This window comes from Leguminivora glycinivorella, chromosome 8, assembly GCF_023078275.1.
Source record: "Leguminivora glycinivorella isolate SPB_JAAS2020 chromosome 8, LegGlyc_1.1, whole genome shotgun sequence".
NCBI classification, from domain to species: domain Eukaryota; kingdom Metazoa; phylum Arthropoda; class Insecta; order Lepidoptera; family Tortricidae; genus Leguminivora; species Leguminivora glycinivorella.
The window spans coordinates 15,274,521-15,851,236 of record NC_062978.1 but is presented as its reverse complement, the minus strand read 5'-3'; the positions used below and the strand labels follow the sequence as shown (position 1 = coordinate 15,851,236).

Genomic DNA, 576,716 nt, shown 5'->3' with positions numbered 1-576,716 from the left:
CCAATGCGTCACGAAACTTACTTAGATAACAAAAAAAGAGAAAATAAAGAGAACAATAATAAAAATAAAATTAAACAATTGATTTGGGCGATGACGTCACAGCGTGGCTCCGTTGCGTCGTTTGCCCCGGTGCAGTATTCGGCAGGTTGCCCCGGAACCGCCGAAAAACCACACCTTTCGGCCAGAAGTCTGCGCTCGCGATGGTGTCCTGCAGCGGCCGCGGCACGCGCACAAGGAACGAGCTGAAGTGCACGAGCTGAAATATATGACTACGTGCCATGTTGCGGAATTTCATTAGAACTATTTTCTTCATACTAAACTGAACTGTCACCCCATACATCAGAATAACAGTGCCCTTCTGACAATAATCATATCGTCACTACTTTGAAAAGAACTTGTATCTTCTTCTGTTAATGAAAAGAAAATTGTAGTAAGTATGTATGAAATGCATATAGACTTACTGCGTTTTAACTTTGAGGAGCAGTGTGAGATACGAGATTTTTTTCAAAGTAGTGACGACATATTTCTGGTCAGGGTTTAATTCTGTGTCTAGTAGTAGTAGTAGTAAACACTTTATTGTACAGAACAAATTACATGTACAGAGAATAATTATAACGGTTATGTACAAAGGCGAGCTTATCCCTTTAAGGGATCTCTTCCATCTAACCTTATGTATATTATGTATATATATATATATATATATACAATATACATCTCTACTCCAAAAATGAATGCAATACGTATACCTACATACATAAATAATAATATATATATAAACAATAAACATATATCAAAATAATAATAACCGCACACGACGAAGTTTAATTTTTTCTTATTGGTTTTCATGTGAAAGCCATAATTTCTTTAATTTTGACTTCAGCGATGCTACTGACTGACACTTTCTCAATGGAGCTGGCGACGCACGCATTCCATAGCTTCACAGATTATACTGTGACTGATTTATCGTAAGATCGGTGTCTATGGGAAGGGATCGTAAGCGAAAGATCCTCACTAGATCGCAACCGGTGGTCACTGTCTATTTCTGGGTCTACAAATAACATTGGTATAGTATGAATTCTCTGAGATGAATTTTTCGCTTTTGCCCTAATCTGTTAAACAAAGGCCTTTTTTTCTATTATTCGCGGCGGTTAGCTCCCGTTTAAACGGCACGTGCTATAGTCTCAGTGTACTTAAAAAGCAACTATCATGATAGCAATAAGGTTCAAATCCATAAAAAGCCCTTTTAGAGATAACACGTTTTGTCATCTTCAAAAAAAGTTACCTGCACACTGCAAACTGTTTAATAAATTTGAACCTTATTGCTATCATGATAGTTGCTTTTTAACTACACTGAGACTTTAGCACGTGCCGTGGAAACGGGAGCTAACCGCCGCAAATAATAGAAACAAAGGCCTTTGTTTAACAGATTAGGGCAAAACCGAAAAGTTCATCTCAGAAAATTCATACTATACAGCGTCAATATTTTCTTGTTGAGCAGGCAATGAACGGCGAAGTGTCACTGTCGGGCGACAATTGTCATTGTGGTGAACAGGCAACTGCAGTTACACCTCCCCAAATCTTATTAGAGCTAATATTGTGACACCGGGCACCTTTTAATTGTTCTGATTTTAAATTATTATCTCACTACAGAGATTATAGAAATAGATTGTTTAGATATTGTCTGTTGTATTTATTTCTAAATAATTTTCGTTAAATTTCAGGCCGCTGAACTAAACGCAGCTATCGCCGAGAAAACTAGTATACACACCTTCGCCAGTAAATAAGAAGGCCTCAGATCACATGTGACATTTCTTACTTGGCTTACGTAACATGTAATCTACTATTTCATGTACCTACTACTGACTTGTAAAAGAGTTCTGTGACCCATTTCTCAAAACTGAAAGTTACAAGTTAAAAGTGGAAGTCTCTTTCCAACTTGTAATATTATACAATGACTACCACTTGTAAATTGTAATTTGTAGGGGTCCCATTTCTCAAAACTGAAAGTTACGAGTTACAAAGTGGAAGTCTCTTTCCAACTTGTCATATTAGACATTGACTACCGCTTGTAAATTGTAACTTGTAGCTTCGAGAAATGGGCCTCAGATTGTGTTGTGGCCTACAAGTAGACGAATCTTTTGTATCGTTTTAAATTTTTCCCTTGGTATTATAATATTGTATTTTCACAACTTCAAAGACATGTAGACTTGGGAAAAAGTAGGTGTAAGGTTTTAATTTCAACTTTATCTCCATGCGACCCCGAAAAAAGGGTCAAGGACGTCAGGTGAACGAACGGACAAGAAAGTGAAATTATAAGGTTTCGTTTTTTCTTTTGAGGTATGGAACCTGAATTTTTTTAATAACCGTCTAAACTTTTGTCAGGTATTATTAACATCCTTATTTTATTCGCTACACTTTTGTTACTATGTTAAATTTTACGGAGCAATTTTTTCCAGATTTTTTTTTGTTGGCAAAAAAATATTAATTAAAAAAAAAAATTATGATGCAAAATTAGTTCAAACAGCCGTGACCTTTTAATAATATGTGTATTTGTCACAATCAGCCGAATCAGCGCCATTCCCTCATGCACATTTTCAATATAAAAGGGAAAAAGTGCACAATATTATTTGGCCTGATTGTATTATACCAAGAATCAGACTAGGTAGGCGATCGGAACATCGCATCTGAGCGCGTTTTCAAAGAGCATGGCTCGAAATTAAACGTTGCAATTATTTCATCCCGGCCACCGTCTCTAGAGTGATATTCATTTCATTTATCTTGACTAGTTTGTGTAAGTTCTACGTAAATGAGATTTCACCGCAAACTCAACCGTGCATTACGATTATTAAAGTTGGTATACAGTAGCAATGTGACGGTTTACCAGTAGAGAGAATACAATAGATTAGAAAACATTCATTTGTCAGCACAAACACAGGCCAAAATATAAACAGGTTTGCACTTGCTTTTAGAAAGTTATGTTTGTAATAGTAATAAGGTCAAGTTTACCCTTTTATAGTCTTGTTATGCTTAGAAATAACAAAGCTGAAATTATTTAATATATTTTAGTTCTTTGTAAATTAATGAGTTGTCTCTTACACGTAGTAAATGCAAATGTTTTTCCAATAATTTTCATTTCTATCCATTCCAGCAGACTTACGCTAGTTCATTTAAAAACAATAGTCAGAAGGTACACATCAGTGTATCGACTATATTTTGGTATGTCCAAATAATTTAACCTAATCCATTTTATAGGATCCAAATTAAAAAGGGACTACGTCTTTTCCCACAGCTCAGCAAACTCTTAGAATATTATTATAATAAATACAATTGTAACAACTAAAATTTTCACAATAGCCAAATGAAACCAATTGCGCCCTTTAAATTTATTTTTAAAGAATCGTAAAAAATACGGCGATTGTAGGTACTTAGAAACCGCGCTATCTCGAATGATGAGATAAAAGGACCGTCTCGAGAAAGAAAAGCTCCACTGTGAAGCCACTTGAATAAACATGAATATCGAATGCTTTTAAAAATTCAACGATAACTATCGTCGACGATGCTCTTTCTAGACATTTAAAGGAAAAGCTTTATTATGACATCGGTATTGTGCGGCGTTATTATCTATCATTCATATCAATCAATTATAATTCTGTCCATTATACAATATACATCATCGCATCCCCTCGCGTTAAAGCGTTTTCATATTATCCGATCCGATATCGGATGTAAGGAAGAGGTCAAAAGCAAATGTTAAAGATGGCACCTTCAATAGGTATCGGTTCACGGTTCAATAAAGGATATCGGTTCACATTCGATATCTGATCGGATGATGTGAAAATGAAAACGCTCTTAGGGTGAGTCATCATATTGGAATATTTTTAAATACTGTATTGCATTTTTGCCCATTTTGACAATTTTATTGACTGTTTTATTTACATACCTATTGATAGCGACCTTTCTTTGAACTGTGTTTGTTTCAGCGTCGCTAATCAAACCCTAACAACCTGATAACCAAGCTATTTACCCCCAATTGTTCAGTCATCAGAGCAAATACAGTTAAATCATATCACTGCCGTGTTTACCGCAGATAATATAGGCAATCACGAGTTTCGGTGTCTCACGGATCGTGCTGTGGTTTTACAAAGAGAGCGAGTCGCGCGTGCCAAGCATCCAGAGAGGCGTGATAACGCCTGTCGAATCAGATTTGAATATGAATAGAATATTAATGAAAAACTTGTTCTCGACTATCAAGAGTATCAAGGCGATGGTGCCATCCGTATAACAGACTGAAACTACTCCCGAGTGAAATGAGAAACTGTAATATTGTTTTCGGAAGGCAGCTAGTTTATTTCTTGAGAGGACGCTTGCAAAATAGATTTTATCGCTGGTTTTCTAGAGACCTGACCTGCTTGCAGGATTATCTTTTACCATCTCAGTAGGTATATATTGTGCCGCCATTTTATTTATAATTTACTGACATATTTTGTTATACTCGTAGTGGGACAATCTGAACAAGTCTAATAAAGCGTCAATCTGAATAAACCTATCATAAGGAGGAGTGCCACTCTCAAAGAGGCTTACTTCTCTATGATTTCCAAACAAAGGCCATGCCAGGATAAGCTAAGTGAATCTGCCCCCAGCGAGTTTTGGCTTGAATTTTTTTTTATTGATTCGTCTTTGTATTAGTATCGAGTATGCCAAATTTCAGCTCCCAAAACTTTATAGTTTAGTAATTAAAAAAAAAAAACGAAATTTGAACTTTCTTCGATATTTTTTTTTCTGGGCAGCCGATTTCGACGTGCGTCACGTATATTATGCATGTAAGTAGGACAATTATATGATATTAATTTTGTGTTATGTTTCCATACAAAAACTCAAAAAAAAATTAAAAAAAAAAAAAAACATTTTTTTTAAGTATTATCATGCAAGCGACACCTCCAGATTTTTCATCAAAGTAAGCCTCTTTAATAAGCTACCAAATGAATATAAATACTTAATTTTATCTGTGGTAGAACAAGGTGTTTTTTTTAATTGAATACATCACAATACATTTTACTCCCATACACGCTCGTTAAAATTGCTGACAAACTCCAGAGAAACGTGTACGTTGGTCATAAACACTGGCCACTATTAAAAATAAAAAAAATATATATATATGAATGTTTTTTTATAAAAAAATTGCGAAAAAAAATTCTTATACAATTTCTATGAAAAAAAAATTTTTTACATGGTGTTTTTCTGATGCTAATCGATTTCATTCCTATTCAGTATCAATAGTTTCTTAGGGCTCAACTTCCGGTAATGTACTAAAAGCCGAAAATTGTAGGAAACTTTCCACATTTACCCCATAGTGTGTATATGTAGATATCTACAAAAATGAAACTATTTTTTACAAACAGTTTTTTTGTTGCCAATCGATTCCATTCTTATCCAGTATCAATACTTGCTTTGCATTAAAAACCCACAAATCAATGGATACATTTTCCATACATTTTGTTATGGGGTAAATGTGGAAAAAGTTTTCTTCAATATGTGGCTCTTTAGTACATTACCGCAAGTTAAGCTCAAAGAAACTTTCGATACTGAATAGGAATGGAATCGATTGGCATCAGAAAAACACCATGTGAAAAAAATGTTTTTCATAGAAATTGTATATGAAAAGTTTTTTGCAATTTGTGACTTTTTTTATAAAAAAAAACATATTCATATATATATTTTTTTAATTTTTATTAGTGGCCAGTGTTTATGACCAACGCGCACGTTTCTCTGGAGTTTGTCAGCGATTCGTTTTAACCTTTTAACGAGCGTGTATGGGAGTAAATGTATTGTGATGTATTCAATTAAAAAAAACACCTTGTTCTACCACAGATAAAATTAAGTATTTATATTCATTTGGTAGCTTATTAAAGAGGCTTACTTTGATGAAAAATCTGGAGGTGTCGCTTGCATAATAATACTTAAAAAAAATGTTTTTTTTTTTTTTATTTTTTTTTTGAGTTTTTGTATGGAAACATAACACAAAATTAATATCATATAATTGTCCTACTTACATGCATAATATACGTGACGCACGTCGAAATCGGCTGCCCAGAAAAAAAAATATCGAAGAAAGTTCAAATTTCGTTTTTTTTTTTTAATTTCTAAACTATAAAGTTTTGGGAGCTGAAATTTGGCATACTCGATACTAATACAAAGACGAATCAATAAAAAAAAATTCAAGCCAAAACTCGCTGGGGGCAGATTCACTTAGCTTATCCTGGCATGGCCTTTTAGGCCTTTTTATGACAAACTACCCTACCTCCTTCATGTAGGACTATAGTGCTTTATTTATATCCTCGTAGCGCCCACCATACAAAATTGCTAGAGAATTTTGATTCTTATTGTACTTGAGATTGAATTCAATTTCATTTGTTCGAAAAATTTTAGAAACAATAGAAATTATATCTTATTGGTTTACATGAAAGTTAAAATTCCATTGAAACCAAATGTACTTCAGAAAGTACATTGGGCGCCAAGAGGATATTACGTCTGTGCCATGACTGATAATACATGTAGAGCTATCACGAAGGGGTCGCTCCTCAGTAATTAAAGTAGTTATTTCCCTATACGAATGTGTTAATTATGGAAAGTAAATTGCAGCCATTCTCCATGCCCATAAGCAGCTTATAACTGCTCAGGGTAGCTATTCCGAGGATCAAAATTCTGGAAGCGGCGTGAGTTCACATGGAAAAAGCAACACAAATAAATAAAATAAATTTTAAATGTATAAAGAAATTATCATACAGGTTTACTGAATCCTACAAGTTCAAGAAGGCTTGTGTTACTAATTAGACAATGAAATATGTAATAATATACATACAAATACCTAAATACATAGAATACATCCATATCATTAGTTACAGTACGATTCGTACTATAAGATGTGAATTTGTTTCACATTGATATCCTATCGATATCATATTTAGAGCAAATTAAAGTTCCCTGAAATTTCGAATTACGTATACAATAATCTTTACCGCATTCGATATTAAGTAATCATATTTATTTGTGAAATTGTTTGAACTCGTCATAAATACATCCGCTAAACGGAATTCAGAGTTAGCTGGAAGAGATCCCTTAAAGGGATAAGTTCGCTTTTGTACTAATGATAAGCTTTTTTTTCCTCGTACGTTGTATTATTTTCTAGTATAATAAATTTTAATGTTTTACTAACTACTAATTCATATTTTATTAATTTTCGTTCCTTTGACCTCGTGAATATTTTTTGACATGTTTCAACTTCCATTCGATCATTATCAATACAATTTTCGTTATTATATTCGAAACGATTCAAATGATATAAAATGTAATGAAATTTAAATACCGGGACAAACAGCTCTTGAATGCGAAAATGCGCTTTGAATGGAGTGGTATCATTGGCATAATTAATCATTAATAATCATTATTATTCGTTGTATATAATTTGGCAAAATATTTGGTCAGAAAGTAGGTAACATTTGATCATAATATCAACTTTTTTGTGCAAAATATTATACAGTAGGCACATTCAACCATTTGGAACCCTAGGCCACTGTAGAACTATGTCTGACGTTATAAATCAGATTGTAAGAAACCTCTTACTGCTTGTCATTTTGACATGGTTGTAGAGTGGCCTAGGGTTCCAATTGGTTGATTGTACTATCAGCTGCAAAAGTGCATGGAGAAATTATGAATGAATTCATTGATAAATTCGCCATCCACTTTTGCAGCTGATAGAACAAATACATTACTCCCAAACACCAGTCAGGTCTTTCCTTAAACGGGAAACCGTGTCGATGCATCTGAAATTGCATCGCATTGATGCAATTTTGTAAATAGTATTTAACATCGAAACCGCGAATACTGCCGACTGACGGGGGCAAAAACGAAAAAAAATCCAGTTAATATTATTTCATTATAAATTCAACAAAAGGCAGTTTAAAATAAAATTAATACGTAAAGGAATTTAAGCTCAGGTGGAGAGAACAATTAAATTGTGCAGGACGTCCGAGAAAATGTAATAAACGAGTCGCCTCCCCCCAAATATTTAGCGACTTTGTGCTGTGGCCATAATGCTGGCGTACTTACTTCATTATTTTTTTGGAAAGCTGCCAAATGGTTGGTTGATACTAAAATGCAATAATAAGTGACATACAGCTCGGTTACAATTAGCGAACTGGCGTAAGCACTAAACCTTGTACAAAAATATTTATTTTTCTATTTTTCCAACGTCTCCTACTCGTACAGTATGCACCATACGGTGGCCATATGAAAATTATGGAAAAGCTCCGCCAGCAGTTGTGTTCCGGAAACAAAAAAAAATGTTTTGCAGTTACTGGTTAAACCATGAACCGGCTACGAAATGTTTCTTGGGGGGTTCCGTTTTTCTCAATACAAACTTTCTCAAACACCTTTTTGCATCACTTTTTCTCGGGATTTTTCATCTTTTTCCGTCGCTAACTATTAAATCAACTACAATTTTATTTACATCCGAATTCGAAGTTTGAAATGGGTTAAAATCTGGTTCAAACAGAATCGCAGTCGCAATCGAAAGCCAAATAGATCGAAGTCAGATAGAAACGCAATCTGGCTCTGTCACGCCACTACAGATGAGCGATGGAGACAGCCAGCGATACACTTACGAAGCGTAAAGTGACTGTGACGTTGGCTAGGTTTAGTATTATAAACTCGTGTCGGAGGCCAATACTCATTTAGGGTTGCTGGTTTCTGCGTCATTTATTATGTTGTATGAACATGAACCAAAGTGTGTAGAAATAAACTAACTGGACCCAGCCCTATTTCCTGGCCCCGTATTCACGCGTAGCTTCGTCTGCTAATTCTATTATCACAGCAATGCCTCCAATCTCGCACAATTGTTCTTCGTACAGGCGCTGTACCCCCATATTTGTCCAAATGGGTAGTTATTTTGCTATTTTATAATTAACATTCGTGGGGTGATGTCGACGTAGTTATTTACATACATTAGGTACAGGAAAGGTCAAAAACCTACAGATGTAGTGATAATAGTTATTTGTTATACAAGGGGGCAAAGTAGTATTTTAACGCCGAGTGTGGAATTGAAAAACGAGCAAGTGAAAGGATTCTATAGTTGAACCACGAGCGAAGCGAGTGGTTCGAAAATAGAATCCTGAACTTGCGAGTTTTTTAATACACGAGAAGTAAAATACATTTGCACCCGAGTGTAACACAAAACTTTTCCCCTCACTAATAGCGAGGAAACTACAACGCAAAAAATGCGTTTATCACTGCTTCCAGTAGTTCCACAGGTGGTAAATCATCTTTATTACTAGATTCACCTACTTTTATCAATTTTAAAGCAGTCAATTTTACTTTATTCATGGTCAAAGTACTTTACCCACTAGTGGATAAAATGCGTTTTTACCCGCTGGTATTAAAGGACAAAACACGTGTTTCCGAGCTAGTGAGGGGAAAAATAAATTATTGTTGAAACAAGAAAACCACTTCACCTTACCTGCGTCGCTATTATTTACATATGTCGGAAAATGGATTATAATTATCACAATCCATTTTTATTAAAAACTATGAGGAGGTTCGCTTTGAGTGATTTCAAAATTATTTTATAATAACTCTCAAATATGTTTTGTAGAGTGTTTACTGTGTGTGCGTTGAAATGCAAATTCGTATAATTAATATTACCTAAAGTCACCTAAAGTAAAGTTCGACGACCGGTTTGGCTCAGTCGGTAGTGACCCTGCCTGCTGAGCCGCGGTCCTGGGTTCGGATCCTGGTAAAGGCATTTATTTGTGTGATGAGCACAGATATTTGTTGCTAAGTCATGGACGTTTTCTATGTATATACGTATTTTTATATTATGTATATCGTTGTCTGAGTAGCCACAATACAAGCCTTCTTGAGCTTACCGTGGGGCTCAGTCAATCTGTGTATAATATTTATTTATTTATATAACAAAGCCAGTTGTGTGTATGTATCTATAGGTAAACTCGTATACATAAACTGTGTAGGCAATTAGGCATATACTTCGCCTACCTCCAAGTCTATTTTGTGTCATTAAGCGCTACACAAGTTAATTTATTCAATAAAATAAAACACAGAAAAATGTTTCATGAAACAATAAAAACGGAAAAGAAAGCCTATAAATTATTTTTCTAACCTAATATCAAATCCCGTTGCTCGCTCCCTATGGACGCAAAAGTTAATTCATCTTGAGATTTTGTTGCAAGCTGAATTTCACCTTATCTCCGAGGAAATATGATATAAAAATATGATTGGTTTAGTTAAACGCTTCAGTACTGACGAGACGTTGAGGATCTGAATCAAGAAGTGCGGAAAATAATGTTTTCTAAATATTGGTGGGATTAATTTTTGTTACTCCGTGTTTCTCCCGTGGGGCTTCTTAATATAACCTGTGTGAACTCATCAACGTTAAATGTTACCTATAACAATCTTAAAATTTATTATTTTAAATATTATATATGAGTGACAGCCTGAAAGGTTAAGAATGGCTATCCTCCCGTAGAATGGAATATATGGAATGGATGTAAAGTCCAATGTGGGAAGTGGGGGGATATAGCTGCAACTGCGCTCTGGGTGAATATATAATAATTACATGTCAATGCCAATATAAGTAACAATTTGTTTTTTCAACGCCTTAAATGCTTGCACTGAATCTTGTCTAGTTTCAGCGAGCCCCATCGTAGACCATGTCATCGCCTTGGCTAGTCTCTCTGGCCATAAGTATTATAAGTAAGCCCATTTATAATAATAACAAAAAATCCCCAGAGAGGGAATACAGGCGTGTGTTAGGCGGCATTATACATACATATATGTTATGTGTATGTACTTACATCTGGTTGAGTATAATAATTATATCACAGCAGCGGAGCATGTAATTCTCCGCTTTCATAATATATTTCAATCCCGTCAATATTGGCACTTACTCGTACCGGTAAATATCGAACGAATTTTCTAGAAATTTAGCACATTAAATTGCATCTCAAGAAAGTACCGGGAAACCAATTTTACCGTCGTGCTCGTTGTCAAGCCTCTCGCGGACCCATCGAGAAGTTTTAGATGTAAGTCGGCTGCATGCCCTGTGTGACTTGGGGTTCAATTATACATACCCGTATTTAAGAATTTAACCACTTATTCATAAACGTTAACTAAAGTTAATAAGCCGTTAACCTTTGGAGTGTCTATGCGGTCGACTCCCGGCCGATTACGTCCATCAAATTTGAAATTTGTTTAATTAGAATAAAATGAAAATTCCAATAACTCAAAAATCGGCCTGACACTCGAGGAGTTAATAATCGTTTGTCCCTTTCCGACGTATTGGTATATAAAAGGGGACAAAGGAATATTAGGTGCATGTAAACTTAAAGGTTTACTACCTAGGTACCGACTCTGTGAGCTCTTAACCTTCGCGATATGGTTAAAAAACGCAAAGTGAAGTGAGTTATTCAAGTCATTGTTGCTGTAAAGCCACGTTCAATTTTTCTACAGTTTACATAATTTCCAAAAACTGGCTCGACAAAAAAGAACTATTATAGAATCTGGTCACAAAATTTTACGTTGAGAATTTGAGGACTTTAGTTACTTTTTCAACAAAATTGTCACTCTTTAAAACGTAACTAGGTATAAATAACTCAAGTTAACTTCATCTAAACAATACTAAAAGAAGTCTATCCAACGGAACCCGTCCTGAATTCTCACTCGACATACGTTTTTAATATTTTTCGAGGTCGGGACAACTCGAGCGGCGGAGACGCTCGGTAATCAGGAAAATTATTTACCCATGTCTGCGTCTCGTTTGAAATACGCAGGGTTGTAAAACGTAGTTATTAGTACATGTACCTACCAATCAATACTGATCTTGTTTAAATACTTGTAAAGGTAACGTTGTATAACGTACAACTTGGGGTGAGACTCAATTTGTATACTTAGGATTTTTGAAGCGCACCAAACGGGCCTTTTTGAAACACAATTTAAATATACGTATCGATAGATAGATAAAAACTTTATTAATTTCCACAACATGCATGGTTTAAATTACAAAACATTTACATGCAACTTAAATTAAGAAAAACAATCTTTTCTAAAAACGAAAAACTAAACTATATTGTTACGAACATGTGTCTTGGCAGAGAATTGGCGCTGGCTCAGCCTGATGATGCGGCAAGCCCACGGCAAGCCACATCGCTGATATTCTGCCAGGGCCTTTTAGAAAAGTTTGTGCCACGCTTTATTATGTGCATGTAAGTGTCTGTGTACATCTGTCTGTGTCTGTATGACAGTCGCAGCAATATGTACATTTTCCAATCGTGCTATCTGTATTTCAAACATAGTGGCATAAGTACGCAATGAAACCAAAACTAACAAAAATAAATTAAAAAAAAGAGGACTTTCAGCTTTTTTTTCTGCTTCTTTAAAAGGTGTAATCGGTGTTATTATTCGGTGTCGGAAAAAGGTGTTACTTATTATGTTTGAAAAATGGGTGGAGGAATATTGTTCCAGCATTTACTTGCACGGTACCGAAAACTCCCCCTAAAGCAGCGGAAGGGCGGAAGCGTAGAAGGGCCGCTCTTGACGATCGAGGTTGATATTGAAAAATGAAAATGAAATATTTATTATGAAATGATATAATAGATACATAGCTCAAAACAGTAAATAAGTGTATCTTGAAATATGATAAATTTTATTAGGTTTTTTTTACATGAGCAACCCATCATATCCAGAAAATATGTATAAATTACACCCCGTAAGTATTGTTTCTCAATATGAGGTGAGGCAGCCTTTCTTCAACTGTCAGCCCTGCCGCGTTTTGCACGCGAGATGAAGAGTCGCGAACAGGGAGTGCGCTCGGCGCTTTGTGAACACTCACCGCGATGGCCTGCACACTTGGATCACAGTATAAGTATAAATAGTATATAAGTATAACCTTCTTCACTCTAGGCGAGAATTAAGACACCAGCGCGCTAACCAACCTTTGTCACTGGACACGGCCATATTCTCGTGCCAGATTTACGGTCGCGGCTGCCGCTCTCGCATTGGGCTCACTAGCCATTTGCGGAAGTGCCGCAATCTAATGGACGCTGCTTAACCCATCATATTTTTGATGTTAGAGGCCATTGATTGATTGATTGATAGTATAGTAATATAAAACCACAGTACTGGGAGACCTGGGGATGTTATATAACATTTATAACAGCTCAGTGTGGGAGCACCATAAAGACGGATGGACGCATTTGTAGTTTGTATTGTACACGAATCATTGATAACTATAAAATGCAAGGTTAAGATGATAAATTATAATAATAATCATGGGAATAATAGGTTTTATTATTAAGTAGTTTGTCATGATCCACTATCAATAATTTGGTATAAAATTTAATGAGTTTATTTAAACGTGTTTAACTAATATACTTTTTTAAACCTAAATTCTAGGAATCATGTTAGTACTTCTACGTATCGTAATCGTGAGGATGTAATGTAATGTGATCAATGTGAATGATGCTTTAATAATGATTATGTTTCCTATTTACATTAAGAAGTTGATTTCTGTGGTGAACTGTAAAAGTTGATGTTATTATATTTATGTAATCATAATCTGAGTGGTAGACGGCTTGCAGCGAATTCAAATAGTACATTACGATACAAGTGCGTAAAAAAGGAAGTGCGAAACGAGTGGCGATAAATTAAAACACGACTGAAGGGAGTGTTTTAAATCGACACAAGTTACGAATTTCCTTTTCGCACGTGTATCGTACGACGTTTTTCAGTACAGTTAACCATCCAAAGTTTCGACCTGGCATATAATAAACCACTTCTCGCACTAGTGCGTAAAAAAAACACCATCTGTACTGAAAAAATATTATCAGAATATATTTTTGAATTCGCCGAAATGTATGACAGACTTAATAATAATAAGTGTAGTCCTTTGCAAAAATTCGTTATCTCGTCCAATCGAAATTACATGACATCTGCTATATTTATAAAATGAAAATGAAATATGACGAGGACGAATTTCAATTACTTTTTTGTTAAAGACTCTAGTAGATATTACTTACTAGTTTTGTTGGTTGTTGTTTTTTAATAAACCACTGATAGCTTTGTATAATTCTCCGAAACACTTTATTTTTGTAAATGTAGGTACTAATTGGGTCTTGGCTTCACTAGGAACATTCCATTGGCTGTCCTGCACAAACGTGACTTATTTTACAGTGTTTAAAGCAGAGGATAATTTTTTGTGCATAATTCTGCACATTGCCTCAGAAAAAAATCTTCTTACTCCAACCAATTTGCTTTTGGCAGGCAAAGCAGGCAAGGCAAAAATTGGCGTTTGTACAGGACAATCGTGGTCTACTATTTCTAGTCAGATGGTGCCTACAATGCCTCGAACCTCGAACACCTTATTACCCGCCGCGGTGTCGTGGCAGCGTAAATGTTTTTAAAGCGCAAACGCCTGGGATGCTCCCCACGAATGCTGAAATTTATGCCGTTGCAACCGTAGGATTTACGAGAACGCCTCGTGCGTGGGGATTTTCTAAAACGTCGTACATCTTCCTTATTTATGTGTACAGCTTATATCGGCCGCATCCATTTCCTATATAGTTTGAATCCGTTTATCGGATTTCGAACACGTTTCGGTCGAACCGGTATCGATGGACTTGATTTATAAATGTGAACCCACATAAAACTACAGGGAAGGAATTGTTGATGATCTTTAAAATTAGAGCGGGCAGTCAGTGGCAATCCTTGATTTAAATTTACAGTTAGTATCATCAAGCAGGGTTGAACAACACGAAAGATGTAAACCGAAGGCTGTATACCTAATACGTAGTTCTTAGTGTTTCGATTTTAAAGGAGTATTAATTCGATAAGCTTGTTTTGTCCATAACAATCGTATTCAACTGCCAAATGGTGACATTCGTATAAAATAAACATGAAATGTATAAAATGCTTCTATAAAATATAGGTACGAAAGGTAAATTTTAGTTATGCTCAAGATCGGCATGCTGGTTAACATTTCCTTTTTAATTGGATCTAATAGATTATGCCCCAGTTTAAGGACACAAACTGAAAATGAGTAGGGGTTATTTGGACTCTTTTAAATTCAGTATTCCACAATAAACCAGTAGGTTAATATTTTTTAAATAAGAAATGTGGAAATTATAGCTACCGAGGCCTAATTCGAATTAAACAAGTTACTACAATTTTGGTGTTGTTTTGACACGACATTGAAGATCACTCACACTGACTGTTGCATGCGAAACAAAATGAAAATATTGTTATCCACGCGAACTCCCCTCTTTCTAAATGCTACCCAGTTTGTCGAATAAATCGGTTTCCTTCTACAAAGCAAACCCCACTATTATCTGTACATCAAGACAGTTCCGAACAATGCTTACGCGGTTGTTTAAACTCAGATTCTGACTCACATCTCATTCATGACTCATTAAGATAATTAGGTACTACAAATGTCAAGTACGAGTATCTAAAAGAAAATAAACATCATTAATTGATTTCACTTAATGTTTATGTCAGTTTATACATGGGAGAAGCACCTTAAATTAATATAAAATCAAATTAAAATATTTCAGGCTACATGCGACATGCGTATTGTAGAGGTAAACTAAAGACTACAACTTTAGAACGTGTTTATTTTTTTTTCTCATTATATACACATTAGATACACAATTAACCTGACTTATAATGAGCAAAAGCAACAATAAAGTAAGGTGTGGCAATTCGTTATAACCTTATCTTTTAGTATTTTTTATCAGAGCAAACACAGATAACCTACCTAATGTAGGCCTTATCTTACAGATAACAAAATAGCTGGCCAGTTACAATACGATCGAGTTTGCGAAAAGACAACTTTGTTGTTCAAAATAAAAAAGTGTGGTGAATAAGTGCAATGGCGATTGGAAAAGGTGAAGGAAAAGGCCCGGGTGTGGGCAAGTTGGAGTCACAGATCTACTGCATCAAATATACACTCTTCTGCTTCAATGTTGTACTATGGGTATGTGTCATACATCCTGTTGTTCTCATGGTTCTTTTGTTTCAAGTGTTCACTTGGAATGTATTGATTTGCGTATTAAACCCATTAGTAGACAGATAGACAGACAAGCGAAACGTTGCCGCCTTACCTGGCACTGTTTGATTAGTATGTAATAGACTAAGATCCATTATAATGAGTGATGAGTCAGAAAGACCAATAGTATCAAAACAAATGAAATAGATACATTTAATAATTTCGTCAATTATTACAATGTAACATAATTATGCTTTTGAACGAAAACTGTAGACGCAAACTGTAGTTGGTCGAAAACCACGTTCGACGTGTTAGTATTCAGCGTGTCTTGCAAATTCGTATGTAAACCGTTTCAATAAATCAGGAAACCCTAACACTACATTTCATGGAGTTTCTGGAACTATGATACCTGTCTATATGATTCATACTATAAACACAATTAAAATAATATCTAATAATAGCGTGTAACATTGACCAACGTTTCAAGATTGGTATTTTATTGTGAACGAGTGGTACTTATTCAGGATTCAATCAGAAACATTAATAGCGGTCTGATAGGCACAGCGCGTGTCACTAATATAATAAAAACTGTCCTCACGTATTACTATTTAATAAAGATCACTTTCATAAAAACAGTAAACATAGGGTTTTGCAAAATATAAGGAAGGTAAGTTTAGTACTTAGATAGTTTATTTCAATTATTCTAAAAAGGTATATTATTTCAGAGGACAATAAGAACATGAATTCTATTAAAATGCCTATAGGTGTAGGAATCGGTTAAACTAAAAACACCAAATGCTCACCCACGTTGAGCTCTGGCAGCCTTACTCACCGGCAGGAACACAACACTATGAGTAGGGTCTAGTGCTATTTGGCTGCGGTCTTCTGTAAGGCGGAGGTACTTCTCCAATAGGGCTCTGCTCTAGATTCGAGCGAGATGATATCCGCTGTGATGTGCCCTACCACACAAAGCGGAATATCATTCGCTATGCCCTACCTCCTATAAAACCTACCTACAATATGACGCTTGGACATGTGTACAGTAGCTGCATTACTGTTAGGACATTACTGCTACGGCCTTGACCTGCGACGACTGACACTGTCTAAGCCATATAAATCTCCCAACAACCTTAGGTTAAGGGAATCTATTCAACATGCACTAATTTCCATTAGAAATTGTGACCACGTTTAATAATTTTACCTCAAGAATGTGTCGTTTACGTAGAAAGTAGCTCCTTCATTTATTTCATAGTATATTATGACTATCTTACTACACATATTGAAATATATCAACACGTGGTGTTTATTCCAGTATCTCCGTGAAACGTTATCAAGCGATAAGCCCATTGTCCCCTTTCCGAGTAACGTACCGTCATACATAGCTGATTCATACTCGGATTTCAGGACATGATGTTGTATTATGGACTTGTATCTTTTTAAATTCGTATTATTCTTTTAATATAACAAATAAGAATACCTAACTATACAGCGTGTAATTTTTTATATTACCACATACTTAAAGGGTCATTATAGCAAAAGCAATGTATTGCTACTTTAATTTTGTTCAATGAGGTGACTTGACGTAAGAACTGTCAATTAATTCCGCGTCTTCCAGATGTCAAAATAGGTGCACGCAACACATTCCTGCTCAATATTTTTTCAAAAATAAATTACGCTGTAGTTAGGACCAAACTTATAACGACTTGTTGTATGGGTTCTTAGCACTAAAACCATGATCTGCAGGGCAATCATGGTCGCGCGATAAATGATAAAACATCTGCAAATGGTGTGATAGACAATTATCGCGCGACCATACCTACTTGCCCTCCTGGTTATAGTTTGAGGTAATATCAAACATACACGCTGTATATCATGACCTGAAATAAGTGCACAGCGCCGCCAAACGGTCACTTCCTAGAAACAACATTGTGGTGTATTGTTACAGACCTATATCTTTTTAAATCCGATGTACCAAAGACGAATTTTTACTTAAACACCCTGGCCTGAAAGTGTACAGCGCCGCCAAATGATCACTTTCTAGAAACAACTTTGTGTATCTTTTACAGACCTAAGTATATCTTTTTAACTCCATATTATTCCAGGCAGGCAAGCACGGTCGCGTAATAAACGATACACGAGTAACGTCGGGCCGTCCTTGTCGCGCTATTTGTAAGTGCGATAGGGACGCACCGATGCGATAAAGTTTAATCAACTAGTGTGCTACGCCCGCAGGAATGTACCAAAGACGAATATTTACTTATATAAGTATGAAATAAAACTATGGAAACGAATTATATCGCGTATAATGAATTTACAATTCATCCCGACGTTTCGAACACTACAGCATTCGTGATCAACGGGTGACTGAGGAAAAATTACAATGTGCAAAAGCTACCCACATAATACAAGAAATATCCAAACTTTAACAGCAATGAGTTACTACCTGGTCTACTCATTGCAAAAAAGTATTTTTTTAGAAAAATTATGTGAAATTGTTTATTGAAGTGCCAGTTTTACGAATAACATTTACTTTTTATGTGAAAATACATTTAAAAAATTACACAAAAAAAATATTTGGCGAAATTTGCTTGACGTCATAGAATATTTTATCTTTATTATGCCCTCAGAAATGCGTAGTTAAAATCTTTCGGTTCCCTCAACAACACCACCATGTATTAGTATACATTTTGATGTTGGGGTTGCTTAGTGCTAGATTGTAGAAGATTCTGGGTTGGCAGCCAACGTGACAATTATCTGATATACAATAGTTTGTAGACAGAGATGACTTTTTTTTTTACGGAGTGGGAATGCTGAGACAGAGATGACTACGATATGCTACGGAGCTGGCACGATTTGCGCGCTGGCTAGGGTACCCTAACTTCATTTAAAGATCGTCTATGTCTCTACGTTCACAAAGACTTTATATAATCTAGATAACTGCAATCACTGCTGACAATAGCAGTTGTTAACTCAAGTTGAGTCAAGGGGCCAGTCGCTTTTGAATAAATTTTCCATCTTGGCGTATATCCAAAACTCAATTATTGAAACCGACTCCGTAACTCCGACAATTATTCTCATTTGCTGGAACACCTTAACGAACGCTCAGGTGCGGTCTGAACGACACTTGGAGTGTCTGCCGTCCTAGCCGAAGTGACAATCGTTGAAGGCAGCCGCTTGAACCAGTGTCAACGTTTACAACCAGCACGGAATATTTGTGAATTTTTTTTTGTTAGCCTATTTGGGTGTCCCACTGCTGGGCAAAGGCCTCTCATCTGGCTCTCGATGACTCCCGATTCTCCGTTTCCTCCGGCCAGTTCTTCAGAAAGGCGTCAAGATCGTTTTGCCCTGCCCGGCCGACGCTTCTTCGTCGGCATCCATCCATAAAGAATAATTTTTAGAGACATATATGACCAACATGTTCACCGAATGGACAGCTTTCGGATGTAAGAAGGTCCTGCCTTCCGTTGGGTGGATGACATTCGAAAAAATGCGGGTCACCTCTGGATGAGATTAGCCTAGGACCGGGATAAGTGGCGTACACGAAGGGAGGCCTATGCTCAGCAGTGGACGATTAACGGCTGAAATTGCATTGAGCAACTTTATAAAAGTACGTGAAGGGAAAATTGTTTGTCAGGATCGTAGCAAATGGAAATCCGTGATCTCTGACTACCCCTTTGAGAAATAGACGTGTTTAACTGCCGGTCTGGCTCAGTCGGTTGTGACCCTGCCTGGTGAGCCGCGGTCCTGGGTTCGAATGCCGGTAAGGGCATTTATTTGTGTGATGAGCACAGATATTTGTTCCTGAGTCATGGATGTTTTCTATGTATACAATAAGTATGTATTTATCTATTTAAGAATGTATATCGTCGCTTAGCACCCATAGTTCAAGCTTTGCTTAGTTTGGGGCTAAGTTGATCTGTGTAAGGGACCGGCCACATCTAAGAGACGCATGTCCTGAGGTGCGGAACGGACATCCGCACCACGCCGTCTGAATGTAATTCAAAAAACGTTTCCTCAGTACATTTTGAATTACATTCAGGCGGCGTGGCGGAGACGTCCGTTGCGCGCCCCGAGACACGCGACGCTTAAGTGGGAACGCTGCCTAAGGTGTCCCCAATATTTATTTCTATTTATGTATGCAGAGTGTAACAAAAATGGTGGTGATCCGTTTAAGGGCGTACTCAGTATCATATTCTTATCAGGAAAAAGTAGAAGAAAATTTTTTTTTTCGCTAAAAAAATTTTCACTTTTGTATGAGCCGAATCTCCATACAAAGATAAAAAATTTTTTTGCGAAAAAAAATTTTTATCCTACTTTTTCCTGATGAGAATACGATACTGAATACGCCCTTAAACGGATCACCACCATTTTTGTTACACCCTGTATATGTAAATTTTAGGGTTGAACCTGGGCTGTTATACTACATACGTAATGGTGTTAGATGCTCAAATCGTGCTATTTTATAATTAAGATATGTCTGGTGAGAACGCGTTCTTTGAAAATACGGTGTCTGAGTGGTGATATGATCCCCCTACTACAGGAAAGCGATAGGCAGACCTACCTAGCCTATGTATGTGTACCTATGTAGCTGCGAAGCGTAAGCGCTTGTGACGTTGGCTAGGTACAGCGCTACGTTTTTGGCGTTGTATCGTCTCTCCAATTTACGAGATATTAAGCGTTGTTTACTTTGCTTGCTTGCTTAATGAGGAGTTAAATTTGTACTGCGCTGCGCTGCATTTGAGACTTAGTGATGAGTTTTTTAATGATTTTATGACAAGATTTTATTTTAGAGAACTCTACTCAAACTTTAAGTTGACTTAGGTTTTAAAGTAGGGATGTACCGACTAGTCGCCGACTAGTCGGGAAAGCCGACTATCCGGCCACATTTGTAGTCGGCGATTAGTCGGCGACTAGTCGGCAAAAAGGGCCGATTAGTCGGCACTTCATTAGTGATAGAAAAACAGTACAAAATTAAATTACCAGCTGAAAATTATGGTTGTATTATGTAGCTAGCTATTAGTAATTCCTTTTTTTGTCAAAACAATAAATATCTGTTATCACCACAGAAATAAATTTCCTACCTAGGAATCGACTTCATAGGCAGGATCACTACTCTACCCACTAAGCCAAGCCGGTTGTTAAAAATGGAAAATGTATATAAATATTGACCTTTGAACATCTGTAAAAAATCATGAAAAGCGCGAACGAAGGACCAAAAATGACATTCAAAATGTGAATTTATCGAAAATTATGTTCTGGCCGACTAGCCGACTAGTCGGCCGACTAATCGGCTACCCAAGCACCGACTAGTCGGTAGTCGGCCTAGTCGGCCAAATCAATAGTCGGTACATCCCTATTTTAAAGAATTTAGATGTACTACTCAATGTCTGCAAACGGTAAAAGGACACCTGCATCTTTGTCAGTCCCTCATTACTTAGGATCGTGACCACTTGACATAACAGCTTCTTTTTTATCTCCATCAGTCTCGATTTCAGTTTGTTAAATGACACGAGTCGTTTTAATACGAAGGGAGATTATGTGAGATAAATATGTATTACTTGTATTAGGCTAGGCATAAAACTGCAATGAAAAACGAAACACTAAGGCCCATTTGCACCAACCTCTTAACTCAGGGTTAGTGGGCTGTCAACTGTCCCCTTAGGGTCACTTGCACCACCGAAAATGGAGGTTTAACCCGAGGTTAACCAACCATTTTATATGGAATTTGACAGTTGACAGCCCACTATCCTTGAGTTAAGCGAGTGGTGCAAGCGGCCCTTACTGATCATTAATCAATTGATCATTAAATGTGCCACAAGTTAGTCTTAAGCTATAATTACAGTCAGCAAAACTATTAATACTTAAAAAGCAAAACTTTAACGCTAATAACAAACTTACGAACAGTTCATAAGTAAAACTAGTAATAACTATTAATAATTTTGCTTAACATACCATTTTCAACTGGCATTTAAGGGTAAACGCTTATATTCCAAATTAGAATTTGATGATTACAATGAGCTGTTTGTTTTGTTACCATTGTATTTACTTAAAGTGAAAGTAGACGGACAAAATCGCCTTTTCATAGAAAAGCAGACCTAATTTTCCTCTCTGGAATTAAAATATGGATACGTCATCCGTTAACCACGATCGCTATAAAGGGTTCGAAACATCGGAATATACAATTGAACATTGAGCTGCGAAATTGCATGGAGAAATTTTGAATGAATAAATTGATAAATTTAACATTTTCGAATTTCAGTTTTTTAAGAGTAACCATTCCTTTTATATCATAAAAATATCTGACATAGCTACTGTCAATATAATATGTATCGGAATGTTTCCATAATGTCGATGTACAGAGAGCAAAACGAGGACAATGTTTGTCTGAGGCTGCGGCCGTCGTTTCCCTCTTAATAACCGCTACGTGGCAAGTTGCGGGCCAGCGGAGATTTACCGGCCGCCACGTGCCGCTAATGTGCGCTGTATGCCGCTAACTTTCCTCTTACTAACTAATAAGGCTAATAACTAAGCTTACAAGTTTAGTGACCGTGCTTCGTGTGACTGATTATGATTGTTTTGAAAATGTAACTGATACAAGCATTTTCAAGTTCTAAGCGGCTATAAAAAAAATCTCAGTTATTTACACTTTTCACACATGAAGTATTGTTTGATGACAACGAGTTTATAAGGACTGTATCGTTAAGTATAAGGACAAAACAAACCTCGTCTAAATGTTGACATGTGCATAATTTTGTATTATTATGTTCCGAGAGTATGATCTTAAGGTATTGGTAAGTACTATTTGATATAAGAAGGTCTGATATTTTTTTTTATTTTAGGGACTTTATGGTACTTTCATTAAGGTCTAGCAAATAAATTTCGGACAACCCCTATCTGGCTTAATTTGAGAATATTTCAATGACTCTTTGTACGATTTCAACAAACAAAGGTTAATATGCTGCCAAAATATATTCTTTAAGAGTCCTCTTCATGGTTTTTCCAATTGGGTACTTGTAGAATAAATGCGGCGAATTTATATAATTTAAAAAAACGCAATTTTGAGCAACGTTCCGGATTGCCGTAAATTTTTGATGCTAGCAGGATGAGAGAAACAGATAAAAAAATTAGCTATAGGCCAAAATCTAATTGACATTCATGGTGTTTGAACAGTGCTTAAACCAGATCGATATAAACAATGTATGATAGTCAAATTCGACATCAAAGTCGGAGTTAGAGTAAGAACCATGCCACATTCTCTAAATGGCCGCCATACACAGATCCTGAACTATATTTTTTTTTAAATAACAGTGGCTAGACTATGTCCAGATATTCTGCTTTGTGTATCATGTGTCGTTGAGGTTCGCACCATACAATTTTTTTTCGCAATCGTATCGTCTTTTACGCACTTTGTGAATTTTCTAGTAGCATTTGTCCGGAATCGTAATTGGTACTCGGGAGGATTAAGTCAATACTGTCTAAACCATATGCTTTACGTCGAGTTTCTAGGACAAAATGTGTACCTTATTATGTGCCTTATTAAGCCCATGGCTTGTTATAAGAAAAAAATATAATAGCAAATAAATACGGCTACTCAAAGTTGTCATCATACTTAACGATACAGTCTTTATGTGGGTGAAAATATGGAGAATGACGCACTAGATACGTATTATTATTATAATTTCGAGCATGACCGTGGACCTGTCATAGAGGGTAACAGGACAATACTAAGAGGGTGAAAAATTCATATTTTCAGCGTCCTACGGTAGCGTCCATCACCAACATCGCAAACACCTAAAATACAATGAGCATGAGATTTATTTTATTTACCACTAATCCCACGACGCTCGCGCTCCTTAATTCAATTCAATTCAATTCAATTCAAAACCTTTAATGTCATAAACAACACAATATGTCAAAAATACAAAAACAATAATACAATAAATAAGGAATTTAAATAATCTTAAACAACTTCGTCAAAAAATAATAAACATTTTAACCAATAGCGTCTCCATTCAGTCGCGTTTTCACTGATATCATTAAACCAGCATGGGCAAGCAGCATTTATTCATCTTGAATATAAATAGCGTCAAAATAAAAGAGGTACTCAGCAATGAAAATAAGATGCTGAACTCTCGAATCCCAGTTTATTCGCTGACTCTGAGCTCTCGGTGGCGTCTCATTCCATTTGCGAAATTTATTTTTCCGCAATCTTCCCCGTAAACGCTGTAACGTTAAGTCGAGGGGCAGACCCGTAAAGAAGTCAGTTTTACCCATATGATTGCAATTTATATGAAATTGCCTTCTTACGGATTTATTTTCTATTTCGGAACGGGATCGCGGTGATTTCGCATTCGTGTGAATCTGAAAGCTGATTGTCTTAACGCACCACGCTATTGGCGTAAAGGGAATTGTTTTAAGACTAAAATATATGAACGAATCCGTTTGTCCCGAATTTACGTGGAATAGGTAAAACCTACTATAAGATATTCAAATCCCTTAAGTGCACGTTGTGGTTGAATTGCGGGAAAAACTCTCATTTTGAAACGTTGTAAAACTCTTTATTATTCCAGCTTCGCAGGTGTCTCGGAGGAGATACAGCGAGAAACGGGACTGACGGCTGTTGCCGTGCCGGGCCCGAGAAACCGGGTCACTGCGACACAAATAATAGTTTTTGCCACTCTTAATGTTTTACTTGAATGTGTTTCAAGAGCGAAAATAAAACGTAATATTTTCTGTAAGAAAAACATCCCGTATGTTTCCCATTTATCTACGAAATCCTTTGTAGCGAAGCTGTGTAGGTAAGTTTGCGCTCTCGCATTGTCGAGGCGCTTATCATCACACCTACTCAGTATATTCGGTACATTGTAATCATATTATGATGTCATATTCGTGGCTCCTTTAGAGCGGCTCTTGCATGGCAAACGAGCGCGGTGGGAGTTTTTACGATGCTATAAATTTTTGAACATCCCAAAAAAAGTAAATAAAAGTTGCTTTTTGGCTCCGAAAAGAAGCAAACGCGCGCGGTGTAACTACGCCCAGACGCGAGTCTAAATGTGTTTTCATGATAGATATGAATATGTACCTACCTATATATTATTTATACGGCGTTTACGCTCTCGTTCTTATCAAATGCATTAATTTTGTCTCGAGAACGTTTCTTCGTGTTGCCGTCGAAAAGAGCAGTTTCTGTCATATTATACTTTTACTTATACATTGCAAGCATTCCTATTCTGCACATTTGCACAAGAAACGAAGATTACTTTCACCTTAATCAATGCAACCTGGTCTAAGCGGGTACACTCGGGAACAGTGACCTTGCCTAGAAGCCGACGTCTTTAGTTCGGATCAGGATTCGATTATCAGGGTAAAGGAATTTTTCTCAAACATGCAATGAAATATTGTCTTTACGTTCCTTAAAATGGGCTGGGAAGTATCGCTTTTTGGGCGCAACAACTCGAGAGGACTGTAAAGGGATTTCATATTATTTTTTAGGCCTAGGCCTGCAAAGTAACTTTTTTTTTATAAAATATTGTCCTTTAGAGTATTTTTTTATTTCATTGTATGTTTGAGAAAAGCACTATACATGCCTCGGCGTGAAAACGGATTCCCGGCCTCGTATCCCTATCCGGCGGTATATACCCACTTGGCCGGAAATCCTCATTTTCCCGGCCTCTGATGTAATGTACTATATTTCGACGATGCAGATGCACGCAGATATTTGTTTTTTTTTTATAAAGGATTTTTTTATCCAAGAACACACATACATAAACTCACGCCTGTATTATATTTCCAAACGGAGTAGACAGAGTACATGACACTGCACAAGTTTCAGTGCTACTCTTGGCAAGTAGGGGGTTGAAAGAAAACCAAATGGTGATGTTGCAGTCATAGTTTTCCTATCCATACCACAATGCCCACAATATCCCACAGTCGACTTTTACGACACCCACAACTTTGAAAAAAATGCCCCCCCTTTCGGAGTAAATCCATATTTTTTAATATTATTCATGGGAAAGTGTGTGTGTCTGTTTTTTTGTCCGTCTTTCACGGCAAAACGGAGCGAATTTGACGTGATTTTTTAAATGGAGTTAGTTGAGTTGGAGTTCGGGTTGGAGAGTAGTAGGCTACTGTTTGTCTCTTTCTTACCCCCCTCTTCCCTAAAACGGGGGATACTCGTAGAAGTCTGTATGGAGCTTTCCGCAATTTTAGAATTTAACGCAAATGAAGCCGCGAACAGAAGTTAGCAATGTTTAATTATTTATTTATATTCCTCGTTAACTCTTTCTATACACTAGCACGGGCTCACACTTCTCTCCCACACAGCTCAGCGTGTATCAGGGTGCGCAGTGAAGTATTATGGCGAGCACGGCACGGTCGCCCGAGCATTATATGATTCTTCCACAAACCGTGCAAGTCAACTTTCCGCGTCATTTGGCGAGCACTAATGGATTGCGAGAGCGTCGGCTTTTGTACGCAAAGTATAATAACACAACGAATGTTTCCTGTAACACTAGCGAATAATTAAACGTAGATTGTACTTCTCAACGGATGATGCTTTTGGTCAGTAACCCATAAAGGGGTAGGCAGAGCACCCATAACCCACACTCGACTTTTACGACAGCGACGGCACCCCACGGGAAGAAAGGGGGTAGTGAAATTCTTAACCCGTCATCACACGGGCGTTATGAAGTTTACATATCCAAAATTCGCTACGGGCCTCATTTTGTGGGCTCTTCTAAATATTTTCTGGAGTGTCGATATAGAGAGAGAGGTCGTGAGTTCAAATCTCACCCAAGGCAAAAATTTTCTTTTTGTAAATATATTTTAAGCCTAGTGGCATCGATTGCAGATGATTCTGCTTCTCAGTAAGATAAAAAAGTGTCATATCACTCACGTTACTAATAAGACAACATACCTATAGGTTACTTTAAGTCATACTAGTAGATTTCTTTTTCATAAAAAAATTATATTGCCTTCTACTTAGAATAGGTAGGTAGCCTACAGTTGCTTGGATGGACTGATCCTGTTGCGATATCTAGTATGTATATTTTTAAAAGTTTCTGTAAACAAATACTAAAACTTTCAATTAAATTAACTTTTATACGAAATAATTATTTCATAATAATTATTTCATAATTATTTCTGCTACAAATTCAGCAAATTAAATTATAAGCAGCATTTTCTTCATCATTTCACGGTTGTTTTGTTTGCATCGCCAACTTTCGGAAGGCTCAATTGAATCGTTAGAACACAGATTTCTGATTAAATTACTAACTTGGAAAGACGTCTCATCAGAGTTTCTGAAGCACAAAATAATAAGCGAAATACAAAATAATAATACAGCCCGAGTTGAGAAGAACAAAATAAGAAATGGGATGAGGTATGAATAAATAACTGTTGTTTATACCTACTTAATTAATTCAAGATTTCTTCGCGACATTTCATTTCAGTATTTAAATGCTGCCTACAAAATTTAAAGATAGGTAATGAGAGATGTTTAAATGGCCAAGTAGCTCTGTAACGATTTTGAATTATAAATAATGAGTATTAATTATATTAATGAGAATTCGTACTACACCTTAAAGTACCTAAACGAAATAGTTATGTGACAGACAGATATACAGACAGACGGACAGAAGTCACACCATATGGGTTCCTTTTGTACATTTTCGGTACAGAACCCTGAAAATACAGAGCGTTAGATTTTATGATTATCAAAATACACGGAGTAACATGAGGAGGGGGAGGAGGAGAATATATATTGGATACCTACTTCTAAATGTTGCCAATCTTCAAACAAAAGACAATTTACCACGGGTGAAAACACTACCATGTACTTTAAACAAAGCATCCTACTTATATTGTTTTTTTCCAAAACGAGAAAAGATGAATGATAGAATAAGAATGTTTTTATTCAGAGACGGCTCACAAATTACACGTAAAATGACTTTATCCACGCGACAGCCAGCAACTCTTGCGAGATACATCAAAACAAATTTGTTTATGAGTTTGTTGTTACCAATTTACCTATTTGCTCAAGTCGAGTGCGTCCCTGGGGCCAGGAAAACAAAGGTCTATTACGAGGAACTGACACGGAGGTTAAATATTGTGAAACTTGCCAATGTAGGATGTCGTGTCGTTTGTCAATTTATATTACCGTGGAAACAGGAATTTTAGTTGTGTTTAGCTTGTTAAAACAAGTTTTTCATGTCGCCTCAGTACTTTTCATCAATTGACATCAGGGTCCTTAGCCAACGACGTCACAATCGCTTACGATAATTTTGTTATCGTAGCTATACCTCTCGCGACAATAGGGATGAGCAACAGAGAAATCTAGCTATTGTGTAGTGGCGTTAGCCAGGTAGGACTAGCACATTATTGGCGTGAAATTATGTCGCAGCGACCACACATTACTAATAAGTTATACTACCCGTCCCTTTATTGTTAATACAATAGAAACAACACATTTACTTACAGAACAAAAAAGTATATTACTTTTAAAGCACTCATTCAATTTTTCTACCTTTTTGACCATATATTTTTATTATAAATTAAGAGGTACTGTTGTAGATATTTCAAACTTTAATTCAATATCGACAAATTATTAAGCAAATTTTGGTTTGATTAAGAAGCCGCCATCAAAATTTTCTAACAACTTAATAACATGAAGATTCATATATATTATGAACGATGAAGGTTTATTTTTGTACTTTAATTCAATATTAACATAGTTATTGGCAAAAAACCTGTGTGGTGACGGGTTAAGAATTTCACCACCCCCTTTCTTCCCGTGGGTGTCGTAGAAGGCGACTATGGGATTTGGGTTAAATTGTGGTGTAGGCGAGAGGCTGGCAACCTGTCACTGCAATGCCACAGTTTCGTTTTCTTTTAACCCCTTATTTGCCAAGAGTGGCCCTGAAGCTTTAGTAGTTTTATGTGCTCTGCCTACCCCTTTATGGGATACAGGCGTGATTGTATGTATGTATGTATGTTATTGGCAAAAAATAAAAAATCGAAATATAACCTAAATCTCACATGAAAAATTTCTCTTTTTACTATAGTATTATTTAATATGCCTGTAATAACATATTAAAAAACCGGGCAAGAGCGTGTCGGGCCACGCTCAGTGTAGGGTTCCGTAGTTTTCCGTATTTTTCTCAAAAACTACTGAACCTATCAAGTTCAAAACAATTTCCCATTTTTTATTTTTGCACTTTGTCGGCGTGATTGATATACATATTGGTACCAAATTTCAGCTTTCTAGTGCTAACGGTTACTGAGATTATCCGCGGACGGACGGACGGACGGACGGACGGACAGACAGACATGGCGAAACTATAAGGGTTCCTAGTTGACTACGGAACCCTAAAAAGAATAAACTTTAATATTATCAAAACCCATTTTTGTTCAACCGCTCGCCTAATGATCTATGTTGCGTGTATCCTGTAACTTTAAAGGTGTAGTAAATGAATCAAATTATCCAAAGGCAACTCATTCCATTTTTATCTCCGTGAATGTATCAGGGAGGGAAAAACAAGGATATTATAAGGGTTCTAAGAAGGGTTGCTAGATGTAATGGCAGATTTGTCGGGGCTTTTATCGGAAAATGTAAAATGAAATCAAATAAAAGACGCAACACCTTCACTTTTTTCTGAGATTATAAATTGGTCTCTTCGTTACATAAATCATCATCATTCGCCTGCTCTTACCCCAGTTATTTGGGGTAGATGCAGCATGACCCCTCTATCGCCCGTCATCTGACATCTCATCATTCACTTCCGTTTCATATCATCTTCATTATGTCAATGTTTTCAAATAATGTCATAATGATCTATCAACAAAATGTAATAAATAATAAATATATTTGAGTTATCATGTGTAACTTTTTCTTTCAATTTGTATTTCATCCGAGCGTCGGATCAGCAACGTTTCCCTTGTTGTTTTCCGGGATTTTTTTCATTTTGTTGGGAATCAGGAGGATGTGCAAAAAATCAGGAGAATTCCGTGAAATCCCGACCATCTGGCAACCCTAGCTCCAAGGATGACTGGATGTTACCGCCGAATAACAGTCGGCACTCACGGCAGTCATGCCATTAATAAGATTATAAAACTTTTAGCCCCCGACATCACTATTGTTCGTGTTTTATCCTGGCTCTAGTTTTATTGCTTTTAGGGTCCGCCGTTTACTGTGCGTTTCAGTAAACTAAGAGCTACATCCGGAAATTGGGGAAACGGGAATCTACCTATAAAACCTGTTTTATTAATTTCTGTTAACTTCAAGGGAAGATTATTTTTAATTTCTCTAAGAAACTAGTATTTTTAACTCTTACCGTTACTGAAATAATAGAATTACTACCTAATGTTACTAATGTTATTTATTTTTAAATATGCCGTCAGATACTTGACACTAACTTTTATCTTATTTTTATGGTTCTTTCTTACTGAAACTGCCGACCAAAAAGGGATGTGATGTGAAAAATTTGACATTTCTCACTACAGACTGTACATGCTCGCATTTTAGAAAAGTTGTGCAGGGTGGTGGATAATTTTGTCGCGTTGTTTTATCAGGTAACATCACGTACCATTTCCAGGGGCTTGCTCTTCGCCTATGCTGTCTATACGAGCATTGCGCTGCGTTGTTATGCTAGGTCGAATTGATTTTCACTCGCCCATTGTTATTGGTAGTTGACGCTGCGTTTTATTAGTCCAGTGTATAAACGCTACAATATCCTTTTATATTTATGTGTGCTGTTTTATTTTATTTAACTGTTTGTTTTTCCGGGATGATACGCCGTGTTTTTTTATTGTTTTCCGTTAAATTCGACACGTCGTTAGGTTAATTATCAGGAACCATCCGGTATATCACTTTTAGTTCAATTCGAAAAAAAAACGCATCGTTTTCATACATAATACATTAATTAATCGATGTGAGAAACCCTTAAGAATAACATTCAAGTTAGTGTCAAGTGATTGACGGCACATGTCGAAACAAATAACATCAGGAAGTGGTAAAGTTTGTCGCACACGTGTGTTCAATTTTTTTTTTAATAATAACCGTAAGCATTAAGACGTTAGTTTTTTATAGAAATTAATTGTATTTGTCTTAAAAAACCTTCCCTTAAAGTTAACGGGTGTCGATAAAAACGTGTATAAAACTAACAGTTTACCAAAAATATTTTTTTTTCTGCACTTCCTCAATAGACAATGGAATGAAAACCAAGTGCAATTTTGAAAGATCTTTTTACATTTGAGTATGACAACTAAGTATTCAAGTTTATTTAATTCTGTTTTCCAGTTGTTCGGCATTTCAATATTCGCGCTATGCCTCTGGATCTGTATAGAGCCTGGCTTCAACGAATGGATGCGGGTTTTAGAACTCCAGAAGTACTTCATCGGAATCTACATCATCCTGATTGGATCGCTGGTCATCATGGTAGTTGCGTTCTTGGGATGCGGAGCCGCTCTTATGGAAAACATTTTGTTGCTTTATGCAGTAAGTATTATAACTACTTCTTCTTCTTATTTAAGAGCTCTGTAGCTCTCGTCGGTGGAGTATGCGCCATATTTCCCTATTCTCCACTATCCTCTTTAGTTCTTGATACCTACACAACGACATTGGCCTTCTCCTTGAGTATTATAACAATGCCTGCTAAGCTAGTGATCTTGGGTTCGAAACCCGGTAAGGGTATTTATTTACTTGTGAGATGAGATGAGTAATGAAAATGTATTTGTTGCTGAGTCATGGGTGTGTTCAAGGTATATTATATACATATATCGTTTTTTTTAATAAAAATGGAATGGCCCCAGCAAGGCAAACGTTGCAGGTTCGAGTCTGAATGGTGTGATTTTTAAAACCGAAATAAATTACACATATGAAAGAAAAAGTGACCAAGTCCTCTGGTGCCTGAGGTAATTTATTTCGGTTTCGGTTTGTTGGTGGTAATTTATTTCGGTTTTAATTTATATACATAGTAGTGTGACTACTTTAAGACAGCACAAGTTGAAATATTTTCAATAGATTATAATTTAACTTGTGTTCATTAGAGGTGTGATTTTTTTCATTTTTCCTTTAGTTTAAAAAAAATGTACGCAGACGTCTCTGCATGATAAAAAATAAATTAACATATATCGTTGTCAGGGTTGCCACAACACAAGCCTCCTTGATCTTCCCGACAGACTTAGTCAATCTCTGTAAGAATGTCCTGTAATATTTATTTATGTATTACTAGCTTTTGTCCGCGGCTTCGCTCGCGTTAGAAAGAGACAAAAAGTAGCCTATGTCACTCTTAATCCCTTCAACTATCTCCACTTAAAAAATCACGTCGATTCGTCGCTCCGTTTTGCCGTGAAAGACGGACAAACAAACAGACACACTCACTTTCCCATTTATAATATTGGTATGAATTTTATTTGTTACGTGATTGATAATTTCTATTTCTATGTATATATCATGTCGTTCCAAGAATGTAATCCGGGGAATAGAGAAATACTCAGAAAAGCTGAGCGATACCGAGAAGAGACCGGTAATTCCAATCCAAATCGAGGAACGTACAGTACTTACTTATTTCTTAAAATATAATTACTAGTATTTATTATTGGATATTCATCATCCTCCTTGCGTTATCCCGGCATTTCCACGGCTCATGGGACCCTGGGGTCCGCTTTGACAACTAATCCCAAGATTTGGCGTAGGCACTAGTTTTTACGAAAGCGACTGCCATCTGACCTTCCAACCCGAAGGGTAACTAGACCTTATTGGAATTAGTCCGGTTTCCTCACGATGTTTTCCTTCACCGAAAAGCGAATGGCAAATATCAAATGATATTTCGCACATAAATTCTGAAAAACTCATTGGTGCGAGCCGGGGCTTGAAACCCGCGACCTCCGGAACGAAAGTCACACGTACTTACCGCTAGGCTACCAGCGCTTCTTAGACGAACGAGTATTATTGGATATTAAACTAAGAATTATCAATAATTAATGACGAGGGTTTGAGGCTCGCTGACGTGCACATTATTCAGTCTCTTTATATTTACACATTTAATTTATTATTTAAACTGATGAAATGCTTAATATTCCTTAATGTTTTTTATAGCACCTTGACCCAGTTTCCTAAAAACTTGTAACATATTTAAAACGCGTGTAAACAATCTGTCATTTCATAAAATTACCGTACCAGTCACCATCTGCTGCTGCCTTAACTTTCTCAAATACGAGGGTCATGCCAAAAGAAGTTAGATACTCCATGGTCATTTGATCGATACTGGCCAGTTATACACCATTGTAAAGGTAGGTTATTTGCTTATAAATTTAAAAATGGAACACTTGGAAATTCTTAGGATTCTTTTTTTAATTATTTTTTTTCTAAATAATTTTGGCGGGAATTTTCCGCAACAATGGAGCTTACTGGACGTGATTTTCGTGTTATGATATATTATGACTTTAAAAAAGGTTTAAAACCTCAAGAGTGTTTTGAACTTTTAGTCTCGACTTTTGGAGAGTCTGCGTGTTCACGTGCAACTGTTTTTAATTGGTTTGCTGAATTTAAAAGAGGACGTGAGAGCTTTAAAGATGAGGCGAAGACCGGACGGCCGCCAACCGCAGTCACTGAAGAAAATGTACAGGCTGTGGAAAAAAATATTCGTGCGAACCGACGAATTACATATGTAGAGCTCGAACGTGAACGGGCTTTGGATCAGCAGCATTGCAAACTATAATTCATAGTAAACTGTCTCTTCATAAGCGTTTTTCAAGATGGGTGCCGCACAAGCTCACCGATTTATAGAAACCCCGTCGCATGGATTGGTGCAAATTTATGATAGATAAATTCGACGCAGGCTAGAAAAAAAACGTATATGATATACTTACAGGTGACGAAACATGGCTATATAACTACGATCCCGAAACAAAGCGACAGTCTACAGTATGGTATTTTGTAGATGAACCGACGCCAACAAAATGTCGCCGAACCCGAAGTACACAAAAACAAATGGTTGCCTCATTTTTCTGCAAGACGGGACATATTGCTACAATAGTGCTAGAAGATCAAAAGACAGTTAATTCAGAATGGTATGTGACAGTTTGTGCCCCAAGAGTACTGTCAGCTTGGTGTGACAAGCGGCCGAAGTCAGGAACCCGGCACCTGCTCTGGCACCACGACAACGCTGCCCCGCACACTTCCGCTAGAACACTTGACTATTTCAGCTCAAAAAACCGGCCAAGTGCGAGTCGGGCTCGCGCACAAAGGGTTCCGTAGCAGCAAATATAATAAACTTATTATGTCAATTTATACACCTGCCAAAATTACAGTTAAATCAACCTATCTCAAAAACTATAAGAGATACTTTGATCAAACCAAAAATCGTTGAAAGAGTTAATTAGCATGCATCACCTCTATTTTTTTTAGAATTTTATACCCCGTAGTTATAAAAATAGAGGGGGGGGGACATACTTTTTACGACTTTGAGAGCTGATATCTCAAAAACCGTTCACTTTAAGAAAAATGTTTTTTAGAAAACTTTATATCATTTTAAAAGACCTTTCCATTGATACCCCACACGGGTATGTACATCGAAAAAAAAATTTTCATCCCTCAGTTACATGTATGGGGGGCCCCACCCCCAATTCTTTTTTTTACTATTTAGTGTCATAATTTTGTAGCGGTTCATACAACACATATTCCCATCAAATTTCATCACTGTAGTACTTATAGTTTCCGAGTAAATCGGCTGTGACAGACGGACAGACGGACAGACGGACAGACGGACATGACGAAACTATAAGGGTTCCGTTTTTGCCATTTTGGCTACGGAACCCTAAAAAACGTGACTATTCAGCCCCACCCCCCATATTCCCCTGACCTAGCCCCCTGTGATTTTTACCTTTTTCCTAAAATTAAAGAAAAATTAAAAGGAAAGAGATTTGAGAACAAAGAAGACGCCCTGGCTGCGTATAATTATGAAATTTCTGAGGTGTCTAAAGAAGAGTGGTCATCGGTATTTTCTAAGTGGTTTAGGCGGATGGAAAAGTGTATACGTGTTCACGGTGAATACTTCGAAAAAATAGATAGCTGTAATAAAGAATAAAGTATGTAAATTTTGAGTATCTAATTTCTTTTGGCATGACCCTCGTAGGTATCGGGACACGCCTCTATCTCTATAGTCAAGACGTTCAAAAAGTGCGTCTTGTCTGTCTGTGGCATCGTAGCTCCCGAACGGATGGACCGATTTAGATTTAGTTTTTCTTTTTGTTTGAAAGCTGAATTAGTCGGGAGTATTGAAACCATGTTGGAGCCATGTTGAAATATGAAAATCGGTCCACTATATCGGGGTTTTTTCAAAATTTAATTTTTTTGTGGTTATTTATTATTATTTATTATCCAGTGATTGACCTTAGTCGCACCTGATGGAAAGTGACGACAACGCCGAAGATGTCTCACTGGTTCAGTAATAGCCTATTCACTCTTGACTTGAATACACCCAGATTCTATTCGGCCGGGAATACAGATTCATCTGATGGCTACTGTACATACCTTCATACATGTATTTTTTTTTATTCAGTACATAGGATCACAAATCGCTTCATTCGTGTTTGGGCTGATCGGGTCCTGTGTGGTCCTAGATTTCTCCACATACGACTCCAGCATCCAGTACCTGATCAATGACGTCATCGTGCGCCTCATGAACAACCCGCAGCACGAGGGCAGCCGGGAGATTCTGAGGATGGTGCAAGAAGGGGTAAGAAGTACTTTTAGATAAAGATAAAGTTATTTGTTTTACAACGGGGCAAAGTTGTTGTTTAACCGCGCGTACCCATATTGATACCCGAGCAAGTGAAAGACTCTAATATCAAAAAGTGGAATTATGAGCGTTGCGAGGGTTTCAAGGCACGAAGGTTAAACAAACTTTGCCGCCGAGTGGTGGTAAATACTGACTAGGTAAGTATATTAAATCATCAAACTAAATCAAATCTATCAATTATTTAATTCAATATTTATGATTCAAAATCATCATTTATAGGTAAATTCTACCAGCCAGCTCAAGATATCAAGTTAAAATTTATATAAAATTACTTCGCACTCTTTACTAGTTGGTGTGGTGAAAAGATATTTATTCATGACATTCACAAACACGTACGTAACATGTAAACACAAGAAACAAAACAGAGAATAGAGCATAAAGTGCGCATCACGAAATGGACCCAACTCAGCATAATGCTAGATGAAAGCCAGCACTTTTGAAAGTTTTCTTTAACTTTTTCAATAATAAAACTAACGTGTAGGAAAATCAAATCACAAAAAACGTTCACTGCTCTCATAATACTTTGTCACTTTGTTTTCGTTCTAGTTCGTGACTTTCACCTCAGCCAAAATGTTTATTCCTATAATCGATAACAAACACCACCAGTGCGTGTTAGCAAATAAAATAGCATTTATCCATCAATCGAGAATTCCAGCAACGCCGTGATTTTTTCAGTTCCACTAACATTGCCAGGCCCCGTAGCCGAACGGCATTTCTGCGACGCCAAACGCCGCAGAAATGTAGTCAGGCTCTGTCGCACCAATATGTAAGAGCGATAGAGATAGATTTCAGCGGCGTCTGGCGTCGCAGAAATGCATTTCGCATCATTTTAAAACGCCGAATACTCATGGTACTCTGTTCCATTGTAAAAAGCATCGCAAAACCGTAACACCTAACGAAGCAAACAGCGAAACGTGTTTTCTAAATAACGGGCAGGGCGGAAAGCTGGAAGTGCATGCATGACATTTGAGCCTAACCAATAGCCCGAGATAGATTCCACACTTTTCACAGTGCGTGAATTGAAGTAGATTAAGTTCTGCTTCAGTCAGGTCTGAATTTTGATCTACATTGGAGTTTACTTTTAATACATCATTTATCACCATTGTTCTGGTAGTGTTAGCTACTGGCATTTTTTTTTCCTACTTAAACCTCACGCGACGAATTCAATGGATTGCGATCAAAATTGTATTAGCACTTGGTTGAAAAATATGTATCTTTCAATTATACTTCTCAGACTTATATATCGACCTTTCTACCACAACTATCTTATTAACATCATCCTGCTTGCTGAGTCGAATCCCGGTAGGGGCAATTATTTGTGTGATGAGCACAGATTTTTGTTCCTGACTCGTGGATGTTTTCTATGTATATAAACAGTTAAATACTAGCTTTTGTTCGCGGCTCCGTTCGCGTTAAATTCAAAAATTGTGGAATGCTCTAATATAAATTCCCTCCTTCCCCCATTTTAGGGAAATGAGGGGTTAGAAAGAGACAAACAGTTGCCTATGTCACCACCTTCTATCCCTTCAACTATCTCCACTTAAAAATCACGTCAATTCGTCTCAAAGTTTGCCGTGAAAGACGGACAACAAACAAACACACACACTTTCCCATTTATAATATTAATATGGATTTATATATTATGTATATCGTTGTCTGAGTACCCACAACACAAACCTTCTTGAGCTTACCGTTAGACTCAGTCATTATACATCTCATAAATATTTATTTAATACTAATGCATACATATTACAGATCGGCTGCTGCGGCTCCGACGGGCCCATGGACTACATCAACATGCGCAAGCCCCTGCCAGCGGAGTGCCGGGACTCTGTCACCGGCAACGCCTACTTCCACGGATGCGTGGATGAACTCACCTGGTACCTGGAGGGAAAGACTGGCTGGCTGGCTGGCATCGTACTTGCTTCGTGCATGGTTGCGGTAAGATACCGGATTTTCATAATTCGCAAAATAAATTTTTGCATCATTTTCATGCATAATAAATGAATTTATTAGTGTGAGAGACCCTTAAGAATAACATTCAAGTTAGTGTCAAGTGATTGACGGCATATGTCACAACAAATAACACTAGGAATTGGTAAAGGCTGTCACACACATGTTCAGTAATTATCTTTATTTTTTTAATAATTCGATAACCGTTAGAGAGAAATTAATTGTATTTGATCTAAATAACCTGCCCTTAAAGTTAACGGAATTCAATAAAAACACGGTGTACGCAAATAAAGCAGAAAATTTTTAAATATCCCCTCTTTTCAGGTGGTGAACGCTGTCATGTCTCTCGTCCTGATTCAAGCAGTGAAAAAGGAAGAAGAGGAAGTATCAGCGTATAAGAATTAAGTAGTTAGTAACTCCAATTTGTATTAACAAACGCACGTTTATCTTATAAGTAACCTGTCATACGTAGACAACGTAAAATTACATGACAACGAAAGCTTAAACTACAAATAAATGCTTGGAATACACGACGTTAGTTTTTCAATCCCGGGTAGCTAAACGCGAGGATAACATCGCACAATAAGTAGTCCGCAAAATTCTGATAATAGGAATAATATTATTTCTAGAGCCATAATATTTAGTCAATCGAAGCTATAACATTAGCTAAGACAGCTGAAGTAGTGGCGGGAGGTGGTATTGGTTTAAAAAATAGAACGGCAAGTTATTAGAAGTTGGTTTCAGCACTAGGAGCTAATGCCTGGAAAGAACTGCACTGCAGCACGCACTGCAGCACTGGATTGTTTCATTTTTCTAGCTTGAAAATCTTATCTCGTGGGTTCCGAGTATAAATTACCTAGCTACCAGTAAGGGCCACTTGCACCAATGAAAATGGAGGGTTAACCCACCATTTTACCTATATGGAATTTGACAGATGACAGCCTACTAACCCTGAGTTAAGTGGTTGGTGCAACTGGGCCTAAGTGATAAATATCTTAATTATGTTATTTTAACGAAAATATAAAGATAAAAATGATATTTTTTCTGGCATAACTACAGTGAAAATCAAACCAGAAAACGTTTTATATTCAAAAAATAGAGGAATTAAGAGATTTTTGTTAAGCTTTCGTGAAACGTGCTCACAGTGTAGTTATAAAAATGTGGGCCAATATAATACTGTCAATTTACCACCGGTATAACTATAATACGTAGGTATTGTTCTAGTTTTAAGACTATAAGATTGTTTTTCATTAAATTATAATTGATATAGAAAATAGTTTTGTTTGTTTTATTAAAACTCATCTAATTGAATAAACAGAACCAATTAAAATTTACGAAATGTTTTGAATTTCAAGTGATGCTTTCGGTTTGAAATAATTAAGTGTGATACTTCAAATCCCTATCTATATTTAGTTTGAAAACTGTTCACGTGCTTAGAAACTAAAACTAGTAGTTCACTCCAAACTTAGAACTGTCATTCGCCGAAAACTGCCGCACACCCTCTTGTTTTCCAACTCAATCAGACCAGTGATATCTACTTACATTGAGTATCACACTTTAGGTACTTTTGACAAAAAAAAGAAATAGAATTTCATGAACCAGAAAGAAAGTAAGTATAGTTTTTTTTTTAAATACGAATTGCGTGATGTGTCAGAAAATATAACACGTGATGACAAATAACTATTACGCTATTTTGCATTCGTGAGCTGGCTGGACTCTTTTTATAATTGCCTAATTTATAACATTTTTATTTAAGTGTTACATATATTTGACACTTTGAATGTACCTTACATGGAAAAGCCAGAAAAAATAAGCCAGTAAGTACCACGTGACGTACCGAATATAGCATAGAATATATAATATATACTTACATATGTCTTTGTAAACACTTTCCAAACACATAATTATCTGTCTGACCCATATATTAATAGCTAACAGATATAGTTTCAAAAGCTCATTGTTTGATATTTCAGCATTATTATACTTGTACTGTTGATTTACACTATCATTTTGCACGGAACTTCATTTTAATGAATAATACAAACCAGGGTAAAAGCTTTTTGCTTTGTTTAAATAATACCTACATCATTTTTGACAAGTCCACAGAGAGGGAATGTTCAATAGACAACGATAGATAGGTACTTGTACTAAAAGCTACGTGATGGCTGTTTCAAAAATATTTTTTTATCATAGTTGTTCCAATTTTAGTGACCCAAATGATTGCTGTATTACCAAAGACTTCAACTGTTAGGATAAGTCAATTTCATATAATTTCGAATAATAGGTATGTTATTCCGGTTACCTTAGATATTGTTTGGTCAAAAATTAGTCGAGAAAATTTGATTAAAATACACTTCAAAGTTTAAATGATAAAGATAATGTCAAAGATATGTCTATTTACAGCGGAAAAGTGCAATAAGGGTTTACTAAACATGAAAATTATTAGAATTTGTAAGAATACATGTAGAAATTAAATAATAATCAAATTTTGAGGGAATATGAAAACGCTTTTATTATGTTTTAATGTTTTATAACTTCTTTTTGTATTATAACTTCATTTCGTCATAACTTTTGTTTTTATTAGTGTAAAATTAAAATCTCTCTTGAATTTTTAGAAAACTCAAAGGTAAATCCAAACATGTTGATTTCATGTGTGTTTAAAAAATTCATAAAAAATAACTATGATTGCTTTTTTTTTCATAATATGGCTCTTACGAATAAAGATAAAAGATTGAAGAACCGATGGCCGTTGGTCTTATAATTCTATCTATGTAGTGCAAATTTCGGAGTTTCAACTCAAAACTTGTCAAAAATCGATGGAAACCGTGAGGAGCCCCTTAAAGTCACAAGCATAAGTTAAAATCACAAGTAGGTAGGAGGTAATCATTGTAGAAAATGATTATGTTCTTTAAATAAAATTAGTGACTTTCGCTAAGTAACTTTAAATTTGATAAGAAATGCTAATCTTATAAAGTGCTACATTTTGGGCGGTCTTTCATGAGGATAATTAATTTTACAGTTGATGGAAATGGCAAGTTAAATGTTTGTCTTACTCGTAATTAGATAACACGCAAAATTAAAATACCTACGCTAAGAACAGACCCTTTAGCACAACTTGCCTTATCGCGCGCGAGTCCATACGCCATCAAGCGCGACTTCAAGTATGTATGGATATGTACGAAATAACTTAAAGACAGAAAGGAAGATGGCTATTATATAAGGCTCAAATAAATCAAAGTTATAACTTATGGCACAGAATCCCCCCTCCCCTGATGTTGCTTATGTCCATGGGCGGCGATGACTGCTTCCCATCAGGCGGCTCGTCTGCTGGGACTGAACGGAATTCATGTACATCTTATTTTTAGATGGTTTTGAGAAAATATTAACCATTGAAAAGTATACGATAGGCAACTTTAACCTTTAACCAACCGAAATTCTTTGTTTCGCATGTTGCCCGATTCTCATTTACTTACCTAAAGTTTTACGTTCAGCGCAATGAAAACAGCGCTAACGACAAAACACAAAGTCTACTCTGACTTTTCCGTTTGGGAATCCATTTCCTCGGCGTAACAACGACCGGCACAGCGGAAGGCGCCCGTGGCTTGTATGAATTTTCCTACATCGGCATGAGAAGCAGCGACCAACTAATCCCGACCCGTCCTGCCCCTACGAAACCATTCATTTAAACTAATCTTACGGGAAAAATAACACACACACAGAGCTCAAAGTATACCAGCGGCGTTGATAAAGAAACATATAAGTCAGATATCGGTTCATTTGCCACAGTAATAAGTTGTGATCCGACGGCGTCTGATAGGTTTTGTTATTGAAGGAAATATTGTCATTAGTCACAATACTTCTGTTTTCTGCAATGGAAATGATTTGTTATTCCTTTGACGCCATATGAAGTATCTAGTAAATTGAAGCTGTAGAAGAATATAGGTGCAAATATTTTGAATGTTTTTATTTGAAGGGCTCCGTAACTTACAATTTTAGATAAATTGATTTTAGTAAATCGGGACTTAGGGAGGGACTAGTCAATTTACTTAATTTTCAGAGTCAAAAGTGACAAACATAATGGCGTTAAATTGCATCAACATATTGTTTCAAACAAACAATCAAAGCATTTATTACAAACATATTATATGTGGATTTCTATACTTACCCTCCCGGATTTTGCTATTTTTACTGTTTTAGGGTTGTATGGATTTAGTGAAGAGTGGGTCGTGAATGCAATCGAATCCCGATGTTGTTATATAAAGCCTTTATTTTGTTTGAAACCCACTTGACAGATTATAAATTTGTTTTTCACATCCATCGCCATCTGTAGCCTTACCATGACTTTTTTAAGTAAAAAAATACGTTACGTTTTCAGTGAGAGTTACGGAAAATGTATGGAAAAACTGAACAGCGCTCCAAGCGGAAACGCTCACGTACTAAAATTTTCATCGGTACCATAAGTTATTAACGTGTTTACTCCCAGTTTTTAATACGTTCCTAACTTTACAGCTAAGGCGCTCTCTTTCTGATTGTATGAAGTCAATAGAACCAGAACTATTTGACAGTCTCTAGTGAAAACTCAATACTTTACGTGAGTAATCATGACAGTCACTAACGTAAAAGTAAACCACCAATTCACTCTGATGTGTCAAATTATATAACAATCCCACAACATTTTCACGATTATATTTGCAATTTTAAATACAACTATGACTAATATGTATTAATTTATAATATTACCTGAAATTAAAGAACAGCTTAAATGTAGCAGTTAGTCAGTAGTTCGATAAAAAGATAAACCAGTGATGAAACCAGTGCTTGATACTTTTACAAAGGTAATGAGTTAGGTATATTTATTCATCATTTTGTACTGTTTAGTTACAATTGAGATGATTATATTGGTTGCTTTCAGAAAAAGAAGATATTATTGAAAACAATATTTCCATGCCAGCCGTATGGTATTCAGCAAACCCAACGTAGAAGATTGTTCAAATTGATAATGAATGAGGCAGTTAAGAATCAACTGATTACCTACAGCAGCAGGCAGTACCAATTCATGGGCATGTTAGTTCCTCAATGCACAATACTTGTACCTATAGTCACCATAACACCATATCTCGTGGGTATATATTAGAAGTGAACCAAAGGAAAAAACTTCAAAAAAATTTTCCTATTACTGAAATAAAGTATCTCATTCTGTGATTTTGTTTATTTTGTAATATTCTTAAGTAACAGGCTAAGTATAAATTGACGTGAAACGAAAACTAAAAACCTAAAATTCAGCGTTTACGTACATATCAAACATCAATTACAACGACATCGACATAGGTAACGACAAAGTCTAAGGTAAGGTATAGAACTTTTGAAGGCGATTAGGCCGTTATGGGGTGTATATGAAGATTATAATTTGATACAAAAGTGAGTAGAAAATTTTGAAACAAGTAAAAATTGTATCTAATTTTTTGGCAGGGCACTTAGCCAAATGCACAAACGATTATGATAACATCGTTATCGTAGCTTAGCTATCTCACTTTTCCGTATTGACATGACAGAGCTAGACTGAATTTCGATCGGCGTTTAGCGCATAGATTTAAAGTCCATGGTTTAGCGTCAACGATTGACATTTCAGCTAAGTCCTTGTGTCAAAATTGACAAAGCTAATTTTTTTTTTAATTTATTGGGAGCATTGGCAACTTGGCCATCAGCGCAAACATACAATATTTAATACAACATACAGCAGAAGAAACAATTACAGGAATAACAATACTTTGTTAATCATAAAAGTAATATTGCACATATTGAAATGCTAAACTTATGACTATTTAGTAACTAACTACACAACACAATGTTTTATGAATGAAAAGAAGTATTTTTGAACAATTACAAATTATTTACAAAGCGCCAATGTGTGTTCATAATAAATTCATAAATTAAAACAGCCTTCAAGTTCATTTCCCGGTTCTTTGCTTGGCTGAAAATCCCGGGAATTCCCGGTACTTTCGGTACCGGTATTTCCCGGGAGCAAACCCTAATAGGGATAGGGGTAGGGTTAGGGATAGGGGTAATCGGTCGGCAATCGGTAATTGTATGCGAGAAAGTACTTTTTACCCACCGACAATAGTGCCGAGATACGGAGCTACTTATGTGAGTTCTGTTGTACAATATGTAGTTTCCTCAGTGTATATAGAATACCTGAAATGTCTCCGTTCCATCATGAAGATCAGATGGTCCGACAGAGTGCGCAACACCGAAGTCTTGCGACGAGCCAATGTTGGTGGCATTGAGGCCTATTTAATGCGTCGGCAGCTTCGTTGGTGTGGTCACGTATCGCGTATGCCGGAGGAGAGAGTGGCAAAACGAATATTTTACTCTGAACTGGAGGAGGGCAAGCGAAAGCATGGCGGACAACTCCTTCGGTTCAAGGATGTCCAAAAGCGTCACTTGAAGAGTTGTGGCATAGAGCCCTCTCAATGGGAGCATTTGGCAGCACAACGACCAGAATGGCGCAGGTTGATATTTAATAAAGTGCGGAATTTCGAGGATCAACGTAAAGTTGACCTCGATACTAGACGCGACCAGCTCAAGGCCCGCCCACCCGCTGCCATATCCTATAATTACACTCACGGCGTACTTACGTGTCCTCAATGTGGACGGAGTTTCGCCGCAAAGATAGGCTACATCAGCCATCTTCGGGCGCATGAGCGTCGGAACATTATTTAGGGGTCGAAGTGGTCGCCATGGCCGAAATCGGTCGGACTCCATCATCATCATAGAATACATGCCTACTCGTACCTATTACTTACGCTGTGGTCGCTGTGTAACATTTGTACAACCACTGCAAGCATTTCTTTTTTAAAAACAATAGTAATATGAGTAATCGAAAAAAACGCAGACAAACGTCTGCATAGAAACCTACGGATCCAAATGAAAATTTAATTATTTGTATATGTTTGTATAAGAATTCTTTTAGTACGCGAGCGAAACCGCGGGCAAAAGCTAATTCTATATAAGATGCAATGCCCCCTTTTTCTTTAAAAAATATTTCTATTTCTTTACTACTCGAGAACATCACAAATAAACAAAGTCAATTAATGAAATACTTTATTTTAGTAACAGGATTATTTTTTGGAGTTGAGGTTTTTTCCTTTATTGGAGCACTTCTATACATATACCTGTGATGATCATGGTCAATAATACCATTAAGTGCATGGCGGAACAAAAACACCTATAAATTGGCACTGCTCCCCTCTGCTGCCCTAAGGTTATGAGTAGCGTAACTGCCAGAGTGCCACAGTATTAATATCAATTGAACCATCTTCCATGTTGACTGAATACCATACGGGTTTGTTCGGAAATATTGATTTCAATCATAGCTTCCGTCATCTTTCTGAAACCAAAAACTGCTTTGAGCAATATAATCATCTCAATTGTAAATACTTAGTACAAAATGATGGCCAAAAATAACTCATTACCTTATTTGATTTGTTCACTGGTTTATCTTTTTATTCAATTTTAGCTAATCTTGAATTTCACGTAATATTATAAATTAATGCAATATGTTAGTCATAATTTTATTTAAAACTGCAAATATATATAAACCTGAAAATTCCGTGTGATTTTTGTATAACTTGACAGAAATGTCACGTTAGAATGACTTGGCGTATGGTTTGAGGCCTACTACCGAATACCGAAGTTATCGAAATGTGGACATGCGTCTCTTTTACTCTTATCAGTATAAAGTGAAAGAGGAAGAATCCCTCAGTGCGTATGTTTCGAAATTTGCAGTAGACCCTATATTGACAGATTTCGATAGGTAAATTACATTTACTTATGATTTTAGTTCCATCGCGTAAACACCAGAGGCGTAGCATTCGCCTGTAGTTCTTTCTCCGTTTATTGATAAATTTAGAAAGGGATAGAAGCAGCTTCTTTGGCGTGAAGTTAGGCACAATATATTGTAAACAAACGTAAACTCACTTACTTTCTGAGTAAAGTAATACGGCTCTCACTTGGGCAGCCCATGGTAACGGTATACTGCAAATAAAACATGGATCATACGAGTCATATCAAGCTATGTTCGCACCGACTTTGATAGCCCTGCCGCTACATGTGGTATTTTTACTTATGTTGCTACTCTAATAAATAATCGTAGACAAGACTTATACGCTCGTGTAATTAAATCGGCGATCAAGTAGATAGAAGCTAAGAAAAGCCGGGTTCTCTAGCGTATTCCTGCACACATCCGGGCACGAGCTAATTTCCGGTGAGGAATGTTTATAGTCGACAATCGACTCGAGGCAAACATACGCTGATTCTACCCACTAAATTGCAATATAGCTCACAATGAGGATTCCCGTTATTTACGCCAGGGGAGAATTTGCGGCTTCCTTTAAAAGCACAATAAGTAGGTACTTCTTAACACTTTCGAAACCGGGCTCTACGCGGCGCTACGACATTTTCGCTACATACGGGTTTCCCCATGTAATCGGCTACGCTTCTACGAGCGGTGTGCCCGACAGTCGGGTTCTTGGTAGCGAAAGTGTTTTCACATTCATATTATAGATACAATATTGCTGGAAGAGGTTGCAGATAATGCAGATGCAAAGAGGCCGGTCGGGCTGCCAATGCGGCGCTTCAGTGCGTTTCCACATTATCCGATCCGATATCGGATGTAGGACAGGTATTCCATACATTTAAGCCGCCAACTTTAATATTTGCCTTTTAAATCCTTCCGACATCCGATATCGGGTCGGATAGTGTGAAAACGCACTTACGGAATGCGTGAAGCGTGACAGAACTGCCTTTGTAGCAACTTTTTTTTTATTGTAGACTGATCGGCGATTGACCCTAGCCACACCTGATAGAAAAAGAGGACAGTCTAAGATGGAGCCGATACTCAGTAATAGCCTATTCACTCTTGGTTTGAAGAGACCGAGGTCATATTTTTCTCGGAACACACAGATGGTGCAAGCGCATTCCATTCCTAATTCCTTTGCAGTCCGCATCACAAAAGATGGCAGCAAACCGACCCATGTAACATCGTATTATCCAAGATGGTCAATAATGGTCAATCCAAGCACGACGATGCCTGGCTTTTCTCCTACAAAGAAAAACAAATCAGGTGCCTTAAGCTGAACTCCAATCCCCGCCCATCTGAGCATACGGCTGCCGCGTGGTTGCGGGATCCTCTCTCGCATTGGGCTATATTGATATAGCCATGAACGAAAATGTCTACTACTGTGTAAATCTGACACAGGTGAAAAAGCTTAATATAAAGAAAAACTATGAATAGGAGACCTAATTGGAGTTGACCCAAAACAATTTTTAAAGTTCATAGCAGCGTGCGTATGCGTAGCCAACTTACTAATTGCTTAGGCTCCGTATTAGCGATCGAATACAAAGCTGTCACTGTTGCATTAAAATGGGAGAGTGATGAGTTGAGAAGCACAATATGAGAAGCTTTTCGTAGGCGCAGGGTACATAAGTTGCAAATTTCAAGTTAGTCTAAGCAATTAAGCATTGGTTTCAAAAGTAATTCACATACGTTTAAGTATGTATGTACGGATTATATGGATTTCATATATATATGGATTTCAATTTCCCTATTTTGAAGAAATAATAAGTTTAAATCACCTTACTCTAATATAACTAAGTAGTTAGATTTATGTTAATTTTACGATCTCTACGAGCTTGTTTTGAATACATCTCACAAGGCCAATGCCAAATAAGCTTTTTATTAGTCTGGCTACGAGCTTCTCACTACACATTTTACGTTTTATTTTTGCAAGAAAATTAGTTAATATCATCCTTAACTTTGAGTAAACATTATATTTATAGCTTAGGCATTAAGTAGAATAAAATTAAAAAGTGGAATCGGTGACTCCGATGGCATAGCTGAGTGTTGGAGTAGTGATCTATCAATTGATAGTTCAAGTCTCACACGAGGTGGTAATTTTCCCATTTGTGTTCAAAGCAGGCGTTTCTGATTATTAAAAAAATATCTTAGGTAAGGTGAGACGAAAAGACTTTATCAATTTCAAAAAAATATTGATTTTATCAAACACTTGTATAGTAAAGACTCTATGCTCTAAGCTATTCTTAGGTATGTGAGCACATCGTAACGTATTAATCGTAAGCCCAGACCAGCAATGCAGTGCATGCATCAATGCATCGGTCCGCTGGTCTAGTGCATTCACTGATAGCATTGCGTGCGTTTCGACACGGCTCCGTGTAGCCATTAGACCGTTGAGGAATCCTATTACTGACCCTATCCTAATGGAAGCCAAGGCGGTAATAAATTGAGAGAGTGAATGAATGACAAATACCGCATACGGTCTACATGCCAGGACGTCAGCGGGCGTAGCACACTATTTAGATAGTGTGATAAACTGTCTCGCATTGGGGCGTCCCTATCGCACTTAGAAATAGGGCGAAAAGGATGTCCTGAAGTTATATCGTTTATGACGCGACTGTGCTTGCTTGCCAGGAAACAATATTCAGGTACCCTATCTATAATTGCTTTTATAAAATTTTCTCAGTAGCACTGTAGGTACCTATTGTTTGCATTACATTTCGGGCTGAACTATTTTGTATGAATATTTTTTTTATTAAAATTTTAGATAAGTAAAAGTTATCTAATTGGATTTCTTATGTCCTATGGTCACCACCATTACGAGATTCGTCCGTAGTACTTTACACACTACACACTTTAATTTGAGACGAAAGGGGTCGACCGCCTTGAAACCGGTTTTTCATAAAATCCTCCTTTTCGTCTATGACAATATTGGAAAAAAACTTTATTATGCCAAAATATATTTTCATAATAGCTATGGTCCTACGTTTTATTTTTTGTTTTCACAATTTGAAAAATATTTTCCGTCATTTCAATATTCAGGGAAGAAAATGAGACTACTTTTGTATGGAACATCGATGGCCCACAGAATTACAGTTAAACCAGAATGAGTAGTTAGGTCAAAAAGTGTGTCCACATGAGAGGTCATTGTTTGGGCTGGTGTCCCTCTCGCACTTACTGACAATGTCAACATTATTCAGTGACGTCATCACTGTCATACATTGGGGATACCAGTCAATTTTCAAAGTTACTACCAAATCTACTAAATACCCATTTGAACATATTTTTTTAATTATACAAATCTTTGATTTATTGGCATCAAAATAATTACATTATAATTATTTTCCAATTCTTTGAAATATATCGAAACCCTAGTTTGAATATAACCCTAAAATAATACAAGAAGTTATAAAGTCAGGTAATATACAGATAAAAATACTACTACTATGGTAACCTCATTAACACTGGCAACACGTGCGAGAGGGACACCAGCCCAAACAATGCCCTCTCATGTGGACCGTTTTCGCTAGTCTGATACGATCACCTTTCTGTCTCAGTGATAAGGTTCAATTTAGTATGGCAAAAAATGTGATTCCACAATCTAGTTTAATAATTCTAAATCTATGCGATGGCCTTAATTTATCGTTTACATTGATGCTCTTCGCAGTTCCAAAATTATTTTTAAAAGCATTTTCCAATTCCCATACCAATTAAGTATCGCACCCTAAAGTTAGGAAACTTTAAATCCATTTCACTAAAGTATTAATTTCAATAGAACCGTCCGTAGCGCTGAACTCGATTCTATAGAATTTGCAAAATCTTTCGTAATACGAATCCGATTAGACAGAATGAAATCTTCGGATCAATTTGCGGTTCAAGAGTTCTCGGCGCCGTGAAATTTATTCCAAAACTTCATTGGTCTTTTTAGGAAGAAGGGTACCTTACCAACGTCATAATCGCTTACGCTTCGTAGCTAGCTCTCCCTATCTCTCTTCTCTAGTGGCACGACAGAGCCAGACAGTGTTTCGGTCCCCACGTAGTATCAACAATTGTCACTTCAGCTAGGCTGGCAGGGCCCTGCAATTTTTAAAAGGTCGTTAGCCACTCTGGCTAAGCCGCAACGGATTGCCCTTTGATTCCTATCAGATTATTTTCGCTTTTTTATTGTTACGAGAATTAACCCTTCACCTTTACCGTTAAAATGTTTCAATAAAGTTTTATTAAAACATATAAACCGGACAGAACCGGATATTTTTGTTCTTTAATGGCTTTTGATATCTTTTAAAACTTTAGAGAGTTCTCGTCTGTGTTCCATTTTGGCAAAAAAAAGCAAAGAAACTTCTGACGCTGCAATATAAAATTAGTTCAAACAAATAATAAAGTAAATTTTGCTAACAAGTAAGACATAATATAGCGACACTTGTATATCCGTCTCTTTCTTTTTTTTTAAGTAGTTTTAGAACTTGACTTGATGCTAGTAGCTGTAGCTATAGTATGTATTAGTTTTATCCCACGTCAATCCCTGCATACCTGCATATTTAAATAGAAAAAAAACCAAATGTTTTTTATGAAAAAACATACATACATACATTCACGCCTGTGTCCCATGAAGGGGTAGGCAGAGCACATGAAACTACTCAGGTTTCAGTGCCACTCTTGGCAAATAAGGGGTTGAAAGAAAACGAAACTGTGACATTGCAGTGACAAGTTGCCAGCCTCTCGCCTACGCCACAATTTAACCCATATCCCACAGTCGCCTTCTACAACACCCACGGGAAGAAAGGGGGTGGTGAAATTCTTAACCCGTCACCACACGGGCTTATGAAAAAAAACATGAAAAAAAACCGAACACCATTGTTTTTTTTCTAAATAGGTATGTTTTTTTTTTTCAGATGAACAAATAATTCGACAATAACGGTTTTTCGTGAGTTGTAACGTGTTTCAATAACAATAACGTACATTTTAATTCAATTAACATTCAGTATACAAACGTTTATTGGAGAATGCCCTATGCCGCGTGCAGCGTGGAGAGGCGGTGGTGTTGCCAACAGTAAATAGTGATAACTACCAACTACAGATGTCGTAAATGTTACTTTTATAAGACCACAAATTAAAGTTATTTGATTAAATTCGTTTAATAGTTAACATTAAGTCTAAAAAATCGTATAAACGTATTAACTGCTTTGCAAATTTTGAGATTTCGTACTTTAGAAAAAAACATACTCCAAAAAAACTGTTTTTTTTTTCAAGCCAGAAAACAAAACAGTTTTTATGCAACCCTATGCATACCGTTATTTGTCAATCCCATGTGTAACCCTAGGTAGACTGTTTTTGTTGGTGTATTATTCCGGTATTTTCCCACCTCTTACGGAAGAATCGGGCCTGAAGACAAATTATCCCAAAAATTGCCGTAAGCAATAGTTTTTACGAAAGCGGACTAGTCTGGTTTCCCTACGAAGCTTTTTTACATACCGTGAAGCGACTGCGTTTTATCAAGTTGACATTTCGAACATAAGTTCTGAACATTGTTAAGAGATGGAGTAATATGTCTAAAAATAGAATTACGTTACTTTAAAAGAGTTTCCTGAACCCGAAAATTAAAGCAGCTAACAGCTGAATAAAGGAATTCTGTGTTCCCCATGTGCTCCCCACCCTTCCCCCCGCCAACCCTACTCAGCCTAAGTTACGGTACCTAACATCTAAAAAAAGCGTTTTTCTCAATAATCTACTTATCAATAATCGCCCTTAAATCCTATACAAATAATTTCTAATAAGAATTCTTCTGAAAGGAGATCAGACCCGATTTTCTTAATGATCCAATTGCCACGGCTGATTTTACAAAGAGTTAATAAAATAAGTAAGTAATCCCTAGGTTTAATAATTATTTTCCTCAAGAATATTCTTTACGTTACTTTATTATACTTATTTCCGATACTGTCATGATTATATTACCTATTTATGTGCAAAATTTTCAACTTCCAATTTAACTATTAATCCTATTAAATTATATCGAGTTACGGCATATAATTATATCCCTAGGGTTATAACTATGCCTCTGCCGCACCGCCGCACTCCTGCCTACAATCATTTTACTAAACTTAATCCAGTCATATAATTATATTCCTAGTAAGATAGCAATTAATCGCTTTCGTTTAACTATGTTACGACATATAATTATATCCCTAGGGTTATAACTATATAACGGCTTTATCTATCTTACTGCGACATATATATACCCACTGCAGACTCAATTCATTTAATGAGTACCTAAGTAAGAATTTTTAATGATAGAAGTTTAGTTTCACTAGAATCATATTGACCCATGACCACTCATGTAACTGCATCTAAATATTGGGAGTTTGACAAAAAACAAAAAGGTAGCCTATAACCAGCACGGGAAGCATGGTCGCGCGACCATGCTTCCCGTGCAGGCAGGCAATTAAGTATGGTCGCGTTTCTTTGTAGTCGGGTCTTTGTAGTGTTAAAGCCGCGAACTGTTTGAGTGTTGCTGCACGTCTGTTATTGGTGCATAAATATTATGGGTGTCCACTAATATAGTCAAATTAAAATGTTTGAATTGTTTAGGTACTGTTGGTGTGTCTTTTATAATAAAAAAAAATATAATTATATTGTTTATGGTAAAGTATTAATGTGAACTTCTTTCTATTTAGCTGTAAAGTAAATACTATAAAATCTCCAGCCGGCGTATTATGCTCCCAATTTTATCACTTACCCACGTGGATAAGACATCTGTCACTCTCACACTGACATACTTGCCAAATCATGCCAAGCAAGGATGCTTTATCCACATATATAAGTGATAAAATTTAAAGCATAATACGCCGGCAGGCCCGATAAGTTCAACAAACTTCGTTTAACTCTCTACCTTACCAAAACATATTTGGGCAGCTTAAAACGGATGACCATCGCAGACTGCATCCATTATTGCAACACATTTCTCAAGCTGTAACGTCTTATGTGTCCTATACAAGGTAGTGTTGAATATATCGCTTGGACATTCACCAATGCAACCATAGATTATAGAAACCCATAGATGATGGGTATGTGACTAATGTGACGTCATTACGACACCGCTTTACCATTACAATATACGACTGATAGCGAGTTGGTCACCAAACATTCATATAATTTTACCGTTACCGTTACCGTTAAGTGACTACACCAGCCAGCAGTTCTGCAGCAAGGACTCGGAGGCGATGGCCACGAAAGGGAGGAAGGGACAGGGGGGTGCATCGAGCCTGCTCGGATGCACGCGCACGCATGACCCAGGTAGTCGATCAGAGGCGTATGATGCAGGACGCTAACTACCTCCGTCCAGACGAGCCTGTGTCAAACCAGGACGTGCACCCGGGCTTGCTCGTGCTCTCCTACCGTCTTCTGCCGCCCCTGCATGGTCAGCGGACGCTCCTGCCCGAGACACCGGTGAGCCAATGTTACGGGTGGGGAGTGTAGGGCTTGTGCAGTCAATGGGAATGGGAGTGACGGGAGTAGAAGAACCAGACCGAATACCAGCATCGTGCCCAGTGTGAAGGAAGATAGATAAATACTTGTGTAAATATGTACGAAAGGATAGTGACTGCGATTGAGTTGCGTTCATACATACATACATACATACATACATACAATCACGCCTGTTTCCCAGAGGGGTAGGCAGAGATCACGGATTTCCATTTACTACGATCCTGACAAACCACTTTCGCTTCACACACTTTCATAACATTTCTCATACACGCTCGTCGGTTTCGAGTACTTCTGACCTGGCCTCTTTGCAATATTTCGCCGATTTGATCAAGAAAAGTTCGCCTAGGTCTTCCACTTCTCCCACACCCAACTGTTGAGTTGCGTTCATTGCTTTAGATAGTAGTATAATATAGCCAGTTGTAATTTTCACGTGAAACGATCAATCGCTAGCAATTTTGCTATCGCTGGGTTCGTAGCCATCATCATCAGATATCATAATTATGTAAGTACTTTTTGATTCACTAGAAATTTTGTTATCGCTAGGTTCGTAGCCATCATCATCAGATATCATATATAAGTACTTTTCGTTTGACTTGTCTTCAAGGAGTATTTTATGATGAGGATTTTCTTTGTGTCGTTAATGTCACTATGCAGTCCTTGTGAGGTTCTTAACTTTGAGGGTGCGACATCTAGGCTGTCTTGTGCCTTTTCCGCGCTCTTACGCGACATCGTCGAACTCGATTGCGCGTGTCTTCGGCGCATGTTAGATAGCCGGTGATCCGTCTCTATGATATCCTGAAGTACTTGCCACAGTAGTTATTTTATGCCAAAGAGGGTGCGCTGCATGTTGATTAATTGGGAATTTGGAAGTAGGTAATTGAGAAAAGATCAATGGAGAAAAATATCTTGTCACTTCGTACTAAGTGTACGTATTTACTTTAGACACATATATAATAGACAAAACAAACACAATAGAAAAGACAAAATATTTGAACTGCAAATATACAGCACTGGTATCCTTGTACCTTACTCGTAACATTTAACAGTAGGTATAAATAGGCACCATAGCACTCAACACCGTAATTATATAAGGTTAAGGTTCATTGCACTTATTTCTTACGCTTATTAGGCTTACCACGGAAGAGTTGTTTACACTTTCCCTAAAACTTATAAGAAACCACCAAGTCAACGAAACTGAATTTCAGCACTGCACTTAGTACAACACTGACACTTTTAGAAGAAGAAAGGAACAACGTAGAACGTGGTTACCACTTTTTTTATAGGACACTACCACTTTAATAGTAAATACTTATAAATTGGATCAGACAGTTTCATTGTCAGTAATATAAGTCTGCTTTGGTGGTTAACATGCCGAAGACCTTAATATTCTTTTCTTGTTTCGGTAGCTAATCGTGTAACTTCCATTTATGTGTAAGTCTTGATGACTCTCGCATCACACGGTTGTAAGTTGCAATTCATGTCATAATTATTTAAAAATCATATCAAAGTACGTTTTTATGTTGAGGTATCCTATGTGTCTACCATATTATTGTGTAGGTGTTGCATTCTTCTTCCGCGCCATGGTAAAAGTCAAACGTTGCAGGTCTATAGTTGCATCGTTCTGGCGTGGCGTGTACTTGTTTGATGGACGCGTGGTGATCGGTAACCCGATTTCAGCGAAGCAAGACTTTTGTAGACAGGGGACAATAGTGTAGACAAGCCGACGAAGGGTCCAAATTCGTAGAGTTGTATTTGATGCATTGCCAGGCCCCTTGTTTGCCAGATGTTGTGGCGAGTATTTTTTTGTAAAATATTTGGTTTTTGTTTTATGGTCGGCAATTATTGTTCCAAGAAATGTGCTATTATTGGTCGGCGGGACAAGTTCACAATACGCTTTTAATTGTATCCGTCTTTGGAATGTTGCTAAGTTTTTATAATCAAAAATGTATCCATAAATATTGCCGCAACAGCGTGGCGTCAACGTTTGGTCAGCAGATGTCATTATCTGGTGTTCAATTTTATTTTATATTGGTTGCCACTTGCCACATTTCTGTACCAGAGATAACCCGGGCTAAACACAAACCACTTAATCATAACTGTACAACAAATCGAGACAATTACTAGCTCATATTTGATGAACATAGTATGCAACTCATAAGTAATAGTATAGGGCTTGTGCCGTCGCTAAGTTAAGATACATACATAGGTTCAAACTTATAGATATTTGTCGTATGTACGTTGTTGTAAGGTCGTTCGGGCGAAGGCTTTTTATGAGTTGGGATTGCAATATGTTATGTTGTCAAAGTTACCCTGATAATTCCAGAGAAAAATCCTCTTTTTTGGGTCTCAAATAATTTTGTCTTATATTTCCGGCTAGCAATGTATCTTCGGGGAATTAATGGGTTGAGTAAGTACCTAAAGGGGTGTTATGTACATATGACTTTATAATGTGAACTTAGTATGTACATTATTATGTTTTTCGAACTATGATATTTCGTTGCAGTCCTTCGTTATAACGGTACCAATAATATGATAATATATATTATTTAGCGCAAAGAAATAGTAAACTAAATGTTTTGCAACTGGCCAACTAAACATCGCTATCGGAATTGAGACCAACGTGCCTTCTTAAGTCTACGTTCCTGTCTAGTGTGTACCGTAACTTTCATTCTAGGGACACAATTAACTAATATAAACTACTACGTAGCTTGCTTTTGATACCCAGGCTATCGAGATTGCGTTATGGAAATTACAGCTAATACAGTTGAGTTGAGGCTAGGTACCTCGTATGTGACCTGTCTTCCCTACCTATAAAGAATGTTATAGGAACGTCGTGGCTATCACTCAATGGCTCTGCGAGTCAACCCCTTAATTCAAATTGATCAAATGAGGCGTTATTTAATATAACTTAAGATTAGATTAATTAGGACTATAAGATTAATTTAAATATAACTGAAATGGGCCGCGTGAACGGCTCTTTCAAGTAAATGTCATATATGTATAACCGCGTCTTGAGCCGATGCGGGGCTCTAGTGATAGATTTGAAATCTAAGTTAAACTAACGGGCGTGTGATTAGATTGATGTGACATGTATGCTTTGTGGTGTGCTTATTAAATAGTAAATGTATAATCAATACTGAATAAAGAATATGAATATGAATATGAATAAAATATGGTCATGGTATATAAATTAGGCACAGTGTGTAGTATAAGATTAAAATAGGCATATATAATTGCAATCCCCTGATGATAAAAGAGTATTAACGTGACCGCAGCTTTGAGTCCCCGTGCTGACTCATGGGGGGTATGAGTACCTACTACCTAGGTGCGTTGGAGGCTTAACCAGCTCTTAAGTTTGGTTCCCAAAACCAAACATAGTCCAAACGATATACTTTGGAGCACCGGTATTGGCACTAAGGCTTTACAGAGATGGAACGAGCTCACCAATTTGGTCGCGGTGAAGGTGTGGGTGACAGCTGAGCTGAGCTGCCGCTGCTCCTCGACGTTGGGTCGTAGACACCGGGCCCGGGTTAGGCGAGGGCGAGAGCCACCGGCACTGGCACCCGCTTGGCTTGAGTCGCTATTTAGTACACCTAAACATTATTTGATCTAAAGATCACTGTCTCTAAAAAATTTTTGCAACTGTCACTGTAAGTATGTAAACACACTTCACACTCGTAAACTCATACTGCGGATTGTCTTTGTGGTTGCTGCTGGGTGTTTTTGGTCTCTCACTGTCTCTAGAAGTTGGATAAAGGCACACTCGTGACGCGAAAACTACAAACTACATAAACACACTAGGAATAGGAACGGATCGTAGGCCGCGGTCGGTCGGTTACCACCCGTCACGCAAACAAAGTGCTAAAATAAAAAATGAGAAAAAATGTTTTATTAGGGTACCTCCCCTACATGTAAAGTCGGGGCTGATATTTTTTTTATTCCAACCCCAACGTGTGATATATTGTTGGATAGGTATTTAAAAAAACCGGCCAAGAGCGTGTCGGGCCACGCTCAGTGTAGGGTTCCGTAGTTTTTCGTATTTTTCTCAAAAACTACTGAACCTATCAAGTTCAAAACAAATTTCCTAGAAAGTCTTTATAAAGTTCTACTTTTGTGATTTTTTTCATATTTTTTAAACATATGGTTCAAAAGTTAGAGGGGGGGGACGCACTTTTTTTCCTTTAGGAGCGATTATTTCCGAAAATATTAATATTATCAAAAAACGATCTTAGTAAACCCTTATTCATTTTTAAATACCTATCCAACAATATATCACACGTTGGGGTTGGAATGAAAAAAATATCAGCCCCCACTTTACATGTAGGGGGGGTACCCTAATAAAACATTTTTTTCCATTTTTTATTTTTGCACTTTGTTGGCGTGATTGATACACATATTGGTACCAAATTTCAGCTTTCTAGTGCTTACGGTTACTGAGATTATCCGCGGACGGACGGACGGACGGACGGACGGACGGACGGACGGACGGACGGACAGACAGACATGGCGAAACTATAAGGGTTCCTAGTTGACTACGGAACCCTAAAAATGAATAAGGGTTTACTAAGATCGTTTTTTGATAATATTAACAGTTTCGGAAATAATCGCTCCTAAAGGAAAAAAAAGTGCGTCCCCCCCCCCCCCTCTAACTTTTGAACCATATGTTTAAAAAATATAAAAAAAATCTCAAAAGTAGAACTTTATAAAGACTTTCTAGGAAAATTGTTTTGAACTTGATAGGTTTAGTAGTTTTTGAGAAAAATATGGAAAACTACGGAACCCTACACTGAGCGTGGCCCGACACGCTCTTGGCCGGTTTTTTTTTTAATAACTCGATAACCGTAACAGTTAAGACGTTAGTTACTTAGAGAAATTAATTGCATTTGATCTAAAGAACCTTCTCTTAAAGTTAACGGAATTCAATAAAAAACCGGCCAAGGGCGTGTCGGGCCACGCTCAGTGTAGGGTTCCGTAGTTTTCCGTATTTTTCTCAAAAACTACTGAACCTATCAAGTTCAAAACTATTTTCCTAGAAAGTCTTTATAAAGTTCTACTTTTATGATTTTTTTCATATTTTTTAAACATATGGTTCAAAAGTTAGAGGGGGGGGGACGCACTTTTTTTCCTTTAGGAGCGATTATTTCCGAAAATATTAATATTATCAAAAAACGATCTTAGTAAACCCTTATTCATTTTTAAATACCTATCCAACAATATATCACACGTTGGGGTTGGAATGAAAAAAAATATCAGCCCCCACTTTACATGTAGGGGGGTACCTTAATAAAACATTTTTTTCCATTTTTTATTTTTGCACTTTGTTGGCGTGATTGATATACATATTGGTACCAAATTTCAGCTTTCTAGTGCTAACGGTTACTGAGATTATCCGCGGACGGACGGACGGACGGACGGACGGACGGACGGACGGACAGACAGACATGGCGAAACTATAAGGGTTCCTAGTTGACTACGGAACCCTAAAAACAGGGTGTATATCTATGAGTGCAACAGTCAAGCGACCCGGTAGGTTAGTAATTACAACTTTATTGTGTGCTCGACGGTGCTTAGCCGAGGATCCGTGTGCTACAGTACGTATTAACCGGCGATGTACTGCTGACTCGGAACACTGGCGTGCACGAAAACTGTACGTTACAATTATTGTAACTGACATATCGTCACTACTTTTAAAAAATCTCGTATCTCACGCTGTTCCTCAAAGTTAAAACGCAGTAAGTCTATATGCATTCCATACATACTTACTACAATTTTCTTTTCATTGAAAGACGAAGATACCAGTTTTTTTTTAAAGTAGTGACGATATTATTTTATGACATTATAGCACAGAATTATAGTTAAACCAGAATGAGTAGTTAGGTCAAAAATTGTGTCCACATTTGAGGGCATTGTTTGGGCTGGTGTCCCTCTCGCACTTGCTGACAATGTCAACATTATTCAATGACGTCATCACTGTCATAAATTGGGGATACCAGTCAATTTTCAAAGTTACTACCAAATCTACTAATACCCAATTGAAGGTATTTTTTAATTATACAAATCTTTGATTTATTGGCATCAAAATAATTATAATTATTATATATTACATTATAATTATTTGCCAATTCTTTAAAATATATCGAAATCCTAGTTTTAATATAACACTAAAATAATATAAGAAGTTATAAAGTCAGGTAATATACAGATAAAAATACTCCTACTATGGTAACCTCATTAACACTGGCCACACGTGCGAGAGGGACACCAGCCCAAACAATGCCCTCTCATGTGGACCGTTTTCGCTAGTCTGACACGATCACCTTTCTGTCTCAGTGATAAGGTTTAATTTAGTATGGCAAAAAATGTGATTGCGCTGTCCCCTGTAAATGTCTTTGCTTTATAGTTACACTGAGAGAAAATACAACCAGTTTTCATGTTCGTTCAACAAGTTTTTTGGTTAAAATAGCGCCTACGTGCTCTTTGGTTCAAACGACAAGCTACTTGTCATTTGAATCGGCAATATATTTGAATCAACAAGTCAATTTTATAAAAACAACCTGACACATATTGTTTTAAACATACGTTTGGCTGATTCAAACGGATAAACCGCAACAAGTCGAACTTGTTAAATTCACAATGCAAATTTCTCTGTGTATAGGGGAACATAATTTTTCAGTACAGATGGGGCTTTTTGCCCACACTAGTACCTACGCAAAGTGGTTCATTTCTTAGATCGAAACTTCAGAGGGCCATCTGTACTGAAAAACGTTGTACGATACACGTGCGAAGATCAAGTTCGTTACTCGTAAATACGGTCGTGTTTTAATTTATCGCCACTCGTTTCGAACTTCCTCTTTTCTGCACTTATTATCGTAATGTACTATTACACCATATTTGAAGTTTTATTACCGCACTAGTGCGATAATTAGGGAGCGAGAACTACTATTGTGATGATTGAATATTTGTTCCAATAGGTATAATATTAATTTATTCATAGATAAATTATCACTCTCATTTCATACAGTTCTGTAAAAAAAAGTGATCCATACCCAACCCAACACGTCAAAAAATCCGCACGTTTATTGCTTTAATGCACGACAGTGTACCCACACCTGGATATTAATTAAAATTAGACGTCTCGCTTCTGCTAGTTCTGAGCAAGCTTGTCTTGAGTTTGCTTGCTATATTTTTAAGCGACATGCTGCAAAGTTGGCGTAATGACTGCATCAGATGTAATCATACATATTACACTGCACCTTTATGGTTTCCCGCTATTACTATCAACGTGTTAAAAGTATTTGTACCAATTGCGTTTTGCTCCACAGGTATGTTTTATAATTATGATATATATTCTCTTCCTTAGTCCCACATATATCCGTCTAAGGTTTTGCAAGTGCAAGTTTTTTTCTACCATGGATTCGATTTAATTGACTCTACTTCTACTTAAATAACTAAGTACATAAAAAGTAAAAAAAAATTGAAATATTAATATTTCTCACATTTTACTCGATAAAATTCCCAATGTGACTGAACATCTGTTTACATTTGAAGGTCAAATAATATAAATCATTGATTAAAATAAAACAGACTTCCGAAAACTAACTATCGTGACTCGTGGGCTATTAAAGTATTTCGTACAAAATTTCGAACTTTCATCGGAGCGCATACATAGATATAAGTACACCTACTAAAAGATCATGTTTTTGCTCATTCATTATCTAAGAGGAATTAAATCACAAGTAATTATTCCACAAGCCTAAGAATCTTTACAAAGTGATCCAAGCTTCAACAAATCAACATAATTATTAAACTCATTCCGACATTCAAACATCGCTGAATGGAAAATGTGTATAAATAGAAAGTTACCCACAGTGTGTATTTTTGATATTACCGCATACTTAAAGAGTCATTAAGGTAATGTTTTGCTATTTTATTTTTGTTCAACGACGTAACACTTGACGTAAGAACTGTCAATTTTATTAGTTCCGCGTCTACCAAGGTGCACGCATTGACGCAACACATTGATGCTCAATTTTTTTTCAAAACCGGCCAAGTGCGAGTCGGACTCGCCCACCGAGGGTTCCGTACAAACTTTCAATGGTTAAAATAATCATACTACTCGTACTCATACTCATTTATTTGTAAAGCCACGACAAGATTTGGTTAAAAAAAATAATATTCATACAAAAATAATACTTAAGAAAATAAATAGACAGAAGATTGAGATTACAAAAAGTTAGGTAATATTCACATTAAAAATGCACGATAATATTTTTCTAATTAGGTAATAAAAAAATCGTTATAAGTGTAGAACGTGTGCTCGATCAGCCAATTTTTCGCCAATTTATGAATTTACGGTCGATACCTACTAACTTTCCGGCATTTCGAGTGCTGTACTTGGAACACATGTTGTTAGTTTTGTATGCTGCCAAGTTCTCTCTTACATAAATGGCTAATAACTATTGCAGGCAGTGTGAGGATTCTTAGTTTTTAACTCCCGACGCAAAAACGACGGGGTGTTATAAGTTTGACATGTCTGTCTGTCTGTTTGTCTGTGTCTGTCTGTCTGTGTGTGTGTCTGTCTGTGGCATCATAGCTCCCGAACGGATGAACCGATTTAGATTTAGTTTTTTGTCTGAAAGCTGAGTTAGTCGGGAGTGTCCTTAGCCATGTTTCATGAAAATCGGTCTACTATGTCGTGGTCGGGGGTTTCTTCAAAATTTTAATTTTGTGGTTAGGTTATTTTAAAGAGTTCATTGGCCGGGGTGTCTACAGGTACCTGAGCAACGATCCTGACAGCTCGTTTCTAAAAGCGAAAGACCCTCTCCCATTCAGCACAGCGTCTCCAGAGCTCCGCACCGTACTGTATTAATGAATGGACAGTGGCGAAATAGCATGTCCGGGCTTCTTCTGGTGCCACGGACTTTGCAACTCGACCTAAGGCAAACCACGCACTACCCAGACTACCACACAGTTTATCTACTTGCTGGTCCCATTTTGAGCCCTGATCAATCTTAAAACCTCGGAAAGTAGACGTGGATGCCTGTTCAAGTATTTTCCCATTAATATGAACTATCAACGGCGTGGTCATACGGCTCGAAAGATTAAAATGCACAAAGTGAGTTTTTTTGAGATTTAAAGCTAAGGCATTCCATGCGAACCATTGAAACAGCTGAGTTGTTGTTTCATTCAAGGCTCGCTGAAGACTTTCAGACGTTGGTGCAGTAACTATGGCAGCAACATCATCGTCGTACATTATAATGTTGGCAGCCTGTATCGCATCAGCACACCTCGGACACTGGCGATTAAATATATTGAAATATTGAAAGAGGCGCATTCCTAGCACACAGTCTTAGCTCGTGTAGGTGAACGCGTACTATGCTTGTATGAGTAAAATATGACAGGTCGACTGTTCATGTTTTCGGCGGCACCTAGAGGGGGTGGGCGGCACTTTCAGCGGGGAGCGGGAGTGGCCATACTGTACGATAGTACTCTTTATTATACTGTGGCATTAGGTAGGTCGTTGAGGAGAAGTGAAAAAGTATGTTAGATACTGACGATCCTTGCGCTACGCCCAAAGTTGCCTCTGAGGGATCTGATCTGATTTTTCCACTATCCCCTACCACAATTGGTACTCATATAAGACTTGTCTAGAAGCACAGTATAAAAAGAGTACTATTCGTATCGTATCGTACTAGAAGTATAGGTACTCTAATGAGCATTGAATGAGTTATTGTATTTACTAAGTAATTTACACAACTTGTGACTTGTGCGAACCTTTAGGCATGGAAAGTCACATAAAAACTTGTCGAAACTAATAAAAGATGGCGCTGCATTTAAACATCATGACTGATAACTCTATAGTCTATACCATACTAAATTGAATATACTCTAAGGTAGAGCAGAGTCTAACTGGGGAAGTACCTCCGCTTTAAAGCAGTCAAATAGCACTAGACCCTACTCATAGTGTTCTGTTCCTGCCGGTGAGTAAGGCTGCCAGAGCTCAACGAGGGTACGGTGAGCTGACGACGGGAGGACCTACGGAACTAATTAGTACTGTCTACCCGGACCCTCCTAATGGCCCATTTAGATGGTACGAGAACTCGCATACGAGTTTTATTACATTGCGGTATTTGATGGCTGTGCAAAATTGTTTGTAACCTCAAAATCCCGCAATGTAACCAAAATCGCATGCGAGTTCGCACGCCGTCTAAATCAGGCCTTAGAAATCAGTACAGAGTTGTACAAGTTTCTAATGAGTCGGCAACGTACATATTTCACCCCTTGAGTGGCAGGCGTCCATAGGTTACAGTGACCGCTTTCCATCAGGCGGACCGTATGCCTGTTTGCCACCTACGCCGTGTGCCTGCTATACGGTCACAATTCAAAAAACCATTTTTTCGAGAAATCGCGTCTCAAAGTTTTGAGAGTATAGTTGAGGCTGTTAAATAGGATCTTACTTCTTGAGTTTTAGGTCTATGAATTTGAAATTTAGCTATTTTTACTCGGAATGATATAACCCTCCATAAGATCACGCCACTTTTCGCAAAAAAAATCATTTTCTTAAGATACAATGCCTGAAAGACAGGTATTTAGAGTTATGGCTGTATTGCAGAAACATTTTTTTATGATTTTGAGATGCGTCCAAAATTAAACGATATTATTTGATAAAGGTATCATGCAAATATATATGAAAAAACACTAAATAGTTAAAATAATTTTATTTACGAACTTTGACAGTAACGATAGCAATAATTATGTGTAACTAGCTTATAATCATCAACATTATATTACGTCATTACCAAATAATATTAATTATTTAAAATTGAAACAAATAAAACTTTGTAGCTTACGTATCTTGGTGTCACCCTGGATGATGGAAGCCTGGATTTCAAAGAACACCTGACCAGCCTCTGCGAAGGTCAAGACCCGGAACAGCATCATTCACAAGCTTACTGGAACTACCTGGAGTGCCAGCGCAGCAACATTTCGGACAACCGCGCTATCCCTAGTCTACTCCTCTGCCGAGTACTGCTCAGCGTTGTGGCTAAACAGCACCCATACTACCGCGGCAACGCCCAGCTGAACCACACTATGCGACTCATCAGAGGCTGCCTATAACCAACTCCCACACACTGGTTGCCGGTGCTGACTCATATTTTACCTCTGCTGACTCATATTTTACCTCTAAACTTCCGCCGAGAAAAGTGCCTATTTCGTGAAATCGCCAAGATTTGAGCAGACACAAGTTTACCCATCCACCGAGACCTCGACGCGCTAAAGGCTCTCAGACTGAAGTATCAACTACCCCCCCAAGGCCCCTTAGAGGCATGGATAATGGACTGGGTAGCCAGAGCTCTTCCTACCGGTGTGATTTAAGGAGCCTCGACAGGTTTGGTGTCGGCTGAACCGTATCAGGGCAGGCATCGGAAACTGCTCATCTTTGTGATGCAGATGGGGATGGTGCGACTCTGTGGAGTTACAGTGTGGCCACCCAGATCCGACGGTGCACCATATAGCCTTCGAGTGCCCCATAACCAAGTTTAGCGGAAAAAGGGCAGATCTTAAGACACTTTCGACAAATCATCATCCTCCTTGCGTTATTCCGGCATTTGCCACGGCTCATGGGAGCCTGGGGTCCGCTTTGACAACTAAGACACTTTCGACAAATGCCGTTGAATATCTTAAGTCTAGTTTTTTAATAATTTATGTAGAGAACAACGTGTACTGACTGGTAAAAATAATTATGACCTTAGTAATGAGACATATTGAACTGCACTTGTAAGAAAACAAAGTTGAGATTTGTTTAAACATTTTGTGTAGTAGTTTCGGCGTCGGGCTGGTAATTTTGTAATAATAAGTGTGATACTGACTGTTTGACACAATATTTAAAGGGATTTATCGCAATTAACACTCAAGTTTTTAGGACGCAACTCAAAACTTACATTTAAAATGTGTGCTATACAGCCACAACTCAAAACGGCCGTCGGTTTACATGCGAACAGACTGGCAAGTGGCCGTATAGCAGGGAATCTTCTGACAATTTATGGTCAATTCCATACGGCCACTTGTGAGAAAAAGGCTCTTAAGGACCTTTTTTGCTATGGCTCTCGAAATAAGGTCGTAAATTGAACAATTTTGAATACGAATCTGCAATAATCCAGAAAATTAAAAATTTTGAGTTGTGGCCGTATAGCAGGCACACGGCGATAATGTGATGGCAAAGTACACTAAATTTCCTTCTTTCAAGATTTTGCGTACATTTCGGGAACGATAAGAGATAGAGCAAAATGGACTTCAAATTTGGGCTTTCGGTGGCACAAATTTTATGTTTTCGTATATATAGACCCTTTTTTGGACCGATTTAGAAAATATTTATGACAGTCAACTTCTAAACGGTCTTAAGCGCCTCCTTTTTAGTAGGAACTTAAGTCATTTTGGCAAATGATTAAAAATTTTAACAATTTCTAAACAGGAATGAATTTCTTTCTACCTGTCCATGGCGCTCACAAAATTTCTAAATACAATGTAGAATAAATTATTTCGAGTAAAGAAACAGCCAGGCTTCTTTAAATCAATGAGTTAAACCCAGCTCGAACGGATGAAGATTTATCACCACAAGAGTAATGAAGCCGTATTGCACTCCTGCGACGTTAATGTAGACGATAAATAACAATCCAGGCTAATACTTTACAGTGTCGGTTGAACAGTTGAATCAAACGCCATTAGCGGGTTCCAAATGTCAAGTTTGCCATTAGAATAATGAAGCATACCATATACTGAAAGAGACAGACATAGCTACGCTACTCAATCTTCAAGCAGTATATCGCAACAAACTCATTTATTTCTTTCGTCGTACATGGCAGTATGTACCTTTTAACGTTCGACGTTAGGTACCTAGAGGTATAAGAATCAACACCAGAGATTTTGAAAGCCTCGCCGATCAAATGCTATTTATAGATGTTGATTCGTAACCCTTAAACTGACGATGCTATTAAAAATCGTTGGTTGGTCTGGCTCTACTTCAATGTTAAAATATTTATGGTGAAATTGTAAAATATACATTGGAATCGTAAAACAAACGACATATTAAATATTTACGGTAAACACCATTTGACATGTGTACCAAAATAAGCAATGTTTTTTAAATATTTTATATTCATTCTGTTTTTATATTTGCTTGTTTGACATACATATATGTGTAGTCTAATTGAGTTTTTAAAGGTAAGTACCTGTTTTCTTGATTCAAAGTTATTTTTCTATCGAGTAACTAAATTATGTTTACTTTTATTTCACAAAAGACACTGCTTTAATTTTGTTGGAGTATTTCATTTGGATTGAAATACCAATATTATTTTTAAATTACCTCACAGACCACCTGAACTAATGGAGCATTCAATTCTTAGTAATTTAGTATGGGAACTTGGGAACGAACGCAATCACTTGATCCAGTTGTGTCAAGTAAAGTTTACACCAGCTAGATTCGGCCCGCAATAAGTTTGCAACAATTTTGATAGCCCTGCCTCTGCAAGGATTAAGTAAACGTCATAATTTCATCAAAGTTTGACGTTTAAAATAATATCTGCACAGGCCCCGTAGCCGAATGGCATTTCTCCGACGCCAAACGAAAGCGATACGCCGCTGGCTCTGTCGCGCCAATACGCAAGCGCCATAGAGATAGATATCTACTAGCGCTTCGTTTCGTGAGCGTTTCGTGAGCGATTGTGCCATTCGGCTAGCCACCCTGGCCAGGTTGTGAAAATCGCTGAAAACTTATCGTGGATTACCTATATTTTCTAATGTTGGTTATTAAAAAAATATGATTTTGGTTTGAACCTCGGTTGTTGTACAATGTAGTCGTGTAAGACACTACTCAGTTGTACCACCGAAACACATTCTTAGTACTTAAACGCTTCATAATGCGGTGTATTATGTAGTCTGAGCATTACCTACACTCATATCCATTAGTCTATCATTTTAAGACAATAATCTTATTCAAAGCTCCAATATCGAATGATTTCCTGGTAAATTACCCAAATAAACTAATGACTACACCTATAAACTAAATGGAGGAAACCTCGAGCATGTTGACTCTGACTTAGTGATGGGAAAGCGCTCGGAATAATGAACAGGTGCCGTAGCCGAATGGCATTTCTGCGACGCGAAACGAAAACGAAACGCCGCGAAAGGTATTAGTCTGGCTCTATCGCGCCAATATGCAAGAGCGATAGAGATAGATATCTACGAGCGTTTCGTTTCGTGAGCGTTTGTGCCATTCGTACCCTAATAATCTGTTTTTATCGTAGTGTTCGCATTTGTACAGCCAGACCAGAACTACATAACTACGCGCCATGTTGCAGAATTATATTAGAACTATTTTCTTCATACTATACTATACACTAAACTGTCACCGCATACATCAGAATAACAGCGCCTTCATGATCTGTCTGTTCCTTGAAAATTTAGTACATACATTTAAGCGCAATCAAGCAAGTAAGGTAAGTGACACCAATCTGTCACATTTATTGGGTAGAGCAGCGGCTGGTCCATACAAGCCAATTCCCACCGGCTTGCCTAAAATTGATTACTAGTAAAGTACGAGTACCTTAATGTTAAGGTAGGTTTCTTTATGCTCAGTGTTGCCTAGCAGAAATTCCCACCAGCCGCCACTGTTGGGGACCTCCTTTTTTCGAATTATCAAAACGATTTGTTTATGGAAATAATGAAACAACGACGTCACGGTTGAGTTAAGTACTTATTCTTTATATAGATAAAGTTCGTTCTGTAAGATTTATAATACATAGATTGTATCTTCGAAGAACTGCTGTTCAATTTTTTTTTTTGTGAATCGTCTGGTGCTTTCGTCCTTGGAGTGAAATTTTTTTATAGTAAACGCAGTGAAATGATCGATCGAAACCAAATACAGATGTAGTGCGAAAAAGGTTTCCTTCGTATTTTTCCGGAACCATTCGTATTTGTCATGCTACTTCAGTCAATGTCAGTACATCTTGTACGGAGACTGACTAAAATAGCATGACACTTTCGTACGTTTCCGTAACAATACGAAGGCAAATCTTTTCGCACTACATCTGTACTAACAGCGACCCAGCACTACTCTGACTTTACCCACAAAGGCTCCACTCCATGTCTCATTCGATTAAGCTAATCGACCTTCACTTACGTAACTACGCTAAGTGATTCCCGAAAGATTTCCCATTCATCGGCTTCCTACTTCGGTGCTTATTACGTTACACGGCTTCTTTTGCAGATTTTATCGGTTCAGCAAATCCGACCAGAAAATAATTCAAATGTCGATAATGTATATGAGTTATATTCGGAGTTGATGTAATATTGAATGTAAGCGAGCTGTTTATACGTGGCCAATTCAAAGTAGTTCTGAAATCAAACCGCCTTCATGCAATTGACATAGTGAAAACTTCTCTAAATACTACTTATGGCATGGCTTATATAGTATGTATAAGTTGCTCTTTGGTTTAGGTAGCTTGATATTCTTGATAGTGCTGGCACTCTGAGGGCAGTACATTGCCGTCATTAGGGAGTCCTATTCTGTTTCAACCTGGCCCCGTAGCCGAATGGCATTTCTGCGACGCGATACGAAAACGAAACGCCGCGAAAGGTAGTCTGGATCTGTCACGCCAATACGCAAGAGCGATAGAGATATGAGAGATCATGGAGACCATATACATCTCTAAGGAGAATTAGCTTAAGTAGATATACATTTTATTTTTAGTTGTGACATTTAGAGTCATTTGCACCTCTAAAGTAATTCTAGACTTTTTTTTTATATTTGTACTTTTTATATTAAAATTTAGTGTAGTTCTAGGTTGTAATTCGACATTTAGGGACCTTCTACATCTCTAATTAATTGTATAGAGTTAACTTTAGTTAGAACTTAGAATTAGTATATAATAGTATCAATTGTAATTTCAACTCAATTTTAAATATTTTTTTAAATACCATGTACATGTGACGTGTAAAAGTGCCCCTGTGGCCTATTTGCTGAATAAATTATTTTGATTTTTGATTTTTGTTTTTTTTTTGATAGATATCTACGAGCGTTTGTGCCATTCGGCTACGTACCCTGACCAGAAATATATGACTATTAATAAATAGGTACGCGCCATGTCGAATTACATTAGAACTACATATTTCCTTGATCCTATACTGAACTGTTACTGCATAGGTACATCAGAATAACAGCGCCCCCTTAACAGTCATATATAGAATTGACTACCGGTCTGGCCTAGCGCGTAGTGACCCTGCCTGCTAAGCCGCGGTCCCGGGTTCGAATCCCGGTAAGGGCATTTATTTGTGTGACGAACACAGATATTTGTTCCTGAGTCATGGATGTGTTCTATGTATAAATAGAAGTATATATTTATCTATATAAGTATGTATATCGTCGCCTAGCACCCATAGTACAAGCTTTGCTTAGTTTGGGGCTAGGTTGATCTATGTAAGGTGTCCCCCAATATATATTTATATTTTTGTTTATATGGCTCAGGCTTTAACAGCGATGGAGGATGATTTTGATTAATGACTAAAAATTGAATCCTAATATCCGCCATTTAATTTTACGGTACGGTACCATTATTATTTTCGGGTGAACGTTAATCAAATTAACACATTTGATTACTCGGGTTGGTAATTAAATCTCTTTGGTATTCGAGTTCATCGTAAAACAAGCGGTCGGCTACCGAACAATTTAATAACATCGTAACGGCCGGTGGAAATGCTCGTCGTTGTATTTAATTAACCCCAGACCTTTGTCGAGTCCTCTTTACGTGTATGGACGTATTCATTTTATTGCTTGTTATTGTTTAAAGCCAGCCATATAAAGCCCGTTAAAACTTTGCGAAGATCTAATTAGGACACGTGATGACGGGTTAAGAATTTTACCACACCGTTTCCTGGCGTGTCGTAGAAGTCGAAGTGGTACCTATATTGAGTTCAATAGGTGACTACACAACACTCATATGCAAATTGGCACAATAAATGATTATTTTCTATAGAATTTGACTTAAGAAACCATTAGGTATTTATAGGTTTGTGGTATTAAAAGTGCATGAGACTGCGTATTATATTTGACTAAAAATGATTAAGATTTTTTTTAAATTTTGGACACCGAAAACGCTGTCGGCAATGTAGTGACGTCATGGGACTCCTAGAATTCTAACCTAACTCGTATATGGAATCATAAATGACATTTGTGTCTTAATCAATAATATAAGAGATACTTTAATAAAGAGTCAAGTAGCCTATTGTGGTGTAGGCGATAGGCTCTAACATATCACGGTAATAAGGTATCCCTAAAAGAAAATTGCAACTAAAAACTAGATTTTCTCTACAAACTGTAATGTAAATTAAGCTGCGAACTGAAATACAAAATGACGAAAATGTACACGAGTTGCACGTAAAAGATCCGAGGTTTATAATAACATCTACAGGAAATAAGAACAAAGGTGCCGACCGAGCAGCAGGAAGCCCCGTGTGCTTTAAACAAATACTCGTTACTGGCGTCTGTCAACTCTCTCGTGTTAATTTAATTGTGACTTGGATCTGCAGGCTGAGGAAATGGGCTTACAAGTATTTTGTACAATTATCATTTATACACATACAAAGGATTTTGTTTGTGTTAAACGACATTTAGTACTAATCCAAGTATATGTCAAGTTAATTATAAAAACTAAAATTAACCTTAATAATATTCATTTAGTAAAGTAACGACACGGTGCGAGAACTTGCAAACAAGGAATAGGTAATTTATTCGCAGAAAAACCGGCCAAGAGCGTGTCGGGCCACGCTCAGTGTAGGGTTCCGTAGTTTTTCGTATTTTTCTCAAAAACTACTGAACCTATCAAGTTCGAAACAATTTTCCTAGAAAGTCTTTATAAAGTTCTACTTTTGTGATTTTTTTCATATTTTTTAAACATATGGTTCAAAAGTTAGAGGGGGGGGGACGCACTTTTTTTCCTTTAGGAGCGATTATTTCCGAAAATATTAATATTATCAAAAAACGATCTTAGTAAACCCTTATTCATTTTTAAATACCTATCCAACAATATATCACATGTTGGGGTTGGAATGAAAAAAAATATCAGCCCCCACTTTACATGTAGGGGGGGGGGGGTACCCTAATAAAACATTTTTTTCCATTTTTTATTTTTTCACTTTGTTGGCGTGATTGATATATTTATATTGATATTATTATATTTGTGCCAAATTTCAGCTTTCTAGTGCTAACGGTTACTGAGATTATCCGCGGACGGACGGACGGACGGACGGACGGACGGACGGACGGTCGGACGGACGGACGGACGGACGGACGGACGGACGGACGGACGGACGGACGGACGGACGGACGGACAGACGGACAGACAGACATGGCGAAACTATAAAGCCTAAAAAGGGTAGGTATATGTATATGTAGATTACATGAGGCAATGTAAAAATGTTTCACCTTTTTCAACTGTTTCAAACAGTACCTATCCAAATACATAATTAGTATATTATGGTAGATAATCATAAAATAAGACTTATATTAAGTACTAAGTAGGATCATACAATATCGTAGGACTGCGTAACGATCGCCAAGTTGCGACAATGATGTCACTTCTAGTTCGGCTGTTAAGATGTCTCGCACCTCAGTAATAAACACTAATTTAAATACTTAGAAACTATCGACAAACTTTAAGGAAAATTAATATACCTAATAACTTCGTTAATTGAATAAAATTAAACTTTATTAAACAGCAGCTTAGAATGGAATAACTGCAAAAAATATGTTGACAGGAAAACCAGAAGATTAATTGCTCAGCGGGTAATTCTAAAACAATCCTCAAATCTGTATTAGTTATTTGTTATACAAGGGTGCAAAGTTGTATTTTAACGGCGAGTGTGGAATTGAAAAACGAGCAAGTGAAAGGATTCTATAGTTGAACCACGAGCGAAGCGAGTGGTTCGAGAATATAATCCTGAACTTGCGAGTTTTTTAACACACGAGAAGTAAAATACATTTGCACCCGAGTGTAACACGAAACTTTTCCCCTCACTATAGCGAGGAAAATACAACGCAAAAAGCGCGTTTATCACTGCTTCCAGTAGTTCCACAGGTGGTAAATCATCGTCATCACTAGATTCACTCACTTTTATTAATTTTAAAGCATAAAAAATTACTATATTCAAGGTCTAATTACTTTATCCACTAGTGGATAAAATGCGTTTTTACCCGCTGGTATTGAAGGACAAAACACGTGTTTCCGAGCTAGTGAGGGGAAAAATTTCTTAATTATGCCATTTGTGCTGTTTTTCTGATATTGTGTATCATTGGGATCAAGAGTGCCTTGAGGTTATGCTATTGACTGCTATAAGGAACTTTATATCAGACGTCCTGCTACAATTTCAAATGAAATAAACTATTGCAGTTGATTAAGCCCTTCTATGAAATGTCACAAATATTTGCTTTACCTACTTGTTTTCTTAGAAAATATAATATTATTAAGTATGTGTCATTCTTATACTGACCCATCATAGTTCGTACAGAACTAAAACAACGAATAGCCCTTTGTGCCATATCCTATCCAATTGCTTAGTCACATTTTAAATGCCAACAGTAAACGTATTGTGCACAGAACAATAGACAAAAAGTTATACAATTTTGAAAACATTGCTCCAATTTAATCATTGTTTAAAGTGCTCATCGTTGCCACCTCATAAAAAAATTCAAGTTCTTACATTATACTGTCATTGTGCCGAAACTGATACCTACAATAAAATAATGATCGATGCAAACGTGAGCGAAGAAGACAATACAATTACGACTACAGAAACATATACTCACAATGAAATGCAATATGAAGTTCTGTTCGTGATTAACCGAATCATACTGGGATTGTGCTGGTGCGGCGCTGTGCTCTCCCTACTAGCATTCATCTTCGGACTTATATCCTGGATCCTCATACCAAAATGGCAACATTTCCGCAACTATGTATTTCAAAACATAATTTTTTGCTGCCTTATATACACGACAGTTCCGCTTCACGTGTACTTTACAAGCGATAAAAGAGTCAGTGCTGTGTTTGGAACAATTTTCACATATATTATTAACGTCTTTATACACTGGCTTGTGGTGGCCACCGTTACGTTTTACATGGACCTCGTCAAAGTTTTCAACAACAATATTGAACACAAGTTTGTGTTGTCGGCTGTATTTGCTTGGCTAATTCCTGTGATAGTGACAGTATTGTTCGTATACCGTAATTTTCCACCAGCATATTTAACAACGGCTGAAACTATGTTTAACTTTGTAATATATGTAAGAGTTTTAATTTCCTTGTGCTACACTAAAGCAGGAAGTACTAGTAAAAAAGAGATGTGCCAAAAAGTACTATTTTCTACATTAGCATTTTTTATCACGGGGTTTATTTTGTATTTCCCTATCTTAGTAGCGAAGTTAAGTCAAGTTATATTGTTATGGAGTATGAAATTCGTCACAGCTCTGTTCATGCTGACGGCTATATTGATAAGCATTTTCTTTGTTGTTATGAAATCCAATAGGATTTTGTGGGGTGAATACATGGCTCGGGTAATGACTCTTCGACAAACATTTAATTCGTGAAATTCTATAGATTTCACTAATTGCTTATTGTGCAATATAGGTAGTGTTTGATAAAATTAATGATTTGTTTTCTTAGCTGTGTTGTGTTTATTTCAAGTAAATAAATAAATTATACCTACACTAATTATATTGATTTATACACACATACCTCTATGGTAGTCATTTTATTTCTGCGTGTCCTGTACCTACATTGCTTCTTATTGGAATTGATTCAATAGTTTTTGTATACTTACCTATGGTTGAGTATGACAAACTATAATATGTGGCCCGTGAGTGTTCATGATTTTATGGTATTGCAATTAAATATCACGTAACAAGCTTTTTAACCCGACTAAGGCAACGCAAAAGGAGGGAAGAAGAATGATTTTGACCGGTATTATATGATTTCGTTGACGCACTAACATAAATAGAAGCGCGAAAGGAGTTCGGGCATATGCTTAGATATGCGTTTGCTTAATCTATATTATAGGTACATATGTATATTAAGTCTGTGTTCACGCCACAGACACCTAACGATGAATTTGTATCTTCTATTTTTCAATATGGTTCGATATCTCGAAAATATTAATTGAAATCTCGAGCATTTAATCAATATTACCTTGAATTTCAAATTTCGTGCGAGATCTCAAAATTCTGAAACCGAGAATGTGTTTCCTACACAAGCCCATTTATAAATTTTTAATTCTCTTTATTTACATGAACATATTTACATAATCATATAAGAAACTAAGACTAAACTTAAAAGCTAGCTAATGTCTAAAATAGGCCCTTGAGGCATTGTACCAAGGATACTGGCGACATTTCCTCGCTGTATCGCAATGCTGATACGTTGTGCGAGGAAGTCGCCAGCTCTTCGGTCACCAGTTACCTCAACCAGACGTTTCGCGATTTCTGTGAACTTTACATTAATTTATAAATTAAATTTTGAATTATATCGTATAATAGCAACATCTTACCCGAATGATTGCATAATCAAACAAACAAAAAAAACACAAAGAGAAATTCTCGGGATGTTGATATAACGTGAGAATCGCGAGATACATTATTTATGAGCTGTAATGTCAACTTACATGTTGTACTTACATCAAACATAAATACGCAGATTCAATTTCAATAAATGAGAAAACATTCTTCCTTATTTTTGGGAGTTTTCACGTGTAGAAGACACTCATAATTGAAAACAATTTGCAATAAAAAAAATACATTTACACTGTTTAAACCAAGTTTAAACTTACCATTTTGTTACTGCCATACCACGGAGTAAATACCGTTTTTTCATCTACATATTAGGATGGAAAAAGTTCGAGTTCTTCAGTAGAAATCACGACCATTTCCAAACAAAAATAAAAGTGGTGAGACGACTTTTTCAAGCACTAATGATGCTACGAGTATCAAGAATACCAAAATATCCACTTGACTACAAAATTCATAGTACTTATTTGTAAAGCCGTTAATTTGCTGACATAAAGCCGTAAAAGCAAAAGCTGGTGATCTATCCTCTGGTTTATTTAAGACTTGTTTACTTTGTGAACGTTTTCCATTTGCCCATGATCTGATATTGAAAATGTAACTATAAATTAGAGTGGAGCCAATCCTAATACTTGTGTGTTTTTTTTACTTAATAACAATCTTTCTGTAATGAATATGATCAGTTGAAAAAGAAACCTTAAAATAAATAAATAAAAAAATAAATATTGGGGACACCTTACACAGATCAACTCACAGATCAACCAGCAGTAACGCGTCTATTAGACGTGGCTTATACTGAGCGACATCTTAGTTGGTGTAAGGTACAAGGAGCAATCTCAACTGGCGGGTAATTTTAACTAAACCGTTTTTTCCGATATTTAAACTCTTAACTCTATAGTTACACAGAAGACGCGACTATATATTATGCAAATCCAGTGAAACTATTTTCACTGGATTTGCATAATATATAGTCGCGTCTTCTGTGGACACTTATGGAGCTATATCTCATAGTATTTTTCCCATATTGAAAGTTGTTCAGTATAACCAATACCATCCCGTAAATGGTCTGTGATTCAATGTCATGCATTAGAAAGGGACAACGCAATGGATTCAACCCTGTACCGCTGTTAAACTTCAGTATTGTATGAAGTTTATTTTCTGTCGATGTTCACGCTTGACGTATCACCTTCTAAAATGGACACGAACAGCTAAAAGTTTTGGAATGATTGCACTGTGGGACAAGTTTTAACGAGACGCTATTGACTGAGCTTGTCGCAAGAAGCAACTTGTAAATCCTTATTTAAACAACAAAACTTTCAATAATGTGTCGCTGAACTATTAGAACTTTCAATGTGACTCGTGATCTTCTCCCTTTGTGAGTCTTGGGGTGTAAGTTGCTAGGCAATCATGTAGGTAGTCGGGCCAAGGTAAGTTGACAACGATTGTGCACTTGTTAAGTAAACTTCACAATTTGATGGAATACATATTGTCATTTATCCCTTGAGCAATCCGTGTGCGATTATCGTCAACTTAGTTTGGTCTGACTTACTAAATATTGAAAACATTCAAGACTTGTACAAAAACGGGTGTTCATATACCTATTTAATTTACCTATACCTATGGTTTGGATTTGTATGGCTCCAACTGCTTCAGATGTATTAGGGCCCTTTCTGTCTGCAATGTCACCTGAAAGTATGACCATACGAAGCTTGAGAACCTATCTCTAATGGAATGCCACATGTTTATAAATAACCAGCGACGTTCACAAAACGAGATTTGTCTTTGTTTTCCGGGATTAGGTCAGACCATACTCATATGGCTTGACAAACTCTAATAGAATGGGACAGACTGCTTTTACCTACGTTCACGTGGAAATATAGGGTATAGTATAGGGTTATGTACTACCTACATCTGTAGTACAATCCAAAATATCATTAACAAAGTATTAGGTATGTGAAAAGGCCCATAATTTTGAAATCACATAATTTAGGACCCATTTACGAGTCGGTATTGTTCGTCTAGAGCCGGGGGCATATTCAAACGTTGACGTTAGTAATGTAGAAATTGCAGAACATTCCCAAAAAGCGGAAACATTCTTAAGAATGTTCGCAGAACATTCCCGCAACATGCAATTTATTATTTACACAAAAGAATATACTTGAAATAATGTTTAAATGGGCATAATATAAAACTATATGTTATTATAGGTATAATATTGTCTATGACAGTTAGCTATTTTGTTGATAAGTGATAAGTTACTTAAATTCTCACTATAAGTTGCTTAAATTCTCACTATACTTCAGGGAACATTTCGACTTTCAAACTTCACAGTTTTAGTACTTTTTTAAATTAGGTACAGTCAAGTGTAAATATATGGGTGCGTACAACTTATCAAAAATATGTCCCATAGCACTTTATGTCGGCGGAATAAGGTCTCGGTACATATTTTTGAGCGGATAAAATCGATACGTATTTTTGCACTTGACAGTACCGAACTATTATTTCTTGATGCCTGTTTTTGGTCATGCCAATATATGTATATACAAAAAAAAAAAACAAAAAAAAAACAAAAAGATCGCTGTCAGGATCGAACCTGAGAACATCGGCACACGAAGCCAGCGCACTACCACGGGACTACTTATTGACTTGCTGAGTTCGACGAAATTATGGTATAAACTACAAAGTTACTAAGTATTCTGATAAATTCTCGTTCTCGAGAACATTCTCAGAAGTTACCGAAAATTCTCATGAGGAATGTTCTGCAACTTTGGAAACTTCTCGACCGTGCATTGCTAGTTGACGTAGACACAGACGGCACAGTATAAAACCAGTAACAACTCTTCTAATAAACGTACGCCGCGCGAAGTGCACACAAGCGCGTCGTGTACACAACACATGCAAGCGGATTTGGATAAACGTGGATAAGAATAATATGCATAATGATATTTTTTACTCGTAATGTGGTATTATTATACTAATATTTATAGTTAATAGTACTTATTAAACAACAATATCTTACTTTAGACGATGTCGAGTAACATTGATACTTAGTAATTTTGTTCAACCACGTGCTTTCGAACGCAGTAGGTACCTTTCGCGTCGCCGCTGCCGGAGATTAACTACTGAGTGGTCCTTATACTGAGACAGAGGTAAAAAATGCCATATTCGTCACTACTTTGAAAAAATCTCGTATCTCACACTGCTACTTAAAGTTGAAACGCAGGAACTGTATATGCATCCCATACATAGTTACTACATTCGTCTTTTTATTGGCCGAAGATAAGAGTTTTTTTTTTTTTCAAAGTGGCTGTACGAAACAGACGGGCTTATTCCGGGGTCTTGATCATAAATGTAGCTCAAACACTTACTTAGCTACCTACTAAAATGGATATGAAGTACCTATGTAATTGAAGTATATGTATATTAGCATTTACTTACATAAAAACTGATATTTTAAGAAGGTTCAAAAACCCAACTGAAAACGTAAACATTACTCAGTATGACCAATCACATCAAAACATTTTTTAAAAGGTATAAAAAACACCCCGAACATGTATTGTGTTGATATCATTCGACGTGACAAGCATATTAAATATTTACAGGTGCCATGTAAGCTCGAATGTATGGCGCCGGGTAAGGATAGTTTAAGTAAGAGTGGCGTTACTAAGTAAGCGGGATGTTTTACCAGAACACCGTACAGTGCGTACGTTGTTCAATAACTAGCTACCTACAAAATTTTTTCCCATAAATTATTTTGTATCAAGCAAAAACGTCACTGAAAGATGCTATCAAGCTTCGAGGTAAATTAAAAGGGGAAAAGTTGACCCACAACCACTGGATTAGCTAGCACAGTGCTCTTTCATCTGAGCTACCAAGACGCCATCCAACACAGCAAATTGTTCCACCGTATAGGCCTATATGCATTCCTAGCGACATCTGCCGTTAGAGCTCGAAATGACTGAAAAGGTAACCGGAGTTTCAAGTCTTATTAGAGATTCGCCAGCAATTGGGAGCTATCCTATAGTTTGACCTATTTTTATAAAAATATTTGAACAGGTAACGATTTGAATTCGGGTACCTCTTCGGAGAAACCGAGGGTTTTGTCTTTTGCAATTTTGATCAATCTCTCAAATCAAAGAGCTATTTTTGGACCTCAGACACGAAAAGGATTCTAACTTACAATACGATTGCGTAGCGGGATCGTAGAAAAATCAGGAAAGAAATTTTCAGCCTGAATTTTTCTCTGCTCTGTTCCTTATTTATTATTGTTGAAAGTTCCTGTGTGTGGTGAATATTTCCGCTTTTATCGAACGAATTAATTAAATAATTTTTAATTGAGCCCTGCAATGAGTCTGAATAGTTACGCAGTTAAAATAACGGACCAATTCAAACAAATTTACTACAAATTAGTTCATAGGCAGTGTACGCCGTATTGCGGCGAGTGACTGCAGGGCGGGGCGGGCGAGTATTAGGGGCGATTAGGACCAGTCGTCTGCCGAAGCCAAGCTGTAGCGCTACCTAAGTTCTAACGTGAAAAGGCTTTGCCAACCGACGGTGGGTTCTGATCAATATTCGCTTCGTGATTCTGAAACGAAAGCCCTAATCTGTCGTACTACCTAGTGGCTTTTATTTTCCCAACTTAAATCTAAATTAACAATTACAAATATTTGCCCAGTGATATTTTTTTTTGTTGTTTCAAAAGTACCTGAAAACATACAAATGCTTTTAAAAACTTTGTCCTTTTTCAACACGACATTACGTCAAAAGATTACCAAAAAAAAAAGCAATTTAAACAAAGACAAAACAACCCCATTGAAACGCTTCTGAAATGAGAGCGTAACAAAAGCAGATATTTATCTCAAACAAATAAAACGCTATGACAGTTGACTACCTTATCAACACAACTTTATGGCTACTATTAAAGTCTTTGGGGCAACAATGGCTCAGGGAAGTTGTTTAAAAAAAAATCGAGCTGCATTGCGTTTTAGAGAACTTGTTACATAAGCAAAGTAGGGTAGGTATGAAAAGAATTCAGAAGTGCTGAGTGCAATTCCCTTATGGGGCAACTAGGCGGTGAGCGCTGAACGTTGCAAATCGCCCATTCAGCTCTTCAGGTTTAGAATATTCAAACGGCAACATTATATTTTATGTCGCCGGCGTCGAGCAATAAGTTCGTATATTACCATAATGCTTTGCCGAACCCGAGTATGAATGCTTGAGCACGAGCATTGTTCGAGCAGTTTTATTCTATTACACGACTAAAACTTTAAAGAGGACTGTCTGCCGACTGGGACAGCTATAAGCACTAAATCAAAACTTTACCGTTAGGGGCGCGTCCCTCGCCCAGTAGTGTTGCCAGGGAAATGGGTGGGCTGCCCGTAATGTCTATTTTCAATAAGCACAGTGAATTAACATTGCCCGCATTGAAGATGGGGACGATTGGCATCATTCGAATATTTCGGTACTCTCTGGATATACTTGTAGGTGCGCTGTTTATTACATAAATGACTGTACGTCACCCTATGTTAATATAGGTTGCGTTCCACAGGTAAATATAACTTACGGCGATCGGTACTTTTGTCACTTAGCAACGCATTACTCGAAGCGCCGAACGCCATAAACTTTACTCTCGGGATAGGACGTCACATACTCGTATTGTCTTATATAACATCACCATACCATATTACTTAGTATGGAGATAGAAAAACAGACAACTTATTTTCGATTTTCGCAATCGAACCCCAATTCTTACTAATTAATAATACAGCAACACCAATATGTTGTCTATAGTACGGATATTTGAAGCTCTACCGCCCACTAAGCTTCTTACATTCATTCGTCTATTTGCCTCTATCCCTTCTATTGTTCTATTATATAAGAGCGATAGAGACACAGATAACTAAATTCCGATTTTCGCAATGGGACCTTTGGTCCCCAGGCCGTGCCAATTAATAATCGTGTCCGAAGCACGTCACACGCCAGTAGCGCGTCGTTAACTTGACGTCCGCCATAAATCATACAATGCCAATGCTCTGTCTCGCCATTCAACCATCAAAAACGTTAATTACACATGTGATATAGGTGCTAGACTAATAAAGAGTTGAAAAAAATAAGACAATGCGAATACTGATTTTAATTTAAATGCATTCATCGTCTTTCACGAGATGCCGCACTTTATTTGCTGTGTCCCCCAAACGCATATGTGAATTAAACAAACTATTACCTATGACGTAATATGAGTGTATAACCTGTATACTGAAATTACAATGACACTATCAATAAAAACTCACGTGCGTTGCGTTGAAGGCAGTTGATGAAAGTCGTTCATATTTGAACTCCGAGACGCGTTTCAAGCACTGTCTGTATGAAATGTAACACTTTAGTTCTCGCACTCGAACTTTCGACCTGTAATTGACTACAACTGTGCCAGACTGGGGCACTGTCATGGTCAAATTTCTTGATACGTAAATTCTTAAGTTAGTGGTTTCTTTATTAAGAAACCACGAAACATTTAATTTATTTCGTGTGTCTTTTTCACTATAATATTCTCACTGCTAATGTGAAAATTGCATATATTTACACGTTGTGCATTAAATCCTGTGCGCGCACTCTAATGATTACCTTCCACTCGCGTAAATCCAGAATTACTACTCAAAGATATATCCAACTTTGCTATCTTGTTGCACAAATAGCTCTTCTCAGTGGCGTGCATTTTCACGAAGTTGGCGATCCCTTATTTGTTTAGTTTGAGCTTTGAACAATGTTTCTGGAAAATACGTATTTTTAGTTCGATGTAAAATACATCCGGTCTGCGAAGTTGCAAATAGATCTCGGGAACTCGGCAGACGTCCGTTCAAGTTCCCCTGAACCTAAGATAAAATCTCTTGTTCTTGTAAGATTCCGGAATATATTTTTAAGCTTAGGTAGTTGTAATGTAATTTATTAATCTACTTCTAATTTACATGACTGGTTTAACTGTTTTTAACGCATCACTGAAGCGGTAGGTTAGTAAAACTAAACTACACGATCTCTTTAGAAGCTAAGTAGCTATTACAGATGGACGAACATAGGTACATATTTAATATAACAGAAAAAAATCTATAAATCGGTTTTTGGTTAGACCTTCTCGGATATGGGTATCACTGCATTCAATATAATCTCCTAATTATTATGAGATGATACGCGCAAACATGGTGAGGGCCTACCCTCACCATGTTTGCTCAATTCCTAAATTGAGACGTCATAATGTCAGCTATACATACTGATTGCATCGATACAACATGCATGGTCTGGTCTGGTGGGTACTATTGTAAATTCTTGACGTAAGTTTTGTTGGTGTCTGACTTATGAGTATTTATGGGTATTTATACTAGTATTCTAATGAATTAAGTAGGTGGATAGCTATTGAAGCCTTAAGTTACGTAATTATAAGAATACTTAATCAACAACCTGTATGTACTTTAGCCGTTGGAGCATTTGTGTGTATTGCACATTTTGATTGTTTATATAACAATATCTGGGCGACCGAGCTTCGCTCGGTTCTATTTTAATATATCACGTCTTTAGATAAAAAAAAAACTCTTATAAATACAAAAACAAAAAAAAGACAAAAAACAAAAACTTAATTTCTGGCCGGGATTCGAAACCCTGACACCTACGATCTATCTGCGTACATTAGACCGACCTCGTGCGACTGAGCTACGCGGAATCGATGCGCGCGCGGCGAAATTAAGGACCATATTTTACGTTTACAAATGCGAAAGAAAAACTCAAGAAAACTCGAAAATTCGCGTTTTCCGGGATCTAATCGATTTTTCACCCCCGAAAACCCCCACAAAACAAATTTCAGCGAAATCGTTAGAGCGGTTTCCGAGATCGTCGGTATATATAAATAAATAAATAAATAAATAAATAAATATACAAGAATTGCTCGTTTAATAGTATAAGATTTAGTTAATTTAATTCTTACAAAATGTAATTTAATGGATGACTGTTATTGGCCTTCTTATACGTAAGCAGTAGTTTGTCTTAGTTATATTTACGGCTGTTGTTATCCTGAATACCAATAAAATAAAAATAAAAATAAACAATTTTTTCTCATATCCATTACGACCTGTCAACAAAGCAATTTAAAAACTGGTCAGCTAATTAAACTTGGAAAATATCCGTGGACACAGTAAATAAAATACTAGATAGTTTTCCAATGTATATTTGTGCCGACCGCACAGGTAAACGAACTGAACCAAACTGACATGTTTACATTATGTGACATTGTCTAGAAAACGTAGAATCAACCAGTACAGTTTATAGTGGTACACATACGAACTTCATAGTTAATAAACTTATAACCTTACGTAAGTTCCAACATTGGCCCTTGAACCAATATAAACTCATGTACATCACATACATTAAACACATAATAATCTAAGCAAAGACACATCCTCTGTCTAAAAACAAAAACATTACATACAACACAAAAATAGGCATAGCAAAGGTATCGACAAATTTCACAAGTATCCGTAACATATAAAACTACGAATAGTCAAAACATACATGAAACGGATCTAAAACAAACTATACCTTCACAAGTATATAATATATTGCTTAGAGCCAAGTCACTTATTTAATGATACAAATAAATGACTAACAAACTTATCATGTTTTTCTTTTGCCAATGGTTTCGTTAAAACATCGGCCACCATTTCATCAGTTGATAGGTATTTCAAAACGACAGTACCTTCCTCAACGATTTCCCTGATGAAGTGATGCCGTACATCGATGTGCTTCGTTCTGGCGTGGTACATAGAATTAGCACACAATTTCAGTGCAGACTGATTGTCATTAAACAAAGTAATTCTATACTGTACCCCGTAAATTTCGAACAGAAACTTGCGTAGAAAGAGAGCCTCTTTACAAGCATCTGACAGACACATGTACTCACTCTCCGTGCTTGAAAGAGCGACTGTCTTTTGTCTCTTACTCTCCCATGAGATCGTAGAATTTCCGATTTTGAACACAAAACCGGTATAAGATCGGCGATCGACCTCATTTGACGCAAAATCAGCATCAGCATATGCGACGATGTCTAAACCTGACTTCTGAAAAGTTAAACAATGATTAAGCGTACCTTTCAGATAGCGAAGAACGCGTTTCGCCGCTTTCCAGTGGTTCTCGTCGTACGCGTCGTTGAACTGGCTGAGTGAGCTGACAGCATGCGCAATATCAGGTCGCGTACATACTGCTATGTACATTAGACATCCTATCAGGCCTCTGTAGTCGTGCGTACAATCTTTCTTTGTAGATTTCAAGAGCTTCAGACCTGTTTCCATAGGTGTTCGCGCAGGTTTGCAATCCGACATATGAAATCGTTCTAGCACCTTCTTAATGTAGCTTGACTGGTCTAGAGTAATCTCGTCATTCTGTCTGCAAAGCCTCATTCCAAGAATGTGATGAGCTGGCCCTAAGTCTTTGATTTCAAAGGCCTTCTTTAATTCTTCTTTGATTCCAGCCGTATCTCGGCAATCAGCTGAAGAAAACAACATTATGTCATCAACATAGAGCGCAATTATAATAATGGATTTCCCGCTCGACTTGACATAAACACAAGGTTCGGAAGATAAACGTTTGAACTTCATTTTGTTTGTCAAAACGCCATTTATTTTCTCATACCAAGACTTCGAAGCTTGCATCAGTCCGTATATGGCCTTATTCAACTTGTAAACTTTATCTTCTAACCCCGTTTAACACCGTTGGGGGTAATGATGTGTCCTAGATACGGGGTTTCCTGTTTCATAAATTCGGATTTATCCATTTGAATTTTGAAATTAGATTCGCGTAATCTTTGAAATATTTTTTCTAGATTGTTAATATGCTCTTGGAGGGAAGTGGAAAAGACTAAAATGTCGTCCAGATAAACTAGACATATGGAATTTTGTAGGCCTTGTAGAACATTGTCCATTACGCGCTGGAATGTTGATGGAGCGTTTTTTGTTCCCATTGGCATTCTAAGAAATTCATAGTGCCCGTTTTCTACATTAAAACCGGTTTTGTGAATGTCTTCAGGGTGCATCTCTACTTGGTAAAACCCACTGGCTAAATCTAAAGTTGAAAAGTATTGGCATTTACCCAATTTGTCCAATATATCGTTTATGTTGGGGATAGGATATTTGTCGTCTATAGTTTTGGCGTTTAGTTTCCGAAAATCCACAACTAATCTCCATTTAATTTTACCAGAAGCGTCTGTTTTTTTCGGAACGACCCAGATGGGTGCACTCCAGGCTGATGTCGATGGTCGAATTATTCCCTGTTCTAACATTTTTGCAATTTGAGATTTAACTTCCTGCCTATGGATTTGTGGGTATCTATATGTCTTCGCATAAATAGGTATTTCATCGGTTGTTTTTATTCGGTGCTTTATCTGATTAGTAAACGTGAGTGGTTCATCTTCAACATAAAAAACGTCGGCATATTTAGTGCAAAGTCGTTTTAAATTAGCTGTCTCTTCTGTATTTAAATGATCTGTGCGCAATCGGGAGAGTACGTGATCGACACGTGAGAATTGTTGTGAGTCACCGCTACGGTAGCACTCAGTCTCCGAATTGAATAACTCAACGCTAATCGGCTGAGTTAGCGTGAATATCATATCGCGTTAGAAATTATTGCAAATTTCGACTGTACTTATGTTATTGTTTGCAGTACTTATACAATTACTTACGATGCAATTGCAATGTACCTGTTGTTCCACGAATATATCACCATTTGTTATGTTTACTGGTACTTCAATTAATTGTGACGAATTAGCCGGTATTATTGTTTCGAGTAAATTGACATTTCCGGATGTATACATATGTATAGGGTTGGTAGACAATGGGGTTATCAACTGACGGGTTCTGTAGCTTATATCAGCTTGCCACAAATCAAGTAAATCGGATCCAATAAGACCATCAAAATAATCATGAAATTTGTACACAAATAACTTCAATGGTTCGCCATTGTTAAGTTCCGGGAAAGAAGGTATTGTTACTGAGTATTTGTGGATAGTTGAAGCATGTACGTTGGTAACAATAAATGGATCGTATTGTAATGAGTATTGAGCGTAAAATTGTTTGACGGCTTTGGGGCTGAGGAAACTTTTATTTGCGCCCGTATCGATCAGTATTTTAAGAGGAGGGTTCCGTATCTGTATGTAAGGTAACTGTTGTTGATTTTGAATATTAATTTCTATCTTGGTGAGTTTTTCACAAGATCCTGGCAAAAAATCGAGTCATTTATACTATCGGAATGGGGGTCAAATTCTTGCGGTTGTTCTATTTCAAAATTTCCTGCCGATGGCAAAATTGTTCTGGGGGTTGACACTCATAGTTATTGTCATAGTCGTAGTCATAGTAAGATTGTAATTCGTGCATGTTCGTCTCGGCTGTATTGTTATTACGAGAGGGTTGATTCCAGTTGTTTCTAGTTGGGGCTAGAGTGCGAGCTACGGGGTGGCTTACACCGCTCATTGGTTGAGGATTATTTTGCTGCTGAACTTGTGTTCTCTGCGGAATCCTAAATCCTGTAGACATATTTGAGCGAGGTAACGCTCGGAGCATTTGCTGGGTCTTAGACGGGCCAGCTTGCTGTGGGTTAGTATTATTAGTGGAAGGTCTAAATTGATAGGTGTTATTATTAGGTTGATGCTGCTGCTGCTGCTGCTGCTGCTGATTTTGATACTGCGGCTGATTATAGTTAATTGGATAAGTATTAGCATTCGGTGAAAAGCTGTGTTGTTTGTTAGTAGGGTAAGATTTCTGCGCAATTTCGTAGTTTTTATTTTTATTTTGTAAATAAATGACGTTAAGTTCTTTTTGTGCAAATTCGAGGGCTTGTTCCATAGAGTCGGGTTTCATGCATCTCAATCGAGATCCAAGAGGTTCAGCTAGACCTCTCAGGTATGTTTCTAATGTGAGCTTTTTGTACAAATCTCTTTTTGCTGTTATAGTGGTTTCTATATTTTCGTGCAATTGGACATAAGTCAGTATCGTACAAAGCATGTGCTGACATTTCTCGTAAAACACCTGTGGTGTGTCCCTACCTTGCGTCATCATAGATAAATCTGTATATAGTGCTGTTTCATCTCTGCGATCGGAAAAGTTATTTATTAAGGAATCTCTAATCCCTGCCCAGGTGCTGGGAATTCCGTTATTTGTTAGGGTTCTCGCTGCGGAACCTGTGATTTTATTTAATAGCCCATTTAAGACTGACAAATTATTTAATTCATTTCCAGCCTCTGCTCTCACATACCTAGCAATTATCTGATCGCATATATTTATAAATCTAACTAAAACATTAGGATTTCCATCAAATTCTGGAACAACCTTAAGGGCTTTAAAAATGTCATTAAAATCATTGTTTGCCATTTCGTCTTCTTCTATAATCCTATCTAAATTCCTAAATAAATCAATACGCTCGATGCGCCGAAGCCTACTATCTAAGTTCATAAATAAATCAATGTGCTCGATGCACTGAAATCTCTATCTCTAGAAAAGGCGGAAGATGGACGAAGAATTTCGGAAAAGGGGGAAATACACAGGAATGCAACCAAACCCTATGTGTACTCACCACCACATTTCACGTTTCCTTCTTCTCTAGAGGTATTCAAGCGCCAACTGTAGATAGATCTCCTCGTCTGTGCTGCTCGGTTCTTTGTAGAGGTAGAGTCGATATACACGTAGATTCGTGCTCTGGACGGGATATCGATGCTAGATTTCGCGTACCGAATCGACTCGACTCACGACTGCGCCAATTATATAGGGAGGCAGCAGTAGTGGAGGAGATAAATTACAAGATTGCGTCGGATATAAGAGATTTAATTAAAATATTAAAGATTACATTTATAACTTAATCTAACGAGTTGTCCTAAGACCCGATGTTAGGTGTCAAAAAGGCTCAGAGTGAGCTTGCACTTCCGTTTTATTAACACAGTTGGACCAATTGCCCAATATCGAAGATGCGATGCGCGGGCGCGGGGTGACATCATGGTGACGTGCGGCGCATACGCAGGCGTGATGCAGTGTTGATGATGCGACGCTGTGACGTATCTCGATGACGTAGTCGTGACGTTGTGTAGTGAGCCAGGTGCGCGTCTAACACCCTTAATCTTATAGCCTTCTGGCTGCTCCATAAAAACGGTTTCTTTTAAATCTCCATTCAAAAACGCCGTTTTTACATCAAGATACTCGATATTCATGTTATGTTCCGTTGCTAAAGCTAGTAACGTACGTATAGTGGAATATCTTACTACAGGAGAAAACGTTTCCTCGTAATCAATACCGTATTTCTGGGTATAACCTTTTGCAACAAGGCGCGCTTTGTATCTCAGTATTTCCCCATCGAGGCCAAGCTTTCTTTTAAAGATCCACTTGCATTTGACAGGCCGTTGCTTCGCATCGCGGTCAGTCAGAGTCCAACACTTGTTATCGATGAAGGATTTATACTCTTCCGCCATCGCGGCTTTCCACTTACTCGCATCCGAGCCACTCAGCGCCTCGCGAACTGTTTGAGGGTCCCCGTTGTCACTGCATGCAGTGTTTGCTATATTAGCAGACTCAAACTCACTCGTTCCATCCGTAGAGTTTTCAAAGTCTTCCAGTGTTGAATCTCCTGGGAAATATGTCTCATCCGCAGGGACATCTGGGGTCTCACTGCTGTTCTCAGAATCATCTGTTGTAATGACGCTATTATCTTGAGCGTTTTCATCAGATATTTCTGCGGGCTCTTGGGGTAAAATAGGTAAAGCGGGTTGCACCTGAGTATTATCAGTGACAGTTACATTGTTCGTCAAACTAATCTGAGTGTAACGTGAACTGTCATACTCATCTGATGAAGTGTCATTCCAAAAAGCATGTTCTAGAAAAATCACGTTTCTAGCTTTTATGACAGTCTTCGGGTTCTCCGGATCTATCAATCTGTAACCTTTTGTGTCGTCACAGTATCCGGCAAAAATATACTTCTTACTTTTGGGATCCAGTTTGTCCCGTTTGTGCTGAAGGGCATACGCTTGACAGCCAAAAATGCGCAGGTAGCTAAGATTCTCCTTTTTACCTGTCCACTTTTCTTCTGGTGTACTGCCCATCATAGCCTTAGTCGGAGAGCGATTCTTAAGGTAGACGGCGGTGTTGACCGCTTCTGCCCAGAATTCCTTCTTCAAGCCTGCTTCCTGAAGCATGCACCTGGCTTTCTCCGTAACGCTTCTTATCGCGCGCTCCGCGACTCCGTTCTGAGCTGATGACCTTGGAACCGTGGTCTGATGTCGAATTCCATGCGCCTTCAGGAACTTCTGAAATTTAGAATTGACATATTCACCACCATTGTCACTACGAAGAACTTTTATTTTCTTATTAGTTTGATTTTCCACGAGAGCTTTGAATTCTTTAAACATCTCAAAAACCTCATCCTTCCGCCTAAGAAAATAAACAAATGTTTTTCTTGACAAGTCAAATGAACAACAGGAAATATCTTTTCCCACCCTATGGACGGACACGGTAGTGGTCCCATGACGTCACTATGAACTAACCCAAGGATTTCCTTAGCCCTGGTCTCAGATTTCTTCGGAAATGGCAACTTAGTCTGTTTACCTAAAATACAGGAAACACACGACTCAAAATTATTGTTGTCATAAGAAATACCAGTAACCATACCTTTTCTCAGTAACTCCATACTGCGGGCGTTCAGATGAGATAGACGTCGATGCCAAACTTGTTGTGTTGACTGGCTTCCAGTAGCAGGGAACTGCGGCGCTTGCTTCACGCTCACGGCAGCAGCCGGCACCGCTACGCTGTCACCTGTACCCAAAGACAAAAACATAGCCTGCGAAGATGGCTCGCTACACAAAGCAGAAAGAGTTTCGATGGCATCGAGTTGATAAATACCATCTCTTAGAGTAGCTGTAGCTAAAACCTGCCCTTTGTCGTAAACTTTACACACGCCAGAACGAAATACAATTTCGTAACCTTTCCTATCCATAGCACTAACAGATAATAAATTTGCAGACAATTTAAGTACTAAGTACACATTACTTATAGATCTCACACTATTGTCCTTTAACAAAGCTTGAGCAGTTCCTTTCCCAGCTGTCAATAAGGCTTCACCATTCGCGATGTATACCTTCTTTGGTTTATCAGTAGTAAAATCTGATAAAAAGCTGCGATCGTTGCAGAAATGCTGTGCCGCACCACTGTCGACGTACCAAATATCACGGTTGGCTCCTGCGGCCAATGCAGTAAGCATCGTCTGGCTTTTCATGCCACTCTTCTTGCCGTCAGAGTTTTCTGGACAATCCTTCTTGGTATGTCCACTCTTTTTGCATCTGAAGCATTTAATTGGGTTGCGTGCTTTTCGAGTTGCAAAAGCCGTAGCATCTTCACTTTTCTCATTGCGTCTTGAATTTTCTAGAAGCAATTTGGCTTTGACATTTTCGCTTGACAGTGACGTGTTCGAATTTTCTAGAGCCATTATCAACGGGTCGTAATCGCTTGTCAAGCCACTGAGTAGAATCACGGCCACGAAGTCATCTTCCAATGCCTTCCCGATGTCGCTCAGCTGTTGCGATATATCCATGACCTTGTTGACGTAAACCTCCATGCTACCACATTCGCTCAGTTTGATGGCGAACAGTGTGCGTAGCAGTCCGAGCCGTCGTGACAAGCCTAGGTCCTCGTATGCCTTTTGCAGGTTGCTCCACGCTTCGCGAGCCGTCTTGGCATTTCTAATTTGTGGAAACACACAAGGCTGTACGTTTAAGGCGATTTTCACGAGCGCCTTCTCCTGCTTCTTCGCGTCTTCATTTTTATTTTCAGGCGTGCTTATACATTCCCAAAGATCATCGTGGATAAGCACCATCCGCATCATAAACTTCCAAGATGAATAATTCTGTATTCCAGACAGTTTTTCGATGAAAACATTCTGACTGGCAGATGCCATCTTTTGTTTTTGTTGCGAAAATTTTTGAAAATAATTTGATGAAATTTCTCGCGAACACTTCGGAAAATTTATACTATCGTAGCAAATTTACTGCATGATCTGCTACCAACTTGGACACAGTAAATAAAATACTAGATAGTTTTCCAATGTATATTTGTGCCGACCGCACAGGCAAACGAACTGAACCAAACTGACATGTTTACATTATGTGACATTGTCTAGAAAACGATTCTATTCAACCAGTACAGTTTATAGTGGTACACATACGAACTTCATAGTTAATAAACTTATAACCTTACGTAAGTTCCAACAATTAATACCTATCGAATCCAACGTTATTCTAAAAATGTAAAATACATAATTTTCGAATTATTCAACTTTCTTTGCGACTCGTTGCCCTAAGAGTACTTATAACAAGATCTCGAGCTCTAGACCTATTGACGATCCCATCAAAGTTGAAAACTAGGTATTTCAAAGTTGTTCAATTAATATTACTCTATCGGTGTTTGGGAAAGTCAAGGTGGGGGTAGTTAAAGGAGATCGTGAAGTGTTTCTCTTGCTCTGGTGTTTCTCTTAACCCTTTGAATGTAGCACGCCTCGTGTTATTGTAAATCTTGTCAGAAAGCTTGAAGATTGATAATGGGTTGAATCTGAGAGCGTCAGTTTACGTCTTAGGTATTCAAAAATATGTCTCCAACTAAAATTTTAAGAAAAGTAAGAGCTAGTTTACGGTTCTGAAACACAAAAGTGAAAACTTTCCCAAAGCACTCTAATAATGAGCTGTAAAAGATTTGGTATGAAAATTTACCAGCGCACATTCACAAAACCTTAAAACATCAATATTTCTTTTTTATTGCCGCTAAAAATTATTTCTGAACAGTCATCCATTTTACCAAACACGATATTGCAATCAGATTGCGCAATTATCCAATAGTCACTGTCGTTAAGGTTAAATTTTAATTTCGCTCACGATTTAGTATCCCAATTGATTCGATCTGAACATGCTATAAATAAGGTGGTGAGGGGGAGAACTCATACATATATATATGCCTGTTGTTGTGTATGTGTATCGCATTCAAACGTGACTCTAATATGAACCGTATCTTTGCTCAATGTAAAGTAGGTTTACAATTAGGTACACAATGAAATGAGATTCGAGGTGAATGTATAGAAATATACTTAGGTAGGTATATCACATGTTTCTCTGTACACTGTGGACCTATACACAACTGTCGGTAGTGATTGATGGACGGGATATTAAATAAACCGTCCCAATATAGCGCTTCAAACACATCGTTTTCTATTACAAAACAGAGATTGATCGATCGCCGGGAAGGAACGAGTCACATAAGGCAGAATACCTACAGCCTCCTTACAAGGTTTTCAGTAAGGCTCATTGCCATCAATCAAGTGTTTTAAAAACCCATTACGCAATTTGAATGATGAGTATATCCAGGAGATATATTGCCGGCAAAGCAAACTTGCGGAATCTCCCTAACGACGCGGCAATGGCTTGATGAGAAACTTCTGATTTGTAAGGTCGCGTCGCCCACAATGGATCCAGAAAACAAAGAAATATTTCACTCGTGTAATGGATTGAAGTGAGCTTCAAACTTTTCACATTCAGCAACTTTTCGAACAAATTTATCCCTTGAGAAGCGAGTGCTATACATCAAACTCAGAGCAATTTCAGACACTTGTTTCATGAGACGTTTACAAGTCGTTGAAATTAATCCTATTGTTATTACTGGGTTTCGGATCCGCGGCATTCTTAGTGTCAGGGGTTTAGGAGCTGTTTGTTAGGGTTCCGCAGGTAACCACAGCTTTACCTCTGTAATTCCCTTAAGTCGGTCTGTCGTATTGAATAGTTGGCAATAAACTACTCTTATTACTTTTAGTAGAAAATTCTTTAAAGCGATTTGCCTTGAAAATACATTGTTTTTAATAGGTCAATAAATTAAAAGTAAAAAAAACCTTCGTCTGTGCATAAAGTCGGCCATGTACCGAACATATTATTATGTAAATAGGGTAAACTTGCCTCATTCGGTGACACGCTTAATTCGGTGATACAAGCTTTGAAGCACTATTCCGAAAGACGATTTTTGGTTGTTTCACCGAATTAGACGTCTTCTTTGTCATACTGTACCAAATAATTATAGTCATTATAAGAATTGATGTCTAACATTAAAATTACGCTGTTGGCTGTACTTATCAATAAGAATAATAAGATGAGTAGGTTCTGTTTTTAAATGAATTCAACATTCTTACCCCAAACATTGTTCGATTTTTTAATGACTCACTTAAACTAAAATAGTTGTCTATTCTGAGAGTGTAACGAGGAAATGTCCTTGTAGACAATATTAATTATTACATCTAAACGTAATTGGTCTATAAACTTTATACGTTATTACTTAAGTCTTATACCTCTCAGTCAATCTGTGTCTTACAATATTTATTTGTGTTATTAATCCTTAAACATAGTGGTCCGACCGCTTCACCAGATGGCGCCGTACCGCTGGGCAAAATAAATAAAAAATAAATAAATATTATAGGACATTCCTACACAGATTGACTGTCCCGCGGTAAGCTCAAGATGGCTTGTGTTGCAGGTACTCAGACAACGATACAAAGACCTAGGTAATTAAAGAAAACATGACTCAGGAACAAATATCTGTGCTCATCGGGACGCGCTAGGCCAGACCGGTCGTCGAAATAGTGCAAAAGCCCATTTACATGATGCGAGAACTCGTATGTAACCTCAACAGGCCTTGTGGTAGTGGTGGTTGTTGGCCTTGGTCATCTTTTTATTGTATATGACAATTTGTATGAAGGGTTTACAACATATACCGTTAACAGTGTAAGTAGGATACCACCAGAATACTTAACTCTAAATGTAAACAGTCATAACTTACCATTCCAAATTGACACGGGGTCTGAGGTGACAGTGATGTCAATTAGTGATAGAAATAAATATCTGGGTAGTTTTGAGATACAAGAATGTAAAAACATTGTTTAAAGATTTTGATCAAAGTATATCTAAACCAATAGGAATTGTTACAAATATAACAGTAAGTTGTAATAACATCACTAATAAATTAAGTGTATTTATTGTGAATGATGACTTGCCCAGAGTCATTGGTAGGGACTGGCTGTACGCATTTAAATTGTGGCCTCCAAAATGGGCTGACAATATTGATAAGGAAACTTACATGTTTCAAAATGTTTCAGATGCAGAACAATTAATAAGAGACCGGTTTGCAGAAATATTCGAACCTGGATGGGGGAATTTCAAGGGCGAGGTGATCAATTTAAAACTGAAGCCTAATGCTCAACCCAGGTGTCTACCAGCCAGGCGAGTACCCTATGCACTGCGTGAAAAGGTAAATGATGAAATTACTAGATTGGTAGGAAATGGTAGAATTACAGCAGTTGAACATAGTGAGTGGGGTACTCCAGTAGTACCTATCATAAAACCTGATGGCTCGGTCAGGCTCTGTGGTGACTATAAACTAACAGTGAATCCTTGTATGGAAATTGATCACTTCCCTTTGCCTCATGTTGATGATATTTTAAATTCTTTAAAGAATGGCGAATATTACTGTGAACTGGACTTAAAAGAGGCATATTTGCAGGCTCCACTTAGTGAGGACAATAAAGATTGTACAACTATAGTAACAGAATCAGGAACATACAAATATAATTACTTGCCCTTTGGGGTAAGCTCCGGCCCTGGGGCTTTCCAACGTTTAATGAAAAAAACATTAGCTAATATTCCTAATACTGTAGTGTTTATCGATAACATTTACATAAAGGGTGATTCGTTGCAAGACACTTATGAAACATTGTGTCAAGTCTTAAAAAAGTTGCATGATTGTGAATTCAAATTAAAATCACAAAAGTGTAAGTTTTTTACTACTCATCTAGATGTATTTGGGTACCGTGTAAACAAGAATGGTATCAGTGTGATTCAGTCTAATATTGAACCATTGTTAAATGCTAATGCACCGAAAAACCTGACCATGCTCAGATCATTCTTGGGTAAAATAAACTACTACTCTCGATTTTTACAAGACATGGCTACAACGCTAGCACCTTTATATGAATGTACTAAAAAAAAACAAATTTATCTGGACAACAGACTGTGATGAAGCATTTACGAAAATAAAAAGAAAATTAGCTTCTGCAGATAATCTTAGACATTATGATCCTAATTTGCCACTGTGCTTGACTTGTGATGCTTCAGATACCGGGCTCGCAGTAGTATTATCCAATAGAGGTATTAGAGGTATTTGAAAGTGTATTTTCTCGTTTTGGATATCCAGTTCATTTGGTGACAGACAATGGTCCTACATTCACCAGTCAGAATTTTAAAGACTTTTGTAGTAATGGCAACATTAAGCATACATTTTCACCGCCGTATCATCCTGCGACGAACGGTGCAGCTGAGCGATTTGTGGAAACTTTTAAGTCCGCTATTACTAAAATTAAAGAGAGTGGACTAGATTTACGATCTTCTATCAATCTGTTTATGTTTGACTATAGAAGTACACCACAACGCACTACAGGAATATCACCTGCTCGCCTAATGTTAAACCGAGAAGTAAGAAATAGATTTAGTTTATTGCGCCCCCCTCCTCTGTCAGAAGTGGTGCAGGAGAGAGTGGAAAAAAGGGACCAAGGGAGAAGGGATATCAGCTTTGTAATAGGTCAGAAAGTAATGGTTAAAGACTACAGGAAGGACAGCAGGCCGTGGGTTCAAGGGCTAGTTATAGAGGAGTCAATACCAGGAACTACCTATGTGGTAGATGTAGAAGGGTTTAAGTGGAAACGTCACATAAATCAGATGTTAAGCTGTTCTAATGAGTTAGAAGATTTATGTTAGTTTAGTTTGAGTAGGAGGATTTGTTAATTTGGTTTAACTAGTTAATTTACTAAAATAAGTGGAGGAGAGTGTGAGGAACGGAACTCTTCTCTTGGGTCTATGGTTCTAGACTTTCCAGAACGATGTCAACTGTCATCGAACTCAATTGTTTTTTATACACAGTTGTCATGTAACTCGCTCATATTGAATAAATATAGTTTATTAATTAATTACTAGTTTCAATATATAACAAAGATAGTTAACAAACTACCTTCTTCCACTTATACCAACATAATACCTACTTCGCAAAGGGTTAAAGTTATAAAACTTTGAAGACAATAACTCGGGTGAAGTGAACTGAAGTTAGAATAGTTGATCCCGAGGTGTCGCGGTCGCCGTTGTTTTAATGGCAAAGTTTTGATTTATCGCCCCCCGAAGGATCAGGGCGCGGCTGATGCTTTTAATCAAATTGAATATTCGAATGGTTGACTTTGGAGTAAATGTTTTCCGCGAAACTAAACAGTACAAGAGCAAGGCTAGATTACATAAGACATAAGTAGATGACTATAGATGCGCCACTTCGCACATAGTTTTATACTTAGGTTCACTTGCACCACCGAAAATGGAGGTTTAACCCACCATTTTATATGGAATTTGACAGTTTGTCAACTGTTGCAACCTTGGGTTAAGCGGGTGGTGCAAGTGACCCTTAGTGTTTTCTTCATATTGGTATGGTGAAAAATTTTGTGTTTGACTTGGTGGCAAAGTTTGTTTAGCCTTCGTGCCTTGAAACCCTCACAACGCTCAAGGTTCCTCTTTTCTAATCACTCGCTATGCTCGCGGTTCAATATTGAAATCTTTCGCTTGCTCAGATATCAATAGTGATATAGAGGCACGTGCAGTTAAACAACAACTTTGCCCCCTTGACTGAGGCACATCTATCTACCAAGTAGTACCAGGCCCTGAGTCCCGCCATCGCCGTCGTGGTCTGCCGCATCCCCGGTTTTACTAGTGGAGGGTTATTGTAGTCGCCATTTGACTCTGGAGTAGGGGATTATACACCCTTGTAATATGCACTGAGAAAGCCTAAAGGCCATATTATACCGACTGCATATCTATCTTCAGTATCTAATCTATGTGGCAGGCCCTGGGGACCGCTCCGACTTGATTATTCAGTCTTTAGTGCACCGGCGGGGCGTTGTTGACTCTGTGGCTGCCCAGCATTAGAAGTTGTTGCACTGCTGCACTGGAAATTACGAACCTACCTGCTTCTTTTATAAGAAATTAAGATATATATTCTACGAATACATTCAACTTTCAAAAACTGATTCAACTGATTTCTGACTTTCAAGGATCTGTGTGGTCTCGAAACAGTCTCCTCTGAAGCTGTGTAACTGTTCTATGTGGGAGTGACTGACAGTCTGCTCCGAACGAAAGGTTGAGGTTATTTTAAAAATACAGGTAGTAGCCTGTATATTTATACTGCATTTAAAAACGTGTACTTAAAGCAATTTTGTATTAATTAAAAATGCCCTTTGAAATAAGTTAAGTGCTGAAATCTTAGCCAAAAATACAATCTTAATAAATCCTTGAAGTTGAGCTGGCAAATTGTCTATCCTTTTCTTAATCATCTTATCATAAAGGCTAAACCCTAAAAAAAAACTAGTATAAACTGAAACCAATAAATATATGCATAATCACAATGCAACGCAAATCGCATGCACCTGTCGAGTCCCAGTTGCCGCGACTGGGTCAGATTACCCCTTTCCGCACACAAATTGCTTTGCCAATTGTGCTGCCAAGTCCAACATAGTCTGGCATCTGTCTCTGCCTCGACGGTTCTTGGACGCGTGCAGGAAACACACGGGAAGGGGGTCAGGTTAGGCTGGCCTTCGTATGTTACTCATCGAGCAGTAAGTCCACATCGGTACGTGACGATGTTATTGCAACCGTGTATCTCGGGCGCCGATGCCTGAGGCAGTCCAGTTTAAGTCTGGGTACCCAACCGACGTCATAATCGCTTACGCTCATATCGTTATCGTAGTTAGCTCTTTCCAACTATAGCTCTTCCGTATTGGCGATACTGACTGAGCCATTTGCATCGCCACGGCCACGTATAGCGTCATCGATTGTCACTTCGGCTAGACTGCTGGGGTGGCTAGATCTCGATATATGTCATGTCAAAACTAAGTAGTTTAAGAGAGCAAACGATGGCGTTCGTTGTAGGAATACTCGGCTTGGAATGGCTCGATAGTGGTGCGATAGCTTGCATACGTGAGTACCTATATCGCTTGTTACTGAAACACGACGCGCATAAATAATTATTATGATTTATTTTCCATCAATGTCTTTGTGGCTGTTTTAATTATGTTCTTCATTTATTTAATTTGGTCTGCTAGTGGGATTGCTAGCTGATTGGGAATCAGGTATTTTGTTAACAATAAATGAATGAAAATATTTATTTTTTCAATACCTTAAAATTAGTAAAAACAAGTATTTATGATAGGTTATTCTGAGACATTTCAGAAAAACTTCATTCCCGAGGTTTCGCTTTATTAGCATCCTCTATTTTCGGGATTGTGTAACTCGTGCCAAGTTTCGTCCACTAATTCTGCAACACAAGTTAATCGAAATCCTTTGGGAATTTGCGAATTTTCGTTGTAATACTTACATGTTTACTTTTAATTATACCTTTACCTACCTACAGTCCTCCCAAAGTCTTGCATAAATATTTATGAGCTACAAACCCGAAGATCAATAAAAGTATAAAAAACTCTAATAAACAAATGCTGACCGGAACAATTCGGGGGTAAATTTAAACCCCGATAAAACTTCTAATTCAGTGCGAACCGTCCTAAATCTACAAGGCGCCAATCACGTTCCTCCAGTGTATTTGGGATGGTTGGGGATAAAAAAAGTGGGTCCACCTGAGAGCCTGCAGGCGACGTGTCGGTCTGTTTAGGCTCTTAGGATCACTCAATCAGAGCACAAATCTGAGAAATTCAGAATGTGGGCAATAGGCAAATTGTACGAGTACCTATGCAACTCCATGAACACATTGAGATTATTTCAGATTATAAATTTCTCAGGGTGGATCTGATTCTGATTGTGTAAAAAAACATTCTGAATTTCTCAGCTTTATGATTTTTTCAGTGTGATACATTCAGAATCTGTAAGGTCGGCTACGTCAAAAAAGTCTCATTATTTTTATTCATTTTATTCAAATTTCAAACACATTTCGTATCGCGCCGCTCGGAATAGATCGGCGTGTGGTGTGGCTAGTGTCGGCTTGAGAGCCACGATCAAAATTTATAGAATTAAATTGATCAGTTTCAGACGACACAGCCGTAGCGTGTACGCGAGCGTCCAGTCCGCGGCCTTATGGCAGGGTTCCCATCAATCACGGCAGTTTTTCTGGCCGACTTCACAGTTTTAGTCCTGACTTTTTTAAATTAGGTACCGTACTATTATTTCTTGATGCCTGTTTTTGGTCATGTCAAAATATAAAAAAAAGAACAAAAAATTCGCTGTCAGGATCGAACCTGAGAACATCGGAATACGAATCCAGCGCACTACTACGGGACTACGTCTTGACTTGCTGAGTCCGACGAAATCATGATATAAGAACATTCCTGCAACATGAAATTTATTGTTGAATAAAGTTTAAATGGGCCATCGACTTACAATAGGGACTGAGCTCACACTTTTTTTGCCATACTAAATTGAACCTTATCACCTGCGCATAAAGGCGTTCTTGACAGACTAGCACAAGTGTGTCCACATGAGAGGGTCAAAGTTGGGGCTGGTGTCCCTCTCGCACGTGTGACCAGTGTTAAAAAATTACTATAGTAGTAGTATTTTTACCTGTATGATAACTAAGTTTATAAACTTCTTAAATTATTTTCGTATTATATTGAGGCAAGGGTATTAATACCTTGTAACGAATTGGTAAGTCATTATTATGAAGCCATAAAACCAAAAAATTGCGCAATTATTAAAAACCTTTAATTGGGTATTAGTAGATTTGGTAGTAACTTTGAATATTGACTGGTATCCCCAAATGATGACAGTGATGACGTCATTCAAATGATTTTGATAGTGGTAATAAGTGCGAGAGGGACACCAGCCCCAACTTTAACCTCTCATGTGGACACACTTTTTGGGCTAACAACTCATTCTGGTTTAATTATAATTCTGTGAAATGGGCATAATGTAAAACTGTATGTTATTTATTATACATGTAATATTGTCTATTACAGTTAGCTATTTTGTTGATAAGTGATAAGTTACCAATAAGTTGCTTAAATTCTCACTATACTTCAGGGAATATTTCGACTAATTCAGACTTCACAGTTTTAGTCCTGACTTTTTTAAATTAGGTACCGTACTATTATTTCTTGATGCCTGTTTTTGGTCATGTCAAAATATAAAAAAAAAGAACAAAAAATTCGCTGTCAGGATCGAACCTGAGAACATCGGAATACGAATCCAGCGCACTACTACGGGACTACGTCTTGACTTGCTGAGTCCGACGAAATCATGGTATAAACAACGAAGTTACTAAGTATTCTGATAAATTCTCGTTCTCGAGAACATTCTCAGAAGTTACCGAAAATTCTCATACGGAATGTTCTGCAACTTTGGAAACTTCTCGTCCGTGCATTGCTACCCTTCATATATGTTTCATGGCGTGTTGATACTACTGTGCAAGTCGCAACGATGCGACTGAACGCGCGTGGCAATTTTGACGCCAATGGATCGGTACCATTCTTAGACTAAGTATACGAATGTCCTTAAAATGTGTGAAGTAGGTAATACGAAAATTTATTCCAAATAAATTCATTGGGAAAAATGTATTCGGAGTAAATTTTCTTATTTACTCGTTATCAGAAAATGGATATTCCATCGAATATTCTAAGGAATAACATTTTTATTTTCAATAGTAATTACTCTTTCAAAAGATCTTTGTAGACCCGGCCCTTGAAATGTCTCCTTTCAAGGAAATAATTACCGCGATTGAACGAAAGCACCTTTTTAACCTTAAAGGATATAAAAGAACCGCTGGTAAATCGTTACGGTAATGGGGAAAATCGTTCAATTTGAAAAATTAGGAACCATAATGTCTACACCCTTACCTACCTTGTGCAGTGCGTAATGGTAGAAAAAACTGCCCCACAATGTTGGTCGGAATTAAGGTGATAGCAAAAGATTTCGCAAAAGATAAAAGGTATTTTAAGCGGGTTACTCACGTATTAAGTCGATATAGCGTTCGACATGTTTCGGTTCAATTTCGAGAACCTTTCTCAAGAGTATAAAAATAAAAAGTATAGTAGAGTATTAAAATATTGTTAAATATGTATGAGTCTCACGGGAGTTTTATAGTTAAGATAAAAGGTATTTTCAAAACAAAAAAAAAGAACATCATTAAGCCCGACTCGCACTTGTCTCATTTTCAGATTTTATAGAGCTCTCCAACATTTCTCACGGACAAAGTCGAAAACGGAGGACAAAACATAATAACTAAGTTATAAATTAATTACTTCTCAAACAAAACTCAACTGTCGGATAATTAAGTCACCGGTTGAAACTTACTTTCCTAGGGCAATTTTTAATTGGATGAGAAATACAAGGCACCTAAGTGTAAAAGTATGCAGGCAACTTTTACCGCAAGTGCTGACCCTATTTGCCCTAGTTTAAGGAAAGTCTGCTTTTAAATACCTTTAATATTACCTACACGTACTCACACATTATTTTGTGCTTTTACTTGGTTTCCGCGCTTTGTGGTTTAGTAATTTCAGGATGCTACGAATGTCCTTATTTAAAAAGCTGTGATTAAAATGCGTTCACCTTCAATAATAATACGATGACCGGTCTGGCCTCTCACTGATAGGGTGCCTGAAATTAAATGAAATGAAATATTTTATTTGCACGAAATGTGGTACAATAGATTAGATGGGAGGTAACATGAATTTATTCTGAACGTCACATTTCGCCGAGAGCGTAGGCATGCAAATTTTTCTTATAAAACTACGGTCCCCAGTTGCATCGATAATTATTTTTGAGCTGGCAGCTTCTCGCTCAGCGCATTAGTATTGCCATTCAGCGAGGTAATGCTGCCATCATCTTTCTACGGAACACAACACAGAAGCGGGGGCTATCAAAATCTTGGTCTTACTCGACAATTTGTCAAATTGTCACAGGTACCTACTACCTAGTAAACTTAAATTTAAGAAATCGTATAATGACTCAATAAAACTATATGAAATTAGCAAATATAACACCAATATATTATTTTCCATACAATATTATGAATGTAAAAGTAGAACATCCCGTAATATATCCTGGAACGGAACAGAGTTCCATCATGAAAAATCGACCATTTTAAAGCTTCTTAACCTCTACCTATAAAATCTGCTGACACATCGCACTTTATTGGAAATACTGGCGAAAAGCGTCGAAGTTTTAGGTATTATAAAAAGGCTCATGTTCGACATCTTCATATTATACATACCTATGTACCACTCTACTCCCTAGTACTACTTAGTAGAGGTAGAGGTACAGTGAGCCGCATATGCCTAATTTATCAATGAATTCATTCATAATTATTTCATGCAATTTTACAGCTCATAAGTACTAATATTCCTACTTTATTCTGTTCTGTTGATCAATTTCCAGTGCTAATGTGTAAAAATTTCAAACACCTAATTGTAACATCATTGGACAATGTAATATTTGGAATAAAATAATACAACAAAGAACTAAGGCCGAACTATTGGATGGGGTTTTCACTTTATAACAGTTTTATTTTTGTAGCTTGTTATTTAGTTTTAATTTAAGGTTTAATTTTAGTTTTTAATGTTATACTATAACATTATAACTAAAATTAAAAATAATTAGTTTTATTTTAATTGTTTAGTCATATTTTTTGTATACCTATATATTACCATTAAGTAAGTATATTAGTAACAAAGAACTCCTCATTATTATATGAATTATATCATTATAATATATAAAACATTTTTCATGGATAAATTACACCTTTCTTTATCACTGTGTGGACTGGGAATGCTATTGGAATTATAGAAAAATCAACAACGCACCTGAGCATTTTCAGAATTTGGGACCCCCCGATTAGCGTAAGTTGTTAACAAAAAATAACTCGCTGTCAGTTTTGTGACGATAATTAAGCAAGAAATTCCTATAAAAATATTGTTTTTGTGTTAACTTTAGGCGATAATCTACATTCAAAATGTAAAATTCAGCTCAACAACAAGTCTCAGGGACCAGTTTGAAAACCAGCGCCAGGCTACCAAGCTAACACATGCTGAAACTGGAAGACTGGAACCCATTTGCCATTGGTCACTCAGGTTTTTATTTAATTTTATTTTTAGTTTTAGTATTATTTTATGTTATAGTTGCCTGCAATTTATTTTAAATTATTTAATAATGTAGTTTTTAATGTTGTATTCTATTGTTTTTGGCAAATAAAAATATTTTTATTCTTATTCTTAAAAAAAGGAAATTTTTAGACAGTTTTTATGCTTAATTGTCGTCACAAAACTGACAGCGAGTTAATTTTTGTTAAGAACTTACGCTAATTTGGGGGTCCCAAATTCTCAAAATGCTCAGCTACGTTACTAACAAATAATAAACTGCATATACAAAATATGAGTAATAAGTAGAGTTTAATTATTATTACAATTTTTTTGTCCATTTTAGTGCGTTCGTTTTTTTTGTTCATCGGTGATTTGAATAAGGTAGATAAATAATCTCCACCTTGGTTGTTAACACTTCAATCCCTCGCTACGCTCAGACTCCAATATACGCAATCGCCGTTGCGTAATCGACCGACTCGACTAGTATGTAAGAGCAAATACTCATTCAGAAATTATCCGGAACTATAGTCCAACAAGGATCGACGCGTAACAGAAGTCGGAGATTCCCACCCCCCTACCCCCGACGAAATGTCGTCATCAACATTCACTCGCCCCTCCCGCCCCAGGCATGCGCTCCCGCTCACGTGGGGTCGACATACCTAATCAAATCGCGATGTACCCCTGCACTCAACTATCGACTGATCGTATCTACTTTTACGTATCCTACTTAATTTATTGGCATTTTATTTATTGAATGTAAAAACGGGGTACTTACTCGGCAGCGGCATAATATTATTGATTTACCAAGAGATTGCTTCTCGTATTCTTCTTCTTTGTTTTGTTATATAATCGCTTAGTAAGTAAATAATAAATATATCATCTGTATGTATGCTGTCATGCTTTGGGAATTTTGATGTTGTATGATTGTATGATCCATGGTTGTAATAATTAATTTGGGCAAAAAAAATCATAATTTATTAGGTACTTAATATAATTTCTATTCATAAGTGAGAACCTATAGGTAATTGGCTTTGTATTGTTACTGCAATTTTTGCGTTGAGACTTTCTGTTTCTACATACATACATTCACGCCTATATTCCCAAACGGGGTAGGCAGAGCACATGAAACTGAAACAAAAAATGTGTTTACTAATTTAACAGGTAGGTCAGTGTCTCACGTACGTTTTGTTATACGAATGCTAAGTAAATTATATTGATATTTGACGATTACTAAAGTCAACATACAACATGGTTAGTTGTTAGTTCGCTCGCCATCCATTTGGTTTTCGGATGGATTTGATCGAGTTTGTGTGATGAATTATTTGTTTGATTTGATTCACATTCACATTTCACACAAACGATAACAAAACAAACTCATAGCACCTAGTGGGTACGTTGACCTATTGGATATAAGCTATATGTTATTGCTATTAAATAGCAAATGCTAACTGTCTCTTCGGAATACCTAGAATATTGTGATTAATGATTATAGAGGTAGTAAGTAGTAGTACGTTCACAGGAATCTTATAAAATAGTTTAGATCTAACATAGGCATGAGAGGAATAAGGTGAAGGTGGGCATTTTCGCTAGAAAAATCACCAAAAATATTTTTTCTAAGGTAGGTGAATTTTATGTTTTTCCTACTCAGAATCACGAGCCCTTTCGATTATATAGGGTAAGGATAGGGCCAAAACCAAGAGACAAAAAAAATTGTCCCACAATTTTTGTAACGGCCGTACAAAGTGTTTGAAAATAGTAACGAAGTGGAAAAATTTGGGACGATTTTTTTACCTACTAGGATCGAAAGGGCTAGTGATTCTGAGTAGGAAAAACATTAAATTTACCTATTTTAGAAAAAAAAGTTTTAGAATCTTTTTTCGCCAAAATGCCCGGGTAAGTACTAAGTATTATGTATGTATATATTCAAATTGATCACTTTATACACTATACTATGCGAATCATATAATACCTTAGTATCTAGAGTTAATATTGGAGGTATCTGTACCTACGTACTAACGGTGGGTTATGAAACTTATCAATTATTAGTTACCGGTAGAATTAACTAATTAGAATTATAACATTCAAGTAGGTACTTACTCGGTTTGTTTTAGAAATGACAATGTTTCTTTCTAGGTAGGTATCTCTAGGATGTCCTGTTTCTATGCATTGACTGCAAGTTCTGCCGGCATTATAGCTTAAACATAATTATTAATTATAATCCACAACGGAACTCGCATACTTTTAACATCCAACATATACTTCGCTCATTTTACACGAAAGTTTCTATAGTTAAAACAGACTAAAACAAAATGTTCTTACTTACAAACTCAACTAGTTACAAGATAAACTTTAGCTAATGGCGGCTAATGAAAACTTTTTTCAGTTGTCACGCATGTGCACCCACTTTAAGTTTTTTTTTTTCAGAGACAAACTAGAGTCGTAGTCCGATTCCCACATTCGATACAGTGACACAATCACCAGATTTTTATGGTTAAATCTTAAGTTAAATACAATTCACATTTCTAGAGAGCGGATTTCAGGCAGCGATTTAAATATTAATATGGATATGACTCACATAATTTATTATTTTTTCTACACACAAAAAAAAATGTATCGGGACAAAAAAAGTAAAACGCTTTTTGGATGCTTTTGTGAATATTGGGCAAAGACTATGAAAATATTAAAAAAAATGTTGTAATTTTTTTTAATAGTTTATTTATTTAAGTTGTTCTTCTTTAATATTTCGCCTGCGCATTGCACAGTAAAAACTTGTATTACGACTCAAAGAATAGAAAAATGAAAATAATTCGCTTCTTGTATACAAACACATTTATTTAGAAAAAAAACACTTTTCTTTAAATGTAGTTTGTTGCAAAAATAACATCTAATTATTCAGCTAAGTTTGCGGGGTGCGATGTAATAATAATAGATTGCTAATACCTTATTATAAACGACATGACATGTATTTAAACAACTACACTAGTCATATCCATCATAATTATTAATATTTAAATCGCTACCTGAAATCAGCTCTCTACTTACACATTTCATTTTGAATAAAACGACATTTCGATTATTTTATTTATTATTATTTCTAAGCTTATTTATAGTTGTTATGATGTTTGTTTCTCAATAAATTTTTTTCGATTTTCGATTGATCTGATATTAAGAATAGAGGTCAAATCACAATTGTTTTTTAGAGATGTTTCAAACTTGAATTTCATTACTAAATCGGTTTTGATAATAGTAATTAAGCTATTATAATTACATTTGCAACAAAACAGTTAGTAGAGCAGACCATTATTCACGAAGTTTAAAGCGTAGCATTACTTACCTGTAGAGGGTTTATAAATGTGTGTTAATAGGTAAATGCCACTTATTTCGGACCGGTGAATCAATACAATGTTATCGTTTACAAACAGCACTCTTTTAATTTCTATTAAGGGGTCGCCCATTATGTTGTCTTGCGACAATTTTGCCGCCAGCCAGGCCATCGGAGTTCACAGAGTTCGCGAGACGCATGCGCCATCTCAAAACGACCCGCAGTAAAACGACGGGTCACGTGACTCGTCGCAGCATTCGCTCGTCGCCCTTCGGCAGTCGTCGGCGGACCGGCCGGGTGAGCGAGCGTGTCCGCGTCAGTCACGTCGCTGCTATCACTTAAATGTCAAATTCAATGATTCCGACAGTCAGTTTGACATGTGCACCGCGAAATTGTAAACATTAATAATGTAGTGCGTTTAAAGTGATTGTTCAATTGGATCGGCTTATATTAAGCGTGTTTTAATCAGGATTCCCGTATAAACAGACTCGCTTTTGCCAATCCGCACCTAAAGTGCCGCGAACCTGCGAACGTTTGCAGCTCCTGTGGACTATGGCAGGAGGTTCTGATGCTGCGGTGTGGTGGAGGGAGTATATAAAATAGGATGTCAAAGTGATTTACTATGGACCGCGTGAGTGGTGTGTGTCGTTTCGGCGGAGTGGTGTCGGCGGTGCGGACTAGGAGCGGACGCAGCCGGCGGCGGCTGGCGGGGCCGGCCCCGGCGCCCAGCTCGCCCGAGACCCCGCGCCGCGGGCTCGGCGCTGTGCTAGTGCTCACCTGCATCCTCGTCTACCACAACTGCCTCTACTGCGGCTTTGTGTTCGATGATATCAATGCTATTAAAGAAAATAGAGACTTGAGGCCTCAGACACCAATTTCTAATATATTCCTGAATGACTTCTGGGGGACACCCATACATAAGGTAAGTTTTGAAATAATATTTGATTACTCCGACATATGAAATCAAATCGACAATCCCAAACAGTTACCACGTGTTTAATGTGTACTTGTCAATTGTATTTACCAACACCTGATGGGTTGAACTTGCCACAGTTTAGGTATTAGAATTGTCTAAAGAGAGAGAAAACATCAACGAATACCTACCGTGCCAAGAGCCAGAGGGTCAGGTTACAAGTCAGCTGAAGCTAAAGCATAATTCTGAATCAGGTCAACGGTTAATCTTCCTACACCTACTTCTTCCTACACCTAACTTCCTTTCGGTTTATTCAGTCTTAATTTATTGATTGAGTACAATCCCAAAAAATATCCAACGAACGACAACGAAAAAGTGTCTGGTGAAAACTGTTTACTGTGCTAGTTTCCGCCCGGTGTTTTCGATTTTTTTTTCATTTGTCGATGTTTATTAGGTATTATACCGTTTTTACAAACTAATTTCAATTCTTATTATCCAAACAATATAACCACCAAATACTTATCTACTTATACAGAAAGTTGATATTTTAGCAAATAGGTTATTTAAAATAACACGCTATTTCTCCAGTTATTTATTATAACAGTTATTTCCCCACTAAACTAATATACTAAATATACAATACTACTGGAATAGGATCCTTATAATTTAGTGGTTAAAGTGATAAAGTACTTACAGGGGGACAATCATAGGTTCGGGATAATCGTACAAGGTTTTTTTCTCTATGAAGTTTTTCAGTAGATACATAATTATGGCCCTTTGAAGTTTCGACTTGACAAGAACAGTGAACTATTCAAGTGATAAATAAACTAAGTGATAACATTACAAATTCAGACTATCAAACAGTGAAAATAACCTTCAGGGAAAAGTGCAAAAAGTTGTTTACAATTTTGAATTCATAACTGCCGCTCGTCGCTTAGCGTCGACCGCTTTCTTAGTTACGTTCCTTTCATTCTATTCTCAACGTTTACTGCCATCTATGAAAACTAATTGTAAACTCCGTACAAACGCCATCTATGAGAAAGTACATAAACTACTTGAAGGAACTGTACACAAGAAAACTTTTAGCGCCATCCGTCGATTTTTTGAGAACTAGTTTCCTGTTATTGATACAACCAAAAGATGGCGCGGTCTACCTTAACAGTACAGTAACGACCGGGTTAGAATAGAACTGATTACGATATCAGATATCAATATGGGTATACCTGCGAAGTGTGGCATATGTGACAGAAAAATATCCGGCCGACGTGCGCTGGATTGCTCTATTTGTAAAATTCGAAAATGTTTAGATTGCTTAGAACGCTCCGGGGTGGGCGAGAAACGATATGACCTAATGACGGTGGACGACAAACAAAACTGGGAGTGTCGAGATTGCCGCCGCATACCTCCAGCCGACGTAGCATCGCAGCAGCCCCCACCGAGACCACCACCGGTATCAATTAAAGGTAACGAGTCTAAACCAAATATACCACCTTTTGAAACGACCGCCTCGGGGATGGGCGAAGAATTTTGTACAGAAGACTCGACTCGCTCAGAGTCAAATGCTGAAATCACCACTATCAACCAACTGGGAACTTCAGAAACAGACATAATCATTACGCCTAATAAACCGGCATCCATAACACTGACTGGAATTTCAACTCCGCCAAATAAACCCGAATGGACCCCGCCTGTTAACTTCAGTACCCCATCAAACAGGCCGACTGGCATACTATCAGCAGAAGATTTTGGGAAAATACTTGAAGAAAAATTGGAAACTCACCGAATATCAATCATGACTTACGTGTCACGTCAGCTTGAACCTTTGTATTCGTCTCTAGGCACAGTTAGTAAGAAATGCGATCAACTGAAAACCGACATTGACAAACTACTCGAATCCGCTGATATTTTATCAAAAAATGATATTATGAAACGCGCTGAAGACCTGGCACTAAGTAATAAAGTAATTAACTTAGAACTACAACTCACAAAACAGAAACTTTGCAACACGGATAAATTACAACAAGACCTTTTACAGACGTCTGATACAGCTGCAGTGAGCGCCTCACATCAAATTCCTCCTTTTGAATCCAAGAATTGCATCTCTGAGACCTCAGATATCCCGACAACATCAAGCAAACAAGCTGTATCTGATCAAAATAAAAGTAAATTGAAACACACTACAAATAAGACCTCTATACCAGTAGCACATGAACGAATAAACAATAAAGACGCAGGAGTTCCGTACTTACATAAGAGAAAAATAGATTTTAACTTCAAACAAACAACGACAGACCGACCGCTTAACAATAATACCGCAATACCAGTCCAGACACCGAGCGGAAGCAACACTGTGCAAGCTACAAAACAAAACAGCAACAGCGACTTAAACCACCGAGGGCAGGACAGTGACTGCAACACCGATTGGAATATTGTAGGGCCCAGGAGGAATAAAATTAAAACCACGGAACAACAGCAGGTGTTTGTTGGCGGCAATGATAAACTTAAAAATATTCAAGCGGTAACTATACAACAGAAGAAATACATACATGTATGGTCATTACACCCGGACACATCTATCGAAGCTATGGAAAATCACCTGAAGTCAATATGCGGCTTAAATACTTTTACTGTGAAGAAACTTACACCTAAGGTGAAAAAAGATTATGCATCCTTTCAACTGTGTGTTCCATATGATGCGTTTGAAAAAGTGTTCACACCTGACGTGTGGCCCAGAGACGCGAGAATAAGTGAGTGGACTTGGTTTCGGACCTTTCGGGGACAGAAACAAACGCCAAAAAACGAAAACTAGATCTATTGAAATTTATTATCAGAACGCTCGCGGTCTCAGAACCAAACTAAATACGTTTTTTGACCAGATATCAACAGCTACATCTGACCTGTTTGCAATTACTGAGACAGGGACGAATGAGAGCGTATCTGATGGAGAGTTAGTGCCACAAGGTTTTACAGTACTACGTTGCGACCGCACCGACGGGCGCAAGCACGGCGGCGCCATGCTCGTGGCCGCGCCGCGCGCCGGGCTCAGCGTGCAGCCGGTGGCCCTGCCCGGACACGATATAGATACTGCAGTATATGAACTTGTTGCGGCAGAAGTGAGAATTAAAAATAACTATTGTTTTTTGTGTTGTGTAGTATATATACCACCTAAAAGTACTGAAAGTGATTATATGCAATTATTTTATGTTTTGGAAACCCTATCTTGTAAATACGATAATGTACTCATAGTAGGTGATTTTAACTTGTATTCTGCTTCTCTAGAGGTACAAAATTATTTTAATTTTTTTATGTCTTTCTGTGGATTCAGTCAGAAAAATGCAGTTACTAATGCTAATGGTCGGCTATTGGATTTGATACTGACAACCGCAGGAGACGAGGAGGTATCAGTAAGCGAATCTAAAGATCCCTTGGTTCCGGTAGACGAACATCACCCGCCGCTGGAAGTGAGCCTACAGTGTGCGAGCGCCCGGCCGTCGGGCTCTGCGCCGCCGCCACACTCACAACCCGTGCTATTAGGTAATTCCCAACAACACCCACAATGGAACTTTCGTAAGTGTAATTTTTATGAACTATATTCTCAAATGGAACTTGTAGATTGGTCTGAATTGTATAACTTAAACGATGTCGAAAATTCTGTTCAGTATTTTTATGAAAAAATTAATGATATTATTAAAAGAAATACCCCTGTAAAAAAAAGGAACATTCAAAATAATAGCAAATATATTTACCCTGAATGGTACACTCCAGATACCATACGAGACATAAGGGAAAAAGCTAATTGGCATAAATTATATAAAATCAGTGGGGCTGTCAGTGATTACAATATGTTTTCTTACTATAGAACCCGGGTTAAGCAAAGCATAAAAAGTTCATACGAAGAATATCAGAATCGATTACAAGACCAATTTACTCAAGATCCTGCTTCCTTCTGGAGTTTTGTACGTTCTCGGCGTTCAGGTAACAACACTTGTAACATATCAAAAGACGGGCAACAGCTACAACAAGAGGAGTGTGCTGAAGAACTAGCGAAATACTTTCAGTCCGTGTACAGCGACGTAGAACCTCGCCTCGACGCTGAGGCCGCGGCCGCGGCGGCCGGGGGCGGCGCGGGCGCGGGCGCGCGCGTGCACGTGGCGCGCCTGCAGCTGCAGGACGTGCGCGCCGCTCTGTGCCGCCTCAAGCCGAAGCGGTCCGCTGGCCCTGATGGTATACCGCCCTACGTCGTCAAGGATTGTAGAGTATTATTAGCGGAGCCGCTCTTACATATCTTTAACTTATGCCTTGATAAGAGTGTTTACCCGGAATGTTGGAAGACGACTAGAGTGACGCCGGTTCCTAAAGGAGGCTCGGGAACAGATGTGAGTGGATACCGGCCCGTGGCTGTTTTATCAACGTTTGCCAAAGTCTTCGAGTCCGTTTTGTACGCAGCTATATTTCCTCAAATAAGTGGCAAATTAACTGACGCGCAGCACGGTTTCCGACCGGGCCGCAGCACGGAAAGTAATCTATTGTGCTTCATGAACTACGCGGCGCCGGAGCTCGACCAACAGAGAGGACAAGTGGATATCGCATACCTGGATTTTAAAAAGGCGTTCGATACTGTCGATAATGACGTCCTACTGGTAAAACTAGCCGCTGTAGGTTTTACTCCTCGACTTCTCAAATTCTTTGCAAATTACCTCAGAAACCGGAAACAATATGTAGATTACAAAGGTTTTACTTCAGACAGCTATCGCACACTTTCCGGGGTAAGTCAGGGGAGCAACTTGGGACCATTAGAATTTACCATTATGATTAACGATCTTCCGGACGTAGTACAACAAGCTAACTGCCTTCTCTTCGCAGATGATATTAAACTTTATCTAAAAATAACTGAATTAAGTGACTGTCAAAAATTACAAGACGATATTCAGCAGGTAGTTAATTGGGGCAACGTAAATAAATTATATTTTAATTTGTCGAAATGCAACATTATGACCTGTAGTAGGGCATTGTCTCCTTTCGAATATGATTATAGCGTAGGAGGACAGCTAGTTCAGCGAGTATCATCCGTGCGAGACCTAGGGATACTTGTTCAATCTGACTTGTCCTTCCGAAAGCATGTGGTAAGCATTTGCAAAAAGGCTTACAGAAACTTAGGGTTCATATTGCGACAAACCAAAAACTTCCATAACACTAGAGCAGTGAAGGCATTGTATAACGCCCTTGTTAGAAGTAGATTAGAAAGCGGCGCAATGGTATGGAACCCACATGAAACTAAATATACCATGATGGTGGAGAAAATTCAAAATAAATTTATACGACATTTATACTTGAAAAGCTATGGTGTATATCCATTTTACCCCTAATGTATCCGACACTGTTTGTACTCGGTATGGTTGGGTACACTAAGTTGGAAGTCAGGAGAAAGTTAGCACTGGCCACATATATGTTCAAGGTATTCATGGGTAAAATACATAACCCTTCTCTGCTGAGCTCACTGGGAGTGGCGGTGCCTCGAGGGCCTCGACGGCGTGCGCCGCGCTTATTCGAGCGCCCGACTGCGCGCACCAACTTACTAGCCAACGCTCCTACTGTCAGGGCAATATCAATACTTAATGAAGTGTCCACCAAAATAGATTTATTTACATGTACACTGACTGAATTCACAGAAGTTACAAGCCGGCAATTGTGTGGCTTGCCTAATAAATAAAACTTAGTTAATTAAGTTCTTATTATAGATGTGCTTTTATATGTACATATTACGTGTTGGGCTGTAGTCTGTAAGTTTTATGTACAATGTTATTGTAATAAATAAAAAATAAAAATAAAAAAAAAAAAAAAGAAATGTAGTACTATTTCATATCAATTGATATGTAATATTTCGTTTTTAATTCCATCCAGTATCCAGTAATAAACATTATATGAGTAATTTATGCCTAATAATTATCATGTCCCTTTTGACACTAACCGAACACTAATTATCATATCGAAAACAGATCGCATAACCACAATTCGGACTGGTGTCAATGAAATATTTCAAAATGTTTAACAATGAGCGTAATTTCGATTGTAATGGCGGTATCGGAAGCTAGGTCCCTGTGATGTGACTGTGACGATTACCATACGTGTCATTAATCTTTGGTATGTAGGCAATAATTAATTTCATGATACTCAATTACACCATGTTTCACGGAAAGTAAATATCGCGTGGTTTCCACTCGGAAGTGCTTATTGACTTTATTTTTATCGAAAAGTTTCCTATACCTGTAACATTTTTGAACAAATTGAAAAACTTAAAAATCGAAATAGTTGTGTTAGAGTACTTATTGACGGAATGTAAAGTAATAACATTTATTTAGACGACCGGTCTGGCGTAGTTGGTAGTGACCCTGCCTGCCAAGCCGCGGTCCCGGGTTCGAATCCCGGTAAGGGCATTTATTTGTGTGATGACTTGATGAGCATAGATATTTGTTTCTGAGCACAGATATTTGTTTTCTATGTATATAAGTTTGTATTTATCTATCTAAGTATGTATATCGTCGCCTAGCACCCATAGTACAAGCCTTGCTTAGTTTGGGGCTAGGTTGATCTGTGTAAGGTGTCACCCAATATTTATTATTTATTTACCAAGCGGGTACTTAAAATATCAATATTTTTTCTTCCTGTATAAGGTGTTAAACCAGGCACTAATAACCTAACCACAAAATTAAAATTTTGAAATAACCCCCGACCGCGACGTAGTGGACCGATTTTCATGAAACATGGCTAAGAACACTCCCGACTTACTCGGCTTTCAGACAAAAAAAACTAAATACAAATCGATTCATCCGTTCGGGACCTACGATGCCACAGACAGACACACACACACAGACAGACAGACAAACAGACAGACAGACACGTCAAACTTATAACACCCCGTCGTTTTTGCGTCGGGAGTTAAAAAACACAGACACCACGTAGCTCATACTGAGCAGCTTTTGCTATGGGGAACCTCGAAATTGCGAAAAAGAATAATTCTTTTTCGCAAAAGTATGAAACAGTCAAATTATTTGACTGTTTCATACTTTTCAAATTATTTGACTGTTTCATACTTTTTCGTTGTTGATTTTGACATTTTGTAAGGAGGATCAATTTCTTGGCAAAATAATATTTAAACTAGAGATGGGCCGAATATGGACTTTGCCGAATACGAATATTCGGCCGAACATTCGGTTCAGCTCTTACCGAACCGAACATTCGGCCGAATATTCGGTTACGCCACGTTTTAAAAGGGGATGTTCACTTCATGTTAATACAACTATGTTTTTATGATTTAGTAGATAACTAAAACTTCGTTAAAAGTGTTAAAACCGGTCTGAACTCTTCTCAACTTTTAAACTAAGGTTTTTTAACTTTTTTACAAAACAATTGTACTTATATTTTGACGCATAGGTTTCTCTCTTTTTACCATTACTTATTTACTTTGTTTATTCGGTAAATATTCGGCAATGCAACCGAATTATTCGGCCGAATACGAACATTGAAAAACTTGCCAAATATGCCGAATACCGAATATTTACCGAATATTCGGCCCATCTCTAATTTAAACCAACATACCATTGAATTACATTCAGGCGGCGCGGCGTCGCGGAGTCGTCCGTTGCGCGCCGCGAAACACGCGACGTCTAAGTGGGGACGCTGCCTAAGGAAAACGTTATTTTTAAACAAATTCGATGGTTTTAGACTGAAGTGGTCATAACAAACTAAATAAAGACGGGGTATTATGTTTTCGAATGATGGAAATTGGAAAGTAATAGTTTTCGACAGCATTGTTTTGTCAGCAGTAATGCATGGGATATCGGTCCTACATCCGATATCGGATGTTCGGATCGGATAATGTGAAAACGGATGGCGCCTGTAATGTGTGGGATATCGGTCCTACATACGATATCTAATCGGATAATGTGAAAACGCACAAAGGCCACAGGAACAGATTGCCTGCCTAAGCTACCATCCACACTCATAAGACGCATGTCTTGCGGCGCGCAACGGACGTCTCCGCCACGCCGCCTGAATGTAATTCAAAAAACGTCTCCTCAGTACATTTTGTATAGGAAGGACGTAAGACGCGCCCCCAGGCGGCGCGGCACGCGCCACGCCGCCGCCACGCCAGTGTTGGGCACTCAAGAATAAAATCATTATTTGAATGAAGATTCGTAAGAATAAAATCATTTCGATTTTATTCCTGTCAAAGTTATTCAAATAATTTCGTCGGGAATAATTTGTATGTGGGAAAATTTAATAAAAATAACGTATTCTTAGTCAATTACATTTATTCATCATTTTTTATTTAGAATAAAAGTATCTGAATAAGAATATAGTGCGGGTGGCCGGAGTAGGTAAATGTAACTTACGTAATATTTACGTACAGTACAGGTAGAAACTCTAGTACTCTGGTCTAATTTATACCTACTATGCTATTTTAATGAAATCTTGTAAATTGAACGTTATTTGCTTTGGTCCTCGTATTATTTTTACATTGAGAACCAGTGTAACCATGCTGTACCTAGCCATAAAGTATGTATACATATTTATGGAGTTTTTTGCAGTATATGTACGTACTGCATACGTTACTGACCTTCACTGTATAGTGGAACTCATAATTGGCTACTTTGAATTAAAGCAAGACATCAAAGTACTTACTTAATAATTATTTAAATTATGACGATTCATTTTTTTTTGTCCATGTCGCTTTCAACATTTATTACAAAGTTAGAGCATGGTGATTTAAAGGTTTTCTTATATTTAATTTTGCTCGTATTTTTAGACAGTATGATATTGATAACAAAAGAAAATAAATAGCACCACCTGCACACAAGAAGCATCGCCTGCTGCACGTGTTTACAAAGATTCAAAGAATTTACCCGCCACGGCTTAACCCTATTGTTATTGCTAATGCCTGTGAGTCATAGGTTGTAACAAGTTAAAATAAATAAATGCCGGGACTTTCTGCTAATTTAGTGATAAGCGTGGACCACATAAGGGTTTTTTGCTACCTGCCGTCATTTATTTAAAAAGCTACAATAACCATTCGCTAGACTCTTTATATATTTTGAGTAAACAAATAAAATAATAATTAACTTATTACTGCTTTATGGTATAACCATACGCTGGTATACTACATGTCAATAAAAACCTGGATTCATTATCAAACCAATAGAGTAAATATAAGCTAACTCTTCCAATCCTACTAGCAACATTTTGCACCTGTCAACGTCATACTCCATACAAAATGATACTGTCAGATACAAAATGTTGCCAGTAGGATTGGAAGAGTTAGAAGGATTGACTCTAACATCAAATGTATTCGACTCATATAAACAAACAAAACATATTAAACTTAAGATATATTAATGCGAAGGGTTCATTTAGCCATGAAAGAATTACGAGATTCACTTCATCACCATCGTATCAAAGGTACCAAAAAAAACATGTTATCATAAAACTTACTTACACGTAAGTGCATTGAAAAAATGTGCCAAAACCAATATTTATTCTACTATAAAATTAATTTTATTCCAAATAACATGTTAGTTGAATAAAACGTTAGTTAGAATAATCTCATTTCCAGAATAGTTATTTCAAATTTTATTCTTCATTTAAAATAAAAGTACCATGATTTATTCACTAGCATTCCATTTCAACTAACGAAGTACAAGAATTATTCTTATTCAAATCGATTTGAATGAGAATAACTTTTCTGTTTCATTCTTATTCTTATTCAAGTTAATTTTTGCCCAACACTGCGCCACGCCACCTGGGTCTCTTAAGTGTGGCCGGTCCCTAAAGAAATTTTTACCCTTTTTCATCCATTTTTATGGGTTTTCCTTACACACACAATCCACTTGCTCTCCTATGACGGCATTGTATTACTATTGTCCAGTTGTGTAGTACTCTAGAGTCAAATTTGACGTAGGTAGGTACGTTTCGTATTCCATTAAAATGGAACGAGATTTATCCTTTAGCAACATTTTATACAGTTTTTCGCACCTTTTTTTTATAGCGATTTCTGATCTGCACTTCTCGTCGGAATTTTCGGTTTTTTAAAGGTCGGTATATAATTTCTTTTTTTTTTCTGTTTTGAATGGTACTGACTATATTTTATAATTATGCCGTGCAATATGCTACAATTGCCGAGCAATATTTTGAAGTTCTATTTACGAATATTATACGTTCACATACAATGTCGCATGAAGACGACCAGTCGTTCATTCTAATGCAGATTTGGAAGTCTTTAACGTGACATTTCAATGGTTATTCAGTGCTTGACTCTCTGTCAGATATAGCCTATTCCAGCGACTTACCTGGATTAATTAAGAGTATGAATGGCAGGCGTTCGTGACGTCATCCCCGATGCCGGGATTAATGCGCTTTGAGGACCACCAAAGAACGCTGAGTTGAGCCTCTGCTTGCAAACTTATATACTGCAGAGTTAGACACATTGATGACCTGTATACCTACCTATTAAGGAGAAATTCATAGAGAATCTTGCAGCTCTTGAACCTAATATAACGTCAGTCTGGCAATCATGGGTAAAACCCATCTTATTATATTAATAAAACTCTATCCATTGCTCTATCTATATGTCACAGCTGTTTGATAGATATCTTCTTTTCTTTTCTAGAGATATTTTTTTCAAAGTTCAAAAAGGTTGTATAGTCAACATCAAAAAGATGCGGGCGAGATGTTTAAAGTAATCAGCTGACGCTCATACTCTTTGTTTACATTGGTGATTAAGAGTATAGGGGGCGTTCGATTCTCTATACAATCGTTGTCATCGATGCCTCCCTTGATATGTTGACTGTTCCAAATTTTTACAATAGTAAAAATTCAACAACGACAACCGTTTAAGTATTCGACAAATATAATCAAAAGGTAGGGCCAACACGGACATACTCGTAACTGCGATGTCTGCGATGTGTAAATGAGGAATTGAGGACTGCGTTTGTATGAAAAACCGAAAAATCGGTCACTGTTACTAATATTGCAATATATTTTTCAGTACATATGGTGTATTTACCGCAGTAATTCGCAAAGTAGTAAATTTTCTTGTCACATCGAAACCAAAGGGCCAGATGTACTGAAAATCGTCATACGTGCGACGAGAACATTCGCAAGTCGCAACTCGTGTCGATTTGTGAGTGTATCGCCACTCGCTTCGAACTTCCTCTTTTTCGCACTTATATCGTGATGTACTATTTCAATACAGATGGTGCTTTTTTACACACTAGTGCGAAAAGTGGTTCATTTCATGTCAGGTCGAAACTTCGGAGGGCCATCTGTATTTACTGAAAAACGTCGTACGATACACATGCAAAAAGGACTTTCTCTTTTTCGCACTTGTATCATAATGTACTATTCTATGATAGGTACCTACGTAGATAAAACCAAAAAGCATTGCATTTTTCTACCTTCAGCTTACAAAATGGCCGAGCCGGCGCGTTTGCTGCTCGCAAGTCGCATCCATCAATGTCATGGAACAAGTTTTTCGCCACGTTCCCACTGAAGCGTCGGTATACAGTTTTTGTTAACTTTTACTACTTTCAGCACTGACAACGACCAGAGACAAGTTTTTTTTATCGTCAAGCTAAGAGGCTGTTTTGTAGTGCAAGTTTAAGTTCCTCCGAGTCTTGATAATATTATCAAGGAAGCAAGTTTGTTGAAAGTTTTTTAAAAGACGAATAATAATTTTTACAGCAGTAGCGGAATTTGTTACGAGCTGTTCTGAATAAGTAAATAAATGTAAATAAACTGATCGTAAGAGATTTATTATGAGTCATGGACGTTTTCTATGTAAATAAGTATTTGTATATTATATTTTATATATCGTTGTCTGAGTACCCACAATACAAGCCTTCTTGAGCTTACCGTGGGGCTCAGTCAATCTACGAAGAATGTCTTATTGCCTAAGCCCTAAAGCTTGAGCTTTGTCGTACACATACACATAATATAAAGCCACCGATCGATGCGTTATACCACTTAAAAGTATGCGTCAATTCAAAAACGCCGATATAAGTTGCCCGTAAGCAATAAATAATTCAGCAATGAGGAATATATATAGAAACAAAATTGTCTTCACATTTTTTAAATAAATAATTATTCGGTGTATAAACACCGGGCTGCATAGCGCGCTCAATGTTTGACGAAAATCTAAAATATTTTCGACGACACCCATTTTCGCGTTCGTGTCAAACAACGCTAATTGCCGGATTCGCGTCCGACGTTTCCTGGACGACAGACTTGAATAATTTGAACGTTGTAACCAAGACTGTTAATAATGGGACGAGTAAATAAGTACAAAGAGTTTGGCCGCTCGCGTGACCGGACCGTCACGTGAACTTCTAATTTCCACGACCTTTTCAAGAAATTCATTTGTACGCGAGTTATTTATGAGCCTTCGTACACGTTACACCCCCTATAAAGCAGTTAAAATTGTTTATTAAGGTAATGAAAATAACACATTCAGCTATTAATATATAAGTTAACTGATTAAAAATGTGGAGGCGTTTCTTTTGTTTTGAATTTTGTGATAGACAAACAGGTTTAAGAGTCTCTTAGATGTGTTACGAGTATAACATATTAAATTACATACATACGTACAAATACGCCTGTTTCCCAGAGCGGTAGGCAGAGATCACGGATTTCGATTTACCACGATCCTGACAAACCACTTTCGCTTCACACACTTTCATAACGTTTCTCATACACGCTCGTCGGTTTCGAGTACCTACTTCTGACCTGGCCTTTTTGCAATATTTCCTCGATTTGGTCGAGAAAATTTCGCCTAGGTCTTCCACTTCCAACTGGCTGACTATTTCTATGAAAAAGAGTGGATATTAAATTATTTTTAACCGACTTCAAAAAAGGAGGAGGTTCTCAATTCGACTGAATGTTTTTTTTTTTTTTTTTGTATGTATGTTCCTCGATATCTCCGAGAATTGTGGACCGATTTTCAAAATTTTTTTGATCGAACGGGTATAACCCCGAGATGGTCCCATTGGCACCAAGTCAGGGTCTGATGATGGGATCCTGGAGAAATCGAGGGAACTCTTCAAATGTTATAGGCACATGTAATGTTTTTAGTGTATTTTTCAAAGGTAAACCAGTATTTACGCCTGATGGTAATAATTTTATGTGGCTGAGCTGATGATGGAAGGTCAACTCCTCAATGGTTAGGAGTTAAAGGATAATTCTTTCACTAGTGTACATGTATTCGGACTGATACATATAATATCAATAGGAACCACTAAAAATCAACAAATAAATAAACTTTTTTAACAAAAAATAAAACCGCCTTCAAAAATAAGCGCGTTACAAAACACGGAGAAACTAAAAAGCAAAAAATAATAAACCTTTGAATTCAGATTTCTTATCGTATTGCAATAATCTAAACATCCAAATTATAAACAAATCAATTATTTTTGGAGTCGGTGCCAGCCTGCGTATGCTTGGGTGGGGCAAACAGGCAATAGCAAGGCGACGAACAGGTCTGGTACCGACTGCGAAAATAATTGATTTGTTTATAATTTGGATGTTTAGATTATTGCAATACGATAAGAAATCTGAATTCAAAGGTTTATTATTTTTTGCTTTTTAGTTTCTCCGTGTTTTGTAACGCGCTTATTTTTGAAGGCGGTTTTATTTTTTGTTAAAAAAGTTTATTTAGAAAATAATCTAGTTTAAAAGTGCCGTGTGACATAGGGTGTACGACTACGTAGTACGTACATATTTACAACTCTTTAATAAGGTACAGCGGGGCAAATCTTGACTGGGGGGCAAATGTAACTGGTCCATTTTTTCATGTTTTACAATGTTTGCATTATTAAATAGAGTGCCCACCGGTTACATAATGGTCGGCGTGTTCAGTGGATACATGTAGAACTCAACATAATGGTGTGGATAATGGAAAAAATGGAGCAGTTACAATTGCCCCCCAGTCGAGATTTGCCCCGTCGTACCTTATGTATATTTTATAGTGGTTAGTTGGTAAATTTTACAATGGCTTTGGTGAAAAATAACACTGCCAAGAAAGCGGACAAGTTCGAATAAAGCCTAGTTCAGATCAGATCACTAGGTCAGATCAGATGACAGTCGCCTTGGAAGGGTGCCAAACGGATCTCGGACTCCCCTAGTGAGTATGGAATAAAATACCGAAACAAGACCACTACCACTAGGAACATGATTTGATGACACCAAACCAATCCAACCTTACAAAAACTGAATATAAAAATACATTTATCTGACGGAACTTGAACATTATAAAATATTCTTTAATGATCCTCCGAAAAATCCTATGACATCAGGGAGGCCCATCAAAGTTGTATAAAAATCCATTTGTCGATTGGTCGTCCTTTCCACTTTTATTCCGAGCCCGTTACGATTTTCTTTATAAACAAATGCGGCGGAGCAAACTGCAACATCTGTTGGAACCAATTTGGTTTCCACAGCGTTCTTAAATGCAGAGGGTTCACTTGTTTGTAAACAAGTCGGTTTGTTTACACGAACAAACCCGTTTGCCGGATGATATCAGGCTGACAGTTCTTATACAGACAATCACTACTTACTGTACAATATTCCAATTGACTGGCAGGATGGCTGATATCGTGCTTTTAATTAGGTAAGACAATTTTAACTTCTGATTTGCAGAAACATCTGCAATCCAGACACACAGACAGACAGAGTATCGATCCAGAGGCCGTGAGTTCGTCTCAAGGCAGACATTTTCCACTTTTAAATTTATTTCTAAGCCTAGGTAAGAAAACTCAATTTTCCTATAGGCTTGAATAAATTAATGTTGCTGACTGGTCTTGGGCTTGTTGGTAACTAAAGGCATTTTTTTGTGCGATATACTTGAATCGTTTCTTCATGAAGTAGGGGAGCGTTTGTAATTCTCTATTACCTATTTTGTGCAATCTTTAGAGGCTATATCTTAATGCCCCCATCGCATAAATTATTTGGCTCTAAGTAAGTAGTCAGCATCTGTATGAATGTCTCTGTAATATTTATTATAGTGGTCCCTCTGTGCCACTACATCCGTGCTTCTATCGAGCGGTCGCCTGAGTCCTGGGCCACCCTCGAGATCTTACGCCCGATGTCGATAGCGATCTGGGTCAAGGGAACAGAACTTCACCATAGGGTTCATAGATATATGGCGTTGATGTAATTAATAAACGTCGCCAGTTGAAAGGTAGTAACGCTGAGAACTGTGATTTCATATTCAAAGCACCGACTTGACACGCACACATTCACAGCTATATATGGATTAATTCCGATTACACATATTTAACACAGTCATATACAGGTCGAACGCGATTAATTAACATTATTTTACCTTTTTCCCCAACGTTTCGACCAGGTTGCATAATTATGGGCGTACGAAATCAGCTGATCATGAAGTCACAGTTTTAACTACGTGGCACCTTATAATTATAACCGGCTGTAAAACTCCAGAAATCGCGGGTTCAAACCTCGACCTGTACCAAGGGAACGTATGGACGAAATGTCGTTTGATCGTTTGATATTTATTTGGCAGTCACTTTTCGGTGAAGGAAAATATCTTGAGAAAACCAGTCTAATCCAACAAGGCCCCTCTGTGGTACCTACCTGGTTTCGAAGATTATATGGCAGGTGCTTTCGTAAAAAGCATTGTCTAAGAAGCCAAATCCTAGGTAAGAACCCTAGGATTTGGCTTCTTAGACAATGCTTTTTAAGCGGCCTCTCATGAGCCGTGACAATATGTCGGGAGAAGGCTAGGAAGACGACTTACAATACACCAAAACAGACTAAAATAGGTTCTGTTATGTTGCATGTAAATATATTTCTATGTGTGATTCCCCATTCATTAACTTTAGAATAATGTCATCGTGCGTTTGACCAACTTGAACTGTTCGCTTAAGTTACCGTAGGGAATTCCATCCATTAATTTGTAACCAACACTATCCGTATCTTCGATATCCCGAGATTCGGGACAAACCAGGGCAGGACAAACAATCGGAGACATAAATCAACGTCAGCGCAAGTTTATCGCATTCGAGGTTGCTTCTAAACTCCGTGAAACCCGTGTGAGGGTGTCGGATACCGGTATTTTATCGGTAAAACCGGTATCATATCGGTTTTTTAATACTGCACGGTGGTAAACAACCATACGCCTCGCCTGATAATAAGCAGCAACCGTAGCCTACGTCGGCAACTCCAGAGTTTGTGACATGCGCGTTGCCGACCCTTTCAAATATGGATAATGGAGACTCCTGTGTTGTAAAACCCCATATCGTAGGCCCTTGGGTTTTCCCAACACGAAGCTGGGCCTTTCACCACGATATTTCTTATCATTGGTTTGTTAATTATTTAACAAGACTATATTCTAACTTTAAGTCACATTAGCCAGACAACTGATAAGACTTACCAAAAATATATGACTTACCAAAGATACATATAACCAAATAAAGTGACTTGGGACTTAATATTAAAGGGTTTCTCATAAGAAATTTATGACTTACCTGTAACGTCACATACACACGTATAACGTTACATGTAACGTCTGAGGGTCTCCCCAAACATATCGACTCGGAATCGGCTTTCGCCGACCAAAAATGCTGATTTTTCCAACATGTGAAGTCTAATAAGATATACCAAAATAAGGTGACTTGTGTTCTTATTGAAGTGTTTCTCATATGATTTCTACCTATGAAGTAAAGAGCATAAATAATTGGAAATATAGGGCTATTTCGGCTTTATTTCTAATACTGGCTCCGAGCCCTACCCGTGTGGCGCTGCGAATTACATTAAGCGCCGATGAGCGAACTTTAAACTAATTTTATCGAGAGAATCTGATGGAGAATTTACAATATGTGTAGATAAAATAGTGTAACAGTATATCTCTCTCGCTATGCTTGCTTCGTAAACCCACATTCGAGTTTATAATTTTACATGCCCTTCGTTATATAGCAGTCACATATTATGTGTCGTTTCTAAGTCTCATTACCGCTTATTCTAGTAAAGCTTTGACAGGTTGTTCGCAGTAAGCGACAAATTAGACCTTTGATTAGATTTCGACTAGTTACGAACCAAAACGAACCAGTCTGTACTCAGCGGGTATTAGCTTAATGAGGGCTGGTATTAATCGTTGAAACGAGAGCGCAGTATAGTGTGATTAGTGTGAAGTCCCAGAAATTTCAATAACATTTCACTAGTTCTCGGTGAGCTAAGCGCATTAATGGCAATTAGAATTATTTGACGCTCTTTTTAACACGTACACCTATAAACTCACGCCTGTAGTCCCATAAGGGGAAGACAGAGCGCATGAAATTTATCAAGTTTCAGTGCAACTCTTAGTAATTAAGGAGTAAGTCCGTTTTCACATTATCCGATCCGATATTGGATGTCGGAAGGATTTCAATGGAAAAAATCCAAGATGGCGCCTGTAATGTATGGGATATCGGTCCTACATCCTATATCGGTTCGGATAATGTGAAAACGCACTAATACGAAATCGTGATGTTGCAGTGACAGATTGTCAGCCCACACCAGAATTGAACCCATATCACACACTCGCTTTTGCGACGCCCACTCTTTTTAACACCCAACTATATTTTTAGTTTATTTCATTCAAAAATGGATGTCAGAGCTAACCGGTTGTAAGAGCCTTGACAGAAGTTTCAATGAGACGGGTGTTTGTGTGGGCCACAGAACTAAATCAAGATAGAAGGAAAATGCTCGGCGATTAACAGCGAAACCGAGCGTGTAACGTTTTGTGTCGAGCCTATGACGTCACGAGTGTACTTTAGTGATGGGAACGTTGTCGTCGCGTAACCCATTCGATCGATTGTGGAGGTTGCGTGCGGGATGCCCGCCGAAGTTAAAAATATCGGATGTTCATCTTCGTTGTGAAATGAAGTAAGTATATACCTGTATTCGTGTGATGACAAAGTAAACAATTCACTAGTAGGTATATAATTTGCCTAAGGCCAGGAACAAAGATTTTAGTAGGTAGGTATTAATACTAGTTAATATTTCGTAATATTTTGTATGTGTTGCATTTCTTTTTTGAACTACGTTGTATTTATTATACTATGTACTACGCTGTTTTATAACTACATACCTACTGTTTTAAGTTAACTTCATATGTATTTTATGAACCTCCAGGTCTGTTTGTATTACTTTCAGTTTTTTGTAGGTACTCTATGTACTACACCTATGTATGATGTATATTACGACTGTTTGTGTTCTAAATAAATTAAAAAAAAAAAAAAAAAAAAAAAAAAAAAAAAAAAAATATTTTTAAGAAAATCGACCATGTACTCACTTCATTATCCTCATGTTATTTGTTACAACTTTTAGTAATATATAAATATAATTAACCATTAACACATTTTTAGAGTTATTTTTATTCATAATAAATATAGAGCGTATTATGTTTGTATTTGTTTTTCTGCCGACCACAAATTCAACGTTAATACCGTAACTGTAACCTATTTTAAAGTTAAATTTACTTTTCACTCGTACTTTATATGTATATATAGTTTCATAACAATATAAAAACATAATTATAATTTCCACTGCTTCGCAAAATCGATTTAAATCGAATAAGGAAATCGCAGCGTACATGACGATATAGTTAGTTTTTGGCAGATGGCAGTGGGCACCGGCTTCGTTCCAGTGCGAATCTCACTCTAGGTATCCCACCCCACAAACATCGGTCATATAATAATTCGTTTACGGTGTACTCGGTCAAACTGTGGAATACTTTACCACCTCCTCTTCGACAGTGTCAATCGGTCGCGTCGCTGAAGGCGAATCTAAAGAAACTGTGGCTATCGGACGAAAACTGAGACAGGGATTGTATGCGGTTTTGTAAGTAGTATATATATATTTTATATATATTAAATATTTATTGATTATTTATATATTTATTAATATATACTGCGTGTTAGACTAAGGAATGAAAAATGTATTGTTATTATTTTGTAGTTTTTGTATTATGTGGATGTCTACCGTCTCAAACTCTCCCTCAAATGCTCAAAGGTTAACTGGAAGAGGTCCCTTAAAGGGATAAGTTCGCCTTTGTACTGAAACTTTTTATTTTAAATATTATGTGCTGTATTATTTTTCTGTACAATAAAGTGTTTACTTACTTACTTACTTACTTAGTTCCGTGGTGCACCACTATTCTTAAGTTCGACGTGAGTTCGACGGACAAAATAACAAATCTACCTTCACTTTGTCTCGACAGTTTGAATAGCCTATTTTTATATCGCTTGTTTTAAACGCACGCCAAGTCGGACTCGTCAAATTAAAGCCGCAATGGAAAACTAGTTTGACGGCCGTACGTCAGCTAATGTTTTGATGATAAAAATAGGAAAATCGTGTTTTTTATTTAATAAAAAATATTTTAGGACAAATGGTACTTACCGATGATAGGAAACACTTTGTTTAACACCCTTGCTTTTATTGGTGGTGTTTGAACAGTTAATTATCGAATACCGACCCATTTTGTATTTTTCACTGTATGTCACTCGCGGGCAGCGGTCGGGAGCAGACTGACTTGCGCGGCGAACAATGTTGCTCGCTATTTAACTTTTCCGCACGCGAAGTAGATACACTTTTTCCTTCTATCTTGATTTAGTTCTGTGGTGTGGGCGCTTGAGCGGATTTAACCTATCTCATTTCTCACAATTACGAACTCCTCTGTAGAACAGGAACAGGCAGGAAGGGAAGCGGATGAAAAATCAAATGTAGTAAAAGTAAGTGTCTCTCACCTCACCTCTAATATAATGTTCAGCGTCAGTCGAAGATGTTTGATACGCCCATTGGAGAAAAATCCTTTCTGATTAATAATCTCGCGAAATGTTTTGATTGTGGATACGGGTAGGTCCTATATCGCTGGGAAATAATATGTTAAATTCCACTGTTCCAAGAACCAAATTCTACTGTTCCAGTTCTTAATTTAACTGGCTGAGAAGCTATCAAGTTTTTGGATAGATCGGTATTCTATGTGTGTCGGTTCTAAACGATTATTGCATTTCTAATAGGAAATCCGTCCACTTCAAGATGTGGGGAGCACGAAGCAAAATCTTTTGCCGGTTGCACACAACGTTTGCAACAAATACAGCACTTGGTTACTTTAACTCTGGCTTGTATACGTATGATTTACTTCACAAAAATCACTAACATTTTATTTCAATCGACTCTGTAACAATAAAACATAGCATTTTTAGTAGCAGAAATAAAATACCTAGCAAAAGTCACAAGCGCACAACACAAGAAACATCAGCGATTTAATGTACGGGAATAAAATTGTAGGTACAAATGGCGAACTAGGTGCCTTCTCTACCGGTCAATCATTGGATCAAACAGAAACTAGACCACCAGGGCCCAGTCCATGGTCTTACGACGACGGTTCAGACTGATATCACGTGAGATTTTTGCAAGCGTGCTTGCAAATTTTTATTTTATTTAAGGTTCCGTACCTCGAAAGACAAAAAAACGGTGTCCGACTTGCACTTGGCCCGTAGCCGGTTACAATTTTGTTTTTTTTTTTATAATGTTTGTTTGACAAGTCTTTGTTATTTTTTTCCAATAAAAAAATTCGTAATCAAAAACATTTTTGGATGAAATTAAATGTCATTAAGTCAGTGTACAAAATGCCGGTAGCTTACGGCAGCTCCGTTATTCCGTAGTCCGCACGTGAAAGGCTGTTTCCGTTCACAATGATTACTTTCGCATTGTTTAAACGCATGGCGCCATTGTGCCATGTTCAATCAAGTCTCACTGTTAGCTCTCGTTGTGTACACACGGAAGGTACTTATTGTTTAAACCTCTCGGCATTTTTATTGTTCGCGCTGTTTACTTAAACCCATCGATTATATACGGCTGCCCGGCAAATAAAGGCTCCTTCACATAGGCGCGTTTTGAGGGCGGCGCGTGCGAGCGGGCGCGATTAGGGGTGCTACCGATATTGCCTCTCAATTCCGGAACTGATTTTCGATATTGGGGTTCCATGCCGGAATTCCGGAACTCGTTCCGGAATCAGGCTAACATCATATTTTTAATCGATTTTTAGAAACAAAAAGTTACAGAATGTTATGCTTCTGAGTCCTGGTGTCTGTACAGGGGAGACATCAGAAAGCTTGACACTTTTCACATGCGATGCTTACGCAATATACTTAGAATTAAGTGGCAAGATCGTGTGACCAACACGGAGGTATTACGTCGAGCCAAAATATCCGGTATGGAGGCCATTTGAATGAAAAACCAACTTAAATGGAGCGGTCACGTTTGGCGTATGGATGACTGTAGACTCCCTAAATCCGTCTTCTATTCGGAACTTGAGTATGGAAAACGAAGCCATGGGGGACAGTTCCTGCGTTATAAAGACGTTTTGAAGCGCCATCTTAAGGCTTGCGACATCTCATGTGAACGTTGGGAGGAACTTGCGGTCCAGAGGTCAGAATGGCGCCGTAAAGTAGGAAAAGGTGTAGCTGCCTTTGAGGAAGCTCGACTGGAGAACCTGGACCAAAAGCGCCTTCAACGGAAGTCTCGCCCAAAACCGTCCTACGCGTATACATATAACGACCAAGGGCAGCTTTATTGCGCACAGTGCGACCGAATATTTAAAACGAAGTTCGGTTTTGCGAGCCATATACGTGCTCATCAGAGAAAGTTGTAAAGGTCGCCGTTGTCGGATACGACATGGAGGACTATATTCAGAATAAACTATAAGTATTCATCGGAACAAATAGCTTTTGCAATATTGCGCTGAATGTTTTTATTGTTGATGCTATTTTTTTTTCTATTGGCGATTGGCAAAAATCAGCTTTTAATAAATAAGTAACAAATCGTTAAATAAATATTACGATTAATATCTGTAGTCTGTAGGTATTCTGTACTATCTGTAGGACTGATCTGACGAAGTCGCATTGTAGCAGATGTTGTTAGCATCTAACATTCCTCATCTCATTTCCTTTCCGAAGACTCAAAAATCTCCAAATCGCATTTAAATCGGTTCAGCGACTTAGACAGTCACATACGTTGACAAAAAAAAGTCGAAATTAAAAAGTGTAAAAATGTTAGTGTCGTCCCGTATACTCGTATTGACATTTTTTATGCCAAGCTTACTGTGAGCATAATTATAATTATTAATAAGACCAACTCAGGTCAGGTGAATCAAAATGAACTAAAATGCATCCTTTTAGACATTTTGTTTCGATGTTTAATGTTCCCGAAAATGCCAATTTTAAAGAAAATATAGGTACTATGTAACATGTTTCGTGGTTAATCAATAAAGCAGATTATTAATAAGTTACTAACGTAACAGATCCTTCACTTGCCCGCAAAACGACAAATACAATACGCTTTATTTAACTAACACTAATAAGTTACTACGTAAAACTTAGAAGAATAGTAGGTACCTACGTGGCACACGACTACACAGGCGGGCGCGTGGCACCCCTCGGCCACTTGTTCATTCGAATGAACGGCTAGCGTGTAGGTACTTAACGCGCGACCGCGAGCAAGTGACGATGACATACTCGTAGGCCTATAAGTTATAACACTTAAGTATAACATGTTCCGTGATTCCGGTCACGGGCATATCCGATCATGTCCAATGTTCTTAATAGCTTTTTAATCTGTAGGAATCTCCTTTAATAACAGTAATTTCAGTATGTAGGAAGAACACTAACAAGTATTATCAAAATGTGATTAATTTGATTGTTTCATACAAAAAATACAGCTATAAGTTCCTTACTTTAGCGTATAGTAATATAGGACATAGGACATTCTTAGGGGCCGTTCAAGTCATACGTAGCTATGACTATTATGTATGCACCCTTCCATCCGCCTCGTCATCAAAAGTTCTTACCTTCCCCCCAATGGCTACGTATTAAAGTATTTTTTTCCAAGCATAGACTATGTCTGGGTAGCCATTTCTTTAAAAGAAGTAAATATCTACGGATGACGTAATTATCCATGAATTAAAACTATGGAAACGGATTAAATCGCGTAAGTAACTATCGCGGTAACCGAAGACAATATGACGTAATTATCGTCAATCAGAGTCTCGTCTCAACCCCCATGTCATCAAAAATAAGCAAAGTAAAGACTAATGTCAAGATAAATGACCTCATACGAACCCAGTATCGTGCATCCTAAATGCAGGGTCACTGTCCACTAGACCGGACCGACCGTCACATCAACTTAAAAATCCTAACCTACGGCTACAGGCGAAGATAGCTTTTTCCATAGCAAAAAGGTTCTTATGCTCATTGCAAAAAGACCTTTTAGGTATGGAACACCACATACTATTATCATTGTTAAACCGGTTTCCTTTATTTCATTTCTTGCGTTGAAATACTATTCCTCCGCCTTGCCAAGACCTGTTCCATATCTGCAAAGTAGTCTTATTTCTTAGTCTTTATTTAATAATGTGTAGCCAATGTTGCCATACTGGATTTTAGCACAATCCGCCCATTAGATTTAAGCTATTTTGGCGTTCGCCGAGCTTTCATGTTATCTATTCTGGGTTCCGATTTATGTTCAGTGTGACAAATCTGATTTTAAATGAATTCTTTATAATTAAATAGCTTCTCCTTAAATGTATCTGTTTTATTCAAGAAGCAAATGATACTGAACTTTGTCGTATTAAAATTATCAATTTATTAATAGAATTTCTAATTGAAATTTCAACTGCATTTTCTTAATAATGACTGCCTTGTCTTCGGTTACCACTATAGTTACTCATCATGAAATAAAACTATGGAAACGGACTATAACGGATTGCCGTGGTCGAAAGATTAGAATCATGTTCTAGGAGGAAGGCAACTGATGAGGAAAAAGTAATGTGACAATGACAGCGCCAAATTCGAGACCGCAGCAGTTATATTAGAGTAGAATGCAGCTGCAGTTGCCATCAGAACTTAATTATTTCTTAACATAGGTATGCAAATATTCATAGCGAATTCCACGTTCTCCCAAAAAGCGGGTCATCTATGCGTTATTTGCCGCGAGTAGGATATTACAGGCATGCCAATATAGATGGGGTAAATCGTAGTTCTTGGCTCGGGCACAGTAAAACAGGCGAGTGAGCCAAGGCGCGGTGCCAAAGCAAGTTTCCCGAGCCCGCCGCCCGTGTCTCGCCTCGCAGCTTTGTATTTAAAAGGATAGAGGACGACCGCTTCTCCATACAAATGTTCTCATTTTCCTGTATAAAAAATGTCATGAAAATTAAGGTAAACGTCCCAATGAATGACACTATTAGGAGGGATTTAAGACATTTTCTATGAAAACTACTTATTATGTCACCCATACAGATTACTGGTGTATGCAGATTTATGAACCAATCCTTCCTTTATGTCAGTGAAATATTACATTGTATAATAGTAATAACATTTCTTTATAATTTCAGTTTCCCTTGAGACCTGAAATTGTACCAATGGATAACACGCGAAAACTCGTATGTCCCAATATATGACTATGGAAAAAAAATTGGCTGTCCTAATGTATGACAGTGTGATACGGTAATTCCGTAATTATTAGCTGCTGTAGCAACAGCTATCCCTCTCGATACTTCGTCTAATACCTTTAATAAGTCATCTAAACTATATTTTTAGAGTTTGGAGGCATTTTTACTTTTATTTATTTATATCTGTAACCAGTGTATGACACTATACTTTAGACCTAATGAATGACATGTAAATACGTACCTGTCATTCACTCTATGTCCATAGTAAAACAGTGTATGACACCCATGTCAGACACTGCTCACGTGATAGATAGAACATTTATTTTTACAGGGTATATTATACGTATTTTATACTTCCTTAATTTATTGTCAAAATAAAAACTTGTGAAATTACATTTTGTGCCTATGAATGACGCGGGTGTCATACACTAGTAAAATCTAAAAATTTGTTCCAGTGAATAACATGTCTTTAAAATACTAAAGTAAGGAAAATAAGCTACTTTCAATTTACTAAATCAATTGTTTAATGTATCATCTAACAGTTTATAATGATGTTTTACCAGTAACTTCAAAATCCTGGTTTTTATTTCCACTTTTCAAAAGCAGTTTCTTAACAGATTTAGTAAAAATTACGACGCACAACCAGCTAGATGCACCTCCTTGCAAAAACTACCCCACAGAATAAAAATTACTAAACTTATCATTCACAAATTCTAAACAAAATTCATAGATAACGCTGACGATCGATTAAGTCCTGTATCTTGTTCATACTGTTAACCGATTTCTTATTTTTTTTAAATAAACTGTGAAATAGTCATACATTGGGTCAGTGTCATCCATTGGGACGTTTACCTTAGTTCGATGTACATTGTATACTACTTACATTACAGCTGCTCCTGACAAAAAAATATCAGGAATTAGAGTGTGTCATAGTGTAGTTTTCCGTTTTCATTCATATTTTGATTTGAAGTGGACAACACTACAATGTTGCCACTTTTTAATTTTTACTCATATTAAGAGAAGAGAGTTTGACTTTAAATAAATGTCATATACAAAGAAAAAGTGACCAAGGCCTCCAAGTGTTCCGAGTTTGACTTGTATAAATAAAATAAATAAATATTGGGGACACCTTACACAGATCAACTTAGCCCCAAACCACAGTATAAAGCAGTAATAACTCTTCTAACAAACTTCACTCCGCGCGGTGTGTCGAAAACTACTCTCCATATGCACCGAATACATGCGAAACTGGTAAGTATTGGGCTGGACAGTCGGGGCCGCGTTCGCGCGCTGTGTTGACGTGTTGAGTTCGGGAAAAAATGACGTCAGCACCGAAGACATATTTTCGTTACTGTAGTGTTTATGGGTGTATGGAGAACAGTTCTCAAAATGCGGAAATGTCAGAATGTTCTTTAGAATTCCTAGACACCCAGAAAAATAAGTGGTTGTTATATTTTTGCAGTGTTAGGTACATTATTGCTTACGTAAATTGCGTAAAAGTGAGATTTAAAGCTAGAATGACACATTAAAATCAATAAGGATTTATCTGTAACGACATTTAGGTAGATGCTGCGATCTATCTAGCTCGAAAGTTTGGTACCTACTTAAATATTGTGCAAACATCTATTCAAACATTTTATGTAAATACGATTTCGTCAGCAAACACGTACTTGAATCTTTATTAGATAAAAAGGTAGAAAGAGCGTTGGTACTAGCATAGCGCCATACACAGTTACTACGAGTAGGACAGTAGCACAGGTACAACCCTGCGTGACCTTGCGCAGTAGTAACGACCGCGTCGCCGCTGCCGGAGATTAACTACTGATTTATCCTTATACTGTGCCCAAACTAAGCAAAGCTTGTGCTATGGGTTCTAGGCGACGATATACATACTTAAATAGATAAATACATACTTATATATTAGAAAACATCCATAACTCAGGAACAAATATCTGTGCTCATCACACAAATAAATGCCCTTACCGGGATTCGAACCCAGGACCGCGGCTCAGCAGGCAGGGTCACTACCGACTGAGCCAGACCATCGTCAATATATATAATTTTAAGCATAAATCATTTTCACGCGATTTTTTATATTCAAATTATAACATAAAAATGACATACTTAATGAGTATAAGGACATAAATGTAGATCTGCTTAATATGCTTATATGTAATTGTATCAAAATATTTTCAATAATGTGTGAGCAAAATGAGGACAACGTTTCTCTGAAAAGGCGTATTCGTGCAGCTCGTCCACTTTTAGTCTTAAACAGGCCCGTTGAGTAGATACAGGCTCGAGCTTCGATAGTTTCACTGTTTGTTTTTTCGTTTTGTATTATCTTGCCAACATTAAAGGTAGACAAAAGCCCGTCAGCTTGTCAGACATGCTGTAAAAAAGAAAACAGGCGTCAATCCGGGTTGTCGTCGGTTAAAGACGCAAACTTCGTTACTCCTGCGGACAGGAACTACAGGAAGTCATTTTTCTGATCCAATAATCGATTTATTTAGAGTCTGTTCGGAAAGGGAAGAGTCGTAAAATGTATGGGGGATAACTCTTTCCCACAGTTGACATAGTACAATTTATTAACTAAAGTTTTTGAATACAAATTACAAACAAATATGGGAACAACCTAAATTTGAACCCAAGACCATGGGCTTACAAGCAGGATCGAATAGGCTATTCGCAATATACGTCGTTTCTCACAAGTGTCGCAATAAACGAATTTACTAGAATTTCAAGAACTGGGGGTGCAGCTGTCTTTTAGATTTATTGGCACAATACTATCACGTCTCGTGAGAAGAGACAATAAAACCTAACGCTATCTTAGTTCAGCGCCCCCTTTAAATGGATAAACACAGGTGCGGGCCCAGCCACCGCTCTTAGAATATTTTGTGACAATATCGTAAAAGAAAAATTTAGAAAAAAGTTAAACTGGACACCTGTTCAATCACAGTTTTAGAACACTGTTTTTATCCGATCTGATGTTCCCCCGATATAGTAACGACGCCTCATAATGAGAAGAAAAAGTGCCAAGAATAATTTGTATGCAGTCTTGATGAGTTACCTAATAGTTTTGCAGGTTGCACATAAAGTTCATAACACGAAACCTTTTTTTACGCAATAGCAACACGCAAATTCAGTTTTAAATAAAAAAGAAAATGGAGCTTGTCATTCCATCATATCATATTTCAGCGTGCTCATCAAAAAATATTTCAATTATTGTTTTCCTCTTTTAGCTGTCGATGAAATATTATGTTTCATGATTTTGTTGTGAGGATACAGGTTCACAAAATAAACCACTTTATTTGTACGATAAACATCGAGATTGAAATATATAACTGTTATTTCTTTTGTTTCAGGTAATTTTCCACCCGTCAGCATGAAGTAAACCGGAGATTTGTAGTACCTACAAAGAAAAATTAATAAAGGTAGCAATATTACCTATATGTAGTTACGATAAAAAATTTCTCATCCGTGCCAAGGCTTGTTAATAAGGTAATTTTGATTGCTCTTACTTTTGCAACGTATTAACTGAGCCGATTAAGATCTTGTTCAATAATTCCATTAAAAACAATTATGTGAAGTAAATTACCTTAGTTAGTAAGTTCAACTAAGGATTGAATCAACCTATGTTACATAGTTATGCCTAACAAGTTAATAATTGATTCAAGGTTTACAATGGTTAGGAACAACAAAACACTTAAGTTATAGTTCAATCATACATTCCCTTATTGTTCTTAGTAATAAACTTTATTTGAATTATATAAGATCGTAATTGTAGTGATTAACTTAACGTAAACTGAGAGAAAAGTGCTCTTAGTTGGTCTTAATTTTTTAGAGTGTATGCTATGTCATTTTAACTAAAACAATTTCTTGATTGCTCTGAACATATATCTTCACCGTGTTTAATTTACTTTATAAAGCATTGCGAAACCACTATCAGCGCACTAGCTAACTCGAGAACAGCTAGACAAGTACTAATGACTAAACATTAATCTATGTTGCTAGTTTCTTTAAAGTAAACTGATACCAAGCCACACCTCCACAGAGACTCCCCGAAGGTTGAAAACAACATTTCCACTAACAAGAATTCCTATTTCGTCTAACTTTATATCAAAATTCCTTTTGTGGCAAAGTTAAAGTGGGCGGCATTGTGTCACTGTCTTAAAACTGAGTTACTACAATGAATGGAACTTGAGTCCTTTTCAGTGGCACGTTCGAAAATTGCACATTTGGTGGCGACGGGCGGGGGTCGAGCACTCGTCGCATCAGTCATTGTCAACAAAGTTTATCGCCTCGACTCACACCCGAACAGAATCGGCCAAATGTGTTTGTTGTGGTCTCAGAACGAACTACCGACCCACGCTGTCGACTTTGAGAAATAGAAATGCGATTTCCGACTTATGCACTTCCTTCGAGCACAGCCGCTGTATGTAGCCTAGCTACATTTCCTGAGTGTTGCATGTTGACGCCGTATTAAGGTTTTCTACCCGAAGAAAAAAAAGCGGTGCCTTAATAGGCTACAACATCATGTTGGGATATTGTTACGACACGATTCATCAAGAGCATAATATACACGATATTGTCGAAGGGAGGAAAAAGAGAGGAAAGCCATGCACGGTTGCACGGCGCAAGTGATGGAGAAAATGAACGCCGTGTCGTAATAGGTTATCAAGAAAAAGCCCAAAGAAAGACATGCATGGAGATTGCTTCACCGACAAGAGCATTCTTGTAACCCTAAATTAAGATAAAGGTAGTTAGGGTTAAAATAATAGGTATGAATTTTACTCTCTCTCGCCGTTTTTATCTGAAGTGCAGGCAAAGTTATAAATTATCTCTCGGTCGTCGGACCAAGAAAGAAGAGTAAGTGACTGTGGATGGGTTCGGAACTCTCGATTTGCAAATGTGGCGAATAACAATTAAATCGTTCACGATTCTGTCCGCAGACATTCTTTGGTCTTCGTCGAGTGTACCAGTGAATGATGTATCAACCTACAAAGAATGAATCTGTTTTATTTTTGTTTCTTACTTACTAGACTAGCGATCGGTAACAATGAAAAGTTACAATAAATAAAGGATAGCCATAAAATAGGCTAGTTTCCTATACTTCAAAGAAAATATTTTATGCAGTGCACGAAATAAAGCACCACATAATTAAAAGAAAACTATGGACAGTAGTTATGTTTAAACATAATTTCCATTTTATAAGTCAAAGAGAAATATATAAAGTAAATGAATTGACCGTGACGTCACTCCTCAGTATTTCATAGTAATTCCATATTAGCAAATCGTTTTGACAGTTCTTAAAAAGATGCTGATTTGACTAGTAGGAAACTAGCCTATTAAAGGTTAATTTCAGTCGAATGTACCTACTTTACAGATTTTCTTTGTTCATCAACGCTGCCATGAAATTTAGCCATGACACAGAATATATAATAGTACAAGTGGGTGATTCCATAAAATTCGGTTAACTTTGTGTTTAGGGCAATTTAATAGATTTGTAATAAATATATTAGGTATTTTCTTTGTTCATCAACGCTGCCATGAAATTTAGCCATGACACAGAATATATAATAGTACAAGTGGGTGATTCCATAAAATTCGGTTAACTTTGTGTTTAGGGCAATTTAATAGATTTGTAATAAATATATTAGGTATCTTATGTTATAGGGGTTGAATATAAATGCCGTTTGATTAGGTCATCCGATTTGGTGTTGATTACTGCATTATTTATTATAGAAAATAATTATCAAATGTCTTAAAAGTCAGTCCCTAGCCATGTCACATTTCCAAATTTCAGATTAAGTTTCTTCAGTATTCATGAGTTTTAATGATATCACTAGATTTTTTGTTTAAACCAATGTAATATTTATTACACAATGCAAAACCCCATAACAGTTTTATGGAAGAAAATTACGTTTATGATAATAATTTTTATTCTATAATATTGTTATACGTAATTAGCGTCAGTACCTAGCCACAAAGAAATTTTAAAAATACGCGGCACTCGAGCGTTCTGTTACACTACATCATTCGAAAGTATCAACGTGAAGTTAGCCGCAAACACGACGCGTTCTGCGTCGGCCATCTTATCGCCGGTGCGATTCGCGTCCTTGGAGCGTAAACACGTGCTGTGCCAGTCGATTTTTCAGTCCCTAGGTAAGTTATTTGCTATAAAATAAATAAGTTATTTTACCCGTTACCTAATTGTATGTTATTCTGATGTGTGCATTGCTGTGAGAGTGAGCTTTAGGTTTCCGCATTTATATCTGAGAATAAGCTATGAGCGATTATGTTTGCATTTGTCAGTCCCTGGACCGTCAGGCCCTGGTTATGTAACTGGCTAGGGACTGACGTTATGGCTATGGCTAGGGATTGACGATAGTATGATAAAGGTGGAAACAAAACGCAATTTATTTCGCATTTAGGCTAAACTATATTTCTAATAGGTAGACATTATTATGATTTGCGCAAAATCATTTAAAAAATATAATTTATATAACATTAATTTTAGAACATGTCGCCAAAAAAAGAAAAATTCGACATCGAAAGAAGATAAGGCTAAAATATAATTAATGTACGTTTGACTGAATTTTTACACTGAACTATTTACAGGACTGTTGTAGCTGTTAAAATGTAATAATAAAAATCATTTAAAACAGAAAATATGTGGTTTTATTAAAAAAAATATTCTTAGCGTCAGTCCCTATCCTCGGCCGTCAGTCCCTAGAAAGCTAATATCAGAAAATTGTAAATATCTCCTTAAATACTAAAAAAATCGGCTGGCCCTTTTGGATGTATCGTACGTGGTGTCATACTTACCCAATGGGTGATCAACTTTTGCGTTAGCATTAAAAAAACACCTCTGACAAAATCTGCCCAAAAGTTAACCGATTTTTATGGAATCACCCAAGTACAGAAGGCGACAGTTTGATGTTCACAAAATGCCGCCATTCTAAATTCTTAACTACATTAACAAAGGAACACGGACCGCACGCAGTCGACATTGAATTCTATTACGCCGCGCGAAGGTCGTCACCAGTGAACGGGCCGCGAACTCGCGGCCACCGGCATGTACGCGGTGATAGAATCGCGGAGTGAGCCGCCCCTGGCCATGATAGTATACGTAGACAACTTAAAAACCATAACACACTTGTTTTTGATTTATTTGTTTTATTATGTTTTTAGAAAAGGGATTAGCTTTCTTGTAAATAATGTTAATTTCACAAATATGTCCAATAACCTTGCCCATGTCTACACTACACTACATGGGCCGAATCCGTCATCTTTGGAGCCTTGTAACGCCAATCTAAATATACAAGCGAAATATAAATGAAAGCATTAATACCTTTCATATATTTAATAAGGTACATCGTATAAGGTTATTAAATGTCCATCAAAGCGTACACAATATCTACTTATATTCACAGATATTGAACGACTCTTGACTAACATTCTTATAGGTTTTAGACTGAACAGGTAACCAAATTTTAGATGTATCATTTTGGTAACAACTTTACTAAACACTTTTTAACAACTGGTATATGCTTAAATTTAATGTTATTATGTATACGTGGACTGCTGTATCTTGGACCGGTACGTATCTATTATTCGATCTTCATTTGTCTTGATAAACCACAACACTACTTAGTTATTTCCAAGTACAACTCAATAAAAGCGGAAGTAGAAATATCAATAAAAGCTCAGCTCTGATGGGCGTCCCAAAAAGTTTTGGGCACTCAAAATATTTACTGCCGAGCTTTAAACGACTCACTCGAATCCGTGCTAGCACTCAAGCGAGTTTAGGTAATATGTATTGATTTGACCTGTTCCTACATTAAATAGCATTTCTCGTTTTAAATCGTGATGACGAAGCGTGTGTTACTTCGTAATGTCCATGTATTAAAGACTTATCCCCCTTAGTATTCATAAACGTTGACTAAAGTTATCAAGCCTATAAAGTTCGTTTGTCCCTTTCCCATGTTATTGGTGTGATAGAAAGGGACAAATTAACTTTATCGGCTTGATAACTTTAGTGAACGTTTATGAATAAGGGGTTATTTGTCAAATCTGCACGTCATCAGAGGGGAAAGTTAAGACATGTGGCTTCGGCCTTTAACGTAATTAGATAGAGAGCCTTAGTAACAAAACCAAACGGTTTTGTCCCTTAAATTAATGCGGGGTTGCTAAGAGATTAAACGGAAGACAGTAATCTGCTTCTAAACGCGGCCACGAATCCGTGTCGTGCTCTAATCCCAGAGATGGAGTACTTGGCTGCCAGCCTGCTGTGCACCTTGGGGTGTATATTGATGGAATGACGCTACAAGCCAGCCTTAACTAGAATTAGTGGAGAAATGGGAGGCAAATTTATCTGTTTGCTAGTTGACACTTTTACTTGTACTATACCATAATCCACAGAAAGCAGCTAAGTTACGGAACGGAACTCAATATCTATTAACATTTCGGTATCAAATCATAGAATGTATTTGTTATTATTTGTAAAGCTTCTTAAAAGTATATTTTCGTTCGCTTAAGTCACATTCACTGTCATCGTTAAGCCAATCGGGAATGCTACGCCAGACGAATATATACATTTTTAGGGTTCCGTAGTCAACAAGGAACCCTTATAGTTTCGCCATGTCTGTCTGTCCGTCCGTCCGTCCGCGGATAATCTCAGTAACCGTTAGCACTAGAAAGCTGAAATTTGGTACCAATATGTATATGAATCACGTCGACAAAGTGCAAAAATAAAAAATGGAAAAAAATGTTTTATTAGGGTACCCCCCCTACATGTAAAGTGGGGGCTGAATTTTTTCATTCCAACCCTAACGTGTGATACATTGTTGGATAGGTATTTAAAAATGAATAAGGGCTTGCTAAGATCGTTTTTTGATAATATTTATATTTTCGGAAATAATCGCGCCTAAAGGAAAAAAAGTGCGTCCCTCCCCCCTCTAACTTTTGAACCATATGTTTAAAAAATATGAAAAAAATCACAAAAGTAGAACTTTATAAAGACTTTCTAGGAAAATTGTTTTGAACTTGATAGGTTCAGTAGTTTTTGTGAAAAATACGGAAAACTACGGAACCCTACACTGAGCGTGGCCCGACACGCTCTTGGCCGGTTTTTATCTTGTTCATACTACATTATCTTATTGAACCACGTGTACGTTTCATTATAAATATTTTGGATATCGTGAGCATTGCGATACAGCGAGGAAATGTCGCCAGTATCCTCGGTACAATACCTCAAGGGCCTATTTTAGCCATTAGCTAGCTTTTAAGTTTAGTCTTACTTTCTTAAAATAATTATGTAAATTATGTTCATGTAGGTAAATAAAGATATTTAAAAAAAAAATTGTGTTTTGCCAATTTATCATTCAGTTTAAATTTCAGTGTAAAACCACATAATCCTGTATCGGTTAACGTATGTACATGTATGCGATAGGTATTTAATTAATGATTCACAGAATCATATCAAAATGTAAGTACAATTATCATATATGTACATTCCTGGACTACAGTTCAGCTTCTAACTCACCTTTTTGTTTACTAGTCAAAGTATACGGGACGAGATATACGGGATATACGTGTGTATTTTTGATATTACCGTCATTAGTAAAAGCCCTACGAAACATATTTGAGAAATTCCGGAAAAGTTTGTACATTTGGATCACGTTTCCGATTTTTATCAAAATTGGTAGGCTGATGGAGTAGGTATCCTACTGAGCTGAGCTGAGCTGAGCAAGAACCACTAGATTTCCCAAAATGTCATAGGTAGTTTGTATGAAACAAAAAAGGAAAGTTTCATACAAACAACCCATATTCCGGAATTGCTGATTTTCATATGATTTAATTAAAAAATACTACTTTTATTTTTCCATACAAAATAATTCAGCACGCAATTTTGCTAAGTATACTTTGTTTTTGTTCAACGACGTGACTTGACGTGTACATAAGAGTTGCAGGCGTCCATAGGTTACGGTGACCGCTTTACATCAGGCGAGCCGTATGCTTGTTTGCCACCGACGTAGTATAGTATAAAATATAAAATAAGAACCATAAGAACTGTCAATTAGTTCGCGTCTTCCAGATGTCAAATTGCTGCTCAATATTTGTTCAAAAAATAATTTCGCTCTAGTAGTTATTTAGGACCAAACTTTTAATTACTTGTTGTATGAGTTCTTAGCACTAAAACCTTGGTCTGGTTCAAGTTATAGGTAATGTCAAAAATACACACTGTACATATTGAGAACCAATGAGCAAATTGTTCATCACTTGATATGACGTACATCTTTGCAAGCCGCCGTTTCTCCTCGTCCTAATAAAGGGGGATGCGCGCCGCATTCGAACGACATTATTTGTCCCACTCCCTTCAATAACAAAATAGATTACGTGGAGCCACTTACAAAGTTGTTAGGACAGCATTGCACCTTCAAATGTATAATTATTACAATCTTCTCTGCTTTGCCTTAAGGTTGACTGGTAGAAAATGCCTCATGGCATTAAGTTCGCCTTTTGTACATTAAGTTTGTCTTTTGTGCAATAAAGTTTAAATAAATATTTTTTTTATTGATTTTAAATCTTAGTTTATGTTTTGCAAGCCAAAGCAAAGAGTGCCGCCACTGTCGCCAGCAGCGGGGCAGGGCCCAAATTCTGCCGGGTGGTTAGAGCCGCAGAGAGACGAACTGCCGGACTATCCGTGCCGTGTCCAAGATCGCCGCCTTTGGAATTGATTATTTTGTTATATTATTAACACCTGGTAGGCAAGCGATAAATGCACTATTTGTAAGTTCGATAGGGACGACCTCATGTTTTATCATTCATCGCGCGACCATGCTTGCCTGCCTGATTCGAGAAACCATAAAATTGAGTAGGTAACCTACTCGTAACTATCTAATTATGCTGCACTGTTGTATATTGTTTTAAATTTGAAAATTCGATTGTACAATGTCTAAATTAAGGAGTTCATACCGAATTACAAGGGTGCGTCCCACGAGATATAACGTTAATATATATAATTTCATGTTACTAACGTTCAGCAGCAATAATGAACGTTAGATATAACACCAACATCAATACTTTTGTAAGAAATAACGCTGAATTGCCATAATATTAGTTTCACATACCGTTTTTTAGTATAACGTTTACGTTACTTAATTTCAGTTTATATACCATACACAACGGATACCGTTCACCATGCATAACATTTCTTAATATAATATTTAAATTAGCTAATTTCAGTTTATATACCATACACTAAGTATACCGTCCACCATAAAATAACATTACTTAATATAACGATTATATATTAGCTTAATATCAGTTTATACACCATACCGTTCTCCATTTATAACATTTAACTGTTGCTAAGAAAGTAGGTTTAGGTTAGGTTAGAACTGCGACCCCCACACAAAACTGTTACTAAGAAAGTAGGTTTAGGTTAGGTTAGAACTGCGACCCCCATACAAAACTGTTGCTAAGAAAGTAGGTTTAGGTTAGGTTAGAACTGCGACCCCCACATAAAACTGTTGCTAAGAAAGTAGGTTTAGGTTAGGTTAGAACTGCGACCCCCATACAAAACTGTTGCTAAGAGAGTAGGTTTATGTTAGGTTAGAACTGCGACCCCCACACAAAACTGTTGCTAAGAAAGTAGGTTTAGGTTAGGTTAGAACTGCGACCCCCACACAAAACTGTTGCTAAGAAAGTGGGTTAAGTTAGGTTATTATGCATTTAAATTCTTACACACAGAATGAACATTACGCCTTTTGATGTTAGATTAATTGAAAAATATATGTTATTAATATTGGGTATCCCAAACGTTATAAACATAGATCTTAGATATTATGAACATTACACCTTTTGATGTTAGAATAATTGATTAATATATGTTATAAACATTAGGTATCCCTAACGTTATATACGTTAATTTTTATATACACTGATATTATAGAGAATAAACATTATCCACTTCGAAATTAGATTATTTGCTATTATCGATTTTGAGCATTATAACCAGTGAACGTTATGCTGAACAAGCTTATACAAAGTGAGCGTATATTTTATAAGTAATATACGATACGTTCTTATATCTCGTATTACTTACCCGAATTACAATGTCATAGTAATTAATGAAATCTACTAAATTAGTTTCACGGGAAACGCCAATTACCAAGGAGGCGGGTAAGTGGTAATTTCTTCAAACGCGAATCAGGCGTTGCGTGAGGCCTGAGGGCCATTTAGGTTAACGTACAATGAAAACGTTTATGTTTGTACTCTACTCTTATTTTTAATGTTATATTTACACGTGATGTTACAAGCGTACCTGATTGATACCAACAAAGTTCAGTTAAATAAAAATACCTATAAATACCTCATTCATCTATGTCAGAGATTTAAGAAGAATGCCCGTTTTGACACTTATAATTCTGGCTGTAGGAGGATACCAAGAAAAAAATAATCTCTTCAATCAGGTCCTATATGAGTAGGTTGGGTATGTTGCGGGCGGGCCTTCTGTGTTCAGTCATGGTCTAAAATATTCTCACAAGGCGTCAAAAATTCATACAAGCGTTTAGCTAAAAGAGAGGTTTAAGCAATGGACGATGATTGACAGATATGATGTTATGAACCTTTGCTATGCTTATTGCTTAGGATCAAATCTGCTCCATTTGATTTCAACTTCATCATGTATTCATTACGGTTGCTATGTGAATAACAATTTGACAGGCTCATACAAAAGGTTAATAAGACCTTGATTTTATTAACTGTTAATCATCAGACCCCAAAAACATTTCCATGTTCCTAATAGAACAGATTAGAACCACTTACCCGTTAAAGTGATATTGGGTATATTTCCCTGTAAATTCCGGTTAAAATCGTTTTTGCAGCAAACTTGATTACTGACACTGTATACGCAACATCGCAAGCGCACCGAACTCAATTACGCCGTAATAGCCGGGTAAGTTAATACCTCCGCAGCATGCAAATGGCATTAAATATTGGTACGAACACCAATTAAAGTCGTAAACTTTAATTGATATTCATGGACTCGTAATGGGGGATGTAGATTGTAACGCTGGAAAACTTTGCGCGCGAACTCTGTGTCTAATTGTGCTTCAAACTAGTGAGTAAACTTCTTTTACGAACGTTGAATTTGTAGTTTGGGCTGAGTTTGGGTAAAAACACGGGTCGGTCCAACTTTTCCACCAGTTTAAGATTGATTTTTGGCTCGCTCTCACGCGTTTCGAATGCCATTTCAAATTAGTCGTCCTCGTCCATGTCAGTGCAGGATGAAACATCGAGCCGTCGGTTGTCTATTGATTTCTAATTTCCTACTCGCGAACTAAGTATGTCTAAAGATAAACCCGCTTACTTATTCATAAAAACTAATGCGAGCTTTTTCGAGGTCGAGGCATAAGCATCTAAAGAGGAAGGGAGGCTAATGCTACTTACATTTTGAAAATAATTTACCACTGAGCGGATCGACCCTTGTCCGTCTCATGGGACGCCCGCAGAAGCAACACCCGCCAGAGGTTTCGTGAGAGTTGGCATCTAAAACGAACTAGGCTATTGAGTGAAAGCAAATGGCCTAAGTACTGTTTTATAAGGTCATTATTATTATTGAAGCTATTTTTATAATTCGAAGAGTGTAAGCTGTCGTTAGCATGCCGCACGAACGAATGGTCCGGATACCAATTTTGAAATATTTTAGAGCGGGAGCAGGTGGGGTGAAATGGAATCGCCATTAAAGATCGGCGATGGCACTCAGCCGCTTTATCGGAAATAGACTTAGCGGTGACTTTTCGAGCCTCAGACTACATGAATATTTATGGGCCGTCGTTCTTTTCCGCCTAGCAGACAAACTTGAGTTGCCCGCCTGATGGAGTTTCTATTCGCCGCCTTTTTTATCCAATTAGCAGTTTGGAAGTAATAAATTACATCATTTGATACCTTTTGGGTGACGAGAAAAGCCTGATTAAAAAGATGGGCTGCCTTGCGCGAGTTTGATAATAATAACTTTAACCTTGTCAGATTAAAACAAAAATGGAGAACCGGGGGAATTATGGGTCTTGTGATGTCTAGATGAACATACTAAAAGTTCACCTGATGTCAACTATATACAATTTATTAGAATCTTTCTTGATAACCGATAAACTATTATATTGTTAGAGTTCAATATACTTTGTTTGCTTCACCTGTCTCGGAAATAAAGCTCGCTCCTATGAGCTAAATATGCGAAGTCTGAGCAAAGTCCTATTTTCAAGCGGCCTGATAAGTAATGCTTTTGGAAACGAATTGAGTTAGGTACAAAAAGTTTGAAGTAAGATATTTTATTTTATATTAAGGTTGTTCTTTTTTATATTGTACCTAATCTACCTACATATACCTTAACTTAGGTCCTTAATTTTAGAACCCCTAACGTGACAGAATTTTTACTGTCGCTTTGGCAGTGACACTTGTTTGTTTACGTTAATTCCGTTTAAATAAAAATAGCGGTATAGGATAGGCAGGCATACTAAACTAAAATCCATAATCCTACGGACCAAATTGACAAGTAAGTGTGAACAAATGTTGCCACAGTTTGGCTAGTGTCGTTCTTATCGATATTAAAATTATTATTACACCGTTAATTTAAGGTGCACCCAGACGGTACAATCAAATTGGAAATTTGATCTTTTAATCAATATACCAACTTTTTCTGTGATTTCGACAGATCAAAAGGTCTGTAGACCCCTAATTAGATATAAAATTTTAATTTCAAGCCAGCAATAATGTAAATGAAATTTATATATTTATTATGATAGTTTATTGAATCTTTACAAATGAATTATTACAATTATTGTGTTACAGCCGAAAGATGGAAAGATTGTGTAAATCACATAATAAAAACCGAGGACAAAATGTTACAACTCGACCATTTAGTGGACAATGTCTCGGATCGTTTTATTATAAATGTAACTGATGATGATGATGATGATGAAGAAGATGACGAAATAACGGAGCCTGGGAATGAATAATATTTTATAATAAAGACTAGTTCTGTTATCGTCGGACAACATATTTTATTTTTTTACCTACTGGTTCGGATACCTTTTTATGCTATAAAACTAGTGGGTAAAAACGCATTTTATCCATCCACTACCTCGAAAACCGAACAAACCAAAATGTTTACCTTTTATTTAAAAGTAACATACGTATTTTTGATTTAAACTAGTCTATTATTTGTACTTTACAACTTGTCGATATATTGTTATCGACATACCCTTCACTATTTTTATTTCACTGTTCCTGGTAACATTTCATCTGTCAGTCATTTGTCAATTTAGTCCGCAGGATTGTGAATTTTAGTTTAGGCATAATGCCGCGATTGAAGAAGACGCTGGTTCTTTTTTTGTTAGATTCCAGGCACGAGTATTAGGCCTCAGTCACAGAATACATATGTATTAGTACAAGTACAGAAAGCCCACATTTAACTAGTACCTTTTTTATATTGCTCTACTTTAGCTCGAATAAACCTAAGATATGTCTTAGTGGTATGTAGGTTTAATTTTTATAAATTCGCGTGTAACTAGTTAGGAATTTTTACTTAGAAGTAGTAATGGTAATTGGATGTAAACCTTTAATAATAATAACAATTTGAAAACAGTTCTTAATTTTCATCGTCCTTAGGGAGCTTAAATAAAGTTAAATTTGGTTCGCAATCCGTGTTAAGACAGCTAAACACTGCACAAAATTTCTTTAGATTCCAGGCACGAGCATTAGGCCTCAGTCACAGAATACATATGTATTAGTACAAGTACAGAAAGCCCACATTTAACTAGTACCTTTTTTATATTGCTCTACTTTAGCTCGAATAAACCTAAGATATGTCTTAGTGGTATGTAGGTTTAATTTTAATAAATTCGCGTGTAACTAGTTAGGAGTTTTTACTTAGAAGTAGTAATGGTAATTGGATGTAAACCTATAATAATAATAACAATTTGAAAACAGTTCTTAATTTTCATCGTCCTTAGGGAGCTTAAATAAAGTTAAATTTGGTTCGCAATCCGTGTTAAGACAGCTAAACACTGCACAATATTTCTTTGGCCTTTTTTTTTGTTCATTGTTATCAGATTATTAATACTCGCATCAATTCGTGACAGAGGCCGAATCACTACGTAGGTATGCGACGAACACCTCTCGCGCGTGCGTCACCGCTCGCCCGTGAGGCCCTACTGATTGCCACTCGCGAGGGGTGCTTACGATTCGATACCTACACGCGCGAGTGGGACAGGCCTGCCTCAGTTACCTACATATTATAATCAATTAAAAATAATCTAATCGTACCTAATTCTCACTGCCAGTAGGTAAATAACAAACGAAACCATATCCCACAATGTGTTTATGTGTTATTACTAGCGCGTTATTTAATTGTCCAGCTTCAGAGCTGCGTAGGTAATTATTTGCACCGGAAAGCCGCATTACTGTGACGTGTATGTCATACAAATTAGAGAAGGAAAACGTAATACAGAACTTATTAGAGGGCTTCCATTTATTACGTAAGAGGGGTGGGGGGGTCAAATAGAATCTCACAAAATGATTGGACGGCTAGCAAGTATGACGTATTTTGTGATAGTAAACTGTGTTTATTTAATAAAAAGTACATGAGTAGTTAGCTGTTGATATGGGAAAAGGAGTCTCAAAACAATGTAAGTTGAAGTACCTAAGTACCTATCTAATGTCCACCAGTGAGCTACAACTTCGGCCTTGTCGTCACTTTCAATCAGGTGCGACTAAGGTCAATCTCTGGCCAGTTTATAATAAGAAAAATTCCCATGGATGGAACTTTGTCACTTAAAAAATGACGAAATATCACGTTACGCCGCAGCTGTAGAAGCCAAACACGTCATATTACTCGTAATACCATGTCTAGCCTTCTATTACTTGGGCTTACTGCTTTATGTTATGACAACGCGCATAGGAATATCTAGTGGCACATGACACGCACATCCGTGGCCATCAAGTGAATTGATATACGAATATGAAGGGTTGTCACCGGTAGCTAGCTCATTGCTCGGTTGAGTTTGACTTGTAAAATACAGCGAACTAGCTCGATTACAATTTCGCAATAGGTGTTGATATGATTTGTCCGACTAGCTATAGTTTTTGCCATCCACTTGACTTAAATTACGGGCGGTTCGTCGTAGCGTTTTAAGCTGTCCATAGCAATTTACGGCTAATGCTCTTACTTGAAAGGCTTAAGAGCCTTTACTATCAGTTTCCCGGGCGGTAACGGCCTGTCAGTTAGAAGTAAGTATCGGATAGTGTCATCGCCGAATAACCGACTGGTCGTTGCCGTCCGACTACTGATATTCAGTAAACCCCTTGACAAAACGATCGCTGTTTGTACATTTCACCATGGGCCCATTTCTCGAACGATATTAGACTAATATTATTAGTTCACGTACCGTCAAGTCGTATGGGTTGCCACGACAACACACTAATATTATTAGACTAATAACTTTCGAGAAATGGGCTCCAGCTCTTATATCACTTTTATCATTATGGGTTGTTTTTCTTATTTAACGTTTTCGATATTAGTGCTATTTTATTATTAATTATGTTAAAATGTACCTACACCTACCCGCACTCTAGATGGCGCTGAACACCGCCTCGCAATTGTGGCCGCGTTCAGATGTTTTAGAAGGGCAGGTCGTTCAGCTGCGTTCGTGGCCCACTAACATGGTCTCGCCGGAAGATCAGCGCTGACCCCCGGGTCAGCATTTATGCTGAGGCGGGACCATTTCGTGGTAAACCATTTTTTTTTTATCTCATCACTTATTAGAATTTTATATAATACTTATGTATATTAATTGTGTTTACCATTGAATAAATTATTGAATCTGAATCTGAATCTGAATCTATTTATAGCTTTATGACCACTGTTATGGCATTATGCTAAATATGTATTTTGTTTTTCTTCTGTCAGTTACCTTCCGTGAATCTTTCTCACTTGATGGTCTCACCGGAAGATTAGCGTTGGAAGTCACCAGCAATATGTTGAGATGAGACCATTTCGTGGCACTAAATTCCTTTCTGTTTTTTTTTATAATATGTAATTTGTGTTCGTGAACATAACGAATAAGAATATATTCTATTCTATTTTATAGGCACATATTGGAAAACCAAGCGTGTTAAAGAGCGTACTCTTCAGCACACTAAAATATACTTAACAGGATCTCCGAGTTCGCTGGTGTTTGCAATGTCAATGTTTTGTCTGTCTTACCCCTAACCTCTTAGTAACAGTTTAGGTGTTTGAAGATGCTAATTTGATTCCGTATCTAAGTTAACGTCTTTATAATATTACATGGAACGTTTCAGAAACTTCGTTATATCATTTACTATTGACACGACGGTTTGCCGCAACCTATTTGAAGTTAATGTGTAAATTGTTTGCTTCTACGTATAACTATTACAAGTGGATTAACTTAATGTATCAAATTACACGCAACAGCAAAGTTATGCCACTGGAATTAATCTTTCGTATAAATACGCTCTGCTAATGTGTTTATTTTAATATGAATATAGCGAGTACCGGTTCTTGGCATTGTCTTAATCTAATGACGTACTATATTGCTATATATATATTTTTTTTATACAACGTCGGTGGCAAACTAGTATACGGTCCGCCTGATGTAAAGCGGTCACCGTAACCTATGGACGCCTGCAACTCAAACAGTGTCACATGCGCGTTGCCACCCCATTAGAAACTTGTACACTCCCTTTTGCTGTGTTAAGTACAATGTGTGTTGTGTTAAGTGTTGTTATATTACTTCCGTGGAAAAAACGTTGCAAGTATTGCAATGGTATTGCTTGTTTTCTATAGTAAAGATTGCTACAATTTACTCATGATTCCATATTATATAACATGTAAAGTTCAAAATGAAAGGAAAAAATATTCGCGTCATTATTCTCGTTTGTGCATCACGTACCTACGGCAGACTATTTTGAAATACTGACTGACTACATTCAGTGTCATCAACGGACTGTTAGTGCTGTAATATTTACTGACAGCTGAAATCTGCCTACGCGAGAATGAAAATAAATTTTGATTTTTACTTTCGATTTAAAGAATTCATACTTAAAGCAAAAATAGTTTGAGGTCAGTGAGGGGCGTGAGGGCTGAATGAGAGAGATGCTAGGCGAAAACAGTTTTAGAAGACCTTCCCTAGATTTAAAATTAATGAAGATTGGCACTTGCAGATTTTGCCAGGCACCCTGTATAGCAGCTCAATGTACTTTAAACCACATTGGGACTTTGAAAAAGTCAAATAATGTAAAGCGGCTAATATAAATTCCGCACCCAAATCGGTGCTATTTGAGTTCGTTCATCGGTAATTGTTTTAAATTTCCATTTGTACATTAAGAACTTATTAAGGTCCCGTGTTACGGCAAAAAGTTCTCAGCATCGGCATTTGTTAAGGATGTAAATTTATTCGTACGAACAAAGAACTCCGGTCTGGAGGATCACAAAAACTCTATGAGGTTAATGGGAGAGAACCGTGTCCTCGCTGGGTAATCAAGAATTTGTGAGACCCCAACTAATTTCCTGACATTTGTCAGAACCTTTTTGTACACTTAATAGTGACGGTAGTTTTACAATCTCGGGGAGAATAGCGACTATTTGTAGACGAATGTAGGGATACGTGAATGTAGGGCAATGTTTATGGACGTATTTATTACTTGTCATTTGAAACTCACACAACTGTGGTAGCAGAATAATGAAGTACCTAACCGATATCTAAGTAATTTCAGGACTTTAGGTACTTAGAAGAGAAGTTCGTGATAATTTCTAACTACGCACTTGGCGCTGTGCTTAACAATAATAATGATTCGGCTTTTGAACTAACTTTGTACTAAAATTACAGACCTATTGAATAAAATAAATAGTGGCAGTCGAGTTGACATTTTAAATGGGACATCGAACAATTAGATAACTACAGCATTCGATAATAACTATAATCAAAGTTAAATAGAACTGAAAGTGATTTTAAACGGACTCGATTTTTAAGCATGATTTTCGGAAGTTTGTCTTATTTATATAGTTAGATATTAACATGGACGGAAATCCTATACAGAAATTTTCTTATTGTTTTTGAAAACATTTTTTCTTTTCTCTAATACTGGAGTTTTGTAACTCTACTTTTAAAAACGTCGTGCACTTTTTTTTTTAAACAATTCTATATCTAAGAATCGGTTCGGTAGAGTCGGTAGGCGCTCACTTCGTACTTCGTAGTCGCTCTACTCGTGTAGCGCTACGAAAACGCTGACAGTGCATGCGTTGATATCTACTAAGAGGCTTAGTGTACTTACATTCGAAACCACTACGTTACGTTTTCGAATAAATTAGTTTGATTAAGACGATACGATACAGGTCAATTCTCCATACAAACGCTCTCGACTATTTCCTCCTGGTTTTTGAAGATAGAGCAATTTTTTTTTCAACACAGATTATTATTATTATTTTTGATTTTTTTGCTATTTTCATTTTAAAAGACGCTAGAGCCAATCAAAAATTTCTAAAAACGGCCTTTTTCGATATGGCTCAAAAAAAGGTGTGATACTCAAGATCGGTAACAATTAGCCAAAAAATCTAAACGGTCCGACACAGATTATTTAATTGTTATTCAGATTCTCAAATTTCGTTCCGTTTAAATAAGTTTTGATGGAGGAAACAGTCGAGAGCGGAACCTCGATTTTAAAGATTTTTTCGCAATATCTTTTAACTGAGTTGTTCTTAATGGACATATTTTTTTCGATAAATCTAGTTAATAACACTAGTATATTTAACTGAAATTACCAAATTGAAAGGAGGGGTCCTTTCCATTTTAGTATTTTCGCTCCCGTAGCGTCTTAAGCCGTGTTTCCAAAACTTCCCTGCTTGGCGTTCAAAAACCCGTGCTAAACTAGTCTTACCGAAACGTTCTTATATCGTCATGTTGTCGAATAAAATTTAAAATATTAACTCGAGTGTCACAAGTCTGTCACATTTTTTTTTTATTAAAGGAAAAATGGAAAAATTCACACCTCTACTCTACCGGAGCTCCGGCAAAGCCAGAGGTCGCAGGTTCGAGTCCTGCCGGAGGTGTAAATTTTTCCTTTAATTTAAAAAATATGTAATATCGCTCGCAGACGTTTCTGCATGATAAAAAACAAATTCATAAACCTGTCATTTTTATTCTTAGTTTCCTTAATAATCTTCTCAACCCCATTGTTTTACGTACGCTTACCAACATTTTGCCGCCAGCGGGTTCTGCCAATGACAGTGTAATAATAACTCCACTCTCCGTACGTACTCCCAAATCGTTATTGATCCGTACCGGGACGCCGCTTCCGGGTTTAGAGATGTCAGAGACAATCATAATATTTATTTTTGTAAGTTTATTCGGAAGGAGATAAACCATAGTAAAAGAAAGTGGCAAGAGAACACACTAACAATGTTAGCTGAGTTTTTGATTTGATTTGATTATTACGTTGGATACGTAATAGTAATCTACATATGGTACGTTAAATCCAGACTCAAGAGATCCAGATTCACTTACTTAAGTATGACATCTTTTGCCTGTCATACTTATTGTGTGGGTATGTAGCGAAACTGTATTGGTGTGATCTACCCGTCTTTGAAAATAAACAATTGTTTGATTGATATGTTCCCTATATTTACTTTTACATGGCGCAGTCGGTAGGATGATGAATAATACCTAAATTTTTTTATGTTCAATTCTCATTCACGTGGTGTATTTTTTTGTATTTATCATAAATTGGGTTACTCTTGGCCACAGACTAGCCAAAGGCAAATATGTGGCCTACGATGGAGTGAGCTCGCCCAGAAGAAGCCTGTTCACTCTTGATTTGAAGGATACCGGGTTAGTATATGAGCTCGGAAGTATAGCCGCCGGCAAGGAATGATGAGGGCAGTGTACTTAAAGGTGCCAGTCCATTTTGAGTCGCACATCTGGAGCTGGAGCTGCAGTGCAGTCATACCGCAAAAAATGAACTAGCAACAAACGTACAAGCGTATTAATTGTACCTGGAAAGTGACAAGAAAGGTTTACTCGTTACTCGAATTTAATAGTTTGAGAAGAAGCACGGTTGTATGTCCTACTACTTGGTTGAGTGTGTAGTGGACATTTTTATGTAAGAGAATTTCGTGAAATGATACAGCGATATCCCATTCCAATGTGTTACTTTCCGGTAATGGCCGCAACGATACTAAGTCTTTTGAGTTCCAGGCACCTTCGCAGTCACAAACCTATCACATACTTGAAAAAGATGCTGAATAATAATATCAAGCTAGTTCTTGTAATGAAAGATATCAGCTCATCAACGTCGCACCAACCCATAAAAATAAAATTTGCATTGTATTTCTAACTCATTCACAAAAGGCTGCAATTGTTTCTCGTTGTCGAAATGATATTCATGGAAAAGATAATGAGCCCCATTATGTCTTGCGTCTAACAATGAAAGCCGTGCGGCATAGAATCCGCGGCAACATCTTCATTACGTTTCATAAACAAAGCATAAGCACGCATAAGCGGAGGTATCTTCGCAAAGGAGCCCCTATGTCATGTTGGTGTTTCCATTCGTAATGTTTCGTCTTTTGTTTCTTGCGAGCAACATCCGCGCTGTCTAAAGCCCAGCGTTTGCACATGCAAATATTTACCTAGCCGAGGTTTCGCTTTGACGTTCCCACATAATTTCCTGACTTCGCGACCCGAGTTTTAAGTTTATGTCAACGGATTCGGGCTGTGTACTTAAAAACATGTATGTGATCCTTTTCACGGAGATCTAGGTTTCATTTCTGCATCTATGTACATATCAAACATATCGTCTACTTCGTCTAGGTTCTTTTAGCTTAGAGCGAGCTAATTTGTTATTATTTATTCAATTTTATTTTAAATGAAATATGATCTACATAATGATGAATACATTTATCGCTGACACCAATATGTATGTATACGAACTACGTAGATATAGATACCAATAATGTATCAACTCAAAAACTATTTTCATTCAAGTCCTCCCGAAGTTTCGCCACAAAATTTCTCGTCAATATTCGACGTCCCCTAGGCAGTAAATAGACTTACATACTTAAACAAATGCCACATATATACCGAACCGCTCACAGAGATGAATTTCTGTGTGTGTGTGGATTGAGTGAGCACCTTCCGAAAATAAAAAAAAATATGCTGATCATTTAGTAAAAGTTCTAAAACAATTGTAAAACGAATCTCTGAATTTGTAAAAAGATAAATCAAAAGATACAGCCATTAACATGTGCTCACTCAGTTCTCACAAACTACCAACGAAAACAGTGAATATATTCATTTAACATATAATATTTATATACTAACATTTAGTAAAAAATAGGCCAACCTACCTCTATAAATATTAGATCACCTAGTGACGTATTAAATTTTTTACAAATAATTTCTTATGCTCACTCAATCCACACACTTTTGAAAAGCCGAATTTTGATGAAAAACATAAGATTTAGACTGCTATTATATGTGTATAGTTTAGTAAAAGTGAAATGGGAATTTGTAAAATACAAAACGAACCACTAATGTGTCAGGTTTTTTTATAATAAATTTTTGTAAGTGCTCACTCAGTCCACACGTTTTGAGAAAGTTAAAAATGTAAATATCTTACGATTTGTAGCACCTAAGACACTCGAAAGTACTTCAACATTTAGTAAAAATTTTTACTAAATATCCACCATCTAATATTTTATATTCGTTGTCTGGTTTTAAAGATATTCATACATAACTTTTCTCATACAAATGTATCAAGTAGGGTGACCACACTATGTCGGCTCCTGATTTTCCCCACCTTCCCATTGTCATATTGAGATTGGGGAGTTTCGTTCAATTTTGATAATAGTTTACCGGATTTGTAAGTGGGAGCGAGAAAAGAATAACTATTTCTCGCTCCCACTTACAAATCCGGTACGCTCATCTGTTAGCGCGATTAGATTACCAGGTTCTGGTTTCTTACTAGTGAAGTAGGTATTATATTCTTTGTTTCTTACCAATTATCATTCATGTCCTTTTTAATGCATGCATGTCGATATGGTTATTATCGTGACGTCGATAAAAATTACACAATACACATCATCACTAGGCCAAGAACATAACCTAAAAACAGTTTGCAGATGGAGAATTAATATGGTATTAGTTTAATATTATCAAAATTGAACGAACGAAACTCCCCAATCTCAATATGATAATGGGAAGGTGGGCAAATCAGGAGCCGACATAGTGTGGTCACCCTACTTGATACATTTGTATGAGAAAAGTTATGTCTGAATATCTTTAAAACCAGACAACGAATATAAAATATTAGATGGTGGATATTTAGTAAAAATTTTTACTAAATGTTGAAGTACTTTCGAGTGTCTTAGGTGCTACAAATCGTAAGATATTTACATTTTTAACTTTCTCAAAACGTGTGGACTGAGTGAGCACTTACAAAAATTTATTATAAAAAAACCTGACACGTTAGTGGTTCGTTTTGTATTTTACAAATTCCCATTTCACTTTTACTAAACTATACACATATAATAGCGGTCTAAATCTTATGTTTTTCATCAAAATTCGGCTTTTCAAAAGTGTGTGGATTGAGTGAGCATAAGAAACTATTTGTAAAAAATTTAATACGTCACTAGGTGATCTAATATTTATAGAGGTAGGTTGGCCTATTTTTTACTAAATGTTAGTATATAAATATTATATGTTAAATGAATATATTCAGTGTTTTCGTTGGTAGTTTGTGAGAACTGAGTGAGCACATGTTAATGGCTGTATCTTTTGATTTATCTTTTTACAAATTCAGAGATTCGTTTTACAATTGTTTTAGAACTTTTACTAAATGATCAGCATATTTTTTTTTATTTTCGGAAGGTGCTCACTCAATCCACACACACACGAATTTCTGGGTCAGCCCCTTGCCCCAGTAAAGTGATCAAATATCTCCGCGCTTATACTTTATATACTTATATGCAGAGCAAGGGCGAACTCCAAATACAATACGGCGGAATATGATGGATAATATTTGCTTGATAAACTGGCCCCCGTGGAATAAGAATGGGGAATGAAATTAAAAATACCTAATGCGGGTTTTCCTTGTTCAAATCTGTGGAATATTAGAAATTTACATTGGTGAGGAAGATTTTAAAAGGTATGATGTTTTCTCGTATGATTAGGTATATTATGTTTTTCCCGTCAAAGAACAATGGCGTTCTTGACCTTTATAAGGCGTGCGCGAAGCTAACGATGTCACTACTTTAAAAAAAACTTGTATCTTCGTCTGTCAATGAAAAGAAAATTGTAGTAAGTATGTATGGAATGCATGTAGACTTACTGCGTTTTAACTTTGAGGAGCAGCGTAAGATACGAGATTTTTTAAAGTAGTGACGATATATAAGGTCCTAATTTATTAGTTGCAGATATTTTAACACATGATACTTTACATTAAAATAATTAACTTTAAATATAAATTAAGAAATCTTTTCATGTAACTTTTTTGATTTCATTTTCCTAACAAAAAAAATAATTATAATTTCGTCAAAAAAAAATCATCATGTGCATTATCACATGTCACTGTCATGTCAACAATTGTTTGTTGTAAATGTCGCGAGTAAAGGTTCGGCGGGAAAACTGCACATGTCATTGAAGTGGCCAGTTACAGTTAAGTGGTACGTAAAAGAGGTACTAGAATCTGTTCAATGAGTTTTCATTTAATAATCACATAAACAGGGTGTTTTTACGTAGCAAATTTGTTTTTCCGTTTTCTCCAAAAAAACATCGTAAAAGCTATAATGTTTCACGGTTTAATATACTCCAGAGACCGAGTACTATCAGCTGTAAAAATATCTGCATCTAATAAATTAGGACCTTATATATAACGGTATTGATATAATTAGTTGTCGAAAATCAACATAATAGCAGATTCTGAGTTTTTGAGGTTTTAGAATAGGTACGATAGTCGACATCGTAAGGTCACGGAAAACCATATTCATTGTATGGAGAAAGTGAACAGCTCAGCGCCCTGAGATGGTAACTAGAACCACAGAATATATAATAGTACAAGTACAAAAGTCGCAATCCTTTGATGTTCACAAAATGCCGCCATTCTAAGTCCTTACCTACATTAACAAACGGACCGCACGCGAGCGGCCAACATTAAATAAAAATAAAATAAATAAATAAATATTATAGGACATTCTTACACAGATTGGCTGAGGCCCACGGTAAGCTCAAGAAGGCTTGTGTTGTGGGTACTCAGACAACGATATATATAATATATAAATACTTATATACATAGAAAACATCCATGACTCAGGAACAAATATCTGTGCTCATCACATAAATTAATGCCCTTACCGGGATTCGAACCCGGGACCGCGGCGCAGCAGGCAGGGTCACTACCGACTGCGCCAAACCGGTCGTCATTGAATTGAACATTGAATTCTATTGCGCCGCGCGCCGCACGTCACCGCTGAATGGGCCGCGAACTCGCGGCCGCGGGCATGTACTTGTAGCGCGGCGATAGAATCTTGGAGTGAGCCGCCCCTGCTAAAACCATGAATCATACACAGATGTGTACTCTATCGAGAAACGTATTCTAAAAAGAGAAAACTTCTGGTAGAGGCTTTGGTCTCTCAATTTATTTCACAGCATGTAGCATCCGGTCCAGTGCAAGAGACGAATTATATATCTGTCCCTTGCAGCTGGTAGAGCACACTCACTGCTGTAGAGAACTAAATAAATATCAATAAGTACGGTTCTAGTTTAAATATTTACACGATGTGTTTTCAAACGTTCATTGCACGGTATTTTCTTTTACTTATACTTACATATGGAAACTGAATTGCTTAGGTTGTTAATTGCATATACCTAATCATAGATAAGTATATGAAAATAATATTCTATGGACACATAATGTCCTTTTCAGTACAGATGGTGTTTTTTTTACGTACTAAATAGTGAGAGAAATGGTTCATTATATGTCAGATATCTAGATAATTATGTGTTTACAATGAATAAACTATTGAATCTTGAATCTCACTGTACGTGTACCCGCCCATTCTGTCTCGAAGTAGACTAGTTACTCCAGTCACAGTTTTCTCAGCTCCGTTAGAATGACAAAGTCAGTTCGTGCCCTATCGACACCCAGTATTCCTTTTTGTCTCCCCATGATTGATGGGTATTGTCTGCCTCGCCTGCTGTCGCCCCTCAGATGACAGTATTGACGTGACGCGAGATTCTTTTCTTATCCGCAACTCTGTCTCCGTCGGCGCCTATAGATAATGCATTGGTTATTTTGTGATCAATTTTTCGTTGACATCCGCTGAGTGGAAGATATTAAATATTGGGGAACCTTACATGAAATGGGAATCTTGTGTTTACTGTAGCATTTTTATTTTATAGAAATATTGTAAGCTCAGAGCATATATAATATTATACAGAGCGGACACGCCGCCGGTGGACGTGTCACAATTGTAAGCTCATTGAGCATACAGTTGTCGTTGTGTGCATGCGTGATGATACGACACGACTCGCTGGTCGTTCGCATGTACTATCAGCTGCAAAACTGCATGGCGAATTTATCAATGAATTCATTCATAATTTCTTTATGCACTTTTGCAGCTGATAGTACATGGAAGTGATGCGCGTGTGTGCACATTGCGCAATAGGAGCATCCATCAAGTGTGTAGGTTCAAGAACCGATCTCCTTCCTTCCTAAATCTGTGTTTATAGTAGTAAACGATACTGCGCAGAAAAAGGATACTGCTATACACTAGTTGCCAATCACTACTCATTGAATAAGTTTCATTTTAACTATCATATTACAAGGGCAAAACGATCAAATATGTATGTTAATAAGTACATCCTCTGCGTGCTAAAATTTCGATCCCAGTTGATTCAATTCTCGTCTGTTTACCTGTAATGCAAAGGTATATAGCGTCAAGGTATGCGTCAATAACTACTCAATTTGAGATCGCATTGGAATCCGGGAATACGGGGAATACCCCGGTAGTCCTGAACGGCCTCGGCATTATTCTGAACGTGTATTGATTGGAATCATGTTGTTTCGGCCTTTTCATTCCCGTCCATTGGCAGTCATTGAGACTATAAGACATTAAAGACTAGAAACTTCATAATAATTATGATTCTATAACCTTTTATTTTCTTTTTCATTGCATATTTCCGTGGGTAAGAAACACAACATATAACTAAAATTTTGCAGTAGTCTTATGCCCCTGACCCTGTGTATGAGACAAGAATTATATATTGAAAAGGCTTAACTGACTATGAAGATTTTGTGCAGGTAGCTTAAATGGGACTGGGCCGGCCACGTCTACCGCATGCATCCGGAGAGGTGGGCTAACATAGCCACCAAGTGGATGCCGACGAAGAAGCGTGGGCCGGGTAGGCCCATCAGACAAAAATGGCGAAACGATCTTGACGCCTTTCTGAAGAACTGGCTGGAGGAAACGGAGAATCGGGAGTCATGGAGAGCCAGGGAAGAGGCCTTTGCCCAGCAGTGGGACACTCAAATAGGCTAACAAAAAAAAACTTTATTGGACGTACTTGTACATGAGTTATAAGCGCATTGTGTGCCTACTTCAATTTAATTGATTGAAAACCTTTTATACGCCTTACGAAGTCTTTTGTGCTGAAATTTGTCAACTCATGTGCAAAACAAAGAGACCAAATTTCTTCTTCCAATATCGTTTTTGGCGAATAATAGTTATTTGTTTTTCAAGGGACGATGTTTTACGTTGTTGTTCCATTATTATTCAAAATCATAATTTAAACGTCAATTCTACCAGACAGCTTTGTGCAACAAGTTATGTATGAAATACAGATAAAATGCAACTCTGTCATTTGTTGTTGATGTATCCAGACAGCCTTCACAAGTTAGTGTGGTGAAAAAACTGTTTTACTTTTCTATAACAATGGAGGTTTGGTGTGATGCTGTAGCCGGGCGTCAAACGATGCTTTGTGTGGCGTGAAATGGCTGGCATGTTCCGAACGCCGCGTTGCCGCACCACAACCATTCTATAGCCTCGATTTATTGAGTTACCCATTCAAAGGAATAATCGTAATAATATTAAAATATATTAGTGTACAAATTTTCCTACTTAAGTACGTATTTGGACACTTAATGCTTCTTCGTTACGTGGCTTTGCTACTGTATTATGTGAATACTACTAACTTTACTTTTGCCAAGGGTACATGTAATAGTCACAAATATTACATGTCTCGTCGTTCTTTTTCTGTTATTGTCTGCAATATTGAATATATATAAAAGTGAACTTGTGTCTTCTTCTGCTAATCTTCTGATTATTGTTAATTTGTTATTGTATAAGTACTTACTTACTTACTTGGCTGGCGCGATAAACCAAAATGAGTTTTGGCCTCCAACACAAGAGCACACCACTTTGCTCGGTCTTGAGCGGTATCGCGCCAGCTTTCGCCGACGCCGAGCTCACGGAGGTCAACCTCCACTCTCTCCGCTCAACGATATTTTGGGTGACCAGCAGGACGGCGTCCATTCGGTCTTCCCAAGTAGGCTCTTTTGACTGCCCGATCTTCACTCATCCTTTCAAGGTGACCTAGCCAACGGAGACGATGCGATGTTGGTTTCACCTATTATATTTGTCTCGGCTACTAGTTCTTCAATTTCGGCATTCTTTCGGATCCTCCAACTGCCATCGTCTCTTTTAACGGATCCCAGAATCTTCCTTAATACCCTACGTTCTGTGACTAAAAGGCTGTTCTCCTCCTTAAGTGTAAGCGTCCAGGTCTCACACCCGTACATTAAGATGGGGCGGATCACGGTCTTGTAGATCCGTAACTTAGTGCGTTTACTAAGAAGCCTGGACACTAACACTTTATGAAGCGCAGCACTGCAACGTAGTTACATTGTTATTGTAATCATTAGGAAAAATCGACATACTCGTAATTATCAATTACACTGAATAAAGCTAGCCCAATTTAGAGCGCCATCAGCCGCTGCTCCGAACGTCACTCAACTGCGGTTTATATCAGAACGAATGGTATCACTATTCAAGCCAAATACAATTAGCCATTTTGAAATTTCAACCGTAAAACGAGGACGCAAGAGCGTAATTACAATTACCCAATTTAGTAGCCGTCCTTTTGAATCGTGTAATACTCATATCGAGTAACAGTTATAGCAAAGCATCGCGGTTAAGCCCCCGGCAAAGCATTAATAGCGCAAACTCAGTACTGCTCATTTGAATAACTGTATCGTCAACAGGAAATATACCCCTACGTTTTAAACTAAAGGGAAACCGACGCAGCTGTACGATACTCATTCCTATTTTATTTGCAACGCGGAGTCGACAAAGAGATCTGTGTAAAGTGGATAATAAAAATATGTGATGAGACTACGCTATGGAAGTTTCCTAGTCTGTTCTATAACAGACGTAATAAATACCATCTAAAAATTGGTAGTTCGTCGTACCTACTTAAAGCTGAAACATCGATCGTGATACAATATACATTTAGTTTTTTACGAAATATGTCCGGTGGAATGAATCGAATGGTTTAAACTTTAGAGCAAGTATAAGCATCCCACGCCAAAATGTAGCAGTTATGGCAGGGGCGGCTCACTCCGCGATCCTATCGCCGCGCTACAAGTATATCCTGGCGGCCGCGAGTTCGCGGCCTACTCAGGGGTGGCGCGCATTCTCACGGAATGCACGTTCGCACTTTCTATTGTTACTTTACGACGCGAGGGTTTTTTAAGCGATGTCCGCGGGTGGAATGGCTAATAATACTTAGTTAAATAGACATATTGAATAAAATAAATACCAAAAGACATTCTTATACAGATCTACTACTGATTAAGTCCCACGGAAAAGTTCAATAAGGCTTGTGATGTTGGAACCTTGAACAAAAATATATAAATACAGCGTATATACCTAGAAAGTACTCAAGACTTGAATATAATAGTATAACATTTAATGTGAGTATTAATTCGTTTGGATCCATTGGTAACCCTATCACCGGACGCCGCGCACGTGCGGCTCGTTTCTTTGTAAGAATGTTGTAGGTATTTAAAAAGGCGGCATTTCGGAAACATCAAAGCAGTGGGCCTTCTGTACTTGTACTATTATATATTCTGTGGTTATGGCTAATGTTACCGACTAATAATTTACCAACGTCGCGCGTCGCCTACCTAGGTACCTACCTGTACCTATGTTGTACGGAATCATGTTATTGTAGTAGTAATAACCTAACCACAAAATTAAAATTTTGAAAAAACCCCCGACCGCGACCTAGTGGACCGATTTTCATGTAACATGTCTAAGAACACTCCCGACTAACACAGCTTTCAAATAAAAAAACTAAATCGAAATCGGTTCATCCGTTCGGGAGCTACGATGCCACAGACAGACACACACACAGACAAACAGACAGACAGACAGACACGTCAAACATATAACACCCCGTCGTTTTTGCGTCGGGGGTTAAATAGTAGTAATCACTTTATCGCATATCTACGACAGATCTTTATGTTTAATGTAGTGCAACGAGCGAACTTTGTGTTTTGGCTTACCGACGCAAAACATACCTACAGATAAATAAAAGTAAATAAATATAATACTTATAGGTAAGCGTACGTTAATCTCACAAACTCCTTTGAACTTCTAATTATTCTGTAATATAACACTTTAAACTCTTTGTACACATATTTAATGTAATTAACGGATGTAACGCGATTAGGGAATCTAATTTCGATTTCGTTATTTTGTCATTTATTCGACGTTTCTATAGGACGTACCTATTTAAAGATATAAATAATGATCCTCTCGTTTTTAACGCGTAAGATACTCTAAAATTGGGTACGTAGTACAATGTCGAAAACCAAATGTCCGAAGTACGAAATTCCGAAAGACATAATATCCAAAATCAAAATTGCTAATGTACGAAATTCCTAAGGATGCATATCCTACTATACTTTTAATCGAACGATCTCATTTTCGAAAGTCAATATTCCTTTGTTCAAAATGCCTTACACCAATACTTCGAAAGTCGATATATCTATTTCTTAAAATTGCTACTTTCAAAAATCCTAATGACTATTTTTTGAAGAGAATTACTATATCTAATTCACGTTCAGTATGGGGACTTGAAGGGTTCTCTAATAGTTTCCCATACGATACAAAAAGCTGTTTTAGACATTAGCTAGCTTTTAAGTTTAGTCTTAGCACAGAATATATAATAGTACAAGTACAGAAGGCCCACTGCTTTGATGTTCACAAAATGCCGCCTTTTTAAATGCCTACAAAATTCTAACAAAGAAACGAGCCGCACGTGCGCAGCGTCGGACGATAGGGTTGCCTATGGATTAAAAGGAATTAATACTCAGATAAAATATTATACTAGTATAGTCAAGTTAAGGGTACTCTCTAGGTATATATACAATATTTATATATTTTTGTTTAAGTCCCAACATCGCAAGCCTTATTTAACTTTTCCGTGGGACAATCAATAGTAGATCTGCGTAAGATTGTCCTATTTTATTCATGATGGCTATTTAACTAAGCATTATTAGCCATTCCACACGCGGACATCCCATATGAACCTTAAAAAATATTTGCGACGTAAAGTAACAATGGAAAGTACAAACGTGCGTTCCGTGAGAATGCGCGCAACCCCTGATTAGGCCGCGAACTCGCGGCCGCCAGCATGTACTTGTAGCGCGGCGATAGAATCGCGGAGTGAGCCGCCCCTGGTCTTAGTTTGAAATAATTATAATTATGTAAATATGTTCATGTAATAAAAATAAAACATGCTTAGAGTAAAACTTGATGTCTTTATAAATGTGTATTTTGTACATTTGTACAATTAATTTAACATGCGACAAACATCTTACGAAATTTCGTAATTAATAAATTTTAAACGTAGAAAAAATGTCCATAGTAATTTCGTACATTAGCAGTATTGTCCTGTCGGCTTTCTAAAAATAGGCCAATTACTCATAGGACATACATCTGTAGGAACTTCGTACATTAGCAATTTTGATTTTCGATATCATGTCTTTCGGAATTTCGTACTTCGGACATTTGATTTTCGATATTGTGCTACGTAGCCCTAAAATTGGTGTGAAATGGAGTACAATGTTGTGTTACTATAATTCTGGCTTTATGCTAAAGACTGTAAATAATAAAGATTCTTTAGCAAGATTGCGCCATAAATAGTACCAATGAGTAATATCTACCTGCAGGTTTATAAGGCTTGCAATTTTATCACTTATCTATGTGGATAAAGCATCTGTCGCGTTTTGGCAAGTATGTCAGTGTGAGAGTGACAGATATCTTATCCACGTTGATAAATGATAAAATTGCAAGCATGATAGGCGCTGATTGCTAAAAGGAAATAACGGCCGGCGATAAAACCTTTATGCAGTCAACATCAAATTCACATTCAGCGTAATCATTACACGTTGCCGTTTTGCCTCTACGAAGCGCTACATATCGTTATCATAATTATGAGTATGTTATAGGTAGATATGTAATGGGCTACGGCGTAGAGCTACGGTCGTAGCTCAGCGATGAATGTATTAAGACTATATAGGAGGGGTCAATTCTCCATACAAACGCTCTCGACTATTTCCTCGCTGGTTTTTGAAGATAGAGCAATGATTTTTTCAACACAGATTATTATAATTTTTATCTGTGTCGGACCGTTTTAATTTTTTTAATATTCTTATTTTATTTTTAAAGACGCTAGAGTCCATCAAAAATTTCCAAAAACGGTGTTATTGATTATGGCGTAAAAAAAGGTGTGGTATTCAAAATTAGCAACAATTAGCCAAAAAAACTAAACGTTCCGATACAGATTATTTCATTGTTATTCAGATTCTCAGATTTCGTTACGATTGATTAAGTTTTGAAGGAGGAAGCAGTCGAGAGCGGAACCTCGATTTTAAAGATTTTTTCGCAATATCTTTTAACTGAGTTGTTCTTAATGGACAATTATTTTTCGATAAATCTAGTCAATAACACTAGTATATTAAACTAGAATTACCAAATTGAAAGGTGGGCTCCTTTCCATTTTAGCATTTTCGCTCCCGTAGCGTCTTACATTTTAATATTCTCACAAGTCTCAAAACATCTTTCCTAATTACGGAATGTTACCTATAACTAGGGGCCTATTGCATAACAATTTACAACTCGTATTACAAGCGGTAGTCCCCCTCCAATTCATTTTATAAGAAAGAGAGTTCCGCTTGTAATATAAGTTGTAAATTGTTATGCAATAGGCCCTAGGTTAGGTTGCTACATACATAATTACATAAATATATATCTCATCTCACGCCTCTATAGGTTTTAGGTAGAGCACAAGAAACTACTCAAGTGTCAGCGCAACTCTTAAGAATTAAGGGATAGAAAGAAAACTAATGTTTATACTTAGATACGGTTCCGTATAGTTTCGTATCTTCGCCTGCGTTACCTAACTTCGCCGAGTTAGACATAAGTTGCCATAAATTAAATATTTACAGTCCTAGCCTTACAGAAAACTGCTAAATATAGAGTATTTTTTGTGGGTGGCTCTCCGAACAAACTGCTGCTAACTTCATAAAGTTCATGATCAGTTAGACACCAACCACACGTTTTTTTACGTCAGTGTTTTAACTTTGATTTTATAAAGTGATACAGAACAGGCAATGTTAAATAAATTTGTCACATTACTATGTGCTATAACTATTTCTCTGTTATTTAATGGCTAGCTTACGTGTAGAATTTACAATAGAATAAAACATTAGTAAAGGTAGTTTTCGTCCATCTTGTTGCCGAATTTCGCCTACCCTTAGGGTTGTCAAATTCGTTGTGACACATTAATTTGTTCAATAATATTATCTATTTTTGACATCAAAACCAAAGGTAGATTTGATCTGAATTATGTCAATTTTAATAATAAGCAGAAAGAGATAAGTTTTTGAAATAATCAACATATTTTACTTAAAAACCATTATTCTCCTTTACTTGACCAATTGGTTAACTTTTGGTAACCCTAGCATCTTCACAGAAAATGTATGAAATAACGTCAGATCGACGCCGAACTTCGCCTATCTATCCATTTTTTCAAAAATGAACTTAGTTTCCTGTGATTAAAGTTCATATTATTTTATCCCACTCTAAGGATATACGACTTAACGTGTTTGAGTCACAGAAAAGTTTATTCTAAGCGGTAAAGCATGCCATAGGCGAAGTTAGGGAATTGTACCCAATCTTCGCCTATCACCTTTGAGCCCGTTTATTACCAAGTTAAACAATGAAGTTCTAACCTTTTGAGGACTAAACTGAAGGTTCAGACTTTCAGAGTACTAAATCGAGTTTTTTTGCCAGAATGGACTAAAATGTCTCCAAACTTGGGTGATTTTTTTAGAAAAGGTGTCAAAACCCAGACAAAGATACGAAACTCTACGTTATTATCCAATTACCTGTTTACTTGAGTTATACCGCTTCGACGCTCGTGAACTCAAGCAAAACTACTCAATTGAAATTATAGACATAAATCGGTACTTGAAACTGCCGAACATTTGATAGCTCGCGTGATAAGCATTAATATGAAAATAATGTAGTCATTATGCCGCTAGAGGTTTGTTGCAAGTCTTTAATAGGAAAACTTTTTGCGCAGTGGAGCGTTTGTGCTCCGCCCTTCGGAATACGCCCTTGTTCGGTGCCTTATAAAATCAATATGAATATATACCGTGTCTTTTTTTGTTTTCCGTTAAATTCGACACGTAGCTAGGTTCATTATCAGGAACCACCCTGTATGTCACTTTTAGTTAAATTCGCAAAAAAAAAAAAACATTTTCATACATAATAAATGAATTTGTTAGTGTGAGATACCCTTAAGAACAACATTCAAGTTAGTGTCAAGTGATTGACGGCACATGTCAAAACAAATAACATTAGGTATTGGTAAAGGCTGTCACACACGTGTTCAGTAATTATCTTTATTTTTTTAATAACTCGATAACCGTAAGAGTTAAGACGCTAGTTTCTTAATAGTTATTTGTTATACAAGGGGGCAAAGTTGTATTTTAACGCCGAGTGTGGAATTTAAAAACGAGCAAGTGAAAGGATTCTATAGTTGAACCACGAGCGAAGCGAGTGGTTCGAGAATAGAATCCTGAACTTGCGAGTTTTTTAACACACGAGAAGTAAAATACATTTGCACCCGAGTGTAACACAAAACTTTTCCCCTCACTATAGCGAGGAAACTATAACGCAAAAAATGCGTTTATCACTGCTTCCAGTAGTTCCACAGGTGGTAAATCATCTTTATTACTAGATTCACCTACTTTTATCAATTTTAAAGCAGTTAATTTGACTTTATTCAAGGTCAAATTACTTTACCCACTAGTGGATAAAATGCGTTTTTACCCGCTGGTATTAAAGGACAAAACACGTGTTTCCGAGCTAGTGAGGGGAAAAGAAATTAATTGTATTTGATCTAAAGAATCTTCCCTTAAAGTTAACGGAATTTTATAAAAACAGGTTGTATAACTTTGATCATATTATTATAGGTAGGGTCAAAGAGGATCGAGTATTACAGAGAGTTACTGTCGAAGTAAAATGTGTAATCACAGTGCATAGACTGCCATCTCTTAAGTCTTAACACAGGCTTAAAACTTTTGAACCTCAGTTTTCACAATTTTCCCCATATTCTTAGCTTGATATGTATCAAAATGTCAAATATTAATTTTAGCGCCATCTAGCCGAGCGTCCCCAAAGGTGTAACGCCATCTATGCCACTGTACCTTTTTCTGTATGGTAGTGAGGTACGTTTTTTTCTTAGACACCTCACTAGCACCTTATCTAGATGGAGTTATATATGTCTTTGGTAGGGATAAGCCTTTGTTCATTGTAATTATTCACTGTACTTGCAATTTGTTCTGTGAAATAAAGTGTTTACTACTACTAACTACTTTGATGTTTGCCTTATAATCCTGCGAAAAAATCTTTACTTACAGCCAATAATAGAAATGTGTTGGTTTATGAATTATGTACGTGATTTCTGTTTCGTAGAGGGGCTTAGGTATATTTTGACTACAATAATATTTAAATGGAATGTAGGCCAACTGCAGCTTAACTTATACAGTAGGTATATTGTATACACACATATATTGTTTATTTTTTGTGATTGTTACTAAGGCGCACGCCTTTAACGTCGGCGCGCTCTTTGACAACTTTTATTCAATGACAATGAAATGGATCGTATTCCTATTAAGTACGTGGATTCTGGTGAAAGGTTTTGTAAAATTCATGTATACCTAACATAGGTACAGTACAGTAATAAAAAAAACAATCTGCTAAAACTAGGGCTAAATAATCGTCGTCATTATTAAGAAGCATGTGCAAACATTCTTCCAACTAATGTCTTGTCTTAAGAATAGTGAACGAAGGGCATGCGCACACGAACCCTAATGAAGGTAAGGGTTCTCTCGAAGGATTCCCTAATGGCGACGATGATCGTGGTATAAAATGTAATGGAGCCCGAAATACTTGCCTGGTTATTCATAAAAATGTTTTGTGGTCATGCTAGTTTAGTTGCCAGGTAAAGTAGCAATGGTAATAATATTAAATTAGATGTACAAAATAATTAATTGAAAAGGACGAGGCCACTTTTATTAAGTAAATATCTACCCGCAAGGATGTGACCAACACTAATGAAGATTGAATAGCTTATTAGTTTGCGTGGATTACTGGCGCTGATTGTCACAAATACACGTAATCTTATAAGTAAGGTCAATACGGATAAGTGCGTCATAAGGAGAAGTGTGTCTTGCCTTCTCATTTGGCCTATTTAAACGATGATCAGGGTTTATTGAGAATTCAATACGTTTACCACTAATCGTAAGCAAGATGCAAAAGTATGATTTCGCAAATCCACCAGTGACAATGAGTAAATCAACCAAATGTGAAGGCCAGACACACTTCTCCTTATGACACACTTATCCGTATTGACTTTATGTCAAACATTATAGCTGACAGCGGCCGTTAGAACTAAAAAAAATATAATATCGAATTACCGAATGTAGCGATCGCTAAACTTTTGTATGAGAATTTCCATAGACTCTTGCTGCGTGATGGTGACTGTTAACTGTGGTTGATGCAACTCTCTTGCGATTTTAGTTACATTGCGGGCTGTTGGGGTAACATACAATTATGCACAGCCATCAAACACCGTAATGTAATAAAACTCGTATGCAACTTTTCATACTGTCTAAATGGGCCCTAAATGAGAGCAACAGCAGTGGTGCGCCCAGAGAATAGCGTGTACCTACATGTTTTGTTTGTAATTCCTCTCGCAACCTTTTAAATATATAAATTAATTTTATCCACGCATTTAAAGTAACATAACGGACATAAAATATTTTGTTAATACAACAAAAATCATCGATAGTGGTTTCCATGTAAATTAACACAATAGTTATCACTTTATTGGCATTGGTAATAATATATTATCTCGAATATTTGCGCTGTGCTGGGCAATTTTATACCCCCATGGGAACATGAGACCCCGTTCAGTTGGATTACTCGCATTCTGACATGAGACATGTTTCTGATTTTTATATTACCGTAAATATCAATTTAAGTATTTTAGCGTACATTAACTCAAAGCACATTTCTCGGAATTTCAAATGCCATGTTGTACACATGTTTTAATCATCAGAGAGTTTCCGAGTACCTATGTAATTTGTATTTTGATCATAGGTGGCGTAGTTGGTAGATGGTAGTGACCCTGCCTGCTGAGCCGCAGTCCCGGGTTCGAATCTAAGGGCATTTATTTGTGTGATGAACACAGATATTTGTTCCTGAGTCATGGATGTTTTCTATGTATGTCAATATAAGTATGTATATCGTCGCCTAGCAGTAGCACCCATAGTACAAGCTTTGCTTAGTTTGGGGCTAGGTTGATCTGTGTAAGGTGTGTCCCCCAATATTTATTTATGTAATTTTTGATTCTGTATCAAAATTTTGTCCCAGTCACTGCTGGAGAAAGAGATAATTCAAATTTAAAATAATTCTTCTGCATAAAGAAAACTAACGCATGATTTAACGCATGAACAAAAAAAAACTGTCGCATGAAGTTGCGCGGTGCCTTGCAATAGTTAGCACTAGGGATGTTACCTTCGCCTCCGGATCCGTTAAGTCGGAACCTCCGTTTGCTTCTACACCTTCGGATCCGCCTCCGCCTTCGTTATTTTTTATTTCACACCATCGCCTCCGCCTCCGGTATTTTATTTACCGAGTTGAAGGCCATTGCATTTCGCGCGGTAGCGCGGCGTACTACTATTCCCATTCCAAAATTTCTAGCCTGACAATAGTAAAAAGTAGGTAACACTGGTGACCAGTAGTTAAAAGGTACTCGGCTCCGGCTCCGCATCCGGTAAGCCTCTGGATCCCGTAACCTACGGATCCGCAACCTCGGCTCAACTTCGACTCCGGCTCCGGATCATGAAGTAAAAAAAAATCCGGAAGTTAAAAAAAAAATGAAAGTCCGGATCCGACTCCGGATTCTTTAAAACCACTTCCGTAACATCCCTAGTTAGCACTTTAAAGCGTGACAGTTGCGCGCTAGGTGGACAAACGAATTTAGTTCGAGCTGCAAAAAGTGCTCTAGGTTATTCACATAGCGTTCCACACTCAAGCGTGCACTATATGCCGTAGTGAGTAAAAAGCACTCAAATTACGATTGCGTAATTTTGATCTCGCTGACATGTCGCTACAGGATGTGGCCTGTAATACGAGAAATATATAATATCCACAGAATTATAATTAAGCCAGAATGAGAAGTTAGATCAAAAAGTGTGTCTACATGAGAGGACATTGTTTGGGCTGGTGTCCCTCTCGCACTTACTGACAATGTCAACATTCAGTGACGTCATCACTGTCATAAATTGGGGATACCAGTCAATTTTCAAACTTACTACCAAATCTACTAATCTACCCAATGGAAGGTATTTTTTAATTATACAAATCTTTGATTTATTGTCATCAAAATATTGGGTTGGTAAGAAAGTAATGAGCGATCCATTGAATTCCACATAAAATTTTTGAGAGAGTTCTAGAATCTTCTATGGTCGAAAGTATATAAAGGGCGAGTCGCACAGTTTCTCGTCAGTCATTCACTAGCTGTCGCCGAGCTAATATAAGGAAGAAAATGGACGAATTAAAAGTGCATGTGAGCCATTGCTTACTATATGAATTTCAGTCTGGCCATTCAGCCGCCGAAGCAGTGCGTAATATATGTCAGCGTGTTGCTCCTGAAGTTGTGTCTGAGGCCACGGCGAAACGATGGTTCCAGCGGTTTCGTAGTGGCGACTTTTCATTATCAGATCAACCTAAGTCTGGTCGACCGGTGAAGATTGATGTAGCCAAATTAAAAACCTTAATTGAAGGAGATCCGAGGCTAACGAGTCGTACTCTTGCTACCGAGTTAGGCTGCTCTCATGTCACCATAGAAACACATTTACACGAGTTGGGAAAAAACTACAAATACAGTGTTTGGATACCGCACGAACTTGATAGAGATCAACTAAACCGTCGTGTCGATATCTGCATCCAACTTCTGTTTTTTCGCCGCACATTCAACTGGTTGGACCATCTTATCACTGGAGATGAAAAATGGGTCTTATATATAAATCACACACGCAAACGTCAGTGGCTAGCTCCAAACGAAAAAGGAATAGAGGCACCAAAAACAGAGCCTCACCCGAAAAAAGTTATGCTGTCCGTTTGGTGGGATATTCATGGTATTATTCACTGGGAACTCCTACCAAGTGGAATGACTGTTACCGCATCAGTATACTGTAATCAGCTTGAAAATTTAAACCAAAAATTCTGTCAGAATCGTCCACAGCATGCTAAAGTTTTTTTCTTACACGACAATGCTCGCCCACACATTGCAAAAGTGACTCGGCTAAAGCTATTGGAGCTAGGTTGGAAAGTGATACCTCATCCACCGTACTCTCCAGACTTGGCACCTACGGATTACGCATTGTTCAGATCGCTAAGCAATGCCTTGAATGAAAAAAAGTTCGATGATCAAGCCCATCTACGACAGTACATAGCTGAGTTTTTTTGAATCTAAACCTAAGAACTTCTTCGCCGATGCTATTCATTCTTTACCAGAACGATGGAGACAAGTAGTAGATAACGAAGGCCGTTATATTTTTGATAAATGATTAAAATAATAAATTAAATAAAAATTAAAATATTGGTTATGATTCGCTCATTACTTTCTTACCAACCCAATAATTACATTATAATTAGTTGCCAATTCTTTAAAATATATTATCGAAATCCTTGTTTGAATATAACACTAAAATAATATAAGAAGTTATAAAGTCAGGTATACTACTACTATGGTAACCTCATTAACACTGGCCACACGTGCGAGAGGGACACCAGCCCAAACAATGCTCTCTCATGTGGACCGTTTTCGCTAGTCTGATACGATCACTTTTCTGTCTCAGTGATAAGGTTCAATTTAGTATGGCAAAAAAATGTGATTGCGCTGTCCCCTGTAAAGGTCTTTGATAATATCGAGTGTCGGTCGAGTCCCCATGACACTAGCCATCTTGAACTTACTGTGGAACTAAAAATGTCCTACTCGTATAATATGTATTTAGGAACCCCTTATTCATAAACGTGTTCTAAAGTTATCAAGCCGATAAAGTTCGTTTGTCCCTTTTCGACGTATTGGTGTGATAGAAAAGGACCAACGAACTAAGAACAACGAGGGGGTAAATATTTAACTTTTAAAGTATATTTTATACATGTCTTATTTTTGTTACAGGTAATAACAACTTCTAAAAAAAGGATCTGGAAGGAAACTGCAAAGTATGTTCTGATAAGCATAAAATACTACATTACAAGTGCGGAAAAGTGGAGATTCGAAAGGAGTGGTGATAAATTAAAACACGGCTGAAGCAATCGCTAACATGCGTAAGCTATGAGCGATTGGCCACTTGTCTACAGGCACTGGCCTGTAGCGAAGAGTACAATTATTGGCGCTCCGTAGAGTAACTATTAGGATACGAAGCATCATAGGGAGGAGCCTCCTCCGTATTGACACGACAGAGCTAGTTGCGTTTCGATTGTCATCAAGCGTGATCGATTGTCACCTCTGCTAGGTCGACTGTTCTGCCTTTGTTTAAAGTCCATCAGGCGGATCGCGTGCTTGTTTGCCACCGACGTAGTATAAAAAAAAAGTTCTGCGCTCTGTAGGTAAGCGTTAGCGTAGATTAAATATAAGATCATACCATCCCTAGTCCTGCGGCGCTGGCTATATTTTGGGCCCTAAGTTAAAAAAATATTAAAGTCGATTTTGTTTTCGTTTATAAATACATTGATAACATATAAATTTAACATTTCGTTTTGGGTCACATTCCTAGGGTGCTTTTTTAGTAATTTGGTAATTTGTGGTTATAATTTTTAATTTGACCTAATGTGGTAAAAAAAATATTCGAGAGAAAAAATGTAACTGTATTGCATTTAGAATGATATTTTTAGCGTGTATACGTAGTTTGGGTCAATTTACTCGAGTGCTATATGACAATTTGTCATACCTAGCGAAACAGACACAAAAAAATATTCATGTTAAAAAAAATAAGAAACGTCGCATTGCCTCCTTTAAATATATCAATAAACTGAAATTGTGTTTTCCTACTCCAGTGCTTGATAAAATTTGCGATAATTTAGCAAAAATAGGTTTTTACCATTCCAAAAAAATATTAAAGTTACTAGAGTTCTTATCTTATTAACTAAAAAGACAAGATAAATAAGATACGTGAATTTGGGTAAGTTTAATAGAATGCTTCGAAAAATAATACGGTATTAATATTTGCGTTCGATCAAGTCAAGCGAGCGCAGTGACGCGGGTAGTGTAGGTATTATGATACCGACCGCGCGGCCGTGGCGCGGCAGCGGGGAAGGGCAATGACCTCTCTCGACATTCGACAAACCGCACGTTGTGTACAAAACGCCAAAATTTATTTCAACTGTGCGCATCACGCTATTTAATGCTAAGCCTGAAAGGGTTGTATTTGATAAGACTACTAGAGTAACAATTTTAACTTAATATACCTATTTTCCACATGCGTCAGTAAATAATTTAATTTATAAATAATAAATTTAGTATACATCGTGGAATCTACTACTACTACTGCCAAATAAAATAATGCGATTTATCATCTAAGTACTTTAGACTTATATTTAAGCGTGTCACTCACTATGCAGGTAGCTGAGCGCTTATCTTTCAATATGAATCCACATACATAAAATATATATAATTCAATGAGCTAACACACGCGCCGCCGATTATTCATATTTTATTTTGAAGTACATGTGGGGATCGACGTTGGTACGAGATCATATTATATCGTAAAATGGTGAGGAATTTATATGTAGAAAATACAGGATTATAAAGCAAAATACAGGATGTACTTTTTATAACCGGCAATATTTAACGTGGTGAAGTCATATAACTGATATCGAATACAAAACACTAAACGCCCAATGGACTTGCCTCGCGTGACGTCACGTAGTGTTTTTAGGGTTCCGTAGTCAACTAGGAACCCTTATAGTTTCGCCATGTCTGTCTGTCGTCCGTCCGTCCGTCCGTCCGTCCGTCCGTCCGCGGATAATCTCAGTAACCGTAAGCGCTAGAAAGCTGAAATTTGGTACCAATATGTATATCAATCACGCCAACAAAGTGCAAAAATAAAAAATGGAAAAAAATGTTTTGTTAGGGTACCCCCCCCCCCCTACATGTAAAGTGGGGGCTGATATTTTTTTTCATTCCAACCCCAACGTGTGATATATTGTTGGATAGGTATTTAAAAATGAATAAGGGTTTACTAAGATCGTTTTTTGATAATATTAATATTTTCGGAAATAATCGCTCCTAAAGGAAAAAAAGTGCGTCCCCCCCTCTAACTTTTGAACCATATGTTTAAAAAATATGAAAAAAAATTTTTATAAAGACTTTCTAGGAAAATTGTTTTGAACTTGATAGGTTCAGTAGTTTTTGAGAAAAATACGAAAAACTACGGAACCCTACACGAAATCTTTCCTCAAATTACTATTAAGCCAATCTTATCCTATCCTACCTGTCGTTTAAACAAAGATGAAATAAAATAACTTAGTTCTTTGCATGTTAATTTGGTTAAATATAACTTATATATTTTCTTTAAGAATATCATATACTTTTAAATGAGCAATTCTTGTATATTCATTTATTTATCAATTCTATATTCTATTCTATTTTTCTATATAATATAAAGCTGCAACCCGACTGACATTTTTCCAAAAATAGCCAGGAGATTTTGCAGGTGGCAGTATTTGGTGTGGCTGTGGTAGTATAGAGGTTGATCTTGCGACCCCGGAAAAATCCGACCGTCGGTCTACCGGTTCCGGGTAAAAAAATGTTGAACGGTCTGGCCAAACGGCAGGAGATAGCCGGGGGTGCTCGACCAAAATGTCATAGAGGACCCTGGGCAGTTTTTGACGCCGCCATTTTTTTTTTTTTTCAAAATGGCCGACTTTTTTTTGAAGATTTTTCAAGTTTGTCGTAGAGTGCTCAAATTTTTGTTGTAGAATCTCCAAGAGGCCTTGATTGGAATGAAATAAAAAAAATTGAAAAATACTACAAATGTGAGAAAACTGGCCACTTTTGTTTTGTATGGCAACTTTTAAACGGTAAGAGATAGCCGGGGCTGCTCGACCAAATGTCATACAGGGTTTTAAGTAGAAAAAAGTTTCATTAAAAAAATCAATATGGCTGACTTTTTTTTTGAAAAATTTCAAAATGGTCCTAGCGCGCTGAGATTTGTCACACGGGTGGACGGCCACCCGAAGATTAGCTTCGCTGAAATTTGTTATGTAGGGGTTCTCGGGGTTGGAAAATCGATCTAGCGTAGCCTTAGGTCCCGGAAAACGGCGAATTATGGAGTTTTAATGAGTTTTTCTTTCGCGTTAGTAAACGTTAAATATGGTCGTTAATTTCGCCCCGCGCACATCGGCTGCGCTTAGCTTAGTCGTACGAGGTCGGTCTAATGTTCGCAGACAGATTGCAGGTGTCAGGGTTTCGAATCCCGGCCAGAAATTAAGTTTTAATTTTTTGTTTTGTTTTTTTTTTTTGTTCTTGTATTTATAAGTTTTTTTTTCTAAAGACGTGATATAATAAAATAGAACCGAGCGAAGCTCGGTCGTCCAGATGTTTTAGGATATTATTTATTGATTGGCTGCAAGAAATGCCTAGGAGTATTGGCCGAACGGTAATTAACAAAAATTACACAGTCAAAAGGTTAATTGTCATTAACCATTAAAAATTAATGAACGCCAATTGTCATTAAAGTTAATGTATTTCGAAAAATAACAAACAAATTATCATCGTAATTAAAGAAATCGTCACGGTGAGTTCGTGGGTGAGCAGTATCCAAGATAGAGCTGACACTGAGCTGACACTGGCTCGGCTGTACCTAGTAGAACTCAGGTTTGGTACAATATAGAGATTATATAAAGACACGCTGTTTTGGTACGACTCATCATGATAAGCGCTTGGGAAAGTAGTACCTAAGCTTTAGCTCATGCTGAACCCTGAGTCCTGTTAGCGTAGCCAGCGTTTTTGGGTATCTCTTTATGATATCACTGCATGATTTGTTTTGTTGATTTTTACGCTGGGTGACGTTTGCTCTTAACGCGGTTGTACAAAATGGCCGAGGCGATGCCAGTCACGGACGTCTGAAAACTGTCACGACTTCGAAACTAGTCTCCAAAGTACTATATAAAAAGTTTTCACAAAACAACAGTTAAAGCTTTTGAAATGGTTGATACTGTAGGTATCTCGAAAATAATAGATACATCATTTCCTTATTGAGGAATTATACTATGAAATAATAAAATCATCCCCTATCAAAAATAAACACGCCAGTGTTAAAGCCTGTTAAAGGTATGGCAAAAACCATCGTTTTGAACTATGATTTTAATATATATCCATAATTTTAAACAGGCCTATCACAGCTCTCGTTAAATAGTACTTAGATACGAGAGACTAATACGATTGGTCGGCCGAAGGCAAGACAACTCATTGTGATTCGCTGAGACGCTGCTGCAAAAGAATACAAATAGATAAACATTTTCATTAAACTTAACTATCTTATAATTTAATCTGGGGGCACGGCAGTACCCCCGCCAAGTCGAGCACGAAGCCAACACTGCCGTACCATCCTTTACTGGAACCATTTCGCCGCATTTTCAGGCCCCTATTTGAGAACCTCTGGATAAGACCGGAACGCAGAAATTTTCGTCGTCTAGTAAGCTATAATAACATACTTAAAACTCAAAATTGCAAGTCTGTACGTCGCAACACGGGTGGATAGCCGCCCCAAGATTAGTATACAAAAAGAAAATTTCTAAAAATTCAAAATGGCTGCCTTTGAACGCCAATTGAAATTTGTATGGAGGTTTTTTTTAATCGCCATAGCTCCGTAACGGTAGGAAAAAGGTTAAAGTGCTTGAACTAATGTTGTACAGTTATCTTAGGTCCATCGAATGGCATTTACAAAATTTCAAAATGGCCGACTTTGAATTTTTTTTTATCTTCGGTCCGAGCGCGGTAAAATTTGGCACGTGGTAAAAACGGGGGCCAAAAATAGGAATGAGAATTTTTTTTTTGGAAAAGTCAAAAACGGCGGCGAGAGGGGACAAAGTCAAATTTCCCAAAATCAAAGTCGGTCATTTTGAAATTGTGTAGTTCAAGCTTTTTTGACCTTTTTCCTACCGTTACGGAGATATGGTTATTAAAAAAATCTTCCATACAAATTTCAATTTGCCCACAAAGGCCGCCATTTGAAATTTTTCAATAATATTCTTTTTGAATACTAATCCGTCGGCCGTCCACTCGTGTGCCAAATCTCAGCGCGCTAGGACCATTTTGAAATTTAAAAAAAAGTCGGCCATTTTGAATTTTTTTAATACAACTTTTTTCTACTCCGAGATCTGTATGACATTTGGTCGAGCACCCCCGGCTATCTCTTACGATTTAAAAGTTGCCATACAAAACAAAAGTAGCCAGTTTTCTCACATTTGTCGCATTTTTCAATTTTTTTTTATTTCATTCTAATCAAGGCTGCTTGGAGATTCTACGACCAAAATTAGAGTGCTCTACGACAAACTTGAAAAATCGTCTAAAAAAGACGGTCATTTTGAAAAAAAAAATGGCAGCGTCAAAAACAACCCAGGGTCCTCTATGACATTTGGTCGAACACCCCTTGGCTATTTCCCGCCGTTTGGTCAGGCCGTCCAACATTTTTTTACCTGGAACAGGTAGACCGACGGTCGGATTTTTACAGGGTTGCAGGACAAACCTCTATACGGCCACACCAAACACTGCCACCGGCGGAACCTCCTTCTGGCTGTTTTTTGAAAAATGTCAGTCGTGTTGCAGCTTTATATTACACTAGCTTTTGCACGCGGCGTCGCTCGCGTTAGAAAGAGACAAAAAGTAGCCTATGTCACTCTCCATCCTTTCAACTATCTCCACTTTAAAAAATCACGTCAATTCGTCGCTCCGTTTTTCCGTGAAAGACGGAGAAACAAACAGACATACTTTCGCATTTATAATATTAGTATGGATAGATAAATGTAAGTAAAAAAAATACATACGTATTTTGATTACCATTTTTCTAAGGTAGGGTTAAATTCGAAACCAATTGAGGTAATGTCGAAAATCTGTAAAAAGGATACTAATGCCATATAATGAGAATAATTACAATAATGGCTACCGCAGTCTCACCACCTGTGTTTGCACACACGCGCGCGCACAGAGACACACGCGGCGGGGGACTTTGTTTTATAAGGTGTACAGATATATTATGCCGCCGTGCGCTTCGTGTTCATTATAAATGAAAATTAAGGAAAATATAGGAAATAATATTCAAGTTACAATTTATTGTTTTTGGGTTTTGTATCCATTTGCATCCATAAATATTTCCCGTCATAAAAATTACACCCTGTATTGTGGAACTAAAAACTGAAATCAATAGTTACAATAATATAATCACGGTGTATGAATAGGAGCGCCGGATCGAATTAGGTACTTCAATATCGGGACAAAAGGTTCTGGAGTTTCGAGGATTTCGTAGGGAAATGTAAAATAATAGTGCATTAGGTAATTCCGAAAGTCGTCTAATTACGAAAGTCACATAAAAATCACCATTATTTCCATCATATCAAGATTCCCTCTTCGGAATTACCAGAGCATTTTTGTCATTCGGAATTACCCTAATGCACCATAATAAAAATTTACGATAGTTTAGCTAGTTTACTTCGTTTATTTTAGATAGTAGACCTTTACGTGTTTTCGACATTTATAATTGGTCTGTTTTCGTTACTAATGTAATAAAGTTCTTAAGGTTACCTACTATGTATAAGTTTTAATTGGGAAGACTTACAAAAAAATCGGGAGAATCCCGCCAAAGCCCGACCCTCTGGCAATCTTAAATTATGTATGACTGCGCACGAGAAGTAGGTACCTACGCCTCGTGTCACAGCGCGGCGTCGCGCCAGCGGCATGCGCCAACCTGATTGGCTATCGGTTGCGCGCCACACAGCGCAAAAATTTAAAATACTACTCTATTGCGTTGCGTTTTATTCTGCCAAATATTGAAAACCCATGGATGAAAGTGACCCAAATTAAAAATGATGACTTGATATCATTTTATAATAATATAGACGTCAACTTATTAACATGAATTTTTTTTTCAGGCTTTGACAGGGTTTTTATTAAAAAAAAATTTTTTTATATATAAGCAATGGATAAAATGTGACACACTTTAAGAAAATATATATATAATAATGTCCTGAATGGTATAAGACTTCACTTACCAACTCTAATATTTTGTTAGGTGTTTTAGGGCCAATATTAGACATTTTTAAAATATCATTAAACCCATGGATGAAAATGACCCAAAATGCATATGTACATCGGCAACCACGTTGTTTTTATATAGATACAAATAATTTCTTCTCGAATATTTCTTTGACTGAACACTGCTTAAAAATAGAAATACCTAAATTTCGAGCTAAGCAGGTACCTAGGACGACCCAAAATATTATTTTTATATTTGATCAATAGTCTAAAAACTATATGCAAAAAAGAAGCAACGTGAATATTATCGAAACCTCAAAAGCTATCGCTACCCGACTATTACAGTAGAAAAGTGCGTGAAGCCATTGAAATCAAAAAACATCGCAATTTCAATCGGGAAGAAGGTTTTAGGATCTCATCCACATGGAATCCTGTCATTAATAAGTGTAAGCCGAAAATAATATCGACAGTCGTTAAATCAAATATCGTCAGTGTTGTATGTCGACAGAGTAACATCCCTAGTGCGCAAACAGTTCAAGTTGATAATCAAAACCAAGTGCGGGTAGTTCGAAAAACTCGCGCGGCTGTCAGAAGGTGTTGATGTCATTTCAAGCCAGTCTTCTCCGAGACCACGGGGACAACGCCGTCCTTGAAACGTTGGAGGTCAGTTTAATATGTAGTTATACGCGATTAAGTCCCGATTTTAAAAATAATGATATTTTATGTTTATTCATTTTATCATAGGGGTTTCTCAAATAGTGTACCTTTTTAATAGTAGTAAAAGTTTTCTTATAAATTTTACTAGTAATTATATATTTATATAAGTAAGATTTAGCCTATTTTACTTCTAACACTGATTTAGTATTAAAATCGATGTTAAATATTTTTTTACTATTTTTCCTAGAGTCAGAAAACCATTGTCTATCACATTAATTAATTTCTAGTTAAAAGAAAAAAATCATGCATTTAAGGGTTAATCAATCGGAACGAAATTTGAGAATCTGAATAACAATGAAATAATCTATGTCGGACCGTTTAGCTTTTTTGGTTAATTGTTACCAATCTTGAGTACCACACCTTTTTTTTTGCGCCACAATGAAAAAGGCCGTTTTTGGAAATTTTTGATTGGCTCTCGTCTTTAAAAAGCATAATATCAAAAAAATCAAAACGGTCCGACACAGATAAAAATAATAACAATCTGTGTTGAAAAAATCATTGCTCTATCTTCAAAAACCAAGGAGGAAATAGTCGAGAGCGTTTGTATGGAGAATTGATCCCTACCGTATCGTCTTAATCTATGGCGTTAGCAACAACCGCCCTGTGCTATGAAAACAAAGCTAACATATTGCTACTAAATCTCAGACAATGTAGGTACCTATGTGACTCGTTTTGTGTGCTTTTTGACTGCCGGTATTTCTGTGATATTCGCATTGAGAACGGTTTCGCACTACGCTCCTACGTCCGATCCGGATCCGTGAAAATAAGATCCGCAGGAGAGCATTTCTTTTTTTTTTGCCATTTTTTTTTTAATTTGATTTTTTTAGGGAATTTTAGGTCAATTGTACTCAGAATCACGAGGAGTTTCAATCTCACTGGGAGACAAAAAGTGTCCCAGAGTTTCCATACATTTTTGTTACTTTCCTCTTTTGTTACCCCACACAACATGTACGAATTCCCCGGGATGTCCAGTAACTCACTTAAAAAAAAAAACATGTACGGAAAATGGTAACGAAATAAGAAAAAACCGTATGGGACAATTTTTTTAACTACTAGGATTGAAAAAGCTAGTGATTCTGAGTAGAAATAGCGTATTTTTTTTTTCAAAAATATTACATTTCATAAAAGTGGCTAAAAAAAAGAAATGCTCAGTTAGTCGTAGAACTTTTCTTTAGTGTCTTAACTCTTGCGGTTATCGAGTTAATAAAAAAAATAAAGATAATTGCTGAACACGTGTGTTACAGCCTTTACAAATTCCTAATGTTATTTCTTTTGTTTTGACATGTGTCGTCAATCACTTGAGACTAACTTGAATGTTATTCTTAAGGGTCTCTCACACTAATAAATTCATTTATTATGTATGAAAATGATTAAAAAAATTTTTTTGCGAATTTAACTAAAAGTGATATACAGGATGGTTCCTGATAATGAACCTAACGACGTGTCGAATTTAACGGAAAACAAAAAAAACACACACGGAAACAGGCGTAATTGTGTATAAACCACAATTACGCCTGTTTCCCAGAGGGGTAGGCAGTAGTATCACGCATTTCCATTTGCTATTACGATCCTGACAAACCACTTTCGCTTCACACACTTTCTTAACATTTCTCATAATATAGCGAGTAGGTACTTCGACTTGGCCTTTTTGCAATATTTCCCCGATTTGATCTGAGAAAAGTTCGCCTAGGTCTTCCACTTCCAACTGACCCTTCCACTCTTTTTTATTACTGTTTACCATCAAGAAATGAGCAATTTGCTGTTTAAGCTTACGCTTTGATTACCTACTCAGGGCTCCTGTAAGTACCGCGCAACCTTTCAATGTCCCAGGCCCGGTAGCCGAATGGCATTTCTGCGACGCGAAATGCCACCGAAACGCCGCAGTAATGTAGTTTGGCTCTGTCGCCCTAATACGCAAGAGCGATAGAGATAGACAGCTACGAAAGAGATATTATCGTGAGCGTTTGTGCATTCGGCTACGCGCACTGTTGAGAAAATAGTGAACATTTCCAGTCGGTAACTGTTTAAAGGAGTTTAATGAGAGACCAACGTCGTCTCCGCTGCACAGAGCGCTTATCTAATTATCTAGCAGCTGGCTCTTTTCTACCAGTTTGCAGGAAAATTAAACTTGATGTATAAAAATACTTCTTTATTTGCTTTATGGGTTTGATGTCATAACTTTCAGTTTTTTTTTACTTGATCATCATCATCATCATGTCAGCCCTTTATCGCCCACTGCTGAGCTTAGGCCTCTCTTCTAGTACGCCTTGTGTCCCGGCCCTGAGCTAGTCTCATCCAGTTGTGACCCGCAACCTTGCGGATGTCGTCCACCCAACGAGCCAACGGATGCGAAGCGCTTCTTACATCTGTAAGCGGCCACCATTCCGTTAACATTTTAGTCCACCTACTATCACTCTGCCTAGCAACATGTCCCGCCCAACTGCATTTAGTTTGGTAATGACACAAACAACGTCTTGCACCTTGGTGCGACGACGGATCTCGACATTCCTTACCCGATCTCGAATCTTGATACCGAGCATGGCACGCTCCATGGCTCTCTGTGCAACTCGGATCTTATGCACAGCCTTTTTAGTGAGCGTCCATGTTTCGGCACCGTAGGTCATGGTGGGCAGGACACATTGGTTAAAGACGCGAGTCTTCAGGCATTGTGGAATGTTAGCAGGTTTGAGGATGTCCGCCAACTTGTTGAATGCCGTCCAACCCAGCTGGGTTCTCCTAGAAATCTCCTTCTCCTGGTGTGTTTTGTCAAAAGATATGTCCAAGATATACATAATGCTTCACAAACTCTAGTTCTTCGTTCCCCACCATAATGGTTGGAACCGAATCACTTGAGATGTTCGTCATAACTTTAGTCTTGGACATATACATCTTAAGACTTTACTTGATATCTTTCTCTATATAATGTCAGTACAGTAAAGCCTGTAGGCCTGACATGATGGCCGCGTGAGTGTCGCCGCGAGATAGATGACACGTGTCGTCTTCTTCTAACTGTATTAATGACATAAGGACGGGTAGTCTATCTCGCGGCGACATACTCTCGCGGCAATCATGTGCTGCCCCTGCCGACCAGAAATATATGACTACGCGCCATGTTGCGGGATATCATTAGAACTATTTTCTTCATACTAAACTGAACTGTCACCCCATACATCAAAATAACAGCGCCCTCCTGACAATAGTCATAATTTCTGGTTAGGCTTTAAGTGACTATTAAGTGTTCCATACGGAGAAGTGCATCTGGCGTTCACATTTGGCCTGTTCAAACAATGATCAGTGATTATGAATAGTTAATACATTTACCACTAACGTGAGTAGCTGCTAGCAAATGCATGAGCTTGCAAAAATATCTGTGACAGTGAGTAAAAAGACCAGACACATTTTTCCCTGTTACCTACGGCACATTAAGACTTATTTTCCTTAAATCAAATTTGTTAGTAGTTATGCTATAATTAAATAGGTACCTACTTATTAAAAATTTAATGGCACACTCGGAATTTGCTCGTGTACGCAGTATAGGTAGAACTAATTTACTTACTACGGGTTACAGCGTAGCACTTTGTATCATAATTGGCCCGTTTGGTCAATTATCGGATCGGCGTCCAATCCAATCTATGAATACACATAACACTATGTTTTACTCACTTTACGCCGTTGAAAATGGTAAGTAATTTCCCTTTTTAAAAATTCCAAAAAATGCCTCAGGTCATAGTAGAATGAAAGACGCTATGTCAACTGCAGCCGCATTACTGCTGCTATTGGTGCGGTGGTCGGCACTATGTAATAATTTGCGTTCAAAGCCAAATACATTATTAGTTATATATATATATATTATATGTTACGTATGAGGTTTCAAACATGTTTTTTTTTCGAGTCCATCAAAACTTTGTACCTACGTAAACCATAATATTTTCTTTCATTATTTGCCTAATAGCCAGGTTGCTGGACTCAGTGCTACCAGGAAATCACTTAATCCTGAGTGGAGTCGACAAACAAACTCAGACTCGTCGGATCCCCGACAAAATGTCAATATCCCTCTTTTAAACCGACCTCTTCGCCACGGAAATTGCACTTACAACTAAATACCACTGGCAACTTAAAAAGATGAACCAACCCGAGCGTAGTTTGAATTTAATTCCATTAGCCGATGGCGATACCGCTTCTCAAACTACCTCTTTCATTTAACTTTACGATATAAAAACTGCCAAGAAATGCGACTTTACAAATTGTCCGAACTTTTCGTAATAATATTAAACCGTGGGGACTCTGAGCAATACGCCGACTAAAGTTGCAGATAGTCGCTAATGAACTTTTTCGTTAAAAGAAGAGGAATGAAGTGGCACGGTCCGCAACTTGTTACTTAAACTCGCATATAGAAGTTTTAAATACGGCTCTTCTTAAAACAATCAAATGAAATATTCAAGATTTTTTTGATATCTTCTGTACTAGGTACGTGCATATGGTAAAATGGTGAATGGCTAATACATGGATAAATATCTGAGTGATATGTCAGTTTTACTGAAAGGCTTATTTTATTTACCTGTGTATTCAAGTCGATACAGTAATCGGAAACTAGGAATCTATAAAAATCTGAAGTAGCTTTCGAACAAAAATCAGTTTCAGTACTCTATTGGTATAAAAAGTAGATTAAATTGAGATATGTCATGAAGTCAGATCGGCGCCTCGATTATTTTAAATAAAATTCACCCTAAATATAAAATTGTTCGCGGCTATATTCGTGGTATATATTCCAAACAACCATTTCCTATATGCTTGAGCAAGTAAACCATGGCCACTCGCAAACAGGTCGATAAAATCCTTAGCGTCTGTAACTGAGGCGTGCATTGGTTAATTGACCCCCGGGGTAAGGCTGTTTGCACTGCCGCGCCTGCTGGGTTTGCCAACCTAATGGCAGCTAACTCAGTCAAGCTGACTGTATATTACTTGGTCGGTTATTAAAATATTCCCGTTCCCTTAGACTTAGGTACAACGCTATATTGAAGTAGAAGCAGTTTATATCAATGCTAGACAAGTCCTTATGTTATTAATTCAATTAGAAAAAGACGTGTGATGTGTGATTAATGTCGCAGCAAGATATTGTTGCGCCATACTAGCTTTTACCCGCGGCTTCGCCCGCGTAATAAAAGTATTCTTATTGAAACGTTTACAAAAAATAAGATTTTCATTTGGATCCGTAGGTTTCTTTGTAGGTACATCTGTCCGCGATTATTTCGATTAAGGTAAAGCGGGGCAATTCTTGATTGGGGGGGCCATTGTAACTGATCTATTTGCTGTACGGTCCGGTTTTGGCTGACTGTACCTTACACATATTACTATTGTTTTTAAAGAAATTCTTGCAATGATTGTAGAATTGTTACACAGCGACACAGCGTAGGTAGGTAGTAGGTACGAATATGTATGTATTTTACCTACATAAATATTTATACTGGGGAAACTTCATACAACCCACATAGCCAGTATCTCGACGCTATGGTCGGTAGGGTAAAAAGTACTTCCTTGCATTATCGCTTACAATTTTTTCCATTTTGCTTATACTTATTGCAAACGTAAACATATAAAAGGCAAGCAAACAACGATCTTCTTACAGCACATTGAATGTAATAGTTAAGTATTACGGATGCAGGATACTCGCCGATGCCTACTTATTAATCCCTTCCCACTGAGCCACCTGCATTTTACACTGCCTAGATATCGATTGCCGACCGATTATTCCGACCCCGATCACTATTCTTATCCCCGTCCCTATCTCTATCTTTGTCCCCGTCCCCGTCCCGTTCCTGTCCCCGTCCCTCCCCTATCCCTATCCCCGTCCCCGTGCCCTATTTTTATCCCTATCCCTATTTCTATCCCTATTCCTATCCATATCCCTATCCCTATCCCTATCCCTATCCCTATCCCTATCCCTATCCCTGTCCCTGTCCCTGTCCCTGTCCCTGTCCCTGTCCCTGTCCCTGTCCCTGTCCCTGTCCCAGTCCCTGTCCCTGTCCCGGTCCCTGTCCCTGTCCCTGTCCCTGTCCCTGTCCCTGTCCCTGTCCCTGTCCCTGTCCCTGTCCCTGTCCCTCCCTGTCCCTGTCCCTGTCCCTGTCCCTGTCCCTGTCCCTGTCCCTGTCCCTGTCCCTGTCCCTGTCCCTGTCCCTGTCCCGGTCCCTATCCCTATCCCTATCCCTATCCCTATCCCTATCCCTATCCAGTCCCTGTCCCTGTCCCTGTCCCTGTCCCTGTCCCTGTCCCTGTCCCTGTCCCTGTCCCTGTCCCTGTCCCTGGCCCTGTCCCTATCCTTGCCCCTGTCAAATTATCATGCTAGGAGGTGAACTTTGAAAAATCCTTTCTTAGTGCTCCTCTAAGGAACTTCCGTGTCAATTTGAAATCTCTTGAACCAGAAGTAAAGATAAAAACTAAAGCTATACTTATGGCTATTTTGGATATTTTAACCCCATTGCACAACAACAGGGGAGAAAATTTCTTTTCCACCTCATTAGATTTTAAAATCGTTGTATTTATCGTGATCATCAGCGACCCGATAAACCATAAAAGCGATACCCATAATATTGTGTTTTTGACTTTACCCCCTTTGCACCCCTTTAGGGGTCAAATTTTCAAAAAACCTGAAACATGTATTTAGTCATATGTCTTTAGGAATCCTCCTGTGAAGTTTCGAATAAAATAGTCAAACTAATCTTGTTTCCCCATACAAACTTTGAACCCCCATTTCACCCTTTTAAGAGGAGAATTTTGAAAAATCCTTTCTTAGTGCTCCTCTACGCCATATAAGGAACCTATGTGCCAAATTTGAAATCTCTAGGACCAGCGGTTTCGGCTGTGTGTTGATATGTCAATCAGTCAGTCAATATCTTCTTTTATATATTTAAACCCCATTGCACCACAACAGGGGAGAAGGTATTTCACTTCCGCCTCGTTAGATTTTAAAAACGTTGTATTTATCGTGATCAGCGACCCGATAAACCATAAAAACGATACCCATATTGATTTTTTGACTTTATCACCGCCTTTTCACCCTTTTAGGGTTAAATTTTCAAAAAACCTGAAACACGTATTCAGTCATATGTCTTAAGGAATCTTCCTGTGAAGTTTCGAATAAAATAGTCAAACTAATCTTGTTTCCCCATACAAACTTTGAACCCCCATTTGACCCCCTTTGGAGGTGAATTTTGGAAAATCCTTTCTTAGTGCTCCTCTACACTATATAAGGAACCTACGTGAAAAATTTGAAATCTCTAGGACCAGCGGTTTCGGCTGTGTGTTGATATGTCAATCAGTCAGTCAATATCTTCTTTTATATATTTAAACCCCATTGCACCACAACAGGGGAGAAGGTATTTCACTTCCGCCTCGTTATATTTTAAAAACGTTGTATTTATCGTGATCAGCGACCCGATAAACCATAAAAACGATACCCATATTGATTTTTTGACTTTATCACCCCCTTTTCACCCTTTTAGGGATAAAATTTTCAAAAAACCTGAAACACGTATTCAGTCATATGTCTTAAGGAATCTTCCTGTGAAGTTTCGAATAAAATAGTCAAACTAATCTTGTTTCCCCATACAAACTTTGAACCCCCATTTGATCCTTTCTTAGTGCCCCCTTAGGAGGTGAATTTTGGAAAATCCTTTCTTAGTGCTCCTCTACACTATATAAGAACCTACGTGCCAAATTTGAAATCTCTAGGACCAGCGGTTTCGGCTGTGCGTTGATATGTCAGTCAGTCAGTCAGTCAGCTTCTTCTTTTATATATTTAGACGAGCTTAGATTTCGCCCTCTCGATGAATAAAGAACGCCAGGTCAGTGGTAGTTAAGCATTGCGTGACTCTAAGTGCGATGGTATCGACTACCTGCGCTTATCAGCCCAGTGGCTTTAAGACAGGAAATAAACCATTCTGGACGGTAGTAATTGTCGAAGACAGGGTGAACGAGCCGACCGATTGTTGCCGGCCCACTGGGCTTAATAGAAGGATGATTTTGGAGCCATGGCCTCTATGATTTATATTTCAAGGTTGTCTTTGACTGCCTCCGCTGGAAACTTCGGAATGAAATATCTAAAATTAAATTAGGTAAAACGGTTTTGTAAAACTCGGTTATTAGCTACATCAATAAGAAGATTTTATAGCTTGTAGTTTGTAACTTTACCTACATGCCAATTCCACGGTTTATTAAACAATAAACGAATAGACGACCGATCATCTATCTGGCCTCTTCAGCAGTGAGCCTAAGTAGCTTGCTAAGCCGATGGTCTCGGATTCGAATCCATGTAAAGGCAATCCATTTATTTGTGTGATGAACACAGATACATATTTGTTCCTGAGTCATGGATGTTTTGAAAACTTTGTTCTACATTCCTTTATCTGAGGACCTTGGTCGTTCTGTTCTGACTCGTCTCGCACCGACCGAGTGCCCGCCGTGTCCCTGGCTAACAAATATTTAATGGCAAAGTGTAAGTGAAATATCTAAACCGTCTAAAGTGGCTTCTCTCACATTGAATTCTTTTAACTCGAGCTTGTAGACCCATTGGCTTGTGCCAAATAAGCATCACCGTCCATCTTAACGCCTAATTGAATTCAAATGGTGAAGAGTCTCGTTTAAAACCCCGGTAAATAGCGACTTGTAAATTGGTAAGGGACGTGGAAAACATTTAGGAAACTCAATCCACCCTTTTGCTATCCTGCAAATTAAATGAATATATTTAGTTCCCGACACGGGCCACATTTTAGTTTATCCTTTTTCGCTCAAAGTGTCTGGAAATAGCAATATCGCTGGGAACCCTAATTAAAACGTGGAAAAAGTTAAAACTTTTTCATGTGGAAGTCGTACACTTGAGCAGGTTGAGCTAGGTAGCGTATCAAGTACGTTTTATTGTAAAACTTGTAACGCTCGTATGAATTATGAATTTATTTGACGACCGGTCTGGCGCAGTCGGTAGTGACCCTGCCTGCTGCGCCGCGGTCCCGGGTTCGAATCCCGGTAAGGGCATTTATTTGTGTGATGAGCACAGATATTTGTTCCTGAGTCATGGATGTTTTCTATATATATAAGTGTTTATATATTATATATATCCTTGTCTGAGTACCCACAACACAAGCCTTCTTGAGCTTACCGTGGGCTCAGTCAATCTGTGTAAGAATGTCCTATAATATTTATTTATTTCATTTATTTTATTTGCATGTGAATATTGGATTTGCACACGTAGGTGTTAGGTACTTTAGAATAGAATAGACTTTTTTTTAACATCAAATTTGACTAATATGAGACAGATAGCCCAGATATCTGGGCTATCTGTCTCATATTAGTCAAATTATGTACCTACATATAACACAAACTCTGTGCTAAGTGGGATCCCACTCAGGATATTGTTTTTTCAGTGGACTTTCAGTGGATTTTTAATTTGTTACTCCAAGATTACTACATACTAAGACACTTATTATTGAATAATTTTACTATGTGGTTCGGAATAAAAAAGCCTATAAAATTATTAATCGTAAATGTTAATCCTACGATTGTAATAAAGTTCATCTTAGGCCTCTGTCCCAAAAGTCCGGGACCCCATGGTCCCGACCAGACAACTGTAAATAACAGATTTTAACTGTTTTTCTGTGCATTTATGTCCAACTACGTAGCAACCACACAAACTAGTCAATCCATACTAAATAAATTGCCGATTCTCGCGTAGAATTAGCCACAACTAGTTTTAACTTTGTTAACTAATAATCGGTTCAGCTTTTTCAGTTTTCATTCCATTATATACTTTTACATATAAGTAGGTATGCAAACGTTTGGCCGAATTAGCCACGACTCGTTTTAACTTTGTTAACTAAAAATCGATTCAGCATTTTCAGTTTTCATTTCATTTTACGATTTCATATAGGTACGGAAACGTTTGCTATCCATTAATTAAATTGAAATGACTCATCAATATCAATGTATAGTGTTCAGTGTGGGTACCTATTCTCGTATTTGCCAGACAAGTTCAATTTATTTAATTAATATTAATAAATTTATGGATGACACTAGGACAAAGGGGTGTACCTATCAGCAGCGGCTGGTCCATACAAGCCGATTCCCACAGGCTTGCCTAAATTTGATGACTAGTAAAGTACCTCATGTTAAGGTAGGTTTCTTTTTGCTCAGTGTTGCCCAGCAAAAGTTTTCACCAGCCGCCACTGGTACCTATCCTTGTTGCTAGGGATTAGGAGCCTAAAATTTGAATCGAATCTGAGCAATATTTAAGCTAGCATTTTTTTGTGATATAACCATAAAAAATAAGTTCCTTGTTATTACTTTCAATCCTATTTTGTTCAAATTTAATTCACAAGATCCTACGTCTACGTCAAATTCAATGCATTCGCGAGACTTCAGCCGTCGGAAAACGGCATTTCTGACTGAATAAACAGAATTGTTTCCGTACCAAATGATGCAGAGCTAACATGTCTAACAATCGCAACGCCTTAATGTTTTGTTTTGCTCACTCGTAGACGTCCATAAAAATATTATTTGTTTCATTTCAAATTCAAAACTACATCGGCAAAACTAATCATAGAAGACATCCATGACTCGGGAAGGAATTAAATATCCGTGCTGTGAACCTCTTACCAGAATTTAACAAGTAAGGAATTTAACAGCTGTACAGGAAAATGTCTCTATTTATGAAAGAATCAACTTGTACTAAAACACAAAACAGATTTCCATCGTAATCTTAACAGCTTTGTAGAATGGAGCAATAAAACTATTGTATTTGCCAACTTACGATAATGGCCTACATTTCACTCGGAACAGCAACAGAAAAATACAAGTTCCACAATATTGCACAATCCACCTCAACAATTTCGTTTTATATCTTGCAGCGAGCCGACATCGTTCAGAAACACTGCAGATGTGCTAGTCATTTCGTACAAATGCTGCACAATATCGTGTCTCCATTGACTGGAATTCAACTTCGAGCACATAAAGGGCATCGACGACAAAGCACTCGTATTCCAACTCGGGACGAGTTCAAAATCATAAAAATTAAATTTTGTATCTTGGAGGAAGTTTCCCGTTTCGGAGATGGCGCCACCCGCTTTGTGCCAACAGACAATACCCGCCAAATAGCGACTTCGCTCATATTTCATTCGAATAACAATGAACGGTCTTTCGCTTTATCCAATATTCAATACCTACTTGACCGGCGAAGCAAAATACTTTCAAAGCCGAAATGAACAAAATAAAAACCAAAAGTGATATTAATGGGAGAAGTACAATGAAACCTTCCTACGCGTCCTGTGTGGCCTAATATTATTGTAAACCCGAACAAATCCAAACACAAATGTGCTCTCATTTCTTCTCATTTATAACGTCTAATAATAGGTATTTAAACAATGAAGTGCGTAAGCTAGAACCCGGCTGCGGGCGGCGGTGAACGTCCTTATTCGTTCGTCACCGGACAACAACGCGACAAGGGTCTGCTCGCCAGATTGCAAATTAAATTAGAACGTTCCGGCGATCCTGTTTACGCTCCCCTTTTAAATGTGCAAGTTTTAAAGGGATGCTTAATTCATGAACCTATTCTAAGTTAGACCATTCAATTTACATTTTCAAACTCATGCATGGCTCAAGAGCGATTTGCATTTCCTGTCTGCGTGTTGCATCGTCGCAAACTGCGAAGATGAGGCTTTGTACCGCATACAAACGGACGTTTGTTGGGATTGAGATAAAAATATGGAGGTATTTATCAAGCTGAGCTCGATCCATTGCTGTTTACCAGCGGCATCCATTGCCCCTCGTAAATCGTTTAAAGGTTGGGCGTTCTCCATCCTAAGATGAATGCCCTTGTCGGGCTGATATATTTACTGTCCGCCACATGGTCTCCACTCCCGCTCTCCTGAACATGTATCGCTAGTGCCCTAATAGAAATAGGCTCAATGAATAATAAACGCTCGACTGGAATCTTTATTTTCAGAACGAACGAATGGTTTTAGACAAAGTCGGCTGAAGTATCGAGCAGCGTTTGGCGATAAATAAATAATATGTAATCGTGAGTCTGCTTTTTTTGGATTTAGTAACTTTTAAGCACATACTGGTCATAAAAAACGTTTCTATCTATCATTAGAAAAAAAAACCCACCCTTCGGGTAACATACGTAAAGTGCTTAATCGCGTGTGTGTTTCTTTACTCAATAAGCGAGCATAGTGAACGGTTCATTTGAATCTCTTTGAAGTGTGAACTCTCCTGTAGACGTGTAGGAAGGAAGACGATAGAACCGAGCGCCTGAAGGAGCCTGTCGTTTTAACACAATACTTTTTACTCGACGGACTTATTTAATTAAAAACTTATGTGACAAAGACTTGTTCCGACGTACGTTTCAATTAATTAACTGGATTTAATAATGAATGAGAACTCGACTACACTGCAAAGTGTTTCCTGATTTTCGACAATATCAAAGAAAATGGATATAGACGATTTTTGTCACAGTAATTTTTTTAAGTTAAGTTGCAGATATGGCAGTTTCGACACAGGGCCAAGCAATTGGAACCTCAGTTGTGATAATTTGGCCCAGATCCTATACCTTATACGACGACAACAACGTATAGGGTACAATCTGCAATTTTTTTTTTTTCAGAAAATTGCACCTTAATACCTACCAACGTACTATCTGCTACAAGAAAAAAAGTCGCAGATAGCACCTTGTACGTTGTTTTTGTTGTTTATGAGGGATATGTTTTAAAATTTATAAATGGTTATATTAGCGCCATTTAATAGACCGTTTAAGTTCTTTAAAATTCCGAAGTTTTTTCTTAGATTTAGATTTCTTTATTTCATGATAAAAATTACACTATAAATTTGTTACATGCCAAAGTTATGTTTATCTTCTCATCATGATCGTCGAAAATTACATTATAAATTGAAAATAATAAAATGAATATTTTCTCCCAATAAGGATCGTCATTTACAAATAGAAATACACAAAACACAATAAAATTAAGAAATGAAATAAAATCCGAAGTCAGTGTAATCAAATGCATGCTATCACAAATTCAATTCCATGTATTCATTTACAGAGTACAGAGGGTTATCTAACAAAAGGTTTCTCAATTTGCGCTTAAATGCTTCGTCATATGGCTCATTCCTAAGATCGGCAGGTAAGTGTTCGTAGTAAGTAGGGCCGATGACACGCGGGTTCTTTCTTGAAAGTGCCATGCGACGGGGGACTGTTCTCAGACGGCCTGTAGCTCGAAGCTGTTTGCCCGGACAGGCAACGCGAGCAAATTGAAATATGTTTTTCCTAACAAATAACAGTATATCAAACATATATTGTGCGTAGTGCGTCATTATACGTTGAGAAATAAAGAGCTCTCTGCAAGGGTGCCTGTCTCTTACTCCAGCAAGTATACGTATTGCACGTTTCTGCATTATAAGGACTCTTATTGTATCTGATGAGTTTCCCCAGAGCAGCGATCCGTATGCCATGATAGAGTGGAAATGAGCAAAGTACACCTGCTTTAAGGCTTCTGCGGAGATAAGAGGCTTCAGCTTCCTCAACGCAAACGACGCACCACCCAATCGATCACAAAGATTGTCAACATGGCACTTCCAATTCAGAGTGTTGTCTATCAGGAACCCTAAAAACTTACTCTGTTCGCACACGGGCATCGGAAAATTAGCCATGCATGATGGTGGTTGTACCTTTCGACCGGAAAATAACATTATATTTGATTTAGAAAAATTGAGTAAGAGACCATTTGCTGAAAACCATGCCTGCAATTGGTGGCAAGCATCATTAATTTTTAAAGCCAACTGGTCATAAGTACTTGCACCAACTAATACATTCGTGTCATCCGCAAACAATACAGGCAAGCCAGCTCCAATATTCGATGGTAGGTCGTTCACAAATAACAAAAACAAGGTATTTCCGAGGGACGAACCCTGAGGTATACCAATATTTATGCATCCCACATCAGACTGGATTGACTTGCCGTCATTGAGTAATTTCACGACTTGCTTGCGGTCTGACAGGAATGAGGTATACAGTTCATGGGCAGTGCCTGTGATTCCATACATTTTCAATTTTACCAGGAGTAATTCATGGCTAATGACGTCAAATGCCTTTGACAAGTCGCACAGTATTGCGGCAATCTTATCCTTATCGTCTAACCCTGTTATTATAGAATCGAATATCTTATACGTCGCGGTGGTTGTTGACATTTTTTGTCGGTATGCAAATTGGTTTTCCGTAAGTAGGTTATTCGATTCTATATGACTCATAAGGTGAGACGACAGGACCGATTCTACCATTTTAGAGATTGTGAGTACTATTGTAATAGGCCTATAGTTGTTGACGTCACACCTGTCACCCTTTCCCTTGAACACTGGACAGACTCTCGTGTTTTTCAGCACGTCAGGATACGTGCCAGTTTCAAAAATAATGTTTATGAGAGTGACAAGTATGTCGCCAACGACAGGCCACAAACATAAAATAATTTTCGGCGAAATGTCAAAAGCATCGACAGTGTTCTCTTTTTTCAACATCGAATGTAAGGTCCTGGTCAACAGATCACGGGTAACGACTGGCAGCGTGTACGAAGGAGGATCATATGTTTCCAAGTGCCTCTTAACATAGTGTATAGATTGCTGCCTGTCAGCTTGTATTGCGTGATTGCTCCCTATACCTAAAAAGTGTGTGTTGAAGGTGTCTGGCAACTCAGTACCCCTTACTTCCGTGTTGGTGTTCGGATCGCGTCAACTGATGTGATTCGATCTTACTTTTGTGCCTATCTCCTCATTTACTACTTTCCATATTTCTTTAGCTTTATTGTTGCTGGAAGCCAACCTACCCTCAGTGTGAGCTCGACGGGCGTACAATGTACTGTACTTAGACTTTATTTATCGTTTACTGAGTTACAGTTTAAATTTAGTCACTTTTTGCTTCACGTTTCATCATCATCATTCGCCTGCCCGTATCCCAGTCATTTGCGGTCGGCGCAGGTCTTCCTCGTCCATACATCTCTATCATCGCATAATTAACTTGCTTTTGTTTCATATCATCTCTAGTTTCTAATATTTACAATGTATTTATTATGTATAAGTGCCTAGAGCCTAACGCATTGCCAGCTGGGTCTCGTCGAATAGACGCATAAATCAAGACTTAGGCAGTATTTCAAGCCGTAATTTATTTGCTCGCGATTTTGACCTCGTTAATGGCATTTTGGGAACATGCCAAATGAATGTATAGTATTATTTCATGCATAATACATAGCTTTAAGTCTGAAAATTAGGCGTTCCTTGTTTATTACACATCTTGATTAAAATTACATTAGAGCGAGGCGTTAGTCACTTGTAAAAAATAATATTGTAGGTAATTTAAAATAGACAAATATGTATAGTTATGGAAAAATCAGTAGTTGTTGAAGATATTGTTTTAAATAATTAAAACTTAAGTAGAAAACCTATTACAATTCCAACATATTGGTGGGAAAAATGATGAGCAAGTAGCATATTACTAAACTAAGATTGGAAACTAATTGGCATAAAACTGAAATCGCGATCAAATTCTCTTCAAGAATGCATATTGTTCTATTTAAAAAGAAGATATAAATGAAAATTCAAATTGACCACCATAGCCTTCACTTGATCACGTTTTATTCGCACAAGGCAATTTCTTTTAATTAATATGTCAGTAGCAAAGACCGCTAGTCCTGTTCGTCCCACGTTTTTCTTTGGCCGAGCCTCTTATGAGCGAAGCGTGCTTTTCTTGTCAAAAAAAAAAGTGTACGCTGTTGCCATGGTTACTGTAGGTTCTATAACTTTTGTGTGGGTAGGTAAAACATACATGGGTAGATATTAGAATGAATGAGTATAGGTAAGTAGCTACAGTACGTTGATTGTAAGTATTTGTTAATTGATATATGTATATAATTGATATCAATTTTGATAGGTCTCGCCTGAGAAACGTATTATTTTTATAGAAGTTTAGCTTTTAAAATAAATTTGCACCGGCGGGACTGCCAACTTAGCTTATATGCTTCTAGTATATAGGTAATTATATTACCTATATATTAGTTACTCGTATACTTTAGTATACTAAACTAATGTATGCAACGAAGTTAACTACGGAACGCGACAACGAAGATGAGTTAAATGAGAGACCACGTGTAGCTATGTTTTTGATTTGAAAAAGCAACCTCATAATTTTATTGTATTAGCATCTAGGTTTTCTATTTCGTGATATTCGGGTTTGTCGCTTTTGCAAAACTTGGCTATTTGTCTAAAGTTTCGGTTGGTTTCAGTTTCTGTACACAATGACCCGAATCAAGTTCTTTCGAAATGTTGGAAAATGCAGGATTTTTCAGTTACACTAATTACATACATGGACATGTAGGAATTCAACGAACATTCGTAATGACGTTTGTCGTTCATCCAAAGGAAATATAAGAGACACCACCACGAATGTTCGCCGCATAGCCTGTATGTGTGGATGCAATGCAGCATTATACGGATCCGCTTACGAAACAGTATTGTCATCGAAAACCCTTGTTCAAAAGCGCAGGAATAACAAAGAGTTCTCAGTAAAAACAAATGAAAACTTTGTTCGGAACTGCCGCGCGCTGACCTCTCCAGTTTTTATTTCAACTTTGTTATTTGTAGTTTGCTTTTCACCACGCAAGAAACAGCATGCAGCACGCGACACGTTTTCTAATTTATTGAGCTAAATACACGTTTAGAAGTTAAAGTTACTTTTTGTTAAAAACGAGTCATTTGTGCTGTAGAAATATAAAAGTTCGCAGGTTAGCACTCTTTAATGTACCTAATTCGGCGTAATAAACATAAACATAAACACTCGGCGTGATTTCAACTTGGTATTAAACAAGACTGGGCTATGGGATAAAAAAACAGACGGTCGCCTGCCGAATAAAACAGGGAACCATTATTACTTCCAACAAACGGTGGCACGCTCCCACAAGATGGGCTCCCGCTAAAAGCGACATCTACGTTGGCTCAAGGGCAATGTCGATGGCCAGTCAAGGCCAGAGAGTGCCTTATCATTATCCTAAAGTCTTATACGCCCCGACTGTCAGTTACTGTATAAGTAGGTAGGAATGTTCTAAGAATAGCTTTTAAATTCGTTCTTGTGTTATTTATAGAAATTAATATTAAATATCCTAAGACTCAAATGTCAAGACATAAATAACTAGCTTTTGCCCGCGGCTTCGCTCGCGTTAGAAAGAGACAAAAAGTAGCCTATGTCACTCTCCATTCTTTCAACTATCTCCACTTAAAAAATCACGACAATTCTTCGCTCCGTTTTGCCATGAAAGACGGACAAACAAACAGACACAAACACATTCACTTCCCCATTTTTTAATATTAGTATGAATTAAAGGTGCAATAGGTACCATTATTGATATAAATGCCTAAGGGTACAAATACTGGTCTTATTCAGCTTAAAACTTGACGTGTTTTGATTTTATTAATCATTTTTGATTAAGGTTACAGCTCTGGCAAACCTTAGATACCAGGCACGACCCTTGTCAGCTGTGTCACACACGTCAAATCTAATTCTAACCCTTTGCAATATTGTACGTAAGAACCACAGGTTCAAGGTTTTAAGAGGTCTAAATGCTACGTAAATACGAAAGAAACGTTGACAGGGGCTGATTTTGAACGCATAATTTGATGTCAAACTGTAAATTGTTGTCACTTGGCTATCAATCCTTAATGGCACCTATCAACTCTTAATGGCACCTATGTTTGAGTGAAGGACAAAAATCCCATAATTGATAAGCACACATCGGTAACTCATGGCATTTAGGTGGCACTTGACAAAATAGTGATGTGACAAGTTTTCTAAGTGTTTTTTTTTTTTCAGAAAATATAATATAATAAATAATTATTGGTGGTGGGGCTTTATTAAATAAAATAAAAATATTCGAAATATTTATTTATTTATTTAATCTTTATTGTACAACAAAATAAGGTACAAATGGCGGACTTAATGCCTCAAGGCATTTTCTACCAGTCAACCAATGGGCTAAACCAGAAAGATTAAGTAGGTGTAGTAGGTGTAATATCCGTTTTATCCGGATAATCAAGTATTCGAATTATCCGGGTACAAAAGTGGGCGGATAATTGCAAGCCCTACTACATTAAGAGATCATTAAAAACGTCTATTCAGAGCTTTGATTTATCACGAATGTCATAATTTAATAAATTAAATGATTAACATTCCTTCTTTCAATTGGTTTATTTTTCCCGACGCGTAGGTGCAGGAAAAACATTGTCACATCACTAGTCTGTTAACAGCTGTCAAGTGCCACCAAAATGCCCCGAGTTACCGATGTCTATTGATGAACTTCGATTTATGCGGTTATAGCTCAGGCTCACATACAGTCAAGTGTAAAAATATGGGTGCACAACACGTACAACTTATCAAAAATATGTCCCATAGCACTTTATGTCGGCGGAATAAGGTCTCGGTACATATTTTTGAGCGGATAAAATCGATACGTATTTTTGCACTTGACTGTACATTAAAGTATAGACTTCTTACTTTTTTCTGGCTTTGCTATATTAGGTACGTAGTGTCCATACGTTGTCTAATTTATCATAATACATGTATCTCCATAGTAATAATAAACGTCACTTATATGTAATTATGTATAGCTTAGGTCACATGATACCGGAATAAATAAAAAACTGCCGTCGTATTTGAGATCAAAGCAGATATGAAGAAAGTCTCGAAATTGTTCCTCTAAATTTCATTCGACATTGTGACTCACAATTTGTGACTTTATTCACAAAATTACACCACTGACAAGCTTTTATTTTTTTAATACGGCATTTCGAATTCGCAGAATAGAATGTGTATAATGAGTTTGACTGTTATCTAGCTAATGTAACAAAAAATATATGAATAGGCTTGGCAATTTATTACCATAATTGCTGGAAGGTTTGCTTATTTAGGATAAATTAGGCCACAGAGTCTGCCATTTTTTGCGAGTACTTCACAAGAAAATGGGTACCTACATAGCTAACGAAGGTTCTTTAACTTTTCCTATACATAGTATTCAGACTGTTTTTTTTATACCAGGGGCCCGTTTCTCGAAAGGTACAAGCCTTGTATTACAAGTTTGTTTCCATGACAACCCATACAATTTGACAGTTCGCGCACTTGTAATACAAGGCTTGTACCTTTCGAGGAACGGGTTACGGGCCCCAGCAGGTATGCTTTTTGTTAAAGAGGAGTAAAGCAACATGGTAGTTTAACTTAGCCATGACCATGACCTTCATTCAATTAATAAATACAAATTGAGACATTATTAATTACCTACTATCACAGACCGTAATGCTCCTTCGGGTTGGAAGGTCAGATGGCAGTCGCTTTCGTAAAACTAAAAACTAGTGCCTTCACCAAATCTTGGGATTAGTTGTCAAGGCGGACTCGGCGAATGGCGAGATAACGCAAGGAGGGTGATTCTGGTCTGAATTACACGAATCTCATTTAATTTTATTCAGTACCGGGTTTCGAATATGTACTGTGCAGTTAATTCACATAAGTATAAGGTGCCAATACATGCAAACAATTGCTAAAGGATTATATTGTAAAGATTTTATATACCTTTATCTTTAGATTTACGTTCTATTTTCGGTCAATTACTTTTTCCCGGAAATCATTACGCAAGCAATCAAAAGATTAGACGCCTTAAAATTCTCCGAAAATTTGAGTTTAAGGGTGGATGTTTCACACTTAACGCTTTTTCCAGAAATCGAGCCGCATTTATATATGGGAAGTCGGTCGTTTGCATGACAACGGCCTAATAAGTGCACACATCGAAAAGCTGCCAGCGTACAGTCAACCATTTTGAATCCTAGGCCACTGTAGAATCTTTTCACAGTCAACGTCAAAAGTGACTTCTATGACCATTAAAGCTCGGTGTCAATAAGACAGGGTTTTAGAGTGGCCTATAGTTCAAATTGGTTGACCGTATGTACAGTCGAGTTCATAAATAAATATGTGTACATCTCTTCACCCTACCTCATCGCAATAAGGTGAAAAAATGTACACATATTTATGAACTCGACTACATACGCATCTTCATGGTAATGAGCGATTTCGCACATAAAAAGCGGCTCGAGGCTAATAGATGTGATTCCAACCTTAAATCAAATTAAATACCTACGCGTGGAAAATATCGGAGGCTGACAGGTGTGATTTCACCCTTAAATCAAGTTAAATGGAAATATCGACATTAAATTCGTAATGGAGGTCCTGTCTTCTTGAAGCACCATTATATTAGTCTGCAGGTATGTTCTTTTTTGAATCCCCATTTTTGATTGTTCCACACAATTTTGTCGAAACCAAGAGCTAGGTAATTGTAGTATGTATTACTACTTAAGTAGACACGTATTTATATACTGGTTTATAACATAACCACGCTTGGCCCGGCTCTTACTATCACTCGGCCAATCCTATATCCCGACCTTTTTAATATCAAACTAATATTTTATTACTATAACTGTACTTTATATACGTTTAGCGACATCTGCCAACCGTCATTTCCTCTAGCTATCAACATTGAGGAAAGACTTTAGTCGAATGACATAGTAATAATTTTCCTCTCATATGTTCTCATAAAGCTGGGGAATGACGGAGCCCGGACCTTCGAGATGTACCGTAATAACAAGGGCCTCCGGCAAATTAACTCACTTTTTTACATACTGGACGTAAGGCAATATCCTTATCCTCCATGTAGTAATAATACGGTATATTGAATTGCTTTCATCAAACCACACAATTTGGAAATACTTAAACATAAATATTTATATTGATATTTTTTCTACAGTATGTTTGTGCAGCTTGGCTGATTCTCGAAAAAAAAATAGAATAGAATAGAAAACATTTATTTAACGTCACAACAAAGTAGAAATAAAACAGAAAAACATTAGTCGCTATAAAATAGGACCCCCACTCAGCATAATGCCGCGGACACTATGTCTTCAGTCAAAAAAGTAAATGGTGTCCAAAAGATACAAAATTTAATTACATATTTAAAACGAGGGCGTATCATATCATATATTCCGAAAGTTTCAAGGATTCTTAAGATTAAGTAACTTCTTTAATGTTTTTGTATTCGAACAACATATTGTTTAGGGAAAAAAAAGATACGCAAAAAATGTATCTACCTTAAAACAGAGATGTCCCGTTGACCCCTCCCAGCAGATATGAAAGAGGCCCTTTTCGAGTAAACGGAAAACGAGCAAAGAGAAAAAATGCGGCCTACGTTTGTATGAAAAGGCGTTTTCGCACGGACGCCCCTTTCGCCTTAAACATCAAATTAAACATTTATGAAACATTTCACCTACATAATAGTACTCTTGGCAACTTATACGAGCACTAAGAGCAAGAGTTCCATATAATTGCAAGCGCCAACACTCCATCGCTATAATCGTAACAATGAAACAGTGGGATAATCGTTTTGCTCTCTTGTATCCCTTTCTTATCCTTTTCTGGCCTTTTCACTCGTCTCATCAAAATAACATTAACGTTTCGTACACTACTTACTTGAGAACTTATTTAAAACACTTCGTCTATCATGAATTACCGGAATGTCTGTCTTCCTAACGGAAACATAGCTTTAGTTTCCAAATGGATATCGTGGTCTTGTTTAATTGTCTTTAAAAAAAATAGTGTACGGCTCAAAATAAATGTAAAAAAGTATAACGTCGTTTAATATTTTAGCAAAAACCAAAGCGTTTTAGCCCGCGCAAATAGCTGTACAGTTAAATAAACATTTGTACATTCTACATTCAAAAAAACACACGGTAGATGCTATGCTGTGCGCAGATACAAATTCGATCGGGAAATAATACCGCGATACGATACGCTGATGCACAGAACAATGTTTGCTTTTAACCGAATTGGATTAGCTCCAATAACTTTGGGTGTTTTCTAGTTTGCAGTAATTTTGGTAGATTACTGCAGCAGCGTTACTGTTGCGTAATTTCCCGAAACTATATCGCCAACTTACCTATCTTTTGTCCATTTTATCTGATTAGTTTAAAGCACAGCAAAGGCATCTATTTATGTACTTAGCGTAACCGAACTCAGACCAAACGTCTAGTCCAATCCTACACACAGCTTTCGCGCGTCCATTTTTGTAGGTATTACAACGAAAACAAAAAAATGTCTCGTTACGTAGTATAATTGCACTAACACAAAAATTATTAACACTCAGAGACATATTTTCTATCACAGGTAATAGTGTAAGTAAGTAACAATGTAATAATAATATAAGTCTAAGTAACAATGTTACTGCATAATGTGTCACACTCGGACTATATACCAATAGCTTAAATTATTTCTTCTAAATATAGTTATGTGGTTTGACGCGACCCTAAAATTCAAAAAAAATCTATCTGCTATTAAAATTTCTGAGGTACTGTATAAAAATGTAATATTTGCATTCAAATTCCTAAGACTCCTCGGCGAAGATAAGACGGCATTTTCAGGAATGCTGAGAGAATACTTATAAATAGAATGCGGAATGAGGAATAAATAGAAAAATATAGTAATGCGGGTAAAGATAGATAGGTAATAGGTAGTCATAGGCACTTCCTGTTTACATTTCTTTTTTCAGATCCGTTTGCTTGGTTATTCTCGAAGTCGCTATCCTAAATGCATGATCAATTTTTGCTTGAGACCGTGGTTATGGTTGGATATATAAACCGTTTCTCAAACGTGGCTAAAGCAACAAGTCACAACATTTTCCAATGAAATCCAGCTTAAAAGAGATTTTTCTATTTAATTCCGCAATTTTTCCAATAAAAAATATCCAAAGGAAAAATTCGGTAGATCATTTTCAGCTAGACAGGCGTTCCCCTTTAGCCATAACAAATTGTTGCGGCGATTTCTTGCGGCCGGCAAGGGGTTCGGTCGCCAATTTATTTTTCGCTCTCGTTCCAATTATTTTCGGCACGTTCTAAAGCATAAATCTAAGCGATAGCCGGAACCTGCACGCATCTGGACACAGATAATATTATAATACATAGAAGACCCGCCACTTTGGGATAATACCTCTATAAGTAATATAAATAAAAAAATAAATAAAAATTGTTTATTTTCAGACAATTACAGTCCATAGTTGTTAGTGAACACTTACATGCTATGTTACGTACTTATAATCTACTTACATATTTTAATGCCTAATACAAAGTGAATTGAGTGATTTACCGAATCACATGTTTGTATATATGTAATTCGATATATCGCCCCAAAATGTCAGAGTCGATTCGCTCTTCAGTCGATTTTCAGGATCCCATTGGCGCTCCCCCGCATACGGTGCACCACTGAAGCATTAGACTTTCGCATAATGGCATAAAAGTCATCTACATGCGCATTCGCGAACATGCCAGAGGCACTACAATATCGGGGAAGCCTCAACAGGGCCCTGAAAATGTTATTATATTGAACCCTAAGAGAGTGAAAGGTTTTCTGTTTAAAGTTGGTCCACAGACCGCTAGTAGGGTTTGCAAGATCCGTCGATTTTTCGGATCCGGATATTTCGGATCTTACGATTTGCCGGATCCGGATATCCGGATATTTCGGATAAAACGGATCCATGTTGAAAAGGTCACTTTTTATAGGGGTTTCGTCTAATCAAAGCTGCTGTTACCGAAATAAAATAATTTAAACTCACAAAACGACATAAATATAGTCTATTATTGGTTCATTAACTCTTTAGACGAACTTTTAACATACAATTGTGTCGTTTAACTTCAAACTCGCGTAAATCGATTCGGTTTTAAGGATGATTATACAACCAAGTTTATTTTTAAGTTTAAAATCAGCGCTTCGGCATGCCGTGGTAATATGCTGAGTGGGCTCCCAATTTAACATCTAGATTGTGTTGTATTTGTCTTTGTTATATTTGTCCAAACTGATGTTAAATAAAAAATATTCTATTCTATTCTAAAAAAGCAGAATGGCTAGTTTGAAGTTAAGCGACACAATTAATGTCACTCCCATTGTACAGGTACAGCATATAACATTAAACAGTAGGCCAATATTTTTGTTTAACATACATACTTATAAGCTACTGCAGAGTAATTTAGTGTTGTTCACTAATACCTCCGTTTTACTGGGGAGTCTATCCGTAACCACAGCCAATAAATACATCCATGCGAAATTGCAGATGTAGGAAAAAAATTAAATAATATAATTTTATTGCGTTAGACGTGTAAAATATGTTACACATATTTAGTTATCGTGTACCATTTTCAATTGTTTTTCTGAAAAGTCATTTGATATTTGCCAGTCGCTTTTCAGTGAAGCTCTAAGGCTGGCAGCGCACCTCCAATCCTTCTGGTGTTTTGGGTGTCCATAGGCGGGAGTGATCGCTTACCATCAGGCGACCTGTCTGCAAGTTTGCCTCCCATCTTATTAGATACAAAAAAAATGGATCTGGACTCAGCTTATAAAATTACGTATATAATTATATCAATTACTTCCATGATCTCTAGTTCATCATTGAGCTTAAAAACATCCGTGGCAATCGTTTCTGCTTTATAGAAAATTAATAATTTATCGTTATTCCTGCGGGATGCATCCAGTTAGAAACGAAAGCAGTTTTAAAAACAATGGTTTACTGTTCATTTTATTTAGTTTGTTAACATATAGTTCATCGCATGGCGTAATGTACCAAACCTAACCTAGTTTGATATTCTGGAGTGTTTGAATTAAATAAATGTGAATAAACATTTTAGGCGACAAAATGCAGGAAATAATTCATAAATTTCATTCAAAAATTCTTTCTGGCGTGAATAGATACCCATATTTAACGGATCCGTATTATCCGTTTTATCCGGATCCTATGAGACCTCGGATCCGGATCTCAAATTCAACGGATATCCGGATAATTCGGATATCCGGATATCCGGATCTCAAACCCTAACCGCTAGTATAAAAACATTGGCAATATGATCGGAATAGAGTAATTTTGACCTCAATGCTACATTTAGCGAATCTGTGCGCCAACATGCCACCTCGAACAGATAAAGCCCTTCTCTCCCTCTCCATGTCCATATCATCTTTTAAATCCTCAGTCACTATATGACCTAAATATCTGAAATTGGTAACACGGTTTAAAGCAGTCCCATTTAAGATTATAGGAGGCACAGTCGCCGGGCCCTTATTATTGTCGGTTGACATGTACACTGAGAAGGCACAAAATTTTGTCAAATTGTTTTTCTAAGTCTATTTAGGCAGGGTGCGCCAAAGTTCATATAAAATTATTATATAGATTATTGGTAGTCCGAAAATGTTTTTCATACAATTCAAGGCACTCGCGGGGGTACGTGAGCATCTGAATCACCTGTCGAGACACGTCTCTCTCATTCTTCTGCGGAACTGTTTCTCAGTACCTCGCACTACCTACACCCTTCGAACATCCCCAACCTGGCTATTTATACAAGACCTACAAGCCTACGACGACACTCTAAAACTCATCCTGGAATCAGTGCTGAACGTAGATCAGCGTTGAGCGGAGATCAGTGGCTTAAGGCAAGTTTACCCGTGCGTTACGGTGGTCTAGGTGTCCGACGAGTCCAGGATATCGGCCTGGTGGCCTTTTTGGCCTCAGCATTCGGTTCAGCTAATCTCGTCTCACGTATACTAGCTATAGATAGCACCGATACCTGTATACCATTCGCATCCGATGCTTTAGCCAAATGGGCCACATTATGCCCTTCCAACGACCGGCCGGAAAACCCGGCTGTTCAGAGGGGCTGGGACGATATCCTGTGCAGGCTCCGTCAAACTAACCTACAGGCTGGTGCCTCGGGATACGATCTAGCGCGACTCAAGGCGGTTTCCAAGCCTGAGTCGGGTGCGTGGCTGCATGCCTTGCCTTCTCCTCAACTGGGTACACTGCTGGACAACGATTCCCTAAGAATCGCAGTGGCCTTAAGGCTAGGGAGCAAGGTGTGCAATGTTCACCGATGCATTTGTGGGGCGTCAGTTGACGAGAACGGCCATTACGGACTCAGCTGCCTACGTTGCGCCGGTCGTTTCCCCAGGCACCACTCGATAAACGAAATAATTCGTCGTGCGATGCTCTCGGTAAGCGTTCCGTGCCTCCTGGAACCGCCAGGTTTGTCTCGAACCGATGGCAAACGTCCCGACGGGCTGACGCTGGTTCCTTGGCAGAGAGGGCGGTGTCTTATATGGGATGCAACGTGTGTGAGTACATTTGCTGCATCCCATATCAGACACACAGTTAAGACGGCAGGCTCAGCAGCAGAGACTGCCGCCAAAAACAAACGCCTGAAGTACTCTGCCTTGGAAGCCACTTATGACTTCGTGCCCTTCGCGGTTGAGACAGCCGGGCCCTGGGGAAGGGAGGCGCGTGAACTCTTCCGAGAGATTGGAAAGCGCCTCAGGGAGAAAACAAAAGATCCCCGTTCTGAGTCATGGCTTGTCCAACAGGTCTCCATCGCCATACAGCGGGGTAACGCTGCTAGCGTGATGGGGACCTTTGGACCCGGCATGGCCCAGAACGGGTTCCTTTAGGTACCTTTTTTTTATATATATGTAGTAATAATTGTTTTTATTTTTTATTTTTTTATAATTGTACGCAAGTTAATAAAAAACATAGTATATAGGTAACTTTATTACATTTTGTTGGTCATTATGAAAGTACTGCTTAACAAACATAACTAAACATTTTACATTATAACGATAATTATTTATAACAATTTTATGTTATGCGCCGTTGACGCTCGCTTATATATATCGACGCAAATATCGTTTGTCTTCGACAAACGCAAACCGCTTCGTCTTATAAAAAATGCGGTGTCCTTTTGTGGATTTTCAGTTAATTTAGGTTAAAGTTACTATATTCAAATTCAATATTTCATGCACACGAGACAAATAAAGGAATGTCTGTTATGAGTGTCATATCTTCAGTAGTTGCATATAATCTACGACCTTGTGTATAGTTTGGAGTTAAGTGGCTGACAAATGCGATTCTGTACGAGATTTATGTTTCTGCGCAAAAAATTGACAGAAGCCAACCCAACAAATCGAGGTGCTCGAGACTCGCTTAGGATAAGAGGCCGCGGCAGTGTGAGCCCATAATCCCGACTAAAATATGTAAATATTTCATTTTCATTTTTTCTTAGCTTTGATCTAGAAACGTTGAATCAAAGCTACAAACGATTTCAAAGACACGCTTAGTTAAATACATTACCAAAAGATAGACGTTTATAACGAAAATACGATTATTATTAAGTATTTAACTAAGTAGGCGTCCGTAATAAAGGATCTTATCTTAATTAATCACTTGAAACACAGGTCTACAAAGTAATTACTTAAATATAAGCAAACTTTACATAAAAAATAAAAAAAAAAAACGCGACATAGTGGGGATTTCTGTCAAATATGGCTAAGAACACTCACGACCACGAGTAATTCTGCTTTCAAACAAAAAAAACTACTAAATCTAAATCTGTTCATCCGTTCGGGAGCTACGATGCCACATGACATCATTCAATTAGATGTCATTCTGATATCAGTTTGTATTGGATATTGGTCGAATAAATGTCAGCAAACGATGTTTAGCTTTGTTCAGTAATTTGTAAAAATTATGAGATTATAAAAATTTTTGCTCTCTGAAGTTCACCCACCCACTACCATCCACGTCCACCACTGTTATTATTGTTATTAACCTTATAAATTGGAACAGATATATTATCATACACGAAAGAAAAAACGACAAGGCCCACTGGTGGCCGAGCCGGAAATCGAACCCGGGTCTTCAGCTTACGCGGCTAACGTCTTTACCACTGGACCACCCGCCCGCCGTGGTACCCGACGAAATTTTTCTAGTGTATGTTATTACCTCTGATAAGGCTAGGCAGGCGCCTTTTTGACCAACTCTAAGGGCGAGCAATTAGTGCTTGCACCTCCTATATGAATCCTTTGCAGGATTCCGATATAGCGAGAGAGATGGTGCTGCCATCTATACAACTAGAGAACAAACTACTTGAAAAGATAACAAATCAAAAAAATATTCAATAAAATAATTGTATTTGTTCCCTAGTTTAATAACCTTCTTAGACTGTCAATAATGTCATTTCATTTATATAGAAACTCTAGTAAATATAGAGCACATCTGCTCCTCAGCAATTCCCGTCAACTTTGTACAATGCCACGTCAGCAAATTTTAATTGATCCTATTTTGTTACCAACATTTAGTAATATAATTCGACTTTCGTAAGATATATACAGGATAATTGTTATAATTAAGAAAATATAGATACTAGAGAACCTTAATGACGAAATAAAACTTAATAAAATCTCAATTAATCAACAAAATCTTGGTAACAAAATAGGAATTAATAAAAACAAATTTAACTTTTCCCTTAATTTTTGTACAAAGTTGACGGGAATTGCTGTCCTAAGCATAACAAAGGTTTTTTTTTAAACATAACAAAGGTTAATCCGTAATTATATATAATAAAGTGGTGCTACAATTTTATTTATTTCATCCCGTATGTTACTTCAGATTCAAGCTGCCAGCTTACATTACCGTTAAAAGCCTAGCACGTCCCAGAATCTATGCTTGAAAGCACCGCGAGCATTTCAAAGAGTTTCTTACGTATTGCGACATTTGCGACATACGTCGCGGTGAGAGGCAATGTTGGGGGAATATTAGTTAGTGATCAACAAAAATCTTAACATTTCCAGCAATTTCGGTGCAGCATGGTAGAAATAAAGGAATTACATGTCTTTTCTAGGTAGATGATAAATTTAGGCTCATTTTACTGTTACTTATTAATTCTATTTAGGTAACTATTCCAGCTGACTTCGGACATAGTTAGCCATAGCCTGGAAAAGTTACGATACGATGTCTGGTGATCAAACAAAATCAAATAGATGTGAAAGGGACGACGGTATTTGATATAAGTATACGTATATGAATATTACAATTATCATTTATGTTACATAAAATGTTATAAATAGTAAATAATAAATATTATAGGACATTCATACACAGATTGACTGAGGCCCACAGTCAGCTCAAGAAGGCCTGTGCTGTGGGTATTCAGACAACGATATAATATATTTCCCATTTAAAATATTAGTATGAATATATTATATCCATACTAATATTTTAAATGGGAAAGTGTGTCTGTCTGTTTGTTTGTCCGTCTTTCACGGCAAAACGGAGCGACGAAATAACGTGATTTTTTAAGTGGAGATAGTTGTAGGGATGGAGAGTGACATAGGCTACTTTTTGTCTCTTTCTAACGCGAGCGAAGCCGCGGGCAAAAGCTAGTAATATATAAATATTTATATACACAGAATTAGTGTTTTTATATACACAGAAAGTAGTAGAACCGATGGCCGTTGGGGCGGAAAGGTTCTCGAGTGGCGACCGCGTACCGGAAGGCGAAGCGTGGGTAGGCCCCCAACAAGGTGGACTGATGACCTGGTGAAGGTCGCAGGAGTCCGCTGGATGCGGGTGGCGCAGGACAGGTCATTGTGGCAATCTTTGGGGAAGGCCTATGTCCAGCAGTGGACGTCTTTCGGCTGATATGATGATGATGATGATGATGATACACAGAATTCATCCATGACTCAGGAACAGATATCTGTGCTCATCACACAAATAAATGCCCTTACCGGGATTCGAATTTATTTTACATGAATCTTAATAGATTAAGCGACATATTTATCTAATAAGTAGAGGTGTGTAGTGACCCTGCCTGTGAAGCCGATGGTTGTAGTCTCGAGTTCGAGTCCCTGCAAGGGTATTTATATATGCAAGCCATCTTGAGCTTTTTGTGGAAATGTCCCGTAATATATATTTTCATCACACTAGCACACTAAATGTGCTATTGCACGCAGGCGGAGCGTGAGTTATAGAAATATCGTTCTCCCTAGGGAGTTAAGAAATTTCTAGTACTGTATTGAACTCTTTTTTTTTACCTTTTTGCATATTTTGATAATGCAAGTGTGATGAAAAACATTGTATGTAACTCGGGAAGTATGAATATTACTAACTCGAGTCTTTATATCGCTCCGGCAAGCCGTCGCGATTTAACTTACTCTCGTTAGTAATATTCAACTTCCTCCCCTTGTTTAACAATGTACTAAAATTATTATGCATAAGTCAATGTCTTATTTTTGTTACAGGTAATAGAGATGTACAACCTAAAAGGATCTGAAAGGAAACCGCAAAGTATGTTATGTTGATTAAGCACAAAAAATAATCATACACAATACACATACAAACTTTTTATTATGCAAATACCCGTAATTTGTATGTTTTTGATCCAAAATCCTGTTATCAAAGCTTAATTATATACATATAATATGCAATTGCTGTTATGACAGTATTAGCTATCATTCAGCGAATTTCAATCAAATATATAATTAGTAAAACGCTAAAGAACACGAATATTTTACTACACCACCAACACCACAACCTTTAGTAATGTACTACAAGCAGAATTTGATTTGGCATCACTCAGTCAGTGTTTAGTATAGTTCGGGAAATATTTACTATATACATACTCGTATAATACCATAGTTGAAAATGAAAATGCCTTGCCTTAAATTATTTACACTGACTCCAGGGTAAATTCTCTCCATCAAAGTTAATTACAGACTAATGGACTTTATGGGCCCATTATTAATCTTACGACTCGGATAGCTTCAACTAAGGCAACCCTCCATTTTACTCGTATCTACTTCATTCTTTCCGGCTTCGAGTTATACCAGAAGGCGTACCGCAGTCAACGTGTTGCCCGTCTATCGCACTTGTAAATTCGTACGTAAGTATAAAAGGTCACGTCGAAGGTTGACAGGTGGCAAGGGCCTCAGTTTTAGCCCTACACGTAACTATAAGTTAAATGCGGAAAAGAAACATTTAAGTGAATGTTTAATCCAAAACTAGGAATTATGCGAGAGAACTTGCGTTTCGTTTCTAAAATGGGGCAACTAAGAACATTGCTGAGCAGACGGCTAATAATCACCGTAGAGTATTGGCCCATCAAACTGAGCCTTGTAAAAATAATCTATACTTACTGAGAGACTTGAACTCTTTATTGTTCAAATATACATATATTCATCAACATAATTGAATTTGAATTAGAACAGAGTTCGGCTCAAGGTTTTGTTCTCAATGGTAACTAAGAATACCTCACGCATGCCTGACTTTATCCACAATTTATCTATCCTCCAACAATTTTGATTAACCAAATCCGCTGGCGACTGCGTTCGCGTCTGTTTTTCCTCAAAACGTCTATAAAATTAATTAGAATGTAATGACCCCATTCGGTATAAATCTTCTTTAGCGAACGCTTCGGCGAACAACGCGACCATAGCTTCCAGGCTCTCGTCGGCCATGCCATTAATACCCTTCGCAGTTTTATTACGCAACTAATTACCTATTTATCCACATTCCTGTGAAAATAAAGAGTTAATTTGAGAGTTGGGGAAGGTAATATACTTATGTACATATATATAAACAAACCTTCTCGTACAAAAAACACTGAGCAAGAGTTCCATTGCCATTGCCAATAACTAAACACCCATACATATTATTATACGCAACAGTGGGGTATACATTATTATACAGTTCTGGTATAAATGATAAAAAATCAGCATTTTATCATTTATCGTGCGACCTTGCTTGCATTGCCTGGCTGGTTTCGATATTGAATTATTTTCAGAAGAAAGAGAAGAATACCTAACTGCCTGTGTACTAGCATCGACATCGGTTAAATCAATGATTGATGAGTGTAGTGAATGCGTTCACCAAATGAACTGTAACTCGGAATCAGTCTTCTATTCCACCAGGCTATAGATATACTTTATATGTATCATCCATATCTCTTTACTACTATGGGCATATTGAGCATGCTATTGTCATGCTGTTTCACATACAGACGTATTTATGTATGTTCGTTGTTAGCGCAAAAGCTCTGTAAAACTTTAACACTCATTGAGTTTCGTTCGTCTATCTGAGCATGCAAAGCTTCTGTATTTTATTTTTAGCTATCCTTGTTGCCTCTGTATTAGGTTTTAGGATTAGGAAACTAAATTAAATAATTTAAGTAAGTAGACCACATTATTTACAGGCAAAAATCCATACTTTTTAAAAAACGTAATTACCTATGTCATGTGCCAAAACATCATTTATAAATAATAGAATAATTAGAAACGAATATAAATGATAAGTACCCCCTTTTTAGGGTTCCGTACCTCAAAGAGGAAAAACGGAACCCTTATAGGATCACTCGCGTGTCTGTCTGTCCCTCTGTCACAGCCGATTTCTCCGAAACTACTGGACCGATTTACTTGAAATTTGGCACACGTATGTAAACCTATGGCCCAAAGACGGACATGTAATTTAATTAAATGAAATTTAATCACAGGGGTCACTTTTGGGGGGTAAAATTGAAAATTAAAAATCAAAGTTATTAAAACCATATTGTGTTACGTATCAAATGAAAGAGCATTTTATCAGCATCTGAAATATATTTTTTTCATATTTTTTGTTTTGGTAATTTAGAAGTAATTTAAGAAAATAAGCAAAAAATGACCATTCCCCCCCCCTTATCTCCGAAACTACTTAGCGTAAAATTTTCAAAAAAATACACGAGATAGCCCTCTCCCTGTAGATTACAGGAAAACCTATTAGAAATCTACAGTCAAGCGTAAGTCGGACTTAAGAGAAAAAAACTTAGATTACGAATTTCACTCACTGCCGCTGCAAGTAGTTACTAAACGTCTTAAAATTGTGTAAGCGAGTTGGACAGGTATAAAGAAATTCATTTTTGTCTTTTTCCTTTTAGAACTTGTTCAAATTTTTTTTCATTTGTACAAAATGACTTAAGTTCCTACTAAAAAGGAGGCGCTTAAGACTGTTTATAAATTGACTGAGCAAAATTTTATTCAAATCGGTCCAAAAAAAGGTGTCTGTTGACGAAAACATAGAATTTGTACCACCGAAAGCCCAAATCTGAAGTCCATTTTGCTCTATCTCTTATCGTTTCCGAGATATATACGTAAAGTCTTGAAAGTGCGAAACGTTAACTTTGCCATCATAGTCGTTCAGGCGCTCATGAGTTCTTTGTATGGAAAAGTCGAAAACCGACTCGCACTTGACCAATGTTCATAGAAAGTTGTGGTTTTTTTTTATTAGCAAAAATGACTTAAGCGCCTTCAGAAGTGCAGGTGCTTAAGACCGTTTGTAAGTTAAAGTTAGCTGTGATGGCTCAACGAAGAATCAAAATTCCCTAGCAAAAATTTTGTATGGTGGGCGCCACGAGGCTCGGGAAGTTTTTAAATTGATGTTATCGCATCGATCTACTGAGGGGGGCGGTGCCTACAGTAGTTGTAGTTGTATGCATACCTAGCTCACGCACACAGACGCGTCCACTGGCGCCGCGCCGGTGTCTGCGTGCGCTCTCTGCAATGTCTCTGCAAATTCTATGCACAGCGCAGAATATGCAGAAACCACATGGTGGTCTGTGGCAGAAACTCAATAGACATTTTTACGTGAAGTAACATGGTAAATTAAAAATTATCATTAGATACTTATTTGCGGAGGTGTAAACAATTTCCTTCGTTTTGCCATATATCAATAATTACCTATCTATATTAAATTAATTAATCCGTATACATTACATTTTTACAATTAAGTGTATGAATTATACTTTTTATCCTACGGTCAGCTACATAAATATCTATACACCTGTATTAATTCAATTTTGAACCTTCTTCTTCAGTAATAAGTTTCGATATATAATGTATTTACTAAATAATATTTTTAAATTTAAAAGTGGAAAATGTCTGCCTTGGGTGAGACTTGAACTCACGGCCTCTGAATCGATACTCCAGCGCAGACGTTTCTGCTAATCAGAAGTTAAAATTTAAATAATATTTATTTAGTAATTTCCCGCTAGAAACTTGCGTTAATTCTGTATACTTTTTCAGCTACCATAACCAAATTTGGATTAGATTAAAAAAACCTTTAAGTAAAACTTAGAACCTTTCAGATTGTTTTACTCACCCTTTCTGATGTTTACCATACTTACTTACCCCGTTATTCATAAACGTACACTAAAGTTATCAAGCCGATAAATTTCGTTTGTCCCTTTCCGACGTATTGGTGTGATAGAAAGGGACAAACGAACTTTATCGGCTGGATACTTTAGTGTATGAATAAGGGTGTTAAAATTTATAGCTACGAAATTTTACATAAAACACCTACTTTAAAATAAAATAAAAAATGTTGAATTTGGTTAACATTATAAAAGACCTCACGCAAGCTGTGCTAATTAGTTCGCGAATTCGTTGAGAGGTGGCGCTAAACACAATTATGCTCATTAGAGAACATATACTTCTAGCCTAGCCCAGTCTTTAGAATTATGTGAGTAACGTAAAAGTTTTGTAGGTACGGAACCCTCGGTGGGCGAGTCCGACTCGCACTTGGCCGGTTTTCATAGTATTGTTTCCCAGTAACAGTTAAAATATATGAAGTATTCGAATAGTTGTTAGCCAAGAAAAGTGCAGTCAACAGTACTCGAAATGAGTTCGAGCGCTCGGGTACTAAACAAGTGCACAATGCATTATACCTATCGATGAGAACTGATAACTTTTCAACGATTGCGATGCTTCAAACCAGTTTTTAGTTTTGAAGACAATTGTGGGTTTGTTGGCTTCAATGTGGGTACTGTAGGTACCTTTGATATTCAACTCGGTAAAACTACTCCAACGAACGAACTTTTGAAACACACCAATTGATCACTGAGAAAATACTAAAATAAATAAAACCTATAAAAAACAGTACATAGTAATTGGACATATTCTTTATTGTCATGTACATACTACATACCTATGTAATTGAAATGTAAATGTAAATGTTTTTTTCGAACGAAGTAGATTGTAGTTAATTTTATACCAGATGAATACTATCTCCAAGTGTATTATACCTATAATATTCCATCGTGTTTAGGTTCACATATTTATTTTTTCGAGAATAATCCTATACAACCAATTACTCAAATACCTAGTTACACCCACAAAACCCATACCTGTTCCTAGTAAAATCACAGTGTGAGTAAAATCGAACGCTTCCAATTTCTGCCGCCACTCCGATTCCTGGATTCAAGCTATGCGAGATGAGTCGAGCCAAGCATCAATATCGCCGCAGCCCGTCATCCGTCACGCTAACAAGCACGCCCGACTTGCCATTTATGATGCCCAAATGTGGCAACGAAGATGAGCAACAATTCCCGAAATTTCCTGTGACACTGCCGAGCTCACGTGAACGCCGGTACAAATTTTATGAGCCAACCCGCTTCACTGTCCCTAACTTGTTTCTACTTTTTTTTTCTTTTTACAGCGCTCAGTGCAAAGCGACGAAATCCCATTTTTTGGTCAGCCATTTTCCACGTTTGAATCCACGCCGGGTTAGAGATACAAAGATTTTAAATGCGCGCGTTTCGCGGAATGCTGAAATCAAATTAACAAAACAAAACGAGACTAGAATTGTATTATAAACATCACATTGCCAATTGCCATTGCCATTGTTCGGTCATGTATGTAGGTACGTAAGAATACCAATATTAAAATACATATAATGCAATACTACTAATCCTGGTTTATATGTATATGTAAATATATTTAGGTAGGTTTTATTCTTCTTCCTCCTACCCTTATCCCACGTTATGTGGGGTCGGTGCAACACGCACTTCCTCTTCCATTCTTCTCTATCTTTCGCCTTCTCAACACTAAAATTTTTCTTTCTCATATCCTCTTTCACACAATCCATCCATCGTTGTTTGGGTTTACCCCTCCCTCTCCATCCATCAACCTTCATCTCCAACATTCTTTTGCCTATATGACACTCATCCCTCCTCATTACATGACCGAACCACGCCAACCTGCCACTCCTCATCTTTTCCGTTTTAGGCGCAACTTTCAAACTTCCCCTAATATAAGGTACTCATTCCTGAATATTCCTGATCCAACACACATCCATCTCAACATTCTCATCTCCGCTAAGTAGGTATGAGTAATTAAATAATACCCGAATACATTTCTAATTACTTATCAGAAATTTAATTTCTATTTTTATAAATTCCTCTGCCTTTCTATAGAAACCGACAAAAAACATGTACGGAAATGTATAAAGTTCACGTACTTACTTCTTATTATGCATTCCACGATTGCCCGTCCCCTGATGTTTACTCACTCTGCTGTTGTCAGTTTCCTCAGAATTCAGATCAAAATGTTTACGAGCCGTGTACATAGGTACAGGAAATAAGATTCCAGAGTGATTTACAACGTGCGTCTCCATATTATTTTATTTTTCCTCTTTGATGTCGTAATGGTGTATTATTTGTATGACAATTACATAATCTTTTAAGACGATACAGGAGGGGTCAATTCTCCATACTATTTCCTCTCGGCTATTTCCTCCCTGGTTTTTGAAGATTGAACAATGTTTTTTTTTCAACACAGATTATTATTATTTTTATCTGTGTCGGACCGTTTTGATTTTTTTCATATTCTTATTTTTAAAGACTAGAGCCCATCAAAAATTTCCAAAAACGGCCTTATTGATTTTGGCGCAAAAAGAGGTGTGGTATTCAAAATTGGTAACAATTAGCCAAAAAAACTAAACGGTCCGACACAGATTACTTCATTGTTATTCAGATTCTCAAATTTCGTTACGATTGATTGTTTTGAAGGAAGAAACAGTCGATAAATCAAGTTAATAACACTAGTATATTTAACTAAAATTCTCAAATTTAAAGGGGGCTCCTTTCCATCTTAGCATGTTCGTTCCTGTAGCGTCTTAAACGAAAACCCAACGTGATATCATATCAGCACGTGGAATAACTAAAGAATTACGTGTGCCAAAACGCACGTGCCAGAAAACACGTAGGGAGGACGAGTTTAATTTATAGCCTTTCCAAGTTAATTTCACTGAAGCCAACCTTTTACCACCAGGGGAGAAATTGTTCAAAGTTTCATGCGATAATTTGATTTATTACTACTAAAATGACCAAATAATTTTATAGCAGTAAGTACTAATCGAAATTCTTACTTCGACTGACTTTGCTCAAATTGGTGGGAAATTAAACCATTAAAGTAGAGCGGGGCAAATCTCGACTGGGGGGCAAATGTTAAGAGCGTTATAACATTTCGGCGTCGGGCGAAATTAGGTATTTTACCCGCCGCGCGAGCCCAATATGCCGACCCTTTCTAGCACGTCTTATCACTCGCTCGCACTACAATAATGGACAAAACAATCTTGATCCTTTCTATGGAATTTTGATAACAACCACAATCTACTATCTCGATATAAACTTTTGGTTTCTAATAAACATTATTTTGTACGAAAATACGAGAATATAGCGCGAAAGAATATCAATTATGTTAAAATTTGTTTAAAAAATTAAAGTAATAATTATAAAAGTAGACCCCATCCCAAATATTTGCTTTTGTTATATGATAAGTATTAGAGTAAAGTATATATTAATATGATGATAAAATAAGACAAATACAATTCTAATTACTTCAAGGTGGTGCTCAGGGTCTGATGATGGAGCCAGATGGTGGTCACCGATACTAATGAACAATATGACTATACAACTTCGTGGTTTACATGTCATTCTAGCATTTTCACTTTCACATTTCAAGTGCATATACCACGAGTATAGGTTTTCGGGTGTGCTGATTTAAAAATTAATGACCGATTTGGAATCTGACATTGCTGAGTGTCACTTTGACACAAAAGTCGTCATGGGTGTCGTAAAATAGGTTTTAGGGGGTGCTGATTCCAAAATTAATGACCAATGTGGAATCTGACATTGCTGACTGTCACTTTGACGCAAAAGTCGTCATGGGTGTCGTCAAATAGGTTTGCGGGGGTGCTGATTCCAAAATTAATGAACAATGTGGAATCTGACATTGCTGACTGTCACTTTGACACAAAAGTCGTCATGGGTGTCGTAAAATTGGTTTTAGGGGGTGCTGATTCCAAAATTAATGACCAATGTGGAATCTAACATTGCTGACTGCCACTTTGACACAAAAGTCATCATGGGTGTCGTAAAATAGGTTTTAGGGGTGCTGATTCCAAAAATAATGACCAATGTGGAATCTAACATTGCTGACTGTCACTTTGACACAAAAGTCGTCATGGGTGTCGTCAAATAGGTTTCCGGAGGTGCTGATTTGAAAATTAATGACCGATTTGGAATCTTGACATTGCTGACTGTCACTTTGACACAAAAGTCGTCATGGGTGTCGTCAAAAAGGTTTCCGGGGGTGCTGATTCCAAAATTAACGACTATTTTGGAATCTCACAGTGCTAATTGTCATTTTGACACAAAAGGAATCATGGGTGTAGTCAAATAGTTTTTAGGGGTACTGATTCCAAAATTAATGAAATGATTTAAAAAGTAATGACCGATTTGGAACCTGACATTGCACAGTACCCCTGGAAACCTATTTGATGACACCCATAACGACTTTTATGTCAAAGTGACAGTCAGCAATGTCAGATTCCAAATTGATCATTAATATTGAGATCAGTACCCATGAAAACCTATTTGAAGACACCCATGATCACTTTTGTGTCAAAGTGACAGTCAACAGTGTCAGATTCCAAATTGGTCATTAGTTTTCAAACACCTCCGGATACCTATTTGACGACACCCATGACGACTTTTGTGTCAAAGTGACAGTCAGCAATGTCAGATTCCAAATTGGTCACTAATTTTGGAATCAGCACCCCTAAAACCTATTTTACGACACCCATGACGACTTTTGTGTCAAAGTGACAGTCAGCAATGTCAGATTAAACATTGGTCATTAATTTTGGAATCAGCACCCCCTAAAACCTATTTTACGACACCCATGACGACTTTTGTGTCAGAGTGACAGTCAGCAATGTCAGATTGAATATTGGTCATTAATTTTGGAATCAGCACCCCCTAAAACCTATTTTATGACACCCATGACGACTTTTGTGTCAAAGTGACAGTCAGCAATGTCAGATTCCACATTGGTCATTAATTTTGGAATCAGCACCCCCTAAAACCTATTTTACGACACCCATGACGACTTTTGTGTCAAAGTGACAGTCAGCAATGTCAGATTCCAAATTGGTCATTAATTTTGGAATCAGCACCCCCTAAAACCTATTTTACGACACCCATGACGACTTTTGTGTCAGAGTGACAGTCAGCAATGTCAGATTGAACATTGGTCATTAATTTTGGAATCAGCACCTCCTAAAACCTATTTTACGACACCCATGACGACTTTTGTGTCAAAGTGACAGTCAGCAATGTCAGATTCCACATTGGTCATTAATTTTGGAATCAGCACCCCCTAAAACCTATTTTACGACACCCATGACGACTTTTGTGTCAAAGTGACAGTCAGCAATGTCAGATTCCAAATTGGTCATTCATTTTGTAATCAGCACTCCCTAAAACCTATTTTACGACACCCATGACGACTTTTGTGTCAGAGTGACAATCAGCAATGTCAGATTGAACATTGGTCATTAATTTTGGAATCAGCACTCCCTAAAACCTATTTTACGACACCCATGACGACTTTTGTGTCAAAGTGACAGTCAGCAATGTCAGATTCCACATTGGTCATTAATTTTGGAATCAGCACCCCCTAAAACCTATTTTACAACACCCATGATGACTTTTGTATCAAAGTGACAGTCAGCAATCTGAGGTACTACATATTCGTAATCTGAAAGTAATCAAGTCAATAATTTCAGTTATTTTGAATCGACTATGATTCCGAATTATTGGTAATAGTAATGATTGTATAGATGATTAGTGATTCCTTTACATGTAATGGTAATTTACCGTTTCACTTGATTACATTACAAGTAATCTGACACCCAGTAGTGTCAGATTACAAAGTAAAATCAAGTAATCGTGTAATCCGGAATCGATTACGATTTCCCCATCTCTGGGTTTAGTTATATGGTTCATTGGTACTGGTGACCACCATCTGGCTCCATCATCCGACCCTGAGTACCACCTCTTGTCAAAGGTCTTGTTGAGACGAACCCAACGAGCCTAAACACGTAGTCAGGGACCAAACGACCTCTTTTACAAAAAGTCGTCGACATCTCTTCTAAATACCTAAAACAGGTATGGATGTGTTCCTCGTTCTGTCCAGATTACGAATTGACCTGTTTTAGTTTAAGGAGGGGGGGACGGGTTGAGAAAAAGGGGGGAGAATGATGGCGGCCGACCATCATAGATATTTATTCACATCTCGACTCCTATGGCACCAATCTGTTCGTGCGAGGTGTCATTTGAAAGCTTATTAAACCTACTTTAATTGTATTTAAATACTATACTCATAAAAGTAACCGTTTACGAAATATTTTAAAATATGTGTTTTTTTATCGCGCATGAATTGCACAAGTACTAGTAAAAAATGCGTCTAACTCAATAAACAATAACTTTACCGCAATTGATGTTATTATAAAATGTTTGCGTCTATTCATGTTCTTTCTAAAAATATAAGTTTAATTGGTATATGATAATATATAACCATGTAATTACGAATTTGGTTTAGCAGGAGTCACTCTGCCCGGTCGCAGAAATGGGCGCTGACCGTAGTAAAGCATTCAATATTTTTGAGGTCCTATTTTACGGATCCATATGCGAGAGGTATCATTTCAAAGCTAATTAAATCTACTATATATTTTTATAAATAACTATAGTCATAAAGGTAGCTGTTTAGAAAATATTTGAAAATATGTGTTTTATAGACCATGAGTCGCACAAGTAGCTACTGGTAAAAAATGCTTCTTAATCCATAAACAACAACTTTTCCGGAATTAATGTTAGTATAATAATTTACGCGGAATTTCATGCGCTTTCTAATAACATAAGTTTTATTGGTGTATGATATTATATAACTAAGTAATTACAAATTTGGTTAAGTAGGGGCCACAGCGCCCGGCCACGTATGGATGCTGACCGTCGCCAAATTTTCTATATTTTTCAGATCCTATTTTATTGAACAGGAATCTTTTGAAAGTATATTATGCGTACTATCATTAGTTCTCAATAATTTTAGTTGTAACTGTAGTAGCTAACAAAATATTTGAAAATATGCATTGGAACCGATGTGAGTAAAACATGCTTCTAGCTCAATGAATTATATTTTTTCCGCAATTGATATACTAACAAAATAAACGCCAAAATGACCTTAAACCTTTTCAAATAATAAGTTTTGTCAGTATTGCATAAACAATTAATGTTAATTTATCCATCATACTCACTGCGCACCGTCATATACATGGATGACCATTTTCGTTGCCGTTTTCATAATTTTTAATATTGTATCTTGGTGAGACTTATTTGAGACTTATTTGTGAATGACAATTTGAAATGTGTAATTTAGCTGTTCATTTTCTGTATTTTTTATTTTTTTTTTGTATTATTTGACAAAGGTTTTTACTTTTAAATATTTTAATTTTATAAAATTTGACTCTTGGAGACGCTATACATCTCCATGGATTATTTGATTAAGTATAATATTTTTACTTGTAATATTCAGTCTTTTACAACTATTGAAGTATTATAGATTTCTTTTATCTTTGTATCTGTTTGCACTTTCTTTATGTATTGATTATAGTTAGTAATAATATGACATTTAGAGACTTTATACATCTCTAATTCTATATCAGTGTATAGCTACTTTGCTTATGATTAATATTTTTAGTTAATATTTCTATTAATTTCATTTGTTTAACTTTAATGAATACTCTGTAATGTTGACATGTAAAAGTGCCCCCGTGGCCTATTTGCTGAATAAATGATTTTGTATTTTGTATTTTGCATGACCAATAAACAATAACTTTACCGCAAATAATGATATTATAAGATTTACAGGACATTTCATGTGCTTTCTAAAAATATAAGTTTTATTGATGTATGATATTATACAACCAAGTAATTACGAATTTGGTTTAGCAGGTGTCACTGCAACCCCGTGACGTAAATAGGTGCTGCACAACCGTCGCCTAATTTTATGTATTTCTCAGATCCTATTTTAGCGATCCATTTGTGAGAGGTATCATTTGAAAGAATATTATGCGTACTATCGTTACTTTTTAATAATTTTAGTCGTAATTGTAGAAGTTCACAAAATATTTGACAATAAGTGTATTTTTACTGTATATGAATAGTATTCGCACTGATACGAGTGAAATATGCTTCTAGCTCAATAAATTATATTTTTCCGCAATTGATATAATAACGAAATGAACCGCAAAATGTATGGCCTTTACAAAAAAAGAGTTTTGTTAGTTTTGCTTAAACAATTATGTTAATTTGTCCACCATACCCACCTCGCACGGTCAATAGTCATATAAACGGATGTCCAAAGCCGTTGCCTTAATTTTTTCATCATTTTACAGAGTTTATTTTACTGATCAATTAAGTATATATTTATTTTAAATATAGATCAGTGAAATAAAGTCTGAAAAATCATGAAAAAAGGTAACGACGGTGGACAATGTGGACATCCATTTATATGATGGTGCCCAGTAGGTGAGGTGAACAAATTAAAATTAATTGTTTATGCAATACAAACCAAACTTATTTTTTGTGTAAGTCATACATTTTCCGTTTATTTTGTCATTATATCAATTGCGGAAAACAATCATTTTTTGAGCTAGAAGCGTGTCTTAATAATGCCAATGCTATTCTTGCACAGTAAAATACACATATTACTAATCAAATATTTTGTAAACTTCTACAGTTTCGACTTGAAGTATTAGAAATAAAGGTAGTACGCATAATATGCTTTCAAATGATACCTCTCACAAATTTATCAGTAAAATAGGATCTGAGTAATGTAGAAAATTTGGCGACAGTCAGTCAGCACCCAATACCGTGACAGGCCGCAGTGACCCCTGCTAAACCAAATTCGTAATTACTTGGTCATATATTATCATACATCAATAAAACTTATATTTTTAGAAAGCGCATGAAATTTCGCGTAAATTTTATAATAACAGTAATTGCGGTAAAGTTATGGTTTATTAAGTTAGAAGCATTTTTTATCTGCATATGTGCAACTCATGCTCGAAAAAAAAACTCATGTTTTCAAATATTTTGTAAACAGCTACCTTTATAACGATAGTTATTCAAAAATAATTATAGTAGGTTTAATTTGCTTTCCAATGATACCTCTTACATATGGATCCGTAAAATAGAAACTTAAAAATATTGAATACTTTACTACGGTCAGCGCTCATTTATGCGACCGGCGGAGTGACCACTACGAAACAAAATTCGTAATTTCATGGTTATATTATCACTTACCAATAAAACTTATATTCTTAGAAAGCTCATGAATAGTCGCGTAAATTTTATAATAACATCAATTGAGGTAACGTTATTGTTGTGACTTAGAAGCATTTTTTACCAGTACTTGTGCGATTCATGCTCGATAAAAAACACATATTTTCAAATATTTTGTAAACAGCTACCTTTATGACTATAGTTATGTATAAACAATTATAGTAGGTTTAATTATCTTTCAAACGATACCTCTCACATATGGATCCGTAAAATAAGACCTCAAAAATATTGAATACTTTACTACGGTCAGCGCCCGTTTATGCGACCTGGAAGATAACCCCTGCCAAACAAAATTCTTAATTACATGGTTATATATTATCATATACCAATGAAACTTATATTTTTAGAAAGAGCATGAATAGACGCAAAAATTTTATAATAACATCAATTGCGGTAAAGTTATTGTTTATTAAGTTAGACGCATTTTTTACTAGTACCTGTGCAATTCATGCGCGATAAAAAAACACATATTTTCAAATATTTCGTAAACAGTTACTTTTATGAGTATAGTTATTTGAAAACAATTAAAGTAGGTTTAATAAGCTTTCAAATGACACCTCGCACGAATAGATTGGTGCCATAGGACTCGAGATGTGAATAAATATCTATGATGGTCGGTCCCCATCTTTCCCCCCCTTTTTCTCGACCCGTCCCCCCCTCTTTAAACTAAAACAGGTCAATTCGTAATCTGGAGAGAACGAGGAACATATCCATACCTGTTTTAGGTATTTAGAAGAGATGTCGACGAAAATCGTGAAGGAGACGACTTGTGGCCAAATTGGCTCTAGACTAACGAAGTCGTTTACTTACATGGTTCACTGGTACTGGTGACCACCTTCTGGCTCCATCATCAGATCCCGAGTACCATCTTGATGTGTCTTATCATCTTGACCGTATTGTAATTTTCACATTTTTATCATCACAATGTTGTAATACTTTAACATTCAAACATAACAAAGTATTACAAAAGCAAATATTTACGGATCTAGGATCAAATTCGTTGGTCGCTGTTTACACACACACAATGCGAGGATAGCCCGTGTATAAACAAGGCGTCCGACCCACACAACGATAAATATTCTCGACGTTTGCGATGAAAACTCGGAGACCAAAGCGACATACGTCTTACCTCCTCGAGCTCCGGCGCGGCACTGAAATCGCAGGCGTCCGTCGCCGGTAAAATAGCGACAGGAAGGCTAGTTTTCAAAAAATTGGCAAAAAATCATGATAAAATATTATAACGACAAATGGATAACAGCAGTTTAAGCACATTGTGCAGATTATTTATATACTAAAATAACTTCGATAACATGTAGATTTTCGGAGAAATGATCACTTGTTTCGATGTATTTTCAAGACAAAATTGAGTTCGTTTTATTTTCAATTTCTCAATTTCAAAGGATTAAATGATAAATATTGTTTAATGGGCCTAAAGTACAAGATATTAGGAATTTAAATTTACCGCATTTATGAGAGTGAGCTTATCAAATTGTACATAATAAGAGCTCCGAAATCTGTGCTTCGCGCGGTTTTTCCTAAACGAGCATCAGAAAAAAAATCATTACTAATTGAAAACGCTTTTTCATCCATATGTTTTTTAATGAATAGACAGTTAATTAAATTTTCTAACTGAAACAAGTACTTTAACTGTCTTTTAGTATGAGTAAAGTGTACTATTTTGCCGATAAATATTGTACATTTTACAATATATCGCCTTTTTTTGTCATAGCGCTCTTAACTGGTCCATTTTTTCCATGTTTTACAATATTTGCATTATTAAATAAAGTGTCCGCCGGTTATATATGGTAGGCTTGTTCAGTGGATACATGTAGAACTCAATATCATAGTGTAATAATAATGGAAAAAATGGATCAGTTACAATTGCCCCCCAGTCGAGATTTGACCCGCTGTACCTTACGTGACTTTCGTGATAGCATTATGATAAAATGTTCAAAACATTTTAAGGAAACCTACAAATATTATGTATAATTCTTATTAATCTCGCTCGCAGAACTACATCTAAAGAATATTTCCGACAGTTCTACCGGGACACAGAGGCTCATAAAAGCATGCAGCGCGCATTTGTATTAAAATCGCGCAAATTTATGTTTATTCCCCACCTGTTCCAATTTAACGCACAATAAGAGTGTTGGAACCCTCTGTTTTCAGATGAAAGATGTGGAATGGCATTGTGCATCGAAAAGCATACCTTCCATTGTGACCGCAGTCATTGCCGGTCCTGCCGCCTAGCAGAATGTTCCACTTGCCTACCGAGTGGAAATGAGTCGAGCGGTCGGGGTGGTTAATTACATACAGTATAATAAATATTAATGCTTAATGCTATCGTTCACTATGGCATAGATTAAATATAAGAAGATCATACCATCCCATACGTCAAAATGCGACCGCCTAAGAACGCGCATACACTACACCACTAGGGTTGTAAATAGAAAAAAAACCAAATGTTTTTTTTTTTCAGAATTATGAAAAAAAACATGAAAAAAAACCGAGCACCTTGGTTTTTTTTCAAAATATGGTTTTTTTTCAGATGAACAAATAATACGACAATAACGGTTTTTCGTGAGTATAGTAACGTGTTTCAGTAACAATAACGTACATTTTAATTCAGTATACAAACGTTTATTGGGGAATCCCCGATGCGGCGTGTAGCGTGGAGAGGCGGTGGTGTTTCCAACAGTAAATAGTGATAACTACAAACTATAGATTTCGTAAATATTACTTTTATAAGACCCAGAAATTAAAGTTATTTGATTAAATTCGTTTAATAGTTAACATTAAGTCTAAAAAACCGTATAAAAGTATTAACTACTTTGCAAATTTTGTGATTTCGTACTTTAGAAAAAAAACATACACCAGAAAAAAAACTGTTTTTTTTCACGGTTTTTTTTCATGTTTTTTTTTCAAGCTAGAAAAAAAACCGTTTTTTTTTTCAACCCTATACACCACACAAAAAATGTCTTGTAACTTTCGATTATACTTGTAGATGGCGTTAAGTGTCACTTTTGACATAGATTTATGGCTCTAAAGTGACACTTAACGCCAATCTACAAATAATCGATGGCAACAAGGCATTTTTTGTGGCACCATCTATGTGTGGTGTAGTGTATGCGCGTTCTTAGGCGGTCGCATTTTAATGTATGGGATGGTATGATTTTCTTATATTTAATCTATGACTATGGCCACTCCCGCTCCCCGCTGAAAGCGTCGACCACCCGCTCTCGGTTAGCTCACAGTTACCGCCTGTCAAAAATTCGACGAGTCGACCTGTCGATCATATCTCACTCATAAAAGCATGGTACGGGTTCACCTAAATGAGCTTAGACACAGCTTAGACTTTGTGCGTAAGATCGCGCCTCTTTCATATATTTGATTGCCATTGTCCGAGGTGTAGTACTATGATTAGTATAATCACAAGTTTTAAAGACTACGCATTTGTAAAGTGCATTTTATACTGGATCGACAGATCCACCGTTTTGGTCCACCCTCTAAGCTCTATTGCAATAACACTCCCGCTGCTTTCATTTCAACCACAATGGGAAATCTTATCTGCATCCAGCTTTATTCCGCTAGGTTGATTTAATCGGACTAAAAAAACAATAGAATTTTTATTCTAGCTTGTTTACATTATTACTGATGACATTATTATTAAGTATTGCGTTTTGAGTAAGTTTTAAATATGACACTGAAGTGTACGAAGTCTTGCCACAAATCTAGGTTTCTCGGAATATAATTTTCCTATAAAACGCTTAATTGATGAGTATCCTCCTAATTGAATTTTTCTTGCCCATTTTATCTTAGTTAATCCGCAGAAAAAATCTAGTTAATCCGCAGAAAAATATCATCACATTTTGCTATGAAATGAAAGAATGATAAAGGTTTTGCAACCGAATAAATTAGGTAGCTGTTTTTGAGAATAAATTTATAAAATATCGACAGGCTGTAAAAGTTTAAGAGTAAAAACGAAGCAATTACCCATTGGTGGGCGAGAGTAAACTTTGTTTTACTGGCACGGAATTAATATTCATTAAAAATCTTTCATCATTCTGTTGAAACTTTGTAATCAGCCCATGTCAGAGGGTCGGGGAGCGAGGGGGGATTTGAGTCTGCAAATTTAAGAGTTTAATGACTTAGCAAATGGATTTTGCCTGCTGCTGTAATTTGAACAACCTGCAGACCCGAGACTGCACTGCGCGCCGTTTCTTGCGAATTCTTTTTTTTTTGCCGTCGCCGTCGGCGCCGCTTAAGGGCATTTTAATGTTTATGATAATTTTCGTAAACGGTAAATACATATAGCAATATATCTATATTAAAGTACTGGTTCAAATCGCCATTCTTCGCGGAGCTTAGGTACATGGATAATTAATTAATTACGGAAATGAAATGGAATCAGAATTGTTTAATGAAAATGAAAAATGAAAATGAAAATTTATTGATAACATTAGGTTACATGTCAATCGTTAAGTAAAATTTAACTTATTTAAAACATCAATAGTATTAGGCATATAAAATAACACGCTATATACCCCGTAAATAACACGATTTTAACTTAATGTGATTCTTACTAGTAGGTACATACATGTTCTTCTTTAATTGACACTGATATTATAGAAATTTCATACATTAATATTGAGTTATTACATACTTAATTTATGTATTTAGGTACAATAGGTATGTCAACAATTTCATTGGATAAATAGTCGTCAATATCATAAAATGTTGATTTTAGTAGCCACTGTTTTAATCTACTCTTAAAGCTATGGAAGGAAGGTGCATCCCTGATACTTTTAGGTAGGTGGTTATAAATACGTGGGCCGAGTACATAGGCTGACTACAGTGCACGGTGTTGTGAAAGTATAATAGGCGAGACGACTAAAAAAAACTAATTAGTCCGTCAGCTAGATTATCAAAGAATTTTAGACACATATTTTTTTTTTTCTCGTAAACGAAAAATGACGACGGTACAGTGCGTTGAAGTTTCGTGACTTCACGCCTAGGTGCAATTTTTACTTAAGTGACGTCACAAGCCCCCACTCCGGAACTTTGATGCTCTATATCTTTGTATTTTTTCCTTAATTAGAAAAAGCGAAACATATGTGTTCAGTATTTTTGGATGATCTAACTGACGGACTAAACAGAATGTCATTTTTTTATGTAGTCGTCATCCCTAATAATTAGAATAAGTAAGAGTAAGTATATTTTACTAATAATAGCTAATGCTATTGCTAATGTTTCGGTCGTATTTATTTTGTTATTAGTATACCTTTAAAATTATTTCAAGAATTACATTTTGATAGAAGTAAGGTCATTAGTGTAACTAATGTAAACTAACCTTTATAATAAATATATGTTAAAATCCATATCAAAGTTTTCAAAACATATGGAGCAGATCTGATCTTTCAAGAGATATTAAATATAACCTATGAATACTATTTATTTAGAAACTTTCTAACGTGTTTGTAATTTCTCTGCCTTCTCTATATATTGTTCTTTTTTTCTGAGTTACTTAGACAAAAAAAACTATCAAATCTTATTTATAATAAAGTCTTCGTCGTCGAATCGATCGATCGATCGTCATTCTCGTGTATTATTCAAGGTGAAATTTTGGCACGTGTTTGTGTTATGTTATTGAATACTGTGGCTAATTGATAATAATAGCAGTGCGATATAGCAAATTGGCATTAGTTTACGTAAATATTAATTTCCCAATCAATCAAGACAGGTACACATAATTGTAAAGATGTATATGCTATTTGTCTACTCTGTTAGTTTTTTAATAATATACCTACTTATCAAGCATAAGCTAAAAGCCATAAAAGTTACCAATGCAAAATGTCTATACCAAGCGCACAAAAATAAATAAACCAGGCTGTGCTAAAAGAAAAAGGAAAATTCAGAGATCGTTGCGAACGGAAGATCGCCTTCAAAGATAGTTATTATAATAGACAATCGCCCGTAGCCGCATACCTACGGCAGTCAGCGACTGCCTGAATACCTTTTATATTACGACCAGGTACTTGAACTACATAGAAGGGTTAAAACATCGACGGTCGGAATCGCAAACAGTATATAAAGATCCGGCAATCTCACGGTTTTTGTGAATTAAGCTGTGGGTCGGACCCTTCGCGACGAATTTACCTACTTCCCTGTGGAGCGGACAGGGCCCGTGACGATATTAAGTGATTTCAGCAAAACAAATTCACGGCTCTTCTGATATTTTAAGCGGCCCCGTGTCATCTTATGTTTCGTTTTTAATTCATTCTGTTTAGACATTGTGACAAGCCGTTATACAAGGATAATCATTATTAATTAATAATCAAAACAGTCAAATTATTTATTGATGATGTTATCAAGCCACGCTTAGTTCAGCAGATAAAAGTTAAAATTTCACGGGTGTATAAATTCAGAACGGTTAAATCACCGGGCAATTTTCCTTAGAAGTGTTAATCTTAAAGCTACCCAAAACTAACCGAAAAACATCCAAATAACTTACGACTAAAAATATGCACATTTTCTGTGCCCAAACGTAAAAAAACGTTTTATTCATTGAATTTTACATGCAGAGTTTCTCGATTTTTATGTCACTCACATTATAAGGTTAAGGCACATATTTTTACTTGTCCAGTGCTACCATCAGCTGACGGGTTTTCCACCGCGATACAATCGGCTGACGATTTTTTTGTTGATAAGTAATAGTATCTAAGCTATCATCGGACAAAGTACGAAACAAGAGAAGATGTCTGAAGTAGCTGCCATTGCTCAACCCATCAACAAAGCGGCAGCTGACGCGCATGAGGGTTTACTATGACCGTTAATCGCTATAGGTAGGAAGTATCTCCAGGGAGGCGATTGGTCATGGTTCGTGGCTCGTCTATACGCATTGTCCGCATGGAAGCCAGCCAACTATGCCAGCGTCCTGCAAAGAACTTGTGCGCGTCTCGTAATGAAAATTACCGACTCTGGAATTAATTCCCCTCTAAGTTTCGAGATGCAGCTATTTGTCTGAATCCCTTTGCTTGTCGCGATTGTTGTATGCACGTCTCTTGATAACTTTCTCGAAGTATGTGGTGCTCGCGTTTTATACATACTCGTAACATTCGCTAGCTTTGAATAAGTAAATAAAGGTATGAGTTATTAAGAACTCTTTTTATAAATATAAACGGAACGGAAAGGGTTTTTATTGACCTGCGCTAATGGGGATTTATCCATACTAGTACTATACTAGTACTAGTAGTAGTATAGTAGTAATCTAGTAATATTATAAATGGGAAAGTGTGTGTGTCCGTTTGTTTGTCCGTCTTTCACGACAAAACGGAGCGACGAATTGACGTGATTTTTTAAGTGGAGATAGTTGAAGGGATGGAGAGTGACACAGGCTACTTTTTGTCTCTTTCTGACGCGAGCAAAGCCGCGGGCAAAAGCTAGTATAATATAATGGAAGAGTGAGTGGTATGATAAGTACCCAACCCGTAGGAAAATCTACTAGGTCCTAAATAATTATAAATCTATAAACTGGTTTGAAATTAGGACATCCCATAAACAACAAAACTATTCTACTTATATCAAATCGAAATCCTTTAATTTCTTAAACGTTTGTGATTGAAAATCATCAGTTTAAGCTCGATTCTACCAGTTATCCTAGGACATCAAGTTATAATTAGTATGAAATTCTCACTCTTGTGGTTAAATGCAACTTTCTCACCCCTTTTCAAATCAAATCGGGCAGATCTGAATGCTGACACTGCTCCTAGTGTTCACACAAATTTCCATATTGATAATTGGAAAATTTATGACAAGTGTCTTTGCTTAAATATGTATATGTAGGTACATATAAATAATCCGAGCCTCATGTTGTGCCCTCGTCCCCCCTTGTCGAACGATTTACTCAACAAGCACCCGTGTAATGTCGCGCCTCGGGCGATCTGACAACTTCCTCCCTCCGACGTTTCTTATCAGCCTGTCTCCTGAACTACGTAGGACTGAATTCTGTTGAGAAATATATAATGGATCCGTGACGTATTTCATTTGGTTGCATTTTATTTTGGTAGAAAGCATGTTCCGATTGAAATTACGAGTACAAGTCTAAAAGTATACCTATATCATACATTTTCAACTTAACTACTAGGAGACTAGCAGCAATCATAAAATCTTTTTCTGAGACGAATTTTGGTTCTATTCTATTATTTGTTTCGAATATGTATAACACCGATCTGTCAGTGTCACAAGTAATATTTCTGGAGCTTTAACTATTTTATTTTGATAGGACTCATGTTCCAATTTCACCTAGTCAAAAAGTTATAATGGCCGTGCGAAGAAATTTTTAGAAAGAATCGATAATAATCGATATCAAATCGTCAGCACCTAAATAATCTTTTGACTAAAGTCCGAAAAGCACTAAAATATGTCCATGTAATTTACTCAGACGTGTATCTTTTCTACACAGGACATTGGTATGTTCTAACGCCTGCTCTAACTGGCGTATCTCATCAAGCAACATCTATACGAGAAGAAATTTTCAAATGAAACCCCCAATGCCTATTGATCATAAATTAATTAAGCGGCGGTAGAGTCAGTCCTATAGAAGTTCGGACCGATGTTGTCAGCTCCGTCGGTGCAAATGTTATTTTAAGTGTCCACCTTCGATGAAATTAAGACGTTTATTTACTTAACCCTTGCAGATTCAGGGCTATCAAATCGAAGGGACTCCATGAACTATTTTTTTTCTTCAGATCTCGCCTAATGTGATTTTTTTTACCACATCCGTACCACAGTAAAAGTAAGTTATAAGTAGGAATGTATTATTCTAAATAAGAACGGGCTCCGTCAAAGTTTGCCATATCGGGGCAATTTCACGACGAGTGCTTAGCTCCAGTAATGTTCTGCCCAAGGCGACGCCTGACAACTTTATCGGAACACGAGTTTCGGTCCGATTCGGACGATAATATACGTCAAAAATTCTCTCCCTTCTACGTTTTTGTTTGAACTGTTTTCTGCTGGTAGGTATCTAGTATAAATTTGAACGTATATCAAATTACGAATCAAGCCGTCTCTTGCAGCGATTAAATTCTAACGCTATTTTTTCTTACATTCATATCTATATATGCTTAGTTAGAACATAGTGTGTGACAGACGGACAGACAGATGCACGAGTGATATTATAAGGGTTCCGTTTTTCCATACACGGTACGGAGCCCGTCGATATGAAACATTTTCAAAGATAACTGTTAATATTCAAAGAAAACGGGACCTACGTTTATATGAAAAGGCTCCACTCTCGTTTAATGAATGAGAGTAGCAGGAAAATCTAAAATGGCCGTCAATAGCCGCCGTAAATTGCTATTTACGAACAATGTAAACAAACCATTCCCCATTGAATGGAATATCCATATGCTAGCATTAATTTACTGTTTTAATGGTTTAGGATACTATTTACTAAATGACTCGGACGAGATTATGTCGACCTTTAATTTGTTAATTAGTCAAAATTGTCTGTGACGGATACGGGACAAAGCGTTCAAGGGGTAATAGAATTAGAAAAAGACCTACGTCGCGGCGAGATACTGACGCGTTAGCGAGGCCCTGCTGATGTGGTAAGAACTGATTACATAACAGCAGTATTTGATGAAATTAAATTAAATTTGAAGACATTTTGAATGCACGGTTTGTTTACATTCTTCGCAAACTCATTTGATAGGGACGACTTTGTTATTTAACAAAAGGAGGATCTATTTTCGCTACGCACAATTTAATTATGGATATTAGTCACTGAGTCTTATCTTATCAGAAATTATCATCATGGGTTTATTTCGACCCGCGCACATAATTTTCAATGGTTCCACAGAAACTGATGCTGAAATACTTGCAATACGAGTATTACAACCTGGCACTGTGCACTGCCTAGCTTTTATAATTTAATCTTGCTGCATACAGAGAGTGCGAGCTCCGATCTTTAGCATAAGAACCATAAAAGTATGTCTCGGCTACAAAGGTCAATGTCATAAAAAATCGTACTGTCTTCTAGTAGATTTCACAGTTGTTATTACATACGCCATGCAGTAAATAAATATGTAATTTAAATATGTATTGGGTTTCTAAACAAGCCTCGGCGCTAGTTATTATCAGGGGATTGGCGGGATGATCCATGTATAACATTTTACTGACCCAGGGGAGGAATCCTGACGTATTAAACTTGTGTACCTATAATGTTTGTGTAACACTTTATCATAATATTTTTGGATTTTCGCAATTTAAATGACATTTTAGTGGTGTAATACATATGATACCTTCTTTATAGGAACAGAAGCTGCTGCTGACTGTTAAATGTCAATTGGTCCACCGTTCCCCGAGACGATTTAAATTACTTGATAACATCTCTCCGTGTCGAATTATAAAATAATACGTTCTTATTTGTCTTTATTGAACGGAAGAGTCATTATTTTGACAAGGAAAATATTACACGAGAAAATATTTTCAAGATAATTAAATATCTGGGATTGAGAACCTCTTGGAAGCCGTTTATTGACGTATAATACCTACCTACGTATTTATTTTCGACACAAATCTGATTCTTCTGTCCAATAAAGCAAAATTAGGCCAGGGCGCCGATTTTTGAGTCTCACTGTCACTAAAATACCGGTTGAAAACGGTGAATTGCCTATTATTTTCAGTGACAATTTTCTGAATTCGAACGCCGTGAGACTCAAAAATCGGCCCCCAGGGGTGGCGCGCGTTCTCACGGAATGCACGTTCGCATTTTCTATTGTTAGTTTACGTCGCGAGTTTTTTTTTAAGGTTCATATTATACGCTGTCCGCGTGTCGAATGGCTATAAATACAGTATAAATATATCTAGAAAGTACTCAAAACTTGAACATCCATACTTCCATCCATACTATACTATATACTATATACTTATACTATAATATTATAAATGCGAAAGTAACTCTGTCTGTCTGTCTGTCTGTCTGTTACGCTTTCCCGCTTAAACCACGCAACCGATTTTGATGAAATTTGGAACAGACAATCTTTAGACCCTGAGACAGAACATAGACTACTTTTTATTTCGAAAAAAAGGGATGAAGGGGTTGAAAAAGAGGTTGAAAGTTTGTATGGGATTTCTTAATTTTAAATGATAAAACCATGAAACTTTATATTTTAGCACTTGATAAGAAATCATTAAACATATATTTAAAGTCACATACAGGTCGAACGCGATTAATTAACATTATTTTTACCTTTAAAATAAACATGGTTGAAAATAAACATTAACTAAAAGCGGGTAGATTATATTTATTTGTCTACCCCGAACATTTATATAAATTAATATCGGGTAGTTTTGTGTTGTTTACATCTCCGGTGACATTTTGCTGGGACGTCAGTCTTCCGCGACCACGGCCAGTGCAACCTGGCCGAAACGTTGTGAAAAAAGGTAAAAATAATGTTAATTAATCGCGTTCGACCTGTATGTGTACAAAGCGCGAGAACTTAAAGTGTTATATCATTAAACATCTTGATAAGGGATAGGGATAGGGATAGGGATAGCGATAGGGATAGCGATAGGGAAAGCGATAGGGATAGCGATAGCGATAGCGATACGGATACGGATAATATGGGTATCGTTAGCGGGATACGGATAATCGGTCGGCGGTCTCTTACAATCAATGTGCTCTAAGACGATCGTTGTTTGCTTGCTTGAAGATTACGTTTGCGATAAGTATAAGCAAAATGTAAAAAATTGTAAGGGATAATAGAAAAAAGTACTTTTTACCCACCGATCATAGTGTCGAAATACGGGCTATGTGGGATGTTTATAAAGGTTTCCCCAGCGTATATAGAATTACCTACGCTGTGGTCGATGTGTAATATTTCTACAATCATTGCAAGCAAAAGTATTATGTGCAATCGAAATAATCGCAGATAAATATACCTACAGAGAAACCTACGGTCCCTACGGATCCAAATGAAAATCTTAATGAATACTTTTATTACGCGGGCGAAGCCGCGGGTAAAAGCTAGTAATAGTATAATTATGTTACCTGTCGTGATTGTTTTTCACCGAATGGTTTAACCGGAAGATCAGCGCTGGAAGTCACCAGCAATATGCTGAGGTTAAACCATTTCGTGACACCTTCTCGTTTTTATGTGTTCCTATTTGTAATATTTTTCTCTTTTGTGTGTTTACGAATAAATTTATTCTATTCTATTCTATATTTTATGTGAGTATTAATTCGTTTTAATCCATAGGTAACCCTATCGCCGGACGTCGCGCACGTGCGGCTCTTTTCTTTGTAAGAATTTTGTAGGTATTTAAAAAGGAGGCATTTCGTGAACATCAAAGCAGTGGGCCTTCTGTAATTGTACTGTTATATATATTCTGTGATTAGGCCAACATAATCTTTAATACTGTTTTTGATTAGCGAGATATTCATGAAATAAAACTTAACTTTACTAGGATTAATTTCTTAACTAGTCTTATGATTTCAGTTTGTGCCCAGACTTAATTTATAATATTTATAGTTCATTGATTTCTTTTGTTCTTCTTCATTTTAAAACGCTCATGTCTTTCGAGCCCGGTCATCTTTAGAGCAGATAATGAACCCCAGCTGGATGAGACTAGCTCAGGACCGGGATACATGGCGTACTAGAAGAGAGGCCTATGCTCAGCAGTGGGCGATAAAGGGCTGACATGATGAATGAACCCCAGCTACTGTAGACTCTCGGAAAAACCTTGATACGAAGGTCATTCTGAAGTCTGAGTATTCATCATCATCCTCCTTGCGTTATCCCGGCATTAGCCACGGCTCATGGGAGCCTGGGGTCCGCTTTGACAACTAATCCCAAGATTTGGCGAGGGAGTTTTACGAAAGCGACTGCCATCTGTCCTTTCAACCCGAAGGTTGACTAGGCCTTATTGGAAATAGTCCGGTTTCCTCACGATGTTTCCTCGCGGAAGGAAATTTCTATTAAACCGCACAGTGCGCAACGCAACCATTTGAGATCCAGGATGTGGAGGTGATGCGGTGCGACGGGCAGCACGCATCAGCCGAACACGAGCGATGCTCTGAGAGAAAGTGGCCGTCGGCATCATGAGAAATAATTCTTCAGAGCACAGCCCATTATTGTACTCAAGTAGTACATACTCAAGGAGGCAAAGTGTCTTAGATCTAAAGGTTCCATGAGACTATCGGGTTTAAGGTATTCAAATATTCGTATTATAAATTAATTATATAAAATGTTTTCATATTTTTATTTCATCCATTCTTTTGTTATAAAAATCAATTTCGAACACGAATAGCGAATGAACGAGCTATTACGTAACTTAACAGGCCAATTTATTTGTATTGGCTCCCTGAGCCCTCCCTCCCTTTATTAAATACGAGCGTAAAAATAATAAACAAGCCGAAAACCAAGTTAAGGTAATTGGGATAAAATAACGCTGAAGCTATAAATATCTGTGAAAAAACTTAATGAATCTTCTGGTTTTTGGGTGAATTGCCTGAAAGTTTTCCCGTGGTAATATTCAACGCGTTTTTCATTCTACATGGAACTGTTTAAGGTACAAAGATTATCGTAAAATGTTAATTTTAAATAATATTTGACCAAAATACTGCGGGGCTTTTTAACTGTAACAGCGGTTCATTATTTTTAAAATCGGCCTTCCTTGAAACGTTGGAGGTCAGTTTAATATGTAGTTATACGCGATTAAGTCCCGATTTTAAAAATAATGATGTGTAATAATCGTGAAAGTTTAAATCAGTGTGTAACAGCGGTATTATTAAAAACGTGGTTATAATTAAAATTTATATTAATTAAAGTTGTAAGTCAACAACCGCGTTCGTGTTACCATATATTATAATCTGAGTAGGTATGTGCTAACTGGATTGGTATTCGGTGCGGCCGGATCCGGCCGAACCGCATCCAGTTTTTTATTCGGATGAATTAAATTACTTTTTTCTGGTTTGATGTCGGATATGAGATATTTTTGTACTTTATATATGAAAAAAAAAAAATATATTGCCTTTAATATTTTAATGTCAATTAGTCTGCAGTTTAGATATATTTTTTATTTTACGGAACCCGATGACCGAACCTGGTAACTCCTACAAAAGTCCCGGATCCGGTCGGATTACCGGATTGCAATCCCTAACATACCTCCGTGCGGCGTGCACCCACAATTAACTTGCTATCTCCAGTATAAAACTGTAAGCCGGGGGGTAAGCCTGCATTGTAATCCGCACAATAAATACGACAGCCCGCCGCCGCGGCTATACGGCAATAACTCAGAATTATCAGATATCATCTCCACTCCGCAATCCCTAACTTTACTATCTTCAACATGTGTTTATTAGTTTCGACTTTATAAGAGGAATATTGTCAGTATTTAATGTCACTAGCGGCGAGATTTGACGTTTGGAAAACGATATCGGTGTCGGTCATCAATTAGCTTAAGGTACATACGATATGGATCAGATATCAGTGGCGGCTGGTGAAAATTTCTGCTAGGCAACACCAAAGTAAAATGAAACCTACCTTAACATTAGGTACTTTACTAGTAAGGCAAGCCGGTGGGAATCGGCTTGTATGGACCAGCCACTGCTGTCAGATATATCAATTTCAAAAATATCTACATATACATAAGTACCTATGTATTTTATTCATATCGTTTCCAATTTTTCTCGTAGCCAATATATTTATATATCTATTTTCACATTGTCGTATGTCAATGACAAGTTCTTAATCGCTATACAAGTAAAATTTATGTGCACGACGTAGGCACGCAAAACAGACATTCAATACATTACATTACTATAGTAACTATAGGTGTTAGGTGTTAAATATGAATGCCGCCCATGCATGCACAGTTTCACAGCAAGAAAAAATAACAATGAGTAAAACCTATCGTAAAATTACAACTTAAGTGTCGTGAATTATCTTAATTGAAGCAATTTGTTGTTTATGTCATGTTTGTTAATGCTTTTTCGTATCCGTATTTGTATTTCATAAATATTTTAATGCAAAGTAGAAACCACGCTGTAGCGATCCTGATCTTTTAACTAACTTTTGATTTTTTTCCAAAAAAGCTTCATTTGACTAACAGGTAACTACGGAACTCTAGAATCAGCATGGCCCGACATTCTCTTGGCAGGATTCTTCCCACCCCATGAAAAGGTTAATTAAAAAACTTACTTTTCTAAACTCGTGTTTGTTAGGAAACAACAGTTACCCACTTTTACACCGGGGCCTGTTGCACTGTGTACTCGCTTCTAGTCTTCGACTGACAAACATTATTTTTATTTATTACACCTCTTTGATGCTACTTGCTATATAGTTCCGGGTTTATTCATTTTCGTTCAGAATACAGATTTTTGTGTAGAGAGCAAAATGGTGTGCAAATTAACCTCAATATTATTTAAGAAATCGCTACAGAAATATTCTAAATATTTGCTCCGCTTGTATAATCCAAGGTGCTCGCGAGGAACCCGCATAACTTGAACCACGCGTTTCTGAGGTCAAAAGAAAGAAAAAATGTTATATGAATTTTAAAATTTTTCGCGAAAAAAAAATTTTTTTTTTTTTTACTTTTTTGGACGTATTTTCACATATAAAGTAATTTTTATCCATGAAGTTGGCAATTAAAATGAGTTCCTTAATTTATTTTTCTAAAAACCAAATTTTTTGGAAGTTTTTCTTGTCACATTTTGACATCTATCAATGACTACTGTGAGACTATGATCACAACTGCGCATCAGCGCCGTTAAGAAGACTTAGAAGACCTTTTCTACTGAGTAACAATACGGAAATGTTTTTTTTTAATTGGCAATAACTCTGAAAGTTTATATGACATTTTAGTCTTAAAATGTGACCAAGAATATGCCGTTAAAGTTATATGGGTTCCTCGCGAGCACCTTGTATATGTATCTATACTATATACCTATAATAATAGAACTGTTTGATGTAGTATGTAGATTATTTAAATATGTATGTACTTTGATTTGACGCGACTAATTACGATAATCAGTATTTCAGTCAAATGTACAAATTACGGGTGCACGGTTGCTCAAAAATATGTCTCATAGCTCGTTAATCCTTATTAAGACCTATTTGACATATTTTTCCACATGACCGCACCCAAGTTTCGCCTAAAATATTTAGATCAATGCAGGACAGCCCAGTATTAATGAACCGTGTGTAATAGAATAGTAATATGATCTGTTCCATTTCTCAACGTCGACATTGTTCAATTTTGTCAACGTCGACATCAACTCAGTAAGCCTAGCACATGATTGCCGCGAGAGTATGTCGCTGCGAGATAGATCACATGACTGTCTTCTTCTAACTGTATTAATGACATAAGGACGGGTAGTCATACTCTCGCACAATCATGTGCTAACCATGCAAAAACTACAAGCGATCACTCATTTCATCATTACCAAAGCGTATTAAGATAATACCAGGTGCTTTCTGTAACAGGAGCAATAAAGTAAAGTGTAGGCTTCTCTTCAAACTAAACAACATTTATTCAGCGACTTTTGAAAATAACTTGTAGGTATTTTAATTTCTATTCCACTTTAAAGATCATTCTGAGACGCGGCGCAATGTAATTACAAATCGTCACTACTTTAAAAAAATCTCGTATCTCACGCTGTTCCTCAAAGTTAAAACGCAGCAAGTCTATATGCATTCCATAGTGATTCCATACATACTTACTACAATTTTCTTTTCATTGACAGACGAAGATACAAGTTTTTTTTAAAAGTAGTGACGAAATTTTGATATAGTATGAGTGTGACAAGCAACGTCATCGACGTTGAAGCTAATATTTATTTATAAAAATGTCATTTTTTTGACAAAAGTATCGCCGTATCGTATGAGGAGTACAATCTGATCTATATTTTTCTCGTAATTATTTGCTCGTGTTACAATTTCAGAGACACCCGGTATAATTTTACGCGTACGACGACTGTAATGTCTGTAATGCTAAGCTCGTTTAATTCCTTTGTAAATATAGACATTACCACGAACTCGTGCCTCGGCTCAAATTATTATAATTGCTAGGCAAATCCTTGGGGGGAGCGATACGATCAGCGATTGGCAACCCGTTTACTCTTACGGCTATCTCAGTTAATGGGCTATTGGGGCCATTCTTACTTACTCTATCGTTTAGTCCCCGACCCGCGGCCATCAAGCGTCGCTTTCTAATTTACGGCTATACCTACCTCGTTTTTTTTAGAATTAAAAATTTGGTAAACAAAGAAGCAGTCGTCGTCAACCTATCTTCTTAGGACAAATATTAGACGTTAACAATTTTAACCAGGACGAGAACATAACAGAGGGCAATATTTGTTATTTTTAGAGCTTTTTTAATTGCACCCGTAGGTATATCAACCGCATCATTTGATCATTTGCTTAGCAAAATTGGAGTGATTATTTATTTGTTTATTTATTCGAGAAACCAACGTTCAGAGGACTACATGATGGTGTTTTTGCCACTTGGGCCTCAGATCCATTGCAGTAATCACAGTCGAATGACACCAAACACACAGCACAAAATATTAGAATATTAATAATAAAGTAATATAATAATTCTGGCATAGGGATGTGACGACCCCATCGCCCATTGGTTTTACCAGTGCAAATTGCAATCAGTCAACGCAGGGCAGCTTGTGGCGAGCTGTTGGGGAACAGCGACCCCACGTACCCGAGTGCTCCTGGGGAGTTCTGTTACCCGTAAGGCAGGTGGGTGGGACAGTACCTTCTACCTCTGGCTTGCCTTGACTGGCCGTCCAGAGTGGAGTCGTTAGGGCTACATGCCCCAGGGGTGGAAGTGAAAATTTGCATAAGACGCGAGTTGGTACAGTGGCTTGACAGCCACTGGGCAGAAAGCGGTGTACACCTCTCGACACCCTTGAGTTCTCACACCGGTGTTGCCCTTGAGCCATCTTGGATGTCGCTTTTTGTGGGGGCCCATCTTGTGGGGACGAGTCACCGTCTGCCGGAAATAAAATTGGATACCGTTTTATTAGGCAGGCGTCCGGTTTTTTATCCATAGCCCAGTATTTAGTCCATCACTTTCAGCTTTCATCAAAATAGACCAGTTCATTTTAGATTCCATTTACTCTCAAATAGTCCTTACACCCTGGCGGGTGTTGCCTCTGCGTGTGTCCCATGATACAGGCAAGGGCAACATCCGCTCGGTGTACCCCTTACATTTCATTAAAGTGTCGAAAGGGCCTCTACGCGTTGGCTTCGGCCCCGCGCACGCCTCCCAAAGGTCCGGAATACCATTGTTCCGTGATGGGAAAGACAAGTAATAACATAAGTGCTCGTATCATGAAATTATTTACGTTAATACACCAAATAACGTACCTAATATGGATAAATAAATAAATACCATCGACAACATTGACAGCTCATAAAATGAACCGATAGTTTCAAATGTCTGCTTCTTTAGGTTTTTTAATATGCAACCTTTCCAGAACTAAATTAGGAAATTGTAAATAATACAGACTAAAACAAATACTTTGAAATTAAATGTATAATTGTGAGTATTATTTATATATAAATATCAAACACACTTTTATAATTTTAGTGTAGAAAACAATAGAGTATTTTATTAAAATGTCTGTTTAAGATACTGACAATTGATGAATGAGTGAATGACAGTTGTGCCAAAAGTGCCTCATATAAAAGACCTCGTGGTTCGTGCTTTTACGTTCTCTCTAATGCTAAAGAAAGTGAAGTATAGAAAGGACAAGAATGTTACAATACATTATCTGCTAAATAGGGATGTAGTAGCAACATTCAGTATTTGTGCAGTGTAGACAAGAGTGTCATGTCAGCTCAGCGTTTTTAGACGATTCCTCTCAAATCGAATAATAGTTAATATGTGGTTAATATTGTCTTCGGTTAGCGCGATAGTTAGGTACTCATGAAATAAAACGATGAAAACGGATTATATCGCGTACATAATGAATTTATAATTTTGTCAAAGCGGACGCAAGGAGAAGGACATAATGAATATACTAATACATCCCGCGGTTTTGAACTCTTTACTCTGCTGAATAGTGTTTGAGCAGTGTAGACAAGAGTGTCGTGTCTGCTCAGCGCTTTTAAACGACTACTAAACTTAGTACTCAATTCGAATAATTATTAAATATTGTCTTCGGTTAGCACGAAAGTTACTCATGAAATAAAACTGACAGGTTATCCACCCGTTGACTATGAACGCTCTGTAAAGTGTTAGAAACGTCGGTGTTTTATCGTTTATCGTGCGACCATGCTATCGACACAGTATAATAATGAGTACTATCGTATCGATGCAGATCTGTTTTCGATATAATATCATACAGATCTGATAACTAAAATATTATCATTTGACAGTATATATTATTTAGGTACCTTAAAAGGAGCTTATTATTTCGACAGATTGTAAGAGGGATTATAAAAATAATATAAACGAAAAGGTCGACGTCGTTAAAGATCACGCTAAGGCGACCTTATGCTATTTTTATAAAATTTTATGTTGACAGACAACTGCATAATGTAACATAGATAAAAATATGGATTTTTCTAAAGATCGTCTAACATCCTGTCTATGTCTATCTGTCTACCATCCATCATAAATACATATATTAGCATAGATTCTGGATAACTTTTTTTTATATGACGTCAGCAGGACTCGCGAGGCTAGCACGTATCTTCGTTATTCTTTCAGTAAATCCAATGCAACCACACAGTATAGATTCCGAGCGTTATCTCAAAAGCTAAATCGAGATCTCGCTTCGTATAGCTTCAGAATGGCCGGCCGTTTCATTTATATGCTAATATAGTAAGAAAGGCTCTCTTAACACTGCAAGCGCTGAAATTAAACGGTTCAACTTCAACTAGTCGAAGTTCCCTCAAAAGATTACCAACTTTCAACTCGCCGTACACTGGGAGAAAATTTCACGGTAAATATTCAACTCTTGCTACACTTATTCAAATAGTTTCATGCTGCGAATGGCTTGCAAATTGTTAAAAGACTATCGGACACGGACATCTCGTATAAACTTCCTATTTGAGAGGAAGTTTGAATATGTAGTTAGTTAGACTTATCTGTGAATAGATGAAATACACTGCTTACATTTTACATCACAACAACCCTTACTACATTCATTGAATAAACCTAGTTTTTAACCCCCGACGCAGAAATGACGAGGTGTTATAAGTTTGACGTGTTTGCCTGTCTGTCTGTGTGTGTGTCTGTCTGTGACATCGTAGCTCCCGAACGGATGAACCGAATTAGATTTAGTTATTTTTGTTTGAAAGCTAAGTTAGTCGGGAGTGTTCAGCCATGTTTCATGAAAATCGGACCACTATGTCGGGGTTTTTTTCAAAATTTTAAATTTGTGGTTATTGAATATTTTCTACAACCTGTACCTACCTGTACTTTGTCATTATATGTATATAGAGACATAAGACCGTTTTTCGATGTGGCAACTGGTACACATAATAATAAAATTGATGAGTGAAAAATTTTGTCTTATAGAAAAACGTCAATAATATATATATTTGCAAATTCTCAGTTCATTTGTTTTAAAGTATAATCTTACTTACTTGGCTAGCGCGATAACCCAAATTGAGTTTTGGCCTCCAACACAAGAGCACACCACTTTGCTCGGTCTTGAGCGGTATCGCGCCAGCTTTCGCCGACGCCGAGCTCACGGAGGTCCGCCTCCACTCTATCCGCCCAACGATATTTTGGGTGACCAGCAGGACGGCGGCCATTCGGTCAAAATATAATCTAGACATTGTAAATAAATTAGACCGGCCTACGCAACGGGTCGAAAGGGCCGCAGCTGGTTTTCATTTTAGGGCTTTTTGAAGGAATTCGTCCACAGCCTCCATCGGTTGGCGGACTGTTAGAAACAAGTATTACGCCTAAGGGCCATCCTACTGAATGTCGATCCTTTAACATTTTTTGTATTGGGTTGGTAAGAAAGTAATGAGCGATCGATTGAATTCCACATAAAATTTTTGAGAGAGTTCTAGAATCTTCTATGGTCGAAAGTACATAAAGGGCGAGTCGCACAGTTTCTCGTCAGTCATTCTCTAGCTGTCGCCGAGCGAATATAAGGAAGAAAATGGACGAATTAAAAGTGCATGTAAGGCATTGCTTACTATATGAATTTCAGTCTGGCCATTCAGCCGCCGAAGCAGTGCGTAATATATGTCAGCGTGTTGCTCCTGAAGTTGTGTCTGAGGCCACGGCGAAACGATGGTTGCAGCGGTTTCGTAGTGGCGACTTTTCATTATCAGATCAACCTAAGTCTGGTCGACCGATGAAGATTGATGTAGCCAAATTAAAAACCTTAATTGAAGGAGATCCGAGGCTAACGAGTCGTACTCTTGCTACCGAGTTAGGCTGCTCTCATGTCACCATAGAAACACATTTACACGAGTTGGGAAAAAACTACAAATACAGTGTTTGGATACCGCACGAACTTGATAGAGATCAACTAAACCGCCGTGCCGATATATGCATACAACTTCTGTCTTTTCGCCGCACATTCAACTGGTTGGACCATCTTATCACTGGAGATGAAAAATGGGTCTTATATATAAATCACACACGCAAACGTCAGTGGCTAGCTCCAAACGAAAAAGGAATAGAGGCATCAAAAACAGAGCCTCACCCGAAAAAAGTTATGCTGTCCGTTTGGTGGGATATTCATGGTATTATTCACTGGGAACTCCTACCAAGTGGAATGACTGTTACCGCATCAGTATACTGTAATCAGCTTGAAAATTTAAACCAAAAAATCTGTCAGAATCGTCCACAGCATGCTAAAGTTTTTTTCTTACACGACAATACTCGCCCACACATTGCAAAAGTGACTCGGCTAAAGCTATTGGAGCTAGGTTGGAAAGTGATACCTCATCCACCGTACTCTCCAGACTTGGCACCTACGGATTACGCATTGTTCAGATCGCTAAGCAATGCCTTGAATGAAAAAAGTTCGATGATCAAGCCCATCTACGACAGTACATAGCTGAGTTTTTGAATCTAAACCTAAGAACTTCTTCGCCGATGCTATTCATTCTTTACCAGAACGATGGAGACAAGTAGTAGATAACGAAGGCCGTTATATTTTTGATAAATTATTAAAATAATAAATTAAATAAAAATTACAATATTGGTTATGATTCGCTCATTACTTTCTTACCAACCCAATAATATATCCCTTAGGGACCGGCCACATCTAAGAGACGCATGTCCTGAGGTGCGGAACGGACGTCCGTACGTTGCGTCCGTTGCGCGCCCCGAGACACGCGACGCTTAAGTGGGAACGCTGCCTTAGGTGCATAGGGCCTCCACAAGATCCTTCCACGCCTTTCTATCTTGAGCCACCGCCTTGGCCTCGTTCCATCAGCTCAGTCCATATTCCCTCAGCTCGTTCTCAATTCTCCGCCTTCAGGTGTGTACGGGGCGTTTGCGGGCTCGCTTCCCTCCTTGAGGCCGCCACTCAAACGCGATACTGGCGCTGTTGGTAGCTCCTCTTCAAAGAGTATGACCGATCCATCTCCATTTCCGCATCAGAGCCACTTCCTGGGCGATCGGAGGTTGTCGGCACATACTCCACAGATCCTAATACATCCCTTACTTAACTCTTAATTGATTAAATGTACGGCGTAATTAATTAGGTACGTGAGTTTACTACATACATCAGTTACTTGTAAAAAATCGGTCTAGCTAGGAGTGCTAGGACTAATCTCTGAAGAAACCAACAGTTTTTAGTTTTCCGAGCAAAGCCCGATCTCCCAGATATTATGAGCGATGCCAATTCATCTCGTCTAATTAATCTACATTTGGTGACGTGTATAATCCTCTCTATAAGCCCGTTGAGTCGTCTTATACCCCGGACACGTGTAACTGTATCTTCATCAGTAGGTAAGGATGCATAGTCGCTAGGTAGTAATTGATAATTTCCCCACTTAAATTAACACTAAGTTAACTTATTATATCGTATTATCGTTTGTAGGGTTCCGTACCAAAAAGGTACAACAGGAACCCTTATGGTGCGACTCTGTCCGTCTGTCTGTCCGTCTGTCACATTCCTAAATATCTCGAGAACTACTAATGCTATCAACTTGAAATTTGGAATAGTTGTGAACATTGTGAACCTCTATAAATAGAAGGTATAATTTTTTTAAATTTATTAATTTTAATTGTAGAAAATGGCCAAAATGAAAGGGGGGCAAACTGTAAATTTCAAGTTACTAGGTCAAGTGGGGTATCGTTAGAAAGAGCTTAAATTGAACGTAAATAAACTATTTTTTATAATTTTTTTGTTGTGGAAAAAAAAAGAATTTTGAAGGAAAATGTAAAAAAAAATACCGTTCCCCCCGCTTATCTCCGAAGTTTACCAACGAAAAATTATGAAAATTTTAGGAAACATTAGTTTTATGCTAAATATTACAGGAAAAAATATAATCGTGTTTGTATCTTGAAAACTTTTTTTTTAATTCACAAAAAACTTTTCACATTTTTACTTTTAATTTACCCACCTTTGCGGATGTATATAGTACTTCAAATTAATACGAGATGTTACGTAAATCATCTTCTTTCCAATAAAGTAAAAATTGTTTAAATCGATTAACATTATAAAGAATAATCCCTGAAAAACCAACATACTATGGTCGCGCAAATTAGTTAGCGAATTCACCGAGAGATGGCGCTATACACAATAATGCTCATTAGTACCTATACTTTTGTCTTCTAGTCAAGTCGTTAGAGTTATGTGAAAACATGAGATTATTTTAACTGGGGAGTTTGAAAGTTTGTACGGAACCCTCGGTGGGCGAGTCCAACTCGCACTTGACCGGTTTTTTTTTTTTATACATCCGACAAATCTGATGTTTCTATAATTTGTCGGGGAATTAAGGCGCCGCCGGCGCTCCCCTTCATTACGGTTATTGATTATGTTTTAAGGGGCGCGCGGCCGAGTTGTTTAATGCCCCTAAGATTAACACACATCGTGTGAAAGGAAGCGTTTTAATTGTTTTCCTTATTGCCGAGGTGAGTTTTACGCGTGTAATATTTTTTGGGATTAACTTTTAACGTTGTATGTAAAATGTGTTACGGAGATTCTGTGTTTCGTGCCAGTCATGGCTTTAATTGCTTTTCTAATTCACATGTTAAATCATTGCTCGTTTGACAAAAAAAAATCATCACTACTATCGACCATAATAAAATTCTTCCGTGTACCATTATTAACTGGCATAATAAGTTACCGAAATTGAAGAACTTGTTGCCGAGGCAAATACCTGTAATACAGGTGAAAGCGAAGCACATCGTCTCCGTTGGCTTGGCCACTTTAAAGGGATGGGTGAAGATCGGGCAGTCAAAGGGGCGCACTTGGGTCGACCAAATGACGCCTCTTGGTCACCCAAAATCTCGTTGGGCGGATAGAGTGGAGACAAACCTCCGTGAGCTCGGCGTTGACAAAATCTGGCGCGGTACCGCTCAAGACCGAGCAAAGTAGCATGCTCTTGTGTTGGAGGCCAAAAATCATTTTGGGTTATCGCACCAACTAAGTAAATAAGTCTTTGATTAGTAAGCAGGTATACCATGTGGAATATCAAATGAATAGGACTCCGTGAGTTTACAAACCTATAACCTATATCAAACAGAGGCGACTGCGTTGGCTGGGGCATGTGCACAGGATGGAACTCTCCCGTTTAATATGTCGCTCTCGCATAGGTTTCTTTAGTCATCAAAAGCGATGTCTCTCGGACATTGCACCATAAATCGTCTGAAATAGACGCTAAGGGCAGTAGTAGTAACCTATAACAACTATAACATTTTCTCCACTTGGTAGTAAATAATATTTTATATTTTGTCATCGAAATGTGATGAAACTTCGGCTGGCGCCCGTTCACGCGTAGCTCACTGATCGTTTTGTAGTTATTGATCGTATTTTAAACGGCGATTGCCTATTATTAAATGTCATTCAATCATCCGCTCACAGACCCAGACAGCATTCAATAAATATTCATTTTATATGACTCAATAAGACTAATTTTATGTCAATACAAAACACGAAAGTCAGTATACAATTTCTTAATGGATATGTATATATTAAGTTATTACGACTGTAGAACAAAAATTACGCGTTAATAAAACAGATTAAAACGAAATTATAGACAAATTATACCTCATTTGAACTCGGCTTATATTTTTAATATTACTTCTTTTTTTTAAGGACACATTGTCCTCCATTTACGTAATCAATTTTGATATCTATTCTTGTCCAATCTTCTCTAAAGCATTGGCATGAACTATGACTATTATGTATTATACTTCTATGTAATTTACATATTCTGTGGCAGTAAATTGAATTCATACTTACATACCATCCATCAAAGTCTCAATTTCTAGAAATTTTCTATCATCAGTGAGTCACTGACGAAATTAATAAAATATAAATTATAAGAGCTATGCAACTGAAACTTTGTATGTTTAAAATGCTATAACTTAATGTCCTAAGAATTTTGTTTATCTGCTATACCCACGTTGTGAGGGTGCATGAGGACGACGCAAAGTTCGAGAAAATGTAAGATAGTGCCATCTTGGCTCATCTAGGCTAGCACTACCGTGCCCCCAGATTCATATGTACCATCCATCAAAGTCTCCTCCGTTACGTGAATTATTATTTTGGGCCGTGTCGTCGAAGCGTGGAAAATATTTAACGTCTATCTTAATTTATACTGAAAATACAATACACATCGCAGAAAACAATTGTGCGTGGAGTCCCTCAGCGCGGAATAATTGAAACTTCGTAACATAACCTTAATAACATTCTGTCAAGTGACTGTCACGTTTTTGCGTTTATTACTTTCATATTTTTACTGTTTTAAATATTAACATTGCTGATTGCTCAAATTATTGAAAAACAAATATAACTCATGAACTACGTTAATAAGTTCATGAGTTTCACTTTAAAAAGTGGCATATTCCTGGCATCAGCTTAGCATTTTTTCAAAATTCGAGTCGCCAACACTGAGCGTTAAACGTTTGACGCTGTCAGTTGGAAATCGCATTAAAAGTGTCACTTCAAAAACAATATTTTTTGTGTCACCTCCAACAACTTCAGTTATACTTCGCCGTTTAAACCGAAGTACAGGGAGGTCGCTGGCGTCTGAATTTCCATTATTACTCACGTAATATTAGAATGTTCTCGACTTGAGAAATACAACACAAGCGCAACCGGCTCTGGTTACTAAGGGTCGTTATTTGTTTACGGTAGCAAATAAGAGACATACAGTAAGTACATATTTTAAACGTGTTCGTATTTATGTCTTAAATAAGTATTAGGTACATGGTACACGCGACGGTAATTGTTCAATAGGGGAGTTCTTTTCGGAAAGGAAAGTCTTTTAAAAATGCCAAAGGTTTTTTGTCGTAAAATGTACATTTTGAGAGCGAGATAAGCTGTTTCCTTTCATCGTACCATTATACTACGGTAAAATATACGGTTTTCTTATATTTCCAACGTTGTTGCGTTTAAGCTTTAGGCTACAATGATTTTTTGATTTCAGCCATTTTTACAAATTAATATTTCACAAGGACAAGACACGTTCATCTCCTCCCTTTCTCGACACGTGTCAAACCAAGAACAAACGGACCTCTCGCTTGTTTTTGACAAGAACGTGCAAGTTTTGGAATGAGCTCCCTTCTGAGGTGTTTCCCTTGCGCTATGATATAGGGATCTTCAGGAAGCAGGTATTTAGGGTTCTCAAAGGTCGGCAACGCATAAGTGGCTCCCCTGATGTTGCTTATGTCCATGGGCGGCGATGACTGCTGCCCATCAGCAAGGTTTTTGAGTATCGCCAAGGACGATTATAAAGGACCAGCAGAGTCCATACTAAATACCGTACCCCGTTGGCAGCCGTAAATCTATGTCACTAGATGTCACTAAGAGTGTCATTTGAATAAAAATGTCGTTTTTTTTAAAATACGCACGCGGTAGTTCAACGGCATTACAAGTGATACAGTGAAAAGTATATAGATGACGCTAGGGGCCCGTGTCATGTTTCAGTCCCTGTTTACAACGCAAACCATCGTTCTTATTTTGAATTATGACAATCATGCAAAAGAGTACCATACTGTCAAATTTTCTATCTCTTTCATTTTGAGCGTGACGTCAATGATTAGTAATATTACTTTCAATATATTTAAAATTTAGATTTTAATGAGGCCATTTCGAACGGTGTTTATGATAGATATCATGTTGACAATCAATCTCCTGACCGTCTCGCTCATACCAATCCTATCCTATATTTGAACGAGTGCGACCGAAACAGTTGAGTATTATTGAAGATTTTTGAATGTCTAAAATCTTATTGGTACTTAGTTGTCGAAAACCCGCTTTATCCATAAAGTGTTGGCGCGACGTCAAGTGGGTGATAGGCGTACGAGCAAGTACGCGTTGGATGGTCGACTACTATGCGCAGCGGTTTTTACGCGTACTTACGGTGACACACAATCGAAAAAGGTGGTCGAGCCATAAGTACGCATACCTGCTCGTATCGTACGTTTATCACCCACTTCAGACTGCGTTTCGATCGGCGTTTAGCGTCAATGATTATCAGCTCGGCTTCATGGCTTTACGAACCTTAGCTCGGACCATCGAATATGAAACTTATAAACTTCTTTATACACAAGGGTATAAAGAAGTTTATAACCAGGTGCTCCATGACACCATTGCACCAATCTGTCGCCAGCACCGCTACACTTCAACGGCCAAGTCACACAACATCCATACTAATATTATAAATGGGAAAGTGTGTGTGTCTGTTTGTTTGTCCATCTTTCACGGCAAAACGGAGCGACGTATTGACGTGATTTTTTAAGTGGAGATAGTTGACTGGATGGAAAGTGACATAGGCTACTTTTTGTCTCTTTTTATATCCCCCCACTTCCTTAGAATGGAGGATGGAAGTTTGTAGAGAGATTTTCGAATTTAACGCGAGCGAAGCCGCGGGCAAAGGCTAGTTAAGAGGGCTTTCGTGTTAAAAATAGTGAAATCGCAACCGAGCGCTCGATCATACCGTGTGTGGTATCAAATTAAAGGGCTTTGCGAGTAGTTTATAAATATATATCACATTATAGGACTTTTTCTACTTGGTCTAACAAAATATGAGAAAATGTCCAAAAGTGGTAATAATTGTACCGGTGAAGGCTCGTTTTCAAAAAATTGGCAAAAATCAATAATAGCAATTTATAATCACTAAGGCATAACAGCAATTTAAGTAAACGTTGCAGATTAATTTAGTATAAAACTTACTTCTATGTGATGTAGATTTTCAAAGAAATTGTCACTTAATTTTAGGTAATTTCTGAAAAAATTGAATTCGCCTTAGGCTAGTTTACTCTTTTTCAAAAACTTAAAATAAAAATCTAGTCTGAAATGATTGTGGTACCTACAGGATATACGAATTATAAATTTACCCGTTTTAATATTCAAAATTGTCCAAATTTTACAAATAAGATCGACTGATTCAGCTCTATACGTGCGTTTTTCTAAACGTGCATTAGAGAAAAATTCATAATTAATTTAGTGAGTTAGTTTTCAAAAATCCAGTCTTATAAAAATCGAGATAATAAGATGCTCTAACTGGAACTTGAATTCAATAAATCTATTGTATAACGGAAAGTGTAGTATTTCACCGACTAAAACTATCAATTTTACATTCTTTTGACGTTTTTTTTGAAAGCAGCCTTAACTATAATAATAAAGAAATCGCAGTAAGGAACTTTATGTAGATTTCATTACTTTTTAGAGATAAACAAGCAGCTCCATCGAGACGGCTATTTTTTACAGAATGTTTTTGGTGGGATATACATAGGCATAGGTATATAACACTAACAAGGTATCTATTGTCTTAGTCCGTTTTCACATTATCCGATCCGATATCGGATGTCGGAAGGATTTAAATGGAAAAAATTCAAGATAGCGCCTGTAATGTATGGGGTATCAGTCCTACATCCGATATCGGATCGGATAATGTGAAAACGCATTTAGTCTCATTAATTATTACTTATATCAGAGTTTCACTAATTATTTCCTTTTATTCATTTATTATCTCAGTTTAGGTTTATACGAGTACCAAACAAGTATAGTATACGAGTAGAAAATATATTACCAAAACAATACAAACTATCATTAATTTATTATAAAAACGTAATCCAAAGTGCCACACCTGGCGGCCTAACTATCGGCGTTGTGTCCAAGACGAAGCCTGACCGACGAAGCTAGCAAGTCTCTCTACATGTTAGCTGAAATACTGTCAAACCATTCACTGTGATTACTCAGATTATTATAAGCAAAATGATCTTCGAATGAACTTTCTGGACAATTGAGATGCATGGGCGCAGTCGAAACCAGCTCGCCCCTTCAGCCGTGTCCCGTTGAAAATCGGAAAGATTCTTTTCCTTAGCACATTAAATTTAATGTTTACAAATTGGATTCGCCTTCTGTCACCTAAACTGGTAATTTTATGTATGAGGTCATTGGTCATACAATTATTAATTTATACAGTTATTAATTCTGTATCTCTACTCGCATTGCTGCTGCGATTCTAAAATATTTAATATCCATATATTATGAATATTCAATAAATCATACAATGACATTTGTGATGTGACATGGATGTCAGATGTCACATCTGTTGGCACAATGATTGCGTTTTGTTGAACGTATTTGAGCTCAACATATAGGTTTATTATCACTAAGTATATTATATTAATGAACAACGAAACGGATGTGACATTTTCCTAGTCCACCAACGTCATCTAGTCATTTTATTTGGCAATAGTTAGACAACATGCGAACAAACTTAGCCAGCGAAGCGATCACAACTACGTCGAGGCCGACCAAAAAATATAATTTGTAAAAATTATGTTTTGAGCCAATATTTTGATATTAAAATAAAGTTTTTTGATAGTTATTCATAGTATAATATAAAAACAAGTAAACATATGTGTGAAAATATGTTTTTTTCCACTCCCGGGTTACGAAACAACGCCATCTAGTTTTAAAGCAAAAACTAAGCTTTTTTCAGGGGTACGCTTTTTTGTATGGGCTATATCAGTCTAGTATTAAATGGTCCTTGAACGATAACGATTTCTGTTATTTCTACACCCTCAACGCGCTCGCTACGCTAGCACGCACACACACTCCAGACTCACTTCAGAGATTCGCCTGCTTGTCAATAACGGAATAAAATTTCCGGTGGCAGTTACGGCGCGACTGACACATCATTACGTGACTGAACCTTTTCACCCTCTGACATCACAATGTATCAGGCCATCTCATACGACTCGAAATTGTGAAACGTATCTTTGACAAAGTATTCTTTGAAATGGGCCATTCTAAAATACGTCCTCGATGCCATTTGAAAGCGTTCTGTTTGAAAGGAATTGGCAGTCGTTTTCATTGTGTTGCCAAAACGACAAAATTTGTTAGTATTTTACCTACCGTGAAATTAATCGGGAGACATTTGTTTTTATTCCTTTCGTAGAAACAACTCTTTTATGTTGCAAAACAACCATAAAAGCCCCTTTCCACCCCCTGGCGTAGGGAGCGAGGCTTACGGAATAAAACATATCGTATGTTTATTCCAGATTTAAACTTCCGAACATAAACAATGTTAAAATCTTTTCAAAAAAATGTCGGATGAAAAAACTTAAAATAACTAACACATGCATATTTACCTACATCCTACCCACACCGTGCCACAGAAATCCATCGGGCTCCATGTGTAGACTCGATTCTCGTCGATTTATTTAATCGTACAGTACTAACTAAATATTATCAATTTAAGGACTACAATTTTATATCTAGTCTAGCTTCTTCACCCAACGGGCTGCGTTCATATCGGGGCTGAGCAAGTCCAGGGAATGGCCTTCCTCTTTGGGCAGTCATAAATTATGTGTTGTACTGTACAGAGGCTCCGTAGTCACATGCCGGAGAGTTTCTCCAGCCACATTTAAACATGTAGTCTCCGTAAGTAAAGCCCATATAGTTTCACCATGGTGCTCGGTTGCAAGTGTGGCAACGTCGTCCATGTCCTGTCTAACAAGTAAATATTGACGCTGAGCCTACCAATGGTAACTTGTGTAATCCGAGTTGGGTGCAAAATTGTCTCTGTCAAGTGTCAATGTCAGCGTGGTGAAACTGGCCACAGTAAACCACCTTTGAGTGAATGAGACAATGTTGAGAGGACTTTATAACGCGGAAATAAAACAGCTCCAAGTACGAACATGCTTTGTCAGAATAAACGTTCTAGGCTGGTAGATTAAACTGTAGGCTGGCTCTAAGACATTCAGGATAAAATGATGGACTCAGGTAAGTAGGCGGATACCTAGTTAGGGATTCAAATTAGTTTCGGTCGGGGACTAGCATCTCTTGCTTAAAATTACCAGCTAACTCAAAACGTTGTAATTAGAATAAACAATTGAAAGCGCAAAGCACAAAAGTCTTACAGATTCCAATTCCACTCAGGTTTCCGCCTCCAGCCCGTGAATTCAGTTTTATTAATCCCACCGTGCGTATAAAGAAATCATTTGTTTTTATTTTACCCAATTAAAGGGAGGAGGGGGAACAAGCCAACGTGGGCGGCAAACAAATCCGAACGACGTCTCTATTACTTAACGCTTTCTCTCCTGGTGCCGTAGCCGAATGCCATTTCTGCCACGCGAACGCCACCGAAACGCCTCAGAAATGTAGTCTGGCTCTGTCGCGCCAATACGCAAGAGCGCTAGAGATAGATAACTGTGAAAGAGATATTATCGTGAGCGTTTGTGCATTCGGCTACGCACACTGCTTCAGCCTCCCTACCAGTGTTGGGCGTTATTTGTGTAATCTAATTTCCAGTTGAATTACATGTAAATATGTTTTTGTGTTATAAGGAATTGCAATAACATTAATTAGTAATGGCTAACTATGGCTTGGTTTCGACGATGGTGCTGCCCTCCCCCACGTTGGCTAACACTTTTTCCGGAACTTTTTTCTAATTTCAAATTATTTAATGTATCGTAATGTACTATTGTAATTCAATTGTTAGTTCGATATTCAATTACTTTTCGCACAACACTTCTCCCCTGTTATTGCTGGCTGCTACACCTGAAAGCACCTTAATATGTTACGAATAAGAGTTTATATACAACTTTTCCGTCTACTGCATCGAAGTAACTGAATATTATTAATCTTCGGAGTAAATACAAGTAACAGTTTGTGGGTGTCATTCCGAACAGACAAATCCGGCGAATTGATATTAATAAGGGACAGAAGCCCCGCAGACCTTACGGGACCGCCGAGTCGGATCGCGCTGCAATATTACCTGTACAGTCAGCAACAAAGCTACGAATACAGCCAGTGTCAAAATAGTACATTACATCAGAGGCCGGGAAAATGAGGATTTCCGGCCAAGTGGGTATATAATGTTACTTTGCAGGCCTAGGCCTGAAAAATAATATGAAATCCCTTTACAGTCCTCTCGAGTTGTTGCGCCCAAAAAGCGATACTTCCCAGCCCATTTTAAGGAACGTAAAGACAATATTTCATTGCATGTTTGAGAAATAGTTATTTGTTATACAAGGGGGCAAAGTTGTATTTTAACGCCGAGTGTGGAATTGAAAAACGAGCAAGTGAAAGTATCCTATAGTTGAACCACGAGCGAAGTGAGTGGTTCGAGAATAGAATCCTGAACTTGCGAGTTTTTTAACACACGAGAAGTAAAATATATTTTTTGCACCCGAGTGTAACACAAAACTTTTCTCCTCAATGTAGCGAGGAAACTACAACGCAAAAAATGCGTTTATCACTGCTTCCAGTAGTTCCACAGGTGGTAAATCATCTTTATTACTAGATTCACCTACTTTTATCAATTTTAAAGCAGTTAATTTGACTTTATTCAAGGTCAAATTACTTTACCCACTAGTGGATAAAATGCGTTTTTACCCGCTGGTATTAAAGGACGAAACACGTGTTTCCGAGCTAGTGAGGGGAAAATATATATACAGAACTTCATTGCCTGTACATTAAGGTGTGTATACATATTTTTGGCACTTTGTCTGTATTCACAGCTTGGTTGCTGACTGTACGTCGCCGGGCCGGTAATCCGTTCCCTATATTTATAGAGGTCGCATTGTCGACATATACGTTAGGAAAATTTGGCTTCAGTCTTGAATATGTAGTAGTTTGTATGAAACCTTCCTTTGTTCTTACCAGATTTCTATACATTTTTGGTAACAAAAAAGGAAAGTTTCATACAATCAACCTAGGACATTTTGGGAAACCTAGAGGATCTTGCTCAGCATCATGGACTCCTACCATTTTTTATCCAAATCGGAGACGTGATCCAAATGTAAAAACTTTTCGGGAATTGCTGACGTACGCTTTAACATCCAGCTTTTGCAGTTTTGGCTCTGCGTTGAGGAATCAGTCAGTCCGTAGGGACACTAGCATTTATGGGTTCCCTTTATCTTGCAGAATATCGATTGTCCGAAATACATTTGGCATAGCAGCTTTCGCAGAAACATTTTTACCCGAATGATACTTTTGCATAATTGTACAAATAGCATAACTGTCATATCGCATATCATTCATTTGGCAGAATTCTGGATAGCAGAATACTAATATTGTCGATTTTAATATAGCAGAATTGTATATAGTATACATTACATTTCACCGAATTAGTAATAGCGTACTGCTAATATCGTCGACTTTAATTTTGCAGCATTTTATGTCGCATAATACTCATGTTTCTGACTGCAATTTTGCACCGAATAGACGTTCCGCCGAATTTATTTTGTCATGTTGCCAGAAATGTACATTAGGTTAGAACCCCCATCCAGACAAAATACTCACACGACACGGAAATCTTATATGTCACAGAGTCGGTTTAGGTGCGACGACGAGCGAAGCGAGGAGGAGCGTGTTAGGTTGACAGTGAGTAAACCAGAAAACTCTAAGTGTAAAAAATAAATAAAACATAAGTGACATTATTCTGCGCATCAACATTATGCCAATGTATTATTCTGCCTAAGAGAATTGTGCGAAATGACAGTATGCCAAGTCAATAGAACGCGACACAATTTTCGACAAAACAATTAATCGATTAGACGACTATTATAGAATTTACCATTATGCCATTGTATTACTCTGCCTTAAATAATTCTGCAAAATGACAGTATGCCAAGAAATTTATGCAAAAAGTCATTCTGCGAAAAGAGGATTCTGCCAAGCGTTGTTATGCGAAGGTAAAATATGACAAAAAAAATAATGCAAGATAATGGTAATCCAACTTTACTCCTATTACGACCCTGTTACCGGCGGTACGGTACGGTACAATACATTCATTCATCCGCATCGGGAAATAAATTATTTTTGTGAAATTAATCCATTTAGGTTTATTTAGGGTTACATACAACTTGCAGTTTGACAATAATTTGGCACTTTGACAATATTTGTATACCTACCAGCAGCGGCTGATCCATACAAACCGATTCCCACAGGCTTGCCTAAGATTGATTACTAGTAAAGTACCTAATGCAAGGCTAAGATTCTTTTTGCTCAGTGTTGCCTAGGAAAAATTTTCACCAGCCGCCACTGATACCTACTCGATTCTCTTTGTTAGCAAGTTTAAAAACGATAACCTTTTTTTACAGCTGTACTACACTGGGTCAGAAAGTACGAGTCCAGAGTAGTTTTGATGAACGTATCCATAATTAATACAGAGCCTGTCGTGCCTTCCGCCAGCTGTCGTGGCTAAGGCTCGGATACCGCGCATAAACGGCCCGTAATGATTTCCGCAGCAACGGGACGGATGCACGACACAGATGATTTATTTACTCTTTGACGGTGCGTGGATATTCAATTAACACGTCCGTTCTTGTTTTTGCAGGTCATTGGTCAGTTCGCCAAAATATTTTGTTGATGCTTAATATATATTTCACTTTAGTGTATGTATCTATAACGATATACACAACACGGCATAGATTATATTTACTTCTTGACGATGCGTGGATTTGAACTAACGAGTATTTACTTATTTTGGGACAAAAATATTTTCGCATGCTGCTTTTTCCGTGTGGTGGCCGGTTAAGAATTTCACCACCTTCTTTCCTAACCATGGGAGTCGTAGAAGTCGACTGTCGGATATGGGTTTAATTGTGATGTGCTGGTAAATAGCCTGTCACTGCCATATCACAATTTGGTTTTTCGTCACTTTCCTATTTCGCTGTTAATTGGTCAGTTAACCAAAATACTCTACTGTAGTGTGTGTGACTGTGTTTGAGTGTGTGTAGTCCGTAGTGATATCTTATTCGGAGGCTGGAAAACTTATTACTTAAGCAACTTTTCCTGATTTCCCATTTATTAAAAGACATAAAGTAGTCGGGTCGACAGTACCCTAATCTTGGAATCCGTCTGGGCGAAGCCTGTTCGGAGAAGTTTGACTAAACCTACAATGATGAAGTATAATGACCTGTCTATGTCAAATTACTTTCATAAATTCACGAGTCCCTGTTCCTTTAATAATGTCAGTTTTGCAATAAAGGGAATTGGTGTCACACGGCAAAAAAAGGCCAGTATTATGCTGTATCATCCACTTCCACGTATAGATCAAAAACAACCATTCAGCAGACAACTGTAACTCACTAGGCTGTGCCAAACATAAATACTTCAATTTGTTCACTCCAACTGATGTATGTGGCGATACTACAACTCCGAGCGGCTTAAACGGATCACAAAGTTATAACAATATTTATCACTCCTATATTGTAGCCAGTGATAAATGATCTCCATTATGCTAGCTACCTGTCTGACATGGAATTTCATTTAAAGAAGCCCTATATTGCCGTTCCGCTTGCTAATTTTGTATGTCTATGAATCATGTTTATGAGACAGGGACATTTTTGAACGCGTGCAAGCATTGTTGGAAACTGTTAGAAAAGTCGTTTTGGGAGCATTTTATCAGGTTAAGTATACCTGAGTATGTAGAGTAGGAAATTTTACATAAAAGGTATGAGAAAATCTAGAAATATTAAAGTTGTAGGTATGCTAAGCATGTCGTTGCTTAGCGAACTATAAAGAGAACTACTTTAAAGTGGGCTAGCTACCTATGCTCGGAATTTCTCTTGAAGATCAAATCCGAGGTTATTCGTCTGAAAAACATGGCTACGGATTCGATAACGATACACTGACGTATTATGTACATAATAGGTCACTGCGACATGAATGTGATGTATCAGTGTGTTATGTGACTTATGTGTTAACAGTGCGTTGTGTTTCTTGAAATAATAATTATTTTATTATGTAACGATTAATGTAGTTTTGTTTATTTCTTGTAAATAGCTACGATTAGTTTTAAGAACCGACTTTACCGACTTACTATTGTATCACATGATCCTCTATAATGAACATGAACGCAATAAATGAATTAATATGAATATAGGCAAACAGAAAACCGATTAGGGTAGACTGGTTTTTGGCAACTCGCAATTCATGGTGGTGTCGAGCAGAAGCTAGGTGGAGCGATATTTATTCAGTTTATTTTCCAAAATTTGGCGTTGTTTCGAATTTTCTTAATGCTTTCCCAAATATTCGTATAACATCGGAAAAGTAGTGTAGAAGACCTTCACATACAAATACGAGTTTGTATTGTATGTATGTACATGTTTGTATATAAAGATTCATGTGTATAAAGGGGTGAGGTGCTGTTCTTAAATAGTGTTGTTGCTTACTGTCCGTCGTCCTCCATTCTTAGGTACCTCTTCAAATTCTTACCTTTATACACTATGTAGCAGCAGCGGCTGATCCAAACAAGCCGATTCCCACAGGCTTGCTTAAAATTGATTACTAGTAAAGTACCTGATGTAAAAGTAGGTTTCTTTTTCACTCAGTGTTGCCTAGCAGAAATTTTCACCAGCCGCTACTGCTATGTAGTTATAAAGTTCCAATCAAATCAAGATGTAGAACATAATATATTTACCACATATCATAAACAGTCGCAACAGTGCCGGAGGACGGTACTTATCCTGGCACTTGAGTTGAGTACTGATATGAATATTCGACAAACATTATATTATTATCGTTGATCGTCAAAGTCAATGTTGCCGCACAGCTGCATATTAATGCTAGTTTATGATGTTTGCCCGAAGAGATATAGTGCCGATTCAGGAGATTTAAACTTGTTAGATTAATAGCTGTTTCAAATATAACACATAACATAACATACATATAATCACGCCTGTATGCTCAAAGGGGGTTGGCAGAGCATATGAAACTGCTTAAATCTCTGTGCCACCCAGCAATTAACGGGTTGAAAAAAGAAACAAATATTGTGATATTGTTTGGAATATATTTTGTAGTTTTATTTCGTATTGTTTGTATTTTAGGTATACGGGTCTAAAATTCTAAATGCTTGAGCTAGAGAACATTACGTATTTACAACGCATAATTATTAGCTTAATATTCGCCTTTAAGTAAGTATTTTTAGGTTCGCAATGATGATATTTTTATTCACCGATACCGATTGATCCCGTACAAATCATTTTCTTTTCACAGGGAAAAAAAACTGTTATTTGGGCTACCTGTATTTGAGATTTAGCCTCAATTCGATTTTCTACCTTTACCTTATATTGTTCCTGTATGTTATTCTAGGGGGCCAAAGTGGCTCCAAATGGTTCATGTAATATTATATGTATTACTCACGGTGCTGCTCACCAGGCCCCGTAGCCGAATGGCATTTCTGCGACGCCAAGGCCGAAACGCCATTCGGCTACGGGGTCAGTGTGCGTAGCCGAATGCACAAACGCTTTACGAAACGCTCACGAATCGTGAAGTTCTGTTAGCTTGAATTTGTCTTACACGCTACCGCTTGACTACACATTCATAACATAGAAACTATTAGTCATTCTTGAACATTTCACGTGTTAGAGTGACCTTGTCACGTCAAACTACACAATTGAATAACTTTTCCCATTAAAAGGTCGAAACCTTATGAGGAATAGGAATAAAGTGGGTACTTAAATATATACGTATTTAGTCACGGGCCATTTTACGTATACGTATTCTCACTGTGAATTCTGCATAATGAAATGAAAAGAAAGGTGGAAATATATATCTAGGAATACCAGTGTGTACTTCAGGGGTATCACTAAAACTACCTTACAGGCATGCATAATGTACTTACATTCTAATCTATTCAATAACCTAGCTTATTTATAGTTGAGAAATTCGTTTATACTATAAAAGCATTTATACACAAGCCATTTCTTTAATTCTTTTTTGAATCGATTGAATGGTAAATCCTTAATCTCGTCCGGCACTTGATTATAAGTCTTTATACACATAATAAATGCATTCTTTGCTACGAGTGACAGCTTTGTTGGAGGTATATACAATTTGTTCCGATATTGTGGACGTACAGGATTTCGATAAACTTCCTTGACTTGCTGGAAGAGATGGCCATGCTGATACACAAATATGCAGGCATTAAATATGTAAATAGACGGGAGCGACAAAATATTCTGATTTTTAAAATGAGGTCTACATGAATCTAAGGTTTTCAGTCCATAAACAGCTCTTACGCATTTCTTTTGCATGAGAAATGCATCATCTATATCCGTAGATCTACCCCACATAATTATGCCATATTGAAGAATCGAATGAATATAACCATAATAGGAAGTAAGTGCCGCATCTATTGAGACTACTTGCCTTATTCTCTTTAATGCATATACAAAACGATTCATTCTCGAACATAGGTCGATTATATGCTCTTTCCAGCTGCAGAACCGGTCAAGAGTTACACCTAAAAATTTAAAACTAGTTACTTCGTCAATTTTATGACCATTGTAGTTAACATCGAGATTTTGTGGTTTTCCCTTGTTAGTATAAAATTGCATTAACTTAGTTTTGGCTAAATTTACTCTAAGATTATTACACTCTAACCATTTTATTGTTTTTTCCAAGGTGTCGTTAATCAATCGTTCGTAAGTGGTTAGATTATCTGATTTAATAACAATACTTGTATCATCTGCAAATAAATAACATTGCTGTGTCAGGACATTTGCTAAATCATTGATGTATAATAGGAACAGTAATGGTCCCATTATGCTACCTTGTGGTACGCCATATTTATTATGTACAAAATTTGATCTGTATTTCATAATGTGTTTATTATATGTGTGAACGTGAACAATGTGAACATGAACCTATGTAGGTAGGGTTGCGTAAATAATGTACAAAAGATATTCAAATATTTTTTGCAAAACAAGTACGTAAGTAAATCTCCAAAATTGATACTTGATAGGAGTAAGCTCTTTTTAAATCTGCCAATTTTGTCAACGTAGAATTGTATAGGATTTATTTGAAAAATTATTTAATAAAATATAATCTGGTGAGCTTATTGCGATATCCTGAAAGACGCGATAACACTATGATATGAATTCGTTTTTCGAATATGTCCAACGAAAAGTTGTCGCTTAGGAAGTCGGTCTGTTATTCTAAAATCAAATACGCCTCGTTAAGACGCTACGGGAGCAAAAATGCTAAAATGGAAAGGAGTCTCCTCTTCAATATGGGAATTTCAGTTAAATATACTAGTGTTATTAACTAGATTTATCGAAAAAAAAAATTGCGAAAAATCTTTAAAATCGAGGTTCCGCTCTCGACTGTTTCCTCCTTCAAAACTTATTTAAACAGAACGAAATTTGAGAATCTGAATAACAATGAAATGATCTGTGTCGGACTGTTTAGATTTTTTGGCTAATTGTTACAATCTTGAGTATCACACCTTTTTTGAGCCATATTGAAAAGGCTGTTTTTACGAGTAGAAATTTCTGATTAGCTCTAGCGTCTCTTAAAATAAAAATAGCAAAAAACGGTCCGACACAGATAAAAATAATAATAATCTAAATCTGTGTTGAAAAAATCATTGCTCTATCTTCAAAAACCAGAGAGGAAATAGGCGAGAGCGTTTGTATGGAGAATTGACCTGTATCGTATCGTCTTAAAACTTGTATAAAGCATTGTAGATACATTCGTTTCGTACACAGATATCTTTTTATCTTCAAACTTTGGTATTTGGCACGTGCCTACCGTATTCAAGCTTAGAATAACCACCCAGCAACAATATCTTCAAAAGGCACGGTAATCGCGATTTTTGCGCGGCTTTCGTGCTAAGACTACTGATAAGAAGAGTTTTTTTACGCACTAGTGCGAGACGTGGTTCATTTCTCGTCAGGTCAAAACTTCAGAGGGCCATCTGTACTGAAAAACGTCGTACGATACACGTGCGAAGGGGAAATTCGTAACTCGTGTCGATTTAAACACTCCTTTCGGTCGTGTTTTAATTTTTTTCCACTCGTTTCGAACTTCCTCTTTTCCGCGCGCACTTGTATCATATACTAGATAAATAGTTAAAAGGGGGCAAAGTTGTTTAACCGCATGTGCCAAGATTGATACCCGAACAAGCGAAAGATTCCAATATTGAACCGCGAGCGTAGCGAGTGGTTCAAAAAGTGGAATCTTGAGCGTTGCGAGGAGCATTGAAGATGAACCCCCTTATTCATAAACGTACTCTAAAATTATCAAGCCGATATAAATTAGTTTGTCCCTTTCGATCACACCTATACGCCGGAAAGGGACAAACGAACATTATCAGCTTGATAACTTTAGTGAACGTTTATGAATAAGGGGTTATTGTATAAACCATTTTACACAATCACGGCGCCTTAATTTGCGGTTCTAACTATTTGTTTTCTTTGTTACAGGAGCAGTCGCATAAATCGTACCGTCCTCTGACGGTGCTCACGTTCCGATGGAACTACGCAGTGCACGGCCTGCATCCGGCGGGGTACCACCTCGTCAACCTGCTGCTCCATGCCCTTGTCTCACTCTTGTACTACAAGTACGTTTATAACGCAATCATACAGGCTTCCCCCCTTATTCATAAACATACTCTAAAGTTATGAAGCTGATAAAGTTCGTTTGTCCCTTTCCGACTTATTGGCCGTATACGGTTGGCCAACTCTCTGCTCCTGGTTTTTCACACCACGACCTCATCTATCTTAGCTACCGCATTCGTCCCCCTAAGTTGCAGTGTGTGACGGTTCAACTGCGCAGTTTCGCTAGGCTTGATATGGAGGCCCTAAAGCGTGAAGCTCAAGCAGCTGACTGGTCTTCTGTTATGTCGGCGCCTTCGGTAGACGGGGCTGTTGCATCTTTAAGCTCGATGATTTTAAAGCTTTTCGACAAACATGCCCCGGTCCGAACGGTCAAACTTAAACGTCCTCCTGCGCCATGGATCACCAGAGCTGTGCGCATTGCGATGACGCGGCGTGATCGGGCGTTTCGTAAATATAAGCGCGACCGTAGTAATGAGAATTGGTGTGCATTCAAAATTGCTAGAAACAAGTGCAATCAGATGGTAAGAGCAGCGAAACGCAAACACATTCACGATAACATTGCTAGGTCATCTCCAGCAGAGACCTGGAAGTTCTTAAAATCTGTCGGCGCGGTCAAGTCTTCTAACACTTTAACTACTTCTTTTTCTTTAAACGATTTCAACTCACACTTTGCTAAACCTTCTGTCATAGATCCCACAACTAAAACTTTCAGCATTTCCGAAATTAATAGCTTACCCTGTATTGCTAAAAACACTTTCTCATTCACCTCGGTGACTGATGATGAAGTTCATAAAATTATCACGACAATCAAGTCTAACGCTGTAGGTGATGATGGTCTAAGTAGAACTATGGTATTTTGCATATTAGAATGTATACTCCCGGTTATAACTTATGTTATCAACCTTTCTATGTCTTCTGGGGTTTTTCCTTCGATATGGCGTAACGCACATGTGATCCCTCTTCCAAAGACTTCCAATCCCAGTTCACTTAAAGATTTTCGTCCCATCTCAATTCTACCATTTCTGTCAAAAATTTTAGAAGCCGTTGTACATAAACAGTTATCCCATCACATTTTTTCTAACCATTTGTTGTCGCCACTTCAGTCTGGATTTCGCCGTGGTCACAGTACATCTACCGCGCTGCTCAAGGTGATTGAAGACGTGAGGGTCGGTATGGATTCTTCGCTGCTTACAGTGCTGGTCCTTATCGACTTCTCTAATGCGTTCAATGCGGTAGATCACGATTTACTTCTGGCCTCCCTTAAAAACCTGAACCTCTCTTCATCTGTCATCGATTGGTTTGCTTCCTACCTTCGTGGTCGACTTCAGTTAGTCTGTGCAGATAACTCGCATTCTGATTGGTGCAAACTACTTTCTGGGGTTCCACAGGGTTGCATCTTGTCTCCATTGCTGTTTTCCATTTTCATTAATCTAATCACAAGCAACATTAAGTGCTCTTACCATCTGTATGCTGATGACCTACAGCTTTACAGTCAGGCTAGTGCTGACGATCTGGATAGGGCTGTCGCCGACTTAAATGAAGATCTTAACCTTATAGCTTCCTGGTCACGTTGTTTCGGCATTGCAGTAAACCCTACCAAATGTCAGGCCATCATACTGGGTAGTACTCGCTTGCTTTCCTTGACAAATGCAGCAACAATAGCCCCGATCCAGTACGAACAAACAGCCATCCCTTTTGTTCCGCAAGTAAAGAACCTAGGGTTGATTATAGACAGTGGCCTTACATGGGATCCCCTGGTATCTGATGTCAGCCGGAGAGTGACTAATACTTTAAGAGGTCTCTATAGATTTAAACATTTTCTTCCATCTAGCACCAAGATTCTCCTAGTTCAAGCCCTCGTTTTGCCCATCATGGATTATGCTGATGTGACTTCCAGTAATCTCACTCAAGCCTCTCTATATAAGTTCGATCGATTGCTCAACAACTGTATCCGGTTTGTTTTTGGACTGCGAAAATACGACCATATTTCAGCATATCGTAAGAAACTAAACTGGCTCCCTATTCGACAACGACGGTCGTTACGTATTCTCTGCACTTTATTTTCTATTTTATTTGACCCTTTTACCCCTGATTATCTTCGTTCCAAATTTAAATTTGTTTCTCCGCGTCCCGGCACTGATCTCCGAACCACCCGTAGTCTTAAACTTATCGTCCCCCAGCATCGCACAGGCTTCATGTCTAGTTCCTTCACTGTGCAGGCGATCCGGCTGTGGAATGATCTTCCGCTCTCCAACAGGCAGGCCCAGAGCAAATAGTCTTTCAAGCGCATGTTAGCAAGCACCTGTTAGAAAAAGTTCAATAGTTGTCCTCATGATGTTTCACAATGGTTATTTTATTTTATATATGTATTTTATGTATATTTATTATATTTAGCATTATTTATGTATGTATATGTAGATATAACTAGTTAGGCAAATTTAGGTATATGTATATAATTCCTTGTTGTTTCACTACTTAACTGTTTTATGACCCTGCACCAACACGATCTCTCGGTTTAGCCCATGGTTGACTGGTAGAGAATGCCTGCTAGCATTAAGTCCGCCATTTGTACTTTTTTAATTGTGCAATAAAGTTTAAATAAATAAATAAATATTGGTGTGATAGAAAAGGACAAACTAATTTATATCGGCTTGATAATTTTAGAGTACGTTTATGAATATGGGGGTTCATCTTCAATGCATTGGATAGACCGCTATAGAGATATTATATAGAGGCTCGGGCACACTGATGTCAACAGAAATAGTTATTTATGTGAGTACCTACTGGTACATAATGAAAGGCTTAAAACATGGCTTATAACACGAGTGTTAATGTTATAAACTTTATCTACATCCGTGTAATTTTTTTTTTAATACAGTCGCTCAAAAAGTGCACGTTTTTTGGCTGTTTAGCGTGCGAGAAGTTGTATTTTACGCACTAGTGCGTAAAAAGTATGCGTTCCATTTTACGACTACTTTTCGAGCTGTTTTAATATTAGTATATTTTACTAAGACGGAATAAAACTATAAACATACTATTAAGTGATTAATGTTTAAATGTAATTGTTTATTTTAGTCATACTAAACTCGCGTGCCGCTCGTGGCAAAATGTCTCGAGACTCGTGGCGTAATGACATACTTCTCGAACTTATCTCATACTTTGATAATAATTTGACGTTTTTTACACATTCTCGGTCTCAGAGAAAACCACAGGGACAATGTCGTCCTCAAAACGTCGGGACGGGAATCAAACACTACAATTATTTATTTTATTTATTGAATTATACATGTGGGTACAAATACAGTTTTTAAATTTATAGCTCCACAAAACTATATATATATAGTTTGACCGTGGAGTCAAACCTCGGTAATGGGCATTTTCACAAAACTGACAGTGAGTTAATTTTTGTTAACAACTTGCGCTAATTGGGGGGTCCCAAATTCTGAAAACGCTCTAATACATCAAAAAATAGCATCGCTATCTAATCTAAACCATAAAAATCTCTTGGACGATCCAGAAGAATGGATGATTCTGTCTGTAAAACACATAATTGAAATTCGAAATCTCTCCTCAAAGACGAATTGTATCTACAAATACGTGTATAAAATAAATTATGTCTCGCTACGCTTTTCTATCCGAGAGAACGGATTAATTAATATTGAATACTTCGTTTCTCAAAGGAATACTAGAAAGAAAGACCGTTGTGCTATCAAGAATTCTCGTTTATTTGATGATTTAGCACTATTATCGCGTTCTAAAGCTACCCTATCAAAATGTATTCCCTGGGAAGATATATTTGTATGTAATTAATTATTTATAGTAATTGCCTCGTGTAATCGTACATTAAAAAACAACTATTTTGTCATTTCTACACCCTATATTTATTAATTTTCGTTCACTTTAAGGGAATCAAATGTCAAATAAGTACAATTAATTTCACTAAGAAACTAGTGTCTTGACTCTTATGTTGAATAACTATATCTTGATTACCGTTATTACTTCCTATGTTATTTGTTTTGATATTTCAAATCAAATCTTTAACATTTATGTTATTCTTATGGTTCTCTCGTGTTAATTCGTTTATTATCTATGAAAAATGTTTCTTGTTTTAGAATTTAGCAAAAAGCTATAGACCATATAGCTTATGTTAATGAGCCTAACGACGAGTTGAATTTAACGGAAATAATAAAAGTGAATGGCACAGGCAAGCATAATGGCTAAGCGAGATTTTTGGCACGTCTGCGTCGGGTGCATAGTTAATTGCATATCGCGGGCCCGAGCTTTAGTAGTAAGATTTTCCCTTTGGGTGCGCTGTTCATATTTTGCAAACTATTGTTTTTATTTGTCTTCTCACAGACTAAACTATACGTGCTGACTTTTCAGTGTTGGATAGTCTTTGACACTTAGTCGACTATAACATTTCATTACACTTCACTTTAGTTAACTGAAAAAAATTCAAAAATAGAACCTCATACAAGTTTGATACTAATTTGCGATACCTATCTATCGCGTTATCGACCAATCAGAGACGGTTATTACAAACAATTGGTTGCCAGGTAATTCGATGTTGATACAACGGTGAACTACGCTATTAACATTAATTTTAACTTGAATGATGATATTTTTCGTCCATTCATGATGAAGATGACGACTCATAGAAAAAGTATTGTATACAATAGTGATATAATTAAGGTTTTCACTCTCGTACCGTACTATTAGGCCACTCAGCATGTTTAGGCTACGAAGATTTCGTGGCCTAAACATGGTACTCGACTGAAAAGCTTTGTATTATAACACGATTGTATAAAATACAATTAAAACGTCAAAACTCAATATGGGCTAAACTATGTACAGATGTAGTGCGAAAATATTTGCTGTTTCAGTCACTAACGTGTCATGCTGTTTCAGTCAGTCTCAGTACAAGATGTACTGACATTGACTGAACTAGCATGGTAAATACGAAAATTTCCGGAAAAATACGAAGGAAACCCTTTTCGCACTACATCTGTATATATTATGCACTATAACATTAGCTGATGTTGCACTCAAATCCATCAACTGATTAATGTGTCCGTTACCCCAAATGGCTCAGACCACTTACACCCCCGTAAATGTCTAGCAGTGGCTTAATACATCTGACATAAAAGCGCGGGACAAAAATAAGATAGATTTAAAAAAACTGTTAAGCCGTTAAAGGGGGCGTTTTATTAATTTATATTGTTAGTCACGTGAATAGGGGTCACGTGACGCACGTCAAAACTGTCATACGCTCTCTACGCTCGCTCCGTGATTTTTATCGAAAAGTAAACAATAAATTCGATTCCGGAACGCGTATTTGGTGTTAAAACTATTTCTAGTATCAGTGCTTACGAAAGTAAATAGTTGTATTGTGTGCAAATATAAATTTGCGGCTAGAATCGCAGTTCTAAAATCGGCGTTAAGTGAACTAACTGTAACATTTGAATATCATCTGTGCGGGACAGCTGACCGCTGACAGCCAATCAGCTGTTAGCATTTGCGCGTACGCATTCTGCGGTGTGTCGTTCAATATTGAGTCTTATCGCCAAAGCAAACAGCTCAACTCCAAAATGGCAAGCTGCGGTGGCTGTTTAAATAAAATAACCGATGGGCGATATTTAAGCTGCTGTAACTGCCAAAAAAAGTACGACCTCATCTGTGCCAATATCTCGGAAGATTTTTATAATAGCATGGGACCTGACCTCAGATACTCCTGGAAGTGTGTGGAGTGCAGAAGTGCCGAGCCGAGGACAGACAACACGAACACGCCCGTACGCGGTCTAGGACATGCAAATGTTAACATGTCCCGGGGCGCGCGAGCTCAGATCGATGTGAGCCCCGTAGGACCCGAGGGTGACAGCTCGGTGATGGAGGTGTCCTACACGGACGGCAACACCACCCCGCGCGACAATGGGCTGAACTCGACCAGCGTCAACGACAGCCAGCTGCTAGTCACTGAGCTCCGGCTCTTCCGCGAGGAGATGCGCGCAATGAGCCTCGAGATCCGCGCTCTCCGCACGTCCCTACAGAGCCTGTCAGCCAGGATCGATGGCTGTGACGGGCGCATCGACGAGCTTTGCGCTCGTGTCGAGTCCCTCGAGAGTGGGCCGCAGCAGAGTGACAACGCAGCCAACACATCCCTCGTCGAAACCGTGTCGCAGCTCAGACTTGAGCTCAACGACCGCGACCAGGAGTTGTTATTAAATGATATCGAGATATCTAGTGTGCCGGAGACTAATGGCGAAAATGCGATGCATTTAGTAACAACTCTTGGCCAAAAGTTAGGTATTGAACTTACTGAGCACGACATCGTCGACGCTACCCGTGTGGGGCGCGCGCCTCAGGTGCAGGAGGGAGTCCACGGGCCGGCAGCGCGGCCGCGGCCGCTCGTCGTGCGCCTGGCGCGCCGCGTCGTCAGGGACCGCCTGCTGCAGGCCGCGCGCGTGCGCCGCGGAGTCACCACGGAAGGCACCGGCATCCCCGGTCGTACATGTAGGTTCTATGTCAACGAGCGGCTGACCCCCCACAATCGACGTCTGCTGTACAAGGCCCGGGAGCTCAAGTTGCAGTACTCCTGGCGGTATGTCTGGACCCGAGATGGTAAAATCTTCGCACGGCAGCAGGCTGGTACAACGTCACCGCGATATCGCATACGTACCGAAGCAGACTTAGATCGTGTTTTTGGCCGATCATAGGTTTGTTCGCAATATAGGCCTCTTATCACTCTTGTTAATCGCTATCCGAGCTTGTCTTCCTTTGCTACTGTGGCCGCTGGTAACCATTCAATTAATTAAAAAACTTGCACTGAGTACACACAACACATACACACTTTATTTGAACGTGAATTTATGTATGCACCTTATATACCTTATATTAACATATTTATTCTTTATATCACCTTTGAACAACACTATCTATCTACATAACCGCACACCGAATCACACTTTATCACTTATAATTATAACCTCAAACGCTCCATGCTTACGATCCCCGCGCTTGGTTGCAGTACCTGTAAAGCAAAACCGGTTCTACCCAGCTAGCTACTTACTTATCAACAGGCGCTAGGAATAATATACGTATAGGTTTGTATAACGCGGGATCATTAGGCACGAATCATGATAACTTTATTGCCACCTGCACTAAGCTAGATATGGACGTGTTAGCTATAAATGAGACTTGGCTGAAAGGAGGAGACGAATGCCGAGCCCCGGTGATTCCGGGGTGCAGACTCCGTCACACCCCGCGTCAACTGGGTTCACGTTTACGTGGTGGGGGAGTGGGGTTCTATATTAAACGTAACTTGACCGCGCGTAATTTACCGCACCCCGTAGATCCCAAACACAAAATGGTGGAACAAATGTGGATAGCTATAACGGTACAAGGTAAAAAAATTGTGGTAGGTACAGCGTATCGTCCACCATGGCAGGACGTAGATTTATTTTTAGACGGCATATCTGACACAATTAGCTCATTAACCAGTTATGACCAAATTATACTTCTAGGTGACTTTAATATTAATTTATTTATTGACAATGACATAAAAACATGTAAATTTAACAATTTCTTATCCAGTTTTAATTTAACACAGGTAATAACTGACCCAACACATTTCACAAATAGTAGCCAGACTCTAATTGACTTGGTTTGCACAGATTTACATGCCAAGAAAACACATATTGAGCATGTAGGGTCCCTCTTAGGGCACTGTATTATTATGTGTGAGTTCGCAATAAAGCGGAACAAACCGAAACCCTGCACTATACTGCACAGACCCATTAATAACATTAATCTCTCTCTGTTCGATACTGATATGCGTAGTATTAGTTGGGACCTGATGTGTTTGCTGCCAGATGTGAATAAAAAAGTAGAGGAAATGACCAGGTACATATTGTATATCTTTGACTTACATGCACCCTTGATAACTTCTACAATAAAGGGCCCATCATATCCCTGGATCACTGACACAGTGAAATTAATGATGCGTTTGCGTGATCAGGCTGCTGCAGATTATCATAAAACTGGTTCTGAGAATAAAAAACTGTACTACAAGGACCTAAAGTCAACAGTTAATGCTGCTATATATAATGAAAAGGCGGCTTTTTTTCGGCACAACATAAATAATAAAATTAAAGATCCAAAATCTCTCTGGAAAAATTTAAAAACCAATATTTTGCCAAAAACTGAAGCAGATCTGCCTTCTACTTTCAGCGACCCTAACGTTATAAATAGCCATTTTTTGGACTTACCTATTGCATCACAGGTGACTATCTCGCAGTTGACATACTTTGAGTTTCACAGGCACAACCAGTCTAAATTTCTTATTCAGCCAGTGAGTCCAGATAAACTGCTAAAAACTGTCTCGAGTCTCAAGTCCAACGCGGAAGGGCATGACTTAATTAATTTAAAAATGCTTTTAATGACCTTTCCATATACTATAGACTTAATAACTAATATAATAAATACTTCCATTGCAACCTCTACTTTTCCTGAGAATTGGAAAACAGCTATTGTGCGCCCACTGCCAAAAATCTCCAACCCATCTGAATTAAAGGACCTGAGACCCATTAGCCTATTACCATGTATGTCCAAGATACTGGAAAAAATTGTATGCACACAGCTAAATGACTACATAGAGAAAAACAATGTCTTGCCTGATGTACAGTCGGGATTCAGGAAAGGCCGCAGCACAGTGACAGCGCTTCTTGACGTTACCGACAACATACTCTGTTCACAGGATAAAGGCATGTGCACGCTGCTTGTGCTGCTTGATTTCTCTAGGGCATTTGACTGTATTAATATAGATCTGTTACTGTCGAAGCTTAGCTATTACGGACTAGATAATAGTGCCCTGCGTTGGTTTTACAGTTATCTCACCAAGCGGCACCAGTATGTGAAACTGTGCACAAGTGATGGATCCACTAAAGTTTCAGATAATATTGATCTTTCTAGAGGTGTGCCACAAGGATCAATACTCGGTCCGATCCTCTTCATTTTATATACAGCGGACATCAGCTCTCGCATTACATATTGTAAATATCATATTTATGCTGATGATATTCAGATATATATCACTTGCAAACCCTCGGAAATAGATAGTGCTATAAATAAACTCAATATGGACCTGGCAAATATAGCATCTTGGGCATTAGATAATAGTCTAATGCTCAATCCAACTAAAACTAAATACCTTATATTTGGCACCAAAACTCAGTTAAACAAGATCAGACCAACTAGAGACGTAATGTTATCAGGTGAACTAATAGAAAGAGTTTATGAGGCTCGTAACCTGGGATTAGTTATGGACAGCGAACTAAGATTTGAGAAGCATGTTGCGGAATCTGTCAGGACCTGTTTCTTTAGACTTAAACTACTCTACAACATACGGCCTTTTATTAACGAAACCTTGCGCATTCAATTGATTGAAACACTAGTTCTGTCTAAATTAAATTACATGGATTTAGTGTATGGCCCTCGGCTCCTATCAAAAACAAAACGGCTTATTCAAAGAGTACAGAATGCCTGTACCCGCTTCTGTTTCAATGTACCACCAAGAGCTCATGTCACGCCATTTTTGAATAAGCACAATATTCTTAAAATGCTTCACCGTCGCAAACTTCATCTGGCCAGTCTTCTTTTTGGCATAGTAAAACATAAATCCCCTTTATATCTCTTCGAAAAGCTGTCATGGATGTCCACTCGCAGGTCTCTTGCAGTACGCACTTGTAGTATACAGCTGATAACTCCTCGGCATGCGACTGCGGCTTTTCGTGGCAGCTTCAAGTACAATGCGACCAAGTGCTGGAACATCATTCCTCCGCCCCTCAGGAACCTACAAAGTGTAACAAGTTTTAAAACCAAATTTAAAGAAATTATACTCAAACACCAGCAGTCACAGGAAGTATTACGGCATGACACAAGTTATGTCTGATGTTCGATCTCTGTTACATGTTAACATATTAAATAGTGCGTACCTGTTTTTCTGTCCTTTCCTCACTATCAAATGTAATGTAAATGTTCGTGTCCTTTCATAGTTTTGATTAGTCTGTTTCTTCTGTACCATATTTGAGGTTATGTTTCTATCCTGTAATTGTCTTTAAAGCCGTGTTTTGTTCTCTTTATATCTTCCGTAGTGTGCATAATATAAACTTGATATGATCACTTCACTTAATTTTTTTACCTAAACTTTCTCCTTGGTAACGGGAAAGCTATTAGATGTACATAATTATAAGCCTCCATGTTACGTTGTGTTGTTTTCAAATCATTTATTTTCTAATACCAAATATTTATTTTACTGTTTTTTATCACTTGTTTACATTATTTAATGATTTACCACTAATATTTATAGTTGAACTATCTATGTCATAGCGTAATGTAATAATTTATTATTATTGTGCTGTACGGTATGGCCATGTTGTAAGTAATGCAAATCAGGCAAATGTCAATTGATGGAATAGACAAAATGGCGCCTTCAGTAAGGACGCGTTCAACTTACGGTAGGGCCGTACCGTGCGGCTGCGTTCGTGTCTCGCAAATGGTCTCGTCGGAAGATCAGCGCTGACCTCCGGGTCGGCATTATGCTGAGACGGGACCATTTCGTGATAAACTTATCCATCCCATGTACATTTGTAGTTTTAGTCATACTTAATGCATAATGTGTAGTTTTTAAGTTTATTACGAATAAATATTTTGATTGATTGATTGATTGATTGACAGAATGACCTGTTTCGCAGTGAACGTGTTAAGGAGCAGTATTTAGGTTCCAAAACTCATAAAAATAGTGCTTTTTTATCATTAAAATAAGATTACTATGTATTTTAATTCGCTATTGTGAGGACTTTTTCGAGGTTTATATCGATTTAAATACACATTAATTTTCGCTTAGTAAAAAATCATCAAATCTCATTCACACTTAAATAAAAAATAGCCACGCTATAAATACTAAAAAGTTTCGGCCGGTTCGCACTGAGCAAGCGTTCCGCCAGCGCACCGCTATCATTGCGCTCCGCTAACGCTACGCTATCAAAACGCTTTATGTGTGACGGAGGCTTTAATCGCGTTTACTCAGTGACTGACTGTAAATATTGAGAAACGTGTTTATCAGAAATTCATGGTAGCGGCCCTGAATCGTGTGTCTTCGTGTAGCTCGTTTAATTACAACATTGTTCTAATAATAATGCGGAAGGGAGCAACCTTTACCTTCGCAATTACTAATTAAATTCTAATTGCGTTTGATTTCAAGTGCCTTGTGCTCGTAAACAGGTATCGCGACAAGAGCCTTCGTTGCGTACAGGTTGTGTTTTAGTTAAATATGGCTTTAATTCTGACACGATCTTGAATCGTGCCTCGTTATTTCAGTAAATTTGATTTACATTTTAAATCCAATCGATAATGATAAGTATTATTTATACACTACAATAACCTTGACTGTATAGGTATACAGTCAAGGTTATTGTAGTGTGTGTACCACACCTTACCCACACATGTGCAAGGCTTAGTATATATTGGCATGTACTTGTTATTTATGACACATTAAACGTATACTCCATACGAAGTAGTTATCATTTACGCTCCACATCACATGGCGACCCTGGCAGTGCGGCCTACCATTAAAGACGTTAAAGTACAGGGGTATAAATATAGATGCGGACAAAGCTCAAATTGCCAAAAATATGTATTCACAACCATACCGCAATCAATAAAATCGCGTACACAAGTGCCGTCGTATCGCTTCCCAGTATATGGTAGCCTTTTCTAGATTTTTTAGTATTTTACTAACATGGAAAAGTGATGGAAAATTAGCGTGTCGGATTGTTGCTATTACGAGTATGAACTAAAAACTTTAACTACGGTGAAATAGTTGCTTCTTGTATATATTTAATTATTTACATACATAATTACATAGTTGGTCTGATATTCACCGCCAACGCAAGCAAGGCGCTATGAGCTACGTTTTTTCCCTCCTCGTAGAGAAAAGCGCCTACGAACAGAAATCTCGCAGCAAGTAGATGGCAGTGTGCGTAGTCGAATGCACAATCAAGTACATCACGGTGTACGAAATATATTATATATCATTTTGCACATGTCTAGTACTTATATGTATAGCGAGCGTATGATTAGCGCCTAATGAGTGAAAATCATATCATTACTTTGATAATATCTATATAAATAAATAAATAAATAAATATTTTAGGACATTCTTACACAGATTGACTGAGGCCCACGGTAAGCTCAAGAAGGCTTGTGTTGTGGGTACTCAGACAACGATATATATAATATATAAATACTTATATACATAGAAAACATCCATGACTCGGGAACAAATATCTGTGCTCATCACACAAATAAATGCCCTTACCGGGATTCGAACCCGGGACCGCGGCGCAGCAGGTAGGGTCACTACCGACTGCGCCAGACCGGTCGTCAACTAATAATATGAATATATAGTGTGCATACATCTACTTTTATCAGCTCATATAAAGGCATTTCTAGTTTACCAAAGAAATAACGAGTGAACATTCCAAGAAAATAAAATAATGTATTGTTAGGGTGTTAAGATAACAAAGGAAGACGCGTCAAAGAAGACAAATGAAAGCCACGCCCAGAGCACACGGCTCGCTGTAACACATAAAACTCACTACAAAATGGCTTGAAAGCATTTCGTCGTAAAAATACTTGCGTAGAATTATAAAGTATTTAGAAGTGAACATTTTAATCTTCAATTTCGCGTGTGAATTCATTTGTTAGTTCTAATAAATATCGTATAAATTGTAAAAGATTATTGCCCTCACTTTCACTTTGTTTTCTTAGGGCCACTTGCACCAACGAATATGGAGGGTTAACCTGAGGGTTAACCCTCCATTTTATATGGAATTTGACAGATGACAGCCTACTAACCCTGTTAAGTACTAAGCTTACTGTCTAAGATCAAGAATCAAAGAAGAATTGTTCATGTTACAACTAAAACATTACAAAAAATATCAATAAAGATTAATTAAGAGTATCAGCAAAAAAATCATTCATTTAGTAGATTGTGAAATTCATTAATTTAGTAGACTGCTAATTTAGTAGTTGTGTAACTGTCCTATAATATTTATTTATTTATCATAATTTCTGGTCAGAATATTTCAGTTTTTACGAAGCCCTAAAGTCGGATTAATAATCAGTGTTCCAGCTTTGTTTAGCGGCAGAACAAAGCGCATAAATCCGACATCATCTGCGTTGCATTAGTCCATTTTCAGGACGAGTACAGCTTTGGCCCGGCTCCAGCCCGGCTTCCGCTATCAAATAGAATTATACTGAACGTGTGGTTTAGAATAACTACATTTTATGAACGTACCTAAACAATATACCGATTACGGTGCCACTCTTCGCAAATTAAAGCGTTAATAGAAAATTAAAATTTTGAAAAAACCCTCGACCGTGACATAGTGGACCGATTATCATGAAACATGGCTAAGAACACTCCCGACTAACTCAGCTTTCAGACAGAAAAACTAAATCTAAATCGGTTCATCCGTTCGGGAGCTACGATGCCACAGACCGACACACACACAGACAGACAGACAGACACACACTTCAAACTTATAACACCCCGTCGTTTTTGCGTCGGGGGTTAAAAACAGGATAGTGACAGGTTGCCATCGGCCCATCGCCCACACCGCATTGAAACCCATATCCCACAGACCAAGAAAGGGGATGGTGAAATTCGAAACCCATCACCAGGTCACCCGTATTTTTATTTTGTAAAAAAGAGTGAAAAATGGTATGTAATTATCACACATAAAACTTTTCACTGTTTATTACGTACAGAGAACAGTCCAAAAGTTACAGGGACCAGCGTAAAATGGAATAACATGCGGCGAATAGTATCAAACATGGTCGTATTAAGCGGGTTCGACTGTATGTAATCAGACTTCCGAAGGCACATACAGTACTGAGTACATCTAAACCCCGTGCGTGCGAGCCTCAGTTTTTCACCGACGTCATAAAACCGCCCGAGTTGCGCGACCCTTTGTCTTATTATCTTCGTATGCGAGTAATTAATTACGTTTAGTAATTAATTTACTCATAATGGCGGCATCGTCGATGCGAAATAATTAAGCCATTCGTTAATTAAAAGTCGCCTCGTGTTGTTATCCGTTTTACCGATTTTAGCAGTAAAGGGAAAATATAATGCGCCGCGCGTGATACTGATACAATATCCGGTGTTGATATATCGTTACAGGGTTGTTTTATTTGTGACCTATCAAAATTATAAATATCTACTTATATTACACTTTTCTCTTATTTTGCCCATCTCTAATACAGAACGCTGATTATACAATCAAATGTATACATGCAAAATATATGTTTATCTTGATTTGAAATTTCATTTCGCGCTTGCTGACCTATATGTATAGTACAATATTGTCCTAGTTTCAAACAGTAGTAGTATAAGGCTATTTGCGTGGAGTACCTAGGTAATATGCTCTCCTGCTCTCGTGGGTATAAATTTAAAAGTAATTCCATTATAAGTTTGAAGTTTCCTGCGAATTTCACAACGTCCAAATAATGTGAGCGATGGAAACTTAATGATACTTAGAATGCATTTTGCAACGAAGTATCAAGTATTTGCAAGGCAATGAATTTGTAATGGCATAAGTTCGGAAGGGCAAGGAAAGTTTCCAGCGGTGAGGCCGAACGTGTAAAAGCGCAAATCGAATTGAAATCAAACGGTTCTAGGTAAATCAAATTACCTTTCACTCGCCCTGAAAAACTTTGAATTAAAAGGCACATGAAATAAAACTATGGAAACTGATTAAATCGCGTATAATGAATTTAAAAGTTATAGTTTTATTTCATGAGTAACTATCGCGGTAACCGAAGACAATATTAAAAGGCACAGTTTTTAGGGTTCCGTACCTCAAAAAGGAAAAACGGAACCCTTATAGGATCACTCGTGCGTTTGTCTATCCGTCGTCACAGCCAATTTTCTCCGAAACTACTGAACCGCTTAACTTGAAATTTGGCACGCATATGTAAACCTGTGACCCAAAGACGGACATGTAATTAAAATTAAGAAAATTTAATTATAGGGGCCACTTTTGGAAATCAAAGTTTCTAGAACTATATTTTGTTACATATCAAATGAAACAGGTTTTTATAAGTATTTCAAAAATATTTTTTAAGGTAAGGTAATTTTCAAGTTATTTAAGATAATAGGCAAAAACTGAGCAGGTACTATTCGGATAGATAGAAGTGACAAAAAAAATATAGAGCTATTGAAATCAATCTTTTAATTATGCCTTTTTTCCAAGAATTGACTCCAATGAAACTCAAATCGCTAGTATTTAAAACTAGTAAATTCCTGAAAAACGATGCTAAAAATATGCAGACAAATCTTAACAAGCTGGTTGCAACTGAACAACTTTTTTATTTAGGTCTTACACTATAGTAAACAAAAATAGAACAGATATTTAGTATTCCAGAGTCCTAAAGAATTCAAGTAAGTATGGAAAACTAGCCTATTGACATCTATCGTGGCAACACTAGCCAGTGACAGACGTCAAATGTGGTCTGGGTATTTAAATATGTAATATAATTAGTTACTTCATAAAATATAAGAAGATATTGTGATAAATGGGACTATCATGCTGCAATTCAAGTGATAAAATGTTATCTCAAGTGTCCATGCATTGTAAGAAGCCAAAAATCGACGACAAAAAATAAGTCAACTGTCAACGAAGTAACGTCCGAAATTTAAAAAATACACCGTTTTACAAGTGTTTCTGCGAAGATATTTACAGATGAGTATTGTTTTCATAATCTTTACATACAGTTTTCATGTAATCTTTCAAATTGCTAGTAGTCATTAGGTATTTGGTTATGTTTGTCCATGTTTTGATGACAACTTGTTTAGTGTTTTAACTTACCGTGTTTCTTAGTTCATTGTTAAATCTCTTCAAAAACAATAAGACTACACACAGTGGAAACCAGTTAAACTTTCAATAAAGTGAATTATAAAACCTACTACATGTTATCATACACTAGGAATTAAGATTAGTAAATTTTGATTTCCTCATTAAAGTCATATTGTTATTATTGAATAGTGTATCAAGTGCAAGTATTAAGTTAATAATTACAAATTCTCACTGCCTATACATATATTTTATTGGCTATATTGTCTCAAATTACAAATATGTCTTCAGAACAACCTACCAAGATGACTACAAGGAGGGACGTCCTGATTGCCAAAATGCAACAATTACAGAAGGAGCTCAAAACAGCCAACGAGCTGAACAAAAAGCTCCTTCAAGAACAAGAAGAGAGTGAACAGGAGATTGAGCGTGTTGTAAGAACAAACACAACACTAAAAAATCAACTCGCCAACCAAGACATTGAGTATGAAGACTTGCAAGGGCAGCGCGATGAACTGCAGGCCATTGTCAACCGGTTCCAGCAATGCCAGGATATACACGAGCTGGCGTTACAACGCGTCCGGGACTTGCAACAGCAACTGGAGGAGTCGGAATCAAAACATATTTGCAAGTATTGCTCCGGCAACCCGTGCCCGCTGACAATAATATGAGTATTTTTGCTGAATTAAATAGTTTTGATGTAGATTTAGTTCTTGATAGTACAGTGTCCTCTCCAATAATAGAAACTTTAGATATTAAAAATTCTGTGCAATTTGAGGACCACAGTGATGTTAGAGTTACATTGAAAGGTAACAATAAAATTAAAAAATACTTGAAATTGAACAGATTCATTAAGAAATCAAAGCTTTTGCTGAAACGTCATACTTCACTGTTTAAGACAGTGCAATCTAAATGTAAAAGTGTTTCCCTCAGCGAGGAACTTTTAAACTGTCAATATCAACTAGACAGGACAACTGAGGAGCTGAATCTCCGCTCCGATGAATTAAAAAAATTAGAATTAAAGTTGATAGACTTAACTAATAGGGATGAATTGTCAAGTAAAGCTTTACAGGAGTACATAGCCTTTATGAATAATGTTCTAGAACCGGGCAGCGGCTACAACCTGAGCTTCGAGTCACCACGGCCACCGACGCGCCCCGCCGCGCCGAGTTCGCCCGCGCTGCGTGCCGTCCTAGCCGCGCCGGGATCGCCCGCGCTGCGAGCGCTGTTCGCGTCGCGCCCGAGCCCCGCGCTCGAGCCCAGCAGAGACCTTCACCCCGTCTCGAGCTTCGGGGATCCTGCGCCAGTACCGGCTCAACCGCCATCGTCACCGCCGGGCGTCGTCGAGCGGGTTCCATCGCCGGGCCGGCTCCATCGCCGCCGGCCCTCGTCGAGCCGGCCTCGTCGCCGCCCAGCCTAGCTACGCTGGCTCTGGCGCTGCTGACCTATGTCTCGCCCGCTCCGGCGCCGCCACCCCTCGTCTCGCCGCCGTCGCCCCGCCTCGCGCCGCCATCCTCCCCGCCGCCCCGGCCGCCGCCGCGGCGTGCTCCCCGCCGCCGCCGCGCGCCGCCCGCGCCCGCGCCGTGCTGTACAGCGACGAGGCGGGCGCCGGGCTGGGCGCGCTGCTGGCGGAGCGCCTCCACCGGCGCGTCATCAACCACTGTCACCCGGGGGCCACCGTCGCGAGTTTGGTCGAGTGCATCTCTGCAGGCGAGTTTGACCGCGATTCGACGCTTATAGTTTTTGTAGGGAACAGTTTAGACTGTACTAAACGCGATATTTTAAATTTGTCCGCTACTCTGTCGGCGCTCGATCGGGGAGAGGTAGGGAAAATAATTATGTGTGCGCTCCCATACAGAAGGTCGAGAAAGGTGAATAAGAGAGTTTACCATTATAATTCTTTGTTGTACAATCTCTCAGTATATAGTAGTACGATTTCGTATTTTGATACGAATAAATTTATATATGATTTTGTAATGCCCTGTAACAGAACCTACCTACCGAAAAGATGTCTAGTGGATTGTGCTAACCTGTTAGCATATAATATTGAGGACTCCGTCGTATCTAGGGCGGCGTCTAGTAGTTTTACTTCGCGTAGCTCTTTATGTCTCGGTAGCGTGGGTTCCGAGACGGAGTCGCCTGGTGATTTGTATTTAAACTAACCGCTACGACAACGTCTGCACCGGCCGGCTCTGCTCGTATTGATGCTAGTATGCTTAGTGAAACCGAGTTATTAAATTTAGTTCACCAGAATATTCAAGGCTTTGCCAGCAAGGAACTCGAAATAGATTTGTTTTTACAGTCCTCGAATATTGACATTCTCTGTATAACCGAGCACTGGCTTAAAGGGCATGAATTTATGTTTAATTACAATAATCATAGTATAGTTAGTTATTTCTTCAGAAGATCCTGCATTCGCGGCGGGTCATTGATAATGGTTAAACATAGTATAAAAAGTAAAGAGCGTAGAGACATTGTTGACTTGTCTGTAGAACGCGTTATAGAACTTTCTTGTGTCGAGTTGGAACGATTTATTGTTGTATGCGTGTACAGGCCCCCATCGGCGGACTATAATGTATTTGAATCGGTTATAGATGAAGTCCTTAGTCGTGTTTTTAGAAGTCAGAAAACTATAGTTGTATGTGGCGATTTTAATATTAATTTGCTAGAAAATTCGCCTTTGTGTGGAAGGTTACTAAATACCTTTAAATCTTTTAATTTAGTAAATTTATTTTGTGAACCAACTAGAATCACGGCAACCAGTGCAACATGTATAGACAACATCTTCAGTAACGATATTGCGATTAGTAAATCTGTAATAAACACCTTGAGTTCTGACCACTGTGGACTAAAAGCCTCTTTTGGCGGGAAGATAGAGGATATTCCACAAGACACTGTGTGCAGACTGATTTCCGAAAGGCGCTTACAGTCATTCAATCGTAATATTAGGAACAACTTACCTTTTCTTTCATGTAACCGAGAGAACCCTGACTGTCTGAGTTCTGAGTTGTTTAACTGTATAAAAAAGGAATTTGATGCCTGCTTCATCCCCAAGAAGATGCAGGGCAAGGTCAAGGTTAAATTTAGCGACTGGGCTACGCCGGATATTCACGATAAGAGACGCCGGCTCTATGATTTGTATGATCTGCGAACAACTGATAAAAGGCCGGAATTTATAGAGTACGTAAAGAATTTCTCGAAATCTTTTAAAAGGATGTGTGTCGCCGCTAAAGCTGATTATTTATCCAAAAAGATCTTAAATTCCAGCGATAAAGTTAAAACTACATGGCAAGTGATCAGCAGTGAAACAGGAAAGCGTAAAATAAAAGAACGGCACTACAACCTACGAGTTGCTGATACTTTAGTAAGTTCCGACCGTGAAGTGGCAGATCACTTCGAGCGATTTTTCTCGAATATACCGGCAGAGACAACAAAGTCTCTTAACTCATCGCCAATTGTCGCTGAAGAAATGCTGCAAGCTAATGTAGAAGAATGTTCAGAAATATTCACATTTTCTTATGTTACTCCGACCATAGTTATTAAAACGTTCAGATCTTTAAATTTAAAGAAAACTGAAGATCTATGGGGCTTGTCAGTTAAAGTATTACACTCAATAGTAGAATCAATCGCACCCTATTTAGCTGAGATTTTCAACAGATGTATTGAAACTGGCATTTTTCCTGATATTATGAAACACAGCAAAATTATCCCGCTGTTTAAATCAGGAACGAAATCAGACCCGACCAACTTTAGACCTATTTCAATATTACCAGCGCTAAGTAAGGTCTTTGAGAAGCTTATTCTTAATCAACTGTTGTCTCACTTTAACAGAAATAAATTGCTTGACAATAATCAATTTGGTTTTACCAGAGGTCGTTCAACTACTGATGCCGGTGTGGTACTTCTAAAACACATCTTTGACGCCTGGGAAAGAGCTCAAGATGCTGTTGGAATTTTCTGTGATCTATCAAAGGCCTTTGATTGCGTTGATCACGAGAATTTAAAGAGAAAATTGAGCCACTATGGGGTTAAAGCTGCTGCCCTTGACCTTGTTTCATCGTACCTTTCCGACAGAACTCAGCGAGTTGTTATCAATGGGACTCAATCAGCAGGTTCACCGGTAGCACTTGGAGTGCCTCAAGGTTCAATTCTCGGTCCCTTCCTGTTCTTAGTATACATTAATGATCTACCGAAACTAGTGCAAGATAAACATGATATAGTGTTATTTGCTGACGACACTTCTCTTATATTCAAAGTTGACAGAAAGGAAAGCAGCTTCGATAACATCAACGATGCACTGTCTAGCATAACAGACTGGTTTACGGCGAATAACTTACTTCTAAACGCCAAGAAAACCAAGTGCATCAGATTTGCGCTTCCGAACGTTAAGCAGGTAAATAACAGTAAGATCCAAATGAAAGGTGAAACGCTGGAATTTGAAGATCGAACGGTTTTCCTTGGAGTCACTTTGGATTCAAAACTGCAATGGCATGCACATATAGCCACTTTAGCTGGCAAACTTAGTTCTGCAGCTTACGCAGTAAGGCGAATCAGACAACTAACAAACGTAGAGACGGCCAGGCTGGTATACTTTAGCTACTTCCACAGTGTTATGTCATATGGGATCCTGTTATGGGGAAAAGCTGCAGACATTCAGGCTATTTTTGTGCTGCAAAAACGAGCAGTCCGTTCAATCTACGGATTGGGCGGTCGAGCATCTTTAAGAGAAAAATTCAAAGAGGTGAACATTCTTACCGTTGCCTCTCAATACATATACGAAAATATTATGTATGTTCGGAAAAATATCCACGAATTCAAGCTTAACAGTGACATCCATAACTATAACACAAGGAACAAACATAAACTTGCTGTGACCGCCCACCGTCTCCGTAAGGTTGGTACGTCTTTCGTCGGGAACTGTACACGTTTTTATAACAAAGTACCAACCGATATAGTGGATTTGCCATTTGACAAATTTAAGGCACGCATTAAGCGTTTGTTGTTATGTAAGGCGTACTACACTGTGAAGGATTTTATAGATGATAGGGATGCCTTTAAGGTGGTTGCTTGTCAATAGATGAATGAAGTCGTATATATTTTTTCATTTTCTCTGCATTGTGTAATTAAGAGGGCATTCAACGAAAACGTCGTAATAATGTAAAATTGATAGTTTTAGTCGGCAAAATGCTACACTTTCCGTCATCTAAAAGACTTATTAAGTTCAGGATTCGATTAGGACATCTTCTTAACTTACATGTTGTGAGACTGGATTTTTAAAAACTAACTCACTTAATTAATTATGATTTTTTTTCTGGTGCATGTTTAGGAAAACCCGCGAAAAGTGCTGACTTAGTCCGTCTAATTTGTAAAATTTAGGACGTATGTTAGTCCGCTCCGCACGCGGCTCGACGATCGCGAAGTTATTTTGTCATTGTGTGCGGCACCCGCCGTGTCCAAAACCGCACTTGTGTGCGTGTTTGGCTGTACTGTTGCATGTATACTGCGACCGAAAACTTTGATCCTTGGGTTGACGACTTTGGTAACTAACTTTAACTTGACTAGTATTTTTAGTAAGTATTATTTATTATTGAATATCATTTTAGGTTACTGACTCGTCTCAACAAAATCTTTGACAATAGATGGTACTCAGGATCTGATGATGAAGTCAGATGGTAGTCATGAGCTCTCATCAACCAGGTCTTGAAACCATTTCGTGTTTGGGCTCGTTTGATTTGCCTCAACAAGATCTTTGTAAAGAGGTGATGGTACCCATGATCTGATGATGAAGCCGGAAGGTAGTCATGAGTTCTCATCAACCAGGTCTTGAAACCATTTCGTGTTTGGGCTCGTTTGATTTGCCTCAACAAGATCTTTGACAAGAGGTGATGGTACCCAGGATCTGATGATGAAGCCGGAAGGTAGTCAACAGAATTCATCAACCAGGTCTTGAAACCATTCCGTGTTTGGGCTCGTTTGGTTCGTCTCAACAAGATCTTTGACAAGAGATGGTACCCAGGATCTGATGATGAAGCTGGAAGGTAGTCAAGAGAATTCATCAACCAGGTCTTGAAACCACTCCGTGTTTGGGCTCGTTTGGTTCGTCTCAACAAGATCTTTGACAAGAGATGATACCCAGGATCTGATGGTGAAGCCGGAAGGTAGTCAAGAGTATTCAACAACCAAGTCTTGAAACTCTTCTGTGTTTGGGCTTGTTTGATTCGTCTCAACAAGATCTTTGACAAGAGATGGTACCCAGGATCTGATGATGAAGCTGGAAGGTAGTCAAGAGTATTCCACGACCAGGTCTTGAAACCACTTCTTATTTGGGTTCGTTTGATTCGTCTCAACAAGATCTTTGACAAGAGATGGTAATCACTCTTTTATACTCTGGCGCATCCACTGTCTCAGTGTGTCAACAGTCAACTAAAGCAAGTAGGCGTAGCGTAGAGTTGTATTTCCTTACAAAAAACTAATACATAGATGTGGACCTTCCTGTGCTCCATGCAATTAAAACAACATAATATTTAAAAACCGGCCGAGAGCGTGTCGGGTCACGCTCAGTGCCTGCACTGAGCGTGGCCCGACACGCTCTCAGCCGGTAGATAGCCGCTCGGGTCTTCCGTACCTAGTTTTCCATATTTTTAAAAAACTACAGAACCTATCAAGTTCAAAACAGTTTTCCTAGAAAGTTTATAAAGTTCTACTTTTGTGATTTTTAAATATTTTTTAAATATATTGTTAAAAAGTTAGAGGGGGAACGGGGACACTTTTTTTTTCCTTTAGGAGCGATTATTCCCGAAAATATTAATATTATCAATAAACGATTTCAGTAATTCACTTTTAAATACCTATCCAGCAATAAAACACACGTTAGGGTTGAAATGAAAAAAAAATCACGCCCTACTTTACGTGTAGGGGGTGGGTACCCTAATAAAACATTGTTTCCACTTTTTATTTTTGCACTTTGTCGGCGTGACTGATATACATATTGGTACCAAATTTCAGCTCTCTAGTTCTAACGGTCACTGAGATTATCCGCGGACGGACGGACGGACGGAGGGACAGACAGACAGACATGGCGAAACTATAAGGGTTCCTAGTTGACTACGAAACCCTAAAAACACATTTTAAATATAAAAAAAACTACTTAAAATTAAAGAAAACCGATCTTAGTTCCATTATATATATGTACCTAGAAAACACCATCATCTTCCTTGCGTTATCCCGGCATTTGCCACGGCTCATGGGAGCCTGCGGTCCGCTTTGACAACTAATCCCAAGATTTGGCGTAGGCACTAGTTTTTACGAAAGCGACTGCCATCAGACCTTTCAACCCAAAGGGTAAACTAGACCTTATTGGAATTAGTCCGGTTTCCTCACGATGTTTTCCTTCACCGAAAAGAACCTAGAAAACATATATCATATGCAAAATGAAATAAAACTAAGAAAACGGATTATATTCATTATACGCGAAATAATCTGATTCCATAAATTTATTTCATGAGTAACTATCGCGGTGACAGAAGACAATATTATATACACAATTTATTATATTATAAAAGGTTTTTTAAATTATTTCTTCCAAAGCTACACACGTTTTAATAGAAAAAACTGTGATAACTTTAATAATTAAACTAAAAGGTCAAGTATTTATGCACGAAATCATGTATGCAAATATGTAATTTATATGGCGGAGTTTTTACGCAAGTATCAATAATGGTTAGTCCGCAACGCTACTGACGGCGTGGCGGTACCGACCATGAATGCTATCCCTTTCGCTCTAGCCGCACGTAAGGTTGGTTCGAAGAGGATCGCACGCTATGTCTGTACCGCAGGCTACAATCGTTATGCTTCTGGTTATAGTGTGCGTCTGCACACAGGCGCACGCCAGCGCCGCCGGCGTCGAAATTCGAGCAAGCAGATTTTTTGAAAGCGCTCTTAAGCATACTAGTGTTCAATTGACGTATGAGAACATATTCTCGTCTGATTATATTGTTTTTATTTAAGTTTAGTTGTGGACACTTGGAGACCTTATACATCTCCAAGATTATGTGTTTAATGTTTAATGTTTATCTTACTTTAATTTTATTGTATAAATCTATATTTCCTTCCTTTGTAACATACGAGCACAGAATATAGTGTCTTACAGCTATGTTTTATTATTTGAATATTTAATTTAGCCTGGCAGCTTGAACATGTCATGCACACTTAAAAGTCTTTGCTGCGGTGGCGTCGTTGATCGGGTCGCCACCTTCCCGAATAAAGGTTGAGGGAGGCGATGGCTGAGATACGCGTCATACTCGTGAACGGGTGCCGTCTGTGAAGACCGGTCTGTTTAAGCTTACTGGGGCTGTTATAACTTAGTAACTTTAATTCTAATTTTTATTAAATTAGGACACTTTGTTCGGTTGTCGTTTGTTTCCTTTCTTTTAGTGAATATTTTAAATATATGATTTTGACTCATGGAGACCATATACATATCTAAGGAGAATTAGATTAAGTAGACATACATTTTATTTTTAGTTGTGACATTTAGAGTCATTTGCACCTCTAAAGTAATTTTAGACTTTTTTTTTTTTTGTATTTGTACTTTTTATATTAAAATTTAGTGTAGTTCTTGGTTGTAATTCGACATGTAGAGACCTTCTACATCTCTAATTAATTGTATAGAGTTAACTTTAGTTAGAACTTAGAATTAGTATATAATAGTATCAATTGTAATTTCAACTCAATTTTAAATATTTTTTTAAATACCTATGTACATGTGACGTGTAAAAGTGCCCCTGTGGCCTATTTGCTGAATAAATTATTTTGATTTTTGATTTTTTTTTTTTTTTTGACACTGACAGCGCCAATTGACAGTAGAACTGCTATCGGTGTTGCCATTCGAACTTCAGTTTTACCATCTTTCCGCGGATAACTGTAGAGTCTCGCCAAGTTAAGTTAGCAACCAAGCGCGGATCCAGCTTCGTGCCCAGGGGGGGGTCACGTGGTAAAGGCCCGGGGCCCCAGGGGGGGGTCAAGTGGTCTATTTATATGGCCAACTTATGCTCCAGGGGGGAGTCATGACCCCCATGACCCCCCTGGATCCGCGCATAGCAACGATGTTGATAGCCCCGCCTCGCATCTCCAAGGATTTAAAGCATACATCATAATAAAATTTCATCGAAGTTTAAGGTTTAAAATAACCACAGATTTAAGAAAAAGGGTAGTATTTAATGGTCTGAGAAAATAACATTTGCACCGGCGAGGCTGTCTAAATGCTGTTGGCAACTTATCCTGTTAGTTAGTTTCAAACCCCTAACAACAAAATTAAAATTTTGAAAAACCCCCGAACGCGACATAGTGGGCCGATTTTCATGAAACATGGCTAAGAACAGTCCCGACTAACTCAGCTTTCAGACAAAAGAACTAAATCTTAATCGGTTCATCCGTTCGGGAGCTACGATGCCGCAGACAGACAGACACATACACACACAGACAGACAGACAGACACGTCAAACTAATAACACCCCGTCGTTTTTGCGTCGAGGGTTAAAAATAGTATAATATAATTAATGATAGTTACTGTTACAATCTAATATTTAAATTAAAATAGGTTACATCTAAATACGCCTTTCTATTGCTGTACTAATTTGCACTAACGAAGCGGTCAGACAACTGTGATGTAAGGGCAGTATTGCCGGACCCGGATGATAATGAGAGGTAAAATCGTTAATAGGATTATGCTGACAAATTGGATATTGAGCATAAGCCGGGGTAAGGTCGCGGTAGACACAGCAACTAGCAGTAATTAGCAGTAACTATGGGGATTGGCCGGCAGGCTGATTAAAACAGGCTTTGCCGGCCGCTAGCCGGACTTTAACTCGTTACTGGGCAGAGGTTATTGTTTTAGTACTAATAGGTATACGAAGCCTTCGTAAGCACTGCATAATGAAAGGCTTAGAGTTACGTTGTAGTCCGAGAATGGCTATTTGCATTATTAAAATCTTCTGTGAATTCTGTATGTACAGTCAACCAATTGGAACCCTAGGCCACTCTACAACCATGTCAAAATGACAAGCTGTAAGAGATTTCTTACAATCTGATTTATAACGTCACTATGACATAGTTCTACAGTGGCCTAGGGTTCCAATTGTTTGACTGTACATATTTATCTGCAGCTCTGCAGGTCAATAGTTCATTACTATACCTAGATATTTTTCTGGCACGAACGAAGTGTCACTAGTGACTTCCTTCCGATATTTAGTTCATCGATAACGTACATTATAATATGTCATTAATTATTGCCGTGGCACTAGATGTTAAGTACCCCGTTTAGAGAATATAGGCTTGAATTTATGTGTATATAACATTAAAATGTTTTATACAAATGTCACATGTTTGAAAATAAATGGACAATCAATATCCATAAGATTTTATCTCTGGAGTTCAAGTCTCACCCAAGGCAGACATTTTCCACTTTTAAATTTATTCTAAGCCTAGTGGCATCGATTGCAGACGTTTCTGCTAATCAGAAGTTAAAACATATTTTAATAGTTTACATAATTTCGTACATGATTACACAATATTTTAGAGATTATTATTAGGGATAATAAATAACCTTACGTAAGGCTATTTATCGATAAAAGGATTGTCGATGTTTTTATTTTGTCAAGCACTAACAACTTTACGTTCGTGCCAGAAAAATATTTAGGTATACAGAGTGGGGCCTGTAACAAAGGCGAAGAATTGAACTCTAGGCTATTCTCCTTATACTGATCAACATTTGTTCGGCGACTTTTAAAAATAACTTGTAATTTGATTTTTATCACCCTTGAAAGTTTTTTCTAAGAGGTAATGTATTGCGAATTCTGCTAAGTCTAAAGTGTGACAGACAACGTCAATGACAACAATAATGGCGTACATTGAAGCTAATATTTATTTTGTATGAAAAATTAAAAATTTAAAGACTTCATAATTTTTAAAAGTCACTGAACAAATGTTGATGAGTATAAGGAGAATAGCATACAGTTCAATTATTCGCCTTTGTTACAGGCCCCACTCTGTATTCATTACTGGAGAGGCGGATAAATAGGGGGTTGCGGGCTTAGTAGTTATAGATGGATAGGAATACGAAGCGATTTTTTTCATTACATTATTTATGTTACACAGTTTACAAGGTCTCTAAAGATTTTTTTATTTTACTACATAAAAATAAAGTCATGCAGAAATATTTACAGGCAGTAGCACAACTTACGCACGCGCGATAGTAAAAAAATATAACACCAAAAATCATACTTCGTTAAATGTCACAGACCTAGACAAACTCTTTCATTAGGCATGTCTCAAACATGAAGGAAATTTAATAAGAAGCCATAAAATAATAGTTTTAAAATAATACTTTAGTTGTACATTACGATGCAAGTGCGTAAAAAAAGGAAGTTCGAAACAAGTGGAGAATCGACACGAAGTTTATTCTTGATTAGAGATCCTTGTAAAGATTCCTGAGTAATGATCAAGTTAGGCAAATAGAGGGGCGTAACGTACCTAAAAGCATCGCATCGCAACGAAGAGGCTTGCTCCCGTCGTAATATTAATTAGTAAAGTTGTCGGCTAAGACCTCACCTATCACCTAGATCCTACATGGATCTATTCAAGTACTCAAACAATATTGTTCAACAGAGAAGATTTTATCTCATTTAGTAATCCTAAGGAGACTAATTTATTACAATATCAGAAAATTCCATATAAGTAACAATAGGAGAGAGTCTTGACTATACGAGAGTGGTCTTGGAATAAGGAAACCTGTATGGTAAGATTACGGGAGATCAATATCAGTATATTACGTATTACGTGGCTCCCTATAATTAATTCCATTCTTTAGCTCTCTGGCTCGGAATAACTGTTATAAGGTAGGCGTCCACAATCCACATATTGAAAGCATCGCACCGGACACATTGCATTACGCAGCGGGTAGTTACGAAATGTTTATAATTGATGACAGTTTTGTGACGACAATTAGGTATAAAATCTTCATAAAATACAACTTTGTTTAATATTGCAATATTGATTTTTGTAGTTCAAAAAATCATGAAATGAAGAGGAAAAGACCATTTATTTAATTTTAATGCATAGAACATCAGGTACAATTTGTTTAACTTTCTGATGACCTGGTTTGAAGAGATATATATATATACAGAGTGGGGCCTGTAACAAAGGCGAAGAATTGAACTCTAGGCTATTCTCCTTATACTGATCAACATTTGTTCGGCGACTTTTAAAAATAACTTGTATTTTGATTTTTATCACCCTTGAAAGTTTTTTCTAAGAGGTAATGCGAATTTGCGAATATTGCGAATTCTGTTAAGTCTAAAGTGTGACAGACAACGTCAATGACAACAATAATGGCGTACATTGAAGCTAATATTTATTTTGTATGAAAAATTTAAAATTTAAAGACTTCATAATTTTTGAAAGTCACTGAACAAATGTTGATCAGTATAAGGAGAATAGCCTACAGTTCAATTCTTCGCCTTTGTTACAGGCCCCACTCATATATATAATTTCACAGTGTTATGTGTCATATTGACAACGAGTCAACATTTGGGGTTTACATACTGTGAAAGTAGGGACACTGCGGGCATGTGAACGCTTACCTTAAGACATTATTATGAGCATCTTCTCGGAAGAAAGATATTAATTTAATACCCAACAAACGATGATGACAACAACAACATTAATTGCAAGTAAGTATAAAAGGTTAGGACTGATTGACTGACACGTTACTGAGCTTAAAAGGAATTGGGCGGAACATGTTGCCAAGCAGAGTGACCAAAATGTTGACAGAGTCGTGACCGCTTTCGGATGTACTTATGTATAAAGCAGTGCCATCCGCTGGCTCGCTGTGTGGACGACATCCGGAAAATGCGGGACACCTCTGGATGAGACAAGCCCAGGACCGGGACAAGTGGCGTACACCAAGAGAAGTCTATTTATGCTCATCAGTGGGCGATTAAAGACTAAAATAATGATGATGACTAAGCACGTTATCTATTCGCCGATTAGCAAAGTAATGTTATTACTTTGATTAGCACGGATTTCCGCAAAGTAACGCCTAATTCCATCGATTATTTGACAAACGATGCCGTCCTTTTGTTGAATAAACGCACCTGGTTTTGATTCGACTTTAATTTGGCTTCAGAAATATCGGGCAACGACTTATTGTTCGTCTCTGGTATCCGATTACTACGCTGCTAAGAGAATAGAACGGTCGGTTCCCCACCATACTTATATACAAACGTATAGAAATTAATAAGAAATGTCTCCGATAATGCAATCACCAAGGTGAATACCTATTCTCTATTTTTCTGTTCGACGGAGCCGGGAAGCGGTTACTTCGTTTAGCAAAGCGGTTCGCCGGAGGACAGAAATATATTTTCAATTTTTGAAGGAAAATGAGGACTAAATACGTTTGTATTACAAACCGGTTTCAAAGTTTAAAATCAATTCAGCGTTTTCATTAAGTTATTACATTTCCCGTGAAACTAAAACGAGTCTCTCGCGACTATTGTTATATAATTTTCTCATCCAATTACATTTTCCCTTGTTCCCTAATCTTATTTGCCTGCTGCTACCTTTTAGCGTTGTCAGGAGCGGAGGCTTAGGCCGGGCTGTTTCGCTTTTCATTACGGCGTATCAAGTTGGTAGTAATCTTGTCATTGAAGATGTAATGTCCCCGTAATGACTGGTACCTTAAGCGACTCGAGAGTCTCTGCTTGTCTCTTCGAATTGTATTATCTATCTCTGAACTAGACATGTATAGTTCGCGAATAAAAGATTCAAATGAAGGAGGTACTTCACTAGATGCATCTCCTTCATTCACTTTTCTTTCGGTGACACATTTTGCGCATGTCTACCCCTAACTGCATATAAGAGGGAGAGGGTCTGTTAAGAGTATTTTGAACTTCCCCTCTGTACATAAGTATTGCCGGCCTTCCGGGTATAGTAAAGATTACGCTGCATTGCTCCGGTGTAATGGCGTAATATATTGTATAACTACACATTATATTAGAGGGGTTCGAAGTGCTCCATGTTCGTAGGAATTACCCACCGTGCCGTGCAACAACCTGGTAACCATACTGTCTTCTGATCTCACGATTCTAATTATACGCTATACGATGACTTAAAAGAGAGGTAATTTCAAACAAGGTCTAAATTTAGAAACGTTTTTATTCAAGGAAGTATTGTATATTGAGGGACACGTGTACATATTGAGGGATAGAATGACAAAGATGACTCAAAATTGACGTTGTTTATTGTTACCCCTGTTACCTCACCTTAGTACTTTCCGTATGTTCAACGGTTATCTAATGACATAATAAACGCGTCTTTCACTATTATAATTAGTTCCGCATGAACGTGGAACAACATAATTATAATAACATTTATAACCTGTCTCATTTGAATATGATTGATAGCGGTGTGAGCTTACACCAACTAGTGAATAGTAATGACTTGGCTTCTTTTAAGCCATTATCACACACAGTGCTATGACATCATTGAAAACACCGAAAGTTCTGTTATGGCGCAGTTTCGTCCGAAAAGAGAGCATAGTCTTTTATAACAGATAAAAATCGTCGAAAATATGTGAGTGACCTTTCTTTGTACACCAAAAGTCGAACAATACACCTATTGTCCCGGAGCTGTAAGTTCACATTTTTGACACTTGACAGCGTCCACAAAACGTAAACTCGCGCGACTAAAATCAATTTAAATAAAATCCTATTTAAAAAAATCAAGTACAGACTCTGCCACAGCACTAGTATGTAATCATATTTTTAAAAAATCAAGTACTTAAAAACAATATATCTTACTTTAAACATAATCTAACACGTTACATTTTTGCGGATCTTCGTTAGTGAGTATTTTACGATATTAATTTATTACGCAGGATTTACTTATTATGTCATTTATCATTCATTTTTATTTTTAAACTAGTGCTGTGGCAGAGTCTGTCATTTCGATTCAAATGACATTTCAGTAAGTTGATAGAAATCGTATATATTTGTTTAAGCGCCTCATTTTACATAGGGCCTAATCGATCCAACCAATTCGTAAATAATCGCTAGGTTTGGCAAACGATACGTCTTAGCCACATCGCAACATACTTCAAAACAAATGTGTCAAAAATGTGAATTTACAGCTCAGGCACAATAAGTAGGTAGTAGGTACAGATCACGTCATTCACGCACGATGACTCGTGCGTTGCGTTGGGTCGTATTGTAATGCTGATCTATGTCTACCTATAGGCACAAGTGGTATAAAGAAACCTCCCCTATTCTCCCCTCGTCTATTCTAATTGAAAAGGACTAATTAGATTTTCCTCGTCATTCTAGTTCGGCGGTGTTTTGGATGAACTTATTACCTGTTATAATCTGTAAAATAGTGTTGCTTAGGGTTTGAGATCCGGATATCCGTTGAATTTGAGATCCGGATCCGAGGTCTCATAGGATCCGGATAAAACAGATAATACGGATCCGTTAAATATCCACACCAGAATTTTTTTTCGAATGAAATTTATGAATTATTTCCTGTATTTTGTCGCCTAAAGTGTTTATTCACTTTATTTTATTCAAATACTACAGAATATCAAGCTAGGTTAGGTTCGGTACATTACGCCATGCGATGAATACATAAAACTATATGTTGACAAACTAAATAAAATTAACTGTAAACAAAAAAACATAGTTTTTAAAACTGCTTTCGTTACTAACTGGATGCATCCCACTGGAATAACGATAAATTATTAATTTTCTATAAAGCTGAAACTATTGATGACGACCGGTCTGGCTCAGTCGGTAGTGACCCTGCCTGCTAAGCCGCGGTTCTGGGTTCAAATCCTGGTAAGGGCATTTATGTGACTGTGTGATGAGCACAGGTATTTGTTCCTGAGTAATGGAAGTTTTCTTTTCTATGTATATACGTATGTCTTTATCTATTTAGGTATGTATATCGTCGCTTAGCACTATTTAATTAGATGGGAGGCAAACTATCAGACAGGTCGCCTGATGGTAGCGATCATTCCCACCTATGGACACCCAAAATACCAGAAGGATTGGAGGTGCGCTGCCAGCCTTAGAGCTTCACTGAAAAGCGACTGGCAAGTGTCAAATGACATTTCGCACATAAGTTCAGAAAAACAATTGAAAATGGTACATGATAACTAAATTTGTGTAACGCATTTTACGTCTAATACTTTTTGTGTAGTTACATTCATATTGACAGTACCGGGTCCAACGCAATAAAATTATATTATTTTAACTTTTATCCCACATCTGCAATTTTGCATGGATGCATTTATTGGTTGTGGTTACAAATTGACGCCCCAGTAAAACGGAGGTATTAGTGAACAACACTAAATTACCCTGCATTGGCTTATGTATGTTAAACAAAAATATTGGCCTACTGCTTAATGTTATAGCTGTACAATTAATTGTGTCGCTTAACTTCAAACTCGGGTAAGTCCATTATGCTTGTTTTGTATAATCATCCTTGAAAATTGAATCGATTTACGCGAGTTTGAAGTTAAGCGACACAATTATGTGTTAAAAGTTCGTCTAAAAAGTTAATGAAGCAATAATAGACTATATTTTTGTCGTTTTGTTAGTTTACATTATTTTATTTCGGTAATAGGAGCTTTGATTTGACGAAACCCCTATAAAAAGTGATCTTTTCAACACGGATCCGTTTTATCCGAAATATCCGGATATCCGGATCCGGCAAATTTTAAGATCCGAAATATCCGGATCCGAAAAATCGGCGGATCTTGCAAACTCTAGTGTTGCTGCACGTTTCACCCTTTCATGTCCTGCGACCGTCCTGCTTATTTGCTACCTTTGTATTCAAAGTATATTAGCCAAGAATCCTGTATGTATAAAAATGTTTTGTATATACAGTCAGCCTCGCAATACTCGAAGTACCAAAGTATGACGCTCACAAGTAAATAAACATACGCAAGTAACGTCATAGGAAAGCCGGCCGGAAACGCTCGTTACTCCCGCGAACTCCGAAACAAACTACCTATAAATGTTTTTTCGCCAACTTCTCAAGAGATTTCGCTAGTCTCGCAAAAAGTCGCTAACGAGTGCCTTAATTCCGGTAGAAGTCGACCGTCGGAGCACCTTGCGGAGTTAGTCTCAATTAACCGCGGCTCGAGTGAGAAACGTCGCGCGCTTAGGGTTATCAAATACATCCATTAAATGTGACGAAATAAAATAATAAGATATTTATTTACCAACACAACACGAAATGGAAATATAAGAACTTATAAAAACTTAGTAAGTAAAATTACAGATGTGTGTGCAGTAAAATGGATGAGACTCAGCGAGACCGCTGATTTTCAGTCCCCAACCAATAAACTTAAATCTAATACTTAACTAAATAACTAGCTTACTAGCTAACCTGGCGAATAGGTCGCTGCCAAGGCGATGTAATTACTTAATAATTACAGGGCGAAACGGATACAGAGATTTTTTTTTTTAATTTTGAGTAAAAGGTTTAAAGAGCAAAACAGAATAAATTAACACGAAGTAAAGGTTGACAAAACTACTTATTTATCAGACAAAAGTCAATTCTTGATTTGTCCTGGTAATTGGTGTATCGGTATATTCGATATACCTATTGAGGAGGGGGAGGCATGTAATGTTAAAGAATTTGTCGCTAGTCGCTAACGTTTTTTTTCTGTAGGCCCATGATTGACGCGAGATTGTCTCGCCGCGATATGTCATAATTATAATTAGCAAAAGACGTGTAATCTTATCGCTATATATTGTCGCTCCAATCATGTGCCAGCCCAGCTTTGCGCATAACTAAATCAGTGACCCTCACTGGTTCTTCTCAATAGTGTGTAATATGGCCAGGACTTTAGTAAAAGTACATTTTTAGTGTAAATCTGGCCCTTTCAAAAGAATTTTCTCTCTACATGAAAAAAGTTTGCCGACTGTCCTAAATCAACAATTCCGCGCGCGCTTGCAACTTGAGTCATGTTATTTCCAATTAGCCGATGCTATTTAAACAGAATACAGCAGTGTAGCCTTAGCAGCTTTGCTTAGGTATTTATAGTAAGAGTTTGGAATGGGGTCGTCCCGCGCTCGCTAGCGACTTGAGTCTGTAGGGATTGCAAACCGGATTGGCTTTCGATCTGGCCAGATCCGGGCGGAATTTGGCCGGATTCTGACGGACCGTTTTTGATTTTCTATAGAGATATCAAAGAAAATTAAGTAAGTGACAGCTTTGTCTCCTTCTTTGTGAAATAAGGGATGATGTAGAACTTTTCAACAATAAAATACAACTTAGCAATCAAAAGTGCAGCATTGCAAAGACATTTCTTACTAAACACAATGAGAACTCCTTAAGTATATTACTTTTTAATTCGTTCTGTTCAACTCACAACTTTCATTCGTCGCCTACAGGCACACCTAATTACCTATGTCATCTAGAACAGATAACGTACTGAGTTTAGATATTTATTTTTTCCGAATCCGGTAGTTAATAAAAAGTCCGGACCGATTACCGAATCCTCCGGTCCTTATTGCAATACATCGAACCTCGATGCTACTCTTAACGTTTTAGTTCGGCGGGCATAGTCGGCCGCCACTCCGCAAACTTCTATTTTTATCTAAAACACGAACGTTCTGTGTTTAGGTGTATTTTTAATTTTACCGGACCCGGTATGTAAAAAGTTCCGGATCCGGCCGGATTACCGGACCTCCTGTCCGGATTGCAATCCCTACGAGTCCCGATGCTGCTCTCAATTAGTTAGTGTTTCAGTTCGGCCGGCCACGCCCGCCGTGTCGCCACTCCGCAAACTTGCCCAATTATTGTCAGTGGACGTCGTAAACGCCCTCACACTAGTGTACCTACCGTACTGCGATCCTTCCTATAATATGAACGTGAAACTTTTAATTATTACTGCGCTAACGAACGGTGCGACTGTAGGTAATGGTGTATGTTGGAACATGACATAATTTATATTTTAGTGTACAATATCATTGCGTCGCTTAATAATATTTAGGATTGTCAGATTTTTTATTTTGATATTAAGAAAAGGTATATAAGATTGATATTTCCTTAGAGGGTAGAATAGGTTTTTCGGCCCTTTGATCATTTATCTTTCTAAAATATTTATATGCTGAAAATTATACCTAATTTATATTTCGACATCAAAGCAAAACAAATTGATAAAAATCACTTCACGGAAAAAGTAACTTTCATTTAACATGATTAGACAACATTTTCATCGAAAATAGAATTATACAACAGAACTCAAAGTAGATGCCTGACACAAATACACGTTGAAGTAATTATAACTTTACAAAATAGAAGAGGAAATTTGTTTAAGTATGAAGGAAGACGTATTCTGAGTGGCGTTACAAACTTTGCCATTAAGATGTTATAAGTTGGGTACCGATCGAGCATAATAATGTGCTTAAGTTATTATTCAAAGAAACCGCCAATTCTAGCCGCTATCTGTGCATTCATCCGTATTGAAGAGCTAACTCGGGCTTAGTTCTAAGTGCAGTTGAATCTAGTTCTACCACAGAATATTCTACGCAAGTGAAAATTCATATTCGTACCAATATTACTAAAGAGAAAGTATGTCTTTCCGCTATGTCTGTGTGTTATCTCTTCGCGCTTAATCCGCTAAAGCGAATTACATAGTTTGAAATAGGATAGAAATGGGTTTTACCTCTTCCACCCCGAAACTGAGTTAAGTAATTTGATGTAAACTTTTGAAATTAAATTATTGCTTTTAATTTTCTATCAGGCGCTACAAAAATTATTTTTAAATAATAGTGTAGTTCAGAAGCTAGCATTTAAAATGCTATGCTAACTCCGACATAAATTCATATATTAAAAACTAATCATTCGCATAACAGGGTACTCGGGGAACGTGTGAGTAAATGAAGTCGCAAACTTTGTACATTAGCGTCGACCTCGCCGCATCCAACCCACTTCAATGGCACACTTTTTACAACAGAAATTTTATGCGTGTAGTTGTCTACTTACACAGAGCTGTAATCTCTGTTTCCACAAACTGAGTAGGTTTTATTATTAGTATTCTATGTAGTTCCCTGGTGTAAACGCCTGACGTATGTTTGAGAAGCAATGAAAATGGTTCATAACTACAACAATGTCAATTACCTACTACCGGTATAATCGGTAAAGGAAAATGCAGCGCCGGCCCGCGCACTTGATCAGGGTAGAGCAAGACATAGTTTTGGCGCCCTTATTGTTAAAAATTTAATATCAATGACGGAGTCCTTATAGTATCGCTATGTCCGTCTGTCACGTTACAGCCATTTGACTAATATGTAACTAAAAGATAGCATAGGGTCATATACTAGAGAGAAATAATAAACGCGAGCAAAGTGAGCGCGAAATTTTTTTAAATTTCAATAATTTGACAGAGGGATTTTATATACCTACTTAAACCCAAATGCAGATTTTTAATAGCTGAATTCGCTCCTGGCCCCTCTCGCCATTTCGAACTCTGTGTGCACCCACGCAATATAAAAACTTTTTGATTTGGATTTTTCCACATTTACGATTTTGGCGCCCCCTCACCATCTGGCACCTATAGCGGCCGCTCCACTCGCTCTACCCTTAATCCGGCCCTGAAAATGACATAGGTACGAAGTGAAAACTGAACTGAAAATGACATTATAGACTGGCCAAAAAGAGTAGAAATTAAAAAGTGGCAACATCGCAGTGTCGTCCTGTTTTCTCACACATATTACTTTGAATTAGAGATGGGCCGTATATTCGGTAAATATTCGGTATTCGGCATATTCGGCAAGTTTTTCAATGTTCGTATTCGGCCGAATAATTCGGTTGCATTGCCGAATATTTACCGAATAAACAAAGTAAATAATGAAGATCTTACGTATTCCATTGGATAATAAGCTCCTATATTAGTAGCTTTCTAAGGAACTACTAAAAAGACATACCTACCTATACTTATGCGTCAAACTATTAATACAATTGTTTTGTAAAAAAGTAAAAAAAACCGTAGTTTAAAAGTTGAGAAGAGTTCAGAGTTGTTTTAATTAAGTTTTAGTTATCCACTAAATCATAAGTACATAGTTGTCGTAACATATGTAACCATTATCAATCATTTAACAGTTTTAGTCTTAACATTCGCTTTAAAAATATGGCGTAACCGAATATTAAGCCGAATGTTCGGTTCGGTAAGAGCTGAACCGAATTCGGCAAAGTCCATATTCGGCCCATCTCTACTTTGAATCGACATGTGTGAAAAAACGGGACACTACGTGTTGCCACTTTTTAATTCTGCTCTTTTTGGTCAGACTGTAATTAGGCAACATCCCTGACAATTTTCTTTTCCGTTTGATATTATTGTCGCCATTTAAACATGTAAATAAATAAGTTCATGTAAATAATGTTTATTAAAACATTAAATCCGTCACCTAATAAAATGGGAAGTAGGTACCTACGTTGACCTTGGCCTTCTGCTACAAGACGAATCGAACAACATTTCATTATTTATAAAGTTGGCCTACTCAACTACTACCTAGCCTAATAATTAATTCTGATTCATATTTTATACATAGAAATTATTAATGTTATAGCTAAAACATTTTCGAAGGTCACATTCCAAGGTCACCTTTAAAGTAAAATCACTATGTAGCTGAACTTTTAACCCTCAATAAAAGAAATAGGTACTTAAAGCTTTTGAATTCTTAAGGAACCCACAGATTGTAAGTTCGACAGAAGATATATCCTTTATATTCGGCATACTTATTAAAGCCTGACCAGAAATGACTGTTGTCAAGAGGGCGCTGTTATTCTGATGTTCGGTGACAGTTCAGTATAGTATGAAGAAAATAGCTTCAATGAAATTCCGCAACATGGCGCTTCAAGTCAGGCGTTTTTGCGATTAATTGACAGTATTGGTAAAATCTGTCAGCGCTTTAAGTTAAGATAGAATCCCGCCCGAACTAGGCAGCAACCACTTTGCAGCCGAATAAGTAAATTTTATACCTATTTAGATCTAAAAGCTTCCGTTGACTAATTGTAATAGGATCCACAAATTCCACAAAGTTCAGAACAAAACCAGTGTCGGAACACTGCTCGATCATTTTGACTTTAAGCCAAACTGCTCAGTGTCATTATTCAGCCAGTGACCCAGTTATGTTGTTGCAGAGTGTGCGCGATGTTCCTGCCGGAGTTCGCAAGTTTCGTGGCCGCCATGCTGTTTGCCGTGCACCCGATACACACCGAGGCGGTAAGTACACGGTTTGCATACTTAGTAAAAACTGACCGGATTTATGGGGCGTCTTTGCCAAATGTGAAATTGAATGCGGTGGTGAATTGTTTATATGAAATAGGGCTTCATACCAAAGACCGTCTATCGAGTTCTATTTATTCGAGTGTAATTAGGTAATGCCCATATAACCATAATCGGTCGCCGTTCCTACGCAAATCGTCCTATTTTGTGTACACACAGGTCTTCGGGTCTCAATGCTTAGTCGCAGTAGGTACGGTCGACGTTTAGTCGAGGCGACCCAAATGGGGACGATTGGTAACAGGCACAAATGGTCACAGAAGTGACAGAAGTGTGCACTACGCGTTGCATTTGTAATATAATATGGGCTAATTACCATGGCCAATTAAATTGCTCGAGTGATTTCATAAAATAAGTCTAAATTTATCAACGCGCCATCAATTTACCTCAGTTTAACCAGTAATAATATTATTGACTACTCGGTGTTTGCGTAGTTTGGTGAAGTTTTAGTGCTCCGGTGCATATACTATACTGAAATAATAAAAATATTGCCTAGAAAACCAATAAAGTTGTTAAAATATGGATTAAGACTCGGTAATATTCCATGTAAAAAACAGTCGCCAAACGGTCACCAAACGGTCAACAAATGGTCGCAAAATGGTCGCAGCGTACACGCGTGACCGAAAGCAGTGAATATATATTTATTGGATTTGAAAATGGCTTCTTGTATTCATTTTTTTCAGGTATCCTCAAACTTTATAAACAATTAAATATGCCGTCGTACTCAGTTGTCCTCACTAAAGAAGATTAAAAAAAAATTGTAACGTGCGTACTGAGCTGCTGGGTTGTAACTTGTAAAGGATCGGGGATCATATTATTATGGTCTTTATAGAGCAACTAGTATTTTGCGGCATTTCACAATTGACACTTGTTGAAGTAGTCGTCATTAATATTACTATCAACATTAATTTCAGCGATCTGTACTTCTTTTGTCAAGATTTTTGTAGAGATAAGTGTTCACAAATTTGTAATGTTAAAGAGACATAAATAAAACGTAGTAGAGTAAATAATGTGTTTTTTTTTTGTAACCCAAACAAAATACTTGTAGATACGAGTGCGGAAAAGAGGAAAATCGATACGAGTAGCGATAAATTAATACACGAACGAAGGGAGTGTTTTAAATCGACACGAGTTGTGAATGTCCTTTTCGCACGAGTATCGTACGACGATTTTCAGTACCTAAATCAAAGCTAAGAGTTTCGACCAGACAAGAAATGAATCATTGCTTGATTTGCTCGCACTACTGCGTTAAAAAAAAAGCAGCATCTGTACTGAAAAAAACTATCATTGCGCAACAGAAATTCTATTAATATCACAGTAAATACTCCATTTCATTTTATACCTACTTTTATTGTGTAAAGCAATACTACACATCATTTTTATCAATAAGAATTAAAAATTGTATATTTAATACATTAAGTAACTACATATAAAGTGCTTATCTATTTGTATAATCATTCTGCACTTTTCTTAACTTTCCCACATTTCTATAAAATGTCGAAGACTGCTTAAATGGTCGTCGTTGTTTATTATTATTTAATTCGCTCATATTTAAATGATTCAAAGCAACCAGTCCACAACTTCACAAGACAGTTTGAGAAACCTTCGTATTTCAGATTGTCATTTGCGGTTACAGCGGTTACCAGTTCGGTAATCAGACCTACACATATGTGTACAAATTCTGTCAATGTCACTGTCAGAAACCGTTCTGACAGTGACAATGACAGCCACAAATTCGTCCACTTGTGTTACCGTTATGTGTGCATACGTCGATTAATAAAGTGTCGTTAAAAATCGTTCTGACAGTGACATTGACAGCCACAGATTCGTACACATTTTGTTACCGTAACAAGTGCACACGTCGACTACATTTTGTTATTGTATCAATACGGTCGCATTGTTTGCACGACGTTACCACGCGTTATGTCACATTTGACAGTTAGTTACTGATTTGAAGATTTTGCGACCGAAATGGTTGTATGGGTGGGGTCTATCGTGTATGAATTTGCCACTAGAGGCGCTGTTGTTCGCGTGAGGTCCAAAAAACTACTACTACTGGTTTTAGTGGGCTTCGTGATAAAAATGATTAAAAATGAATGTGAACGCTTTGAGAACGGAATTAAGAAAAAGAGGGGCAAAAATATGATGTTACCTAAGTTATTTATAATTAATAATCGAGATATTATTTATAATTAATTAATGAGATTCAAATCTTTGTTTCGGCTCCGATCTCATAAGGCGCCTTTAACTTTGACGGCTATATCCTAGACCTTACCTCTACTCAACAGTGGCGCCAACTGGTGAGCAAAAAGACGATAGTCCCCATTACGCAGCAATCGTATAGGTCTAGTTACTGTAGGTCAGTGGCGGGCAAAGTACGGCCCGCGAAAGGCTTTTATGTGGCCCGCCACCGGTCCTTTAAAATACTGTGTGATATGGCCAGCACTATAGTAAAAATGCGTTTTTGGTGTCTCTAAAATTCCTTCAATTTTTGGCCGGCAACGAAAAAAGTTTGCCCACCACTGCTGTAGGTGTTATTGTGTAGGATGTCACTGCGACAGTGGTACTGCTGCATTGTCGTTGGCGTTACTGTCAACCTCTTCGATAAAGTGAATTTTTGCGCTGCTACACACGGAATTCAAGAATGCACAATTGCACATTGCACACGCCAACATCTCTAAAATATAAAACAAATTACTTTCTGAAATTGGGCAACTGCTAGGCCGATCACGTATAGCAAGCATACTCTCGATTTTTCTTAATAGGTCCGATGAGAACTATATTCAGTAAGATATATCAATCAGGAATTATCCGAACTATGCATAAACCGGTAATTAATGTAATGACCATTGAATGTAGTTATAATTACAATAATTACTCGTTGCATTCCGTAAGTGGACAATTTGTGCATGCGTTAATGAGACAGAAGGGAGTGATCTCCACGGCCACATTTTGCACAATACCCATCTATATAATACAGGTATTTAATCATTGCGATCATTGCACGATGTATAATTCCGAGAGACAATGTACAACTGTACATACATACTCCTTACTGTCGATATAGAAATTACATACCAAATTGAGAAGCTCCGAATGTCCATCAGTTGTACTTTCATTGATTATGCAATACGTATATTATTGTGGTATGTGGTATGTATTGGTTTCCTCATGTTATGTACCGTAAAATAACAAACGTTAATTATTTTAAAACGAATCAGAGAGACTCAGGGATATAGTTAAATTACTGAAATTTTCTAGAGAAATGATAAAATGGATTCGCCATCCTGCGTGATTAGATAATATCCCTTAGAGATTTGATCTAATCTTCGTTGTGGCCATTTCCCTGTGACATGTCGATATTGTGTATAAATGTCTATTTCAATTTGAACCCACTGAAAGCCAGTAACAGCTTAATTTAACCGAGCAGCAAGAATAATAAACTTTGTTATGCTTGTATTAATAAACCTGAAACTTGAGGTAGCAACAATAGGTATGAAAGTAGCTTGCCGTTTTAATGTCAAGCGTGAAAAGGTCAGGTAATTTGACCTTAATTTGATGTTTATATATATAAGTACCAAAATGTTTACAATAAGATTTTTGTTCGTTCAATATATGATTGAGACCACCCACTAGTGATGTACAATTTCACACCCGCCCTTTATTGCTTGCTTGCAGCCGCGTTATTATTTTGGGTATTAAGCATTTCGTACAATCGGCAAAAAAGGGAGTGCCATGGCCTGGCTTGGCGCTTTGTAGGTACTCAAAAACTACCACGGCAAAACTATAAGTTGACTACGGAAACCTAAACAATTCTGATCGTACAGAACCCTTGAACCCACGCACAATTGCACGAGTCCGATTCGCTATTGGTTCATTTTTAACCGACTTCATTTAATCAAGAGTAAATCAAAAAGGTAAGAGCTATCGATGTTTGCGTGTCGAATATGTCGTTCGGTTAATACTCGTAGCGAAATTAAACGTTTTGTATCGGAAACAACGGCTGTTCGCCAATTCCCTCGTCACAATTTTAATCTCGGACGATTTTTTGCATACCACCGTTCACATCGTGACGGGCAATATTTCCCATTTCATTACCTGCGCGACTATTACCCGACATTATTTTGGAATGGTTCCAGAAATTTGCTTCGAATATTCGAAATATCATGCGAACAATACTTGGATTAAGGTTAACAATTTTTGATTTATTAACTAGCTGTAAGCTTTTATCTATTAAAAGGTTAACTCATTTTCAGTAACAATATGGATTAACAGGTAAATCGAACAAAATGAAAACGGCAGCGTAGCATACACGAAAATAACGCAATTCGATATACTTACATCCAGGGTTTGAGGGATTTTACAAAGAGAAGGACTAGGACAGTGTCGTAAATAGTTTGATGCCATGGCCTAATCCTAAGCGGAAATGAGGGGGTCACTTTGAACCCCTAGATGCACCCCATTTCCCGCTCGTTGGGTACATTATATAAGTACGTGTAGGTATTATAAATTGTCATGCGTTCAGTGCCTTTACATCTAAGATACCTATAATACATACCCCTAAAGATAATTAAAGTGTGACAAAGAAAATCCATCACACAAAATTAAGTATTTATTTTAAAAAGGCAAACAATTTTATAATTAAAATACCACACTGGTGTCTGATAGCGGCCGAGAGCCTCGATTGAGAGTTCTTTATACTTATTTACTAACTAAGCTTGCAATAGCATTTAACTGAGAATTTAACTAGTAATTTTACCTTAATCAAAAATATAACACCGAAATATTGTTCTGGAATTAAAACTTTACTGAATAAAATTGTTAACGTAATCGTCAGTCGAAAAATCAACGATTGAAACAGATTAACAGATTATCATTTATCACGAGATTTCACTGGCGCCTGTCATTTTGATAAAAATTTTAATTCTCGATTGGCGTGTCCGGCAAATGATTGACTCGTTCCCAAGGGCCAAGTGTCTATTGTCGATAGAAAACTTAAATAAGTCGATAAACCGATTGTCATCTCGGCTACTGCTCCAAGTCGAGCAAACTAACGCAAATGATTGCAAGATATCGGATACTAGGCTGCAGCTAACCGCTGGTCGGCGGCATTCGTGCAGCGCTCTCGACTGACCACTTAGTGGTCAATTTCCGACGTTGTAAACCGTAACAAGTCCATTTAACCAATACTCTTATTAACTATCCAAATTATTCAATCTTACCCTTTATAGCGTCCAATCTCTTAAAGCTTATTAAAGAAGTCCCCATCAAAGTTTAATTGGCCAATTTCTTAAGTTCAGCTAATATTTCTCGCAGCATAATAACCGCAAGGGCGCTCAACCCGGCTTTTATTTTATATCGCGGCGCGACTCGATGCACTTTATGACACGTGCTGCTGCCGTTGCATTTTTATGTCCACTCTACTATAAACTTGATGATCTTTCCACTTTACTGTTGTTTTTCCAATTAGAAACACTCTTGTTTATGGGCTGTATATTTTTTAAAGGATATTTTGTTTACATTGTAAAGCAGATTTTGTGAAGCCATGAAAAGACAGTTATAGCGCGAAGTTAAGTCGCTGATGAATAAATACAAAGTCCGTTTATCTTTATGCTATTTCCCTTCATCCGAGAACCATGTTTATTTATAGATTTTAAGGCATATAAAAGTATATACTTAGCCCTAACTATGAATTTTAGTGTATATTTATGAAATAAAACTATGGAAACGGATTATATCGCGTATTTACAATTCATCCCGACGTTTCGAATACTTTACAGTATTCGTGATCAACGGGGTTCCATAGTTTTATTTCATGAGTAACTATCGCGGTAATCGAAGACAATCCATACTAATATTATAAATGGGAAAGTGTGTGTGTCTGTTTGTTTGTACGTCTTTCACGGCAAAACGGAGCGACAAATTGACGTGATTTTTTAAGTGGAAATAGTTGAAGGGATGGAGAGTTACATACTATAGGCTACTTTTTATCTCTTTCTAACGCCAGCGAAGCCGCGGGCAAATGCAAAGGCAATTATATAATTATACTTGGTTAAGTTTTAATTAGTGGTGGTAGTTATTAGTCTAATTATTGTTCAGTCTCGTTTACTGTAGTTTACTGATACATATAGATCCTTAATTACACTTTACTAGTTTAGATTTAGAACTTTAAATTACCAAACATTTTTTATGAAATGGGGTAGGCTAGACGCGAAAAATGCGCTGGAAAATATAGCAAGTGCCAAAAGTTTGACTGGCGGTCAAAACAACGCCGTTAGCCAAAGTTACGGCGCTGCACGGTTTTCGAACTCTCTAAGCCCTGATTAGACTAACTTTACCGAAAATTCAACTTGCATTTTACGATAACTGGCGAGCGATTAAGCTAACCAACAAGTTTCCAGCCATTAAGGCAAAATAGCGATGCTTTCGTTCGCTGTAAATCACAGATTTAGTATAGATATCACAATAAGCCATTCACATCGTGCGGAGCTTGCGAACAAAATAAATCGCTTATAGATTTTCTCTGCGCTTAAATGGCTGGAACGTTCACTCTGTTATAGCGCAAGTAATTGATACAGTTCGATACCTCTGTGCCCGGGCGCTCGCACTATCTCCAATACGATACTTGAATGTAACGTAGCGTAGCGGTGTGAGCGGTCGTGTCTGTCTCAAGGGAACACTAATATTATGTATCTGTATTCCCCAATTTACTTCCAACAAAATGTTATCTATTTCGGAATGGATTCAAATATATTAAACCACAAATTTCTTATTACGTCCGAGTAAACTGTTGTATTTGAATGCACTTGTATCGAGCATGTTTGGCGTTTAGCCATTTTATTACAAATCTCGGAACAAATCTTTAGCAGACTGCAAAATGTCATCATGGCAAAGAGATAGAGATTTATTGGAAACGTTTCCAGAATGTATTCCTCGACGTTTATGAAAAGGATTGGAACTGTATTTAATTTTTTCCCAGAACTTCAGTCCAAATAAATAGTCGGTAGCTTTAAAATCTGGACAATCACTTTATAACATGAAGTATCGTAATAACAAACATTGTAATTGAACAAATCTTAGGGGGTTTCCTTTTTTAACCCCCGACGCAAAAACGACGGGGTGTTATAAGTTTGACGTGTCTGTCTGTCTGTTTGTCTGTCTGTGTGTGTGTCTGTCTGTGGCATCGTAGCTCCCGAACGGATGAACCGATTTAGATTTAGTTTTTTTTGTCTGAAAGCTGAGTTACTCGGGAGTGTTCTTAGCCATCTTTTATGAAAATCGGTCTACTATGTCGCGGTCGGGGTTTTTTTTTTTTTCAAATTTTAATTTTGTGGTTTGGTTATCTTATGTCAACAATATTATTATAAATGTCCCGAGGTTGCTTTATTCCTAAATACATATAAAACGTAATCCTTTTATCTATAATATTCTTGAAACCCACAGAGGACGTTCAAACGCATAACATTAAGAGCTTTATAAGATGGTCTCTCTTAATATTTGCTAGCTATTATAAAACATTTTCCAACAAAGTCACAGTGGAAAGTCTGTTGACTTTATAGAGCCCTGGCTTTGCCGCTAACTATGTTTGCTGTTTTTATAGACTTGGCGGTCACCCTTTCTTAGTTACTTTATGTGGCTGCCAATACCGTCCGGTAACTTCATTTGGAATTCCTCGTAATGGCTGAGAGTAACTATGCTTTTTTATACGTTTTTTGTTTGACGTCCTATTTTCTTTTATATTTTAAAATAATATTTAACAATGAGCTTTATGTTTTTAATACTACCTAAACAATTATCTACAACTTTACCAGTAAACCATTCCATGAAAATCTTTTATTACTGTCAATCACGTGGTTCAATGGAAAAATAATTTGTTGTGGGATTATGTTATAAAGCTACACCGAAATTAATGACAGCTTTGGTGGAACGTATGATACAAGCATTGAATATTGCATATTCCCAAATGTGGTGCATCAGCGCCTACTAGGTACGTACGAATCTCGTTGCTCGCGTCCCAGCGTGCGTAGCCGAATGGCATTTCTCCGACGCCAAACGAATACGAAACGCCGCGCCAGTTAGTCTGGCTCTGTCGCGCCAATACGCACGAGCGATAGAGATAGATATCTACTAGCGTTTCGTTTCGTGAGCGTTTCGTGAGCGTTTGTGCCATTCGGCTACCCTGAGCTGGGCGCCTTCGGCACTCAACTACGAAAACAAGTTACCACTTGTTTTCGTAGTAAAGTAGTACCCTACTTACACAATTCTCATCGTCATCTACCTTGCCTTACCCCGCATTCACCACGGCTCACGGGAACCTGGGAGCCTACTTTGACATTCTTACTCGTAGTTTTACGAAAGTGACTGCCATCTTACCTTCCAACCCGAAGGGTAACTAATCCTTATTGAGAAGCGACTGGCGAATATGAAATGACATTTCGCCACATAATAGCAGGTACAAATACAGAAGGCTCACTCCCTTTGATATTCACTCAATGCCGCCAATCTAAATTCATACCTAGATTTAACAAACGGACCGCACGCGAGTAGCCGACAGTGAATTCTATTGCGCGGTGCGAAGGTCGTCACAACTGAATGGGCCGCGAACTCGCGGCCCCCGGCATGTACTTGTAGCGCGACGATAGAATCGCGGAGTGAGCCGCCCCTGATTTCGCGATCTCCGGATTGAACGTCGCACGTTCATGCCGCTACGCCACCAGTATTGTTTTTACATTTTTAACCCCCGACGCAAACTACGACGGGGTGTTATAAGTTTTTAACCCCCGACGCAAAAACGACAGGATGTTATAAGTTTGACGTGTCTGTCTGTGTGTCTGTCTGTGGCACCGTAACTCCCGAACGGGTAAACCGATTTCGATATAGTTTTTTTTTGTTTGAAAGCTGAGTTAGTCGAAAGTGTTCTTAGCCATGTTTCATGAAAATCGGGCCAAAATGTCGCAGTCGGGGGTTTTTTAAAATTTTTAGTTTGTGGTTTGGTAAATTGGTTATTAAGTACGCAGTTCTCATATTAATTGTTTATTTTCTATTGTTCAGGTGACGGGCGTGGTGGGTCGAGCTGAGATGTTATCATCCGTGTTCTTCCTCGGAGCTCTGCTGTGCTACGCTCGGGCAGCAAGCAAGAGAAGATGTACAGGTAACACATCTTGTCCAGTCGCCGTCAGATATTATCGGAGCTGCCAAAGCTCTCAGAAATATCGGAACACGTACAGTCAACCAATTGGAACCCTAGGCCACTCTACAACCATGTCAAAATAACAAGCAGGAAGAGATTTCTTACAATCTGATTTATAACGTCACTATGACATAGTTCTGCAGTGGCCTAGGGTTCCAATTGGTTGACTATACTCTAACCTAGACAGTAGAGGTGGTGTTCCGATATGTGGGATCTTTGAGCTTTGGTAGCTCCGATATACATGATGGCTACAGTCCAAGAAACTTATTATTTTAACTAATAGTTATAATATATTAGACTTATATTGACCGGGATATAGACCGTGATTACCTTTTTGATATTTGTCGTGCTCTCGATATTTCGACGCAGTTGATCATGATCGATACTATCGATAGTTATATTAGAGGTATTCATACACTATGCTATCTCTTTTTAAATAGCACCTAGAAACAGCCCTTCCGACAATGCCGACCAGTGTGGGACGATGATATACCTATTGTACCTACGTACCTATTTGTATTTTTGCGACTTAGCGACGACCGGTCTGGCTCAGTCGGTACTGTCGGTAGTGACCCTGCCTGCTAAGCCGCGGTCCTCGCATTCCCGGTAATGGCATTTATTTGTGTGATGAGCACAGATAATTGTTTCTGAGTCATAGATGTTTTCTATGTATATAAGTGTGTATTTATCTATTTAAGTATGTATATCATCGCTTAGCACCCATAGTACAAGCTTTGCTTAGTTTGGGGCTAAGTTGATCTGTGTAAGGTGCCCCCAATATTTATATTTATTATTATTTATTATTTTACAATACAACAATAGTGACTAAATACAAGCATATGTTTATTTAGCATTTTCACTTTATGATTCCTACAACGTCAAGGCTACCCGCATTGTGCCAGTTTATTTACCTTTTAACTAAACAAATACGAATCGGGTGACAAATGACCGTTGCCATGGCAACTAATTCACCAGGGGCCGGTGTTTGCGCCATTACTCTGTTTGCCTCGGGCTAACTCGCTTACGAATCAATAAACAAAAACAACACAACGTCGAAAAAATAAAATCAAATATTAAGAAGTTGCTATTAGGTACAAAGCCTGAATGAAAAATTACCCTCGCATTTTTAAAATAGTTACTGAACTGATTAGTTAAGGGGTGCTTGGTCCCTTTCTCACATATACATAAGTCAACATGACAGATAAGGACAGCGATTTTTTGGCTAATTCAGGTTTTTAATGCGTTAATGAAAAGCGCCATTAGTAATTGATAAGATATTATTATCTATTAACACTAGAATAAGTCTTAATATAATTTAAGGTACTAACTTTGAAAATGAGTGCTTCATTTCATCGTTAAACGTAAGTTTGGCGAAAAAACTAGAAACTGTATAACTGTAATCTTTGTTTTCAATAAATTAAAAAAAAAACTAAAAGACTACATGTGGAAGGTATACAAAGTTCCCATTCCCGTAATCGTTAACGTTACTATTCTAACAATCATTTTGATCGTATTATATAGTAGGTAAACTTTAATAGTGGATAATAGGCTACTCTAGTAGTATATGATTTCTTGTGTCAAATTCGATAAGAGTCTACTCTTATCGAATTTGGCACAAGAAATGATTGTTTGACATAAGAAACCAATTTTTATAGATTTTGGGTATTAAAACGTGTATGGTGGCTACGTATTTTTGATTAAAAATGTGTGTAATATTTTTTTAACTTTCGCCACCGAAAACGCTGTCAGACGTGTAGTGACGTCATAGAACCTAACTTAACTTAATGTCGAGTCAATCACTGACATGATGAACTTTATGCCTCATAACTTAAATGTCAGAAAATTTTGAGTTCAATTCGATTTACGTCATGCGCAGACAATCTATAGATTAACGTGGCTAATGATGTTTTTGCCTAATTAAGTTAAAGTAAACTTTATAAATGTTTTTTGTGGTTTTCAAGTCGTAATAATAAAAATATGGTAGTTACGAGTACGTACAGTAGTCGGTAGACTTGGCTCACGAGATAACCGCCATGTGGGATGTTGAATCAACGATCATTGTTCCGATAGTCGTTTCAGCGAACGGTCTCATAGCGAAGAGTCTCGACCAACATCTTAAGAGACTCTCGATAGGTGGCTGGATCAAAGGCCAGATGCAGAAGGCGGTGATCTTGGACACAGCGCGGATAGTCCGACGATTCCTCTCTCTGCAGCCCTAACCACCGACAGCTTGGGCCCTGCCCCGCTGCTGGCAGCACCCTAGGTTAGGTTTTTTATAATGTGTTTATATGTTTTTTATATTGTTTTGTATGTGTTTTTGTATTTTACTTTTATATTCATTTATAAACAGCCTAACTTAAGAGGAAAGATGAATAAAGGAAATATGGTAGTATTTTTTTCGGTTAATTGGACAGTAATGAATAATCTAAAATAGACTTTAAAAAAGGGTCAAGTAGCCTATTACACAATTTGTTACACAAGCCTATTTCTGTATAAAACAGTGAAACGTATTCGTTACTCAAACGTAACTTATGGTACAGACGTAATAATAACTGCTACGCGATTATTCCCGTTTTCAGGTTAAAATTATTAGTAATAAATTAATAAGGTTTTCAACTTTTCATATTACGACTTACCTACTTCACTTTACAGCAAGGTTACCCAACCTAATCAACTATTCATTAGTAGGGCTTTATTTTTCCTTTCTAACTCACAATATTCGGATTATACGATAATCTATTTATTCTGAGATTTTGAAATACAAATTAATGCTATATTGTGGAATTCGAAAAAACAAATGCAAGCTCACACACTGTTCGAGTACATAAAAAAAGAGAATAGTGATTAAGCATTTTTAGCACAAGCGAGAGATAAAACTGAGACAGCATTTCGAGGTGCAGTATCCACACTTGATCGAATCAAGACTTATAATATCAACTACATATTTCTCACCACACATACGAGTATAAACTGCCGCTCCCTAATATCTTGCCGTCACAGGACCGAGTCTATTGGGCCTTAGGGCTAATCCGCCACTGGATAAACTCTTAAGTAGAAATAAATAAAGAGTGAAATAATGTTTAATTTCAGACTGGCGCTACGTCGCCGCGTGCGCAGTGTGTGTGGGCGTGGCCATGCTGTGCAAGGAGCAGGGCATCACCGCCACAGGCGTCTGTGTCGTCTACGAGCTTTTCGTGGCGCAAAAGGTGAGCCGTACCTCTACATTTATGTCTTCAACTGTGTCTCTCCTGCACGGTTAGCTCATGATTGCCGCGAGAGTATGTCGCCGCCAGATGGACTACCCGTCCTTATATCATTAATACAATTAGAAGAAGACGTGTGATCTATCTCGCGTCGACATACTCTCGCGGCAATAGAACCGAGCGGCGAGCTGTGCGTCGCGCGGCACGATCAAAATGTATAAAATTTATTGGACCTGTTTTAGACGACAGCGCGCAGCGAAGTCCACTTGCCGCGCAACGCGCCGCGTGCGTCTAGTTAGCGACCTTAATTGTTGAAGCTACCTAAGCAAAAATAAGTTAGATTGGCTCGTGCTGCGTCATACGAAAACTTGTTTAAACATAGAGAGTCTGTGGAAGATCCATTGTGTTCCATTCTACTATTGAAATCATTTGTACTTTTGTCTGAATGTTCTCTATTTTTTTCCTCAGCGCCGTGGGACCGGCGGGGGCAGCCGCTGGTCGTGGATGGAGGCGTGGGGCAAAGGCTCAGGCTGGGGGTACGCGTGCGGCGAGGCCGCACGACGCGTCGTCACCATTTGCTGCGCCAGCCTCGCCCTGCTGGCAGCCAGGCTGCACGTGATGGGCGCGCAGCTGCCTGTGTTCACGAGATTTGATAATCCAGCGGGGGCCACTACATCACCTGCCAGGTGAGTGGCTAAAACGGATTCACACAGGTCTGCACGTGCCAAGAAAATAATATCAAGGAACAGAGGACATTGTAGAAGCGCTAGGCTAAGCATCGCGGCGCATCATCACCGTATATGTTAGCGGCCGACTGTAGGATCCAAGAGATCATGATTTTTTAAACGTGAAAATTCTCCTATTGTGTACATACCTTGAGACGTCTGAAACAAACTAACGAACCTATACAACCTACACATTAATTTAATGTGACTACCGTCAAAACATTGTAACTGAAATTTACGGTCGGACGGATTTTACGAGCTGCCGCCGACAGCGATATTATATAGCTTCAATCATGCCCTTTAATTTTGCTGTAAACACGGATCGACATCCAGCAAAGCGCCATCGCTAAACGAATGCACTAAGTGTAAGGTCTGAGTGAACGCTCATATTCGGCGTGCAGCGGGACGGGGCGTGCGGCGTCCATGTCAAACAATGGAAGCTCATACAAGTGTCCTGAGTCGACGCTACATAGACCGCCGCACGCCTTGCCGATCGCCCCGCACCGAGTGTCCAATCAGGCCTTGCACTTACGCTTGAATTTCTTTTTCCAGGCACTTGACTTTCGCTTACCTACCAGCACTGAACGCGTGGCTCCTGGCGCTGCCCGAAGCGTTATGCTGTGACTGGACCATGGGCACGGTGGAGTTACTCCGAACTTGGCAAGACCCCAGGAATCTAGCCACCGTGACGCTATTCATCTGTTTACTGGTCGCTGGTATACACGCGTTGAGGACGCGGTGTACTGCTTTGACCATGGTTAGTAGACTTAGCAAGACTTGTTAAAAGTGCATGCTCTGCTAAGCAAACATAGTTATTGTTTTTAATGATATTTTGCAGGATCCAATGGAAGTAAAGTTACACAATGCATTCGCTTCTAAAACTTAGTTTATTTCTCCCATTTCGTTTCTACAATTGAAAGCCATTCCCGCCGCTGAATAGAATCTGAATGTGACTTACAAACAATAACAAATCATTTTTTTAAATAATTTGATATATTTCCTAGTTAAATTATATCCTTGCCGAGTAGTAATCGTCGCTATTTCAATAATTTCCGGTTCCATAACTACCTACTTTCAACAGTATCAACTACCGAAACCTGCTTTTCTGTAATAAATAGTTAACGAACAAAAGTTCCTAAATATCAAACTGGGTAATTGCGGCGCGTAATTGTAAAATGACTTCGAAAAGTTCTAAATTGTGTAAGTGATTGCTTTGTTAAATAATACCTATTTAACAAAGCAATTACAATTTACATTGAAAACTTTTAGTGACATACTTAACACAATGCTGAGATGATTAATAATATGAAATTAACTCCGTTGAACAATAAAAAAAATCTACAATACTGCTCTTCGAAGGCCGTAAAAGAGCCTACTTAAAAAAAAATTACACGCTCAAATATTTTTGCGATCTTCGTTGAATGAAAAAAGAACATGAATGTTTGTTTTCCTTTGTTTCTTTTTCCTTTGGTTAGTTAAGTTAAGCGGTGTACTCGCATTTCTTTTTTCCTGTTTATTGTAAGTTTCAATTCGTATCCACAACACAACATATAAAGATATGTTGTGTTGTGGATAAAGTTATTTATCTATCTATCTAAATCAATACATTTAAATTTCAGGGCCTAGCGCTTCTCGTACTCCCCTTCTTGCCCGCGTCCAATCTCTTCTTCCCCGTGGGATTCGTGGTGGCCGAGCGGATTCTGTACATGCCTTCAATGGGCTGGTGCCTCCTCGTGGCCCACGGCTGGCGACTGGCCGCCAAGAAATACGCCAAGACGGCGGTGGCCTCCCTCTTGTTTATACTCCTGGCTTTTAGTATCAAGACTTATATGAGGAACTGGGATTGGAAGACTGAATATTCTATTTTCGCTTCAGGGTTAAGGGTGAGTGTGAACTGAAATAATCATCATTGTATAAGAAACGTAGCCAGTTGCTCAATAGCATCCAGTGCCACCTCCTGAACCCTGATCAAATCCCGGCTTAATCAGGGTGGCGACTTAAACCTAGTATGAACCTGTGTACCTATATTTTAGACCCGAGAGTCATCATCATTTTCATGGACCTTTTGTTAAACAAATAATTCCTTTTCGGCTTCGAGATTAGGATCTTTTTTGACTAATAAAGTAAAACGAACATTCCAGGTGAACCGCAACAACGCCAAGCTGTATAACAACGTTGGCCACGCTTTAGAAGCGGACGGGAAGTACGCGGAAGCCCTGGAGTTCTTCAACACCGCCGTCAGCGTGCAGCCGGACGACGTCGGCGCACACATCAACGTCGGCCGCACGTACAACCATCTCGGCAAATACCAAGAAGCCGAGGAGGCTTATGTCAAAGCCAAGTCCTTACTCCCTAAAGCGAAACCTGGCGAGTCCTACCAGGCCAGAATAGCCCCCAATCATCTAAGCGTCTTCTTAAACCTAGCCAGCTTAATATCCAAGAATGCCACTAGACTGGAAGAGGCGGATATGCTGTACAGACAGGCGATTAGTATGAGGGCGGACTACACTAGAGCGTATATTAATAGGGGAGACATTTTAATTAAATTAAATAGGACGAAAGAGGCGCAGGAGGTGTATGAAAAAGCGCTTCTGTATGACAGCGGCAACCCGGATATTTATTACAATGTAAGTTCTACTCCTATGAATTTGTAATGATATAAATATTTGATTTAATAATGATCTTACGAAGAAGACCGAAGACCGGGCAAAGTGGAGAAGGCTGAGCAGGAAAGCGGACCCTGGCGCTAGGCCGGGAAAATGCTAGGTTGAAGAAGAAGAAGAATGATCTTACGCCTACTCTCCCTAATTTCTACCTATTGAGTACGATTTTTTGTCTCACGTTTATGGAAAGAATTCTCGGTCGTATGACCCAATCACTAAACACACGACCTATGGGGGCATAGAATTTCCCATAAAAACAAAGCGTTTCGAAGGTGACATGCAGGGCAATCATGGTCGCGCGATAAATAATAAAACATCGGGCCGTTCCCATCGCACTTACAAATAGCGCGATAGGGACGTCTTGAAGTTTTATCATTTATCGCACAAGCGCATGGCGGAGATAACTTTTTTGCTGACGCAATATCGTTCCCAAGCGAGTTGCGTTCCCGCGAAAAATGACCCCATTTGGAGATACAATCGTTTGAGCAACGTAACTCAGGCTAGCAGGGATGGTTGAAAATCGAGATTGACATATGCGCTCGACAATGTTTCAGCTGGGCGTGGTGCTGCTAGAGCAAGGCAAGGCGTCACAAGCGCTAGCGTACCTAGACAAGGCGCTAGAGCTGGAGCCTGAGCACGAGCAGGCGCTGCTCAACTCCGCCATCCTGCTGCAGGAGCTCGGCGCCGCCGACCTGCGCCACGTGGCGCGGCAGCGGCTGCTCAAGCTGCTCGACAAGGACGGTGAGTCACGCACACATACATACATACACAGTACACACACTTGCATACGGCTGCTCGACAAGGAAGGTGAGTGACGCACACATACATACATACACACACTTGTATACCTAGACAAGGCCTGGAGCTGGAGTCGACCTGCGCCACGTGGCGCGGCAGCGACTGCTCAAGTTGCTCGACAAGGACGGTGAGTGACGCACACATACATACATACACACACTTGTATACCTAGACAAGGCCTGGAGCTGGAGTCGCCCTGCGCCACGTGGCGCGGCAGCGACTGCTCAAGCTGCTCGACAAGGACGGTGAGTGACGCACACATACATACATACACACACTTGTATACCTAGACAAGGCCTGGAGCTGGAGTCGACCTGCGCCACGTGGCGCGGCAGCGACTGCTCAAGCTGCTCGACAAGGACGGTGAGTGACGCACACATACATACATACACACACTTGTATACCTAGACAAGGCCTGGAGCTGGAGTCGCCCTGCGCCACGTGGCGCGGCAGCGGCTGCTCAAGCTGCTCGACAAGGAAGGTGAGTGACGCACACATACATACATACATACACACACTTGTATACCTAGACAAGGCCTGGAGCTGGAGTCGACCTGCGCCACGTGGCGCGGCAGCGGCTGCTCAAGCTGCTCGACAAGGAAGGTGAGTGACGCACACATACATACATACATACACACACTTGTATACCTAGACAAGGCCTGGAGCTAGAGTCGACCTGCGCCAAGTGGCGCGGCAGCGGCTGCTCAAGCTGCTCGACAAGGACGGTGAGTCACACACGTGCTGCACGTGCACTAGCGTACTTAGAAAAGGCCTGGGGCTGGAGCCAGAGTACGAGCAAGCGCTTTTCAACTCTGCCATCTTGCTGTCCAGCGGTTGTTCTAGGTGCTTGAGACATGATGATATACAAAATCTTATTTTCTTTCCTCCTTCCCATTGACCCTTTTCATGTGTCGCCATGGCACACGTGGGTTGGCCTGAACTAGGAGTTGTATAGTACAAGGTTTACTATTATGCCCGTCTACGATACGATTATTATTTGTGTGAACACTCTGCCGAAATGATTTTCATCAGCATTCAGCCTTTAATCTTCTACTACAATACTTAGGAGTCACCGAGGACTAGGGCTAGGCACACCATTAAAAAAAATAGCTTTTTATTTCCACATTACATTTATTACATTTATTTTTATGAAACATACATTTTTATTGTTTAATTTTTAGGTAACATAAGGGTGTGAGGAGGCCCTCACACTTTCTCCACTAGTCTCTATTTTGGGTTGTGTTTAGCCGGTCTGCTACTGAAATGATGTCCTTGATCCAAAGGTCTTAACAAACCTTAAAATTGTTTTTTTAAATTAGATTATGCATCCGCAGGTACAAACGAGCGCGTGCACTTCAACCTGGGCATGGTGTGCATGGACGACGGCGACGCGGAGTGCGCGGAGCGGTGGTTCCGCGCCGCCGTGCACCTCAAGCCCGACTTCCGCTCCGCGCTCTTCAACCTCGCGCTACTACTGGCAGACCGCCGCAGACCGCTTGAGGCTGCGCCCTTCTTGAAACAACTAGTCAGGCATCACCCAGACCACGTGAAAGCGTTGGTGTTGTTGGGAGACATCTATATTAACTCCGTTAAGGATCTGGATGCGGCTGAAAGCGTAAGTTGGCTTTTGTTTTTTACTCAACTAGATCCTAGAGCCCAGAGATGTAGCACCTCAAGCCAGACTTCCAATCCGCGCTGTTTAACCTCACGCTACTGCTGGCAGACCGACGCAGACCGCTTGAGGCTACTTTAAACAGCTAGGTCGACCCCATCCAGATCACGTCAAGGCGTTGGTGCTAGTAGGGGACATCTACATCAACTCCGTTATGGATCTGGATGCCGCTGAAACCGTAAGTTCGCTTATGTTTTTCCGATACCCGATCGAGCTTTTCTTGAAATAACTGGTCCGACACCATCCACATGGTCCGGATGGTGTCGGGCCGATAAAGCAAATGGCACAATTTCATTAGTCGATAACTCGTTCGGTAAACAGCATACCAACCCATACACACACGCATACCGTATGCTGCATAACGACCAATCAAATTGCACCACTTTCATTGGTTGTTATCTTGCCTGCGGGGACTACACGTATGCTGCATACCGAACGAGGTAAAGACCAATTAAATTGCACCACTTTCATTGGTTGTTTTATGGCCTGTGGGGACTCCCCGTATGCTGTATACCGAACGAGTTATCGACTAATGAAATTGCGCAATAAATAAGATTTGTAATTTTTTACTTTAACTATCATTATTTCCCATACTGTACTGACTGTACCCTACTACCTATTCGAAAGCTCATAATAACACGAATCGTGTGTAACAGTGCTACCGGCGCATCCTGGAGCTGGAGCCGGACAACGTGCAGGCGCTGCACAACCTGTGCGTGGTGGCCGTGGAGCGCGGCGCGCTGGCCGCCGCCGAGGAGTGCCTCGCCCGCGCGGCCGCGCTCGCCCCGCACGAGCACTACATCCGCCACCACCTGCAGGTGGTGCGCGCGCGCCGCGCACAGGCCGCGCAGCGCGCGCCCGCCACCGCGCCCGCGCACGCGCACGCGCACGGCGACGAGGTGCGCGCGCGCTGGAACTACATCCCGCAGCAGCCGCCCGACCCGCACGAGGCCGACCCCGCGTAGAGCCCGCGCCGGGCTCCGTTGACGATCAGGGTATTCAACTGTCGCTCCGCTCTCTCCGATCTGAATGTGAAAGCTAATGACGAGCCTCCGTCTCTCCCGAATACTTGCGAATGTTTTCGGTACCGCCGCGAAGGGACGAGTCGAATAGAAAACCGCTCGTGAGTACGGGGCGACATAAAATAGTAGAAAATATATAAATGCTCCACTTTTTTCGTAACTCTCCATAAACTCTGACGTAAACGCATCCATTTTATTTCATTTCTACTACGAGTATTTCATTCAAAACACTGTATTTCGCGCAATGAACATGGCGACCACAAATTGGAACATTATTTTACAATTATAAGTCTGAGATCTCGGTTAAAAAAATTACGTACAGCTTTACATATAAGAATAGGAATAAACTGTCGTCCCGTTTTATCCCATATTATATTCATTTGAAAGGGCCGGAGGGAAGTTGCCTCTTTTTAATCTACTATTTTTTGGCAAACTAGTTTTTTTCCGTTTTGCACGTTGAACATAAAAACCCCTTTAAACAAGGTACTCAACTAATGTATTCTAATTACATATTATAATCTCACCCATTTTCGAGAACATCATCTTTATGTGCAGACAAGCGGTGGTAATTTGTCTCGTCTCCTCCGCGTTGTATCGCTTCAATATTTCGAATGCTTTACTTACCTACTTACTACACTTCACCGTTGTATTCCAACTCAAAATTTTTACAATAATTCGATAATTTTGGCTGTTTAATTAGTGATTTATTGATCTCATAGAATATTAATTTGCATACGCCTTTATAATATTATTAAAGTACTTAAAGTTGGACAAGCTTCGTCATTAGCCCCGTATACGGTATCTGTGCGTAGTTATGATTTATAATAACTGATTATAGGCATAATAGATGGGATTTGTATCATTCCAATTATAATCTATTTAACTTTGTCTAGTCAAGATGCAATCGCATTTGGTGTTAATTTTGGACTTATTTTATGCATTTACTGATAAGAGGTGATTTAAAATGATTAATTGTTGTAAATGTTGATCAACCTAAGCTTGGAATAGACGTTGGGAGTAGCATTTAGATGAATGTGCCCCGCATTAAGCCACCCCGTTCTCATAAGGCTATACAATAAACCTAGATATAAACAAGTTTCAATCTCAATTCTTGTGACATGTTAAATATTAACTGCATTATATAACGGCAAAATGATCAACGATAGGACTTCTTATTTACAGATGGAAGTAGTGAAAGAGCGTTCAATGTAAGTTATAGAAAAGTACGCAATTTAACTATATGAGATGAATTAGGAGGACAGAGATATTTTATTTAATAGACATCGGTCTAATTTTTGGGCTTTATAAGCATGTGGGTAGTTTAGCCAGAGCTTACTTTGCGGCAGCTACGAGTACGGATTAAAGTCTCTAAGAGTCTAATGTCTGGCCAAACATATTGATCACAATATTCACAAGGGTCGGATATCTAACGTTTAGTATGGCGGTGTAAGTAAGGAAAAGAGTTAGGCATGGCAAGGAAAGTCCTAGATAAGGTTAATTATTTTCGTAAACTCAAATGTTACTGTGTAAAGAGTAAATGAAGTGATCGACCGTTGTTAGATTTAGATGTGAAAAATGTAATGTTGTTAATGTTTTAAGGTAAAAGTAACTTTTGTAAAAACTGAATTTTTTACAATGTCTTGAAACATTTCTGGTGGGAACTCTGTGGGGTGTCAATGATTTGTATGGACCCCAAATATTATAAACTATTTGTCGTCAAAACGTTTATTTTTATAAAATAAAATGATGTTTCGAGCGAGTCTACAATGTGTTTTATTTTCTATTTTATGCTGTTAATCCTAATACTAGTAGGTACAGTAGATACCTGTAAGGTACAATCGAGGCTTGTTGAGCCACTTGCCACTATTACTAAATTATTCGTGCACTATTTAAAACCAGATCCACGTAAGAATAAATAGGTAAGAGAGAAATAATGACACTCATTCAAAACATTGGCAAGTATCTTAACAGCACACATTATTGAGAAACGAAATGAAAGACCGTGTCGTGTAAAAGTTAAACTATATTGTTTTGTACATGTACGATATTCAAAACAATATCGCCCACGAGTACACACATGACTTACAAATAGTTAGTCTCTGGAATTGCTTACTGTTACTCTGTCTATAGTCCAATATGTTCCATCTATGTGGACTATTGGACATTCCAAATATACATCGCAACTTGAAATGTCTCAATAGCTATGTCAGTGGCCGATTGTGAAGTTCCTTTGTAATCTTTTGACGATAATCAGATCAATCCAACAATCAAGGTCTGTTCGTTAGCTTGCTACAGATGGCCGAATGGTAAATTGCTTAGATGAGGACCCGCGCAGCGGGGCTTCGTCAACTCGCATGAGACAATGATTTTCAGTTTTTGATATGCCTAGAAACTGCACAATCGGACACCGACATATATGTACATCTCATCGGAACCAGAAATTTTCCAACAAATTAGATTTTTTAAACAATAAAAGTTCACAGTTTCCATATTGGAGCGAATCTGATATACAAGCGAAAACAGGACGAGCTAGCGTTACTCGAGAGACCTCAACAATATAAATTAAGTACTATCACGGTACACAGTCTCTATTTTCACAATGTTAATACTTTGAACATATTTGTCAACATAAAATAATTTTCGTTTCACTCCAGAATTTCAGGATCTAGTAGAAATAATATACCTAAGTGTAAAATAAAGGAATATAATTTAACTATTTACATTTTATTCTCACACATGTCCGCAGTCACCCGCGTCCGGTTACGATAACGACTATCAACTTACAAAGGTAATTTCTTGACTTAATTTATTTAAACATTTGTTCCTGGCACTATACAATAAAGTACTGCCTTGACGCTCGCAAATAAGGCCACACCTTCCAATTTGACCTTTAATTTAACGTTAACATAAAATCAACAATCAACCCATGAAAACAACAGGAAGGGCCATACCGAACTCCAAATAACTCATTGACACTACAGGTTCTAATAACAACGCACTGGAATTGGTTCTTAAGAACAAACAATATTAAAATCAATCGGTATGTCTATTTTTTCTTTAATCTGAGAAGAATACAATCAAAAAATACAATTGGGTATCCGAAATGGAGGAAATATAGTTAACACATGTTCCCATAAATGGCTTTTAGTTCACCATTGCAAGTTCAAAAATTCAAAAATTTTAATTACAATCAAAAAATTAATAATGGCACTAGGTGATTCGAATTTGCCTCCTTTACGGAAATGCTAGATTTTTCATAAAGAATATATTGCTTCGAATTTGCAGGTTAATAATAACTTATTGAAGTTGCAAATATCGATTGACCGGTGGCTCGAAATTATTTTATTCACCTATATAAACAAACCAAACGTCTCAGGACATGTTTATAAGAAACAAATATCACGTAAATACGTGTTTAACCATATAAAACGACTGAGATTTCTGTAGATTTTTCCAACAGACCGAACAATTTCTTTCATGACACTATCCTTCAAATGTACATTTATTTGTATTCTCTACACAACAATGACTTTATCTAAAATGTGGCCATGATCATTAACACAACGCGATTAAACAGCTATTTATTTAAAATAGCAAGATTACTAACTTTTTTTATTCATAAGTGGCAATATAGTATGGTCTTTACTCTACCGGCGGCCCATTTCTCAGAGCTGAAAGTTAAAGAAAGTCACAAGTTACAAGCGGAAGTCTCTTTTCAACTTATCATATTAGACAGTGATTACCACTTGTAACTTGTAGCTTCGAGAAATGGGCCACGGGTCTTTCACCCGTATACCCAAATTGTGAAATTCTTTAAAGAAACTTGGTAACCAATGTTATGACCATGACCACAAGTGACAAGTGATTGTATAAAAATATTCGAATGATGTATAAAAGTTTCAAGGCAAACTGTATCAACCTTTGAAGTATAAAACCATAGATTCGTATTAACTAGATACATCCAGGTTTGTTATAGTTCCTAGGGCCTTCTGTCGACTCAATTCCTTGACCTGGTAATTGGCTGTAAATGTTGGCATTTTCGGTTACTTCGCCTAATATTATTTACCAGATTCTGTCTACCACATAACTAAGGTGGTTGGTACACTTAGCGAAAAGCACTATAGACTGTTGGTGACTTATACAAAAGTTGACCCTGTCGTTTTCTATGTCCAAGGAAGTGACTCAGAACAAAAGGGAGAGTAACCCTTGTAGGAAAACGTATGTAAATATACCTATCATATAATATGCTGCCATATCACATAGATCCATTTAAAATTCACACTACATTTGATATCTTCCAAGTATATAATCGGAGCAAAAATTGCGTACATTCCGTGAATGAAATAAGTAGAAGTAGATATAAAAGAATATGTTCAAACGTTGCACTGTTGTATTAGGTACGCGTATCAGACATCAGTGTATTTGTAATACAATAAATTGCAACCAAAACTGGGTCTTCTCAGATAATTCTTGATTAACTGTTGGAAGTTGTTTTGATCCACTAAAAGTTTCTCTTCGTGACTGCTAAGTTAGAAAATGGCCAAAATGTTTAAGTACAATGGCCAATGGCCAAATGTGTACAATTTTGACATATCTTGGAGGATGTAGCTATCCTCTGCTATACATTGTACGCTTTATCAATTTTTGCTCCGATTATACACTTGGCTAACCTGGACGCATAGCCATTTATTATTAGCCTAATGGTGCATTAATACCTTCATCCTGCAACCAGTACAGGTACCACACGAGTATTCTGCCAAAATCAAAACAAGGCTCTGTCGCAACACAGAACTTACAATTATTATTATATTTACTAAATGGGTAATATGAGGGGATGGACGAGTACTATAACTGTTAGATAGTAAAAGTACTATGAAATTATTGTAACATAAATATGTTGTTGGTAAATTTCCAGTAACTGGTTCCTTCCAATAACTGGCAATCTTGTACTAAAAATGAACTAAGTATGTATGAACTGAATACATCTCATCATAGGGCGTGGGCCAGTTATTGAGAGGTGGCGAGTAACTGGCACCTTACCCTGTTTGGCATAACACCTGTTTCATTTAAAGGAAACTTTTAAACCAAAACGAAAATGTTCGGATTTTTTAAATCTTCATTCTAAGAGGTAATCTTCATTCTATATTATGTGAGTTCCATGCCTAAAGGTTCCATACACTTAATCTACAATAAAGACGTATTTCTGCTCGAAAAATGTCCATAAATGTCATAATTATGTATATCTGACAAGAACACAAACAACATTTATTAGACGTACTATCCATTAACGAAAACAACATCCCGAATATTAAAAATCAAGGAATCAATAATTATATGTAACTAATCGAATAGAATGTCTCAATGAACTGATATGACCCAATATGTAAATATCAAAAGTGAAGGACCACATATGTAACTAATCAAACAGAATATGTGTCGATGAAAATTAGGACGACCAAAAAGAGTAGAAGTTAAAAAGTTAGAACATCGTAGTGTCGTCCCGTTTTCTCACATATTGATTTAAAAGGGATGACACTATAATGTTACTACTATTTAATTTCTACATATTTTGGTCAGACTGTTGTAAAGTTCTGCGCTGCGAGCGGCCGGCCGACAGTACCATACAAAGGAACAGTTCGGTACAACTACAGGTCACTAACGCCTCACTTGTACTCCTCGTCGGCCTCGAAATCCCCGATCTCTTCCACCTCCTGCGTGGGCTGCTGGACGAGTCCTAGAGGGCCCTTTTTGTACGCCGTCATCTCCTGCGGACGAACAAAATTATCTAATTAATTTCTAAAGTAAACATACCGTGAAGTCAGGAGACAGTACGGTTGCCAAGTTGTTGCACTTTTAGCACCAGCCATTGGTCAATTGTCCTTGAGGAAATAGCATTTTTAGAAGAAGTAGCTTTTGCCCGCGGCTTCGCTCGCGATAGAAAAAGACAAATACCCTATGTCACTCTCCATCCTTTCAACTATCTCCACTTAAAAAATCACGTCAATTCGTCGCTCCGTTTTGCCGTGAAAGACGGACAAACAAAGAGACACATTCACTTTCCCATTTATAATATTAAGTATCTAAACGAACTGTAACTAACAAATTATGCAACACTCCATATGAGTTAATATTACTTGTGGAATATGGATCAAATTACAATGCTAATCGATTTGTGCCTTTCACTTTAACCAGGAATCGAGTGTAATTTGTAAGCAGTGGTATCTTTATTGGTAATTCTGTATCGTGTATTTATAAGCTCTACTGTGCATTTTTAGGCGGCATAGCGGCGTGAAACCTTGTACCTACAGTCAGCATCGAATTTACTGTGACAGCCAGAGATCCAAACAAATCGGATCTTTAATAGGCGAGACGACTAAAAAAACTATTTAGTCCGTCAGATAGATTATCAAAAAAATTGGGACACCTTTTTTTCTTTTTTCTCGTAAACAAAAACTGACGACGCGACGGTACAGAATAGAATAGAATTAATTTTATTCGTAAACACACAAAAGAGAAAAATATTACAAATAGGAACACATAAAAACGAGAAGGTGCCACGAAATGGTTTAACCTCAGCATATTGCTGGCGACTTCCAGCGCTGATCTTCCGGTTAAACCATACAGTGCGTTGAAGTTTCGCGTGACGCCACGCCTAGGTACAATTTTTACTTAAAAGTGACGTCACAAGCCCTCACTCCGGCACTTTGATGCTGTACATCTTTGTATTTTTTCACTAATTAGATAAAGTGAAAAATATGTGTTCAGTATTTTTGGACGATCTAACTGACGGACTAAACAGAATGCCATTTTTTTTATGTAGTCGTCATGCCCATTGTATCGTAACAAAGGCATGTTATGATATACTATTTGGCGATTTGGCTGTCTTATGGTAATCGGTGTAGGCTGTATGCCGGCAGCCGAGCTCCTTGGCGATGTCGCACATTGAGTGCTCAGGGTTGTTCGCTCTCACCTTCGAGCTCCTTAGCATCTCGTACCTCCTTTCGGGGATCTATTGTATAGTCATTTAGTGGGTTACTGGCAGTGTTGGCCGAACGTCAATGCAATTAACCATTAAAAATTAACCATTGAAAACTTTAATTGCCATTAACCATTGACAATTGACGGAAAATTAATTGTTAATTGCAATTAACACCAATTGCCATTAACGTTAATGCATTTCGAAAAGTTAACAATTGAAAAGGATTAATGGCTAATTGCTACACAAACCATTAAAAATTAAATTAATTGCTAATGTAAATTGAAAGAGTCATTGACAATTAACAATTAACAAAAATAAATTGTGTAATTAAAAAAAGACGAAACATAAAAGTTTTAAGTAGGTAGGTACTTATTTTGAGATTTCTATTCTGCTCTTCGTGAACCCTGGTTGTGGTTGTACCTAGTGGAACTCAGGTTTAGTGCAACATAAAAACAAGCCGTTTTCGTCATCCAACTAGTATTTGGGTGAGCTGATAACAAGATAGAGCCCAAGATAGAGCTGATGCTGAACCCTGGCAGCACCTAAGGGAACTTCGGGTTTGGTGTAACATAGGCAACGCTGTTTTCGTCGTAGGACTTGTCTTGATGAGTACTTGGGTGAGCAGTACCCAAGGTAGAGCTGATACTGAACCCTGGCTGCACCTAGAGGAACTCGGGTTCGGTACAACACACGTGTGTCTATGTCGCACCAAACCTGAGTTCCTCTAGGCACTGCCAGGGTTTAGGCCGGGTCATTCTGCTGCGCCTTATTGACTCACTGAAGTTTGTTTTCATATGATTTATAATTTTTAAATACTTTTAATAAAATAGTAGTATCAATTATTAGTTCATGAAAAAAATAAATTAATTGCATTAAACATAATTGCAATTGAAATCAATGATCATTAATTTTTATTAATTTAAATGGCATTAATCAGACAATTGCATTGACAATCAATGGCATTAAGCTTCGCAAAAATTCAATGGCCATTACATTTAATTGTAATTACCATTAATGCAATTGATTTATTGCGAAATCAATGGCCAATGCAATTGATTAATGGTTAATGGCAATTGACGATTACGGCCAACACTGGTTACTGGGCCTGTAGCTGGCCAGCTCTTTGCTACAGATCGTCGATCCGGGCTTAAAGAAGAACCTGAAACTGGTGTAAATGTTGAGTAGAACTTACCCTGTCATATCTTGCCTTGTCCTGCTCAGACAGGGCTTCGTACTTGGACTTGGTCTCGGGCTCGGCGGCAGCCCAGCGGCGACCGAGCTCCTTGGCGATGTCGCCCATGGAGTACTCGGGGTTGTTTGCCTTCACCTTAGAGCGCTCGTCGTTACAGAACCAGAAGAACGCCGATCTATGGGGTGAGCAAGTTCATGAAGTTCAAGCATGAAGTGCAAGTTCAGTACAGTGACACGATAGTCATTTTTACAAATCAGTAGCCTTGAGAAACCAAGATCCTTCGTAAATAAAACAGAAATTTGGCGTGTATCATGATCGTTTCAACAATTCACGTGAATAAATATTCTGAAAATATGGTTTTAATTTTAACTCGATACCTCCCGCGTAAACGCGTCCACAAGTTCCCGATAAAAAGGTCTTAGCAGACAGATTTACGGATAGACAGACGGATGAACGGACGGACGTACCGTCGGACATCGAAGTGGTCCTAAAATGGTCCCATTACTCTATTGAGGTAGGGCGCCTTAAAAAATGTAATGTCTTTCTTTATATATTTTATCAGCACCGCTAACAATATGCCCATTAGGCTAATAATCTATTCAAGCAACATGAACAATAGGTATTTTACAAATATTTTACCCACTTAGTATATAAATAATTAATGGCGATTATTACTGCTTTTTTTTACCAAGGATGACATATAATTATGTACCGCAAGTCTTTCAGATCTCCCCGATAAAAATTGAGCGTTAACAATGTGACGTGACCATAAACTCACAGCGATCGCTTGGGCGCGTTGGGGTCCTTGTACTGCTGGCGGCGGCGGCCGCGGCCGATCTTCACGTCCTTGGGCGGCACGTAGTTCTGCATCTCCAGGTCGTACCGCTTTTTGTCCTGCTCTGCCATCTCGTGGAACCTCTGCTTCTCCTTTTCTGACATCGTCTGGGGAGAAAATTTGTTTGGGTCTTAGGTATACCAAACACACTGAAAGAAGTATTTAGCAACCTGAAAACACGGCTAGCTTTTGTAGAGGAGCAGGGGTGGCTAGAGTACCTAGTGCCACATCATCTATTTCACGCAAAGTAGTTAGGCACAATGGTTGTCGACTTGCGGAAAATGCCCAATAAAACTAACTAACTGGGTCAAAATTTTTCATTGTTTTGTTTCTACTCTTAAATAATGTGACGGAGTAACAGAGATGGGCTAATGATGATTAGTGTAAGGACGACGGGGTGAATAGCGAGGCGGGCGAGCGTGCAGCGTCGACTCAGGACACTTGTATGACTTTGTTTGACATGCACGTTGCACGTCACACGCTCCGCCCTGCTGCACGCGCAATAGGAGCTCAGGCCTTACACTAAGATATGGGCTTTTTTCTCATGTGAAAATTTCCTTAGAGCTAAAGAGATATCCTATAATAGCACTCAGTTTTATTTGATAGGAAACAAAAATATAAACATGACAGTGGTCAGAAACCGAAACTCAGTTGTATAATTTAAAACTATAATACATACCTATTTTAATAAATTTTACAACGTGCAACTAACAATACTAATTATTACTTTTAGGCACTATCACTTTAAAATACGTTCAAACGCGGCTAAATAATCTAGAAGCACTAACGATGTGCTTCACCAGAAAGACACGGAGTTATAGTCCATTTCAAATACGATGGCCCGATGGCACTTGAGACGGTCAATTAGCGTTAACAATAGGATTAGTGATAACAAAAGATACCTGGCCAGACCCTTTTGGCGGCGTGGTGTTTTTCTCGCAACCTAATGATCTTGATCGTTTAACCTAGTAGTCTTTATTAGTGTAAATATGTAATATTTAATGTTAGTTGTCATCTGACTTCTTTTGTGAATACACGTATACTCTGTCAATGAATAGTTATGTTTTTTCGTCCTTGGGAAGGTGAAGTTAGTTTGCGGAAATCTAAGAAAAGATTATTAAGCAAGGACGCTCAAGACGTGGTGAAAAGTGTTCATAAAACTTTGTTGAATCGAATGGGCGAAAAAGGTGTAATTAAAGAGACATCAATATTCACCAGTGTTCCGGAAAGGACTGTTAAAAGGATTGTCTCATCCCAGTCATTCGGAAGATAGTTCGTCAGAAAGCGAATGACCTTAAACATGATATTTTATTTTAGTATTTTAGTTTTAAATTATTAGATGTTACATGTTGTATAAAATTTTTCGTTTTAAATTATTAGATGTTACCTGTTCAATTAATATAAAAAAGGCATACAATTATAATTAAAAATACTGTAAATATCAAATATTATGTATTTTTATTTTCAAGTCTCAAAATGTCTCAATCACGCTTTAGTTGCATGCAGATTGCACCGACGCGTGCCAATTTGAAGTGGGCCTAATTAGATAACAAAAGGCAAACATTATGAGCCCTATTGTTAAGTTTCGAGTGCCATCGGGCCATCGTATTTGAAATGGACTTTTTTTTATACTGAATGCGAATAATTTTAGTACTATAGGCTTACATTGCACGCCATGGTCCCTTATAACGGTCAAGCACATGGCATCGCTTTCTCACGCCGATAAGGACCCGAAAAAAGCTTTAGGACAAAAAAATGGATAATAAACACATTAAGGTACAATAAAGACGGTAACATCAATAATAAACGTACAGATGGTGCGTAACAGTAAACTTTACAACTATAAATTACCTACAAGAAAAAAAATGTAGTAATTATACAAATTCAATATTATAAAAAATCCTGAATTTGGGTGAGTGCTAAAAGTAAATTTATAGTATAAAAAAAAGACTACTAGGTTAAACGATCAAGATCATTAGGTTGCGAGAAAAACACCACGCCGCCAAAAGGGTCTGGCCAGGTATCTTTTGTTATCACTAATCCTATTGTTAACGCTAATTGACCGTCTCAAGTGCCATCGGGCCATCGTATTTGAAATGGACTATACCTAGTAAATAGATTCAATGGACAAGACTCGATAAACTCTAAATCTAAATCCAAGATAAGTTTGCAACGATTTTCACAGCCTTGCCAGTGCAGATGTTATTTAAACGTCAACCTAGTTCGTGAGATGTAATTATTAGACAGCCTCATCTATTTGGTCTCATTGTTGCCTACGATGCCATGTTGAGAACAACAATAAGACTTGCACGAAGAAGGCGTACCTACGCGGTCATGCGTCCTCGCGCCTTAGTTACGTTATAACACATCTCAACCAGTTTCTTCTTGGTCTGATCTGCTAACAAAATACTCACATTCCACCGCTCAGCACACTTCTTCGAAAACGCCGCGAATACGACATTTTCATCCGGGTGTTTCTTCTTATGTTCCTAGCGACACGTCTGCACGAAGAAAGCGTACGCGGTCATGCGCCCGCGCGGCTTGGCAGCAGTATAACACACCTCCACTAGTTTCGGATCAGCTAAGAATGCATAAAATACTCACATTCCACCGCTCAGCACACTTCTTCGAAAACGCCGCGAACACGACATTCTCATCGGGGTGTTTCTTCTTATATTCCTCGCGACACGTCTGCACGAAGAAAGCGTACGCGGTCATGCGCCCGCGCGGCTTGGCAGCAGTATAACACACCACCACTTGTTTCTGATCCGCTAAGAATGCATAAAATACTCACATTCCACCGCTCAGCACACTTCTTCGAAAACGCCGCGAACACGACATTCTCATCGGGGTGTTTCTTCTTATGTTCCTCGCGACACGTCTGCACGAAGAAAGCGTACGCGGTCATGCGCCCGCGCGGCTTGTTGTACGCGCGTGCGCGCGGCATCTTCGCTGCTGTCTTGTTGGCCGACTGCGCTATTAACGCCTGCTGCTGCTGTTGCGCTTGCTGCTGCAACTCCTGGCGAATGCGAAAAAAATCTCATTGAAACGAGAGCAATTGTTAGTCATTTGTATGAATATGAATACGAATATATTTTATGCATGAGAAATCGGTCAGTATGAAGTTGAAGACGCTTAAAGCTTAACAGCCTTATAACCACCGATCGTATACCCCACTAACGAAAGATTCCAATATTGAACCGCACGCGTAGCGAGTAGATAAAATGCCTTATTCTTTTTCGAAGTGTCAATAGAGCCTTTACTGGTTGGTCAGGTGAAAAAATATTTTCAGTACAGTGTCGTTTTTTTACGCACTAGTTCGAGAAGTGGTTCATTATATGCCAGGTCGAAACTTCGGAGTCTCATCTGTACTGAAAAACGTCGTACGATACACGTGCGAAAAGGAAATTCGTAACTCGTGTCGATTTAAAACACTCCCTTCGGTCGTGTTTTAATTTATCGCCACTCGTTTCGAACTTCCTTTTTTACGCAGTTGTATCGTAATGTACTATTTCATGCATTATAAATGTCATATTTTCATAGAAGTTCGGCATTTGTGATGATATTGCCACACTTTTTCATAGTCAGCTTGATCAGACTTCAGTGATATGATATTTCAAATAAGTAGTAATAGTGACCCTGAACAAGTTTATACGGAGAATCAGATATCTCTGTAGCTTACTGTAAAAAAAGAAGTGTCAAAAAATTTGCACTTACTTGTAATGTTGCAGATTGTTGCTGCAAAGCAGCCTGTATTTGTTGTTGCTGTACAGCCTGCAAGTGATCCTGCAGTGTTTGCTGCTGTTGCTGCAATGACTGAGCAACTTGTTGCTGCAACACCGCTTGCGCTTGTACTAGAGCCTGCGCTTGAGCTTGGCTCAATGTTTGTTGTAAGCTCTGCTGCAGCTGTTGCTGCTGCTGCTGCTGTTGTTGCTGCTGCTGCTGCTGTTGTTGTTGTTGTTGCTGTTGTTGTTGTTGTTGTTGTTGTTGCAGCATCTGCTGCAGCGTCTGTTGTTGATTCTGCTGCTGCTGCTGTTGCAAGGTTTGCTGCAAAGTCTGCGCTTGCTGCAACTCCTTCCTCAAGTTCAGTTGGATGAGTTGCTGTATCTGGCCCTGCTGTTGTAAGGCCTGATTCTGCTCCTGCGATTGCAAGGACTGATGGTTCTGAATACCATTTGCCTGTTGTGTGCCTTGCTCCGGATCCGGACTTGACTGATTCTGAGACTGTAACAATTAAAGAAAAACAAATTTATTTAGTTTTGTTCACCAGGTCAGTAAGCCATAGGACCTTGGCCTCGGACACCAAAAAATGACACTCTTCCGTATTCTGAGGCATTTCACATCAGTTAGACAAATAAAAAAAGTTTTAAAATGAATAAATCTATGTTTACTTAAAAAAACTTTCACGGGACATTTCTTATTAAAAAATGGCTCAACAGGATTAGCACAACAGGGACCTCCTGAGCAGGGTGTCACTACTTACTTAGTTGAATGCAATCAAAGATTACCATGTAGATAACCAAATGGTAAAAATTATAAAAGACACAGTATTTAAGTCCTTTTGGAGCCAGTTACATTGTTTAATTTATATTTCAGTAATCAAGTTACTAGTTGTGGCATAGGCGAGAGGTTGGCAACCTGTCACTGCAATGTCACAATTTCGTTTTCTTTCAACCTCTTTTTGCCAAGAGTGGCACTGAAACTTGAGTAGTTCATGTGCTCTGCCTACCCCTTTATGGGATACAGGCGTGATTGTATGTATGTATGTAAGTTACTATGAAAAAGTTATAAATACATAAATTCATTCCCGCACCCAAAACACTGAAGCATATACCCTGGCCTTTGTAGCATCAAGTAATATAGCATTAGAAATAATGACAAAATTGTTAACAAAAATACTTTTCAAAATAATAAACACTGCCCATGTGTATAGTTCATTTGATTTTATTGTTTTATTAAAATTTGTCCATTAGTTCTTTTTAAAAACTTTTTAAAAACAAAGTACAAGATTTTTTTTTATTTCTTGAAAGACGTTTTTTTGACTCAGTGGCACAATTTATTATGCAGTTTTTAGGTTTGCTTTTTTTTAGCCTTAATGGCAAAAACAGATTCCTTCTTTTTCATGTGCTTATCTGTCTGTTTAGTTCAATTTACCATTTACGCGACAGCCAGGGCTGTTAATGCTGATGCCTATTGGGCATCTACTGTATAAGAAAGGAAGCTCGACATGATAAGAAGAAGAAGAATTTATAGATAAAGAGCAATTATTGATACACAATGCTAAAGATTTTTATTTCGCTTTGGAAGGTTTTAGGACTGCAATGAAAATATTTATTTCCAATGGAGATTCTCAAAATATAGGTACTTTCGAAGATTAACGGGTACTTACGTTAGTTCTCACCTACATAATGAAAATACTTATATTTCCTAGAGCCTTGGATGCTTACACCCCTACGATCTTCGGTCTTATTTTATAGAGACACTTAGTGATGCAATAATTTGCTGAAGACAACGCTCTTCTCACGTAAGCAATGAAGAAATTATTGAGTAAAAATCTGCAAGAACAAAACTGTGCCCAAGTATGTACCTCACTGAAACTAATCAACTGTTATTTGGAATACAAATGTGGTAAAATACACATACCATTGTACTAATTATCAAATAAACACACGTAGTATATGGGCTATTTTCCATATTGCACACCACCTTTTACTTTAACCTAATTAACTGCGGACGTATCCAATAGTTATAACCAGGTTATAACAAATTTAGCGGGTACCTGACTCGAAGTAATTTCATAAACACGGCTCCTATCCGACAGCATTGGTTTGATTACTTTGATTGGCCAGCCTGATCAGCTGTCAGTCTCACTAGCAATTGATAATTCTGTCGCAGTTAAAATATAAACTCAACGAACTCAACACACTTTTATTATTAAAACGCTGTTTATTCAAGGATTTCAGTGTCGTAGTTTAATTTTCTTCTAATCGGAGCTCCAGACATGTGCACTGTGCGATGAAAAAAATCACTAGCTTGACGATAGTAGTGGACCATGGACAATTGGACAGTTCGACACTCGAAAAGAAAATTCCCGTAAGTGCAAAATTTGTTTTACGAGTGAGTGAAAGGAATGAAATGAATGATTCAAAATAGGAGATGAATACTTTTAACCCCCGACGCAAAAATTACGGGGTGTTATAAGTTAAGTGTCTGTCTATGTGTGTGTCTGTCTGTGGCATCGTAGCATTCGTAGCTCCCGAAAGGATGAACCGATTTAGATTTAGTTTTTTTTTTGTCTGAAAGCTGAGTTAGTCGGGAGTGTTCTTAGCCATGTTTCATGAAAATCGGTCTACTATGTCGCGGTCGGGGTTTTTTTAAAATTTTAATTTTGTTGTTAGGTTATTGTTACTAAAGCACAGTCATGTAAATGTGTCGGCCTAATAAGAACGTAAGTACCTACTTTTTTAAATAAGTTTTTTTTAAGTAAATCTATGATTACTACATAGAATTTTGTTAAAATTTTACAAAAAAGGAATGTAATAAGGCCTATACGTAGTAGAAGTATTTTATTTTTTGGTGTGCTTGTGACATTTTAATTAGTTATTAATCATTATAGTATTCAAAAGTGAATTAAAATGTATCTGCGGTTAATTTTAATGATAAAAATGGCATTTATGTTAAACCAGTCCGGGATGCGTGTGACCAACGCTTCATGCAACAATAATCATAACAAATATGGGATGGGAGTCGAGGTCGAGTTTGATTTGATATTTCTTTCTATTTTTTTACAATTACCGTGAAAACCTTAGTGTTTGGGTATATAATGCTAAGAAAACTCTATTTATTGTATTCTCAAACATCAACATATACGAAAAATTAAATCTTCGTATATGAAATACTTTAAGGCTCTATAATTTCAGAAAATCAATTTAAACACTAAACAAAATAATTCGTTTAATAGATATAATTAATTACCGTCGGAGAAGAAGCTTGTTGGTGAGCGTCAACTGATCCTGATGCATACCACCACGACTGTTGAGGAGATTCTTCTCTATTATTAGAGCCAGATACCAAGCGGTAATCATAACTCGATGTAGAGTTATCACCGGCATTATTTGAAAAACCACCAGTCATTTTATATGTATATAACTGATGTGTAGCAGCGGCTGTGCTTCGTGCAATTTCCTCATTTAGTTGTTGTTGTTGCTGTTGCTGCTGCTGTAGATCTCCTGTGCTTCCAGGCCACCATGAGGCCTCGTCGCGCGCACCCCAAGCGCCCCCCGTCGCGCCCCGATCCCCCATTTTACAATTGCCGCTTTAGGTTGACCAGTTCCTTTATCCTTCCTTGCGGCTTCAAAATGATAGTTGTGTTCTCGATATTATACCAACCATGTCCCTTTCTTAATTTGAAAATCCTTGTACTTTAATTTCACACAAATTCGTTTCCGAAAGGGTCTTATGTTTTTAGTGAACTCACTCTCACTTTTAACAGAAAATCTTGATTATCACAAAAACGCAATATTGCCATTAGTATCACATGAAATATTAGTCAATTTGCCAAGTCAAGCAGCAGTATTTAGCAAAATCTAGAGTGATCTTTAATCAAAAAGCTGCCGGCTTTAAGTTCTACATACAATCCACGCGCGTACGTTTTGTCTTCGTTCCTTCGTACTTTAAGTCAATACAGTTGGCAACGTCGCATAACGAGACGCTAAACAAGTGCACACTGGCGCCCTCAACGCGCAGCGGCTACAATGAAAACATTCGAATATACACGAAGAGAGACCGACTGCGCACGAAGTGGCAACGAAGCTCGTCCAGTAACCGGTCAATAAGACGATTAGCGCAGCTACGGCGATCCGCGTCTGAAGTCCTTTTGTTTTTATTTTCGTCATTATAATTATAATATTTTATTTTTGTAGCTCAAGTATAAGCAACGATTTCATGTATTGTACTAATTAAATTTATTTCATGTCATGTACGTAACGTATTCAATAAACGTAAATAAACGACTATCTGATATCGTGAGTCACAAAGGAAAAGGCTAATATTGAATTCAACAACAAAATTACATAACCAGTTTACAAATAAATTAGTTTTTTTATAGTATAGGTATCCGTGGTTGTTATTATGTCGTATTATTAAAACTTTTTTTAATGACATCTCGACTATAGTAATACCCTTTTCTTTATTAGGCTGCCTTTTGACTCCAATGCAATGTAATTCATACGTTTTGAAGTTTTGATGAACTACTAGGATAATGTTCACACTGACTCTTAAAGACCGTGGTAAATTCATGAAATTTGAAATAGAGTCCTGTGCTCACTCTTTTGGCAAAATTGACACCCATTTCGGACCAGGGGCCCGCAGAATTAATCCTTAGTCCCTCAGCCCCGTTCCTATCAAGTTTTTCATATCTATTCTTACTTTGACCTTCAACACAAAGAGCACGCACTTTACTTGGTCCAGAGCGATTTCCTCCATTATTATTCCAGATTTTTAGGAATCTCTAATCTCTACCTCAACAGGAAGTAAACGAAACCTTTATAGAATTTCGTTCGTCTGTCACAGGCGTCACAGCCAAATTTCTCCGTGACTACTGGCTCGATTGGGCTGAGATTTGATACTCATAATTATTTGAATTGGCGACCCAACGGCGAACATTTCTCGTAAATTATTGAATTAAAATATCACATCATACTTCAAATGAAAGGACTGTTTTATAATTTGTAGAGCGACTAAAAAAAATAATAAAATACCAAATCCTTATTTTAAAACCGGCTGGCCCTAAGTTTTGTAATGAAGACAGAAAATAGAAAATAGTCTTATAATATGTGTATATAATAGGAAAACCTATCAGAAGTTTACGGTGAAGTCGGACTTATAAAAGAACATTCACGATGAATTGAACCGTTTATTGTAATTTTTTTTTTGTTTATATATGTACTGTTCCTTAGAAATACACCTCTTGTTTAGAGAAGTATCTAGTCCTGATGAACTTTACTATCTACCTGACTGAATTGATTCTTGTCTTCTCGGCCTTTTAAAATCATAAAGTCAAAACCATAGGCTTATTTTTCAGTTTCATGCATCAAAATTAAGCTTTTTGGGGTAACCTTTACCTCAGGAATGTGTGGTTCGCTGGTGCGATGGTGGGCAATACCGATTTGAAATTATAACCATATATGTACTCGTTCTAAGGTTTACAGTTCTTTGAAGATGTGAAAAAAAGTTCTAAGTTAACATGAAACAATATAGCGTTCATGCCTAAATAAACTTATAATCGAAGAAACCTTTTTGATAACTTTTTTTAAAAGTAGTCTAAAAAATCCCGGAATCTCGGGATTTCTTCAATGTCATTTTTCTCCCTGTGGTCACGGAATAAGAACTTTGTTTCTTTTTTAATATAAGCGCATACAAGTATCCTATTGATCCATGCTAATTGGCAATCCCCAAATCAAAAGACAGAGCCAGAAAACAAATAATAACCAAAATCACTTGATGGCGATTTACTCATCACTGGTAGATCGTAGAGCATCCAGGTAGCGCTTGTAATTAGGCTCAACCTTAGCCCTTTCAACCTAATAAAGGTTTTTTGTTTTAACGCTTAAGCCTTCAAAATTACATATTTGTTTGTGTTTTTAGCGTTTCACGGGATAAAATTTTCGAAACCATTATAAACAAAAACTATGTATGATATCCACGCGGGAGTTTTAGTCATGCATTTGTAGTAGAATAAGCAATTCCCTGGTTGATTAAAAGTACGATGCCCGATTTTTGGGTAAAAAAAAACACTGTGCCACATGATGTAAGACAACATTATTTGTCACAATTTCATGCTTCGTTACAAAATGGAAAATAATGAGTTATGGTATCTATGTATAATCAAACTTACACGTGATTGCTAAAAACAATGGATCGGATGGCGGTAATTCAAGGTCACCGTAGATTTGTTTATTTAAGCTGAAATACTGGTTTAAGCAGCTAAGTTATTGGAACTATGTTTGATTAGAAAACGAGGCTTTCTCATTTTTATAACATTGCTATACGCTTCAGCGAAAACTAAAGAGTGAAAACTAAAAAAAATTACGTATGTAGTGCATATTTTATAAAGCAATTGGAATTTAATAAGATTAATTTGTAAACTAATCTTTTGTATAAATATAACTGCCTGATTTGCCATATAAACTCTTGTATGTACAGTTATAGGTCACAATATATGTCAACACAACACATTGACGGATAGCTACTTACCTATAGTGTTGTCATAGATATAGTGTCACTTTACTTCGGCAGCCATTTGCTTACAAAATTAGAATGTAGAACTATAAATATCGCTTAGAATCCGGCATTAATACATCGCAGACAATATACGCTTCCAACGTGACCACCACTTTTTAAGGTTTAAAGAAAATAACGTTATTAAAATTAAAAAATAGAAAAACTCACCGAGTATGTGTATATTACGAACGAGCACACGATTTCAGCGCTTATTACGTAGGGAACTTCGCGTTTGTCGTAAGTGAATACATGAACAGACAATGTCAGCGGCAAATCAATCTGATTGGTCGAAATTAAACGTCCCGCCACGAAGCAGCCAATCACATAGGCGGCGTTGGCTTTATTTTTTGTTTATAGTTACATAAATATAGCTACGTCGACTGACATTGCATCTATGCACACATTCACGCACAATATGAACGAACTGTTTTCCAGCAAGCGCACATTTCGTAAGCAGCAGAAGACAGAAAGACTAATTTCATTTACGGCCTTGTTCGCGTGCGCTGTGTTGTTCATTGTGTTGACAGTTGAAAACGATTGACGCGAACGAATGGCTATAAGCTAAAGCTATCGGTGCGAAAGTCAGTGTAGTCGGTGGCAGGTTTTCACTTTTCTTTAAATTAATAAATATACTATTTTACAAAAAATATCGAATTGAGCTAAATTATCAATTCCCAGTGAAAGAGACAGTTGACATAAGTGATCATTACGAATAATCCTGTATTTGTTGTGTACGGCAGTGATGGACCTTTCGGCGATATTGAGGAATTTCTGCCTTCAAATGGTGATCCTAGTGTAAGAACTGTTTCTACGGCTGTTCATTGAGATGAATTTGCTGTTCTACATCGAAGAAATGATTTGTGTTGTTGCAAATCATAACCTCAATTGCGCGTCTTTGTGAATACGTCGATTCGTCGTCAATTCCCTGTGCGACGTCTCTAACTGAAGTAAAGTTTATTCTTTATATATGATTCAACGCGAGTATCAAATGAACAACGGGTTTAGTACAGGAGAAGAAGATTCTCGAGGAAATTCTGACCAAATATGTTGCCTTGTGGATGACAGCGATCGGTGCAGGCGATCCGCTGGCAACGCGGCGTACAGCAAGCGCATCCAGAAGACGGTCACCCAGCGGCGGCTCAAGCTGAACATTGACCCTCAGGTGACTACAGACATACTTTCATACATAAATACGTTTTTCTTAGCTACAATCCTAAAGACATTATAAATGCATACATTCTTGACTACCTTATTAGGATTACTTTCTTTGTGTGTCTTGTGAGGATCTAATTATTTTCTGAGGTGGCGTCTAGTTTATTTTACTGTTCTCATCAAGGTATGTAGCTTCTTTATTATAGTAAAATAATGAAGAAAATCTTGTATTTCAGGCCAGACATACATACATTTGTGACTACCACAAAAACATGATTCAATGCGCCAGAACGAAGCAAAGAAGGCCTAAGGATTCAGAGGACGATAGTAATGAGGCAGAAATGGATTCACCAGAAGTTGACTGGTTCTCACTGCAAGTGAACACACTCAGGCGTTACAAGAGGCACTACAAGGTGCCTACGCGGCCAGGGTTCAATAAAGCTCAATTAGCAGAAGTAAGTATCTCTCTCACTTACTTTATAGAGCGAGCAACGTAACAGTAAAATCACTTGACTATGAGTTTCACACAAATTTTATTGTAGCTATTTGATCTGAAAGTTTGAAAAAAAGGAAGTATATAAAATTTGTATGTGGCTATTCCTCAATTTTCAAGACAATATTAAATTCCTATATTGCACTTGAAGCTCAAGGACTCTTTTGTGATCAATCACAGAAAACAAAGTATATAAAATTTGTATGTGGCTATTCCTCAATTTTCAAGACAATATTAAATTCCTATATTGCACTTGAAGCTCAAGGACTCTTTTGTGATCAATCACAGAAAACAAAGTATATAAAATTTGTATGTGGCTATTCCTCAATTTTCAAGACAATATTAAATTCCTATATTGCACTTGAAGCTCAAGGACTCTTTTGTGATCAATCACAGAAAACAAAGTATATAAAATTTCTATGTGGCTATTCCTCAATTTTCAAGACAATATTAAATTCCTATATTGCACTTGAAGCTCAAGGACTCTTGTGATCAATCACAGAAAACATGTCTGACTCTACAATTACATTTTATGTTCCTTTTCTCTTTTGCTGTCCTATATCCTTATAATTATTATATTTTCTATTTAAATGACCCATTCAACAAGCTAGCACTAGTGTGACTAATGTACTGAAGAGTTTTCATGCTAGTGTACTTTTACATGGTTCAGTTTCTGTGTTACAAACTCTACTTTGTATGGAATTTTGATCTGTATGCCCTCTAGTAAAATACTAGTATGAAAGCACTATAATGAAAATGTTTTATTTGGTAGACTAATGTTTTTGATTTGTTGCAGGCTATACAGAAACACTTCAAGTCATTGCCAGTAAATGAGAAGGAGATTATGACATATTTTATTTATATGGTAAAGACAAACGGCAATAAGCTGGACCAGAAGAATGGAATCAACTCTGATTCTGTATAGACTGTGGTGTAACTTATATTTTAGAAGACATAGACTTAATTAGATTTATATTTTAGGTCCCTATTCTTACTCAATTTCTCTTCTTAAATTATCAGTCTCAGATGATTTCTTAGCAGTCAATTAAATATAGTAATTCCTCTAATATTGCAAAACAATTTGTATATAAGAGTATAAACATTAGGGTGGAGCGAAAAAACACTTTTCTGGAATTAGCAAACCTAATAGTTATCAATCAATGCCCCTTAGTCTATGAAGCCTTTGTGCAAATTTTCGGCTTTTTAAATCAACATCTGCCTCCGCATTAGGGTTGAAATTTTGAAAATCTCATACAAACCTAAAAATTCAACTTTCAGATAAAAAAAACATTTCGGCAGTATTATGCTTAGTATCTCTATCTATCTATCTATTAAGCCCCTTTTTTCTGAATTAGAGAATGTCTCTTAGTTCAGTGTGCCGCTTGGCAAAGGCCTCCTCTAGCTCTTTCCATTGACGTCTATCCTGGGCCACTCTTCTCCACTTCGAGCCCAATGTAAGCTTCAGTTCGTCCTCCCATCTCATTCGGGGTTTTTTCTGGCCCCTAGTACAACCTCTAGGGTACCAATTTGTTATGATTTGGCTCCATTTCTCCTGCTTGTCACGGAGCATATGGCCGGTCCATCTCCACTTCTGCTGGTCAATTTTCAATAGTATGTCGGTTACTTTTGTTTTTTCCCTAAGGTCTTCGTTTCGAACTTTGTCCAATCTGCATATCCCCATCATACTTCGTTCCATAGACCTCTGGCAGAACATGAGCCTGTCCCGGTGCTCCTTGGTGAGTGCCCATGTCTCGCATCCATATGTAATGCAGGGTAAGATGCATGTGTTAAATACTTTTCTTTTAACTGAAAAAGAAACTTTAAAAGAAAAAATGCTTAGTATATGTTATGGATACCTATCATTATGAGAAACTACAAAAAGTTGCGAAAATAGCGTCAAGAATCGCCAAAGTTTGTCTAGTTTCAGTACATTCGCCAAAATAGCCGCTAAAATACTGAAAATTGGCGATTTTTAACGCTATTTTCGCAATTTTGGTAGTTTCTTGTAATAATATGTATCAATAATGTATACTGAACATAATACTGCCGAAAAACATTTTTTATCTAAAAGTTGAATTTTCAGGTTTGTATGAGATTTTCAAAATTTCAAACAAAATGCGGAGGCAGAAGATGTTGATTTAAAAAGCTGAAAATTTGCACAAAGGCTTTATAGACTAAGGGGCATTGATTGATAACTATTAGGTTTGCTAATTCCAGAAAAGTGTTTTTTCGCTCCACCCTAATAAACATTGGGCTTTGTCTGACTCATTAAATATGAGGGTGCCTTTGGCGTCCGGATTTGAATCGCGTAAGTCGTACTTCGCTCGACTCTTTGAGTATGCTGCATACATGAACACTATGTTTGATATATTGTTTTGGTTCTGTCCATAGCCATACTGCACCATAAACAGTAATAGGGTGTCCAACCAAAGGTTCAGTTTCGGCGTAAATACCGACAAACCTTGCAGTTGCACAGATACTTTTTCCTTTTACTTTTTTTTCGTTCAAAATTAGAATACTGGGAGTACCTTTTATTTAAGAAATTAATTTGAAACCTGCCTGAGCTGTATTTATTTATGTAACCGCAACTAACAGTATTATAAATATGTTTTGTATTAACACAATCATAACATTTCTTTTAAACAGTTCAGGTACTCAGTCAATCTTTGTAAGAACAAGCTTTAATTTTATTTGAAAAAATATGTGTTATAAATGTTAGTAAATCTATAAAATGTACCAATCATAACACACAACATAGTTCATGATGATTGCATACCTTAGGTTTATACACTTTGATACAGAATTGTTTTGTAATTTGGTCTTGGTAATTGGATATTATATTTGATTGCAGTATAAAGTATAACGCAACTGTTTTCTTGTATCAAGACAGAATGTATTGGGAAATATTAAGAATGAAAATCAATGTGTGATGTTTACTAATCTTTCTTTTTATTTTTGCGTGACATTTTAAATAATGAAATTATTGTCAATAAATGAACTTATAAATGTATTAATTATTCTATGAATCTGTAAGCATCATATGATGTGATTCACTTCATTATTGAGTAATATTTATTTCCATGTAGTATAATTAGCCGATATTATTGTATTATACTACCCTTGCAGTGTCAAAGTGTTATGTATGATTGTTAATTTATGAGGGAAATGCAATGCTAATAATATAGTGCTGTTAAGAGATAATAACAGTAAATTGTAAAATGCAATTTTATTACATTTTATGTAACATACATGACTATTACTCTACTACAGTACAGTCTTCTTCTGATTCCGATGAAACCTCCACCCATCCTGATGTACTCTTCTTAGATACAACTTCCGCAGTTTGAGGCACTGATGAAACCACTGAAAAAATTGAAAATAAGAGTTACTAGTAGAAAAGACTATTGCAACAACAACATTTTGAACACAATTGAAACATTGAATTGATTGAAACATTGTGTTGTGCTGAGTTTGAGAGCCGAATGGTGTATATTTGATTTGTGGTGACTGATTAGTCAAACTTCATTTTGAAAACAATCACATAATGTGCATTGCTTGTGCAGTCCCACAGAAAATTTTGGACATCCATACTAATATTATAAATGGGAAAGTGTGTGTGTCTGTTTGTCTGTCTTTCACGGCAAAACCGAGCGACGAATTGACGTGATTTTTTAAGTGGAGATAGTTGAAAGGATGGAGAGTGACATAGGCTACTTGTCTCTTTCTAACGCGAGCGAAGCCGCGGGCAAAAGCTAGTTAAAAATAAAATTAACTAATTTTTAAAAGAAAGTAATTAGACCGTGTTGTGAAGTTGCAGAGATTTTGGCTTGTGCTAGTGAATTTCACCTGATATATCTCTAGCATGATTTGAGATGCAATGTCTTTGACATTTAAAAATAGTCAAATATGCCCCTTAACCTCTCGTATGCTTAAGAGCAAATCGGCTCCATATTGTTTCAACTTTAACATGTATTTATTCATCATCATCCTCCTTGCGTTAACCCGGCATTTGCCACAGCTCATGGGAGCCTGGCGTCCGCTTTGACAACTAATCCCAAGATTCGGCGTAGGCACTAGTTTTTACGAAAGCGACTGCCATCTGACCTTCCAACCCGAAGAGTAAACTAGACCTTATTGGAATTAGTCCGGTTTCCTCACGAATCTCACGATGTTTTCCTTCACCGAAATGCGACTGGCAAAATATCAGATGACATTTCGCACATAAATTCCGAAAAACTCATTGGTGCGAACCGGGGTTCGAACCCGCGACCTCCGGAACGAAAGTCGCATTATGACCAATATATTAATGCCAATTTTTTGACAGGCGCATACGAAAGGTAAGGTTAGGCTTGTTGCCATTGTAGTACAGACAGTACTATTTTAAACTTGCTGCCCTATACTACACGCGGAAATAGCTTGTTCACATAAAAATAAAACCGCCTTCAAAAATAAGCGCGTTACAAAACACGGAGAAACTAAAAAGCAAAAAATAATAAACCTTTGAATTCAGATTTCTTATCGTATTGCAATAATCTAAACATCCAAATTATAAACAAATCAATTATTTTTGTAGTCGGTACCAGACCTGTTCGTCTCCTTGCTATTGCCTGTTTGCCCCACCCAACCATACGCAGGCTGGCACCGACTCCAAAAATAATTGATTTGTTTATAATTTGGATGTTTAGATTATTGCAATACGATAAGAAATCTGAATTCAAAGGTTTATTATTTTTTGCTTTTTAGTTTCTCCGTGTTTTGTAACGCGCTTATTTTTGAAGGCGGTTTTATTTTTTGTTAAAAAAGTTTATTTATTTGTTGATTTTTAGTGGTTCCTATTGATATTATATGTATCAGTCCGAATATATGTACACTAGTGAAAGAATTATCCTTTAACTCCTAACCATTGAGGAGTTGACCTTCCATCATCAGCTCAGCCACATAAAATTATTACCATCAGGCGTAAATACTGGTTTACCTTTGAAAAATACACTAAAAACATTACATGTGCCTATAACATTTGAAGAGTTCCCTCGATTTCTCCAGGATCCCATCATCAGACCCTGACTTGGTGCCAATGGGACCATCTCGGGGTTATACCCGTTCGATCAAAAAAAAAATTTTGAAAATCGGTCCACAATTCTCGGAGATATCGAGTAACATACATACAAAAAAATAAAAAATAAAACATTCAGTCGAATTGAGAACCTCCTCCTTTTTTGAAGTCGGTTAAAAAGTACATTACTTCGTAAAAACAGGCTTTGAGCCGGGTGCATAGATGTAAAATGATAGCTGAAATTTACGGTCACACATATAAGTAATTCTGACCAAAAATTCTCTTTTGGTATGTCTCAGTGTTTTATGGCAACTAGTTGCGTAAGATGGCATGGTCTGCACGAATTGCATGATACCCCTGGCACCATTCGTAGTGTCCATGAAGCCGAATACAGAGTTACCCAAGGGCGTAGGTATACGCGATTCCATTTCAATTACGAAGACACTATATTCACACATCGGACAGTGGCGATCAAATATATGAAAGAGGCGCGTTCCTAGCACACAGTCTAAGCTCGTGTAGGTGAACGCGTACTATGCTTGTATGAGTGAAATATGACAGGTCGACTGTTCGCGGTTTTGACAGGCGGTAACTATTAGGTAACCGAGAGGGGGCGGGCGGAACTTTCAGTGGGGAGCGGGAGTGGTCATACTGTACCATAGTACTCTTTATTATATATTCATATTCATATTATTTATTCACAATATACTGTGCTACTCGTATATATAGTTTTTGAAGTTCAACGAAAGAGTTTATAGTGTTTGTCTTTTGTTATCTAATTAGGAGCACTTCAAATGGGCACGCGTCGGTGCATTGCATACTGCATACAACAAAAGCGAAAACAATATGAAAGTTCGTGTAAAATACCACGCCAAAAAAGAGTCTGGTCAGGTGGGCAATTTTTTTGTTACATGGGTATTTTCTACGCGATTAATACTCAGAATCGCGAGGTCTTTCGATCCTGATGGGAGAAAAAAATATCCCAAGATTTCAATACATTTTTCAAACATTCCATTCCGTTACCGCCATATAAAATGTATGAAAAAATGGTAACGGAATGAGGTAAAAACCTTGGGAGCTTGGGACACTTTTTTTCTCCTATTAGAATTGAAAGAGCTCGCGATTCTGAATGGAAACCACATAAAAATTTCCAAATCCAATAAAAAGTGGGGTGGACAACTTGGAAAAAAAAAATGGCCCAGGTATCTTTTGTTTTCAGTAATCCTATTGTTAACGCCTAATGACCGTCTCAAGTGCTATCGGGCCATCGTATTTGAAATGGATACCTTTACTTTTGAAATGTTTGCTTGTATAATACCCACCATCATATTTGCTGGGTTCCACTTCCTCCACGCCGTCGCTCTCCATTTCCTCCATCTCTTCGTCTTGCACGTCGTCCACGTTGTAATGCTTGAGACGGATGCTAACGTCGCGTCGGCTTAGCGACAGCATGTGCTCGCTCGTTATTATGTCTGAGAAGTTTATTCTCACGCGTTTTTGCCTGAAAGTAGTGAATTTAAAAAGTTAAGACTGCTTCTCGGCTACACAGTACCAGCGGAATACTTTTTATTGATGGGTCCTTCTATTCAAATTGCCGACGAATGCAATGATTATGGTAACGATTCTAAAAGATTACATTGAACATCAAAGACAGCAGAACAGAAAGAAGTTTGAAAAGTCAAAATTTCTCTGTTGCACTTTTTTATAATTTCTATTTTTGACCCCCGACGCAAATACGACGGGGTGTTATAAGCTTGACATGTCTCCCGAACGTATGAACCGATTTTTGTTTGAAGGTAAATTAGGCGGGAGTATTCATGGAAATCGGTCCACTATGTGGCGGTTTATTCAAAATTCAATGGCTCTATTATAGTCTGTGGATATATCTACCGAAAACCTTAAAGACAAAAGTAGTTACATCCTTCAAAAATCATACCTCTTTGTATCATCGCTAACAATACAACTCTTGATCATATCAACAACGTCTTTACTCCTATTGGCTGCGCTTAAGATGGCTTTGTGTACTAAGTTGGAGTTATATATGGCGGCCCCTGTGAGGTCTAGTAAGCAGAGCTCCTTGTATTGGTTCATGCCTATAACTAGCAGGCCGCCGCCGGTGTTGATGCCTTCGTCTGTGCTGCTTGTGCATACTGACTCTTCTATTAGACTGGGATCTGATATTAGTATGCTGGAAGAAGAAAATGGGTATTGAAACAATATTTTGTGTTTTACCTTTTTTTTTATAGCCTATAATATGTCCCACTGCTGGGCAAAGGCCTTCCTTGTTTTTCGACACTCGTCATGGCTTTGTGCTTGCGAAGCCAATGGCCACAAAATGACTCCAGGGGCCCGTTTCTCGAAAGGTCTGTCGCAAAAGACGAGATGGCCTTGGGCCACTGGTCTTTTGCGCCATCTCATTTTTGGCCTTTGGCCAGTTTTACCTAGTATCTCAGATGGATAGTTTTGAATTGTATTCAGATATCTCAATTACTTACATTAATTTACAGGGTTATTACTGATTATGTATCTCATACTGAACAACTTTTATTATGGGACCAACCCCAAAGTCGCAAAAAAACTATTCAAATCAATACTTACTCATTACTAAATATAGCGAATGTCAGACAAACTGGGTAATGATAAAGCACAGTGGGTATGGGATCCTTTTCAGACATAGTGTGTATAGTGACAGCATCTCCGTTGCGAGTGACATCAGGTCTCTTGAAATGAGCGAGTGCAGTGAGAGCTGCTATACTGGCACATTCTATGAGGTTTCCGGAATGGTTTAAGACTTTTATGTCCACTCGTAGTGACCAAACCTGAAATGTTTACAATAAAAAAATTAGTATCATGTGACTAGCCAATGGAAAAAAAGCAGGATGAGTGGCGCATGTTGAAGGGCAGAGATGGATGCACAGTGTTTTCACATGAAATGAAGGGCAGAGATGGGCTAAAGAGAGAGACAGAGAACTGAAGTGCCAATGGTGCCACCATAGCCAGTGGGCTATGGTGGCACCATTGGCACCTTACAAAAAATAGACAATTTTGTTATTAACAGTATCATAAACCAAAAACATGGTGGATTTTGTACAACAGCACACTAAAACCTTGCTCTAAATAGTCTTAAACCACATTAATCATGCATAGGTATTTTGTAAAAAAATACTCTCAAATAATCTGGTTAAGAACCACTTTCCACAGGTCACTTCTGTACAGTGAAGATCTTATGTTGGTTCTATGTTGTGCGCATCAATGGCAAATCTAAATATTCCGAGATTGGGATCTACCCCATAGATCAGGGGTCCTCAAACTGTGGCTTGGGAGCTACATGTGGCTCTTTCAATGTATAATAGTGTGTCTTCAAGTCTAACCTTTAAGAGTGGTTTCTTTCGTCAATTAGAAAGACACTTGTGACTCTGAATTTCCTAACATTGATATCTGCAGTAACTGTTCATTTTAAAAGTTTTGCCAACCCCTGCCAAATAGGGTATTACTTTTTACAATGATACTATTTTGGGTGACACCCTGTGGTAACGATCTTTCCTTACTTCCAAACAGAGGAAAATATATATATATTTATGTGAAAACTAGCTTTTGCGTCAGAAAGGGACAAAACGTAGCCTATGTCACTCTCCATCCTTTCAACTATCTCCACTTAAAAAATCACGACAACTCATCGCTCCGTATTGCCGTGAAAGGCGGACAAACAAACAGACACACACACTTTCCCATTTATAATATTAGTATGGATTAGTTATTATTGTTGTACCTTTTCTTCTGCGACAATGCACAGTGTTTCCAAATCAATACATTTTGAGTCCTTATAGCATTTCTCAAGCAGCCTATTCAGGTACACAGAAAGGTCTGTCTGGCGGTTGGCTTCAAACTGCGGGGCAGCCATAGGGCCCAACTCCACATTTATGTACAAGATACCCTCATTTGGCCTTGTTGCCTTGGGTTGCACCACTTCACACGAAACTTGCGCTAGCACTCTAGAAAGAAAGAAAGCGATGAAAAATATTTGCAGTTAACAATCAAAATAATAGAACCCCTATTTTCTAGAACTTACTTTGTGTCGCCCAGAGATACAATACAACTGCCGTATTGTGAGCCAAAAGCTATATCCACATTTCTGCTTTCATTATAACTTCTTCCATCGAGGCGCTGTAATAAATAAATAGTAAATAAGTTTCAAATGTTCATGAATAATTGAAAAACTAGTAACTACTTTGTCTGATGTGTAGAAACATACATGCCCTTCTGAAATAATTCTTTGTAAAAAGCTCTTTTCACAGTTAGACAAAAAAGATTCCCTCATTTTCAAAATTATATTACAAAAACTCGTAAGCTTGTTTTTTTTTTTTAGTTTGTTCAGGAAATTATAACCTCAAAGTTTGGTTGTTATGTCAACTTGACGTTTGATTTTTTTTATTCGCACTATGTGACTGTGCCGTAAGGGCATTCCCATTCAGCCACTAGAGGGAAATAGAATATAAAATGTGGCTGTTCCATAGCAATGAGCGGCATCATGACAGTCGAAATGTATGGAACAGCTAAAATGTTTTTGCGATTTCAGCATTGGTCCCATAATAAAAGTTGTTCATTATGACCTCAAAAGTCACTATGCAAAGTTTGAACGGTCCTTTTTATTCGCAAGTTTTTCGTGTGCAACGATGCCAATTTAGCAAATTAAATTTGATAAATTGGCATCGTTGCACACGAAAAAGGATTTTAAACAGTTCTGGAAATGTACAAACAGTATGAGTACCAAACCGGGTCTTCCCGTGAGCATCGATGGAGTTAGTGATCCCATTCAAATAGCTAACATGTTTAAACAGCACTTCTTAGTTGAATCGCCATTGGGGCCTTCATGTTCGGAGCTCGAGGATGAGACCAGTGAGCCTTTTACTGCAGGCGTAGAGATAACAGCTCAGGATGTAGCTATGGTTATAAAGAACATGTCTAAAGGCAAGTCCCCGGGCCATGATGGGCTCAGCCTCGAACATCTACAACATGCTGGCCCTCATTTACCTCGTGTTCTGGCTTTGCTGTTCACGTTGTGCCTGGGACACTCTTATTTGCCGACTGAGCTTATGAAAACAATAGTAGTACCAATTGTAAAAAACAAAACTGGAAACACATCGGATAAAACAAACTACAGACCGATCTCGCTGGCCACAATTGTAGCGAAAGTGCTAGACGGTCTGCTTAATACACAGTTAGATAAGTACGTACAGCTGCACGATAACCAGTTTGGTTTCCGGCCGGGACTCTCAACGGAAAGTGCGATACTGTGTCTAAACCAGACTGTCAAGTACTACACTGAACGAAACACACCAGTGTATGCGTGTTTCCTGGACCTATCGAAGGCTTTTGACCTGGTCAGATACGATATACTGTGGGATAAATTAGGGACTATGAAAGTTCCTCAGGAACTCTTATCCATTTTTAAATTCTGGTATAGAGGACAGGTCAATAGCGTTCGATGGGCAGGGGCGCTGTCGGAACCATATAGGTTGCAGTGTGGGGTCAGGCAGGGCGGTTTGACCTCACCAAAGCTCTTCAACTTATATGTGAACGCACTAATTGAGGAGCTCAGCAGTACTCGTATCGGATGCCACGTGGAAGGCATAAACGTAAATAACATTAGCTACGCTGATGATATGGTGCTGCTGAGCGCGTCACCTTGTGGTCTCGCTAAACTGATCGCGACCTGTGAGCGGTACGCTATTGCGCATGGGCTAAAGTACAATGCCTCGAAAAGTGAGCTCATGGTGTTTGGAGTTAGAGGGAAGTGTTTGCCAAAAGTACCAACCTTAAAGCTGAATGGCAATCCACTGATACTAGTCAATCAATTTAAATACTTAGGGCATATCATCACCTCTGACCTCAAGGACGATGTCGACGTCGAAAGGGAGCGCAGGGCGCTGGCTGTTCGAGCGAACATGATTGCCCGCAGGTTTCAGCGTAGCTCAAGTGCGGTAAAGATAACCTTATTCCGAGCATTTTGTACCTCATTTTACACTTGTAGCCTGTGGGTGAACTACACACAGAAACAGTACAGCGCCCTGCGTGTACAATATAACAATGCCTTCAGGGTGCTGATGGGGCTGCCTCGCTACTGCAGCGCATCGTTAATGTTCGCGGAGGCACGAGTAGACAGCTTTTCTGCCACCATGCGCAAACGCGCCGCGTCGCTGATCGGAAGGGTGAAGGCCAGCACCAACAGCATCCTGGCAATGTTTGCAAGCAGGTTGGATGGGGCGTGTCTGAATCACTGCAGTGCGCTCCATATGAAATATAATTAAGTAATACTAACACGTAGATTTAAGATAATTATGTACCTACTCACTAACCTTAATGTTTAATTTTATTTGTGCAATTTAAATTTTATTGTTATTTATTGTTGTTAATTTTATTGTGATTATTTGTGATATTTTATGTGTGTACCGAAATTGTATGATCCCAGTTGGTCGAAATAAAGTCATTTTAATTTAATTTTTTTTTTTTATTCCACCCTGTATATTGAATAAGTATAATCAGTGGAGAAAAATATCGCGAGGAAACCATACATCTGCCAAAAATTAAAAAGTATACGTGAACTGTGAAGTCCCTAAACCGCATTGGGCCAGCGTGGGGACTATTGCCCTTGGGAAGTGAAATTGGCTCAATATGACATATGACCTATTTTTTACTAGGTACGTTGGTGACATACGAGCAGCAAGCAGTCTCCGGAGCCTATCGACGCCTACAAGTTCCGAGGAATATTTATATACCTTCGCCGTCCATCATCATAATTTTATAGTTACATTAGTGTAGTATGGTGTATAAAATTTAATACATATTATTAAGGCGAAGTAATGTGTAAGTGTAGGTCTGTGTTCGATTCTGTAATAATCGTGGCCAGACTCCCATCTTCTTCCTCGTTCCCTCAATGCTGAGGATCGCGACCACAAGTAGCGTGTCTCCATTGAACGCGGTCATAAGCCATGTGGACTGCACGGTATAGGCTGCCCTGCCGCCAGTCGACTTCTTCACACAGTCAGACCATCTCTTACGAGCCCCACCCCAAGCGCGTTTACCATTCATTCGCCCCAAGATGATACACTTCTCCATATTATGCATTGGTGATCTCATGATGTGACCGAAAAATCTAAGGGTTCGCTCCTGGCATATTTTGGAGAGGCGTGTGGTGATATTAAGTTCTTCCAAAACAGAGATGTTAGTTCTTCTAGCTGTCCAAGGTATACGTAGCAGTCTTCGCCAGCACCACATCTCAAAAGCGTCAATCTTAGCCACGTCACAGCTTTTTAGGGTCCAAGTCTCGGCACCATACATAAATATCGAGAAGACAAGTGCTCGAACCAATCGCACTTTAGTTTGACGTCGGATTCCTCTGCTCTTCCAAATTTTATCGAGGTTAGCCATAGCACTCTTCGCCATACCGGCTCTACGGCGTATTTCGTCAGTGCTGCCACCGTTGCAGGTTATCAACGACCCAAGATACATAAACTCGCTAACTTTTTCGTACTGGCGAAGTGCGTCGGTAACTGGAAGTATATTTGCCCTGTCAACTACCATTATTATCTACCAGACTCCCATAACCGTAACCCAAGATTAAATCACATTTGACAATATTTGTCCTAAGTTAACGACACGCTTTGAAGTACCAGCTATTACCTATTTGCCATTAGTTACGGTTTTGTATTTACAGTTATTACTGAAATTGACAAGTCGTGCTGTCACTCCCATTAGTTCCATTATTAGAATATTGACGATGTAGGCACGTAATTATGTCAACGTTGATGATTTTGCTCGTTTACATAAGGGTAACATTAGTGTGGACATGCAGGACATGTAATAAGCCCTTGGTTCTTGTTTGGTCTCCGCAGTGGGTATTAGGATGTAAATATACTATAGTCTGTATTTTTAGGTGTTGAAATAAATGTAAATATAATCTACCCTCAAAAGGCTCCTTAAACTATCAGTTGAGGGTAAATGAAAAAAAAAACAGGTGGCTCAGTGACAGATCCTGGTTTTGAATTTGGTCGGTTAGCCGACAAATCTTGTAACACCTGATACATTTTTTTTTGTTTTTTTTAAATATCTAAAAGTACCTACCGAGTAGGTTTCCTACTAGTTAGGTAACCTACCTATGTATGTACATATGTGCCAGTGCCACCTCAAAATTAAAACAGAACGCCGACTATAAATTATCGCTGGGATCTAATATATATATATAGGTACCTACTACCTACACAAAAACATATTAGTATAGGTAGACTAGGTAGTGTAATATACATTGTGGTAGCTTCTTCCGCGTAGACATCTTCAACGGCCCCCCAGTAACTTCAGAGTTCAGAGTCTTCAGATAGAAAACAGGGTTTATAACTTTATAGTAAAACCATAATGTGCTTTGTATATGATGATATTTCATCTTATCTTATGTTATACCTTTACGAGAAATTCTTGTATATTTATTTATTTACAAGAATTGCTCGAATATACATGTACTGACGATCTCGGAAACCGCTCTAACGTTTTCGCTAAAATTTGTTATGTGGGAGTTTTCGGGGGTGAAAAATCGATCTAGCTTAGCCTTAGGTCCGACGCGAATTTTCGTGTTTTCATGCGTTTTTCTTTCGTATTAGTAAACGAAAAATATGATCATCGTTAATTTCGTCGTCCGACCATCGGCGGCGCGTAGCTTCGTCGTAATAGAGTCAGTCTCTATGGTCGGTCTAATAAGCGCAGGCACATCGCAGGGTTTGAATCCTGGCCAGAATTTTTTTTTTGTATTTTTTTTATCTAAAGACGCAATATAATAAATTAGAACCGTAATTTACTAAAACGCTCTACTTATCCCCATTAAGCTCGACGTCCGAGCATGGCGTGACAGCTACCGTAATCGTGGTCAAAGCACACCAAAGGTCAATATTACGCGCCATGCCGCCCTGAGCGCTCGTCCAGTGTCCGCGGACGCTGGCCATCCATTCAGAGGCGTATTTTGGATATTTGACGCCCCTGGCCAGTTGGCTTTGACCCATTAAGTGACGATAATAAAAAAAAATAAAAAAAACTTCCTCTGCCGCTAGTGCCATGGTCCGTCGAGCCCTTGCTGGGTAAAAAGTTGCTGAATCACTTATTTTGAAATATGACGGGCTTGGAACTCATCATCTCATCTATTTGCAATGCTACTTTTTGCGAAGCGGTTTACGATAATCCTATAACAGGTAGGTCATTTTAATTGGGTCAAAAAATCCCGATTTACTTTTTTTGACGAAAGTTATTCAGACTTCAGTAAGAAGTATTTCATACCCACAATAGTGGACCTAGTTCGAAATAGACAGATTTATATTTTCTATTATTACCATGTATTCCATGATGATGATGATGACCATGTATTGACGGGTTAACATTTTCACCACCCCCTTTCCTCCTGTGGATGTTGTAGAAATTGACTGAGGAATATGGGTTTGAATTGTGATGTGGGTACCTGTCGCTGCAATATCACAATTTCGTTTTCTTTCAACCTCTTAATTGTTAAGAATGACACTCTGGAATTTTAATTATTTCATGTGCTCTGCCTACCCCTTTTGGAAACATAGGCGTGAGTTTATGAATGTATTTATTTTCTATTCTAGTTCCAAAGCCTTCGGCACCCTTAATACGAAAATTAAATTCAGAATTCTACTAATTAAGCGTTGACTTATGTTACTAATTATGTTTTTTAGAAACACTACTGTCAAAGCAAAAAAAGGAACTGTTGGAGATCGCTGAAGATGTTAATGGTAAACATTTGAAGATTGGCACTTACGATGTAAGTTTACCTATATTACCTTTCTTGCGTTAACCCGACTTTTTCCACGGCTTATGAGGACCTGGGATCCTCCCAGGAATTGGCGTAGTACTAGTACCTACTCGTATACCTACTTACTGCAGTCGACTGCAATTGTAGTAGTAATTTAATGCGACATTATTGCTGATAATTTTACGAACTAAGTGACGAACTTCGAAAGTAGGTAACGTCCCCAAAGGCGACTTACATACGTGACGTATTAACTTGACTCCTTTCATTCCTGGCTTGATAAATATGTAGGTACTTATATCCTTTATTTACGTTATTTTAGCATAGATTTTGTGATTAATAATTTTGAAGAAAAAAAACCGCCGCTTTTGTGGTTCTGGTGAAAGGTACTTGCGAATGTTGGATTATGTAGAAATGTCGTATTTTTCAAAACTGATTTTAATGTGAAACTTTGATTATTTGATGGAAACACAAATGAATATACGTATACTGTTAAGGTTTGAGGAGTTTCCTCAATTCCTCAAGAATCCGATATCCGATTATAAGAAATCGAGCTTAACAAAACTTGACTTCCAAATTTCAAAATCGGTCCAGTAACCACGGAGATATCATGGAACAAACATTACAAAAAACATACAGACGAATTGAGAACCACCTTCCTTGAGATTTGGGGCGGCGGTTAAAAATCAAAGACACCAATTTTCAAGTACGAATTTGCGCTTCTATTTAGCAACCCTACGTGTGCTACGGCGTAGAGCTTAGTAACATTAGCAATTTACGCGTTGTAATGTTGTCTTTCGTCTTAATTCTGCTCCTCACCACACTCCACATTTAGATCAAATTTTACATATTAACCCCCTTATTCCTAAATGTTCACTAAAGTTATCAAGCCGATAAAGTTCGTTTGTCTTTTCCAACGAATTGGTGTGATAAAAGAAAGGAACAAACGAACTTTATCGGCTTGATAACTTCAGTGAACGTTTATGAATAAGGAGATTAATATGTAAGTATGTCACCCTTCGAGATGTTTCCAGAATTACCCTTTAAGCTGGGTACACACTGAAGATGATGGAAAGCTGTCTGGGCGCGGCGTTGCGTTCGTCGTTTTGGAAATTCTGCGCGAAAGGTTCAATTTCACCTTTGATGTGGTCGCGCCGGCCAAAAACTATGAAATTGGCCCTGACGGCAGAACGGAGGACTCATTAATCGGATTGGTCAACAAAAGTGTGAGTCTTACGTTTTATATTTAACCCGACGTTTCGGACATGACATTACGTCCGTGGTCACGGGTAGACTGGCTGGGAGTTGTATCAACATCTTCTAGCTGTACGAGTTTTTCGAACTACCCGCACTTGATTGTCATCAGTCACTTTTACGCTAGGGTTGCCACCCTGCCTACATACAACACTCACGACATCCGATGGTATGAGACGGGAAGTTTTCTCACGTTTACACTTGCCAATCACTGGATTCCACGAAGATGAAATCCCTTGCCCTTCATTTTGATTGAAATTACGATGTTTCCTGATTTCAATCGCTTCACGTACTTTCCTGCTATAGTAAAGACGTTCAGTTGAAAGGACTTTGGGATTTTAATTTAACCGTTTTAATTTAATAATATGAGTGAAGATCGTGTTAGTTTAAATCAATATAAAAGTGTGAGTTTTCGTAGAAAGTATGAATTAAGGGAAAATGCTGCTGATGCAGAACTGCATTAATTATTAGTCAAGATGATCTTCCGATATAGCTATACTATTAATCGGCACTACTATTAATAGGTTACGCATACAATACGAGCTTACGGCAACGGTAGATGTTCCGATTTTCTCTGTCGCTTATTCTGAAGCTGCTACGCGCTATGAACCATCCTGTGATTAACATTTTACGGAGATTCATAATTATCATGACATGGCTAATACAGTATAATGGTTTTATGCTAGGCGGGTTTTGCACACAGATCGAGATTCTATACTTGTAATGTTAAAAAATGAAAAATCTTATCATCGGACGTAGATTCAAAGCGAAGTGCGAGGCAGTACGATATTAGGCCTTAAGTCAGCAGATTAATTTGTTAAAAAATACTTTAAAAATGTACACAGGAAGTGGACATGGCTGCAGCATTCTTACCCATAGCATACAAGTACCAGCAGTTTGCGGATTTCTCTTCGATCCTGGACAGAGGCGTGTGGATGATGATGCTGCAGCGGCCTAAGGAGTCTGCCGCAGGGTCCGGACTCCTGGCCCCGTTCGAAATTCAAGTGTGGTAGGTTCAATGAATTTTGGTAGGTAGGTTTGACAGGAGTCGTAAAAGAGAGTCTGAGTAGGAAAAGTGGCGTTTTTCGTTTTAGAAGCCAAGATCCTTCTTAGGTTTGAAGAAGTAAGTTATTAAACTGACGCAGAGCCGCTTTGTTTGAGACAGCTATTGTTGCTTGCAGCTACGTCCTACTTGCAACAATCCGTATCTCAAAATATTTACTTACTTCTGTACTTTTAGGTATTTAAAAGAACGAAACAACCGACCCTACTGGTCGATCCTACCGGCTGCGCCATGTAAAGGACGTAAATTAAACACCAAGTTCGAACTCAGACTCACTGTCGGTCTATCCACTTACACAAATCTCAGACATAATACCTTCACAAATCTACTACAATAATTTGTACATTTTCATCGTCATCATATTCATCTTATCAGCCGAAAGACGTCCACTGTTGGACATAGGCCTCCCCCAAAGATACATTGTACATTTTCGGGTAGTTATAACTTGCAACCAAATACAAAAACCAAGCGGTTCTGTTACCTTCTTATTTTGTCGTGTAATGTTTTGTGGCGTAAGGAGCCTTTTGAAGGCAGATTTAGTTTACATTTATTTAAATACCCTGAAGATACTGACTATAAATAAATTAAGAACAACTTCATTTTTTTATAACAGAGTAACAATCAGTCTTATGAACCAAAATATCGAGGACAATTACATACATAGTAAAGCAAATCATTATTAAAAATTGACTTATCTCTTGCAGGTATCTAATATTGGCGGCCGTACTCTCTTACGGTCCCTGCATCACTTTTCTCACGTACTTGCGGTCTAAGCTCGTGAGAGACGGAGAGAAAAACATCTCGCTGTCGCCCAGTTTCTGGTTCGTGTATGGAGCCTTGCTGAAACAGGGGACCACATTGGCACCAGAAGCGAGTGAGTTTGTAATGTGTAGTGGCGTAGCGCATATCGTAGCTAGGCGTAGTCTCGGTAGTGTGTAGCTTGTAGGGAAAGCTTAGCATTTTCAGTGCCAGCGCAGCGTGTGCTACGCGCTACGAGCGTAGCCGATAAAATTCGAAAATGGGTAGGTATGTAGTGAAAAGCGCCTACGAACAGACAACTCACGTTCTGGCGTTCAATGTGGTTAGCATATGTATGTGTGGAAATTCTTTTTCTACCTTTTGAATGTATGATATACCTATTTAAAGAATAGAATTTAAGAAGACTCTATTTCGCCCCCGGCTCATAGTTTAGTTGTTCTCGCTATGCAAATGGCGATGTGGAATAAAGAAAATCTATTACAAATCAGAAGTTTTCTTCGCATAAGTAACTATCGGTATTCACTGAAGACTTGTATGTTCTCTTCTCTGCAGGGTTAGCACATGATTGCCGCGGGAGTATGTCGCCGCGAGATAGACTACCCGTCCTTATGTCATTTATACAGTTAGAAGAAGACGTGTGATCTATCTCGCGGCGACATACTCTCACGGCCATCATGTGCTATGCCTACTGATTGATGTACGAATACGATACCTATAAGCACCTACGTACTGGAGATAAACCGTACCCTATATAAGTAACTAATATAGGAAGTTAAAAAGCTAATAATAACAATATTAACCTAACCACAAAATTAAAATTTTGAAAAAAATCCCGACATAGTTAGTGGACCGATTTTCATGAACCATAGCTAAGGACACTCCTGATTACTTCAACTTTCAAACAAAAAAAAACTAAATCTGAATCGGTTCATCCGTTCGGGAGCTAAGATGCTACAGACAGACACACACACAAACAGACAGACGGACACACGTCAAACTTATAACGACCCATCGTTTTTGCATCAGGGGTTAAAAAGACATAGACAATGTGCTTGAGTAGGTATCTCAAACAAATCTAGGAGTTAACTTGTGCCCCTAATTCCCTACAAGTCTATAACTTTTTCGAAGAAACTAAAAACTTAATTATAAAAGCTTTCACTCCGTTCAAGTCTTAAACGTGCCTTCATAATCACTTTAATGGTATTTACCTTTCGTGACATAGTTTATTTTAAAGCATCGACGAATGACAGCACTGATGGTATCGATACGTCGCTAATGGACATCCATATATCACGGTCACACGTCACGTGACTTCGTCAACCGGGATTTATACTTAACTAGCGACCCGACCCGACCCGGTTTCGTACGGTATAATACTTACATATAAACCTTTCTCTTGAATCACTCTATCTATTAAAAAAATATCTAAGAAAACCTACATGGAGACCGACAGCGGGAAGTAACTTTGTTTTTAACCCCCGACGCAAAAACGACGGGGTGTTATAAGTTTGACGTGTCTGTCTGTCTGTATGTGTGTCTGTCTGTGGCATCGTAGCTCCCGAACGGATGAACCGATTTACATTTAGTTTTTTTTGTCTGAAAGCTGAGTGACGGGAGTGTTCTTAGCCATGTTTCATGAAAATCGGTCTACTATGTCGCGGTCGGGGGTTTTTTCAAAATTTTAATTTTGTGGTTAGGTTATATACTATGGGATAATGTACCTAGTGACTAAGCAACCCACCCCGGTATAGTAAGTTTTTCTTAATCGATATAGACATACCGTAGCGTTTTTTGTAGAACGATGAAAGATAAATAATTTCAACATACCGACTTTGTTGACAATAATAACCATCTATCTCAAACGGATTGGGTATTTTCGATTGAAGCTCTTTGCTCTTTGATATAACTATTCCTACTTGATTAGCAACTATCGTCCTATTTCCTCCACCCGACCTATATTTATACCTTCCTCAAGAATCACGCAACTCATATGTGAAAACCGCATGAAAATCCGTTCAGTAGTGTTTGAGTTTATGGCGATCATACAAACAAACAGACACAGACAGACGCCGCGTGTTTTTATAAGGTGTACCTTAGTAGCGATCGTGATAGTAATGACGAAATCTAGTTTCAATATGAAGGGAAATTATAGTCTTTACACATCATTTATCTTTACTTTCATGCCTTGCTTTCTGTAAAGTGTAAACATTACATGGTGTAAAGCATCTATAATGTCAACTTGTCCCGCGGTTAATAAATTTACTAAGGGTAGGATAAATAAATGTATATAATAATAATGATTTTAATGATATATGCTATGAGTGCTATGACCATATATTATACTGGGTGATTGATTGAATAATAATAGTTATTTGTTATACAAGGGGGCAAAGTTGTATTTTAACGCTGAGTGTGAAATTGAAAAACGAGCAAGTGAAAGGATTCTATTGTTGAACCACGAGCGAAGCGAGTGGTTCGAGAATAGAATCCTGAACTTGCGAGTTTTTTAACACACGAGAAGTAAAATACATTTGCACCCGAGTGTAACACAAAACTTTTCCCCTCACCATAGCGAGGAAACTACAGCGCAAAAAATGCGTTTATCACTGCTTCCAGTAGTTCCACAGGTGGTAAATCATCTTTATTACTAGATTCACCCACTTTTATCAATTTTAAAGCAGTTAATTTGACTTTATTCAAGGTCAAATTACTTTACCCACTAGTGGATAAAATGCGTTTTTACCCGCTAGTATTGAAGGACAAAACACGTGTTTCCGAGCTAGTGAGGGGAAAAATGAATTATTGTTTTACCTTGAAGCGGAAAAATACAATCACTTAGGTAAGGGTCAGATGGGGCATGAGCAATATACCTAATTTGTTAAATTCAAGGCAAACATGGACATCTTTTATTGACTTTCTGTGTTGTATTTTAACATAAGCATTTGTTTTTTCTTGGATTGCTGCTGATGCCCCAAATAAATAAAATATAAAAATATAATATAAATCAATAGTTTGAGGATACCTTACAACTCTTACAAGTGATTGTCTTATTCTTATCGCATATAAATACGTATCTTACCTTATTTAATTATAAGTAAAAACATGTTTACATGACATTGCAGTAAAACCAATGCATCCCGAAACTTAGATATTTAACAAAAAAACAATTAAAAAAACCTTTCGACCAGAAGTCTGCGCTCGCGATGGTGTCCTGTAGCAGATGTTACACCCTCAGCGTGTAGCCAGTCTTCCGGCGAACGTAGTTCACCACCTCATCTGCCATGAGTGCAGGCGAGACACGTAGAGCGCCCTACTCGGTGTTGTGACTCGTAGACCAGAACTAACCGGCTCTGCAGTGTCACGTACAGTCTTTCGAGGCGCCCTGCGTGTCTTTGTTCTTATATGCTTAGGAATTAGAATCATATTAGGTATACACAATACACATACACACCTACTTCATGCGCGGATCCAGGGGGGGTCATGGGGGTCATGACCCCCCCCCCCCTGGAGCCTGCATTAGAATACAAATAGACCACGTGACCCCCCGGGGGGCCTGGGCCTTTACCACGTGACCCTCCCCCCCCCTGGGCACGAAGCTGGATCCGCGCTTGACCTACTTTTACATACCTAAGTATTGTATTTACCCTCCGACAAGAAATTGAAATGGAATTTAAAGTGTCTATTTAATTTCTACAATTTCTTCATGGACTACTTATTTGACTAATACATACGTGTCTATTGGACAGATACGACTCGAATCCTCTTCACAACATGGTGGCTGTTCATAATCCTGCTGTCGGCGTTCTACACGGCCAACCTGACTGCTTTCCTCACGCTCTCCAAGTTCACCCTGGACGTGGAAAACCCTGAGGATCTGTATAAGAAGAACTACCGCTGGGTCGCTCCTGAGGGCAGCGCAGTGCAATACGTTATCAATGACGTAAGTAGCTCCAAGCAATGTTTTTCATATCAATTTTCAGCCATTTTCATTTCAGTAGCATTCTTTATGAGATGATAATAGAGGTATTATTTAAATTAAATAAATAATAAATAAATATTGTAGGACATTCTTACACAGATTGACTGAGTCCCAACGGTAAGCTCAAGAAGGTTTGTGTTGCGGGTACTCAGACAACGATATATATAATATACAAATACTTATATACATAGAAAACATCCATGACTCAGGAACAAATAGCTGTGCTCATCACACAAATAAATGCCCTTACCGGGATTCGGCTTAGCAGGCAGGTTCAATACGCGCTAGGCCAGACCCGTCGTCAAATTATTTAAAACGAAAGCAAGTTAATGATGAGATGACGGGTGATAAGAGATGTATGGAAGAGGACGATATGCTGCGCTGACCCCAAGTGACGGATAAGCGAATAATGACCCTGCTTTATGTCTCACGAAAATTTCACGTCTATAGCTGCTGTCTATTATTTTAGTCAAACGAAGACCTGCATTTTCTAAGCAAAATGGTAACAAATGGACGGGCTCGTTTTCTCTTGGTGAACGGCGATCGTCAGTACTTACCCTACGTGACTGGGGGAGCAGTGCTGGTAAAGGAACAGACAGCTATAGACCATCTCATGTTTGAAGACTACTTGAAGAAGACCAAGGATAATGTGCCGGAAGTGAAGAGGCAAGTAATCTGTCTGATGATGATCAACGACTTTTTCTTGTTTTCTTTTTCCTAATTTTTTTGACATGAAAAATTATGAACTTTGGCTAACTTGGACAATGTCTATTTGACAAAAAAAATACCTACTATGTTCTACAAAATTTTTGGCGATAGTAGAAGGGGCCGATTTAACCCAAGAAAGGACTCCTTTAGTATTATGATTGAAAATGTTAACACTACATATTTATATTGATTTAAACTAACACGATCTTCACTCATATTATAAAATTAAAACGGGACTTAATCGCGTAAAACTTACGTTTATATTTAACCCGACGTTTCGGACATGACATTACGTCCGTGGTCACGGGTAGACTGGCTGGGAGTTGTATCAACATCTTCTAGCTGTACGAGTTTTTCGAACTACCCGCACTTGATTGTCATTAGTCACTTTTACGCTAGGGTTGCCACTTTGCCTACATACAACACACGACATCCGATGGTATGGGACCGGAAGTACCTACATGTTTACTTTGTTTCCAGATGCACGTATGTCGTCGCTCCAAATCCCTTTATGGAAAAGTTACGGGGTTTCGCCTTTCCAAAACAAAGCAAATTAAAGTTATTATTTGATCCAGTGTAAGTTTCAGCAGTTTCAGTTTCTGAAAAAAATATACCACGTTTATTATAAGATGAGACTGAGCATGTTTTTTTCTAGCCTCACCTATCTCCTACAATCTGGTATAGTAACGTACTTGGAACATAGAGACCTGCCTAGCACAAAGATATGTCCGCTTGATCTGCAGTCCAAGGACCGTAAGCTGCGGAACAGCGATCTATCGATGACGTACATGCTAATGGGGGTCGGGTTAGCGACTGCCATCGCTGTTTTTGGTGGAGAGGTATTTATAAATTAGTATTAAATAAGTACATAGATGGCCAAAAAGTCATGCACATCGGTCTTTGGAAAGAGACAATTAACGTCACATAAGCAAGAAAGAGACAACACTCTACGAAGACGAAAAACCGATGTGCATTCTTTGTGGCGTAGAAGCAGACTGTGAGATATGGGTTTAATTGAGGTAAAGTCGATAAGCTAATAGTAATGGATGGTGATAAGCAATAATGTGTCAACCCACAAAAACTAAAAAAATGAGATTTTAATGCCATGTTATAGCTGGATTTTTAAACTTCTATTTGCAAAAATGACCTTTTCATTTTGAAAATTTTTACTATCCCAAAAGTAAAAAAATAGGTTAACACAAATCCTATATCGTGTGTTGCCTGTTTTGCATTGATGTGTCAAGAACCTTAACTTATTATAGTAATTGGCAGAAGACATATTTAAATTACAATGTGTTATGAGGGTTGACTCAACGATTTTTTTACACTTGACTCATTCTTGCAAAACGCAAAAAATGACATAGTTACCCACTATGAGACTTGAATGATTATTGCAAAATGATATTTTATTCGTTGTTTTATGCTACGACCCGTGTTATAAAACATAAGTCATTATTGTTAAATTATATTCGGGTCATAAATTGTTCGTTTTTGGTGTAAGTACCATGACACTATATTGTAAAATATAACTGTTCATATTAATTTATGTTTGAATAAGTTATGACTTAGTCCATTGTATATGTTTGCACATGAATGGTAAATTCAGTACGAAATTGAACATTTTAAGTCATGAATATACATATTCGTTATTATAATTTGCAAACATTTTTTACAAGTACGTGTTTATATAAAAATCTAATATAAGCTACTATTTTTTTATAATTACTAATTACATTAAGACGTGTTAATGTATGCATAAAAATATTGTTTGATTTTTGAATACTTACTGAATGGTAGTTTATTATTTTGTTAAAGATATTTTAGGTTTTGTTCTTGTACAAGTCATGAGTTATTCATAATTTAAATGACTTAGTCTATTTCTTAGCGTAAAAAAATATTTTGTTGTATATTTTAGATAAGTAGTTTGTTTTTTTTAAAGATGATTATTTGGTTTTTGTAACGATTTTTTGTTGAAAAAGCACAGATAATTTAAATATGTGTCTAGAAATGATCATTACTCTAATAGTTAATTTATAGTATTTTATTCAACAGGCGTTTAAAGGAGGTCAAGAAATATGAGTGGCGTACTTTCCACGAGTATTTTGGAGTCAGTTAAACACCATTGCATACAATACTTTTACAACGACCATGCACTTAGTTTTTAATAGTTTTTTTAAATAATTCTCGCGAAATTCACACTGTTTCCTGTATTGCAAAGGTTTGCACTGTCAGCTCAGTAGGCCTAGCACATGATAGACTACCCGTCCTTATGTCATTAATACAGTTAGAAGAAGACGTGGCATCTATCTCGCGGCGACATACTCCCGCGGCCATCATGTGCTAGGCCTACAGCTGCCCAAAGCCTTCCCGCGCACGCACGCAGTATCGTTAATGCAATGCGTTGCCATGATTACAGAACCAAACAATGCGTTTTCAGTTTTTTCGATACGCACAATCCTGTAAATGACGAATAACAGTTCGGGAGTAGAAAAATCATTAAAAGGTTTGATTAATAAATAATGTATTTATTCCTACATGACGACCGGTCTGGCGCAGTCGGTAGTGACCCTGCCTGCTACGCCGCGGTCCCGGGTTCGAATCCCGGTAAGGGCATTTATTTGTGTGATGAGCACAGATATTTGTTCCTGAGTCATGGATGTTTTCTATGTGTATATAAGTATTTATATATTATATATATCGTTGCCTAAGTACCCACAACACAAGCCTTCTTGAGCTTACCGTGGGTCTCAGTCAATCTGTGTAAGAATGTCCTATAATATTTATTATTATTTTATTATTTATACCTAATAACATAAGTGACCATGACTGATATGTTACTTAACACTTATAAAGTTAAAAATATGCATAGGTAGAGTATTTTACAATAACAATTTATGTGCTTTAACATGTTTATTTAAGACTCATAGATATTTTTAAACAATTAGCAAAAGTGGGTTAAGTATCATAACACAGTCTTGAAAAAGTTTGACGTCGTCGAACAATTCGCAATAAAAGAAAAGGGCATTATTTCGTCAAATTGAAGTTTGTTTTGAAATTAAGCTACAATAATCACTACTACTGAACGTATTATAGCTGAAAAACACAACAATCTATATAAAAAACAATTTTTTTTAAGAGAAACACAAAAAAATGAGAAAAAATCTTTAGACGCCATTTTCTCAAAATGGTTGGCGTGTGGGTTGACACATTATTGCTTATCACCATCCAGTTAGCAACTTGTCACTGGAATATAACAATAACGTTTTTACTCTCTTGATACTTGGAAAACGGATAGCAAACAATTTATGTTGGTGTGGTGAAAAATTTTGTGTTTTACTCGGTGGTAAAATTTGCTTAACATTCGTGCCTTGAAACCCCCACAATGTTCAGATTCCACATTCTGAACCTCTCGATGTGCTCACTAATCAATATTGAAACTTTTCGCTTATTCGGGTGTCTATATTCGCACGTGCGTTTAAACAACTTTGCTACCTTGTAAAATAACTATTTGTAACTGATTTTGTAATACCCTACTAGGGTCCATGTTACCATTTTAATGTAAATTTTATGTGTACTTGGAAGCAAATAAATATCTCTATCTCTCTCTATCTCTATTATTTTCAGATGATAATCAGGTATTACGTCCGTATCAAAATCAAGAAGAATCGGGGTGAAAAGTGCAAAATGAAAACGTCAAAGTCGTCAAAACACAAGCGGTTCAGGGTCCAAGATGACAGTCACCCACCGCCTTACGACTCGCTGTTTGGTATCAACTCTCGGTATAAGATGGACGCGAAGTCTACATCCAAGATAATAAATGGGAGAGAGTACTGGGTGGTCGGGACGGTGAGTGGAGACACCAGGCTCATACCGGTTAGGACTCCGTCGGCGTTCTTGTATCAGCGGGATAAGTAAATGGAAAATTGCCATATGGAGAGTAGTTTATTTTTCTCGGGGCAAGAGCGGAAGTATATTGAGGATTTTGAACTAATCAATCAAGTCAATCTTATCAACTAACGAACTAAGAAGACTTCCATAAAAATTGCATAATACTACTGATGATTGATGATGAAATATAATTATGTAAGTACCTATGTGAAAAATATCTCTTGATCAATTTCTTGTTATGTTTAGGTATATTTAGAGGTAGAAAATAAAGATGTTTGATATATAGTTTTGGGAGATGATTTTTGTAGAAAGTATGTACTTACACGTGACACACGTCCACTGATAGATATAGTAATAAGGAGCAGAACTCTAGTATTAATAAAACATTCAAATAATTACATATTTTTATTAACTGTGAAAATTCCACATATTCCTCTAACATTCATATCATCATTAACATCAGCATTTAGCTAACAGTCAAACTCATCTAAATTTAATTATTTTATAATAAAAACCCTTAGAAACCTGTTTGGCACAAGTATGTTGTTGAATGTCTGAAATCCAACCCAGGGATTTAGAACAAAGTTTATATGTACCTACTTTTAACAGACGAATCCAATATTAAGAGCGCATGCGACACCTCAAAAATATGTAACAATGTAGGACTTAATAAATTGTATTATAAGTCCTTGGTTAAACGTACTTCAAAAATCAACACAGGTAATATCATGTATATTAAAAATCATTTGTTTTTGGTTTCTTAAGAGTAAAAAAATAGAGAATTTAACTGAGGAAAATGTTTGCCATGTGGAGTAATAAAACCCTAGAGGGGAGACTCTCGTTGTACTGTCTGTTAAGTACCAAATATACACTTTGGAAGTCTAACAAAATGTGCCAAACAGATTCAGTATCACTTTACGGCTCTGCCTGAATAACCTAAGTTTTGTACATAAATATAATAAATATATAACTTTTTGAGCAGCGACATCGACTCCGTGATGCTATTTTATACAAAGTTGACTATATCAGTTACAAACTTGATAACCTTTTAAACAAAAATTGCACCACGGTTACTGTAACACAAACGCCACACAACGATAATTTGCTTTCAATTAATTATATATAATTACGTTTCTAAAGAACAGTAACGCCTGGTTTAAGAGCTAGCCTCGGAAAGATACAATCTATAAAAAAGGGTTTTGAAAGATTCACGGTTACTTCATTAGACTTATATTGCATGATGCAAGTAACTGCGTCGAAATATCGGGACTTGACAAAAATCTAAAGGGTAATCACGCCCTATGGAACTTCCTATACAAAAAAAATTGCGAACGCTATATTCTGTAATCACGGTCTATATCCCGGTCAATATAAGTCTATTCTACAAAAGTATTTTCCCCTCACTAGCTCGGAAACACGTGTTTTGTCCTTTAATACCAGCGGGTAAAAACGCATTTTATCCACTAGTGGGTAAAGTAATTTGACCTTGAATAAAGTCAAATTAACTGCTTTAAAATTGATAAAAGTAGGTGAATCTAGTAATAAAGATGATTTACCACCTGTGGAACTACTGGAAGCAGTGATAAACGCATTTTTTGCGTTGTAGTTTCCTCGCTATAGTGAGGGGAAAAGTTTTGTGTTACACTCGGGTGCAAATGTATTTTACTTCTCGTGTGTTAAAAAACTCGCAAATTCAGGATTCTATTCTCGAACCACTCGCTTCGCTCGTGGTTCAACTATAGAATCCTTTCACTTGCTCGTTTTTCAATTCCACACTCGGCGTTAAAATACAACTTTGCCCCCTTGTATAACAAATAACTATTTTTTTCCAGTTAGTGTGCTATGACTAGATCCAGGCACCTGCCTTCTTTTTATTAGTGGAGATTTGATATCAAGGTCAGAAAATGATTTGGAGCTTGGCAATTTAAAGCTATGGGCTTTTCATATTAGCTCAATGATTATAGTAACGTATTCTACAATATTGTTGAAAGAGTGAGTTCAAATAGATTACAGGATTAAACCAGGTGCATGGATCAAATAAATGAAATTAAAATACCATTTCATTTATACAATAGTTATCAAGCATTAAGAGGTGTCTAGGGGTTTCTGAGGTTGTGTAATTTTTGATAACTGCAATACGTAAAGGCGCGATATTACATAGTGTACCTATGCTGTAAGGCATCGCTAACTTGTATCTCTAGTGTAAACGAAACGTAACGTATTCGAATGATTTATTTAGATAAGCTGTGTTTTCAAAACGTCCCACTTGCGCTGTTCAAAATCATATACAAATTTATACGAATACGTCACGTTTCCGAATGGACACTAGAAGTACTGTTACCATAAGTATAATAATAATAAGCAATGCGTAAGGCAACCATCAACAAACAAATGATCGGCTGATAAAGGGCCTTTATTTATTTAAGTGTTCAAGTGAATTTGGATAATTCACTTTTATTTAATTCAACTATGTCAATCCATACTAAGTATGTCAAGTTCTTTGGTAACAAAGTTTTATAAATTAAAATAACTCACACTTCTAGGATTGTAAAGGCCCCTTAAGTAGAAATATTACCTGATTGTTATCTTATATATCATTACAAATATTTAAGGTCAAATTTACGTAACATGAAAAAGCAACGATACCAAATATTGTTATTTAAAAAACGCAAAGTTTAATTTCAGAAAATAAAAATAGGTGTAAAAAAATATTGGTTTGGTATAGCTTTGCATTAGGTACGTACGTTTGTAACTGTTTAAACCCTACTCGTATTGGCCTATACAATATGCTAGTGAGCCACTGTTCATAAGCTTCGCATAAGATCATATTTGTCTAATATCTAATTTATTTGGATGCGCCTATTTAAATCATTAACTATATGTTCAACTGGATAAGCACGAGTTCGAGTATTTTTATTTTATTTTCAGTAATATACACTAGGTAAAATATGATGTTGTGTATTCAGCAAAGGCAATAAAGGCATCCTGAGAACTCGATTCTAGTCAGAAAGATATAGAATTCGTGTATGAAAACACGAAACGGAATATAAAAGTAATGACCAAGTATTCTTCTGTAAGCGTATCAAAAACTTATGTACAACAAAAACTAGAATGGCCCTCCTCTATAATCGAGTACAATTCTATCACAAAGTTTGTACACTAATGTACTCAATACATATTTGTATAAAAACCCAACTCCGACTCGTGTCATTTCCAGTCAAAGCCAATCATCTATTTAATAATATTCTTAATAAAGTGCATATGCAATTTCAAATGAAAAAAAAAAGTGCAGTGATTCACAATTGACTAAATAATAGTGCTTTTTCTGTATAAAATAATGATTGCATCTTGTTTGGGTACCAAAGAAGTCTGTCGCCTGTCTGTCTGTCAATGGTACCCTTAAACTAAAGCCTTGCCACAGCCGCTTGGCCTACCTTAATCTATGAAACATGATCACATTTTTTAAGTATAAGAAACAGTTCTCATATTTTGGATCGTTCTTTATTTCATAAAATATAATTAATAAATAATAATAAATTCATATACTTAACTGTTTCTAAAAATGCGCACTTGTTTAGGTACAGTTTAAACAAAGTCTTTATCTTAAATTATGTCTATATAGTAATCTATTGTAAAATAGCTTTTATATTTAATAACTAAGAAGAGCTGAAATAGATTATAAACCAGAAACCAGTATTTTATGGGATAAAGAGTAAGAAAGTGTATATTAGATTATTTACTAAATAGTCAATTATTTTGTCGATTTTTATTAAAACTTTTTCCCGAGTCTTAGTGTCCTTACATAATCGTTTACGCACTTTTGTACCAGTGTATGTGTTGACAGTATTGTTTATATATCAGATAGATGGTACTTCAGCACAAATCCGACTAACTATGCTTCGGTCCATCCTGCGCGAGTATTATTTTATACGCCACAATTTCATTTAATCATTATCGTCCTTGCGTTATCCCAGCATTTTGCCACGGATCATGGGAGCCTGGGACCCGTTGTGACAACTAATCCCAAGATTTGGCGTAGGCACTAGTTTTTACGAAAGCGACTACCATCTGACCTTCCAACCCAAAGGGTAACTAGGCCTTTTTGGAATTAATTCACCGAAAAGCGACTGGCAAATATCAAATGACATTTCTTACATAAGTTCCGAAAAACTCATTGGTACGAGCCGGGGTTCGAGCCCGCGTCCTTCGGATTGAAAGTCGCACGCTCTTACCGCTACGCCACCAGCGCTTCGCACAATTTCATTTAATATGACACATAAAATAATCTTTCCGCATTCCATGCTATCAAAATTAAGGCATAGTAAGTTTTTAAGACCTATTTTTTCTCTAAAAAATTAATTGTATATCGACAATAGGAAATAAGTATATAGAACAATCAAACACTACAGAAATACTTGTTTATAACATTATATATAAGTTTTGGTGTATTATTAGTTGTACAACGTTAGCATATATGGCAACACTAGGTTACCTACAATCAGAGTCTATAACTTTTGGTCAAAATCTATAGGACTAAGAATATCTGTAATAATCATTAATATTGTAGATACAGCTATTTCGTTCTAAACACACGAGGAGTGCTATTATGCATGTACTGATATATACGTCTGGGCCATTTTTTTCAAAGTTGTCCACCCCACTTTTTTTGTAACATGGGTATTTTTTTACGCGATTAATACTCAGAGTCGCGAGCTCTTTCGATCCTGATATGAGAAAAAAATGTCCCAGGATTTCCATACATTTTTTCGAACCTTCCATTCCTTCCTTCCATACCGCCATACATTTCGTATGAAAAAATGGTAACGGAATGGAAAAAAAAACCTTGGGACACTTTTTTTCTCCTATTAGAATTGAAAGAGCTCGCGATTCTGAGTGGAAACAATAGAAAAAAAAAGTGGGGTGGACAACTTTTGAAAAAAAAAATGGCCCGTTTATGAATACATAAAAAAATGATTACCCACAGTTCCCATGTGAGTGTGTAACTTTTTACGTATTTTTCTTTGAGAATACATAGCATTTAAACTTATAAGCTAGGAATAGCGTTTTCAACCCCTGTTTACGTAACAACACTAAATTAAAATATGCAACGCTACATAAAGAGTTCCAAGTAATAATTTTATTGAAACTCGTATAAAAATAAGCTATAAAACGTATAAATAAAACGATTTAGGTAAATTCAGCAATACGTCACAAAATAAAATAAACTGTACCAAGGGTACATACAAGTATAGACTGATTAATATTGTATATGCAAAGTTACAAAAAAAGGTAGGAGAAAAATAGTTGAAAACCGTGGAGAAGGATCACAGAACGGTATTTTATATTATATTTCGCCTCACGACATTAGACACAAAACGCCAATTACGTAAGGAGAGACCTAAGCCCTCCTACTTGTATACATACAACACGGCTGGTCAACTGTACTGCCGTGAATGTGATCGAATTTTTAAGAGCAAGTTTGGCCTGGCTAGCCACATAAGAGCTCACAAGAGGGAAAACTCTTGACTGCTAAGGTCGTCTTCATCGAAATCCTTAGTGTCATCCTTTTCAAATCAATATGTGTGAGAAAACGGGACGACACTACGATGTTGCCACTTTTTAATTTCTACTCTTTTTGGTCAGACTGTATTCAATTATATTTAATATTACGGCCCAGCCACGACATTGGTCTAAGCGCGACAGCGGTGAGCGGCAGGCATACGTGCGAATGAATAGTCCCATCGCTGTGTCTCACTCCGTATGGCTGCCGCTCACCGCTGTCGCGCTTAGACCAATGTCGTGGCTGAGCCGTTAAACCTAACTTTAGCATAGTACTCTTCTCCAACGGTAATTAACGGTTGCTTTAGGATAGACTTGCAGACCAGCTGATTTGTTACTGACTACTGAAAACTCCCCTTGCAAAAGAATATTAGTTACTAGCCTTTAAAATGTAAGTATACGTAGTAAGAATAGCCAGATAGAGATTATCTAAATAGATGCTTATAAGCGAAAGTAAATCAGTAGATATCCACAGATAAGCTTGCACGATTCAAGATATCAAGACTACTTCAGTTCTTCTTAAGTTCCCCACACAGGTCTATCAACATTGCACGTACTGTCACAACCGAACAGTGAGTTTTCACATTTTCCGATCCGATATCGGATGTAGGACGGATATCTTATATTAAGACGCCATCTTTGACATTTGTCTTTGAAACCCTACCTACATCCGATATTGGATCGGATAATGTGAAAGCGCTCTTACAGTCAATGTAGTAAATATATTAACGAACTTATATACTGACTGCTAAGATGCCCTGCACCATATCTATGACTGTTTTCCATCAAAAAGGATCCTTCCTTATACTCCATATGTTCATTGTGCAATAAGGGCGATAAATTCATCTTTATTGTAGATGAAGTATAAGAACCCTTTAGGCATGGATAACACATATTATGTCCAAAGTTCTATTCAAATAGAAATGTATTAGATAGGATGAGATGAGGAGATGACATCATTCACATTACATTCACTTGTGAAGGATATTGGTTCTGAAAGACTGATATGACGCTGTCCAGTTAACTAGTGACATTGCTACATGGTCGTTATTGCATAACAACGCTCAATCTTAAGAGACTTAAAGATGGCAACTGATAACAGTTGCCGCACGATTTCGGCCAGTCACTTAAGAGACAACAAAAACAGCGCCGTATAACCGACCTGCCGATATCGAATCGTGGAACTAGTACTTCAATCGGGCCACCTTCATCTTTACTGCGGTGGTCTTCCCTACTTTGTACTAGAATGTTTCGTTATCCCACAGTAAGTTTTAGATATTCACATGTAGTCTATTCCATCTTTCACGAACTGTAAACGGTTCAGTTTAATGGTTGTTACCGCGGCACTTAGTTCTGTGAGTTTAGGATATCGCGGCGATGCGAAGCGGCTGTCAGACAGCCAGGCGGCCATCTTGCACCGCCGGCGTCGGCAGCAGGGAACTGAAAAACACAATAAAGTATATTAATACAGTTCTAATAGCAGGAATGTTTCTTCCCATTACCCATATGTATAAGAAACCTTCTCTCATTGAAAACTATGCAGACATTTTTGGTCTAATAATATTTTCAACATGGCTTTGGAAAATGTAACTGAACGCAACATTACATTGTGTGTGCCACCAGTCAGCGTACGAAAATAAAGAGTTATTTACCTTTAATATTGGACTAACGATAAACATCGCAAAGAAAATAGCATTCACTCACGTATTTAATTAAAATAATGTTAGTACCACACTGATGGATACGAGGATTACGGGAGCGAGACAAGTGAAACGACTGCTTGCTGTTAGCGTACTGACGTGTATTCGTAAGTTAGCGCGGCGAGTGTGTGCGCAGCACACATACATATATAACATTCCTCCCCTTAGCTTACATACACGTCTAACTTATACTTAACTCTAAATATACATAAGACGAAAGAATAGCAAACAATTACGTTTGCAACTAAGTATTACTTATCGCTAGAAGAATGCCTTGTAATTAATTTTAGGTCGATTGCGCTTTAACCGAGGAGTGGTAGACACGGGATTGTTCTCCGTAGGTATGTCAGGGTATCGAGTCTCGGATTCAGTGTCCGGACCAGGTAAGGCTTCCTGGAACTCGTCATCTTCTTCAGACTGGCCTGCGGGCGAGGCCCCGCTGGGCGTAGCAGTAGGCTCGGGAGAGTCTGACGGCACAGGGCGTGAGTCTGGAGACTCTGGAGCCGTTGTCCGGTCTCCTTCCTCCCCCATGGCAGGCTGCAGCTCCTCGCTCGGCGCCAGCCGCGCTGGCGGCGGGCCGGCCGATGATGTCTCCTCGGTACGGATATCTACGTCATCGTCCCAGTCATTAGAGCTAGCGCAATAATCTTGACCTTTATCTAAAACAATTTGGTTTTTGTGTTTTTTAAATGTTTTTAAAGTAACGTTGTCCTTAACTATATACACAACTTTGCCGACTTTTTTGACAATTGTGCCTCGGCACCACTTAAATTTACCATTTGACTCGAAGGCCTTAAATAATACTAAATTCCCTTCCAAGAAACATTGTGCCTTACGGTACATTGTAGGTTTATTCTGCAAACACTGATTTTTACGTACTATGTCAGCGAGCGCCGGGGATGAGGGTGACGGTGTGCTAGGGTTAATTAAATCTAATCTAGTTTTCAACTTCCGTCCATACACTAACTGAGCAGGCGAGACCCCCGTTGTGGTGTGTACAGAATTCCGGTAATCAAATAAATACTTCAACAATCTTTTCCACGAATCCTGTACCCCATTGCCACTCAATAAACTGGTTTTAATGCCCTTCTTGGATATCTTAATATACGATTCCGCCTGACCGTTGCTGGGGGCGCTATACGCCGGCGAAGTGACATGTGAAATACCGTTTAACTTACAAAAAGCCTCAAACTCGCGCGACGTGAACGACGTACCATTGTCGGTTACTAATGTATGCGGAATTCCAAACCGCGACATGAATTCGCAAATTTTGACAATAGTCGCTGAAGATGTAATATTGGTTTTCATATTATATACTTCAACCCATTTTGTATATGCATCTACTATAACCAAATATGAGCTTCCGTTAATTGGTCCTAAAAAATCACAATGTACCCTGTAGAACGCGCATGGCGGGTATTCCCATTGCGCGAGCGGCGCCCGCGCGGGGGAGGGGCGTTGTTGTATACATATGGTGCAAGCACTTATCAATTTTTCTAATGCCGCGTCTACTCCCGGGAACCAGAACCTAGATCGAACTTCAGCTTTTGTTTTTACAATACCTAAATGGGATCGGTGCACTTCCGCTAAAATTATATTTTGCAATTTTGCTGGAATGACCACTTTGTGACCTCTCAGAACGCAACCGTTTTCATAAGACAGCTGTAACCGACATAAATGATAAGGTCTCAGGGTCTCATCAGAAACCTTTTTGGCCATCCGTTTAAAATATAATGGACCACTTTTTGCAGAATAGTGTCACTCTCCGTATTTTGGCGCAATTCGGATAACGTCACCGGTAAATTACCATCTACCACAAAATTAATGTACGAGGCTCGATCGGGAACATCAGTTATATCGTTTGAATGGCGCGCGGCCTCCCCCGCGCCCCCGCTTGGCCGGGAATACAGGCTCGAGATAAGAAGTCTGCATTGTTGTCCGCGCTCCGAACGTACTCGATTTTATAATTGTAACCGCTTAAAAACATTGCGTAACGTTGAAGCCTATTTGCTGAGACTTCCGGTATGCCACGGTACGACCCAAAGATTGACAATAGAGGCTTGTGGTCCGTACGGAGGGTGAACGGTACCGCCCTGCCGTATAAATACTGGTGGTACTTTCGTACCCCAAATATAATACTAGTTGCTTCTTTTTGAAGCTGAGAGTAACGCTTCTCGGCAGCATTTAGAGTACGCGATGCAAATGAAATGGGCCGCTCGGTACCGTCGGGTTCAATTTGGGATAAAATGGCCCCTAAGCCACCAGGTCCCGCATCAACGGTAAGAATTATATCAGCTGCTGGGTTAAAATGCGTTAAAACTTGTTCAGAAGCTAAACATTGTTTTATAGCCACGAATGCCTTATCATGTTCCCGTGTCCAGGTCCATTTAACCCCTTTTTTTAACAAGTCGTACAGCGGACTAAGAATGGCCGATGCATTCGGCACGAAACTTCTATAATAATTTACTAATCCTAAAAAAGATTGTAATTCTTTAGCATTTTGAGGTTTTGGCGCGTCGACCATGGCTTTGACTTTTAGTGGAGATTTATGTAACCCATGCTTATCGATGACGTAACCTAAGTAATTTACCTCATCTTTAAAAAATTCGCACTTCTCTTTTTGCAAAGTAAGGCCGGCGTCTTGTAACCTCCTAAGTACCTCATTAAGCCGGGTGAGGTGCTGGTCGGTGTCCTCGCCCGTGACGAGCACGTCGTCGAGGAGACACAGCGTGCCCGGAACCCCCGCCAGCACCCCCTCCATGGCGCGCTGGAACACGGCAGGTGCCGAGGACAAGCCAAAGACCATACGGGTGTAGGTAAATAGCCCCCGGTGAGTATTAACACAAGTTAATTCTTGTGACTTCTCATCTAATTCAAACTGGTTATAAGCATTAGATAAATCTAGTTTCGTAAACTGTTTCCCGCCATACAATTTTGCAAAAAGTTCAGTTACCGTAGGCAAGGGGTACTGATCGATCACCAGCTGTTTATTTACGCCCGTTGAATAGTCAGCGCAAATCCTTATCGCCCCGTTACGTTTCAATACAGGCACAATGGGAGATGCGTACTGCGAGTGGTCGACCGGTTTTAAAACTCCTAAAGATAATAATCGATCTATTTCCTTATCGACTTTGTCTCGTAGTGCGAATGCGATCGGCCTCGCGCGGATAAAAACTGGTTTGGCGTTTTCTTTTAACTGTAAACTGACTTTATATTTATTAAATCGTCCTAACTTATCGGAAAATAATGATGCGTAACGTTCTTCTAATTGGCTTATGGTACTGCTACCGCGGTTATTTCCCTGACCCTGCGCACAATAATATACAGGCGAACCCCGTGGTACAAGTTCTAAATTGAAACGCGAAATAAAATTGCGGCCTAGAATATCGGCGCCTGCCTTATGCACAACATAAACTTTAAGCAAGCGAGTTTGGTTAGCATAAGTGACGGGTAGGCGTAATGCCCCCAAACATGGAATGTCATCACCCGTAAATGTAATTAACTTAGTCTTTGTAGCTAACAATGGTACGTCGCTAAAATGCTTTTTGTACGTATTTACATGCAACGCAGATACGGCTGCCCCAGTATCAATTTCGAGATCAATTGGACGATTTAACATCAAAACTGTCTCAACCATTGGCTCCCCTTTGTTTGAACGGATGTTAAAAATTTTATAACACTCACCATCATCATCATCGTCATCGCCCTCATCCACGGCGTTCACTGCCATGAAATGTACACTTTTACACATCCTTTTAAGATGGCCTGTAGCTTTACACTTTTTACACCTGGATTTCGCGAAACGACACTGCAATGTTTTGTGATTATAATACCCGCACACTTGACACTGTTCTTTTTTACCGTCACCTCCGCCACTGCTCCCGGCCGTGCTTCGTTCAACCTTAAACAGCTGATCCTGGGCTATTTGTACCGGTTGTGAGGCCGTAGCACCCGCGCGCGCACAGTGTATACTTTCAGCTAACTCGACGGCTTTGGTTAGCGTGAGCACAGAAAGGTCCCGCGCGAAGAGCTTCTCCTCTCCGGACCTGCTAACATTCCCATGACGAATTTGTCACGAAGAGCTTCTTCCACATTGAGAAAACCACAGTGTGCCGCGAGCCCGCGTAACCGAGCTGCCCACTGTGGAAACGTCTCCCCTGACTGCTGTATAGCGGCGTAAAATTTGTACCGCTCGCCGAACCCGCAGCGCTTCGGAGTGAAGTGGTCGTCCAGCAGCTTGACGATATCTTCGTACGGCACAGTCTGCAGCACCTTCGGTAGCGCGAGGTCCGCTGCAAGCTTGTACGTGCCGTCACTGAGTGCGCTAAGAAGGATCGCTCGTCTCTTTTTTCCCCCCGCATCTTTGGTGTCATCAATATCGTTCGCGATGAACCACTGCTCAATACGTCCTTTGTATGACTCCCAAGTCTGGGTAGTGTGGTCGAACGAAGATAATAAGCCGAAAGTAGCACTAGACATTTTCCGTTATTTTTTTTTTTTTTACTAAGTGGGTAGTCGTCGCCAGTGATGGATACGAGGATTACGGGAGCGAGACAAGTGAAACGACTGCTTGCTGTTAGCGTACTGACGTGTATTCGTAAGTTAGCGCGGCGAGTGTGTGCGCAGCACACATATATATAAAACATATCATATAAAACTAAACATTATATTTACATATAGCACAAGAATTACGATATATTTAAAGCAATGTCGTCGCTATAAGATGAACAATTTAAAACAGAATATACATGATAAGATAAACCCTCAACTGCAGTAGTCCGACATATAAGATATACATTTCGCAGGAGTCTCCTATCAGACAAATCTTCGTACGTGTGTAAAAGTGTACTCACCCGCACTCCAAAGCGTCCAAATGCCTTGCCGAGTTCGCGCCAGGCGCACTCGCCGCTAGCGTCGAGTTCATGGATTCCGTCCTCGAACCCATGTTCCTCTGTCTACAGAGGTACGGCGTCACAGCAGGCGATGGCGTCTTTCGCTCCTGCAATACGAAAAAGAGTAAAGATATCTGCCTGCCTTTCTATTGCTCTTGAGAGATGTCACATGGTATTAACTAATAACCAAGACCCGGAAAAACGGGCGTCATTTATAATAGAATCATATCATAACCCATTTATGGGTGGAATCGGAGTTCGTACACAGTCTAGTGCCATTTATGTACGAGTACCTATATAGAATATTTAAACGTTGTCATTATAGGCAAATAATATAAATAAAATATAAATATAAATATTGGGGGACACCTTACACAGATCAACCTAGCCCCAAACTAAGCAAAGCTTGTACTATGGGTGCTAGGCGACGATATACATACTTATATAGATAAATACATACTTATATACATAGAAAACATCCATGACTCAGGAACAAATATCAGTGTTCATCACACAAATAAATGCCCTCACCGGGATTCGAACCCGGGACCGCGGCTTAGCAGGCAGGGTCACTACCAACTACGCCAGACCGGTCGTTAAAAAATAAGAATCTATAATCGGGTAATTTTTTCAAAATCACGGGCGTTTTTCCGAGCCTTGCTAATAACAGTATACGTTCAATAATAATATGATGAATAATAATGATTTGATGACGTAAAATTACAGGTTGGTCGTACTTGTTATTTAATGACACTTCGTAAATAGTTTCTAACTAGAATTACAATCTATTGTCTATATTATACTTTATTGTCTATATTTTACTTTATTAGACTTACGAATGGTTCATGAATACTTTTTAATGACGCAAACGTCATTAAAAAGTATTCATGAACCATGTCAAAACATGACTTTAAGTATGTACTTACAAGGCATTGTGTTTATAAAATAAAAATACAACTCCTTTATAGCCTGGAATTTTCCTTTTGACTCCACATTTAGGAATCTTCGCTTGTAAAATGGTACAAATTTGTGGTATTTGATTCTAGTGTAAACTTTATTCGACAGGAAAACGTTGCACCTTCTTTTGTATGGGATAAAGAACAGAGTGCGTCAAGCGAGACGTTTTGTTAACATATGTTATCCTTTTCGTTTTCTATCGACCCCTTATTTGCCAAGAGTGGCACTGAAACTTGAGTAGTTTCATGTGCTCTGTCTACCCCTTCATGGGATACAGGCGTGATTGTATGTATGTATGTATGTATGTATGTATGTTATCCTTAACAAAGGACCATGAACAACTTTGTATAGAGTCCGGACTTAAAACCAACAAGGACGATAGTTAGGTCATTAAATAGATAGGCATTTATATGTACCTATGTACTTCATTTCTTTGTATGGGCACTAAGCGAAATTCCATTGCAAAATGTTGTCACCCTTATTACTTAGAGGCAATAAAGTCCCGGACCTTTGTTCAGTCAAACCGTTTGCAGCACGCGCCCGCCGGTGTGCAAACATCTAACCTGCAGCAATTGCAATATCGCTGAGGCAATAAGAGTGCAACAGACCCTTCAGCGCAACTTGACTTGTCGCGCGCGAGTCCATACATCAACCGCGACCATATTATAATGAAATATAGTACGAGACAGTACGAGTAGAGTTGCCCGTGTGGTGACGGGTTAAGAATTTCACCACTCCCTTTCTTCTCGTGGGTGTCGTAGAAGGCGACTGTGGGATATGGGTTAAATTGTGGCGTAGGCGAGAGGCTGGCAACCTGTCACTGCAATGTCACAGTTTCGTTTTCTTTCAATCCCTTATTTGCCAAGAGTGGCTCTGAAACTTGAGTAGTTTCATGTGCTCTGCCTACCCCTTCATGGGATACAGGCGTGATTGTATGTATGTATGTATAGTACGAGTAAATAAGAAGACCTATAAAATGAGTCAAGTTGCCTACTGTCTACTGTGTTGGCCTCTGGCGATTTTGACGCATAGTCCTTCATTAAAAAAAAGATCAATGTTTTCGAATGGAAAAGTCTAGTTATTCATGTTTCTTGAACAAGGTTTTGAAAAAACAATTTTCAAATTACAGTGACCGTCAAAAGGCAATCTGCATCGTATATGATCAATTTCTCAAAGGGCAGGGCATTTACGTCGGTCCCTCATAAAACCTGCACAAAATATCGATCACTAAAGTCTATAGACATGAAATTACCTCGTAACAGCCGTATTAGAGAAATTGGTCGCGTGTAACGTCCGATCACTGTTTAGATTGTAATCATCGATATCGTTAAACAACGAATCATCTATTTTGTCATTATTTGATGGAAATGTCAACTATACATCTTTTCTTATTAAATCTACTAAACTAAATTCTCGTAAGCTGTGTAAGTACTCGAACACGTAGTATTTTTTTTACAGTAGCCGCATACTTTGCGGCTGACATAGCGAGTCGAATCAAACAGTGTGGACTAATATGAGATGGCGCAATCATACCTACTGAAGAATTCTTTTAACCTTTTCTATGATACCATTGTCAGACTATCAGGGCTTTTGCTATCCGGTCGGCGACACATTTGGCATGTTAAATTTATTAATTGTATGACGACTACTCTCTGCGTACAAAGGACAGCTAAGGCTATGTCTTTTCTATGTAGGAAAATCACCATGCGGACGATACCTAAATAAAGTGTCGGCTAAATTGTAGGAGAAACTTAAACGCATATTAAAAATATTGGAACAATCTGCATTACTACTAGCGATCTTCTAGGCTAAGTAAATGAAAATCAGTTTGAACAACATGTTATTTTACTCATTCTTAAGTTACGATACAATAATATTCAATATAGAAATATAAACCTAATTTTGGCACAGACATCACAAAAAATAGTATGTACTATGTATAATATCACATTTTTAACTATCACAAAATGTCCACTGGCTAACGAATCTTGAACCCATTCGAGGTAAGTAGGCAGCAAAATATTGCTGAAACTTTATTCTTATATCTTAATACCAGGTTTAGCACAACTTTCGTAGTCGTGTGCGAGTCCATACATACATCAAACGCGACTTCAAGTATGGACTCGCGGGCGAGAGTGCCAGTTGTGCTAGACCGTCTGGTCAATAGTAGACATAGGGTTAAATTTTCGTTATCCAAGCTAATTCGTTACATAATTTTGACCCCATTAGGGTTTGTATCGCTCGGATTTGGTGACTTGATCATCTCGTCCCATTTCAATGATCGTATTTCCTTAAAAAAATGGAATTGATGTTTTATTTTATATTCAAAATCAAATGCATATTTTATTTTATATGACGTTTAGAATCAGGCTAAGAGAAGTTGGCAATGATGCCAATGATTAACGGTTAAGTAAACATCATCAATTTATCGAAGTTTGACGATTAAAATAATTTAAGCACCGGCGAGGTCTCGAGGTCGAGGAAAAATCTCGTATCTCACAATTCTAAAACAAAGTACCTACTTTATATGCACTCCCAACATAGTTAAGTAATACATTTGTCTTATCATTGACAGAAGAAGTTACGAGTTTTTTTTTCAAAGTAGTGAAGATATGCTTTTTAGATGTGTACAGATTGCGCGTGACCGCCGCGAGGCTGGGCGAACCGACTTCCGCGCCAGCCACCGGTTGTCATTTTATGGGGGAGTTCTCTTTGCCGCGCGTACGAGTGTATAGTCAACCAATTGGAACCCTAGGCCACTGTAGAACTATGTCACAGTGACGTTATAAATCAGATTGTAAGAAATCTCTTACTGTTTGTCATTTAGACATGGTTGTAGAGTGGCCTAGGGTTCCAATTGGTTGACTGTACGCGTAATTGCTAATACGGACATAGTATTCCAGGACACGTGTGCTAACGTACGCGCAATCTGTACGCAGATCTATAGATAAATTCTAGTTCTACAAAAGTAGTAAGTTTGTGTAAATTACCTGCTGGTTGGGTCCGCAGCAGGTGGCGTTGTGGCACAGGTCCTTGGCGGGGCAGTGCAGCGCACACGGCGCTTCGCCCGCGTTGCCGGTCAACACCTGGAACAGTCAACGACAGTTTATATCGACATTTCGGTAATGCTTAAGGACAAAAGTGTGCGAAACAGAAGCTGTCATGTATATGAACATCCCATGAGTGCAAAAGAGACAGTCAACACATGAGAAAACGTGCCAAATTTTTGCATCGACAGTGGTCGCTAGTGACCTGCTTTTATTTTAATAATCGGAAATTTCGCGCTAGGGTTATATTCATGTCGATCAAACTGTTACAAATATATAATTTCCTAATTTGTACACCAAACAATGTTGAAAATGGTCCGATTCCGGTAATTTTTTTGATATTTGACAGTTCTTCTTTGACATCCTATAATACGGTCTACATCCTATAATACAGTTCTTCTTTGACATCCTATAATACAACTACTGTAAGTCTACAATTTGGTAATAACTACTAGGCAGTCTTTCTTTTGTTTTCTCTCAGTCACTATCTCGGTGGATTCGGGTGACAATAGGCTAGTTTCCTACTAGTCAAATCAGCTTCTTTTTAAGAATTGTCAAAATTATTTGCTAATATGGAATTACTATGAAATACTGAGGAGTGACGTCACGGTCAATTCATTTACTTTGTATCTTTCTCTTTGACTTATTAAATATAAATTATGTTTAAACATAACTACTGTCCATATTTTTCTTCTAATTATGTGGCTTTATTTCCTGCACTGCCTAAAATATTTTATTTTAAGTATAGGAAACTAGCCTATTCAGTGAGCCTTGAAAGTATCATGTAACATGAACGTAAGGCGTCATCCATATATTACGTCACAGTGTAAGGGGGAGGGGGGGGTCATACTAAATGTGACAATCCCTGTTAATGGGATACAAAAAAGCGTGACATAGGGGGGGGGGGGAGGGGTCCAAAAACCTGAAATTTGGTGTGACGTAATATGTGGATAAGCGGTAAGTAGATATTTAATAACGACGGCCAAGGGGTGGTTCCCGAATTGTTGTCAGTTGTTTTGTTTTGCTGACATTGCAAACTAGCATGTACCGGGTACCGAGTAGCGTGGAGAGCACTGGTGAAGAGTGTTCAGTCATCACACCCCTCAGCCATGAGGATACGACAAAAGTACGTAAAAACGGTAAGGGCATTTATTTGTGTGATGTGATGAGCACAGATATTTGTTCCTGAGTCATGGATGTTTTATATGTATACTGTAAGTATTTATTTATCTATTTAAGTATGTATATCGTCGCTTAGAACCCATAGTACAAGCTTTGCTTAGTTTGGGGCTAAGTTGATCTGTGTAAGGTGTCACCAATATTTATTTATTTATTTAAATCCTTACCTCATTTCCGTCTAAAGGTATCTCGACGAACTCTGGCTGTATCGTGGTGGAGTGAATGCCCTCGTTGTGGAAGAACTCCTTCACCTTCTCAGCTATCTTCATGTACTCCGACAGGTTTCTACACCTGTGTTAACAAAGAGAAAACATGATGAAATGTGTTTACTTTATAATTAACAACTGTAAATGTTTCTTGTTTGCAAAAAGAAAGAAACAAATATGAAAAGGTATTTTATAACCATTATTTGTCCAAAATTAATTATTTGACAAAATTCGTCGTCCGTAAATTACAGGAAAATTATATACATAACTGATCTGAGTAACTAGAACTTAGCTATAGTTGGTAAAAGAAGGAAGAAAATGAGCATAGATTGGACCGGAGAAATTGACATTTCCGTTACTCTTTGGGGGAAAGGGGAAGACAGGCAATTATCGTAAGCAGGAACAGGTATAATTATTTTTAAAAAACCGGGACTTAATCGCGTATAACTACATATTAAACTGACCTCCAACGTTTCAAGGACGGCGTTGTCCCCGTGGTCTCGGAGAAGACTGGCTTGAAATGACATCAACACCTTCTGACAGCCGCGCGAGTTTTTCGAACTACCCGCACCTGGTTTTGATTATCAACTTGAACTGTTTGCGCACTAGGGATGTTACTCTGTCGACATACAACACTGACGATATTCGATTTAACGACTGTCGATATTATTTTCGGCTTACACTTATCAATCACTTATCAGAAAAGGCATACTATAGCATCGATGAATGTATATTATCTATGTAAGTGTTAAATTAAAATGATAATTCACTTTATAATTTATATTTTTTAAACATTGCGTATAAATATGACCTGTAAAATACTTTTTTACCAATAAAGATCTGTATTCTGTATTCTGTAATGACAGGATTCCATGTGGATGAGATCCTAAAACCTTCGTCCCGATTGAAATTGCGATGTTTTTTGATTTCAATGGCTTCACGCACTTTTCTACTGTAGAAATGGCGTTTCGTGGAAAGGACTTTAGGGTCATGTAGTTGGATCATCGAAATTTCAATCGGGAAAAACATCGCAATTTCAATCGGGACGAAGGTTTTAGGATCTTATCCACATGGAATCCTGTCATTGATAAGTGTAAGCCGAAAATAATATCGACAGTCGTTAAATCGAATATCGTCAGTGTTGTATGTCGACAGAGTAACATCCCTAGTGCGCAAACAGTTCAAGTTGATAATCAAAACCAAGTGCGGGTAGTTCGAAAAACTCGCGCGGCTGTCAGAAGGTGTTGATGTCATTTCAAGCCAGTCTTCTCCGAGACCACGGGGACAACGCCGTCCTTGAAACGTTGGAGGTCAGTTTAATATGTAGTTATACGCGATTAAGTCCCGGTTTTTTTTAAATAATTATGTGTAATAATCGTGAAAGTTTAAATCAGTGTTGAGGAACAGGTATGTTTAGCCTAAGAATCAATCATTGCCAAGCGGCATCACTAAAGAGCATACCACGGGGACAAAATCATCCTCGCGAGGTCAGATGTAAATCTATAAACCTGGAGCCAGGCCAATATTTCCGATTTTGAGTTTGGAACTTTCTTTTATTTCCATAAGAGTTCAAAACTTGAATATAATGTGCACTTGCACAAGTATGCCGGGACTGACGAGGTTAATGGACTTGAATAATTTGGATAAACCCACTCTACCCTTATAGGAGTAGATATTTCCTATTTTACCTATTCTACTTAATGATCCTTTCGTAGCCAAAAACGTAAAACTTCACTGACTGTTAGATATATCCGATTTTGAAGTATGGAGGTAAAAGAATACCTACGCGATTAAGTTAACATATGTATTACGGTAGTAAAACTGTAAGAATATTCCGGAGGTCACTAAAAGGACATCCTGCACATGAACATACTAACTACAGTGAATGCGTTACATTCAAGAATCAATCATAAAGCAATGTCAATAAAACCTAGTGATGTGAATTTCTCTTGATGCTTTATTTATCGAGTCATCTGGATATGTTTTTTGTACCTTGAAATGTTGTTGTTTAAAAAATATATAAGATAAAAGTTAGGCTATCAAAATAGGTCACATCATAAGTGCATATAAGTGAATTTTGAAATACATGAAGTTAGTTCATTTCGGCAATTCAACGGAACTGGTCCCTGAGTAAGTACATTTATATTTTTTTTTAGTTGTCAAACTTTTTCTAACAATTTTAAATTTTTTATCATAATTTCATTAATATAGGCTTCATTAATATGACTACACAACATGATTACCTACTTTTGTGTTATAATATGAATTATAATTAAGCGCTTTAAATTAACTTGTCCCAGTGAAAATAATAGAGTAGGGAATAGGATAGTTAATTTTGCGAGATTTCCATTCCACAAAACAACAAAACAACAAAAGACGCTCATGATTTTTTACTCAATTTAGAACTCTTTTTCCAGACTTCAAAATGAAGTTCGCCATCCTCACAGCCCTCGTCGCCCTGGCCGCCGCCGCGCCGCCCAGCACCAACGAGCAGATCATAGTCACGAAGAAGTTCTACCCCGACTCCTACGCCGTCTACACCGGCCACCACGACATCGTCGACATCCTCGTCCCCCTCAACCAGATCAACTACTCCGACGACATCAATGAAGACACTGCCACCAAACTCACTGTCTTCTTCGTCGAAGCTGATATTAAAGACGACGGCACTTACGACTACAAAGGACTGTACGTCTTCAAAAATGGCATAGCCAAGAAGGTGCTCGAAAACGGACAGTGCTCAACTTACGCCAAAGACAAGATTATCTACTTCGGCGCTAGCGACGGCATCTACAAATACAACGAGCAAGACCAGACTGCGACCAAATATGGTACCGTTTCTGAGAGCGTCATCAGAATGGCTGTTGATACTGAAAATGCTCACGTCTATTACTTAACCTCAGACTACGTTCTGTACAAATTTGATGAAGGTGAGAAAGTGGCGACTAAGGTTGAAGCAGTTAAAGACGCTAGAGACATCGTTTTCGATTTCGACGGTACCATGTACTTCTATGACGGCAACCATCAAGTTTATACTTACAACGGCGAGCGTGTCCTTAAAATCGAGGGTCTCCCCGCTCATCCCGCTAAAGTAGCACTCGTCAGGGTTCCAGTCTTGATGAATGAGATGTACGCGGTTGTTGATGGCTGGCTTTACGAGCTGCGTGCGGACGGTACCAGTGAGAAGGAGCCGGTTAAGTTCCAGGCTCAACCGACCGCGTATGCGCCGGACGCTATTCTGTACCAGTACTATGCGTACAAGCAGAAGATTTACCTGTACAACCTAATCAACCTGTTCGCCGAAAACTCCATTGACGAACTGAATGAGTTCTTAAACGATAATCAGGAACAGATCAACACTTACAAGAACACGAAGGTTTCTAGCCGTTTGTAAATTGTTTCAGTGAATAAAGTTCTGTTATCTTTCCTTCTTTATGGTTACCATTTATTGGTAAGTCTTATGGCCGGTTGCATCAAACCGTCTATAACCGTTAAAGCGTTCGTTAAAAAAAAGTCTATGGGAAATTCCATAGACGTCTGCTGCCTGACGATGATGCGTCTGTTAAATTTGGTTGATGCAACTGGCTCTTAGCCTTGTTAATCTGTTGTGTGCCATATGAATATAGCAGCAGGTCCTCGAACAACCGGAACAACTAACGTATATGAAGTATGATGCTATTCAATACTATTCATATTATGTGAACTATTGTCGAAGCGTGTCTAAAAACATAAACAACGATTATTGTCTGATTTGCTGCGTGTTTACAATTAGTGTCTTGGCAGCCAATATTTTTTCTTTTAAAAATGCTACCTCAGCAATTCTCAAATACTTTGTACATTACTTACTACGGTAGATTACATGATGCTGAGAACATGGTAGATTTTGCTCAGCGTCATGTACTCCTATCAATTTTTATCAATATCAAAGCCGTGATCCAAATGTACAAACTTTTTGAGAATAGCCCACTAAGCTAGCAAACGAAACAAATAATTAGTATATAATGTAATCAATTTTGGCATAGACACGGTCTATACTTTGTTGAAGGGAATGGAGCGTGTAAAGCCTCTCTTTTGAAAATTGAAAAGACGTTAGAACACGCTTCTCTTAATAAGCTTCGGTTGACAAATCGGTTGGCATTGCTTTAATTTATATCAAAAACATTGTAAAATAAGCAAATGCAGCAAATACATTATTTCCGGTTGTCAAGCGCTTTGAATTGCGAGTCAGCTTCGCGTTTTAAGATGTTATGATATGACACCTCCAATATTAAACAAAGAGATTTGCACGTTCACGGTATGTTATTGAAATAGCGTACCATACTGTTTAACTTTATATTAAACAATGGATATGCTTATGAAAGCAAATTTCGATGTTATTCAATCCAATATTATTAAAGTCTCGAATATGGAGTATGGGCTAACCAGTGTTCACAAAACACGGCAGATTTAGATTTATTTGGTAAAAACTAGAATTCAGTTGTCAATTTCGGTGTCCAATTAGTATGGTACGATGCGTCTTCTGTTTTACTTATTACGGCTTTTTAAGCGGTTTTTGAATAACGGAGATGCTCTCCTGTTGTCTAGGTCTAACACGTTGATAAGGCACAGTTGTGTCTCGCTATAGTCGCTAAATTAAAATGACTTTGGTAACTAGTATCTACACACTTGAATGATATCTGATAAAGATAAGTGTTGACATTTATAAATTAGACTTATATACAAAGTAGAGTCACCTTGATGTATTCATATTCATATTTATATTTATTGATATTGCACATTTATACATTACACGTCAGAAACATAAACATTCATTATTACTAAGTAATTCTTATTACTCTAAGAATTAAATTATAAAATTTATAAATCCACGTGAAGAGAAATAATCAGTTCATTGAACCCAATTCTGGATCGGAACAACACATTTCTGGATTGGATCGATGCCAAAGGCAATTTATTTTAGAAACACTTCAAAACAAAGGTATCTAAATAAATCCATATAATTAATATATATAAGCATCAGGGTTCGTAGAAAGTACACAGGATTAGATGCCAAAGCTGACCCCAGCCCCAGCTTGGCAATATGCCGGAAATCACAAGTAAAAAGAAAATGTAGGTACAACTCACAGATAAAAGTAATAAAGCGTCGACGTCGCGCGACCTAAATATCAAACCGCCTAGGAAATGGAACTTGTCGTTAGTAAAGTGAAATTTTATTCGTCGAAATATAAGTAAATTTCAGCCATCGAGAAAGTTTTCACTTTCAAAATGATGGGGCTTCTTTCTACGCGCACGGATCTGTAATACTATGAAATCCGTTTTCTCAACAATAAAGCATAATGTACTTTGATCATACTTATGGACTATTGGGATGTATAAACCCTAATGCCGGCTATTTATGCTTGGTGTTTGTTACAAACACGTGCCAAACACCACTTAACCAGGGGTAGGTCACTTCTCCGATCGGGCGATTCCGACAACGTTCGGCTCGCATATATGCTATAGTGGCATATATTGGGTTGGTACAACTTGACGTCCCTTTGAGTACACAGCAACACCCTTAAGGTGGCTCGCTTTCCATACAAAAAACATCTACCATTTATTTAGTCACCGCACACTACAACTAAATAAAAATATGCGCATACATCTACTATACATTATCCGTCGTCGCGGTAGTGAATGAAATACATTGTTTCATACAGAAATCATGGACAAATCCATGTGAATTTTTTATTAATTTTACGTAAATGTGCGTGCCAAATTTTGTGTACAGACACAGAGCCGTCATATTTCGCGCATTTTTAATTGACATTGTCATCAGTGACACTTGGCTCTTGACAAGTAATTATTAAAGATATTGGTTTAGTTAACTCAAGCAGACTCAGAAATAATGACGCATTTTGTCAATAAAGATACATATCGTATATTTCGGCACTGCTAATGTAAATCGAAATGGCGTCTTGGTCAAATGCACCGATTATGAAGCAGGTGATTCTGAGTTCCATCCCGCAGTTTGTTTTAATCATTTGAACTTTTTTTGGATTTTTTTTTATATATTTTTTAAATGGAATATTTGACTATTACTATATTGCTTTCCTATTTTTTATTTTCATACAAAAATACAATACAATCCTTTATTATGCCTTTGTTGATAAAATAAAATATTACACGTCTGGTATAATACATTATACATAGGTCAAAGTGTGGGCATAGTATTAGTAATGTATTGCATTTACTGAGCTGGTTGACCTATGTTATTGTTGTGTGAATGTTTTTCTTCAACAACTAAATGCTTATACACGGTGTTTCCGGTATCACTCAAAACCTCAGACACCCCAACTGATTTTTATTTTTTTAAACTCATCTAGAGTATTCATCTTTTAATCTGATCGTTACTTTTTTTTTAATTGAATTTTTAATTTTCTGTACAGCTCTACTTGACTTTTAGCTCTACACTCAATAAAATAATTGCTAACTACCATCATAAACCATAGGACTATTTATTTGTGTACGTTACTGCAACGACATAAGGTTTACCAATAGACAACTAAGATGTCACTGTAAAACACTTTAAAGCTTTGTCACAGTAAACTTCAAATTGGACAGGTAATCGCAGTAATCAAATAAACTCAATATTCAAAATGACAAGGTTGTAATTAGGTAAGAGTTGAATTTGTTATGACTTATGATAAACATTAAGATTGAACTGACAAACAACGTCAAACTAGTAGCGGAAAAAATAATCGTCCATGTAACCAGCCAGTATTAATACCCCTAAATACTGAAAAAAGGTAAACAACCTCTAGCAATGCGATATACACAATGTTGTATTACGAGTACAATAGAATGGGCACGTAAAAAATAACTAATAATACTAATTTAAATAAAAATGTTACCCCCATCAAGATATAGCTCAATCGATTCTACTCTCGATTCTGAACAAACTGTTTTCAGGTTTTTAGTGTTAAGTGAAACACGGTGTATACAAGAATATGGGTAGGTTTTGCACATTGTAATTTTTCCTCAGTCACCCGTTGACCACGAACGCTGTAAAAGTGTTCGAAACATCGGGATGAATTTTAAACTCATTATACGCGATTTAATCCGTTTTCATAGTTTTTATTTCATGAGTAACTATCGCGGTAACTGAAGACAATATTAACTAAATGGTTACAAATAATAATTATCATCAAATTATCATCAATATAATCTGGTCCAGGCAGGCAATTATGGTCACGCGATAAATGATAAAACATCTGGCCGTCCCTATAATCGCACTTACTAATAGTGCGACAGGGACGGCCTGATATTTTATCGTCTATCGCGCGACCATGCTACCCGTGCTGTACTAGCTTTAGCTCGCGGCTTCGCTTGCGTTAGAAAGAGACAAAAGTAGCATATGTCACTCTCCATCCCTTCAACTATCTCCACTTAAAAACATGTCAATCCGTCGCTCCGTTTGGCCGTGAAAGACGGACAAACAAACAAACACACATTATCTTTGGTGAAACAACGAATTCTTCCACTTCAGATTATAGAGTAACCAGCTTTTCCCATTTATAATAAACTAGCTTTTGACCGCGGCTTCGCTCGCGTAAGAAAGAGACAAAAAGTAGCCTATGTCACTCTCCATCCCTTCAACTAAATCTCCTTTATAAATAATCACGTCAATTCGTCGCTCCGGTTTTGCCGTGAAAGACGGACAAACAAACAGACACACACCCTTTCCCATTTGTAATATTAGTATGGATTTGACATTATTATTTATATTTAAATAATTATATATGTATAGCCCAATTTCGTCGGTAACAGCGTCTTATGTAATGGCGTCGTTGGGGAACAATCGTCTGTCACGCCGTGAAGGTGCGTTCGATTCCCAGGATTCTATAAACTTTTTGTATTTTTTTGGATATAAATTTCGTTTTTTTTATTGACCGAGCAAGAATGGAGAGCCGAAGGTATCAATTTTATCTTAGAGAACATATTGATTTTTTTATTGTCATTTTGATTTTCTATTTATTAAGTTGAGATATAAAACACAACTTTTAATACCCTCGCTAAATATAATATTTTATCGAAATCACTCCTTAGATAAAAAAAGTCCACTTGAGTTTTTAAAGCATTACGTTACTCAGTTAACTATTGCATTTTCATTTACTAATTTAAGATTTCAAAAGCGATTTGAATACCCTTGCTCCATCCAAAATAAACAATTAGAAAAAAAAATCATTCGGATCGTAGTTTAGAAACTAAAATTTATCTATACTTTTTGGAATTTTTTAAAATATCAGATTAGGATAATAATTATGTTAGAAATTCTGAGTTCGACGAACCCAAAAATTATTACCATGTAAGATAATAGGTTTTTAATCTTTTTTGTGGAAAACGCTCAGTAACTACTGTACGAGTACATATACATTTATGTATAATAATAAAACAAAAAATAGTGTCACATAGTGTTGTGTTCCTGCCGGTGAGTAAGGCTGCCAGAGCTCAACGAGGGTGCGGGGTGCTGACGACGGGAGGACTTACGGAACTAATTTGTTCCGTCTATTGTCCTTTGAGTCGTCGGCAACCCAAACCCTCCTTTGAACTTGTACACTCCTTTTTGCTGTGCATACGCAGCAAAGGGGAGTGTACAAGTTTCTAATGGGGCGGCAACGCGCATACGACACTCTTCGAGTTGCAGGCGTCCATAGGTTACGGTGACCGCTTTCCATCAGGCGGACCGTATGCTTGTTTGCTACCGACGTAATATTAAAAAAAAAAAGAGAAAAAGTCCTGGATTCGAACCCAGTACTTCCATGCAAATCATGCGATGGCACGTATTTACCGCAAGGCTATTTAAACAAGCTGTCGCCGCGTGAAATTATCGACTAGAAGGAATACAAAAACACTGTTTGTATGTGTGAGTGGTACTTAAAAATAGTGTAAAATAGTAAATTTATTTACATTAAGGGGATTAACGTTACAATGAGAAGTTGAATGTTTGTTGTAATACGTCAATTTTAATATTAAATGTTCGCGAAGCATAATTGAAAGTATATAAATGCCTGTACGACTCCACAAAAAAAATAAGACTGGTAATTTGCAGATTAACGCCATCTAACGCAGCCTGAGCTTCGGGTAACCTAGGCGAGCCACCTTAACTAACCTTCGGTAGACTTTATGCCCTTGTAATAAGGTTTACAAATATACAGCTAACATCAGTGTTGCCGATGGTACGCTACAACAGATTAGATAATTACGTTACTTTTGACAACCCTAAATAACCGAGAGATAGTGCCATGCAATAGAAAGATTCGACCTTGAACTGATGTTAAACTACGGTTTTGTAGACAGTATCCTTTCTGTACATAAGTGCTATTATTTATTCTGTGACGTATTCGACGTTTGTGACATGTTGAAGTTTGGCAATCCAGTAAACAAGAAATAATTGATTTATAACGACCGGACTGGCTCAGTCGGTAGTGACCCTGCCTGCTGAGCCGCGGGCCTGGGTTCGAATCCCGGTAAGGGTATTTATTTGTGTGATGTTGTGTGGTTTTCTATGTATATAAGTATGTATTTATCTATTTAAGTATGTATATCGTCGCTAAGCACCCATAGTAAAAGCTTTGCTTAGTTTGCTAAGTTGATCTGTGTAAGGTGTCCCCAATATTTATTTATTTATTTATAATGTCGCAATAGTATGCTATCTATTCCAGCTGTCAAACGGTGGGACATGATTATTTGTAAAAACTTTAAATATCTTCAACAATAATAAACTTTCTGTTATGATGTAGGCAGATACCGAGGTCGCTAAACTTAGTTTTATTACATTATTTTATTGTATGTTATATTTATCTACGAAATACGTGAGAGGCTTGGAGTTCGCAACGTTTTAGTAGCTCTAAGCTCAACACATTAGAAGGGATTTATCGCATAAGTAATTATTATATATCAACATCAACATTCTAATTTTTGTGTCACGCGCTATTTACATTATACTTCTCTGTTTTTCAACAGTTTTTTTTTTAACAGGAAACGTCATTTAGTACCTATATTCTAATTTATAAAGCAAGCTTATAAGTCAATATTGCTCTCGTCTCCGTCTATCTGAAGTACATTACAGACATACTAACACTCACGCTTGTATTCCCAAACGGGATAGGCAGAACACATGAAACTGCTCAACTTTCAGTGCCACTCTCGGCAATAGAAAACGGAATTGTGATATTGCAGTGTAAGAACACGTAGCCAAATGCATAAACGCTTACGATAATATCGATCTCTATCGCTCTTCCGTATTATTGGTGCGACAGAACCAGACTTCATGTCTAGGCCGGCAGGTTGCCAGCCCATCGCCCATATGTCACACTTGACTTCAACGACGCCCGCGGGAGGAAACGGGGTGGTGAAATTATTTTACCACCGCCGTTTAGTAAATACAGATGTGTAACTACGTAGTGGTAAACTTACCGTATATGCGCACTGGCAATAATTCTATCGCCGGCCAGCTGCCAGACGTGGAACTCATGCACGGCCAGCACGCCGTCCACTTTCTCTAACAGGCGGCGCTGTATCGCGTCCACCTGAACAAACAAATAAACACACTGTACGGTCGAGTTCACAAACAAGCTGAAAAAACCGGCCAAGTGCGAGTCGGGCTCGCGCACAAAGGGTTCCGTAGCAGCAAAAAAATTACAGTTAAATCAACCTATCTCAAAAACTATAAGAGATACTTTGATCAAACCAAAAATCGTTGAAAGAGTTAATTAGCATGCATCACCTCTATTTTTTTTAGAATTTTATACCCCGTAGTTATAAAAATAGAGGGGGGGGGACATACTTTTTACGACTTTGAGAGCTGATATCTCAAAAACCGTTCACTTTAAGAAAAATGTTTTTTAGAAAACTTTATATCATTTTAAAAGACCTTTCCATTGATACCCCACACGGGTATGTACATCGAAAAAAAAATTTTCATCCCTCAGTTACATGTATGGGGGCCCCACCCCCAATTCTTTTTTTTACTATTTAGTGTCATAATTTTGTAGCGGTTCATACAACACATATTCCCATCAAATTTCATCACTGTAGTACTTATAGTTTCCGAGTAAATCGGCTGTGACAGACGGACAGACGGACAGACGGACAGACGGACAGACGGACATGACGAAACTATAAGGGTTCCGTTTTTGCCATTTTGGCTACGGAACCCTAATAAAAAGGACCAGCCATACTTTGCATAGCGAGTTTTGAGGTCATAATGAGTAACTTTTATTATTGGACCAATGATGAAATCACCAAAAAAAAATTGGCAGTTCCATAGAAATGAGCCAATTTTTTTTCTCGATTTCAGCATTGGTCCCATAATAAAAGTTGTTCATTATTATGACCTCAAAGGTCACAATGTAAAGTATACAAATGAAAATAAAGTCGTGTATATATATTTTGAAATGTTGGTTCGTAAAGATGTTTGTGAACTCGACTGTACTTTAATGTTGTACGCGATAAGGTTTATATTTGAACGATACTGAAGATAACAGCGAATACAGTTGTATAGATACTTATTTTGCAGTCACAATATTTATTTATTGCCATAATGGGCAATTGTTATCGAAGTCTAGTGGATAATTTATTTATTTACTAGTTTCTGGTATTATTCAACTAAGCATTAAATACGAATGAGGCATATTAAATGTCATGTTGGGAAAACCGTCAAAAATGCACTTGAGTGTCCACTGTCCATGCAGTACCAAAAGTGAATGAATGACTACCACCTAAAGATGGTATGTATATGTAATGTAATAACATGATATGGTATATGTAATAAAGCAGTGGTTCTCAAAACGATTGGGCTTCGATCAATCTAAGAAAAGCTAGAAGATCCAGGACACATCTCATGGCCGATTTAAAAAGAGAGACATACATATAGTATAATGGACAGTAAGTGAAGGGTTCTAAACGAAAGTCAATTTAATGACTTGAGTTTGTAATGTTTATGTCGCCCGTGATATAGGTACACACTGTTTATTACACGTAAAGAGGATCGAGTATTATAGAGTTACTGTCAAAGTAAAATGTGTAATCACAGTGCATAGACTCATCTCTCGACACAGGCTTAAAACTTTTGAACCTCAGTTTTGACAATTTGGCCCATATTCTAAGCTTGATATGTTTTAAAATGTCAAATATTAATATTAGCGCCATCTAGCTGAGCGTACCCCAAGGTGTAATGCCATCTAGGCCACCGGACCTTTTTCTGTATGGTACTGAGGTACGTTTTTTTCTTAGACTTTATCTGTCTATACGGAATTATATATGTCTTTGTTACACGCTACCCGTTGAGCCAGACCGGTAGTCAAATATTTACCTACTGTTTATAATTATAACTATGTACTTACTCGTCTAATTAGTGAACATTGCGAAAATACAAGTATACTTGACCTGAATTTGAATAAAGTTGATTAAAATGCGCTACTTTTATCAAATAACAACGATACCAGTCAATATTGATATCGGGCAAATACAAGCGATTATGATAAGATAAGAAAACTGACGTGACTAACGTACAAGACAGAATCCGTTATTAAAAACAGACGGAGCCAAGACATAATATTATATTTATTTGTATGCAATGCAAGGACAGAACTCATCCTAATATCGTAATTGGCCGACTGCGCCAATGGAAAGTATTAAGTAAAACCATTGAACTACTATGTACTACGTACTAGAAATGACAACTCGAACATATTCTGTGCGCCGACCGGCAGCGGCGGCAGCGCGAGGCGCATGCGCGTGAAGCGAACCGTGTCATAGAGTAAGACTTGACCACCTAGACGCGACACTTTTAGTGTAGACCTTTTTTTTTTTTTTTTTTTTAATACTACGTCGGTGGCAAACAAGTATACGGTCCGCCTGATGTAAAGCGGTCACCGTAACCTATGGACGCCTGCAACTCAAACAGTGTCACATGCGCGTTGCCACCCCATTAGAAACTTGTACACTCCCTTTTGCTGTGTTAAGTACACAGCAAAAAGGAGTGTACAAGTTCCAAGGAGGGTTCGGGTTGCCGACGACTCAAAGGACAATAGACGGAACAAGTTAGTTCCGTAAGTCCTCCCGTCATCAGCACACCGCACCCTCGTTGAGCTCTGGCAGCCTTACTCACCGGCAGGAACACAACACTATGAGTAGGGTCTAGTGCTATTTGGCTGCGGTCTCTGCTCAGTTGGGCTCTGCTCTAGATTCGAGCGAGACGATATCCGCTGTGCTGTGCCCTACCACACAAAGCGGAATATCATTCGCTATGCCCTACCTCCTACAACCTTTGTTTTATACTTTGTGTGTGAAATACTAAGTAGTTTACTTTTAGCACTATTATACATTGTGTTATATTTAATTTTTACTCAGTGAAATAAAAATAAGTAATTGTTTTTTTCATAAATTTTAATTTCCTTTGAATAAAATTAGTTTTGTAAGTTTCTGTCGCTCAGAATAATAATCGCGCCATTCACCTTGTTTTACCTCCCTTAAACACCGGTTGCATTAAATACTATTTCAGTTTTGGTGTCACTATTTTTCGTCAATAATGAGAATTATAATTCAGAAATAATTCAAAATCATGCTTATTGTATAATATTATTGACTAAAATTCGTATTAGAACCGTGTACCTAATATTCAAAACTATAAATTGAAATAAATATTTTTATATTATATATTGAAAACAGAATATGATCACAATTATTATACCTTATTACCTACATGTCATGTCTGTGCGATTCATCTATGATTCCAGTTGTCAAAATGGCGGTCATAGCATCGCGTTTAAGGAGCCCGTCCCTTCATTATAAGAATTACTTAAATTAAGTTAGATCAAAATAGCTTGTCTACTAACCGATGAAATGTGACACCGTCACTTTTATTAGATTTTCTCGTATGGCTTCAACAGTATCTTATAGCAAAGGAAGGCATTTTTTCATTTTATTTGTGTGCAGTCAGAGACAACCTCCTCCCACCACGCGCAGAGACTGACTGAGGCAACATAAGTCCACTGGACTTATGTTCGTGGCGCAAACTTTTTGTTCGCCGTGTCCTCTCTAGTACATTATACCTCAATGAGTAAAACCAAAGACATATGTAACTCCGTATAAACAGATAAAGTCTAAGAAAAAAACGTACCTCAAAACCATACAGAAAAACTTTTTAACAAAAAATAAAACCGCCTTCAAAAATAAGCGCGTTACAAAACACGGAGAAACTAAAAAGCAAAAAATAATAAACCTTTGAATTCAGATTTCTTATCGTATTGCAATAATCTTAACATCCAAATTATAAACAAATCAATTATTGTCAGAACTTGTCAGAACCTGCCTTTTAGTTAGTGTAGCTACCGCTGGCGCTAGTTGCAACTAGCAATGGCCGCCTTAATGAACAGCCATAGTATGGTACGACCAAACGATGGAACGCTGTGTGTGCGATCTGGTGTATGACGCTTTCCTTTTTTCTTTTTATTAATTTAATGTGTTCTGTCCTGTTCTGTTTGTTATTATTCTTTTGTATACTTAGATCTTTCTTATATCACAGCCTGTTGTTATTTTTCTTGTAATGTTTTCAATTTTATTCTTTTTAACTGTAGTCCATTTTTCTTGTATCACATATATTTTGCATTTCTTCTGTCTGTTACCCTCCGTGAATCTTTCTCACTTGATGGTCTCATCGGAAGATCAGCGCTGGAAGTCACCAGCAACACGCTGAGATGAGGCCATTTCGTGGCACTTCATTACTTTCTGTCTTGTTGTTATTATGTGTTCTTTGTCTTGTCTGTGTTCACGAATAAATGTTTATTCTATTCTATTCTATTTTTGTAGTCGGTACCAGACCTGTTCGTCGCCTTGCTATTGCCTGTTTGCCCCACCCAAACGTACCCAGGCTGGCCCCGACTCCAAAAATAATTGATTTGTTTATAATTTGGATGTTTAGATTATTGCAATACGATAAGAAATCTGAATTCAAAGGTTTATTATTTTTTGCTTTTTAGTTTCTCCGTGTTTTGTAACGCGCTTATTTTTGAAGGCGGTTTTATTTTTTGTTAAAAAGTTTATTTATTTGTTGATTTTTAGTGGTTCCTATTGATATTATATGTATCAGTCCGAATATATGTACAGTAGTGAAAGAATTATCCTTTAACTCCTAACCATTGAGGAGTTGAACTTCCATCATCAGCTCAGCCACATAAAATTATTACCATCAGGCGTAAATACTGGTGTACCTTTGAAAAATACACTAAAAACATTACATGTGCCTATAACATTTGAAGAGTTCCCTCGATTTCTCCAAGATCCCATCATCAGACCCCGACTTGGTGCCAATGGGACCATCTCGGGGTTATGCCCGTTCGATCAAAAAACAAATTTTGAAAATCGGTCCACGATTCTCGGAGATATCGAATAACATACATACAAAAAAAAAACATTCAGTCGAATTGAGAACCTCCTCCTTTTTTTTGAAGTCGGTTAAAAAGGTACGGTGACCTAGATGGCGATACACCTTTGGGGGACGCTCGGCTAGATGGCGCTAATATTAATAGTTGACATTTTAACACATATCAAGATAAGAGTATGGTCCAAATTGTCAAAACCGAGGTTCAACAGTTTTAAGCTTGTGTCTTGTGATTACACGTTTTACTTTGACAGTAACTCACTATAAAACTAGATCCTCTTTGGTAAGACGCAGGCTGGATACTAACTGACTTTATTGCAGGTCTACCCGACATTTTACAATTGTTGGCATACCCTGCGGTAATGAAATGAAATTAAGTGGAAATAGCTGAAGGGGAAGGTCGGGGTTCAGGCAGACCAAAAAGGAGATGGCGGGACGACCTGGATGCATTCTACCCAAAATGGTGGGAAAACGCCGACAGCAGGGTCGAGTGGAGAAAACGAGGGGAGGCCTTTGCCCAGCAGTGTGACTCTAAAGAGGCTAATTAAAAAAAAAGTTGAAGGAATGGAGAGTGACATAGGCTACTTTTTGTCTCTTTCTAACGCGAGCGAAGCTGCGGGCAAAAGCTAGTATATCATAAAACATTGTGTTGTGATTTGTGATCTAAGGCGTCCTAACTTACAGGCCGAGATGTGTACAGCCTCAGTCTGAATTACTAATATTAAGTTATGGCTATTCGAACGTAACGTAAATATAGCAATGTCAGATAAACTGCAGCTCATACAATTATATGATATTATGTTATGACCATTGGCCGATAACCCTTGGAGTTGGAGAATAACCCTTGAAGCCGATTCTCGTCTGAATGGCTTGTGGTGAGTTTAATCTATTAGTTTTATGGGCTCCGCAGACTTAACAAATCATACTCGTTTTCGATCAATTACCAAACAGCGACTTATTCGATCAGAACAAACTACTAATTTAAATAAACTTAAAAAAAAAAAACTAGGACTCACCTGGATATGTGTAGGTACAGTTTGCAGAAGAATTAAAGCGGATTCTCTGAGCAGGGGCCACACAGACACGAGGATCAGAATAACTAGTACTAAACTAAGCGCGGGGTCGAGGTAGTATCTGTAGGGCCATCTGGTGAGCCACACTACCAGAGCCGAAGCGACAACTATGAGGGAGCCTGAAACAAAATATTTCACTGTTAGTTACTTACACAGATGTCACATCTACCATAGATCAAGCAAACGTATCTACTTAGCGTGTCAAATGAACTCAGTAAAATGCACTGAGTTGTTCGTCTTTATTCGCAGCTTGCAGCTTTAGGGCGTCAATTTTTGTAGGTTGAAGTCAAGAAAAACATTTAAAAAACCGGCCATGTGCGAGTCGGACTCGCCGAAGGTTCCGTACAAACTTTTAATAGTTGAATCATCAAATGTTATCCATATAACTCTACAGACTTGACTAAATGCCTCAAGACTCAATTTCCCACATAACAAGTAATATTTAATATACAACAGCAACGGCTGGTCCATACAAGCCGATTCCCATCGGCTTGCCTAAAACTGATTACTAGTAAAGTATAGTGTTGAGTTCCTCACTCGTGAGGCACCTCATTTGTACCACTCATATTGTTAATTTGTCGCAGTACTTCACACGGCAAAAATGTATTGCATCACACTTCAACTCACCGCACCTCATTTTACTCGCTTGTGACAGTCGCAACACAAACACCTCACGCCTCACAAAGCATTCACGTACTTCAAATGTCACAAAAACGTCAAAACTCATCATCCACACGCGCGCCTCGCGGCCCTCAAATACTCGCTCGCAACAGTAGCAACACAAACACCTCATTCCTCACAGATCATGCACATACTTCAAATGTCACAAAACGTCAAAAACTCATCATCCACTCGCGCGCCTCGCGGCAGACGCGGCCCTCAAACTCCGTCGCGAGAGTCGACACCTCAAATGAAGTGATCAACCACACGTTCAGTTATCGAACTACAGACCTTATGGCCGGGACAAAAGGTCCACCGATAAAATAAAATGTATCGTTTGACTCGTTTGTACCGGAAATCGCTTTGTACCGGAAAGACAGAAGAGGCACTGTGACAACAACACTTCAAAAATCCTTTCAAAGTGAAACAGATAGTTACGTTTACCATAAGAGGGAGTGAGACAGACACACGCGGGCTTCAAATTTGCCTCACCAAAAATACGTTACACATGACTCGAAAGAAAACAATCTTATGCGCCGCAAGTTTTCATACATTTTACGCCTTTTTGATCCCAGGATAGTTAACTTGCTCGCAAAAATCGCGCGAAAAATCAGACGATTTCGCGTGAACCACATCTTTTGTCTCTGTCGCATTTGTGAAGTCATGAATAAATGCAGCTGAGATGCAAAATGTTGTTTTTCGCGGCAGGTCTTCATTTTTGAATTTTTTGATAGCTATTATTGTGCTAACACATTGACCAGTATAACGTGATCTACCGCAGCAATAGAGTTTGTATGGCTATTGTTATGTGTAATCAGGGAGCTCTCTTAGACTGGACGTTGAAATGGTAACTCAAGTGTTTTGAATATTCGGAATACCAAGCATACCAACACAGAGGGCTAACCACGGGCCAACCACTGAGAAGATGCGTTTACGAAGCTTGCTTAAAAACAATTACAAGATTACTGACCGAAATATAATATAAATTATGTGAAGCATGGTAGTTTAATTAAGTATTTAATCAGTAATAGAAAGAATAATTCATTTCTTAATTCAATAGAATGATAAATAAATCCGACACGAAACGTAATTCACAGGCGGTTGACGTTGACAGTAATGACAGTTTACAGAAGAAAAGTTAGTTTGTACGTACTTAGTTGCATTAGCAATATTTGCATAAAGTTTAGTTTTGTCCTACAGTGATAATACTAATAAATGAGCCAAAATGTAATAATGGTGACAACTTTTACACAATCAAATATACCTGTGATTCTGCCTTAGTGTCATTTGTGTGCAAAAAAATAGTGAAACTGAACTGAAAAGACTTACCGGCGTCGCGAATGTTGATGGTGTTTTTAATTACTATCATATTGCTTTTAAAACACATGGAGTGGTAGGTTTGTTATTTTTATGTAAAAGTGGTACTAATTATAAAACAATACGAACTTTAGTTTGTTTTAAAACATGCAGTTTTATGGTAACTATGCTAATCAAAGTATGTTATTATTAAGCTGTTAATAATATGAAACCACTGTAATTTGTAGCAGTAATTTAAATGGAACAAACTGTAAATAATATTATTCAATGGCAAAATTAGACCCAGTTCCATAAAAACATCAAATTAAGTTGTTATGCAGGCCTCTATGACAGTCCTTGAAATATTTTTTAATTTTATCTTATTTTCTCTTGTTAAATGTTCAAGTACTCATTATGACTAATGAAATTTAGTATGTATAAAGGATATTTACCTAGTACACAACTACACATACTAGTTTTTGTTGCCGATGGATTTTGGGTCATTCCAAGTAATTTCATCAAATCGGGTGTGCGGCATGATTTTTGATTTGAATAAAAAAAATTGAGGATATTCTTCTAGGTGGCAGAAGTGCTGAACCACTACCAGTTATTTTTTTATCTTTTAATTTCCAAGTTGTGCCTATTCGAAGTTAACAGTGGGGTCGAATTCCTGCCTGTACACAATTAGACCTAACTTTTTTTCTATAAAAGGTAACGAAATAATTATTACTTTGTTTGATTAGGTAAGAAATATGGGTATTATACTGTATGACAAAACGTATCTCAAGTATCTACAAAAAAAATGGAGACCAACCGAAATGTACTCCCAATTGGTCAATTTTTTAAATTTTTAAATGGTTCTTTCGCCAACCCTGGTGCATATCAGATATTACTTTTGACTGAAATATAAAGTACTTGCCGTGGTCATCTTGTAAAATAAATATAATTGTGTTACAGCAATTACTTCTAATAGAAAAATACAAGTGAAAATTGAGAAATCCGAAAAATGCTCATGTTTGACTCTAAAAAAATCCATGTGGCAGATAAAATAAAATTATGATTTTAGTCAGAAAATATAGCTGATATCTTCGTTTATTAAATTTAGAAATAAAAGTTTTGTTATTTTGCTTACTTTAAGAAATATGATTTTTTTAAACTGTTCATCTCATACATTTTCGCTGTTGTTGTATTTATGCAGGTTAAAATACATTATGACCTTAAACTTTTAAATAAGTATAAATTCGATGAAAAAATATGAAATAAAATCCAGGAGATTGAAATTTACTTTATATATTTAGATATCTAAAAAAATCAAACCTTTGCTACTACAAAATTTTCTGAAGTTGAATAACGTCGCACTTTTAACTCATTTTGAGAAATGGGAACGAAGCTGTGATAAGAACGAGTATTTCTTATGGTCCTTATATTTTTAAATCGCTCTGATAGGTACATTTCAGCTACTTCGACGTCTGATTTTGCGACAAAAAAGAACTTGATACCATGAATTTCATTCACACAAAACTCGTACATAGCTTCAGGTGATAAAATGTTATCACTACCTGTAATGCGTTGCAGACTAGCTTTTCTAACCAACCGCTTAATCGTACCGCCAGCACCATCACAAGGGGATTTGCCGTGAGATGTGGCAAAAAAGTTCCACTCTGCTTTTAGTCCAAAGTCATCGTAATGATGACACAAGTTTACGAAATTCTTCTTGTTCTTGTATTGTGCAGCTGCACCATCACTAAAATAATGTATCGTTTCCAATTTATCATATTCTTGTTTTAGGCATTCAAGCAAAACCTTTTGAAACGCGAAAAATGATACGGTGTTGTGAGTTAAACAATCGCTGATAACACAAAATGTTCTGCAGTGGATAACGTTATCTTTTTTAATGTAACTAACGAATGGATGCAGCGTGGCTTGATCGTTTGTCCAGTGAAAAGATTGCACTTCGTCTTGTACCATAAAAGTAAAATTTTCCGAGAAATCTCCTAAAACTATGCACTCGGTGTCATTTTGCAAGTTTTCTTTTAAATTCTTTAAATATCCAGATTGCTTCTTTGTTATATAATGATGATGTTTCATTTTTAATAATTGGTCTTTTAAATCTTCGTTAAATTCTGTTGCTGTTTTAATAACTGTAAGTAAATGGCATCGATCAGTCGATGACCATTGTGAGTATGTTATAGAAGATAGAAGCTCAATATCTTCACTTATTTTAGAGTCCAAGTTTTCAACCCCTGGGCAATCCTTACATTTTGATAGCATGCAATTTTCGTTGTATATATCGCATACAATACTTTTTAATAGGTCTTGGTAAGTTAACTTCGTCTTAATAGCCGATAACATTAATTTTATGTTTTGATGCATTAGACAAACGCACACTGAGTGTGTCCCGCTAGCACCTGCTAGTATGCAGTTTTTAGGCCGCAGTGAACAAAATGATGAAAAACCAATCTTAACTCCTGGATGGCATTCCTTGAATTTTATGAAAATTTCTTTTAAGTTCAATAAAACCAAACGTTTCTGCTGTTTGGATTTATTTCCTTCTTTATCTCGAACAGTTAAACAATCTTTTTGACCTGGCATTATTCGGCTAATATCATCATCCTCATAAAAGTCCGTCGCAGCTTTAATAGTTTCATCTGATATTTTATTTCTACTTTTTATATTGTCATGTTTTGGCAGCACTCCATGTAGTTCACGCATTTTTTTTGCCTTTCTAGCGATATGGTCACTACAGTTGAATTCAGATTGAATTTTAGCAATACTCCAATTCGTTGGTAATAAGGTTAAAATTGTGTACTTTTCCTCGAAACTCGTGGAAATTAAATACTTTGCCTTAAGTTCTTCTATCAGCTTAAGATATTCTGATCCTAATTTGGAATCATCGTCCTCTTTTATGTGTTCTGTCTCTTCTGAATTAGTTTCATTTTCGTCAACACCAAAAGCATCCATTAAGTTGCGACGTACTGACTTTGCTATCTCAGTAGCTTTTTCAGAAATTTTCCTTTTTCTTCGAGATAGCGGAATTTTGGTTAAAGAAGTAACAGGAGATTCCTTTAAAATGCTACATACTTCATTTACTAATTGGATTCCATTACAATCCGGTTCAAATTGTGGGTCTTGATCAAGACTAACAGGCATTGTCTCCTCAACACTAACAGGCATCATACGATCATTTTTAGCCGCGGTCGTTTTACTTATTAAATCATAGCATCGGGTACACATAGCCAAGCCTGGTATAAGGTTCATTTCTTCATGTGCTTGGCAGAAAGCTAAGCTTATTTCCCGTAACGATTTTGTTATGGTCTTTTTATGAATTTTCAATGGATCGCAACATTTAATGCCAAATCGAAGGTAAAATTTATCTATGTACTTTTTGTAGTGGTACTGACATATGGTGTTTATAATTGTAATACCTGTACGTTTAATAAGAAGACTTCTGTCGGTTTCACTTATTTCATTTATTGTATTGAGCCATGATGTCCTCGAAAAAGTTGTTTGATGACAATCTTCCTCTCTAAATATTCCAATTGAACAGGGCTCCATTGTCGAAGTTATTGGATTGTCAAATAAGAAAATTATATAAATACTTCTTCTTGACAATGATATATAACGAGCAGTCAACTATTCATAGCATAACACAACACACTTAGTACAAAGAGTTTGCACCACTTAATTATCTCCTAGATAAATACGGTCTCCTATACGAACTTCGATAAGGATTATTGGGCCGTTTACTTATGTTCGTATTTTAACCATGTGAAATGCAAATAAAGCTTGTTAACTAGTCAGGAGGCATCGGTTATTTACTACACCACGGCTAAACAAATAAAATAAGTAAATTACTATCCTAGTCAGATAACACTGCCCTGTCAAATTTCTACCCTCATTAAATTTACAAATGAAATTATTACCATGTCAAAATATTTATTTGAACATAAAAAACTTAAATAATATCCGTATGACCAATTACCGTCCCATTTTTATTAATTTATAATATAAAATATTTTGTATCGATATTTGTAAAAAGTAGCATGTTAAAAAAATCATATTTCAGAAAACAGGAAAAATAACAAAATTTTTATTTCTAAATCTAATAAACGAAGATATCAGCTATATTTTCTGACTAAAATCATAATTTTATTTTATCTGCCACATGGATTTTTTTAGAGTCAAACATGAGCATTTTTCGGATTTCTCAATTTTCACTTGTATTTTTCTATTAGAAGTAATTGCTGTAACACAATTATATTTATTTTACAAGATGACCACGGCAAGTACTTTATATTTCAGTCAAAAGTAATATCTGATATGCACCAGGGTTGGCGAAAGAACCATTTAAAAATTGAAAAAATTGACCAATTGGGAGTACATTTCGGTTGGTCTCCATTTTTTTTGTAGATACTTGAGATACGTTTTGTCATACAGTATAATACCCATATTTCTTACCTAATCAAACAAAGTAATAATTATTTCGTTACCTTTTATAGAAAAAAGTTAGGTCTAATTGTGTACAAGCAGGAATTCGACCCCACTGTTAACTTCGAATAGGCACAACTTGGAAATTAAAAGATAAAAAAAATAATTGGTAGTGGTTCAGCACTTCTGCCACCTAGAAGTATATCCTCACTTTTTTTTTTATTCAAATCAATAATCATGCCGCACACTTTTTAATTCAAATTTGATGAAATTACTTGGAATGACCCGGTGTTGCCTAGCAGAAATTTTACCAGCCGCCACTGATATACAATTTTATTACTAAACGCCGTCCAAAGAAAATCAAGACAATTCGAAGCCGCTCCTGATCCTGACCCGAGCCCATTATAATATATCTTGAAAAACGCGATGTAGGAAATGAGCGATTTTTTTTTACATTTTCCTTAAAAAAACTATTTTTTTTTACAACAAAAGTTTGCCCCCTTTTATTTTGGCCACTTTCTATAATTAATATTAATAAGTTAAGCCGCTCCTGATCCTGACCCGAGCCCATTATAATATATCTTGAAAAACGCGATGTAGGAAATGAGCGATTTTTTTTTACATTTTCCTTAAAAAAACTATTTTTTTCCACAACAAAAGTTTGCCCCCTTTTATTTTGGCCACTTTCTATAATTAATATTAATAAGTTTAAAAAAATAATACTTTCAACTTGTAGAGGTTCATGATTTTCATAAATATTCCCAATTTCAAAGCGATAGTAATGTGACAGACAGACAGACGGACAGAGCAGCACCATAAGGGTTCCTTTTGTACCTTTTTGGTGCGTAAGTTGCGTAACCCTAAAAATGCTTAGTTACGTGATATTTAATTGCAACATCACAAAAATTATGAACTCTCAAGGGCCTGAGACATTTTTAAACTTGTCACTTTGTCATATAACTTAGAAGTTAAGTTTCAACTAAATCGAAAAATGGGAAGTGGGTCTAAAATGGCTTACAAAATCTGACTCGGAAGTTTGTAGTAATTTAAATAAAATGTCGACCCTTGCCACCGTGACAGAATGGCCGAGTGGTTCAGGCATTCGTGGCTATAACGGAGGACGCTGGTTCGAATCCAGCTTTTGACACTTGGATGCTTTGGTCATTTTTTCTTTGTAAATGACATTTTTTTTAGGTTATAGTCAAATAAATGTTTGTAAAATAATTAACCCTTGGTACCTAATACTTCACTCAGCGGCAGCGGATCCGATAATCAAATACAACAATTGATTTTACGGATCTTCGCATTACAAAATTTCATTTATATTGTATTGTTACTACTGTAACTAAATGGCGTAATCGTGACAGATTAGTTTCAATGATAACACAGTAGGTATGTCACCAAACAGATGTATGATATGCAATCAATTTAATTTGTATTTTCTACTCGTGCACTTTTGTTTTTGACGTCATTCATACTCATAGACGTAAAATAAATAAAAAATGCCTTTACGTTACATCGTGCTATTTTAGAGTTAGGCACTAGAAGACAAAATACCTGAACAATAATGTTAATGAAAAATTCGTTAGCACTAAGGATAATACTATAAAATATCATTTAAAATGAAATTATGAATAGTGCAAATTAAGTGGGTTTTAACCTAACCTCAGAAGCGAACGGCTCTTTTTTTCATTTTTAAAATTTCAAACGCAATATCTTCAAAATCTTCTTTGAATAATGTCTACACAGTTTATTGAACCAAGCAAATGATATACATATTTGCTGTGGTAAAGCCAGCACCCTATATTCTATAGGTACAATTGATAGCACGCATATCGCTTTGTTCGGTCATGAATGAGGGCTCATTGAGTCCGATCGGACAAAAATAGGTCACTCGAGTGCCTTTTCAAAAGGGCTTATTTCTCTATAAATCCCTACAAAAACAAGGCCTTTTTTAAAAAGACACTCTTCACTGTCGTTGGTCGTTCATTAATTCTATACGTTTACTTTGAGTTCTTTCATACTTGGGTAGTTCATGCAAGACTGTTATAATTTCTATAACGAGTCGAAAACGTGGAAAGCGAATGGAATAATCGGTTGCCTGTCAACCCTAATTGCAGGTTCGTTTTTCGGTCGCTTGGAACGTAAATGATGCGTTATGTTGTGTTAAAGTTTGGTTTGTGCTTTTTTTTCTCTGGATAGTAGAATAATATTTATTTCAATAAATAACACTTTTATAAAATAGGTACTTAATATTATAAACTAATAAAAATCGAATCTAACGAGGGCTGCGGACTCGGAGGCATAGTGCCTAAGACAACGCTAGCAGCATTTCCTCGCTGGAACGCAATGCTTATTCGTTGAGTGAGGAAGCTGTCCGCTTTTTTGTCTCCAGTGACATCAGTCTACTGCTTGGCCAAATCTATATACAAAATCTGGGCGTCAGGCCCCACGGACCGAGGGTCTCAACAGTCAACATCGAAAGCAACAAAGTTGTAATTTGCGTCGATACTTTCGTATTTCCGTCTTTTGAGGATCTCAGCAGCCTCTGCATCCGAGCAATTTATTTATTTATTTTTCCCGTATGCACTGCTGTAGTGAAATCGAAATCCATTTTCGATTTTATTATAACGGGGGTTAAATGTAGATATGAAAGTTAGCGCCGCGACTGAATAGAAATAGGTCAGCGGCAGGCCGCGGTTCATTAATTCTAGAACATGTTTGTTTGGCATGTGTTATGTTTTCATCAAAAATTAGGAAAATACGATACAAGTTCGTAAAGTAAAAACCGGCCATGAGCGTGTCACGGGCCACGCTCAGTGTAGGGTTCCGTAGTTTTCCTTATTTTTCTCAAAAACGACTGAACCTATCAAGTTCAAAACAATTTTCCTAGAAAGTCTTTATAAAGTTCTACTTTTTTAAACATATGGTTCAAAAGTTAGAGGGGGGACACACACACACACACACATTTTTTTCCTTTAGGAGCGATTATTTCCGAAAATATTAATATTATCAAAAAATGATTTTAGTAAACTCTTATTCATTTTTAAATACCTATCCAACAATATATCACACGTTGGGGTTGGAATGAAAAAAAAAATGGTACCAAATTTCAGCTTTCTAGTGCTAACGGTTAATGAGATTATCCGCGGATGGACGGACGGACAGACAGACATTTATTATTTATTATTATTATTTATTATTTATTAGTAAAAACATGTTTACATGACATTACAGTAACACCAATGCGTCACGAAACTTAGATAACATAAAAGAAAAAAACAGTATGTAAGAACATGAAAAAAAAAACAATAAAGTTTAAAACTAAACAATTGATTTGGGCGATGACGTAACTGCGTGGCTCCGTTGCGTCGTTTGCCCCGGTGTAGGATTCGGCAGGTTGCCCCGAAACCGCCGAAAAACCACACCTTTCGGCCAGAAGTCTGCGCTCGCGATGGTGTCCTGCAGCGGCCGCGGCACGCGCACCACGAACGAGCTGAAGTGCACGTAGTGACGCGACTGCAGCTGTTGTACCCTCAGCGTGTAGCCAGTCTTCCGGCGAACGTAGTCCACCACCTCGTCTGCCACGGCGGAGTAGTGCAGGCGAGACACATAGAGCGCCCTACTTGGTGTTGCAACCCGTAGACCAGAATTAACCGGCTCTGCAGTGCCACACAGAGTCTTTCGAGGCGCCCTGCGTGTCTTCTTTCTTCTTTCCACCAGTGTGAATCCCTCCTTATCCACACTGGCGCGGGAGGACTTCTTGAGTGGGGCCCGTTCATCACACACCTTAGTAGATGCCTTGACCCGGTCAGCTGTTCGAGGCTGACCCACAACATCAGCATAAGCACGCTGACGTAGTGTCGAGTTTACCGGGGGCGGGCGCGCGCGCAGGGGGGGCGCGCGCGGAGCGGCGACACGTGCTGCACTTTTTACCGTGTCAGCATTGCGCAAACTGACCGACCGAACACTAGTGTCAGGGCGATTTATGTCCATAATAAAATTTGAATCAGCCGTCCGAATTGGGGCATTCCGCAAAGCAGCGATTTCGTTGCGTAATTCAGCTATTGTTGTTAGGCTAGCTTCAAATTAAATTTTAACTTCCGCTAAACTTGATTTAAGGGCCACGATTTCCTTTTCCAAGCAGCGAACGTCGACTTGATCCGGCTCACGCGACGTCAGGATGGTATCCGTCGCTAAAAACTCCGGAATCCGGCCTTCATTCTCCTTCAGGATTTTCTTAATATCTTGAAGGGTCTTCTCTCCGGTTTCATCACCTCTCCGGTGAGGTACATATGTGCCGACGATCCCCAGGGACTGGCACAGCACTTGCTTCGCTTGACAGATGTCCTCGATGGTAAAACTCGACGCACGAGAACTTATCTGCATAGCAGCAGCCGCATCCATCTTTCCTTCCCGCAACAGCTTGTTTTTTAGTTGCAGAAAGGCGAGGAACTCGTTCACGATGGGTTGACTCGGTTTGGAGAGATCCATCGTGTCAAATCGCCAACGCGACTCGAGCCGCGCTAAATTCGCAATTTATTTTAATTATTACTCATCAACGCGTCTTCATCGCTGCGCGCATTGAAATCGACTCACAGACATGGCGAACGAGCATCGAGACATGGCGAAACTATAAGGATTCCTAGTTGACTACGGAACCCTAAAAATGTAAACAAGTGGCGATAAATTAAATTGGTTTGTTTTAAATAGATACCTCCAGTTGCTAATTACCTATTCGAGAATGTGTTCTATAAAGTTTTACTTCACAAATCACATACATACGAGTATATTATGGTCAATTAAAAGTTCGACATCGGCAAGTAAAGCAATTATTTGCCCACGAAATCGCAATTTTGTACTAGTAACTAAACTGAGCCGTCTTAAAGTCACTTATTTGTTTTTAATTGAAATATCACCGCGTTGCGTTTTGATTATCTAGGACTATGTAGGAACTTGCTGCTTAATTAACAATAAGATTGTTTAATATGGGTTGGTATTTATAATAGGGATGACGATTACATAAAAAAATGGCATTCTGTTTAGTCCGTCAGTTAGATCGTCCAAAAATATTGAACACATATTTTCCGCTTTTTCTAATTAACGAAAAAATACAAAGATATAGAGCATCAAAGTTCCGGAGTGGGGGCTTGTGACATCACTTCTAAGTCAAAATTGTACCTCGGCGTGACGTCACGCGAAACTTCAACGCACTGTACCGTCGTCATTTTTCGTTTACGAGAAAAAAGAAAAAATACGTGTCTAAAATTCTTTGATAATCTAACTGACGGACTAATTAGTCTTTTTAGTCGTTTCGCCTATTATATTATGACCTATAGCTATACTAAAAGTCACCCTATATTTTCTGCCCACAGTCTACTGTATAAAATCTGACCTATAAACTGCTAAAAGTCATTCAAAAATAGATGATGTAGGCGGTGCTGTTTTGAAGTAAAGCCTTAATACCGTCTAACTTTATTGGAGTCTCAGGTTTGTCACGCCTCCGTAGTAGGCAAGATCTTCCCTTAAATTCTAACGGCCTTATTCATAAAAAATCCTTAAATCGTTGATGATCTACGTTTTAGTTAAACAACTGTTTAGGCTTATTGCACGGTTGTTGTGAGGTAGTATTCATAAATCCATTTTAACAGCACAATAACAAATATGCACTTGATGAACTGTTTAGGCTTATTTTGTTGGCATTATTGACAAATCATAGACAAAAACGTGGCTGAACTTTAAATTAAAAAAAAGTTTGACAGCCATTTGACAGCCGCTCTAGAAGGGAAATCGTAAATTTAGAAACTAGATGGATGGTTTTATTGTTTTATTTAACCTGTGATCTGAATTCATATTAATATTTCAATAGGAATAGCGTGTGTGGCACATTCATAAATAAGATCGTGTGGCGGGCGATTTTATTTTAACCTCGGCGACCGGCGACCGGCGGCCACAATACAATTGATACAATCCGCGCGTTGTGAGCCTTTCTTAACTTTCCAACATTGACACTATAATATAATCCGCATCTATGATCGTTGAAGACAAACCAGGTAAGTTTACACTTGTATATTTATTTCTTAATATACACTGTTGTAATGGTGCGAGTAGTGTCCCTTGTCAGTCATGTTTGTATGAACTTGAGTTAAACGATAACGATACCTACTCTAATAGTAATAAATCAAACCAGCTTGTGGTTATTTTGTTCTTACTAATATTATAAATGGGAAAGTGTTGTTTGTCCGTCTTTCACGGCAAAACGGAGATAAATTGACGTGATTTTTTAAGTGGAGATAGGTGAAGGGATGGAGAGTGACATAGGTAACTTTTTTTGCCACTTTCTTAGCGAAGCCGCGGGCAAAAGCTAGTACGTACGTATGTCTTGATGTAGTTTACTCATGAACAAAACTAAAATGTAATTTTTAGGTTATCTATGTTATTTTGCTATAAAGAGAGTTAATAAGATTGTCTTCTGTACTGTGGAGTAAACACTCCTAGCCTAGTTTGGGCACTTGTCCACCGGACATTGCCCGTGTAATATGTAAACCTTGTGTTTCTTCTTAAATAAATTTACTTACTAGTACAATCTATAATTAAAATTAGGACTATCACATAAATAGCAAGAAATGAAAGAAAAACATGTTCATTAAAAATATTTTATTTATGTCTGATGTGTCTTTTTCAGATTCTGACAATTCCATCTTCAGCTTGGGACCGAGCCAGCAGAGGGAGCAGCAAACTGTAACAAATGAAAACTATAAACTACCATGATTTTGAGCAAATGTAAATAAATATTTTTAATAAGAGGAAAGTCTAGTTTAATTTTCCTAAATAAACATTATGATTTGTTTTATTTGCCCAGTTGAAATGTACATTACATTACATACATTTTTTATATGAAAAAATTATGTAAAAATCTCATTTGAACTCACTCCAGTTGGTTAGTGAAGTGAGGAGGCAGTAATCATTTGTCTATTATTGCAAATTTAATAGGACATAGCAATTCTATTTTTACTTAGATTCCATTCGATTTTGTCCTTGCCCGATGCATGGCAGCAAGTCAAATGTGACAGGGACGGGCTAAATGAAAATTAATACTAAAGGAAGCTCGGGTAAAATATAAAATTATTTTACAAATAAGTACATCCATGAGTGTAAAATATACCTAAACCATACATTTTTGTGCTAGGTTCCTTTGCATATTATATTGTAGAATAAAATAGTTACCGGAGTAATATAAGGGACAGTTGAGTGGCAATAAAAAATACAATTGTACTTGCCTATGTTGTTATGTTATTTGTGATGGTCGGCGGGGTGAGCTATTTTCGTACTAATATGATAAATTAGTAGGAAAATAGCTAACCTCTGGCGATGAGATATGGAAAAAAATTGGTATCCCATATCTAATTTAGTGCTTATATATTTCAACATGTTTAAATCATGATTATGAATAGGTAAGTAATACAAACATTTTACCTGTGATGACTTTTCTTCACTTGATGGCCAAATTAGACACAACTTTTCCAGTAACATGCCAGCATAGGTCACATCGCTTCATTAAAAGTTTCATTACTGCCAGACAACATTTTTACCTGAAAGTAAATTATACTCTGATAAAAATATATAATAAAATAATTTGATTTGTCCCTACATTGAAAGTAAATTGTTACATGAGATATTGTATATTTCAACATTATAATTTTGCAGCATACTTATCAAACAAACACTGCAGTATATCTACAGGTAATAACATGAGGGTGCGACTGTAATGCAAATACAATAGGATTGTTATTCATCTCCAGGTGGAAACCATATTATAATGCTTTTGATACCACCTTACTAAGCTAAGGTATCTTATATTTAACCTGGTTGTTGTAGAAATAACTTAAATTTAAGTGGTCTAGCACAACCGTGCGTTCTCACGCGCGAGTCCTTTCCTATATCTAATACGATTTGAAGTACATATGGAAAGCCTGGTAAGAGACGTCGGCAAGTAAGTAATGAAAACTAAAGGGTTTACATACCTATTTCTACCACCAATCCTCTGAACTATTTCCCTATATAATGCACTTTTTCTTCGACACGATCAAAAGTCTGTTACCTCCTTCAATTTAGGTATATAAGTAGACCGCGTTGCACACAACACATATTATTTTGGTTTTGCGCCACTTCATAATAACTTTAGCTTGTCAATTTAATTACACAATAATACATTTTTCTGAGAAAATGTAAGAACAGGCAACAAACACTCGTCTCGGAGGGTTCATATCAGTTCATGAGTTGCTGTCAAAAACCAGCTGATGTGAGGCGGCCATCTTGTATATTAGAGACAAAATCCCGTTAAACTAGGGTCGGGCTCATTTTAAAATTTCGAGGATTTACACAAGAGATGATGCACTGTTTAGCGCTAATGTGCGTTTATGAATAAGGTTTTTTGACATCCGCACATCAACAACGTTTTAAATAGGTTGTAACTTTTTATGAATAAGGCCGTAAGAATATAGCGCATATACCAAGAATATTCTAAAAATACCACGTCTAAAATTAAAGTTGTTTAATAATACATATACACCGTGTTTCACTTAACACTAAAAACCTGAAAACCGTTTGTTCAGAATCGAGAGTAGAATCGATTGAGCTATATCTTGATGGGGGTAATATTTTTATTTAAGTTAGTATGATTAGTTATTTTTTACGTGCCTATTCTATTGTATTCGTAATACAACATTGTGTATATCGCATTGCTAGAGGTTGTTTACCTTTTTCAGTATTTAGGGGTATTAATACTGGCTGGTTACTTGGGCGATTATTTTTTCCGCTACGAGTTTGACGTTGTTTGTCAGTTTAATCTTAATGTTCATCATAAGTCATAACAAACTGAACTCGTACCTAATTACAACCTTGTCATTCTGAATATTGGGTTTAAATTTGCTTACTGCGATTACCTGTCCAATTTTAAGTTTACTGTGACAAAGCTTTAAAGTGTTTTACAATGACATATATCTTAGCTGTCTATTGGTAAACCTTATGTCGTTGCAGTAACGTACACAAATAAATAGTTTTATGGTTTATGATGGTAGTTAGCAATTATTTTATTGAGTGTAGAGCTAAAAGTCAAGTAGAGCTGTACAGAAATCTAAAAATTCAATTTAAAAAAAAGTAACCATCAGATTAAAAGATGAATACTCTAGATGAGTTAAAAAAAATAAAAATCTGTTGGGGTGTCTGAGGTTTTGAGTGATACCGGAAACACGTTGTATAAATCAAATAGTTCACGGCCAAAATGATAAGATAACCGGTTTTGTAATTCGGCAATAATCCTCCACACCTTTTAATAGCCTTGGAAATTTTACAAAAAGCAATGCCATTGATTAAATCCGAGCGCGATAAGATTTTCACAAATGTAGACCAAGGTTACCACGGAGTACGGTAACATCCACAGTAGGGATGTTAACTGTAAAAATAAAGTCAGACCAGCACGGGAAGCATGGTCGCGCGATAGACGATAAAATAGCAGGCCGTCCCTATCGCACTATTTGTAAGTGCGATAGGGACGGCCTGATATTTTATCGTCTATCGCGCGACCATGCTTCCCGTGCAGAAATATATGAATACTAGATTTGGCCCACGGCTACGCTCGCGTTAAATTCGAAAATTGCGGAATACTCCATACAAACTTCCACCCCCCATTTAGGGAAGTGAGAGGTTTTTGTCGTGAAAGACGGACAAACATACAGACACACACACTTTCCCATTTATAATATTATATAGTATGGATTAGTGATACAGTGACAGTTCAGTATTTTAGTATGAAGAAAAAAGTTGTAATGAAATTCTGCAACATGGCGCGTAGTCACATATTTCTGGGAGTGATTACAACTGATTTCACACCATGTACCCAATAAACAGATCATTGGAAGCAGCCTAGCGGTAAGGCGTGCGACTTTCAAACGAGGTCGCTTGGTTTGATTGGAGAGTCGACCATCGCCTTACTTCATCAGCATTATCATCATATAAGTACATATAATTTATTAGAACGATAATTAAAAATGTTCTATGTGGCACCGCCTAAAAAATTTTGTATTTTTTTCTGAATTTTCCGTTACATTTTATGGGTCGCTACCACAAAATTTTAATTTAATAAAATAAGAAGCACCCTAATAAGTAACGATTTTTTGAGTACGAGCGATCCGAAACTGATAATTGGGTAATGGAGTCTAAGGCAGTTGGGTGACGTATTTAACTTAAAAAAATACAGACTAATTTAGACTTGACATTATAAAAATAAAATATATCACATAAAAGGTAAACAATATCAAGGTCTCAATATTTATTTGAAAGGGCATTTATGTAAGTTCAGGGTAAAGTTATAAGAGAAGGAAGGGTTAACAACTTAAGATAACAACAATAGACTTGTGTTGATCTATTTCCGTAACATAAACAATGAAAGCTCTCGGTTCCAAGGGCGACGGAACGATTGTTTATAATCAACATCTCTTTCTAACTACATATTACAATTCTGGGGGCATTAGTCTATCGAATAACAAGTGAATATATGTATCTATCTACTCGTGAAAAAGAAAAGTCGACCCCAGTGATATTGTTAAATTAGGTACCGCAAATAATTGTTTTTAATTGACTTCTATTAAAAACAATTATTTGCGTTTACAAGAAAGGCCTATTTAGGTATAGTATGAATTCTCTGAGATGAACTTTTCGCTTTTGCCCTAATCTGTTAAGCAAAGGCCTTTTTTTCTATTATTCGCGGCGGTTAGCTCCCGTTTAAACGGCACGTGCTATAGTCTCAGTGTAGTTAAAAAGCAACTATCATGATAGCAATAAGGTTCAAATCCATAAAAATCCCTTTCGGAGATAACACGTTTTGTCATCTTCAAAAAAAGTTACCTGCACACTGCAAACTGTTTAATAAATTTGAACCTTATTGCTATCATGATAGTTGCTTTTTAACTACTCTGAGACTTTAGCACGTGCTGTGGAAACGGGAGCTAACCGCCGCAAATAATAGAAACAAAGGCCTTTGTTTAACAGATTAGAGCAAAACCGAAAAGTTCATCTCAGAAAATTCATACTATACACACCGCACGAACTCAATTACATGGCGGATTGGCGGACTGTTGACGGTTGAGCTTAGAAATGCAGCACAATCAATTAAATACCGCAATTTAATAAAACCATACGAGATCTTCATCGTCTAAATAGACCCTAAAGCTGGACATAGCATAAAAAAGATCGTCAGTATATTACAAAAACAGGGGGTCTTGTGTACTTTCTATTAATCACGTTCGATTTTCCTTACGATACCGGAGTTAAAAATGTTAAAATTTCCAAGAACAAATTCCTAATCCGTTTCGAATGACGTCATTGCTTCAAGGGATCCATAAATTAGTTAATTTCACGCAAAAGTGTGATCAGTCCACGTACTTCCTTATGCGTCGTGCATCGCATTATGATATTTGTGCTCTTGCGAACCTAAGCCAAAACATCGAAATAAGGGCAACGTAGTCAACAATGACGCTTCGTAATTTCTAATTTCCTTATTCATTAACATTTAATTGCGTTTTTTGTTCAAACTAAAACAGTAGTTTTTTTACTGTTGGATAAGTATTACTAATCGTGCAATTATAGAGTTGAAAGTATGTGCATTGCCAAGGCCTTTTGCTCGAGGAGATCTAACTGTAGGTACGCAAACATATTTGCAGACTAGACATAACTAGTATCTTAAGAGACAAAGGTGATTGTAAAGCAGTAAGTATTTTATTATTACCGGTAAATCATTTGTATTCGAGCACGTAGTAATAACAAAAAGCCACGTGTAGATATCGATTGTGATTTAGAATTGAGCAGGCCAATGCCATTTGAATAAATTATTAACGGTACGATTTTTCGTGCAAAAAGATACGGAAATGTAATCAGAACCAATTTATTTGGATCAATAAAACCATACTATAGCGCGGAAAATTTGTGTATACGTCAAGTTATGGTACGTATCTAGTTATCCTTGGGAATTAAGATTTTTAATTTAACGATTCAAGTATCACAACATCGAAGTATTATCAAAACACGATGCTCATGACTCATGGATGGATTATTCCAAGAAAGGCCGCGCTGAGCTGTGGTTAGCCGCATGTTGAGTCTCTCGGGACCGATATCGAGTCTGATATAACCTTAACAAGAATGGCATATTGTGAATTAGCTAGATGTCGATGTAAGGTTGTCAATTTGTCCCTTAGATATCGCAATTTATTAACGATAAGAGCGCCAATTTTCTTGACTGCAAACTTAATCCATAGCATCCTATTAAAATGAGCAAATCATCAAGTAACGTTATGATATAACTTAAATGGCGTACGACAGAACTAGGTACACATAGCCAGTTCAAATAAACAAAATCGTAAACGGTTTGCTGACCATCTGGTGCCAACTGGACAGGGATACTACAACCCCTGCAGTGTCAATCATTTAGGGGCCTCATGATATTTATCTATGATACCCTGCAGCGGCCTGTGGCAGATGCCCGGCACTCTTCAGTATTGCGCGACCGAGAGAGATAACGCTACGATACGCTAAGGAGCATGAATGATTGGAATCAACGCGCCCTGTAAAGATAAAACATGAAACATAGCCAGGTCACTAAGATTAACTCAATTGACACCCTGGGACTAGATTGGGCTATGATGATCCGTATCACCCACTCCATCACATCAGTTATTTTTAATTCCTAACAATCAGGCAGGGTCGTCATATTTAAGAGAAGTGCATCACTCACCTAACGCGTCGGACAATAGATGCAGGAACACGCCCTTCATGTTCATATGACCTGGGTCCGTTGTCTTGTTGGGCTTGGGCTTGTTGTTGTTCGGCGGCGCGCTGCGGGCTACCATCTCATCAGTCTCCTCATCTGCTGCATGGCCAAGTGCCATATCGGCGTTGCTGTTCACGATCTCGGTCAGGTGACGCACGTTGGCTGGCGGCGGCACGCCACCGTGAGAGTGCCCATGACTGCTGCCGTGTTCTAAAAACAAATTAAATTTTTAAACGATTGTCGCCCGGAAGGATTTGTGACGAATAATATCGTCACTACTTTTAAAAAAACTTGTATCTTCGTCTGTCAATGAAAAGAAAATTGTAGTAAGTATGTATGGAATGCACATAGACTTACTGCGTTTTAACTTTGAGGAACAGCGTGAGATACGAGATTTTTTAAAAGTATAGAGACGATATGTGACTTTGTGCGAACGGTTCATTTTTCTGATTCTCATGGTCGAACGTCTTAATATTTAATTACGACTATAAAAACAAATTTTACTTGATAATATTGTATACTGCCCGGTGCAAGAGCATCTATCGAAAATTTTTATAACACATACCTGCACTGCCAATGTTTTCCTAGGGCAACAATGGTGCATTAAATACAACTTTCGGTATTATCCGTAACATAATTATGAATAACCAAAAACCAGCTTACTTATGGGATTTTATAGTTTTAAGATTATGGTACCAACTGTACCTATATGGGTAATTGAAACTGTTTAAGTATTAGTATTCTATTATTATTGTTTGACGACCGGTCTGGCTCAGTCGGTAGTGACCCTGCCTGCTAAGCCGCGGTCCTGCCGGCGTATCATGCTTCTAATTTTATCACTTATCCACGTGGATAAGACAACTGTCACTCTCACACTGACATACTTGCCAAAGCGTGACGGATGCTTTATCCACGTGGATAAATGATAAAATTGGAAGCGTGATACGCCGGCTGGGTTCGAATCCCGGTAAGGGCATTTATTTGTGTGATGAGCACAGATATTTGTTCCTGAGTTATGGATGTTTTCTATGTATATAAGTATGTATTTATCTATTTAAGTATGTATATCGTCGCTTAGCACCCATAGTACAAGCTTTGCTTAGTTTGGGGCTAAGTTGATCTGTGTAAGGTGTCCCCAATATTTATTTATTTATTTATATTTATTTCTAGTAGCCGCTAACGTGAGTAGATAAATATTAAAAGGGTGCGTATTGCTAGTTATTAGATACAATTATTGCTAACCATTCGACCTAATAAGATATCGATCAATGTAATCACTAATCATCGACATTACACGGCTTGGAGTTAGTTTATCTAAAGTACTTCTATCTAACATAGCATCAATGATCTAGTCATAAATGTAGTAGGTACCTATGTAATAGGTACGTAGCACCTACCTGCATTAAAAAAAGTTTACTTATTAAACACGTAATGTCTCCTAAATGATTTAAAAAGAGTAAAACCCTGCCTATGGTCCTGATGATGGTTTACCTATGATCGTTTTTGAAATTACCCGGAGAGCACAATCTCAATCTATGAAAATAGAGGTAATATTTTATGAATTATAGTCACTGTCAGTTATGACCACTATTTATCTGTGAAACGATGACTCTTTCTTGATGTATATACCTATCCTATTTGTGTTCCTATAGTCCAAAAAAAAAGTCCACGTTTGACATTATCGGAAAATAATCATTATTAGATCGTAGAATTTTACGCAGTACGATGGATATTTGAAAACTCAGCCGAAAGAGAACATGCTAAGCATGACTATAAAAGTCATTCTACCTAGAGAAGTCATAAGTAATTTTCATGAAATATACTATTTATTTCTGTTTGAGTTGCAGGCGTCCATAGGTTACGGTGACCGCTTTACATCAGGCGGGCCGTATGCTTGTTTGCCACTGACGTAGTATAAAAAAAAAAAATAAGGTGTCTAAACCAGGCCCTACGTCACTCGCTCGCGGTCGCACGTTAAGTACCCACAAGCTAGCCGTTCATTCGAATGAACAAGTGGCCGAGAGGCGCCACGCGCCCGCCTCCTGTGTAGTCGCGTGGCACGCACCTACTATTCTTCTGGGTTTGTAGTAACATTAGTATTAGTTAAATAAAGCGTAGGTATTTGTAATAGCTCGGTGAAAAGCGAGTAGCACACTTTTTATTTTTACCATTGCGGCTCAGTGGATTTGGTTGCTATTTCATTGATTAAAAAAACCAGCTGGTAATTTTCTGCATAATACGGGTAACTAACGTTAATAGCTTGGAAATGTTTTCACTGTGACTAAAGACGCTTCACGCTATAAAGCATCAAGAATTTAATGCAGTGACCCTCTAATATTTCCTACCACACCACATGCGTATATATAATTAAAATGCTGTCTCATTGATCACAAAGTGGTCAATGCCACGAAGCAAGCGGGACAGTAACATGCTTATGTACCTAAGTGCGATTGAGATAGAAAATGTTGTGTCAATGTAAAAATATGTATCTTCATACTTAAGTTACTTCCTTATTTTTTATTGTACAAGCGAGTTTTTTTTAGTTTTTCTACTAATACCAATTTCCCTTTTCTTAAAGCAAAAAAATAGTGACAATCTTTAATACCCAGCGAATTCGTTGGCTAAAAAACTAAAACCGACTGAAAAATTCAACCAGGTAGCAAAGTCAACGTCATCACACCATACCGTATCCAAATTAAAACAAGAAAACGGAATCCCGATAACAATGGTCCTTCCAACCGAGTACCTCATTATAGTTTCCTAGATACAGTAAATGTACACAACACTGATAAGAACAATGGCACTATTTCGTTAACAGTAACGTTTACTAACAGTCAGGGTACCTTAGCCAACGTCACAATCGCTTAATACGCTTCGGAAGCGTATCGTAGCTAACTCTCCCTAGCGCGACAGTGACAGACTGCGTTTCGATTGCCGCGTAGCGTCAAAGATTGTTACTTCGGCTAGGCCGGCTGGTTAGAATGTTGTGGTTAACCTTACGGTATAGTACGGTGAAACATATAGGGAAATCTTCGGTTTCTAAGCCGACACTTGATATCTTTCTTATGGGTTTTCCGTGTCTAATCGTGTGAGTAGTGGTGAGAAAGGAATACATACATTGAGGAAATAGTACGTGTGTACTCGCTATAGTATTACAAGGAAGAAACAGAAACTAATTTGACGATGAAGGATGACTCACGTATGAACGTTTTGTACTTATCTAATCACAACTTGCAGCATTATTTTCTGTTTAAATGCATCTATTAATAAATTGGCGTCACTGACGCTTTTAATGATGAATTAATAATTGCTTAAGTTTTAAACGCAAAATTAACTAGCTTTTGCCCGCGGCTTCGCTCGTGTTAGAAAGAGACGAAAATAGCCTATGTTACTCTCCACGTTGTCAACTATCTCCAGTATCTCCACTTAAAAAATCACGTCAATTCGTCGCTCCGTTTGTCCGTGAAAGAGGGACAAACAAACAGACACATACACTTTCCCATTTATAATATTAAGTATGGATAAATGCTTGTAAAGTTTTAAACGTATAATTAATATCTAGGTAATAACTAGGACAATACTGATCTTGTGTATATAGTGTACCTAAAATTGTACAGCGTAAATTTAACTGACTAAGTAAAACTCGAAATAATGTATGTTCACCATATCGACAGTCTGAAAAATTAGCTGATTTTTAAAATAATTATGCAAAGATAACAGAAGACATCGAGTGACAGTAACTCTTCCTAAATTGTCGAAGGTGTGCAATCTTTGATACCCCTTTTCCAGGCCGCACCACGAACTGCAAGGTTTTTTCCAAAAATGCAAATATTTTATGACAAGTCACTTCTAACAGTCGAATATGAACCGTAATTCAGACTTATAAAGTTGAAATTCTTTGACTGTTGAAAAACACAAACTATTTGTACAAATAACTTTATTAGTTCCAGTTGAACTTTTGGCTGAAAATGAAATAAAAATAAAAAAAATCACTCACCATGGAACAAAAACAGCCCTATAACGTTGAGAACCAAGCCCAACGTGCCGACAGCTACCAGGAGCTTCTCATTATGTATCCTATAGTCGTTGTCAAAGAAGCGCTTGACTGCTTCAACTGTGATGCTGAAACACAGCGCCACAAGGAACACGGCGTTCACGAGAGCCCCCAGGACTTCCGCGCGGGCCCAGCCAAAGGTGTTCTTTGACCATTTCTTTGGTGACATCTGTGGAGAAACAGTTGGATCAGAATCCATAGCTCTGTGCTGTGCCGTGTGGTGCCGGCATCAGACAAGTATAGCACCACCTCATCCCGTGGGCGTCGTATAAGGGTTTCCCCAAACCTATAATCGACGACGCGGAGTCGGCTCTTGCCGACCAAGAATCGCTCGTTAGCTACCATCCACACTCATAAGACGCATGTCTTGCGGCGTGCAACGGACGTCTCCGCCACGCTGCCTGAATGTAATTTAAGACGTTTTTTGAATTACATTCAGGCGGCGTGGCGCGGACGTCCGTTCCGCACCTCAGGACATGCGTCTCTTAAGTGTGGCCGGTCCCTTAGTATACGCGTAATACGCGTCTTCGTCGCTGAACGCAACAGTACGCATTTTCATACTATCGAGCAAGCTTGGCTCGGCGAAAGTCGATTCCGCGTCGATATGTTTGGGGAGAACCTAAGGCGAATAAGGGAAAACTGATGCACACATGACATGAGCAAGGCTCGCCCGTATCATAAAAAAAAATTGCCAAAAAAAATCTATACTCGAAAACTTACAGTTTAAGTATTACAACATTCATTTAGGTAAGTAGGTAATACAAACATCAATCATCAAGTAGGTACAACAGTATAACTTTATCTTATAGTAGGTACATTACATAGGCAATGGGTACCAGACTCAGGCTTTGCTAGATTGATGGTATTATCCAGCCCTGATTTTCAGCCTGGTCCCTCGGGTCGGTGAAGGCGTTTGGCGCTCGCGTATGTGTGTGTGATCTTTCGCGGGGTCCTTGCATAAGAGACCTGCACACGCCGTCTCCAAAAAAAAATACACGGCTCTTGTGGACATAAAGACAACGAAATTTCGATTTCCGATGTTCGAACATAATAAAAAGCTTGCTTATGAATTTGTTTTTTTGTTAATAATAGAGCAACCATAGTTTTATCATAACCAGTTTCACAAAAACCGGTAAAATGTATTTGTTTATTTCTCGTTTGTTTTTTAGCACAATGTTAAAAATGTGTTCTGAACAGGCCTATTAGAAATAAATTAGTGATGCAGATAACTAATTGATTTATTACTCAAATTCATAAATATTTATGTAGTACAGTACAGGTAAGGTACATTAAGGTATAGTCATTGTATTTGGTTGAGGCAACTTACTACATAATAGTTTTAGTAGTGTTATGTAAGTTATAAGTACCAAATGGTACCATTTTATACTCTGTCAATAGATACTTGACTTGACGATTTTCGGGAAATAATTATTGTGAAAAATAAAGACATCACTGATTTTAGAACTACTATAACTGGTGATCCCATGAGATAAAAAATATTAGTAATAGATACAATTTGTATTAAACAGTAAAGGCGATTGAAGCAGTAGGCATAGGTACAGTCACCAGCATAAATAAGTGATGATTTCTGTACCTTGTCATTTCAAACAAGACGTTAAATGTGACAAGGTATAGAAATCATCACATTTATGCCGGTGACTGTACTTGCATTTAGTGGTAAATACCTACATAGTATACATACTTATATTTCATATTAATTACTACTTAACATGTCCAAAACAGGCCCTAACATACCATATTTTCAGAGGCCAAAATAAGTAAAAAAAAACAGTTATTCTCCAATTACTCACTTTGACTGATAAGAAGGCAATGACAAGCGCAGCGACATCACTCAGCATGTGAAACGAGTCAGCCACCAGTGCCATGGAATTGGTGACGTAGCCGACGATCAGCTCCACGAAGAAGAAGCTGCACGTCAGCCACAGCATGGAGAGCAGCCGGCATTTCTTACCGGAGAACTTGCCCATTGTTGCTAAGTAAAAAAAAGTTACTTGAGTAAATCCTAGTAATTTTTTTTTAAATAAAATGCAGTGTCTCTGTGGTTCGTTACATTTCAGCGTCTTTAAAAACTTAACATATGTTGGGGTTCGTAGTAACAAAAGTTGTTAGAAATCAGATTCATTAAATATTTAAAGAATTGTGTGTGTACACAAATACAGTAATACCAACATTTTACCATTTTACTAGGAAGCACTTCCTATCAAACCGTGTCGTACGCGAGTGGAATAAACTACCAGAAACAGTGATAAGTGCTCCTTCAGTGAACAGTTTCAAAAACAGACTAGATAAACATTTAAAACTAAAATATAAACAGTAACTTAAAAACAAGTGCAGTGATATACATGCATCAGCTATCAGCTGCTAGTGTATCAAATAATATAATATAATAATTAGGGATGTACCGACTATTGATTTGGCCGACTAGGCCGACTACCGACTAGTCGGCGCTCGGGTGGCCGATTAGTCGGCCGACTAGTCGGCTAGTCGGCCAGAACATAATTTTCGAGTAATTTATCAAATTTTTTTAATTACATCAGTCGTTTGTTGGCGCTTTTCATTATTTTTTAAAGGTTCATATGTCAATGAGAATATTGATATACAATTTCCATTTTTAACAAACGGTTTGGCTTAAGTGGGTAGGAATCCTGCCTATGAAACCGATAGTCCTTGGTAGGACATTTCTTTCTGTGATTACCGCTGTTGTTCTTTTGACTAACAACATAACAAATAGGTTCATAATACAACAATATCAGCTGTTAATTTATGTTTGTACTGTTTTTCTATCACTTATAATCTGCCGACTAATCGGCCTTTTTTGCCGACTAGTCGCCGACTAATCGCCGACTACAAATGTAGCCCGATAGTCGGCTTTCCCGACTAGTCGGCGACTAGTCGGTACATCCCTAATAATAATATATTTGGTCCAATACTGAAGAGAAATTTGTTTAATTGTACTTTAAAATGAACACCTTCACTGCAGCAATAAGTATAACTCCGTAACTATACTTCAAATACGGCAAATACAAGAGCTTATTGCTTTTGAGTTCATTGCGTAACATGAATTTGAACAATTCACTAATATGGAATGAATATGAAATCATGTAGATCGATGTCACTGTCAACTCATTTACTTTATTATGTTTCTATCCGACTTCACTACATAGTATAAAACAAAGTCGCTTTCTCTGTCCCTATGTCCCTATGTATGCTTAAATCTTTAAAACTACGCAACGGATTTTGATGCGGTTTTTTTAATAGATAGAGTGATTGTAGAGGAAGGTTTACATGTAGGTATAGTACCCGTGCGAAGCCGGGGCGGGTCGCTAGTATATAATAAAAATTGGATTTTAAATAACCACTGTCCATATTTTTCACGTAATAATCTGATAGTTTATTTTTTGCACATTTTATTTTAAGGATATGCAAGTTCCCTATTGTTTATAAATGCAGTTCTGTACAAGACTTAGTACACCAAATTAATATTAATTTGTCACTATGTCACTACCAGTAAAAAAGACTAACATATTATTGAGGGCATTAAACTGCTAAATATATTGATTGAACACAGTGACTGTACAAGTGATAGGAACCAATTTTCTCCAAAACTACTAAACTGATGAAATTTGGCACACATATTTTAATTAAGAAAATTTAATTATAGGGGCCATTTTTGAGGGGTTAAAGTGAAAATTAAAAATCAATTTTTTTTAAACTATATTGTGTTACATATCAAATGAAAAAGCTTTTTATAACTATTTCAAAAAATTTTTTTTTTAATTTCTCGGGTAACCTCCGTAAAATACACATCTGATCTTAATGTCTTTAAATAATAATTCCTACCTGAGATACATAGACATGAGTAGGGTGAAGGCATGTTTTATTCATGGATCAGAGCATATCTAATCCAATGAACCATGAAACCATATGTATAATATAAAGAACTAAGACTCACACCAACAGTTGACAAATTGATATTTGTAATTTAATGATAAAATGCACACACTGATGATTAACTGAAACATGTAGTTCTTAGAACAATAATATAGTGATATCTCATAATACATAAACATACTCTATTGACAGATATGGAAAACTAAATATTACTTACCGAATAATTTAAAGTAACTAAATAAACCTTCTGAACTTTATCAGAAAACTAAGCCCATTATAATAAAAGCCAATGTGTCATTCTCATAAGGAATATAGAATACGCACACTCATTTCAGAACAATTAGGGTTATTGCACTGATATAATATCGATTCAACACAACAAGCACAAACCGAATCACTTATGTTCAAGAAACATAGAAATTGATTAGACAAAAATCTCTCACGTTGTAATTAAATGTTTAAAACGAAAATTTTATAAAAAGAAATTTTGATTTTGTGCTGTGAAAGTAAAGCCACTCGCGTAAGATATAATTGTTTTAAATTAAGTAGCTTAGATATTAAGCTTTAAGCCGCCGAAGACTTTTCACTTTAATAATTTCCCAGCCGCCTAAAATCACTGAATGACGAGCACAAGTCAGATTTCAACAAAATAATAAATGATTTTGGATCTCGAGCTCTCTCGAGTAGAGCCGAGCTGTTGCGAGCTGTCTAAGAAAACCATAGAGATAACTTCGGTTATTCTTAAATGGACAAAGGAATCTAATTCAACAGCCAATACTGTCTATCGAAGGGCTTTACAGCTGTACCAATTTGTGTTCAAATTCAGCTTAAAAATTGGTTGTCTGTAAAGTCGGTTTACGGTAGGCTTGTGTCGTTCACGAACTATGAACTGTTAGGAATAAAATCCCATCAATGACCGAAATGAACTGAATCTTTACTTGGTCTGTGAATCGGTCTTTGCTCATTTAGTTCAGTATGGGATCGGCGAGCGCGAACGGTTTGGATCGAGAACGAATGTGTGACTGCGCCGACCGAGAGCGAGAGCTACTTAGCAGAGCAACAAAAAAAGTCAAGTTTTCATATTAAACTTCGGTTACTTACAACCTTTCGGCCCGGAATGTTACTATCTGTGGACTATTCGTATCATTTTGACACTATTCGGTCCCATTCGTTCTGATCTTTCCGACCGCAGTGGTCGCTGGTCTGGCTGAACTAAATGAGCAAAAGACCTAAAAGAGCGAACTAGTTCGTGGGAGCGATTGAACGAGATCGGAGCGCTCCGATCAACGAACGAAACGGCACAAGCCTAGTTTACGGACGGTAGTTTGACGTGATAACGTCAAACATTACAGTAGTATAGACAGGGGCGGCTCACTCCACGATTCTATCGCCGCGCTACAAAGTACATGCTGGCGGCCGCGAGTTCGCGGCCTTATCAGGGGTGGCGCGCGGCGCGTTTTCACGGAACTCACGTTCCCACTTTCTATTGTTACTTTACGTCGCGAGTTTTTTTAAGCTTCTTTTAAAGTGAATGGCTTAGAATGCTTAGTTAAATAAACATCATGAATAAAATAGGACAATATTACACAGATCTACTATTGCTTAAGTCCCACGGAAAAGTTCAATAAGGCTTGTGATGTTGGGATTTCAACAATAATATATAAATACTGTACATGTATATACCTAGAAAGTACCCAAGACTTGAATATAATAAGCATTTTATCTGAGTATTAAATCGTTTTAATTCATAGGCAACCCTATTGTCCGACGCTGCGCACGTGCTGCTCGTTTCTTTGTTAGAATTTTGTAGGCATTCAAAAGGCGGCATTTCGTGAACATCAAAGCAGTGGGCCTTCTGTACTTGTAGTATTATATATTCTGTGGTATAGATTAAACGATGAGATTTTCAAATGCAAGAATTACTTACCTATATTGCCGCAATTGTATTGAACACACATGAAAATCACAATAACATTTCACTTCACTTTATAAACATTTGAGTTCACGTGTATCTTTAAGCTAGGAACATACTACGCGGACGTCCGTCGTAAATCGACCGCGACCGCGACCGATTAGTGTGCACGGAACAAAACATCCAGCGAGCCAGATTTCGATCGGACGTCCATGCGCTCAAGGCTACGTCCACGTCCGTCGACCGATAGTTTGCACGGTTAAATGTATATTCATTGTCCAGATCCCCGTCCGCGGTCGATTTACGACGGACGTCCGCGTAGTATGTTCCTAGCTTTATGCTAGGCTAATCGAGTGGAAGGGAGATAGATGCAGCACGAACCGAACTGAGCCGATCGCTCGAGCCGATCACGCTTCTCTCTCGTTCGTGCCGCGCTCTTGCTTGCGGGCCTTGCGGAACGGGACAATGACGTCATCTTTTTCGTGCATGCAGCCCGTAGTAACGAGTTATTAGACGTTATCACGTCAAAATACAGGTGAAGCTATTTATAATATAAATAAAAATAGCTTCTCTCTATTGGACCGATTTATCACAAAGGTCTGTTGAGTCCTTATAATATTATGTCATGATAATTTGATTGTCTATGGCGTTGTCACTGTCACGTCAATGTCAAATTGTCATTCAATAAGCAATACAATTTCTTGTTGAATTCAATTGGATATAAATTGGATAAATTAAAGACCATAACCCTCATAACTATTTAAGAAAATAATTATATAAGGATAGTCCAGCTTTACTTAACTCATTAATACGTTTTATATTTAATATTCTTCAAGAGAAAGCCTGAGAAAAAGGGCATCAGCTGATAATGTACAGGTTAATGGTTATGAAACTTAAAGCTTTTTAGGCTATACAGAACGATGCCGTTCTTTAAATTTATTGGCAAAACTTTTGGTTTTATGGGCTACTGTTTCCAATACGCGTGTATCACACATTGTACGTTTGAATATATAGGTGACTTTGTAATGGTAAGTTCAATCTAATAGGTGTAACAGCAACTATAATAGCCTTTGCACTCGACTCTGTGAACTTGTTTTATTTTACTGTAAGTTTGTAACGGCCATGATGCTGCGAAAGTAAACAATATTCTTAAGGACTTTTTCTATTGTTACAGTGCTCAGGCCCATCAATGGAGCCAACATTAGAAACAAATAACATTTTACTCACAGAACACATAACTCCTCGCTTGCAACGGCTACGTCGAGGTGATATTGTCATTGCTAGGAGCCCTCACAATCCTAGCCAGAACATTTGTAAAAGAGTGACTGGCCTCCCCGGAGACAAAATGAGGGGTCAGTTTCCAAGAAGAAGTCAAGTGGTACCGAGAGGGCATGTGTGGTTAGAAGGAGATAATGCAAGCAACTCATCAGACTCGAGGGTCTATGGACCTGTGCCTCAAGGCTTGATCAGAAGCAGAGTACTATGCAGAGTTTGGCCTTTAGACAAAATGGCATCCTTGACTGATAGTTAAACTAATTATACTTGTCTCAAAGTTTATATGTATAAAAAAATGGCAGAGTGCTCCAGGTTGGATTTATTATGGCAGAGTGTAAATAAACAGGATTATTAAGGTAAACAATTTTTAACAAAGAATTTAAAATAAATACATATTAGGAAGTTCTGATTGGTGTATTGGAAGATTTAAATAATTATTTGGCAACTGAGGGTTTAAGAAATCAATTAAATCTTGTTATTAAATGATATCTCTTGCAAGGCGAAACAGTATGCAAAGCCTTATCCAACAATAAATAGCCTTTATTGAAAATTAGATGTGGTTTTGAAAGATTGCTGGTTAAATATGTACCAGAGCAGAGCATACAGACAGAGAGAATCACTCCTGATATGACTATTTTTAAGTTACAGTCTGATATGACTATTTTTAAGTTACATAGCTATACATTTTGTGTATCCCTCCCCTGCAAACCTTGGTAGAGTTTTTGTAGAGTACATGACAAATGATTTCTCCTGTCTCAATGCTCTAAGAAATAGGGAGGTGCAATAAATTTAATAGAATACTGTAAAGTACCACAAATCGCACGGACCACATACATTGTTATTTAATTATCTGTTATGTTTGGAGTTATTGTTGAAGCAATTACCAATGTATTGGAATAAAACAATGTTTTTACAAGATATCATATGTTCTAATTTATGTTGATTTCTATAGTTTTAATGGAACGGGCTTCCATGAGAAGTTCGATGTACCGGGTGTTGCTGATTTCGACGCGAAGGTTTCGTGCAGTGTTTCTCCTGTAGAAAGAGGGACAGAAAATTAGCTCCAGCGAAATGGTTCACATTGGTTAGTTTATTTTTATTGCCCATTGTCAAGCCTTGCTTATGATTTAAGTTTTCATCAAAAAACCTGCCAAATATTGAGTTGAACATAATACAGAGTTTGGTTCATCAATTAAAGATTATACAAGTAAGAAGATATGATGAATTTTCGTTTTTACATACTATAAGTGTGATGAAGGTGACCAGCTGGTTAATTCCATTTCTCCACAAAAAGTTATTTCATTTTACATAGATACAATTTTTTGTAGACAGTGGGCATGACACATATTATTTTGACTTGTAGTGATAGTTATCTTGCTTAGAGTGTTTTTACATTGTCCAGTCCGAAATCTGTAATTGGTTCTACGAAATTAATTCCTTATCCTTTGGGATGAACAATAGATTCGGCCAAGTAATAAATACATATATCACTTTTTAGTTTAGGTCGTACCTATGCGATATTGATACATAGGTATTGGATTGGACAGTGTAAAACAGGGGTTCCCTCTATGTGGCATAACTTTATTTGTCCGAAAGGCTTTTGTCATAACAGATTTGGCATAATCGATTTTTGCCGAATGTTAATGTAGCATAAACATTGTTTGGTATAATTCACGTTATTTCGAATATTATTTTGGCCTACTATTATTGAGGCCGAGTGTCATTAGGAAGAAATAGGATGAGCATACATATCCCATTATCCGAAACTTATTTCGCATACATTTTTCGTTAAGCAGAAATGCGCTTTTAGGTTATAATTGCGAACTCTACAGATACTCACTGCTCCAGAAAAGCACCGCTAGGGAAAAGTGGGTTAGGTCAGGTCAGAACTGCGACCACAACAGACTAGCACCACTAGGGAAAAGTGGGTTAGGTTAGGTTAGAACTGCGACCACAACAGAAAATTACCGCTAGGAAAAAGTGGAATGTGGAAAGGGGAATGTATAATGGTAAGATTCGACCTATACTGATGTTATGCCAAAACATTAAATCGGAACACTAAGTTTATGCACATAAAATTTATGCGTAAAAATTATTCGGAGCACCAAATTTATGTACAAATAATATTCGGACAAATCACAATCTGCCTAAACAGATTATGCTAAACTTGACTATGCCATAGCAGTTTATGCACCAAGCCAATTATGACTAAATCGATTATGCACAATTCATAAAAAAAAATATGCCACAACAGGGTGAACCGTAAAACAGGCCCCTATTTAAAACTTAATTAGAAAAGTAGAGTACAGAGTACCCTCAATGGTTATTAATTTGATTCTGTTCTCGGTGGGGGATGTATATTTGCGCAACTTACGTATTTTGTAGCACCATCACGATATTTCCATCGGGCTTCAAAAACGCTGCATTTTGCAGTGTAAAAGAGTTCTTCTCGAAGACTGAATTCTTCTAGAGCCTCTCGGGATGAACTTCGAGAAGTGTCCCATCGCGTAAAACATGGGTTGCTTTATGAACTCATCTTGGTCTCCGTATACCAAGATAGGTGCGTCGACGTAGTTACGGGCCCAATTTGGCCCGCCTGTTGGATCCAGGCAAAGGTTCCAGTCTATCCAACCGACCACGTAATTGTTGAGATCCTAGAACAGCGCATCATTGTTAACATTACGTTATCATGCAGTAGGTAGATTGTCAAAGTATGTCTAGCAAATTGTCAGTAAAACTCCATGTAAATATCATACCCCCTTTCCTCCCATGAGTGTCGTAGAAGTCGACTGTCGGATAAGGGTTCAATTATGGTGCGGTGTCGGCGATGGTTTGTTAGCACCTGTCACTGCAATATCATAATTTCGTTTTTGTTTAAGAGTGGCTCTGAAATATGAGCAGTTTCATGTGCTCTGCATACCTCTTTCGGGAATTCAGGCGTGTAAACACATAACCGTATTAACAATAAAATTGTCAAATAATCGTAATACCTATACAGATTTTGCTAGGCACATAGTTGGTTATTTATCCATACCTGTAAAATACTCTTGACATATTTTCGAGCCCTGTCCCATGAGCCTATTTCAACTTGCTCCCGGTCCCAAGGCATTCCACCTGTTAAAAGTTTTGTAAACATCATGATGTCGGAAAATCATAAATCGTTCATCGCGAAGCCAAAATACGCAATAGGTACATCGAAATAGTTATTTGTTATACAGGGGGGCAAAGTTGTATTTTAACGCCGAGTGTGGAATTGAAAAACGAGCAAGTGAAAGGATTCTATAGTTGAACCACGAGCGAAGCGAGTGGTTCGAGAATAGAATCCTGAACTTGCGAGTTTTTGAACACACGAAAAGTAAAATACATTTGCACCCGAGTGTAACACAAAACTTTTCCCCTCACTATAGCGAGGAAACTACAACGCAAAAAAATGCGTTTATCACTGCTTCCAGTAGTTCCACAGGTGGTAAATCATCTTTATTACTAGATTCACCTACTTTTATCAATTTTAAAGCAGTTAATTTGACTTTATTCAAGGTCAAATTACTTTACCCACTAGTGGATAAAATGCGTTTTTACCCGCTGGTATTAAAGGACAAAACACGTGTTTCCGAGCTGGTGAGGGGAAAAATTTAAAAATAGCTACAGATATATAAGGGAAAAAATTACGTACCTTCACAAGCTTCTGTAGAAAGCAAAATTTTGTCGGGATATCGGTTCTGTATTGCAGTCATGATAATCGGAGGTATGAAGTTTCCATAATAATGTATTGCTGCACCATCAATGTATTCAATAGATTTTGGGTCTTCCCGTTCCATCTAAAAAACATTCATGAGATTAAACAACATTCTAAGTTTTATCTTTTACTGAGACACAGTATAATAAAGATTACTATCGTACAGTATAGCCACTCCCGCTCCCCGCTAAAAGTGCCATCCACCCCCACTCGGTTACCTCACAGTTACCGCCTGTCAAAACGCGAACAGTCGACCTGTCATATTTCACTCATACAAGAATAGTACGCGTTCACCTACACGAGCTTAGATTGTGTGCTAGGAACGCGCCTCTTTCATATAGTTGATCGCCAGTGTCCGAGGTGTGACTGAGGTGTCCCAATAAATAAGAGTATTCTATATATCTAACATATCATATATGTATAGATTCGGAGACCGTCACCAAAGTACTTATTTGTATATAGTTATGTTTTGGGACTCTTAATCGGATTGGACACTACGCGCCTTTAGAGTTTCAAATTATACTCGTACTTTCGGGAAATGTGACTATTGTCTTCAAATTAATCCTCAAAATTGGATTAATTAGTAGAACATATTTTGATTTCTTTGGGAAAACATTGTAGATTGCTGCGGTAGGAAAAGGGTTTACGGGAACAATGCCACCCTCATCAGTAGGTAGTCTCAGTAAATTACATACCCCGAGCAAGTAAAAAGGCAGATTATATCGCTGGTCGTCTACTGCCAAAATCAACGTGTTGTTGAAGCGGGAGTTACGAACTGTCGGCCCGAGATTGCTCGCCACCCAACGACCCTGAAATACAGCAAAATTATATTAAGTCGGATCTTTGTCGCTCGATTCGATCGATAGATCTAGGGATTCTGCCGGTTTGTGCTCCGTAGCATATCGTAGTTATTTCTTTCTATAGATCTTTCGAATCCAGGTAAGGGCATTTATTTGTGTGATGAGCACAGATATTTGTTCCTGAGTAATGGATGTTTTCTATGTATATAAGTATTTATATATTATATACTAGCTTTTACCCGCGGCTTCGCCCGCGTAATAAAAGTATTCATTAAGATTTTCATTTGGATCCGTAGGGACCGTAGGTTTCTCTGTAGGTATATTTATCTGCGATTATTTCGATTGCACGTAATACTTTTGCTTGCAATGATTGTAGAAATATTACACATCGACCACAGCGTAGGTAATTCTATATACGCTGGGGAAACCTTTATAAACATCCCACATAGCCCGTATTTCGACACTATGATCGGTAAAAAGTACTTTTTTCTATTATCCCTTACAATTTTTTACATTTTGCTTATACTTATCGCAAACGTAATCTTCAAGCAAGCAAACAACGATCGTCTTAGAGCACATTGATTGTAAGAGACCGCCGACCAATTATCCGTATCCCTCTAACGATACCCATATCCGTATCCGTATCCGTATCCGTATCCCTATCGCTATAGCTATCGCTATCGCTATCGCTATCGCTAACGCTATCGCTATCGCTGTCGCTATCGCTATCCCTATAGCTATCCCTATCGCTATCCCTATCGCTGTCCCTATCGCTATCCCTATCGCTATCCCTATCGCTATCCCTATCGCTATCCCTATCCCTATCCCTATCGCTATCCCTATCCCTATCCCTTATCAAGATGTTTAATGATATAACACTTTAAGTTCTCGCGCATTGTACACATATTTAAAGTCACAACATACAGGTCGAACGCGATTAATTAACATTATTTTTACCTTTTTTTTCCCAACGTTTCGATTTAAAGTCACATACAGGTCGAACGCGATTAATTAACATTATTTTTACCTTTTTTCCCAACGTTTCGGCCAGGTTGCACTGGCCGTGGTCGCGGAAGACTGACGTCCCAGCAAAATGTCACCGGAAATGTAAACAACACAAAACTACCCGATATTAATTTATATAAATGTTCGGGGTAGACAAATAAATATAATCTACCCGCTTTTAGTTAATGTTTATTTCCCACCATGTTTATTTTAAAGGTAATAATCGCGTTCGACCTGTATGTGACTTTAAATATATGTTTAATGATTTCTTATCAAGTGCTAAAATATAAAGTTTCATGGTTTTATCTTTTAAAATTAAGAAATACCATACAAACTTTCAACCTATTTTTCAACCCCTTCATCCCTTTTTTTCGAAATAAAAAGTAGCCTATGTTCTGTCTCAGGGTCTAAAGATTGTCTGTTCCAAATTTCATCAAAATCGGTTGCGTGGTTTAAGCGGGAAAGCGTAACAGACAGACAGACAGACAGACAGACAGACAGACAGACAGACAGACAGACAGACAGACAGACAGACAGAGTTACTTTCGCATTTATAATATTATTAGTATATTAGTATATATTAGTATATTAGTATATTAGTATATATTAGTATACTAGCTTTTACCCGCGGCTTCGCCCGCGTACTAAAAGTATTCATTAAGATTTTCATTTGGATCCGTAGGGACCGTAGGTTTCTCTGTAGGTATATTTATCTGCGATTATTTCGATTGCACATAATACTTTTGCTTGCAATGATTGTAGAAATATTACACATCGACCACAGCGTAGGTAATTCTATATACGCTGGGGAAACCTTTATAAACATCCCACATAGCCCGTATTTCGACACTATGATCGGTGGGTAAAAAGTACTTTTTTCTATTATCCCTTACAATTTTTTACATTTTGCTTATACTTATCGCAAACGTAATCTTCAAGCAAGCAAACAACGATCGTCTTAGAGCACATTGATTGTAAGAGACCGCCGACCGATTATCCGTATCCCTCTAACGATACCCATATTATCCGTATCCGTATCGCTATCCCTATCCCTATCCCTTATTAAGATGTTTAATGATATAACACTTTAAGTTCTCGCGCTTTGTACACATATTTAAAGTCACATACAGGTCGAACGCGATTAATTAACATTATTTTTACCTTTTTTCCCAACGCTTCGGTCAGGTTGCACTGGCCGTGGTCGCGGAAGACTGACGTCCCAGCAAAATGTCACCGGAGATGTAAACAACACAAAACTACCCGATATTAATTTATATAAATGTTCGGGGTAGACAAATAAATATAATCTACCCGCTTTTAGTTAATGTTTATTTCCCACCATGTTTATTTTAAAGGTAAAAATAATGTTAATTAATCGCGTTCGACCTGTATGTGACTTTAAATATATGTTTAATGATTTCTTATCAAGTGCTAAAATATAAAGTTTCATGGTTTTATCTTTTAAAATTAAGAAATCCCATACAAACTTTCAACCCTTTCATCCCTTTTTTTCGAAATAAAAAGTAGCCTATGTTCTGTCTCAGGGTCTAAAGATTTTCTGTTCCAAATTTCATCAAAATCGGTTGCATGGTTTAAGCGGGAAAGCGTAACAGACAGACAGACAGAGTTACTTTCGCATTTATAATATTAGTATGGATTAGTAAAATTAGTAAAATTAGTAAATTAGTAATTAGTAATATTAGTAATATTAGTAATATTAGTAATTAGTATATTAGTATATTAGTATAATTAGTATATTAGTATTAGTATATATTAGTATATTAGTATAGTATGGATGGATAGTATGGATGGATTAAGTTGCGTTCCACATGTATCCACTGAACACGCGTGCCATAAATAATCAGCGGACACTCTAATTAAAAATGCAAACATTGTAAAACATGAAAATGAGCATGAAATGAAATGAGCTTTTACCCGCGGCTTCGCCCGCGTAATAAAAGTATTGAGAGACCGCCGACCGATTATCCGTATCCCTCTAACGATACCCATATTATCCGTATCCGTATCCCTATCCCTATCGCTATCGCTATCGCTATCGCTATCGCTATCGCTATCGCTATCGCTATCGCTATCCCTATCCCTATCGCTATCCCTATCCCTATCCCTTATCAAGATGTTTAATGATATAACACTTTAAGTTCTCGCGCTTTGTACACATATTTAAAGTCACATACAGGTCGAACGCGATTAATTAACATTATTTTTACCTTTTTTCCCAACGTTTCGGCCAGGTTGCACTGGCCGTGGTCGCGGAAGACTGACGTCCCAGCAAAATGTCACCGGAGATGTAAACAACACAAAACTACCCGATATTAATTTATATAAATGTTCGGGGTAGACAAATAAATATAATCTACCCGCTTTTAGTTAATGTTTATTTCCCACCATGTTTATTTTAAAGGTAAAAATAATGTTAATTAATCGCGTTCGACCTGTATGTGACTTTAAATATATGTTTAATGATTTCTTATCAAGTGCTAAAATATAAAGTTTCATGGTTTTATCTTTTAAAATTAAGAAATCCCATACAAACTTTCAACCTCTTTTTCAACCCCTTCATCCCTTTTTTTCGAAATAAAAAGTAGCCTATGTTTTGTCTCAGGGTCTAAAGATTGTCTGTTCCAAATTTCATCAAAATCGGCTGCGTGGTTTAAGCGGGAAAGCGTAACAGACAGACAGACAGACAGACAGACAGACAGACAGACAGACAGACAGACAGACAGACAGACAGAGTTACTTTCGCATTTATAATATTAGTATGGAGTATGGATATCGTTGTCTGAGTACCCACAACACAAGCCTTCTTGAGCTTACCGTGGGCCTCAGTCAATCTGTGTAAGAATGTCCTATAATATTTATTTATTTCTGGGTACGAAGCCAAATGAATGAAATGAAAAATGAAATGAAATGAAAAAAAATGAAATAAAATTTATTCGAAACAACACGTTACATCTTGGCAGTTGCACAAGTGGTAAATGTACAGATTGTTGTTCCAAAAAGGATGCTCACGAAACGAAACGCTCGTAGATATCTACCTCTATCGCTCTTGCGTATTGGCGCGACAGAGCCAGACTACCTTTTGCGGCCAGAAATGCCATTCGGCTACGGCACCTGGGGTGAGACATAGCCAGTTGCGTTTGCCACCGCGCGTAACCCCTTAGGGTCTGGTTTAATTTGACCATACGACCTCCTGGCCGTTTGTTGCACCATGGTGGAATGCTACAACCCTATTGGTTGATACGTTCGCATCCCGCTCACGATTGGTCGCATAGACTGCACGCTTAGCTCTCATTCGTGCACCGCTGGACCCCGAATGCTACGTCCTTGCAAACTAATGTATCAGTATATGCGCAGAAATCTTTAAACGTAGCTGTGCATAATATTTACCAGGTTTCGTGGTGACCATCCCACAGAATTGAAGCTGACAAATGGTGCACCGAGGAAGCCGTTGATAGGTTCGTTCGAAGTGGTGATTGCCCATATCTTCACTTCGGCCTTTTCGTATTCTTCCATGAATCTGTACCAAATTGTCAATATGAATGATATAATTCCGTAAGTGAAAATATCATTTTAGCTTAGTAGGAGTAATTGACTTCTGGAAGAGCATAATATTACTAAGTACGAGTATATAGGTATTTAAGATTCAGTGTGATTTACGTTACGTGAGAACCCACGTAACGTTGTAATTTATGTTGTTGTCCCTTGTAAGTTATGACTTAAAGAAATACGTAATTTAGCAGCTATTAAAAAAAAAGCTTTATTTGTTCCACACATACTTAAAACATGAATGAGATTTGAACTGATAAACAAAAAATAAGAACATGTGGGCTCCCTTTTCGGGTAAAAGCTGTTATTCTTCTTTAAATCCTGTTAGTGTTACCTTCTGCTGGGCTGTAGGGCTCAAATCATATTCCTCCATTGCCTCCGGTCTTGGGCAGCAAACTTGAGTAACCTCTTCCCACCCCAGCAGCTGTTATTACATAAACAAAAGCCTAACGAAAGTCACGGTTTTAATCCTTGAAAATAATGTAAGAAAAAAATAACACACCGTATATGGTAGTCAGCATAAGCCTGGTAGTACTCAGGTTTGACGGTTCCATAGCCAGTGATCCTCTCGTTGGTCTTCATCCAAACCGGCGGAGACCAGGTGCTGGCTGTGATCTTGACCTCGTCGGTCGCAACCGCTTGGCTTCTTTTGATCATTGGTAACTAAAAATTAAAAGGTCCGTTCGTACAAATTTAAAGGAAGTGTCAAATGGATGGCGTCAATAGAGATGAATCCTGGACGAAATAAAATGTGATTTTCTTACCAATTTCTGTTCAAAATACTTACTAAAGAAATTGTATATAATCCGATTGAAATTAACAGTACAAATGATTATGATATACTTGTGTAAGTAGATATTTACTAAATGTCAGGTAAAGTAAATCACATTTTAACTTTCGTTCTTATATGTATATTCACCCCAGCTATCTGTATTCAATTTTATTTCACAGTAATTGTTATTTTCTTATTATTTTATTTTCTTTATTGGAGAAACAACAGAAGTAAGCACAAACAAAATTACATCAGGTATGTTATATAATATATACAGTTCAAGAGATGTGCACCTTGTTAATTGATAGTGTAGGGTATGTTAATGTAGTTCTGTAATGTTGCGTTCCTAAACATCCTGATAAGTAAGGCTTCTAGTGTTTTCAAGAAGAAATCCTTTTGCTTACCAGTTAACTTACAACTTACTTAACCGGTGCTTAACCCTTGTGGCTACGTGTGGAAAGAAAATTACCTACTGCACGCACGTTTGGAAATAAGAACTGCAGTCTATAGACACCTGTAGATCCAGATGCGTTATCCCATCCTCTTTCATGTCAAAACGTCTGTGAATTAATTTACCTTTAAAAAGTAGTCTTCGTCTGACAAAGTATAGTTGGACAGCGCGTGGTCGTACCGAGGTTCTTCATTGTACGTGTAGGGGTGTGTCGAGAAATCTGCTCCTCCGATAGGCACTCGTATCATGTTATATTCCAAACCTGTTCTTGAGAAGTACGAGCTGCAAAAAAAAATGACTCGTTTCATTTCTAAATTGTTTTAAATTGGTCCTCTTTGCTTCGCTTTCCTCAATAGTTCTCTGGGGGCTGATTCGAAATCAGATTCCCAGTGGGAGCGTAGATTCGGATCCTACCGGCTGCGCCATGTAAAATATGTATTGTTGAGACGGAAGAGTAAATAACAAACGTAAGCTGGTTCTAAGGCTGGATCTTTTTACATCTACCCACACATACCAAAGCTTCTATGTGACAGTGACCACATGATTCCGGGTGATAGATTTCCAGGCCTTTCGATCCCTTTAGACTTTTAAGGCATCTTGGACCTTGACGGAAAGCGATTTGCTAACTTGGTCGGTTTTAAACTCAGTATGGTCGGTTTTAAACTCAGTATTGTCACCTGTGAAGTATTGTGTGCGAAGGTCTTTTAATGGCATACAACATTTGTAGTTCTTGCTATTGTTGACTTACTTAATGAAGTGAACTTGAGCAGCATCTGATAATTTTCTCCAGTTGATGGCGGCGGCATCAGTTACGGACCCTCCAAATCCTTCGATATATTGAAATCGAGCGATGGTGAAGAGTCTCAACACTACTCGTCTCAAAGTTTCTTCTGTAAAAAAGCTAAAATTCAATTTTTGGCACAAGCTTTTATCGCCGACTGTACTTTTCTTGCAACACTTACCTAGTGCTCTCCGAGACTTTTTTAAAAACCCCTTACTCGGATCGATGGGGATATGACATTTAATTACAGAGTTCCTATGGCCACCTTTCTGCTCCATCACCAGATCAGCTACATGATACCATAATATTGCATTGTCATGATTTACCGGATCGGAAACCGGGAAGTGGGTCAAATTTAACTTGCAAGATTTGATTACAGACAAACAACTGGACAGATGAAAGTAAATAAAAGCTTTTTGTAATAACCTAACCACAAAATAAAAAAAATTAAAAACCCCCTACCGCGACATAATGGACCGATTTTCATGAAACATGGTTAAGAACACTTTTGACTAAAACTCAGGTTTCAAACAAAAAAAAAACTAAATCTAAATCGGTTCATCCGTTCGGGAGCTACGATGCCACAGACAGACAGACAGACAGACACGTCAAACTTATAACAACCCGTCGTTTTTGCGTCGGGGGTTAAAAGACTTATAACACCCCGTTTTTTTGTGTCGGGGGTTAAAAAAGATGTAAGCAGGATTAGTATTTTTTTCCGATTTACATGTAGGTACTGTCTTTGGTAGGTAACCAATTCTGTGAACGAAACCGAAACTGTGGTGGTAACCTATCTGGGAACGAAAAATACTCAGCAGTGTACCTACTTAGTGTAGAGGTAACGGTTGAGGTGAAATCGTTGGCAGCTCGTGATGGAAACAAACTTGAACAAACTTCTTTGAAACTTGAACCGTTTGATAGCGTATTTCACTAACTAAACACCTACGAGTAGACGTTGTTCCGTATAAGATTAAAATTATATAATGTAGCTACCTTCCTCATCCTCATCTTCAGATTCTTCTGGATTTTCTACATCGGGTACACTTTCTTCTTGATTCGATACTGTCTCGATCACACCGAAGCTTTTTTCGAATCTTTGTCCAGCCTGAAATGTATGAAATAAGTATATTTGAAATAAAAGTACTAAACACGCCAAGTTTTGCCCGTAGGGATTTGCCACAGGCTGCAGTACCTACTATTAATATACCTAAAAAAACTATATACCTCTCTTCTTTACTATAAGTATGGGGCATTCCACCGGGTAACCGCGTGAAATACTTAATTTATTATTTCTTACATCACTCGACGTGTAGGCGACATATGTCCCCGGTGCTGGCTCCTCTCTCGTTATGGTATCACAGTATGTAGCGTCGCATACGCAGACTATAGAGCGGCCGGGAATTCCAACATCTCTGGCGCGACATGGCAGGTCCTCTGTACAAAAAGTTTATGTATGACATGTCTCACAAAATTTGTTTTTTATCATGCAGAAACGTCTGCGGGCGATATTACATATTTTTAAATTAAAGGAAAAATGGAAAAATTCACACCTCCGGCAGGACTCGAACCTGCGACCTTTGGCCTCGGCAAGGTGTGAATTTGAATTTTTCCATTTTTCCTTTAATTTAAAAATATGTCTCACAAAGTTTATGCATGATGATGACTGATGATATACTGGGCTAGCGATTTAGTGGTTGTCGGTTTCCACTTTTGATTTATATTAAGAAGCTCATTTCTGCTTTATGAAAAAAATAATGTTAGGTATGTATGTGTAGGTACAGTACTGTACATATTGGCAAAAAAGAGTAGAAATTAAACTTGTTTTTATCATTTACTTTTGTCATACAGATGTGACTCAATAGCTGCCACATACAAAACTATTTACATAGACGGTGGCGCCCCCATTATTTTTTACTCTTCTTGCCAGGCTATAGGTACTTAGACTTAGTGAAGGTACGTACCGGTGATTCCTAGTGCTATAACTGCACTTACTACGAGTGTTGCAAGACCCAAGCGCGCCCTGCCCATCTGTGATAAATGTAACAATTACTATGGTTGTTTTTCGATCAGTTTTTATTGTGAAATACGATGAAGTACCTAGGTCAGTGGAGGGTCTGACAGAGTCGCAATCTAGAAATTGTTTTTTTTTTTACAAAAAAAAACAGCGTAGGTACGTAGATGGGCCTATTTAGTTACACTTAACACGTTCACTGTCTTGCTCTAAATTGTAAACCTTACAGCTTTGGGATCATCCACATTTCACGTCACACCAAATTTCAGATTTTTGGACCCCTCCCCCCCCTATGTCCCGCTTTTTGGTATCCCATTAACAGGGATTGTCACATTTAGTATGGCCCCCCCCTCCCCCTTACACTGTGACGTAATATATGGATGACGCCTAATTATAATGAGACTTGCAGCATGTGGGACACTGAACAGTGAACGTGTTAAATCAAGTGATCCATACTAATATTATAAATGGGAAAGTGTGTGTGTCTGTTTGTTTGTTCGTCTTTCACGGCAAAACGGAGCGACGAATTGACGTAATATTTTAAGTGGAGATAGTTGAAGGGATGGAGAGTGACAGGCTACTTTTTGTCTCTTTCTAACTAACCTCACACTTCCCTAAAATGGGGAGGGAGGGGGATTTTTGTATGGAGCATTCCGCAATTTACGAATTTAACGCGAGCGTAGCCGTAGCGTAATAATATAATCACGAAATTTACAATTGGAACATTATAAGGGCCACTTGCACCACCGAAAATGGAGGGTTAACCCGAGGTTAACTCACCATTTTATATGGAATTCGACAATTGACAGCCCACTAACCTTGAGTTAAGCGGGTGGCAAGTGGCCCTAAGAAAGAATATCGTTTTATGTAACTTATATGCAGAGATCGGATTTTTGTGCGTCATCTCATAGTAAAAGTCATTAAAATGACGTAAGTCACTAAGAATGTCGCAAATCCGTCCGATCTCTGCTTATATGACATTAAATGAAACAAAAACTCGTTCGACTTACTTTAAATTATCAAGAAATATTTTTAAAGAACGAAAGCAGTAGTCGTTCCCATGTTCATTTCATGTCTTAGGCCGTCCAAGGATTAAGTGTCTACTTCGCCCAAGTAGAAATATGGTATAAAACGCCTTTGGTGCGATGGAAATGGAAACCTCATCTAATAATTTGTGAAAATAAACAACTCCGATCGATTTTCGGATCGAGATATTTGCAAATACATATATGTATATGCTTTCTCGTTTTGTATCTGGGGGCCGATTTTTGAATCTCGAGTCTACTAGTATTATTTGATCTGTGCTCGAGTGCACGATTTCGCCATTCAAAAGTCTACGGAAAGCGGTGAAATGGGTTTTTTCAAAACGAGCGCTAGAATTTTGGAATCTAGTGCTGACCACTCGTTCTCAATGCTATTAGCGAAATTTCTATGGCTAGCAGTGGAGATATTATTGAATGAAATCTACGAAATCAAGTGGTCGAAGTTCAAAAATGGCCCCCCAGCTCGGGAAATTCAACTTAATATATTGCAAAAATATTTACTTACCTTCCTCACCGCTGCCCGCTCAATGTGAGGTCTAAAAATTGTGTCATTAATCTATTGATTAAATCGTGATAACATATGATTAAAACCTAATTATCTTTCAAATTAATTGATAAGTTTAGGTAATTGATTAATCCGGAAATCACACTGACAAATATTTGTTCAGTATTTACAGGTGTCTTCTTTAATATAGTGTTTTTTTAACTTAATATCAAGATTACATTCCTGAGCCTATTAATTTGTGAGATAATCTGATAAAGTGATAATACTTTTGCAAATATATGCACATTTGCATATAGAACATTCCAATACCACTACGAATTTCGGCATCTATACCTTGTACTTTTGGCACTTGAAAAAAGTGTAAACAAACCGGAGCCGTCAAATTTGACAGATCCAGGGATAGTGAACCTTTTGAGGCCAGAAACCTTTTCCTGTAAAATTTAGCTTAAAACCAATATTTCGTAAAAAGTCATAATTTTTCGTTGGTAAAGTTCGGAAGGTAAGGGGATAGTATTTTATTTTTTACATTTTCCTTCATAATTCTTTTTATTTTCCACTACAAAAAAATTATAAAAAATAGTTTTGATATGTACAATTTGAGCTCTTTCTAATGATACCCACCCCACTTGACCTAGTAACTTGACATTTACAGTTTGCCTCCTTCCATTTTGGCTATTTTCTATAATTAATATTAATATATTTTTAAAAATAAGTTTCAGTTTGTAGAGGTTTAAAATGTTCATAATTGTTCCAAATTTCAAATCGATAGCGTAAGTAGTTCTCGAGATATTTAGAAATGTGACAGACATACAGACAGACGGACAAAGCGTCGCCATAAGGGTTCCTTTTGTACCTTTTATATTTATGTTTTTTAGGGTTCCGTACCCTAAAAAACATAAATATAACAATCATCAACACAAATATCGAACTCGGAACAGATGGTGATGATGATGATGATGATTGATAACAAGCAATGGCAAATGTCAGACATAAAATTTATATTTTAGTGGAGTTAGGTGCGTTTTCACATTATCCGATCCGATATCGGATGTAGGACCGATATCCCATACAATACAGGCGCCATCTTGGATTTTTCCATCGAAATCCTTCCGACATCCGATATCGGATCGGATAATGTGAAACCGGAGTTACACCCAGATTAAAATGCAACCATGAGTTTTAAACCTCTGCAAAATTAGGTACTTTTTGGTTGATGGTTCCCTGAAGAAAATAATAATATTCATTAAATGTTAATGACGATATGTTTGTATTCGTGAAGGTGTATACGTTTCGTCAAATTAAACGAAATTACATGTTAGTGGAATGAAATGGAAAATAGTAGTGACCTCAATTATTTTTAAATAGAGAAAAAAATTCAGGAACCAAACGTTACCTAATAAACAACCCTCAAATTTGACAGCTCAGGTTTGTTTACACTTTTTTCAAGTGCCAAAAGTACAAGGTTATAAGTATTTGGCAATCCAACAGATTTTAAATAAAAAATTACATACGTCGGCGTAACTGGGATAAGATTTTGGTGCCTGTATTAGTACATATTACCTAGTTCGTTTCAGAGTGATTTGCGAAGTCGCAGTTTATATTTAGACAGCTGATATTTTTAATTAGGGTTACAGAGGGATTATACCACAGTCTGGGTGATTATAGTGAAATAAAAACTCCACTTTTATGAAGACAATATAATTAAATTTTCATACAAATCTTTAACGTAATATTATCTTTAAAATACTGTACACAAAGTCGGCTGGTCTTGTAGAAAATCATTTACCTACTACTAAACATATCAAAAGAAAATATTATTTCTCAAGAAAAATACTATTGCATAATCTTATAACGAAAAGCAAATGATTGTCTGCAACGATGCCGACTAAATCTTTTATATTTTTAGTTTGATATGGCAGATTGTCGATATGAAAGACTTTTCAAAGCGAAGATCGCTTAGAACACTAGCGGAAAGAAATGCACTAAAGGTATACCTATTTACAAAATGAATTTACACATTGTTGCCAACTACAAAGTAAATAAAAAAATGTAAACTACCAATGACAATTTTTGTTTACACAGCATTTAATCTCTTTTGAGTAAAATGAACCATAAAAATGTATAATATCACAACAAATTAGATCTGTTTTTAAGACGCCAATAGAAGGCTAATTTCTTAATACTTTAATGAAATCGAAATTGCAACCAAAATTAAGTTTTTTAAGTACCGAGTACGACATTAGTTTTACAATCGGAAACGACCATCGCCATACAAAAAAAAACTTAAAACTATTCACTTTACAATTATCTAATATAACTATATCAAATAAATACAAAAATCTCTTATTGTTATTATCTAAGATAATATTTGCCTACCTCATGTCTTGAAACTAAAACTATTTAATGCACATAAACCTTAACGCAGTTTAAACTTAAATGTGCGCACGCCCTTGCGCTGATGGGAGGACCCTTAAAATATTTGACTAAAAGAGAGATCAAATCATTGCCACGTAAATACTTATTGTATAATCGGCAGGTTCTATCGAGTAACGTGTCAACACTTACTTTGTACTTTGAGAGTTGAAAGCGAGATGCCTAGTTGCTGCGTAAATGAGACAGAGAAGAATTGGTTGGACATGATCTCACTGGATGCGGATGCTAATATGACATAGTATTGCTTTCAACCTAGCTGCCAGGGGATTAGTGCTCTGATACGAAAGTTTCAGAAGTGATTATGCATGGAAGCAGGCGTAAAGTTAGAAAAACGTATATGGATCTCAAGTATTTCCAAAAATATATAATACAAGTTGATGTCGTCTTTCAATATAAATCACGAATATATTGTCTTGTGTGTTTATCGCTCTAATAAATATTAAATGTGGCAAGCACAACACAAAAGCGCACAGAGGTCGCCAATTAAAAATAAGGAAATTTAAAAAGTGTAGAAATCATAGACAATAGACGAAAAATGGAAACGTGTTAAAGTCTACGCCTAAGTCAAAGTCATTGCATTTTAGGACCATCTGAATTCTTTCGTTTGGCGTTTGGTAAGGCATTCGCTTAAGAAACTAAATAACAGAATATTTATCAGGTTAGTGAAAAAAAGGATAATAGAACACTATTCGCCACATTTAGGTTGGTTTAACCTATTGGTTATTTTACTCAACACAACATTGTACCACAACAGTGCTTAACAACTGATTAAAACTTTTTGTCTTTAATTTACTAGACACTTCTTAATAATTCTTACTTATGAAACCTATGAATGATTCATGGTATCCTACACTAAGTTTTAATCTTTCCACTGTTCTAATACTTATATTTTTCCTTAAATTTTTGCAAATTATGTTATTAAACACAGTGAAAAGACTAATATGCTCAAGTAATTTATGTTAATGTAACATAATTATAGAGGCACTGTGTGTATTCAATTCTATCTTCTTATTTGATATTATTTTACACGCGTCTACTGAACGATATTATTTTTATTTTAAGAATTATGTAAAATATTAATAAAACTCTTCAAATAGGGTTTTTTGAGACCCAAGAGATATTCAATATTTCACTACTTTTTGTTGCAATTTTTTTGATTTTGTAGGATTAATGTCTGTAGTTTATTATGGTGACGCTTGACAAGTCAAGTAAGTTTTAATTGTAAATAATATTCATTGAAATGTTACCTTTCTACCCATATCCGACATGACATGAGCCAGAATTGATATCTAGAAGACTTTTCGAGAAAAAGACGCTCTAGGTATTACACTATATTAGTTACAATTAAACCTTGAAAATATCCGAATGAAATGCTAAAATAGAAATATTTAAATTGAGCTATACAATAAACATTTAGTTACAAAAATATTGTAGCGTATTTTCAGATCACAATTTACTATGTTACGATTGCAACACTATCAAATTACAGTTATACTTTTCTAGATCTGTCAAATCATATAAAGTTATTAATAAAAGTGGATAAAGTTAATCACTATGTGATCCGACAGTTGGACTTGAACCCGCAACCCTGTCTTTAGCGTAGTAATTGGTAACCTCTATAACTGAATTTCTTTTTTTGCAAGAACGACGTGTGATCTTGGCGTGCATTTTTATTCAGATACTCTTTCTAAAAATTAGTCATGGAGTACCTATTTATGGGTCAAAAAATCAGACGTAAAGTTAAGAAAAATTAGTTCCAGTAAAATTAATGTTGATTTTGATGGTAGTGATGATTCGTCAGTTGGTTCATAAAACCCTTTGAATACTAAGGGCCAGTTGCTTCAAGCACAGTTAACAGACACGTCAACGTCACGCAGCAGTGTATGGAAATTCCCATACAAAAAAATCTGCGAATGTTCAATTCGGTAACAGACGGTTTGGTGCAAGCGACCCTAAGGCATGTTTAGAGACGTACATCGAAAACCGTGCATATCTAGTACAGAAGGCATAATAGAAAGAGCCAAGAAACTGAAAAAGTCAGTATTAAAATAAATTGTGATGTCGCAAGGCTTCGGGTAGTGCGGGTTCAAGTCCAGCTCGAACACCATAGTTTTACATATTTTGCCTTGTAGTCACTACACTTTCGTAAGACTTGCTGTATACAACAAACGGATATAAGGTCTCTGAGAAGTAAGCACTTAGATCCTTAGAGAGTGTGTGAGGTCCATATCTAGAAGTCGGTGTGCCGAAGGAATGATGCTACGGACAGGCGGAGGGGGGAGGGAGGGGTGGTTCAGTCTTTCACGAGCCTGTAGATGTGGTGTTGCGCGCCGTGCTCACTGTTCGACACTTCAAACACAAACGCGGCACATAACAATGTCTCTTGAGTATCTCTATTTGACACCACCTGTGGACAACAGAAAAAGTTATGTAGGCAAATTGACAACATTTCATATTTTTGAGTACTACTTTTTATTGTTTGGTTTGAAAGAACTAAATACTAAAAGATACACGTATTTTTTAATTTTTCCAAAAACTGCTATTTTAATGAGAAAATCCCTTCTTATTACTACTTCGAGCAGAAAGAGCGTAAGTTACAAACGTCAAGACACAGCTTCGTGACGTCACATGTGTTGTTTCATACACATAAGAAAACGACAAAATCATTTCTAAAAAAAAAGTTTTAACAGTCAGCTCAAACAGTCCGGTATGTCTGACTGTCAAGTCTCACTGTCAACCATAGTGAATGACTACGAACCATAGACTAAGCCATGAAATTTTTAATATCTTTGCTACGAACTGTGATAAGTGTCACTGTCAAGCTCAAGTGACATCCCAACTGGAAGATTTTTTTGGTATAGTGGCAGCTCTAAATCAGCTATTTGACGTCACTTCCCCTTTAAACTATTTTTAAGATTTTTATACTAAAAATACGGAAAAAAAATTAAAAAAATTATTTATGTGATCTACAAGCGTATATCTCGAAATGGTTTTCGATTTAGGGACATTGAAAATTTTGAAACGTTGTCAATTGAAAGTTGTTTGCTGAAATGCTCAAGCTTTTGTTTATTAACTTAGCTTAAATGTGCAGTAAGAGTAAGAGTTAAATTACTCCCCTCGTGAACAAATTTCTATCCAAGGAGGGTCACGTTTCATTTAAAAGTGATATTTCATTGATCACGTGGATAATTCCAATTCCATCCATCATTTGTCTGCTCATGCATCATAACATAATGCAAATATTAAATACTCTTGCAAGTTAAATCAGACCATTAGTCGATTGTTCAAAATTTCTTACAATAGTTGGGTTTCTTTGCAATATTATTGATGCTAGCTGATAGCCATAGATAGAGTATATCATACATATTTATACATTCATATGCATGGGTAGAGATTCAGTCTTAGAACCAGCTGACGTGTATTATTGACTCCTCTATCTCAATACATTGGCGCAGTCGGTAGGATACGAACCTATGCTCCCAGAGGGAATCTGATTTTCAATACACACACACAAAAACAGCAGGGTTAGCACATGATTGCCGCGGGAATATGTCGCCACGAGATAGACTACCCGTCCTTATGTCATTTATTCAGTTAGAAGAAGACGTGTGATCTATCTCGCGGTGACATACTCTCTCGGCCATCATGTGCTAGGCCTACAGATGATTTGAGAATACAGATGTCGCTAAGGAGAAAGAGTGGTAATGGATCTGCGTCAGCTTCAAGCCGACAATTGTGAAACGGTGCATGATCGGGAGAAGTGGCGTGCTCTCGTTTTCGAGGCCAAGATCCTCTCGAGTCGAGAAGCCACATTAGTTACTTATCATCAACAATTAAGTTTTTTTAATAATTCCAAATCTTACCTGAAGAATAGTGAAGTTCTCTAGCACGCTATTCATCATGTACTTCTCAGGTAGATGCTTGAGCTTGTGTATGAAGTTGACCATGTATTCGCACATGGGTGAGCGGTGGATGCGATACACGAACCTCCCGCCCTCGAACCGCGCGTATTCCGTCTCCACCTTTTCCACTACTTGCTTCCCGAATGAACACACTTTTGTGCTACACGTTATGGTCATGTTTTCGTTGCTTTCATACCTGGAATTGGAGAAGAATGATGTTTGATAATAGTTTGTGCTGTTACTGTTTTACATGAATCTGCAATTCTGCAGGTTCAGGTTAAATGCGTACAAATAAAAATACATTTAGGGCCACTTGCACCAACGAAAATGGAGAGTTAACCCGAGGGCTAACCCACCATTTTATATGGAAATTGACAGTTGACAGACCACTAACCCTGAGTTAAGTGGTTGGTGCAAGTGGGCCTTAGTGATCAGAGACCAAAAATCAGACTATCAGGAACTATCTGTCCCGTATTTTAGGATATTGATCCCAGGGCGGACCAACCGATACGTCGGGATCGTGGCATAAGTGAATAATATGACAAACATTTGGTGATCCAAGTGGATATCTTATTTATCTACATCGGCTATGAATGTGTTAAGCTGTTAAGGCTGTCTACTTGAAAAAAATGGTATAACCATTGAACTTAGAATCAGTATCACACAACTGTCGCTTTAGATACCTTACAGCTTGGAAAAAATTAGAAACTAAAAAAGTGGCAACATTGTTGTGTCACTTTTTAATTTCTAATTTATTTTTGCCAAACTGTAGCTGAACATATACTAAAATCGAAAAAGAACATCCAAAAACACGTTTTAAAATACTTACACACTAGTAACTCCATAAAATGCTCCGGGATCGTCTAAATTATTTGTGTTTAGGTCCGCCCAGAACTTGACCAGAAAGAAAGCGTTCCGAGGTCCCTTCTCGTACAGCTCTTTCAAGCCGCCTTTCTTTTCGGGGAACTTGTCATTTATTTGTTGGACATCTACCGACTGAAAACAAATATTACTTATTAGTTACTACATACCTATAGGTACATTAACATCCATTTATTTATATATCAAGTAGTAGTTCGCCTCGCCTATTCATCATACAAAAAAAATCCGATGAAGTGTAGCAGGGAATAACTTAACTGAACCTTTCAGTAGTTTAGACTGTCGGAACTATTGTTTCCAAGAATATTTTTAAAACTTTAATATTATTTTACAGTGCATAATTATGTTCATAAAGAGTTCATTTGTATCTGCGGTATTGGTATTCATATAAAGTGATACTTTTCCGCACGTGTGCAATTGCATAGCTAGAGACTTACCGCCATAGGCAGTGCTAACTAGTACCGCTAATAATAATTGACTCATTTCCTCGCATAATGCACTCAAAAATGTTATATGAAATACTTGTTGAAATATAGGCGTATTCCTAACTCGTGTCCGTTTATAATACTAAATTAGGGGAAAAGCTTCCTTTGTTAGAACTTTTATATTATTATGTTGGTAATGTAATAAGGATTCCTCACCTCTAATAACGGGTCGGCGTATGTAACTGAACCACCTATGTGAACGAATAGATGTTGTGACAGCGTTGTACTCGGCGGATACTGTAAAGAAAAAAACAAAATGTGGATTAATTTACTTCTGTGATTATTTTTACTATCATTATTACAAAAAAAAAAATTTACTTCGTCGGCTTAGAGCTTTGCTTTTCAACGTGATTTTTGGGTTTTATTAATTTAGTAGTTTACGATTAAAGTTAAAATCAAGTAAAACGTTAACTATTCTTAGCAGCAAAGTCGCTAACTAGGCCAGCTCTTACTAGGAAATCACCAGCAGCAACCCACGTACCGGATTAAGTAGTAGGGCTAATTGGGTTACTGATTGATGAAGAATAGCTTTACTTGGTAGTAGCTTAATTAGCAGAGCTTTTTCTAAAATAAAGGTCCGAGACCTTATTCTCACCAATCTTTTTGGATCCTCTGTTCTGATCCTGAGCTCTGAATCACTAGCAGATTCAATCCTAACGATAATAAAAAGTTAAAAAATTGTATGGAAACTGTAGTTTCCAATATGTTAGGCGCTTACAACTGAAGAAATCTCCTTACTAGACTGGATGGAACAATTTTTTAACCTCCAGCGATACGAGACCCATTCGGCCCCGTGTGTGCGTGGCTATGGCGCGGCCGTCTCACGGTGGCGACGGTGCCACGTCGATCCTGGGCACACCCTTGTACCCACAAACATGAACTGTGTACTGTAACGTACCGTGTCCGGGTCTCTCGGGTGTTCGACGAAGGCCGAGAATTCGACGAGCCGCAGCTTGTGCGTGGCGATGGCTCGGCCCTCCCACGGCGGCGGCGGCGCTACGTCCGTACCGCCCGGTACTCCGACGCTGCCGACGCCGGGCACGCCCTTGTATCCAGCACCCGGGAACGGCTTCACGCTGGAATTCACATCAGTAACGTATTATTTTTCAAGCGATAACACGAAAAAGCTTGATAAACTCATTCACGACGCCTACAATGGCGGTACGCTCATCTGTCAGTCTAGGCAAAACTATATTGTTGTGACCATTTGAAATATGAAAACCTATGACGTCGGTGCCATTATTAAATTGATGTGGTGACACCCTTACAGCCTCGGTTTAAGCTAGCAACGACATCGGTTTAAGCCTCGGCGACAGAGGCGAGGGGCGGCTATCGGTACGAACGAAAGGTTCCATAGCTGTGTCTCGCTCCAACCTATGACCGCCGCTCGTCACTGTCGCTTTTTCATGTTAATCATATTTCAAATGGTCACAAATAATAGTAGGACATTTTAATGAGGTAGGTATTCATTTTGAGTATGTTTCGTAATATTTATTCATAACTTTATATTTTAATACTTACTCTTGTGAAGTTCCAGCTTGTAAACCTGGTTGCCAAAATTGCTGAAACATAAAACAATTTTATATTTTATGTAATCCGTCTTGATAGTTAAATAAAACATTAAGTTTCTAGTTTCTAATCTATGTTAAGTAATGATGTTCAGTCGAACAGATGTTTCATTAAAGCTCAAATTGGAACAGAAAATAAATTAATTTGAAAATACGCCAATAATCAACCATATCGTATTACGATTTCTTTCCCATCATGGGTGTACTGGACCTTCGGGAGTGGTACACCGATTTAGATTTATTATAATTAGGACTAATAGGAATTTAAGGTAATTTGAAAATATTATTGTTAGTGGACACTTAATAGCAACAAAACTACACACTGCTAAGCGTATTTCTTCTGATGTAAAATGACAAATTAATTAAATATCTATTCTGTCATTAACTTGCCTAGAGGACCCTAGTTTTTTAATAAACTGGGCCTGTATCACAATGGCGAGACAACGCTAGTTAAAGAGGGACAGCGTAACAAATTAATTAAAATTATTAGTAGCTTTAAATACGAATTGATTAAATGTGGCACCTATGATTAATATTACGTACGCAATACCTACAGAGTCCGTTATAATAATTACGGCGAAAAGCATTGTTATATCAACTTTAAATAGTTCAAATTCGAAACACGTGCACATGGATTAATATTCCAAATTTAAAGCAACACGATTAAGGGCTAGTTGCACCAAACAGTATTTTGTCATTTATATTTTGACCGAAGAATTGTGACTAGTTTCATAGTACATGAATCAGTTTGTCGGCTATACATGGTGCAACCCGCTCAAAATGCTTATTAAATTCGCCTTAAAACACAACAGGCATGACATGCCTTTCGCAAGCCCAGTACCGTATGATGGTACGCTGGATGTGGGAGACCCGCCACAATCTGTGCGCTAGAGAGGGTGCTCATTGACTGCATCGCCTTTTCTTTCATCATACCACCGTCCTGGACGTTGTCACAATATTAAAATGAAATACTTATCAGATATTCATAAACAACATTTCAAATTTGAAACACGAAACTTACCACTTTAAGTTTAGCCTGTATTTCGCGAAGTTTCCGCCTAGCTAGCACCTGTATGTGTGATGACACCTGTTTTCTTGTGCGCGTTTTTCCTGTTCTTAATTTTATATATCTCGCTATCAGCTCATTCCGTCCTGAAAATAAATAAAAAAATACGTTTATTTTTGTTGTTACAAAGTCAATAGCCACTTCCACTTTAAGGAGGGCCTAATACCACCTATCGCGAACACATTCGACATGTTGCCTCTTTGTTGTACCTACTTGTAAATTCGCACGTAAGTGTGACAGGGAAGCAACATGTCAAACGTAATTCGAGGCAGGCCATCTCTGTAATGAAACCGACTTAACGCATCAACGTCACAGAGAAAACTTAAAAAAAAAAACTGTTTACTGTATGTTAAAATGCTGTACTCTTGCGGCAGAACACAACCGTCATACCAGTGGATGTTATAATTGTTATAAAACTATGGAATAGGATAGAATGCTCATATCATATCTCAATTTTTATTTCGATTAACGTTTTTAATACGAACAACGCCAATTGACATAACCCGTGAAATATCTCGCATAGCTGAACAGTTAAAACGCGTACTGTACAATGCAATGCCGGCAAAGCCTCGCAGTCGATCCGTTATGAAACAATTTTCAAAATGTTTTGAATACCTATTTTCAATCATTGAAACTGCAGCCCGGCCGGAATGCAGGAAGGTTTGACTAAAAGCGACGCCACGGAATTTGTTAATTTTAGTTGAGGGTTTAAATAACTATTTTAATTATGTTTTAATTTCTCTTGATCTGAAAATGGTTGTTGTAAAAAGTATGAGAAAATCGTAAAAGTGAACAGCTGAGTATTTGACTTTTCAAGTGGGTTTTTTTCGATAAACAACTATAATTTCGTTTTATATGGATTCTAACCAATCGATCTTACTATTTAACTTCGCATTCCATATGATACGTTAACTTAAATTGGTATTTCAAAGATACCTCAACATTCTTGACACTTTAAAGTGTATGTTTGGCTATGTTTTTATTACACAGATATTCGTGTTTTATTTTACCCGTATTCGAACGACAAAGTAGACTTCAAAATTTTAATGTTGTATATGGCCCTGTTAGCGGATTCCTGTTTGTTTTGGATAAGAAAGAAGAGACAAGCGGCTAAAAAGCCTGTGACTGTTGTCAAAGCCATTTCCAGGGCACAGTATTACAACGATTAATAATTTGATATTACTGTAATCATTAATAAACGTATGAATAACAATAACACATAATGATAACATTGGTATATTTAGTTACCTTAAATTAAATAATATAAATGAATCATTTACCATCACTATCGATTAACTTATCTTCGATGTTCAATCTACGTTTCATTCAAAGACAACACATGATAGGAAAATAATAACGAAGTCATTAATCCACATTGAAACAATTGACACTGAAATCTGACATGTGACCTCCGGTCACAGTTTTAATTTGGACAATAGTATATTAATTCACGGACAATATAAAGCAGACTCGACGGGGCCAAAGTAAATTGAAATCTCATTGAATTCGGGGAATGCGATGGCGACGAGAGCCGGCTGGTGCGAATTTAATTAACCCCTTGCTGGCGGCTCGCTGGGGCGAATAGAACATGGAATACGTATGGGCCGAAATTGGTGCGGTTAACTTTGATGGCCAGTTATGAAAAATATGGAGGTTAATTATTTCCTATAGGCGAAACAAAATTACCGGGCATCCGTTTAAAGCCATTTTCGGTACCTATTGTTTTCTAATTAGGATGAAGTAGAAGTTTCTATGGAGAGGATATATGGGCCTAGGATGACCTAGAATCTAGATAGAAATTGTCACGCAAAAAATGATTTTTCACTTTTTTTTAATCAGTACAAAATACTGATATAAACTATAACATTAGCGGATCGTCACTATTTTGTGACATTCTGTATGAATGTTCTTTCTGCGTTATGTGAACTGCTTGATTCAAATTTTTATTTGACGAATGAAGATATTCTATAATATTTAATTGCAACGAAGAAAAAAAATACAAATTCACGATTTTATTTTAAACATTAGTTAGACCATAATCATATGGACAATTGGACATTCATCGGAGTTAGCATTATTAATTGATGTTCTGTAAACTTATATTCGTATTGAAAGTAACTAAAACTATGTTATTTATTAAACATCCCAACTTTAGGTCCATTTACAGAATTAAACATAGTTTTAGAATGTCTATTAAAGCAAACATTCTTGAAATTACTACGAAATTATGGCACCATCATAAAATGTTCACGGCGGGTGTTAAGCTAAAATTAGAGTGGGGCTACTCTAACAAATTGCTATTAACACGAATTAGTAAGGAGAATAAACACGTATGTTATTCGTTGTAAGTGTAAGTTCCACTTAGTGAGATCCCTGCCCGCGAATCAGGCATTAAGAGTGCTTTCACCCGAACCGTCGTGTGCATCCCTCTATAAATACTCCCGTGCAGAAGGATCAACTCGAAACGTTTCTATTCCACAGTGAATAGAAAAAACAAGAGATCATTATTTATTACTTCGTTAGTTGGCTAATTTGGTCCATTGCCAGCGCGACGCGGCCACGCTCTCGCGCACTTCGCGCGGATGAAATCGTGCGTGTGCGATCTACCTATGAATATTAAGTGTTCTCTCTGAGAAAATACACTGTTTCCCAATAATCGCGTCTGCTACCGCGTTTCTAATTGACTCATAAGTCATATGACAATTTCAGCTGTCTCCTTTTTTTATAATCCGTATCGTTATTAACTTTCATAGACGTAATTTATTCCATAATAAGATATTGGAGATCCATCAGAAACACATTAACGTAATATTTAAAAAGTTGGTTCGCGATTGTTTTCAGCAAGATATCTTTTATAGAAAATAGGAAAAATAGTATTGAGAGTTTGTACAGAAATACGGGAGTCGAGGTAAAATTTTACGCTGACCCAAACAGAAGCTATGCGAGGCAAATCCTCGCGGGAAGGGTTGAGTTGCGATGGGTCTAAGGAGGATTTCTCAAGAGACAATCGGGAGTTATGCCCAAAGGCGGGCGGGGCGCTAAACAACGGGCGCGGGCGGCCCGCCCCTTCTTTATATTTTCTTACTGCGTTCGCCGCCTAGCGGCGCGGCCGGGCCCCTTACACGCTCGCTCGCTCACTAATTGCGCATTCTTCGCATAGTTTAGCCCTCCCGGCTAACCCCTCGCCCTCCGCCCCCCGGACCACGTGAAACCGTGCGCCGACGAAACTTTCATACTCCCAGGATATTGAGCGGTTTTGAATGTCTTAACTCACGAACGTGCAAGCAGTGATGCCGGAGTACTGGCGTAGTACGCAAACTGTTTCCAACTACTGCATCGCTTCATTTATCCCCAGCATGCGGCGAGTCGGTATCGCTAAATGCCAATCCATAACATAACTTTTCTACTACGAGAAAAAGTGTGTGTTATGCCGTCGTCAACTTTTATAAGTAAAAACAAATGCGCAGCGAACATGCCCCGCTCGTGCAAAATAAAAGTCGTTTTCGTACATCTTATTGACTAGATGATAAGATTTGCACCGCCGTCGATGAGAGTAAGGGTGAGGGTGTGGGCAGAACAAGCCCGGACAAGGGTGACGCACTTTTAGAGCTAGATTAAGCTCGGGCGGACACGTCCACGAGTAATGTGGTCATATATCGTCCGGACGACGCGCGTCCGCAATTATTATACAACACGCTCTTTCAAATTACTAGGGACTCCAAATTACATTTATTTAATTTATTTTGTAATATGCGAAACCCTCAGACTTAAATATTTTTATCTTATAAATAAATAAGTCATTATTAAGCTTCAAATTATCAAAGGGCAAATAAAGGAACAAACCCGGCTATAATAATACTCTATTGTGGAGTTTCGCGATAAACATTGCATTTCATTCCGTCTATTAAATCACTTAAGGTGGACACATCTCTGTGGCAAATTTGTTTAGCAATTCCATTTGGCCCCGCGACGGCTCCGAGCGGGCAGTCCTTTAATTAAAACCAGGACGTAATGTTGGCGCGAACTTAATGTGCGTCCGGCGGTGTAATGGCAGTGGCTGCCTTTAATTGTTCTACGTCAATTGCGTTCTATATTGCTCGTGACACCGGTTGTCAAAGAAATAGTAGCCTCTGCTGCCTCTATAGAGATCAGAGTGATACGAAGATAACTTGACAGCGATTTTGGTAGCCTCGCTTGTGCACGGGTTAAGTAAACGGCATAATTTCAACGAAGTTTCACGTATTAAACAACACTTGCTTCGGTTTATCTTGCGTAAACGCTGCAAACTTAGTGGGACTCTATTATATTTAGATTTTTATTCAGAACACAAAAGCGTTAGATTCATTTTAATTTGTGTAATTAACTGATATTCTACATTCAAAGCAGACTTCCTTTAACATTTAATTTACTGAAGGGAGGAAAGGTTTTAAGTGGCGATCGTCACGTCTTGTTAACGAGCTTCCTAAGTTAACATTGTAACGTGAAAAAATTCACCCCAGTCTTTGCAATTTGAGAAGACCATCTGTTTTTAACATTTCATACCTATTATAATATGATTTCTGAATTGATACATTTCGTTTGTAGTTACATGCATATAGCTCTAGTTTACACATATGTATACATTTTCCGTATCGCCTGCGAAATTAAATAATAATGTCACCCGTATCGGACTCGTTGGAAATTACAAAGGCCACCTGAGCTGAGCTTCCTCGAATAAGACGTGGTCCAATCAAAGAGATAATAATTGTCTGTGCACGTCTTTCCACGGAATATTTTTGCGCAAACCTCTTTGTCGGCTGACATCAATACCTTAGCTTTTGTCTCGTGCCATATCCATTGTTCACTTTGGCCAAAACGGCCTTGATATCGCATTATAATAATGGCATATCGGCTATGTGAAGCGTTTTATGCATTGCGACATTATTCCGACGCGAATTTGCGGCAAACACAAACTTATGTTAGGTACGCGAATGATCCATAAAGTGCATAAGACAAATTTAGTCTAACAAGAAAACTTGCCTCGGCGTAGGGTTAGAGCCGGCGTAGCTTTATTTGACGTTCATATGCGCATTGTAATATGCCTACTTGAAAAATAAATATTTCATTTCCATTTTTCATTTTCGGAAAATCAAGAAAAAATTACGATCGAAATTTGGTGCCATACATTTGACTTAATACTCAAGTATGTAACGCTGTTACAAATACATATTTGATATTTACCTATTTTAACACTTAAGTCTGTTCGGAAAGAAAAGAGTCGTGTAGTCTATACATTCTGTGTTTCTTCTCTTTCCGAAACGACTCTAGCAGTCAAAGATCGTGGATTTAGCGTTCTAAAACTTTTCATCCTGTGTCGATGGATGGCAGTAAATCTACTTTGACAATACTTATTATTTTTGTTGTTACAAATAAAATTGGTAAACTCCTCTAGCATGTCCGGACTCACCGTACATCTTGCCCTCATCCGAGAGAATAATCTTGCGTCTCCCACACGGGGGGTAAATGGCCAGTGCCTCTTGGAAACTCTGTTCGATGTCGGGACTCCATACTCCCTCCGCATCAGCTGCTGATAAGTCCTGAGAAAAGAGTACAAAGTTGGTTTAGAAGATAAAGATAGATTTTGTTTGTCATACAGTCGAGTTCATAAATATGTGTACATTTTTTCACCTTATTGCTACGAGTTAAGGTGAGGAAATGTACAGATATTTATGAACTCGACTGTACAACGAAAGACTCCAAATTTGAACTAAGAGGAAGGACTGGAATCTTGAACGTTTAGAGGGATTCAAGTAGAACAAATTTTACACCCGAGTGAAATACTAACAAAGACACAAATAATATTAACCGTCAAATATTTAATAAAACAATTTCAAATACAAATTATCAAAATTAAGTATCTTTTAAAATCATCATTAAAAGGAACATCTCAAAATTAGCTCATTTCAGATTTTTGAACAATCAAGAGAGTTGATGTGGTAAAAAAAACATATCGTCACTACTTTTAAAAAAACTTAATTGTATCTTCGTCTGTCAATGAAAAGAAAATTGTAGTAAGTATGTATGGAATGCATATAGACTTACTGCGTTTTAACTTTGAGGAACAGCGTGAGATACGAGATTTTTTAAAAGTAGTGACGATATGGTCTATTTATCATGATATTACGAAATGGCGTTAATATACAGGCCAGCCGTATGTCTGTCGATATTGCTTACAGATTCGGACGCATGGCAAGGCAGAGTGCGTCATTGTAATTAATGGCTCGCCTCTATTCTCAAAAGAAAATAAAAATAACATTCTGCCTTCGACTCGGCCCAACCAACGAAAACATCGTGAATCACGGGTTCCTTGAAACCACTCGAAACGTAGTTTATTCTAAACGGCGAGTTAATATTGGCCTATCGTTTCATGGTGGTTAACTATTAACTAGAGTTAGGTACTCGTTCTCGTTTGATTATATTATATTGATTTTTAACAATTTAACGCAAGTTAATATAGAGTTCGTTTCGTTTAATGTTGACAAATACGCAAAAAACCCCACTGACACTTTCAACTATAAAATTTCAATTACAATCATTAATAAGTAATATTACCTGTAATAGCTGTTATTAACCTTTATTTTCATGGCAATTTGATATTAAACTAACAAAATTTAATTTACTAATGTCTAATTTTTTTAATATAAAATTATTATTTAGTTACTTTTCATCGTCGTCCGCGTCGCCAACGTCAAGGTGCTCGACGTTGGCGGCGGCCTCGACTCTGATCGAGCGGATCGAGCCGTTAGCCTGTAGTAACTCCAGTAGTAAGTTGCAGGTCTAGTTTTAGTATCCAATGAAACTGAGGACGGTATTCTGTACCTTTTCATCGTCGCTCGCGTCGCCAACGTCCAGGTGCTTGGCGTCGGCGCCCGAGCCGTTGGTGTCGGGCGCGCCGGCCGCCGTGCTCCACGGGGACGCAATGGTGCCGGCTGCGAGCGCGCCGCTCGCTGAAACAAACAGAATGATATTTTAATAAAAGAAAACATACATATATCCTCGCGCCTGTATTTCCATAAGAGATATGAAACTGCTCACGTTTCAGAGCCACAAAAGAATAGGTTACCGAAATTAAGGTGAGTTTCGGTTGGTGGACGTTTAATGCTTATTAAGCCGACTGACAATTATTTGCCAATAAATAATCCATCTGTTTGGTTCAAAAATAATATCTTTTAAAGTCTGTTCGGTAAGAGAAGATTTACAGAATGTATTGAACGGACTACCGTATAGGTTGATTAGGTTGAAAAATATTTCTATAAGTATTTTATTACTGTCCTAAATTGATAAACTCATTAAAACACTAAAGCTCAGTTAGAAACTAGCACTGAATGCACAAATACTTCGTGATCGTGGACCCCTAAAATCAGTAAAATTTTTCTTGATGTACAAGTTAAGATAGGTACTTAGTTAGTCGTACCAAAGACATATATAACTCCGTATAGACAGATAAAGTCTAAGAAAAAAACGTACCTCAGTACCATACAGAAAAAGGTACGGTGGCCTAGATGGCATTACACCTTTGGGGTACGCTCAGCTAGATGGCGCTAATATTAATATTTGACATTTTGACACATATCAAACTAAGAATATGGGCCAAATTGTCAAAACTGAGGTTCAAAAGTTCTAAGCCTGTGTCAAGAGATGGCAGTCTATGCACTGTGATTACACATTTTACTTCGGCAGTAACTCTCTGTAATACTTGATCCTTTGGTCGTACATTATGTGTGTACTACGTATGAATGAAACATCAAAATAATTATATGAAATTCGGTTACAGTTCACAGTTTACACACACATAAACGACAGATAAACATGGAGTAGGTTAAAGTAATGTTTGTAGCGTGTCATGACTTCATGATAGCATTTTGAAGTTTCAGAATCTCCCCTTTGACTGAATATCCACAACGCATCTTACTCGTATAATATTTTTAACCCATGAATGGCGGGCGTATAATAGCTTGCGCTAGCGTCTCTCGAGCCTCTTACGTCAGACGATTTGTTTGTTTACCGTTTCGGATGCTCACACTGTAAACTTCCATTTTGTACCTATTGTGGTTACTTTGCGTCGGTAAAGTACGTCAATTGACAACTATTTAATCATTAACTTTCCTGTTTGTATACTTTGTGAATTGCTCAAAATGTAAAAAATATGGCAAGTAGCAAGCACTGCAAAGTCGAAGATAAATTCGAAAATATTTATCAGAGCAAAATATATAAAAGTTAAGTCGAAGCGTTCCGAACTCCGAAATATCTCAATACCGAAGCAGCTTTGTTCCCTCAAGATCCAAGAGGCGAGCTCGTAGGCATTCCGAAAATTTTCATATTTACTGCTAGAAATATGCAGGTACGAGATGTTTATAAATATAATATAAAAATATCAAAATGGAGAATTTCGTTATGAAGAACGGGAGTCGAGAGTAAAGTATGCGCCCGCCCGCCCTCGCGTCGCGTTAAGGTGGAAATCCACGAAAGACGCTGACACGGTGATATCGAAAGTATTCCCTGTTATTAATGTAGATTTTATTACTCTATTACGCTATTATCGACACTATTTTATACAAAACTTGTAAGGTGCAATATAATGATAGTTATATTATGTAAAATTGTTATTTCTTAAGCACGATTTTATCATTGCACCCATGCATATTGCCAAAATTCTGTAAGATGCCGTATCCTAGTACCACATATTTGCGTACAAAGAATTTCATTTCTAATATTAGTTAACACAGTCCTACGTTGATTTACAAGTAATCCCATTTCACGTCAACAAACCGCAGCTGTTGACAAAACATATCGTTAAAAGCAAACTCGGTTCGTGCGCTCAGCTCTTATACTAAAACGCATAATAATTTAATAACGAGATTTCTGCGCAATGTTATGTGAGGCTGGGTTGATTTTTTACCTTGTAAGACCCAGGCCAATTTTTCCGATTTTGAATTGAGAACTTTCTTCTTTTATTTCTATAAGGGCCACTTGCACCAACGAAAATGGAGGGTTAACCCACCATTTTATATGGAATTTGACAGATGACAACCCACTAACCTTGAGTTAAGTAGTTGGTGCAAGTGGGCCTAAGAATTGAAAAGTCGAATATAATTTATATTTACCTATACAAGAACGCCGGGTCTTACTAGGTTAACGTTTTCTTAATTTTCACGTGTCATTGAATATTTGTTGATACGGGAGCCATCGATGCTGTTAAGTGTTATTTACTAGAGCGCCGTAGAGGTATTAAATTTCTAGTACTGTCAAAGAGCAAAGCTCTGTGCAGACAGGCAGACGACACATGGGCATAGCGATGCTCTAATGTTTACTTTTATGACACCATAAAAATAATACATGGAGTGTTTTGTTTTAGTTTTAATATTAACTTGACGTAATGAAATGCATTTTGTGTTAATAAATAATATTCACAGATTTCATAGTGTACTATGACGTAAGATGTATACCTAAGGTACTTACAATCGCTTATCGCTATCGTATTTCCATCATAAATAGAAAAGTAAAAAAAAAAAGAGTATACCTACATATGCCGATTTGCATTTGGAATCTGTTGGATAATAAATATATTATTATAATTATGTTTGATGCTGATCTGTAACAGGTTTATCGACGTTTTTTTATCAATGAATCGTTTTTGTCCAGATTGTGACATTTATGTGTAAATTTGTGGGTTAAAGGTGAATATAAAACTACGTTCAGGTGGTAGAGTGGAGACTTCAGAGAGAGCGAGCTTAGCAGACAAGTTCATACTGTTTTGGCTATGACGAAATCAAAACAGCTCGATCGAAATGAGTTCAAAAAAGCAAAACTAAATTACAAAATAAGAAAGAGCTATGTATAAAAAATGCTAAGAAGAAAACGAGAGAGACAGAGAGAAAAGACTTAACCAACATATTAAATAAATAAATAAATTTTATAGGACATTCTTACACAGATTGACTGAGTCCCACGGTAAGCTCAAGAAGGCTTGTGTTGTGGGTACTCAGACAACGATATACATAATATACAAATACTTATATACATACAAAACATCCATGACTCAGGAGCAAATATCTGCGCCCATCACACAAATAAATTCCCTTACCGGGATTCGAACCCGGGACCGCGGCTTAGCTTATTTTTAATTTCAGTAAAAAAGTCAAATGTTATTGCACAAATTGCACAATAATCTAAAATTACCAACACTACACTTGATTACACTGTAAGAACTTTATTTTGTTTCACACTCAAACGAAAACAAACACAGTATGCGAGTGACTAATTCAACTTCGTATTAAAGCAATTTCTCTGACGCGGTCTAACAAAGAGCGCATCGTGAACGTGCAATAATTAAAATAATAAAGCATCGTTGGGGCCCACTCGCATTGTGTTTATATGACAAGTGTCCGCAATAAGCGGGACCCTCGTATCAGCGCTGGGGTCCTTGTTATGATCGAACTACTGCATAGGAGATAATGCTTTAGGTACGTATTGTGTGGCCCTTTAATCGACTAGTAATGTCGATCTTTTGAATTTTAATTCAATTTTGTTGAACGTTTTTAACAATACGATAAGGAAAATTCGAATAATTAAGAGATCTCTTTTCGGACTAAGATGCAGATTTTGAAGTAAGTACATATCCAATTTGATATATTCCGAACGGAATCTTTGCTTTGCTCGTATTTTATAAATTTAGTGGTAATTTAATATTTACAGAAATTTTCGGTCCAATGTTTGATCCATACTAATATTATAAATGGGAAAGTGTGTGTGTCTGTTTGTCCGTTCTTCACGGCAAAACGGAGCGACGAATTGACGTGATTTTTTAGATGGAGATAGTTGAAGGGATGGAAAGTGACATAGGCTACTTTTTGTCTCTCTTTAACGCGAACGAAGCCGCGGGCAAAAGCTAGTAATACATAATAGAAATGTACATATATATATTGTATTGAGACAAGAATAGAACTTTGCGTAGGTTCGTACCACCAACATTTTGATATGAGTGGGCGTTTGGATATGTTGGTTGTATTTACAAAATAAATGTATAAGTTTAACTACCTATTTAGATCTAAATGTTCGTGACTTTTTCACTTTTCAGTGTTTGGGCACCTACATAAAATTCAATTATACAAATTATTCGTTTTTTGCCTACATAGTGTGACCCTTTTATTCAGGGAAGCATTGTGAATTAATTGGTGATATCAGTTCCTAATAGCTACAGGCTTTGTAGTAGAATATCATTAGGGTCCATTAGGGTAACTCCGAAAGTCATCTAATTTCGAAAGTCGTACAAAAATCACCATTATTTCCATCATATCAAGATTCCCCTTTCGGAATTATTAGAGCATTTCTGTCATTCGGAATTACCCTAATGCATTTTACTACAAAGCTGTGGGAACATGAAATATTATAAAATGCATGCGTGTTTTGATTATCAATTTTTAGTAGTTGCCACAATAAGCAACTGTAATCCTTTCTCTCTCAATTTGCAAATAAAATGCACGTTATTCCTTGAAAATGCCAAAAAAATGCCGTCCCTGTTTAAGTAGCGCCCGGCGCAGTTGCACGCGATTCGAGACTTCTAAAACTGGAATGCATTTAATATCAACAACAGAATAATTCCGGTAATTTAATGTTGTCGGCCCCTTGTATCGCGTGTCCCATTTAGAATCTATAATAAAAATAGCGTGTTTTAAAGGTACATGAATTTTTATGAGTTTACGATTACAACCCTTCCTATTAGGAATCTGCATTTGGAAATTGGAATATTCCTTCTCCTAATCCTGCCCACATATGTCACGGTGTGATATGAGGAACCTGGGAGGATAAAACATTTTGAGGCCATAAAAGAAAAAAAAAATACATGAGTTACAGTTAATTACGACATTTTTTGTATTTGTTGTAGTTTGGAACTTTTTTTTCTAAAGTTACTATTGACATTTTTTGTGCATTTATCTTTTTGCAATTTGTTGATTGACAGCATTTGACATCTATCAATAAGGATTAGATTTTGTTCCATTATGGAATGTGAAATAATAATTTGTTGCTTATTTTTTAAATGGTAATAACTAATGTAGTTTATTAGATATTTTAATCTTAGGATATTATACGCTGTAAAAAATATTCGGTTTCCTCATGTTAAATCGTCTAACATACTCGTTACATAGTGTAGCGAAGAAAGCTTACTTATAGGCATATGGCACTGGTCCCACCAAAGGCCAGTAAAGCGATGAGATATAGAAACGAACAGAAGTAGTTGCTCCCGTGTGAATACTTAAGAGACGCAATGATAGCGTGAGCGAGTTATGGTTCGTCGCCGAGTGATGAACTATACACTGTGTTTTTTTCATCGTTTTCATACATAATAAATGAATTAATTAGTGTGAGAGACCCTTAAGAATAATATTCAAGGTAGTGTCAAGTGATTGACGGCACATGTCAAAACAAATAACATAAGGAAGTGGTAAAGGCTGTCACACACGTGTTCAGTAATTATTTTTATTTTTTTAATCACTACATAGTATAAAATAAAGTCGCTTTCTCTGTCCCTATGTCCCTATGTATGCTTAAATCTTTAAAACTACGCAACGGATTTTGATGAAGTTTTTTTAATAGATAGAGTGATTCTAGAGGAAGGTTTACATGTAGGTATAGTACCCGCGCGAAGCCGGGGCGGGTCGCTAGTAACTCAATAATCGTAAGAGTTAAGATGCTAGTTTCTTAGAGAAATTAATTATATTTGATTTAAAGAACCTTCCCTTAATGTTAACGTAACTTAAATTCAATAAAAACAGGGTGTATAAATCGCTCGCTCTGTCTTTTATTCATTTACACGGGAGCGACTATCTTTTGTTAGTGATCCACTGTAGACCGCATCATCACTTACCATCAGGTGTGATCGTGGTCAAACGTCTGCCTATTCATACTAAAAAAAAAAAAAGTTTCTATCGCTTACTCTCTTTTGGTGGGACCAGTGCCTAAGGGGCATAACGGGATGATGGAAAAATAATTTTGGTTCCAGTTAATATCGGCACCCCTCTATGCAGGGGGTGGGGCCACCTGTGAGCTCCGCACCTCGTCCAACGGCCGAGGGTTGCGCCAAAGTATGTTAATTAATTTTTGGTTGACCGTTCAGTACTCGCTTTGCTCAAATCAGCCGGCCCTGCAATGTTTCTAACTTTGTTTCCCAACTCAAATTATGATTTTATGATTTTTAAAAACTCTGATGGTTGATGGTCTTTATTCGGTTTGTAAATTTAATACGTCGAATGAAAATGTTGTGAGACATACTAACATTAATTATAATTTGACGGTTAATATATTAAATAGTAGGTATTAAGAAAAATCCATACCCTACCGGTGCCACGTGGACCGTGGTCCCATGTATTACTGTATGAGCTTTATACCATTTGTTGCAACAAACATTTATTCTATTCTATATGTTATTAGATATTAGTGAAACAAATATGTTTCAGAGAACCTAGGTCTTTTTACGCACTAAAAGTGCGACTAGCGTTCACGACGGTCGCCTAGTGCGTAGGTACCAGCAGCGGCTGGTCCATACAAGCCGATTCCCACTGGCTTGCCTAAAATTGATTACTAGTAAAGTACGTTACGTAAGTTAAATATTATTAAAATTAAATGCTACTTCTAGGTACTGCGCCGCGCACTGTTAAGTCTTAAAAATGAGACCTAAGCTCTCCGAAACGTGAATCGCGAGTAACTAAATGCATAGTGTTAACCGTAAACTTATCTTAAATTTTATATGTATGAATTGATATTATATAATTTTTAAGAAAAAAAACCGCCTTCCTTTGGGATTCTGGTGATAAATACTTTCAAATGTTGGATTATGTCATCAATTCGTCTGTATATTTTTTAATGTTTGTTATTCGATATCTCCGTCATTTCTGAACCAATTTTGAAATCTGGATGATTCTGAAGTACTTACAGATGAGAATGATTATCAGAACGGAACTCTAACCAGGGGCGGCTCACTCTTCATCAGCAGTTCCACTGCACCAAATGTCACTGTTCTGGACGTAAGTGCATGCTGTTCTTATAAAAATACCAAAGTCACTATAAGTGTGCCGTTCAGATTTGAGGAGTTCCGTTCTGACCATCATCAGCAATTCCACTGCACCAAATATCACTGTTCTGGACGTAAGTGCATGCTGTTCTTATAAAAATACCAAAGTCACTATAAGTGTGCCGTTCAGATTTGAGGAGTTCCATTCTGACCATCATCAGGAGTTCCACTGCACCAAATGTCACTGTTCCGTACGTAAATGCATGCTGTTCCTTTAAAAACACAAAAATCACCATATGTATGCCTTTCAGATTTGAGGAGTTCCCTCGATTTCTCCAGGATCCCATCATCAGAACTGGGTTCTGAGAAAAATGGGACCAATCTGTATGCATATACATTCAATAAAAAAAAAATTTTTCAAAATCGGTCTAGTAACGACGGAGATATCGAGGAACAAACATAAAACAAAAAAAAAAAAAACATACAGACGACTTGATAACCCCTTCCTTTGAGATTTGGAAGGCGGTTAATAAGTACTCGGCAAAACGGAGCGACGGATTGTCGTGATTTTGTTACGTTGAAGGACGGACAAACAAACAGACACACACACTTTCCCATTTATAATATTAGTGAGATTATTCGTCTCGATCAAATTCTGCAAAGGTCGCCCCTTTCTATTAATTATTCAATAGACGCAACTCGCCATTCATGTGCCAGAAAATATGGCAAGGAGTTTTATTAATTCGCTCACTGAATATTTATCTGATAGGGAAATTCAAAATAGCTTTATGCAGTGTGTAAATTTAATACGAGTGAATCTTTTAACGGTGGTTAGTATACTCGTAGGTCATAAGCAGGGCCCGTAACTTTCATGCCGATGACATCAATTTGACGTCACGCTGCATATAGGTGATTCAAATATTTTTATTGTAATAATTAATCATTATTCATTAATCAATTTTTATCATGTACAAATCACTTCAAAAGTAAGCTATTCATACGTGGAATAATTAATACCTACTTGATACGTGAAACGAAAAGGAAACTATTTGTTTTATTTTAATAATTTATTGAAATATGGTAACAAACATATTTAATAAAATGAAGTAAAAAAGTAAACAAATATGTAATTTAATTTAATTTTCACGTATCAAGTAGGTATTAATTATTTTTTTTTTTATTTTTTTTTATTTTTATTTATTATCAGAAAAAAGGTACATTTATGCAGTAACACGTGTCCCACAAAACGGTTTACACAGTTTGACTGTGGGATCAGAGTCTGTTCGCTAATAACTAAGAATAAAATAACACTTACAAAGTATCAATTAGAAACTTAAATAGTCTTCTTTTCACGCATGAATAGATTAGTTTTGAAGTCATGATTAAATTGTTTGATGAATAATGATTAATTATTGAATAAAACTCTTGAATCACCCTATATGCAGCGTGAGTGTGTTTTCACATTATCCGATCCGATATCGGATGTCGGACCGACAACCCATACATTACAGGCGCCATCTTGGATTTTTTCCATTGAAATCCTTCCGACATCCGATATCGGATCGGATAATGTGAAAACGGCCTGACGTCAAATTTATGTCAGCGGCATGAAAGTTACGGGCCCTGGTCATTTTCACATTATCCGATCCGATATCGGATGTCGGACCGACAACCCATACATTACAGGCGCCATCTTGGATTTTTTCCATTGAAATCCTTCCGACATCCGATATCGGATCGGATAATGTGAAAACGGCCTGACGTCAAATTTATGTCAGCGGCATGAAAGTTACGGGCCCTGGTCATAAGAAATGTACTTAGATAACTTTTAGAATTGAAATTAAAGTGTTATCCATAGGCCTGCTGTTGACAGTTACTTTTGAAAGCTCATTATCGTATGCAGTTCATAAAAGCTGTCATCGTAACTATGTTTACAGTGAGTGATGAGAACATTTTCAAAAAATAATTATTATGGGGTGAAAACGATAAAAACACCTGTTAATTAATGATAACACTAATGGATTCTATGTCTGGTTTAATTTACTCGTATCGCCCGTATAAGGGTTACGTTCATAGGTTTTTTTCGGTAACCAAAGATATTTTAATGTTTAGTGTGTGCATTATAAAGGTCTTACCCGATGTGGTCAGTTACGATAGAAAGTCGTGCAGTTGAAACGTAAATAAATACGTAAATATGTTGAATAATTTAAACCGAAATTGATGTTCATACATAGAAATGTGTCATATTAGAATCGAGTGTATTTAAAGAAAAAAAATGAGATTCTGTTAAACAAGCCTTTTTTTTTAAATTACTAAAGTAGCAGTAGCAGTGGCGTAGCGTCGATACAACTCGATTCCCATCGGGTTCCCTAAAATTCTACAGTATAGCTGTAGAAGTCCATACAAAACGGATCCCGAAAACTCCTTCGGCTTTATTACCAACGAAAATTTTACACTGCTGTGTAGTGTAATATAATTCCCGATTCAATATGATTACAATAGACTAGACTGGTACCTACCTAGATATAGGTTGTTACACTGGCAGTGATGTCAGTTTCCATTTGATTTCTGGAAACCACATAGTGAAAAATAAACACAAGCACCGAGTCACGGAGAGAATTCTGCCAACTTCATTTATAATACCGGTCGTAAAGACGTAACGTAGTTATTGTCACATAGTTCTAAACTTTATAACGTAACAATAGGGTGCAAAAACAACCTATAGCTAAAGTTAGTAAATGAATCATCTCGGTCGCCGCGCCAGCTGCGAATTAAGACTCCGATTGCAATATTCTTGGAGAATGTGGCTCGTCTTACAAATCTTACAATATTACGTGTGATTTAAACTTTATCGTAGCCATCAACAACAAGTGAATTAATATAAAGATTATAAAGATAAAGGTACCATCATACCATATGAAATGACATAATATATACCGTGAGTTATGGACGTTTTACAATACTCAATAGTTAGTTTACAACATTACGAATAATGTAAGTATCTATGTATTTTTGGTTGAAGTCTGCAACCATTTGGGGGCGCTGTTCTCTTTCTCGAGACAAATAATGGAATTTTCTATGGTAGTATATTGCGGTAGTATATGGTAAAATTATAAATAGCAGGGGGCCTAGCACAGATCCTTGTGGAACGCCGTGCCTTATTTTATGATTTATAGTAGCTTCATCCGATTGAAACGACACGACACGACTTGATGACGACGTTTACGACATCGAGTAACGTTCCAATACGTCAAAAACTCACGGTAGAGGCTGGTCTAGGTACAGTTTTATTAGCTTAAAATTACTTTCACTAACTCATGATTGAATTGTCAATTCGACATTTGATTGTTTTTGGAACATATTAAAATATGCATCATATGTTGGTATGTATACCTATAGTAGATTTTTATGCAAATATAGAGTAACACATAAAAGTACTTGAGGCAGAACTTTTATCAAGCTTAATAATCAGTAAGTAGGTACTTATGTTTATGTGATCAGGAACATTTTGATCACAACATTTTACTTTGCAAATGTTACAGTTACGGATTAGTGCCAGATGAATCAGATATAATACATACCTACCTCAACGTTTAGTTATTTACTTGTATATAACTATTTCCTCAAAGCTCAATACATTGGGATCATTAACAGGTAACTGTTTACAGTGTAGGTACGGGTAACGGATACCCAATTGTTTTTCCACTAAGATTCCACTCACTTTCTTAATAAGGGAGAAGCCTGGGAGCTCGTTCGCGTCGGCGGCAGTTCCGGCGTATCCTTTAGTTGGGTCTGAGTTATAGGCGCAATATTACTCAAATATAATATAGACGCCATGGTAACAAAGAGATACTTATGAAATTAAGGCGATAAATCAGCGCGCTCTGAGAGCGGGCCATGAATGAGCCGGGAACAACGGCGTATATGTAAATAATGTCGTATGCCGTCGCCCGTACGCCCGCCTGCTTAAATATAAAGTAATATGTCATAGGACATTACTTGTCAAGTGATCGAATGCTAATAGGTAAAAAAATGAAGCGATTTTTGTGGAATCTTATTAGGTACTTAAAACAACCGCTTAAAAATAAAACTTTTGATAAATTGTTTTTACGAGTATGAAGTTAAATGGACAGTATTTATTTTAATAATAATAATATGGGTAAAATTTAATTATCCGTTCCTAAACAAAAACTTCTACTCACCTATTCGTTAGTGAATGATTTTATTGTGCAATAAACATTAAAATAAATAAATGAATATACCCAAGCCATAAACCATAACCTAGAAATCATTTCATAAAATGAGTAGCTATATTGCACTTATGGCAGTTATGGCGTAAAAGAAGGCGTTAGCGCGGAACTGTTGCGCTGGCCGCATCGCGCCGATGCAACTTAAAGCGATAAGAAATGGCGGCAAATGCACTCCAATTTCATTCTGTTTGGAAAGATTTTACAATTAAGAAGGTAAAATCAGAATCAGAAGGAAAGACTTTTGACTGTGTTGACCACGGAATACTCCCAACAAAACTGGTAGCGTGTGTTGTTACGTGGTCTTGAAACCTGTTAAATCCCTACCTATATCGTTCCCAATCGGATCAAAAAGCCCATTGTATATTGCAATCGGATGAAGATATCATTAGGCACGGCGTTCCACAAGGATCTGTGTCTGTGTGTTAGGCCCTCTGCTATTTATAATTTTATCAATGATTTACAGCAATATACCACCACAGGAACTGTATCTTTATGCTGATGACACCAGCATGAATATGAAAATTCTGGTCGGATCTGTCTACTGGTTCTTGGCGAACTATAAATAAATAAATAACTATTAGGGACACCTTACACAGATCAACTTAGCCCCAAACTAAGCAAAGCTTGTACTATGGGCGCTAAGCGACGATATACATACTTAAATAGATAAAGACATACTTATATACATAAAAAAAATCCATGACTCAGGAGCAAATATCTGTGTTCATTACACAAATAAATACCGCACCGCACAAATAGCAGGCAGGGTCACTACCGACTGAGCCAGACCGGTCAATTGTGATAAAATATGATCTTTCATCGTAGGTTTAATAGCCCGGGCTCTATTTGTAATATTTTTACTCGTATACCAAAATCCTTACATTTCTAGGTGTCAAATTAAACCCATTTTTAAGACCGCATTTGCTGTTTTTTACGCTTTAAAGAGCCTCTCCAGTTTTGCTGATAGAGACTCACTGAAAATAGTTTATTATGCTATTAAGAAAGCATTATGATGTATTGTAAAGGGAATACAAAATTTGTCAGAATTTGATTTGCCATTTACGATTTAAGTTGAAATAACACGGAACGAAACCCGCGCTTTCCATGTGTCGTAGGCTTTAGAAGTGCATACATTGACAGGCTAAGTACGGTCGCAAATCAGAAATCAGATTGCAAAAAGAACTGACGTAACCGATTCGATAGCCGCGCAGATACACTACGCTGGCTATGTAGGTCTTATGTACCCATTCACGTCTCACTCTTAATCGATATAAACTATGAAACAAGGTACAAGTAACACAGGTAATTAGTTTCCTTGCAGAAATGATACCCTACATGCAGTAATGCAGTCATAGTCAATGCGTATTCTATTTTCAAATTTGCAAATTCTACACTTAAGTATACATTGTTGATAATGACAATATTTCGACTACTTATATCAAGCACTCAAGCGATTCCCACCAAAATTATATTAATATTCAACGTCTGCTTGCTTTGACTGGACGTGAGCTCGGGTATTTCCTATTGTGGTTCAATACCACTAGTGCGTTGAAAACAATGAATTCACGACAACTTCAAAGCACAGTGCGTGAGTCTACAACTTACCCACATGAATTCAAATCATACTGATTTCAGATATCAAAAGTTTGTCTTGGATCCCATGTTTAAACTTCTCCCACTCGATTTCGCGTATCTGGTTCAATAATATCTTCACTGTAGGATTAAAATTCTACTAATAGTAGGTACTAATGCTTAGAATTGAAAATGAGTGGTCAAGTCAACACCTAATTTCTAATTACCAGTGATTGTAAGGTAGTTCCGAAATATAATTTCGTCGTATTCTAAAGATATTAGAACGATTAAATGAGGTTGAAATGTTGTGCTCTAAATTAAAAAAAATAAGTACATATTTACGTTCGATTGGAGGCCGCCTTCGCGTACCTATGCGGCGAAGTTAGACAATATCAGAGGCATGTGTTGTGTTAAGAAAATCTTCGAGCTGCACCAAGATCAAGGTGCATTGATAATTTAATCAATTTGAACTGCACTGGAGCCGGCCTCGCCGATGTTCCCGACAGAGGGATTAACTAAGTTTATGACTATGTTGGGTACGCTCTTAGCGTGCAACAAGTTTGTTGAGAACATCTTGAGTGCTTTGAAATCAGTTAAGCCATATAGAACAGTTCAAGAACAGTTTCAATAGTTTCATATGCTTCGCTAAGCAAACTATTGTACTTAAAAGCTACATTGTTTACTTATGATTTTAACGCAAGATTTAACATCGTATGAATATTTACATTATTTACATTGTAAGTCAAATATTCAACATTGCTTTAAATTTTGCCTGTAAAGGATTTAACGTTAAAAGTTTACCTTTGTACAGTTAGTGTGCATTGGAAACTTAATTCACGCTCCTCCACTTTACTCCACTCAGCATTAAAATATAGTATTATAAAATGTTATGTACGTTAAATATTAAATGGATTTTTCGTCATATTTTACAACCGGTAACGCATATACATATGCGTTTACTGTCATCATCTTACACCTTGTCACCAGGCCACACCTTTTAAATATTTATTTATGCCCTAAAATTACAAATATGTATGTACATACTTATTATTTAAGACATTTGGTGTTTGCATCAAGTATTAAGTTTTATTTAATGATAAACAGTTATTCCAGGATCAAAATCAATTAAAATTAGTATACCTAATTAGGAGTGCGTGCAATGTATTCGTTTCTTTTAAGATTAGAATTATCTGTCAAACGGGTAAACAAAGAAGCAGTGGTCGTAGACCTTCCTTCTTCGATTTCGGCCGATGCCACTGCACTGATTTCTTGGAACTTATAACTTATAATACTATGTACATAAGTTCCAAGAAATCAGTGGTATCGGCCGAAATCGAAGAAGGAAGGTCTACGACCACTGCTTCTTTGTTTACCCGTTAGACAGATAATTCTAATCTTAAAAGAAACGAAGTATACATAAAATAAAAGAACTCTAGATCTATAAAACTAGCCAAGTTTCTCACAGTAATTACACCTCGCCATGGTCGTCAATCAGTGCAATAATATTTCTCTTTAGTATCAGGTATAATTGGATCGCAATGCGAGTAGCATCTATGCGGAAGAACGGGAGCGGCGGCTCTTGTTACATTCTGTGTCTTATTCCAAGAACGCCATGAGAACGTATGCATGCTAGTGCTACTACAGAGCAAAACCAACCTACTAATGATGTACCACAAATAAAAAAAAACAACAATTAAAACGTACACTATTAATATGTATACTTTGGAAGTTGTTTAACATTTTCTCCATAAACAAATGAGGCATAGGAGGTTAAGTGAAAAACTTGGAACAAAGGCTGGCGTGGCTGGTGAGCTATTTAGTATGCATTTGGAAAGGAGTCGAGGCGAGAGCAATAAGTTTGAGCCCGCGATTTGCATAGATTGTGGCGGCGCGGCGTCGGCGCGCGCGCGTGTTTGGTGATTTACTCGCGCGGCGCGTGGGCGACGCCCGGCCCGATAACACCTGCACCCTGCACCGCTATTAGGATGAGACCTTAACAATGATAAACTACTTCGCTGCAATTCACTTTTTACAAGGCGGCCGCTTTACTTTATTTTATTTATTACTGAAGCGCTTTTTAATTTCAACATTACCTTCCTTCATAACATAACCAATTACATTCGCAGTAGGTAGATAATTAATTGATATTACCGTCTCAGTAGGCCCTTCTGTTAGCCGCGTTAAGGAGGCTGCTTGCGGTTAAATTATACTCATTTACCGCAGCAACAACATCCATGGCATGCGCAAAATGTTGCCAGCGACGATTAGCAGAATTCCTACCTCGCAACATACGTACAAATGCTAAAAAACAAGGTTCTTGCGACACATGTCCATATTTATGAGCGCCTAGATGCGTGCTGTTCTGTTGATTTGCCATTTACGTTTCTTTTTCTCCGGTGTGACGCATTACCGCTTAGTCAGATAAAGATAAACCAGATCCCTTGTTCAGCGATACGTTTATTTTATTTCACATAATTTGCTCTGCATAAATAGGTATAATCATTAAACTATTTTTACGGTTTACCTCACGTGTTAGGTCACTCACGCGACATGTGTCGGATACTCTAGGTCTTCCGTCCTTACTCTTGTAGTGTTGAAAATAGAGACCTAGGTTCTCCGAAATAAGTGAGTTATACCGTAAAATTATGTTAATGTTAGTAGAGTCTTACGACAGTTTAGTTTCGGTACATAAATTAATATAAGTACCTGCAATACTGGTTCATAATTTCCATGAATGAATGCAGCGTTAAACGAAATGTTTAGATTAACGATTTCTAAAACAAAGCTCTAGTACCAGGTAGAAGCTAATGACTTCTGCTAGGTACTTTATAGCGCAATGAATTTGCTAATGGAATCGCTAGTGGTAGATAATTACAAAATGAGCGGCTGTGAGACCGCCGCCCGCGGCACGATCCACGCAGGGTTGGTAGCAAAGACAATAAATACAACTCCATATAAGATAAATAAATTATTATTATTAATAGCCTACATGGTGTCCCACTGCTGGGCAAAGGCCTCCCTCATGGATCTCCATCCGTCACGGTCTTGAGCAATCTCCGGCCAGTCGCTAAGATATGCGTCTAGGTCATCCCGCCATCTCCGCCTAGGTCTGCCAGATCCTCGCCCGTCTTGCGGCATCCAGACCGTGGCAATTTTTGCCCACCTCTGTGGGTGCATGCGACAGACATGGCCGGCCCAGTCCCATTTCAGTTTGGCGGTCTTAACTCCAACATCAGTAATGCCTGTTTTGGAGCGCAGCGTAGAGTTACGGATTCTGTCAATGCGTTTTACTCCTAGCATACTGCGCTCCATGGCTCTTTGCGTCTTTTGCGCCTCGGTAAGTGACCACGTTTGAGCACCATAGGTTAGGACAGGCAGGATGCACATGTCGACGAGTCTCCGTTTTAAGGTAAGATAAATAAAGTCTAACAAAAAATAACCTACCTCAGAACCATAAAGAAAAATCTATGCTCGTTCAGATGACGTCACATTTTATTACATATCAGGCGGTTTAGCGCAACTTGCGTTCTCGAGTGCGATTCCAGACTTGAAGTCGCGAAAGATGTAAGGTAAGGACTCACGCGTGAGAAGGCAAGTTGTGCCAGACCGCCAGAGACCTAAAGGATATGGGTCAAATTGTCGTATCGGGAGATGGCAGTCAATGCAACTTGACTACTGACAGAAAGCCTCTATATCCATTCTCTTTGGTAGTAAGTAAAGTTGCGACACCAACAATCACCGGTAGCGTTTACTATGCGGGTCATTATAAGGCGCAGTTGCATTCATGAAGAATTGTTACCACTATAAACTATTTGCATAACAGGAGAGAGTTTATTAACGATACCATTTTGCGCGCAAAACATCAAAACACTGGCGCTAGTCGGTGCATATGAATTAAGTTGAAAACTCGATCGTTCTCAACTATGTTATAAAATTAATTGCGTAGATGAAAAGCGTTTATTGAATAAAATTTATCTATACGGAGCTCAAAAGTTTGTAAATATTGAATGTCTAGAATGACCGAGTTAGAAACGTCAATATCTCTGGGTTCGATTTGTTTTAATCGATATATTGATGGAAATTTTATATAAGTATTTCAAGTAGGTACACTGAAGTCAGCAAACCATCCATCCATTATTATTATCAAGTATTGTGTTTTCCTTTTTTATTACAATACCGATTGATCTCCAAATATACGTTTAACAACCTAAGAACCAACGAGAAAAGCACATTCGATGGTGTTTTCCGTTGATCGCGGCGTGAAGTAAACAGGAATAAATTAGAATAAGTCCCTAAGTGTGGACATCGCAGTGGTAACAGCAAAGCTTCAGTTTGCGGGCACTGTGCCCGCAACGGTCACCATTCCCATAACTTATATCATTCTACAGCCAATAATTACTACAAATTACATTCACGAAATGTAACGTGGCATTAAGTGGATAGTCTTTTGTCTCACAAGTACTGATGTGCCGACGGAAAGTTTCCAAATTTCTGAAATTTTCAGGTAGGAAAACTTCGGAAAATTTCTATTCTTTGTATGGTAATTTATATAAATGGAAACTTTTCATTTCATAAATTTAAATTCCCTTTATTTTTCGTGAAACTTTCCTAAATTTTTCATGAAATTTAAGATTTTTTGGAAAGTTTCCGCAACTTGCACATCACTACTCACAAGTTAAAACTCTTATGTAATCGATATGGATATCGATATTAGTTTAGACGAGACGAGAGGTACCATGACCAATAATTTCTAAAATTAGTATCGAGGAAAAAAGTATAGAATCTTTTTCACGTCAATTGGCTGAGAGGAGAACATAAGCATACTGCGCGAGTTAAACCGTAGACCTCTGCTATCGCTTCGGTCACTTGTAATGAAATCCCTAAGTGTGGACATCGCAGACGTAACAGTAAAGGCGTCAGTTTGCGGGCACTGTGCCAGCAACGGTCACCATTCCCACAACTTCCGACGATATCATTCCAAAACCAATAATTAGCCCGTTCCTTATTCATTTACAGCATATACCATGAGTTTTAATAGTATGTAAGAAATTAGAGTAAGGAAGAGTGAACCGCGCCCCTAAAAACACAAATAGATTCCATAAACACTACTTACCAAAGATTGCCGAATGACATAGGGACAAGTCATTGTAAAAAAAAAACTGTTATGAAATAAATAATCGGTACTAGCCTTAGAATATTTAAAAAAGTCATTGACAATCTGCTAATGTTAGTGTTGTACAGGTTGGATAAAATTACGTACTTTTCCGGAAATAAAGTGTCAGTGTGTAAAGTGACACAGAGCAGACAAGTAAAGAATTAGAACCATGAATGAAACAAACAATAACAATACCAATTTCGCCAATTTTTGGCGATCAGTTTTCCGTGATCGTGATACATGTAACTGCATCACATTATCGGGAGCTCGACAAAAATCAAAAGGGTACTCAGTATACTCAACTCACGGTCTATATCCCGGTCAATATACCTAAGTGTAATTAAATTAATCTAACCGTGCCGTCACATCTCGGACACTGGCGATCAAATATATGAAAGAGGCGCATTCCTAGCACACATTCTAAGCTCGTGTAGGTGAACGCGTACCATGCTTGTATGAGTGACATATGACAGGTCGACTGTTCGCGTTTTTGACAGGCGGTAACTGTGAGGTAACCAAGAGGGGTTGGGCGGCACTTACAGCGGGGAGCGGGAGTGGCTATACTGTACGATAGTACTCTTTATTATACTGTGGTGCCGTGCATCATTCAAAACTCGTATCATAAAATATCAGAAACTCGTCGTAGAAGTACTTAGCATTAATCAATACTGTCAGTTCTTGTAACGTGATATTAAGTGGATGTCATTATTTGTTGGCTATTCGGTTGAAATATTATTGAGTCTACAACTGTACCGTAATATAAAATTAAACTATTACCTACATAGAGAATACAAGACAATAAACACCAATTCTGAAATCGAAGATAAAATCGCATATTTTAAATGGAATATTAACTAATGTGTGATGAACTTCTTAATACTTGGATACCTATTATGTGTATAACACGTAACTTTTAAATATTCATTTTGCAGAAAATTCCTGTGTAATTTTCAAGTAAGTACTTACATACCTAAAGCGTCAGATAAATAGAATACCTCTTCTTTATTGACATATTTCAGTAAATGATACAGCATAGAAATAGTTATTTGTTATACAAGGGGGCAAAGTTGTATTTTAACGCCGAGTGTGGAATTGAAAAACGAGCAAGTGAAAGGATTCTATAGTTGAACCACGAGCGAAGCGAGTGGTTCGAGAATAGAATCCTGAACTTGCGAGTTTTTTAACACACGAGAAGTAAAATACATTTGCACCCGAGTGTAACACAAAACTTTTCCCCTCAATATAGCGAGGAAACTACAACGCTAAAAATGCGTTTATCACTGCTTCCAGTAGTTCCACAGGTGGTAAATCATCTTTATTACTAGATTCACCTACTTTTATCAATTTTAAAGCAGTTAATTTGACTTTATTCAAGGCCAAATTACTTTACCCACTAGTGGATAAAATGCGTTTTTACCCGCTGGTATTAAAGGACAAAATACGTGTTTCCGAGCTAGTGAGGGGAAAAACAATTGATTAATGACTGCGACGAGAAAGACAACAGGCGGTCTTATAACTATGTAGATCTTTTCCAGACAACCGCAGTTAGCGACAACAAGGAAAAGTTATGCATTACTATATTATTAATTATTAGTAATAGTAGTACTTATTTATATTATTTAGCAGTAACAGCGGTGAATGTTAAATAGACATGAACCGATAGCAAGGTCGCGCGATAAACGATAAAAACATCAGGCCGTCCCTTTCGCACTATTTGTAAGTGCGATACGGACGGTGCATGGATTGTACCTTTATAGGTTATACTCCTCGAAAGCCTGATTTTAACTACATCAGCTATTTTCTCACGATTCTTGGAAATCAGCGCACAATAAAGGCTGGAGTGGCACATTTAAACGTATGCAATGCTAGCTTTTCAATCGTATTTCGGGAGTTTTTTAAAGTTTTTTTTTTAATTACAATCGCAAAAGCATTTGAGAAAAACATTATTTCAATATTTAACGAATACCTACGAATATTCATCGCCTTTTATTTTCAACAAACACAATGCTTTTACACACTAATTTTTAACCAGATAGTTATATTGACATGTCCCCTAGATTTTGCAATTGCATTCGTTTACCGCTGCGTATAATATCCATACTAATATTATAAATGGGAAAGTGTGTGTGTCTGTTTGTTTGTCCGTCTTTCAGGGCAAAACGGAGCGACGAATTGACGTGATTTTTAGGTGGAGATAGTTGAAGGGATGGAGAGTGATATAGGCTACTTTTTGTCTCTTTCTAACGCGAACGAATCCGTGGGCAAAAGCTAGTATCGCATAAAACATCCGCGAACTTTAGTTGACCGACTGACAAGAAGACGATGGTTCTACGTCGTAGAAACTACAAAACAAATATGTAATGTAAACATAAACATGTTATAAAGTTAAAATAGAGTCATTAAGTCGGTAACTTGTTGAGTGTAAGTAGGCCGAATCGATCACGAGTCGATTGGAAGTGCCGAGCTTTTGCTCCGCCTCGCCTGCGCTGCCAAGGCGAAGGATTGTTAAAACTATTTGATCTTTAACCTCTACTCTGATGCGTCATCTATAACCCATCACAGTATTCTGCATATTCATTTAAATATAAAACAGAGAAAGCACAGGTTCTTGAATAATATTCTAGAATTTTGATATGACATATTATGTTCCGGATATTGAATTTTACCGGAAAACGTTTCCATGTTAAAATAAAACAACTCGCCCGCCGTTCTAATCTTCATACAAAGCCGTTTAAATAAAACGGAAACTCCAAAAAGCACAGAATAATGGAAAAAGTTATGTTTAGCAGCTCATAAATAATTCTTAGACGTAATTATCGTAAGTTGGTCTACAACAGTTAGTTTAGCGTAGGAGACATAAAGGACATGACGTAAGTACAAAGGGTGCTGGCGTTGGTTGTCAAACGAGAAGTTTTTATCGGGTGGCCTGTCGGCGTTGAATAGAAATGAGTGTTGAATAATGCATGTGTGCCAGCCTAACCCCCTCGCTACGAAACAACGGTGACCAATGTTTCACATGTGATGGAAATAAGGGGCTCGTAAGTTACTTAACATTAGGACTGGATGAGTTTGATATTGATTGTATTTGCGCCTTTTTATTTCGTAGTCCGATTTTATTAACCTATTTGCTTTTATGTACCTAGGCCACTGAGGCAGATAGTAAAAAAGTGGAATCTGTAGAAATCTAGAACTATGAAACAAAATCAAATTATTTTACTAAATATTACTTTTGAGAATATTGGTGAGAAAACAATTGCCAACAAGGAAATTTATTTTACTACTAAAATATCAATTCCCCCCGTGTGCTGCCACCTTGCTGTGGTGGGGGGGCCTCTTGATCCCTGAGGCTAAATCGGCAGGGGCACCCATACCGAGCAGGCTGAGGAGGAGGGACCAGACAAAGAGCAGCACTCCCGGCGGGGCCCGCAAGGGCCTGACAGGCGGGATGGACACGCTTAACATGTTCAGGCGTGCTGACAGGGGAGCCCACCCCTGAAAAAAGGGACGAAGATGTGGAGCATCGAGATGGAACATGGATAAGGACGATTGCGAAAATGGTCCCCAGGCGGGTCTCCAACAGGAGGAATCCCGCACACTCACTTCGGTGGGTGGCAGCCCTACGTACTCTGGGGTGGGCAACAATCGCCTCGTAGGTCGGCAGACTGTCGACCATCGTGAACACGACCACGGCACTACAAACTTGGACCCAGATGATATTGCTTCTGATAAGGATTCAGTTGATATGGAGGTGGAGGCCTGCGACCCGAAGTCGTACGCCAGCACCAGCGACGTTGGCCTTGTTGTGAAGTATGGAACTAACGTAAAAGGCCGCAGGAAAAGGAAGATTCCTACATCCGGGCATGTAACGGAACAGGGACATCCGCCGGCTAAAGTCACAACTGCTCGTCGGGGCAGAAACAATCGAGGGACAGCTATCACTCAAGCTAGAGCTGAACTTAAAAAAATAGAGAATGAGACCCGTGAGAGGGAGTTTGAGAAGGCTCTCCACGCTCGAGCTTACAAAAAGACGACGCCCAAACCATCTCTCCAAACGGAGTACGCGGAGGACGTCGAGGAGAATACCCAAAGCTTACAAGAGGTAGCAATTCTCAAAACTGGAAATGACCCAGTCGAAACTGCTCGCAAGGCAGTAATTAAAGTGATGGAGGAGACGGGGAAGTCAAAGAACCTGAATGGACAAGTTCATGGTCGTATCAAGGCAGCATGCCTTGAAATAACCAAAGCTATGGACGATCTTTCAACTCACGAGGAGACCGACGAGCTGCGAGCTTTGAAGGCCGATAACAAGAGGATGCGGGAACAGCTTGCTCATCTCCAGGCGGAAACAAAGGCTCTGCGTACAGCGTTCTCTGAAAGGGGAAACACAGCACAGACAGCCTCTCCAGGCCAACATCCAGAGGCGGTAAAAGATGTCCTTAAGGAATTTAAAGAGGAACTGAAAAGGGAATTACTTTTAACGGTAGGCGATATAATTAATGTCCGCATTGGAGAAGTTGCGAGCCGTCTTCCTCCACCGCCGATTCTCCGCCCACCCTTAGCGGCTGACAAGAATAGGCCTCTGAACGGGGCCATACAGATTGAGAATATGCTTGAGATTAATAGCACACCGCCTATTCTCGATGAAACGCGTGCCGAAAAAAGTAAGAAGGGAGTTCCTGTTGGAAATAGACAGAATTCTACAGGGGCCACTCTGATGCCTCCGGCCAGACCTGGCCCCGCGGCTGTCCAGAAAAATAAGAAGACAATAGCCGAGCGAGAGTCCTCGAGGCCTATTCAACCACCGCCTCCGCCGCCAGTAGAAGAACAATGGAGGAAAGTTACCAGTAAGAAGGGTAAGAAAAAGCTAACAAGCGCTCTACGCCAGCTACAGACAAGACTACACCTAAGTCAGCGCCAGTACAAAAGAAACTGGCAGTCCCAAAAACGGCCGCGGTAGTAGTGGCACTCAAGCCGGAATCCAAGCTTACATATGCGGCAATTATGAGCAAGGTAACAACATCATTTCGCCTTGAAGAGGTAGGATTGGAACATGTCAGTATACGGAAAACTGCAGATGGTGCCCGTATTATCGAGGTTCCGGGAAATGACAATGGCAGGACAGCTGACGCTCTGCGTGATAAAATGGAGCTTATAATAGGCGAGGATGCTAGGATATACCGTCCAATCAAAATGGGAAAAATACGTATCTCCGGGCTAGATGAGACGGTTACTACTGGGGAAGTGCAAAAAGCTGTTGCAGAAAAAGGCAACTGTTTAGCTGAGCAAGTTAAAGTGGGTGACATCAAGATGGGACCCCTGGGTACCGGTGCAACACTGGTTCAGTGCCCTATAACGGCAGTTAATATGTTAACTGACGCTCGACGCCTGCTAGTGGGATGGTCTTCTGCTCAGGTCCGGGCGCTTGAACCGCAGGCTTTGCGGTGTTACAAGTGCATGGGTACCGGGCACACTCGTGCGTTATGCCCATCACCAGTGGACAGAGGGGACCTCTGCTATCGGTGCAGTAAACCTGGCCACCGGATGAAAAATTGCACGGCCACCCCATTTTGCGCTGTATGTCACCATGTCAAGCGTTCCTCTGTACATACGATGGGGGGATATGCCTGTAACCCTCCGAAGACTAGAGGTGTCGATGTTGCTGTTAGTATACCAGCAGCCAATACAGACGATGCGAACGAAGCGGATAATATTATGGAAATCTAAATGGCTGCACATCCACTACCTCAGCAATCACTAGAGGTGTTACAATGTAATATAAACCATTGTCTTCGCGCACAGGATCTGCTGATGCAGAATATAAGGCAATGGGGTGTGAACGTGGCAGCCATAGCGGAGCCCTATTATATCCCTCCCCTACCACACTGGGCTGGCTCTACGGACGACAGAGTGGCCCTAGTAGTATCAGGGACCGATGGATCCCCACCTTTAATATGCACTGAGAGAGGGCAGGGTTATGTGGCGGCCAAATGGGGGAACATTATTCTTATCGGGGTCTACTTCTCCCCTAACCAACCACTTATCGCCTTTGAGCGATTTCTTGGAGAGTTGGAACGTATATTAGGAAGAGCGACACCAACGCAAGTAATTGTGTTGGGAGACCTGAACGCAAAGAGTGTAGCGTGGGGCTCACCCATCACAACTCCTAGAGGAGCAACACTCGCTGAATGGGTGGCAACAATGGGTCTGGTTGTGCTCAATCAGGGCAACGCCAATACTTGCGTACGGCGCCAGGGAGGGTCCATTGTAGACGTATCTTTTGCGACTCCAGGCATTGCTACGTGTGTAGCAGATTGGCGTGTTCTGGAAGATACGGAGACTCTCTCAGATCACTTGTATATTAGGATGAAGATCTCACGTGTCCCGGCAGTCACTTTACCTGGAGGACGTATTAGAAATGGGAGAGCATTTCCAAGATGGTCGTTGACGCAAATGGACCGATCTATGGCAGACGAGGCCGCTATGGTGGAAGCCTGGGGTGTTCCACCACCAACTGAATCGGGAGTGGAGGAGCGAGCGATGCATTTTCGGGCATCCCTTACAGCGGTATGCGATGCTGCAATGCCCCGTGTTAGACAAACGCCAGCTAAAAAGCAGGTATACTGGTGGTCCGCGGAAATTGCGGCTCTGCGTAACGCTAGTAACAGAGCTCGCCATGCATACAGTCACTGCAGGAGAAGGCGTCATACAGATGAAGAAGAAGAAATACTCCATGCTGCCTTAAAATCCGCAAAAGAGGCTCTAACACTGGCGATTGCTAAGCGTAAGGATGAAGCAAAAAAAGAATTTTTAGATACGCTGAACCGAGACCCATGGGGGCGCCCGTATAAGATGGTCAGGAATAAGATAAAGTCTGCGACCCCTATGAAATCTCTCGAGCCTGATCTCCTCCAGACAATCGTCGAAGGACTCTTTCCTAATGCGTTAGACTTTGCTCCTCCTATAATGAGTGCTCCCGACGAGGAGCCAGCGGGCCATCTAGACACCCCATTAGTCACAGATGGTGAAATGGATTGGGTGGTTGACCGCCTTCGAGGTTGCAAGAAAGCGCCGGGACCAGACGGAGTCCCTGGCAAAATACTAGCTCTGGCGATGAAGCACCTCGGAGATCGGCTGAAAGACCTCTTTGACGATTGCCTTCGGGAGGGTCGTTTCCCGAAGTGCTGGAAGGAAGGGAGGCTGTGTTTGTTGAGGAAAGACGGGCGACCTGCTGATTCACCGGCTGGTTACCGTTCACTAGTGCTGCTAGATGAGACAGGAAAAGCCTTTGAACGTATTCTGGCTCTACGTATTGTCCGTCACTTGCGAGAGACAGGACCAAATATCAGTGACCGACAATATGGTTTCCGGCAAGGATACTCCACTCTGGATGCACTGAGCTCCCTTAAAGAGTTTTGCAACCGCGCGAGTGAAAATAGAGAGGGCACAGTCGCGGTTTCATTAGACATCGCTAATGCATTTGGAACGCTGCCTTACGCAGTGATCAAGGAGGCTCTACGATACCATCGTGTGCCCCTCTATTTGAGGAAAGTTTTGGAGCATTATCTAAATGACAGGGTGATTCTTTACGAAGACCACGGTGGTCAACGCCAGAGGGCAATGCTCTGCGGGGTTCCACAGGGGTCAGTGTTGGGACCTTTACTGTGGAACCTTGGTTACGATTGGGTGATAAGAGGCGCCCAGCTTCCCCGTATGGCCACTATCTGCTATGCGGATGACACTATGGTGGCAGTGCGGGGACGAGTGAGGAGACCAGAAGCAGCTGCGGGGACAGAGCTCACTGGAACCCTAAGAAGAGCTGCGGACTTAAAGTAGCCCTATCAAAAACTGATGCGATAACCTTCGGACGAGGCTGGAGGATACGTGCCGATACGAATATTATAGTCGCAGGGGAGGTTGTTAAAATCAAAGCCAACATAAAGTATCTTGGCCTTGTACTTGACCGAAAATGGAATTTAGAGGATCACTTTAAACAGTTCGCTCCACGAATTGTAAGAACGGCATCGACATTAAGCGGACTACTGCCTAACATAGGCGGACCAAGTGCTCTATGCAGGCGTCTGTACACGGGAGTTGTACGCAGTATGGCCCTATATGGAGCACCTATTTGGGCAGACCAGCTGTCACAAGCGAATATAGCCCTTCTACGTCGACCTCAAAGGGTGGTGGCTCTAAGAGTTATACGGGCATATAGTACGGTGTCACATGCGGCAGCATGTCTTTTAGCAGGCACCCCACCGTGGGAATTAGAAGCGCAAGTATTGGCAGAACGCTACCGTACAAGGGCCGAGGCTAGAACGCGTGGCGAGCATCTGGATGCCGAAGAAGCAGAGCGGGCTCAGCGACTTGCAACAGATCGCCTAAAAGAAAGGTGGAAAAGATCGCTAGAGGATTCCCCATATGGAGAACGCACCATACAGGCAATCCTCCCGTTATTTGATAGGTGGATTAACCGTAAACGTGGAGTCCTTACTCACAGGCTCACGCAGGTAATGACAGGCCACGGTTGCTTTGGTCATTACCTGCATAATATTAAGCGGGAACCGACTCCGGCTTGCAATGAATGCGGCAGTCCTGACGACACAGCCCAACATAATTTGGAGATCTGTGGTAAATGGGCAGTGGAACGACAGCAACTGGTAAACAGTGCAAGAATTATTGGGGGGGACCTCTCGTTGCGAAATATTGTTACCGCAATGCTTCACAATAAGAGATCCTGGGACGCAGTAGCTCTCTTTTGTGAAACGATAATTTCGCAAAAGGAGGCAGCTGAGAGGATGCGTGAGAATGACGTTGACGCGCATCCGCTTAGGCGTAGACGAAGAGGGAGAAGACGAGCACAGTACGCAGCTGATGTGCGTCAAATTCCTCAATAAGGCCGAATGGTTGGGTGCGCGATCTGGGGCGTATGGTTCCTCTTACGTCTCGGGGTATATCGCAACCACCTTTGACTGCGGTTAAAGAGCCTCCAAACTCTATTTTGATGCGGGCGACCCAGCTTAGACTAGCTGGGCGGTCAGGGGACGTCATGGCAGAATGCTAGCGATCCCTAGACGTCCCCTACACGACAGTGCAGGCTAAACCGATGTGGGTTTAGTGGGTAGGACGTTTCCCCCCTTTCTCAACAAGAGAAGGGTATGGGAGATGAGAGTCCCACATAACCCCCGAAATCAATGGGGGTATGCGTAACAGCATTACCACATCGTTAAAAAAAAAAAAAAAAAAAGGTTTAGAACATTTATAAAAACGAATATCGGGTAGTTTGGTGTTGTTTACATCTCCATTGACACTTCGCTTGGACGTCTGTCTTCCGCGACCACGGCTAGTGCAACCTGGCCGAAATGTTGGGTAAAAAATGTTATTCTATCGCGTTCGACCCGTGCTGTGTCTTTAAAAATGTGTACAAAACACGAGAACTTAAAGTGTTAGGTTTAGTTAGCCTAATAGACAAACCCCAAGATAAATCAATGACCTACATAAAATAAATGGTTTTTTCATGTGCCTATTTCGTGGAAGCTTCCCAACCCAATGCATAGAAATAGTTGCATAACGGAATATTGACCCCACTTCAGCATGCGATGGGCAAAGGCCTGAGCTTTTACGATACAGGATAATGGATGACTTAAATGCAGTTAGCACGCCGGCTAGTGTCACATATCTATCGAAAATATACTAGATTTTCTTTAAACAACGAATCGTATCACTTTAAAATTGACCTTAAGTTTTTAATAAAATCAGCAGTTCTCAAAAAGTTTGTACAAAAATTAAGGAAAAAGTTAAATTTGTTTTTATTATTCCTATTTTGTTACAAAGATTTTTTTGATGAATTGAGAATTTAGTAAGTTTTATTTCGTCATTAAGGTTCTCTAGTATCTTTATTTTCTTAATTATAACAATTATCCTATATATATCTTACGAAAGTCGTCTTATATTACTAAATGTTGGTAACAAAATAGGAACAATTGAAATTTGCTGACGTGGCTATGTACAAACCTTTTGAGAACTGCTCAAATATGACAGCAACGACGGTATCAGCATGATTGTATTGTTATTTATCACAATTATCACCTATCACTGTGCCTGTCACTTATTTACACATTTACATACTTATTAGAACGGGACAAGTATGGTGGCAGGTGATGATAAATACAACCATCCTAACCCCGCAGATTTTTTAATTATATTATGTTAGTAGTATGCCCCTGATCTCATTTACTTGGGGTCTGCGTATCATGTCTTTCCCTTCCATATCTCTCTATCATCATTCACTTGCACTCGTTTCATATCATCTCTCACACAGTCCATTCAACTTCTCTACGGTCTTCCTTTCCCGCTTCCTTTCTTCACATTTTTTTTATTATACCTAAATACAATTCCAAAAGTCCCCAATCCGCTAGCGTGGGGACTATAGCTAGAACCCTCTCACGCTTGAGCGGAGGCCTGTGCCGAGCAGTGGATTTATTATTACTTATTATACCTAATTAATATAATTTAATTACTTCTTGTCAATTAGTATTGGCTCTTTATATTGTTTATATACTGTATTTGCTCTGTTAAGCGTTGTCGGCGAAGTGAATGGGTAGTACAATGCCACGGTGAGAAAGCTCGCTGTGTGGTGCGCCGGCGCACAATGCTCACGTTTGCGACATCGCCGTCGTCGGCTCAATGTGTATCGATCTCCTAAAGGTCAGAATGCAATACCAGCATTTAAAGCAGCTATGAACTTTAAGGACTTTAAGTTATTCATAGGAATCTCAGTATCAAATGTTTTGTTTATATGAAAGATTATTTTGGCCTTAGTCTTCAACCAACACTGATAAAATCGATAGTAATATTTAGTAGTAGGTTTTACAATATCGAAACGTTTATGGTGCTCCGAGCATCAGAGCTTTCGGCTATAGAACTTTAGATTTTAGAAGTATGACTGGTTTGCCATTAATAATAAACTCGTTTTGTTTGTTACATTGAGACTAATAAGTAATAATGATTGAATGATGATTTTAACTTAGACAAATCTCATTGAGATGTTAGAACCATTCATAGCAGATACATTACAACTAGGGATTGCAGTCCGGTCCGGCGGATCCGGTAATCCGGCCGGATCCGGTAATCCGGCCGGATCCGGTAATCCGGCCGGATCCGGTAATCCGGCCGGATCCGGTGCTTTTTTCATGCTACCGGATCCGGTGAAATTCGCCGGATCCGGTACCGGATCCGGTAGTGTAACTTAATATGTTAAAATTGTGTAAGAAATTAAAATTTACGCCAACATTTGAACGTCGCTCAATAGGGGATTGCAATCCGGCCTGATTTCCAATCAAAAAAATAATTTAATACGTATGTTCTTTGCACTTGTAGGCCGTTGGAAGTCAAATAATGTGCTCAAATGACGCGTCAACATTTCCATCTTTGAATCCGTAATGAAATCTGTGCAATTGTTTACTCGGATGCAAAATGTGGATCTACATACGTAATGGAGAGTGACAAAGCGCCATACGAAAAAACTTTTCGTTAACATGTCACTGAGGTCGATTCTTCGCGTTTTCTGGCCAAACACTATCCGAAATCAAGACCTAGATATAAAGAAAGAGTGCCCTATAACGCAACCATTGCTTTCGGCTGGAAATCGCAAAAGGCAAGCCGTGGCCCCGGGCACCCTGTAAACTCATGGAAGCGGTCCGTCGAGGATGAACTACGAGCGACCGGGTCGAGCTGGAGCGAGGCCACGAGGGTAGCTGAAGATCGTAAGGCGTGGTGTGAGCTCGTGAAGGCCCTTTGCACCTCTGTGGTGACATAGGACTCCAAGAACAACAACATGTTTTCAGCATAATATGAGAAGTATGAGGGTATATTGAGAATATAAGAAATAAATCGATAATTCAAAGCTTAAAGATGAACATTTTTAAAAGGTATCCAGTAAGATTGTGGATTCAGCAATAGCAAATAATATTAAGGTCAATTACTGTTGCTGACTTCAATTTAGCTACTGTGGTTTTGTTAATCCGAGACTGCATATTTTTATTTTATACATACTGAGAAAGACTTTACGCAGACTTTTAATAGTTAAGCTTAATATATATGATTGTAATAAGTAGGTACTATTTTTTGTTCTACTTTGCATGTGTGTAAAGTTAATTGTAAAATGACACAATACATATCTTTTTTTAAATTCGCACCGATCTCATGATGCATTTAGTTTAATATTATAATGTCCGTTCTTAATCGTATCTAAAAGCTCTATAGGTATTATTGTAAAACAATACAGTAAAAATATTTTTGTTATCCTATGAAAGTTTAAAAAGAACGAACGAATTTGATTTGCGACTGATTATTATAGTAAAATTTACTTGTTACCTGGTAAAAATGTTGATTTCTAAGCTTGCAACTGTTGGTTTATTAATCGTTAAGCAAAATACCATCATACTTCTCATATTATGCTGAAACATGCAAAAAAAAAAAACTATTTGGGCACTTTTAATCCTCAAGGCCAATCCGGCCGGATAGGGGGCCGGATCCGGCCGGATTGGATATCAGACCGGATTGCAATCCCTAATTACAACCCTCTTATTGGCAACTTGCGTGAAGAAGTGGCGCTGATTGTCACAATTGCACGTAATCTTATGGAATGTCAAACATTAATGCTAGAGGCAGCCGTTGGTTGGCACTAATTTGATTCCACAGGATTAAACATATAAAAGCCAACAAAACAAAGGCAGCACCAGTCATGCGCCCAGCGAACAATTGTACCTATTAAACTCTTCAAGGCAACTCTTTCGATGCACAAATGGCACATTAAAAAAAAAAAAAGAGTTTAGGGTTGAAGGCTCTGATTCAGTGTCGAACTATGTAATACATGCCGTGTATCGTGGAGTATTAAAGAAGAACAACGACCTTCTAAACAAACATCTTCGTGTCATGCGTCAAAGAAAAAACCGAAAATAAACAGTAACTTGACAAAACACCTTTTCAAACATATGTCTGAATAAGTCAAGTTTAAAAAATTTCCTTTCGCCTAAGGAAGTCTGCCTTTTCAGTGGAAGGTAAATAACAGCACGATTGATAACAATAAATATCTTAATGAAGCATTTTGTTAGACAATTGTTATTACGTCTATTATAAGACTCACTAACTGTATGTAGTTGTAGTCACAACATCGTGCCAACGAAAAAGAAAGTTGAATATACATAGCTAAAATTAACTACAGGTGCAATGAATCACAGACTAACGTTGTAGATAAAGAAAAAAACGTCAATGTTATCTAGTGTAAAGACGAGCGAATACAATAAGCTCCGGCCCACGCGCACGGCGGCGCGGTGAATCATGCGCCGGGCTATCCGAGAACACTGCTAACAGCAAAAACATTAAGGTAACGGCGGCTATTAACGCGGGTATCGAAATCGACGTCCATTACCGCCGCATTTGCAAATACGCATTTTATAGGCAAACCGACCAATTTCTTAAAAAAAGTTACTCACACAAAGGAAGCCTGTTTAGTTGACTAACGCACATATAGGCGATAGAGAGTGTGAATGAAAGAAGACGCTCGCTATTTGACAGTTTTTGCCACGGGGCCGCGAGAAGAGGTTGTGTCATACTGACGTGTGACGCTAAACCTAAGTGAACTCCAATCTCATTTAGAAGTTTACGTTAAATTATGGCAAACAGGTGAAAGTTATGCATTTCAAATTATTGTTTATAGTTTTCTACATGACTTCTGAGTACTTTTTACGTATTGTTTAGCCTGGAAATGTGTTTAAAGTGGAAATTAAAAAACAGCGGTGAAAGGCGCCATTTCGTGAGTAGATTCTATTACTGTGGTATACCACAGTAATAGTTAAAGTAGTGATATTAGTTCTTTTTGCTTTATTTTAAGTATATGTGATCAGTTATATAATGTCTTACAGTTGTTTCAATCTTGATCTATTCACGCTATCAAAGAACTATTTACGCGGTATGAAAATTATTCAACAAAACCTTAATTTTTAGCAAAAACTTCATGACTAATTTCGTAGTTTCTATGAAAACCGTTAATTTGTAATTTTTTTTAAACATTGACATAAAGTCTGATGCTTACTTACCAGTTATGTAAACTTGGTTTTAATATAAGGTTGCAATATTTTATTTTGATTTGTAATGAAAATACATCTGTATGACTTTGTTTTTATGGGTCGGAATTAGATTTTATAATACTCCAATTTATACCTATTACCGATGGTACGATCAGATAACCCTCGGTAATAGAATATATAAGAATCTATTACCGATCCATGCAATATTTGTTTGGGTCGGTAATGGGTTCCTATAGAAGTATCTATTACCGAGCGACATATTAGTCTTGTATCAAAATATGACATTTAGTGTACCGTAAGTACAGATTTCTTAGGTGAAACTGAGTCTTCTGTGGGTATTCATAAAGGAGGAAAGTATAGGTATATGTATTTGTCATAATTTGTATATTCAACCGTCGGTATTAAGCTCCGAATTTTGAGATGGGTTTCTATTTACCGATGGAAGAAAAACACTGTCATTCATACCCTCGGTAATGAAATCTCAATTCGCGTTAATAGAACTGCAGCCTGTTCATTACCACGGTAATAGAAAATTTAGGTATGTTGGCTTCAATAATCATTTTATGACATATAATAAACTAAAATGATCCTAAAACTCTTCAAAACTAATAGTTCAATAAATACTCTTCCATAAAAAAAATATTTGTGGTCGTTAATGAGCTTTGATACCCTTAATTTTTTGGTATCTTTTGAAATCTTCCTTAAGTACCACGTTAATAGGCGCCATTACCTTACCCACTTTTGGACAAGTTTCCTTTCTCTTTCTACATCCAAGTGCACCGCGTTCAGCGTTATCCTTTGCAACTTGAGAATCGTTACCGCCAATTCCAAAGTCAATGTCATAACTTCATTGATGATTTAATACATACTACATTTTTATGTAAGCTTGGTCAAATATTCTTAATTTAGGTCAGCGGGGGCGAGACATATTATTACGTACGTTACATATATTTTATTCCGGACAAGAGCAACAGACACCTTACAAGTATTCGTGTTAATCTTGTCTCAGTGTTTGCCCCACACCACTTTACCTTATTTTAATGAAGTTTTGAGTTGACATTTAAAATTAAGGAAAAGCAATGTCACCTAACGACGATCTTACCTACTCGGAAACTCCGATGTTTATACACGAACACGCCAAATGGCACATAAACGTTTAACGCGTCGTAATTTTTCGTCTTAATTTTAATGGCACGATGACAAATAAAACATCCTTTCACCTGGGAGCCGCATTTGGACCAAATTAATAACATTAAATAACGTCTGTCCCTGAAGTCAATCTGTCGCTCAACTTAATGTATGTGTCTTGTGTTTATGGATTCCTGAATTTATACAAAATTTTGTTCTGCTTGTTGGAAGAAATTTGTATTAGACAAACAATATTAGTATAAAGTGAAAAGTTGACAAACTCAATGAAATAGAAATGAAGTTTATTGGTAAACAACAATGAGTTATATCAGCACGTGTACACTTACAAAGTTCATAACAATTAAACCAAAATATTACTTCAGACGTTAATTGTATTGTCGCATAAACGTCCAGTCATTGCAACCAAAGCGTGACAGAGTTTAACGGGTGACCATGAAGTGCGTAGAGCGGCGGTAATACGTAGAAACGGTGACTCACTGAGAGATCTCCATATACACACCGCCGTGCAACCGAAAGGGACGCAGTTATCAGGAACCGGTTTAAGATTTCGAGTTTCGATCCGATATGCTCCTGTCTGTGCCAAGTCGACTTTGCTTGAGTGGAGCAGGCGCTCACGAATCTCGGGGAAGTTGTAGATCATTATTTTTTATTTTATTTCGCTGGACACTTTAATTAAGATTGATTTTTACGGCTCCGACGGTTGGAGCTGCCGTCTTCTGTCGCGTTCCACTAAATGGTCATTAGCGTGTTTATTCACTAGTACGAATTGGTTGATATTATGTACTTTTATTAGATTGGTAATAGGTTCGTACACAAACGTATTATTATTATCAAGTTAGTACCTTACCACCGGACCACTTTCTTTATCAAAGCAAGGTCTGTGTCAGGGTGATGTCATTACTGCTTCGGTTCTCTTATCTTGACGCTGGTTGATAAAACACAGCTTAGGTAGGAATGTTCTACAGTTCTTTTTAAGATTAAGAATAACCGGTTCAGTGTGATATTTTTACTCTATATCCCTGTGCGATTTGTAAACAAGTTTATTATAATTTAAATAATCATGTTGGTTGTTCCTTTTATTACACAATTTAGTGTTGTGTTCGGTAGTAGTTCAAATCTCGTCCTAGCCAGAGTTGACCACAACTGCTAGTTCAGATCTCTATACAATATTTAATTAGATATTATGGTTAAAAGTATTCACTCCTACAGCGTAGCGCAGCAGCACAATTGAATTCGTTCTCAATAGCTGAAATTCATAAAAATAATATTTTACCGAGAAAGTACAAGCATCAGACGCAGACATCGACACTAGTAGTCGCGTGTCGATTATTTGACTGGTCCGGTGCGCTGATCGCTGAAGAAAGTCTCCGCACGATAACAGGAATTTTCCGACTCGGTGGAAACCATCGCGCCTCGGTAGTGAATCATTACGTGTTTTTATCTCAAGCGCGGAGAAAACTCACATGTTTACATGACAATAATAAAGTACGAACATCGCTTCTCTGTAATCGAATAGAAACAAGAATCTGTATTATTAGTACAAAACGAAAAGACGTTTTGGAACATAATTAGATTAAGTAGTAAATTAAGTAAAGTCGGGCTGTTAATTAGCATTGAATTAGAATAGATTTTCGTCTAGTTTGTAGGAGAGCTGTTAAAGACAGCGAGCCGCGGGCGCTGTATAACGGCGGAACAAGGTATATTTATCGTGAGCCAACAATCGTTAAGGCTACTGTTATTACGACAGCTGCGACCGGTCCGACCACTTCCACTGCCGAAACGGCGCCTAACAGCCTCACGCGAGATGCGGCGAACCCATTTCAATCAAACCCAGCTCCACACTATGAATGGCTATCATATCATATTGCTTTCTCTCCTTATCGGTGTTTAAGTAATTGGATTGGTATCTTTCATCGCTAGTAACTGATAGCACTGCAAAAAGATCGCATGCAGATAAAGGAATTACGCTATCAATAAACATTCATGTGAATAATATTATCCATTCTACTCATGTTTTTTTTCCTTTGCTAAGAATGCTGAGATGATGTGAAAGACGTCATCATCTTCCATGCATATAATGCATTTTTTATTAGTTACGATTTTGTTTTAATTACGGATTACCCACTCAATTGCTCTAAAATTTTCAATAGCCTTTATTGTTAAGTAAAATAAAGGTGACAGCTGGTAACCACAGTATATTTATACAAAAGTGTACTTACTAAATAACATTATATCGTTTTTATAAATATGTTTTAAATTTACGTAATAAAAAAAGAAATGACGGCTTGATAACTAAATACAACTAAATTTTAGCAAAGCCAGTGTCGCTAATGATGTCATAAATTTAAAATCTAAAACACAATCATTTAGCTAATGTGACAGGCCAGGAAATCTATTTACGTAGTCAGACATAAGTAACCATAAATCAAAATTTGTTAAGAAGTTATAATTTAAATTATTTATTGGTACGTAATACATGACTTTTTGTCAGCTGTCCAGAAACTAAATCATATTAATATAATATAAAAGTTGGATTCAGGCTAGATTATCACTAATCAACTTTAGTAATAATCAGGTCTATCTGTGAAACCTAATTGATTTAATTAATAGAATATACTAGAAAGATGATCCCTACTAATATTATACGCCTGCCATAGAAACAATCTTGATAGGATTTAGTTTCGGTTTGGATCAGATCCGGAAAGGGCGTACACTAGTTTTAACCAACCAGCTTTTTACAAACTCGGTTTCTATCAATCCCTTAATTGAAATGAAACTGGAGCAGTTGCATGTGCTCTGCCTACCAGAAAAAAAAAAACATTTACCTATGAAAATTTCATGATCAATGAGGGTCCTGAAATATGAAATTTAATTAAATGTATAATCAATTATATTTTGTGTTCACATTATCAAATCTGTGATTGACTGATCGTATTGAAGTACTGATGAGTTTCTGCTCTAGTTAAATTACGTTAATTACATATTGTTCATTGACGTGCATCTATCATATCATACACCAATGAATGAGTCAATACCTAATGCGACTGAATTAATGTGATTATCCAATCATTGGCAACGTCGACCAAATCTTCCCACACATGCCTAAATTATCTCACGTATTAGTGCCAATAGGTGTGTGATTGATAGCCGCTGAAGGGGTAGGATGATGGCTCTTCGTGAAAGGAGCATGTTCAATGAACATTATAAATGCAAATCGAAGTAAAACGCCACATCGTTTTCGGACCGCAACTTCCTGTGGAGCCCCGCGATTAGCCGAAAGCGTAACGCTCTGGCCACTGAAAATTATCGCGTTGCGTGTTCAAGATTGGCTTGCAACTATACGAATTTAGAAGTGGGTAATTGCTGTCGAAATTCAGCGCTGGGGTGCACACCTGCGAGCGCCGCGTTCATTCATGGGAGCCGCGAGAGGTCGAAAACAATCCGCGGCGGATAATAACAGTTGGCTTTTCTTAGAAACAGTAGAGCGCGGAGGCTTTGGCGGAGGGAGTGTTGGCGTCTCGCTCGCACGCCTGGCGAGGGAGCGAGACCGCGTGGGCGGGGCGAGCGGTGTTATGTCACGTTGCCGGTGGAGGCGTCCAAAGTGCCCCGCTTGCATGCTGCGCTCACTGCATCCTCTGCACTTCCCGGCTCTTCATTATCCATGTTTAAGGCCTTAGGTCACTCGCGAGTAAACAAACTTCGCGTTTAGCTTTTCGCTGTAAAGATCCGTTTCTTGGAATATTTTATATGCTAAGATTTACCTAGTTTGTTTATTTACTTATTATCGTTTTTAAATTTGTAGTTTATAGTGCAAGGTAAAAATAACAAATTAATGTTTCCATCTCCATTCAATACCTAACACAAAAACTGCTCATACTCGTGAATATTGTCTTTTCAAAATAATTTCGTCGATAACTTAGGACTTAATTAGTTTTAAAATACCAACATTGATATGATATAAGCCTATAATTTTTCACAATAAAAAATAATCTATTATAATAGCTTTATGCGTGGAACATAAATATGTTTAGGTATCGTATAGCACTAAAGAAATGGCACGGCTAAGTCGCACATGGCTATGGCGCCGATTTTATTACACGAGGCAATGGTGAGTCGACGTTTATAAATCATAATTTTATGGTTATTCCTTGCGATAGTAGACGGGTCTAACCCAACGTTGACGCGAATATAGCTCATGGCAAATGGTTTGCTGAGTTTGACGTTTTATTTGTAACCTATGGGCAACACTTACGACTTTTACAAACTTTGCAAATATAATTGTAAAAAAAAAGGATTATTGGCCTGCTTACATACATAGACTTACGTTTATTCCCAAGCTTCAGTGCCACTCTTGCCAATTAAGGGATCGAACAAAAACGGAATTGTGATGGTGCAGCGACAGGTTGTCAGCCCATCGCCCACAGGCCACACCACAATGGAACTCATATCCCACAATCGACTTCTACAACATCCACGAGAGGAAAAGGCTTCTTACAAACTAAAACAGTACCGACGAGTAGTGTTATTAATCAGAATCACATGATAGAGTCAGACCAGAAAGTGTGTCTTCAAACTTCTATTAAATCATGACATGTAAAATAATTCTCACAATTTGTACTATCAAAATCGTTTAATCTGACTAAACTATAGATAGTATAGATATTTCGATTTTATACCTTTCCGAAATGTCTACTCTTTCCTAAAGGATTGATCGCGTTCTCCCAAATTGTTCCAGGAATGGGGCGCGCATTAGTGGTATCTAATTGGCCAATCAATTGGAACAGAGTTCACTAGGAACGGAGTGGAGCCATTAAGCCAAGTGCAAATGTGCTGAATTGCCACTGTTTGTGTTAGGAGGGTAACGGTGCGAGCTAGGGGTTACTTCGACGCTAGTTTATTTTAAGAACAGGATTTGTATGGATTTGGACGGATTAAACATCAACAGTTGCATGTGAAGGCACTCGTTCACTCACATTTTATTTAACGAAAAAAATAAACCAGGATAATTTGAAATGTTTATACTTGCTTTAGTAAGCAAAATTGATAAGGTACAGCGGGGCAAATTTCGACTGGGGGCAAATGTAACTGGTCCATTTTTTCTATGTTTTACAATATTTGCATTATTAAATAGAGTTTTCACCGGTTATAATGGTAGGCGTGTTCAGTGGATATGTTATGGACCAAGTGATAAATCGGGCACTATACATAATGCCCGGGCATTGTGAATAATGCCCATTGTGAGTGGGCAGTTTGATAATAACTATTCAAATAATTAAATCGCCCGGGCATTATACATAATGCCCATCCTCTGTTGGGCAAAGTAATAATAACACATCGAATAGCTGAATTTTGCCCGGGCATTATACATAATGCCCATCCTCTGTTGGGCAAAGTGATAATAACATACCGAATAGCTGAATTTTGCCCGGGCATTATACATAGTGCCCATCCTCTGTTGGGCAAAGTAATAATAACACACCAAATAACTGAATTTTGCCCAAGAATAGAGATTCTTTATTTTATTTACACAAAGAAAATTACAGAGTATTGAGAATCCAGACTATAAATGGGAAAGTGTCATAACGTCGGCGGCCTGCTGAACGGATCACCGGTATCTGGATACCGCAGTCTCACCTCTCGACAACCTTTCAGCCACTCTTTAAGTGTTGCTCTGTTGTCGCACCGTGTGTGCGGCCGTTTTGCAGGGCCCACTCAATGAGTTGGCAAGTCACCGCCTGTCTTTTACAATTGTGAGACTTATTGTCAGGTGCCCGATAGTTTCCTCCCATAGCCTTCTATCCAGTTCATCCAACTTATAAAACAATAACCCATGACTTTAACTCCCATCGTAGCATAAAAGTGCTGCACTGCAATAGTCTTTGCACCTCGCGGGGACCATCTACGTTTGGGGTGGTATCCGCCACGTGTATACCTTGCCTTTACATTAAAATGTCTTAAAAGGCCTCTGTGCTGTTGGCTTTGGCCCCACGCATGCCTCCCAAAGGTCCACGCATGTCCACGATCCAGAGATATGCAAAAGACACACCGAATAGCAGAATTTTGCCCGGGAATTATACATAATGCCTATCCTCTGTTGGGCAAAGTGATAATAACATACCGAATAGCTCAATTTCGCCCGGGAATTATACATAGTGCCCGTCCCGGGCAGAGTAATAATAAAACATGTAGCAAAGCTAATAGATGGATTGGCGCAGCTTCAGCAGACTTTCGTGCCGATCTGTTCAAGAGACTGTATGCAGTTTCATATTAAACTACAAAGGATACCGTCGCGAGCTGCCTGCAGTGCCGCAGGACCTCTCGATGTCAAGGATGGCTAAGATTAGGACTTATAATCAATGATTTAGAGTTAAACGACAAGTCCGACATAGACCACAGATCAGAGCTCGCTTCGAGCCTTAGTGAGACATAGATAGACATAGCTACTGGTAAGCGCTATCATAAAAGTGTACTTTCACGCATGGCAAAGATGGTGAAACGCCTAGTTTGTTTAGTAGGTATGTCCAAGTGTCCCTTTCTCGCTAGTAGAGGGATAAAATAGCACTTTAGGTGTCAAAAACCAATTGTTAATAAACTTAGATGATGAACTAGCTCTGCAGAATGCGTAAGTAATTGCATGCTGTTCCTTTAAAAACATAAAAATCACTATATGTATGCCTTTCAGATTTGAGGAGTTCCCTCGATTTCTCCAGGATCCATCATCAGAACTGGGTTCTGTTAAAAATGAGACCAATCTGTATTCAATCAAAAAAAAATCTAAATCGGTCCAGTAACGGCGGAGACATCGTAGAACAAACATAAAAAATACAGACGAATTGAGAACCACCTTCCTTGAGATTTAAGGGCGGCGGTTAAAAAGTATGCTTATTCAAGAAAGCGCAATTTACATTTCATTATTTGTTAGGAAACACCCAGTATACTTATTAAACTTATTATCAAATTGCCCAACAATCACGTAGCAGTATCATAATGCCCGGGCAATGTGATAAAAAATGGCGTTCAGAAAAACTTGTTAAACTTATTATCAATTTGCCCAACGATCACGTAGCATTATCATAATGACCGGGCAATGTGATAAAAAATGGCGTCTAGACAATGATTAATCACTTTGCCCAATACAGCTAGGCATTATTCATAATGCCCGGGCATTATACATAATGCCCTTATTAATCACTTGGTCCATAACAGATACATTTAGAACTCAACATCGTGGTGTAATAATGGAAAAAATGGATTAGTTACAATTGCCCCCCAGTCGAGATTTGCCCCGCTGTACCTTATTCTTAGAATTTCTTAAATAAGATTATCAAAAGTTACACATAAGTACATTAGTTTACTCTTTCATTATTATAAAAAAAGGGTTGAAAATTAAATACAAATTTTCCTTTATACTTACTTAGGTACTTACTTTACTTCTTACCAAAAGGTTAACGTAGATATTTACATTTAATATGAATATGTACTTCTAGAAATAGGTGCCAAGATATACACTGGCATTTATTCAAAACTCAACAAAAAGATGTTACTTACTCGGTAAGATGTGACAGATACCTAAATTAGCATAGGTAAACACTGATAAATTCAAAGATAAACATGGATAAATTCAAATTGTATATTCTATTTACTATATTAGAGATATTTATTTTTATCAACAGATCTGTCGAACAGGAACAAGTATTCATTAACTAGGTACGTGTAATATTGATTAAGTAACTATTTTTTTTATGTTCTACTTAGGTGAATTGATTATTTAAGTCGTCGGTTACATTTTCGAGTACCTACCTAACTAATAGAAATAGAGGAAAAACATTCTTAGCTTTCGTACATTTTAAATTTTCACGATGCTACTGTTTCATTGCCCAAATATTTGTATATCTTTTAAGATTGTAATTTGTATAATATAGTTTGAATTGAATGCTTATTTTCTTCACATTATTTAGTACATAAATACACCTATCCAACTTCACGAAGTAAGCACGAAACTTTAAAATAAAAATAAATCTTTAACTTTGCCGTAAATTTTCGGGAAGTATTAAGTGCTACCTAGACGAATTGCGTCTATAATTCTTGTTGGCATTATCAGTGGCCTGACGTCACGAACGCTTGACTAAGATTAACAATGATTTCGCGGAACCGGCGTTTGATAAAACCTGCCTCGTGATAAAGGATTGGCAAGAAAACTTGATTAGAACTACCAAACAACTTGCAACGCCACGTGTTACAGCGTTTTGTTTCTTTCTAATGCATTTAGTTAGTTAAGCAGGCAGAGCATGAGTAATAGAAAAATCGTTCTCCCAAGGGAGTTATGAAATTTCTAGTACTGTACTTAAATTTTTTACATCTATTTACATATTTTTTACATTGCGAGTGTGATGAAAAACATTGTGTGTAACTCGGGGAGTATGAATATTACAAACTCGAGTCTTTAAATCGCTCCGGCAAGCTGTCGCGATTTAACTTACTCTCGTTAGTAATATTCAACTTCCTCCCCTTGTTGCACAATGTACAATTATTTTAAGTCAAGTTGCCTATAGTTTCAATGTATTGATTGGTTTTCTACTGAGCTGGAAATATTTTAGTTATACTCTCACTAAACATTCTGTATACATATAACATGTAAAATGGTGCAATAAAGAATATTTACTTACTTACTTACTTACTTAAGGTAAAAGGGCCAATTCTCGACACGCTCAATAGAGGACACCGTTCTGTCACATTGATTGACAATGGCATCTACTAGGACACTCTCCGCCACTGGTACTTTTATACTTTCTTGTGAATTTAGTATCTGGGATCTAACAAACGCAGATTTTTTATTACTGATTGATTATGTTCAAAGTATTTAATTTTCATGGAACAATCGTCGGTTATCATCTAAAAGGTGATGTAAGAAAGTTGTGTGTCTTACCAAGATTGGCGTAGTACCCAGCTGGATGCATCATGATTGTACCCAATCACGGCAGATACGATCCCATTTGTCACTTACCTAAAACGAATAAAACACAATGTAGTTGGATATAATAATCTAGAAGCGGATTTTCATGGCAATCCTTAAGTCTAGGGGAAAGAACAATGTGTAAGGTGTAATCGGGTAATGCCGTTAATCGGATAATTCCGAAATTCAAATGATAATCACCCGTGATTCGATAGTAATAAGGGTCCCTTTTCGGAATTTACCGACGGGTTTTGACGTTCGGAATTACCCGAGTACACCTGTATATAAAAAAAAATATTTTGTCTGAAGAGAATAAAATTGTTGCGTATTTTTGCTATGAAGGTTTCGAATTTAGATAATTTGTTTCATAATAGCAATGTTTTATTACTTTTCTTTCATTAAAAATCCAAAAAAAGTTTTTGTGCATTGGGGGCCGATTTTTGAATCTCACGGCGTTCGAATTCAGAAAATTGTCACTGAAAATAGTAGGCAATTCACCGTTTTCAACCGGTATTTTAGTGACAGTGAGACTGAAGGAGAAGTCTTGTTTATTCAATAATTATATGTTTATTTTATAACATGCTTGTCTCGAAAATATTAAGATATTCTTGTGCCACCAATAACATTGTCGCTGAAATATGTAATTTCGTCTCTCCATTTCATATTTTTAATTTCGGCTATGACCATACCGCTACTTGATAACAATTACTCAAAACAACATGAATTATCTGCTGTTCGATAATGATCATTAATAAGCCGCAGATTATTACTATTAATAGATAATTACTAGTACTTATGTCTTATAACCAGTAGTCGCTACATCAAAATATAATCATTACAGTACTCCCGTCCGTTATTAATCACTAGCAACAACACTGCATAAGTGGCATTTACGCTATCAGACGCGGCAACTGCGTGAAATGGTAATCCGCATCCTGCATTACTCGCCTACATTATCCCGATGTGCATGGAATATTCGACATAGGGGCAAAATTCACGGTGCAAGGGTTGCATATTCGGCTCGAGGCATGCGGAGGCGAGCACACGTGCCTGCCACGGCTGCCTGCCTAGGAATCTGACCAAATGCCCATCGGAGCTCGATTGTTAGCTAAATAGCAATGCTTTATTTATGAGGTATACCGTCAACCAGCATAAAGCCTTATTGTTAAACTGTGGGTTCTGATCTATTGTGGTATGGTACCTACATAACTTGACAGAATTGGAAAAATAATTTCTTAACTTACAGCAAGTCTTCTAAACTTACAAGAATTAGGTATTATCAAAGACATATATAACTCCGTATAGACAGATAAAGTCTAAGAAAAAAACGTACCTCAGTACCATACAGAAAAAGGTACGGTGGCCTAGATGGCATTACGATTACACCTTTGGGGTACGCTCAGCTAGATGGCGCTAATATTAATATTTGACATTTTAAAACATATCAAGCTAAGAATATGGGCCAAATTGTCAAAGAGGTTCAAAATTTTTAAGCCTGTGTCAAGAGATGGCAGTCTATGCACTGTGATTCCACATTTTACTTCGACAGTAGCAGTAGCGACTCTATAATACTCGATCCTCTTTGGTATTACGTATAGGCCTAGGTAATTATTTTTTCCCCTCACTAGCTCGGAAACACGTGTTTTGTCCTTTAATACCAGCGGGTAAAAACGCATTTTATCCACTAGTGGGTAAAGTAATTTGACCTTGAATAAAGTCAAATTAACTGCTTTAAAACTGATAAAAGTAGGTGAATCTAGTAATAAAGATGATTTACCACCTGTGGAACTAATGGAAGCAGTGACAAACGTATTTTTTGCGTTGTTGTAGTTTCCTCGCTATAGTGAGGGGAAAAGTTTTGTGTTACACTCGGGTGCAAATGTATTTTACTTCTCGTGTGTTAAAAAACTCGCAAGTTCAGGATTCTATTCTCGAACCACTCGCTTCGCTCGTGGTTCAACTATAGAATCCTTTCACTTGCTCTTTTTTCAATTCCACACTCGGCGTTAAAATACAACTTTGCCCCCTTGTATAACAAATAACTATTATGTAACCACTAAAACTACTATATTTTTGTTGTATCCTCTCGGATCCTGGAACCATTTGTGTTGTTTTTGAATTTGGAACCTATTTGAACAGATTGTCATTCTCGGTTTAGTCACCTTTCAGCCCCGCCATCGATATTCACCCCAGTCCACGATACCGTTTGCGGTTGGAATATTACGTGAAGTGAACCATAGAGAGGCATTTTATTTATAAAGCGAATAGTGTGGAGGTCTATTCCTTACAAGCTGAACCTGGGTTCGGTCTCTCGCCGCAAACTCGCTTGCAACAAAGCTAACGCTGAGTTACAAAACGATTTACGCCATTCAAGAACAGATAATCCTCATAAATAGCAATTTGCGTCGTGACAAACGATCTGCGTTGTGCTTAGTTTGGAAATCTCGTATAATGCCGCTATTGTTAATTATACAAGTCACCGCGTCGCTAAACATACGATTTATTATCAGCAAACTGGAACGGTGATACATCTAGCTAGCGTGAGATTTGTACGGCAGCATGTCACCACGCAATGAATGGCTTAAAACATTGAAAAGTAAAGACTAACATTTGTCTTTCTTGCATCAAAAATAATGATCATCTGTTCATTCAAAAGATTTACTTTCACATTATTTGGCAATGTGTTTGTACTCATATTTATACACGCTTCTGACTGTTAGGGTCTTTGACGTTTTAGAATAAATATGTACAATGAAATTCATTGTATGGATAAAGTGAACAGCGCCCTAACCGGCCACTTACCAAAAAAAAAATTCTGTGACGTGTACGCTATCGAGTAACGTATTGTTACATATAATCAAACACTCATGTTAGAGGCTTCAGAATTTTAGAATGGCCGTTACCAAACGTTCTTATATTTTATTTACCGTCGCTTGTCAAGAACGGCTGGTTTACGAGTCGAAAAATCGACATCTTAGCCTCTCAGCGGCGGAGTAATGTCAGTCGGATCGCGATCGACCGAAAAGATAACACGAATCGGGCTTCAGATCTAGCGGCTACGCGTTTTGGTCGAGAAACACTACCGGCTGGGACTTACCACGTAAACTTCATGTTTTAATGGAGACTTATCGCCGTATCAAATCTAGACCGACGATTAGGAAACAATAGCATATTAATAAAACGTTTCTTTTACTTCGGCGAGACAAAATACGTCTCTAAGAGCTCACGCGTTCTTTCACAAACGTAAAGTGTGCAAAGTGCAGTAAATAGTGCTGTAGTTTTATCATAATATAGTTGTAGGTAGTTTATATTTCCGTGTTTCCACTCGCAATGGCCCCGACTGAAGATCAGCGTTGGCCCTCCCCGGCTAACACCATGCTGAGTCGGGACCATTTCGTGGCAAATATATACATGTACCCGTCTTTTTGTGTTATGTGTAAATAATTTCTGTTGTCACTTGTCACGAATAAATGATTTTTATTTCTATAATCAGGGGCATACCTACGTTTTTTAAGTGACTGTGATTTTTTTGTCGAGCTATGTTAAACTTACATAAGAACTGTATATCTCTCAGTAAGCACCGAGTCCCGGACAGGGGCAAATAAAACAATAGAACAATGAAATACGTTGGACTGAAGCGCGCTCCGCTAATGAACTGCCACGCCGACACCAAACGCTCTTGGTATTAGAGCGACCATTATTAGTTAATGTACAAATTATGGAAAACTGTACTTGACATTGAAATCGCAGGTATCCTTTAATAGTTCTGGAAAATACTTGTCGTGTTCCGTAGTTTACATTTATTTTATAATTATCACCATAAATAAATGTTCATCTCGAATTTTGTTCTTTTTATACATTTGCTATTTAGGTAATTCATTGGCATCTTGTTTATCCTCGTCCTCGTGTAGCAAGAGAACGAGGACCATTTAATAAATGTGTTCTTGGAAGCAGTTGTGATTTTAATCGGCGCCTAAACAAAGATTTCCGATTCAGATAAACTGGACACAAGTACTTTTTTATTTTAAAAATACGGTCCGGTTAATAACTCTTATTAACAATTCTAATGACTTGTCCAGTTACGAGGCTCAAGAGTGCTCAGTCGCTGGTGCATCGGATGAAAAAGTATGGTTGGGTCCAGCGTGGTATGCGCGGAATGGGCGAGAGCATCCGGGCGGCTGCGATTGTTGCCAGTTATCACTGAATGTTTTCCACCGGGGCATTTTGTGCCGCCACAAAAAACCACATAAAGGGCGGGAGCGGCTCGTTTGAGACGCCGCCCCTGTGGGAAAATCGTCGCCAGAAAACTGCCACGCAAATAAATTATAAACTCTCGCATGTGGAACGCAGTCCGGCATACACAACGATTTATTCCTATGAAATAAGTTGAAAACGAGCTCGGTTGATGCTTTAATATGGAGTTGCGAAGCGGACTTTTACATAAGGGAACGAAATGTCGTAGTTGAAAACCTGCTACTTGATGGTACATTTTTGAATAGGTTTACATGCAAAGAAACACCGTGTCGGATCACGAAAAATACTATCGCATTTGATATCAATGAAAAACTAACAATAACACTAAGCCGTGCCAACTCCAATATAAATACGTCGATGCAAGAAGGAGATCAAGAAGCGATTTGTACATGCAAATCGTCGGCACAACCGGCCTTTGTAAATGTCGAGCTATCTCACGGCGGCGAATCATTAGCGAAAACGGAGCCCGGAATAGAATTGACAGCGGGACGATTGCAGCCCGTGATGGATGACGGGGGTTATTACTGCGGCTAATACTCCTCCGCTCACTGAAAAACTAACCAATCCACACCGTAACCGATTATCAATTCTTGAGTCCAGAACGATCCGACTTGATGGCATTTCTAGAAAAATCTTAAATACTCCTAGTAGATGCACATTCATTCAGAAAGTCTGTAAAGGGTAAACTTCGCTGATTAACATGATTTTAAAACCACCATAATCATCATTTTCTTGCACGTGTCTTTCGCAAATGACGGCATGGTTGAAATAATTTAAAATGACTTCAATCACTCAAGTCCTTGGTAAAGATTAAAAATTTAGGCAATTACATATTTAAAAAGTGGAATGGCTTACACAGAACATCCTGTAGCTAACTGGCCAGTAGGTAGGAGGAGGCAACGTGAAAAAAATATAAAATCGGACGGCGGGACTAGACATTACTGCGTAGCAGCGCGTCCATGTCGCTCGCATTGAAAACTTGCAGAAAATGCATCGACGATAAGAAAAAATTCAGTCCGCCGAGCACATATAAGTACAGCATAGCGTTGGTTGCATTCCACGGGAATGCCTCGCATATCGAGACTTTAAACTAACCATTTACCGATTGCAGATACTCCACGGCCGACGAAGTAATCTGGTCAGATCGCTTCGGTCGCATACTTGGTGGGACGTATAATTTTTAACCTAAATAAGTAAGGAATACTTCTTTTCATGGTGCGTTATTGAGGTTTCGAGGTAGCTTGTCATGGTTATTTATTAAAGGTATTTATATATTCGCTTTGCAAACCTTGAGTAAACAGTATTATTTAGGAGTCAATGAAAATGTTCATAATCGTTCATATATGTATTGCAGTTAGGTTTTGTATCTCTTTGTAAAATGAAAATTACACTGATAACTGATAGGCTTATATTGACGCGTAATTTTCCGGTTTTACGAGGATATTATCTAAAATGGTGGGAAACAAACATATCTAATTACCTATAGGACGCTTTTCTTTGCTTCACTTTGAAGGGGTGTTTGTGTCGTCTGCACCGATAGCATGGTCGCGCGATAAACGATAAAACATCAGGCCGTCCCTATCGCACTTACAAATAGTGCGAAAGGGACGGCCTATGTTATATTATTTATCGCGCGACCACGATTGCCTGCCTGAATCCCATCGATACATTTATCGAATCATAAACTCGAAATCCTAACCTTGCAGAATCTTGCATCTTTATTTGAAAATTTACTTATTGCTTGCCCGTGACTTACCTATAAATTCCTAAAACACTAATCTCAGTATTTAAAGCTTTAGAAAATATATGTACATGTTTAAATTTCTAGTTAATGGCTTTGTGTTAGATAGTGGATGCCTGCCAATATCAATGCAACGCATTATTTGACGAATTATTAATATGATAATATGAACATTTAAATTGAAATATTACATTTATTTTAACTTATTACTAGTACAATTCTTTATTTATTTATTTTATTCAATTCTAGTCATATCCAAATACACGTAAGCTATACGAAGTCAGTTATGCGCCATAGGCAGCTTGCAACTCTATTCGAGTTCGTGTCCTATCTTGATGTCTCCGTCAGCGAAATGTATCTGAACTTAACGGTAAGTCTCGTCGTGGAATAACAAAAAGCAGTCCTGTCGTATTGCCACTACTTTTATCCTTGTCTCACACAGGATCCCCGCGAACAAACGAGCAGGACGCTAGTAGATTTTATAATGCGGCTTCTAATTTGAGTTGGTTTTAATTTATAGTGCGACAGCCGCGCGGGCTCGTAGCAAGCAGGACGCCTCATCAATCTTTGGAGCTGAGAATGGAGAAGGCTAAAACATCGCGCTGTTTTGTAAGAGCATGTTTCACGAGCGAAGTTACTCCTGCTCCTTTATTACTTGCTTCCCGTCTTAAGTCTTATAACGAAGTTGGGATAAGGAAGATAAATGTAATAAGTCACGGTTATTTTTATTAGAGTGAGCATGATGACTATTAAGACAGTAAAAATATTATAAACAGCAAATATATCAAATAAAGTAACAAGAGTTATCAGCCGCCCGTACTGAAAGCGAGACCCTAAACTTAAATATAGACATTAAAAAAAAGTGGGCATGATGCATGCAACTGCGTCAAAATATCGGGAGCTCGACAAAAATCAAAAAGTTATCACGGTCTATATCCCGGTCAATATAAGTCTAATTACATATATGTATTTATTTTGAAAGGGTGACCAACGTTGGCTAATGCCTATTAATTATCCAATTCAAATTAGTATTTTTTTTATCACATTTTCGTAACTTTGTCAAAGACATTTGAACTAACATTACGGAAACTTGATGCTGTAATAAAATATAATTATTCAGCCGACCCTTAATAACGATAGGATCTAGAAATGGCATTCAAATTTTAGGTAGGTATATAAAATATAGATTCATAACAGCCTATATAAATTATTGCAGTTGCCGAAACATCCAAATGTTTTTGCAATATTGATATTGGACAAATCGCAATGATTTATCTTGCCTTGAAGACAAACTTCGTGAAATAAAAAGCCAATTAGATTTATATCTGCGCAATTTTGACCAGATCTAATATCCACTTGCCCAATTTTACATAATATATGTAAGTAGATACTCGTATTTTAACATTTCTATCATACTAGTAATAGTCAAAAATTTAATCAGAAAGTCAAAAAATCGAAACATCGTCAGGTTCTTTGTTGTTGCTACCATAATATTATTAGTTAATACTCACGTTCGTCCCAATTTCCAACGCGAAATTTGTTTAAAGCCTAGATTGCATAAAAAGAGATTGCGTTTGCCAAAAATATAAAACTCAGTTACTTTCGGTTTTGAACGCTTTGACAGAACTCGTGTTCATTGTACCTATAAATATTTATTTTTATAGATTTAGCCTTAGCTTAGGTATCTTTTACTACTATTTTGCAGTAAGTTACTAACTGGCTGGCTTTCTATTAGGTACTTTTTGTTTTTACGGCTATTTCAGTGCCGACGGTTTTCTCATTCTAGCTTGAATAGGTAAAGAAGGCAGGTAAGCTTTTTATGAAGTTATAATATGGCTAGAAGTGCAATGAAAGAAGTAATAAATGCTTATGATGCTTATGAAGCAAAATGTACCTTAACAATTTTTAAATAAAAAGGTAAGTAATAGCTAATTAATAACAGACATTATAAGCGCTAAAACGTTTTAATGAATTATGTATAATAGGTACTTATCGTATCCACGTGCCTTGTACTATAAAAGTCTTAAAAGTTATTTATCTAATAAAATAAACACATATTTTCAGAGAAATCAATTGAAACGCACACACGTGTCGAGTTAGTGAAATCATTTAGATCTGCTTCATGGTATTTATTGTACTTAATTTTCCCAAGCAGCCGTACATTCAATTTAGAAACAGAAATTAAAATCTGATCTAGGACGGAATATAGAAAAGGAAATTCATTTTTGTTTCGTGACAATCATGGCTATATGTATAAATGACTATTTAATTAATCGATTTACCCCATATTATTTTAAATGTATAAATAAGTCTATTAATCGATTTTTTTAAATGAAATATTTTTTTAGTAATACCTACCCGATACAATAAGAATATAAAATAAAGTATAAATTGCGGATGAAATACATAATTACGATTGTCACGAGACCTATCTACGAGTACCTAAATAATATTGTTTCGCCCATTAATTGTAAAATTACACGAATGAAGTCTTCATTTATGAAAAAAAAAAACAATTACTTGAGTTATTAACTTTACTTTTTTAAATAACAGACGTGCGTCAGTTGTTAAAGAAATATCTAGGCCTTGAATATTAATTTAAAGATAATTGAGAACTAATTATAAATATTAGTTAGTAGAGAATGAGTCATTATTCTCTAATAATATCATTAGTTACGAGTACCTAATAAAATGTAAGGTTTAATATCTCCTTAATTCGATTATTTTGATTCCACATCTAAAAAGAAAAAATATTTCTTCGGTCCAGGTTTGTCCAAAGTACTACTGATGTGCCGACGGAAAGTTTCCAAAATTCTGAAATTTTCATATAGGAAAACTTTGGAAACTTTCCATACTTTGTATGGACAATTGTATGGATGGAAACTTTCCATTTCATAAATTTAAATTCCCTTTATTTTTCGTGAAATTTTCGTGAATTTTTCAAGAAATTTAAAAATTTTTTGGAAAGTTTCCGCAACTTGCACATCACTAGTCCAAAGTCAGTTTGTTTAAATAAAGCAACTTGTAAAAGTACTTGCTTACATTTTATCTTCATTACACCGATCTAATTAAACGCCGAGTTTTTTCCTATCGTTATTTCGCCGGCCGCTGCAAAAGTAATGAAGAGCGACAAAAACTTCTAATTGTTCGCTTCGACATTTGTCGCACTGAATCCGATGTTTCTATTAAAAGCTGGTGCAATTAAAAAAACGGACATTGTTTTCTTTGCGAATTTACGCATTATTATTTAAAGTATGTATTTTTAATAATCGTCAAACATATTATTACACCTTATAACTATTTTTAACCCCCGACGCAAAAACGACGGGGTGTTACAAGTTTGACGTGTCTGTCTGTCTGTCTGTCTATCTGTCTGTTTGTCTGTCTGTGTGTGTGTCTGTCTGTGGTATCGTAGCTCCCGAACGGATGAACCGATTTAGATTTGTTTTTGCCTGAAAGCAGAGTTAGTCGAGAGTGTTCTTAGCCATGTTTCATGAAAATCGGTCTATTATGTATTATTATGGTCGGGGATTTTTTCAAAATTTTAATTTTGTCGTTAGGTTATAGACAATGATTCGAGGAAATCCACGCTGAATAATGCATGCGAAATTAGTTCGCTTTACATTATTAGCAACTAAATTATATTTCAACTGAAAGGTGCCGACTATAAGCAACGCTGTTACATTTTGTAACGTTTGATAACTTTACCGTTCAGTTCACGTCAAAGATGTTTACTCTTTTGCATCGTACTGCTTCGTAATAAGGCTAAAAATTTAAATAAAATGTTGTGTAGATTGTACCAGAGTCGGAGCGAGTTTGAAACTATACGAACAGCGCAGTTTAGCAGGTATGAAACGGAGCGTAGGTGCTGTACAAGTGTACAAGCCAACAGACAATCAAAGCGAGCGCGAGCCCAATTGCGAAATAAAACGTTCAAATAACAAGTTTAATTAAATCGCCAAGACCGTCCGCGCGGATGCTGGAACTATTCGATTCTAACTATAACGATAGTTTAACAAGTGAACTCAAAGTGAGCTTCATATCGAATGTTGCCTGCAACACACGTAGCTAAAGTGCAGTCAATCGAGAAAATTATTCCTAGGTGTATTCAGGATTGCGATATATTGCTATCCTACCAACTCCGCCAGTCAATTCGCATTGCACTCGCACGGTATTGAGTGTGTTGGGTATTACTTGTACTTGGGCGTCCAATAATCGGAGTAGGCTTTAATAGGCGCAGGTTATATATGCATCAATTAGGTCTTTTCCTCCTACCCTTATCCCACGTTATGTGGGGTCGGTACAACATGTCTTCCTCTTCCATTCTCCCCTATCTTTCGTCATCTCAACACTCACATCTTTCTTTCTCATGTCCTCTTTCACACAATCCATCCATCGTTGTTTGGGTTTACCCCTCCCTCTCCATCCATCAACATTCATCTCCAACATTCTTTTGCCTATATGCCACTCATCCCTCCTCATTACATGACCGTAACACGCCAACCTGCCACTCCTCATCTTTTCCGTTATAGGCGCAACTTTCAAACTTCCCCTAATATACTCATTCCTGATCCGTTCTGGTCACTCCACACATCCATCTCAACATTCTCATTTCCGCTACGTGCACTCTCCTTTCATCCTCCACCTTTGTCGCCCATCATTCAGATCCATACAATACAACAGGCCTCACAATCGTCTTATAGATCTTCCCCTTAAGTTTAAGGGGCATCCGTCGATCGCATGTTGTCCCTGAGACCTGTCGCCATTTAATCCATCCCGCATTTATTCTATTTTTCACGTCACGGTCGATGCTTCCGTCATTTTGGAATAATGACCCAAGGTACCGGAAGTCGGAGCAGACTGGTAGGTATACACCATCTAAGGCAATAGGGGAAAAACTGGATAGACCACCGAAATCGCAGAACATCTGTTCAGTTTTGGTTCTGCTGATTTTCAGTCCCACACTTTCCAGTCTTTCTTGCCATTTTCCCAGTCTGCTCTGGACCTCAAGTGCATTTTCCCCAACAAGAACAATGTCATCGGCAAACAGCATACACCAGGGTGCTTCCTCCTGTATGCCCGATGTCAGAGCATCCACAACCAGGAGGAACAAATACGGACTTCAAATCGGATATGCATCGATTAGGTATATAATATTAAATGAAGATTCAAAGATTCAAAGATTCAAAGATTCAAAGATTTATTTGTTCAACATAGGTAAGTTACAAGATGTTCAATAATTGTTTTCAGTATCACTATGTCGTGCCTATTGGCATACAAATATATTAATAATATAGTTACACTACTTAATTAAAATATCACAGTCAAATATCAAAACAATAACATTCAAACAGGGTTATCTCATGCAATCAATTCAATCTAATAATTTAATAATGTCAAAGTAATGTTCTAAAAAAAAAAAAAAAATAATAATAATAATAATAAATAGGTAATTATAATAATCTCAATTCATTTTAATTTAATTTACAATTCAGTTAAAAATTCTCTTATAGTGTAATAGGCTTTCTCTATAAGGAATACTTTAAGTTTTTCTTTGAAAACATTACTTTTGTCCTTATATGCTATTATATTTGGCGGTAACTTGTATATTTTGTGCGCCATTCCTAGAATGCTTTTTTGCAAAAGTGCAGTCTTACTTGGTACTTTTTGCGAAGACTTTATTTTATTTTGAAGTCGTACACTCTTAAATTTAGTAAATAGATTTTGGTTTGTATTTACAAAATTGGCCATTTCATATATATATAAACTTGGCAATGTAAGTATATTAAGGCTTTTAAAAGATGGTTTACATGAGCCTCCTTCTTGGATACCACAGATTGTTCGTATGCATTTCTTCTGAGCCTTAAATACACATTCTTTATTGGTGGAGTTTCCCCAAAACAGGACACCATATCTTAAATTAGAAGTTACATAAGCATGATATGCAGTTAATAGTGACGATTTGTTTGCTCTTTTTTTTAAATTGTATAGAGCGTATGAGTATTTACTTAATTTGTTACATATATTGTCAGTTTGTATTTTCCATGTCATCTTATTATCTTCATGTCATCTTATGAAAACTCAAGTATAGGTACAGTACCGTTCAATAATATTTAGATATATCAGATTTGTGATTTTCTGTAAGGGGCAACAAGATCCGGTCCGATATGTTGCCGGATCTTGTATCGGCAATCTCTCCTCTCGTGAAGAGGCGGAAGCACGTGTCGAGTTTTGTAGTTTTGACCGTGGGTTGTTATATTTATATGCGTATTTATTTTTCAACATTAATATCATGTATAAAATACGCAAGTAAGTATAACGGCTTGGCACTTGATTGACAAACACGTTATCTATTCGCGGATTTGCAAAGTAATCTTCTAGATTTTGATGTACATGGATTTCCGCTACGCAACGCCTGATTCCATCGATTAAATATTAAAAAAAGTTTAAGGGGAAAAATCATGGCCGGTACTGTATATGTATAGTGTTTATTTTTTATTTTTGTACTTATCCTACCATTGTAAATAAAAATAAGCATTTTACAAACAAAATATCAAATGACGATAGGCAGCCAACTGAGCACTGATTGAATTACAAGTGCAAACTGGCTGATGCATCATGATGGAGAGCGCAGGCCAGTATTGTTAAATTGTTATTATACACTTTTGAGTGGAAACTGTATTTAGGTACATTTTCGTATTTATTTCCGAATTTTACTTAAGAAAATAATGTTTACTTTTACTGGTGCATAATGTGTTGTTTTATAAAATTGATAACACGAGTGTTTTAAAATGCCTAATTATGTACAACTGCTTGAATAATTTTATCTACAATCATAATATATAATAAGTTTTCTAAAATAGTTACGTACAGACATACCCGCTTATTCATAAACAATTCACTAAAGTTATCAAGCCGATAGAGTTCGTTTGTCCCTTTTAGACGTATTGGTGTGATAGAAAGGGACAAACGAACTTTATCGGCTATATTCAGGTATTTAAGAGGTAATTAATATCAACTAGTGATTGACTGCCAGTTCACTTTTAAAACGTTCGAAATTTGAAACTAAACAAATGACTGATCGATGAATTCCATCATCGCAACATTTATGATTCTTTCGTCTAGTGTTAATCGCTCCCTAAGCATATTATACAGAACTTATGATATGGATATAGGTAAAGAAGCATTAATTGCTATTATGTTTTGTTGAACCACGGCACGAATGACAATGATACGATTTCACACCGCCGTAATACTAGGGTTTGCTCCCGGGAAATACCGGTCCCGAAAGTACCGGGAATTCCCGGGATTTTTGGCCAAGCAAAGAACCGGGAAATCAACTAGAAAAATCCCGGGATTTTCGGTACTTTCGGGACTGGTCTAATTTTTTCGCTTTTTCAAATATAACAATATATTTTTTGGCATTTTACATCTTTTATTATTATATTTCCATAACCAAACCGCACCGGCTTCGCTCGGCGTATTATTTTATCTGCCTTTTTTATTACAATGAATTGGGAGTCGGAAGAGCAATCAAAAAGTCCTGAAGAATTCCGCCTAAACCATAGGCACCAATGGTTACCGTTGCAATACATTGTTCCGATTAAGCGATCTGCCATTACTGGGAGATATTTAATCGCTTAGTAAAAGAAATAAGACAAATACTATTAAAGAAATGTAATAATTGATTATAGACCGGCAGTAAAACCTCACAAATTTTCCCCAAACATGTATTTTGAAGCAAAGCATGTTTTTTTTTATTATTATGGACTGATCGGCGATTGACCCTAGTCACACCTGATGGGAAGTGAATACAGAGTCTAAGATGGAGCTCACCGATTCAGTAATAGCCTATTCACTCTTCGTTTAAAGAGACCGAGGTCGTATTTTTCTGGGAACACCGATGCTGGGAGCGCATTCCATTCCTTTGCAGTCCGCATTACAAAGGTTGAGGCAAATCGTTTTGTGCGGATAAATGGAACACTAACCACATACGGGTGCATTCGTTCCTCCCGCCTGGACGTCCGAAGATGGAAAGGAGAAGGAGGAATTAGGTCGTGCAGTTCTTGAACGCTCTCCCCAGAATGTATCCGGTAGAATATTTTTTTTTATTTTTTTATTTCTTAAGAAACAAACAGTCTCATATTATGACAATTATTACAGTGTAAATTACTAATATTGTAGACTTACAGTTTCCTTAATTTAACTATCTTAACCTAAACATTATCAGTTAAAAGTGTTATAACATTCAATATATTGTTTACTGGTGTTTGAGTGGTATCGGTATACATCGCTAAGTAATACAAGTGAAAATATCTATATATTACAAATATTATTACAAATATCGACATGTGCTAAAATCGGTCGGTAAAAATCACGCTGCTTAAGAGCTTCAATCGAAAACCCTGCCCGTACGTACCGATCGACTTATAACAAAAAATTGTATGGTGGAATTGTCGCTCTTATACATAAATGTAGATCTAGAAAAAAAGTCGGGGATGGCTTATGAGTTATGTCTAACTTTTAAGGATAGCTGTTATAAACATGCTTAACTTTTAAAAAATGTTCACATATAATGTGGTATTACGGTATTCCACAGAAATTTCCAGAAAATGACTAATTTTCTCGAGAACGTTCTCTCTGCCTAGCAAAAAAAATAGTGCACCATCTCAAATGTTTTGCTTCCTTTAGTTTACATTCTTTGCTTCAAATTACATGTTTGGGGAAAATTTGTGAGGTTTTACTGCCGGTCTATAATCAATTATTACATTTCTTTAATATTATTTGTCTTATTTCTTTTACTAAGCGATTAAATATCTCCCAGTAATGGCAGATCGCTTAATCGGAGCAATGTATTGCAACGGTAACCATTGGTGCCTATGGTTTAGGCGGAATTCTCCAGGATTTTTTGCTTGCTCTTCCGACTCCCAATTCATAGTACATAATAAAAAAAGGCAGATAAAATAATACGCCGAGCGAAGCCGGTGCGGTTTGGTTATGGAAAAATAATAATAAAAGATGTAAAATGCCAAAAAATATGTTGTTATATTTGAAAAAGCGAAAAAATTAGACCAGTCCCGAAAGTACCGAAAATCCCGGGAAATCCCGGTTCCACATTGCTCCGGTACCGAAAATCCCGGTTCTTTAAAACAGTACCGGTACTGCAATCCCTGCGTAATACCCATTTGTCACCTCTCTTGAGGAAAAAATTAAGATAAATAAGAGCGAAGAGAGGGTCCTTTCTCATTCATCTCGTCCAGACATTAGAAGGTCGAAAGTAGCGTTCGTGCATAATTAAATTTATGCTGTATAGGATGAGAGGTATGGTTCATTTCGCCGAGATAATATCGAGGGTTCCACACAGAGGTAATCCACAAATAGGCATCCGAGAATAGAGCGAGGCTACTGGACAGGCGGCGCGAACATCTCCAGTAGGCCTAGCACATGATGGCCGCGGGAGTATGTCGCCGCGAGATAGATGACACGTCTTTGTCTAACTGTATTAATGACATAAGGACAGGTAGTCTATCTCGCGGCGACATACTCCCGCGGCCATCATGTGCTAGGCCTGCAGAGCTGCAATTTTTTTATGTTGACTATAATATAGAAATTGATTACAATTAATTGTAATTATGTATAATTTCAGTTTTCAATTATGAATTGTAATTTAGAGAAAAGACAGTATAATTATAATTAAATAAACAATATTTTAATCTATTTCGATTCTTGCAGATTAGATATTGTTGTCATGAATGAAAAAAAAAAATATGTTTATTAAAATAAGGACCATTTTGAAACAATTTTAAATTTTAATATTTTGTCATTTCAATTTAACCAAAGTTGTCTTCACAAATATTTTCTATTAAAGTGTCATTTCAATGGCGAAGTGCCATGAACTCCTAACTAAGTACGAAAACCTAAGTAAACCTAGTTGGGAGTTCATGGTACTTCACCGTGGATTTGGTTTTAACTTTAATTGTGCATAATTGTAATTAAATTGTTTGTACAATTTCAAGTTAATAAAAGATATTACATGGTAAATATATTGTGGAAGACCATAATTTGTGTATAAAATTAATGTAAGATAAGTACTAAGTTTGACAATTTTTTTTTATTAAATATGTATTTTTAAAGTTACTTAATATTAATTTAGTAACTCTCATTTCGTAGTAATTGTAAGGTAAAGGCATCCTGCAAAGTGTAACACTCTGCGTATCTCTGATTCGTGGTCAGAAAGGTTGTCCGGATATTAGTGGAGTGAACCTTCCTTAGGTCAATAAGAACAAACAGGCATTTAAAGCAATTATTTTTATCAATTACTAGTTAAGTAGTTATAGTAAAAGTATGTTAATGGTTAACATTTCGATGAAAATAACAATTAGGTCATAAGTGACTCAAACGCCACAGAAATTTGTCTAGTTGACGATTATTTGCAATTTAAAGAAATAAATAAATATTATAGGACATTCTTACACAGATTGACTGAGCCCCACGGTAAGCTCAAAAAGGCTTGTGTTGTGGGTACTCAGACAACGATATATATAATATATAAATACTTATATACATAGAAAACATCCATGACTCAGGAACAAATATCTGTGCTCATCACACAAATAAATGCCCTTACCGGGATTCGAACCCGGGACCGCGGCGTAGCAGGTAGGGTCACTACCGACTGCGCCAGACCGGTCGTCAAACAAATTGATATTGGATTTTAAACATTATATTAAATAATTTATGGTTTTAATGTATTCTTATAAATATATGATCGATTTAATATATCATACTTAATAATTTACATATCATAATTGATCTGGTAAATTGTTATATTTAGTTACTCAATATTATTTTATGATCTCAATCAAATTTCATAGTAAACAGGTAAGCTAAAGGCATCCCGCAAAGTGTATCAGATTCGTGGTAAGGTTGCCGGGGGATATTAGTGCGAGTGGGAGTGAACCTTTCGCAGGTCAATAAGAACAATTTATTAATTTATATAGTACTACTTAGCTTTTGCCCGCGGCCTCGCACGCGTTAGAAAGAGACAAAACGTACCCTATGTCACTCTTCATCCCTTCAACTATCTCCACTTAAGAAATCACGTCAATTCATCGCTCCGTTTGACCGTGAAAGACGGACAAACAAACAGACACACACTTTCCCATTTAAATATAATATTAGTATGGAAATGTAGTTGAAAAATAAAATTATAATATAAGTTAAATAATTTCTTAATATACCCAATATACGAATATAATAAATGGTATGGATTTCAACTTTTTAATTACGAGTACTTACACATGTTAATTACGAATAGTTAATGCAAACATATAGGTAATATTAATGAAAATAAAATTACTTTCGTAGTTGCATATTATATATTTGCAATTTTTATTGGTTTGTACACATAACATGTACTAAATATTTTTTTTTTAATGAAATAGGCAGCAAACGAGCAGACGAGGCGCCTGATGGAAAGCAGTCATCGCCGCCCATAGACATAAGCAACATCAGGGGAGTCACCTATGCGTTGCCGACCTTTAAGAACCCTAAATTTAATCGATTTAATCTATTATACTTAATAATTGATCGATTTAATGTATACTAAATAATTAATCGATTAAATATATTACAGTAAATAATTTTTCATAATATTTTTTTTAATTGTTGTATTGAAAGTTACTCAATTTAATTTGATTATTTTAATCAAATCTCGTAGTAAACTGTACAAAGGCATCCCGCAAAGTATCTGATTCGTGGTAGGGAAGGTTGCCGGGGGATTAGTGGGAGTGAACCTTCCACAGGTCAATATAGAGCAGGTAGCGTAACCGCGCACGGTGGTCGCCATTCAATACCCCGCTCGTTAGCCCGGTGTTAACCGTTTTATTATTATTCATATTAATATGAGATTATTTAATACTAATTTTGAATGCAATTACATGGATTTAAATGTGAATCATATTAAGCCTTATAATATTTTGATTTTCAAGGCTATAAGAGATGTGGTCTCAACAAACAGTAGGTACTAGGAGGAGAGCGGGTGAATCATTATTTGATGGCAAACTAATACACAGCTAGTCATTGATATTATTACACTACACGTATTTTACGGCAGTTTCTAAACGCCCGCAACTAAAGGAGCGCCATAAGCGAGTTACCATTCTTTTAGTATTGCTTTTTTTTAACGCCTCTTAAGTAAATTATAGAATACTTACTTACAAAGTAACAGGCAGTAGGCGCTTTTGATTGATAAATAAAATTATGCCATCATTAATAGTAGCTTACCTTACTACAAAAAAATGTCAGCAATATCAATGGACATTTCTTTGAATCTCTTATTGTGAAAGATGATATGGAGTGAATAGCGTCGCACGTTTATTATAGAATGGTCGTTTCTTGCTGAGCTCGGTCACACGAGCCGGCCGAGTAAGCGAATGGGCAGAGTTCTACGATTACAGCATCCGGAGTGCCATCAACAGTTCGTCAATAAACCACAGCATTGCGAATTATCTCAATAAGATTCTTACTGCACTTTATCAGGCGGGTCTGGCTTAACTTTTTATAACACTATTAAAAATTTAATTGTAAATGAAGACATTAATTGCTTTTTATGATTCGATATTCAATGACGATTACGATTCATTATTTGTCTTATCTTATCTAATATTTTTTTCTTAACGTACTAGTGCTGGTTTACAATGGTGTAAAAAAACTTTTCAATTAAAACATCTCGTAAAAGCAGTCTTTAAACTCAGGCATATAAAGAGGAACAAACGAATATTTTTTAAGAGCTAAAGGAGTGTAAGTAATAGAAGAGTTTCATTAAGGAACAAAGCCATCAGTGAAGTAGCAAATGGCGTAAATTAAATTTCCCTAAGACAGAATACGTGATAAATCGTTCCGAATCGGCCATTAGGTGCGACGCTGCGTGAGGGCCCGAAGTGTCAGCAGTTTACACGTCTTATTGCTTGTCGCAAGTCGCCGGCGTCTCCGCAATAAAAACATCAACCGTATTGACCAAAATAACTCTTGGCACCTATACGAAACGCCGACTGATACTGTAATTGAAGCTCTCCGCGACTCTAAAGAACTGAGCGCATCGGAACCAAATTTAATAAACAACTTGCTTCCGATTTTATATGCCTAACAATTGCAAACCATTTAGTTTTGTCAGTAAAATAGTCACTAAAGAAATGTTCTCGTTCCCTTTTTTGGGCTATTATTACATTTACACGAAAAATCTAAGTATTTTTGCGTATTTTGTAGAGGCAGCATTCTTTTTGTACTGGTAATTTCACTAATTTGTAAGAGAAATATAACTTATAATGCTTTTTAAAATTACTTCGCTTTGGAATAAGAAAGCCTTTCCCTGTATTATTGTAGCGTTAATTATTTTAATAGATTTAAATCGGGAGGAAACTCTTATTGTTAGTATGTTTATAGTAAACAATGATCTTGCAGGTTTGACGGACCAGATTTTGAGGGTTTGGCAAACCCATAACGATACGAAATACGGAAAGGTTTGTTTGAATACAAAACATGCCATGAATCTAAATGGGTGCTCTTATAAAAGTAATTATGGTTCTTTAATTTTTCAAAGACTTTGATTGATTTCGAAACGCATCGTTCATAAATCTAATTAACATTTTAATACTACTATAATATCCTGCAGCAGAGACATTGCAATGATATTTTTTGCTACCAATTTGTAATGGGTATGATCTGCAACTTCTGTATGATGTTATTCTTCACTGTTAGATCTTTAATATCTGAGTAGCCCGCCCGTCAATTTTACTACAAATTGTATCTACATATGCAATGCAATTGCATATGTATGTATATACAATTGCACCACACAGACAACATGATTTTATTTAGGTATTTACCAGTAAGATATATTTTTTAATGGTACCAGTGAAACAAGTTAAGCGTAACGCAGAATATTAGACAGTGAAAGAAAAAACTGGTTCGCGAAATTTGCGACGGCAGAAATGACTATCGTATATCGCGTGGGTTATATAAACGGTTGTAAATATATATAAACTAATATATTATAATATAATACGATATGTATTACGTACTATTGGAGCATTGCAGCAGGAAGCAAGTGAAAATATATATATTTTGGTAAAATATACTGTTTGGGAGATAAACGAATTTTAACGATGTAATTTAAACACTTTGATATCCACAAATTATCTTGAAATAGCGCGTAATAAAAAAACACCCATAGCATTTTTTGTGTCCACGCCGTGTATTCTATCAGACAAGATTAAGGAATAACTGCTGTTAATTTATCGTTTTTAGTAATGAATAATATAATAAATAAGCAATTAAATAATTAAATTATGATTCATAATTAAATTTGTGTTGCACTTATGCCGTAAACATCACAATATTTCCGTAACCTTATGTTGCAATAATTCTTAGATTAGGTATAGGTTCGATTATTTGTTACTTGCCTCTAGTAATCAATTGTTTTTCTTAAACTCTTATTTACATTTTTTTGTATTAAAAAGTATTAAGTACATCTCAAGTGCGAGCTAAAATATTGAGATTATAGAATATATTTAAACAATTTTATGTAGAAAATAATTAGTCCGTTTAAATATGAATTACCTATCCACAATTTTATATCCTGTATAATATAAAGCTAAATCCCTCGTTAATATATTTTTTTCGATTTTTACACACAAAATACAAAACAACAATATTTCACAACTATTTTAATTTGTATGGTTAATTATTTTATAAGTAGGTATTTGTTTATTGTTATATTTATCTTACATTGTGGTCCTAAATTAAACAAATTATTTAATATCGTTTAAAAAATCAGATCGCGTTAAAAATATTAATGTGTGATAAGGAAGAATCTGTGATTAGTATTTAAGTCTAATAGCATTAGTAGTAGGATATCAGAGTTAAAAAAATTACCAATAATTTATTTAATTGATAATATTTGATGACCTTTTTGTATTAAATGTAATTAATATATATTTTTTAATAATATATTTCTTCTTTAATAATGTATTTTTTTAATAATATTTTTCGGACGATAACAATAAGTCTTATTGTTCCGTGATGGGAAAGTCTTATTAATTGACATTAATGTAATTTTAACTGTACTGTATCGTAATATACAATTAAGCATGTAAAACATATGAATAATTACCGTAATTAATTCATGCTAAGTGCAGGTCCTTAGGCATATTTTTTGCAATTCACACGCAAAATTATAAGCCTTTTTTCGCAATTATTTATGTTTAAGACTATTTATTTTCATAAATGTATTGCATATGTACCTAACCTATAAGTAGATTACTGAAATCATTGGTTAACTATTAAGTTATCGTTTAGATCGCTTTCCTTTATTAGATGAAATAAATGAGCCGTAGTCAGACAAAATTTCATAAATTAAAAAAATAAAATTTCAAGTTTTATAGGTATGTTGAAAATAAGGATGAATAATTTATGTAATTTTATAATTATGTTTTAATAACGAATTTGTAAAAACTTAAATTTCATTAAATACATTTTATTAATTTTATTACATTTTTTAAATTCACAAAATAAACTAAATTTGCAAAAATATTATATTATCAATCTTATATAGTTGATTCGCTATCTTGTTTCTTTAAATTTCCATTTTTTTATGTATAAAGTCATCTTCATTAAAAATATTTTTTAGCATTTCCACATTAGTAATTACTATTTAGAAGCATTAATACAATTGATTGTTTTATGATTGATAACCAATTAACATATTAACCGAACCCGCAGTATATTTGTATATCTAAATTTACTCAGAATTAGCGTAACTTCATTTCACATTGTTTGCTAATGCAATTTTTAAACTTATTTTTTAGCTAATAATCAGTAAACACGCCGAGAATGCTAGGAATTTATTCAAATATTTGAGGAATTTTGTTTGTTTGTCATCACAGGTTGAAATGGATACTCACGCCTCGGGAAAAATTTCGAATAGTAACAGTCCATTACACTTTTGGAAAATATCACTGCATAGGTTACAATATCACTGTCAGTGTTTACAATTCACTTGCACATTACACGGCGAACGCCTGAGATTTCAATAAATAAGAGCACAAGTGACATCACTACGCGCAGATTGGAATACGTCAAATCGCATGCAGCCACCAACGCGACTGAACTCTACGGCGGGCGAACGATACCATACCGCGTCTTTCGAAAATTGCGCCATCCGAGTAAGCACAGTCAAGCGAAATTAACAACACAAAAGCACCTTGAGCACACTTCATTCCCGAGAACGCGCCTAATGCAGCCGAACCTAGCCTAGATAATGTTTACATCGCGAAATGCTGATACCCGAACGACCGGAAGTCGAAGCGAAGCAAACGCGACAACTATGTAAAATATTGCAGGATCGCGATCGCATTGTTGACATTCCCGAATAAAAATCACCAAAATATCGAGTTAATTGTATGAACACCACCTTGGATATAATTTTTACTTACCTATTATGGTGTGCGAAGATGAGTTGAAGGGCCGAATTTTGATTCGATGTCGATTTCTGAGTAAATTTAAAGAATATACTCTTATTGGTATGCGAAGAATGGCACAAAGAATCCCGACAACGCACGCGACGAATGCGCACCTCGTTTGCGCATATGCTGACACAACTTCACGGACGTTACTCCCCTTGCCCCGCGCACACCCGATCTTTGCGTCTGTGTGTGTGTCCAGAGTGGTCAAACGTGAAATTTTGTTCATGTATACACCAACACACACGTAGTTTATACCTGCTGCTGCCTAGCTCCCGATCGCCGCCATCTTTGTTACGACCGAGAGCGAGGGTCTCTCCATTTCACTTTAATGAGCCACTGCATGCCATCTAGCGACAGCGTTTTTATTATGAATGCTAACGCAAGGTGGCGCTGATATCCTTGTCATACTATGAACTTTCGTATTAAAATTTATTATATTTAATTTCTATTTTTCTATTGTTACTGTTGGTAATTCGCTTTATTAATGAATGTCACTAAACATTTTGACGGGCACGATTGGAGACTATTAATGTTGTCCTTATTTGTATAATAAAATGAGCATTCAACTGTTGTATATTGTAGAAAACGTTAACGAAGTTTCTTCAATTTCGCGCCGCAACTCGGTGAGTCATCTCCCGTTCGCCCCATAAATTTTCTATACTACATAAATATTGTAAGCATTATGGAATAAAACGTCAATTTTATAAAATGAATGGGAAAGGTTAGTCATTTAATCCATAAAATGAGATAAAAGATGATGTCTTCGTGATAAATTTTAATTTAATGAATGTAATCTTATAATATGGTTTACTTATACTTCGATACATATTAAATAATAATTATGTATTCAGTCGTGACTCTACTTATCTAATATTAACAATGTTAATCAATATAACAGTAAACATTCTTTGTAACTTTTATGGTTATAATAATAAAAACTGCTAATCCATATTTGAAATGACTTAAATGACACTGTGCATCTTGTTAACATTATGCGGTGTTGTATTAATACCTACCTTAATTGGTTTTGGCCAACATATTAATTAATAACTGTTAATGATCGTCCAAATCTACTCAAATGGGCTTCTATAAAATAAAATTAAAAAACATCATGTTACTCGTTGCCGTGATATAATTAACGTGACAGTTTATCCATTTCTACGGCCACTAGGCTACGTGCTAGATATTTTTGGTTATAACGGGCCGATTTTTGAGTCTCACGCGTTCGAATTCAGAAAATTGTCACTGAAAATAATAGGCAAGTCACCGTTTTCAACCGGTATTTTAGTGACAAAATCCCGTATGCGAGATTCAAAAATCGCCCTCCAGAACTAGGTATATTAGAGAAACTTAAAAGTAACAATATTTTATAAATTTATACAAAATATTGTCACTATAAGCCTTGCTATAAGTCAAAAAGTCAAAGCTGTGTTTATTTTTAATTATTTTCCGCATTTAAGTATATCTTTATGGAAATTTACTTTAGAAAATCCTTAATGATAATATTTAAGGATTTAAAGAAGATACATATGGTTTTGCCCTGATGCGAGTCTTCTTCTCTTCTTATCTCGCTGTCAGTTAAAAAGCAAGTAACTTAATGCTTAAATAAATGTTTTTGAAATATTACAAGATTGTCTTCCCCATTGGACTAAATGTCTTGTGGTGTTCATAATTATAATCTTAAAATAAAACGGAATTTTAATAATCTTTTGTAGGTACCTCCCTTAATAATAATAATGTATATATATACGTTAGAAATAAATAGTTATCTTCATTTCTACTGATTACATAAGGTACTGATAAGGCAGTTTTATATTCGTTAAGTACTATAGGCATGTAAGTAGGAAGATTTCACGTTCAGTAATGAAATATTAGCCGATCATAGATAGATCGTCTTAACTTTGTCGATAGATGGCACTGTATGCAGTTAAGTTAGACTACAAGTTGTAAGTTTACGCTAAGTAATAAAATAAATAAGTATGCTACACGTTAAAAGTTTGTTTTTTGTTACATGAAATATTATTTAATAATGTTTGGATTTGGAATCCTTGGACTCATACTAGACTGATTTTGATGTTAGTCGTAATAGAAACCACCAATCATTAATTAAAAGCACTTTTTAAATATGTACTATAATGAATTTTTAAAAAAATAACGTTATTTTTTTATTATACGTGTAGAAATAATTAAATTATAAAGATACATTTCAACTGTATAAATAAAAAATCTTAAATGTTAGAAAATTATACTTATTAAACTCTGGTATTGTTAGTTTTTTTTTATTCGATTATGGTTTCTGGTGCACATTGGGTATATTTTACTCAATCCATACAGATATATTTATGTTTCCTAAATCATTTTAGTAAAAAAACATTTCCCTGAAATCATTATTCGATAAGTGACGTTATGTATTTACGTATACACAGTGTTTTTGTTTTCCGTTAAATTCGACACTTCGTTACGTTAGGTTCATTATCAGGAACAATCCTGTATATCACTTTTAGTTAGATGCCCATAAAACATTTTTTCATCGCTTTCATACATAATAAATGAATTTATAAGTATGAGAGACCCTTAAGTAACATACAACATAACATAACATAACATTCAAGTCAGTCTCAAGTGATTGACGCCACATGTCAAAACAAATAACATTAGGAATTGGAAAAGGCTGTCACACACGTGTTCAGTAATTAGCTTAATTTTTTTAATAACTCGATAACCGTAAAAGTTAAGACGCTTGTTTCTTAGAGAAATTAATTGTGTTTGATCTCTTTACTTTAAGGGAAGGTTCTTTAACCTTCCCTTAAAGTTAACGGAATTCAATAAAAACAGGGTGTATATAGTACGAACATATTAAAATTTATTTTGAAAATATTGTTATGTTCATTTGTACCGAATTATTATGTTTTAAACCCATTCTAATATGTAATTTATTTTGAAAATACGAGTTAAATTTTAATTCAAAGCAAATCCGTACTTACATACTTAAGTATGTAAGTACGAATATTTTCCCAGCAAACAACATTTTAATAAGGCATACCTACCCATAAACGTATAAACTAAACATATTCTTTTAAATTAATTTACAGGAATTGAAATTGAACATTAAGATAGGTACGTATTAAGATGCAGTAAAGTGTAATTTTTATTTAGATATGTATAAATCTGAATAACTTGTATTCATTTTGTCGTAAGTTTAAGAAGTTTACTTTGGTCCAATTACTTTTAATTTTATAAAAAGCAATTAAAATTAATAGATGCTATTATTCAACACTTAATGTGTATCTTTATTTGGCAAGCTTAGGGGCATTGGCGGGGCTTATGAAAATAGTTTAAAATAGTTTTTAGAAAGTTTGTTTCATATACATACATATATTTAATTCTTCAAAATTACCTCCTTCCTTCATGTATTTTATTTTTTAAATTTATTATGTACGTACTTATTGTGAAATGTGACTGCTAAGAAATTACTTGTTTAAAAGATGAATAAACTGGTGTACTTATTTATTTTTGCATCTTGGCCAAAAAAGATAAAAAAAATTATCAATGTGACGGGGTGGCCTAGGGGTTCATGGCGTTAGCCCGGATTGCTAAAGACGTCGGTTCGAATCCGACCTTTGCCACTGGTGGTGTCCGTAATTTTTTCTTTAATGTATGACATCTTGTTTTGATTTAAAAAAAATATTAAGTTTTGTGATAAATCAACCTGATTTTCATAACTAATTATTGTTTGTAATATACCTGGATTTTACTAAACTAGCTAAGTATGTCATGAAATAAAACTATGGAAACGGATTATATCGCGTAGGTAACTAATTTACAATTCATCCCGACGTTTCGAACACTTTACAGCAATTATGATCAACGGATGCCCCGCCGTTTTATTTCATAACTATTGCGGTAACCAAATACAATATTAATTAAGTATTTTATTACAATCTATACAACCGCTTGTAAGCATAAACAATTAATATTACTTTAAAAGAAGAAAAATAGGTACGTAGTCCTGGAACTAACGAATAGAAAGGACACAAGTCGTGTCAGATACTTATAGCATATATATATATATATATATATATATATGCAAGGGACATCATTGGGGTTTCACATGGAAATATTTCATCTTAGATCTATATGGTCACCGAACACTTTACCGACGTATATGTTAGCAATGTACGTTACTAAATTACACTAAATCAAAAAATCTATTTGGCGACAGTTTCTTAATTAATTTATTTAATTGGTGTAGTGTCTTAAATTTCCTAAAACAGAAATATAAATCTAATAAGCCCTTAATTATTCATAAATGTAAGAAATCATATTTTAAAGTTTATGTTGATGTTTATTTTTAACAAGCAGTAAACGTCTGCTAACGATTCTAAACATTTTTATATTAAAGGAAAAAATTGAAAAATTTACGCTTCCCCCCAAGACGTCACCCCAAGACGTGTGTACATAAGGAAAGGCATGGAAAGATTTGCGATGTCCGGCGTGGCTTCCGTAGCTCAATTGGTTAAGAGCCTTGCACGGATTGCAAATGATGCGGGTTCAAGTCCCGCCGGAAGCGTAAATTTTTCCATTTTTTCCTTTAATATAAAAATGTTTATGTTGATGATTGCTAATTCAGACAGTTTTATGCGAAAGTTAAGGTAGATCGTTTCGCTTCAAATACTTTAACGTCTACAAAATATACTAGATAGCTATAAACATGATAATATACTAAAATATCGTTGCTCTCTTTTAATACTTTTTCGCGCTGAACAAGCACAGTAGGTATTCTTGAAATAAAACGACTGCCTTTAATAAATTACAATGTTGCACGTCTACGCCTATGTGAATTAATAACACATAAACAAAAGAAATGCGTTTTTCAATATAAGTAGGTACTTAGCTGGAATCGACATTCAACAACCGTATTCAAACTGTTTGTGTTGAAAGTGTTAAGACAGGTTATGTACCTAATGTACCTATAAACTAAATAAATTTTATAATTTAAGGGCCGATGAACTATGTAGGGCCAAGTTTGCTTGTCGTGCACAAAATATTAGCACATTGTAATTGCAACTTGTGAATAAAACATAATTCATGGGCAAAAATAGGTATATGAAATATTTATCACCACTGTTGGTGAATCTGGACAAAGTATATTTTACATATAGGTATTTAAACTTTGATAGAAAGTAGCCGGCGGTCAGGTGGAATAGAACCATATAAAATATCACTAGTAAAGAAAATGTGCCATATGTTTCATCTGAAATACGGACAATTTTTTTATTATTTCAAATGAAAACATCCTAGTTGCATATTTAACCCTAGTGTCCTTATATTTGTGGTGGAAAACTACAAGTTCATTTTTTTTGCTATTTTTTTTAAAATATAATCCTTACAAAATAAATAACAACTTAACTCCAGTAAGGAAAGTGTTAGCATGAAATAAAATTACATTTATTTCGTGTCTAACTCACCATAATTTACTAAATGATAAATTAACTATACTCTAACGACTTAATGACTAAGTTTATTTTACACTGTAATTGTCATGGCAAGTTGCTAATACGCTCGGTTAGTTTTTAGGTATAACTAAAAAAATATTCAACAGTTTAGTGCATTTAATTACCTATTTACAAAAATCAATTACAAACCTTATATGGCGATAATATAATAATGTTAGATATATTCACATCTGCCACTTGTAAATGGTAATGGATCTCCGATGTATCTATGTACCAATATGAAAAAGCAGTGAAATAAAATTAATAGTTGTTTGAGTAAAGAATTGTTATATATTAGTAATATTTTATTATCGTTTACTCCATAACTGCTCGTACCAAGTAATTGTAAGTACCTTACGTTTGTATGATACATGTATGTAGGTACAGTAAGAAGCAGACATCGGTTTTTTTAAGGCATATAATCATAATGGATTATGTAGGTTAGGTTATAAGAAGGTGTGCAAACCCTTTCAATGTTTTTAACTCAAAAAATTGTGTTGTAACCAAAAGTTTCGTGAGTTGATTCTGAAAATTAAATAAATACGGAACTATCATACTTCTAATAACAATATTTTTTAGCAAAGCTTGGAGCTATCTTAAGTAGGTACATAAAAATTACATATGTTGTCAGAATAGGGACATTGGTAATATTTCTTAACTTGGCTTTAACTACTTGAATTAAAAAAAAATAGCGGCAAATCTTCAATTTTGTTTTATAGTTTTTTTTTGTAGTTTACAAATGTTTAGATTCTGCAGACTTACGTATTCACGGGGCTTAATATATAAATATTATACAAGTGGGTAAAAAAAGTATAATTTTGATTGGAAGAAATATCACTGCATACAAGCATAATGCATCTCATAAAAAAAATCTTACGCTAAAATTTCCCTTGCGATGTATTCCCCGCCAAATATGACAGCTTTCAAGAGTTACAACCAACAGTGTTATGGTGCTCCCACACTGGCTGTTATAAATGTTATATAACACTGTGAGACAGGGACAACGTAATGTCAATGCCATCACGCTGTCCCTGTCACAGTGTTATATGTATAACATTAACAGCCAGTGTGGGAGCAAAATTATCATACCTATTAATACGAGTATGAGTAAGCAACACACTTGGTGAGTTCTGGTGCTAAGTATTTGGCACCCAACGTGGATCTGCGGTGCAGTGTTGTGTTCTGTTAGTCTTCTTTCCGGTTTGTGGGACAAACCACGTGAACCTCGTGAAGAGGCAAATCTCTAACCACTAAGGCGTGAAAGGCCATGTTGGCGGTTGCCAGGATATACTCGCAGACGGAGAAATAGGTGAAAGCTGGAAAGAAACATTGAAGTGAGTTAGCATTTTGAGTAGCGTAGAGGTAGCAAGTTGCTACTTGCTGGCCATACAAATTATTTTTAAATCATTTTAAGCAGGGCGGTCATCTCACAATCTCATATGTGAACAAATTAACACCACGATGGTAATTATGGCCACGTAGAACAGTTCCCGCAAAAGTTTCATGGTCCGCAATTTCCACAGACAGGATTTAATCATGACGAGTAACCTTATTTTCATGCTCCTATGCGGCTATGCCAGCATCTTATTGAAGCCACATATCTAAAAAATCTTGCACAGAAGTCGGTGTAGTAGCTATAGCTACGACATGTAGTATCCATTCAATGTCAACAAGCTTTTAGTTCCGCTGTGTTTTGACATAGAATACTTCAAGTCACTACTTTTGAGATCGCAATGTGTCATAGGTCACACACACAATCAGCCCCACAGTGGCAACTATAGCCACGTAGAACAGCGTCCAGGTCCAGACCATCTTGTTGATCCGCACTGTCCGCAGCGTTTCCACACGAGACATTTACTTTCGCGGTGTTTACGAATAAGTTAAGCGACAAGCGTCATACCATACCTAAAGGCCTGCACAGAAGTCGGTGCCTCAGGAAGAACACAATCAGTGGCAGCGATGGCCAAGTAGAACAGCGTCCAGACCATCTTGTTGGTCCGCAGCGTTTCCACACGAGACATCTACTTTCGCGCTGTTTACGAGTAAGTGAAGCGTCATAGTCATACATACCTAAAGGCCTGCATAGGAGTCGGTGCCTCAGGAAGAACACAATCAGCCCCACAGTGGCAGCGATGGCCAAGTAGAACAGCGTCCAGACCATCTTGTTGGTTCGCAGCGTTTCCACACGAGACATCTACTTTCGCGCTGTTTACGAGTAATTAAAGGGACATAGTCATACATACCTAAAGGCCTGCATAAAAGTCGGTGCCTTAGGAAGAACACAATCAGCCCCACAGTGGCAGCGATAGCCACATAGAACAGCGTCCAGACCATCTTATTGGTCCGCAGCGTCTCCACCGAGTCGCTGGCTATGCAGCCGACGCGCGCGCGACACAGCATGTGCAGAAGCGCGGCTACCATGAACACTATGAATATCTTCTCGTGTACAACTGAAATATTATAACGTTTTTATTAGTTGTGACTCTTAAGGCGTAATTAGACGGCGCGCTAACTCGCATGCGATTTTACTTAACTAAAATGTACTTAAATGTACATTTTATGGTTTATTTTGCTGCGATTCTGAATATATTTTTTGGTGCTCTAAAATTTGCCGATGAAAAGTTTAGGTTAGATGGCAGATGCCAATAAAAGCTGGCATACTATTCGTTTACATTACGTATATTTAATTCCATATATAATAGGTACTTAAGTTATTTATTTAGTTGAACTCAATAGTACCTATATTTAGGTATTAAAGTAGGTTCAGCTTTACTGCGATTTGATCAACCTAGTACAAAGTAACATTTTCCCATATTATGAAATTACGGTTTAAATAAACACGACAAAGCAAGGAATCATCATCCAAGCTGACCTTTTTGGCTAACTTTGCCCATTATCGTTAGGCCTATGATTGCCCGTCGAGCAATCGCATTAGGCAATAACTAGCGAGCCTCATTTTGTATGAAAATGCTTTTTTAAGTCAGTCAGGCCACTCATCAGGCCAGTCAGTAATTTTTGGATTAAATGTCACGTTTCGTGTCTAAAGAGTCCTCGTGCTTCATTTGTAGTATGAACAAGTTTCGGGCGTTACTCCAGATTAATACAACCTCCTTCTCGTAATATCGTAACGCCAGCCATACAAAAAATGGCTAAGTAGAGAATTATGGTTCAGTTGTATTTTAAATTGAGTTAAAATTTTAAAGACAAAAGAAATGCATTTCATTTCATTTCATTTCATTTATTTCAATAAACAATACATGATTTTGTTTGAAATCACGGACATAAAATAGACAATAAATAGATAATGCTACTTTATTCGTTCACAAGAAAGTTAAAATTCCATTAAAACCAAATACACATCTGAGTGTACATTGGGCGGCAAGACGTTAAAAAGGTCCATATTATCCATAACCTAGAAACATTTTTCTTAAACGGATTGAGGAACCCCTTCAGGTTCGAAACCATGAGAACCTTCCGGCATTAAATATTTTAATGAAGTAACTTTGAGAGGCCGATTCTGATTATACGTTTTGTTAAAGCAAACTTTGATTTTGTTATTTACTTCGCGTATATCGTTTAAGAAACTTCCTCTCAAGGTCACTTGAAACTTTTCGTCCCGTGACCTTCCTTTCCGCACCTTCCGGCAGAATATTTTAATGAAGTGATTCTTCTGGACATTCTATCCAACGAAATGGTTCAAGTATCTTTGAGAGGCCGATTATCAGAATCACACAATTTGTCAAAGCAAACTTTGATTTTGTTATTTACTTCGCGTACATCGTTTCAGAATCGGCCTCTCAAGGTCACATTAAACTTTTCGTTCCAGGTCTTATTTAAAAAATAGTACATTACACCAGAGGCCGGGAAAATGAGGATTTCCGGCCAAGTGGGTATATACCGGATAGGGATACGAGGCCGGGAATCCGTTTTCACGCCGAGGCATGTATAGTGCTTTTCTCAAACATGCAATGAAATAAAAAAAAATGCTCTAAAGGACAATATATTATACAAAAAAAGTTACTTTGCAGGCCTAGGCCTAAAAAATAATATGAAATCCCTTTACAGTCCTCTCGAGTTGTTGCGCCCAAAAAGCGATACTTCCCAGCCCATTTTAAGGAACGTAAAGACAATATTTCATTGCATGTTTGATAAAAATACTTTTTCGTCCCGTATTAACCTTCGCGTTCGTAACCTTCTGGCAGATTATAGTACATTACGATACAAGTGCGTAAAAAAGAAAGTTCGAAACGAGTTACGAATTTCCTTTTTGCACGTGTATCGTACGACGTTTTTCAGTACAGATGAGCCTCCGAAGTTTCGACCTGGCATATAATGAACCACTGGGCAATTCCACGTAACTGTAATGTAAGTGACCACATCATTGCATGTTTTTTTATTTATAATGCAAATTGAAGTCTGAATTTATCTCTAGATAAGCCTACTTTTAATCCTTAGATATATTGATTTTTAAATTAGCACCATGAATAAAAAAACATGCAAATAATTGGTCACTTACATTACTCTGTTACATGGAATTACCCCACTTCTCGAACTAGTGCGTAAAAAACTGGCCAAGAGCGTGTCGGGCCACGCTCAGTGTAGGGTTCCGTAGTTTTTCGTATTTTTCTCAAAAACTACTGAACCTATCAAGTTCAAAACAATTTTCCTAGAAAGTCTTTATAAAGTTCTACTTTTGTGATTTTTTTCATATTTTTTAAACATATGGTTCAAAAGTTAGAGGGGGGGGGACGCACTTTTTTTTCTTTAGGTGCGATTATTTCCGAAAATATTAACATTGTCAAAAAACGATCTTAGTAAACCCTTATTCATTTTTAAACACCTATCCAACAATATATCACACGTTGGGGTTAGAATGAAAAAAAAATCAGCCCCCACTTTACATGTAGGGGGGGTACCCTAATAAAACATTTTTTTCCATTTTTTATTTTTGCACTTTGTTGGCGTGATTGATATACATATTGGTACCAAATTTCAGCTTTCTAGTGCTTACGGTTACTGAGATTATCCGCGGACGGACGGACGGACGGACGGACGGACGGACGGACAGACAGACATGGCGAAACTATAAGGGTTCCTAGTTGACTACGGAACCCTAAAAACCAGCCAAGAGCGTGTCGGGCCACGCTCAGTGTAGGGTTCCGTAGTTTTCCTTATTTTTCTCAAAAACTACTAAACCTATCAAGTTCAAAACAATTTTCCTAGAAAGTCTTTATAAAGTTCTACTATTGTGATTTTTTTCATATTTTTTAAATATATGGTTCAAAAGTTAGAGGGCCGGACGCACTTTTTTTTCCTTTAGGAGCGATTATTTCCGAAAATATGAATATTATCAAAAAACGATCTTTGTAAACCCTTATTCATTTTTAAATACCTATCCAACAATATATCACACGTTGGGGTTGAAATGAAAAAAAAATATCAGCCCCCACTTTACATGTAGGGGGGGTACCCTAATAAAACATTTTTTTCCATTTTTTATTTTTGCACTTTGTTGGCGTGATTGATATACATATTGGTACCAAATTTCAGCTTTCTAGTGCTAACGGTTACTGAGATTATCCGCGGACGGACGGACGGACGGACGGACGGACGGACGGACGGACGGACAGACGGACGGACGGACAGACAGACATGGCGAAACTATAAGGGTTCCTAGTTGACTACGGAACCCTAAAAACGACCATCTGTACTGAAAAATATTTTAATGAAATGATTCTCTTAGAAATGATATGATGATGATGATATGAGAGTGAAAGGTATTAGTATGGAAATGACGGCTGATAGAGAGAAATGGAGGAAGATGATCTGCTGCGCCGACCCCAAATAATGGGAAAAGGGCAAGGGAATGATGATGATGATGATGATTCTCTTAGAAATTTTCTCGAACGAAAAGTTTCAAGTATCCTTGAGAGGCCGATTCTGATAACACATTTTGTTAAAGCAAACTTTAATTTTTAACCCCTGACGCAAAAACGACGGGGTGTTCTAAGTTTGTGCCTGTCTGTCTGTGGCATCGTAGCTTTCGAACGGATGAACAAATTTTGATTTTTTTTTGTTTGAAAGCTGAATTAGTCGGGAGTGTTCTTAGCATGTTTGATGAAAATCGGTCCACTATGTCGGGGTTTTTTCGAAATTTAAATTTTATATCGTGGTTATGCTATTTACTTCACGCACATCGTATACAATAGGCCTGCAAAACAAATAACTGATAGAATACTTACAGTAATTTTCCCTATTGGAAACATATGTGACTCCGGTGAGAGCGCACAACTCTACCAAGTTGAGCCAATAGCAAGCTTCTCCTAGCTGCGTCGCTTGCAATCTAACCTGTGGACATTACGAGTTCAAAGTTTAGGCATCGACTTATAAAGCCCGCTCCAGACCATGCGCGCGAATCTCGGCGCGACGCCGCGAACGCGAGTGTGGATTCGATACGCAGAAAGTTCCACACTCGCGTTCGCGGCGTCGCGCCGTGATTCGCGCGCATAGTCTGGAGCGGGCTTTACATACCTATTCTTATGTAATTTTTTTTAATGTGTGGAAGTATATAGTAAAAGGACTCATTTTTTTTCACGTTTGCGATAACGACATTTGCTTGTATTTTTACCCTAAAATAGGTGCCTATTACATTTTTAGACATCCAACCGTTCATGCGCTTGACGGCTTGAAAACAAAAGGTAACTTGGTCTATTTATAGTTCCTATACATATTTTGACGTGCTTTCCCGGGATTCATTGTTGCAAATTTTCCTTTAGATGTTTTACCAAAATAACACATTACGCACACATTGATTGGTATTTTTTAACCCTTCGTCTGTGTTTGATAAGGATCCTAACATCTGGCGTTGGACTTTAAAAAATATGACAAAGTTACCTAATTATTTTATGACAATTTTTTAACAGAATCAGACGACGGGTTAATCTAACAAAACACATTTATTTATAGTGATAGAATTTGACTGTCATAATTTTAGGCCCATTGACTGAATGACATGAATATTCGTCCTCAGAAAAAACTGTCCAATCCAGGATGTGTTTATTAGTATTACTGTTGAGAAATTTCGGCTTCGCTCCCATCTAGTTTTTTTTATTTTAGTCAACAACCCATCGCCCTTCTTACTTTTTATATCTAAGTACGTGGTTGGTGCTCACCTTATCTTCAGTAATAAACGCGTTCCTCTGCTTATGGTAGTTATAATACAGGGAGCCGATGAGCAATCTCGGCCCGAGGTGGAAGGCTATACATATTCTCCACACGTACCGCTGCGGGCTGATGCCGGTGATCGCACTTATTGAGGGTACCACGTTGTAAACCTGGAAATTTGATTGATTAACAAAAAATTGTGCTGGGTAGTTTGAGGATCACTTTTGACCAGGCCGGATCTGGGGGCTCTGGGGCCCTGGCGCGATTCCGGCGTATAATTTTCGATGGATATGAAATGAAATGAAATGAAATGATTTATTGTCAGACCACAGGTAAAAAATATAAAAGATGTCAAAAATAATAATAATCGTATCTTTTCCGCAGTCTACCATTTCTGGTGTACAATATTTTGGGGCATGCAAAGCATGCAATAAAAACTATTTACAATATTTACACAGTCACAAAAAGCTAAGCAAACAATATGAAAAATAGGTACCTACTTCAGAATATGTCAAAGTTATTGTTATTATTATGTCAAATCGTAAATGTGCAATAATTACTTAAATATTTATTTATAATTGTCCATTATTATTTAAAAAGTCAAGTGGGGAATAGAACATTTTATCCAAAAGCCATTCGTGAAGCACTTTCTTAAATTTTGTATTGTCATGGTCCTTAAATACGTCTGGAATATTATTATAAATTTTGATTGACATGGAGAAAATGCTATTTTTGTAAAAACTTGACTTGGTTTGATGCGTATTAACCAATTTGTACACATTTCTCAAATTACGATGGAATCTATCATTCCTTTGATATAGGTTAAGGTTCTTTTTTACAAACATAGCCACTTCTTTAATGTACAAACAAGGCATCGGCAAAATCTTAAATTTGGTAAAAAGAGGCCTACAGGAATCTCTCTGGGATGCACCACAGAGCGCTCTTATACAACGTTTCTGCATCTTAAAAACTTTTAGCCAGTCCGTAGAATTTCCCCAGAATATTATACCGTATGTGAGGGTAGACTGAACATAACCAAAATACGACATTAGCCCCGCTTTTTCCGATGCATTATTTATCAATCTACGTATCGGGAACACAAACTTGGATAATTTCGTGCATAATTCGTCAATGTGAAATTGCCAATTACAATTGCTGTCGAGTATAAGACCCAAAAACTTTGTTGTCTCTGACTCCGTGATTGAGTCTGCTTTATGCGATATGTTGATTACCAATCCTGGTCTACGACTTGTATGAAATTGGACAAAGTGAGTTTTAGTTAGATTAATGCTTAATGAATTGTCGGTCATCCAAGTAATAATGTCATCGAGAGTATTATTAACTTCTCGTTCATATTCTTTTGTTGTGCCTGTACACCTTATCAAAGCACTACTATCGTCTGCAAATAATACTACTTGATTGTTCGTCTGTTGTGGGAGATCGTTTATATAAAACAGGAATAAGAGGGGGCCAAGAATACTTCCCTGAGGCACGCCTCTTGGATTAGGTCTGTACGAAGATCTTCTAGTCTCAATAGTATTACTTTTGGAACAATAATAATTAATTTCAGTACATTGGAATCTGTTTGAGAGATAACTTTTAATCCATTCGAGAGCTAGCCCCCGAATACCGTAATGATCTAGTTTATTAAGCAAGTTTTCGTGATTAACACAGTCGAATGCTTTAGACATATCGGTGAATACAGATGATATATGGATTCGTTTATCTATGCATTCATGAATAGTTTTCAGCAGTTGATATATAGCAAGATTTGTAGATCTATTCCTTCGAAAACCACACTGTTCGTTTCTTAATAGGTTGTATTTCTCAGAGTACTCAATTATTCTATTATACATAAGTTTTTCAATCACTTTAGATAAAATTGGGATCAAAGTTATAGGCCTATAGTTACCTAATCTGGTTTTTTCTCCTTGTTTGAAAAGTGGCTTAATAATAGACTTCTTTAATCTTTCCGGAAATAAACCAGTTTGAAAGGACAGATTTACTATATGCGCCAATGGATTAGATATTAGAAATGCAGTATCTTTTATTGTTTGTGTACTTATATCGTCACAACCTACCGCTGCAGTATTGTTAAGTGATTTTATTGCTCTGAAAACTTCTTGAGGACTAACAGGATAGAGATAAATACTTGTGAGATTATGTTCTATGTTCTTGCACAGGTTTTTATTACCCGTTACAACCTTAGGGAGTGAGTCTATGAAGTAGTTATTGAAGTGTGTTGCAATACTATCAGGTTTATGAACTAGTTCTCCATTGTGGTTTATCTGTTCTATCATGCTTGGCATTTCGTTGTTTCCTGTGTATTGTTTAATTATTTGCCAAGTGGCTTTACATTTATTTTTCGCTCTCTCTATTAAATTATGATTGGCCTGTTTTAGTGATTTTTTTACACATTTCTTTAACATGCATGCGTATTTTAAATATTGCTCCTTTACACACTTCAATCCCTTATATTGGTAATCCATGAATAGGCATCTTTTTACTTTGCTAGATATCTTGATTCCTTTTGTTATAAACTTATTTTTATTTCTAGATGTAATTTTAATCTTAATTTTGGGAAAGCACAAATCATGGAATAATTTAAATTCGTCGATAAAATTATTATATGCGCTGTTTACATCCTCAGCGTTTAGCACCTCCGAGAAGGATAACGCTTGCAAACAATTTATGAATTTTGAAACATTTTCTATACTATAATCTCTTTTATATACAAACCAGTATTTTGGCTGAAGTTTTTGTCGAAGTTTTAATGAAATTGTCTGAGCAGTATGATCCGAAAGGGCAAGATGGTGAACTTTTGTCGTTCCATTTTTAAAATTACATAAGATGTTATCGATACTGCTTTGCGATCTATGTGTTATTCTAGTAGGTTCAAGTATCCTGGGGTATAAGTTAAACGCGTCTAAAAGACTTTTAAACCAGTTTTTTATATTTGGATTTTTATTGTTGTTTTCAAGGAGGTCTATGTTAAAATCACCACATATTATGATTTTATGCTTCTTGTAACAAATCTTTAACAAAAGTTTTTCTAGCTTTTCAAAAAATAAGTTTATATCACTATTGGGAGTGCGGTACAAACAGATCAAATACAATTTTTCGATTGGCAAAAATATACCGCAACATTCAAATATCTTTTCTCTGCCTAAAGATTTAATGTCATTAATTACTTGAAAATATATGCCTCTCTTAACCAAGATACAAGAACCACCTCTTCTTTCATTTTTTTCCTTATAATGCCGCTATTCTTATCCCTTTTCCTAGCAAAAATATCTGCCAATACGTAATCTTCTACCTGAATACTTTTTTCTTGGCCAAATGGCACAAAGTGCTCGGTAAGACATATAACGTCAGGAGATGTGGTCTGCGTTTCCAATTGACTCAAAGCAATGGCCAGTTGATCTAGCTTTCCCAGAACTCCCGCTATATTTTGATGGAAAACACAGAATTCCCTATCACTAAGTTGGATATTGCTCGCGCACGGAGAAAGTCGTTTGGAGGGGCTACTATGTTCATTCTTGTTCACGAAAAAACAAGTTCTTTTTCTCGTTAATGTGCGAAATAGCTTCTGTGGTTTGTTGGAAATAATCGGATATCTTTTTTTGTACTTTTATTTTATATATTTTTGAAATATTTCTGACCTGATTGTTATATATTAAAAACTCTTTTATGTGACCTATAATATTTTTGATCCCAACATTGTTAACTCGTCCTGTAGTTTGTGAAAACATCTCAAAAGTCAAGTCTAAGTTGGAGTCAAATGAGAAATGTCGTTCATGAAATTTGGTGTTGCTATGTAACAAGTTATTAAATATCTCAATCCTAAAATTGTACAATGGTTTACCACAAATATAAGTTGGACAGACAATAATTACATTTGTATTTTTGATTTGATATAGAGTGTCAGCAATATATTTAACAAGCTCATCATAATTTTCATTTGTATAAAAGTCTTCTTCACCTACCATTATGACAAAATAATCATCCAGAGTTAAGTCTTTTACATGAACTACAGTTTGCTGTAGTACTTGCCTGATTCCTGCACCAGGCATTACAAAATGACAGTGGCTATAATTGTCCAAGGTTACATCCCTCAAAATACTCTTTACGTAACTGTGTTTGATGTTGCTAGCTATTACTAACCTATTATTATTACAATTTATAGGTGAGTTGCTTTTTGTCCGTCTGCTAGATCGATCAGGGGACATTTTCTTTGGCGGATCCAGGTGTACGTTTTTTTGTATGTTGATCCTGTTGGCGTCCATGGTATTCTCAGTTTCATTCGTTCGTGTACTGTGTGATGGATCAGGAAGCGCGCTCTTCGGTGAGCCCAGGTGAGAGACTTCTTGCATGTCGGTCATAGTCCTTTCAGTAACAGCTTCTTTACATTCCTGGCATTTCTCAATGTTTTTGAGAATTTCCTGGAGTTTTCCAAGTTCATACTGTGACCTGAGTAATTCAATTTCTAAGTCTTTAATCTGACGTTCCATAGCAGTAACTTTCGCTGAGGTTTCTGATTGTAGGTCAGGGTTTATAATAGGGCCGCATGATACACTTTTACGTGGTTTTCTTGATTGCTGTGGGGATTTACATATGTTTTTAAGAGTACATATTTCCCGCATGAGTTTTTCGTTTTGACGTGTACATTCATTTTTTTCCAAAATAACGTTTTGAAGCTCATTTTCAGTGACAGATAGGTCAAGTTTCAGCCTTTCAATTTCAATTTTTAATTCTGATACTACTCCAATATCAATGCTACTTAAATCTAGACTTTTAGACATTGTATCGTCCAATATGCGAAGAGAATCACCACTTTGAGTTAGTGACTCGCTGGAGCGCGATTTAATTACTGAGGAATCCTGTTGTAGGCCGCCATGCAGTTCATGCGTTCGACCCTCATCTTCATGTTCTGTATCAGACGGTGAATTTGGCGCCGGCGACATACTCATTGCGCTTGTTGGAGTTAAGATTTCGCCGTTCCCTGTTTTTGTAGGTGATGGTTGCTGCTTCGGAGAGCTATTGCATGCCTCATTTTCAGTTTCATATTCGTCGTTGGCTGTCGAATTTGATGCTGGTGGAGTACTCATTGCATCCTTTAAAAGTGTATTTTTCTTTCGAATTGTAACATTGTTATCATCGAAACTTTTACTCGTGCTGACTATTTGCTTTTTGTTGTGAGCTGCGATAGTATTTTTTATAGTACGACATGATATGCACAACCAGAATTTCTTGCTTTCTGGAGTCATGAGCTCATATAGCTTTAATGATTTTACTCCACAATTTGAGTGAAAATACTTTTTACATTTTGAACATTGTAGTCCTGTCTTATTACTTAAGCATTCCTTACATACGGCACAATTTTGCGACATCTTGTAGGTTCGTAAGGCAAAGAACAATTTAAAAAAAGGCTGTGTTTACCTTCTGCGCTGTTATGTACTCAATAGTGACTTTATTCTTGTAACTCACTATGGTTTCCGAACGTACCTTCAGATTGACAGTTCGCTATTTATGCATTTGGCCAGCATGGACATGTGTCAATCCCTGTCTAGCTTGTCAGTGTCAACACTGTCAACGTCAGTAATGTCAGTTTGATCCAAACAGCTGCGTACGTCACTGTAGTATCCCGTTATGGTAGCAAATTTTAATGTTTTTAAAATCTAAACGGTTTTCTGTGTACTTTACCGTGGTCTATAACGTTGAAATATGGTGCACCGTGGCGTGACTCGGTCTGTGTCCGCCCGCAGGGCGATCCACGTCACTGTTGTTAACTTCACCACAATATTCGTAAGTTTCTAACACTTATTTTTAATTAAAATCGAGCGAGCTCACTCTTTTCTGTGTTTATCTGGCCGGTGTTGCCAGAGATATGATGGATGGAGGATAATTGTGATGCCTGATACCTAATCAACGTCACAATCGCTTACCTTAATGTCGTTCTAGCTCTTTCTATCGTTCTTCCGTATTGGCGCGATAGAGAGATACGATAAAGACGAAATACGAGTTATTTTAAACGATTTTCATCTATTACCCACCAGTGGACACGCGGGGGTTAATAGAATGCTTAATAATATAAAGCAACACTACTTCTGGCCAAGAATGAGCCACGATGTATACGAGTACGTTAAGAAATGTGCACATTGTCAATACAACAAGCACACTAATAAGTACATTAAGGAACCAATGGTGATCACTTCGACACCAAGCTCATCTTTTGAAAGAATTTCTTTAGATATACTTGGACCTTTAGAAATAGATAATTATAACTATAAGTACGTATTAACAATTCAGTGTGAACTGACTAAGTTCGTAGAAGCATACCCGTTAGAAAGAAAAGACACTGAATCTGTAAGTAAAGCTTTTGTAAATAATTTCGTTTTAAGATATTTATGTCTAGTGTATTTAGCGATATTTGTAAATTATTAGGTGTTAATAAGCTACACTCAACTGCTTATCACCATGAAACCATAGGAGCGCTTGAAAACACACACAAAAATCTAGGTGCGTATCTTAGGATTCAATGTAAGTAGTAACAACCGCACCGATTGGAGCACTTGGTTAAGTTATTGGTGTTTCTCATATAACACCACCGTGCATACCGAGACACAATATACGCCATTCGAATTAGTTTTCGGCAAACACTGCCGTTTGCCCAATAATTTAATTTCTTCTGTCGACCCACTCTATAATTATGATAGTTATCCTAAAGAATTTAAGTATAGGTTACAAAGAGCTCAATCAGAAGCTAGAAATAATTTAATGTCTAGTAAATTTAGTAGAAAATTAATGTATGATAAGAAAATGAATTCTGTTCAATATAAACCAGGAGACTTGGTACTTTTGAAAAATCAAGTAGGCAATAAATTAGATTCTATTTATAATGGACCTTATGAGGTTATAGAAGATATGTCACTTAATGTTAAGATTTCAAAAAATGATCAGATATATATAACTCATAAGAATAACACTAAGATGTATTTGAAATAAAACAAGTTAATGTTATTTTGAAATAAATAAGTTAAAAAAAATGTAAATTCATACACGTATGTCACATTATTTTTTTCTTCCTTTGTGGGGGTGAAGAGTAACTTTACGGGGAGATGTAGTATATCCCTAATTAACACTTTAATAGTAACTTAATGTTACTGTCTGCAACATACATGTGACACACGTTATGTGAATAAAATAGCATGTAAGCAATAATTTACTATATAAAGTATGTTTAGTTTTACTTGCACTCTCTCCTGTATTGATTATCGACAATACAACACACATCATCTATAATGACCAGTTTTACTTAACCTCCATTCAACCCTCCAACTTCATCATATCTCAATAACAATATTTACGTAAGCGATTGTGACGTTGGCTTGGTGCGAAACGAAACCCAGGCTCTCAGAAATCTCTCGGTACTCGGTAGTGTTGTTGTTGCATAATATTTTTGGTAGAATATGGCCGGTATGGGCCGGTGCACCAAAATTTATTGACTGCAGTCAATCGAAAAATTCGTGAGTAAAGTTTCTTACTCAGATCCAAAGTAGGATCCTATTAATTCTGTTCGACGTATTACAAAATTATATTTAAAACAGTAACACAGTAGGTGCGTGTGTCAGGCAAAATTAACGGTTTATACAGGGTGTCACATTATTTACCTGCAATAATGTACGAATATATAGGACATGCAATTTTTATTACGGAATCAACTCTAAAACCGTGAAATACAAATTTTGCTAACATACATTTTGGCTCTGAGATTTTATATGGGAAATAATGACTTATATTATTCACATCGTAAATTATTGTAGGCGATTAAATTAATATAACGCTAACGCTAGCACTTCTGTAACTGCCCAGCCACGACATTAGTCTAAGCGCGACAGCGGTGAGCGGAGGCCATACATTGGAGCAAGACACAGCGATGGGACTTTTCATTCGCACGTGTGGCTGCCGCTCACCGCTGTCGCGCTTAGACTAATGTCGTGGCTGGGCCGTTACAGAAGTGCTAGCGTTAGCGTTATATTAATTTAATCGCCTACAATAATTTACGATGTGAATAATATAAGTCATTATTTCCCATATAAAATCTCAAAAGCGGAGGCCATACATTGGAGCAAGACACAGCGATGGGACTTTTCATTCGCACGTGTGGCTGCCGCTCACCGCTGTCGCGCTTAGACCAATGTCGTGGCCGGCCGGGCCGTATACGTAACATTATGCCAATTACGTATTCAAAGAATTTTCCCCGCTTTATTTACGTGCAAAGAAATAAAAGGCGCGATTATCGTCACGCCTGTCGTTGCTATAGTATATTGCCTATTAGTGTAATGAAGCCTAAATTAAATTTCAGAAGTTTGCTCATATGGACTACAGATTATTGTATAACTTACCCTACAGTGAGTTTCATGAATATCATCTGCTTGAAATATAGACGCTGTCACATAACAAAATATTAAAGCACCAAGTGGAAGCCAAAGAGCAGCCAAGCAGATCTCTCTTAGGCCGCATTGCCAAAGGATTCCCTAAAAAAAATTAACACAGTTACACAACACTGCCGTATGTTCAGATTTGTTGTATTAGCCAAGTTTATGTGATCACCTGCAAGTCTAATGTCTTAACAATCCTAACTTTGTTGCACGTATTGTTTGTGCGGTCATTCTCGTCAGGCACATCCACGTTCGGCGGCGACTGTACTTGTGCGTCAATTACCATTTTATTCACTCTCTATTATGCACTTTTTGTTCAAATCTCACATATCCTTTGAAAATAGGCCAATGTTTCTGTTACTTCTACGTGTAACTTACTCATTATTTAAGTTAAAAAACACTCAAAATGGCACAAGAGTTGTAATGTTATATTCTAAATTTTGAAATTTGTGCGTCAGTACAGGATGGGTATGTAATAAAGAGAAAAGTCGAATGCACAAATGCTTGTGGATGACCCAAGGCGTGGATTGAATGAGGTTATTTGGACTTGCGCAGTAGGCGCGGACAGAGGGGTGCGCTCCCTTTCTCCGATTTGAAGCTTCTCTAGAACAATAAAATAGTCGAAACAATGCCTCTACTCCATTTAGCAAACAACTGGGTTGTCTGGGTTGTCAGTAGGTTACTAGGTAATCAGTTATCTAATTGCAAGCATCTCCAAATTGTTTTTATGAGTTGTTCTCTGTATTATTTAGAGAAACTTTGTCATACTGTATAAGGTTTCATCATATTCCCTTTTCTAAACCTTATGGAAACCAGAGGCAAAGTAATTCTGCCAGTAAAATACCGCTGGTAATCCGTTTATGATATGTGATGATTATTTTTAGAATAAGAATAAGAAAAGTTTATTGCCATATACATACAGTTACAACAAAATACATGCAATTATTAAAAACTATTACCGATGAGTTATACCTATTACGATAGTGAGTAACGGGATATTTTTTTGTATTGGGCAAAGCGTGTGCCGGGACAGGATGCCCTGCGCTGGTTTTCAGACCGATTTTTAATATGTTCTGTGAGCAGGCCCCGATTTAGAGACCTTGGCACTTGGACTCAATCCTATCCATTGTGGGGTTGCCTGATGGGCTCCTAGGGTAGACCTAGAGGTAAAATATAGGTCTTAACTGGAGATGGGAATTAATTAAGCCACAATATCTTATTACTGTTTGGCAAAATCCTCCTTCCATCTTTTTCCAATTGTCCAATTAGGATTGTCTCCGTCCTAGAGTTTGTGTCCTACATTTTTGAAGTTTGCCGCTTTTTTCTTGTGACGGAAACGGCTTGACAGAGTTTATTGATTGTAAGTAAGTATTTATTTAATAAAATATATTTTCAATTTCCATAAAAGCTTCATTATGTAATAGATTTTATCTACGACCGGCAATGGTGTACCTTTTGGTTGAAAACGTCACACGTAATGAACAATAACGCTGTACCGTAAAGGACGTGTTATGGCCCCTGTACACACATGGCCAACGGTTCCACCAGCCCTTTGTGAAACCCCTTGGCCAAGATAAGAGCCGCTGTTTACACATTGGCGAACCAATCACTTGGCATTGGCTCTTCATGAAAGATGGACGTGGAATGAAAAAATCTAGGAAATTCTTGGTCATAGACGTTGTCAGAAAAAAAATATTAAAAAATAATAACCCCGTAGTAAAATTAAATTATTTGCAATATTAACAATTTTTTGAATATTCTGATAAGAACATTTATCTTTTTTAGGAAATACATTAAACATTTGCAAGGTTATTTTATTTCCTAAAATCTACACTATTATTGGCATAGATAAACTTATTATTTTCGTAAATATATCACTACTGTCCTCTCTGACGGCTGACGACCAACTGAATGAAGCGCCAACGTGTAAACGCAGTTGGCCATTGGCGCCAAGATCCTTTGATGTGTGGACAAAAAACCGACACGAATCGGTTGGCCGGCAAGCGCAAGCGCCAACTGCCAACTTACGGCCAAGTAGCCCTCTACACACATGGCCAAGGGGGTTGGTGGAACTGTTGGCCATGTGTGTACAGCGGCCATTATATAACGGGTTTCTGAACGACGTTCTTTTTGTCAATTTGACAGCTGCTGTCATAAACTGTAATCACAATCGGCCTCGCCTCGGGGAAAAGACTCGGCACTGTTATTCTACAAACTTGTTGGTCTTAAAGCGTATTAATGACTAAATTAGCACTTCATAATTATACAAGTGATAAATGTGACTTTAAAGATGAGGTTGATGTGGTGTTTGTGTCTTGTAGTTTTGTGTACCCACTGTACACAAGCTTCAACTCACTGGATGGTAACTGAGAGCGGTTTGATACAACCAAAGGTAAGATAATAAAATGTCCCTGAGTTGTTTTCCTGTGCCCCAAATCAGTGCGTATCTTATCAACCTTTGAACTATTGTAGTTCAGTGATGATATTTGAATAATAATAAGTTGTTTAATATGTTATTTTCAGCTAGAATCGCCGTTCGAAATGGCGCGCCCTTACGACTTGTTAGCCTTTTTAAAGCAGGACACTCGATGGGATAGTATTATAAGCTTGTATCATGACATCACAAAAAGGCAGGAGGCTATTAAATTTCTATGGGAGAAATTGGATACAGATAGCGATGTACTCGCACATATAGCTGAGGATAAGAACTGTGTGAAGGCTGGACCAGTAAATATACTGGATTGGTATAATACTGTTCTAGAAGACGGCAAAACTAAGTTCATTCCAGAAGAAGAGTATTGGCTAAATAATCCTTACACTGGACATGAGAGTTTTGTTCCGGACTGTAAAAAGATATCTTCTTTGACATTTAGCATGTTTGCTTTTGAGCATTTAGAGGTACTAATTTATCATTGTAATACATAATAATGCTCTGTTTGATTGGACTGCTCAGTTGTTAGTATTGTACTTACATAAATTTTCCTCAAAGTTATTGTGACTTTATCCTTATGCAGCCGAGCAACATGAATGTTTAGAATGAAGGGGATAGAAAAGGATTTAACTAATGAGTTAAATGCATTTAATTTACAAGGAAAAAGTCAAAATTCTAACTCCTCAATGTTCCATGGGCATAGCAAATTGTCTGATAAAAAAAAGTTATACAAATTTTTAATTCCTAGATAAAGACACTATTTCTAATAACACCAAGAAAGACTTTCCATAAAATATGATCCAAATAAACAGAACTAATATTTTATTATTTCATCAAAAATACATTCCAGTAGCCGACATTTCGAAACCACTTAAAATCTACATTTAATTACTTAATGACTCTTGTGATGATAAAATGGAAATTTGTCAACAGTTTTTGATTTAATCCTAACAAACACCTTAAAAGACAGGTTGGGCATTGGCAAACTTTTGAGTTCAATATTAGCTAACACTGAGTAATCACAAGTTTTATAAAACTAAAAGAGTCACAAATGTGTCATATGTGTGATCAGGGGTCTAATATATTGATTTAAACTAACACGATCTTCACTCATATTATACGTCGGGTTAAATATAAAACGTAAGTTTTACGCGATTAAGTCCCGTTTTAATTTAATAACAGGGGTCTAATAACAATCAGCACGGGAAGCATGGTCGCGCGATAGATGATAAAATATCAGACCGTCCCTATCACACTTACAAATAGTGCAATAGGGACGGCCTGCTACAATACTATTTTCAAAGAGCTGTATTTAGTTAGTGTGCCACAGTTTGCTGATCCCTGATCTTCAATACACAATTTCTACATAAAATGAGTACAAAGTAGTTAGAAACTTAACTAATTACTTTATTTACCAATTAAAATATTTATATACATTGTAGGGTATGATTAAAAGACAAAATCTTAGCATTGAACCGGAATTGACGCTGCCAGAGCAGATATCTCCGATCATGACAGTTGACCAGTTTGGCACATGGCTGGCAAATATCCTGCAGCAGAACAGCTCTTCTTGGCTGCATTACAACATGGCTTCTCTGTTCTGGAGGGTGCGGGGAAATGCCCCTAAAGCACTGGAGTGCAGTCGGCGTGCTGTGCATTATGCACCCAGGTAACTGATATGTATTTTTTTAATGTATAGTAAGGTGGAGCGAAAAAACACTTTTCTGGAATTAGCAAACCTAATAGTTATCAATCAATGCCCTTTAGTCTATGAAGCCTTTGTGCAAAATTTCAGCTTTTTAAATCAACATCTTCTGCCTCCGCATTAGGGTTGAAATTTTGAAAATCTCATAGAAACCTAAAAATTCAACTTTCGGATAAAAAACAAATTTCGGCAGTATTATGTTTAGTATATGTTATTGATACATATCATTATGAGAAACTACAAAAAGTTGCGAAAATAGCGTCAAGAATCGCCAAAGTTTGTCTAGTTTCAGTACATTTGCCAAAATAGCCGCTAAGATACTGAAAATTTTTAACACTATTTTCGCAATTTTTGGTAGTTTCTTGTAAGATTATGTATCAATAATGTATACAGAACATAATACTGCTGAAAAACATTTTTTATCTAAAAGTTGAATTTTTAGGTTTGTATGAGATTTTCAAAATTTCAAACCTAATGCGGAGGCATAAGGTGTTGATTTAAAAATCTGAAAATTTGCACAAAGGCTTCATAGACTAAGGGGCATTGATTGATAACTATTAGGTTTGCTAATTCCAGAAAAGTGTGTTCTAAATTAATCTGCAGGATTAGCACATGATTGCCGCGAGAGTATGTCGCCGCGAGATAAATCCCACGTCCTCTTTTAACTGTATTAATGACATAAGGACGGGTAGTCTATCTTGTGGCGACATCGCGAAAAAAGATTCAAAACCTTTTTTTTTCAAAATAGGTAAATTTAATGTTTTTCCTACTCAGAATCACGAGCCCTTTCGATCCTACTAGGTAAAAAAAGCGTCCAAAATTTAATTTTTCCTCTTTGTTACCATTTTTCAAACACTTTGTACAGTAGAAAGTGTGCAAAATAATAGAAAATTTTGGGACCATTTTTTTGTCCTGGATCGAAAGGGCTCGTGATTCAGAGTAAGAAAAACATAAAATTTACTTACCTTAGAAAAAAAATTTTGGTGATTGTTCTCGCGAAAATGCCCTATTGTGTTGGGCCTTATGACGTTAAAACACTTGTATGATGCTGAAGTTCCAAAATTTTCTTCAGTTGCCTTTTTCTGTCACCGATTTTTAACCAACTTACCCATATAATTATATTTTTTTAAATATTATGTTTCAGGGAATACAAAGACATTGCCTTATTAGGCATGGGCACCATATTTCATCGCAGCAAAATGCCTGAAGATGCAATCACACTACTTGGAGCTGCTGTGGACCATGACCCAAAATTTCCCCTTCATCATTTCATGCTTGCCAACGCCTACGGAGTCGTTGGTGATTTCAACAGTTCCTTGAAACACCTGGATGCGAGTTTGAAGCTGCACCCAACGTCTGACCCGGCAATTAAACATAGATATGGTATTATCTGTCATGCTGGTTTGGTCCATTATAAGGAAAGACTTCAAGAGTAAGTTATATGCTTTTTGTAACCATGCTGATTGATGAGTGTGTGTTTGTGTGCGTCTGGATATGACTTTTGCTGTTGAGGGTTTACACAACATGACAATTCATCATCATCATCCTCCTTGCGTTATCCCGGCGTTTGCCACGGCTCATGGAGCTTGGGGTCCGCTTTGACAACTAATCCCAAGATTTGGCGTAGGCACTAGTTTTATGAAAGCGACTGTCATCTGACCTTCCAACCCGAAGGGTGACTAGGCCTTGTTGGAATTAGTCCGGTTTCCTCACGATGTTTTCCTTCACTGAAAAGCGACTGGCAAATATCAAATGACATTTCGCACATAAGTTTCGAAAAAAAGAGCCGGGGTTCGAACCCGCAATCTCCGGATCGTAAGTCGCACGCTCTTACCGCTAGGCCACCAGCGCTTCACAACATGACAATTATTAATCGAAAATGCCAATAGAAATTAAGGTACTGTAGGTTCAGACACGATTTTCTGAAAAGGCGTAGTTATCTCAGGTGATTTGTATTGAATACGCCTGTCGCAAATTCTTGAACCCACCCACACTTGTAAATGGACTCCTATTGGGCTATTGCGCAATAAACGAGCATCATATCAATGGCTGTGTGCATGCGAACGAACAAGCGAGTCGTGTCATCATATGCACGCACACAACGACAACTGTAGGTATGCTCAATGAGCTAATCTGCGACACGACCAGAGGCGTGGACGCTCTCTAGTATTATATACTCTAAGGGATTTACCTTTAGGGAGTCCACCTTCGTACTACTACTAAAGTTGATGTGTGAATTGCAGAACATTTAAAAAATTACGTGAAGAGCTGGTTGAGTACATTGACAAAGAACGTGATTGGGTGGATTTGCAAGCTATGTTCCTCAAAACAATGAATGATTACGGTAATGTTTATTTTCTATATATTTTACCATTCAAACATTTGAAATAATCCATACTATCCATACTTCCATATCCATACTAATATCATAAATGGGAAAGTGTGTGTGTCTGTTTGTTTGTCCGTCTTTCACGGCAAAAGGGAGCGACGATTTGACGTGATTTTTTAAAGAGAAAATAGTTGAAGGGATGGAGAGTGACAAAGGCTACTTTCCCCCCCATTTCCCTAAAATTAGGGGTAGAATTTTGTATGGAGCAGTGTACAATTTTCGAATTTAACGCGAGCGAAGTCGCGGGCAAAAGCTAGTACCTTAATAAAATTTACGCAGTAGAGTGCTCATACTATGTGTGAAAAAAACCTAATTAACTTACTCATAAATTACTTTCTAAAATGTACACAAGGTTAAAATAAGTTTTTTTTTTAATACTACGTCGGTGGCAAACAAGTATACGGTCCGCCTGATGGAAAGCGGTCACCGTAACCTATGAACGCCTACAACTCAACTGGAGTGTCACATGCGCGTTCCAACCCATTAGAAGCTTGTATACTCCCTTTTGCTGTGTTGCAAAAAAGAATGTACAAGTTCCAAGGAGGGTTCGGCTTGCCGACGACTCAAAGGACAGTAGACGGAACAAATTAGTTCCGTGGATCCTTCCGTCACCAGCACACCACACCCTCGTTGAGCTCTGGCAGCCTTACTCACCGGCAGGAACACAACACTAGTCACTAACTAATCGAATTTTATCGTACCTTCTGTACAACAGTGGCATGCTATGTTTCATATGCTTCAAGCGTGTAAAAAATAACTCAACGTTTCAGATCTACTGCAAATCGAAGACAATTGTGCCAAAATGGGCGAACTGACGGGACTCGACTTCGTACAGTTGAAAAAGTCTGGTGACATGAACACCCTCATACAACACTTCCTCGACGGCCCGTTGTATGACGACAAATGGGTGAAGGATAAAGGTGTCCATGCTTTAGAGTCCTTGTACACCCTCCAGAGATTGATCAAACACATACAGAAGCACGCCACTACGTCTTCCGATATTGTGATCCAATCTGATCCTAAATCGAGGATAATTAAAGAGATTGAAATTAAATTACATGATATGAGAACAACAGGTGAGTTCATTTATTTGTACCTATTCAGTATAGTAAGCTGCTGATGTAACTGACTCCAGTGTAAACATGTCTCTAGGTGGCCCTAGCCAAGATGACGAAGGCTTGCGCTATGACAACTTTCCGTCTTTCATTTTAAAGCGAGTGTGACTGTTGTTTCTCTCGCTACGGAGCGTTAATGATTGGAATGTTGGATGCGTGGCCACGTTCTACGCTGGTGTCAGCTTGGTAGTATTTTGATCAAAGACATATATAACTTCGTATAGACAGATAAAGTCTAAGAAAAAAACGTACCTCAGTACCATACAGAAAAAGGTACGGTGGCCTAGATGGCATTACACCTTTGGGGTACGCTCAGCTACATGGCGCTAATATTAATATTTGACATTTTAACACATATCAAGCTAAGAATATGGGCCAAATTGTCAAAACTGAGGTTCAAAAGTTTTAAGCCTGTGTCAAGAGATGGCAATCTATGCACTGTGACTACACATTTTACTTCGACAGTAACTCTCTATAATACTCGATCCTCTTTGATTTTGATCAAGTATGTAAGTGCAAAAAAAAACAACAGGTATAGTAAAAAATCAACCATGCTGACACCGCATTGGAGTGTCAGTTGTATTTGCAGCTTGCTTGCATATAATATCAACATAAGCTAATAATAATCTATGAATTGGCGAACCTAGAAAAGAGGAAATAATAGAAGTTGGCTGGGAGCAGGATTCCCTTTATTTAGTCTAATCATTACTTGTGTTTGAGATTCGACATCGTTATATAATTTGTAATATTTACATTTACAGTATCTACAAAGTAGCAGGTAAAATTATTTTCTTGATTATAAAAATACTACTGACCCCCAACTTCGCAGGGGTACTAAAAACCACATCGAAGTCCGTTGCGAAGATTTAAAGATTTAAGCATACATGGGGACAGACAGTGGGAGGAGACTTTGGTTTATATGTAGTGATATGTATTACAATTAAGCTTTTGTATTCTGTATACCTATATCCATAATTCAGAGACTGATTTAGTTAACGTTACGTTATAAACGGTACAATGCTGTTATCTATTATTATTAAATAGACATCTATACAGTTGTTTCATAACAAACTTAAATTATATGTTTTGTTTTACAACAGAACATGAAAATGAAGCCAGAATAATTCGCTTAGGGGGCGAGAAAAAGGCATCAAGCCAAATCGAGGACGATGGATTTGAATATGAAGGAAGGACTCCAATATTGTACGTATCATATATATTCTATAAATAAATACTCGTACATACTTATAATAGGTACGTACCCGTCTGACGGGTCCGTGACGGGTTAACAATTTCGCCACCCCTTTCTTCGTAGAAGTCTTATGCACGTAATATGTGTGTATGTACTTGTTACTGCTAAAAATTGGTGAGACATATTGACGTGAATATAGAACGTGATTACCTTTTTGATTTTATTTCGAACGAAGTTCTCAATGATCATGATGCATGCAACTAGGTACATCGAAATATCGGGACCTCAATAAAAATCTAAAAGGTAATCACGGTATATATCCCGGTCAATATAAGTCTAATAAAACTAACCTTGCATCATTTAAATCTCTTCAAAATTGGCTGTTATTTCAGATATCCGCCTACGATGAAAGTGAGTCGTAACACGGAGGATTTCGACAAGGACTCAGATTGGCCGTCGGATGAATTCTGCTTGGAAGCCGCTCATGAATTCCCGAAAAATCTCGAAACTATATATCCCGTCTTCTTGCCATTTGAAAATAAAGGGATTAGGTAAGGTGAATCATAATTCCGTCTTTATGGAGTTTAAATCAGTCCTGGGTAGGTATTCTCTGGCCGCCTAGAAAACAACTGTTCAAGACAAATTCATGGCTGATTAGTTAAAGTGGAGATTCTAAACACAAGTCATAGGGTGTCCGACCATGGAATTTTATCTTGTTCTTATATATATGTAATGTTGTCAGGCAGCCTGTATGGGGCGTGTTCGTATAGAGAGTAGTCGTTTGCACTTACGATCGTGAGTGCAGACTGCGGACGACTACTATCAAACATATCATGCAGGCGTTGTCGCGTGCGGCGTGAAACTTTGCGTCAGAACGACTGATGAAATAAGGGGCTTCTAAACGGGCCAAATTTTTACTACAATTTGTGGTCGGCAACGATTGGTGTATCTCTCCTACTCACATGTTAGAGAAATACATCAATATATCGCCTGTTTAGAAGTCCCTTGAGCGTTTTATTTATGGTAGAGGGTTTATTTATATTGCCTTGAATTATTTATATAATATCTAATATAGTATTTAACTATTTTATTTAGTATTTAACTATAGTTACGCAGAAACCTTTCAATAGTTCCAATCCACATGAAATTTTAGACCTTTAAGTTTCAGACCTTGTATGAAAAACAAAAGTCTTTAATTTCAATGACAATTTCAGATGGATTAGAACGTTTCTGCGTAACTACCTCCATTTGTTCATGATATTTAATTGGTTTTATAATTTTTGTTCATATATTTTGCGCTTCGTCTCGCAGCGTAGGCAAGTTGCTGACGGAGAAGCTGGGCGTGCCGGCCGACGTTGAGTACGAGCTCCCCTGGCACCCGCCCACGTGCCCTTACGACGCCCACACGGCCACCTTCACGCAGAAACGGGCCGGGAAGTAAGTTACACATAGACAGTAATAATGCCCAACTTGCGTATGGGGACCTATGTAGGCAAGTTGCTGACAGACTAGCTGGGCGTGCTAACGTCGAGTACGAGCTCCCCTGGCACCCGCCCACGTGCCCTTACGACGCCCATACGACCACCTTCACTCGGAAACGCGCCGGGAAGTAAGTTACACATAGACAATAGAAACTTGCGCATGGAGACTTATGTAGGCAAGTTGCTCACAGGCTAGCTGGGCGTGCTGACGTCGAGTACAAGCTCCCCTGGCACCCGCCCACGTGCCCTTACGACGCCCACACGGCCACCTTCACGCAGAAACGGGCCGGGAAGTAAGTTACACATAGACAGTAATAATGCCCAACTTGCGTATGGGGACCTATGTAGGCAAGTTGCTGACAGACTAGCTGGGCGTGCTAACGTCGAGTACGAGCTCCCCTGGCACCCGCCCACGTGCCCTTACGACGCCCATACGACCACCTTCACTCGGAAACGCGCCGGGAAGTAAGTTACACATAGACAATAGAAACTTGCGCATGGAGACTTATGTAGGCAAGTTGCTCACAGGCTAGCTGGGCGTGCTGACGTCGAGTACAAGCTCCCCTGGCACCCGCCCACGTGCCCTTACGACGCCCACACGGCCACCTTCACGCAGAAACGGGCCGGGAAGTAAGTTACACATAGACAGTAATAATGTCCAACTTGCGTATGGGGACCTATGTAGGCAAGTTGCTGACAGACTAGCTGGGCGTGCTGACGTCGAGTACGAGCTCCCCTGGCACCCGCCCACGTGCCCTTACGACGCCCACACGACCACCTTCACTCGGAAACGCGCCGGGAAGTAAGTTACACATAGACAATAGAAACTTGCGCATGGAGACTTATGTAGGCAAGTTGCTCACAGGCTAGCTGGGCGTGCTGACGTCGAGTACAAGCTCCCCTGGCACCCGCCCACGTGCCCTTACGACGCCCACACGGCCACCTTCACGCAGAAACGCGCCGGGAAGTAAGTTACACATAGACAATAAATAATGTCCAACTTGCGTAAGTGGACCTATGTAGGCAAGTTGCTGACAGACTAGCTGGGCGTGCTGACATCGAGTACGAGCTCCCCTGGCACCCGCCCACGTGCCCTTACGACGCCCACACGACCACCTTCACTCGGAAACGCGCCGGGAAGTAAGTTACACATAGACAATAGAAACTTGCGCATGGAGACTTATGTAGGCAAGTTGCTCACAGGCTAGCTGGGCGTGCTGACGTCGAGTACAAGCTCCCCTGGCACCCGCCCACGTGCCCTTACGACGCCCACACGGCCACCTTCACGCAGAAACGCGCCGGGAAGTAAGTTACACATAGACAATAAATAATGTCCAACTTGCGTAAGTGGACCTATGTAGGCAAGTTGCTGACAGACTAGCTGGGCGTGCTGACATCGAGTACGAGCTCCCCTGGCACCCGCCCACGTGCCCTTACGACGCCCACACGACCACCTTCACTCGGAAACGCGCCGGGAAGTAAGTTACACATAGACAATAGAAACTTGCGCATGGAGACTTATATAGGCAAGTTGCTCACAGGCTAGCTGGGCGTGCTGACGTCGAGTACAAGCTCCCCTGGCACCCGCCCACGTGCCCTTACGACGCCCACACGGCCACCTTCACGCAGAAACGGGCCGGGAAGTAAGTTACACATAGACAGTAATAATGCCCAACTTGCGTATGGGGACCTATGTAGGCAAGTTGCTCACAGACTAGCTGGGCGTGCTGACGTCAAGTACAAGCTCCCCTGGCACCCGCCCACGTGCCCTTACGACGCCCACACGGCTACCTTCACGCAGAAACGGGCCGGGAAGTAAGTTACACATAGACAGTAATAATGTCCAAATTGCGTATGGGGACCTATGTAGGCAAGTTGCTGACAGACTAGCTGGGCGTGCTGACGTCGAGTACATGCTCCCCTGGCACCCGCCCATGTGCCCTTACGACGCCCACACGGCCACCTTCACGCAGAAACGCGCTGGGAAGTAAGTTACACATAGACAATAAATAATGTCCAACTTGCGTAAGAGGACCTATGTAGGCAAGTTGCTGACAGACTAGCTGGGCGTGCTGACGTCGAGTACGAGCTCCCCTGGCACCCGCCCACGTGCCCTTACGACGCCCACACGGCTACCTTCACGCAGAAACGGGCCGGGAAGTAAGTTACACATCTATATACAATAAAAACTTGCGCATCACACAGCAGACCTATGTAGGCAAATTGCTGACGGACAAGCTGTCATCTTAACACTGTTTTTCGGATGAGACCATCACGACTGCGAGTACATACTTCAAGTTGCGCAAGATGAAAAAAATCGCATGCGATAACGCAACCTGAGTAAGTATAGTGCTATCAAAAATAAATAATAAACAAAAATAAAAATTGTATACTTAAATGTAGAAAAATATTCGCGCAGAATAGGTTAGAGTGGTGATCTCTTGTGTCAGGGTGCGTAGCCGAATGGCACAAACGCTCACGAAACGAAACGCTAGTAGATATCTATCTCTATCGCTCTTGCATATTGGCGCGACAGAGTCCGACTAACTGGCGCGGCGTTTCGTTTTCGTTTGGCGTCGGAGAAATGCCATTCGGCTACGGAGCCTGAGGCCAAGATCCTTTTTGGGTCGCTGAGGCCATGGAAGAATAGGTATGTTCCTACGTATGACGAGCTAGACTGAAACAGTATATTACGATACAAGAGCGAAAAAAAGAAAGTTGCGAATTTCCTTTTCGCACTTGTATCGTAATGTGCGTAATGCACCAGTGCGTAAAAAAAGCACCATCTGTACTGGCGAGTAACTAAGGACTGTATCGATAAGTATAAGGACAAAACAAACCTCGTCTAAATGTTGACATGTGCATAATTTTATATTATTATGTTCCGAGAGTATGATCTGAAGGTATTGGTAAGCACTATTTGATATAAGAAGGTCTAATTTTTATTTTATTTTAGAGACTTTATGGTACTTTCATTAAGGTCTAGCAAATAAATTTCGGACAACCCCTATCTGGCTTAATTTGAGAATATTTCAATGACTGTTTGCACGATTTCAACAAACAAAGGTTAATATGCTGCCAAAATATATTCTTTAAGAGTCCTCTTCATGGTTTTTCAATTGGGTACTTGCAGAATAAATGCGGTGAATTTATATAATTAAAAAAAACGCTATTTTGAGCAACGTTCCGGATTGTCGTAAATTTTTGATGCAAGCAGGATGAGAGAAACAGATAAAAAAATTAGCCATAGGCCAAAGTCTAATTGACATTCACGGTGTTTGAACAGTGCCTAAACCAAATCGATATAAACAGTGTATGATAGTTAAATTCGACATCAAAGTCGGAGTTAGAGGAAGCACCATGCCACATTCTCTAAATGGCCGCCATACACAGATCCTGAACTTTATTTCTTAAAAATAACTATGGCTAGACTATGTCCAGATATTCTGCTTTGTGGATCATATGTCGTTGAGGTTCACACAGTACAATTTTTTTCGCAATCGTATCGTTTTTTACGCACTTTGTGAATTTTCTAGTAGCATTTGTCCGGAATCGTAATTGTTACTCGGGAGGATTAAGTCAATACTGTCTAAACCACTTGCTTTACGTCGAGTTTCTAGGACAAAATGTGAACCTTATTATGTGCCTTATTAAGCCTATGTCTTGTTTTAAGAAAAAAATATAATAGCAAATAAATACGGCTACTCAAAGTTGTCCTCATACTTAACGATACAGTCTTTATAAACAGAAGATCGAACCAACCACGCATGTTCTTAGTGAATTACCCCATCTATCTATCTATATTTTTGTAATAGAATGTAAATTTTGACGAAAGCGCTTACTTATGATTGTTACTTGAGTTTATGCATACACATATTCTACTTACAAAAGGTCGGTGAAGCAAAAGGTGCATAGCTATATAAATAGTGAGTACAGCTCAAAATTTGCACGTATGTTACGTGTGGAATTCTTGCCCTATGACGCACTTTCTCAACAAACATTTTATTAAATTAAGGTTGTAATTCTTGATTTATTGTCACTCAAATCGAATGTAATACTACTACATACTTACAACCTTTTCTTTACGAAATCCTTTTTACACTGCCCAGCTAAAGACGATATTGAAACGTTTCAGGAACTAGCCCCACAGTGGCTTCTCCATACTCTAGCGTCGTTATACTGGCGCGTCCGGGGAAACAACCAGAACGCGCTGCAATGCCTAGTGAGCGCGGGCCGCACGGTCAAAGGGCGGTTCAAGGACGTCGTGTTCGCTTCGCTCGCTTCCGTGTTACTTGAGATGGGGTACTTCGATGAAGCCCTGCTGGCGACTGAGGAGGCTTTCCGACATAGTCTATTCGAGGTGAGAATGTGATAGAATATTAATAATAAACTAACGTGGTACACTGTCTGGTGAACGAGGGCCGCACGGTCAAGGGGCGGTTCAAAGACGTCGTGTTCGCTTCGCTCGCTTCCGTGTTACTAGAGATGGGGTACTTCGATGAGGCCCTGCTGGCGACCGAGCAGGCTTTCCGACATAGTCTATACGAGGTGAGAATGAGATGAGATAGAATATTAACAGTAAACTAACGTGGTACACGTTAGTATATTGTTAATATTCTATAAATTAATTATTCTAAAACATAGTTGAACGCTATTAAGTCCCGTTTCCAATTTTAAGTAAGAACATTTATATTTCCAGCCAGCAACAAACTTCATCCTAGCAGAGCTGAACATGGTGAAAAAGCAACGCAGCACGCACATGTTCCATCTTAAGCAGACGGTGCGAGTGGAGCCCGGCTTCCTGGGGGGCCTGGCTCGCCACATGCTCAACGCTTGGGCGTGCGCGCTCCAGGAGACCAAGCAATCTAACAAGGTCCATGAAATAGGTACGTTCCGGCTACACGCATATAATACAACCGAGCTAGCTCACACGGTACACAAGGTAGGAACGTTCCAGCTACACCACTGTCGAGCAAGCTAACAAGGTACAGCTGAACCACACGGTGCGCGTTGGCCCGTCACATTTCAGATGCTTAACGCCTGGGCGTGCGCGCTCAAGGAGACCCAGCAAGCCAACGAGGTCCACGGCGGCAAAGTGTAGCTATACACATTATACAGCCGAGCTTGCTAACAAGATTCACCTTAAGCAGACGGTGCGCGTTGGCCCGTGGTTGGCCTGCTACACGAATAGGATTGCGCGCTCAAGGAGGCCAAGCAAACCAACAAGGTCCACAAGATAGGTACTTTCCAGCTCCACCTATTCTGCTGCCAAGCTAACAAGGTCGATGAGATGGATACATGCCGACTACACACTTCATACAGCCGAGTTAACAAGGCGGCCCATGTTCAACAGTGGACGTTAAAACTGGTGGATGGTGGCTCACAATTATGCATTATCCATGGTCTAGGGCATTATCATGAAATTTCAGTTTTTAGAGCGCAGTACGGATCTGGACTACTGACATCTTCGATGCGTTCAGCGTTTTGTTCTGCTTCCATCCGGAACGTACCGCTATGGCAATTTTATCTTAAAACCCAATTCCTTTATAAACTAACTAGCTTTTGCCCGCGGCTTCGCTCACGTTAGAAAGAGACAAAAAGTAGCCTATGTCACTCTCCTTCCCTTCGACTATCTCCGTTTAAAAAATCACGTCGATTCATTGCTCCGTTTTGCCGTGAAAGACGGACAAACAAACAGACACACACACTTTCCCATTTATAATATTAGTATGGATTGGTGATCCATGTTAGAGTATCAACAATTGTCAATGTATTTGCAGAGTTTGCCGAGGCTGAGCTGACAGACGTGTGCCTGGTGTGCGAGAAGGGCGGCACCAACTGTCACGTGAGCAACATACACTGCTACAACAGCCGCGAAAGAGGTTAACACCAATAAATGTGTTTCATTTGTTTTTTATTTTTTATTTATCAATCGGCATCCTCTTGTTTCTTATTTTAATATCCACATCATACGTCCAAATACAGCTTGGCAAAAAAGAGTAAAAATGGAACTATTTTTTATTATAGCAACACTTAACTGTTCTCACTGAAAAGTGTCAAAATCTGTCAAAATAGTTGCCACCTTCAAACCGTTTTGCATAGACGGTGGCGCCCCTATTATTTCCTACTCTTATTTTTGCCAGGCTGTAAATGTCCGAAGTCCTAAGTTAGGATTTTTTTGTTATTACGTACAGTCAACCAATTTGAATCCTAGGCCACTGTAGAAAGGCACAGTAAACGTCAATGTGACTTCTTATGGCAAATAGAACATGGTTTAAATAAGACAGGGTTCTAGAGTGGATTCAAATTGGTTGACCGTAGGTACCTATATTTCGCTAGTCCTTCCTACTTGGCTAAATAATTAAATCAAGAAGGCCGTATACTATTCTTATTTATTTTTGAAGTTAGTTTGAGTTATTTATGTAAATCTAAATTTGCATGGAACCGTTTTTTTTAATAAGTTGTAGTTCAAAATGTTGAATTGCAAATTGGTATTTTAAAATAATAAAGGAATATTACATAGGCAATGTTCAGCTGCCAGAGTGCAGCACTTCAAAGTTGCGTTTTCACTTAGTATTTTGAACAGTTCTGAGCGAGCATTCGTTATTTGGTATCAAAGAGGATTACTGTCAAAGTAAAATGTGTAATCACAGTGCATAGACTGCCATCTCTCGACACAGGCTTAAAACTTTTGAACCTCCGTTTTGACAATTTGGCCCATACTCTTAGCTTGATATGTGTTAAAATGTCAAATATTAATATTAGCGCCATCTAGCCGAGCGTACCCCAAAGGTGTATCGCCATCTAGCTCACCGTACCTTTTTCTGTATGGTTTTGAGGTACGTTTTTTTCTTAGACTTTATCTGTCTATACGGAGTTACATAACGTCACTACTTTAAAAAAAAACTTGTATCTTCGTCTGTCAATGAAAAGAAAATTGTAGTAAGTATGTATGGAATGCATATAGACTTACTGCGTTTTAACTTTGAGGAGCAGCGTGAGATACGAGATTTTTTCAAAGTAGTGACGATAAGTCTTTGGTATGAACGAAGGAACGGACGAATGCTCGCTCAGCCGGCGCTGAGCGATGATGATTCCCATTTTATCACTTATCCATGTGGATAAGAGATGTCACTCTCACACTGACATACTTGCCAAAGCGTGACGGATACTTTATCTACATAGATAAGTTATAAAATTGGAAGCATAATACGCCGGCAGCTCACTAAGTGAATACGCAGCTTAACATACAGTAAACCTATAATTATTACTTCAACAGTTTTCTCTGTGACACCAATAAAGGCGGTTTGTTTACATATGCTGTCCTACCTCGAAACAAGTTTGACGTGTTACTCTTCTGCGAATTTACATGTGCAGAAAAGGGACAACATGTCAAACAAAATTCGCGGTAGCTCCTTAATGTGGAAGTGGCGCCATCTGAGCAAAGTTTTGCGTAATATCACATAGGAACCTAGGAGGATAAACTTAAGTGTGATTCTTCAATATTTAGGTTACTGCCAGATGGCGTTGCTAACGCAGTAGGTCTCAGCTCCGTCCATTTAGTTCAAAGCTTAGTTCTTGAGGAAATAACTCCTGGTTCGTGCAATAGATGGCGTTAAATAACAGCGGAACGAGGTTGATCCTGAAATTCAAATGAATATCGTCAAAGACACATATAACTCCGTATAGCCAGATAAAGTCTAAGAAAAAAACGTACCTCAGTACCATACAGAAAAAGGTACGGAGGCCTAGATGGCATTACACCTTTGGGGTACGCTCAGCTAGATGGCGCTAATATTAATATTTGACGTTTTAAAACATATCAAGCTAAGAATATGGGCCAAATTGTCAAAACTGAGGTTCAAAAGTTTTAAGCCTGTGTCAAGAGATGGCAGTCTATGCACTGTGATTACACATTTTACTTCGACTGTAACTCTCGACTATAATACTCGATCCTCTTTGATATCGTGAAACGTTTTTTACTGTGTCATAAGGGGAAGTTGGTCTGGTCTTCACATTTGACCTTTTTACTCATTGTCACAGATGTTTTTGCGAGTATATACACCGTGTTTTTTTTTTGTTTTCCGTTAAATTGGACACGTCGTTAGGTTCATTATCAGGAACCACCCTGTATATCACTTTTAGTTAAATTCACAAAAAAATAATAATTTTCATACATAATAAATGAATTTGTTAGTGTGAGAGACCCTTAAGAATAACATTCAAGTTAGTGTCAAGTGATTGACGGCACATGTCAAAACGAATAACATTAGGAATTGGTAAAGGCTGTGACACACGTGTTCAGCCATTATCTTTTTTTTTAATAACTCGATAACCGCAAGAGTTAAGACGCCAGTTTCTTAGAGAAATTAATTGTATTTAATGTAATGAATCTTCCCTTAAAATTAACGAAATTCAATAAAAACAGGGTGTTCACCCTTTTGTTACTTGCTACTCGTGATTAGTAGTAAACGTATGAACTCTCAACTACACTGACCCACAGTATAATAAAGAGTACTATCGTACAGTATGGCCACTCCCGCTCCCCGCTGAAAGTGCCGCCCACCCCCTCTCGGTTACCTCACAGTTACCGCCTGTCAAAAACGCGACCAGTCGACCTGTCATATCTCACTCATACAAGCTTAGTATGCGTTCACCTACACGAGCTTAGAATGTGTACTAGGAACGTGCCTCTTTCATACATTTGATCGCCAGTGACCGAGGTGTGACAACTACTCTCAACTACTCTCAATAAACACTGATATTTGTTCTAAACAGGCTAATATGAAGGCACATTTCCACTTATGACACACTTACCCGTATTGACCTTACTTACCTATTGCCTTATCAAAAAAATGTACATTTGACTCATGTCTTTAAAATTAGTACATTACGATACAAGTGCGTAAAAAAGGAATTATCGCCACTCGTTACGAATTTCCTTTTCGCACGTGTATCGTACGACGTTTTTCAGTACAGATGAGCCTCCGAAGTTTCGACCTGGCATATGTATAATGAACCACTTCTCGAACTAGTGCGTAAAAAAACGACCATCTGTACTGAAAATTTATTTTCCAAATACAAAATAGGCATTTTGTATTTTGTATTTCTATTTGAAATGCTTTTATTTCAAATAGTTAACATCTTTGAGGATAGATATCATTACATAGCAACCACAGTGCTTGGAGATACTCGTATGTCGATCTGAGTATGGCACTGGTCCCACCGCGAGCTAGTAAGCTATGAGCTATCGGCTATAAAAAAGAACAAAAGATAAGCACTCCCGTGTAAATAAAAGTGACACGGCGATGTTTGTGTTTTGTTTGTTGTTACTCGCCCAGCGGTGAGCTATCAAAACCGCCGTGTCTCTTTTATTTTCACGGGAGTGCTTATCTTTTGTTCGTTTTTATAGCCGGTAGCTCATAGCTTACTAGCTCGCGGTGGGACCAGTGCCTAAGCTTGTCCCTGTAATATTTATTCGTTCTATTCCTTTTTAACCCCCGACGCAAAAACGACGGGGTGTTATAAGTTTGACGTGTCTGTCTGTCTGTCTGTGGCATCGTAGCTCCCGAACCGATGAACCGATTTAAATTTAGTTTTTTTTGTCTGAAAGCTGAGTTAGTCGGGATAGGAATATTCTTAGCCATGTTTCATGAAAATCAGTCTAGGTACTATGTCGCAGTCGGGGGTTTATTAAAATTTTTAATTTTGTGGTTAGGTTAGTTATGTATTTTAAAATGGCACGTATTTAACCGGGCGACTAAATAACCGTAGAAATGGGTATCAAAAATAATAGTTTGGCGACTAAAATGGGGCCTCAAATTATTTCAATATGAGGTAGCATTTTAATGTCATTACGGCTACTATTTATTCAGACGCGAGTACCAACTATTTATTTGGCAACTGAATTATTATATTGGAAACAATTTAAGAGATACAGTTTAATAGGAAAACGGCTGTCTATTAATATAAAATATACAGTTCGTTTAAAAATATAGCAAATTAACATAAAAAGTACATTTAAAATTTATACATCGGCACTCATCACCTGAGCTATCATTTTAATAAAAAAAAGGATTCTTATAAAATATAATGGTCGACAAAATATTATACTTATGGGTAAGAAATTAGGTGTTTGGGTGTGCTGGCAACTTCGTATCTATACAATGAATTTAACTTTTCATGACGTTTACTCTATCGAATCTAAGGCCGGCTTTACGCAGTCTTAACATCACTCTGAAAGATTAATTTTTTTGGCAGGAACCTTACTCAGAATATGCTTTGGCATAAATCGTTCCGCAGATTTTATCGAATCTTATGCTGGCATAATGTTAATGAGCAAACTAATCTTCTAAATTAAGAGTAGGTGCTTCCGTAGATTTTTATTTGCATAATATTTAGGCGGTAAAAAGTTGTCCATCTTCTTCCTATTTCTGTTATGATAGCGAGTCATGTGTGTTGGGGATGCAAGATACCTAACACTCCTCCTCGCTTCGCTCGTCGTCGTACCTAACGGTGCATCTGGGACTGTATTTCATTTCCTCTTTGCTATCGTTGTTTTGTTCACACAAAATACCTAAGAATTATGCCATAGCAAATTTGGTACGACTTATATTCTACTAAAAAAATAACCTAACCCTAACCCACTTTTCTGCTAGCAGAAAATAATTCTACTCTTGTAATATTATAGTATACGATTATCATGGTATTTTTTTTAAATACCGCGTCGGTGGCAAACAAGCATACGATCGGCCTGATGGAAAGTGGTCACCGTAACCTATGGACGCCTGCAACTCAAGGGGTATGCGTTACCGACCCATTAGAAGCTGATACACTCCTTTTTGCTGTGTACTTATTATAATATGATTTGGTACGCGTTACCTTATAGAGATATTTAATAAATACTACTCGTGGTTTACGGGTCGCAAATACGATGTTTGAATAGAATAGAATACTTAAACATTTATTCGTGAACACAGGCAAGACAAAATACACATAATAACAACAAGACAGAAAGGAATGAAGTGCCACGAAATGGTGACTTCCAGCGCTGATCTTCCAATGAGACCATCGGTACGTAGCAACCTTCAACCCGTTTTCATAAAGAAACGATTTTATATGATCACCTGATTTTTAGAGTCATAAACACCTACTGTACCAGTCTAATATTACAATTGTTTTTTTACATTGTGTAAATTATGATTTATGAACTTTGAATTTTATCATTAAGAAATGTGAACCTTGCTGCCTACTAGTGAATTAACTAAGATATGTATCTAATACTCATTAAGAGCGTTATAACATTTCGGCGTCGGGCGAAATTAGGTATTTTACCCGCCGCGCGAGCCCAATATGCCGACCCTTTCTAGCACGTCTTATCACTCGCTCGCACTACAATAATGGACAAAACAATCTTGATCCTTTCTATGGAATTTTGATAACAACCACAATCTACTATCTCGATATAAACTTTTGGTTTCTAATAAACATTATTTTGTACGAAAATACGAGAATATAGCGCGAAATAATATCAATTATGTTAACATTTATTTAAAAAATTAAAGTAATAATTATAAAAGTAGATCCCATCCCAAATATTTGCTTTTGTTATATGATAAGTATTAGAGTAAAGTATATATTAATATGATGATAAAATAAGACAAATACAATTCTAATTACTTCAAGGTGGTGCTCAGGGTCTGATGATGGAGCCAGATGGTGGTCACCAATACCAATGAACAATATGACTATACAACTTCGTGGTTTACATGTCATTCTAGCATTTTCACTTTCACATTTCAAGTGCATATACCACGAGTATAGGTTTTCGGGTGTGCTGATTTAAAAATTAATGACCGATTTGGAATCTGACATTGCCGACTGTCACTTTGACACAAAAGTCATCATGGGTGTCGTAAAATAGGTTTTAGGGGGTGCTGATTCCAAAATTAATGACCAATGTGGAATCTGACATTGCTGACTGTCACTTTGACACAAAAGTCGTCATGGGTGTCGTCAAATAGGTTTGCGGGGGTGCTGATTCCAAAATTAATGAACAATGTGGAATCTGACATTGCTGACTGTCACTTTGACACAAAAGTCGTCATGGGTGTCGTAAAATTGGTTTTAGGGGGTGCTGATTCCAAAATTAATGACCAATGTGGAATCTGACATTGCTGACTGTCACTTTGACACAAAAGTCGTCATGGGTGTCGTCAAATAGGTTTGCGGGGGTGCTGATTCCAAAATTAATGAACAATGTGGAATCTGACATTGCTGACTGTCACTTTGACACAAAAGTCGTCATGGGTGTCGTAAAATAGGTTTTAGGGGGTGCTGATTCCAAAATTAATGAACAATGTGGAATCTGACATTGCTGACTGTCACTTTGACACAAAAGTCGTCATGGGTGTCGTAAAATTGGTTTTAGGGGGTGCTGATTCCAAAATTAATGACCAATGTGGAATCTGACATTGCTGACTGTCACTTTGACACAAAAGTCGTCATGGGTGTCGTCAAATAGGTTTGCGGGGTGCTGATTCCAAAATTAATGAACAATGTGGAATCTGACATTGCTGACTGTCACTTTGACACAAAAGTCGTCATGGGTGTCGTAAAATTGGTTTTAGGGGGTGCTGATTCCAAAAATAATGACCAATGTGGAATCTAACATTGCTGACTGCCACTTTGACACAAAAGTCATCATGGGTGTCGTAAAATAGGTTTTAGGGGGTGCTGATTCCAAAAATAATGACTAATGTGGAATCTAACATTGCTGACTGTCACTTTGACACAAAAGTCATCATGGGTGTCGTCAAATAGGTTTCCGGAGGTGCTGATTTGAAAATTAATGACCGATTTGGAATCTTGACATTGCTGACTGTCACTTTGACACAAAAGTCGTCATGGGTGTCGTCAAAAAGGTTTCCGGGGGTGCTGATTCCAAAATTAACGACTATTTTGGAATCTCACAGTGCTAATTGTCATTTTGACACAAAAGGAATTATGGGTGTAGTCAAATAGTTTTTAGGGGTACTGATTCCAAAATTAATGAAATGATTTAAAAAGTTATGACCGATTTGGAACCTGACATTGCACAGTACCCCTGGAAACCTATTTGACGACACCCATAACGACTTTTATGTCAAAGTGACAGTCAGCAATGTCAGATTCCAAATTGATCATTAATATTGAGATCAGTACCCATGAAAACCTATTTGAAGACACCCATGATCACTTTTGTGTCAAAGTGACAGTCAACAGTGTCAGATTCCAAATTGGTCATTAGTTTTCAAACACCTCCGGATACCTATTTGACGACACCCATGACGACTTTTGTGCCAAAGTGACAGTCAGCAATGTCAGATTCCAAATTGGTCACTAAT

The 576,716-nt window shown here is 37.6% G+C and overlaps 15 protein-coding genes and 2 long non-coding RNA genes across 26 annotated transcripts; 9 read left to right on the top strand and 8 right to left on the bottom strand.

The window, feature by feature from the left end:
- The first annotated feature begins 15,858 nt into the window (after window positions 1–15,858).
- Window positions 15,859–39,079, top strand: LOC125229025 (tetraspanin-2A). The gene is made up of 5 exons (XM_048133782.1): window positions 15,859–16,039; window positions 31,347–31,544; window positions 35,611–35,787; window positions 37,606–37,791; window positions 38,128–39,079. Exons 1-5 carry the CDS (start codon window positions 15,935–15,937, stop codon window positions 38,206–38,208), a joined length of 747 nt encoding a protein of 248 aa, XP_047989739.1. The 5' UTR covers window positions 15,859–15,934; the 3' UTR covers window positions 38,209–39,079.
- A 67,443-nt stretch (window positions 39,080–106,522) lies between these two features.
- Window positions 106,523–325,102, top strand: LOC125228543 (protein O-mannosyl-transferase Tmtc3). 2 transcript variants are annotated; one of them, XM_048133145.1, is made up of 12 exons: window positions 106,523–107,182; window positions 265,673–265,809; window positions 303,928–304,009; window positions 313,121–313,220; window positions 316,350–316,465; window positions 316,931–317,148; window positions 317,740–317,944; window positions 318,807–319,070; window positions 319,329–319,814; window positions 320,405–320,591; window positions 321,983–322,263; window positions 322,977–325,102. In XM_048133145.1, exons 1-12 carry the CDS (start codon window positions 106,883–106,885, stop codon window positions 323,283–323,285), a joined length of 2,685 nt encoding a protein of 894 aa, XP_047989102.1. In that variant the 5' UTR covers window positions 106,523–106,882; the 3' UTR covers window positions 323,286–325,102. The 2 variants fall into 2 exon arrangements, with proteins under 2 accessions (XP_047989102.1, XP_047989103.1); XM_048133146.1 differs by lacking the exon at window positions 106,523–107,182 and adding an exon at window positions 261,621–261,660.
- A 245-nt stretch (window positions 325,103–325,347) lies between these two features.
- On the bottom strand, window positions 325,348–342,744 carry LOC125228546 (high mobility group protein DSP1-like). 4 transcript variants are annotated; one of them, XM_048133153.1, is made up of 6 exons: window positions 342,603–342,744; window positions 336,066–336,572; window positions 335,143–335,367; window positions 332,292–332,455; window positions 331,514–331,688; window positions 325,348–329,107 (listed from the first exon to the last, which is right to left on the bottom strand). In XM_048133153.1, the coding sequence occupies exons 2-6, from the start codon at window positions 336,342–336,344 to the stop codon at window positions 329,006–329,008; spliced, it is 945 nt and encodes a 314-aa protein (XP_047989110.1). In that variant the 5' UTR covers window positions 336,345–336,572; window positions 342,603–342,744; the 3' UTR covers window positions 325,348–329,005. The 4 variants fall into 4 exon arrangements, with proteins under 4 accessions (XP_047989110.1, XP_047989106.1, XP_047989109.1 ...); XM_048133149.1 differs by lacking the exon at window positions 342,603–342,744 and adding an exon at window positions 339,324–340,124; XM_048133152.1 differs by lacking the exon at window positions 342,603–342,744 and adding an exon at window positions 338,128–338,187.
- On the top strand, window positions 338,201–372,179 carry LOC125228545 (glutamate receptor ionotropic, delta-2). Of its 2 annotated transcripts, XM_048133147.1 has the most exons (10): window positions 358,275–358,560; window positions 359,062–359,147; window positions 360,170–360,361; window positions 361,235–361,398; window positions 362,157–362,326; window positions 365,958–366,151; window positions 366,660–366,856; window positions 367,379–367,474; window positions 367,554–367,737; window positions 370,523–372,179. In XM_048133147.1, the coding sequence occupies exons 1-10, from the start codon at window positions 358,482–358,484 to the stop codon at window positions 370,811–370,813; spliced, it is 1,653 nt and encodes a 550-aa protein (XP_047989104.1). In that variant the 5' UTR covers window positions 358,275–358,481; the 3' UTR covers window positions 370,814–372,179. The 2 variants fall into 2 exon arrangements, with proteins under 2 accessions (XP_047989105.1, XP_047989104.1); XM_048133148.1 differs by lacking the exons at window positions 358,275–358,560; window positions 359,062–359,147 and adding an exon at window positions 338,201–338,441.
- Window positions 342,886–345,494, top strand: LOC125228548 (histone deacetylase complex subunit SAP30 homolog). Its single transcript, XM_048133156.1, has 3 exons — window positions 342,886–343,791; window positions 344,018–344,236; window positions 345,071–345,494. Exons 1-3 carry the CDS (start codon window positions 343,597–343,599, stop codon window positions 345,197–345,199), a joined length of 543 nt encoding a protein of 180 aa, XP_047989113.1. The 5' UTR covers window positions 342,886–343,596; the 3' UTR covers window positions 345,200–345,494.
- On the bottom strand, window positions 346,698–353,714 carry LOC125228547 (exosome complex component RRP45). The gene is made up of 7 exons (XM_048133154.1): window positions 353,580–353,714; window positions 353,397–353,491; window positions 353,097–353,319; window positions 351,926–352,146; window positions 351,264–351,515; window positions 350,650–350,828; window positions 346,698–347,637 (listed from the first exon to the last, which is right to left on the bottom strand). Exons 1-7 carry the CDS (start codon window positions 353,643–353,645, stop codon window positions 347,531–347,533), a joined length of 1,143 nt encoding a protein of 380 aa, XP_047989111.1. The 5' UTR covers window positions 353,646–353,714; the 3' UTR covers window positions 346,698–347,530.
- A 4,310-nt stretch (window positions 372,180–376,489) lies between the features above and the next one.
- On the bottom strand, window positions 376,490–432,687 carry LOC125228515 (zinc transporter 1). Of its 2 annotated transcripts, XM_048133108.1 has the most exons (10): window positions 432,214–432,685; window positions 429,896–430,077; window positions 428,028–428,253; window positions 423,995–424,240; window positions 404,767–404,942; window positions 398,785–398,897; window positions 388,288–388,411; window positions 386,885–386,980; window positions 382,899–383,044; window positions 376,490–377,785 (listed from the first exon to the last, which is right to left on the bottom strand). In XM_048133108.1, exons 2-10 carry the CDS (start codon window positions 430,070–430,072, stop codon window positions 377,737–377,739), a joined length of 1,353 nt encoding a protein of 450 aa, XP_047989065.1. In that variant the 5' UTR covers window positions 430,073–430,077; window positions 432,214–432,685; the 3' UTR covers window positions 376,490–377,736. The 2 variants fall into 2 exon arrangements, with proteins under 2 accessions (XP_047989065.1, XP_047989066.1); XM_048133109.1 differs by lacking the exons at window positions 376,490–377,785; window positions 382,899–383,044 and adding an exon at window positions 385,757–386,184 and having other exon boundaries at window positions 432,214–432,687.
- LOC125228517 (WASH complex subunit 3-like) lies at window positions 378,132–381,930 on the bottom strand. The gene is made up of 2 exons (XM_048133111.1): window positions 381,730–381,930; window positions 378,132–378,704 (listed from the first exon to the last, which is right to left on the bottom strand). Exons 1-2 carry the CDS (start codon window positions 381,794–381,796, stop codon window positions 378,307–378,309), a joined length of 465 nt encoding a protein of 154 aa, XP_047989068.1. The 5' UTR covers window positions 381,797–381,930; the 3' UTR covers window positions 378,132–378,306.
- LOC125228516 lies at window positions 390,339–391,757 on the top strand. The gene is made up of 2 exons (XM_048133110.1): window positions 390,339–390,456; window positions 390,744–391,757. The coding sequence occupies exon 2, from the start codon at window positions 390,752–390,754 to the stop codon at window positions 391,718–391,720; it is 969 nt and encodes a 322-aa protein (XP_047989067.1). The 5' UTR covers window positions 390,339–390,456; window positions 390,744–390,751; the 3' UTR covers window positions 391,721–391,757.
- LOC125228519 lies at window positions 416,935–418,018 on the top strand. The gene is made up of 2 exons (XR_007177301.1): window positions 416,935–417,260; window positions 417,893–418,018. It is a non-coding gene; the product is annotated as an uncharacterized LOC125228519 (long non-coding RNA).
- Window positions 417,848–419,339, bottom strand: LOC125228518. Its single transcript, XR_007177300.1, has 3 exons — window positions 419,232–419,339; window positions 418,684–418,799; window positions 417,848–417,946 (listed from the first exon to the last, which is right to left on the bottom strand). It is a non-coding gene; the product is annotated as an uncharacterized LOC125228518 (long non-coding RNA).
- Window positions 432,688–434,383: 1,696 nt separating the features above from the next.
- Window positions 434,384–436,101, top strand: LOC125229042 (mitochondrial inner membrane protease subunit 1). Its single transcript, XM_048133810.1, has 2 exons — window positions 434,384–434,936; window positions 435,083–436,101. The coding sequence occupies exons 1-2, from the start codon at window positions 434,829–434,831 to the stop codon at window positions 435,437–435,439; spliced, it is 465 nt and encodes a 154-aa protein (XP_047989767.1). The 5' UTR covers window positions 434,384–434,828; the 3' UTR covers window positions 435,440–436,101.
- On the bottom strand, window positions 436,091–449,888 carry LOC125229041 (lysosomal acid glucosylceramidase-like). The gene is made up of 13 exons (XM_048133809.1): window positions 449,855–449,888; window positions 448,257–448,323; window positions 447,593–447,729; window positions 447,289–447,400; window positions 446,263–446,404; window positions 445,640–445,796; window positions 444,794–444,954; window positions 444,133–444,262; window positions 439,615–439,728; window positions 438,857–439,001; window positions 438,218–438,297; window positions 437,558–437,837; window positions 436,091–436,218 (listed from the first exon to the last, which is right to left on the bottom strand). Exons 2-12 carry the CDS (start codon window positions 448,321–448,323, stop codon window positions 437,595–437,597), a joined length of 1,488 nt encoding a protein of 495 aa, XP_047989766.1. The 5' UTR covers window positions 449,855–449,888; the 3' UTR covers window positions 436,091–436,218; window positions 437,558–437,594.
- A 1,643-nt stretch (window positions 449,889–451,531) lies between these two features.
- Window positions 451,532–532,199, bottom strand: LOC125228608 (transcriptional enhancer factor TEF-1). Of its 4 annotated transcripts, XM_048133251.1 has the most exons (12): window positions 531,358–531,796; window positions 509,374–509,451; window positions 467,046–467,173; window positions 465,634–465,763; window positions 460,143–460,273; window positions 459,963–460,061; window positions 459,075–459,115; window positions 458,452–458,629; window positions 457,710–457,790; window positions 457,019–457,185; window positions 456,151–456,385; window positions 451,532–454,694 (listed from the first exon to the last, which is right to left on the bottom strand). In XM_048133251.1, exons 2-12 carry the CDS (start codon window positions 509,405–509,407, stop codon window positions 454,581–454,583), a joined length of 1,338 nt encoding a protein of 445 aa, XP_047989208.1. In that variant the 5' UTR covers window positions 509,408–509,451; window positions 531,358–531,796; the 3' UTR covers window positions 451,532–454,580. The 4 variants fall into 4 exon arrangements, with proteins under 4 accessions (XP_047989208.1, XP_047989204.1, XP_047989207.1 ...); XM_048133247.1 differs by lacking the exons at window positions 509,374–509,451; window positions 531,358–531,796 and adding an exon at window positions 531,889–532,199; XM_048133250.1 differs by lacking the exon at window positions 509,374–509,451 and having other exon boundaries at window positions 531,358–531,797.
- Window positions 532,200–536,522: 4,323 nt separating this feature from the next.
- Window positions 536,523–553,430, bottom strand: LOC125229202 (post-GPI attachment to proteins factor 2-like). Its single transcript, XM_048133996.1, has 6 exons — window positions 553,191–553,430; window positions 552,983–553,114; window positions 544,586–544,747; window positions 543,656–543,761; window positions 539,657–539,863; window positions 536,523–538,729 (listed from the first exon to the last, which is right to left on the bottom strand). Exons 1-6 carry the CDS (start codon window positions 553,302–553,304, stop codon window positions 538,599–538,601), a joined length of 852 nt encoding a protein of 283 aa, XP_047989953.1. The 5' UTR covers window positions 553,305–553,430; the 3' UTR covers window positions 536,523–538,598.
- A 1,757-nt stretch (window positions 553,431–555,187) lies between these two features.
- Window positions 555,188–565,495, top strand: LOC125229077. Its single transcript, XM_048133854.1, has 22 exons — window positions 555,188–555,410; window positions 555,542–555,916; window positions 556,892–557,118; window positions 558,299–558,586; window positions 559,398–559,498; window positions 560,314–560,619; window positions 561,759–561,861; window positions 562,243–562,401; window positions 563,162–563,287; window positions 563,343–563,459; window positions 563,508–563,624; window positions 563,680–563,796; window positions 563,845–563,961; window positions 564,017–564,133; window positions 564,182–564,298; window positions 564,355–564,471; window positions 564,520–564,636; window positions 564,693–564,809; window positions 564,873–564,974; window positions 565,030–565,146; window positions 565,202–565,318; window positions 565,375–565,495. Exons 1-22 carry the CDS (start codon window positions 555,309–555,311, stop codon window positions 565,493–565,495), a joined length of 3,297 nt encoding a protein of 1,098 aa, XP_047989811.1. The 5' UTR covers window positions 555,188–555,308.
- A 1,939-nt stretch (window positions 565,496–567,434) lies between these two features.
- On the top strand, window positions 567,435–569,243 carry LOC125229010. The gene is made up of 3 exons (XM_048133770.1): window positions 567,435–567,691; window positions 568,031–568,217; window positions 569,112–569,243. Exons 1-3 carry the CDS (start codon window positions 567,629–567,631, stop codon window positions 569,216–569,218), a joined length of 357 nt encoding a protein of 118 aa, XP_047989727.1. The 5' UTR covers window positions 567,435–567,628; the 3' UTR covers window positions 569,219–569,243.
- The last annotated feature ends 7,473 nt before the right edge of the window (window positions 569,244–576,716 follow it).

Excerpts from the sequence above, each read along its gene's own strand:
- LOC125228547 (XM_048133154.1), bottom strand. The coding sequence starts at position 353,645 with ATGAGGGAATCTTTTTTGTCTAACTGTGAAAAGAGCTTTTTACAAAGA. Across the intron at positions 353,320-353,396 it reads GTATCTCTGGGCGACACAAA|AGTGCTAGCGCAAGTTTCGT; the intron begins GTAAGTTCTAGA and ends CTTTCTTTCTAG. Across the intron at positions 351,516-351,925 it reads TTCGCTATATTTAGTAATGA|CATACTAATATCAGATCCCA; the intron begins GTAAGTATTGAT and ends TTCTTCTTCCAG.
- LOC125229041 (XM_048133809.1), bottom strand. The coding sequence starts at position 448,323 with ATGGGCAGGGCGCGCTTGGGTCTTGCAACACTCGTAGTAAGTGCAGTT. Across the intron at positions 445,797-446,262 it reads GCTCAAGTTCACTTCATTAA|CTCGTACTTCTCAAGAACAG; the intron begins GTAAGTCAACAA and ends TTTTTTTTGCAG. Across the intron at positions 444,955-445,639 it reads ACGAAGACTACTTTTTAAAG|TTACCAATGATCAAAAGAAG; the intron begins GTAAATTAATTC and ends TTTAATTTTTAG.
- LOC125229202 (XM_048133996.1), bottom strand. The coding sequence starts at position 553,304 with ATGGTAATTGACGCACAAGTACAGTCGCCGCCGAACGTGGATGTGCCT. Across the intron at positions 543,762-544,585 it reads CGTTTATTACTGAAGATAAG|GTTAGATTGCAAGCGACGCA; the intron begins GTGAGCACCAAC and ends TAATGTCCACAG. Across the intron at positions 539,864-543,655 it reads TTCCAATAGGGAAAATTACT|TTGTACACGAGAAGATATTC; the intron begins GTAAGTATTCTA and ends ATAATATTTCAG.
- LOC125228517 (XM_048133111.1), bottom strand. The coding sequence starts at position 381,796 with ATGTGTAAAAGTGTACATTTCATGGCAGTGAACGCCGTGGATGAGGGC. Across the intron at positions 378,705-381,729 it reads CGATGACGATGATGATGATG|ATAAAGGTCAAGATTATTGC; the intron begins GTGAGTGTTATA and ends AAATTGTTTTAG.
- LOC125228543 (XM_048133145.1), top strand. The coding sequence starts at position 106,883 with ATGGACCGCGTGAGTGGTGTGTGTCGTTTCGGCGGAGTGGTGTCGGCG. Across the intron at positions 107,183-265,672 it reads GGGGGACACCCATACATAAG|GAGCAGTCGCATAAATCGTA; the intron begins GTAAGTTTTGAA and ends TCTTTGTTACAG. Across the intron at positions 319,071-319,328 it reads TTTTCGCTTCAGGGTTAAGG|GTGAACCGCAACAACGCCAA; the intron begins GTGAGTGTGAAC and ends CGAACATTCCAG.
- LOC125229042 (XM_048133810.1), top strand. The coding sequence starts at position 434,829 with ATGCCGTTCTTTAAATTTATTGGCAAAACTTTTGGTTTTATGGGCTAC. Across the intron at positions 434,937-435,082 it reads ATATAGGTGACTTTGTAATG|TGCTCAGGCCCATCAATGGA; the intron begins GTAAGTTCAATC and ends CTATTGTTACAG.
- LOC125228548 (XM_048133156.1), top strand. The coding sequence starts at position 343,597 with ATGATTCAACGCGAGTATCAAATGAACAACGGGTTTAGTACAGGAGAA. Across the intron at positions 343,792-344,017 it reads AGCTGAACATTGACCCTCAG|GCCAGACATACATACATTTG; the intron begins GTGACTACAGAC and ends CTTGTATTTCAG. Across the intron at positions 344,237-345,070 it reads ATAAAGCTCAATTAGCAGAA|GCTATACAGAAACACTTCAA; the intron begins GTAAGTATCTCT and ends GATTTGTTGCAG.
- LOC125228546 (XM_048133149.1), bottom strand. The coding sequence starts at position 339,650 with ATGGGGGATCGGGGCGCGACGGGGGGCGCTTGGGGTGCGCGCGACGAG. Across the intron at positions 335,368-336,065 it reads AACAATCTGCAACATTACAA|GAGTTGCAGCAGCAAGCGCA; the intron begins GTAAGTGCAAAT and ends CGCATTCGCCAG. Across the intron at positions 329,108-331,513 it reads ACAAGGCAAGATATGACAGG|GAGATGACGGCGTACAAAAA; the intron begins GTAAGTTCTACT and ends GTTCGTCCGCAG.
- LOC125228608 (XM_048133247.1), bottom strand. The coding sequence starts at position 532,144 with ATGAACAAAATTTCACGTTTGACCACTCTGGACACACACACAGACGCA. Across the intron at positions 460,274-465,633 it reads GGATGAGGGCAAGATGTACG|GACGGAATGAGCTGATAGCG; the intron begins GTGAGTCCGGAC and ends ATTTATTTTCAG. Across the intron at positions 459,116-459,962 it reads ATCCAGCGTACCATCATACG|CAATTTTGGCAACCAGGTTT; the intron begins GTACTGGGCTTG and ends TTTATGTTTCAG.
- LOC125229025 (XM_048133782.1), top strand. The coding sequence starts at position 15,935 with ATGGCGATTGGAAAAGGTGAAGGAAAAGGCCCGGGTGTGGGCAAGTTG. Across the intron at positions 31,545-35,610 it reads ACATTTTGTTGCTTTATGCA|TACATAGGATCACAAATCGC; the intron begins GTAAGTATTATA and ends TTTTTTATTCAG. Across the intron at positions 37,792-38,127 it reads TTGCTTCGTGCATGGTTGCG|GTGGTGAACGCTGTCATGTC; the intron begins GTAAGATACCGG and ends CCCTCTTTTCAG.
- LOC125229010 (XM_048133770.1), top strand. The coding sequence starts at position 567,629 with ATGGGGTACTTCGATGAAGCCCTGCTGGCGACTGAGGAGGCTTTCCGA. Across the intron at positions 567,692-568,030 it reads TCCGACATAGTCTATTCGAG|CCAGCAACAAACTTCATCCT; the intron begins GTGAGAATGTGA and ends TTATATTTCCAG. Across the intron at positions 568,218-569,111 it reads TAACAAGGTCCATGAAATAG|AGTTTGCCGAGGCTGAGCTG; the intron begins GTACGTTCCGGC and ends ATGTATTTGCAG.
- LOC125228516 (XM_048133110.1), top strand. The coding sequence starts at position 390,752 with ATGAAGTTCGCCATCCTCACAGCCCTCGTCGCCCTGGCCGCCGCCGCG.
- LOC125229077 (XM_048133854.1), top strand. The coding sequence starts at position 555,309 with ATGAGGTTGATGTGGTGTTTGTGTCTTGTAGTTTTGTGTACCCACTGT. Across the intron at positions 564,299-564,354 it reads ACGCAGAAACGCGCCGGGAA|GCAAGTTGCTGACAGACTAG; the intron begins GTAAGTTACACA and ends GGACCTATGTAG. Across the intron at positions 565,147-565,201 it reads ACGCAGAAACGGGCCGGGAA|GCAAGTTGCTGACAGACTAG; the intron begins GTAAGTTACACA and ends GGACCTATGTAG.
- LOC125228545 (XM_048133147.1), top strand. The coding sequence starts at position 358,482 with ATGACGGGCTTGGAACTCATCATCTCATCTATTTGCAATGCTACTTTT. Across the intron at positions 358,561-359,061 it reads TTACGATAATCCTATAACAG|AAACACTACTGTCAAAGCAA; the intron begins GTAGGTCATTTT and ends TATGTTTTTTAG. Across the intron at positions 367,738-370,522 it reads TCGCTGTTTTTGGTGGAGAG|ATGATAATCAGGTATTACGT; the intron begins GTATTTATAAAT and ends TATTATTTTCAG.
- LOC125228515 (XM_048133108.1), bottom strand. The coding sequence starts at position 430,072 with ATGGGCAAGTTCTCCGGTAAGAAATGCCGGCTGCTCTCCATGCTGTGG. Across the intron at positions 428,254-429,895 it reads TTGCCTTCTTATCAGTCAAA|ATGTCACCAAAGAAATGGTC; the intron begins GTGAGTAATTGG and ends GTTTCTCCACAG. Across the intron at positions 388,412-398,784 it reads ATTGCCAGTGCGCATATACG|GTGTAGAAACCTGTCGGAGT; the intron begins GTAAGTTTACCA and ends TTGTTAACACAG.